This window comes from Microtus oregoni, unplaced genomic scaffold, assembly GCF_018167655.1.
Source record: "Microtus oregoni isolate MIOR12 unplaced genomic scaffold, Mior012 000025F_ref0000491, whole genome shotgun sequence".
In the NCBI taxonomy this organism is placed as follows: Eukaryota; Metazoa; Chordata; class Mammalia; order Rodentia; family Cricetidae; genus Microtus; species Microtus oregoni.
Window position 1 is genome coordinate 34,909,669 of NW_024543084.1, and position 522,832 is coordinate 35,432,500.

At 39.5% G+C, this 522,832-nt stretch overlaps 3 protein-coding genes and 1 pseudogene across 4 annotated transcripts in view; 2 read left to right on the plus strand and 2 right to left on the minus strand.

Moving 5' to 3' along the window:
- Positions 1-43,569: 43,569 nt before the first annotated feature.
- Positions 43,570-165,568, minus strand: LOC121462851 (probable ATP-dependent RNA helicase DDX60). The gene is made up of 38 exons (XM_041674814.1): positions 165,470-165,568; positions 147,862-147,967; positions 147,635-147,701; positions 147,130-147,319; positions 145,291-145,632; positions 142,989-143,105; positions 134,284-134,445; positions 132,790-132,948; positions 129,464-129,605; positions 128,296-128,451; positions 123,958-124,063; positions 123,296-123,411; positions 121,936-122,096; positions 120,671-120,923; positions 119,538-119,704; positions 118,904-119,062; positions 116,952-117,101; positions 114,622-114,741; positions 112,489-112,584; positions 109,909-110,024; positions 99,391-99,533; positions 99,162-99,271; positions 94,963-95,067; positions 94,303-94,431; positions 92,577-92,701; positions 89,709-89,867; positions 71,275-71,419; positions 69,985-70,137; positions 67,639-67,743; positions 65,869-66,069; positions 60,440-60,544; positions 59,732-59,873; positions 56,895-57,016; positions 55,310-55,457; positions 54,227-54,369; positions 48,235-48,386; positions 46,633-46,695; positions 43,570-43,672 (listed from the first exon to the last, which is right to left on the minus strand). The coding sequence occupies exons 2-38, from the start codon at positions 147,863-147,865 to the stop codon at positions 43,573-43,575; spliced, it is 5,133 nt and encodes a 1,710-aa protein (XP_041530748.1). The 5' UTR covers positions 147,866-147,967; positions 165,470-165,568; the 3' UTR covers positions 43,570-43,572.
- On the plus strand, positions 148,181-195,655 carry LOC121462567 (annotated as a pseudogene).
- A 5,159-nt stretch (positions 195,656-200,814) lies between these two features.
- LOC121462568 (probable ATP-dependent RNA helicase DDX60) lies at positions 200,815-330,342 on the minus strand. The gene is made up of 38 exons (XM_041674204.1): positions 330,248-330,342; positions 329,149-329,219; positions 289,423-289,489; positions 288,942-289,131; positions 287,108-287,449; positions 282,362-282,478; positions 272,828-272,989; positions 271,289-271,447; positions 267,375-267,516; positions 266,269-266,424; positions 262,232-262,337; positions 261,697-261,812; positions 260,364-260,521; positions 258,837-259,089; positions 257,589-257,755; positions 256,944-257,102; positions 255,126-255,275; positions 252,803-252,922; positions 250,751-250,846; positions 248,887-249,002; positions 247,190-247,332; positions 246,962-247,071; positions 240,552-240,656; positions 239,922-240,050; positions 238,492-238,616; positions 233,555-233,716; positions 230,064-230,211; positions 228,679-228,831; positions 226,260-226,364; positions 224,393-224,593; positions 221,209-221,313; positions 219,196-219,337; positions 214,434-214,555; positions 212,847-212,994; positions 211,498-211,640; positions 206,100-206,251; positions 204,449-204,511; positions 200,815-200,914 (listed from the first exon to the last, which is right to left on the minus strand). The coding sequence occupies exons 1-38, from the start codon at positions 330,340-330,342 to the stop codon at positions 200,815-200,817; spliced, it is 5,298 nt and encodes a 1,765-aa protein (XP_041530138.1).
- Positions 330,343-492,338: 161,996 nt separating this feature from the next.
- The window catches only part of Palld (palladin, cytoskeletal associated protein), a 230,164-nt gene continuing 199,670 nt past the window's right edge, over positions 492,339-522,832 (plus strand). For both annotated transcript variants that reach the window (XM_041674110.1, XM_041674111.1), the window contains exons 1-5: positions 492,339-492,392; positions 503,720-503,898; positions 516,068-516,134; positions 517,488-517,593; positions 519,873-519,947. In XM_041674110.1, the coding sequence (XP_041530044.1) occupies positions 516,127-516,134; positions 517,488-517,593; positions 519,873-519,947 (189 nt within the window). In that variant the 5' untranslated portion in view covers positions 492,339-492,392; positions 503,720-503,898; positions 516,068-516,126. The remainder of the gene's footprint in view (positions 492,393-503,719; positions 503,899-516,067; positions 516,135-517,487; positions 517,594-519,872; positions 519,948-522,832) is intronic.

The window sequence follows — 522,832 nt, forward strand, 5'->3', positions numbered from 1 at the left end:
TTGTCCTTGGCTTCTCAGCAGCCCTCATTGTCCGCCATATTCAGAGAGTCAGGTTTTATCCCATGCTTTTTCAGTCCCAGTCCAGCTAGACTTGGTGAGCTCCCAAAACGGGGTGAAAACTATTATGTCAGAAGGAGAAGGGGGAAATGTGGGTACAACAGACACTGGTCGTATGCATCATTTTCAGAAGGACCTAACTGTACAAAGCAGAATCTAGGAGGAGGATGAAGTAAAAATACAGTTATAATAGGATGTACACATTGCTTACACTTAGAAAACCCAACAGATAAAATGTATAGATAGAAATAGAGAAGAAATACACAAGAAATTTACAAATTTGATCTAAAACATACATGGAATAGTCCATCTTATACTGCCCCCCTTTCCTTCCCTGAGACAGGTCTGTGTAGCCCAGGCTAGCCTTGAACTTGAAGAAACTGCCTGCTTTTTAGTCTTCCTGGTGCTGTGATTACATTTGCCCCAAGTTCTAGATTTCTTTTGCTTTTTAGTAGAACACATACAAAAAATTAATCCAGTCTGTGTTTTCAAAGGACATTCTAGGACAATTTATAAAAGTGGAAATTTTCTAGGGCATATTTCCTGATCATAGCTTATGATAGAAGAAGGGGGATGGGAGAAACAAACAGTAAAAAGAGACTCCATTCAAAGCCATTTAATTACTTGGAAATTACAAGGAATGATACAAAGCAGTCTTTTACTAAAATGTAAATGAACCTAAAATTACCAACCTCACAGAAAGCAATAATGGAGGAAACTCCATACAAAACATACGCGATGCTTTATCCTTATTGGAAATTCATAGCCTTAAATTATCCCTATTGGGAACTCAGAGCCTTAAATGTTTTATTTTTTAAAAGAATATAGAGAAAAATAAAATTCAGTTTAAAGAGTTATAACACCACCAAAATTAAACAAGCAAAATATTGGAAGAGAAAATAAAGATCTAAATTAACAAATAGGAGGTGAGGAGGAAAGCAGGAAGGGCAGGTCGGCTGACATGTAAGAATGCCCGCACACAGATGAAGACCCAACAAGTTTCTGAAGGCTCAAAAACCGCACAAAGAACCAGAGTCTGATAATGTGATGGAGAAGGCGCAGGGCCACAGGGCAGGCAAGAGAAACAGAGAGTGGGCTGCTGTTGTCCCTTGACCATGCTTCCCTGTCCCAGACGAGGGCTCTCTCTTGTTGGCTTTGTTCAAAAATGCGGAAATAATAAATAATATTTTCAACACAGATTATACAAAATTACTTGGTCTAGACACTTTAAAAACAATCAAGAATGAGACTTAACTGCCCAGATGAAGGCATGTGACATCTACAGGCAATTCAGTGACTCCTCATGGACTGGGACTTTGCTCTGAAGTATATTGATGGGTGTTATGGAATATTAGGTGAAGATGTGTTACATTTGTTTGTGCTGTGGAGCATTTGTTTAATGATGCAAAGATATGTTGCATTCTCTTACACTGTGTTTGTTTTACTCTGTGAAGCTGTGTTACTGTGCCTGCCTGAAACACCTGATTGTCTAATAAAGAACTGAACGGGCCAATAGCAAGGAAAGAGAAAGGATACGTGGGGCTGGAAGGCAGAGAGAGAGTAAATAGGAAGAGAAATGGGAAGAGAAGATCAAGGAACAAGAGTAGGAGAGAAGACATTGGGGGCCAGTCACCTAGCTACACAGCAAGCCACAGAGTAAGAGGTAAAGAAAGGCATATAGAATAGAGAAAGATAAAAGTCCAGGAGCAAAAGGTAGATGGGATAATTCAAGTTAAGAAAAGTTGACTAGAAATAAGCTAAGCTAAGACCAGGCATGTGTAAGAAAGAATAAGCTTCTGAGCATTTATTTGGGGGCTGGGTCGTGGGCCCCCAAAGAACAAAGAGAAAAAAACAGCTACAGAGGGAAATTATTATTAGCAAAATCTACTTGTGTCAATAAGGGAATACTAATATTCCAAATTTTAAAAATTTACCTGAATGCTGGTGTGCCGGCATGAGTTTATCTGTTCCACTTGTGTGTAGGTGTTATTGGAGGTCAGAAGAGGGCATAGGGTCCCCCAGAACTGGAGTTACAAGCAGCTGAGAGTGACATGTGGGTGCTGGGAACCAAACCCAGGTCCTTCGTGGTAACAGTAAACTCACTTAACCACTGAGCCACCTGTCCATCCCTCATATCCCAATTTATGTTGTTTGGTTTCTCGAGACAGGGTTTCTCTGTGTAACAGCCCTGGCTGTCCTGGAACTAGCTCTGTAGACCAGGCTGGCCTCAAACTTACAGAGATCTGCCTGCTTCTCCCTCCCAAGTGCTGAGATTAGAGGTATGTGCCACCCCCTGCCCGGCCTTGAGCTTTTCTTTTCCCCTCATCTCCCAATTTTGATGGGAATTCTATGGCTATATAAATGAATGTGCATCAGTGACAGATCATGTTAGCAAATTACTTTCAATTAGTTTAGAAATATCAAAATTCTTCATATTGTAACTTCAACTTTTCTGTAAGTTTGACAGTTTCAATTCTTTTTAATTAAGAAATTACAGAGAAGTGAAAAGACTTCCTGCCAATTTACTTTAGCAATGCTAGTATCAGATAAATAGTTAATGTTTTAATGCATAGACTATTTTGTTACTAAGAATAAAAAGCTAACAAATTCAAACAAGGAACTGCAATGACAAATAGGCCAAAAAAGGTACTTTAGCAGTAGTCAAGATAATGCAATTTAATGCAACATTAAATTAAAATGTTAATCAAATATCATAAAGGACCTACCAGAATTATGAATTTTTCAAAGCCAGTATGGGTTATTTGGGGCATGTTGGCCGAGTGTTCTCGCACTTTGATGGAATATGGCTAAGCCCTCTGATTTTCTGGTGTGAACTTGGCAAATCCATAAAAAAATAACCATTCATCTTGACCCAGACATTCTACTCTGTAGGATCTATTTATTAAAGAAGGAAATAGAAACAAGAATATTTATTCCATCTTTGTTTTTAGTAGCATAAAACCAACATTTAGAATGACAGCTAACTATTACGATAATGAATGAACTCTAACTATGCCATAGATAAGAATGTAACTATTACTGGAAGGCTATACCAGCTGACTAACAAGAATTCCATATATTTGTATGTGGGTCTATATGTACAGGTTTGTGCATGTGTTCCCCTCCAAAGGGGAAGAAAAATATGCAGAGAAATAGATACAATAGAATCCTCTTGCTTAAAAATAGTATATATGTGTGTATATATATTTATATATGCTTACATAAATGCATAGAAAAATTTAAAAGGAATCCACATAGGCTGTTCCATCGATTAGGGTGAAAAGTTTATACAAAGACAGAAGAAGAGAAATCATTTGGATGGTATTGTACCATCTTGACTAATTTCTATCACTCTATGTGACAACTTGTACCTGGATCGCGGAAACTCTGCCCATTTGGTTAAACTAATTAAGGAAGAACACTACTGTGAAAACAGTGGGAAGTATCATCTGCAGATCAACTGCCAAGCTCCAACGTAGAAGATGAAATCTGAGAAAACCAGCAGTTGGAAGCAGGACAAGTAACTAACAAGCTCAGAGAAAAACATGTGAGGATGGAGATCAAATGCACGGGTGAAGACCAGTGTGCCAAAATCAAGAGAGATGGCTGTCTTAGCTAGGGTTTCTAGTATTGTGAAGAACACCATGGCCACATCTCTTACAGAGGAAAACATTTAATTGGGCAGCTTCCAGTTTTAGAGGTTCAGTCCATTATCATCATGGTGGGACAAGGGCATGCAGGCAGACATGGTGCTGGAGAAGGAAGTGCTGGAGAAGGAGCTGAGAGTTCATACATCTTGACAAGCAGGCAGAAGAAAATGGTCTGAGCGTCACACTGAGTGAAGCGTGAGCAAAGGAGACCTCAAAGCCCACTCCCACACTGACAGACTTCCTCTAACGAGGCCATGCCTACTCCAACAAAACCACATTTCCTAACAGTGCCACTCCCTTTGGAGGGACATTTTCTCTCAAACCATCACACTGGCTAAGAATGGATAAGGACTTAGAGCAGGGCTTGCTTGTTGTGTGCAAGTCCGGGTCCTGCTCCAGTAGTCCAGATTGTTCTAGAACTTACATATACTCTGGAGGAGCCTTGAAATTGTGATCTTCCTGCCTCAACTTCCTGACTGCTAGAATTAAAAAGTGTGTGTATGACTCAGGAGTTGATTGTTTTATTTACCTAGTTTTTCTAGCTTGTTTACACTGTATTGTTACTGGTTTATTACATTTACCATTGGGCAACCTCATGCATGTATATAAGGCATTCTGAGAATTTTCAATCTCTACCCTTTTTTTTCTCGTGCTAACCTTTGTCTATCCCCACCCTTCCTCCTTACAAATTGCTTTCCCCCATTCTTATTTGTTTTGTCTTTGTGACTTACTGATTTAACCAGGGTTATCTGTGTGATTGTGGTTTTGGAGCTATCCATTGGAGCCTGGTGGGCTCTGCAGTGGGTATAAAATGGAAAAATGATGACGTCTCCTCTCTCAGAACCCTTCATTACCCAGTAGTTCAGTAGGGAGGAGGTAGGGCTCCGAGAACTCTTTGATCCATGATTGACTCTTAAAAAGCCCAATTTTGTGTGGGCCCAGTGCAGACACCTGCAGCTCCAATGAGCTCAAGTTTGCAATGGCTGTATCATGTCCTGTGCCAGGGATCAGCTTTGACAAGGATACCAGTTACCAGAGTAGGGGCATGGGGATTAGAAACTTAAGTAAAGAGAACGAAGAGCACAAGTAAAAATAATAAAACAGAAGCACAGTATAGTATTGAGAGGGAGTTCCAGTGACTACTGAAATTGCCTGTGGTTGATTTTCCATACACTTTTATACCCCAATACAACAGAGGGGAGAAGGCAAAAGATGCTTTAACAAGATGCAAGGGACAACTCGAACAGTTATTTGCTTCAATACTTTGAGACATCAAGCCATTAATCAAGGCATCAAGAGGAAGTCATTCTGTTTAGGCAGTGAGCCCACCTCTAGACCAAGTATCCTGTAGGCAGCCACTCCATAGGTCAAACCTCCTAATTCAAAAGAAGGAGCAGAAGTATGCTTGAATTCTCTGACCTCCTGTCAGGGTGTAGACGATCTACCTGCAAGGCCCATCTTAATGTCCAAAACACCAAGTAACCACACCCTAGGTGAGGGTGGGTAGCTACACTTGGGGTCAACAACTTTGAGCAAGGTCAGTTCCCTGACCTTCAGACAAGGTGGAACAGACTCACATTTTTGGGGCAGACCTCCACAGCCCTGAAGATAACATTTTACAGCTCTTACATTCTTTTAGCTCCTTCTTCCACAATGTTCTTTGAGCTGTAGAGGGTTGATTAAGAACACTCATCCCTCACTTATTCTCAGTACCTTGTGTAGCTACTTAGTCTCTGAATTTACCACCATTGGTTGCTAAGATAAATTCCCTTGGTTAATGATGAAAAGTATTTTCCTATGTGTATAAACATAAATATTTGGAAAGCTGCTTGGTCTACGTCATCTAGCTAAAGCACAGTAGTACATTCTTTCCTAGGATCTATGGATGTTAAATCTAATCAGAGAGTAATTGGTGGCTATCATTACAGCTATACCACTATTGTACCAATGGGTTCATCTTTCCCGACAGGTCGGCATTGTAGTTCGTAGAGTTCATAGTGGCATAAGACTGTTGAGTTGTCCTCACCACCACTACCTCAGAAGCCTGCATATATCTCCTGGCACTATGAAAGCTAGCCAATGGCAGGGAGCTTCTAGCTCAGATATAGATATCTCAATATCTTGCATCTAAAGTGTATGATGTCTTCAGTAATAGGGTTTTTAAAAAAGATTATTTTATTTATTATATATACATTGTTCTGTCTGTATGTTTGCCTGCATGCCCAAAGGGGGTGTCAGATCTCATTATAGATGGTTGTGAGCCACCATGTGGTTGCTGGAACTCAGGACCTCTTGAAGAGCAGTCAATGTTCTTAATTTCTGAACCATCTCTCCTGCTCCAGTAATAGGGTATTATTACCTAGTTTTGATGGGAAACCAAGAGAATTGACAAGAGTCTATATTATTTTTGTGGGCTTCTGGTACCTCCCTGGCCAACAATTCATAAGGAGGTGTCTCATGACTGGCACTGGCTGGGATTTTTGTTTGATGGCTTCTAGGATCAGTGTTATTCAGCAACGCAGGCTATCTCTCCTCTAGATCTTCTTTTTAAAACATTATATTGATTTATTTTGTGTGCATGTGCTCACACATACAGGACAAGGAAACATTTTTGTGGGAGTCGGTTCTGTTTTCACCATGTGTATCCCAGAGATTTAACTCATGTTATCGGGATTGATGCAAGTGCCTTTACCCTTCAAGTCATCTCACCAGCCCCCTCCTTTCCCCTTTTAACATGCATGCACACAGCACACACACACACACACACACACACACACACACTTGGTTTTTCAAGACAGGGTACCCTGGCTGGCCTGGAACTCACTTTTATAGACCTCAAAATCTCTGAAATCTCCCTGCCTCTGCCTCCCAAGTGCTGGGACTAAAGGCATGCACCACCACTCTTAAAATACTTATATTTTTTTAATTGGCTTGCCAAAGTAGTGGGTTTTTTTTTTGTCTTTTTCAGGCACCTTTGTTTTGGTTAACCTTTATTCCTGCCTCCTGGTTTCTTGCATCCTCTCACCTTGTGCACTAGTTTATACACGTGGGAGACGGGTGTGCAGTGTTGGTCAATTATAGTGGAGAATATGGACAGTATGGCGTTGCTGAGAGGGACCCTGAGGGACTCCTCCTAGATAACGCTTGTAAATTCACTCTGTTAGAAGCTTCTGGTTCCTGCACAAATGGTACAAAAAGAAAAAGGAAAGAGAAAAAAAAAGATAGTAAGTACAAATATTTATAAACATAGAATTCTAGAGCTGGTGTGATGATGCATGCATTCAGTCCCAGGGTGTGGAGGCAGAGGCAGGCGGCTCTGTGTGAGGTCAGCTAGCTTAGTTTACGTAGAGAGCTTCAAGTCGCCAGAGCTCCATAGCGAGATCTTGACTCAAAAACAAACCAAACCAAAACAACAGACAAAGCAATAAAAATATGATATTAGTAAGAGATGTTCCCATGGAATAATAATCCTATCAGCACTAACACTAGGACTAATTAAGTTTTCCTGAGCTCTAACATGGCCGTGTTAAAATACACTAAGGATTTCAATGTATCATTTCCTTTAAGCTTCCCTGAAGCCTACGTGGTAGAAGACGTTATCCACACTTTCTATGCAATGGAACTGAAGTTTGCAGAGGTCACAGTAATAATCTCAAAGTTACAAATGTAAAACTTCCCACCCAAGACTTAAACCACCAGTCCATAGTTCCCTACTCCACTCCTGCCATGGCTGGTGTTTGTGATCATGGCCCAGAGGAAGCTGGAAACACTGTCGTTTTCAGTGTCTTCTGCTCCAGAGCCGAGGGACACGTGCTACCATTGGTTTGCTTTATCCAAAACAGAAGCCAGAGTGACCCACTATTTGGAGATTCTGGATAGATGAAGCTGTAACTGTGTTTTGTAAATCCTTATGAGATTTCAATAACTGAAGCTCTACAAAATTAGTTACATTGCAAGTAAAATTTTTATGAATTGTTATAAAATGTATCAGTTATACATTCTGAGTGCCACGTAGATTAAATTTATTGCACTTTTTTTAAAAAAAACCCTCAATTTAACAACAAAGCATGCATCTTTGGTGTTTCTAAGCAGAAATTTTTTTCAAAATAATATTTCACTGTGGACTTTTTCTTGGCAATTCATATGATTTCCTAGAGGCTCCTGCCGAGTATACATTTACTACATAAACATAAAACTTGACTCCCCTAGTCAGAGCAACAACTGCCTGTGAGTGTCGGTGGACTTTATGGATACGTGCGGTCTGAATAAGGCCTTCCCTGAGCCCTGCCCTACTTCCCTGGTATTTCATAGTTGGTCTCCAGAAGCTATTTGTCCCAGTGTTTTGACTAAACATTCCTTTATTTTCCTAGAGTCAAGAATATAATTTTAAAACTCTTCCCCGATCACATTTCTTCCAATATGTCTGTCAAGTCAGCCATAATTGCTTTGAACATCTAACCTTTCCCTAACCCTCCACCACATCCACACAACTACACATAACAATATGTGCAGCTCTTTTGCATTTTCCAAAAGAAAGGAATCCTTGGGGGGAAAAGATTTGACAGCCCCTGTTATAAGATAATTGTAATATTAAAAAAAAAACAGAGAAGAGGAAAGAGAAAGAGAAGCGAGACAGATGATGTATGCTGGAGACGTGTGAACGCTTACTTGAAAAAATAGCTTCAGAAATTCAATTGAGACTGAAAGGAAATTATGCAAATCATCATTTTTGCACAAAAGCATCATGGAAAAGAAGGAAACTGTCTTGGTCTTTAGTCTTCCACAGTCCTGTCAAAGAAAGATTGTCAACTGGACTGTTAACATCCTGAATTCTGATTAAAGGAAACAAAACAAAATTCTATCGCCGCTCATTTGAATCACAAGGAAAAGAGATTATTTTGAGTGAAATAACCAAATGTTATTTTCTATATTGCTCTGTTTAAGTTTCACTCAGTACCATAACCATTACTGAATTCTTTGATGAGGTCTTTGGTATTTCTATTACATATACTACACATAGGAAGTGCTTCATAATAAACGTATCGGCTAGCCTATTGGATTAGTTTATGTGCCATTAAATCATGATGAAAATTTTATTTTTTAAATTATGCTGATTGCTTTAAGAAATGATTTTCAAATTTCCCTCTTAAACTTTATCTGCTCACCTAATTCATATATTCCATGAAATTTCAAGAGATGTGTAAAGGAGTCATGTACATGTAGTTTTCAGTCTTCCTCACACTGTGGCCTTTGAATGTGGTTCCTCATGCTTTGGAGCCCCCCGACTATGAGATTATTTTCATTGCTACTTCATAACTGTGATTTTTGCAGCTGTGAAGATTCATCATGTAAATATGTGTGTTTTCTGATGGTCTTAACAACCTCTGTGAAAAGATCACCCGAACCACAGGGTCGCGACCCACAGGTTGAGAACCACTACCTTGTAAGACCTGAAATTCTGAGGAATAAGGTAAATGCTGGTGGTAAATTTTTTGTAATATTGTTTGAGGGGAACAAGGAACAGAAAAAGAATAAGAAAATTTATTTTAAGGGATGAAGAAAAATAATGACCTCAGGCTAGTTTTCAGGAAGATGTGGCTGAAGTGAAGTGTCATTAGTGGGCTAGCTCGTGTGGATAGTCATGTGCTTTATTTAGGATCAGGAAAAAGCTGAGGTGAAGAGTTAGTTATAACAAAGCAAAAGGTTCCGATGAGACCTTTTCTCCTGTGACAAGACAGAATATAGGTTTCTGCTTTATTTTACCCAAAACTTAGGGTGGGTAATCTGATCACGTCCACAACTTTCCCATAATATCTTTAAAAAGCAAGGAAAGGAGGAAGGATGGAAAGCAAAAAGAAGAGAGGGCCAGTGTGGTGGTCCACCTTTAATCTTAGTACCTGGAAGGCAGAGGCAGGGGCATTTCCAAGCAGTCCAGGCCAGCAGACCCTACACGTTGAGTTCAGGCCAGCCAGGACTACACAGTGAAATCTCTCTCTCTCTCTCTCTCTCTCTCTCTCTCTCTCTCTCTCTCTCTCATGGTTAAGAGTGTAGTGCTCCTGCTGGAGACTTGAGCTGTGTCTACCACCAATGTCATATTGTTTCTAGCTACCTGTAAGAGCAAATCCAGCTCCAGGGGATCTGGGACCACATCGGGCACCTGCCGGCACCTGCACACACCCTCCCCTGCCTAATTTAAACAAACAAAAAAGGTTCTAAACATCAAGAAGCCCTGGCTCCTAACTGTTTCCTCTCTAGTGCATTCCTGTATTTTCTCTATGTGTGCATTTTAAAGCGACCTACTCGCTGGCCTTAGGAAGGTCTACATTTATCTTTAAATTTTATCAGGAAGAAAGAAGGCTGATAAATAATTCTTAATATAAAAAGACAGTTTACCGGGGAAGATTATGAAATTTCATTTCCCAAAGATGATAAAGCGATGGATATTTATCGACTTTCTCCCTAACAGCTCGGATTAGGTGACATTTTCTTGGAAGCAAAAAGTCTCCTTCAAAGATTTAACTTTTCAAGTAATAATGGGATTTGACAAGATAAAGTATTTCTAATAGAAATGAAGAAATCCTATTATTTTTCTCTCACATAGGTTAACGTTATTTTCAAGTGAACTTGGAACTGAAAATATATTAGGGAAATGTTTTCCTTGTAATTTAATATTACTAAGCAAAATTATTTTCTGAGGCTTGCTGTATGTGGCTCCCACGCACTTTCAGAGCCCTGGCGGGAGCTTGTGTCCAGCAATGTGTTTCTGTCTGGGCAGGCCAGTATTCTAGCTTCCCCTGAAAAGATTCCTTCACAAGTGTGTTCAACGTTTACTAAGACAAGATAGCACCGGCTGAGATGCGCAGGGCGCAGATGCAGGCTGGAATCAAAGGAGGTAATAGCACTCAATTACTCTTATTTTTCTTGGCAAACCCCTCGTTCCAAGACACCAACGCCTTCTCAACAAAGCCCAAGTGCTGTATAGTCCTTTCTGGTCTAGCTCCGCTGCTCAACACTTGACTTACTTCTCCAGTGATGTTCCTGGGGGAACTCTGCGTTCGTGTTTCTCCACTTGACGTTCCCAGCATCACCTATGTTAAAAATCACCTGACTCTTGAAGCCAGGCTGGAGCTACTCCAGCAATGAAGCCTGGGCATCAGAACAAACGTTTAATGAGCCCCTCAAGTGATTCTGACTGAGCTCAACCCTAGGAACCCTCCCCGGAGGCTCGCTGGGTTAGACTTAGTCAGTTTCGAGAACTCCGACTCTCCCCAGGTACGCTGCTGTCAAACACAGCTCCCCAAATGTTCAAACCTGTTTCAGAAAGGCTGGCTGGCAGAAGAAGCAGTTCGGCTGCCTCCTACTCTCTCACTTGACTCTCTCCTAGCGCCCCCCCCCCAAACTTCCTTTCTGACTGAACTGAAATCCATGGGAAGAGGTGATTATAAAAACTCCATCTGCTCAGAGATTTCGCCAGACAGTGAAGTTGGCGCCATCTTCCCACCTCTGCAGACCAAAATAGCCTTCCTGGGCCTAACTCTTTTTTCGTTTTGTTTTGTTTTATTGAGAAAAAAACAATTTCCGCCTCCTCCCAGCCTCCCACTCCTCCCCCCCACTCCTCTCCCCCTCCCCCCACTCCTCTCCCCCTCCCCCCACTCCTCTCCCCCTCTCTCTCCAGTCTGAAGAGCAGTCAGGGTTCCCTGCCCTGTGGAAAGTCCAAAGTCTTCTCCCCCCATCCTGGTCTAGGAAGGTGAACATCCAAACTGGCTAGGCTCCCACACAGCCAGAACATGAAGTAGGATCAAAACCCAGTGCCATTGTCCTTGGCTTCTCAGCAGCCCTCATTGTCCGCCATATTCAGAGAGTCAGGTTTTATCCCCTGCTTTTTCAGTCACAGTCCAGCTGGCCTTGGTGAGCTCCCAATAGATCAGCCCCACTGTCTCCGTGGGTGGGTGTACCCCTCTTGGTCCTGACTTCCTTGCTCATCTTCTCCCTCCTTCTGTTCCTCATTGGGACTTTGGGAGCCCTGTTACCTAATAATTGCCGCACCTCATGGCCACGTGGGTTCTCACAAGAGGGACTGCTTTGCCCCTGATACAATTAATGTTGGAAATAAACTCTTAATGTTGGGCAGAATGTTTATATATCATCCAATAGATCATGAATTTACAGTAGGTAATATATCCATTGGTATAAATAAGGAAGTTTAAACTCAGAAAATCGATCTGTAGCCATTTAGTCAACAGAGATTAGACTTACGGCTTCAATAAAAATGGAAGCTATTTGGAGGTTTTTTTGTGGGCTCCTCTAATCCTAGCATTTGGGAGACAGAGGAACCAATCGAATTAGCCTTGAACGGCTAGCTACATAACAAGGTCTCTTTTCAAAAACACAAACAAAAAGGGGAAAATAATCCCGTAAACCTATTATTCATTGTCTTGGTCAGTCTGTTGCTGTGGAGAGACGCCATGACCATGGCAACTCTTATCAAAGAAAGCATTTCATTGGGGCTGCCTCACAGTTTCTGAGGTTTAGTCCATTGCTGTCTTGGTGGGAAGCATAGTAGCGGGCAGGCAGACATGGCGCTGGAGGAATAGCTGAGAATTCTATGTCTGGATCCACAGGCAGCAGGAAGAGAGAGAGACACTGAGTCTGGCTTGAGTGTTTGAAACCTCGAAGCCTACACCCAGTGACACAAAGTCTCACCTTCTAATACTCCCTCTCCCTGGTGACCAAGCCTTCAAATCTATGGGGGCATTCTTATTAAAACCACCACACTTATTAACACTTATGCTGGATGTAATTCTGAACCTTAAAAAAATTACATACAGTTGCCACAATCACTTGCCCTTTTTACAGAGGACATTTTGACACAGAAGACTTAGAAACTTTCCCAAGGTCACCTAGTTAGTGGGTGGTGCTAGATTTAATCTCTATGAAGCAGGTCTCTGGGAACTGGCTCGGCAGTTAAGAGCACTTGCTGCTCTCCCAGAAGACTTAGGTTTTCTTTCCCAGTACTCACATGGTCGATTAAAACAGCTCTAGTTCTGGGGAAATATGATGCCCTCTTCTGGTCGCTATGAGTACTACATACAACATGGTGTATATGCATATAAGCAGGCAAACAGTGTATACATGAAATGAAAATAAACAAATTTTCCTTTAAAGAATCTTTTAAAAGATCAAGCAACTTGAAGCAATGGGCCTGGGCAAGTTGTTACTATCTAAGCAGATCTACGAGCAGGGCAGGAATTAGGATTGGAAGGTTGGCGAAGTTAAGGAACCCTCCGTTCCCCCAGGGAAAACTGTTGCACAAATAATAAAAACCCAGAGACAGACATTGGGGTTCAACCTGAGGCTCAGAAAATAAAGCATCCAGCCACTAGAGATACCCTTTACCTCTAGCAAATCTTTAGACCGAGAGGGAAAGATCCTATTTCCATGATTCCTCAGACTCCACACTCCAGTGATTTCCTGTCTCTTTCCCTTCATATTCCTTTCTCTGCCCAGCCATAGAGCTCCTGTCTCCACCTCCCTCGTGCCAGGATTAAAGGTGTGAACCACCACCACCTGGATCTGTTTCTGGATCAATCTTGTGTAGCCCAAGGTAGCCTTGAACTCACAGAGATCTGTCTGACTCTGTCTCCTGAGTCCTGGGATTAAAGTTGTGTGCGCCACTACTCCCTGGCCTGTATGGCTGACTAGTGCAGCTGTTTTGCCCTCTGATCTTCAGGTAAGCTTTATTTATTAAAACACAAATAACATCTCACTATAGAAAGCTGGTAGACTAACCAACCCAGCTACCACGCAGGCCCAAAATCAGGACTGTGGGTTGACCCACCCTATCATCCACCTCATCTATGTACGGTTGGAGCAGGCAAAGGGACCAGGCCTGCAGACCCAAAACAGCAGGCTCTCCATGACACAGGACAACAACAGGAAACCTAAGAGGAGCCCCAGAGAGAGCCTTTATTGATGATGTAGTGGAGGCCAGAGGCCTGGAACGCTTTCGAGGGGAGATGAAAGGGCCAAAGGATGACCTGTGTAACCCCCTGGGCCACACTACAGCTTCCATGGTGACATTCTTCTCTCTCCTTTCTTTTTTCTTTTTTTCTTTTTGCTTTGTTTGTTTGGTTTTGTTTTTGGTTTTTCTATTAAGTTTTCTTTTGTTTTGGAGGGGAGGTTTTGGGGTGACAGGAAGATGGGTGGACAAGATGCACAATATGAAATCCACAAAGAATCAATGAAGATTTTTTAAGCATCCCAGATAAGCATCATCTCTCTGGATAAAAGGATGAAGAAGGGGGATCAGAGAAAGAAACATTGAGGTAACAGCACTCTCTTGCCTGTTTGAGGAACTAAGGTACTAAGATGAATACATTGCTAACTAAGGCCTCACATGAAGATAAACTGACATTAAATTTATAGTCTGTATTAAAGAGCTGGTATTCATTTAGCCGTTCCCTCAGTTTCACTATGAAATAGAAGAGGAAGTGTCATTTGTTTATTGATGGAAAGAGTATGATAAAGATGCTTAATGAAACTAGGGATATTGCCTGTCTGGTTTCCCATCTATAAGACAGTGAAAAACTACACATATATCCATCCATCCATATGTATTCACACATACATATGCATACATCGCCTCAGGATAGCTGTAAATAGAACCCTAGTGGATTGATTCCTCAGCTAAGAATTACTGATCGCCATTATGAGTTGGCTGTCAAAGGTCTAACGGTAACAGAGACAGCCCCAGCCTGTGCTCTGGGAAGCTTTCATATGTTCAGACAAAGGCAGGCAATAAACAGAGAAGAGGGGAATTAGTCAAGTGCCATGAAGAAGAGGAATGGAGCGCTGTGGTGGAATATGGTGGCATAAGGTCTGAGAGAAGGGAAGATGCTCACTTTTCACTCTATTTTGAAGGGAAGAAATAAATGAGTCTCAGCAAGGGAGTGACGTCCCGCTGTCCATCTTCTGTAGCCTGCTCTGAGATACCACTACAGTCAGGGCAAGCTAAGGCAGGGAAAATGGAAGGAGCGAGCTGGTTAGAAGGGCAGAGATAAAAGGTGACAGCGGCTTAAACGAAGGTGTGACGGAGTCCTAGTCTGTGTTCTGTTGCTCTAACAGAACAGTGGAGTCTGGGTGCTTTGCTTGGTTTTACTAGCATGTGCATGAGCTCACATGTGAGTGTGTGGGTACGTGTACACACGTTCTGTGTGTGGAGGCCAGAAAAAACCTCCAGGTCCCCTTCTTTTGGGATGGAGTTGCTCACTGGCCTTGAACTCACCAAGGAGGTCGGCTGACCACCGAACTCCAGGCGTCTACCTATCTCCTCCTCCCTGGTGCTGGGTTTAGTATCATGCACCATTACATATGGATTTTATTTATTTACTTATTTTTAAACATGGGTCCCGGGAGTTGAACCCAAGTCTTCACGCTTACAGTGAGCGATTTACCGACTGAACTCTCTCTAGCTCCGGTAGGACTTATAAAGGAGAGATTTATTTGGACACATGTTTCTGTATGATGGGAGGAGCAGAGACCCGCTATCTTCATGGATTCTGGTAAGGCGTGTGCTGCATCTGAGCACGGGATGCAAAGGGACAAGGCTGACTTATAGCATCCACTCTCATGGGGTAGCTAATCCTGCAGCATTATCTTGGTCCCCTTAGAGTGCCATTAATTCAGTCATGACTCAAAGGTCTGTTAAAGGTCCTTCAGGGCTGTTATATCAAAGACCAGACCTCGTGAGTTTTGGAGAGAACAAACCACATCCGAGCCATAGCAGATGGCACAGGGCAGTAGGTAGACTTGAAATGTGTTTGGGCAGGTGATAGTAGGCATTTTTAAGGAAAGAGGTACACAGAAAAAGGGGGGGATCAAGGGTGGCCTCTATATTTCTAGTTGGAACAACTGGATACACGCTGCAATCCTTTACCAGTATCATGACAACTGGAGGAAGAGCTAAATTTGAAGAAAAATGATTAGACACATGTATGTACATGTAAAAAGATATAAACACTACAGTAAGGTTTATCAGAGCACTTGAGACTGGGAATTTACAGGTCTGGTTTGAGTTAACACTAGAGGCAAAAGATTCTCTAGTCCTCCCCCTTCCCCGTTCCCATCTGAAACCCGGGGATAATTATATGTCTTACTGCTTTGGCGGGATGCTGAGAAGATAAATGAGATAATATACACGAGAAGACTTTGAAGTCTTTGGAGGATAAGAAGCTGTCATTATTATGTCACCAAGTGTGCTTATATTTTTCATGTATCTGCTCAAAGTCTCTCAGGACGCCAGCATAGCAGACATTCTTTCTCCATACTCCCTTCCCAGAAACAAGATGAGCATGCTTCTCTGGCCTCGCTGTCCCTTCCCCTCTCAATTCCCCCCACAGGACTTCCAGGCCATGACATTTTTAAATGTGGGAAGAGAGAGAGTCACGGGTATAGCTGCAACGTTAGATGTTAATGATAAAGATCCCTTCGTACGGATTACAATGAACCTGCAATCTTCTCACCAACATCAGATGTCATATCAGCCTAATACATTTTTTCCTATTTGACAGAAAATAGCTCAAGAAATTAAAGCCATGTGTCAAAGACGTCCTTTGACAGAGCAACACTAGCAGATGTCTGCTTCAGAAGCCATAGCTAGAATCTACCAGGGCGTTCAAGGAACACAGCTACATCTCAGGTAATATTCCTGGAAGGCATGTACTTCTTTCCTTGATCATGTCAGTTTTGGGAAACGTTGTCTTCACTTGGCCACACCTGGCCAACAGGTGAGTCTTCATGAATTCTAGGGTCTAGAAAAAAAATTCAACCTGAAAAGACTAACTACATTCAAGAAAATATAAGGAATAAATAATGTAAGATCAAAAGAAGGAGAAAAATAAAATGCCTAGTGGTGGTGGCACAAGCCTTCAATCCCAGCACTTAGGAGGCAGAGGAAGGTCAGGATCCAAAGCCACAGAGAAACCCTGTCTCGAAAAACCAAAACAAAAAAAAAAACGAACTAAGAAAGGAAAATTAAAATAAATTCCACACCACAACAACAAAGTAACTGGAATAAACAAACATAAATCACTGATCATTCGCAAAATCAGTGGTCTCAATTACTCAGAAAAAGACAGAAATTGGCATCAAAGTCAGGGCTGAAATCAAAGCAAAAAAAATATGTATCTTCAACAAATAATGCTGGTCAAGTTGTACGGCTGCATGATGAAGAATCCAAATAGTTCCATACATATTACCATGCACAAAACCCAGTTCAAATGGATCAAAGAGCTCAACATAAGGCCAGACAACCTGAATCTGATAGAGAGAACATAAGGAATAGCCTTAAAGTCATTGACACAGGAAGACAAATTGCTGATGACACAGAAATTAAGAACAACAATTAATGAATGGAACCTCATAAAACTAAAAGGTTTCTTTTGGGCAAAGTACACCACCATTAAAACAAAGAGGAGGCCTACAGAATGGAAAAATGTTTTTTACACCTTCACTAGAGAGCTAATATCCCATTTCATAAAGACACAAAACATACTGACCATTAAAAAAAAGAACAAAAATTAAATATGATGATAGATCTAAACAAACTTTACAAAAAGCAGTAACTCAAATGACTAAGAAGCATTTAAAGAGTGTAAGAGTCAGAGGGGACAGAGGACACCAAGGAGCCAAGGCCTTCTAGACACAACAGGACTCGTGCAAACATGAACTCAGAGACTGTGGCAGAGGGCAAAAGGGCCTGCATGAGTCAGCACCAGATGGGGTCATAGAGCTGAAAGAAGAGAACACAGGTCCCCATCCCTAACCTCAAAGCAACTCCTAATAGGTAGTCACTTGTGAATGAAATATTAATTTCCACAAAGCGAGTCAAAGGGGAGGCAATCCATTCTTAAGGCTAAGCCTCATATCCAGCAGTAGACAGCCAACAGAAACTCAAGGCATCTTTGGGGTTCTTTGTCTCATGGTGTTGAGTCAGAGCATTTTATATTATAGGTTTATATCATAGGATAAGTCCCTTTTTTTTCTTTTAAAGAATTATTTAATTAAGTATACACTGTTCTGTATACATACAGGTCAGAAGAGGGCACCAGATCTTATTACAGATGGTTGTGAACCACCATGAGGTTGCCTGGGAATGGAACTTAGGTACTCTGGAAGGACAGGCAGTGCTTTTAACCTCTAAGCCATCTCTCCAGCCCCAGGTTTGTCTTATTGACAAACATACTGTACTGCTTTAAGTTGCGCAATTTATTTACTTTCTCTATGTATCAATCTATAGAAATATATGAACAGGTAGCCAAGGAGCTGTTGTACTTGGATTTAAAACCCAGCACAAGGTAGGCAGAGGTAGGCAGATTTCTGCGAGTTTGAGGCCAGCCTGGTTTATAAGAGCTAGTTCTAGGAAGGCTCCAAAGCTACAGAGAAACTCCATCTTGAAAAAAAATGAGCATATATTTGTATAAAGAGGTATAAAAATATTTGTTTAAAGTGTGCCTGGTACACCACTTAAGAGAATAAAAGTAAGCAATGTTGGTGGATATTTTGATGAGAAAAAATACATTTTCTAATTTTTAAAGAAAATGTCATAAAGCCATAATTCTGTATCAAAGTTGCCTCTAAGCTCATTGAGAATGAGAAAAGATATAATTTGTCATTAAAAACTAAGACATAAGAATTTCAGCAACTTCATATCTTGAATTATAATTTTTAAAGGAAGTATGGAAATGGACAGGAGAATACTCAGAAAAAACCTTACAGGGTAAAAGATTCAGTGAAGCTATACATGTAGTTTAAATGCAGCGAGTCTATTTCCAGTGGTAGCCACAAAGATACAAACTCCAATTTCCAGTCAAACAAGAATGTTGCATCTATAATGAATAATATTTCCATAATTGGGCCAATAAAAATTGTATAGTGGGTGAAGGTGCATGCCTGAAACACAACCTGATGACCTGTGCTCAATCCTCGAAACCTGCAGGATACAGGAAGTGAACAAAGTCCTGCAAGCTGTCCCCTGATCTCCACAGGCACACTGTGCCTTTAAGAAATATGTACGTATGGGGCTAGAAAGAAGACAGATGACACGATAATCAAGACTGTGCACTGCTGTTGTAGAGGTCCCGAGTTTTGTTCCTCAGCACAGAGGCTGACAAGTGCCTGTACTCCAGCTCCAGAGGATCCAATGCCTCTGACATTTGCACTAACATGCACATTTCCATATACCACACACACACACACGCACACACATACACACACACATGCACATCACACACTCACACTATGCACACACACACACACACACACACCATGCACATAATTTAAAAAAAATCTAAAAACTATATACTGGTTTTTCAGTTATTACTCACTTTGGAATCAAAGCACAAGAATCCTCAAAAAATCCTGCAAAACATCCTAGATCTTGATTTACTGTAGAGAGAGCAACTAAATCGAGAGGATTGTTAAAGGATGCTAAAAGCAAAGGGAGGAAGGATGCTAAGTGCCTTCTCCTTCACAAAGTAGAGACAGTCTCTAAAGATAATGTATCAAAATCAATTTCTAAAACTAAGTTGTTCAGCTGTCGTCCTGAAAAGGATTATATCATCAAGTCACTAAGCACTCTAAGGGACACTTAATTAACTGGGGAGGGGGGGGGACCAGTAGTGTGCCTCCATTTTACAACTCCCAGGGCAGGAACAGATCCTGATAACAGTAGAACACATATAGAGGCCAATGTCTGCTCCCAGACGGATGTGAATAACTTATCCACCCTTTCTCCTTCAGAAAATCAGAATTTGATCAAAACTCTAGCCATAATGACTAATTTACAGGTCATGAAGAGAACAGAGACATATTAATGACACAAGAATTGGAGGTGTCTACAGGACACTACACATGTAACTCCGGTCCTATAAATTATAGTGGGAGAGAAGAAATTCAAAAGGCATACCATGTAAACTCAGTATTGTCACGATTATATTTGTATTATGCTTGGAGAAATCTTGAATAAAATAATAAGAGGAAGAAAATGGGGGAGAATGAGGAGAAGAGAGAAAGGGAGGAGAGGAAGAGATGTAGAAAAGTAAAGGAAATCATGAGTATTGGAACAGAATGTTGGAGCTCCTGGCAGAAGAGGTGTGGAGAGCCCGATGATGGTGGTACAGGCCTTTTAATCCCAGTCCTCAGCCTGGGGAGGCAGAAGCAAAAGAATCTCTGTGAGTTCAAGGCTCCCCTGGTCTACAGAACAAGTTCCAGGATAGTCATCAAAGTTACAAAAAGAAACCATGTCTCAAAACACCAAGAAAACAAAACAAAACAAAATAAAACAAACAACAACTTCCTAGTTATTGATTCCTCCTCAGGATCCCCATTACAACAAAGAGAGCTCAAGATCCTGTGCCCCATGCCTTCTTCCCTCCTGGCTCACCACTGGCTCTCCACTGTCTGCCCAGCTCTGGCTTCTCTGTAGGGGGGTCCTAGTTCTGTCCCCTTCAGCATCCAGCAGCCCCTCCTTCCAGACACAGCTAACCTTGGCAAGAGCTGCCAGCCCCTGGCCCTCCCAGAATCATATCCCCACCACACCCCAACACACCCTGACCGCCTAGAAACCCAGACCCACAGACCCACAGGACTGCTCTTCAGGAACCCAGAAATCACAATGGAGAGAGAGGATGGGCTCCAGGGAGACCTGGGCTCTGCTACCTCTTCAAAGAGGAAGCTTCCAAGCCACCCAGGCTGCCTTTTATGCCTGAAGAATAGTTTCAGTTTCCATTCTCCACCCAGAAGCCTAACGTTTCGATTTCCATCATCACCAATCCAATTAGAAAAGCCAACTTGGGAAATGTAGCTTTTAGCATCCTTTTTATAAAGTCAGGGCTGTCAGAGAGGGAAAACTGAGGCTTTGGGATTCTTGAGGTAAGTGTGGAGAGAACCCTGACAGAGAAATATGAGGATGTCTAGGCAAGGCAACAGTGGAGAGGCCACAGAACACCAGGTGTGGTGGGTGCCCTCTGCTCTCACAGGTAAGCAAAAGACATTAAAGTGGGGGAAGGAAGGAACTTGATAACACTTGAGTTTATTACTGAAGCCTGTGATTAATCTATGTGGGATCCTCTTTGACCAATAAACACAACTAAACAAAATGAAATTGGAATTACTTGTTTTTATTTCTACCTTGATTTTTTTCTTCCCTCCTTCTGTCCCTCAGTCCTTCTCTCCCTCCCTCCCTGTAAGCTAATGTAGTAGGAAAAACATAACTTATTTGCTAGTAACAAAACTAACACACTCTTACAACAAAGGAGGCTACTATGAGCTCAGCGATCTGAGGATATTCTTGTATTTATTATATTGTTACCACAACTTTACAGGATGGGGACTTCTGGGTTGCTTTATAGATGAGATAAATGAGAAATAAAGTGATATAGAGGCAATAATTGGTGCCAAGATCCAAACTTGACATAACTCAAAACTTTGTTTACAGGATTTGCCTAAACTGACAAATGCTTTTCATTCTAGAATTGAAATTTCTTCAAGCTAATAAAGCAATTATTTTATTTTTATTTATTTTTTGATTAAACTTGTATGCTATTGTTATCCTTTCAGGTTTTCTTCTTGGGCATTTGGGGTAAGCAAGTGCTGTTTATCCCATGGTTGTTTTGACTTTTAGTGACTTCAGATTTGTCAAGTGGGAACTTAATAAACTTTTATTCATCCCCTTCAGTTTTCTAGTCCTAGTGTGTTTTTTGTTACTTTAATAACATGTCATACCCTGGGAAATTTAAAATAAATTAACTGTATTAATAATAGTTTTGAAAACTTTGAAATCCAGTGTGTCGGCATCTAGCAAAAAATAATTCTGGCCAGTGGATCTCAACCCTCCTAAAGATGCAACCCTTTAATACAGTTTCTCATGGTGTGGTGATCCCCAATAATAAAATTATTTTCCTTTCTACTTTATAACTGCAGTTTTGCTACTGTTGTGAATCATAATTTAAACATTCGATATGCAAGATATCTGATAGGAGCCGTGGGAAAGTGTTGTTTAACCTAAAAGTTGAGAACTGCTGATGGTCAGGTGATTCACAATCCTTTAATTGCTACTAATCAATCTATGAAGGTGGCCCTTTATACTCAACAGGCAATCTCATTGAAAACCTGCACCCCAACTTTATTACATTGATGAATGTGTTTACAGCACATAATTCTGGGTGACAAATTAAAACCATAACATACCCCAAGTATATAAACACCCTGAAGCTGAGGACTCCATCTGGTGTTAGGGTTTCTGTTTCCTTTCTCCGCCTCCATTATCTGCTCCCAGCCACACCCTGAACTTTCTCCTGAGGTTTGAGAACCACACGTTGCATTTCCTCTTTACTTTCTGCCTGTACTTTAGCCTCTTTGAATTCTTTTTTTTTTAATTTTAAATTTATTTATTTATTAAAGATTTCTGTCTCTTCCCAGCCACCGCCTCCCATTTTCCTCCCCCTCCCCTAATTAAGTCCCCCCCGCCAGCCCGAAAAGCAATCAGGGTTCCCTGTCCTGTGGGAAGTCCAGGGAACCCCCCACCTCCATCCATGTCTAGTAAGTTGAGCATCCAAACTGCCTAGGCTCCCACAAAGCCAGTACATGCAGTAGGATCAAAACCCATTGCCATTGTTCTTGAGTTCTCAGTAGTCCTCATTGTCCGTTATGTTCAGAGAGTCCGGTTTTGTCCCAGGCTTTTCCAGACCCAGGCCAGCTGGTCTTGGTGAGTTCCCAGTAGAACATCCCCATTGTCTCAGTGTGTGGGTGCACCCCTCATGGTCCTGAGTTCCTTGCTTGTGCTCTCTCTCTCTTTCTGCTCCTGATTTGGACCTTGAGAATTCAGTCCTGTGCTCCAATGTGGGTCTCTGTCTCCTTTCATCGCTTGCTGAAGGTTAATATTCAGGAGGATGCCTATATGTTTTTCTTTGGGTTCTCCTTATTTAGCTTCTCTAGGATCACTAATTATAGGCTCAATGTCCTTGGTTTATGGCTAGAAACCAAATATGAGTGAGTACATCCCATGTTCCTCTTTTTGTGTCTGGCTTACCTCACTCAGGATAGTGTTTTCTATTTCCATCCATTTGTATGCAAAATTCAAGAAGTCCTTGTTTCTTACTGCTGAATAATACTCTAATATGTATATATTCCATACTTTCTTCATTCTTCCATTGAAGGGCATCTAGGTTGTTTCCAGGTTCTGGCTATGACAAACAATGCTGCTATGAACATAGTAGAGCATATACTTTTGTTGTATGATAAGGCCTCTCTTGGGTATATTCCCAAGAGTGGTATTGCGGGGTCCAGGGGTAAGTTGATCCCGAATTTCCTGAGAAACCGCCACACTGCTTTCCAAAGTGGTTGCACAAGTTTGCATTCCCACCAGCAATGGATGAGGGTACCCCTTTCTCCACAACCTCTCCAACAAAGGCTATCATTGGTGTTTTTGATTTTCGCCATTCTGACAGGTGTAAGATGGTATCTTAAAGTTGTCTTGATTTGCATTTCCCTGATCGCTAAGGAAGTTGAGCATGACCTTAAGTGTCTTTTGGCCATTTGAAGTTCTTCTGTTGAGAATTCTCTGTTCAGTTCAATGCCCCATTTTATAATTGGGTTGGTTAGCCTTTTACAGTCTAGTTTCTTGAGTTCTTTATATATTTTGGAGATCAGACCTTTGTCAGTTGCGGGGTTGGTGAAGAACTTATCCCAGTTAGTGGGTTGCCTTTGTGTCTTAGCGACAGTGTCCTTTGCTTTACAGAAGCTTCTCAGTCTCAGGAGGTCCCATTTATTCAATGAGGTCCTTAATGTCTGTGCTGCTGGGGTTGTATGTAAGAAGTGGTCTCCTGTGAACAGTCAACTACTGAACCACACCTGGGTTAAGGAAGAAATCAAGAAGGAAATTAAAGTCTTCCTGGAACTCAATGAAAATAGAGAAACAACATACTCAAACCTATGGGACACTATGAAAGCAGTGCTAAGAGGAAAGTTCATAGCACTAAGTGCCCACTTAAAGAAAACAGAGAAAGCATACATCGGAGACTTAACAGCACACCTGAAAGCTTTAGAAAAAAAAGAAGCAGACACGCCCAGGAGGAGCAGAAGACTGGAAATAATCAAACTGAGGGCGGAAATCAACAAAATAGAAACGCAGAAAACAGTCCAAAGAATCAATGAAACACAAAGTTGGTTCTTGGAGAAAATCAACAAGATCGACAAACCCCTATCCAAACTAATTAAACGACAGAGAGAGAACACGCAAATAAATAAGATCAGAAATGAAAAGGGGGACATAACCACAGACACAGAGGAAATTCAGAGACTCATTAGATCTTACTACAAAAGCCTGTATGCCGCAAAACTAGAAAATGGAGAAGAAATGGACATGTTTTTAGATAAGTGCCACATACCAAAGCTAAACCAAAACCAGGTGAATGATCTAAATAGACCTGTTAGTCGCGAAGAGCCTCTTTGAATTCTTGAGTGTTTGTCTAGTCAGGGTGAACTTCCTTAGCTAACATTTCAACCTTCCTCTACTTAACAGAGTCAACCATTTGTGCCATATGACTTCTCTCTATAATTACCTACGGTTTGATACTCTGAATAAGTCAATTTTCAATACCTGACCATTAAGAGAAATGACCGGATTTGTATGCCATCAAATTAATTATTCATAAATACCACAGGCAAGTGTCTAAAAAAAGTTCCATATATGTGATCTGTAAAATCTTTATCCAGGGTTATCTAGTCCATAAGCAATCAATGTCCCTCAGGAAGGTGTAGTACTTGGCTGACAAAGGTCCTATTTTGTATCAGAAATCCATGACCAAGTTCTGTTATATTTCAGTGAGTCCTCAGAGCATTTCCGTGACAGAGTCTCTGAAGGCACTAACTGCAGTGCTCACTGGTTCCAGTTTAGACATTTTTCATAACATTTGATTGGTCAGGGCGTCATGTAAGGTGGACTGATTTACAACTAGTGTCAGTAAAATATAATAAGATTTGCAAAGACAGAGCATAATTTCTCCAAGCTTAAAACAACTAGACAGTGCTTGACTTCTGTACTGTGGATGCCAAGACAGACAACAGGTAGATCTTGAGGACAGCGGAAATGAAACTGCCCTTCTTGTCAGCAAATGACTCTCAGGGATGTAGCTAGTGTGACAGGACCTTGCACCTATGTGTTGTGCTGGTTAGTTTTATATCAAGTTGACACAATCTGAGAGGAGGGAACTTCAACTGAGAAAATGCCCCCAGAAGAGCTGGCTCCAGGAAAACTTACAGTGAATGTTCTTAATCAGGGATGGATGGGGGAGGGCCCAGCCTACTGTGGGTAGTGCTGCCCCTGGGCTGGAATTCCTGAGTCTTATAAGAAAGCAGGCTGAGCAGGCCATGAGGAGCAGGCCAGTCAGTCAAACTCTTTCATCACCTCTGCATCAGTTCCTGCCTCCAGGTTCCTACTCTGACTGCCTTTGATAATAACTTGCTTTAAGACAAAGTGAAATAAACCCTTTTTCTCTCGAAGTTGTTTTGCTCAGACTGTTCCATCACAGCAGCTGAAACCCCAGCTAAGACATGTGTGAAACTACAGACCCTTTTAAGTGTGCTTGTGTCCTCTCAGGGTGTTTTCAACTAAGGCCGTTAAAGGAGGAAGTCATTGGGCGCAATATCGTTATGCGCACATACAGAGAAGGGTGGATACGATGATTTTGCCTGAGCTTCCGTGTACGATAACAGATTGCTGGGTATCTGCTAAAGGTGCTTTGTGTTCCTTCAGAGGTAGCAAACCCCATCCTGGTTGGTTCTGGAAGCCTGACTAGAGATGGCGAGTGAATGAAAGGACAGACACACAGAAACAGGTGCAGAATCCCGAACACAGAATGATTATTAGGTGTATTACAGGGTTATTCCTCTGTCTTAGTGGGTTGGTAGGAGGTCTCTGAAGGTGAGCAATCTCGGCTGTAAACCAGAAGGAGGAAACTGCAGTTGTGAATTTTGCACTCACTCGTCAATTGTTTGTCAACACCACTACTTGCACACACTCTCGACATTGACACTCAGACCAGAGGAAGATACTGTCATCCCTCTGAGCCTGAGCAAGTCAGTGCTTTCTCTTGGGTCTGAGACAGTGGTCTTTGATATGATTGTACCAATGTGAGCATAACACATTCACTCAAGACTTTGCTCTTTACACATTTAATCAAGGCTTCCTTAGCTCCCTGTACAGATAAGATAAACTGAAACAGAGATACACTTAATAATGCGTTAGTCAAATCTATAATAGCAAGTTTCTCATAGTTTTGAAGGTCTTGTAGTCCAGTTTCATGATGTCAGCATCTGGCAAGACATCTGATCATACAGAACAATATTTTAGAATATTGAATATTAGACATAAGGACTTGTGGTCCATGATCAGTTAAAGTGGTAACAATGCATTGTGAAGAACAATTGTTCTCTTCATATTTCAGAGCAAGGCAAATTAAACCATTGAATAAAGATACTGTGAGGCCAACCACCTCTGATCACTAGGTCTGTAATCCCCGAAGAGCCTAATAACATCCTACCATACTGTTTTGCATTTGCATGTTTTCTGATTCTGAACTTATTGCCATTTCAGGAGTTTATCTTGTATGTACCATTATTAAAATAAAAAGATTAATATTATTTAATCTACATCTGTAATAAATTTTGAGAAAACCAAGGTAGTCCTGTGAGTGGTTCACATGAAGATATTCCAACATCTTTTCTTTCATAGAGACCCCATGCTGTACAAAATTTGTATAGAATTTAATGGTGTAATCATAACTTCGATATTCAACTTAAAAATCAGAAACAAAATCCCAATGTACTCATATGTGTTCCTAAGGAGAGGTTGTTGTGTGGACACTTTATTTGCCTTCCTTTCTTCTTGCAGAAACAAATAAAATGCTTCCTTGTTTAAGAAGCAATGCATTTAAATTATGCCACCAAAGCGTGTGTAAACTTAGAACAGTGACAGTGGGTCTAGAATGTTTCTACCATAGGCCCTTCTGATACCTGTTAACCAGTCACTAGGTTAAACATTTGGGAGCTGAAGATGCTTAGGTTCTGTGGACATATCTTCCAAAAATAGCTTTCATTGAATCACTACGCCTAAAGGAGCAGCAGGGTGGGCAGACTCCCGACTAGAAGGCTCAGCCACTGTCTTCTAATGGATGGCATGGTCAGTGATTAAATCCTCTTTTGCACCAACAGCTAATTTTCTCCTTTGTTCTACTCTTCCTTTCTGCTTTCCTAGGGAATGGCAGTCCATACATCCCAGACCACTTCCTTGAAGTAGTTGCTTAAATGACCACGTAGTCGTCTGCAGTTGTCCTATAGTGACCACGATGTTCAAGAGTTTAGCATTCCCTCATCAAGTCCATCCATGAGGTGGGCGAAAAGCAAACTGAAAAAGAAAGAAAACTGTTAGTTTCGATTTAAGTCAAATAAATATCAAAGCATCTTCTACATATCCATTTGTCTTTGTAGATTTATTCTTCTCCTCTACTTAAAAAAATGAAGAAAATCAAAGTATCTCTTTCAATAATTCATTTCTTTTATAGTCACTCAATTTTAAATGTTAAAACTTTAGCTATGTAAATGATGCTGATGTTATTAAGTAATGTGTTTATTCTGTAAGTGAGGAACCTGCCTAACTTCATTTTGAAGGCAGGAGCCATTATGCTATTTTTTTTAAATGTGTTTCTATTTATTTTGAGAATTGAGTTATTTTCTGTTTTTTGTCACCTGACCTTCCCAAACCCATGACATCGATTGGTTTTTGAGAATACCTTTACCATCTCTGACCCTCCCTGGCCCTTCCTTAACCACCGATTGGGTGACCATATTTTTTTTTTAAGTTTTTTTTTTTTTAATTTTCTTATTGCCTCATGTTGTCTCCTTGTGCTAGACTTCTTGGGATTTTACTTCTTAAAGGGACAAGAGATGGATTCACAACTGGTCTCTTTAACCTGATTAGGAGACAGTAGCGGGATAGCACTGAGGTCACCCCCAAAAAATCAAACTTGCTGAAAATTCACTAAAATTGTACTAGCAGAATTGTTTTGATTAGCATTTCTCTGATGACTAAGGATATTGAACATTTCCTTAAGTGTCTTTCAGCCATTTTAGATTCTTCTGTTGAGAGTTCTCTTTATAGGTCTGTACTCCTTTTTTTATTGGATAGTTTGTTCTTTTGATGACCAATTTATTGCATTCTTTGTATATTTTGGAGATCAGACCTCTGTCTGATGTGAGATTAGTGAAGATCTTTTCCCATTCCGTAGGCTGTTGTTTTGTCTTGTTGACCGTGTCCTCTGCTTTACAGAATCTTTTGTTTCAGGAGGTTCCATTTATTAATTGTTTCTCTCAGTGTCTATGCTGCTGCGGTTATATTTAGGAAGTGGTCTACTATGCCAATGCGTTCAAGTGCACTTCTTCCCACTTTCACTTCCACAAAGTTCATAAAGGCTGGCTTTATTTTGAGGTCTTTGATTCGTTTGGACTTGAGTTTTGTGCATGGTGATAGATATGGGTCTATTTTCACCCTGCATTGCTGGTGAGAATGCCAGCTGCTACAGCCCTTTTGGATGTCAGTGTGGTAATTTCTCAGAAAATTAGGGAACAACCTTCCTCAAGACCCAGTAATACCACATTTGGGTATATATCCAAAGGATGCTCAATTGTGCCACAAGGGCATGTGTTCAATATGATCATGGCAGCATTGTTTGTCATAAATAGAATTCATAAAGCATTTTTCTCCATGAAATCATTTGAAAGTTCTATAAACTCCAGAAAAGTCCATGAGCTAGTGGTTTGATGCAATGAAATCGCAACCTGGAGATATTAATGAACTACCATCATTCCCTAAAATAGGCTCAACTTTCATATGACAGAGGAGAATCCTCAAATGCCTTGTCTTGTCACAGGTTTAAATCTATGATAGGATCATTGACATACACCCCATTGTCAGGAACAGATGAATCCTAACAGTGTGACGATGTTCTTGTTTCCAAGAAGAAAGGATATTTTCAAATTTTGCTTTTGATTATTTTTATTATTTTCCTGTCTTTATTAAATTTGCTTTTAAGAACAAATCATATTATCAAAAAACCCTAAATTGTGAATTAGCAGTGAGTTCCACAGGCCTGCCTCCTGAATGTTATCTAAAATGATATGCCCAGTATAGAAATGGCTATTGCTCTTATTCATAGAGATTATTCCAGTGTTCATGTTTTACCACGTAATCTGTGGCTTAGCCACCCACACTTGAGGAAATGTACATGAAGAGTCATTGTGAAATGCTCCATAAGAGGTTCAGAAGACAAACACTTCGATGTGTGCTGAATAAACAATTGTTGTGAGTGTTCCATTCCACGAAAGTCTTTTCACAGAGCTGAGAGGTCACAGCATTTTTATGAATTATCCGGTAAGCAAATATCCTATGAAAATGATTGGGTGGGTTTTAAGAAACCTCTAAAGATAAGTGATGGAGTTGGTTTTAGTATGAAAGCTTCTGAGAAAGAAACACATTTATATTCTGTCCAATTCCCAATAAATTTAATAGGCATTCAACATATGTCAGCTAATCATCAACAGAGTTAGAATAGATCTCAAATCATCAAATACTCAAAGTATTCAGACCCACCCAATCAGAGGGTCTGGGGAGAACAGAGAGAGTGGATGTTAGGAACACCAGGACAGACTTTATATCCTTCCATCAATTAATATTGAATGAGCGCCAACTGTGTCTCTAATTGGGAACTTGAGGTAGAATACAAAAGCAACAAAATAAAAATAACAACAAAAGTCCAAGCTCCCTGGAAATTGCCTTCTAGAAGCTACTCAAGTAAGATAAAGATGAAGATATGGTCTCATGATCAAAACAATTACTTAAAGAAAAGCTAATAAGATTTTATTTTGAAGAAACAATATACCTCCTCATTTGTTACTTATGTATGTAATGAATCTATGTACTTTTTCAAACATGACTATTTGATGGTCTACAGTTTTAACTGATATCCACAGAGACAACTGTTGGGAAGGCTCCAGGCTGTTTAAAGCTATGGCAAGCTTAGTCATATAATATCTAACACTGGAGAAGAACACTTTACATTTGTGACAGCTTCTCCTTAAAGGACCTCTAATCTGGTAACAAATCTATAAAAAATCTGATGCCACTCAAAGAGCTCCTGGTCTAGACTAGTTTTAAGGACTACATGAATAGGTGGCAATCAGGAACATAAATATATTGTATGTGTTACCTTTTTAATATTTAACACACACCGTTTTTTTGTGTATGTTTTTTCAAGACAAGGATTATCTCTACATTTGGAGCCTGTCCTGAAACTAACTCTTGTAGGCCAGGGGGCCTCAAACTCACAGAAATCTGCTGCATCTGCCTCCCAAGTGTTAGCATTAAAGGCATGTGTAACCCCCACATGGTTTAGCATTACATTTTTTAAAAAAGTTAGTAATAATTGTCATATGTTTAGTTAAGACCATTTGTCATTTTAAAATACAGAGTTGACAGTGCATTTTTTTTAGTAAAGTATGGCTCATGCTAACATTATTCTAAAATTTGAAATTGTAATGCAATGGGATGATTTTGACTGATTATAAAAGTGTTCTATTTGTTCTCTTTCTCAACTTCTGAAGAATTATATATTATTCAAATATCTTTCTAGCTCTCTACCTTTCTAGTTCGTTGTGACCAAAAGAAAGCAAGCTATTTTGCATATAGATTATAAGGGTAATTCATGTAAGTACAACACATGTTTTAAAAATCATCTAAAATTAATATATATTATATTTATTTTGAAGAAATTGTGTTCATTTAAAAAGAAGTGAGTTAAACACCAAAGCAAAATTTAGCAAATACAGATAAGTCACATAAGACATATGTGAGATGAGTCATACTGTATAAGCACATAAAACATAGGGACTTCAGGGTATATATCCTTCATGCAGTTTAGAGTCTGAACATTTAAATAAACTGATAACCCATATGCATTCGGACATATTCAAAGACCCTACATCATATATATGTAAGCACGGTATATATGGCAGAAAATGCCAAAATATTGTAAACTCTCAGCCAAAAAAGACAGGTTATAATTTTTTAAGTTTGGAAACAAAATATTGATACTTTTTAATGTACAATTACTATATGTCAAAAATACTATAAATATTATCAAACAACAATAAAGTCAAGAGCTATTTTTTATAAATAACTGATAGTGTTATCCATGTCTTGGTGTGATGTTCAATAGCACACACTGTAGTTCACACTCTGATGTGGGATTCAGTTGCACACCCTGCACCAGTCCAGTTTAAGGACACAAACAATTAAGCTCATCAGATAAGGGACCTGGTCTTCATCATGTTCTGACCTTGTCTTAAAGAAGAAAAAGGATGGACTAATGAGATGGTCCGTACCTCCATCTAAGATGGCTCTTGCCTCCAAGCCTGACAAAATAAGTTCAATCTCCACCACTCACATGGTTCAAGGAACAACTCCAACAAATTGACCTCTGACCTCCAAAGGTACATTGTGATATACTAATACACATGCACAAACCAACACATCTACACACAATACTCATAAAAACACATACACACACAAACGAACAGACATGCACATACATACACACATAGAAACCAAAACATTTACATATACATAAACACATATGCACACACATATACACAATATACATACATACATATATACACACATAAGATTCACACAAGCACACACATGCACACACATGTACACACATGTAAACATACGTGCACATACAAGCCAACATACCTACACACAGACACACATGAACACACAAATAATGTAATAAAAGTCTAAGTAAAATATCTTACATACATACATCATACCCTTGAAATAAAGAAACTTTCACTAAATGAGAGATTATAGTGATTTGAGCAAAATATACAATTTTAATGACCAGAATGTGTTATTCTTAAAGCAATTTATTTCTCATAGTACATATTATTTGCACAAAATAGCAGGTTCAGTATGACATTTTTATGCATGTAAGTAAAGTACTTCCAAAGACATTTTACAAGCCAACTTCTTGATATTTCCCAACATGTTGGGGAATTATGCTAATAGTTAAGAACTTTTTATTATGTGTCTTGGACATAGCAGTTAACTTATGCATAAAAATCTACATAGCTGAGCCGGGTGGTGGTGGCACACGCCTTTAATCCCAGCACTCGGGAGGCAGAGGCAGGAGTATCTCTCCTGTGAGTTCGAGGCCAGCCTGGTCTAGAAGAGCTAGTTCCAGGACAGGAACCAAAAGCTATAGAGAAACCCTGTCTTGAAAATCAAAAAAAAAAAAATCTACATAGCCTCAGAACTCAAGAGAAAGCCCATTGTTCATAGCTTCTTTGCTTTGTGCAAAAGCTGTAAGATAATTCAACAATTCTTCTCCAATGAGCTATGACAGCGATGCCAGACTAAAATTCCCTTGTGAATTACTCTGGGTAAATAATGAGTTATTCTGATTCTAGCTATGCCCTGATTAGGTGAAATTCATTCTAATTACTTATAAATTATATCATAAACCTAAATGTTCTAGGCAAAGAAAACATTCATATGCTGACAAATAGTTTGCAGTTAAAGTTGATTACATCTATGTAATCCGAAATTCTTATATGAGGAACTGAAATAGCAAACAATTGTCAGCATTCTGTTTTTATTCTCGCAAAACTTTGTTTGTCATAAAGAAACTTAAAATGACCTACATTTTAAAAATGATAACTTGCTCAGATAATTTGTTTTAATCACTTCAAATCATAAATTCTTTTTTGTTGTTATTTTTTCATAGACACTCAAAATATTCTGAAATAAAAGCTAGGTTATGCTGACTGACCACACAATATCTCCACTATTCCATTTAAAGGCATTCGAACCATCCCATCAGGCAGGCCTCAGACATTTCCCAATTGTGGTTTTCTTTTTTTTCTTTCCATTTTTTTTATTGAGAAAAGGAGAAAAAAAAACAAGTTTCCACCTCCTCCCAGCCTCCCATTTCCCTCCCCCTCCTCCCACCCTCTTCCCACCCCTCTCCCCCTCCTCCCACCTCTCTCCCTCCCCCCACTCCTCACCCCCTCCCTCTCCAGTCCAAAGAGCAGTCAGGGTTCCCTGCCCTGTGGTAAGTGCTAGGTCCACCCCTCTCCATCCATTCCTAGGAAGGTGAACATCCAAACTGGCTAGGCTCCCACAAAGCCAGCACATTATGTAGGTTCAAAACCCCGTGCCATTGTCCTTGGCTTCTCAGCAGCCCTCATTGTTCGCCATGCTCAAAGAGTCCTTTTTTATCCCATGCTTTTTCAGTCACAGTCCAGCTGGCCTTGGTGAGTTCCCAATAGATCAGCCCCACTAAATCAGTGGGTGGGTGCACCCCTCGTGGTCCCGACTTCTTTGCTCATGTTCTCCCTCCTTCTGCTCCTCATTGGGACCTTGGGAGCTCAGTCCAGTGCTCCTGTGTGGGTCTCTGTCTCTATCTCCATCCATCACCAGATGAAGGTTCTATGATGATATGCAAGATATTCGTCAGTATTGCTATAGGATAGGGTCATTTCAGGTTCCCTATCCTCATCTGCCCAAGGAACTAACTGGGGACCTCGGCTTGGGCATCTGGGAGCCACTCGAGGTTCAAGTCTCTTGCCAACTCTAAGGTGGCTCCCTTAACTAAGAATTGTGCTTCCGTGCTCCCCTATCTAACCTTCCTTTATCCCAATCCTCCTTTTTCCCCAAGTTCCCCCCATTTTCCCCTTCTCCCTTTTCTCTCCCCATCTCCCCTTACCCCCATCCCACCCAGCCCCCAAGATCTCAATTTTCCCCCCGGCAATTTTGTCTACTTCCCATAGCCAAGAGGACAACTATATGTTTTTCCTTTGGTTCACCTTCTTACTTAGCTTCTTTGGGATCACCAATTGTAGACTCCGTGACCCTTATTTATGGCTAGAAACCAATTATGAGTGAGTACATCCCATATTCATCTTTTTGGGTCTGGGTTACCTCACTCAGGATAGTGTTTTTTATTTCCATCCATTTGCATGCAAAATTTGACAAGTCATTGTTTTTTACCGCAGCATAGTACTCTAATGTGTAGATATTCCACACTTTCTTCATCCATTCTTCCATTGGGGGGCATCTAGGTTGTTTCCAGGTTCTGGCTATTACAAATAATACTGCTATGAACATAATTGAACAAATGCTCTTGTCATATGATAGGGCATCTCTTGGGTATATTCCCAGGAGTGGTATTGCTGGGTCCAGGGGTAGGTTGATCCCGAATTTCCTGAGAAAACGAAACACTGCTTTCCAAAGTGGTTGCACAAGATGGCATTCCCACCAGCAATGGATGAGGGTACCCCTTCCTCCACAGCCTCTCCAGAAAAGGCTATCATTGGAGTTTTTTATTTTAGCCATTCTGATAGGTGTAAGATGATATCTCAAAGTTGTTTTGATTTGCATTTCCCTGATTGCTAAGGAGGTTGAGCATGACCTTAAGTGTCTTTTGGCCATTCGAACTTCCTCTGCTGAGAATTCTCTGTTCAGTTCAGTGCCCCATTTTTTATTGGGTTAATTAGCATTTTAAAGTCTAGTTTCCTGAGTTCTCTATATATTTTGGAGATCAGACCTTTGCCTGTTGCAGGGTTGGTGAAGATCTTTTCCCAGTCAGTAGGTTGCCTTTTTGTCTTGGTAACAGTGTCCTTTGCTTTACAGAAGCTTCTCAGTTTTAGTATGTCCCATTTATTCAATGTTGCCCTTAATGTCTGTGCTGTTGGGGTTACACATAGGAAGCGATCTCCTGTGCCCATCTCCTGTAGGGTATTTCCCACTTTCTCTTCTATCAGGTTCTATCAAGGTTCTCTTCTATCAATGTGTTCTGACTGATAGTGAGGTCTTTAATCCATTTAGTAATGTGGCAGGATACAAGATCAACTCCAAAAAATCAGTCGCCCTCTTATACACAAAGGATATGGAAGCAGAGAGGGAAATCAGAGAAGCTTCATCTTTCACGGTAGCCACAAACAGCATAAAATATCTTGGGGTAACTCTGACCAAGGAAGTGAAAGATTTATTTGACAAGAACTTTAAGGCATTGAAGAAAGAAATTGAGGAGTATACCAGAAAATGGAAGGGCCTCCCTTGCTCTTGGATTGGGAGGATCAACATAGTAAAAATGGCAATTCTACCAAAGGCAATCTATAGATTCAATGCAATCCCCATCAAGGTCCCATCAAAATTCTTCACAGATCTTGAGAGGACAATAATCAACTTTATGTGGAAAAACAAAAAGCCCAGGATAGTCAAAACAATCTTATACAATAAAGGATTGTCTGGAGGCATTACCATCCCTGACTTCAAACTCTATTACAGAGCTACAGTGATGAAAACAGTGTGGTACTGGCATAAAAACAGAGAAGTCGACCAATGGAATCATATAGAAGACCCGAATTTTAACCCACAAACCTATGAACACCTCATTTTTGATAAAGGAGCCAAAAGTATACAATGGAAGAAAGAAAGCATCTTTAACAAATGTTGCTGACATAACTGGATGTCAATCTGTAGAAGAATGAAAATAGACCCATATCTATCACCATGCACCAACTGTGATTTCAGAGGCATGTAGACCTGCAAGCAAATTGCTACTAAAAAGAAATTCTTAGATGTTGGACAGACCTTTAAAGTGCTGGTTTCTCTCCCCACCTTTCTTCACCTGTTAGGACTTCAGCTTCCATAATAAAACTGTGATCTAGATTCTAATTGTCAGGATTAGAAAGTGTAATAGGTCTAATGGCCATACAGAAATATTACAAAGAGAGATTTAGGAAATCTCTGTTTCATGATATCAAAAAGCCTTTTCTTCACATTTGACTTAAATACATATTTTGTTCTTTCTGGACTATAAATAAAAGCTTTAATTTAAACATCGTGATGTTGGGATCTAGAAAACTACATATCTAAAAGAATGGTTGACTTTATTTACAGATTTTGAATTTATAGATATTGAATTTATAGATTTCCTTTGGTAGAATTGCCATTTTTACTATGTTGATCCTACCCATCCAAGAGCATGGGAGATCCTTCCATTTACTGGTGTCCTCTTCAATTTCTTTCTTCAAAACCTTAAAGTTCTTTTCAAATAGGTCTTTCACTTCCTTGGTTAGTGTTACCCCAAGATACGTTATGCTATTTGTGGCTATCATGAAAGGTGAAGTTTCTCTGATTTCCCTCTCTGCTTCTCTATTCTTTGTGTATTTTTAGTTGATCTTGTATCCTGCAACATCACTGAAGGTATTTATCAGCCATAGGAGTTCTTTGGTAGAGATTTTGGGGTCACTTATGTACACTATCATATCATCTGCAAATAACTAAAGGTTGACTTCTTCCTTTCCAATTCGAATCCCCCTGATCTACTAATCTTCTTATTGCTATTGCTAGAACTTCAAGCACTATGTTGAAGAGATATGGTGAGAGTAGACAGCCTTGTCTTGTTCCTGATTTTAGTGGAATGACTTTGCGTTTTTCTCCATTTGATTTGATATTAGCTGTTGGTTTTCTGTATATTGCTTTTATTATATTTAGGTATGATCCTTGTATCTCTAACCTCTCCAAGACCTTTATCATAAAGAGGTGTTGAATTTTGTCAAATGCTTTTTCAGCATCTAATGAAATGTTTATATGATGTTTTTCTTTCAGTTTATTTATATGACAGATTAAATTGATAGATTTTTTGTATGTTGAACCAGTCTTGCACCTCTGGGATGAAGCCTATGCAGTCCCCATCAAAATCCCAACAAAATTCTTCACAGACCTTGAGAGAACAATAATCAACTTTATATGGAAAAACAAAAGACCCAGGATAGCTCTAACAATCCTATACAATTAAGGAACTTCCGGAGGCATTACCATCCCTGACTTCAAACTATATTACACAGCTACAGTAATGAAAACAGCTTGGTATTGGCATAAAATAAAATACATCAACCAATGTAATCAAATTGAAGACCCAGATATTAAGCCACAAATTTTTAAACACCTGATGTTTGACAAAGGAGGTAAAAGTATACAATGGAAAAATGAATGCAGCTTCAACAAATGGTGCTGGCACAACTGGATGTCAACCTGTAAAAGAATGAAAATAGATCCATATCTATCACCATGCACAAAACTCAAGTCCAAATGAATTCAAGACCTCAAAATAAATCCGACCACGCTGAACCTGATAGAAGAGAAAGTGGGAAGTAGACTGCAACCCATGGGCACAGGAGACCAATTCCTAAGTATAACCCCAATAGCACAGACAATGAGAACAACAATGAATAAATGGGACCTCCTGAAACTGAGAAGCTTCTGTAAAGCAAAGGACACTGCATTAAGACAAAAAGGCATCCTACTGAATGACAGAAGATTTTCACCAACCCAACATCAGAGAAAGGTCTGATCTCCAAAATATATAAAGAACTCAAGAAACTAGACATTAAAATTCTAATTAACCCAATTAAAATATTGGGAACTGAACTGAACAGAGAATTCTCAACAGAAGAAGTTAAAATGGCCAAAAGACACTTAAGGTCATGTTCAACTTCCTTAACAAACAGGGAGATATAAATCAAAACAACTTTGAGATGCCATCTTATATCTATCAGAATGACTAAAAACAAAAACACCAATGATAGCCTATGCTGGAGAGGATGTGGAGTAAGGGGAACACTCATCCATTGCTGGTAGGAATGCAAACTTGTGCAACCACTTTGGAAAGCAGTGTGTCAGTTTCTCAAGAAATTGGGAATCAACATACCTCAAGATCCAGCAATACCACTCTTGGGAATATACCCAAGAGATGCACAATCATACTACAAAAGCATTTGTTCAACTGTGTTCATAGTTGCATTATTTGTAATAGCCAGAACCTGGAAACAACCTAGATGTCCTTCAATGGAAGAATAGATAAGAAAGTATGGAATATATATTTGAGTACTACTCAGTGGTAACAAAAAACAATGACATCTTCAATTTTGCATGCAAATGGATGGAAATAGAAAACACTATCCTGAGTGAGATACCCCAGACCCAAAAAGATGAATATGGTATGTCCACACTCATTAGTGGACTCTAGCCATAAACAAAGGACATTGAGCCTATAGTTCACAAGCCTAGGCAATCCAAACAACAAGGTGACCCCAAAGATAAATATATAGAGATCCTCCTGGAAATTGGAAGCAAACAAGATTGCTGGGGAAAAGTTGGGAGCATGGGGGTGGTAGTATGGGTGTTGGTGTGGATGGGGGAAGGGGAGAGGGAAAGAGAGAAGGGAGAAGGGAAAGACTGGTGAGAGCTTGGGGGATTGGAAGGGTGGAGAAAGAGGAAGGGTGGATATAGGAGCAGGGAAGAAGGTATCTACTTTAAGGGTGCCATTTTAGGGTTGGCAAGAGACTTGCCTCTAGAGGGGATTCCAGGTGTCCACAGGGATGTCCTGAGCTAGGTCTTGGGCAGCAGAGGAGAGGGTGTCTGAACTGGCCTTGCCCCACTATCATACTGATGATTATCTCGAATATCACCATAAAATCTTGGTCCAGCAATGGATGGAGATAGAGACAGAATCCCTCACCGGAGCATCGTACTGAACTCCGAAAGTCCAGTTGAAGAGTAGGAGTGAGAAGTTGAGCAACGAAGTCAGGGCCTCAAGGGGTAGGTCCACCCACTGAGAAAATGTGCTTGATCTTATGGGAGCTCACCAAATCCAGCTGGACCAGTATTGAACAAGTGTGTGATCAAATGAGACTCTCTAAATGCGGCTGCCAATGGGGGCGGGTCGGACTGAGAAGCCATGGATAATGGCACTGGGACTTGTTTCTACTGTATGAACTGGCTTTTTGGGTCCCTAGTCTATTTGGATGCACACCTTCCTAGGCCTGGATGGAAGGGGAAGGGTCTTGAATTTCCCACAGGGCAGGGTACCCTTCCCTCTCTAAAGGGGGAAGGGGGAGAGAGGAGGGTGAGTGGGGGAGCAGGAGAGGAATGGGAGAAGGGGGAGAAAGTGTAAATTTTTGCAGTTTTTTTTTTTTTTGGTTTTTCGAGACAGAGTTTCTCTGTGGTTTTGGGGCCTGTCCTGAAACTAGCTCTTGTAGACCAGGCTGATCTCGAACTCAGAGATCCGCCTGCCTCTGCCTCCCGAGTGCTGGGATTAAAGGCGTGCGCCACCACCGCCCGGCTAAGAAAGTGTAAATTTTTGAATGGAAAAATAAAAAGAGTTCAAACACAATGTTCAGTGCCTTCACAAATAAGTCTTAACCTGTGAAGTCATTACACCTTGAAAATAAAACCTTTCTTTCTTTGCTTTTAAAAGTCACTCCCTATGACTGTTCTTCAAGGGTTCATTTCTCACATGAAAAACACAGGACCACCGGGATGTGTCCCTTCCCCTGTATTTTTAGCTGCAACCTTCACGCTAGAACTACACTACTGAGGTTGAGACAAGAAGATCAAGACTTCAATGTCAACCCTCAGGTTAAAAACAAGTAGAGACTAGGATAGGTTCCTGAAAACTTGTCTCCAAACACAAGCAAGCAAACAAAAAAAAATTCGAGGATCAGAAAAACCATCCTTTGTCACAAGAATGCTATAACTCTTGGAAGGACTCCTAGCTCACTGCCAGGCTCCTCATAGAATCATGTAAGGACAGTCAGTAAATGCCATCAGCTGCTCTCCTGAAAAACATTACTAGTGGATGTGTTAAGCTCTACATGACCAACCCCTTCACCAAGCAGAGCGCAGAAAAATAATAGTTCAAAACTAAAAACATCAATGTCTTATTCTGATCTTTAAATCTTTTGTTAAATGTTTTGTAAAACTTGGCAAAAATAGAAATATATGGGTTATCTAGGTACTCAGTATGAGAAAAAAATGCTTAATTTCTCCTCAAAAAAAAAAAAAACAAAGTTTCTAGGAAGGAGAGAATGGAGCATCAGAATACACACAGTACCTGAGATTATGTCTTAATTTATACTTTGTACATTCACATTTATTTTTAATGTAATTTGAAAGTCACAAGAAAGAAGATTTTTAGCTTCTTGAATTATTCAAGATATGACTCAACATCTCAAATATTATAGCCATAAAAGCCAGAAGGTTTTCACTTTGTAGGAGCCCATGTGGTTCTAAGAAATTGAAAAATCAGTTAAAATAAATCTTATTCTTTTTTAATCTTTTATAAAATGACTCAGAGTCATGAGTGATGATGCACATGTACCATTGAGAAATAGTTAGAAGTCAGTTTCTAAGTGAATAACCGAATGCACATACATACTTGTCATTATTCCCAGCTGTCTCGATGTCAGGGTAGAATAATACAATGCTACTATGTACTTGTGAGTCTTAGTTACACAGAATATGTAAGATTGCACAGCATTGTGTAAAAGATCATTAATATCTTAAGTGATTTTTATAAAGCTGGATTCTATAATGACATTCATTCAACCTTCTGTACTAGAATATTTAGAAATGGATGAAGAACATAAAGAGAGAACAAAATTGCTCTACTCTAGGGTAGATACCCAGTAATAAAATTTTTTGTAGGTGCTGTAATAACTGGAAAGCATTTTCTTCCCAGATCCCTACATTGAAACCCTAATCATACAGAGACAGTGCTAGGAGCTTGGCCTTCAAGAGTTATATCATGAAGGTGGAACCCATGAGTAGTTATTTTTCTTACTGGAAAAAGAAAGATCCAGGATGTTACTTTATCCCTTTTGCCATGTCAGGCTGGAGTCTATGAAGAAGTATGCTATCAGTGACAAAAAAAAAATGTGTTGTCACCGAGATTTTCTATTTGACATAGATTTACAATATTTTAATCCAACTTCTTTTATGGAAGCACTGGGGGACTAATATAGCCACTGTTGATATTTCTCAAAAGTGCATAAAGTATAACATTTTGCTGTCAAACAAATGATTTTATTAAACCAGGATGTCCCCTTGTGTAAATCATACTATAAAGCAGAAAAAATATCTTACATAATCACCCATTGCTTTTCAAGTTCTCATTGATATGTGATATGTTTCATTGATATGTATAATGTTTCATTGATATGTAACATTGTACATATGTGTTTATGCATCTCTCTGCTCATCCATAATTGATATGAATTTTAAAATGCATTTCTTTATATAGGATTCCTGAATTAAAGAGTATATATTTTTATATCTTTTGAAACACATTGGCTGATGACTGAGTTTTCTCTCCTGCTTAGTTCCCACAGTAGTTAAGTTCCATAGAAATTACACAGAGATCTACATTAATTATAAACTGATTGGCCTAGTATCTCAGGTTTTTTATTAACTCTTATAACTTATATTTGTCCATAATTCCTGTTTGTGTTAGACATGTGGATTGGTACATTTTTCGTGAGTCAGTCACATCTTGTGTCCTCTGCAATTTTGTCACAACTGTAGACTGAAACTTCCCTCTTCCCAGAATTTTTGTTGCCCCACTTCTACTTCCTGCCTGGTAGTCCCACCTATACTTCTTGCCTGGCTACTGGCCAAAGAGAGTTTATTTAAAATACAAATGACAAAGTACAGATAACTTTCCACAGTTCTTCCCCCTTTAAAAAAAAGGAAATTTGAATTTAATATTTTTGTTGAGCTTTTTTTTGTGTGTGTGACCATCATTTATAACAACATGTAATCAACATTTTAAACAAAAGAAAATATCCATAGTCCATTTTTTGGAGAATGTGGGTGTAGGTTTTTAGGCTACTTTTTGCTGATTAGAGACACTGATAATCTTATGGGAATCTTAAGAAGATTTAGAATTATGATCAAATCCTGACTGGATTATCCTTTGGGGCTTGATCATCTTAGCCAGCAATCTTGATACTGTTTTGGATGTAGAACTCAGACACCTGGGTGATCTGCTCTTATCAGAGATTTTTTAGGGGGTCTTTCTTGATTGAATCTGATTTTTTTAAACCCAAAATGAATCTGTAGCCTCTCATTTCTTTATGAAAACAAAAGCAAAACCTTTTTTTTAAAGTAACATACATTTTGACTTCAATTTTGAAGTCAAGGTATTTTTAAAATATCTATCTTGGATTAATTTAGCAGTATTTATAAACAAATATCTTTTAGCAGCAGTAGCTCCTTCCTCAGTATTTAAACAATTTAAAGAGAACACAATAATATACAGTATTTAAACTCTGTGTATTTTTATCTTTACATGGCTCTATTTTAAACTCTATTTTTTATTATTATTTTTAATTTTTAGCTTTTTGAGACAGGGTTTCTTGTATATCCTTGCCCTGGAATTCATTCTGTAGACTAGGCTGTCCTTGAACTGACAGAGATCTGCCTGCCTCTGCCTCCCAGTTTTGGGATTAACAATGTCTGCCACCTCACTCAACTACTCTCTTTTATTTTAAGAATTTTTTGAAAGCTACATATATATTTAAATACATTGTAAATTGTTTAGAGGCTTTTTTTGTTTGAAACTATCTTTACTGTAGTTCTCTTTTTTTGACCACATAAGTCTTTAATTTGTTAAGGGATGTGGCTAGGATTAAAACCTTGGCTTTGACAGCTGGATCATTCCTTAGCTTTTTGAGGTTTTAGCTTCATTACAGAGGTACTGGCCAGAGCCAAGTTTATTGTCAAAACTCTATGGTGTTTTAAGGTCCCTTTCTTTCTTTCTTTCTTTCTTTCTTCCTTTCTTTCTTCCTTCCTTCCTTCCTTCTTTCTTTCTTTTTCAAGACAGGGTTTCTCTGTAGCCATGGAACTAGCTTTTGTAGACAAGGTTGGCCTCAAACTCACAGAGATCCACCTACCTCAGACTTCCGAGTGCTGAGATAAAAGGCAACTGCCGGCATTGCTCAGAAAAAAAAACAAAAAAACAAAAAAAAAACACTATACTTTCAGAAAAAGAAGTCACTGATATTTTGGGTGTATGCTTTATTTCTTTAATGAACACATAAAGATATACACTATAATATTTCACTGCAATGTATCATGATCAGATTGGGCAACTGTTACATCTAATATAAAATATTTATCATTTCTTTGCAGTAGGGAGATTTAACATTTTATTTGTTATTTTGAAATGTGTAATTAATTGGCATCCCTCAATCATCTCACTGTTTTATAGAGCATGAGAAGGTATTTCTCCAAACACCTGTTCCCTTCTACTTGTCCCATCTTTTTTCTACTCAAGACTCAAGACTCTTCTCAGCCTCTCATATGTACCATTTTACTGTTACTTTATTTCCATAACTCTTTCTACTTCTGTGTGCATTATCTTTCTGTGTGTGTCTTATTTATTTTAACACACTGTTCTCCAGTTTAGTCATATTTCTGCTGTTGACATAATTTCACATTTTAGTCAATAGATAGCACTTTATTAAACACACACACACACACACACACACACACACACACACACACACTTCTGTAACCACTCATTTACCCAACACTTAATTGTACTCTACATTTGGCTTATTTTTAGGAATAAAAATCTTCAAACATATATATGAAAATCCTGCATTTTCTCATTCAATCCTCAATAATTTGGAGACATAAGCATTTTTAGTCAATCATTTAACGAAACCAAGATGTAGGCATACCAAGTGATATGACCAAGGATGCTCAGAGCCAAGTAGAGCAAGTTGCTTGCTCATTCCATTTCATTGCATATGATTTTCTGATCAAGACATAAGAATAAAAAATATACAACTTCCAAAGCTTCTATGGTGATATTTTAGGTGATTTACATAGTTTTTCTTTTCACACTATTCTAAGCTTCTCAGAAAAAGACTTAGACAATTGTTCAAATGCTAAAACAACGTTGTCTTCTTCATTTTCACACAGTTCACGTAAGGAGACACTGCAAATAGAAGAATACATATATATATATATACCATTAGTCAACTAAGGGTCATAAGTATTATTTAAAAAGCTATTTTATAAAGTGATTAAATAGTATTAGCAAATTATTAGGAATACTGATAAGAAACAAATTCAATAACCAAATAATGTATGTACAAACAAAAAAAGAAAGAAAGAGGAAGATAGGACAAGGTGTTCTGTGAAGGGTCTTTATTGAAAAGGATAATTGAAAGGTTACCAAATTCTATATCCTTGGATCCTTGCTCCCTTAAATAGTACAACAAAATTTTTTTTCTTTTCAATCTATATCTTGTGGCCATACTTTTGGGGGAGTTTTTTGTTGTTGTTTTCTGGTGCTTTTTGTTTCTGGTACTCCAGAAAATATTGTAATCCACCATAGGGAAGAAAAGCTTCATTTCCTTTTCTACATAGGTGAGAAATAAATGAAAGCGGGATGCGGCCAGTAGAATAATGGTCCTCACCTAATTCAGTTGTCCTCACCTAAATCCGCAGAAACCTGTAACCATGTTAGGCTCCATGTCAATGCAGAATTACCAACACAGATGAAGCCACAGGTAATAGTTAATCTTGAATGCAGGGGATTATTATGGGTCCTCTAGGTGGAGCCAATGGACTTCTCCAGAGTGCTCATGGTGTGAGGAAAGTGAGAACTGATGTCAGAGGGGTGGAATGTGGACACTTCATACACAGTCTCAGCTCTCTCCACTGAACATTCCTGACCTCAACACCATAAGGAAATAGTGAGCAGGGAATGCCTAAAATGATGTAAACAAGCCTAAAGGTTGGGAAAGGGACAAGTATCCAGAAACCCAGTTTTACTCAAGGGAACACACTTTTGACTTTAGACCTCCAGAATGGTAAGATTTAAATAGGTTTATATCATTACATGATAACTTGTTACATCAGCATTAAGAAACTGGTACAAAGGTGTGAAGAAAGGAAGAAGAAACACCACACTGAACAGATCATAAAGAGTAGCCTTGGCTGAGATCAAGCACAATCTGACATCTTCCTTGCTTTTATTTTTTAGAATTTTGTCCCTACTAGAGATCTAGCTTTCCTGGGTCTGTACTCATCAACAAACTAAAATCTTTATCTGTGACATTAATTTACTTCTCATGAGTTACAGACTAATCACTGTGATGATGTCCTCTTATATCCACAGATATCAACATGGATGATATCCTCTGATATCCACAACATACATAAATTTAACTATTTTTTTTCTTAACCACAAATGTCACTTTCACAATGTAGTGTGTGTGTGTTTGTGTGTGTGTGTGTGTGTGTGTGTGTGTGTGTAAGAGGCACAGAAAGAGACAGATTCATTAACAACAATTTAATCCTTGGTCATCTTTAGACACTATATGAACTTCGGTATCAATGTTTCAATTACAAGTATTTGTAGAGTTAATATCCTGTATCATTACTCTGTTTCCTTAGTTCAGACCTTCATTCATTTCTGACCACCCTCACTGTTGCACACTCTGAGACAATCTGACACATCTCCACCACATAGAAAGACTGTAGATCTACGCCACACTCACATTCACTCTTCTGTGTCCATGATGGTCAAAATATGCAGACCTAATTCTAAAATGTGACACCGAATTATCTTCCTGAAACAGACTCAGATTTCTCAGGGACCATAAACTAAACTAGGTTTTTCTTCTGTAAGTCACCTTGTTCATGGTATCTTATCACAGCAACAGAAAAATAGCTAATGCAGGGATTGTACATGTGGAAATAGACTTAACAATCCTTGTACTTCAAATATTTAAAAATGTCTCAAAACAATAATGCAGACACTGGTTAGGTGGATGAACGAATTCATGTTCTTTTTTTCAGCCTGGCTTTGGACTCAGCACTAGTATCTCTGGAGGCTTCTGGGTTTCTTGCAAGATTATGCTTTGGATAACTATGTGCCACCTCACCTAGAGATGCTATAGATCAGTGATTCTCAACTGGTACATCATGACCCCTTCGGGGGTCACATATCAGATATCCTACATATCAGATATCTACATTATGATTCATAATAGGAGAAAACTTACAGTTATGAATTAGCAATGAAATAATTGTGTAGTTGGGGGTCACCACAACATGAGAAATTGCAATACAGGGTCACAGCATTAGGAAGGTTGAGAACCAATGCTATAGACAAACAAAGCTATTCCCTCAGGTCTTGTGAGCCTCAAATTCACACTGTGTATATAAAAAATACATACAAACATAATTCAGCTCATATCAAAGAAATAAAACAAATGATTGCTTATTAAGGATGCAATTATGATAAGCTTTATTGTCATTTGACAAAATAAAGAACCACTGATGAAGTGCTGAAATACATTTATATTTAAGGGGTTAGGATGATGGTCATTTAACTGGTTAACATTATATGGCCAATGATGGGATGCTCACACAAACGTTGATATTCCTTGTGATTAACTGGGCCTTGATGTAGATCAAAACAGGAAGTGAATATGCATTGACAGTCAGATAAACGCTGAATATAAATATAGGTCATAGCAAGTGACTCAAGAGCAAGCACATGATATAACTTGGATACCTAATGGCACCTCAAACACATTGCGTATTTGACATGATTTTGCAATTGTGATCATTGAGAATACTAGGATCTGATATCTGTAGTGCTCTGGAATAGTTTCCTGATGGTGTGTAGTGCCTGAGTTTGAGACTTTCTCTGGATTGATCTTAATCTCCAAAGTAACATGGAATTAATTATATTAGAGATCATGACCAACAGGTTGTAGGGTTGGGTGATTTTATAAATCCTTTAGGAAGTAGGAATTCATGGTACGAAACAAGATCTATGACACTTTTACATACCTGTATCATGAAACAAAACCTCAACATTTTCAAATTACTATTAAATTTCTGAAAAATAGGAAAGGAGTATTTCAACATGTAACATACCTGATAGATTTAATGGTAAGGGAAAAATCTTTCAACACCTGGTAAGCTGTCCCATAATGTATCCTAAATAACAGAAAAACTAAAATTAATGATTCAAAATTATTTACTATTATTGCTTAAACCCTTAAATGATCGTTGTATTAGCCATGATCACAGAAGCTGTTTTGTTTTGTCTTGTTGTTTTCTTTTGTTTTTAACAATGGCTGGCTCAAAATTGGTCAATGTGTTGAGGATAAATGACTGCTGAGCACTAATACCTATTTGGAACATCTGTGTCACCTCACCAAGGCAGGGGCATCACAGAAGAGGAGATAAAAAGAACAAGAGCTGGAAGTGAGGGGAGTGCTGTGAAATGCCAGCTTTAGAGCATGACATGACTCAAGACTCACAGCAGCTAAGGTCACCTGCACAGGGTCTGTGCAAGAGAGGGACCACTAACAATCAGGCATGGATGAGAGATGGGACTATTAACATCAGCGGTGGATGAGAAGTAGGCTCATAGGACAACCAGGGCCCTGTGAGCGGAAGAGGGGAGAATCATTTCTCTACAGGATCATAGTCACTGGTGGGCCCCTGTGCTCCAGACTCGCGCAGTCAGCCCTGGTAGAACTCAGTGGGTCCCAAAATGAAAGAAAACAAAATTCAAAGACTCAAAATGGGATGATGATTTGCTGGAGTGAAAGGGTACAACTGGGAAGAGATACAAGATATGGGAGGAAGTGTGATCATATTGTTTTATAGACAATTATAAGATTATCAATGAATAAGTTTAATCAAACAAAAATACTATTTGCTAATACAGCAACTACTTTATTGACAATAATAAATCAGGTTGAATAGACAACCAGGTTTCTGAGGACTATCAAAAACTTTTACACCACCTTAATTTAATAAAGATGGTTCAATTTTTATGTCAAATGTATATTTAATTTCTTAGTGTATTTGCCTCTAGATATATGTGTTTAGCACTTGGGCCAATATTTCCCTGATAATGGATATTTTCCTGACTATTTCCATGAACATGTATAGCTAATATACTTGTCATGACTTGAAGTTAACAAATGAGAAAATACCCATTGACCTGGTCAAACCTCACAAGAGATCCTTGCTTACAGCAGTAAAGTGCATATGTATTAAGTGGCATTTCTTAAGTTTTCTTCCATGACTTTACAACTCTTGTGGCCACAACACTGTGTCCACAGCAAATGTATAGAGAGTGACCTAAATAATACTTGGTTCTTCTTACACTTACAGAAATGCCTTTCCTGGAAGCTAAAATAACTGTCCCAGAACCAGATTTGAAAACTAGATAATTTATATTCTCTCAGGCCTTAAGCCATACCAGATTGTTACTTGTCATTAAAAAAACAAATTATGCCTAAGTAGAACTATAATATAAAGATATATTTTAATATTCACAAAAACACATTTAGAGTAAATATTTAGATCAAGTGAGTTGGCCCTAAATGACAAATTTTTGCTGACAAACTAGAAATAAAAATAATATAGAATATGTCAACATCTTTGCCATCAGTCTGAAAGCGAAAACTAATATGCTTGGCAATAGTAACCAATTCTTGAAATTGTCAGGAGAAAACATACCCATTGTCCTGTGTTAATGCCTTAAGTGATCCATGCTTATAGAAGTCAAGTGCATATGCATTAAGTGGCAATTTTCTTCCTGTTATATCGAATCTCTGTGGCCACAACACTGGAGCTTGGATATGACCAATGCCAATTGAGTGCAGAATAACCTTAAAAAATAGAATTTTTGAATGGTTATTCACAAGAAGAGAAGACCTTTAACTTGGAACTTGTAGTCATTTCATCTTCATCAGTGCTCTTCAAGAACACTCTGTTGGTAGAAGAGCAGGTGCCTTTTGCACACACTGAGGCATAGCATCCTAGAGCATGGCTTGGCTCCACCTGCAAAGAGGATTGCCCCACAGCATGTTGATGGCAAATCCACCAGTCTTTCTGGAATAGAGCAAGACTGACTAGGAAAAAAAAGATAAATGAAAAATTTTAATGTCTCCTTAACAATTCTGAGAATAACTTTGCAAATGGGGTTTCACAGAGCAGGAGGCCTGCATGTCACAAGAGAAAATTCAACTAAACATGTATAATGAGCTTCAGAATCAACACCCAGATTAAAAAGAGTAGAGGAAAGATAGAAAAAAAACAATAAAATAAGTGAAGTAATTAAATAAGTTGTTTTCTGTATCTGTTCATTTTGCAAAATCTCTGCCTCATGTGAAAAAAAACAGGAGTTCTGATATAGTGCTAATGACACTGTAAACTGGCCCAAGAACGTGTAAAAAACTCAAGAGTGTAGTTGTCTTCTTTGTTTACTCTTTACTCTTTGTATTTGGGGGGCCTGCAACCTAGATCCCAAATAAATCACAGAGACTATTCTTATTTATGAATGTCTGGCCTTAGCTTGACTTATTTCTAGCCAGCTCTTCTTAACCAAAATTATCCCACATAAAGCCTGAGATCTTTTGCTTCTGGACTTTTGACTTTCTCTTTTTCTGTATACCTTTCTTTACTTCTTACTCCATGACTTGCTGTTATTTGGATGACTACCCCCCACACACCAGGAGTCCTTCTGCTTATGCTACTTCTCAATCGTTCTTCCCAGATTTCCCCTCCTATTTATTCTCTATGCCTGGTAGCCCTGCCTATCCCTTTGCTGCACTATTGACTGTCCAGTTTTTTATTAATACAATCAGGCATTTTAGACAGGCAAAGTAACAGCTTCACAGAGTAAAACAAAAGCAACACAAAAGAATGCAACACATCTTTGAATCATTACACAAAAGTTCTACAGCATAAACAAATACAGTAAATCTTTAACTAATATTCTACAACATTATTATGGTTGGGAGTCTTGGGAAACAGATTCGAACATTTAAATATTTCTATTTTTTATGACCCAGAAAATTATACCTAAGAGAAAGAGCACACTTACACATAAGAGAAAGTCACACACAAATACCAAACATTAATACTACTCTTTGTATCAACAAAGAGTTAAAGACTGACCAAACATTAACAGAAAGCAGAGTAATGTATAGTTTTATATTATGAAGTATTGTGGTGTTTAGAAAATAAATTAGAGCTTCATGTCAAAACATGCTGTGGGATAATGCCTTTTTACACTATAAATTTGTCATTTGTTTTGGTTAACTAAAATTCTGATTGGCCTGTAGCCAGAGAGGAAGTATAGATGGGGCAACCAGACTAAGAGATGATGGAAGAAGGTCATTCGTTAAATAAAAAGAAACTGCTTGGCCCTCATTGGTTAGAAGATAGGTGGGAGGAGTAAACAGAACAGAATGCTGGGAGGAAGAGGAAGTGAGCTCAGACGCCACAGCTCTCCTCTCGAGAGCAGATGCCTCAAAGGGACGCCATGCTCCCAGCTCCCAGGCAGACGAATGCGATGAAGCTCTGACCCAGGATGGACACAGGCTAGAATCTTCCCGGTAAGCGCACCTAGGGGTGCTACACAGATGATTAGAAATGGGCTAAATTAATATGTGAGAATTAGCCTAGAAGAGGCTAGATAAAAATGGGCCAAGCAGTGATTAAATGAATACAGTTTGTGTGTTGTTATTTCCGGCATAAGCTAGCCAGGCAGCCGGGGTGCTGGGGACGCAGCCCCGCCACCCTTATTACTACAAAGACACTTCTGTGATGAGGAAAGGCAGAGATGGATTCATCATCTAGAAAATGGAAGCAAGATGAGAATGCCTTACTGAAAAAAAGGTATCAAGTAATATGACTAAACATAAATTTATGATATGGGTTAATTTAAGTTGTAAGAGCTAGTTAGTAATAAGCCTAGACAATAGGCCAAATAGTTCATAACTAATATAAGCCTATGTGTGTTTATTTGGGACTGAATTGCTATGAGATGGTGGGAAAATAACTTCTGTCTACAAATGGTACCCAAAGGTTTGGCAAGAATTTTTATGTAAATCTGGAGAAAACTTCAAAAAAGAAAGGATTCTAGACAGATAAGAACAAAGTCAAGCCCAGTTTTTCAATAACCATCTTTACTACAGTAGGCTCTGTTTTCTGGCTCTGTTCAGAGGAAGACTCTTTTTTTTAAAAAAGGCTTCCTGACTCAGAGTTAGTAGTGAAAAACTCCCAGCTCTTCTAAGAGGCCTGTCACCATACACTTAAATGTTGTTTATGAACAGTTAGTAGCATGCCTCTTGGTGGTGGCATGGACCCAGGAACTCCACAGAATTGTGGCAAAAAAAATGTAGCTCCTACCTAACATAGCTAGTACCTCCACCATGAAGCTAGACTCTCAGGAAGACAAGGAGTGCGGTGGATCCATCTGCCAATGCTGCTGTTTTAATCCTAGTCATGCCACTTAAATTAAACATTTATGTGGCCAAAAAAAAGATAGACATATACATGAAGACAGATTCAGACCAGGGGAAAAAACTCTTTAAATAATTTACAGTGTGTTTGAAACTATACATAAACTTGGGAGAGAAAAGAAAAAGGATAGAAAAAGTCCTTAAAAAAAAAAAGAAATAGATAGTTGGGAATGGCGGCACATGCCTTTAATCCCAGCCCTTGGGATGTAGAGGCAGGCATATCTCTCTGATTTTGGGAACAACCTGGTCTACAGTATGACTTCCAGTACAGTCAATGACACACAGAGAAACCTTGTCTTAAAAAACCAAAAGTTAGAAAATAAGAATAAGAGAAAAGAAATAGTGTAAAAAAAAGTGATGTGAAGATGGAAAATACACAGAAAATCTGGATATTGTATGTTTCTGAATTGTTTGATGGCTGTGGAAGGAGCAACAGCTCCTAAAAGACATAAATGCTGCTGGATTAACAGAACCTATATATTTTGAAAATGCCTTGACTTCAAAATTTAAGTCAAAAGATAAGTTACTTTGGGAAAGAGGTTTTGCTTTCATTTCCACAAGAAATGAGAGGTTGTGGCTTTATTCTTCATAAAGAAAAATAAGGTTTGATTGAGGAAGACCTCCTGAAAAATCTTTGATGAAACAGACCGATGATCCAACATTTCAGAAGATGCAGTTTCTTCAGAGATCTACATCCAGAGCAGTTTCAAGGTTGCTGGCTGAGATGATTCAGCCTCACAGAATACTCCATAATCCTAAAGACTTGATCATAATCCTAAATTTTCTTTTGGTCCATATAAGAATACCAGTGTTCCCAGTCATCAGGAAGTATCCTAGAAAACTATGCTCACATTCCCCAAAAATGGATTATGGATGTTTGTCTTTGTTTAGTGTGTTGGTTACAAGTTGTTATGGACAATGGTCAAAAAAAGCAGCTAAAAAAAGGAAATGAGATTCAGGGTCATGTTTTGAAAAGAAAAAGGGGGAAGTGCTATGGGATAATCCTCTTGTACACTGTAAAGATTTGTCACTAATACTGGTTTAATAAAACGCTAATTGGCTACTAACCAAGCAGCAAATATAGGCAGGACAATCAGACGAAGAGAATTCTGGGAAGAAGAAAGGCAGAAATGCAGTCATCATCCAGAAGCAGAAAAAGCAATATGAGAATGCTACACTGATATAAGGTACCAAGTCACATGACTAAACATAGATAAGAATTATGGGTTAAGTTATAAGAGCTAGTAAGTAATAACTACAAAATCATGGGTGAATCTTACAGACATAAAACAAAACACAAGAAAAGATATTTTCAAGAGAGTACAATTAACCATTCCTTTACTTTTGTAAAATTAAACACAAGCATAAAAAATAGTCACTTATAAAATGAACTATTTTCGGAAACTTAGGCAACTTTAGTGGATCACAAGGAAATAAAATACAGTAGAGGCATGAGTCCTCAGTTCATGTGTATTCCTCTCTTCATAAGCCACCCAGAGATACTAGAATATAGCATTAAACTAACAAGTAATACAAGTAAGTGAAATTTCTAGAGATTGCAACTTATTCACTTACTGTAGTAAAACAAATTTATATAACATGAATTAGGTCAAGCAAAAAACAGGCTATATTCAAGTAACATGAGTCTAAATACATATAACATATGCTTCAAAATGAAGTAAACAGAAGCAGAAGCTGCTTTCTAGAACTCTGTGGGCAACAAGGGTAAGTGGGAACCCTCATGGGAACTCTGGCATGCACCTAAGTCTCTTCTAATTGATGCTGATGAAGGTGAGAGGGAATGAGTTCATGCACACCCCTTCTAATAGATGCTGATATTGCAGCAACAAGACTCAGACTTTCTAGATAATTCTTATTGTATAAACATCCATCTGAATTTTCGTAGAAATCCTATATGGAAGAAAGGAAGAAAAGGTGGTTGCTACATTTCATAAATTAAGTTAATTGCATAATAAGCAGAGAGCAGAATTATTTTGCTATTGTCTTCTTCCTTCTCCTCTTCTTCCTCCATTCCCTTCTCATCTTGAAATAGGAAGGCACTATGGCCTTGATGTGGGATTCTCCTCTGTATTCTGTGAATATGATTAGTTAATAAAGAAAGCTGGTTTGAACCTATGGAAGAGTAGAGCAGAGGTAGGTGGGGAAGACAAAACCGAATGCTGGGCTCTCTCCCTGTTTCCTCTCCTGGTGTACACACGGGGCTTTGCCTCTCTCCTCCTCTCTCTCCCTCCTTCTCTCTCTCTCTCTCTCTCTCTCTCTCTCTCTCTCTCCCTCTCCCCCTTTTTTCTTTCTCTCCTTTTTAATAAATTCTTATATGGCTAAAAAAAAAAACCGAATGCTGTGAGAAAGAAGAGCAGAGTCAGAGAGAAGCCATGTAGCCCACAAGAGACACATGCTGGGCACTTTACCTGGTAAACCACAGCCATGTGGCAATACACAGATTAATGGAGATGAGTTAAATTAATATATAAGGGCTAGCAAATAAGAACCTAGGGCTAATGGGCCAAACAGTGATTTAATTAATGTAGTTTATGTGAGGTTATTTTGGTTCTGGGCATTGGGAACCAACAAGCAGCTCTCTCCTTCTACAAAGTCTTGCCTGAAACTCATTATGTAATAGTCAAATATGTAGCAGTCCTTCTGTCTCAGCATCCCCAGTTAAGCTGAGCATCCCTAGTTATGTGATGGGCATGAGCCATTACATCCATCTTGGGAAAGGAAATGATAATGCATAAAAATTATTATTGCTTTTTAACATACATAACTACTAATCTCTTACACATCCAACCAGTTTTCTTATAGTCATCCATACAAAATAAAGAAGTCACAACTCCTAAAAATTATTTTCCTTTAAATTTTTTTTCTCGATATGCTATGGCTGGCTGATATTTATGGGAGGCCCAGACTTTTCTGGAAAGAAAGGTGGGATGGCTGGCTGGCAGGTGAGAGGGAATGGTGGGAGAGGAACGAGCAGGAGAGGGGAGAAGGGAAGCAAAACTGTGATTTATCTTGGAAAACTAATTAATAAATGAAAACACTTTTCATACAATGGAAAGTGTAATGTTTTATCATCTGTATGCTTGCCTTCCACAGCCTCGACAGCAGTCTGTTACAGTATATGACTCAGACTGGAGCAAACGCCCAGAGAGACTGATTAATAAATATCCCAGTTTACTTACATTATCTGAAACTCCTGGACGAAGCAAATCCACATCAAAGTTTCCAGACAGACAAACAAATGGTGAAACTGCCGTCCTTCCTTCCCTGCAGCTCATCAGGTGAGACACAAGTGGCGAGTCTTCACGTTCCTTACCTGTGAATTCTGACCAGAACAGGCTGAGATAGATCCCTTTTGTTCTTCCTTTAGTTTTTGTTTTTAGACCATGATGGGGACACCCACAAAAACAGCAGAGTGGAGGAAGTGGGAGATCACTGACTCTGGACTGAGAGCAAAGAAACCTGAATAAGACCAAACTAGGCCCCCTGAAGTGGGTGCCAGTTGTGTGGGTTGGGCAGTATGTGGGGCCACTAGCAGTGGGACTTGAACTCTCAGGAACCTATTCCCTATCATGAAATGCCTTGCTCCACCTAGATCCTGGGGATGGGGTTGGGGCTTGGTCCTGCCTCCAGTCATGCAACACTTCTGTGAGGAGTGAATGGGGGAGGGGTGAGGAGAAGGTGGGAGGAGCAGGAGAATGGGGGGAGACTGGGATTGATATCTAAAATAAAATTGTTCTAATAATAATAATAATAATAATAATAATAATAATAATAATAAAGAATAACTCTTCTTTCTCTTGTCTCAGAGACATCCTTGCTTCATTTTCTAGAACTGAACTAAAGTTGGCCCTCAATGAAAACCATTTATAAGTGATTCAAATTGGATTTAGTCTCATTCTCCACTGTCCTTCTAACTGCCAATCACTAACCTCCTTTAGTTTTTCTAACTGCCAATCACTAACCTCCTTTAGTTTTTCTAACTGCCAATCACTAACCTCCTTTAGTTTTTCTAACTGCCAATCACTAACCTCCTTTAGTTTTTCTAACTGCCAATCACTAACCTCCTTTAGTTTTTTTTTTCTCCAGAAAGAACCCAATTATTCTAAGGCAAACTGACTTTTCTGAAGTGCCAGCTTTCTGGGATAAAAATGGTAGAATTAGAGACTTGGAGCACTGCCAATGACCTGCATCCCTAGCATCCATACATGTCCTTGGGCAGGATTATTACTAAATTGCTCCACAGGGAACTGAAACACACTTACCAATTTTTGACAAGGGGAGTTGATATTCCTGTTTCATATCAGCCAATCGGGACACAATTTGCAAAAAAGCAGAAAAGTCCTTTGTCACTTGTGTGTTGTACTCAAGCAGGGCCTCATTGAAGTCCTCAGGGAGGTCATCAAGGAACACCTAAATACCAAAGGTTTTTCAGAGAGCAGAGAACACCTTCCTTAAAAACTGAGAATTTGAAGCATTGAAAGTAAAAGACCACACAGTATAACTTTATTGTTTTCAATAAAACCACTTTTTCTTCTTTTCTTGATTGAACTGAGGTTAATTTTTTTTTGTTCTTACTTGCACTTGAAAGAGCAAATGCTCTACTCATAACACTTGCTCTGAAGCTCCCTAATGAAATCAGCTCTTGCAAGAGCAGAAGCACGTTCTCAACTGCTACGGGACTCAGGACTTCAAAGGATCTAGGATCAGGTATGTAGAGCAAAGAAGATAGAGCATATTTTCAGGTTCAGAATCAACTGCACCTGGTTGAGAGGTTTTGAAACTCTCACTGTCTTCATTGGGCTAACACAATTTATTTTTCAACCTGTAAACATAGAAGTGCTATAATCTCTAATTTTCTTTTTTTGTAGTTCTTTGACAGTAAACTACAAACTATAAAGCACGCCCCCACAAAATATCTTTATTTAAGACTTCTGGACCTGAAGAACTGTGCAGAAAAGACTTCTGCCTTTATCACCCATGGCATCATTGCTACATCAGGAAGTTACATGGACATTCCTTAGAGAGTCAACTCAAGGCAGCAAGAAAAGCAGAGAGGGTGCTATGAAAGATCTCATGGAAATAAATACAACTGTTTTAATTAAACAGACAAATGCACCTTTTCAAAAATGACCAAACAAGATGATAATATTAAATTGTAAATCTGTTCTACGATTTAGACTTTAGGAGTCAAAGGACAGTTTCCCAGAAAGCTTTGTAATGCCTTCTCAGAGATGACACTGTGACATACAGTCATATCTCAAGACACACGTTCAAACAATGTAGGCGGCTTTGGGGCTTAAATGTATAATTATCTGCATTTTTATATGTGTGTACATGAATATATGTTTGAGTGCTCTCCACCATATTTTTTTAAACAAGGTCTCTCACCATTCCTATAGCTCTCCAATTAGGCTAGCCTGCCCAAGCCAGCTCCGGGGATCCACATTTCTCTGCCTTATCAGTTCTAGGATAGCAAAGTGTGTCACCATGTACATATTTACATATGGGCACTAGGAATCCACACTCAGATCCTTATGAGTGCATGGCAAGAACTGTATCAAGTCATCTTCCCAGGCCTTTTACATCTGTTCACTAATGTCGTATATTGATGCAATCATTTAAAATCACGACTGTACTTTCATCCTGTTTATCTTCAAGGCACGTAACCTTTGCACGGATTCACAGAGGGAATTTTAAGTTACAGATAAATATCACATGATTTTCAAAAGAAGCAAATTAGTATATAAAGTGCATTAATTAACCCACATTCATAAAACCCTATTGCTACTGAATCATTTCTGGCAGGATCTGTGTATTATTGTTAATAATTTTAGCAGAAGATTTTACCTTTGATTGATCAAACTTAATGTTAGCATCTTGGAACTTGGCTGGAATATATCTTCTTCCAAAAATATTTGCCAATACTAAAACCAGCTTTTCCATTACATCTTCAGAAAAATGTTTTGAACCTGTAAAAAAAGAGGTTTTATGTTATGTATGTGAAAAATTATTACATCAGTTTTTTCACATTTAAAATAAGTGTTATGTTCATTTCATAGCAAATGTAGAATAACTTCAGCAGCAAATGCTTTTCATCTGTGCCTTTTTCAATTCCTGATTTTGCTTTTATTAGCATCCTTATCTTTCCTACTACAAATATTCTTATGTTTTGATCTAGACTTTGCTTATTTTGCCCTATCTCCCAGTGGCTGACCAAATTATGATGTCTTTGTCTTTGTCACTATTCTATGATTATATAGAAACACAACAACCATTGCAGTTCTTATAAAAAAAAGCATGTAATTGGGCCTTATCTACAGTTTCAGAGGTTTTGTTTATTCCCCCCCCCCCCCCCCCCGCAGGGAGCATGGCAACACACAGGCAGATATGGTGCTGGAAAAGCAGTTGAGAGTTCTACATCTGCATTGTCAGGCAGCAAGATGACAGTGAGAGCCACTGGGCCTGACTTGAGCTTTCAAAACTCTAAAGCCCACCCCCAGTAACCCACTGCCTCCAACAATGCCACGCCTTCTTCAACAAGGCCATATCTCCTAATCCTACCAAATAGTGCCGTTCCCAAATGAACCATGCACTCAAACATATGAGCCTGTGAAGATCATTCTTACTCAGTCCACCACAGAGATCCTGCTACTGCAACTGCCAGTTGCCAAGTTAATGAGGAGCTACACCAGATCCATCAGAGAGACAGAGAGAGAGAGAGAGAGAGAGAGAGAGAGAGAGAGAGAGAAACTTGATAAATTTTTGAAACCTCAAAACCCACCCCTGAGTGACACATTTCTTTTGTAAGATATTTGTACATTGTGTGAAAATGTATTTGATGTAATTGGTGTAACAAAAAGCTGAATAGTTAATAGCTAGGCAGGATGTATAGGTGAGATTTCTGGGGTCAGAGAGGAGTCTGGGAGGGGGAAAGGTAGAGTCACCAGTCACACACATTCACACACAGAGAAGAAACAAGAGGTGTAAGATGGAAGAGAAGTAACGCAACATGGAAGATGGTAGATTAGTACAAATGGATTAATTTAAGTTATAAGAGCTAATAGGACTAGTGTAAGTTGAGGTCATGATTTATAATTTCATGATTAATAATAAGTCTCCATGTCATTGTTTGGCACAGACAGTCACAAAGAAAGTCCATCTGCACATTTCCTCCAACAAAGCTACATCTTCTAATTCTTTCAAATAGTGCCATTTCCTGGTGAGCAAGTATTGAGCCCATAGGGACCATGCTTATGCAAACCATGATAGCCTCTCTCACCTAGTCAATAATGTCTTATAATTTCTTGATACTTACCAGCAAAATATCCAAAACTAAACCTGCAGATAACCTTCCTAAACTCAGATGGAGCCACAGTGACTCAAGGCACTGCATTTCAGCAGCCTGTAAATAGTAGGAATGCTTTACAAGTTGTGATAATCAACAACTTGGCACCTAGCATCAGGCTAGTTATGCTTGAGTATTGGCTCTGACTTCTTAAAAGGTGAGAAGCACATCCTCTTATTTATTTTCTGTATTCATTCTTTATAAAGTTATCAATTTTGGCTATATCTGCCAACAATAAACACAACAACACTTTCTCTCGCCTGAAATAATTTCATCTGTTACAAATTTGGAGGAAACAAAACATTCTGAGTAGCCACAAAATGATACATTTTCTAAAACATAAAGTCAACAGGTATTGTGCAAAGCAAAAATATTTCCAACAGCAAGGGACAGAAGACAAAGCAGGAGGCTTTGAGGTCACCATGCACCAGTAAATATCACAACATTAAGCACAAATATTAGGAGAGAGCAATATTTATTTCAGAGACATGGTGTAAAGAATTTATTTTTAAATGTATCAGAGACATGCTCTAAAATATTTATTTTGAAATGTAGAACCCAAATGTTTTCCCAGAAAAACTGTATGGGATTTGTTATAATGACTATGCCCAATGTGGGCAAAATTTGTTATGCATAATAGACCTAGTAAACATAATTAATGCAATATCAGATATTGATGTATACTGTACAATTATATTCAAAGAAAATAGTGCTGCAGACAATATTTACAGATATTAATAGTTATTATCTGACGGTAGAATTTTGGATTTCATATTTTAACAGTGTTTTCCTGTGCTGTTATTCAAAGTTGATCATATATTTAATTGCAAGGAAAGGGTTTATAAATATTATATATTATGCAATATGCTCAGAATCCTGGACGAAACAAACTTTTCAAGTTACAATTTGCTGTAGTGAATATTTTAAATCGATGTCACAAAATAAGACATCTTTAGTACTGACTTCCCTTTATTTGCAAACCTATGTTTTGTCTATCAAATTAGCATTTTTTAATTATACTTTCAGTTAAAATGAAAAATAATAATATTTTCATAATACATTATTTACCTAACTGATACTCGTTCAAGTGATTATTGAGTAAATGTATTCTTGAAGTTCTAGTTTTCTATAAATCTATCAGGGCTTTTTCCCACCATGGGAAGATTTTATACACACATACATATAATTTTACATATATAAACCATATACCGTATATTACTTGATAAATAATCATATACTAATAATGATACATTATTTATATACTTACTGTATGATTTGATAATATAATGTTGATGACAAACACACACACACAAACAGACAACATAACCCTCAAACTTACCTTTATGAGTTGGCTGACAGAGATTATGGAAAAGACCTCTTACAAGAAAACTGACAAAAACAAGATTAGACGGTTCATGGTAATGTAAATGTGATACAAGGCCAGCAAACCCCGTAGGGTTACCTTCTTGATCTATATGTCCCTAGAGAACAGAAATAATTTGTTAGTTTGACTCAACTTACAGAATTAGTAAAAAGTAGATTGTCCATTATCAGTTAAAATACTACATGCCAATAAGGCTGTAACCACCCACTAGCCCAACTTTAAAAATTACATAAATTACAAGTAGCAGTACCCATTGGGTATTGTCTTCTAAGGTTTACAATAATGAAATGTGGTTAAAAACAAAAATCTAGGGTCAGACAGATAGCTGGCTCAGCAGTCAGCAGCACTCACTGTTCTTCCAGACAACCTGAGCTCAGTTTTTTCAGAATCTACATTGAGACCCTCACAGTTAGCTACAACTCCAGTTTTAGGCCTTCTCATGTCTTCTTCTTCTCTCCACAAGCACTTATACACACATAACATCTGCTCACACATCACACATATGTAGATAAAAGGTTTTTTTAACTTAAAAAAATCAAGTCAGGTACTTTAAAAATATAGATAGTAGCATATCTATTATACACACATGTACATACCACACCACACACACACACACATACAGAGAGAGGCAGAAGAAGGGGGGGGGGAGAAGTTGGTTCCTACCTCTTTTACCAGGAACTGCAAAGAATATAAGAAGTAAAGCTTTAACATATCTGTGTTTCGGGGACGTTTGAAGGATAACAATGAGTGCCTCAGCACTGACAGTGCCTGCAAAGAAAAGCATTTAGTAACATTAAGTGAAATGTCTTTGCAAGAGAAAACGCAGGTTAAATTACATATAACACAAACATATATACACATATGTATCATATGTCTTATGCATATGTAATGTCATATCTCATGCATAGATAATTTCAATTACAAGATTTGTACCTCTAAAGTACAATGTGAGCTCCCCCTTTACTACTTTATTCTTTTCCAAAGGCTGTCTCCTCTGACTACAGCACACGAGGAAAAGGGGATGCGCTTAAAAGGTTCCTTTCAGTAGCAACAATATACAAAGTTCAATTAGATTTGATACAATACAATTGCCTTCATCACATAACACATCACCTAACATAGCATGTATGTCCTTTAGCACACTGAAGAGCACTGTGGAAGTTTGAATGACAATGGCCTCATAGGCTAATGTGTTTGGATGCTTGTTCTCTGGTTTACAAAACTGTTAGGGAAGGATTAAGTGTAGGTTTTAGGGCTTCAAAAACCCACATCATTCCCAGTTAGCTCTCTGTCCCTACATTGTGGTACTGTCTCAGGCTGGGAAGCCTCACCCACTACTCCAGTGTCTCCCTTCCTGCTGCCCCACTCCTGTCATGATGATCATGGACTCAAAGTCTCCAGCATACCATTTCTTCTATAAGTTCCCTTGGTCATGGTCTTATCACATTAGCAGAAAAGTGAATAAGATAAGCACAAAAAACAAAATCAAAAGAAACAAAATTGTCATCAAACAGATTGAGCAGAAAAGACATTATCAGTTTCAGAGCATGCAGAGCATAGTTTATTTTTGAGGAGGTCTAGATATACTATTTTATATCTATGATGCTACTGCAAAAATATTAGAAAAAAATTTGGCTGAGCCAAAGGAGTGAAAATGTTCCTTCATCTCTAATGTCAAACAACACTTTTGTATGTACAGTATTCAATTTCTCTCTAAAATATCTATAAACTCACAATAAAAGCAAACTTCCTTAGCACACCCAAATGTCAACCTTCCTGCTCTTAGGTTGGAGAGTTTATAGAATGCAGAAAAATATCTCCGCTGCCCTTAAAAAAAAAAGAAAAATTATTTCATTTTCCATTATGTGTATACATGGGGGGGTAGTACATGCAAGTACTCATGGTATTCAGAAAAGGACGTCAGACCTCTTGGAGTTGCAGGGTGGTTTGGTACACCGAGTATGAGAGCTGGGAACTCAACTCAGGTCCTCTGCAACAACGTTACCTACTCTTACCAACTAAGCCATATCTCCAGATACTACTGTATTTAAATCCAATATACTTAATGATGGACAGGAGGAGAAATAAAAGAGATGGACTCTCCATTTCCTTTGCAGTAGGTTACAAAGGGAACCAAAAGGTGAATTTACTACCACCCTCTTTTCCTTGTATGCTGGATTCAGAGGTGGCAGCTTTTGGAAAAGAGCAAAGTAGTAATGGGATGTGAAGGAGAGGAACTAGCAGTGGTCCACTGTGTCCTGGAGGTACAGACCTTATAACTAAAGGCATACTAGCAAGATTTGTTAGTATTTTCACTGCAATGACAAAATACCTGAGAAGAGCAACTTAAATGAGGTACAATTTATTTGGGACACATAATTTTAAAAGTAGCTTCAATCCATACCATGCCTGGCTCCATTGTACTCCATTGCTGCTCACCTCACAGCAAGTCTGCACCAAAGAACTCTCCTTCTATCAAGGTTTCCAGCATGCTGAACAAGACCACCTTAATTTGAGGACATTGCTGTCCTGCAGGCTAAGTTTCTTTAGAGAGGGCTCCACAGATGCACCCAGACGTAAAGTATAATTAAAATCTACCCTAATGTTACTGAAGAACAGAGTTGGCCCAGACACAGTGGCTCATGCTTGTGATCCCAGAACTCGGAGGTGAAGGAGTTGAAGGTCATCCTCAGCTCTTTAGTGAGTTCAAGACCAGTCTACACTATATGGGCACTCCAACAACAGCAAACATGATTGACAGTCTGAAGATCTGAAGCAGTAATGCACAGGAAAAATGGTATGCTTTTTCATAATCAAAAGAAGTAATTGACAAATGGGGAAATGAGACTTGCTATATTAAAAGTAATGACTATTATTTAAGAAGTAACAATAAAAAATAATCATTCATGAAAATTATAATTTAAGAGATTTAGTTCAAAAAATACTTGAATATAGAAAGGCAATGGTGAATGTGCTTAAAACCACAGAATTGAACATATAATGTGACTTATGTGGATAAAATATGTAACCTCCTCACCAGAAAAACAGCCTGTACAGCAGAATGAAACAATATCTTCAAATAGTAACTAAATAGTAACCTTTAAATTACTTTTCAATCTGGCAGTGGTGGCGCACACCGATAATCCCAAGGTAGAGGCAGGTGGATCTCTGAGAGTTTAAGGCTAGCCTGGTCTACAAAGTGATTTCCAGGACATCCAGGGCTATTATACAGAGAAACACTATCTTTAAAAAAAAAACAAAAACAATAAACAAATAAGCAAACACAAAAAAATACTTTTCAGAAAGTAGAGCATGGAGAAATGATAGAGGAGGGTCATCTGTCTATGTGTTACTTTCATTGGTTAATAAAGAGACTGCCTTGGCCTTTGATAAGGAAGAAAATTAGGTAGGCAGAGTAGACAGAACAGAATGCTGGAAAGAAGGCAATGGGGCAGATGCTATAGCTCTCCTCTCCAAGATGGACGCAGGATAAGATCCTTTCCGGTAAACCACCACCTCATGGTGCTACACAGATTAATAAATATGGGTTAAGACAAGATATGAGAATTAGCCAATAAGAGGCTGAAACTAATGGGCCAGACAGCGTTTAAAAGAATACAGTTTCCGTGTAATTATTTTGGGTAAAGCTAGCCTGTGGCCAGGAGCTGGGCGGTGGGAAGAGGCCCACAGCTCCTTACTACAGAGTAGTGCCCAACGTGGGGCTCGAACACACGACCCTGAGCTTAAGAGTCTTATGCTCTACTGACTGAGCTAGTTAGTAGAACATACAGTTTCCCTGTAATTATTTTGAAATAAACAAAAAGAGAAGACTCATATGACTATGTAGGCAGGAAAAAGTCAAATTAACTGTATGAGGAAAGAGAGTAGCTTGGCTGCCACAGCTAGGAGACAGAATAGAATAAGTATGCTCTATGAAATACCCAATACCAAAGGCTAAGAAACAGCCTGAGCACCGTATTGTGTGCCTTTTCTCACTAAATCTCTATATTTAAACATATTTATATGTGTGAAAGTAGAAGAGAGAGTGTTTGGATGAGAAAGAAGACAAGTGGTAGGAATGGATAAATACAACAGATACATGGAGGAAGGATGTAAGGCTTATGACATATAGCCTGGAAGTGTCATGATAAACCCATCATTTTGGATGAAGAGTACACAATTTATAAAGCACATTCTGAGGATTCTCTGCCCACACTTAAAAGGGAGCACAGTAAGCAAAGGCTTCATATCATTCTTCTCAAATATGCCAAAAAAAGGAAAATTAATCCCCCTAGTTAAGTCTTTGAAAAAAAAATAGTAACGGGTCAGAGAGACAGCTCCTCTGGTAAAGGTGCTTGCATAAAAGCCTGGAGACCAGAGTTCAATCCTTTGAACCCACGTAAAGGTAGAAGAAAAAAAAAAAACAGAATCCACAAAGTTGTCTTCTGAACTTCACATGTGCTCCCTGACATTTGCATGCGCGCGCGCGCGCACACACACACACACACACACGATATATACATATGCAATAATAAGCAATGTATTTAATAATATCAAATTATTAAAATAATAATAGTAAATCTTATTAGAAAATGCACGTATCTCTACAGAGAAGTAAAAATTAAAAACTGAAAATGGGGCCAACATATTGCCTCACTGCATAAAGGCACTTATCACCAATAAGTACAACCAGAGTCAGATACCCAGGACCCAGGACCCAGGACCCAGGACCCAGGACCCAAGACCCAGAGCAGGAAAAGTGGGAAATGGGCTCCTGCAAATTGTCCTGAATTTGTTCTGTGTCTGTCACATGTGTGCCATGGGACATGCACAGAGAGGAAGAATGGAAGTGGGGGAAAGAGAGAGGAAGAGAGAAGAAAGGGAGGGAAGGAAGGAGGGAGGGAAGAAACAAGAGAGGGAAGGAGGGATTGTGGGAGAGAAGACATTGTAAAAGAATTCAAAAATAAAGAAACTTTGATATAAAACCAGCAAACCCGTCATGAAAATCTTGGAATTCTTATATCAGTAAGCGGTATCTGATTTAACTGGTTATAATAATTAATACAGGGTTAAGAAAGACTAGGTTTCCTGGAGTCTGAATTTGGTCCCTAGACTATGCTGAAATCTAATCTCCCTTCTGGATACCTTATTGAGGGCTGGGATGTAGGAAAATGATTAGAAGCAGAGGAAGTCTTAAGACTAGAAGTTTCCCATATTGAAATCCTTATGGATTTTCAAGAAGATTGAATAGGAGAGGTCAGACAGGCTGGGACACTTCCTGTTCACCGAGTGACATACTGTGATTCAGATATGCCAAGAAAGTTTTTCACTAGCTGCCAATATGCAGCCCTGAACCTCCGGAATCATGAGCTAAAACAACCGTTTGTTCTTCATAGCTCACCCCACCTGTGGCATTCTGTAACAGCCAATAGAAAATGAACACAAGTCCTTCTAACAGTGTGTCCTCACAAAAAATGGAAATTAAATCATCTAATTGTATGTTTCAAATTCATGATCTCAGAATCACTTTTATCAGACCCTTAAACAGCAAGACAATGTTCTGATTTTGTTTTGATGTCCACTTACTTACACCCTTATAAAGTGTGCAATCATACCTTGAAAAAAATGTCTAAAAAACAAAATCCAAAATAATAATGTGATCGTTTTGGTAGAACTAGTCATGAGTCCTTTTCGTTTTGTCCTATTTTGTTTTGGGTTTGTTTCCCAACTATTTACATTTTTCTAAACATTTTTAATCAACATATATTTTGTCTTATGAAAAAATAAACTGTTACTTTAAAATTATAAAATAATCTTTTTGTTTCTGAATGGTAGAAACAGATGATAGCTGGCACCCTTTGGTACAACACACTGCTGTCTATGATACTAGAAAACAGTATCATGGGAACACCTTAGTGCCCACCCAGTCACAAATTCTGTCTGATAATGGAACGAACATAACTTATTCTTTGCCCCAGTGTCCTCCACCCCTCTCTAGAGAACATGGAGAAGCATGCTAAGCCTGATAACAGCACAGTAGAGCACAGGCCAGCCAGACCATTGGTAGAGGCCCAGGCTGGGAGACACAGCACCTTTGCCTTGCCGTCCTCTGGGTCATCTGCCTTGGAGGTCAGCAGCATGAGTCTCAGAATGAGTGAGATACTGAGAGGAAACTGACCTCTCAGTTCAGGCACTTTAGATTTTATGAGCTTTTGTATTTTAAATGGTGGAATATTAAAGAAGTAGACATCACCCAGAAGATCTTGCCCTCGTCTTCCAGCCCGACCAGACATCTGGAAACAGAGCAGAATCATGCTGTGAGAATCACCTGGGGGTTTTCCTAAGAGAATATAAAGAGCTAAGGATTTTGCATTGCTTTTGAGCAAGGATGCCGGGCCTGGAGATTAACTAAAATGAATAGCCTTCTATTTAAAATCTAAAAACTTTATCATATCTGAGGTAGAGCTATTTTAAATAACATATCTGTCATTCCCTTGTAAAATTAATTGTACTAAGTATTTGTATAATGCTGTACAGAACTATATATATCTAAAAATTCATACATCAAATACTATGAATATATTTTGTGTTGTATAACATATAATTGTCACTTTCTGGCAATTACTTACTTGATAAAATATTTTATCTATGATATATAATATTATATAATATATCATAAAACATATACTATGTTATTATATGCTAATGTATTGTTAACATTAATTATACACGTTATATGTCATTTGATTATTAGTGGATATAGCTACATTTGACTCTGCCAACAGAAATATTGACCTAACACTTCTGAGAAGATATACTCTATGAAGACAAATTTTGCTGTATGCAGAATAGAATAAAACAAGGAGAATCAAAAACAAAGAAAATGCTTTAACGTACAAGGCCAAGACTTTGTGATGAAATCTAAATGTGTGGGGAGATAAAGAAACCCCGGGTGAAAGGAATGAAGTCCTATAGGAATGTTTACCATTGGTGTGAGAACAGATATGTCAAGGACCCAATACCTCAACCCACAGGAACTGAATTATTCCCCCAATGGGATTAAAAATATTTTTTCTGGTCCATGTTTGGATTTAAATACTATGCAGAGACTGTTCATTGTAGCTTCTCCTCCCAGACATTTGGGCCTGAAAGCTTCTCCCCACAGACCTGCTCCTAAGATTAGCCATACTGCCTCCTTGTTCAGCTATATGCAATAAGTCCACTTTTGTGTTCAATTGTATATAACAAACACAATGAGCTTACAAATGATAAAAATTTCTCCACCAGAAATCCAACTCTACCTGATCCCAGCTTTTCTATATGTCTGTGTATCTGTCCTTTTCTCACTACCTTACAACCCCAGTTAAATCAGTCTCTGGAGCTGGGTAGAACATGGTAATTCTGCATGCACAGATTGTGGGAAAACAGCCAAACCATACCAGGACAGTATGGAAGTTGGTTTGGAAACTGACTGTGTATCAAGAGCCAAGAAGAGTATTAAAGATGGCTCCAGAAAACCCATGCTTAGTAAATAAGAAAGTAAATGTTTTCCAGAAACTTTGAAATAGACCCTTTTTGCAAAACACATTATTTCACTTGTGTGCATGTCATGGGACAATCATGGTCATGCAGATTCTACAGATAAAAGAGGAGATTGGATGTCCTATCCAAGATCATACACATGATTAGCAGTGGTCACATAATCTCATAGCCCTATGCTTACTTAACACCAGACAGGCACCAACAGTGATCTGCCATGTCCTGGAGCATATTACTAAACTAGCAGTTAAAGGAAGTCTTTAACTTTCACTATTTCACCACTATATAGTATTGATGCATTAAGTTAATGTGTATTTATTTACCTGTCTGAAATTTAAAGCATCCAGATAGACTGAGTTTTGAGCAAAAACCACAGATTTACAAGGCATGTTGACTCCTAAAGCGAGTGTTCCAGTAGCTGTTACCACCTAAAAGGAGAAAAATAGTGATTCCACACGCCGACACTTTGGTAGAATACAAGCATTTCCATTCAGTTGCTCAAAGTTGTATTGAAATCAGTCAGGGGTAGTGGGGCATGCCTTTAATCTCAGTACTCAAGAGGCAGAGGCAGGTGACTCTCTGTGAGTTTGAGGCCAGGATGGTCTACAGAAGCTAGTTCCAGGACAGACTCCAAAACTACAGAGAAACCCTGTCTCAAAAAAACAAAAACAAAAACAAACAAACAAACAAAAAAAAAAAAACCACTGTATTGAAATCCCGATTAAATTACAATGGGCAAACTGAGGGGATGATACATAATGCTTTTTTCTTATTTTGCAAACGCAGATGGCACATTCTCAAATAGAATCTGTTATGATACTGGTTGCTTTGCAAGGAATATACTTTAAACAGAATTGTGTGGTGAAAATGTCACAGAGGAATGTTGAGGCCATATCTAAAATAATTATCTCCTCTCATAACCATCTACCTCTCGGCTCTTTGCATTATTCCCTCAATATCCCTCAATATCACTGTGATTTCATTTACTCCTCAAAGACTAAAGTCCAAGTATCATTCACTGTTGTATCTCCAGAGCCAAGTAGCACATCTAGCATGGGGTAAGTGTTGCAGTAAGCATTGTTAGAAAAATATTAGGAGAGGAATTTCTCCATGAGGGCAATAAATCTTTTACAAGCCTACTTCCTGATAATTTTTGCATCTACTAAAGTTTATTGAGAAATGACTTAGGAACAAAATATATTTTCTTTTCTGTCATGAATTTGCATGATCACCAATCAGAAGCAGAAAAGAATGTAAAGTTTATTCATATAATGAACTTCTTGTTCATTTTTTTCCTGAAATAGCTAGTATTTGTTGACTTCTCCTGTCTTGTTGTGGAACTGCCTTTTTGTATACTGTAAAGATGTGTCTTTGCCAAGACATCTTCTGATAAGTTTAATAAAGAGCTGGATGGCCAATAATTAGATAGAAGGAGGTTAGGCAGGACTTCAAGGGACAGAGAGAACTCTGGGAAAAAGAAATGTGGAGTCACTAGCCAGACATGGAGAGGAATCAAGAGGTTCAAGATGGAAGCAAGATAACATTACATGGCAGAATGTAGATTAATAAAAGGCAGTTAATTTAGGTTATAAAAGATATTTAAAACAAACAACCTATAATTCAAGCTGTCATAACTAATAATTAGTTCCCTACGTCAGTTTTTGCTCTGGTTTGTGATGATGTTTAAAGATGTGAAGTAATTTTTTTCTAATTGTTTTGTAACTGACACGTATGTCTCTCTCATAATACTACTTATTAAATACTTTTTATTTCAATCTCTTTAACAAGCACAAACATTGAAGGAATAGGAGCTTTATATTTAGAAAATGGACAGAACAAATACCTTCTTAAAATGTATTCTGTGATAAAGATATTACTATTTCTTTAGTGTCTCTTCTGTATTAGTTGAGTTATTCATCACTTCATTAGCAACAAAGAAATTACTCTCAGATACTCTTTTCAGGCATGTCTCTTTCTATTTTTTCCTTCTTCATCCTATCATTTTTCTTTTAGATTATGCCATACAAAAATTAAGGTTGATGATTTTTAGTAGTTAGCATCAATTTTTACATATTACTCTAGATTCAGATTCGCTTAGTAATAATCTAAGGGCCCTCTGTATACTTGTCTAGTGTATTGCCATGAACCTTCCCAGGATGTACTAAAGAAAACATAATAAAAATGTGGCCTGAAGGCTATCTTCCTCTTGTTACCATCAATACAAAGAGAAATTATATTCAGTACTGACATATTTATAAGCTCTGTTGAGAAAAGCTGAAGCCCCGAGGAAGTGGATATCCATGCTTTCCTTTCAGCTAACATATTAGAGAAACAACTTTCTCAAACTAGAATATAAATATTTTCCAAATCTTGGAGAGAATAGTTGTGACAAAGCCACATGAACAAACACTACATATAATATCAAAAGTGTAAGATAGAGCACAGAGATCAACATAGAGATGCTGTGTGTGTTTGTGTGCATATGTAAAGATGTGGAGTGAGTGGCACCAGTCACATGGAGCATATGTAACGATTCCCCAGTCAGTAAACAAAGTCTACAGCCCAAGAGACATACCTTCATATGAAAAAAGGTAAAGGAGTGGCTAAACAATGAACACTCTGTTTTAACTACCCACATTTTTAAATTTTACAGTGAAAAATTGACCCACCTTAATGAAACCTTTCCTAAAGAGCATTTCCACTAATTGCTTTTCTTTGGCGCTCATGGAGCTGTGATGAAAGCCAATGCCCCTTCTTGCCAAAATCTTGAGTAGAGCACCGTATCTTTGGAAATTCACTCGTCTAAACACCATCTGCAATGACTAAAAGAAACAAGAGATTTAGAATATTAGATTATCTAATTGTCAATGAGTCAGATGTTTAATGAAAATAGTGCATATATTGCATAACAACTTGGCCAAGGTCACTGTTTGACCTTTACTCGACACATGATCATTATTATCATCAACAACAACAACAAAATGTTTTATGACAACGATAGCTACCACAGAAAACGTCTCCTCAGTTCTTGGCAGTCTCACCTCAATTCTAGGATAGAAAACTCTGTCAGCATGGTAGACAGCCCACTCTTACCAGAACAAGATCAAGCGACTATAAAGTATTTTCTAAAGTTCTCCCCAGAAAGTAAAGCAAAACCTTTATACTGTAAGGTCAAGAAATGTCAACATCCTACTGCAAATGACATACTAATGGCCTCAAGAATACTTATGTAATAAGGAGGAAATCCAGCTGTGTCCAGTGTTATAATATACAAAAAGATCAACACCTGGAGAGAAGAAATAAGTTTAAGTCTCCGAACATAAAAGACTAATATCTAGCTATTTTGATTTTATAGCTATCTATAAGACAGAATGTTGAGGTTCTGTTAAAACAATAATGTACATACTAGACAGGTTATGAAGCTGACAAAAGAAGATTTATGATACAATGAAACACTCAAATGTATATGTGAGTGAGTGTATGTACATGATGACATTGCTTTTATTGAAATTGGTTGTATTGTTAAGTATGTTATCTATAAATATTAATAGTTTAAAGGACAAAAAGTTTAAAGATGATGGGTTAAACAAATTTTAGATATCACAAAGACTCTTTGGTGAAAGTTTTAGCTGAAATATAGAAAGACTCTAATTTTAAGAAATGTTGTCAGTACCTAAATATATTAGTCTGCAGGGGTCCAAATTCTGACTATAATATACAGATTTTTATAGAAAACATAGTACAAAAACACTTGGGTGATTTGTCAGCAAGACAAAATTAGTCTATAAATTCTAAACCTATCCTAAGTGTGGATTGGAAGGTTCTTGAATGTCGTGTGCAGCAAAAGTTCCTGTCTGCTACATCTCTAGCTTCCAGAGACCTCCCTTATGGTAGCAATTCCTGCAGTATTTCCAACATTGACTGCATGGAAGAGGCTTTTCTCCCTTCTGGGTGCTGACCTCATCATCTATTGCTTTCTGATCAGCATACGTGCAATCCTGGGGAATCTCCCGATTCTTCTCCAGACTCTTCAGGAGTTGATTGTGTTCAGCTTCATACATGCTGATTTGATCCAATCTGGAGGCTTTCTGACTTTTTTCATCTCTTTAAAAGAATATAATTTCAAGAAATCAGTATTTATTTCCAATCACTACAAGAAGCCCAAAGTATCTTAAGTCATGCTTTCAACCAGAATAAATGCTTCTTGTCTTTACAATATCATGATTCAGTCCTCTGGCCCTAATGAATTTACTCATCAGCTCCTGGAGCCTATGATCCTGCTGTGTCATATTTTGCATGTTTGTGACAAATAAAGCTTGCCTGGAGATCAGAGGACATGCACCTTTAAATCCAGCACTTGGGAGGAGGAAGCAGAAAGATTAGAAGTTCAAGACCACCTTGGGCTACATGTTAAGAAGTCAGTCAAAAAGAGAAACAGAGCCAGGTAAGGTGTCTCACACCTTTAATAGCAGCACTAGGTGAAGGGCGTGGTCGATCAATAAGCTAGAATTAACCAGACCAGCACAATACACAAGATTTAGTTTAACAATTGGAAAAAAGGGAAACTCACATGACCAAGGGTCCAGCGAACACCATGAGCAAACACCAGGAGCGCAGAGAGAACAAAAAAAAAGGGGGGGCGAGTGCACCTAGATGTTTTTATCTTTTTTTCTTGGTCTCAGGGGGACACACCCCAAACAAAATCTGATTGGCTGAACTTCCCCATCAACTAGGGAAGTGAAGACACAAAGTGATAAGGCTGAGCTGAGAGAGGAATATAAGGCTGGAGGAGATAGGAGCTCAGAGATTTTGTGTGGGGAGACAGGATGGCCTTTTCAGTCTGAGGATTCACAGAGGTAAGAAGTCTTTCTAGTGACTGCTGCTTTGCTTCTCTGATCTTTCAGATTTCACCCTAATATTTGACTCTGGGTTTCTATTTAGTAGGACTAATTAGGGTTGCCCTACATGACCCCTCAAGATAAAGCCATTATGAATGTGTCTTTTTTTCTGTAGCATTCTCCTTCATTATTCCTTGTTGCCCACATGACCTTGCTTCATCTTGCTAATGTGATGATCATTTTCTCTCCTTCAAACTTTCCCACACTCAAGTTTGAGGTATATGCTCTCCTCTCTCGGCTTTACTATCTAAGGATATCCCCCTTCCTCCTTGATGTAGACTTTGCAAATAGGGACCAAGTCCAGGCTATATTCTAACAGAAGCCACATCTTCTTAATTTTGTTTTCCTCCTGTTATTCCTCTTGATTTCCCTATGTGTCCACCCCTTCACTAAGTAATATATACACAGACAGCCCTTTTCAGCGTGTACTACATAAACTTGGCTGAGACCCTTAGGTATTTCCTGTATTCTCCAGGACCTTTGAATGTACCAGGCTTTTACAATCACTTTTTTCAAATTTGTCTCTTAATTATGCAAATAAGACATTCCTGATGAGGCCACTTGCATTCTGCAATGTAGTGGTATATATCATACATTCAGAAATCATGACAGGCTGGCCCAATAAGAACAGTACTTCTGGGGCTGCATCTCCAAGTAGAATAAATCTTAATGAGGAAGTAAATGTCATTATGCCTAGCACTGTTTTCAAAACATGTGCTGATACACTTACAGAGGAAGACAGATTGTTGTGTAACTCAATTTTTAAACTATTAATAAAAAACTGTTAATAAATAAAAACTGGTAAAGAAAACAGAAAAAATGTCCTTCTAGCTCAACAGACATGACCCCATAGAGTGACCTTTTGATGTGCATGTTTCTTTAGGGGTTCTCACATTATGAAAATGGATGCAGAAAGAGAAGGGTCAGAGTTTGTCCTCCAGTGCATACTCATAAGCAGGGTCCCCATCCTCCTTATATTGAGAGTGCAGATACTACAACAATGATATTAAAAACCTTTCATTTTGACAGCTTGGGTTGCTGGCCACTAACCCACCTTCACCATGTGACTCATAAAACCCTGAAGTAGATATATCCTAAGAAGGATCATTTAACAAGTAATCTTATACTTCCTACCTGTGTTGCCTTTGGAGTTAACTGCCTCTATACAATATTCTGCTAAGGAAGCAGCAAAACATGCAGAGGCATTGTACATGAAAGGAGCCAGAGCAAACTCTAGTTTTCTCTAGAGTTTGAAATATTTGGATCAAAGATGCTTTAAAAGTTGTTTAAACTCCAAAGTGAGTCCTAGCTCTTCACTTAAAAATATCTCTAGACATCCCTAAGAACTATCATTTATAGCATATATAGAAGCTGCCAAGGGGACAATGAAAAGTCTTACCCAACTGTAAAGCCTACATACTGTAACAGTAACATGGCATTATATCTCCAATAGTACAATAGTGGCACTTACATCTCCATGGTCACTACCAACAACTAATTGGACTTACAGCCTCATTCAGGCGAAGGATATTCATGTCTGTTACTATAAATTTAACCAAATATATGCCACTAATGAAAGAATAGACCATAGAGGGGAACTTACTGGTACGACATCCCTAAACTGGTAAAACCAACAACACCATCCTAAATACTTATTCTTACATGCACAAATAAGTATAGCTCGCATATTCATCAAAGTACCATCTGTTTGCAGTATATAGAACCCATCAACTAGTGCGGGAGAATTGGCCTGACCCTCATGTTACAAAATGGCACCAATTAACAAAGCAAACTTCTACAATTACAAAAAATATTCATAACCTCCTGTGTCTTATCAGATCACCATGGATTAAAGTTAGAATTCAACAACAATGCTACCCCTAGAAAGCCTACAAACTCATGGAAACTGAACAGTCAACTACTTACTACACCTGGATCAAGGAAGAAATAAAGAAAGAAATCAAAGTCTTCCTTGAATTCAATGAAAATAAAGAAACAACCTGCTCAACTTATGGCATACTATGAAAGCAGTCCTGAGAGGAAAGTTCATAGCACTAAGTGCCCACTTAAAGAAAACAGAGAAAGCACACAATGGAGACTTAATAGCCCACCTGAAAGATCTAGAAAAAAAAGAAGCAGACTCACCTAGAAGGAGTAGAAGACTGGAAATAATCAAACTGAGGGCGGAAATCAACAAAATAGAAACACAGAAAACAATCCAAAGAATCAATGAAACAAAAAGCTGGTTCCTGGAGAAAATCAACAAGATTGATAAACCCCTATGCAAACTAATCAAACGGCAGAGAGAGAATATGCAAACTAATAAGATGAGAAATGAAAAGGGGGACATAACCACAGACATAGAGGAAATTCAAAGAATCATTAGATCTTACTACAAAAGCCTGTATGCCACAAAACTGGAAAATGTAAAAGAAATGGACACGTTTTTAGATAAATACCATATACCAAAGTTAAACCCAGACCAGGTGAACAATCTAAATAGACCTGTTAGTCGTGAAGAATCAGAAGCTGTTATCAAAAACCTCCCTACCAAAAAAAGCCCAGGACCAGATGGTTTCAATGCGGAATTCTACCAGAACTTCCAAGAAGACCTAATACCTATACTCCTTAATGTATTTCACAATATAGAAACAGAAGAGTCATTGCCAAATTCCTTTTATGAAGCTACAGTCACTCTGATACCAAAACCACACAGAGACTCAACCAAGAAAGAGAATTACAGGCCAATCTCACTCATGACCATCAACACAAAAATCCTCAACAAAATACTGGCAAACCGTATCCAAGAACACATTAGAAAAATTATCCATTATGATCAAGTAGGCTTCATCCCAGAGATGCAGGGCTGGTTCAACATACCAAAATCTATCAATGTAATCCATCATATAAATAGACTGAAAGAAAAAAAACAATATGATCATTTCATTAGATGCTGACAAAGCTTTTGACAAAATTCAACATCCATTTATGTTAAAAGTCTTGGAGAGATTAGGGATACAAGGCTCATACCTAAATATAATAAAAGCTATTTACAGCAAACCAACAGCTAACATCAAACTAAACGGAGAGAAACTCAAAGCCATCCCACTAAAATCAGGAACACAACAAGTCTGTCCACTCTCTCCATACCTCTTCAATATAGTGCTTGAAGTTTTAGGAATAGCAATAAGACAACATAAGGGGATCAAGGGGATTCGAATTGGAAAGGAAGAGGTTAAACTTTCATTATTTGCAGATGATATGATAGTGTACATAAGCGACCCCAAAAACTCCACCAAAGAACTCCTACAGCTGATAAACACCTTTAGTAATGTGACAGGATACAAGATCAACTCCAATAAAATCAGTTGCTCTCCTATAAACAAAGGATATGGAAGCAGAGGGGGAAATCAGAGAAGCTTCACCTTTCATGATAGCCACAAACAGCATAAAATATCTTGGGGTAACTCTGACCAAGGAAGTGAAAGATCTATTTGACAAGAACTTTAAGTCATTGAAGAAAGAAATTGAAGATGATACCAGAAAATGGAAGGATCTCCCTTGCTCTAGGATTGGGAGGATCAACATAGTAAAAATGGCAATTCAACCAAAGGCAATTTATAGATTCAATGCAATCCCCATCAAGGGCCCATCAAAATTCTTCACAGATCTTGAGAGGACAATAATCAACTTTATATGGAAAAACAAAAAAACCCAGGATAGCCAAAACAATCATATACAATAAAGGATTGTCTGGAGGCATTACTATCCCTGACTTCAAACTCTATTACAGAGCCACAGTAATGAAAACAGTGTGGTATTGGCATAAAAACAGAGAAGTCAACCAATGGAATCGTATAGAAGACCCAGATTTTAACCCAGAAACCTATGAACACCTCATTTTCAATAAAGGTGCTAAAAGTATACAATGGAAGAAAGAAAGCATCTTCAACAAATGGTGTGGGCACAATTGGATGTCAACCTGTAGAAGAATGAAAATAGACCCATATCTATCACCATGCACAAAACTTCAATCCAAATGGATCAAAGACCTCAATATTAATCTGAACACACTGAACCTGATAGAAGAGAGTGTGAGAACTACCCTACAACAAATGGGCAGTGACGATACCTTCCTAGGTATAACCTCAGCAGCACAGACATTAAGGGCAACATTGAATAAATGGAACCTACTGAAACAGAGAACCTTCTGTAAAGCAAAGGACACTGTCACTAAGACAAAAAGGCCACCCACTGACTGGAAGAAGATCTTCACCAACCAGGCAACAGACAAAGGTCTGATCTCCAAAATATTTAAAGATCTCAAGAAACTAGACTTTAAAATGCTAATTAACCCAATAAAAAATGGGGCACTGATCTGAACAGAGAATTCTCAACAGAAGAAGTTCAAATGGCCAAAAGACACTTAAGGTCATGCTCAACCTCCTTAACGATCAGGGAAATGCAAATCAAAACAACTTTGAGATATCATCTTACACCTGTCAGATTGGCTAAAATCAAAACACCAATGATAGCCTCTGCTGGAGAGGCTGTGGAGGAAGGGGTACCCTCATCCATTGCTGGTGGGAATGCAAACTTGTGCAACCACTTTGGAAAGCAGTGTGGTGGTTTCTCAGGAAATTCGGGATCAACCTACCCCTGGACCCAGCAATGCCACTCTTGGGAATATACCCAAGAGACGCCCGATCATATGACAAGGGCATTTGTTCAACTATGCTCATATCAGCATTATTTGTAATAGCCAGAACCTGGAAACAACCTAGATGTCCTTCAATGGAGGAATGAATGAAGAAAGTGTGGAATATATACACATTAGAGTACTACTCAGTGGTAAAAAACAATGACTTCTCGAATTTTGCATGCAAATGGATGGAAATAGAAAATACTATCCTGAGTGAGGTAACTCAGACCCAAAAGATGAACAGGGGTTGTACTCACTCATAATTGGTTTCTAGCCATAAATAAAGGTCAGTGAGCCTATAATTTGATATCCTACAGAAGCTAAATAAGAAGGTGAACCCAATTAAAACATATAGTTATCCTCCTGGTTATGGGAAGTAGACAAGATTGCCGGGCAAAAAATTCGGATTGTGGGCATGGGGTGGTAGTGGGGTAAGGGGAGATGGGGAGAGAAAAGCGAGAAGGGTAGGATGGTGGAAAATGGGAAAGCAGGATGATTGGGATAAAGGAATTTTGGATAGGGGAGCAGGGAAGCATATATCTTAATTAAGGGAGCCATCTTAGGGTTGGCAAGAGACTTAAACCTAGAGCGACTCCCAGGTGCCCAGGGCAATGTACCCAGTTAGCTCCTGGGGTATCTGAGGATATGGAACCTGAAATGATCCTATCCTATAGCCATACTAATGAATATCTTGCATATCACCGTAGAACCTTCATCTGGCGATGAATGGAGATAGAGACAGATACTCACACTGGAGCACCCGACTGAGCTTCCAATGTCCCAATGAGGAGCAGAAGGAGTGAGAACATGATCAAAGAAGACAGGACCACAAGGGGTGCACCCACCCACTGACACAGTGGGGCTGATCTATTGGGAGCTCACCAAGGCCAGCTGGACTGTGACTGAAAAAGCATGGGATAAAACCGGACTCTCTGAATATGGCGGACAATGAGGGCTACTGAGAAGCCAAGGACAATGGCACTGGGTTTTGATCCTACTTCATGTTCTGGCTTTGTGGGAGCCTAGCCAGTTTGGATGTTCACCTTCCTAGACCAGGATGTAGAGGGAGGACTTTGAACTTTCCACAGGGCAGGGAACCCTGATTGCTCTTCAGACTGGAGAGGGAGGGGGAGAGGAGTGGTGGTAGGGAGAGAGGAGTGGAAGTATGCGGAGGGAAATGAGAGGCTGGGAGGAGGCGAAATTTTTTTTCAATAAAAAAAATGCCACCAATGTGAATAACTGCATCCACAGAAAGTCTGAGAAAGCTTGGAAAAAACTAGAGTAAAGCATTTTTGTTTTCAGCCATAGCAGAAAAAAAAAATCTGGACTGTTTTTAAATACCAGCTCTCTGGGCCATCCTGCCAGGGAAAATTCATTCTTTCAAGCAGGCAGTCCTGACTATGGAGCTTTTGAGTGTTGTTTATGGACACACTGTTGCAGATTGCTTGCTGGCAGGGACCTTGAAATGACATAGAGTTGTGGGGGAAAAAAACATGGCTACAACCAGTACCTCCACCGTGAGGGTGGAATTTCATAAAGCTAAGGAATGGGCTGGATCTAGTAGTCAAAGCCACAGCTTTAATCTTCTCCATATTCCTTAGCAAATTAAATACCTAGGTGTTCAGAAAAAGAGAGTATACAGTAAAGAGAGATTCAAAGAGGAAAAAACCCTCTAAATGTGTTAAAATACATGCAGGCTTGAAAAAAAAAGAGGCTAAAGTCCTTAAAAATAAAAAAAAGAAAGATAGTCGTAGGGTGTGGTGATAATCCCAGCAATGGGGAGGTAGAGACAGACAGACAAATCTCTGTGAGTTCAAGGATAGCCTGGTCTACAGAGGGAGTTCCAGGACAAAGATACACAGAGAACCTGTCTCAAAAAGCCAAAAGTTAAAAGTAAAACAAAAAGAAAGAGAGGTTAAAATAAAGCCGCATAAAGATGGAAAATACACAGAGAATCTTGATACTGTATGCTATTATGCTCTCTTTAAATTGTTTGAATGCTGAGGAAGGAACAACAGCTGCTAAAAGATATTTGCTTATAAATGCTGCAGAATTAATCTAAGATAGGTATTTTGAAAATACCTTGAATTCAAAACTGAAGTCAAAAGGTATGTTACTCAGGACAAGAGATTTTGCTTTTGTTTCCACAGAAAGCCAGAGGCTCTGGATTTATTCAGAGTTAAGAAAAATCAGGGCTCTTCTGGTTACCGCCCCCCCCCCCCCCCCGCTCTGTTCATCCTTTTGTCCCTGGATCATTGGGCTACCAGGCAGCCCTGTTTAGGTGCTGAGGAATTCCATCTGGACGGGTGAGTGTGTGCTATCGAGGAGTGGATTGTCCCTGAAGAGAGCACAAACCTCCTTCCCCAGCTCCTTCTGCAGGGCTATCTTTCTTACGCACGACAATCCCCCCCCCACACACACACACACAATCTGCGTTTTCTGCAAGGTCCTTTGCTCAAGAACAGTTTTCTGCTCCTACAGTAAGGATATCCACCCAGAGTGGTGAGTTCTTGCCTACCTGGCAGGCATCAAGGTCCTGTAAGGGAGCCCGGGCACCTTCAGCTCCTGCACCAGGGTCTCCTGTGCTCTTCTGGATACCGCCTCCCCCAACCCTGCTCCTTTCATCCTTTTGTCCCCGAATCATTGGGCTACCAGGCAGCCCTGTTTAGGTGCTGAGGAATTCCATCTGGACGGGTGAGTGTGTGCTATCCAGGGGCAGATTGTCCCTGAAGAGAGAACAAACCCCCCTCCCCTAACTCCTTCTGCAGGGCTGTCTTTCATACGCACGACCACCCGCCCCCCTACGTCTGCGTTTTCTGCAAGGTCCTTTGCTCAAGAACAGTTTTCTGCTCCTACACTAAGACTACCCACCCAGAGTGGTGAGTGCCTACCTACGGGGCAGGCCTCAAGGACCCCTGGAAAGGGAGCACATGCACCTTCAGCTTGTGCGGCAGGGTGTCCTGTGTTTTACCCATCCCCACCCTGCCCCCCAAGTTCCCCCTTTTGTCCTCGCGTCATTGGACTACTAGGCATCCATGTTTTGGAGCTGAGGAGTTCCATCTGGACGGGAACAGTTCCTGCTTCTACACTGAAGAGATACACCCAGAGAGTCAATCACAGCAAAGACTGGACCAAGACACCAGGCCTCTCCTGGCTCCATTTAAAGGAAGAGATGGGAAGGCGGCAATGCAAGAATTCTTCCAACAACCTGAAATGCAACATGACATCACCAGAATTCAGGGATCCCGAAATAAGAAGAATTGTACACCCTACTCCAGAAGAATTAGAAGAAATCGACTCAAAATGAACTATATGGAAATAACAGAAGACCTTAAACAGGAGGTGAAAAACTGCCATAAACAATTAGAGATTACAAACAAAAAGGTAGAGGAAATGAATAAATCGCTCAAAGACACCCAAGAAAACCAAGAGAAACAAGAAAAAGCAATCAAACAGGTAAGGGAAGCAGTTCAAGACTTGAAGAATGAAATGGAAGTAATGAAGAAAACACAAACCGAGGGAAGGATGGAGATGGAAAATCTGGGTAAACGAACAGGAACTACTGAGACAAGTACTAACAACAGATTACAAGAGATACAAGAAAGAATGTCAGACACTGAAGATACCATAGAGAAAATAAACACACTGATCAAAGAAAACAGCAAAACCAACAAATTCTCATCACAAAACATTCAGGAAATCTGGGACACAATAAAAAGACCAAACCTAAGAATAATTGGGATAGAAGAAGGAGAAGAAGTACAGCTCAACGGTCCAGAAAATATATTTAATGAAATTATAGAAGAAAACTTTCCCAACCTAAAGAAAGATATTCCTTTGAAGGTTGAAGAAGCATACAGAACACCGAATAGACTGGACCAAAAAAAAAAAAACATCTCCTCGTCATTTAATAATCAAAACACTAAACATACAGAATAAAGAAAGAATATTAAGAGCTGCAAAGGAAAAAGGCCAAGTTACTTATAAAGGTAAACCTATCAGACTTACACCTGATTTCTCTATGGAAACAATGAAAGCCAGAAGGTCCTGGATAGATGTACTTCAGAAACTAAGAGACCATGGATGCAATCCCAGACTACTATACCCAGCCAAGCTTTCGTTCACTATAAATGGAGAAAACAAAATTTTCCAGGATAAAAACAAATTTAAACAATACGTAGCCACAAATCCAGCCTTACAGAAAATAATAGAAGGAAAATCACAAACCAAGGAGTCCAACAATGACCACAATAACTCAAACTTCTAGAGACCCTTCACCAGCACAACTCAAAGAAGGGAAACACACAAACCCTACTACTAAAAAAGTGACCGGAGTTAACAACCACTGGTCATTAATATCACTTAATGTCAATGGACTCAACTCACCTATAAAAAGGCACAGGCTAAAAGACTGGATACGAAAACAGAATCCAACTTTCTGCTGTTTACAAGAAACACACCTCAACCACAAAGACAGGCACCTACTCAGAGTAAAGGGCTGGGAAAAGACTTATCAAGCAAATGGACCCAAGAAACAAGCAGGTGTGCCATACTAATTTCTAACAAAGTTGACTTCAAACTTAAATCAATCAGAAGAGATAGAGAGGGACGTTTTATACTCATAACAGGAACAATTCATCAGGATGAAGTCTCAATCCTGAATATCTATGCCCCTAATATAAAAGCACCCATGTACGTAAAAGAAACATTACTAAAACACAAGGCTGCCATCAAACCGCACACACTAATAGTAGGAGACTTCAACACTCCTCTCTCACCAATAGACAGGTCAATCAGACAGAAACCTAACAGAGAAATAAGAGAATTAATGGAGGTAATGAATCAAATGGACTTAACAGACATCTATAGAACATTCCACAGAAATGGGAAGGAATATACCTTCTTCTCTGCAGATCATGGAACCTTCTCGAAAATTGACCACATACTTGGTAACAAAGCAAACTTACACAGCTACAAAAAAATATTCGTAACCTCCTGCATCTTATCAGAACACCATTAATTAAAGTTAGAATTCAACGACAATGCTACCCCCAGAAAGCCTACAAACTCATGGAAACCGAACAGTCAGCTTCTGAACCACACCTGGATCAAGGAAGAAATAAAGAAAGAAATCAAAGTCTTCCTTGAATTCAATGAAAATAAAGAAACAACCTCCTCAACCTTATGGGATACTATGAAAGCAGTCCTGAGAGGAAAGTTCACAGCACTAAGTGCCCACTTAAAGAAAACAGAGAAAGCACACATTGGAGACTTAATAGCCCACCTGAAAGCTCTAGAATAAAAAGAAGCAGACTCACCTAGGAGGAGTAGAAGACTGGAAATAATCAAACTGAGAGTGGAAATCAACAAAATGGAAACACAGAAAACAATCCAAAGAATCAATGAAACAAAAAGCTGGTTCCTGGAGAAAATCAACAAGATTGATCAACCCCTATGCAAACTAATCAAACGGCAGAGAGAGAATATGCAAACTAATAAGATGAGAAATGAAAAGGGGGACATAACCACAGACACAGAGGAAATTCAAAGAATCATTAGATCTTACTACAAAAGCCTGTATGCCACAAAACTGGAAAATGTAAAAGAAATGGACACGTTTTTAGATAAATACCATATACCAAAGTTAAACCCAGACCAGGTGAACAATCTAAATAGACCTGTTAGTCGTGAAGAATCAGAAGCTGTTATCAAAAACCTCCCTACCAAAAAAAGCCCAGGACCAGATGGTTTCAATGCGGAATTCTACCAGAACTTCCAAGAAGACCTAATACCTATACTCCTTAATGTATTTCACAATATAGACACAGAAGAGTCATTGCCAAATTCATTTTATGAAGCTATAGTCACTCTGATACCAAAACCACACAGAGACTCAACCAAGAAAGAGAATTACAGGCCAATCTTACTCATGAACATCGACACAAAAATCCTCAACAAAATACTGGCAAACCGTATCCAAGAACACATTAGAAAAATTATCCATTATGATCAAGTAGGCTTCATCCCAGAGATGCAGGGCTGGTTCAATATACAAAAATCTATCAATGTAATCAATCATATAAATAAACTGAAAGAAAAAAACCATATGATCATTTCATTAGATGCTGACAAAGCTTTTGACAAAATTCAACATCCCTTTATGATAAAAGTCTTGGAGAGATTAGGGATACAAGGCTCATACCTAAATATAATAAAGGCTAATCACAGCAAATCAACAGCTAATATCAAACTAAATGGAGAGAAACTCAAAGCCATCCCACTAAAATCAGGAACACGGCAAGGCTCTCCACTCTCTCCATACCTCTTCAATATAGTGCTTGAAGTTTTAGCAATAGCAATAAGACAACATAAGGGGATCAAGGGGATTCGAATTGGAAAGGAAGAGGTTAAACTTTCATTATTTGCAGATGATATTATAGTGTACATAAGCGACCCCAAAAACTCCACCAAAGAACTCCTACAGCTGATAAACACCTTTAGTAATGTGACAGGATACAAGATCAACTCCAAAAAAATCAGTTGCTCTCCTATACACAAAGGATATGGAAGCAGAGAGGGAAATCAGAGAAGCATCACCTTTCACGATAGCCACAAACAGCATAAAATATCTTGGGGTAACTCTGACCAAGGAAGTGAAAGATCTATTTGACAAGAACTTTAAGGCATTGAAGAAAGAAATTGAAGATGATACCAGAAAATGGAAGGATCTCCCTTGCTCTAGGATTGGGAGGATCAACATAGTAAAAATGGCAATTCAACCAAAGGCAATTTATAGATTCAATGCAATCCCCATCAAGGTCCCATCAAAATTCTTCACAGATCTTGAGAGGACAATAATCAACTTTATATGGAAAAACAAAAAACCCAGGTTAGCCAAAACAATCTTATACAATAAAGGATTGTCTGGAGGCGTTATCATCCCTGACTTCAAACTCTATTACAGAGCCACAGTAATGAAAACAGTGTGGTATTGGCATAAAAACAGAGAAGTCAACCAATGGAATCGTATAGAAGACCCAGATTTTAACCCAGAAACCTATGAACACCTCATTTTCAATAAAGGAGCTAAAAGTATACAATGGAAGAAAGAAAGCATCTTCAACAAATGGTGTGGGCACAATTGGATGTCAACCTGTAGAAGAATGAAAATAGACCCATATCTATCACCATGCACAAAACTCCAGTCCAAATGGATCAAAGATCTCAATATTAATCTGAACACACTGAACCTGATAGAAGAGAGTGTGAGAACTACCCTAAAACAGATGGGCACAGGAGATCGCTTCCTAGGTATAACCCCAGCAGCACAGACATTAAGGGCAACATTGAATAAATGGGACCTACTGAAACTGAGAACCTTCTGTAAAGCAAAGGACACTATCACTAAGACAAAAAGGCCACTCACTGATGGGGAGAAGATCATCACCAACCAGGCAACAGACAAAGGTCTGATCTCCAAAATATTTAAAGATCTCAAGAAACTAGACTTTAAAATGCTAATTAACCCAATTAAAAAATGGGGCACTGATCTGAACAGAGAATTCTCAACAGAAGAAGTTCAAATGGCCAAAAGACACTTAAGGTCATGCTCAACCTCCTTAACGATCAGGGAAATGCAAATCAAAACAACTTTGAGATATCATCTTACACCTGTCAGATTGGCTAAAATCAAAAACACCAATGATAGCCTCTGCTGGAGAGGCTGTGGAGGAAGGGGTACCCTCATCCATTGCTGGTGGGAATGCAAACTTGTGCAACCACTTTGGAAAGCAGTGTGGCGGTTTCTCAGGAAATTCGGGATCAACCTACCCCTGGACCCAGCAATGCCACTCTTGGGAATATACCCAAGAGATGCCCGATCATATGACAAGGGCATTTGTTCAACTATGTTCAGAGCAGCACTATTTGTAATAGCCAGAACCTGGAAACAACCTAGATGTCCTTCAATGGAAGAATGGATGAAGAAGGTGTGGAATATATACATATTAGAGTACAACTCAGTGGTAAAATCAATGACTTCTCAAATTTTGCATGCAAATGGATGGAAATAGAAAATACTATCCTGAGTGAGGTAACCCAGACCCAAAAAGATGAACACGGGATGTACTCACTCATAATTGGTTTCTAGCCATAAATAAAGGTCAGTGAGTCTATAATTTGTTATCTTAAAGAAGCTAGATAAGAAGGTGACCCCAATAAAACATATAGTTATACTCCTGGTTATGGGAAGTAGACAAGATTGCCGGGCAAAAAATTCGGATCTTGGGGGTGGGGTGGGAAGGGGGTAAGAGGAGAGGGGGAGAGAAAAGTGAGAAGGGTAGGATTGGGAGAACTTGGGAAAGCGGGATGATTGGGATAAAGGAAGGTTGGATAGGGGAACAGGGAAGCATATATCTTAATTAAGGGAGCCATCTTAGGGTTGGCAAGAGACTTGGACCTAGAGGGCCTCCCAGGTGCCCAGGGTGATGTACCCAGTTAGCTCCTGGGGTATCTGAGGATAGGGAACCTGAAATGACCCTATCCTATAGCCATACTGATGAATATCTTGCATATCACCATAGAACCTTCATCTGGCGATGGATGGAGATAGAGACAGAGACCCACTCTGGAGCACTGGACTGAGCTCCCAATGTCCCTATGAGGAGCAGAAGTAGGGAGAACATGAGCAAAGAAGTCAGGACCACAAGGGGTGTACCCACCCACAGAGACAGTGGGGCTGATCTATTGGGAGCTCACCAAGGCCAGGTGGACTGTGACTGAAAAAGCATGGGATAAAACCGGACTCTCTGAATATGGCGGACAATGAGGGCTACTGAGAAGCCAAGGACAATGGCACTGGGTTTTGATCCTACTTCATGTTTTGGCTTTGTGGGAGCCTAGCCAGTTTGGATGTTCACCTTCCTAGACCAGGATGGAGGGGGGAGGACTTTGGACTTTCTACAGGGCAGGGAACCCTGATTGCTCTTCAGACTGGAGAGGAGGGGGAGTGTAGTGGGGGGAGGGCGAGAGGAGTGGGGGGAGGGGGAGAAGAGTGGTGGGAGGGGGACAGGAGTGTGTGGAGGGGGAGAAGAGTGCGGGGAGGGGTGGGAGGCTGGGAGGAGGCGTTATTTTTTTTTTCAAAAAATAAAAAAATAAAAAAATTAAAAAAAAAGAACCAAAAAAAATCAGGTTAGGTCAAGGAAGACCACCTGAGAAATCTCCAGTAGAAACAGATGGCCCGGATGTCTGAGTTCTACATCCAGAGCAGATTCAAGGCTGCTGCCTGAGATGATCAAGACTCACAGGATACTCCAGTCAGAACTTGATTATAACTCTAAATTTTCTTTAGGTCCTTATAAGATTATCAGTGCCCCCAACCAGCAGGAAGTCGCCTGGAAAACTACACAGACATCCCCCCCCCACACAAAAATGGACTATGAATATTTCTCTTTGTAAAAAAAAAAAGTGGGGGAAGGGGAAGTGGTGAGGGAGAATTGTCTGTATTCTGTCAATTGTGTTTTAAAGAAACACTGATTGGCCAGGCAGGAAACATAGGAAGGCCAGCCAGACAGGAAATAGAGGAGGGGCGATGAGAACAGGAGAATGCTGGAAAGGAGGAAGCCCATTCTCCCCATTCCTGCCCAGACCACCAGGAAGCATGATGTAACCTGCTGGCTGAGAAAGGTGCTGAGCCATGTAGCTAACATAGTTAAGGATAATGGGGTAATATACAATATAAAAGCTAATACAAAGCCTGACCTAATGGGCATATCAGTTTTATAACTTATGGAGATCTCTGTGTGATTTTCTTTGGGGCTTGCCAGCTGTGGGAACCGGGCAGGACAGAAATCTCCAACAAGCAGGCCCTTCGTGTTACAATCAACTCACCAAAATGCAGAAAACAACTGACCATTGGATGGCTCTCCCCACTTGAAACATCTACAATACAACTCCTACACCTCAGTATTTGAGTAGAGCTCTACCTCAGGATCCTCCTCAATTCAAACCCTACCGAGTCTCAGAAAGCCCACAAAACAGCAGTTCCACTCCCAGAGATGCCTGGGACCATGCCTACAGTCTTTTTAAGATGATGCCCTCCAACCCCCAAGTGGTCCTCCCTTGTGGATTTCTCCCTCCCTGCGAGACCACCCTGGAGTGTTTTAGTTCAATAAACCTGGACTTTTAATTCTTAATTCAGCTCAATTAGATTGGCTGCATCTGCAGAGAAGTTTAACATTGGGGTCCAGAATTTTTTCATCTTCTTTATTATTCCAGAAAGAACTGAATTCTCCTCCACATGCCCCTGGCCACATGGATGAATTCCATATCAGTCCACTGTAGAGTGAGAAGCCACTTTCTCTTTATTCTTCCTGGACCAGTAAGGTGTCTTTCCCCAATCACTGCCTTAGAGGTTCAAGTCCTCTTCTGATTTGGGGGCATCTTGCCAAAGATGTGGCCACATCAGGGCCCTGACATGTTACTGGAACAGAGGCATCCTTTTTTCTGTAGGAATCCTTCCATAGAAGATGTCCTGCCAAGGGTGCATCCTGCATCCATTTTTGACCCAAAGCCTAGAGTTCTAGATGCAGTGCTTTAGACTTCGGGTCCCAGCAAAGGTTTGTGATTGGTTGCTTGCAGATTAAGTCTGATCCCCAATTGCTATGAAACCTATCCAAACTTGGGCTAGACAATTTGAGCACACTTATCCACATTTGCTGAACATTGTGCTCCCCCCTTCAGTGTTCTGTTTGTCTGTCTGCCCTCCTCTCTTCTTCCTGGTACATGTTCTGTTCTTGCTAGGATTCTCCCAGCAATGGATCCATTCAGCCTCCCTCCTACTCTAAGTGGCATAGATATTCTGTCCTTGTGTTTCTGTTCTCCCTTACACCTGTGTGTTTGTCTGGCTTCTGAAACATACTGCAGTCATGTGTACATTTCTCCTACTCACTCTCCTCTCCCAGAGCCTGAGAGATCCACAGTTTGGGCTCTTGCCTGCTGGATACATCTCTTATCTCCTGGTCCCTGCTTCTGTGTCTGCTGGCATCTCAATGGGACTCAAAATGTCACATTCTTCTGTGTGTTCTGTCTCTGTTTTTCCTTCCCTCTGCTACCACTGTGACTGCCACATGGCAGCCTAGGGCTTCTATCTTTCCTATCTACCACCCACCTCTATTCATGTTAAAATTCTGCCCAGCAGTTCTATCCTTAAAAAAAAATCTGTTAGCCTTTAATAAACTTTGCTATACCTTCCTCTCTCCTAAAAATCTCTTTCTACAAAATCCTCTACTTGCTATTACAGCTGAGCAACTACTCTGTTTCCTAGCCCTTTACAGTGCCTTTTTCTAGGTCCAGTGCATGAAGTTGTCACTTGCACCAGGACTGACAATGCCTGGCTGCTCCACGACAGGCTGGCCCAATAAGAACAGTACTTCTGGGGCTGCAACTCTATGCAATAAACTCTTATTACAGGATTTTAAGTTGATCATCTTAACTATATAGTCATCCAAACAAAACCTGAACAATGAACAAATTTGTTGATAACAAATACGGATGTGGGAAATCTCATGAGGACCCACCCTTAGATGAAAAGCTATAGACAATTAATTGATTATCAAAAGAGAAAGAATCAGTCTTCTCAAGTTACTAGCGTCTGGATTGCTTACCCGATCCAGAGTGATCAGTTCTAGACATGCATTCACATAAGTACAGTAAATGAAATTAATAAGAAACATGTGTGTGTGTGTGTGTACTAATTAAAAATGAGATTATGAATCTGAGAGGAAAGGAACAAAATTTTATCACAAAAAATTCTATAGACAGTGTTATTTGAGCATCCAGAGTCTCAGATTTTGAAGGATTTGGGATATTGTATTTTTTAATAAGAGATGGTCAGTTTATATATTTTAAAAACACAGAATAATTTATGTCCTAACTAAACAAAAAATAACAATCAAAAAATTATAAGTCTAAATATAAGATTCAGAGAACAGATGAAATTTTATGAGATAACAGATGATGGGAGCAATAAGGGTGAAGGTACTCAAGAGGCAGAGATTTAGGCCCATGGATAGAAAGAGATGGAAGGATAAATGAAGTGAATAGAACCACAAAGAGCAAAAAAAAGGCAGTGGCAAGAAATGCATGGAGAAAGGAAAAACAAAGTCAAAATTGTTAGATGATCAACAGTAGACATTAGACTCCATCAGCTGGGCAACAGGAAAAAGAATACCAAACAGGGGGTAATATAACCAATTTCAAAGTTTATAAGCTAAGGTTAGTTAGGTTGAAGAGGTGTGAACCTGGAGAACCTTAAGTCCATAAAGACCTCTGCATTCATAAGGGGGAAATATAGAGTTTATACCCCACACAGCCACTAAAGGGCCATAGGGAAGACACGTTTTAGCTACACACTGAGAACAATGATTTTCCAAGGGTAAAACTGGCATTGTAATCCAGTCCAAATCTCACTGTATGACTCACACTGTGACAAGGTGTCATGAGTCAAGACAGAGTCACATGAACAATGTGGGATGATCATGTCAAGTTCTACAATACACACAGACTGATATATTTGGACTTGCTTCAAATAACCATAAATTAAAATGATCAATGCAAATAAGCAATATGTTATATTGGTTACTTGTCTCCAACCAACTCTCTGAAATTTAAAAACAAAAACAATCCAAGCAGTTATTAGAACTTCAGTATAGAGTATTTTCAATGCATGCTTCCTACTAGGACATTTGCATTGTATAAACCCTTATGTGGCCAATTTTCTTAGTAAAATACTTACATTTTCTTTTGTTTCTTCAAAAATTTTTCAACTTTTTCAAGTTTGTTAATCATGATATCAGCTTCTTTATCAGCATTGGGAGGTCTTTTCTTTTCCTGCTTTTCCCTCAGGAAATTCCAAGTAGCCTTAGCACATTTTTCTACAGAGTATAAATTAAATCTGGAAGCAAATGAATGTGTGTTTAAAATAGCATAATGTCATAGAATTCAGCCTCTCCATCTTTTCTGGTTGTGATACATTTCTCATGGTTATGAGCAAATGGCTGACAAGATGTGTTTATAGAGGGGCTTAAACTGGTTTACAATTTGAAAGGACATAGCTACTTATACTAGGATACAGTTAAGCATGGCCACAAAAGTAAGAGTTAAGACACACTCACATTGTGTCCATAGTCAAGAAGCAGAGCACAAAGAGAAAGTAAGGTTGGCTCTAAGACTTCAAGGCTTGACCACAGTGGCCCTACATGGTTGTTTGATTGATAACGATCCTCCGAGGCTCATGTATTTGAATACAGAGTCTGTAGTTGGTGGAACTGCTTGGGAAAGATTAGGAGGAGTATCCTTTTTGGAAGAGGTATAGAACTGGGATTAGGTTTGAGGTATCAAAAGCCCATGACATTCCCAGTTAGCTGTCTTTATCTGAACCCTATCTTCTGATAATGATATACTCTCTCAGCTATTGCTCCAATACCATGCCACCTACCTTCTGTCATGTTCCCCTGACATAATGGTCATAGACTATAACTCTCTAGAACTGTGAGTCCTAGTAAATTCTTTCTTTTACAGAATGTCTTGGCCTTGGTGTCTCTTCCCAGAAATAGAAAAGTAATTAGGTACCCAAGAGGCTTACCAATGTCGATACATTTAATTTGAAGATTGTTGTTTAATTTGTAGCTCTGATCTGAGAAGTATAAATGGTGATAGCCAGACCATGTCCATTGGTTAGGTGGCATCTGGTAACTTTCCACAACCTTCCTAAACAGCACCACAATCTAGCAACAACCGTCCAAACGCAGACCGATGGAAAGCACTTCAAATGCAAACCATAAATGTGACATATATCGGCTAAGTTTTTAAAGCCTGCTTTTATAAATTTTACTCTGAATTCTGGGTGCTTTAGATCCACATACTCCTAGTTATCAACTGTGAAGTGAAAACTAAGTTTCCCCAATACTATATTCCTGTGACACTATAGAATGAGCTCACAGAAACTCTCCAAAGGATAGATGTGCCCTGGCATGAAGGAAGGAGTGATGTGGAAACAGAGAAAAGGAAAATCACTTCCACCTTCCACATATCCTCCTGAAAGATGAGAAATAATTTTAGTCAACCCAAGAATTGTCCTTTTGGCAAAGTGGAAAGAGACATAGTTTCTCACTGTCACATAATCATTACTTCTTTCTAGAAGGTAGGAAGGACTGGAGGACAAGGACATGGCTTTTCAATCCTATAGCTCCCCTAGACAAAGCCTTTATAATTCTGAAAATATAAATACCTAGGACTATAAAGGTGTAGACTTCTTGGCATGTTGAGGCATACCCTGTGGACCTAATCTAGATCTTAACCATTTAGAGTTCTCAGATCTGCTCAATAAGCATTGCTGCTCAGATTCTTGCTCGAGAAACAAAAGCAAACACACCTCATTTGCATCACATGAATTTCATAATGTCTGGAATGTAGAGATGTATGTGAAGAAAGAGATGTGATTGTATGGTGGAGAGCTGTGTTGTAGGAAATCCTACAGCCAGTAGCCTTTAGGTGATCTGTCCACTTGGGTGTGGCCTCTTGTACTATTCTTGCCTATGTAAAGCACGGGGCCACTCTCTTTTCCTGCTGCAGGATTCAGTGGTTGTTTTCCTTTAAAGAAGAGGATTCTGATTTGTGAGTCTACCCCTAAATAAATAACCATCTATTATTCTCAATTCTGAGCGAGTGTGGGATTTCTTTAAAGTGTTCTTCATCACTGTGTAGATGAGATATACAGCTATTTAGAAGAAGTACATGACTGTGTGAAGAATGTAACTGTGTGGAAAGATAAGTGACTGTGTAAAGAAGAAGGATGAAGGTTTGTAGCTGTGTGAAATATATATGGAGAGAGAAGGGAAAATGTAATTGTGTGAAAATAGATATGACTATATAAAGAGATGTAGGATTGTGCAGAAGAGAGATTGTGCATATGTAAAGAGATCCATAACTATATGTAGAGAGATGTAACTGTGTAGAGAGATTGTCAAGAAAGATTATTCAAGATGAAGTAAAGGAGAAGGTTACCACAGGAAAGATTGTACTTGTTCCTTTTATTCTTAAGTTGCCATCAGAAAGCATGTGTTTCCTCATTTACCCTCAGATAAAAAATTCTAGCTCAAAGATAGAGAAGACATTTTCTTAAGTCTCATTGCTTAGAAGGCATTCTTTTCTGCAACCCTGGGTGCGGTTTGGAAGCTGGACTCCCGGGCTGTGGTGCCATTGCAGATACCTTACGAATGCACAATTCATAACATTCTACCTTTAGCAGAATAGATATAAGAGAATGGCTTTCTTTTATTAAGGATGAGAAGTTGAGAACAAGATAACCATGTACAACCTTTTTCTTCTTGTGCATTTCTCCCCTCCATTACCTACCAATAGCACACGCCCATCCACTGTGTCACAGTTTTACATTTCTCCTTTGTTCACTCCAGGCTAAAATGTCTAATGTCGTTGGGTCATCAACTCCTTATGACTTTAAATAAGCCATATTATTTTGACAAATGTACAAACACCTCAAATAATAATAAATACTAGACCATACGGGTAATGTGTATATAATTTTCTGTATCTTACAGGAAGGAGCCTAACACAGATTATGTCACAATGCTAAATAACTTACAAAAAGAACAGTGCAGGCAACTTATCCATTTCCCTGAGCTTCTCAACAAGATGTGGAAAAAAGTTCAGCATCCATCCTGAGTAGTCATGGAAATCGGGACTCAGCTTCTGCAGCACCATTCTGGCCTGTGACAGTGAACAGAAAGTGTTTGTATTAAAATGTGCATAGCAGCTGGGCAGTGGTGGCGCACGCCTTTAATCCCAGCACTTGGGAGGCAGAGGCAGGTGGATCTCTGTGAGTTCGAGACCAGCCTGGTCTACAGAGCTAGTTCCAGGACAGGCTCCAAAGCCACAGAGAAACCCTGTCTCGAAAATCCAAAAAATAAATAAATAAATAAAATAAAATAAAATGTGCATAGCAAAGAGAGGAATGGCCACTCAGACTAAACTCTTTTCATTGTTGTTTAATCTTTGTTTTTGTTGTTCTTCAAACTAATCCTAGGACACTATACCACAAGACTGTGGCCAGCCACAGCAAGGATACACACAAACCACAGACTTAATAACAAACTTCTGATGCTCTGTACACCACACCTGCAATTGTTTGAGACAACACAAATCAGGCAGGAGGGGAAGAATTGCTCAGTTAGTGGTGCTGTTTCCACTGTAGCAGGAGAAAGGAGCCAACTCCATGCAGCAGAGGCAAGCACAGCCAACCTGACTAAGAGGTTCTGAATGACCAGATAAGCACAGGGAAATGTAACCTAACTATGGCATGTTTCCAAATGAAATAAAGAACAAATCAAGGTACAGAGGTGAGGAGAGGATCACATGAAAAAAAAATATCACGCATGCTATTCCTAAAAAACAAACAAAAAACTTTCTGAAGCCTCAAATTTTGATGATAAAATAAGATTATATGTATAAACAAAATAAATTTGCAAGCATATAGTTCTAGTGTAAGATTCCAGTTCTTAAAATTTAAAAGAATAATGGTAAAGAATAAGACACCAAGGAGAGCTGCAAACCAGTGTCTCTGGACATGACAGGGGCATGGAACACATAAGCTCACAGCAGTGTGGATGCCTGCAAAGGAGCTCACAAGAGAGTAACGAAGTAATTTCAGCATGAGTGAGGAGGAACACACAAAGTCTTACCCTTACTGAGGAGCTAGCACCAATGTTGCCTGCTGTGGGAGGAGGACAGCCAGCGTTCTTTGCATATGTTGATAGATGGCCCATGTTCCAGTGGATGACCCCACAGCCATGAACATACTGGCAGCACTGAGTGGACTCAGTGACTTTAAAAAGGACCATGTGAGGTTGGAAGAGGAAATGGTAAGAGGAGAGGATTGGGGAGTAGATTTGGAAGCACATAATGCACATGTACATGAAATTCTCAAACAAAGATTTTTAAAGAGAATAAAACTTCAAAACTAAGAAATGAAGAAAGGCAAAAATGTGTTTCAGCTTTTTGAGCCACATCTTTATGATGGCAAAACCATCAATAATCCCAAACATGAGTCCTATATTATCTCTTATCTGCCACCAAATCCATGAGGAACCCAAAGTCTCTTGTCAAGTTTTAGGGTACAATGAAAAAGAGATAAAAAAAAATCATTTTTCTTTCTCTTTTTGTTCTAGTTCAGAATCACTATACAGCAAGTCAATCTTAAAAATCTAAAATAAATATTGAAAACTACAAAAGAGAGAAATGATATTATTGGTTGAATGATACAACTCAGGGAAAACAAAATAGAGTATTTTGATCAAAATGTGTGAAATTACCTGCTCCTCGTTCCCATTTTTAACCCAGTTGGTGAATTCTTCCTTTAAGCTCTCCTCATATTTTCTTGCATCCATTTTTTTAATGACTACTTTGTTCTTAAAAAGAGGGAAGTTCTCTGGACACAGATTCTGGAAATGAAAGACCATAAAATTCCATAAAAATAATGTCAGAAAACCTAAAAATATTTCACAATTATATTCTTCCTTGACAGTTTTATGGTCTCTTAGGTTAGAGGCAGTTGGACTTCTCTTTCCTACATCCCCATACCTTTTAGGCTATAGACCTACGTATGAACTCTTCAATGGCAAGAAGACAGAGCACACAGGTCTGCAGGGAAAACACCAGCATTCAAGACATAGAGAACAATACAAGAAGAAAAGAATCTGAGGATTAGAAACCCAGAGTGGGAAAGGAAACCTCAATACCACAATTTCTAGAAAGGAGAAAGAAGTGACATTTTCAGGAACTGATACCTAACACTGTTTCTAACCCATCTAACTTAGAAGGTATAAATAAGGAGGCCATTTTCTATGGGAAATGGTCTGCTAATCGTTTCAAACCATCAAATCCAAGTGGTAAAAATGGTGACTGTGTGTTTCTGAATAGCAATAGTGAGTTCTATCATAACAGTATGGATTCCATAAAGATTTTTTTTTTACCTGGGCCTGGGGCCAACTTTTCCAGACCTGAAGCATAACGTCATATAGCTGGATGCTTTCTCGAGGTGAAAAGGCAAGGTCAGAAGGGAATCCATACTTTTCAATCTATGATGAAAATGAAATCAAACTTATTAATATTTTCTTTAACCTGCAGGGCGTGAACATTTATAAGAAATGCTTGCTTTGATCATTAAAAGCTGGGAAAATGGTGAAGATGGCATTGAGTCTATTTTCTTTTAAAAAAAGAAAATTTAAAAATCCTGTGTATATGGGGGAGGTACTGCCCCCCCCCCGGACAAAAGAGGGAAACATATCCCCAGAGCTGGAGTTATAGGCTGTTGTGAAACAACCCGTGTGGGTCCTGGGAAATGAACGTATGTCTTCAGCAAGGTCCCCTGAACAGCAGAGACTTCCATCCATTGCCAACCTGTGGAGGCCCCAGAATGCGAGCCTATTTCCACCTTGTCTGAAGGTCAAAAATTTCAGCTTGCTCAAAGTTGTTGCCATTCTACCCTGACCATAGGTCAGAGAGCTGGAAATTACTTCTGTTCCTTCAAGGTTATTGTCCATTTCTACCTCAATCAAAGATCCCACCTAGATTTAGACCAGAGAGTTCTGCTCTTCCAAGGTTTTGTCAAGAGGTGAGGCTAATATCCAGACCTTGTATTTCAGTAATAGAAAAGTAGATAAGTAAATCTATTTATACAAAAAATCTAAGGATCCAACAAAGTTCCTACTCCCTTAGGGATTCCACCCAGGGAGTAGTTTGCCTACAGAATATTTTAGTCTAGGATGTGAGCATTACTGTCTCATCCTAGCAACAGAAAATTTAACTGAGAATGTAGCCCACAATATTCATTTTCTTGTATCATGCTAATGCAGATTTTTTTTAAATCTTACTCCTATGTTTTTAATCTTACTCCTATGTTTTGGGATCAGGGGTATTATAAGCAAATAGAAATTAAATGTGGACAATTTTAGTCTTCACTAGAACTCCTTCCAGATACTATTCTATGCTTCTGGTTGATAATTTTCACTCTTGCCTTCATTTTTTTATTTTTCTAATCTCCATGCCCCTACCCTGGTTAGGTGGTATACTTGTCAAAGCTGGTCTCCAGCACCACCCCCAATGTTATCCTTATGTTCTCATTTTGTCACTTGGGAGTGCTTAGTTTTGCAGCCAAACTAAATGAAACAAAAATTAATCCAAGAATTCTTGTAAGTTTTAAAATACAAATCTTTTGGGTCACAGGCTTAGGGTTGCTGAAATTTCTTACCCGTTTACACAAGATTCAGTTTTTTTCATTTCTAAAATAAAACATTAGTTCTGTCTTTGTTACAAATTTGTTGTAGGGAATAAAGTAGGAAATATATATGAGTCTTAGCCATATGTCTGACATAAGATTAGTACATCATCCATTGATGTAGTTTATCAATTAATAAGTTCATACTTCATAAGTTTTAAGGAATTTAGCAATTTTATGGTCCAGGCTGGGACTCAATTCAGTATTTTTTTTTTTTTTACTACAAACTGGCAAATCGGCAAGAAGGCAAAACCTAAACAAATCTAGGCAGAAAAAAAAATAGAGAACTAACAGTAGAACATGATCCAACTGTTATTTTGTAAATACAAGTGTCTCTGTACCACAGGTGATCTTCACATTCAATCCGTACTGAGCAAGAGACAGTAGTTATTTCAAGGGTTTCCCAGGGCTGACAGCTCTCCAGACAGCAGCAGCTGTGCCTGGATGGGATGGTAACTGATGGCAAAGGTCAAACAAGGCTTCAGTTTGCCAGAAACAAGGCATACATGGCTGAGGGCAATCCCTCACTGGTGATCCCTTGCTTCTGTTGGGCTAAGGCTAAGTCATTTGTACTCTCCTATCTCTTGCTTTTGGAAATCACTTTTCTGATATAGCCATAAGATGATTCTTATGGAAAGTTAGATGATTCGTCTCTTTATGTTGCTACAATTTATCACATTTGGGGATATTTTTACGTCACTTAGCTCTTTCATTTAATCTAAGTTTAATAAAAAACGTTCAGAATTATCTACACATTTGGAATTTACACTCACTTCTATTTTCCTTCTATAAGAAATGACCTATATAAGTATATGCTATGCAAGTGGTTGTAAAATTCCTTTAATAATGCCCAAGTCTAGCATTTACTCTATATCCTTGCTACCAAATCTTAAGACTCATTCAACTGCATGACCTTTGCAGAAGTCACATAGGGTCAGACCACACTGTAACTACTCTATTGCTTTTCAGTTACTCCATTAATAGCTACCAAGAAGAGAGAGAAGGCACTTGGAGCAAACTCTGAACCAGTATACTTGAGGCTGTTTAAAGATAACATTTCTTAATCACTTTACACAAAACAAGTAATTTTTAAAGTACTGTGCTATATTTAAAGACACTGGATAATACTGAGAGTGTCAGACAATCTGTAGATATCAGAAAGGGGGTAAAGACACAAGGAAGAAAGAGGGAAAAGGAAGAAAAGAGAGAGACTACAACTGGATTTTTGTCTTACTGATGGCTGTATTAATATCTATATTCTGAGTATAAGTTAAGGCACAGGATTTTTCCATTTTTCAGTTAAATTTGCAGATTGAATTGGGCTATTATCACTAATAATAAAAGCTTCCTTCACAAGCATTTTACTAGAAAAATTCCATATCCAGATCCATTTCATTGCCTTTGGAAATCATTGCAATACACAGCCAAATACTATCATGTGGTGGTCATGTATATATGAGATATATACATATGAGTCTATGACATACATGATCATGTATACATGATATATACATGGTGCACCAGTATATATGGTAGACAAAACTTTTATATTAACACAGAATTAATCAATGAGTCTGACATTACGACTGATTTATACTATTTACTTAGTGCTATAGTAGTGACAGAGTTGTTCATGACTCACTTCTATTATTTGTAAAATGAAACTGTAGTGGGACCTCCATCATACAATTGAGGTAGTTAAAAGATGTGAAATATGTGAGTATTTTAAAAACATAATTCCAATCAGCTACTTTTTTTAAAAAACAGCCAGTATTCACACAACAATGTGTTAGTAACTAGAGGTACAGGAGATTATTCCCGCAGCTGTTATTTCAGAACACTAAAAGGCAAGTGCTGAAGGTTCAGTGGTAATCTGCTTTTGTTGACACACAAACACAAGTGCTGTGGAAAAGTTAACCTACCAGTTGAGGAAAACACAGCAAGATTCTAAAAAAGCTCCACATTATAAGAGTTTCAAAGAAAAAAGTCAAGATCTAGGCACTAACGTGTAGCATTTGGGATGAACAGCATATAGCAAAAGAACTTCCAAGCAAAACACATTCAGGATGCAATGTAGAAAAAGGCCCTGGAAGACCTTAGCTGTCAAGTTCTGTATCCTTAGCTGTTTTTAAAGAAGTTCAGTAAACTCTTTTAAGGAATAGAATTAAAATTAAGAGCCATAATATAGTATCAGAATATAGTATATACTTTATTTTTCAGGTCTGAGAAAGAAGAAAAACAAATGGCTATCATTTTCAGGACTAATGTGAGTTTAAATGAACCTTTCTAGGGAGTGCAATGAGAAAGGATGACAGGTACATATAGGAAATATTTAATGAATTATCCTCCTCTAACTATGCAATAGTTGGTTGACATTTTTTTAAGGTCTCTACATTGCTGAGTCATTACCAAAGAGTCATGACTTTATTGTCATGGCAATGAGAAACATGTATTCCTGGTTTCAGATCATACACATTAGTCATGTTTTCACATGTGAGACTTTTTCACACATGCATGTAGCTGCACCAAGCAAAGAGGTTAAGTGCTGTCCTCGGCACACCATTAGTGGTGCAGAAGTGACATAGTTAAGGGAGAGGCAGACATGGGTGCTTAATAAAGGGGAAAAAGGAAAGAAATAATGTCCCCAGACTAATAAGATCATCAAGTCAATGTGTTTAGTAGTATTAAAACCTTGAGGATCCTGATGACATCTTAATATTGAGAAACTACAGAAACTAGAACACTGCTGTTCATTTTTAAATCAACATTGTAGTGTTCCCTCTGCATTCCAGCATCAGGCTTCTCTTCGAATGCATTCTGCACAGCATTATAGTTTCAGCTGTTAGCCAGACAGTGCTGTTCTATGGAACAACTGTGGCAAAGGTTGCTACTTACATGATCTATGGTTAGTGCGGCACAAGGGTGAAAATGATCAATGCAAACTTCACCCTGTCTCACAGAACATACGTGCTTCTCTAGGTCATTGTATCTCTCTCCGTAGATCACTGAAAGGGGAAGAGTGAGATTTTCTAAATTATCAAAAATGTGGTGAGTGGAACAATTTTAAAGCAAATAGCTAAAGAAAACAAAAACAAGGCTGTACAACTACACAGAGCGTACATACCAAGTCGAACATTGTATGACTGTCTGGCTTGCGCTTGGTCTTCATGACGACTGCCACGGGCACCAGCATTTCTTTTGGAAAAAGTTATTTTTTCCACTGTACTGTCTACTTGTTCCCAGTACCTCTTTACTGACTGGAGCCACCTTTAAAAAATAAACATATTACTTATGATTGTAATCAGTAATGTGCCCAATGGTTCATGCTTCACTTGGCTACCAGTCCTTGATATTATTTTGAAAGCTGTGGAATCATTAGAAGTTTTGAGCTGCATAATAGAAGTCAGTCACTAGCAGAGGGACTTTGAAGAGTAATTGACCACCAACATTAGCTATCACAAAGGTAACTCATACATTATTTAAGCAGAAAACAGAAATAACTTATGTGAAAATAATTATATACAAAAGAAATCATATGTCTTAAAACTTTCACATAATGGAACTAGATCTATAGCCATATAACCTGAAATAAAATTCTAGCTTCTTTATTATTAACCCTGAATCCTGCAAGAATCACTTAATATTTTTGTGCCTGCCTTTCACGTTTAAAAAAATTAATAGACTTGTAAAAGTACTACTAAGAGTCTATGCGGCCCCACCCTGCCCGCCAGAATTGCTTGGATCTAGAAAGTGGTGCAAGTGCCTCTGTATTCACCCCCCCCCCCCCCAGCACCTAGCAGTAAACAGCGTGATCAGTACACAATGCCACTCCGCGCACATGACTGCTCTGCATCCCCCTCCCCACGGGTGTTTCCTGGCCCTCCCCCCCCCCTGCTGCTTACAGTTAACTTTCAGTTTTGGGTTTTGAGTAGACTTTTCAGACCAGCTCTGACTTCAGCCACTTGGACTCAGGTGCATTTCGCCACCACTGGCAGGAAACAGTCATTACAGGTAAAAATTTTCTTTTATAAATAAAAATAAATACTGATTTGATTGAAAATGTCTGAAAACGTTAAGACTTTAACAGCCTTTTTGATTGTACCATGTGGGAGATTTTACAAGAGGTGTCTGTCACCCCACATCTATGGATCTTTCTGGGATTTTTAGTTTTCCTTGGTACTATGTGGTTTGATAATAGAAATATGATAAATTCTTTACGAGACAAATCCAGGATTCTTAAGGCAGAGGTTGAAAACTTAAAAACAATTGAGAATGACAACAATCTTCTCAAGAATCAGTTTAATTTCTCCAGGAAGAAAACAGATTTTTGTTTAACATGACCTGATCAACCGAGCAAAATTTAGAAAAGGTACAGGCTGATGTTAAGGAGATATTCATTACTATGGAAGAGGGAATAGCTGATTTGGATCGCAAACTTCAGTCCCTTTTTGTAGGAACTGAAACGTTAACTGAGAGAATCAAAACTGCTGAATGTGACAATCAGATTTTGTCTAAAGCTTGTGACAGATTGGCAGAAAGATTGTCAATTCAAGAAGGCACAGTTTATGCCATAAAAATTCTGTCCAAAGATGAGATGTTATCTCTAATGGACAAACTTCATACTTTAGAATCCTCAATGAAAACTTTGAAACATAATTCTGGACAGGAGATTCAGACATTGCAGAAGGCAATGGTGAATAGTATTGAAAAGATTGAGGAATTTCCAAACTCTGATGAAGAGGAGCAAAGGGTAGAAAGGCAAATTTTAACTCCATCTGTGGGTAAATCTCTCCGAGATAATTCCCACAAAGCTCTACCTACAGCTCTACCTGCCTTTCCAGTAATAACAACAGAGAAAGTGATTGGTTCCAGGAACCCTAGTGTCATCAAGGAGGATACATGAGAGCCTGTCCGTATGAATGATCTCAAAGAAATTAAACAGGCTGTTATGACTTTTGGGATGCACGCCTCCTTTGTTAAAGAGATGCTAAAATCTTGGGCCACAACAAACAGGGCCACACCCTTCAACTGGCTTCAGTTAGCCTCTGCAGTACTTGAGAGTGGACCACAATTGAACTGGAAATGCTTATTCAGGCAAGAGGCTAGACTTTTAGAACAGCAGGAAAGAGTGAAGGGAATTGAGATTTCCCTAGATCAAATTCTAGGTGAAGGGCTCTTTTCCAACCCTCAGGAACATGCTAATTTGGATGAAAACACACTCTTCATATGTACTACAGCAGCCTTAAGGTCTTGGGAAAGGGTGCAGGACCCAGGACAGTGAATGGAATCATTTGTCAGAGTTAAAAAGGGTTAGAGAGAACCCTTTAGTGACTTTTTACAAAGACTAACAAAAGCTGTACAAATAGGGATATCGAACCCAGAAGCAAGACATATAATGATTGAGTCTTTGGCTTATGAAAATGCAAATGTGAAATGCAAAAAAATCTAGGGGCCTTTAAATTTCAGATTAGTGCCCTTGGAAGAATGGGTCTTGCATACACTGAATGTTGATACAGTTGACTATGGCACTGAAGCATGGGTAGGAGAAGCAATTTCCAATGGTAAAAGGAGACACCAGAATACCAAATGTTTTAATTGTGGCAAAATGGGTCATATGAAAAGGAATTGTAGACAACGGATTTTCAAAAATAACAAAAATGCATCTTCTAGAAATAACAGAAATAGAAGGACTCAGCCTTCAGGTTTATATAGAAGACATGGGAAAGGCAGTCACTGGATGAATGAATGCAGGTCTACAAGAGATAGATAAGGCAACCTGTTACAGATGGGAAACGTGAGAGGAGGGCCTCACAGGCCCCCATGGCAAACATGGTTCAGTCATTTCCAGTTACTGCAGAGAACATGCCTCATCTGGACAATTAGGAAGCCCATGCCTACTGTTACAAGCAGTAATGATCAGAAGGATGAGTTCTGTGTGTTTTGGCAAACTTCTATAAGTGATCAAAGACCTAAGCTGAGAGTGTGTGTAAATGGCATTTTTATTACTGGCCTGCTGGACACAGGTGCTGATGTAAGTATCATTACCCCAGAATCTTGGCATCCATATTGGCCTCTTCAGAATGTAAATGTTCAGCTCCTGGGAACTGGAACCCTATCTCGAATAAGGCAGAGCATGAGATGGGTTGAATACATAGGGCCAGAGGGACAAATAGGAAAATTAAGGCCATATGTAGCCAATATTGCAATGAATTTATGGGGTCATGACCTATTACAACAATGGAATACCCAAATTAACATTCCTGCTACTGCTAGAGCCTATATTTCTGAGAATAATATTAAAAGATATTACAAATGAAGAAAACCGGCCATTCGGGCTGTACAAGAACACAAAGCAATTGATATCCCTTCAGAGATGCCAACAGCCTTGCCTCTAAAATGGTTGACTGAGAAACCAATATGGACAAAGCAATGGCCTTTAGCTGAGAAAAAGTTACAGGCTTTAGAACAGCTGGTACAAGAGCAATTGGATGCTGGACATATAGAAGAATCTACCAGCCCTTGGAATTCTCCTGTATTTGTGGTTAAAAAAAAATCAGGTAAATGGAGAATGGTGACAGATCTCAGGGTTATCAACAAGGTTATTCAATCTATGGGCCCTCTGCAATCTGGAATTCCTTTGCCCTCTTTATTACCAAAAGGATGGCCTCTCATAGTTATTGATTTAAAGGATTGTTTTTTCGCTATACCTTTACAAAAAGAAGATAGAGAAAAATTTGCCTTCACAGTGCCTACTTATAACAATTCTCAACCTTCGAGGAGGTACCACTGGGCCGTCCTCCCCCAGGGCATGTTAAATAGCCCCTCTGTGTGCCAATATTTTGTGAATCAACCATTGCAAATAATATGCAAGAAATTTCCCAAATCTATAGTATATCATTACATGGACGACATTTTGTTATCCGATTCAAACATGGATACCTTGGAAAGACTGAAGAAATAAAGATACTTTTACCTAAATGGGGATTGCAGATTGCTCCTGAAAAGATTCAGAGGGGAGATTCTGTTAATTATTTAGGTCATAAAATAGTTTTGCAAAAAATTAAGAGACAAAAGGCACAAATTAGGAGAGATCGCCTACGGACTCTTAATGACTTTCAAAGACTGTTAGGAGACATTTCCAGTCTACGACCAGCTATTGGGATAACACCTGATCTAATAATTCATTTGAACAAAACCTTGGATGGTGATAAAGATTTGAACAGTCCCAGAGAATTAACAGCTGAAGCAGAAAAGGAACTGACAATGATTGAGGAAAAATTACAACAGGCACAAGTGGACAGGGTGAATCCAGAGCTCGATTTTATTCTCGTCATACTACTATCAAAAATTTCTCCTACAGGAATTTTAATGCAGAGAGATCTTGGAATGTATCTTTTTACCACATAAACCAAGTAAGAAACTGAAAACTTATGTGGAAAAAGGCTCTGAGTTAATTATAAGAGGCAAGTTGAGACTTCGTCAACTAGCAGGCATAGACCCAGCAGAAATTATAGTGCCTTTCACTGCTGATGAACTAAAGAAATTATGGGAAGATAATGAACCATGGCAAAGAGCTTGTGCTATTTTTTTGGGAGACATTAATAAAAATTATCCAAAAAGCAAGAGGCTTAACTTCATAAAGAGAACTTCTTGGATCCTTCCTCAAATCGTCTGTGATGCTCCAATAACTGGAGCCCGTACATATTATATTGATGCCAATAAATCAGGGAAGGCAGGTTACAAATCAGAAGACTTGGGTAAGGTGGAACAAAGTCCTTATGATTCTGTCCAGAAGGTAAAATTATATGCCATTCTTATGGTGCTAAGGGATTTTAAAGAACCTATTAATATAGTTACTGATTGACAATACGCAGAAAGAGTTATTTTACATACTGAAACTGCTGAATTTATACCTGATGATACAGAACTAACCTCATTGTTTATCCAGGTACAAGATATGATCAGGAACAGGCTTTGCCCTATGTATATAACACACATCCGATCCCATACGGGTCTGCCAGGTCCTCTAGCACAAGGTAATGCAGAAATTGAACAAATATTGATTGGCAGTGTGCTACAAGCCTCTGAATTTCATAAAAAACATCATGTTAATAGCAAAGGTTTGAAGAAAGGATTTTCTATTATATGGCAACAAGCTAAGGAGATTGTAAAGAAATGCCCTACTTGCTCTTTCTATAACCAACCACCACTGCCTGCAAGGGCTAATCCAAAGGGCACTCAAAGGAATGAAATGTGGCAGATGGATGTGTTCCACTTTGCAGAATTAGGCAAATTAAAATATGTTCATCACACCATTGACACTTATTCAGGCTTTCAATGGGCAACTGCTTTAAGTTCAGAAAAGGCTGATTCAGTAATTACTCATTTATTAGAAGTCATGGCTATCATGGGTATACCTACACAAATAAAGACAGATAATGGTCCTGCTTATGTCTCTAGGAAAATGAAACGGTTTTTTGATTATTACAGTATCAAGCATGTTGCAGGTATACCATACAATCCTACAGGTCAAGCAGTCATAGAAAGATCAAATCGAACTATAAAGGATATGTTGAACAAACAGAAAGGTGTGGGAAACACCCCCAGAAATAGGTTACATAATGCTTTGTTAACCTTGAATTTTCTCAACGCTAATGAGAAGGGAACAACGGCTGCTGAAAGACATTGGATAATGGAAAAGTCTACTGAACTAAATCAACCAGTTTATTTCAAGGATGTGCTGACCTCACAATGGAAGCCAGGAGATGTGCTGCATTGGGGAAGGGGTTTTGCTCTTGTCTCCACAGGTGAGGAAAAATTGTGTATACCGTCAAAATTAATAAAAGTTCGGTTTGAAGAAGAGAAGCCACTTGGAAAAGATAAATAACAATTCATTCACAAGGATGGCAAGCATACTGATGGTAAGAAATACAGATAGGTTGGGGGCAGGGTTCTTTTCTTATCTCCACAGGAAAATACCCATCTTCAAAGAATTTAAGGGACCCTGAATATTTAATTACTGATAGATGGAAACTAGTTACGACACATTAAGGATCTACAATAAAACTATACATGTTCTGTAAGTATTAATTTTTTATATGTCTTATTAAACATTTCTTTATAAATATGTAGAGCTGGTTTTGGAGTTGGACTATGGCTCAGTCCCTCTTCAATTTCAAGCCTGTTGATAAGAGATATCTCAGAGTTTCTGTCTCAGGTCAGGAGCCATGAAATGGGACAGAATAAGAATAATTATGTACTTAATAAACTTTCTTTGCCTTTCCTCATATCTGTGTCTTTCTTTATATGTCAGTATATGTCCTTTTTGTTAATGTTTAAATTTCCCATAAAAAGCAACAAATTTTCCTACAGTAATCTTTGAAGTTTCCAGGATGAAGATGGGGCCCCATGACATCAACTCAATCTGGTTATTATGACATCATGAATACTTTTTTTTTCTTTTTTTATTGAGAAAAGGAGAAGAAAAAAAACAAGTTTCCACCTCCTCCCAGCCTCCCATTTCCCTCCCCCTCCTCCCGCCCTATGCCCCCTCTTCCCACCCTTCTCCCCCTCCCCCCACTCCTTTCCCCCTCCCTCTCCAGTCCAAAGAGCAGTCAGGGTTTTCTGCCCTGTGGTAAGACCTAGGACCTCCCACCTCCGTCCATATCTAGGAAGGTGAACATCCAAACTGGCTGGGCTCCCACAAAGCCATCACATTACGTAGGATCAAACCCCCGTGCCATTGTCCTTTGCGCCTCATCAGCCCTCATTGTTCGCCATGTTCAGAGAGTCCAGTTTTATCCCATGCTTTTTCAGTCACAGTCCAGCTGGTCTTGGTGAGCTCTCAATAGCGCTAAAATTAGACCTGTTTTTTGGTACCAACTGCACAAGACAATTTAGAATGGTGCACATTTTGACAACACTCTGGCCGGACCTTCTCAAAATGCTCAGAGACTAGTTACAATTTTCTTAGGTCAAAGGTTAATTTGGGAATTTTACCATCATTTGCTTTCACAGGAGACCCTAAGAAGAACGTCGCCCCCATGTCAGCTAGAAGCAATCTTAGAGGACGAAGTCCCCTCTCCCAACTGAGTTTATCCTCAGGGTTAGGGACATCATTTAGTGGTTGGTTTAAAGTTGAGGGGATGGGGAGATATTTTATGGAATTAGGGGTATTTTCAAAAAAAGGGGGGATTAACTGGTTTGATGTGATGATTGGTATTTGTGAATTACTGTTTTTAGAAAATTGTATTGGTACTCTTTCTTGTATATTGATATATTGAATATTGAATGTGAATGTTTCTACCTCTATTTTTGTATAAGAGTATGCTTATAACTTTGTCTATATTGTATTAATACATTTACCATATTACAATGTACATTTCTACCTCTGATATTATTTATATAATATAATATAATTAAAAAAACATTGTTTACATTTGATGTGTAATGACATTGTTTACAGTTGAAAATCATTGTCTTCATATATTGCACAGTTGTTTATTCTCTTTGTCTTCAAGTTAGAAAGGTATTGAGAATTAATCAGGTCTTTTAGATACATAGAGGTTATATTTATTATAGATAGTAAAATCTTCAGTCTCTTCGAAGAGCTGTAGAAAATGGCCTTTAATCTAACCTAGAATTCTGTGCCAACGAGACACAATCAGTCCTGGCAATACCACTCTACTCCCTAGAGAACGTTGAGCACCAAAGACACTCCACTGGGAGCTTGTCTTCTTGGCAAAACTGGTCTTTGGGTTAAGAAAAGCACATACCTCAACTACTGACAAAGATACAGAATATCCATAAGTAGATGAAACAGAATTGTCTTATCTTGCCAAGACAGGGTAGGATAGTTCTAAAAAAGTTCCTTGCCTTTAATAATGGTATGTCAGTTATGTTAGGCCTTAGCCAAAGTTGGTTGACTCAACATTGCAAACAAGACTTTGGGTGATTGCCCAGGGAGTTAGTTGTCTCTGTCATTTGTTGCACATTTTGGATATCTCTCGTTTGTTAAGTAATATTAATTCCCTTCTCAGATCTTTGACGGGGCTGAAGATTATATAATTGTAGTTACTCTCTACATTATTTAGATTCCTTGAGATAGAATGTTTAGCAAAACTTTTGTTATATGTTTCTTGCTCAATATTGTTTGTTATATTTATTATTTGTTACTATTGTATATAGTTGTATTTGTTTTAGTTCTAGACAAAAGGGGGAGATTCAGGAATAGCCCAGCCCATTGGGGGGTATGTTCGCCTCAGGCTAATGTTTACATATAAATCTGGCAGGCGTGAGCATCGCCAGTCTCTTTTTTGTATCTCCTGCTCATCACTGGATCCCTGGTGTTGTAAGCTATCCCTTCATTAAAATTTGCTGTTTCATATTAAGCTAGCCTGGTTAATACGCCATTTACAAGAGAAAGTGGGAAGTAGACTGCAACACTTGAGCACAGGAGATCACCTCCTATGTATAACCCCAGTAGCACAGAAAACAAGAGCAACAGTGAATAAATTGAACCTCCTGAAACTGAGAAGCTTCGGTAAAGCAAAGGACACTGTCATTAAGACAAAAAGTCATCCTACTGAACAGGAGATCTTCACCAACCCCACATCAGACAAAGTCTGATCTCCAAAATATATAAAGAATTCAAGAAACTGGACATGAAAATTCTAATTAATCCAATTAAAAAATGGGCTACTGAACTGAACAGAGAATTCTCAGCAGACAAAGTTCAAATGGCCAAAAGACACTTATGGTCATGTTCAACCTCCTTAGCGATCAGGGAAATGCAAATCAAAACAACTTTTAGATACCATCTTACACCTGTCAATATGGCTAAAATCAAAAACACCAATGACAGCCTATGCTGGAGAGGATGTGGAGTAAGGGGAACACTCTTTCACTGCTGGTAGGAATGCAAACTTTGGAAATCAGTGTGGCGGTTTATCAGGAAATTGGCAATCAATTTACCTCAGGATCCAGCAACACCACTCTTGGGAATATATCCAAGAGAAGCCCAATCATACTAAAAAAGCATTTGTTCAACTATGTTCATAGCAGGATTATTTGTAATAGCCAGATCCTAGAAACACCTGGATGCCCCTCAATGGAAGAATGGATAAAGAAAGTGTGGAATATATACACATTAGAGTACTACTCAGCAGTAAAAAAATAATGACATTTTGAATTGTGCATGCAAATGGATGGAAATAGAAAACACTATCCTGCGTGAGATAATCCAGACCCAAAAAGATGAATATGGTATGTACTCACTCATTAGTGGACTCTAGCCATAAACAAATGACATTAATCCTAGAGAAGCCAAATAACAAGGTGAACCAAAAGAAAAACTATAGATCCTTTTGGAAATTGTAAGCAAACAAGATTGCTGGGCAAAAGTTGGGAGCATGGCGGTGGAAGTAGGGGTGGGGGTGGGCTTGGGGGAAGGGGAGAAGGGGAGAGAGAAGGGAGAAGGGAAAGACTAGAGAGAGCTTGGGGGAGTGGGAGGGTGGAGATGAGGAAAGGGCAGATATAGGAGAAGGGAAGAAGTTATCTACATTAAGGGAGTCATTTTAGCGTTGCCTAGAGACTTAGATTTAGAGGGGATCCCAGGTGTCCATGGGGATGTCCTGAGCTAGGTCCTTGAGCAGCAGAATAGAAGGTGCCTGAATTGGCCTTGCCCCACTAAGACACTGATGATTATCTCGAATATCACCATAGAATCTTCGTCCAGCGATGGATGGAGATAGAGACAAAGTCCCTCATCAGGGCCACAGACTGAGCTCCCAAAATCCAATTGAAGAGCAGGAGGGAGAAGATGAGCAAGGAAGTCTGGACCCTGAGAGGTTGGTCCACCCACTGAGACAGTGTACCTGTTCTAATGGAAGCTCACCAAATCCAGCTGGATCAGGACTGAATGAGCATGCGACCAAACCAGACTCTCTAAATGTGGCTGAAATGGGGGGCCGATTGAGAAGCCATTGATAAAGAACCTTCATCTGGCGATGTACGGAGATAGAGACAGAGACCCACATTGGAGCACTTGATTGAGCTCCCAAGGCCCAGATGAAGAGCAGAAGGAGGGAGAACATGAGCAAAGAAGTCAGGACTGCGTGGAGTGCGTCCACCCACGAAGATGGTGGGACTGATCTAATGGGAGCTCACTAAGGCCAGCTGGAATGGGACTGAACGAGCATGTGATCAAATCGGACTCTCTGAATGTGGCTGACAATGAGGGCTGACTGAGAAGCCAATGATAATGACACCAGAGTTGGATTCTACTACATGTACTAGCTTTTTTGGGAGCCTAATCTGTCAGGATGCACACCTTCCTAGACCTAGATGGAGGGTGGAGGGCCTTGGACTTTCCACGGGGCAGGGCACACTGACTTCTCTTAGGATTGGAGAGCGAGGGGGAGGGGGAGTGAGAGGAGTGGGAGGGAAATGGGAGGATTGGAGGAGGTGGAAATTTTTAATTAATAAATAAAAAAAGAAAGAACTAAACAGACAGTAGCTTGAATATTCAGGGAGTGCTATGAGTGAACCAGAAAATGAGAGAAGTCTAAGCCCCAAAACCGATTATGAAATCCAAACTTTCAAAATAATAAACATTCTGTCCAAAATTGAATCGAATCCATACTCAGTAAGATGCTGAGGGTTGCTTATGGTAGCTGAAAGGGCTAAAAACGGACATCGGATCGTGACAAGGAGATGCTCCCAGATTTCTGCTCCAATTTCTCCACCCAGACAATGTACCTATAAAAGAAAAGAATGCTTTCAATTCACAGGTTAGTTTTAAGAATGGCATATCAAAATAACACATAGAATCTTAATGGATCATAGGTATTTCCCATCGCCTTTAATGAACCACAGCTAGTTTAAAGAAGTACTAGAAAAATCCAGATTTAGAACACCTTGGCACTTGAATTTTTTAAATATTTTTTAACCAATACACCTGTCATTATTTTTATTTTGCTTTCAGAAGTTTCTTTCAGGCCTATGCATTTTTCCATGTCTATTGACAATCAAAACACCTTATCTCAGTCACAATACAGTACCTTTGTGACTATTGTCCTAACTGGATACTACATTCTTGACATCACATGCATATATGCTTCAAAGATAAATTATATCTAGTCATGTCACTAGTTAATGTTTTTCCCTTCCTTGTGGAACAAGGAATTTAATCACTTAATGGGATACATAATGATTGGCATAATGTGGTCCACTGCTGCTATTCCAGCATCACGTGAGCTCACTCATCCTCTCTTACTATCACCCATACACATCAGCCATTTCTTTGTCCCTCAGCACACACTTCCCACCCCAGAGATTTCACATTGTTCTCTCTCCTATATAAAATATTCTTAACAATAAAATAAAAGTCAACATATAACCACGGCCTCTTAATCAGTGAAGTTCATCTTGGTGTCACTAGTTTAAAAGGGTTTTGCTGACCATCCATCCATCCATTCCAGAGTGGTCCTTCAGCCTGCCTTCTGCCATTGTTGCAATTGTGACTGACATCTTGATATTCACAAAAAGCACTGCTGGCAGCTTATAAGCATTTGTGTTCCCTGATTTAACTTATCTCTCTCAATCTGTATCTTCAAATATGGATAACTCTTGCACTGACACAATGCCTGCCTCTAGGGAGACATTCCTCAAAAGAGGCTGATTAAATGAATACATGAACAAATTCGATTAGATGAACGAAGGATTCTTGAACATAGTCTTAAATAAAAGTGTTAAATACAACCCCCGGAAAAAATTTAAAAGACTTACTATCAGGTAAGCAGTTTTACATACATGTTTAAAAATGCATATATACATATTTTCTATTGCCCATTTGATATTTGTTTTGGTCAGATGACATACCATTCTACTAAATATTAACTTTAATTTTTGTAATATTTAGCAATTTTCCCTGATTCTGGAAGAATAGATACTAGCCTTCACAGCCTTTAGCAGTTGCCCTGATATAAATTTAGAAAAACTGAGGTGTCCAATGTTATAGCCTTTCAGAGTTTGGAATCCAAGCTACAACTCGGTGTTCTACATTGTCTTATACTTCTAATATTTTAAAATTTTATACATATGGGTGTTTCGTCTACATGCATGTATAGCCTAGTATTATTTAAATAACACTATCAAAAATTCCAAGGACACAAAATATATAGGTTAACTAAAAATAAGCATAACAACTCAGTATCCAAAAAATAAAAACACAACTTATTTGGTCATTTCAAGAGTTTATAACACAAAGACAAAACTGGGGATTTGGGACAATGGTGAACTGCTTCAAAGACCTGGATTTAACCCCTAGGACTAAAACTATTTATTCATTTTATTATTAATTATTATTATTACTGAAACAAAGTAAAGATTAGCTAAAATAGGTTTCTTTTTTCTTTTCAGTTTAAAATCCTGGAATAAAAGAGTGCACCTTTTTTACGGGGCTCTAAGTCTCTGAATAAGTATACTGAACGATGCTGCTACAGAACTCCACTAAGTGGCTTCCATCAGAACGTCTGCATTGGTTTTCACCCCACTCTAGTGCTCAGGGACACTGATCCACAGTTACTACTTCATGGGACTCCAGGTTCTCTGGATCTCTAGCTCTAATGATGGAGTAAGCTGAGATCAGTTTTCCATTGCTCTCTCCCAGGTCGCCTGAGCAAGCTGTGTACCTCAGCTAAGGTTCACTGCTTGAAATATAGCCCATTTGATCAGAACCTCCTTTGCAACCTAAAGCAAATGCTTCCTTACCTTGTCCCTTTAAGACTAACAATAAGTTCCTCTCTCTAGATTTCCTCACAAATGCCTTTAGAACAGTACTGTGAATGGCCATTTGTTTTTCCTTTAAGATCATGACAGACAGAATCATTTCTCATCACCTGCTGAATACAAACACCTTTGCTTTGGAGACCAGACTGGATTTTTAATTTCTGGCAAGGAAAACTTGTATCATGAGTTTAATTCTGTTCCCTCCACAACAGCATCACCATATAAGACTGGTTCCTCATGTATGCAGAGCTCTCACCATTACACAATATTTAGTCACAACAGAAGAAGTAAGCCAAGACGGTCATTCAGCTAGGGAAATGCTCAGGAGAAAATTGTCTCTAAATTACACAAGGGGCAGATGTCCCAAATCACTAAAGACATGCAATATTTATGAACACTAGAAAGTTATCCTGAGACGTGAATTCAAACCTACCTCATCAAATATGACGTATCTTATCCTCTTCACCCAGCTTTGGCGATGAGGAGCCAGTAGCAGAATTTCAAAGCAGGCAGGCACGGTAACAAGGACCTAAAAACAGCAGTAGGGTGTGAAGTAACACTTAGAATGTGTATAGGTATAAAACTACATGAAGCAAAGCTCTGAGTCCTGAGTGTATCTCGAATAATTAAGATCTGATAGTACATCTAAGAATTAGATTCATTACACGTGTGATAATAGTTTGAACGACATGAAGTTTCAATTTTCCTGGGACAAAATAATAAAATATCAAATTTGAAGTGCAGATTCTTGTTTATGAGCCTTCCAACTGTATCCAGCCCCGAATGGGACACATTTTGACCTCTTTCCAAACACAACAATCAGTAAAAAGAATTGAAAGAACAAGCGAGCCAGGGGAAGGCATCGTGTATTGTGAACTGCAGTCTTCTGAACCAACAGTAAAGGAAATGGAAAGAATAGAGAGCCAGGGGGAAGGCATCGTGTATTGTGAACTGCTGTCTTCTGAACCAACAGTAAAGGAAATGGAAAGAATAGAGAGCCAGGGGAAGGCATAGTGTATTGTGAACTGCTGTCTTCTGAACAAGGACTGGCAGGTCCACTCATGAACTCACAGTAACTGTGGTTATCTCTGTACAAAATCTGCTGATCAAACTAGTCAAAATTCCAGCATGAATGAGGAAGCACTCACAAGGCCACACCCTCGCAGAGGAGTTATTGGCAGGTGGTGGCTGCTGAGAAAGAGACTTGATACTGGGAGGCCTGTGAGTTGGAGTGAGGGAAGGGAAGGAAAAGGGAAAAAAAGGGTAGGTGCATATGATCTTAATATACCTCAAACACGTATGAAATTCTCAAGGAATAAATAAAAATGTTTTAACTAAATAAGCACTTTAGAAAGAAAAATATATGAAAGTCAAAGTCATTAATATTAACTTTTGTTTTTGTTTATGTTTTTCAAGAAAGGGTTTCTGTGTGTAATAGTCCTGACTGTTCTGGAACTCACTTTGGAAACCAGGCTGGCCTCAAACTCACTGAGATTTGCCTGCCTCTTCCTCCAAAGTGCTGGGATTCAAGGTATGCACCAGCATGGCCTGGCTCAATTTTACTTAATTCTTTCAAATGTAACACTAAAAGAGAATTTGTGTTAGAAGATGTTTCTTTGTTTTTTTACTTTTATTGATTTTTATTGAGCTCGACATTTTTATCTGCTTCCCTCCCTGCTTCTCCCCTCCCCTTCAACCCTCCTCCAAGGTTCCCATGCTCCAAATTATCTAGGATATCTTGTATTTTTCTACTTCCCATGTAGATTAGATCGATGTATGTCTCTCTTAGGGTCTTCATTGTTGTCCAGGTTCTCTGGGATTGTGATTTGTGGGCTGGCTTTCTTTGTTTTATGTTTAAAACCCACCTATGAGTGAGTACATGTGATAATTGTCTTTCTGTGTCTGGGTTACCTCACAAAATATTTTTTTCTAGCTCCATAATTTTTCTGCAAAATTGAAGATGTCATAAATTTTCTGCTGTGTAGTACTCCATTGTGTAAATGTGCCACATTTTCCTTATCCATTAGAAGATGTTTCTTTTAAAGGCAATCCAGGCAACACATTTTCAAGTCTACAATATTGTTCTACAAGCATGTCTTAGTTTTCATTTTATCCTAATTAATTATTTAACTCATAACTCAATAAGACAGAACACTATAACTTCACTAACACTACAGCGCACTCATTAACTACAACACAACAAAAACATTTTAACTGATATGAGTATCTAACAAGAGAAAGTAATTATGATAATATATGGCTGTTCACTAAATTTTGGTAGCTTGTAAGATCACTGTATCATTTTGAATTCCATTGTAAAGCAACATGATGAATGAGATATAAACTAAAAGTTTATATCAAAATGAATATATCTTTAGAGAAAATGAGTTCTATTTTTCATATTCTTTAGAATTTGACAAATTTGTATTTTCTCTGAAGCAGTTTTGTCCTTCACAAATTCAAGAAATTATTTTCACAAATCTTGAGAAGATGTTAGATTTCTAGTCAAAAAGACATATCACTGTTATATAATCTAATATTAAGTTTATTAAGTAGTATGGCAAACCTGGCAGTTCAGGGCATCTTGACGATAATCCCTAGTGAAAACGCCACACACAACTTGACCAGCTGGCAGAATTTTGGTGTAACGATTTTCAACAGTTGCTGCCACTTGATTAACAAGTGCCTGATTGACAGGAAAACAGATGTATTAGCTACATAATAAAGTGTAGGTCAGCAAAATTTAATGATGGAGATGTTCAAAACTATGTTATGCTATGAATGCAGAAAACTAAATAAACCCTTTTATCTACCCACTCACAGTAAAAAGCTCTCCCATTGAACTGTTAGACTAAAAATCTGAACTTCTTTGATTAACAACAACCTACAGTAAAACAGACATAGAAAACAATTATCTGAAAGTAAAATGATAAGCATATCCTATAAAGCAGAAAAACTAACATATACAGTGTAATTAAATGATCACCACTTATAATCCGAGGCTATCACAAAAAGAATCTCAAACAAATTTGTATCTCATATTTCAGAGCCTCCCTCAGGTGTCAGAAGCTTGACTATATAGTCTCACTAAGGGTCAAGCAGGTAGCATGGCCAGAGGAATCTATAAACCTTCAATCATCTATTACACACTTTTATTGAATTATTACACTTTTCCCCAAAGTACACACCATATAGATGAAACTGTAAAATTTATAATACATCTATAAATACATTTTAAAGTTACTTTCCAGTTATTTTAATGTATCTGAACACACAACCCCCTTGTGCTGGCTATTGTTATGTCAACTTGACTAAAACTTGAATCATCTGGAAGGAGGAAAGCTCTACTAAGAAAATGCTACCATCAGATGGGCCTGTGGCTAACTTTCTTGATGAATAATTGATGTGGGGGGACAGTTTACTGTGGAGAGTTACACCCCTGGGCTAGTCAACTTTGCTGCTATAAGGAAGCAGGATGAGCAAGCCATGACAAAAATAGCCAGTACTCAGCACCCCTCCATGGCCTCGGCATCAATTCCTGCATCTAGGTTCTGACCCAGTTTGGGCTCCTATCCTGATTCTCTCAGTCATTAACTGTGCTGTGCAAGTGTAAGCTGAAATAAACCTCTCCTTCCCAAAGTTTCTATCATGATATTTTATCACAGCAATAGGAATACCTAATGAAGACAGTCTCCAAACGAAAATGTGGATAGTTCCAATTACACAAAGATTTTAACATTACCATTGGAATGAATAACTGTAATAAGCTAAGGTAGAAGCCTCATTCATGAATGTATACTTCATTGTGGCTCAGAAAAATATGTATTATTCATTACACAAAATTTGAGGAATTAGTAAAAAAAATGAATAATGAAATACAACAGACCAAAATTCATAAATAATAATACCACCCAAATCACCAAAGAAATGCACATCTAAATATGCAAATATAAAAAAGCACCTCTCTAAATAAACAGAATTCTGCTACCTCTGATTGTAGCAGAAGATCACTAAATGACAAAGGGAATCTTGAGAAAGATTTGAGATTCCATCTCACTCCAATTAGAATGGTTAAATCAAGAAAACAAGTGTTAACAGTTGGGGGAAATAGGTGGAAAGGGGAACCCTTAATAATTACTGGTAAAAGTATAGTCTTGTATACCCATTATAGAAATCATCATTGAGGTTTCACAAAGCATGAAAAATGAAACTACCTCATGACCTAGCTATATCACTCCATCCTGGGTATATACCCAAAAGTCTTCCAGTCTTACTAAAGTGATATGTGTACAACTGAGTTCAAACTTCCACTGTTCCAATAGCTAGGAAACAGAAGCAAGCTTGATGTCCAGTAGCAAATTAATAGGAAAAAACTTTGTACAAATACAATATTCTATTCAAACAGAAACAAACATGAAACAATGTTCTTCGAAGAAAATGAATGGAACTGGGTATTATTATATTAAGCAAAATAATACAGACACTAAAAGACAAATACCACATGTTTTCTCTTACATTTGGATCATAAAATTTAGTTTTTATTATATGCATAATGTAAGAGAGATTGGGTAGGGGACATTAAACTAGAAAGGGAAGCATAAGAGGGGAAATAGTGCAGAAGAAAAGAAGGGAAATAAGATAATAGACTATATGTGACTTGAAAGTGGAATGGGGGCTACATAAGAATAAAGGGAAGTGGTGGAGGGGAATACATCATAGGGGAGGTAGTGGTGAAGGGGAGTCAAAAATTATATACAAAAATTCTATTATGAAGCCCATTACTAATTTTTAACTAGTGAAAATAAATTTAAAAACTAGATATACCACATATCAATGTCTAATATTTCTGAGTAAATTCAGGAATAAAGAAAAATATTCCATGCACTGGATCCCTACCTTTGTTGGTGAAACATACACAACCACGCCTTCGTCACTCTCCTTCAGCACCTTCTCCATGCAGTAGTAGGAAGCATAGGTTTTGCCAGAGGAGGTAGGGGCAACAATCACTGCAGATTCGTTGTTATCCACCACATCCAGGAGCTCTCGCTGCAGGGGTCAGACCATGATTTGTATCAATCAAACAAGTCATATGCTACCCAAAATATCATTCCTTTACCATTCTGATTTTTCTGAACCTCAATGATGGAGAGCTGCAGACACACAGAAAATCTAAAAGTAAACTCTGGTAGTCGGTTCATTCTCTCAAATGATGCAATTTGTTTGCTTTTCAGCAGCTGAGAAATGAGTCTTACATGTGAAAATGGAGTAGAAAAACTAAAAGAACTGGACAGGACATGGAGACTATTCAGGAGAAAGAAGGAGCCAATGAGGAAGGCAGTGAAGCAAGGTGTATTGACAGAAATGCAATCGAAGTACATAACACACATGGATGAAAAGACCATAATAGAACATGCTCTTTTGCACAATCAGTATATAAAAATCACTCAAAAACAGCATCAGAATAAGATCTTACTATTAGGAAGGCTGTTTTCAATAGTTAGGAGTACAGAGTATCTTTGAGGAATATAGTTGTTCGAACCAGCCAACCATAAAATTACTGCCACAATTTTATGGCAGTAAGCAAATGGTTAAAGCGCAGAAATAGCAAAGATTCTTTATTTTGCTTCTTACCCTCGGTGGGAGACTATTTGGAAGCATCATCTTTGCATTCTATTATTTCATTTATCAAGATGATGAGTAGTCAAAATAATGGAAAGGCTATGTAAATACAGAAGACAGAAAGTACTCTCAAATGACAACCTGTCATTCTGTGAATCTTGTCCTCCCCACATGCCACACATCAGAATGAAAAGGGCATGAAAAAATTAGAAGGTGTATGGAAGGAGCAAATTTTCCTGCCTTGTAGCCTACACTAAAATAAGAAATTGGTCTCCTGCTCATGGGAAATCAGAATTTTGTTATACAAGGTCTCAGCCCAACTAGGTTTCTCTGATTCTTGCCTTCAGTTTTACATTTCCTCAAACAACCTGATCCACCCCAATGTGATGTAATTCTATTCACAAGCTGGTACTGGAAGCTAGGCTCATGCAGCCATCTTGTCTCTGGTCTTAAAACTCCAGAAATGGTAGGTAATAAGCATCTTTATATTAAAGCCAGGCTCTCCCAGGTTTTCCATTTTATTAATGAATAGTGACTTAAAATTCTGAGCTGATTGAAACAACTAGTCAGATTGAACCTACAAAATTGTATTTGTATACATATATAATACTCACGTTATCATATATATGCATATATAGGTATATGCATATATATTTTGATGTGTACAAAAGTGGTTACTTCCAAATTTTGTAGCCATCAATATTTATCTTATATATGTTTGCAGAAACATTGCTAGAATGGTAGAAAATACATAAGCAATTTTCTCACTGTTTAAACTACCTGAACTTCTTCATGAATACTTATGTTGTTTACATATGAAATTCTATTGACAGAAACCCTGAAGGCTGGTACAGAATGATAATAGCTGCATATCACAGACATTGTTAAGTTTTGACTCTGTGCATGTGAATTCATCTACTACCTCACCAAGGAAGTGGTCTACCATAGTAAATGAAATTTTGATTTTATTAAATAGAAAATATTAGTCCAAATGAGACATTTTAAATAACAATGAACTTTAACTGACATGACTTTTAAATGAAATAACTCAATATTATGAAGTCAATAACAAATACAAAGACTAACAGAGAGAGAGAAAGACAGACAGTGAGAGAGAGAAAGAGGGAGGGAGGAAGAGGGAGGGGGAGGGAGGAGGACTGGAGCAATAAGAAACTAAATGATGCATACATGATTAAAAATATAAAAATTATTTTTATTCATATTTATACCTGCCATGTATCGGGAATAAAATCTTGGACCCTGGGATCTGGATCTTTTCTTTCTTCTCGTATCAGATGGTGACCCATATATTTTAGTTGGAACCGAGCCGGCCCAATTCCAACTGAATATTTATTCTTTTCTTTCATTTTTTTGTCATCTGTTTCATCCTGTATTATTTTAAAAGATTGTTTTGAAAGCAATTTTAACGTATACCATGATTTTAATGTTGAAATGTTTATAACTGAGTTTCTTCTATATGAAAACAATTTTAATCACCCTTTAAACATCTTGAGGACATTGCCACTTTTCTGAACCACAAGCAAATCAGTAGATGTCAACATTTTCAAATGTTTACTCTAATATTTGTAGCTACAGCCTGACATATATACATCATCACCATTATAGATATGAGCTGTTTTGTTAGAATTAAGTATTCAGTTAACTTTAAAAGTCTGCAGAAATCACCTGACATTTAGTGTGCTAGTCAATTAATATAAAAATTTCTACTTGACTCACTCAGATTTGGTAGTTGGATTAACAAAGATGATAAAAATGAACATAAAAAAGATCACTGTACTTGAAAGGGTGCTTTATGTATAGCCAATTACAGCTAAATAAAATGAAGTTATTACAATATGTTACCTGAGTTGGATACAAAGAACTTGCTAGTTCATCAAACCCTAAACATGTAAGACATCTGGCTATGAGTTTCCGATCTGCTTCTTGCAGAAGCTCAGAGTGTTTGTCCAGCAAGGAGTGAATTCTCTTCATCATATCAACAGCTATGCTAAAGTCTTTTGTGGTTTCACCTTGGTACAAAATACAAATAATAAAATTGTTATAAAAGTTATCAAAATAACAAATATTTATTAAGGAAGATCAATCATCTATTCTATCAATCCTCACAATGTCTAATAAAACTCAACTATCTTACTTGGCATGAATGGATGTTTGAGAACAAAAAGAACTAGACAAAAATCTTACAGTTCACAATTAAAATATTCAATTGAAATTTGTAGAATTTTGTGGTGAATTATAAAGCTTTGTTCTATCTCATATGCCTATGTCTCCTCTGTTAAAAGAAAATAATTGCATGATTTTAAATATAAGATTATATATAATCTTAGCAACATTCCTTTAGCCCTATTGTTCACAGAGAGCTACTGCATGTAAGCACCGAATCTGTTCAGTCAGTGCAACCCATCCCTTCCAGCGATCAGACCCAGACTCCGACAATCCCTCCATTCTCTAGCATCACACACACTGTTTCTCCCCTCTGCTCACATCTTCATTCTCGCTTCTCTTTTGGTTCTGCCTTTCTTTTAGTTGCTGCACACTCTCACCTATTAAACAAGTGCTACCAATCACCCTCTGCAGGAATTGTAGATTACATGAATGAGATACTGAGCTAAGTGTGCATTCATTCTTCCATCACTCTCTGCCTTCCTATTATGAATATGAGGCTCCTAGCTGCTTCAAACTCCTGCTGTTTTGATATGCCTTCCCCAACAATGAATTGTACCCTCGAACTATTAAACAGTATAAACCCTTTATCTATTAAGTTGCTTTTATCAAAGTGTTTTTATCACAACAACTAAGGATAAACTAAGTTAATAGGCATAAATAAACACCAACTTATCCAGAAAGAAAATGTTTATAATTCCAAACTCGAGTGAATGATGCGTTTTTTTCTGTCTCACTGTTATTGGTTCTTATAACAATGATCTCTGACTGGTCAGCAGTTAGTTTAAAGCTAACTCCAATTTTGCACACACCTTCAGCTTGGCAGTGATCCTTCCATGCTGTCAAGCAAGCCGTTAACCCAACTTTTTCAGCCTGTAGTTTTACTGAGTTACTTTTACATGATTTCAAAAACTCTTCCAGCTTCTTCATCCCAGAGCTAAAATTCCTTTTCATCTCCTTCTCAATAGAAGATGACAGGGTATTCCATTTTTGTACTTCTCTTTGTTCTTCCTTGGCCATCAACCTCTTCTTATTCTCTCTAGCAATTATGTCAGCCTTGCTCTCCTGCCCAAATGAAAAGAAACACAACTCATGACAAGATAGAATTATTCCACATTGACATTTCTTGATAAATATTTTAAGTATTCTCAGATGATTTTGACCATCACCCCATACTTAAGTAGTCGTAAAAATATGTCTTTTTAATTGAGACTTTCTTGATTGAAAACATAATAATTCAACTTAGTGAATGTAAAAGACTTGATATAGATAATTTTCTAAATTTCTATTTAGTGTTATATTTTAAAGGGTAAATGTAATAACATCAAAGAGACCTTGCAAAGATTCATTTATGTCTCCATGCAGTGATACCTGCTATTCTCTTCAGACTGCATTTCTGTTACCTTTCCTACCAAGTTACCTTTCTACTCCCTACGTGATCATGATGTCTCTATCATGTAGCTCTCTCTGAATATCATGTCTAAGGATAATGTCTCATTCTTCTGACAAGCAATTATCCAACTACTCATCAAGGGTTACTCTGTCTGTACTTATATGTGCACCATTCTTCCTCCCTAGATTGAGATCCTTGAGATAACTTTGCACCTTGCTTGGATTCCCTAAGTCAAAGACATTTAGTTCACAATATTTAATGAGTAAATCAGAAAAGGGGAATGAAAGCAAAGAGTGGATAGGGATCAATCAATAAACAAATGATTTGTCTTACCTGAAGACATGTTTTTAAATGTTTTAAATATATTATCGACCCACTTTTGCTGTGGTTTTATGAACCTGATTTATTTTATTTTACATGGTCAAATTACAGGGCCAATGACATGGTTCAGCAGGTAAAGGTGCTGGCCTTACAGGCCTAATGCCCAAGTTCAATCCCCAGAAGCCCTATAAAGATACAAGTAGAGGATTCCACAAAGCTTTCTTCTGACCTCAATATACATACATTGAAGTGGAGGGAAGAGGCAGGGAGGGGAGCAGAAAAAAATGTATAACTCAATAAAATCCATTAAAAAGAGAATACCAGCAAGAGCTTTTAATGATAATGGAATTTACAGAAACTTACATGTGTCTTTGTGCTCCTGGATTTATTGTAATCATTTTTAGGCTTAGCACCTTGAGTTGTGATGACCTTGGAAGAGACTGATTTTAATGAGTTCCCATAAAATCGTTGAAAAACATGATATTTTTGCACACTTTTAAGATAATTGGGGTCTCTTGTACGCTCTGAATAAGAAAAAAACTTAAAATGTAAAATGATTAGGCTTTCTCGGCAGCATCTCTAACTCTCCACACCACTGCATAAACAGGCAATATTCTTTCTAGTGTACAACAGCAATTTTACTTGAGCAGTTTTCCCAAAGAACGTATCTTAAATTGTCTTAAATTGGGCTATCTCATCTGTAGAATAACTTTCAGCATGTCTACAAAGATGTCAAATTTTCAAATATATACATGCCTATGAAATTGAACCTAGGATTTCATGCATACAAGTCAAGGATCCTGCCACTAGTCAACAACTCCCAGCAGCTTAAACACTTTCAAGACAATTTTTCAGAGTCTATTTCCAAAAGCAAATACTAAGAATGTTATGTAATTCTATTGATTAAATGTGTTCTTTGATAATGGATATAGTACACTCTAATTACTTACCCCCATTCTCTTTTATATCCAATTTAACCTGTCAGCTCCCCTTTCTACATACAAGTCTTTTTCCCAAACTCATGCATTTGTGTTTTGATTTCTGACCCATTAACTTTAATTAAGACTCTGGGTTTGTCCACTGTACAACTACCAATGGAGCCCTGGGAGCACACCACTGGGTACACAACGGAGGTAATGGTGACCCTCCTCCAGAATCCATCTGGATTAAGCAGTAAGGAGTAATGGTCCAAGAGTACCCTTCCTTGCAGGTGTAATGAGTTTTTTTTGGGGGGGGGGATCTTTTGTTTTGTTTTAGAGACAGACTCTATGTGTTACCTGTTTGTGCCCTGTGAATGAGCTGCAGTAGGGAAAATTAAGAAGAAAGCCAGCTGAGATATTCTGGTTCCTTGAATTAATGGATAGGGAAATATAAGGCCCACGTCCTGGGACACAGTCATAGAGCTGAGAGCTTCATCACTATATATTACACTCCAAAGGACATCCAGATTTCTTAAACTACAAGACTTCTTTCCTTAACACAGTGTCAAACTCAGGAGACAGAAATCATAAATGCACTCCTCTGCCAAAACCACCTCCACCCTCCATATGAATAACCACCGGGGAGAATTCTATACTAACATCCTTCCTGTTCTCTACCTGAATGCCCCGTGGAACGTTCTTCACCAAAACTGTTGATCTGAGTTCACAATGTGATTTATACTTTGAAATAAAGTCCAGAGTGATGTAGATTTCAATTAGTTTAGCAGAATCGGCAAGCTCACCATTGAAATTGGCCTTTGTCCTGTCATAGTCATCACTGAGAGGTCTGTGGGAATGCCAGTGCACAAGCTCATCGAATTCCTTATGCTTAACCAGTGAGGAAACAATGGGGTCATCACTGGGAGACAAAAAGAAATACAAGCACATATCAAATTCCAGGCCTCCAAATCCAACACATTTAATAACTTTGAAAACCATAGTTCCTTCTCCTGAGATACAACATATGTAGCAGAATGCAAAGAGCATTTTCTTAGAAGCTTCAGAAGCCAGGACCACTTCAGGTCTCTGACACTCTCAAACATTCCATGTTCCATTAATTTAAAAATAGGGGTAGAATGCTTTGATCTCAAATTAATCACACAGATGTCATAAAGATTGGCAATGGGCAATATGCTGCAAATACATATTACATGTAATTTACTATCTTAAATGTGTCATATTTCTGCAGTTTATTCAGAAAAGGCCTTCTCAAAGAATATTTCATAAATAACTATTGTCCATTCCAAACAAGTATTTATTTATTTATTTATTTATTTTGTGGTTTTTCGAGACAGGGTTTCTCTGTGGTTTTGGAGCCTGTCCTGGAACTAGTTCTTGTAGACCAGGCTGGTCTCGAACTCACAGAGATCAAACAAGTATTTATTAATACATATTGAGGCCTTACCTCTTTAGGAAAGGCAAGTCTTTCAAAATGTCTCCAGTAAATTCATCAACCAAAGCACATGACATTGGAATAAAACCCAAATTTGGCATCCTTTTTTGGGAACTTTCTGTAAACAAAAATAAATATGATAAAGTTAAATGTGAAATTTTCAGAAAAGATAGTGTGAACTCCATTCTAAGGTTCTCAGTTGTTCCCAAAGTGGAAACCTGCTCACAGACAGGCTCTTCATAGTGCTCTTCATTTCCTGCCCAAACCTAATTTGAACCACTCTCTGACTGCTACAGTAAACTCCTTGCTCCAGTGTTCTTTTGTCAGCTGAGATTCATTGTCATAGAACACAAGAATACACACACACACACACACACATACACACACACACACATACACACACACATACACACACAAATACACACACATACACACACACATACACACACATACACACACATACACACACACATACACACACACATACACACACACATACACACACATACACACACATATATATACACATACACACACATACACACACATACACACACACACATACACACACACACACATACACACACACAAACACACACACACACATTTATACATGTAGGTATCCACTCTCTGATTGGTACAGTAAACCCCTTGAACCAGTGTTCTTTTGTCATGTGGGATTCATTGTCATAGATGACAAGAATACACACGCACACATATGTAGATATGTAGGTACACTAAGTTCTCATACTTCCTCTAAAATCATTTTCCTGAAATTCATTACAATATTAAAGATGTTATTATGACTAAATCATTTTTTTGTTTTTCTTTGAATATGCATGCTATCCTCTACCCTTATATAATTTAATAATTAATATAATTCTACTACATTTTAAATTTCATCATTACTGAGAAATCTGTCACTTGACTAATTCTTTAGAGTTAATTGTGAATCCTATGATATGTTCTGTAGTTTTTACATGTTGCAGTTTCCCTTTGTGTGTCAAGGGAATGCATTCTTCTGGCTTAATATGTTTTTGCATTTAACTTACCTGATTTGACATCCTAAATGTATAAAATTTGTCTTGATTAATTCAGGCCAATGTTAGGTCATTACTTACTAAACATGATTCCACTCACATCAATTAATTCCTTCTTTCTTTCCAAGTTTCCAAATGAACCAAAGGTTGGCTTTTACTCTCCATGTCTTTTAATATCTTCTGTGCTGGATTTTAATTTTTATTTATTTAAGATATATACCATTCTTTAATATACTTATTTTGAAACATTTATACATGTATGTGTGTAGGTAGAATGATAGATAGATAGATAGATAGATAGATAGATAGAAATATAGACAGACAGACACACAGATAGATAGATAGATAGATAGATAGATAGATAGATAGATAGATATGCATATATGCATAGTGTTAGTTGGGGGGCCTGGGGGTGCATGCCTGTATTATTAGCACTTGGAAGGTAGAGGCAGAGGAACAGGAACTCAAAATCATCCCCAGCTATCTTGTGTGTTCAACACTATTCCAGACTACATAGCACCTTATCTGAAGAAACTCACATAATGAAACCAAAAGGATACACAGAGTAAGCTAGTAATACAATCAGGAAAATTAATATGCTCACTATATTAAATATTATATGTATTTCCTTGTAGGTTTCTGGGGGGGGGGTGGTTGAGTTTGCCTAAATTTTTTTCTTTTCCCAAATCACCAGTGTATATTATGTAATATATGATTAGTGTTAGCCCTCAGACTACAGTAGCCTCATCAAGTACATCAAATGCAAACCTATTATCTTTCATATATTTATCTTCCATGTGTATACCCTTTGATCTACATTTCCCCATCCCCACCACTGTTTCCTTAATAACTTCTTATTTACTTTGCTCTACTTCTATGTATTTTTTTAGACTGTGCATGTAATGGCATCACACAGTATTTTTCTTTCTGTGACTAGCTTTTGTCATTTCGCATAATGGTATATTTCACCTGTTCTGTTTTCTTGTGCAGGAAACTGAGTGCATAACTTCACACATACTAGGACACTCTACCTATGAAGGAGGGATTTCTCCAACCTTAAGTGTGACTCTTTTTCTATTTAATTATGGAACCCAAACTCCCCCATATTAATATGGAATCAGCCTTTAACCCCACCGAGTATCTTGATTTCTACAGTTTTTATTATTTTTCTCATCTATAATTTTACATTTAATCTCTCTCAAATGTTTTGAAATTATAGTCAGGGAGTACATAAAAATTGTGATGATTATAAAGACAGAATTTATCAGTTCTAAGTCCACAACTGATGTGAGATTCCCCTCTGTATGCTGTGAATACCATGGGCTAATAAAGACGCTATTTTGGCCAGTGATATGGTAGAATTGAACTAGGCAGGGAAAACTAAACTGAATGCTGAGAGAAAGAAGGCAGAGTCAGGCTACACCATGTAACTGCCAGAGGGGAAAGACATGAGCTATGAGTTCGAACCTTGTTCATAGGCCACAAACTTCATGGTAATATAACATAATAGAAATAGGATAATCAAAGATACGAGAGCTACCTAAGAATTACGCTTAAGTAATTGGCCAAGCAGTGATTTAAATAATATAGTTTCTGTGTGATTATGTTGGGAGTCTGGGCAGCTGGGAAATAAACAGTCAGCCTCTTACAACAGATTGACACCCAATATTATAGCCTTCTTCTGTCTTTGATGGAGTTGAAGAATAGATAGTTATAGTTATAATTTTCCTTAGTTATGATAAACGATAAAGTAGATATAAATATTGTAACTATAATTCTTGGTTAATACCTATCTTGTTATATGTAATTTTACTATGTTAAAATTAAAACCTTTCTATTTAAATAGAAAAATGGAACTGATATGAGAAGTCCTTCTATTCAGGAGCTGTTTTTGTTTGTTTTGGTTTTTGCTTTTTTAATATTTATTTATTTATTATGTAGACAATATTCAGCCTGTGTGTATGCCTGCAGGCCAGATGAGGGTACCAGACCACATTACAGATGGTTGTGAGCCACCATGTGGTTGCTGGGAATTGAACTCAGGACCTTTGGAAGAGCAGGTAGTGCTCTTAACCTCTGAGCCATCTCTGCAACTCATATGAGCTGTTTTTATTGGTTAATAAAGAAGTTGCTTTCAGCCAATGGCGTAAAGAACCTAACCAGGCTGGAAGAGATATATATAGAAAGAGAGAGTAGGCAGAGTCAGAGAGAAGCCATGGAGCCCCGTCAGAGACAGATGGTGGACTGAACTTTACCCTGTAAGTCACAGCGACAAGGAAATACAAAGATTAATGGAAATGGGTAGTTTAGGATATAAGAGTTAGCTAGAAATATGCTTAAGCTATTGACCAAACAGTATTGTAAATAATATGGTTTCTGTGTGATTATTTTGGGTCTAAGCAGCCGGAAACAAATGAACAGCTTCTGCCTACACACAGCTCATTGTGTTCTTAGTTATTCCTCAGCTCTTCTGTGAATTCTATCAGCATCCATCTTTGACACATAATCCTATAAAATTGTTTATGATTTCTTCCTTATAATAATTTGCCAGATCTTTCTGATCACTCTCATTTACTGGATTAGAGAGGCCTTGTGGCCTAACAATTTAAACTCCAAATTCTCAAGAGTGATTTATTATGCTGCAGAAACAGTGTGACTTCTTTGTTATTTCTGTTCACTGAAAGGCAGGTCTGGGAGGAGCTAACCTGTGAGGTTTGCTCCTATGGACCTTGGCTTTCTGAAGACTGTCAGTTCTACCACCTCCTGGCTCTGGCCTCTTCTCCCGTGTCTGTCACCAGAGACATTCTGTACATTTGCAGCACAGAGAAAGCAAATGAATTGATTTGGGCAAAGACTTTCTAAGGTGGATGCTGGCTCCTTTTTATTCTTTAGCATCGCTTACTCTTCCCAACACAAGTCTACTGTTTACTTTGTTTCTATACAACACAGATGCTGAATATGTTACCACACTAATCTCTATGCTGGTGTAGATGGGTCTCAGCCTCTCTAGTTATTTTATAGGATTCCCTCATTCTATTTTTTTGGAGAAGAGTCCTCATGATGTAATAGAATATTGAAAATTTTATTTGACAGAGGTCACATTGGTAGAAAGAGAATTCATTCGCATATGGTTTGACCTTTTAAAGTGGCAACATTAATTACAAACAACATATAAATTTTCAATATCAGTCAAAGCACACCACCACAAGGACATGACAACTATTCGAACACACAAATGCTAGAAAATGATTTCTACTTGGAGTTCCAAAGAAGTTTTTTTCTTCCTCAATTTAAGTTAGGAATCAGTTACCTTTGACTGGTGATGCTGTATTTTTAAGAAAATGGCATTCTGTTGTTCTCAAAGGAAATGCATTTCCCACTTCTAAGTTTTCCACCAACTTTGACACTGTGTCCCAGAGATGTACATATTCCTTTTGGATAGCATCTCCTATATTCAAATCCAGGCCTGGATCACAATTAAAATTACACTAAATTAAATTAAAATTAATTAAATTTAATTAAAATTTAGAAGCACTGACACATGCTTAAAAGCAGATAACATCATTAAGTCACTAGACTCTGAAATATGAGGCTAACAGTGGAATTTTCAGTGAGCTTCCCACTGAATCTAAATGAAAAGGAGCACAGCTGTAGACAACGTATGGCACATATTAAAACTGATCTTGTCTTTCTGCATGACAACTTAATATGTAAAAGTAATGTCTTAACTAATTATAACCAACAGCAGAGATTTAATTATTTTTAAGATGATAAAAATATTATACCATATATAGTTTTGTAACCAATAACACTGAATAAAACTAAAATAAAAAATTAGCAAAGAATGATTATTTTCAAAGTAGCTAATTTATTCCAATTCCTAATATATGACAGGACAAAATCTTGATGTCAAAGACATTTCTATACTACTCACTGAAGCACATTTCTCTATAAAAACACAAGGAAAATATTCTAACCAAAAACGAATTACATAAGAAAGTATAGAGATTATCTCTTAGAAAAACTTAAAATCTCTAAATATCTAATAAAGTGAAATGTTTTTTTTCATGAGTGATTTCATAAATAAGCATTACATGCCATGCATGAAAACAAACTGTCATAAACTGTCAAACACATGAACACACGCTTTTAACAAAATAATTATTGAGTAATAATAAACTGAAAATTATTTTTGAATTGTTATATTCATTTTTATTGCCACAAATAAAAATTATAAACAAAGACTGAGATATTGGAAAATAATTACTATTTATACAATAGACATTTAGGAAAGGTTTTAAAGCTTGAAATTCTTCAAGAGCTTTCTCTCTAAAGGAAGGTGATCTGTATTAGATAGAAATCTGATACCTTCTGCATTTTCTCGCTAAAGGAATGTGATGTGTATTATATAATAAGCTGATATTTGCTTCATTTTCTGTCTAAAGGAAAGTGATATGTATTATATAGTAAGCTGATACCTTCTGTGTTTTCATTTTCATAGTAAAAAGCAAGATTCTTCAACAAAGGCACATCACGTAAATCAGAAAGGTGAAGTAAATCCAAACTCCAAAATTCAAACATGTGCACATTACTTAAGATGAAATACTCGCACCACTGTTTCTGGAAATCAAAAAAGAAGTTGTTGGTAGCTTACATGTCCACAGTAATATGTAGAATGACTCCATATGCATCTCTAATGCAAATGAACGGCAAATGAGAAGACTGTCCAAATTCTCATTAGTACGTTAATACACTTAGGTTGAATAAGGATTATGTTATTCCTTAAAAATTGAAGCATTATATAAAACGAAAACTGACTCAAAAATGAATTTAAACTGCATGTAATCCAAGAACATGGGAGGCTAAGGCAGGAGGATGCCTGCAAGATTAAGGTCAGTCTATGTTACACAGTCTCTGACCAAGCTGGGTTACACAGTTATATCTTGTTTCAAAAACAAAAACAAAATCCATCAACTTAAGGCTGCACCATGATATTCCATCATAACACAGACAGAATGTCTGCACAAACATCACTTACATCTGGTCACAGTAGACACGAGTCTTCCTCAATGGTATGGTTACAGAGTTAAAGTGAGAGGCTACCAAGTAAGGTCCTTCATTCTCTCTGCCTTAGCATTAAAACTTAATGCTTCCCAACATAAAGAGGAGAATGAACCTACTGTTTCTGAACAGCTAAAATTATCAGGTACATCCTGCCAAGCCATTTTAGAACATTGCCAAATATTTCAAGATTTTTTTTATATGTCTTCTAACTGAAAGCTCTTCCTTGTGTATTAAAAAATGTGAAAAATTCTTCACTGCTAACAGTTGTGCAAGGAAGGCTTCCATTCAAGTCCGTATCACACCTGCTGCATTCACGCCAGCTCCCATTTATGGACCAGACTTAAGCTACATAAAGGTGACACAATAATTTGATATAACTGAGAAATAAATTAATAATAAAAGTCAAAGCACATTACTTGTGCCACAATGTTTATTTTAATTTCAGATACCAATAGATTTAATATATTACCCTTAAATGACCCATATTAAAGCATTTAAATAAAAATGGGATTGAGAATTGGAGTCTTTCTCTCTTTCACACAGAGCCTGCTCCCCTTAGGCTCTAACTAAACACCTAGAGGAATGTCCTCCTATGAGGTTTAGGATAAAGAATTTTCTCTCAAGAATCAATAGAACCTACATAGAACTGCCTTTACCACGTCTAGTATTTACCACACCACAGAACTCTTCAAAAATTCCATTACAGCAGCTATGAATGTTCACCAGTGCAGATATTCAATACATCCTGATGCTCCTTTGTATGGATATGGGCATGGTGTGGGTGTGTGCCGGTGTGCAGAGGCCACAGAATGACTTCAGGAGTCTTTCCCTGGTAAATCCCACTTTATAAATGTGACAGGGTTTCTCATGGCCTAGAACTTGACCAAGTAGGCTACATGATCAGCAAGTGATCTTTCCATTTAGCTATCTTATGAATTACAAGTGAGCATCACCACACTTGATTTGATTTCACACATGGTTCTACATTGGAGATCAAAGTTAGGTTCTCAGACTTCCAAGGCACGTGCTTTACCAACTGAATCATCACTCATGTGCCCTATTCCTAAACTACAGTTCCCAACCCCAGGTCACATTATGCCAATATAGTAAATGTAATGCAAGCATCATTGAGTAAAATTATTGTAACTTAATCACCACTTCAGTCACAGTCAAATCAATACACTCCATAAATTTCCTTTTCATCTCCCATGCTGGACTTTGAGACAGGGGCATTTATGCAAATGTTACTCCTCATTGAGTATGAAAGGTACACCCTCCATGCAGCTGTGCTGCCTCCAGGTAGACTTAAGTCACTCTTCAGAAGGCTACTGTAGAAGTATACTCAGAGTATAGTGTAGAGCGCTCAAAAGCTCTTCCTTAGTCTCTAACACCATCAACAAGAAGGTGGCTAAATAGTCCCCTAATCTCCCCAAATACAGTTTCGTATCTACACTGTGTGGTCTATTTTCAAGTCAAAAACAGGATTTTAAAAAAAAATAGAAGCAGAAGAAGAAGAAGAAGAAGAAGAAGAAGAAGAAGAAGAAGAAGAAGAGCCATTTGCTTACTTAAAACCATTTAGTAGGCACTCAGTGAACTTGTGATGAACTGATCTACCCTGACTTACCCTGATTTGTCTTTCATTAACTACATCAGCTTTGTCACTAACCCTATACTTTTTTGTCCTTGATATAATGAGTGGACCCTAGTCCCTTGGCCATGCTATCTTTTAGGACAATCACATACAATGCTTCTTCTCACTAAATCTGATTTCTATCCTGCTAACACCTACTTATCCTTCAGGTCTTGGGTCATACAACTTCTTAAGAGATCTTTTCACTATTGACTTCAAAAGTACCCTAGTTCTTCTTTCACGATAAATGTTAACATTCAGTCTGTGTCTTTTCTATAAGAAGTAACTGAAAGAGCTAGGGTGGAATGATGAAGGGTGTTCATCTCACTCCGTCTCTGTGCTGGAAGAGCACATTCCTAACTTCATTGAGCATAAGACACTTTTCTTGACTGTTTATCCCAGGATCCTAAAAGAAAGTATACATGGCTAACATATATATATAAACATATATATGCAAATATATAATATTTATTTATGGAAATATATACTGCATATATATGAAGATGCAGTTAGTAGTCATTAAAGATGATATCATCCAATATTGGAAAGAAAGTAGAAAAATGTGAAAAGAAAAAATTGTATATGGATACTTTCCATGTTATGAATACAGAAATATCTGTTCATTTAAAATGAAGAGAATAAACTGGATTGCTAACAGAGTCTAGCACTGATTTGCACAGAAGACTCAGGATACATTTTTGCTTTTTGTTTTCCTAAGGTCTCCAAAAACTCTGTATCCATAATCTATAATGAGAAAAAATAATAAAGCCTTGCATCCATTTCTTCAGCTCTTTCTCAACGCAGAAGGTGTTGGTCACCAAGAACATCCTCGTTAAAATGACACAAATCCTGACACTGATAAGAATTTTAAAAAAGAAAATTTCAAAAAGTTCCTTTTTGGCTTGGATGCAAGTTATGATGGTTGTTATTAATAACAATCATATTACTTAATATGATTGTTAAAACTAGTCAAGTGACTGATTTAAGCAAGCCGATCTTTGAAGACTCCAAAATTTAACACCACTCTTATAAACCTGTTTTAAAGGTTAACATGGTTTTTAATGTATCAAGTAGTTAAAACAAAAGTATAAGAAAGGTAAGTATATTTACCATTTTAAAGACAGTTTTGAGGTCCTTAATCCAAACAGAAGTGATGAATCTTGAGCAGGCTCTCTGGGAAAGAGGTAGGTGGAGTTGGAAAACCACACTGAGGCAATGGAGCTTACAGAAGTCTTCCACGTCCTTCAGGGTTAAACAACTACCTTGTTCCTGTAGAAAGTAAAGAAGGTGAGTAGAGAACAGCAGGCTGGGAGACTATACACTCAATCTGCAGAAGCCCGAACTTTGTAGCTAAGCTCTCTATGTGGGAATTCCACATTTAGACATTCTCCGTTTCTGAGACAGTACATAACCAGAAACTAGGCTGGTTTTAAACACGTTTAAGATGGGGGAAAAGAAGCTTCTAGCTTTGCAGAAGTGGTGTAAGGTATGGTTCAATATTTTCAGGGACTCCAGGTTTAAACTAATAAACCAGGTGGTGAACGGGAGGTTCCAGAGGACCTTGAGAACATGGAGCTACCTACATGCTATATTCTCTCTTCTGTCTTAACAACCTGCTCTGAAGGCATATTGTGAACGGCCTCCATCAGGAAAACAGAGATTCAAAGTAGCTCAAGGCTGTAACTGCACAATGAGAACAGAGGTAAATAAGTAGATATGCTTAGCATCATGGGGCAGGGACACCATTGCTGTTGGTAAACATTTTGTCTTGTTGGGGGAGCAAGGAGACTTCAATGGGACGCTCCTACGATGCCAGAGAGGGTCCAATGTTTAGAAGTTCCAAAGAGAAATTTTTGACTTACTATCATGATTCAGGGATGAATTAAATTTAGACATATAATCATGTAGAAAGGTTTCATTAAAAATTACATTAAGGAGATACTGCAAAGCAAAATATTAAAACTAGGTTGTTTACTTCTGAAATCTATAAAGTTGATAGGGTTCATCAGCTGAGACTCCATAGTATTAGACTACATACAAAATGGTATGTGCACATGTGTGTATCTTTGTGCCCATGAGAACATATATGCAGAGATGACTTTTTAGTCATAGCTAAATCTCAACTGGCCACCAGATTCTTGACCTTTTCTGCAATAAAGAAACTAAGAACAGTAGTCTCTCCCCAGGCAGTAGGGTACCACTGTGTGAGTCTATCTTTTAAAGTCACTGAGAAATTTGCACAAGACAAACCATAATCCAAACTACATGACTATTTAGCACCTTATTTTAAAGGACTGTTACTCTAACAATGCTTTCCTGAGCATTATGTGAACTGTGCACAGAAAAAGCCCAAAGCACAGTAGCATAGCAGGTTGTTTCTTCCTTTGCCTGTCTGTGGGTGATGAAGCCTACGTATGTCCTATGTGAAGCACCTGTAGGTAACACACTAAGTCATGGAACAGTGTATTCCTTTATGACATGAATTGCAGGGATTCTCCTATTTCTGCTGTTCATATAAACAAGAGAGAACCCAGTGCCACGTGGAGAAATGGTTGGTGAAAACAAAATAGGGAAGTACAATGCATCCCAGTGCAGCAACCACACCTGTCTGTCTTCACACGTCTGCTCGGAGGCTTTCTTCTCTCTCTTCTCTAAGAAGCAGTGGTACATTTCCAAGAAGAGGGAGCATGAAGTGACGCAAAGGGCTCGCCGGATGTCAGAGCCTTCTGGCCAGAGTTGCTTGAGCAGAGACATCTTTTCACAAGCCTGTCCCCGCAGAGAATAATAACACGTCATGACAATTAGAGAACGGTATTTTTTCATAAGCAATTATATAGTAAGAAATGGGTCAATATGAACAGATAGAAACTAGCTATTTCCACTAAAAACATTATGAACACAAATTTTGAGTGGTAAAATTATTTCAAAAAAAATGTGAGAAAACTGTTAACAAATACATGCTTAAAAAGCTGTAAATCAACAAGGAAATTCATTACTTTAAATGCTAATTCTCTAATGAAACTCAAATAATGAGAATATGGAAAAAATGTTTATATTCTTTAGTAATATGAAAATTGTGTTGTTTACTTTGATGATATCAAAGCGTTATTTTTTTCTAGTTTAATACCAGACAGCATCAGAAATCATAGTGTGTCAGTCCTTGGACTCTGCTAATGAAGTTATAAACAGGCAAGGCATATGACAATACATTTAATTGTTATTCAATATATTGATCTAGAGATATAACCTGGAGGAACCATCTAAAATCTGTCCAAAGACATGTGTACTACAGTTTTATCACAGAATTATTTGTAAAAACAAATCTTCAAACAATTTAAATGTTCATTATTCAACAAATACCATATGTCCATAAAATATTATTTGTGAGAATTTTAATGATATCAGAAATTATGAAACAATTTAGAAAAGTAACAGAAAGGGAACACATTTCAACATATTCTCAATACTGTAAAATACATGAATGATGTCACTTAAAGGATATATTCAAAATATGTGAGTCTTGCCTCTGAGTGCTGACATTATAAGTAAGCCAGACATAATAATAAGGAAATGTATTCATAATAATAAGACCATCACATTCTTGAATCTAAATATTATACTTCTATTGATGAAACTTAGAGATGCAGTATTCCCTTGTATTCCCATGTGAACCAAGTTACTGTATTACTCACAAGAAATTTTGTGATCCTAAGACTTTATTTTTTATTATTTGATGATTATGAATATTTGGCCGTATGTATGTATGCAAAGCGTAAAATCTCTTAGTCACTGCGCGAATTTTCCAGCCCCCATCACGTATTTTCTTATAATATATACACATACAATTTTGTGAGTAATTCACATGGTTAGAAGCAACAGATATCATAAAACCAACTTTCTGAAAGTATTGGTTGCTTTTATAGATACTTTGCCCCAAATCTCCTCTTTTGTATCACTTAGAAAAGAAAATAGTATCACTGATAAACAGCAATAGTGAAATGTGTAATGGAAAAATAACACACGCCATCTAGAGAATATATAAAGTTTCCTGTCATAATTGGTGACATCTCAAAACTTTGCAGGGAACAAAGAGAGATTCTACAACCTTATGAGAAATACAAAGGATTGATACTCTTAAAGAGTAAATTAGAACAATCACAAAAATGCTGAATCTGCCCTAAATATTCAAATGCCATTTTTCAAAGAAATCTTTTAATCTGAAATTTTTAATTTCCTTTAAATTTTTAGATTTAATAATTTTACTCTTTGATGTGAGTGAGTGTATTAGCTCCACATACTATTGTACCACATATGCTTGGTGCCCATTCATGTGAAAAAAGAAACACAAACTGAAATTATATTATTTATTTAAAATCATAGGGCAGCTGAGGAGAGGGAACCTGAAACGGCCCTATCCTATAGCCATGCTGATGAATATCTTGCATGTCACCATAGAACCTTCATCAGGCGATGGATGGAGATAGAGACAGAGACCCACAAAAAAAAATTAAAAAAATCGTAATAAAATCACTAAATATGATAATCTATGGAATAAATTGAAAACTGTTATCTCTATATCAAAATCTATGTCATGAAATGAAAGCGCTATTCAGAGAAAAACAAATGGCACTAAAAAAAGTTTAACATGAAAAGTGAGAAAATCATTAAATGTTCAGTTCAAAAAAAAGATAATAAGAAATAAGAAAATAAAAAGAAAGTAAAACATCAAACAATAGCCTAAAAGAATAAAATTCTGTATATCTTATTAATAATTCTAAACTCAAACTGAAAATAGACAAACATCATTAAACAAATAAAAAGACACTAAGAGACTACAGATGCAAGCCCAGACTACTATACCCAGCAAAACTTTCAATCACCATCGATGGAGAAAACAAAATTTAAACAATACTTATCCACAAATCCAGCTCTATAGAAAGTACTAGAAGGGAAAATATTACCCAAGGAAGCTAACTGAAACCACAAAAACACAGGCAACATATAACCTCACACCAGGAAAACCCAAAGAAAGGAAACACACAAACACTACCAATGGGGGAAAAACAGAAATTAACAATCACTTGTTAATAATATTGTTAATAATCAATATCTCTTAATATCGATGGACTCAGTTCACCTATAAAAAGACACAGACTAAGAGAATGGATATGAAAACTAGATCCATCCTTCTGATGTATGTAAGAAACACACCTCAACCTCAAAGACAGACATTACTTCAAAGTTAATAGTTGGGAAAAGATTTCCAATCAAATGGACATAAGAAATAAGCAGGTGTAGCTATCTGATATATATCAGATATGTTTGTACTATCTGACAAAATAGACTTCAAACTAAAATTAATCAAAAGTGTTCCCCTTCTCCACATCCTCTCAAGCATAAGCTGTCCTCAGTGATTTTGATCTTAGACATTCTGACAGGTATAAGATGGTATCTCAGAGTCATTTTTATTTACATTTCCCTTATAACTAAGGATACTGAACAATTCCTTAAATGTCTTTTGGACATTTGAGATTCTTTTGTTGAGAATTCTCTATTTATATCTGTACCTCATTTTTGAATGGATTATTTGGTATTTCTATGTCTACTGTCTTGAGTTCTTTATATATTTTGGAGATCAGCCCTCTGTCAGAGGAGGGATTGGTGAAAATGTGGGGAAAAACATGAAGACGTATGACCTGAATTTCTGAGAGCTTATTGACACTAGACTGACAGCTGAGGAGCCTTTATGTGACTAAACTAAGATTAGGGTGACTTTTTATAGCCTGGTCTTTTTGTGGAACCCCAGCATTGGGACCAGGATCTTTCCCTGGTGCATGAGATGGCTTTTTGAAGACAATTCCATTTGATGGGATGTTTTGCTTAGCCTTGAAGAAGGGAATTGGGTGGTCATGTTCCTGCCTTAACTGAATGTGCCAGGCCTTGTTGACTCCCCATAGGAGACCTTACCCTGTCTGAGGAGTGTATGGGGGATGTGGGGGAGTGGGATTAGGGGAGGGACAGGGAATGGTAGATGGTAGGTAAACAGAATAAAAATAAATTTAAAAAAATAAATTAATTAATGAGAAGATATGGAGAAGGATATTTAATATTCATCAGAGGAAAAATTCATCAGGATGGAAGTCTCAGTTCTGAATATCTATGTCCCAAATACAAAGGCACATATATTTATAAAAAAAACATTACTAAAGCTTAAAGTGCACATCAAATCCCACACACTAATAGTAGAAGAACTCAATACCCCACTCTCACCAATGGACATGTCTGCCAGACAGAGACTTAATAGAGAAATAAGTGAACTAAAAGATGTTACTCGTCAAATGGACTTAACCGACACTATAGCGTATTTCACACAAACATAGATGAATATATCTTCTTCTCAGTACCTCATGAAACCTTCTCTGAAACTAACCACATACTCAGTCTCAAAGCAAATCTCAACAGATGCAAAACAAAATGGAATAAACTCTGTATCTTATCAGATCACCATGTCACTGTGTCAAGTAAGAAATAAAAAAAGAAATTAAAGATTTTCTAAAACTCAATGAAAATGAAAGTACAACATACCCAAACTTATGGGACACAATGAAAGCAGTGCTAAGAGGAAAGATCACAGCACTAAATGACTACATAAAGAATTTGGAAAAATCTCACACTAGCAACTTAAAACCGCACAGCAGAAAGTTCTAGAGCAAAAAGAAGGAAATGATCCAGAAGGAGTAGATTACGGGAAATAAACAAACTAAAGACTGAAATCAATAAAACAGAAACAAAGAAAACGATACAAAGAATCAATGAAACAAAGTGTTGGTTCTTTGAGAAAATTAACAAGATAGACAAACCCTTATCCAAATTCCTCAAAAGGCAGAAAAAGAATATTCAAATTAAGAAAACCAGAAATGAAAAGAGAGACATAACAACAGATACTAAGGAAATGCAGAAACATATTAGGACATATTTCAAAAACCTATACTCCACAAAATTGAAAATCCTAGAAATGGACAAGTTTCTGGAAGGCACTACTTACGAAAATTAAATCATTACCAGATAAACAACTTAAATAGACCTATAACACCTAAACAAATATAAATAGTCATTAAAATCTCCCAATCAAAAAAATAAAGCTTAGAGTTAGATAGTTTCAGTGCAGAATTCTACCAGAATTTCAAAGAAGAGTTAATACCAATATCCCTCAAATTATTCCATACAAAGAAATAGAAGGAACATTGCCAAACTCCTTTTATGAGACTACAGTTACTCTGACACCCAAACTACACAAAGGCAAAACAAAGAATAGAATTATAGACCAATCTTCCTCATGAACATCATTGCAAAAATACTTAACAGAATACTGGCAAACAGAATCCAAGAAGACATTAAAAAATATCATCCTGGCCGGGCCGTGGTGGCGCACGCCTTTAATCCCAGCACTCGGGAGGTAGAGGCAGGCGGATCTCTGTGAGTTCGAGACCAGCCTGGTCTACAAGAGCTAGTTCCAGGACAGGCTCCAAAACCACAGAGAAACCCTGTCTCGAAAAACCAAAAAAAAAAAAAATATCATCCAACATAGTCTAGTAGGCGTCATCTCTAGATGCAGGGAGGGTTCAACATATGAAAATCTGTTAATGTAATCCCCCATATAAACAAACTGAAAGAAATAAACCTCATGATCATCTCATAAGATGCTGAAAAAGCCTTCAAAAACAACAAAAACCAACACTACTTCATGATAAAGGTCTTAGAGAGATCTAGGACACAATGAACATACCTCAACTTAATAAAGACAATCTACAGTAAACCGACAGGTAGCATCAAACTCAATGGAGAGAAACTCCCAGCGATTCCACTGAAATCAGGAAAAAAGACAAGGCTGTCCCCTCTCTCCATATCCACTCAACATAGTATTCAAAGATGTAGCTAGCATAATAAAACAACAAAAGGAGATCAAAGGGGACAGAAATTGGAAAGGAAGAAGTCAAAATCCCACTATTTGCAGATAATATGATAGTATACACATAGTATACCCCTAAATTTCTACCAGATAACTCCTACAACTGATAAACACCTTCAGCAATGTGAAGAGATACAAAATTAACTGAAAAAAATCAGTAGCCCTCCTATACATAAATAATAAAGGGCTGAAGGAGAAATCAGTGAAGCATCACCCTTTACCATAGCCTCAAATAACATAAAATAGGTTTTGATAACTCTAACCAAACAAGTGAAAGACCTGTATGACAAGACATTAAGTCTGTGAAGAAAGAAATTGAGGAAGATATCAGAAAATGGAAAAACAACCCATGCACTTGGATAGGTAGAATCAGCATAGTAAAAATGGCAGTCTTATCAAAAGCAATATACAGATTCGATGCAATTTTCATCAAAATCCCAACACAATTCTTCACAGACTTCGAAAGAATGATACTCAACTTCATATGGAAAAACAAAACACCCAGGATAGTATAATAAAAAAAAAATCCTCCAGAAGCATCACCATCCCTGAATTTGAAATATACTATAGAGCTGTTGTAACAAAACAGCTTACTATTGGCAAAGTGACTAAAAGAAAATAGTCACGTGGATCAATGGATTTGAATAGGAGACACTGAGATCAATCCATACACCTATGAACACGAGATTTTTGACAAAGAAGCCAAAATTGTAAATGGAAAAAGAAAGCATCTTCAACAAATGGTGCTGGAATGACTAGATGTTGACATGTAGAAGATTGCAAATGGATCCATATGCATTGCAATGCACAAAACTCATGTCCAAATGAATCAAGAACTTCAGCATAAATCCAGTTACATTGATCCTGATAGAAGAGAAAGTGGAAAGCAGCCTTGAAGACATTGACACAGGAGACCCACTTCCTTAATATAACTCCAGTAGCATAGACCGTGAGAGCATCAATCGACAGATGGGACCTCCCGAAACTGAAGATCTTCTGTAAATAACAGGACAAGTTTAGTAAGAACAAATGGTAGCCTACTGAATGGGAAAAGATCTTCACAAACCTCACATCTGACAGAGATCTCCAAAATATATAAAGAACTGAAGAAACTAGATATCAAGATACCAAATAATCCAATTTAAAAAATAGAGTACAGATCTAAACAGAGAATTCTCAACAGAAGAATCTCAAATGGCTGAATGACATTTAAGGTAAAGCTTAGCATCCTGAGTTATAAGGGAAATGAAAATAAAAATGACTCAGATTTCATTTTACACCTGTCAGAATGGCTAAGATCAAAAACATCAATGACAGCTTATGCTGGAGAGGATGTGGAGTAAGGGGAACACTCCTACATTGCTGGTGGGAGTGCAAACTTCTACAAACACGGTAGAAATCAGTATGACAGTTTCTCAGAAATTTGAGAATCAATCTACCTCATGTCCTAGCAATACCACTTTTAAGCATACACCACAAGGGCATTTGCTCAACTATGTTCATAGCAACATTATGCATAACAGACAGAACCTAGAAGCAACCTAGATGCCCCTCAACCAAAGAATGGAAAAAGAAAATGTGATACATTTACACAATGGACTACTACTTAGAGGTAAAAAAACAACGACATCTTTAAATTTGCAGGCAAATGGATGGAATTAGAAAAAAGAAAAAAAACATCCTGAGTGATGTAACCTGTAGGGCACATGGGCAGCTAAGATGGCACAGAAAGGAAGTCAGATGGGCAGACTCTAGGTTGTTTACATTGGACACCAGAATCAGGCAAGACGATGTCAGCACTTAGACAGTAGAGTAAATGCAGGGTGTCTGAGTGCATGATAGGGTGACCTTTAAAGTGATTGACTGGCTCCTTTTCCACAACTTCACCCCTCCACACACACCCCCAACACTTCCACACCTCACCTTTCCCCCAAACCCACCTCCAATGGTCCTTTGCTTTAAAAGATATTTACTGTGCAAAAATAAACAAGTTCCTGCTTGGAAGTCCAAGCTGCTTCTGACTGTCTCCTGGATCCAGGGAAGCTGGGGAATGGGTGAGTGGCACACTTACCTGTCCTCGGACCCAGCTCATCTTTAAAGGGTAGGCTAAGACCCTGCTGAGACCAAAACCCAGAAAGACAACTTTATGTATACTGACTTGTAAGTGGATACCAGATATAAAGCAAAAGATAACCAGCCTGCTACATTCCACAACCACAGGGAAGCTATAACCCTCTTCCCCAAACAGATGGAAACAGATGCAGAGATCCACAACTAACCACTGGGCTGAGCTCCCAGAGTACAAACAAAGTAAGGGAGGAGTTAAAATATGAAAAAAGGATCAAGATCATAATGGGGAAACCCACAGAATCCGCTGACTGTGCTAGTGGGAAATCACTGACTCCGGACTGACAAATGGGGAACCTGCATAGGACTGAACTAGGCTCCCTGAATACAAGTGACAATAGTGTGGCGTGGGCAGTGTATGGGGCTACTGACAGTGGAACGAGGACCTAACTCTAAAGCATGAACTGCCTTTGTGAAGCCCATTCTCTATGGAGAGATACCTTGCTCAGCTTAGGCATGGAGCAGGGTACTTGATCCTGTCTCAATGAGGTGATGGGACAGACTAATTGACTTTCAGGGGAGGCCTTACCCTTTTGATGGGGGTAGGATGGGGGAAGGAAGAAGGGGAAGGAGAGAAGGTAGAGGGAATTGGGATTGGTATGTAAAATAGAAAATAATTAATAAAAACTCACAAATAAATGTAAGACAAGACAAAAACTGAAAATTACATTAGGGTATCAGAGATGCCAACCAAGGCAAAATTCAACAGGAAAAAACAACAAAAGGAACCCAAGACCATATTATCAAAGCAATACACCATGATGGAGTATATGGAGACCAGGAAGGTAGTGTTAGAAAATGTGTCAATGCAATATGAACTAAGGGGAATATAATAGTATTGTGGTATATTTAACCACTGTGTCCATGGTATAAACAATAGAAGAAGCTCGAGGTTGTTTCTTTACATCAGAGCCCATACACATCTGTGTCTTAGTCCTACTTAACAGGGACAAATAGAGACATTTCTTCTCAGACCAGGAATAGGAGAAAGAGGTCTAGTAACTCTCCCACTCTCTGCTGCTACAAGAGGTCTGTTACTATATCCATTAGAACAATGAAATCCTAGAATCTTGCTGTCTCAAATAAGGTAAAATTCTAAGAGTGATACACATGGTTACTCTGACCTACACACACACACACACACACACACACACACACACACACTTTTAAAATGATAGTTCAACTAAAAGTGGTTTTTTTCAATTTCTATTACCTTTTCCACCATATTATTAAATTTTAAATCTCCAAACAGAGTTGTTAAATTCAGATCTCTATGTTTTTCTAGCCGTCGAATCAGGATTTTGTAAGCCATCATAATCTTCCTCATATTCTGAAAAACAAAATATAATAAATTATCACAAATAAAATTATTATTTCCCAACTGCAAAACTCAGAAATTTAAGAAGCAATCCTATTACAATGAGGCCCTGAGTTTAAATCTACACAGCAGTAATTGAGGATGGTCAGTAGTGTTTGGAAAGTCTTCCAAGGCAATACTTGGATAGCTCTTCTGGCAATATAGCAACCATATTTTAGCAGTTTCACAAAGTTATAAATGCTATTAATTCAGTGTGCTTCTTTATGTCACATTTCAACCAAGCTCCTAAAAGGACACTACAATCTCCTCCCCATAGGCATGTACGGTATTGGAAACAGTCATTGCCAACAGTTCAATGTCATTTCCACTAATCTACAAATGGAGTCATAAGATGGCATTTCATTCTATTTTAAATTCTAAGTAGTCCTCAAAACAGTTAATGCAAAAACACTTCTTTAAAGTAAATTTTATCTAGTAAATTATATTTTTAATTTTTTTTAAAAAGAAAGCAAACTATTTTTTTCATTATACATACCAATCCAAGTTCCCACTCCTTCCCCTCCTCCCATTCCCTTCACATACCCTCCTACTCCACCTCCATCCACTTCTCAGAGAGGGTAAGGCACATTGCTCTGGAGAAGGTCCAAGGCCCTCCCTATTATATCTAGGCTGATCCAAGTTGTCCATATAAAGATAAAAAGTTCCCAAAAAGCCAATACAAGCATTAGGGATAAATCCTGGTACTACTACCAGTGACCCATCAGTCTGCCCCAGCCACGTAACTGTCAAAATTTGCAAGATTTTTCAAAATTCAGATTCAAAAACTGCTATCAACATAATACTATAAACTTCGGCTAGGTATAGTGCCACATGCCTTTAATCCCAGCACCCAAGGGTGCCGAGGAAAGTGTAACTTTGTGAGTTCCAGGCCAGCCTGAGCCACACAGTGAGACCCAGTCTACGAAAAGAAAAAGAACCACAACATAAACTCAATATTTAGTATTTGTCCTGTATATAAAAATAAAGCCCAGGCCTGTTTCTGCTCACAGTTGGCAGTCAGAATTAGGAATAATTTAGTAGTAGGAATCCTAACAAAAGCAAAATAAGCTACCATGTCACGTCATGACAACTATTTTTACATATGCAAATGCGCAATGATGGACATGATGCAATTCTCAAAGAGGGACACACGTTCAAAACCTACTTTGATGAGCTCTGGAATAATATTCATATGCAGAATTCACCTTAACTAGTTAAAAAAATAATCAAACTATATTAATTTATAAAGTCAGTACCCATTCTTTACTCTGGAATTTCAACAAATTAGTTTCTCAAATATACCCATATAGGTAAAATAATACTATCATAAAATTTGAATACTGATTGTCCAAAAAGACTTTGAGTTATTTTCTGAAGTTACTTATGTAAACATAAATGCATCACTTCCTTTTCTTTAACCTGCTCTGGTGTGTTCTCCTTAAATGAAACCACATAATTTATCATTTTACTGGTAGATCTCAGCAAGAGAGACATACCTGTGCCTCTGTTTTCATGTCTTTCTGGCCTTCAATAACTTGATTTCACACACCACACAGTGTTTGAGGACGTAGGGTAGAGGATAACACAGCTTCTCATAAATTCTACATTCTCTTGTACTACTCATTTAGTAGTGTTTTGAAACAGGTTACATAGTCAAGAATCCATTACATATTTAAATATAGACAATTCTTCTGCTTGCCCCATGGGACTTTTGTGAATGATGAATATAAATAATCTATAAATATTAAGAGTTAGTCTATGATGCAAAGTACTTTGCAAATTACTATTTGCTATTGTTAGTTATCATTATTATTAACCTAAATATCATCTTATTAAATCTATAATGATTTATATGTTGAAGGTAGAGTCAAGACAGTTACCTTTTAAAGATTTGTTTCACTTTTAGTTTTGTGTGTATGTATATGTGTGTGTTTGTCTGTTTGTATATATGTAGATATTTAGGTAGGTATCTGCATATAAGGGTGGTATACACAGAGGCCAGAGGTGTCAAATCCCTTTGGAGATGGAGTTATAGGCAGTTATGAACTACTCGACAAGACAGGAATAGCAAGCATTCTTAACCACTGAGCCTTATTTTCTGAATTAATTTAGAAATGTTTATAAAGTTCTAGAACATTGTCCTTTAGATATACATTACCTTCTTGAAAAACAGCTGCTCTGAATATGAGCTTTGCATAAAATATGCATAAAGACGGAGAATGTCAGATTTTTGCCCTGAGAAGAGCACGATGTTGACGTTTGCTGCCCAAGACTGAATGGCTATAAAGTTGAAAAGGTGTGTCTGCTGGTTGTTCAGACCTTCATCAGCAAGAATCAAGAAATATGGGCATCTCTGACCCATGGAAATATGCCACTCTTTTGACAAGCATCCAGAAAATTCAGTCCAAACATCAATGTCAGTATTCTTCTGAAGGTGCATAATCAAAGCAGTTCTCAGTGTAAGAAGTTCAGGGACACTGAAGTATGCATATTCAGCATCCTATAGAGGAGGAGACAAAGCACATTATTTGGAAAGTATCATTTAGTATTTTACTAGTTCAGGCAGGTGACATATCATTAAGGTGACTGAAGGAATATGATGCAACAAGGTTTTTGTTTTGGGGTGCTTTTGTTGTTTGTTGTTTTTCTTTGTTTTGTTTTGTTTTGTTTTGTTTGTATTCTGTCCTCTGGTCAGTAAATTGACCCTGGAATTTTATTGTTACAGAAATGTATGCTGTAAATCACACAAGCCCATAGTACCCAGAGTTCATTACACTTTGCCTCCCTATTTCTAAGCATTCTCTTTCCAACCTCTCCTCAGAAAGACAAAGGACAAAAAAACCTATGACAATAATAAATTGTAACTATTAGTTTTCTGCAATAGCAGCTGAAGGAGAATACATTATTCTAGAGAATAATTCCACACTGCAGTGACATTTCTTCAACAGCAAGAGGTTTTTTTTTTTTCTGTAGACCAAAATCTGTGTAACTAATTGTAAACACAGGGTAGAAAGCTGGATCATTGTACAAAATTCTGCTAGACAGCAATGCTCAGAAACATACAGTAACATACGTTGCAAACTGATTGAAGAAATCCACTCTATATTTCCTAAATACAGCATTAACTGACCTGAATATAAGAATAGGAAGATATGGCAGCAGTAGATATACCTGTATTTCAAATTGTCAAACTTTTATTAATTATACAAAATATGATATTCTTTCCAAGATATTTATAACAGAACATACAATAGCAAAATTAAGTTAATGAGCTCATGTGTGTACTCAAATAATTTGCCTACTGATTTTGAACGCAAAAGTAGTTCTCAGAGTTGGATAAATAGAATTGAGGTCAATGGGGCCACTGTTGAGAATTTCATCAACTTTTGTGACTCTGTCTGTCCAATAAAGTTTTCCATCATTACACATTACAAAGTAATCTAATTGGGTTTATTCCAGAAGACTGCAATGCTAGGTAATTGCTTTTTTCTCCTCTTCCCTTTAAATTTTGTGACATTTAAATGGTTTGCGATTTTTGTTTTGTTTTATATGGTTCATTATTTGTCCTGGAGATTGAACCCACAGCCTTGCACACACTAGGCAAGTCTTCTAACACTAAGTTGCATTTCTAGATTTTTTTCTTTTAAGATCGTTCCAGGTTGGCTGAACTACTCATCAACTCACTGTGTGAGATGCGGATGAACTTCAAACTTTGAACCTCCTTGCCTTAGCCCCCATCTAATTTTCTAAACTTTTAAAAATATATTTTGCTCTGCAGTCACTGGTGAAAATGTTCATAAAATCTTATAAAAATAATTTTAGTTATAGCAAGGGGTGATAGTCCAAACCTGAAATTCTTTCACTTGAAAAGCAGAAGCAAGAGCATCATGAGTTCAAAGCCAGCTTCAGTGACATGATTCCTTGTCTCTAACTCATCATTTAAATGAATTCTTATTTCAGTCTTCAGAAGATACAAAGCTCATGTGGTCTGTGTTACCTTGAAGAAAACTATGGCAAAATGTCCTCCTTTGCTAATGACATCCAGCAGGTAGCGCTCAACCAGGTAGAAGAAGTGGAGACTCTGCCCCGGCTTAAGCGACTTCTCAAATACACACGTGATAAGCAAGGAGTCTCCATCAATCAGAAAAAACTCAGATTCAACAAAATCATTGAATAAACTGGAATAGCTAAAAAAGAAAAGTGTTGGAACAAAGCTCATATGGATGACATAATACCCCCAAACAGTACAGTTGTTATTATCTCTTTGGCATTAACAACTTATTGCATATAATTACATATACTTCTATCATGTATGTAATGTACATTCTCTCTCTCTCTCTCTCTCTCTCTCTCTCTCTCTCTCTCTCACACACACACACACACACACACACACACACACACAGATGCAGGTACACATCAACATTACAGGGTCAAATATCTCTACAGGAAAGGGGAATGTTACACAAGATTTCGAAACTCTTGATTACTGCAAAAATACTTACTTAGCCTTTGGCATATTTTCCAGAATTAATTGGGACATTTTCTCTAAAATCACTGTGTAATGTTCTTCTGATAAGGGAAAGAAGAGAGATTTTTTTAAAATTAGCCTTTTAAGGGGAGCTCACAGTTATTATTTGAGAAATAAGAAATAATAATGCAGTTATTTTAACTGTTTAATCTATAAGCATATATTTTATAATGCTATGAATATCTTTGAATTGAAATTTACCCATTCTTGCTGCTATCTGTGCCTTCAATTTGAATTGGGAAATATTAAAAATGCAATTATTCTTTATTGTGTCTTCTCTAAATGGTCATTATTTATAACAGCAAATCTGCAAAGAAAGAAAAAAACTGATTAACTTTCCTGTTAGCAGAAATGTGCTGAATATTGAGTAGCAGGGACACAAGAATGAGTACAATCAACATGTGGTCTGTTCTCAGGGAATAAAAGTCAAGAAGTCAACAATTAATCGTATCATTGCATATATAATAGAAAATCATTAATTCCAGCAAGTCAAAAAAAGGATACATTCCATAAAGAAGCAATGACCAAGGAAAGTTCTAAAGGATTAAACAAAAAGAGGGAAGGTGAGGGTCCAGACAGAGACGAGCAGCACATCATCTCACGTAACATGCAATGGCCTGTGTGGTATGAATGATGGAGGCAGAACCAGGTTCCTTCAGGAACCAGGAGGCTGGAGTGGAGAGTGGGAGAAAGTGTTTGATGCTGAGAGAGGGTGTGAGAAGCATGCGGGTCCCTCAAGCATGTGGCATATTTAGCCACTAAGGATATTTAGGAGATGTGACGGCTTTGCATCTTGGAAAGATTACTCCAGCACTGTATATCAGTGGGAGTCAAGTTCTTGACAGCAGAGAGAGAGAAAGCTGTGACTGAGCAAAGCAATGGTGGCAACTTGATAAAATTACAGTCTAATACAAGTTTGAGGTGCGAAGTCTGGAAAGGCGTGAGTTTATTTGATGGATGTTAAAGGTAAGTATGACATCATTTGACAATAAACACAATGTGGACAGAGAAGAGCAGAGGAGTGGGCTGTCAAGGGAGACTATTAGGATTCTAATTCAGAGATGACAGATGTTTGCACTGTAAAAGTGCTTGTTATGAAAACATGAAAAACAAATCTCCAGCACCCATGTAAAAACCCAGACCTGGCTTCATTATTTCTACAATTAGCATTAGGGAATGGAGACAGGCAGCCACCAGGAGCCCACTGACTAGTGAGTCTAGGCAAAATAGCAGACTCCTAGTTTAATGGTAGATCCTGTCTCAAGGAAATAAAAAAATAAAAAGAGTCCAACAGCAGCAAACACTCCATAGCTTCCTTGGTCCTCCAAATGAATGTACAATGGCACATAGATACACTCATGCAAAAGCATGCATTACACATGCAATCACTCACACACACACAATTTGCAATTCATGTCACACAGTAGATTATTAGGCCATTCTCTGATGTCAGAATCTTGGAATAAAACCACAAGTCAAGCAAAGGTCATGAACTCTTGTGTGGTTCACCTAAATTTGACTTGTTTTGCAACTTACCATAGGCCATGTAATGTAGATTCTTAAATATGGAAGGCTAGAAGTCAAATGCAAGGTCTCAACCATATCGGAATAGATATGTCATTTACTTATTAATTATAAAAAGTAGTCACTTGAACAAAAACTTTGCTTGGACATAAAGAGAAAGCAGCATCATGAATGTGATATGAATGTAACTAAATATTAATTTTGAGGATTACTAATAATAAATTGCAGGAAAGAGGAGACTGCAAAGATGACCTAGAAAGAAATATTTCAGAGTCATAGTCAAATGATCAGATATCTGTTGTAGAAAATATCTATTTCTGCTAATAAGTAGATTGTATGATGTAAATAGATAGACAGAGAGCTACATAAATACACAGATATATAGAAAGAGAGAGATAAGGACCATTAAGTCAGAAGACAGAGATTTCTAACCTATAATATCCAAACAGGAGCATATGGCAGTAAGCCAAACACTGGCACCAAATATTAAAATGCTGAGAACTTGTGTCTGGGAAAATGATTAAATCTGAAGAAAGAAGGGATGGCTGTGGCCCAGGATCCATAAGAATCACTTGGTCAGGAGTGCAAGCGTGGTCTCTTAACTCACTCAGTTATTTGAAGTTTGCAGAGCCTTGTGGAGCATCACTCATCACCACATGCCTTAGCTGCCCACAGTTGTACTCAAGTGTATCCAAAGCAGGTCCTCACTTCCTGGTAGGGATCCAGAGGAAACTAATTCAACCATGATGGCATGGCCTATTGAGTGTGTCAACAGTAGCAGAAAAACTTCCCTAATGGCTTTAAGTACTAGAAGCCAGGGGATAAAAGTTTGAAAGAAAGTGAAAAGTTTCTCTCTCTCTCTCTCTCTCTCTCTCTCTCTCTCTCTCTCTCTCTCTCCACGAGAAGAATATTATCTTGACTTGTGGCCATATGAAAAGAATTGATACTAATTCCTGTGAAAACTCGTTACTTTTCTCCTGCCAAGTCAAAGTGGTTAAAAATTTCTATTCTGACAGTCCCTGTACCCCTGTTCTCGTTTTGGACAATTTTCCCTTAAGACATTGCTGATTGACCATCTGATAGCTTCATTCCCATTATCCATGATACTGCGATGACATCAGTCCTGATTCGTTTGACTTAATACCACTTTGGCAGTAGGGGGAAGATTCTGACAAATGCTGAGAAGTCACTACCAACAAAATCCCTTTTCTGTTTTTCATTTTTTTGTTTATTTTTTTTTTAGTTGTTGAAAAAAATTCCGCCTCCTCCCCGTTTCCCATTTCCCTCCCCCTCCTCCCACACATCGCCCCCTCCCTCCACTCCCCTCCCCCTCTCCCCAGGCCTCTCCCCCTCCCCTCACTTCAATCCCTCTCCCTCTTGAGACTGAGAGCAGTCCAAATTCCCTGCCCTGAGGGAAGTCCAAGGTCTTACAACTTCTATCCAAGTCCAGGAAGGTGAGCATCCAAACAGGCTAGGCTCCCACAAAGCCAGTTCATGTATTAGGATCTAAACCTAGTGCCATTGTCCTTGGCTTCTCATCAGCCTTCATTGTCTGCCATGTTCAGAGAGTCGGTTTCATCCCATGTTTATTCAGTCCCAGTCCCGCTGGCCTTGGTGAGCTCCCAATAGATCAGTTCCACTGTCACAGTGGGTGGGTGCACCCCTTGTGGACCTGACTTCCTTGCTAATGTTCTCCCTCCTTCTGCTCCTCATTTAGACCTTGTTTTTCAAATTATAACAACTAAAAAGCGTGGATGGCTTTGGCTATCCACCAGGACTGAGATCCCAAGTTTAATTCTCTCTGTCCTAAGGTTCTTCACACAGGGGTGGATTTCTATGGAAAGTCAACAGACAGCTATTTCAAAGATTGAAAAGAAGAATACAAAATAAACCAATAAGGTGAAGCATTTTGTAAAAACTAATTTGGAAAAGAAATACATACTAGAATATACTTGCTTGTTTGTTGTTTGTTTATGTGCAGTCATTATTTATTTATTTATATGTGGTGATGATCAAAATTGTTTAATGACAAAAGACTTAGATCAGCCGTTAGAGTTGTGCAGGAAGCTTAGTAACTTAAAAAAACAATATAGAAGAATCAAACTAAAATCGTTGTCTATAAAGTTGCATTTAAAAGATATTCAGTTTTAGTTCTTTGTTTTGAGCATGTGCACATATGTCTACAGACAAATGTAGAGGTCAGAGGACAATGTCTGGAGTCAGCTATCACCTCCCACCAAGTGGATCCTGAGAGGGAGCTCAGATTCTCACACTTGGCAGCTAGTGCCCTTATCTGCTGAGTCACGTCATTGCCCCAATTAAAAGATTTTAAAAACAGATACTTAAATAAACTTGACTTCCTTAATGTCACTTTCCTAAAATGTCTGATAACAAAAATATGATCATCTCGATTAACCATAAAAATCTGATTTTTTATATATCTTCTTAGCACAGAAGATCAATAACTTAACCTAATTTTTAAAAGAGGACTGGTTTCAAGTTTTATAAAAACAAACCAAAATTTGACTTTAGGAAATCCATGCTCCACAAAGTCTTTACGACTTTGTTGGTTCTCCTGTGAAGTCAAGAGAACCTCCCGATATTGACCTCAGCTCTCCTCTTCCATCTTGGGATACTCTAGTCTTTACCCAACGGCAAAATGGTATTTTCCTCTGTGACAAAATCCCGATTGATTTTTTAAGAAATCCTCTTTTATTTTGACCAATCATTTTAGTGAAAAATGCACCCTCTTCACATTCTATCCTACTTACTGACTTTTCTTATTTTACGTGCTCATGAGAAAGAACATCATAACAATCAAATTTACCAAATGTTTTGAGAAAGAAGAGAATCCAAATCTCACTTAGAGCATAATGCAACAAATTAATAATAACCCACAGTCAGCAGCACGTCACAGCTGTTGTTGTCCCTATGAACAGCTTCTGGGTTTTAAAATTCTAACATCTTTTCTTCCCCTAGGTCTCACATGACTCTGAGAGCTGTAGAATGTTGCACTCCTGCAAGAGCAGGCCAAAATAGCAAAGATTCTGATGACCTTGTACAGGTGAGAAGGGAAAGAAATACCCAGAGAACCAAAAAAAATTTTTTTGTGTGTGTTAACCCTGTCGTTCCTCTGAAGAGCTGGAGGAAATAGCAAACTCTTTTCTGGACCAAAGAAAAGAAAGTAAAAGGGTATCCAGTACAAGTACAAGATGGGCAGGAAGCTCACTGCTGGGCCCTGACCTGTAGCATCAGGATACTGATGTTTTTTTTTTTTTTTAGAAAAAAAAATGTCCTCCTCTTCCCAGCCTCCCACTCCTCCCACCTCCCCCCACTCCTCTCCCCCTCCCTCTCAAGTCTGAAGAGCAGTCAGGGATCCCTGCCCTGTGGAAAGTCCAAAGTCTTCCCCCCTCCATTCTGGTCTAAGAAGTTGAACATCCAAACTGGCTAGGCTCCCACAAAGCCAGAACATGAAGTAGGATCAAAACCCAGTGCCATTGTCCTTGGCTTCTCAGCAGCCCTCATTGTCCGCCATATTCAGAGAGTCCGGTTTTATCCCCTGCTTTTTCAGTTACAGTCTAGCTGGCCTTGGTGAGCTCCCAATAGATCAGCTCCACTGTCTCCGTGGGTGGGTGCAACCCTCTTGGTCCTGACTTCCTTGCTCATCTTCTCCCTCCTTCTGTTCCTCATTGGGACTTTGGGAGTTCAGTCCAGTGCTCCAGTGTGGGTCTCTGTCTCTATCTCCATCCATCGCCAGATGAAGGTTCTATGGTGATATGCAAAATATTCATCAGTATGTCTATAGGATAGGATCATTTCAGGTTCCCTATCTTCAGCTGTCCCAGGAACTAACTGGGGACCTCGCCTTGGGCACCTGGAAGCCCCTCTAGGTCAAAGTCTCTTCCCAACCCTAAGATGGCTACCTTAATTAAGATATGTGCTTCCCTGCTCCGCTATCCAACCTTCCTTTATCCCAATCATCCCGTTTCCCCAAGTTCTCCCCATCCTACCCTTCTCACTTTTCTCTCCCAATCTCCCCTTACCCCCCTCCCACCCCACCCTTAAGATCCCGATTTTTTGCCTGGCAATCTTGTCTACTTCCCCTACCCAGGCGGATAGCAATATGTTTTTCTTTGGGTTCACCTTCATATTTAGCTTCTTTAGGATATCAAATAATAGACTCACTGACCTTTATTTATGCCTAGAAACCAATTATGTGTGAGTACATCCCATGTTCATCTTTTTGGGTCTGGGTTACCTCACTCAGGATAGTATTTCCTATTTCCATCCATTTGCATGCAAAATTTGAGAAGTCATTGTTTTTTTACCGCTGAGTAGTACTCTAATGTGTATATATTGCACACTTTCCCCATCCATTCTTCCATTGAAGGACATCTAGGTTGTTTCCAGGTTCTGGCTATTACAAATAATGCTGCTATGAAGATAGTTGAACAAATGCCCTTGTCATATGATTGGGCATTTCTTGGGTATATTCCCAAGAGTGGCATTGCTGGGTCCAGGGGTAGGTTGATCCCGAATTTCCTGAGAAACCGCCACACTGCTTTCCAAAGTGGTTGCACAAGTTTGCATTCCCACCAGCAATGGATGAGGGTACCCATTCCTCCACAGCCTCTCCAGCAGGGGCTATCATTGGTGTTTTTGATTTTAGCCAGTCTGACAGGTGTAAGATGATATCTCAAAGTTGTTTTGATTTGCATTTCCCTGATCGCTAAGGAGGTTGAGCATGACCTTAAGTGTTTTTTGGCCATTTGAACTTCATCTGTTGAGAATTCTCTGTTCAGATCAGTGCCCCATTTTTTAATTGGGTTAATTAGCATTTTAAAGTCTAGTTTCTTGAGTTCTTTATATATTATGGAGATCAGACCTTTGTCTGTTGCGAGGTTGGTGAAGATCTTCTCCCAGTCAGTGGGTTGCCTTTTTGTCTTAGTGACAGTGTCCTTTGGTTTACTGAAGCTTCTCAGTTTTAGTAGGTCCCATTTATTCAGTGTTGTCCTTAATGTCTGTGCTGCTGGGGTTATACCTAGGAAGCAATCCCCTGTGTCCATCTGTTGTAGGGTCCCTCCCAATTTCTCTTCTATCAGGTTCAGTGTGCTTGGACTGATATTGAGGTCTTTGATCCATTTGAACTTGAGTTTTGTGCATGGTGATAGATATGGGTCTATTTTCATTCTTCTACAGGTTGACATTTAGTTGTGCCAGCACCATTTGTTGAAGATGCTTTCTTTCTTCCATTGTATACTTTTACCTCCTTTATCGAAAATGAGGTGATCATAGGTTTGTGGGTTAAAGTCTGGGTCTTCTATACGATTCCATTGGTCGACTTCTCTGTTTTTATACCAATACCAAGATGTTTTCAATACTGTAGCTCTGTAGTAGATTTTGAAGTCAGGGATGGTAATGCCCCAGAAGTTCCTTTATTATTTAAGACTGTTTTGGCTATCCTGAGTTTTTTGTTTTTCCATATAAAGTTGATTATTGTCCTCTCAAGATCTGTGAAGAAATTTGATGAGAGTTTGATGGGGATTGCATTGAATCTATAAATTGCCTTTGGTAGAATTGCCGTTTTTACTATGTTGATCCTCCCAATCCAAGAGTAAGGGAGATCTTTCCACTTTCTGGTATCCTCTTCAATTTCTTTCTTCAATGCCTTAAAGTTCTTGTCAAATAGATCTTTCACTTCCTTGGTTAGAGTTACCCCAATATATTTTATGCTATTTGTGGCTATCGTGAAAGGTGATGCTTCTCTGATTTCCCTCTCTGCTTCTATATCCTTTGTGTACAGGAGAGCGACTGATTTTTTGGAGTTGATCTTGTATCCTGTCACATTACTAAAGGTGTTTATCAGCTGTAAAAGTTCTTTGGTGGAGTTTTGGGGGTCGCTTATGTACACTATCATATCATCTGCATATAACGAAAGTTTAACTTCTTCCTTTCCAATTCGAATCCCCTTGATCCCATTATGTTGTCTTATTGCTATTGCTAGAACTTCAAGCACTATATTGAAGAGGTATGGAGAGAGTGGAGAGCCTTGCCCTGTTCCTGATTTTAGTGGGATGGCTTTGAGTTTCTCTCCGTTTAGTTTGATGTTAGCTGTCGGTTTGCTGTAAATAGCTTTTATTATATTTAGGTATGACCCTTGTATCCCTAACCTCTACAAGACTTGTATCATAAAGGGATATTGAATTTTGTCAAAAGCTTTTTCAGCATCTAATGAAATGATCATATGATGTTTTTCTTTCAGTTTATTTATATGATGGATTACATTGATAGATTTTCATATGTTGAACCAGCCCTGCTTCTCTGGGATGAAGCCTACTTGATCATAATGGATAATTTTTCTAATGTGTTCTTGGATATGGTTTGCCAGTATTTTGTTGAGTATTTTTACGTCGATGTCCATGAGTGAGACTGGCCTGTAATTCTCTTTCTTGGTTGAGTCTTTGTGTGGTTTTGGTATCAGAGTGACTGTAGCTTCATATAAGGAATTTGGCAATGACTCTTCTGTTTCTATATTGTGAAATACATTAAGGAGTATAGGTATTAGGTCTTCTTGGAAGTTCTGGTAGAATTCCGCCTTGAAACCATCTGGTCCTGGGCTGTTTTTGGTAGGGAGGTTTGTGACAATGGCTTCTAATTCTTCGCGACTAACAGGTCTATTTAGATTGTTCACCTGGTCCTGGTTTAACTTTGGTATATGGTATTTATCTAAAAGAGTGTCCATTTCTTTTTATTTTCCAGTTTTGTGGCATATAGGCTTTCGTAGTAAGATCTAATTCTTCTTTGAATTTCCTCTGTGTCTGTGGTTATGTCCCCCTTTTCATTTCTGATCTTATTAATTTGCATATTCTCTCTCTGCCGTTTGATTAGTTTGGATAGGGGTTTATCAATTTTGTTGATTTTCTCTAGGAACCAGCTTTTTGTTTCATTGATTCTTTGGATTGTTTTCTGTGTTTCTATTTTTTTGATTTCCGCCCTTAGTTTGATTATTTCCAGTCTTCTACTCCACCTAGGTGAGTCTGCTTCTTTTTTTTCTAGAGCTTTCGGGTGGGCTGTTAAGTCTCCAATATGTGCTTTCTCTGTTTTCTTTAGGTGGGCACTTAGTGCTATGAACTTTCCTCCCAGGACTACTCTCATAGTGTCCCATAAGTTCGAGTATGTTGTTTCTTTATTTTCATTGAATTCAAGGAAGACTTTAATTTCTTTCTTTATTTCTTCCTTAATCCAGGTATGGCTCAGTAGTTGACTGTTCAGTTTCCATGAGTTTGTAGGCTTTCTGGGAGTAGCATTGTTGTTGAATTCTAACTTTAATCCATGGTGATCTGATAAGATGCAAGAGGTTACGAATATTTTTTTTTAACTGTGGAAGTTAGCTTTGTTACCGAGTATTTGGTCAATTTTTGAGAAGGTTCCATGAGCTGCAGAGAAGAAGGTATATTCTTTCCTATTTGGGTGGAATGTTCTATAGATGTCTGTTAAGTCCATTTGATTTATTACCTCCATTAATTCTCTTATTTCTCTGTTAGGTTTCTGCCTGATTGACCTGTCCATTGGTGAGAGAGGAGTGTTGAAGTCTCCTACTATTAGTGTGTGCCATTTGATGGCAGCCTTGAGTTTTAGTAATGTTTCTTTTACGTACATGGGTGCTATTATATTAGGGGCATAGATATTCAGGATTGAGACTTCATCCTGATGAATTGTTCCTGTTATGAGTATAAAATGTCCCTCTCTATCTTTTCTGATTGATTTAAGTTTGAAGTCAACTTTGTTAGAAATTAGTATGGCCACACCTGTTTGTTTCTTGGGTCCATTTGCTTGATAAGCCTTTTCCCAGCCCTTTAGTCTGAGTAGGTGCCTGTCTTTGTTGTTGAGGTGTGTTTCTTGTAGACAGCAGAATTTTTAATCCTGTTTTCGTATCCAATCTTTCTGCCTGTGCCTTTTTATAGGTGAGTGGAGTCCATTGACATTAAGTGATATTAATGACCAGTGGTTGTTAACTCCGGTCACTTTTTTAGTAGTAGAGTTTGTGTGTTTCCCTTCTTTGAGTTGTGCTGGTGAAGGGTCTCTAGATGTCTGAGTTATTGTGGTCATTGTTGGACTCCTTGGTTTGTGATTTTCCTTCTATTACTTTCTGTAAGGCTGGATTTGTGGCTACGTATTGTTTAAATTTGTTTTTATCTTGGAAGATTTTGTTTTCTCCATTTATAGTGAACGAAAGCTTGGCTGGGTATAGTAGTCTGGGCTTGCATCCATGGTCTCTTAGTTTCTGAAGTACATCTATCCAGGACCTTCTGGCTTTCATGGTTTCCATGGAGAAGTCAGGTGTAAGTCTGATAGTTTTACCTTTATAAGTAACTTGACCCTTTTCCTTTGCAGCTCTTAATATTCTTTCTTTATTCTGTGTTTTGTGTTTTGATTATTATATGGCGAGGAGATTTTTTTTTTTTGGTCCAGTCTATTCGGTGTTCTGTATGCTTCTTGAACCTTCAAAGTAATATCTTTCTTTAGGCTGGGAAAGTTTTCTTCTTTAATTTTATTAAATATATTTTCTGGACCGTCGAGCTGTACTTCTTCTCCTTCTTCTATCCCAATTATTCTTTGGTTTGGTCTTTTCATTGTGTCCTAGATTTCCTGAATGTTTTGTGATAAGAATTTGTTGGTTTTGCTGTTTTCTTTGATCAGTGTGTTTATTTTCTCTATGGTATCTTCAGTGTCTGACATTCTTTCTTCTATCTCTTGTAATCTGTTGTTAGTACTTGTTTCTGTAGTTCTTGTTTCTTTACCCAGATTTTCCATCTCCATGCTTCCCTCGGTTTGTGTTTTCCTCATTGCTCCCATTTCATTCTTCAAGTCTTGAACCGCTTCCCTAACCTGTTTGATTGCTTTTTCTTGTTTCTCTTGGTTTTCTTGCGTGTCTTTGAGCGATTTATTCATTTCCTCTACCTTTTTGTTTGTAATCTCTAATTGTTTATGGCAGTTTTTCACCTCCTGTTTAAGGTCCTCTGTTACTTTCATATAGTTCACTTTTGAGTCGATTTCTTCTAATTCTTCTGGAGTAGGGTGTACAGTTCTTCTTATTTCGGGATCCCTGGATTCTGGTGGTGTCATGTTGCCTTTCAGGTTGTTGGAGGAATTCTTGCATTGGCGCCTTCCCATCTCTTCCTTCAAATGGAGCCAGGAGAGGCTTGGTGTCTTGGTCCAGTCTTTGCTGTGATTGACTCTCTGGGTGTATCTCTTCAGTGTAGAAGCAGGAACCGTTCCCGTCCAGATGAACTCCTCAGCACCAATACATGGACGCCTGGTAGTCCAATGACCCGAGGACAAAAGGGGGAACTTGGGGGGCAGGGTGGGGACGAGTAGAACACAGGAAACCCTGCCGCACAGGCTGAAAGTGCATGTGCTCCCTTACCGGGGGTCCTTGAGGCCTGCCCCTTAGGTAGGCTCTCACCACTCTGGGTGGGTAGCCTTAGTGTAGGAGCAGAAAACTGTTCCTGAGCAAAGGACCTTGCAGAAAACGAAGACTTTGGGGGGGGGGGGGGCGTGTGTAAGAAAGACAGCCCTGCAGAAGGAGCTGGGGGAGGGGGGTTTGTGCTCTCTTCCGGGATAATCCGCCCCTGGGTAGCACACACTCACCCGTCCAGATGGAATTCCTCAGCAACTAAACAGGGCCGCCCGGTAGCCCAATGATCCAGGGACAAAAGCCAGGATACTGATTTTAAAAATACTATATACAGCTATGCTGGGCAGGGAAGCAGCTATGAGATCTTCAGATCTTCACTCTCACTCCTTTGCTCCAAATCCAATTCCCCAGTCTCAGCCCCAGCTCTGTAGCAGACTGCAGGATGCTGCCTGTCTCCTGCGCTGCCCTCATTCCCAGAGCACTGAGCAGATCTGCGTGGCATACCATCCTTTACTTCCTCCTGTGGACCCCATTGGCCCATTCCCCAACCCATTTTCATTCATAAGTGTCAGCTCAAAAAACCAAGAAACTCATTCTAGCTTGAACCTCCAGTGGCCAAACCAGGCAGGATCTCAGAAGAATTTCTTATTAGGCAACACACAGCCTCCACCTGGAGAGGGCGACAGGATGCAAGGAATGGAACAACCACCCAAAAAAGACATATCAGTAGCTAGAATTACAGTCACCCAAAACTGGCCTAGAAGCCAGTGTAAAGCACAATCAATAACAGCCAGGACAATATGTCCCTACTAGAGTCTGACAACCCTACTAGAGTAGGTCCTGAGAAATGCAATATATCAGAAGCACAAGTCAAGGACTTAAAAATAGGTCTAATGAATATGTTAGAGGTCTTTAAAGAGGAAATGAGTAGATTGATTAAAGAAATCTATGAAAACATAGACAGTAAAAGGAAATGGAGAAAACAGATCAAGACATGCAAGTGGAAATAGAATCAATAAGGAAACCCAAACTAAAGCAAAACTGGAATTAAGAGATTTAGGAACTCAAAGAGGAACCTCAGAGGCAAGCTCCACTGACAGAATGCAAGAGATGGAAAAGAATTTCTCTTTGAAGTCAAGACAGAAAAAATGGGTACTTGGTTGAAGAAACGCAAAATCTAGAAGAATCTAGGGATAAAACATTCAGAAATCTGGAACACTATAAAAACTCAAAATACATGAACTATAGGAACAGAGGAAGGAGCAGAAATCTAGGTCAGTGGTACAGACAATACTAACAACAAAATCATAGAAGAAAATTTCCCCAACCTAAAAATGGAAGTCCCTATTAAGGTACAAGAAGCTTACAGAACAGCAAATAGACTGAACCAAGAAAGAAATTTTCCATGTCACATAATCAAAACACTAAACATACAGAACTAAGAAAGAGATTTAAAAGTTGAAATGGTAAAAGATCAAATAATAGATAATGACAGACCTGTTAGAACAATGCCTAACTTCTCAATGAAGACTCTTCAAGGGAGAGCATCCTGGACATATGGTCTACAAACCCTAAGACACCACAGATGCCAACCCAGACTTCACTCAGCAAAACATTCAGTCAGAATGCATGAAGAAGGAACAACATTCCAGGAAAATAAAATTTAAGAATATCTATCTACAGAGTCAGACCTAAACAGGGTCTAGAAAAAAAATTCAACCTGAAAAGACTAACTACATTCAAGAAAATATAAGGAATAAATAATGAAAGTTCAAAAGAAGGAGAAAAATAAAATGCCTAGCGGTGGTGCCACAAGCCTTCAATCCCAGCACTTAGGAGGCAGAGGAAGGTCAGGATCCAAAGCCACAGAGAAACCCTGAACTAAGAAAGGAAAATTAAAATAAAACCCACACCACAACAAAAAAGTAACTGGAATAAACAAACATAAATCACTGATCATTCGCAAAATCAGTGGTCTCAATTACTCAGAAAAAGACAGAAATTGGCATCAAAGTCAGGGCTGAAATCAAAGCAAAAAAAATAAATAATCTTCAACAAATAATGCTGGTCAAGTTGTATGGCTGCATGATGAAGAATGCAAATAGTTCCATACATATTACCACGCACAAAACCCAGTTCAAATGGATCAAAGAGCTCAACATAAGGCCAGACAACCTGAATCTGATAGAGAGAACATAAGGAATAGCCTTAAACTCATTGACACAGGAAGACAAAACACTGATAACACAGGAATTAAGAACTAAAATTAATGAATGGAACCTCATAAAACTAAAAGGTTTCTTTTGGGCAAAGTACACCATTATTAAAACAAAGAGGAGGCCTACAGAATGGAAAAATGTTTTTTACACCTTCACTAGAGAGCTAATATCCAATTTCATAAAGACACAAAACATACTGACCATCAAAAAAACGAACAAAAATTAAATATGAGGATAGATCTAAACAAAATTTACAAAAAGCAGAAACTCAAATGACTAAGAAGCATTTAAAGAGTGTAAGAGTCAGAGGGGACAGAGGATACCAAGGAGCCAAGGCCTTCTAGACACAACAGGACTCGTGCAAACATGAACTCAGAGACTGTGGCAGAGTGCAAAAGAGCCTGCATGAGTCAGCACCAGATGGGATCCTAGAGCTGAAAGAAGAGAACACAGGTCCACATCCCTAACCTCAAAGCAACTCCTAATAGGTAGTCACTTACTAATGAAATATTAATTTCCACAAAGGGAGTCAAAGGGGAGACAATCCTTTCTCAAGGCTAAGCCTCATATCCAGCAGTAGACAGCCAACAGAAACTCAAGGCATCTTTGGGGCTCTTGGTCTCATGGTGTTGAGTCAGAGCATTTTATTTCCTATCGTACAGGTCCTTAACATATATATATATATATATATATATATATATATATATATAGTTTCTGGATTTGTGTTTTATGGGATTCCTGTGTACATAAACATGTGTATTTCTGCAGTTTGTTCTATGGGTGTTTCATCCTGAGCTGGTGATAGGAAAGGCAGCTGCTTATCACCCTAAGAGCAAACTGATTTATATGTCATCTCCAGCCATCAGGCCTCATAAATACAGACCTCAGTCCAAGGCAGAAAGTCATCTCAGAGCTCACTCCAGCCACACTACTACAGACCCTCTTGGAACACTCAATCTAGTTAGTGTCTACAAGTATCAACCCTGTATTCCTTCAGGAATTACCTGGGCTAGAGCATTCACTCACACCATTCAAGACTTTAACAGAAATTTGTACATGGCAAGCTGCCAGTAACATGCATGTGTATGTTCTCTTCGACAACATGGGATACAAAAGAACCTCCAATAAAAGAAACATGAAAGTGGCCATCCCCAGAGTTAATCATCTGGGGATTAAAATATGGAAAATTCTTAGATAGAAGGGAAAAACAGACATAAAAAAAGAGGAAAATCCTAAGAAAACATATGTCAGATTAGGAAATTAAAGTGGATGAAAATAAATTGATCAATTATGTAGTTTCAAAGAAATATTCATTGTTAGGACAGAGCTTTAAAACAATCAGTTGGAAAGCTTCTCCAAGTATTGAGGAAAAAAGACAAACAACCAACAAAACAACAAGAAAAATTAAAACAAAAAACAACAATAAAAATGAAGTGGACAGAGATAACTATATTGCTGATATATAGTGGGGAGACCATCCATTCTTAAGGCTAAGTTCATGTCCAGCAGTAGACAGCCAACAGAAACTCAAGGCATCTTTGGGGCTCTTTGTCTCATGGTGTTGAATCAGAGCATTTTATATTGTAGGTTTATATTATCGGTTTAAGTCCCTTTTTTTTCTTTTAAAGAATTATTTAATTAAGTATACACTGTTCTGTATACATACAGGTCAGAAGAGGGCACCAGATCTTATTACAGATGGTTGTGAACCACCATGTGGTTGCCTGGGAATTGAACTTAGGTACTCTGGAAGGACAGGCAGTGCTTTTAACCTCTAAGCCATCTCTCCAGCCCCAGGTTTGTCTTATTGACAAACATACTATACTGCTTTAAGTTGCGCAATTTATTTACATTCTCTATGTATCAACCGATAGAAATATATGAACAGGTAGCCAAGGAGCTGTTGTACTTGGCTTTAAAACCCAGCACAAGGTAGGCAGAGCTAGGCAGATCTCTGCGAGTTTGAGGCCAGCCTGGTTTATAAGAGCTAGTTCTAGGAAGGCTCCAAAGCTACAGAGAAACTTGATGGAGGAAGGTTATTGGCTAATAAAGGAACTGCCTTGGCCCATTTTATTGGTTAGAAGATAGGTGGCAGGAGAAAACAGAACAGAATGCTGGGAGGAAGAGGAAGTGAGGTCAGTCTCGACAGCTCTTCTCTCAGGAGCAGACGCCTGAGAGAGACGCCATGCCCCGCTCCCAGGATGAAGCTCCAACCCAGGATGGACATAGGGTAGAATCTTCCCGGTAAGCGCACCTTGGGGTGCTACACATAGATGATTAGAAATGGGCTAAATTAATATGTGAGAATTAGCCTAGAAGAGAATGGGCCAAGCAGTGTTTAAATGAATACAGTTTGTGTGTTGTTATTTCGGGGCATAAGCTAGCCAGGCTGCCGGGGTGCTGGGGATGCAGCCCCGCCGCCCCATATTACTACAGAAACTCTATCTTGAAAAAAAAATGAGCATATATTTGTATAAAGAGATATAAAAATATTTGTTTAAAGTGTGCCTAGTAGACCACTCAAGAGAATAAAAGTAAGCAATATTGGTGGATATTTTGATGAGAAAAAATACATTTTCTAATTTTTAAAGAAAATGTCATAAAGCCATAATTCTGTATCAAAGTTGCCTCTAAGCTCATTGAGAATGAGAAAAGATATAATTTGTCATTAAAAACTAAGACATATGAATTTCAGCAACTTCATATCTTGAATTATAATTTTTAAAGGAAGTATGGAAATGGACAGGAGAATACTAAGAAAAAACCTTACAGGGTAAAAGATTCAGTGAAGCTATACATGTAGTTTAAATGCAGCAAGTCTATTTCCAGTGGTAGCCACAAAGATACAAACTCCATTTTCCAGTCAAACAAGAAGATTGCATCTATAATGAATAATATTTCCATAATTGGGCCAATAAAAATTGTATAGTGGGTGAAGGTGCATGTCTGAAACACAACCTGATGACCTGTGCTCAATCCTCGAAACCTGCAGGATACAGGAAGAGAACAAAGTCCTGCAAGTTGTTCCCTGATCTCCACAGGCACACTGTGCATTTAAAAAAAAATATGTTCATAGGGGCTAGAAAGAAGACAGATGACACGGTAATCAAGACTGTGCACTGCTGTTGTAGAGGTCCCGAGTTTTGTTCCTCAGCACAGATGCTGACAAGTGCCTGTACTCCAGCTCCAGGGAATTCAAAGCCTCTGACCTTTGTACTAACATGCACATTTCCATATACAACACACACACACACGCACACACATACACATACATGCACATCACACACTCACACACCATGCACACACACACACACACACACACACACACACACCATGCACTTAATTTTTAAAAAAAAAATCTAAAAACTATGTACTGGCTTTTCAGTTATTACTCACTTTGGAATCAAAGCACAAGAATCCTCAAAAAATCCTGCAAAACATTCTAGATCTTGATTTACTGTAGAGAGAGCAACTAAATCGAGAGGATTGTTAAAGGATGCTAAAAGCAAAGGGAGGAAGGATGCTTTCTCCTCCACAAAGTAGAGACAGTCTCTAAAGATAATGTATCAAAATCAATTTCTAAAACTAAGTTGTTTAGCTGTCTTCCTAAAAAGGATTATATCATCAAGTCACTAAGCACTCTAAGGGACAGCTAATTAACGGGGGGGGGGGATCAGTAATGTGCCACCATTTTACAAAACCCAGGGCAGGATAGATCTTGTAAACAGTAGAACACATATAGAGGCCAATATCTGCTCCCAGACGGATGTGAATAACTTATCCACCCTTTCTCCCTCAGAAAATCAGAATTTGATCAGAACTCTAGCCATAATGACTAATTTACAGGTCATGAAGAGAACAGAGACATATTAATGACACAACAAGAATTGGAGGTGTCTACAGGACACTACACATGTAACTCCAGTCCTATAAATTATAGTGGGAGAGAAGAAATTCAAAAGGCATACCATCTAAACTCAGCATTGTCATGATTATATTTGTATTATGCTTGGAGAAATCTTGAATAAAATAATAAGAGGAAGAAAATTGGGGAGAATGAGGAGAAGAGAGAAAGGGAGGAGAGGAAGAGATGCAGAAAAGTAAAGGAAATCATGAGTATTGGAACAGAATGTTGGAGCTCCTGGCAGAAGAGGTGTGGAGAGCCCGATGATGGTGGTGCAGGCCTTTTAATCCCAGTCCTCAGCCTGGGGAGGCAGAGGCAAAAGAATCTCTGTGAGTTCAAGGCTCCCCTGGTCTACAGAACAAGTTCCAGGATAGTCATCAAAGTTACAAAAAGAAACCATGTCTCAAAACACCAAGAAAACAAAACAAAACAAAATAAAACAAACAACAACTTCCTAGTTACTGATTCCTCCTCAGGATCCCCATTACAACAAAGAGAGCTCAAGATCCTGTGCCCCATGTCTTCTTTCCTCCTGGCTCACCACTGGCTCTCCACTGTCTGCCCAGCTCTGGCTTCTGGGTAGGTGGGTCCTAGTTCTGTCCCCTTCAGCATCCAGCAGCCCCTCCTTCCAGACACAGCTAACCTTGGCAAGAGCTGCCAGCCCCTGGCCCTCCCAGAATCATATCCCCACCACACCCCAACACACCCTGACCGCCTAGAAACCCAGACCCACAGACCCAGTACCTGGACCAGCTGCTTGCTGAGAGCAGCAGGACTGCTCTGCAGGAACCCGGAAAGCACAATGGAGAGAGAGGATGGGCTCCAGGGAGACCTGGGCTCTGCTACCTCTTCAAAGAGGAAACTTCCAAGCCACCCAGGCTGCCTTTTATGCCTGAAGAATAGTTTCAGTTTCCATTCTCCAAACAGAAGCCTAACCTTTCGATTTCCATCATCACCAATTCAATTAGAAATGCCAACTTGGGAAATGTAGCTTTTAGCATCCTTTTTATAAAGTCAGGGCTGTCAGATAGGGAAAACTGAGGCTTTGGGATTCTTGAGGTAAGTGTGGAGAGAACCCTGACAGAGAAATATGAGGATGTCTTGGCAAGGCAACAGTGGAGAGGCCAAAGAAGCAGAAGACCAGGTGTGGTGGGTGCCCTCTGCCCCCACAGGTATGTTAAAGACATTAAAGTGGGGGCAGGAAGGAACTTGATAACACTTGAGTTTATTACTGAAGCCTGTGATTAATCTATGTGGGATCCTCTTTGACCAATAAACACAACTAAACAAAATGAAATTGGAATTACTTGTTTTTATTTCTACCTTGATTTTTTTCTTCCCTCCTTCTGTCCCTCAGTCCTTCTCTCCCTCCCTCCCTGTAAGCTAATGTAGTAGGAAAAACATAATTTATTTGCTAGTAACAAACTAACACACTCTTACAACAAAGGAGGCTACTATGAGCTCAGTGATCTGAGGATATTCTTGTATTTATTATATTGTTACCACAACTTTACAGGATGGGGACTTCTGGGTTGCTTTATAGATGAGATAAATGAGAAATAAAGTGATATAGAGGCAATAATTGGTGCCAAGATCCGAACTTGACATAACTCAAAACTTTGTTTACAGGATTTGCCTAAACTGACAAATGCATTTCATTCTAGAATTGAAATTTCTTCAAGCTAATAAAGCAATTATTTTATTTTTATTTATTTTTTGATTAAACTTGTATGCTATTGTTATCCTTTCAGGTTTTCTTCTTGGGCATTTGGGGTAAGCAAGTGCTGTTTATCCCATGGTTGTTTTGACTTTTAGTGACTTCAGATTTGTCAAGTGGGAACTTAATAAACTTTTATTCATCCCCTTCAGTTTTCTAGTCCTAGTGTGTTTTTTGTTACTTTAATAACATGTCATACCCTGGGAAATTTATAATAAATTAATTGTATTAATAATAGTTTTGAAAACTTTGAAATCCAGTGTGTCGGCATCTAGCAAAAAATAATTCTGGCCAGTGGATCTCAACCCTCCTAAAGATGCAACCCTTTAATACAGTTTCTCATGGTGTGGTGATCCCCAACAATAAAATTATTTTCCTTTCTACTTTATAACTGCAGTTTTGCTACTGTTGTGAATCATAATTTAAACATATGATATGCAAGATATCTGATAGGAGCCTTGGGAAAGAGTTGTTTATCGTAAAGTTGAGAACTGCTGACGGTCAGGTGATTCACAATCCTTTAATTGCTACTAATCAATCTACGAAGGTGGCCCTTTATACTCAACAGGCAATCTCATTGAAAACCTGCACCCCCACTTTATTACATTGATGAATGTGTTTACAGCACATAATTCTGGGTGACAAATTAAAACCATAACATACCCCAAGTATATAAACACCCCGAAGCTGAGGACTCCATCTGGTGTTAGGGTTTCTGTTTACTTTCTCTGCCTCCATTATCTGCTCCCAGCCACACCCTGTACTTTCTCCTGAGGTTTGAGAACCACACATTGCATTTCCTCTTTACTTTATGCCTGTACTTTAGCCTCTTTGAATTCTTGAGTGTTTGTCTAGTCAGGGTGAACTTCCTTAGCTAACATTTCAACCTTTCTCTACTTAACAGAGTCAACCATTTGTGCCTTATGTCTTCTCTCTATAATTACCTATAGTTTGATACTCCGAATAAGTCAATTTTCAATACCTGACCATTAAGAGAAATGACCAGATTTGTATGCCATCAAATTAATTATTCATAAATACCACAGGCAAGTGTCTAAGAAAAGTTCCATATATGTGATCTGTAAAATCTTTATCCAGGGTTATCTAGTCCATAAGAAATCAATGTCCCTCAAGAAGGTGTAGTACTTGGCTGACAAAGGTCCTATTTTGTATCCGATATCCATGACCAAGTTCTGTTATATTTCAGTGAGTCCTCAGAGTATTTCCATGACAGATTCTCTGAAGGCACTAACTGCAGTGCTCACTGGTTCCAGTTTAGACATTTTTCATAACATTTGATTGGTCAGGGCGTCATGTAAGGTGGACTGATTTACAACTAGTGTCAGTAAAATATAATAAGATTTGCAAAGACAGAGCATAATTTCTCCAAGCTTAAAACAACTAGACAGTGCTTGACTTCTGTACTGTGGATGCCAAGACAGACAACAGGTAGATCTTGAGGACTGTGGAAATGAAACTGCCCTTCTTGTCAGCAAATGACTCTCAGGGATGTAGCTAGTGTGACAGGACCTTGCACCTATGTGTTGTGCTGGTTAGTTTTATATCAAGTTGACACAATCTGAGAGGAGGGAACTTCAACTGAGAAAATGCCCCCAGAAGATCTGGCTCCAGGAAAACTTACAGTGAATGTTCTTAATCAGGGATGGATGGGGGAGGGCCCAGCCTACTGTGGGTAGTGCTGCCCCTGGGCTGGAATTCTTGAGTCTTATAAGAAAGCAGGATGAGCAGGCCAGTCAGTCAAACTCTTTCATCACCTCTGCATCAGTTCCTGCCTCCAGGTTCCTACTCTGGCTGCCTTTGATAATAACTTGCTTTAAGACAAAGTGAAATAAACCCTTTTTCTCTCGAAGTTGTTTTGCTCAGACTGTTCCATCACAGCAGCCGAAACCCCAGCTAAGACATGTGTGAAACTACAGACCCTTTTAGGTGTGTTTGTGTCCTCTCAGGGTGTTTTCAACTAAGGCTGTTAAAGGAGGAAGGCACTGGGCGCAATATCGTTATGCGCACATACAGAGAAGGGTGGATACGATGATTTTCCTGAGTTTCCATGTACGATAACAGACTGCTGGGTATCTGCTAAAGGTGCTTTGTGTTCCTTCAGTCCACCTTACATCAACATCCAGACCACACCCTGGATGGTTCCGAAAGCCCAACTAGAGATGGCGAGTGAATGAAAGGACAGACACACAGAAACAGGTGCAGAATCTGGAACACAGAATGTTTATTAGGTGTATTACAGGGTTATTCCTCTGTCTTAGTGGGTTGGTAGGAGATCTCTGAAGGTGAGCAATCTCGGCTATAAACCAGGAGGAAACTGCAGTTGTGAATTTTGCACTCACTCGTCAGTTGTTTGTCAACACCACTACTTGCACACACTGTCGACATTGACTTTCAGACCAGAGGAAGATACTGTCATCCCTCTGAGCCTGAACAAGTCAGTGCTTTCTCTTGGGTCTGAGACAGTGGTCTTTGATATGATTGTACCAATGTGAGCATAACACATTCACTCAAGACTTTGCTCTTTACACATTTAATCAAGGCTTCCTTAGCTCCCTATCCAGATAAGATAAACTGAAACAGAGATACACTTAATAATGTGTTAGTCAAATCTATAATAGCAAGTTTCTCATAGTTTTGAAGGCCTTGTAGTCCAGTTTCATGGTGTCAGCATCTGGCAAGACATCTGATCATACAGAACAATATTTTAGAATATTGAATATTAGAAATAAGGACTTGTGGTCCATGCTCAGTTAAAGTGGTAACAATGCATTGTGAAGTACAATTGTTCTCTTCACATTTCAGAGCAAGGCAAATTAAACCATTGATTAAAGATACTGTGAGGCCAACCACCTCTGATCACTAGGTCTGTAATCCCCGAAGAGCCTAATAACATCCTACCATACTGTTTTGCATTTGCATGTTTTCTGATTCTGAACTTATTGCCATTTCGGGAGTTTATCTTGTATGTACCATTATTAAAATAAAAAGATTAATATTATTTAATCTACATCTGTAATAAATTTTGAGAAAACCAAGGTAGTCCTGTGTGTGGTTCACATGAAGATATTCCAACATCTTTTCTTTCATAGAGACTCCATGCTGTACAAAATTTGTATAGAATTCAATGGTGTAGTCATAACTTCAATATTCAACTTAAAAATCAGAAACAAAAGCCCCAATATACTCATATGTGTTCCTAAGGAGAGGCTGTTGTGTGGACACTTTATTTGCCTTCCTTTCTACTTGCAGAAACAAATAAAATGCTTCCTTGTTTAAGAAGCAATGCATTTAAATTATGCCACCAAAGCATGTGTAAACTTAGAACAGTGACAGTGAGTTTGGAATGTTTCTGCCACAGGCTCTTCTGACACCTGTTGACCAGTTACCCAGAGGAAACTTGGGAGCAGAAGATGCTTATATTCTGTGGACATTCCTTCCCAAATAGTTTTTATCAAATCACTATTCCCAAAGAAGCAGCAGGATGGGCAGACTCCTGACTGGAAGGCTCAGCAACTGTCCCTAATGGATGGCATTGTCAGTGATTAAATCCTCTTTGGGTCCAACAGCTTATTTTCTCCTTTGTTCTACTCTTCCTTTCTGCTTTCCTAGGGGATGGCAGTCCATATCCCAGGCCACTTCCTTGAAGCAGTCACTGAAATGACCACACAGCTGTCTGCAGTTGTCCTATAGTGACCACGATATTCAAGAGTTTAGCATTCCCTCATCAAGTCCATCCATGAGGTGGGCGAAAAGCAAACTGAAAAAGAAGGAAAACTGTCAGATTTAAGTCAAATAAATATCAAAGCCTCTTCTAAATATCCATTTGTCTTTGTAGATTTATTCTTCTCCTCTACGTAAAAAAATGAACAAAATCAAAGTATTTCTTTCAATAATTCATTTCTTTTATATATTCACTCAATTTTAAATGTTAAAACCTCAGCTATATAAATAATGCTGATGTTATTAAGTAATGCATTCATTCATTCCCATTTGGAGGTGGGAGCCATTATGTTATTTAAAAAAAAAAATGGGTTTCTATTTACTGTGAGAATTGAGTTATTTTCTGGTTTTTTTTTTTTTTTTTTGTCACCTGACCTTCCCAAACCCATGACATCGATTTGTTTTTGAGAATACCTTTACCGCCTCTGACCCTCCCTGACTCTTCTCAAACCACCTGGTGGGTGACCAAATGATTTTTTTAAAGATAATTTTTAATTTCGTATTATCTCAGATTGTCTCCCTGTGTAAAACTACTTGGGATTTTACTTCTTAAAGAGGCGAGAGATGGATTCAGAACTGCTCTGTTTAACCTGATTAGGAGACAGTAGCTGGACAGCAATGGGGACACCCAAAAAAAATCAAACTTGTTGAAAATTCACTAAAATTGTACTAGTAGAATTGTTTTGATTAGCATTTCTCTGATGATTAAGGATGTTGAACATTTCCTTAAGTGTCTTTCAGCCATTTTAGATTCCTCTATTGAGAGTTTTCTGTTTAGGTCTGTACTCCATTTTTTATTGAATTGTTTGTTCTTTAGATGACCAGTTTATTGCGTTCTTTGTATATTTTGGAGATCAGACCTCTGTCTGATGCGAAGTTAGTGAAGATCTTTTCCCATTCTGTAGGCTGTTGTTTTGTCTTGTTGACCGTGTCCTCTGCTTTACAGAAGCTTTTGTTTCAGGAGGTTCCATTTATTAATTGTTTCTCTCAGTGTCTATGCTGCTGCGCTTATATTTAGGAAGTGGTCTACTATGCCAATGCGTTCAAGTGTACTTCCTTCCCACTTTCACTTCCACAAAGTTCATAAAGGCTGGCTTTATGTTGAGGTCTTTGATCCATTTGGACTTGAGTTTTCTGCATGGTGATAGATATGGGTCTATTTTCACCCTGCATTGCTGGTGAGAATGACAGCTGCTACAGTCCCTTTGGATGTCAATGTGGAAATTTCTCAGAAAATTAGGGAACAACCTTCCTCAAGACCCAGTAATACCACATTTGGGTATATATCCAAAGGATGCTCAATTGTGCCACAAGGACACATGTTCAATATGATCATGGTAGCATTGTTTGTCATAGTCAGAACCTGGAAAAAACCTAAATGCCTGTCGACCAAAGAATGGATAAGGAAAATGTGGTTCATTTACATAATAGAGTACTATACAACAGAAAAAACAACATCTTGAATTTTGCAGGAAAATGGATGGAGTTAGAAAACACCATTTTGAGTGAGGTAACCCAGACCCCGAAAGACAAATATTATCTGTACTTCATCATAAGTGAACATAAAGGAAACATAAAGCAAAGAAAACCATCCCACAAATCAAAATTTCAGAGAACATAGACAACCCTAAGAGAGACATACATAGATCTAATCTACATGGGAAGTAGGAAAAGACAAGATCTCCTGAGTAAACTGGGAACATGGGGACCTTGGTAGATAGTTGAAGAGGAGCGAAGAGGCAGAGAGGAAAGCAGAGAAAAAAGTAGGTCTCAACAAAAATTAATTTAAAAAAAAGTTTGCCATCCAAAAACATGCTTTCCCTTATCTATGAGGAGAGCCTTGCTACTTACAATTTAACAAATATGACTTCTGACAATTCGGAATCATCAGAAAGCAAAGAAGACAAAGCCTTTAGGTCTTTAAAATTCAGATCTATCCAAGCAAATTAAACTATTATATAATAACGAAGAAGACATTATAAAGAACTTTTGATAGCGATAATAAAGATATCCAATCAGGAAGTGGAAGACAGGAATTGTAGGAATGGACAGAGTGGGTATTTTGAGAGTTTGTATAGGTTTGCAGAGTAATTATTAATGAAGCCAAGGTAAAGAAACAAACTACATGAAGCCCAGTAATGAAAGCACTGAGAGAAAAAAGAATGAAATTACATCAAAGTCCGCAAAAGACAAATAAGATCAAAACTAATGGTAACTATGATAACCTTGTCAAATAAATAGTATATCTTCACAAAAGATATAATGCTTTAATTATTTTTTGACTTTTATGTAAATTAAAATTTTTAGAGAAAATTTGAAATGGAGCCCAAGGATATTGGTTGTAAATAATGAATTTCCATATGATAAACTAGATTCCAGAGCAAGCAAAGCCATTGATATCTAATGATTGTCTTTTTCTACCTCTCAGACCAGAGAAATTGATTTAATAATTAGAAGTCTATTTATTTTTGTCTCCAAAATAAGGAAGAAATGTAAGACCACGAGGGACCTTGCCCTGCCATACATTCATGACTTAAAGATAAAATGACACCCATAATCCCACTGGCTATTAAAATCACTTTCATTCTTTAGATGCTGTCTCCTGTTCCTAAATTTTCATGACTACAAATTTAGTCACTAAGAAACTGTGAGATTTATTTCTTTATGAATAATTAAGCTTTTTTAGATGTGTCTAGGTATGTGTTAGCAAAAAATAGAAAAAGGCTAAATTTTTTAATTTAATATGGTAAATTTAATCCATCCAATACTTTGAGCAGTCAAAATATATGGATACATTTTCAATCTCTTTGATAATTTTATTGAATTTATTACTTAACTCTCAAAGTTCTCCCTATCACTTCTTCTTTCCAAGAAGCTACTAGGTAGAAAAATGTGTATATGTGACTTATAAGATGTTTTCACAAAGGATGGTACCCTAAAATAGCAAAGATATTTTCTGGGTCCTTTATGATCTTGACTGTGAAATAATAGGTCTGGAAAACTCTGAATAGATAAGTAAGGTTTTACTGTCCATGATAATTGTGGAGGTTTCTCAGTACTAACTCTAAAAGTGTACAGCTAGTTAGTTAAGGATGCTTTTTCTGTTTTTTTGTTTGTTTGTTTGTTTGTTTTTTTTTTGGTAAAAGCTAATTTAGCATCACCTATACCTTCTTAGCATCTAGGGAATCTGCCCTAAGGTCTAGCCTTGTCTCCTATGCAGTTCTAATCAACGTCTCATTACAATCTTTGAAATACTGTCCTTGGATTGACCACAGCCAACACCATTATTCAGGCCTTGCAATCAGTTCCTCAGGCAAAGTGTAAGTTCCTCTGACAAGAAGCAGATAAGAAAATTGAGGTACTATTCATGATCTTTACAAGTTGAGACTAATTCAGAACTAATTCCAATATTCTCCACATCAGACACAGACACAGACACAGACACAGACACAGACACAGACTCAGACACACACACACACACACACACACACACACACACACGTTCCAATATCACCACTGACTTCACTGGCATAAGAGCTTACATGGAAGGGAAAGGCACTCTATCCTTTATTTCTCTCATAATTCGTAATGTCCCTCTCCATTCTTTATCTCAAAAAACAAAATGAACTCTGATCACAAACTTCTCTTGCTTGACCCTGGAGACGACTGGGTCTTACATTGTTTAGTCTTTTTTCCTTCTGTTTGGACGGTCAAAAGGACTCTAATGTTTATATAATAAAGAGTGGAATTTTTTACATAAAATTCTCATTTGCAAAGCCTAAACTTCATCACTATTAATTTGTTGCACAAATCCTGTTTTACAAGTCAGATACGACTATATCTGCACTATTGCATTAATAGTATTAAACTCCATCACTACCTCCTCTGACAAGGGATGGATGCTCATCATAATGGCGCAAAATAGAGATAGAAAAGGCAAAAATTATCTCAACATTTGTCACAAAGTTCCTTTGTTATAAAGAAAAGCTCAAAAAAATTCCTTACAAAACTACACATGTGTTGAAGTATCCAAATAAATAACAGAGATTGCAAAGGAGTCACATGGTTAGCAGGTTCTGTGATTTTTGCCCCAATTGTCCTATAGTGTTGTTTGACATTTTGATTGCATTCTGATGCTCAAAAGAATGACAATAAAGATTTTTTTTGAAACAGAGGGCAGAGCTGGCTGTCCAAAACTTGATTATAGAGATTTTAGAAGAGTGAGGACAGATAGAGAGACAGGAAGTAGTTGGGTGGGGCTTAGAGAGGTTCTTGGACCTTTTGGATTGAGTAGCTGAAGAGAAAGTAGATTCCTGGTGGTTTCTCTCTCACTTCTCTGATTATTCAGCTTCTTATCTGACTCCTGATTTTATTACTAATAAAGAATAATTAGATAAATGCTTCATTCTATGTTCTGTATATTGAGATCATCTTAAAGGAAACCCTTGCTTATTTCCCAGGGAAACAGAGAGGAAGGATATGCAGATCCTGCCATGGCTGCTCAGGATGCAATGGTAACTAAGTCTGACTGCCCCCCTAACTAATAGAGCTTTTGATAGAGCGAATGGAGCTGGTTCTGACTCCTTCCTAACTGTGTGATGTTGCAGGTCCTGTGGGAAGCTTGCCAGCAGAAGACTGGGGAGCATAAAACCATGATGCAGATGATCCTGTGCAACAAGAGCTACCCACAGCTCTGACTGGGTAACTAGAAACAGGCTATCTACAGCTCCTTGACCAACTGAGTGACATACAAGTAACTATGATAAAAGAGGGACTGTCACTCAGCAATAGAAAAAAGCCATGTCTATACAGTATGCCTCATTTAATGGCACTGCTAAAGAATCACACTCTTCCTGTGTGATTCTTTTCCCCATAGCTAAATCTCACAGCTTTCACAAACAGAGTCTTAAAAATTACCTATACCAGGTACTTTATATTGTGTCTTGAATAACCTCCAGTGAGCTTACTGTCCTTGGACCCTGATTGAAGGTCTTTGTTATAGATGTTGTGATTTATGAAATATCCATACTGCCTATTGGTCTTTGAAATGTGGTCACATTAACCTACACTTGACTTTCTCCAAGCCTTGAACTTTTCCTTTCCATTATTATAAAACAAATTTATGCTTTAAGTTTATGATATTTATGAAAATCTTATTTGAATTGCACAAATTTCTTGCATTTTTCCAGAAATTTCAAAATATTTCTAGCCAAAGCCTGATGGAAGCCATCAATGACTGTTACGATGGCTACTTCCAGGAGCTGCTGGTTGCAATTGGTAAGCTGTATTTTTTTTATGATGAACAACAGATCTTGCATTCCAATCAATACTGACGAGTTCTGACTGGATTAAATGTGCATGAGTAGGATTTATAAAGTATTTTTCTTCATGAAATTATTTGAAAGTTCTATAAACTCCAGAGAAGTCCACGAGCTAGCGGTTTGATGCAATGAAATGGCAACCTGGAGACATTAATGAACTACCATAATTCCTTAAAATAGGTTCAACTTTCATATGACAGGAGAGAATCCTCAAATGCCTTGTCTTGTCACAGGTTTAAATCTATGATAGGATTTATCATAGATCCCCCTTGACAGGATTCCCCCTTGTCAGGAACAGATGAATCCTAACAGTGTGACTATGTTCTTGTCTCCAAAAAGAATGGATATTTTCAAATTTTGTTTATGATTATTTTTATTATTTTAATGTCTTTAATAAATTTGCTTTCAGGAACAAATCATATTATCAAAAAACCCTAAATTGTGAATTAGTAGCGAGTTCCATAGGCCTGCCTCCTGAATGTTGTCTAAAATGATATGCCCAGTATAGAAATGGCCATTGCTATTATTCATAGAGACTATTCCCGTGTTTATATTTTACCATGTAGTCTGTGGCTTCACCGCCCACACTTCAGGAGAGGCACATGAAGAGTCATTGTGAAATGCTCCGTAATAGGTTCACAAGACAAACACTTCGATGGGTGCTGAATAAACCATCATTGTTAGTTTCCATTCCAAGAAAGTCTTGACACAGAGCAGAGAGGTCACAGCATTTTTATGAATTATCCAGTAAGCAAATATCCTATGAAAATGATTGGGTGTCATCTCTCGGCGCCAGGAGAGCCAGCGTTGGGGTGAGTTTCTGGCCCCGCCCGGCGCCAGCCTGGAACAGGGAGCTCAAAGGTTCCTTGGCCCCCTATCCTTCTTGGGCTCTCTGCAGGGCCTCTCCTCCCTGCATACCCCCTCTTTCTTCCTAGCCCACCCAGCTTCCATCCAGAACCCTCCCCACTTCGGCCCCACAGCCCTCTTTCGGCACATAACATCACCCAGCCCAGCCTGTCTGGGCACTGGGTCCGAATCATCGGGGCACCCAAGCGGGTGGGAGTTCCTTTGCTTCTATGGCCTGCCTGCACCAAGCAGGGTAGGCGCTTTGTTTGCAAGCTGCCCCATCAGCACGGAGGCCTGATCTCTCGGCACCAAGAGAGCCAGCGTTGGGGAGAGCCAGTATTGGGGCACCAGGAGAGCCAGCGTTGGGGAGAGTCAACATTGGGGAGAGCCAGCGTTGGGTAGGCAAGGAGACCTGATCCAGTAAAAGAAGATCTATAAGGGAGCATTTGGAAGAAGAGATGGGCAGACGCCAAGGCAAGAATTCGCCCAACAAGCTGAAAAGCAACATGAAGCCACCAGAAACCAGCGACCTCACAACGGGAGGACATGAACACCTTAATCAAGAAGAAGTAGAAAAGATTGACTTCATGAAAGTGATTGACGCCCTTAAACAGCATGTAAAAAATGCCCTTATACAAATGGATGAGATATATAACAGAAAGTTTGAAGAATTGAATAAATCAGTGAATGATACCCTAGAAAACCAAGAGAAAACAATCAAGCAGATAATGGAAACAGTTCATGACTTGAAAACTGAAATGGAGGCAAAGAAGAAAACACAAACAGAGGGCCGGCTGGACATGGAAAATTTAAGTAAACAAGCATAACCAACAGAATACAAGGGTTAGAAGAAAGAATCTCAGATTCTGAAGATACCATAGAGAAAATAAAAACACTGATCAAAGAAAACAGCAAGTCCAACAAACTCTCATCACAAAACATTCAGGAAATATCGGACACAATATAAAGACCAAACCTAAGAATAATAGGAGAAGAAGTGCAGCTCAATGGTCCAGAAAATATATTTAATAAAATTATAGAAGAAAACCTTCCCAACCTAAAGAAAGATATACCTATGAAGGTTCAAGAAGCATACAGAACACCGAATACACAGGATCAAAAAAAAAAAAAATCTCCTCACCATATAATAATCAAAACACAAAGCATACAGAATAAGGAAAGAATATTAAGAGCTGCAAAGGAAAAAGGCCAAATTACTTATAAAGGTAAACCTATCAGACTTACGCCTGACTTCTCCATGGAAACCATGAAAGCCAGAAGGTCCTGGATAGATGTACTGCAGAAACTGAGAGACCATGGATGCAAGCCCAGATTACTATATGCAGCCAAGCTTTCGTTAACTATAAATGGAGAAAATAAAATTTTCCAAGATAAAAACAAATTTAAACAATATGCAGCCACAAATCCAGCCTTACAGAAAGTAATAGAAGGAAAATCACAAACCAAGGAGTCCAACAATGACCACAATAACTCAGACATCTAGAGACCCTTCACAAACACAAATCAAAGAAAGGAAATACACAAACTCTACTACTAAAAAAATGACCGGCGTTAACAACCACTGGTCATTAATATCACTTAATGTCAATGGACTTAACTCACCTATTAAAAGGCACAGGCTAAGAGATTGGATACGAAAACAGGATCCAACATTCTGCTGTTTACAAGAAACACATCTCAACCACAAAGACAGGCACCTACTCAGAGTAAAGGGCTGGGAAAAGGCTTATCAAGCGAATGGACCTTAGAAACAAGCAGGTGTGGCCATACTAATCTCTAACAGAGTACAATTCAAACTTAAATCAATCAGAAGAGATGGAGAGGGGCATTTTATATTCATAACAGGAACAGTTCATCAGGATGAAGTCTCAATCCTGAACATCTATGCCCCTAATATAAAAGCACCCACGTACATAAAAGAAACATTGCTAAAACTCAAGGCAGCCATCAAACCGCACACACTAATAGTAGGAGACTTCAACACTCCTCTCTCACCAATGGACAGGTCAATCAGACAGCAACCTAACAGAGAAATAAGAGAATTAATGGAGGTAATGAATCAAATGGACTTAACAGACATCTATAGAACATTCCACCGAAATAGGAAAGAATATACCTTCTTCTCTGCAGCTCATGGAACTTTCTCAAAAATCGACCACACACATAGTCGGTAACAAAGCAAACATCCACAGTTACAAAAAAATATTAGTAACCACCTGTGTCTTATCAGATCACCATGGATTAAAGTTAGAATTCAACAACAATGCTACCCCCAGAAAGCCTACAAATTCATGGAAACTGAACAGTCAACTACTGAACCATACCTGGATTAAGGAAGAAATAAAGAAAGAAATTAAAGTCTTCCTGGAATTCAATGAAAATAAAGAAACAACATACTCAAACTTATGGGACACTATGAAAGCAGTCCTATGAGGAAAGTTCATAACACTAAGTGCCCACCTAAAGAAAACAGAGAAAGCACATATTGGAGACTTAACAGCCCACCTGAAAGCCCTAGAAAAAAAAGAAGCAAACTCACCTAGGAGGAGTAGAAGACTGAAAATAATCAAACTGAGGGCTGAAATCAACAAAATAGAAACACAGAAAACAATACAAAGGATCAACGAAACAAAAAGCTGGTTCCTGGAGAAAATCAACAAAATTGACAAACCCCTATCCAAACTAATCAAACTGCAGACAGCGAATTTGCAAATTAATAAGATCAGAAATGAAAAGGGGGACATAACCACAGACACAGAGGAAATTCAAAGAATCATTAGATCTTACTACAAAAGCCTATATGCCACAAAACTGGAAAATGTAAAGGAAATGGACACTTTTTTAGATAAATGCCATATACCAAAGTTACACCAGGACCAGGTGAACAATCTAAATAGACCTGTTAGTCGTGAAGAATTAGAAGCTGTTATCAAAAACCTCCCTACCAAAAGAAGCCCAGGACCAGATGGTTTCAATGCGGAATTCTACCAGAACATCCAAGAAGACCTAATACCTATACTCCTTAATGTATTTCACAATATAGAAACAGAAGAGTCATTGCCAAATTCCTTTTATGAAACTACAGTTACTCTGATACCAAAACCGCACAAAGACTCAACCAAGAAAGAGAATTATAGACCAATCTCACTCACGAACATCGATGCAAAAATACTCAACAAAATACTGGCAAACCAAATCCAAGAACACATCCGAAAAATTATCCATTATGATCAAGTAGGCTTCATTCCTGAGATGCAGGGCTGATTCAACATACGAAAATCTATCAATGTAATCCATCATATAAATAAACTGAAAGAAAAAAACCATGTGATCATTTCATTAGATGCTGAAAAAGCATTTGACAAAATTCAACATTCCTTTATGATAAAAGTCTTGGAGAGATTAGGGATACAAGGGTCATACCTAAATATAATAAAAGCTATAAACAGCAAGCCGACAGCTAACATAAAATTAAATGGAGAGAAACTCAAAGCCATCCCACTAAAATCAGGAACATGACAAGGCTGTCCACTCTCGCTATACCTCTTCAATATAGTGCTTGAAGTTCTAGCAATAGCAATAAGACAACATAAGGGGATCAAGGGGATTCGAATTGGAGAGGAAGAAGTGAAACTTTCGTTATTTGCAGATGATATGATAGTGTACATAAGCGACCCCCAAAACTCCACCAAAGAACTTTTACAGCTGATAAACACCTTTAGTATTGTGGCAGGATACAAGATCAACTCCAAAAAATCAGTCGCCCTCTTATACACAAAGGATATGGAAGCAGAGAGGGAAATCAGAGAAGCTTCACCTTTCACGTTAGCCACAAACAACATAAATATCTTGGGGTAACTCTAACCAAGGAAGTGAAAGATCTATTTGACAAGAACTTTAAGGCATTGAAGAAAGAAATTGAGGAGTATACCAGAAAATGGAAGGACCTCCCTTGCTCTTGGATTGGGAGGATCAACATAGTAAAAATGGTAATTCTACCAAAGGCAATTTATAGATTCAATGCAATCCCCATCAAGGTCCCATCAAAATTCTTCACTGATCTTGAGAGGACAATAATCAACTTTATATGGAAAAACAAAAAACTCAGGATAGCCAAAACAATCCTATACAATAAAGGAATGTCTGGAGGCATTACCATCCCTGACTTCAAACTCTATTACAGAGCTATAGTGATGAAAACAGTGTGGTACTGGCATAAAAACAGACAAGTCGACCAATGGAATCATATAGAAGACCCGAATTTTAACCCACAAACCTATGAACACCTCATTTTCGATAAAGGAGCTAAAAGTATACAATGGAAGAAAGAAAGCATCTTCAACAAATGGTGCTGGCATAACTGGATGTCAACCTGTAGAAGAATGAAAATAGACCCATATCTATCACCATGCACAAAACTCAAGTCCAAATGGATTAAAGACCTCACTATCAGTCAGAGCACATTGAACCTGATAGAAAAGAAAGTGGGAAGTACCCTACAACAGATGGGCACAGGAGATCGCTTCCTTGGTGTAACCCCAACAGCACAGACATTAAGGGCAACATTGAATAAATGGGACCTACTAAAACTGAGAAGCTTCTGTAAAGCAAAGGACACTGTCACCTGATGGAGGAAGGTCATTGGCTAATAAAGGCACTGCCCTGGCCCATTTTATTGGTTAGAGGATAGGTGGGAGGAGTAGGCAGAACAGGACGCTGGGAGGAACAGGAAGTGAGCTCTGTCTCGACAGCTTTCCTCTCAGGAGCAGAAGCCTGAGAGGCGCCATGCCCTGCTCCCGGCATGAAGCTCCGACCCAGGATGGACTAGGCTAGAATCTTCCCGGTAAGACCGGTTCTCACAGATTATTAGAGATGGGTTGATCAGGATGTGAGAATTAGCCAGTAAGGGCTAGGGCTAAAGGGCCAAGCAGTGATTAAATGAATACAGTTTGTGTGTTGTTATTTCGGGGCATAAGCTAGGCGAGCAGGCGGCCGGGGTGCTGGGAACGCAGCCCCGCCACTCTTATTACTTCATATGGCGCCCCACGTGATGGACTAAACCCACTTAAAAAACCTGAGAAGGCTTAAAAATAAGGGAGAGAGAGTTTAACACAGATTTTTGCTGTTTGTTGGTGGCGTGCTGTAGAGAGATTTCCTGATTCGGCAACAGTAGCAGAAAAAACGCTGTGTCATTTTAAAGCGCGACTTCCTGGGGCTGTGCTGCCTTTGCGATCTCTGTCTGGCTCCTGCGGGAGACAGAGCTTTTGAATAGAGCATTTGGAGTAAAGTGTTACGATTTGTTTGATGGCAACTAGACTCGCTGTGTTCTTGGGTCTACTCTGCTTGATAGAAGCAAGCAAGCGCCTCATCTAAGAGAGGCTTCCTGACTCAGCTTTAGCTGCAAAGCCTGCAGCTCATTAAGATGTCCTGCCACGAAACACTTAAATGGTGTTGACGAAAAGCTGAACGCATGCTTTTCGGTTTTCAGCCGTAGCAGGAAAAAAGCTGCGCGGTTTAAAAATGCCGGCTTTCTGGGCTGTCCTGCCAGGGCAAACTTTGACTCTTTTACGCAGGCGGTTCGTGCCGTTTGCAAGCAAAGGCTGCTGAAGCTCGCTTGCTGGCAGGAACCTTGAAATGCCATAGAGTTGTCGCAGTAAACGTGGCTACAGCCAGTACCTCAGCCATGAGGCTGGAAAGCTAAGGAATGGACTGGATCTAGCTGGCAAAGCCACGCCTTTAATCCTACCCATATTGCTCAGTAATTTTAAGGCTCGTGTGGTCAGAAAAAGAGAGATATACAGTAAAGAGAGATTCAAAGACAAAGAAAATTTTTAAATGGTTTACAGTGTGTTAAAAATATATGCAGACTAAAAGTTGAAGTTCTTAAAGTAAAAAAAAAAAAAGGAAGAGAGTTGTTGTGTGTGGTAGCACACGCCTTTAATCCCAGTGCCTAGAAGGCAGAGGCAAACAGATCTCTGTGAGTTCAAGGTGTAGTAGCATACACCTTTAATCCCGAATGCCTGGGAGGCAGAGACAGGCGGATCTCTGAGAGTTCAAAGACAGCCTGGTCTACAGAGTTACTTCAGGTCAAAGATACAGAGAACCTATCTCAAAAAGCAAAAAGTTAAAAGTAAAAATAAACTAAATAGAGGTTAAAACAAAGCTGCACAAAGATGGAAAATACACAGAGAATTTTGATACTGTATGCTATTATGCTCTCTTTGAATTGTTTGAATGCTGAGGAAAGAGCAAAAGCTACTAAAAGATATTTATTTATAAATGCTGCTGATCTAATCCAACATAGATATTTTGATGCCTTGAATTTGAAATTTGGACCTAAGGACATGATGCTTTGGAAAGGAGTTTCTTATTTTGTTTTCACAGAGGATGAGACGCTGTTCATTTCTTCTACTCCGATTTGGTATGATGGACCACGCCCTCCTGAAGGGTTGGTGTGAACACCTTCTGAAAATTGCTTCGCTCAACTGCCAACTGAGATGAAACTAGCACACAGGTTATACCATGAAAGACCTAATTAACGACGCCCCCATTCAGCAGGAAGCAGTTTGGAGAGAAAAAACTGCGCCCATGTTCCCAAATATGGTTTATAAACGTTCTTTTACATTTAAAGGGGGATATGATATAGATATGAATAATTTGCATTAGTATAGATTTTGCTTTATTGATAGAGATTTAAGGTCAATTTTGTTATATGTATAAGTGTTTCTGATTTTGATTAAGGTATTGTGATTGTGTAGTTCATTTAAATATGTACTGTATAATTAAGAAATATAGGTTGTTAATGGATAATCATCGATAATAGTAAAGCTTGTAGTCATGTTAGTTAGATTTTCTAGATATATAGAGATGTATTTCAGTTAGATAGACATTCTTCATGTCTTTCAAAGATTACAGAATAGGACATTTAATGTTTTAATAACTGAGGACTTTTCATGACAATGAGACACTCTGCTCCTGGCAGCACCAATCTACTTCAAGAGGAAGATGGGCATCGAAGAGGCTCGTTATGGAGTTTGATAGCCATTTGGGCAAGAAACTGCTCTTGCCTGGACTATTGCATAAACTGGACACAGAGAACCCGCAGAGAGAGGACTACTGAACTTGCCTAAGGTGAGATGATCTTTCGGGGTCCTGATTCATTTTGAAAGAGTCTGCGAGATATTCTGCAGGACACAACAGATAGTGACTGAACTGACTTTGAATTTTCCTGCTTTATGGAAATGTCTGCTGGATACCATGGGCCTGAAGGCTGAAGATGGATGCCCCAACGGTACAAAAGAACTTTGGGTGACTGTCCAGGCAGCGAGATGTCTTTGTCATTTCTAGAGTTTGAAGTTTCTTAGTTCTTGTTTACTTAGGTAATATTATATCTTTCTGGAGTCTTTGATGGAGTTAAGAATAGTTAGTTATAGTTATACTTTTCCTTAGTTATGATAAAGATTATTGTAACTTTTACTTGATAACTGTTTTGTTATATGTAATTTTGCTATGTTAAAGTTAAAGCCTTTTTTTTTTTTTGTTTAAACCGAAAAAGGGGAAATGATGGAGGAAGGTCATTGGCTAATAAAGGCACTGCCCTGGCCCATTTTATTGGTTAGAGGATAGGTGGGAGGAGTAGGCAGAACAGGACGCTGGGAGGAACAGGAAGTGAGCTCAGTCTCGACAGCTTTCCTCTCAGTAGCAGAAGCCTGAGAGGTGCCATGCCCCGCTCCCGGCATGAAGCTCCGACCCAGGATGGACTAGGCTAGAATCTTCCCGGTAAGACCGGTTCTCACAGATTATTAGAGATGGGTTGATCAGGATGTGAGAATTAGCCAGTAAGGGCTAGGGCTAAAGGGCCAAGCAGTGATTAAATGAATACAGTTTGTGTGTTGTTATTTCGGGGCATAAGCTAGGCGAGCAGGCGGCCGGGGTGCTGGGAACGCAGCCCCGCCACTCTTATTACTTCAGTCACCAAGACAAAAAGGCAACCTACTGACTGGGAGAAGATCTTCACCAACCCCGCAACAGACAAAGGTCTGATCTCCAAAATATATAGAGAACTCAGGAAACTAGATTTTAAAATGCTAATTAACCCAATTAAAAAATGGGGCACTGAACTGAACAGAGAATTCTCAGCAGAGGAAGTTCAAATGGCCAAAAGACACTTAAGGTCATGCTCAACCTCCTTAGCGATCAGGGAAATGCAAATCAAAACAACTTTGAGATATCATCTTACACCTGTCAGAATGGCTAAAATAAATAACTCCAATGATAGCCTTTGCTGGAGAGGCTGTCGAGGAAGGGGTACCCTCATCCATTGCTGGTGGGAATGCAATCTTGTGCAACCACTTTGGAAAGCAGTGTTTCGGTTTCTCAGGAAATTCGGGATCAACCTACCCCTGGACCCAGCAATACCACTCCTGGGAATATACCCAAGAGATGCCCTATCATATGACAAGAGCATTTGTTCAACCATGTTCATAGCAGTATTAATTGTAATAGCCAGAACCTGGAAACATCCTAGATGCCCCTCAATGGAAGAATGGATGAAAATGTATGGAATATCTACACATTAGAGTACTATGCTGTGGTAAAAAACAATGACTTCTCGAATTTTGCATGCAAATGGATGGAAATAGAAAACACTATTCTGAGTGAGGTAACCCAGACCCAAAAAGATGAATATGGGATGTACTCACTCATAATTGGTTTCTAGCCATAAATAAGGGTCACGGAGTCTACAATTGGTGATCCTAAAGAAGCTAAGTAAGAAGTTGAACCCAAGGAAAAATATATAGTTATCCTCTTGGCTATGGGGAGTAGACAAAATTGCCGGGGAGAAAATTGGGATCTTGGGGGTGGGGTGGGATGGGGGTAAGGGGAGATGGGGAGAGAAGGGGAGGATGGGGGGAACTTGGGGAAAACAGAAGATTGGGATAAAGGAAGGTAGGATAGGGGAGCATGGAAGCACAAGTCTTAGTTAAGGGAGCCACCTTAGGGTTGGGAAGAGACTTGAACCTAGAGTGGCTCCCAGGAGCCCAAGCCGAGGTCCCCAGTTAGTTCCTTGGGCAGCTGAGGATAGGGAACCTGAAATGACCCTAGCCTATAGCAATACTGACGAATATCCTGCATATCATCATAGAACCTTCATCTGGTGATGGATGGAGATAGAGACAGAGACCCACACTGGAGCACTGGACTGAGCTCCCAAGGTCCCAATGAGGAGCAGAAGGAGGGAGAACATGAGCAAAGAAGCCGGGACCACGAGGGGTGCACCCACCCATTGAGACAGTGGAGCTGATCTACTGGGAGCTCACCAAGGCCAGCTGGACTGTGACTGAAAAAGCATGGGTTAAAACTGGACTCTCTGAACATGGCGAACAATGAGGGCTGATGAGAAGCCAAGGACTATGGCACGGGGTTTTGATCCTACTTCATGTTTGGCTTTGTGGGAGCCTAGCCAGTTTGGATGTTCACCTTCCTAGATATGGACAGAAAGGGGAGGACCTAGGACTTACCACAGGGCAGGGAACCCTGACTGCTCTTTGGACTGGAGAGGGAGGGGGAGAGGAGTAGGGGGAGGGTGAGAAGGGTGGGAGGAGGGGGAGGGAAATGGGAGGCTGGGAGGAGGCGGAAACTTGTTTTCTTTTTTTCTTCCTTTTCTCAATAAAAAAAAATAAAAAAAAAGAAAATGATTGGGTGGGTTTTATGAAACCTCTAAAGATAAGTGATGGAGTTGATTTTTAGTATGAATGCTTCTGAGAAAGAAATACATTTATATTCTGTCAAATTCCCAATAAATTTAATAGACATTCATCATATTTCAACTAATCAGCAACAGAGTTAGAATAGAAATCAAATCATTGAATATTCAAAGTATTCAGACCCACCCAAACATTGGGTCTGGGGAGAACAGAGAGTCGACATTAGGAACACCAGGAAAGACTTAGCTGGTTCATTCCATCAATTAATATTGAATGAGAGCCAAATGTGTCTCTAATTGGGTACTTGAGGTAGAATATAAAAGCAACAAAATAAAAATAACAACAAAAGTCCAAGCACCCTGGGAACTTGCCTTCTAGAAGCAACTCAAGTAAGATAAAGATGAAGATATGGTCTCATGATCAAAACAATTACTTAAAGAAAAGCTAATAAAATTTTATTTTGAAGAAACAATATAGTTCCTCATTTGTTACTTATGTATGTAATGAATCTATGTACTTTTTCAAACATGACTATTTGATGGTCTACAGTTTTAACTGATATCCACAGAGACAACTGTTGGGAAGGCTCCAGTTTAAAGCCATGGCAGGCTTAGTCAAAAAATATCTAAAACTGGAGAAGAACACTTTACATTTGTGACAGCTTCTCCTTAAAGGACCTGTCATCTGGTTACAAATCTTTAAGGAATCTGATGCCACTCAAAGAGCTCCTGGTCTAGACCAGTTTTAAGGACTACATGAATAGGTACAATCGGGAACATAAATATATTTATGTGTTACCTTTTTAATATTTAACACACACCGTTTTTTTGTGTATGTTTTTTCAAGACAAGGTTTATCTCTACATTTGGAGCCTGTCATGAAACTAGCTCTTTTAGGCCAGGCTGGCCTCAAACTCAAAGAAATCTTCTGCATCTTCCTACCAAGTGTTGGCATTAAAGGCATGTGTAACCACCACCCGGTTTAGCATTACATTTTTTAAAAAGTTAGTAATAATGGTCATATGTTTAGTTAAGACCTTTTGTCATTTTAAAATACAGAGTTGACAGTTTTTATTTTTTAGTAAAGTATGGCTTATGCTAACATTCTAAAATTTGAAATTGTAACGCAATGGGATGATTTTGGCTGATTATAAAAGTGTTCTATTTGTTCTTTTTCTCAACTTCTGAAGAATTACATATTATTCAAATATCTGCCTAGCTCTCTACCTCTCTAGTTCACTGTGACCAAGAGAAAGCAAGTTATTTTGCATATAAATTATAAGGGCAATCCATGTAAGTATAGCACATGTTTTAAAAGTCATCTAAAATTAATATATATTATATTTATTTCAAAGAAATTGTGTTCATGTAGAAAGAAGTGAGTTAAATACCAAAGCAAAATTTAGCAAATACAGATGAGTCACATAAGACATATATGAGATGAATCATACAGCATAAGCACATAAAACATAGGGACTTCAAGGTATATTTCCTTCATGCAGTTTAGAGTCTGAACATTTATATAAACTGATAATCTATATACATTTGTACATATTCAAAGATCCTATATCACATATATGTAAACACAGAATATATGGCAGAAAATGCCAAAATATTGTAAACTCTCAGTCATAAAAGACCAGTTATAATTTTTGAAGTTTGGAAACAAAATATTGATACTTTTTTAGTGTACAAGTACTATATGTCAAAAATACTATAAAATATCATCAAACAACAATAAAGTCAAGAGCTATATTTTGTAAATAACTGATAGTGTTATCCATGTCTTGATGTGATGTTCAATAGCACACACTGGTTATTCATGCTCTGGTGTGGGATTCAGTTGCACACCCTGTACCAGTCCAATTTAAAGAGACAAACACTTAAGCTCATCAGATAAGGGACCCTTTCTCCATCATGTTCTCACCTTGTCTTAAAGAAGGAAAAGGATGGACTAGTGAGATAGGTCTGTACCTCCATCTGAGACGGCTCTTGCCTCCAAGCATGACAACCTGAGTTTAATCTTTGGCACCCACATGGTTTAAGGAACAACTCCAGCAACTTGACCTCTGACCTCCAAAGGTACATTGTGGTATATACATACACATGCACAAACACACAACATATACACACAAACATACACACGACAAACCAACACACCTACATACATACATACTCATAAAAACACATACACACACAAACCAACAGACATGCACATATATACACACATAGAAACCAAAATATTTACACATACATAAACACATACGTACACAAACATATACACAATATACATACACACATAAGATTCACACATACACGTGTACACACACATATAAACATACACACATGTACACACACATATAAACATACATGCATATACAAGCCAACATACCTACACACACAAACACATACAGACACACATAAAGAAACATGTACACATGCATACACACAGATTCATATGAACACACAAATAATGTAATAAAAGTCTAAAGAAAATATCTTACATACATATATTATACCCTTGAAATAAAGAAACTTTCACAATATGCAAGAGTATAGTGATTTGAGCAAAACATATAATTTTAATGATCAGAATGTGCTATTCTTAAAGCAATTTATTTCTCAGTAGTACATATTATTTGTACAAAATAGCAGGTTCAATGTGACTTTTTTTAAATTTATTTATTTATTATGTATACAATATTCTGTCTGCGTATATGCCTTCAGGCCAGAAGAGGGCACCAGACCCCATTACAGATGGTTGTAAGCCACCATGTGGTTGCTGGGAATTGAACTCAGGACCTTTGGAAGAGCAGGCAATGCTCTTAACCTCTGAGCCATCTCTCCAGTCCCAGTATGAAATTTTTATGCATGTAAGTAAAGTATTACCAAAGACATTTTACAGGCCAACTTCTTGATATTTCCCAGCATGTTGGGGAACTATGCTAATAGCTAAGAACATTTTTATTATGTGTCTTGTACATAGGAGTTAACTTATGCATAAGAATCTACATAGCCTCAGAACGGAAGAGAAAAATCATTGTTCATAGCTTCGTTGCTTTGTGCAAAATAGCATCTTGAGCGATGCTGTTAGATAATTCAACAGTTTCTCTCCAATGAGCCATGACTGCGACTCCAGACTAAAGCTTCCCCTGTGAATTACCCTGGGCAAATAATCAGTTATTCTGATTCCAGCTATGCCCTGATTAGATGAAATTCATTCTAATGACTTATAAATTAAATCATAAGCCTATATGTTCTAGGCAGAAAAAAAAAGTTCTTTTATTGACAAATAGTTTGTGGTTAAAGTTGATTACCTATATGTAATCCAAAATTCTTATATGAGGATCTGGAATAGCAAACAATTTTCAACAATCTGTTTATTCCCCTGAAACTTTGTTTGTCATAAAGAAACTTCAAATGACCTACATTTTAAAAATGAAAACTTGCTCAGATGATTTGTTTTAATCACTTCAAATCATAAATTCTTTTTTTGTTGTTATTTTTTTCACAGACACTCAAAACATTCTAAAATAAAATCTAGATTATGCTGGCTGACCACCAGATATGTCCACTATTCCATTTAAAGGCATTTGAACCATCCCTGCAGCTAGGCCTCAGACACCCCACGTGTGGTTTTAGAGGTATGTAAACCTGCAAGCAAACTGCTACTGAAAAGGAAGTCGGGCGATGTGGGACGAACCTTTAAAGTGCTGGTTTCTCTACCCACCTTTCTTCAACTTTTAGGACTTCGGCTTCCATCATAAAACTGTCATCTGGATTCTAATTGGCAGAAGTGAAATAGACCTGATGACCATACAAAAATGTTAAAAAGAGAAATTTGGGAAATCCCTGTTTCGTGATATCAAAGTAAGCCTTCTCTTCACGTGTGACAAACTTACATTTTGTTCTTTCTGAACCATGAATAAAAGCTTTAATTTAAGCAGCTTGATGATGGGATCTGGAAAGCTATGTATCTGACAAGAATGGTTGACTTTAAGAGAGCAGACACAACGTTCAGTGCTTTAACAAATAAATCTTAACCTGCGAAGTCATTACACCTTGAAAATAAAAACTTTCCTTCTTTGACTTTAATAGTCCCTCACTGTGATTGTTCTTCAAGGGTTCAGTTCTCACACAACAAACACAGAACCACCTGGATGTGGCTCTTCACCGGTATTTTTAGCTGCACCTTTCACACACGAACTCCTGAGTTTGAGGCAGGAAAATCAAGACTTCATGTCAACCCTCAGCGCAAGGCCAGCTGGACTGGGACTGAAAAAGCATGGGATAAAAACGGACTCTCTGAACATGGTGGACAATGATGGCTGCTGAGAAGCCCAAGACAGTGGCACTGGGTTTTGAGCCTACTGCATGAACTGGCTTTGTGGGAACCTAGCCTGTTTGGATGCTCATCTTCCTAGACCTGGATGGAGGCGGGAGGACCTTGGACTTCCCACAGGGCGGGGAACCTTGACTGTTCTTAGGACTGGAGAGGGAGGGGGAAAGGAGTGGGGGGGAGGCAGAGAGGAGTTGGGGGAGGGGAAGGAAAATGGGAGGTGGGGAGGAGGCAAAAATTTTTTAAATAAAAAAGAAAACAAGTAGAGACAAGGACAGGCTCCTTGAAACCTTGTCTCAAAACACAAACAAGCAAACAAACAAACAAAAAAAAAATTGGGAGTCAGGGAGACTATTCTTTGTCACAAGAATGCTTTAACTGTAGGAAGGATTCCTAGCTCACTGCCGTGCTCCTCATATCATCCTAGAAGGCCAGACAGTCAATACCATCAGCTGCTAATCTGAAGAACATTATTAGTGGATGTGTAAAGCCCTACGTGACCAACCACTTCAGCAAACAGAGGGCAGGAAAATAAGAGTTCAGAACTAGCAAATCAATGTCTTATTCTGATCTTTCAAAACTTTCATTAAATGTTTTATAAAACTTGGCAAAAGTAGAAAGATATGGGATATCTAAGTAATCTGAGAGCTCAGCCTGAAAATAAAAATGCTTAGTTTCTCCTAAAAAAAAATATCAGAAAGGTTTTCAGGGTGAAGAGAATGGAGCATCAGAATACACACAGTACCTGAGACTATGTCTTAATTCTTGCTTTGTACATTCACATTGTTTTCAAGTGTAATTTGAAAGTCACAAAAAACAATATTTTAGCTCCTTGAATTATTCAAGATATGACTCAAAATCTCAAATATTATAGCCACAAAATCCAGAAGGTTTTCTAGGACTTTGTAGGAGCCAGAGGTTCTAAGAAGTTGAAAAATCAATTAAAATCAATCTTATTCTTTTTTAATCTTTGATAAAATATTCCTTATGTCTACCTTGAAAATTCAGAGTCATGAGTGACGATGCATGTGTACAATTGAGAAATAGTTGGAAATCAGTTTCTAAGTGAATAAACTAACGCACATACACTCCTTGTCATTATTCTCAGCTGTCTCGAAGGTAGAATATTCAATGCTACTATGTACTTGTGAGTCTTAGTTACACAGTATTGTGTAAAATTGCACAGCACTGTGTAAAAGATCATTAATATGTGTTGAGGCCTGTGTGGGTCCAACACAGATTCCCTAACTGGACTGGAACAGTGTCGCGAGGAATAATCAGACGCAACTTACAAGGTCGTCATTGGAGGGCAAGATCTCTTGAAGAACTCCCTCGTTTATTATTCAAGCACTTTATATACCACCACATAAATTGAGCGGGAAAACACATTAGGCTCTCTCCTAGGCAACCAGGTGAATGGGCTTTAGTCATGTCCACATCTATCTGTTTGCCGAGTATGTTAACTGTCACATAGGCCATGAATTAGCATCTCTATAAGACATCCTCCAAATTACAAAAGGAAGGAAGCACCAAACCTCCTGACCCTTAAGTCTTCAGCTTCAGCCAACACCTCTCCTCAGGCGATCTACACTTATAACAATAGAGAAAGAGAAGCAGCATATCATGGCAATTGTTAATCAGAGACAGCTTGTCTGCAGAGCCTCGTGACCAGCTCATCCTGGGCCTATGGCTCTTGTACCATACAGAAATATGGGCCTACAAATATGTTAAGTGATTTTTATGAAGCTGGATTCTATAATGACATTCATTCAACCTTCTGTACTAGAATATTTAGAAATTGAAGAAGAACATAAAAAGAGAACAAAATTGCCCTACTCTAGGGTAGATACCCAGTAATAATTTTTTTTTTGCATGCCCTGTAATAACTGGAAAGCATGTGATTCCCAGATCCCTACATTGAAACCCTAATCATACAGAGATGGTGTTAGGAGCTTGGCCTTCAAGAGTTATATCATGAAGGTGGAACCCATGAGTAGTTATTTTTCTTACTGGAAAAAAAAAAGATCCAGGATGTTACTTTGTCCCTTTTGCTAAGCCAGGCTGGAGTCTATGAAGAAGTATGCTCTCCATAACAAAAAATGTGTTGTCGGGGCTGGAGAGATGGCTCAGTGGTTAAGAGCAATGCCTGCTCTTCCAAAGGTCCTGAGTTCAATTCCCGGCAACCACATGGTGGCTCACAACCATCTGTAATTAGGTCTGGTGCCCTCTTCTGGCCTGCAGACATACACACAGACAGAATATTGTATACATAATAAATAAATAAATAAATAAATAAATAAATAAATAAATGTTTAAAAAAATGTGTTGTCACCTAGATTTTCTATTTGACATAGATTTACAATATTTTAAACCACCCCATTTATGGAAGCCTTAAAAGACTAAGATACCCACTGTTGATCTTTCTCAAAAGTGCATAAATAATAACATTTTGCTGTCAAACAAATGATTTTATTAAATCAGGACATCCCCTTGTGTAAATCATACTATTAAGCAGAAAAACTATCTTACATGATCACCCATTGCTTTTCAAGTTCTCATTGATATGTATAATGTTTCATTGATATGTAACATTGTACATGTGTTTATACATCTCTCTGCTCATCCATAATTGACATGAAATTTAAAATGCATTTCTTTATATAGGATTCCTGAATTAAGAGTATAAATATTTTCATATTTTTTGGAACACATTGGCTGTTGACTGAGTTTTCTCTCCTGCCTAGTTCCCACAGTCGTTAAGTCCCATAGAAATTACACAGACGTCTATATTAATTATGGATTGGCCTAGTATCTCAGGCTATTTATTAACTCATAACTTATAATTGTTCATTATTATTGTTTATGTTAGACATGTGACTTGGTACCTTTTTTGTTGAGGCACTCACATCTTGTGTCCCTTCATTTGGGTCACAACTGTAGACTGAAATTTTCCTCTTCCCAGAATTTTTGTTGCTCCGCCTCTACTTCCTGCCTGGTAGTGCCACCTATACTTGACTGGCTACTGGCAAATCAGAGTTTATTTAAAATACAAGTGACAAAGTACAGACCACTTTCCACAGCACTTCCCCCTTTGAAAAAAAAAAAACGAACTTTGAATCTAATATTTTTGTTGAGTTTTTTTGTGTGTGTGACCATCATTTGTAACAACTTGTAACCAACATTTTAAACAAAGGAAAATATTCATAGTTCATTTTTGGGGAATGTGGGTGTAGGTTTTTAGGCTACTTTTTGATGATTAGAGGCACTGATAATCTTATGGGAATCTTAACAAGATTTAGAATTATGATCAAGTCCTGACTATAGTATCCTGTGAGGCTTGATCATCTTAGCCAGCAGTCTTGAAACTGTTTTGATGTAGAACTCATATACCTAGGCGATCTGCTCCTATCAGAGATTTTTAGGGGGTCTTTCTTGATTGAACCTGATTTTTTTTAACCCAAAATGAATCCATAGACTCTCATTTCTTTGTGGAAAAAAAAGCAAAACCTCTTTTTTTTTTTAAACTAACATATATTTTGACTTCAATTTTGAAGTCAAGGTATTTTTAAAATATCTATCTTGGATTAATTTAGCAGTATTTAGAAACAAATATCTTTTAGCAGCAGTAGCTCCTTCCTCAGTATTTAGGCAATTTAAAGACAACACAATAATATACAGTATTTAAACTCTCTGTATATTTTTTACATTTACATGGCTTTATTTTAAACTCTTTTTTATTTTTATTTTTAAATTTTAGGTTTTTGAGACAGGGTTTCTTGTGTGTCTTTTTCCTGGATCTCATTCTGTAGACCACGCTGTCCTTCATCTCACAGAGATCTGCCTGCCTCTGCCTCCCATGTTTTAAGATTAAAGGTGTATGCCACCACACTCAACTACCCTCTTTTTTTAATTTTAAGAACTTTAATGTTTTTGAAGCCTACATATATTTTAAAATACATTGTAAATTCTTTAGATACTTTTTTGTCTGAAATTATCTTTACTGTATTTCTCTTTTTTGACTACATAAGTCTTTAATTTGCTAAGCGATATGGCTAGGATTAAAGCCTTGGCTTTGACAGCTGGATCATTCCTTAGATTTTTGAGATTTTAGCCTTGTTGCAAAGTTATTGGCCAGAACCATGTTTATTGTCACAACTCTATAGAATTTTAAGGTCGCTGATACCACCAAAAGGCATAAGGTCAACATTTATCAACACCATTTAAGTGTTTTGTGCCTGGGCGTCTTAAAAGAGCTACAAGTTTTGCAGCTAAAGCTGAGTCAGGAAGCCACTCTTAAATGACAGCACTTGCCTCTAGCAATCAGGGCCCATCCAAAAAAGTGATGATATCAAGAAGCCATGTTTAATCTTTTTGTTGTTGTTGTTGTTGTTGTTATCTAGAATAACTTTCCAAACTCTTTCAGGCTTTTAAGTGGATTTGGTCAGCCCCACATTGGGTGCTACGCTGTTGATTTAGTTTTTCTGTCCTGTCAAATTCCCACAATCATTAAGTCCTAAAGAAATCACACAGAGGTCTACATTAATTATAAACTAATTGGCCTAGTATGTCAAGCTTTTTATTAACACTTATAACTTATATTTGTCCATAATTCTTGTTTGTGTTAGAGATGTGGCTTAGTACTTTTTTTGGCAAGGTAGTCATCTTGCATCCTCTGCATTTGGGTCTTGATTGTAGATTGAAACTTTCCTCCTTCTAGAATTGTTGTTGCCCTACCTCTACTTCCTACCTGTTAGTCCCACCTATACTTCCTGTCTGGCTACTGGCCAATCAGAGTTTATTTAAAATATAAGTGACAATGTATACAGCATTGTCCCACAGCAATTGGCAATGTCTAGGAATTAATATCTCAATATTAGGGTAACAATTCCTAAAGCAGAAGAGAAGATTCATTTTATCATGTTATTGTGCTCGCAAAAGAGCATTAAAGTTACACAAGTTTTACATAAAACATACTGTACTGACTATAACCACAACATTTTTTTTAATAAGTTTCACCTTGAGTAGGGCTCAGAAAATCTTTAGACAAAAACATAAATGGTTTTGGGAAAACTAACAGTCCACAAATCTTACATACCACAATTAGAAGAATTGCAGCTGATCTTTCTGAAACATGGAGAGATTTGGTTTCAAGTGCCTGTATTTTTTTCAGAATTTTGCTTCAGGGCACTATGAGAAAGCACTGCTTGTCATCTATGCTGGTGATGTGGAAGACTACTAAAATAAGTAAAGAAGGAGAGGGCTCACAGGTCTTGTAGCCCTCTTTATAGTCACCTCAGATACAGACTGTGGAACCTGCACTGTTATTGACAGGGAAACAAAACTCTAGAATCATATTTCTCTTCTATCTCTAAAATTATTCTGAGACAAAAAATGGGGTGGGAGGCTCTTCTGTCTGTATGTTTATTTTATTGGCTAATGAATAAAAAAACTTTCTTGGCTTATTGATAGGGCAGAACTTAGGTAGGCAGGAAAACTGAACTGAATACTAGGAGGAAGAAGGCAGAGTTGGGGAGCCACCATGAAGCCGCTACTGGAGATAGATGTGCTGAAATGTTGCTGGCACAACCTCACGGTGATTCAGTTTAATGGAGATGGGTTAAATTAAAATGTAAGAATTAGCCAAGAAGAAGCTAGAGCTAATGGGCCAAACAAACAGTGCTTAAAATAATATAGTTTCTGTGTAATTATTTTGGGTCTAAACTTGCTGGGGAACTGGGAAACAAACAAGTGGCTCCTTCCTCCAATTGAAAATATATAATCCTGTATTTGCACCCCTCCCTCAATTGATAATTAATTAAATTGTGTGGGGCCCAAGCACTTCATTGGAGTTGATTTTCTTTAGTCATGAACCAGTTCCTACCACAGGAAAGTCTGCTGATGACTGTCTTTAGGATCAGTCTGAAACCTATAAAACTGAAGTGTGTGACCACACTCAGCATGTGACCACCCTCAGCATGTGCTCACTCTAAGGATAATTTCCTGGACTCTTGAACAAACCCAGTAAAGCTGAGGTAATGCCCTAAAACAGCCTTTGAATGAAAATACCGAAAAGTTAAGTGTACCAAGAGGTATACTTACTGGATTAATTAGTTGTACAGAGATTTGGATGGGAATGTAAGGGTTCACGTGCATCTCTTTGTTTACCTTGATTGTGCTAAAGCCACTCCAGTAAGATAATTAAAATACTTCTAAAAATTTCTTTCTTTAATTTTTGGAGGAAGTGTAGATGGGCACATGTACAATGGCACATGTGCGCACCAGGCTGTCTCTCAACTCATGGCCTCTTTTCCTTTAATTGTTGTTGTTATTAGTGTGTGTGTGTGTGTGTGTGTGCGTGTGTGTGTGTGTGTGTGTGAGAGAGAGAGAGAGAGAGAGAGAGAGAGAGAGAGAGAGAGAGAAACATGAATACAACCTACTCAGTCTATACAATGTTACTTGCAGATGTATGAGATGAAGGATAATCACTTGGCATGGGATGGTCAGCTGGGAAGCTCTTCCCAGGAGAAGTTTATTTCTGCTGTTCTCAACATTAATTAGTTACCTACAGACTTTTTCTAGAGCTAAGGTCTCTTGAGATTTTTCCCTATTATGTTAACATGTCCACTAGTGTCCTTCCTATTCAGATCTTTTTAGGCAAGCATGCTGATGGAACTTCATGTATGCATCTTCTGACATTTCAAGGAGACACAGTCGCACAGCAAACTTCCGGATTGTCTGGATCTTACAATTTTTCTGTTCATCTTCTATAAGGATCTCAGAGTCTCAGAAACAGGAGATGGGTTGTAGATGTATCGGTTGGGGCTATGTACCAAATAATCATTAATTCCTGCATTTTGATATGTTGTGATTTTTTTATAAGAGTCTCTGTTGCAAAGATATTTCTTTGGAAAAGTTGAGGTCCACACTTGCATATGAAAATTTGAAGGTAGGAACAACAGAATCAAACCCAAACATGGCTACACATATGTATGCTATAATTATCTCATTCAGTCAAGCTGCCAATAACATACACTAAAGACAAGATAGCATCTTCAACAAACGGTGCTGGGAAACAGGATATCCACATAGAGATTTATTTCTTCCTTCATCAAATTTATCGCTCATTATTTTAGTTTTTGTGGATAACGTGAATAGAACTTTGTAGATTTTTTTAAAAGTGTCCTTAACTTGAAGAAATGCCATTGAATGGGGCTAGAGTCATGGCTCAGTGTTTAAAATTACTTGCTACCCTACCATACAAGCTGAATCTGGGTCCCAAAACCTTCATGGTGATTCAAAACTGTAACTCTAGTCACATGGGTTCACCCATTCCTAGCCTTTGCAGGCACAAGACATGCTTGTGACACACATATAAACTGTCTGGCAGATAATCATACACATAAAATAATATTTCTTTTTTTCTGTGACAGGGTTTTTCTGTAACTTTGGAACCTGTCCTGGAACTAGCTCTTGTAGACCAGGATAGCCTCAGACTCATAGAGATCTGCCTGCCTCTGCCTCCCAAGTGCTGGGATTAAAGGTGTGTGCCAACACCACTCATCAAAATAAATATACTTTCAGAAAAAGAAAAGATACTAATATTTTGAGTGTATTTTTTATTTCTTTAACGGACACATGAACATATACAAGGAATACACTGTGACATTTCACTGCAAATCAGATTGGGGCAACTGGTACATCCATCATTAAATATTTATCATTTCTTTGCAGTATATAGCATTAGATCCCACTTGTTATTTTGAAATATGAATTTATTGGCATCCCTCAATCATCTCACTATGTTATAGGGCATGAGAAGGTATTTCTCCAAACAACTATTCCCATCCTTTTTCTACTCAAGTCTCTAGACTCTTCCCAGCCTCTAATATCCACCACTTTCCTGTTACTTTATTTCCATAACTCTTCCTCCTTCTGTGTGCATTTTCTTTCTGTGTGTGTCTTGTTTCATTTTACGCACTGTCCTCCAGTTTAGCCATATTTTTACTGTTGCCATAATTTCACACTTTGGTCACTGGATAGCACTCTATTACACACACGCGTGGGAGCGCGTGCACATGCACACACACACACATACACACTTTTGTAACCACTCATATACCCAACACTTAATTGTACTCTACATTTGGCTTGTTGTTAGGAATGCTACAAGTAGCCTATAGGTTCAGATGTCTCTAACTATCCAGCAGTTGAATCTGGAAAAGTGTGTGTGTGTGTGTGTGTGTGTGTGTGTGTGTGTGTGTGTGTGTTTGTATTGAGAAACATCCATGTTGCTTTTCAAAGTAGCTGCATTAATTAACATTCCAACCAAAACTGTGCAAGTTCCTTTTTCTATGAGATGTCTATAGTATTTTATCTTGTTTCTGCAATTTTTGGCATAGCTAACTGGGATGGTATATTTCAATGTAATTCTAATTTTCATTCCCTAAGTTATTACTGCAGTCTAGTAATTTTTCTTGTATCTGTACACATTTGAAAAATGCCTATTGATGTCATTTGTTCATTTTCTGTGATCATTTGAGGTTTTTTTCTGTTTGAGGATTTTTTTAGTACCTTGTATATTTTTCATTTACCCCCTTTTCAAATAAATAGTTTACAGGTGTCCTCTTGCTTCTGATGGTTGTTTACTATGCAGAAATTTAAAGTTTGATGAAGCTTGATCTTGTCAACTTCATGTCTTGTTTCTTTTAGAGTCACACCCAAATTTCTTTGCCTAGAACAATGCAGACCCATGCTCTGCTTCTGTGGACAGTGGTAGGTTTGAACGCCATGAAAGAGACCCAGCAGACAGGGCAAAGCATGACTACCTTGAATTCATTTTCTCTAACATAGAGCTCATTTAAGTCTGGGACATTTTTCCATGTGTGAAACCTGCCAACTTTGAGGGATAAGTATCATTATCCATTGCTTTCATTGCCCGGTTTTTCTCTATTCTGGGGTCCAGGGAATCATCATTAGCTCTACCTTGTTCTAAAGGATTCTAGAAAAAATATCTTACCAGTGCATAGTTTTTGTAGGCCTTCTGAGCTCCACCTTTTTGTTGATGTGTTTCTCCTAAACTCAGCTTGAGAAATTGTTCCTGTTTACTCTTTAGATTTAGCTAAAGACTAAAGAAGCAGTCCACTCCCACTTCCAGGGGACAAACTTCAAAGATGTTACATATAACCGTGCACTTTTAAGAAGACCCCAGATGGCAAAAATGAGCTCACTCCTCTAAAACTCTAGAAGCCAGGTTAGATTTTGCATATAGGGGTGGGGGAATCTTCTTTTCCCATCTGGACTCCTAAGTACAAGCATTAAGTTAAAACTAACATGAAAATAAATTTCACATTGTGTAACGTTCCACTGGGTAGCAATTAGGAGGAGCTAGGCAGGATCCTAAATGTCTCAGTTTACAGCACTGCTGTAACATTTAAAGAATGAAAGGAGCTTAGATTGCATCCCATACCACCACCACCAAAGCAGAGATTCAAACATTGCTCATGAAATGCTACATCATTTTTAGTAATTAGAATTTTATTTTGCTTCAGGAATAAATGAACCATAACCATTTTTTTAATCTCTACAACCTACTTATGGTGACACCAAAAAGAGCATTGTTCAGTGAGATGCCCGAGTAACAGAAAAGACTCATCCTTTGTTTTGAGGATTCAGTGTTGTAAGTTGGATTTGAGGGTTTCAGATAAATTCTAGAGTTGAGAATTGAGGCCAAGGCCTCAATGAAGAATGATCCAATATAAATAATTCTACAGAATGAATGATACCATGCAAGCGAATTACTAGATGAATATATTTCACACAAATAAAACCAATGAGGTCATTATTTCAACACTCATGTATATACAATTAAAATGAAACAAAACATTAGCAATATGTTTCTTTTAAAGCTTCACAAAAATGAATAAAAACAATTTTTTTACAAGCAGCTTATTTAGTAAGATTTACTATTTCAATAGCTAACTCTCTAAGCAATATAATCTTTTTATGTTTATTAGAAAGAATGTATTACATTTTTAGAACACTGAAATAATTTCTTTTCTATTTTCATTAAACTTTTTACATCTATTAACAGTGAAAATATTTTAATACAATATTTGTTTGGGTCTCACAGAGTACAAAAAATCTTTATACATATATATGCAAAATCCTGCATTTTCTCATTCAATCCTTAATAATTTGGAGACATAAGCATTTTTAGTCAATCATTTAAAGAAACCAAGACTTAGGCACACCAAGTGTTACAACCAAGGATGCTCAGAGCCAAGCACAGCAAGTTTCTTGCTCATTCCATTTCATTGTGTATGATTTTTTGATCATCAATGAGAATAAAAAAATATATAACTTCCAAAGCTTATATGGTGATTTACATAGTTTTTCTATTCACACTTTTTTAAACTTCTCATGAAAGGACTCAGACAATTGTTCAAATGCTAAAACAACGTTGTCTTCTTCATTTTCACACAGTTCACGTAAGGAGACACTGCAAGTAGAATAATACATATATATACTATTAGTCAACTGAGGGTCATGAGTATTACAAAAAAGGCTGTACTGTAAAGTGATGCAATATTATTAGCAAATTACAAGGAATACTGATAAAAAACAAATTCATTAACCAATTAATGTATATAAAAACAAAAAAAGAAATAGGAAAATAAGAGACGGTATTCTGTACTGTTTTTATTACAAAGGATAATTGAGAGGCTACCACATTCTATGTCCTTGGATCCTTGTTCCCTTAAATAGTACAACAAAAATTTCTTTTCTTTTCACTGTATATCTTATGGACATACTGTGTGGAGTTTTTGTTTTTGTTTTTGTTCTTGTTGTTTTCTGGTAGGTTTTTATTTTTTTTTTTCTGTTCTGTGTCCATAAACTATTGTAATCCACAACAGAGAAGAAAAGCTTCATTTCTTTTTCTAGGTAGGTGAGAAAAAAAAAATTGGGACATGGCCAGTAGAATAATGGTCCTCATCTAATCCAGATGTCCTCACCTAAATCCCCAAAAACCTGTAACCATGTTAGGCTCCATGTCAATGCAGAATTACCATCACAGAAGAGGCCACTGGTGATAGTTAATCTTGAATGCAGGGGGTTATTCTGGGTTCTTTAGGTGGAGCCAATGGACTTCTCCAGAGTGCTCATGGTGTGAGGAAAGTGAGAACTAATGTCAGAGGGGTGGAATGTGGACACTTGATACACAGTCTCAACTCTCTCCACTGAACATCCCTGACCTCAAAGCCATAAGGAAATAGTGAGCAGGGAACCCCTAAAATGATGCCGACAAGCCCTAAAAATTGGGAAAGAGACAAGGTTTTCCACCAGAGTGTCCAAAAACCCAGTTTTATCCAATGGAACACACTTTGACTTTTGACCTCCAGAATGATAATATTTAAATAGATTTATATCATTAAGTGACAACTTGCTACATCAGCATTAATAAACTGGTACAAAGGTGTGAAGAAAGGAAGAAGAAACAGAGAACTGAACAGTTCATCGAGAGTAACCTTGGCTGAAATTAAGCCCATCTTATTTGCCTTTCATTGTTTAATATTTTGCCCCTACTAGAGATACATCTCCCTGGGTGTTGTAATGGGAGAGGTGGGCTACGTTCCTGGCACCCGGCCGCCTGCACGGTTAGCTTTACCCGAAATAATTACACGGAAACTGTATTCTTTTTTTTTTTTCTTTTTCGAGACAGGGTTTCTCTGTGGCTTTGGAGCCTACCCTGGAACTAGCTTTGTAGACCAGGCTGGTCTCGAACTCACAGAGATCCGCCTGCCTCTGCCTCCCGAGTGCTGGGATTAAAGGCGTGCGCCACCATCGCCCGGCCGGAAACTGTATTCTTTTAAACACTGCTTGGCCCATTAGTTTTAACCTCTTATTGGCTAGCTCTTACATATTGATCTAACCCATTTCTAATATTCTGTGTAGCACCACGAGCTGGCTTACCAGGAAAGATCTTAACCTGCGTCTGTCTGGAGTGGGAGAATCATGGCGGCTGCCTGACTCAGCTTCTTTCTCCCAGCATTCTGTTCTGTTTACTCCACCTACCTAATTTTCTGTCCTATCAGGGCCAAGCAGTTTTCTTTATTAATTAACCAATGAAAGCAACAGATAAATATAAGACCCACCTCCATCACTTGGGTCTTTATTCTTCAACAAATTGAAATCACTATCTGTGACATTAATTTACTTCTCCTCAGTTACTAACTAATCATTGTGATGATGTCTTCTGATATCCACATGAATGATGTTCTCTGATATCTAAAATATATAAATTCTATATTTTAACTTCCCCACAAATGTCACTTTCACAATGTAGTGTGTGTGTGTGTGTGTGTGTGTGTGTGTGTGTGTGTGTGTGTAAGACAGACAGATAGAAAGAAAATGAGAGATTCATTAACAACAATTTAAACCTTGGTCATCTTTACCAACTATATGAACTTCAGTATCAGTGTTTCAATTACAAGTATTTGTAGAGTTAATATCCTGTATCATTACTCTGTTTCCTTAGTTCAGACCTTCATTCATTTCTGACCACCCTCACTGTTGCACACTCTGAGACAATCTGACACATCTCCTCCACATAGAAAGACTGTAGATCTACGCCACCCTCACATTCACTGCTCTGTGTCCATGATGCTCAAAATATGCAGACCTAATTCTAAAATGTAACACCGAATTATCTTCCTGAATCAGACTCAGATTTCTCAGGAACCATAAACTAAACTAAGTCTGTCTTCTTTCTATAAGTTGCCATGTTCGCAGTGTCTTATCACAGCAATAGAAAAGTTGCTAATACAAGGATTATAAGAGCAAAAGTTAAAAATCCTTGTACCTCAAATGTTTAATAGTATCTCAGACCAATGATGCAGCCACGTTGGTTAGATGAATGAATCAATAATGTTCTTTTCTTTTTCAGCTGGCTTTGGACTCAACTCTAGTATCTCTAGAGGCTACTGAGTTGCTCTTAAGATTATACTTTGGATAACTACATGCCACCTCACCTAGAGATGCTATATGTTAGTGATCTCAACTTGTGGGACATATAACAGATATTCTACATATCAAATATTTACATTATGTCTCATAATAGTAGAAAAATTACATTTATGAAGTAACAATGACATAATTGTGTGGTTGAGTTCACCACAACATGAGAAATTGTGATAGAGGGCCACAGCATTAGGAAGTTTGAGAACCACTGCTATAGATGAACAAAGCTATTCCCTCTGCTCTTGTATGCCTCAATTTCACACTGTGTATGTGTGTGTGTGTGTGTGTGTGTGTGTGTGTGTATGTGTCCAGTTCAGCTCTGATTAAGGAAATAAAACAAATAACTGTTTATTAAGGATGTAATAATGATAATATTTATGATTACTTTGAATATACCCGTGACAAGATAAAGAACCCCTGTTAAAGTGTTGAAAAACACTTAGTCCTGAGGGACTGGGATGATGATCATCTAACTAGGTGACATTACATGGAGCCTAAGGATGGGGTGCTCATATAAAGTTTAATATTGCTTGTGATTAATTGGGCTTTGTGCATATCAAAACAGGAAGTGACTATACACTGACAGTCATACAAACCCCATAAAAAATATAGGTTGTAGCAAGATATTCAAGAGCAAGCACATGATATAACCTGGAGACCTGATGTTACATCAGAAACATTTTGTGTTTAACAAGATTTTGCAATTGAGACCACTGGGAATATCAGGATATGGTATCAACGATGCTCTGGACTAGTTTCCTGTTAGTGTTAGTGCCTGATCCTGAGACTCTCTCTGGATGGACCTTAATCTCCAAAGTACTATGTAGTTAATTATATTACAGAACATAACCAAGAGGTTGTACATATGGGGATTCATAAGCCCTCTAGGAAGTGGAAATTAATGGTAAGTAACAGGCTCCATGATACTTTTCCATACCTAGATCATGAAAAAAAAAAACCTCAACATTTTAAAATTACAATTAAATTTCTGAAAAATAGGAAACACGTAACATACCTGATAGATTTAATGGTAAGGTTAAAATCTTTCAACAAATGGTAAGCTTCCCCTTGATGTATCCTAAACAACAGAAAAACTGATGTTATTGACACAAAATTATTTACTATAATTGATTACACCTAAAAACTATAGCTGTCTTAGCCACAATAACACAAGCTGTTTCCTATGTTTGTTTGTTTACTTGTTTTGCTTGGGGTTTGGGGTTTTTTTTTTGTCTGTTTCTTGGTTTTTGTGTTTTTTAAATGGGTGGCTCACAATTGGTCAATGTGCTGCAGATAAATGACTGCTGAGCACTATACCAGTTTGGAACATCTGTGTCACTCACCAAGTCAGGATATCACAGAAGAGGAGACAAGAAGAACAAGAGCTGGAAGTGAAGGGAGTTCTGTGACATGCCAACTTCAGGGCATGGCGTAACTCATGACTCCCAGCAGCTGAGGTCACCTGCACAGGGTCTGTGCAAGAGACGGACCACTAACATCAGGCATGGATGAGAGAGGGACCATTAACATCAGGCGTGGATGAGAGGTAGGTAGGCTCATAGGGCATGTGAGGTAAAGAAGGGAGAATCGTTTTCTTCAGGATTGTAGTCACTGGTGGGCTCCTGTGCCCCAAACTAATGCAGGCAGCCCTTATATAACTCAATGGGTCACAAAATGAAAGAAAACAAAGTTCCAAGACTCAAAATGGGAGGATAATTTGCTGGGCTTAAGGGGTACAATTGGGAAGAGATAAAAGATGTGAATAAAGTATAGCTATATTGTTTTATATACAATTATGAGATTATCAATAAATACGTTTAAAAAATATTATGTGCTAATGCAACAAATGCTTTCTTGACAATAATAAATCAGGTTGAATAGGCAAGAGTATTCTAGGTTTCTGAGGACTATCAGAACTTTTTATATCTTATCTTAATAAGTATTGTTCAAATTTTTATGTCACACACATATATTTATATATATTTAATTTATATATTTAATTATTATATATTTCATATAATAATATATTTATAAATATTTAATTCCTTAGTGTATTTGCCTATAGATGTTTGTGTTTAGCACTTGGGACAATATTTTTCTGGACATAAATATCTAATATACTTAGCATAACTAATTATTTCTTGAAATTATCAAGACAGAAGATACCTATTTACCTGGTCAAACCTCACAAGGGATCCTTGCTTATAGCAGTCAAGTGCATATGTGTTACATAGCAGTTTTCTTTCTTGACTATCCACCTTTTGTGGCCACAACACAATAATTGTGTGTAGAGTGACCTAAATAATACTTGGTCTATACTTATAGAAATGGCTTCTCCGACAACAAACTAAAATAACTGTCTCAGAACCAGAAATGAAAATGAGATATATAATTCTCTCAGGCCTTAAGCAATACCAGATTGCTACTTGTCATTAAAATACCAAATTATGCTTACATAGAACTGTAATATAAAGATATATTATATTCAAATATATTTTAAGTATATATTTAGGTTAAGTCAGTTGGTATAAATGCCAAGGTTTTGCTGACAAACTAGAAATAAAAATAGTATAGTATTTCATCATCTTTGCCATCAACCTGGAAGTGAAAATCTAACATACTTGGCAGGGTTAACCATTCCTTGGAATTATCAGGAGAGAACATACCTATTGTCCTGTTCCAATCCCACAAGGGATCCATGCTGATAGAAGTCAAGTGCATATGCATTAAGTGGCAATTTTCTTCCTGTATTATCGAATCTGTGTGGCCACAGCACTGGGGCTTGGGTGTGATTGATACCAATTGTGTGCAGAATGACCTAGAAATAGAATTTTTGAATGGTTATTCACAAGGAGAGAAGACTTTTGACTTAGAACTTGCAGTCATTTTATCTTCATCAATGTTCTTCAAGAATGCTCTGTTGGTAGAAGAGCAGCTGCCTTCTGCACACACTGAGGCAGAGCATCCTAGGACATGGATTAACTCCACCTGTGAAGAGCACTGTCCCCAGAGCCTGTCAATGGCAAGTCCACCAGCCTTGCTGGAATAGAGCAACACTGACTAAAAAAGATAAGTGAAAATTTTCAGGTCTCCTTAGCAATTCAGAGAATAACTTTGCAACAGGGTTTCACAGAGCAGGAGGCCTGCAAGTCACAAAAGAATATTTAACTGAACAAGTATAATGATTTTCAGAATCAACATTCAGAATTAAAAAATGTAGAGAGTGGATAGAACAAAAACAATAAAAAAAGAAGAAAGCAAATACGTAGCTTTCTGCCTCTGTTTGTTTTGCAAAATCTCTGCCTCATGTGACCAACAGGAGTTCTGATATAGGGCCAGTGACACTGTAAACAGACCCAACTGCATTCTAGAGTATAATTGTTTGTTTTGTTTACTCTTAACTCTTTGTTCTTTGCGGGCCTGCAACCCAGCTCCCAAATAAATCACACCAAGACTTATTCTTACTTATAAATGTCTAGCCTTAGCTTCACTTATTTTTAGCAGCTTTTCTTAACTTATATTACCCCATCTATGTTTTGCCTCTGGATTTTTACCTTTCTCTATTTCTGTATACCTTTCTTTACTTCTTATTCCATGGCTTGGTGTGTATCTGGGTGGCTGGCCCCTGAAGTCCTGCTCCTTATCCTATTCCTTTCCCTGTTCCCTGATCTCTCTTCCCAGATTTCTCCCCCTATTTATTCTCTCTCTGCCTGGAAGCCCCACCTATCCATTTCCTGCATTATTTGCTGTTCAGCTCCTTATTAGTTCATTCCGTGTTTTAGACAGGCAAAGTAACAGCTTCACAGAGTTAAACAAATGCAACACAAAAGAATGCAACACATCTTTCCATTAGTAACCAAATGTCCTACAGCATAAAGAAATGCAACACATCTTTAACAAATATTATACAACACTAGAGAGGGTTTGGGAGTCATCGGTAGTAGACATGAACATTTTAATATTTCTATTTTCTTATGATCCAGAAAGTTATACCTAAGAAAAAGTGGCACACATTACCAGATATTAATACCTGTTTGTAGCAACAGAGAATTAAAAACAGACCAAATACAGACAGAAGGCAGAGAAATATATAGTTTTATATTATAAAGTATTATGGTATGTGGAAAACAAATTAGAGCTTGATGTCAAAACATGTTGCGGGATAATGCTTTTGTATACTGTAAAAATTTGTCTCCTCATAATGGTTTACTAAAATGCTGAATGGCCAGTAACCATGCAGGAAATATAGGTGGGGCAACCAGATTAAGAGAATTCTGGGTAAAGGAAAGTCAGAGACACAGTTGTTATCCAGAAGAAGAGGAGGCAAGATAAGAATGCTGTAAAAAAGATGTCAAACCATGTGACTAAACTAGATAAAAATTATGGGTTAATTTAACATGTAAGAGCTAGTTAATAGTAAACCTAGACAATTGGGTGAACAGTTTATAATTAATATATGCCTGAATGTGTTTATTTGGGATTGGATTACCGTAGAACCAGGCAGGGAAGAAACTTCTGTCTATAAATGGCACCCAAAAGTTTAATAAAAATGTCCAGGGGTTGGTTGATCCCGAATTTCCTGAGAAACTGCCACACTGATTTCCAAAGTAGTTGGACAAGTTTGCATTCTCACCAGCAATGGATGAGTGTACTCCTTCCTCCACAGCCTCTCCAGCAAAGGCTATCATTGGTGTTTTTCATTTTAGCCATTCTGACAGGTGTAAGATGATATCTCAAAGTTGTCTTGATTTACATTTCCCTGATCGCTAAGGATGTTGAGCATGATCTTAAATGTCTTTTGGCCATTTGAACTTCTTCTGTTGAGAATTCTCTGTTCAGTTCAGTGCCCCATTTTTTAATTGTGTTAATTAGAATTTTAAAGTCTAGTTTCTTGAGGACCCAGCAATACCACTCTTGGGAATATACCCAAGAGATGCCCTATAATATTACAAAAGCATTTGTTAAACTATGTTCATAGCAGCATTATTTGTAATAGCCAGAACCTGGAAACAACCTAGATGTCCTTCAATGGAAGAATGGATGTAGAAAGTGTGGAATATATACACATTAGAGTACTACTCAGCGGTAAAAAACAATGACATATTGAATTTTGCATGCAAATGGATGGAAATAGAAAACACTATCCTGAGTGAGGTGACCCAGACCCAAAAAGATAAACATGGGATGTACTCACTCATAATTGGTTTCTAGCCATAAATAAAGGACATTGAGTCTACAATTTGTGATCCTAAAGAAGCTAAATAAGAAGGTGAACCCAAAGAACAACATAAAGTTATCCTCCTGGATATGGAAAGTAGACAAGATTGCCAGGCAAAAAAGTGGAATCTTGGGAGTGGGGTGGGATGGGGGTAAGGGGAAATGGAGAGAGAAAAGTGAGAAGGGAAGGATGGGGGGAACTTGGGGAAATGGGATGATTGGGATAAAGGAAGGTTGGATAGGGGAGCACGGAAGCACAATTCTTAATGAAGGGAACCATCTTAGATTTGGCAAGAGACTTGAACCTAGAGGGGCTCCCAGGTGCCCAGAGCGATGTCCCCGGTTAGTTCCTTGGGCAGCTGAGGATAGGGAACCTGAAATGGCCCTATCCTATAGCCATACTGATGAATATCTTGCATATCATCATAGAACCTTCATCTGGCGATGGATGGAGACAGAGACAGAGACCCACATTGGAGCACCGGAATGAGCTCCCAAGGTCCCATTGAGGAGCAGAAGGAGGGAGAACATAAGCAAAGAAGTCAGGACCACAAGGGGCGCACCCACCCACGGAGACAGTGGGGCTGATCTATTGGGAGCTCACCAAGGCCAGCTGGACTGTGACTGAAAAAGCATGGGATAAAACCGGACTCTCTGAATACGGCGGACAATAAGCGCTGCTGAGAAGCCAAAGACAATGGCACTGGGTCTTGATCCTACTTCATGTTCTGGCTTTGTGGGAGCCTAGCCAGTTTGGATACTCACCTTCCTAGACCTAGATTGAGGGGGAAGGACCTTGAACTTTCCACAGGGCAGGGAACCCTGACTGCTGTTCGGACTGGAGAGGGAGGGGGAGAGAAGTAGGGAGAGGGGAGAAAAATGGGAGGAGGAAGAGGGAAATGGGAGGCTGGGAGGACGCGTAAATTTTTTTTCAATAAAAATAAATAAATAAATAAAATGTAAAATATCAAAAAAAAAAAGAATGTCCACATAAAGCCTGTGGTAATGGGCCAATCAGTTTTATAATTTATGGAGACCTCTGTGTGATTTTCTTTGGGACTTACTGGCTGTGGGGTACTGGGTGGAACAAAAGCTTCAACAAGCTGTCCCTCATATTACAATGAATGTTTGTCTTTATTTAGTGTGTTGGTTACAAGTTGCCATGGGCAAAGTTCAGGAAAAAAAACAAACAAACAAAAGAGATGAAATTCTGGGTCTTGTTTTGAAAAGAAAAAGGAAGGAATGCTGTACACTATAAAGATTTGTCACTAGTACTGGTTTAATAAAATGATGATTGGCCAATAGCCAGGCAGTATAGGTGGGACAGCTAGACTAAAAGAATTCTGGAAAGACAAATGGCAGAGGAGCAGTTGTTATCCGGAAGCAGGGGAAGCAAGATGAGAATGCTGCACTGAGAAAAATAACCAAACCACATGAATAAGATCTAAGAATTATGGATTAATTTAAGTTGTAAGAGTTAGTAATAAGTATAAAAACATAGATGAATCTTACAGATATTAAACTAAACACAGGAAAAGATACTTTTAGGAGAGCACAATTAACCATTCCTTCTCTTTTATTTGATAAAACACAAGCATAAAAGTAGTCATTTGGAAAATGAATTTTTTTCAGAAGAATTTGGAAATTTGGGTAACTTTAGTGGAGCACAAGGAAATGAAATAAAGGAGAGGCATGAGTCCTCAGTTCATGGGTTTCTACTATGTGTATTCCTCTCTTCCTAAGCCACCCAGAGACACTAGAATGTAGCACTAAACTAGCAAATACTACAAGTAAGTTAAATTTCTAAAGAAGGCAACTTATTCTAGTAAAACAATGTATATAATTGGATTGGGTCAAGAAAAAGGAAGGCTATGGTCAAGTAAAATAAGTATAAATCCCTATGCCAGATGTTTCAAAATGAAGGAAACTGAAGCAAAACTGCTTTCTACAACTCCATGGGCAGTGAAGATGAGTGAGAACGAGCTCAAACATGGACCGATGTCTCTTCTAATTGATGCTGATGAAGGTGTGTGGGAATGAGTTCATGCATGCACCTTCTAATAGATGCTGATATTGCAGCAACAAGACTCATATTTTTCTAGCTAATTCTTATTGTATAAACGCCCATCTGAATTTTCATGGAACTCTTATATGTAAAAAGAAAATAAAGGTGATTGTTATATTTCATAAATTGAGTTAATTGCATAATAAATGGAAAACAGAATTATTGTGCTATTGTCTTCTCCCTTCTTCTCTTCTTCCTCCATTCCCTTCTATAGCCTTGTCTGAAACTCATGTAATACTCCAAAATGTAGCAGTCCTCCTGTCTTGCTGAGCATCCCCAGTTATGTGATAGGCATGAGCCATCACATCCATCTTGGGAAAGGAAACTATAATACTTAAAAATAAAGTGTTTATTCAACATATGTAACTACCAATCTCTTACACATCCAACCAGTTTTTTTTGCAATTATCCAAGCAAAATAAAGAAATCAAAACTCCTAAAAATTATTTTTTGTAAAATTATTTTTTTCCTGATATGCCTGACTAACTGATATATATGGGAGGCCCACAATTTTCTGAAAAGAAGGAGTGTTGGGCTAGCAGGTTAAGAGGGACGGTTGGGGGAAAAACTAGAAGGAGAGGAGGGAGGGAGAGAAAACTGTTATCTGTGATCAGGCCCAGAAAATTAATAAATAAAAATATTTTTCTTACAATGGAAAGTACAATGTTTTATCATCTGTATGCTAGCATTCCACAGCCTCGACAGCAGTCTGATACAGTACACCACTCAGACTGGAGCAAACGCCCCGAGAGACTGATTAATGAACATCATTCTTTACTTACGTTATCTGAAACTCCTGGATGAAGCAAATCCACATCAAAGTTTCCAGACAGACAAACAAATGGTGAAACTGCCGTCCTTCCTTCCCTGCAGCTCATCAGGTGAGACACAAGTGGCGAGTCTTCACGTTCCTTACCTGTGAATTCTGACCAGAACAGGCCTGAGATAGATCCTTTATGTTCTTCTTCCTTTAGATTTTATTTTTAGACCATGTTGGGGATACCCACAGAAACAGCAGACCTGAGCAAGTGGGAGCTCACTGACTCTGGACTGACAGCTATGGAACCTGCACAAGACTGAACTAGACCCTCTGAAGCAGGTGGCAGCTGTGGTTTGGACAGTTTGTGTGGGACAGTGGGACCAGTGTTTATTTCCTACTGCATAAACTGGCTCTTTGAAGCCCATTCCCTATTGTGGGACACCTTGATCATCCTAGATACAGTGTGGAGGGTCTTGGTCTTGCCTCAAGTGATGTGACAGACTTTGTTGACTCCCCATGAGAGGCCTCACCCTCTCTGAGGAGTGGATGGGGGAGGGAGAAGGTAGGAGGAGCAGGAGAGGGAGAGGGAACTAGGATTAGATTGTAAAATAAGATTGTTTTAAAATAAAAATAATAAAAGAAAGAAGTCCTCTGGTTTCTCTTGTCTCAGAGACATCCTTGCTCCATTTTCTTTTTTTCCTTTTAAATTTATTTTATTTTTTTAACTGACAAGTTATTTTTTTTATTAAAAATTTCCACCTCCTCCCCCCTCCTCTTCCCCTCCCTCTCAAGACCAAAGAGCAGTCAGGGTTCCCTGCCCTGTGGGAAGTGCATGGTCCTCCCCCCTCCATCCAGGTCTAGGAAGGTGAGCATCCAAACAGTCTAGGCTCCCACAAAGCCATTACATGGAGTAGAATCAAAACCCAGTGCCATTGTCCTTGGCTTCTCAGCAGCCCTCATTGTCTGCCACATTTAGAGAGTCTGATTTTATCCCATGCTTTTTCCGTCCCAGTCCAGCTGGCCTTGGTGAGCTCCCAATAGATTTTTGCTCCATTTTCTAGGACTGACCCAAAGTCAGTTTAAAAATCAAAACTGTTTAAAAATGATTCAAATTGGTTTTAGTTTCATTTTCCACTACCCTTGTAACTGTCAGTCACAACCTCCACAAATTTCTTTTGTTTAGCAATTTTTTCTTAGCAGAAATAACCCAATTATTCTAAGGCACGCTGACTTTTCTGAAGTGCCAGCCTTCTGAGATAAAAATGGCAGAGTTGGAGCACTGCCAATGGCCTGTATCCCTAACATCCATATTGCATTTCCTTGGGCAAGATTATTACTAAATTGCTCCACAGGGAACTGAAACACACTTACCAATTTTTGACAAGGGGAGTTGATATTCCAGTTTCATATCAGCCAATCGGGACACAATTCGCAGAAAAGCAGCAAAGTCCTCTGTCACTTGTGTGTTGTACTCAAGCAGGGCCTCACTGAAGTCCTCAGGGAGGTCATCAAGGAACACCTAAATGCCAAAGGTTTTTCAGAGAGCAGAGAACACCTTCCTTAAAAACTAAAAACTTGAAGCATTGAAGGTAAAAGACCACACAGTATAACTTTACTGTTTTCAATAAACCCACTTTTTTTTTCTTGATTGAAATGAGGTTAAATTTTTTTGTTCTTATTTGCACTTGAAAGAGCAAATGCTCTACTCATAACACTTGCTCTGAAGCTCCCTAATCAAAACAGCTCTTGTAAGACCAGAAGCACGTCCTCCACTGCCACTGGACTCATGAGTAATTTCAAAGGATCTAGGGACATGTTTGTAGAACAAAGAAGATAGAGCATATTTTCAAGCTCAGAATCAACTGCACCTGGTTGAGAGGTTTTGAAACTCTCACTGTCTTCATTGGGCTTACACTGTTGATCAGTTTTTCAACCTGTACACATGAAAGCTCTGTATCTCTAATTTTTTTCTAGGTTTGTGTTTGTAAACTACAACATATAAAATATGCCCCCACAAATCATCTTCATTTAAGACTTCTAGAGTAGACCTGAAGAACTGTGAAGAAAAGAACTGCACGTTTATCATCCATGCCATCACTGCTGTATCAGGAAGTTACATGGATATTGCTAAGAAAAGCAATGCAAAGCACCAAGAAGAGCAGAAAGAGTGATATGAACGATCTCATGGAAATAAATGCAACTGTTTTAATTAAATAGACAAATGCACATTTTCAAAAATGACCAAGCAAGATGAAAATATTAAAATTGGAAAGCTGTTCTAAGATTTAGACTCCAGAAGTCAAGGGATAGTTTCCAAGACAACTTTGTAATGCTTTCTCAGAGATGACATTGTGACATATTGTCACATTACCAGACACAATTCAACAATGAGGGTGGCTTTGGGGCTTAAATGTATAATTATCTGTATTTCGTGTGCCTGTGAACATGAATATGTGTGGGGGTGCTCTCCACTTAATTTTTTGAAGCAAGGTCTCTCACCATACCTAGAGCTCCCTAATTAGGCTAGCCCACCCCGGGCAGCTCTAGGGATCCACATTTCTCTGACTTTGCAGTTTTGGGATTACAAGGATGTCACAATGTCCATCTCTTCACGTGGGTGCTGGGAATGCACACTCAGATCCTCATGAGTGCATGGCAAGCACTGTATCAAGTCATCTTCCCAGCCCCTGTACACCCTTTCATTAATACTGCGTTTGAATGGAATCGATTAAAATCATGAATGTACTTCCTTCCTATTTATCCACATGGTATGTAACTTTTGAACACATTCATAGAGGGACTTTTGAGTTATTGAAAAAATCACACTATTTACAAAAGGAACAAATTAGTATATAAAACACATTAACTACCCCATACTCATAAAAAACCTATTGCTGCTGAATCATTTATGGAAGAATTTATATAGTAATATTAATTAATTTTATCAGAAGATTTTACCTTTGATTGATAAAACTTGATATTAGCATCTTGGAACTTGGCTGGAATATATCTTCTTCCAAAAAGGTTTGCCAATACTAAGACCAGCTTTTCCATTATATCTTCAGAGAAACGTTTCGAGCCTGTGAAAAACAAAGAGTTCCATGTCATATATTTGAAAAAATGGTTACATCAAATTTTTCATTCTTAAAATAAATGCTATGTTTACTTCATAACAACTTTAGAATAACTTCAGCTGTGGATGCTTCTCACTTGAGCTTTTTTGTTTCTGTGTTTACCTTCATTATCATTTTTATCTTTTCTACTGCTGGACCTTGCTTACTTTGACCAAATTTATGATAATGTCTCTGTCTTTGTCAATGTTCTATGGCTGTAAGGAGACACAATGACCATTTCTTACAAAGAAAGCATGCAATTGGGGCTTGTTTACAATTTCAGGTGTTTTGTGCATTATCATCATGGCAGGCAGCTTGTTGGCACACAGGCAGACATGGTTCTAGAGAAGCAGCTGAGAGTTCTACATCTTCTTCAAGAGGCAGCAAGAAGAAAGTGAGAGCCACTGGGCTTGCTTGAGCTTTCAAAACCCCAAAGCCCACCCCCAATAAACCCCCAGTTCATCCAATTGGGCCACATCTACACCAAGAAAGCCATATCCCCCCTCAAGTAGTGTCATTTCCAAATGGCCATGCATTCAAACACATGAGCCTGTGGGGGAATATTCCTATTCAAACCACCACAGAGATTTTGCTACTGTAACTGCCAGCTGCCAAGTTAATGAGGAGCTGCAACAGATCCATCTGCACCATCACTACCTGCTCATCACTGGAATGTCTTTCCCCATACACTTATGATTACAGGTGAGTGAAATTCCAATAGTTCCGCAGTAATAATTTAAAATCCTTACCACTGTTATAGTAAAGAGAACTTCACATTGACTTCTAAATTTATTCAAAATCTAATCAAAATATGCAATGTTTCAAATAATTTTCAAAGTTCAGGAAGCTAAGTAAGAAGGTGAACCAAAGGAAAAGCATATAGTTGTCCTCTTGGCTATGGGAAGTAGACAAAATTGCCGGGGAGAAAATTGAGAGCTTGGAGGTGGGGTGAGATGGGGGTAAGGGGAGATGGGGAGAGAAAAGGGAGAAGGGGAGAATGGGGGAACTTGGGGAAAAAGGAGGATTGGGATAAAGGAAGGTTGGATAGGAGAGCATGGAAGCACAATTCTTAGTTAAGGGAGCCACCTTAGGGTTGGCAAGAGACTTGAACCTAGAGTGGCTCCCAGATGCCCAAGCCGAGGTCCCCAGTCAGGAAATGAATTTTAAATACATTCTCTGATAGGAATGTTTTTGAACCTTTCTTTTTTGATCGCTTTTTTTTCATTTATTTTACTGCATAAATATGCCTGATTTCCTACTGGATTTAAATCAAGCATTAAGCTAAAAAAAAAAAAAAGATGTAAAGATCAATAGATCAAAATGATAGTATCTCTATCATGTGCTCAACAATCTCTTGTCATTTAAAAGTCCTTCCTTGATAATCAGGAGAAGCTGAGTTGGTAATATGGAAATGGAAAAAGAAGAACCATAATTCCTCTCGCCCCCATTTGGAACATTCTCCTTTCTTTTTTCTTATTCCCTGTGCCAATATATTTCTTCTGGTTCAATTTATTAGTGATTTTCTGGACTTTGCACGAGCTTTTGAAACCTCAATGCCCACTCCATAGTAACTCACTTCCTGTAAATGACCACATTTCCTAATGCTTTCAGACAGTGCCACTTACGGCTGACCAAGTATGCAAACCTATGAGTCTATGCAGACTACATCCACTCAAACCACCACAGTCCACTCCCCCCCACCAGGTCTGTAGTCATATTATAATGCAAGATGCATTTTATCTAAGTTCAAAAGTCCCCATATGTGATCACAGTCTCAACACTATTTAAAATTCCAAAGTTCAATGTCCTTTATGAAACTCAAAGCAATCTCTTTACTGTAACTCACTATAAAATCAAACTATAAAAGCAGGTCACATGCTTCCAACGGCTTACTCCTTTTTTGTTACATGCTTTAAATTACAATACAAAAGCACAGGATAAACACTATCATTCCAGGAGGGAGGAATGTGAGCATATTGAGAGACTGCTGGATCAAAGCAAGACTGAAAACCAGTTGGGCAAACTCAACATTCTGCATCTCTATGTCAAGACACTCTTCAGATCTCCAACTCAGCTTTTGTCACTGTAACACACTTTTCTCTCTTGGTCTAGTTCCACACCTGGTCTGCAGCTCTCCTTGACAGGCATCCCACAGCTCTGGCATCCCCAATATATCGAAGTTTGTAACACAATCTGGGCCTCACTTTCACAGATCTGTGCAATGGTCTCTCTGAGTCTCCATGCAGGGATGCCAATAACAATACCTGGCCTCAGTAGCTTCCCTTAGTCACAGAGTGAGATTTCATAACCCTTTTCTTGTATTCTTGACTCTAAAGCCAGAACTATGTGGCTAAATTTGCCAAGTTCTACTGCTTGCTGGGGCTAGAACTTGGTCTCGTCTTTTAATTACATCTGCATCAGCTTTCTGCTGTTCATGATTTCTTTCACTGCTTAAGGGTTTCTATACTCCTTTGTGCAAGTTGGAAGCTTAGACAGGTGGAGTCGTGTTCTAAGGTCACCACTCCCTTTATCCCATTTAATGTCAGGATTTTACTTAAACTTTTAATCTCCTTGAGTGCAGGATTTAGCTCCATTAGTCTCCCTCGTGTTCCTTTTCTTCAGAAACTGTGTACATTTTGAACTTCTCTTTGTCCAGCTTACTCCTTTTTGTTACTGATCTGAGTAAGAATGATTACTAACAATCACAGGACACAGTCAATACTAGGCTGCCTAGAAATCTCTGCAAGGGTCATTAATCCAGAACTCTTCAATTTAGCATCTGGCATATTTTTGGATAAGAGCAGAAAATTCACAAAACATCACCCAAGTCTCTAGGCCACATACTAATATTTTTCTCCTCTGAAATCTCCATCACTCTCGGTGCTACTATCTTCTGTGTTCCTACTAGTATGACTCATCAAGCCTCAAGTAAAACCTTTAACTGCTTTCCTAATCCAAAGTCTATCTTCTGTCCACAAGCAGTTTGGCAGGCCTGGGATATGCATGTAAAATAAGAAAAGATTGGCTTAAAATAAATAAATAAAAGCTAAAAAATATTTATAGACAGTTGCATTAAGCAAAGAGAAAAAAATTAATAATGTCTCCATGTCATTGTTTGGCACTGGCAGCAGCAAAGAAAGTCCATTGACACATTTCCTTAAACAAAGAAAATCACGCTATTCCCTGGTGACCAAGTATTGAGCTTATGGGGGCCGTTCTCACGCTAACCATGATAGCCTCTCTCACCTACTCAATAATATCATATGATTTCTCAATGCTAAAGACAAAAATATCCGAAACTAAACCCACAGATAACCTTCCTCAACTCAGTTGCAGCCACAGTCCATTTGAGCCACTGCATTCCAAGAGCACGAAAATAGTAGGAATGCCCAAAATGTGATAGTCAATAACTTTGGATCTAGCTTCAGGCTAGTTACATTTGAGTATTGTCTCTGACTTCTTAGATGGTTAAAAACTTGTCCATTTATTTAACTTCTGGGTGCATCCTTTATAAAGTTATGAATTTTGGCTACCTCTATCAGCAACAATAAACAAAACTCTACTTTCCCTGAAATGATTTCATATTTTACAAAACTTTCAGAGGAGTCACAAAATGATATGTTTCTTAGAGGAGAAAACTACAGGGCTGCACAAAGCAAAATATTTCCATCAGCTAGTGACAGAAGAAAAATCAGGAGGCATTGAAGCCACCATGCATTGGGGAATATCACAACATTAATCACAAATATTATGAGAAGGCAATATTTACTTCAGATTTATTTTGGGAAGAATTTATTTTGAAACGCTGAACTCAAAGTTTTTCCATAAAAGCTGTATGGGACTTATTAATACAATTTTGCCCAATATCAGCAAATTTTATATGTATAATTGACCTCAGACACATCCATGAAACATCAGTTATTGATGTACACTGTACAATTATATTCAAAGAAAATAGTGTTGTATGTAATATTAATAGATAATATTAGTTATTATTTGAGGGTGGAATTTTGAGTTTCATATTTCAATAATGTTTTTCTATGCTGTTCTTTAAAATTGATCATATAATTTAATTACAAGAAAATGTTTGATAAATATTGTATATTACATAGTATGATCAGATTCCTTGTGGCAACACACTTTTCAAGTCAAAACTTGCAGTAGTGAATATTTTAAAAACATTGTCTCAAAATAGGACATCGATTAGTACTGATTTCAATTTATCTTATTTGCAAACCTATAATTTAACTATATAATTATCATTCTCCTTTTATTATTTAAAATAAAAAATAATAAGATTTTTATATATACATTGTTACACTTAACTGATACTTTCTCAAGTGATAATTGAATAAATATAGTTCTGAAGTTCTAGTTTTCTACAAATCTATCAGATTTTTTCCCACCATGGGAAGAATTTACACACACACACACACACACACACACACATATATATATAATTTTACATATATAACATATATCAAATATTATTTGATATATAACTATATACTAATAATGATATACTATTTGTATTGTGTATGATTTGATAATATCATTTTGATGTTCAACACACACATACACAGAGACAACATAACCCTCAAACTTACCTTCATGAGTTGGCTGACAGAGATTATGGAAAAGACCTCTTACAAGAAAACTGACAAAAACAAGATTAGACGGTTCATGGTAATGTAAATGTGATACAAGGCCAGCAAACCCCATAGGGTTACCTTCTTGATCTATATGTCCCTAGAGAACAGAAATAATTTGTTAGTTTGGCTCAACTCACGAAATTAGTAACAAGCAGGTTATTCATTATCAGTTTAAAATAGTACATGCCAATCAGACTGTAACTACTAAGAAACCCAACTTTAATAATTACATGAATTACAAGTAGCAGTACTCATTGGGTATTGTCTTCTAATGTTTACTATAATGCAGTCTATAAAAACAAAAATCTAGGGCTACAGAGATGGCTCAGCAGTCAGCAGCACTTGCTGCTCTTCCAGACAACCTGAGCTCAGTTTTCCTGAATCCACACTAAGTGCCTCAACTCAGAGTTATAGAGTGCTATAACTCTAATTTCAGGTACCCTCATGCCCTCTTCTTGTCTCTATGGGCACCTACACACATGTGACATCTACACATACATACACACAAAGGTAGATAAAATGTTTTGTAAAGTTGTACAACCATTCTGGAAATCAGTATGGAGGTTTCTTAGAAAACTGGGAATCAACCTACCACAGAACTCAGCAATAGCACTCTTGGGCACATGACCAAAGGATGCTCATACTACAAGGACGTTTGTTCAACTATGTTCATCACAGCATTATTTGTAATAGCCAGAACCTGGAAACAACCTAGATGCCCCTCAACTGACAAATGGATAAAGAAAATGTACATTTACATACACAATAAAGTACTACTCAACAATAAAAAAAAAAGTCGTCTTGAAATTTGCATGCAAATAGATGGAATAGAAAAAAAATCATCCTGAGTAAGGTAATCCAAGCCCAGAAAGATGAACATATTTACTCACTCGTAAGTGTATACTAGTTGTAAAGCAAAGCATAAAAAGCCTGTAGTCCATGACCATAGAGAAATTAACAAGGTGAACCCCAAGGAAAACATATATAAATTCACCTGGAAAGGAGAAATGGACAAGATTGCCTGACAAAATTGGGATCATGGTTCAGGGGAGAAGGGAGGGCAGAAGGGGAAGATAAGGGGAGGAAAACTTGAGGGAACATTATAGTAGAGATGGAGGAAGAACAGAGATGAGAGCAAAAAAGAAGAGATATTTTGATTGAGGGAGTTATTATGGGGCAAAGAAGACACCTGACACTAGAGAAATTCCCAGGAATATACAAGAATGACCCCAGCTAAGACCCTAAGAAATAGAGGAGAGGGTACCTGAACTGACCTTTCCTTGTAGTCAGATTGATGACTATCTTAAATGTCATCAGAAACTGATGGAAACAGAGGCAGAGACCTGCAGGGGAGCACTGGGCTGAGCTCCCAAAGTTCAGTTGAAGAGTGGGAGGAGGGAGAATGCAAAGAGTTCAAGACCATGATGGGTACCTCCACTGAAACAGTTTTCCTGAGCTAATAGGAGCTCATCAACTCCAGCTGGACAGGGAAGGAACCTGCATAGGACCAAACTAGTCCCTCTGAATATGGGTAACAGTTTTATGACTGGGGAAGACTGTGGGGTCACTAGCAGTGGCACCAGGATTTTATCTACTGCTTTTACTGGTTTTTTAGTAACCCATTCTCTTTGGATGGATACCTCACTCAGCAGACATATAGTAGGGAGTGCCTTGGACCTTTCCCAAGCAATGTGCCTTACACTCCCTGAGAAGTAGATGCGGGCTGAAGTGGGGTGGAGGGTGGAGGGACTGGGAGGAGGGGAAGGAGTGGGAACTGGGACTGGTATGTAAAATGGAAAAAGATAGTTTATTTTCTTTTTAAAAAAATAAAAATAAATATTTTTAAAAATTAAAAAATCAAATCTGCTACTTAAAAAATCTATCTATGTAGTAGGAAATATATTACAGGCAGAGGAGAGAGAGAGAGAAAGAGATGTGTGTGTGGGGGGGGGGGGGACTGGTTCCTACCTCTTTTACCAGGAACTGCAAAGAATATAAGAAGTAAAGCTTTAACATGTCTGTGACTCGGGGACGTTTGAAGGATAACAACGAGTGCCTCAGCACTGACAGTGCCTGCAAAGAAAAGCAATTTGATTTAGTAACATTAAATGAAATGTCTTTGCAAGAGATAACACAGACTAAATTACATGTAACAAACAGAAAGACACATACACGCATATCACATATCTTATACATATATAATGTGAATTAGAAGATCTACACTCCTAAATTAAAGTGAATCATTGTGGGTTCCCCCCTTTACTACTTTATTCTTTTCCAAAGACAATCTCCTCTGACTACAGCACACATGCAAAGGGGGTACCCTTAAAAGTGTTCCTTTTGGTGCTCTTGGTCACCCACTGTATAGGATACAAAAAGTACAACAAAAACAGCAATAATATACAAACTTCAATTAGATTTAATACAACACAATTTCCTTCATCATATAGCACATCACCTAACATAGCATGTATGTCCTTTAGCACACTAAAGAGCACTGTGGCAGATTTAATGACAATGGCCTCATAGGATCATGTGTTTGAATGCTTGTTCTCTGCTTTGCAGAACAGTTTAAGAAGGATTACCAAGTGTAGGCTTCGGGGCTTCAAAGGCTCATGCCATTCCCAATTAGCTCTCTGTCCCTGCATTGTGGTACTGTCTCAAGCTGGGAAGCCTCACCCACTACTCCAGTGCCCTGCCTCCCCTCCTGCTGCCCTGTTCCTGCCATGATGGTCATGGACTCAAAAGTCTCCTGCAGACCATTCCTTCTATAAGTTCCCTTGAGCATAGTCTTATCACATTAGCAGAAAAGTGAATAAGATAAGCACAGAAAACCAAACCAGAAAAAAAAATTGTCTCCAAACAGTCTGAGCAGAAAAGACATTATAAGCTTCAGAGCATGTAGCATATGAGTTATTTGATAAGGGGTTTAAATATACTATTCTGTATGTATGGCATCACTGCAAAATTATTAGAAGGAATTTGGTGGAAACCAAAGGAATGAAAATGTTTTTTCATCTCCAGTTTCAAACATTCTTGTATGTATACTCTTCAACTTTTGTCTAAAATATCTATGAACTCACAATAAAAGCAAGCTTTCTTAGCACCACTCAAATGTCAACCTGTCTACCCTTAGATTGGAGAATTTACAGAATGCAAGAAAAATCTCTGCTGTCCTTTAAAAATGACAACAAAGAACAAGAACGAATTATTTTGTTTTTCATTATGTGTATACATGGGGGGGCAGTATATGCAAGTACTCATGGAATTCAGAAGAGGCCATCAAACCTCTTGGAGTTATAGGGTGGTAAGAAACATCCAGTATGAGTGCTGGGAACTGAACTCGGGTCCTCTGCAACAACCTTATGTGTTCTTAACATCTGAGCCATATTTCTAACTACTACTGTATTTAAGTCCTATATGCTTAATGGTAGGACAGGAGGAAGAATAAAAGAGTTGAACTCCTCCTTTCCTTTACAGTGGGTTATGAAGGGAACCCCTTTTCCTTGTGTACAGGAATCAGAGGAGGCAGCATTTGGAAAACAGCAAAGTGGTGAGGGGATGTGGGGGGAAAGGAACTAATAGTGGTTTACTCTGTCTTGGAGGTACAGAGCTTATAACTAAAGGCATACTAGCATGATAGATTAGTATTGTCACTGCTATGAACTGAGAAGAGCAACTTAAAGGAGGAGCAATTTATTTTGGGCACATGATTTTAAAAGTAGCTTTGATCCATACTGTGCCTGGCTCCGATGTACTGAAGCTGCTCACTTCACAGCAAGTCTGCACAAACAGACTTCCACTCTCCTTCTATCAAGGACCTCAGCATGAACAAGGCCACATTCATTTGAGGACTTTGCTCTCCTGCATGCTAATTTTTCTCTAGGGAAGGCTCCACAGATCTTTCCAGAAATAAAGTATATATTAGTAGAATATTGTACCTAGTAGAATAGGTCCTGCTGTGGTCTGAATATGGTCCCTAGAACATGCTGAAATATAATCTCCATGCTGGCGATCTTATTGAGGGCTGGGACTTAGGGACATGATTAGAAGCAGTGGAAGTCTTAAGAGTAGAAGGTTCCCATGATGGAATCCTCTGTGATTGTACAAGAGGAAGGAACAGGAAAGGTCAGACAGGCCGGGAATTTCCTGATTACCAAACGATGTCCTGTCATTGGAACACTTCAAGAAAGACTTTCACTAAATGTCACCCTGCAGCATTGAACCTCTGTAATCATGAGCCAAAACAAACCTCTCTTCTTGATAGTTCACGCCACCTGTGTCATTCTGTAACGGCCAACAGAAAACGAACACCAGTCCTTCTAACAGTGTGTTGTCACAAAAATAGAAATTAAATAATCTAATTGTGAGTTTCAAATTCATGGTCTCATACTCCTTTTATCAGACCCTAAAACATCAAGACAATGTTCTGGTTATGTTTTGATGTCCACTTGCTTACACCCTTATAAAGTGTGCAATCATACCTTGAAAAAATGTCTGAAAAACAAAAACAAAAATAATAATGTGGCTGGGCAGTGGTGGCACACACCTCTAATCCCAGCACTCAGGAGGCAGAGGCAGGCGCATATCTGTAAGTACACCACCAGCATGGTCTACAAGAGCCAGTCACAGGGCAGGCACCAAAAACTACAGAGAAACCCTGTCTCAAAAATCCAAAATAATAATAATAATAAAAATAACAATGTGATCATTTTGGTAGAACTAAGCATGAGTACTATTTTTCTTTTGCTTTGGGTTTTTTTTCAACTTTCTACATTTTCTAAACATTTATAATTAACTTAACACTTTGTCTTATGAAAAGTAAACTGTTACATTACATTTATAAAAATAAATTCTTTCTATTTCTGAATGCTATAAACAGATGATAGCTGGCACTCTTGGTACAAGACAATACTGTCGTCTATTATGCTAGAAGACAGTGATCATGGGAACACCTTAGGGACCACCCAGTCACCAATTCTGTCTAATAATGAAAACTAACACAACTTATCATTGTTTTCCTTAGTGTTTTCCTCAGCATTCTCCACCACTCTCTAGAGAACATGGAGAAGCATCCTAAGCCTGATAACAGCACAGCAGAGCACAGGCCAGCCAGACCATTGGTAGAGGCCCAAGCTGGGAGACACAGCACCTTTGCCTTGCCGTCCTCTGGGTCATCTGCCTTGGAGGCCAGCAGCATGAGTCTCAGAATGAGTGAGATACTGAGAGGAAACTGGCCTCTCAGCTCAGGCACTTTGGATTTTATGAGTTTTTCTATTTTGGGCAGTGGAATATCAAAGAAGTAAACATCACCCAGCAGGTCTTGCCCTCGTCTTCCAGCCCGACCAGACATCTGGAAACAGAGCAGAATCATGCTGTGAGAACCATCTGAGTGTTTTTCCTAAAAGAATGTAAAGAACTAAGCCTTTTATATTGTTTTGGGGCACATATACTGTGCCTAGGGGTCAGCTAAAATAAATAGCCTTCTATTTGAAATCTAAAAAGTTCATCAAATCTGAATTAGAGCTATTTAAAATAATGTATCTGTCATTCCCATGTATCATTAGTTATACTAATTATTTGCATAATGTTGTATAGAACTAGATCTATTTATAAGATCATATATCTAATGCTATGAATATAGTATGAGTTGTACAATATATAATTGCCACTTTCTGACATGACTAATGAGATAAAATATTCTATGATTATATATATTATGGATATAACATTACATAGTATATGCTATAACTTATATTATGACACTATATGATAATGTATATGCTATAACTTATATTATGATGCTATATGATAATGTATTGTTAATATTAATTATACACGTTCACTATGATTTGAATTTTACTGGATATAGCTACATTTGATGCTGCCAGCAGAAATAGTGACCAAACATTTCTGAGAAGGTAACTCTATAAAGACAAACTCTGTTGTCTGCAGAACATAATAGAAAGAGAAGAATCAAAAGCAAGGAAAACGCTTTAATATCCAAGATCAAGACTTTGTGGTGAAAGGCAACTGTTTGGGGAACTGAGGAAACCCTGGGTGGAGTGAATGAAGTTCTATATGAATGTATATCACTGACAAATATCATTGACATAGGGATGGGTTTGTCAAGGACCCAGTGCCTCAGACCCATGGGAATGTCAAAATCTCCTTTCTTTCCCCACAAGGATTAAAAATCATTCTTCTGATCCACATTTGGATAGTAATATAGTGTATGCAAAAACTGTCCATTGCAGCTTTCCCCTCCCAGATATTTTTGCCTAAAGACTTCTCCCCTACAGAGACTGGCCCTAAGATTAGCCAACCTGGCTCCTTGTTCAACTGTATGCAATAACCCCACTTTTATGTTCAACTTTATATAAGAAACACATTGAGCTTCTGAGTGATATAGTTTCTCCATTGGGAGTCAAATCCACATGCTCCCAGCTTTTCTGTGTTTCTGTGCATCTGTGCATCTGTGCTTTTCTCACTAGCTTGTTAGGTCAGTTAGGTCAGTCTCTGGAGCTGGGCAGAGCATGGCAATACTGCATGCACAGATTGTGGGAAAACAACCAAATAACACCACAGGAGAGTACAGACATTGGTTTAGAAACAGACTGTGTATCTAGAGTCAAGAAAAGTATTAAAAATGGCTCCAGAATAGAAACCCATGCTCAGTTGCTCAGTACATTAGAAAGTAAATGTTTCCCAGGAATCTGTGATGTGGATCCCTTTTTTGAAAATTGCTTTATTTAGCCTGTGTGCATGACATGAAGTGATGATCACCCAGATTCTGCAGACAAAAGAGAAGTTTGAATGCCTTATCAAAGACCATACACATGATTAGCAGTGGTCAAATAATCTCATAGTCCTATGCTTACTCAATACCAGACAGACACCTACAGTGTTCTGCCATGAACTGGAGCATTTACTAAATTAGTAGTTAAAGTAATTTTTTTTACTATTTCATGGCTACATAGTATGAATACATTACATTAAGTTAATGTATATTTATTTACCTGTCTGAAATTTAAAGCATCCAGATAAACTGAGTTTTGAGCAAAAACCACAGATTTACAAGGCATGTTGATTCCTAAAGCGAGTGTTCCTGTAGCTGTCACCACCTACAATGGAATAAAACAGTGATTTCACACACTGACATTTTGGTTGAATACAAGTATTTCCATGAAATTTCTAAAAACTGTATTTAAATCCCAATAAAACTGCAGTGAGTAAACAAAGGGGACGAGACACAAAATGTTTCTTCTTACTTCGCAAACATAGACAACACATTCTCAAATGGAATCTGTTATACCTATTTCTTTACAAGGAATATATACTTTAGTCTTAATTGTGTAGTACAGATGTCACAGAGGAACATAGAGGTCATATCTAAAATAATTATATTCTCTCATCATCTATCTCTCTGCTCTTTATTCCCTCAATGTACCTCAATATCACTGTTTTTTTTATATACTCTTAAAATACAAAAGTCTAAGAATTATTCACTGTTGTATCTCAAGAGCCAAGTAACACATCTGGCATGGAATAAGTATTACGGTAGACATAATAAGTAAAACATTAGGACAGGAATTTCTCTGTGAGAGGGCAGTAAATTTTTTTACAAGCCTACTTTCTAGTTACTATTTGATTTACTAAAGTTCATTGAGAAATGACATAAGAACAAAGTACATTTTCTCTTCCTGTCATGAATTTGCATGATCACTAATCAGAAACAGAAAAGAATGTAAAGTTTATTTACATAATCTAACTTCTAGTTCATTTTTTTCTGATGTAGCTAGTATATATTGACTTCTCCTGTCGTGTTGTGGAATTGTCTTTCGTACACCGGGAAGATGTGTCCTTGCCAAAGGACCATCTTATTGGTTTAATAAAAAGCTGAATGGCCAATAACTATTTAGAAAGGAATTCTAGGGACAGAGAAGATACTGCGAAAAAGAAAGGAGAAGTTTCCAACCAGATAAGAGAAAACAGGAGGTGCAAGATAGAAGCAAGGTAACACCATGCGGCGGAATGTAGATTAATATAAATGGGTTAATTTAAGTTATAAGAGCTCATTGGGACAACCCTAGTCTGTAGCTGAGCTTTCATAATTACTAATATATATCTGTATCATTTTTTTTGTAAGCTGGCAGCCTGAAGAAAAGTCCCTCTTTACTGACTTTTTAGAACAATGCTGCTTGTACTTCTGATTTGTGATGATGTTTTAGGATGGGAAGTAATGTTTTCTAATTGTTTTGTAAATGAGGCTTATACCTCTGTCAAAATGAAAAATGCTACTTACTAAATTATATTAAATTATGTTTTATTCAAATCTTTTTAACAAGCACAAACATTGAGAATGTAGGAGCTTTACATTTAGAAAACGAAAAGAACAAATACCTTCCTAAAATGTCTTCTCTGATGAAGTCATTACTATAGCTATTCTATATCAGCTGAGTTATTCTCACTTTATTAGTGACTAAGACATTGCTGTTAGATACTATTTTAACCATATCTCTTTCCCTTTTTTCTTTCTCTTCATTCTATCTACTCTTTCCTTTTACCTATATCTTACAAAATGTAAGGTTGATAATTTTAGTAGTCAGAGTTAGATTTTAAATATTGCTCAAGATTCATATTTGTTTGGCAACAATCTAAGCATCCTCTGTATGCTTGCCTGGATTATTGCAATGAGCCCATCCAGGATGTACTAAAGAAAACACAGTAAGAATGTGCCATGAAAGTCATTTATGACAATCTTCTTCTTGGCCCCCATCAGTAATAGTAGAAATGACATTTAGTACAACATATTTACAAGCTTTGTTGAGATAAATTGAAGCAGATGTCTGTGCTACGATTTCAGCTGCCACATTAGAAAAAGATCTTCACCAAACTAAAATATAAATACTTTCTAAATTCTTGTAGAGAATGTTTGTAGCAAAGCCACATCAACAAACCCTACATATGAAAACATAAGAGGGCCGGGTGGTGGTGGCGCACGCCTTTAATCCCAATACTCGGGAGGCAGAGGCAGGCGGATCTCTGTGAGTTCGAGGCCAGCCTGGTCTAGAAGAGCTAGTTCCAGGACAGGAACCAAAAAGCTATGGACAAACCCTGTCTCGAAAATAAAAAAAATAAAAATAAAAAAAACTTAAGATAAACACATAAGAGTAAGCTATGCACCATGGTCAGCATAGAGATGCTTTGTTTTTGTGGGCAAATGTATGCAGTAAGTGGTCCAGTCAAACCTCCTTCCCCAGTTAAATGACATAGAGCATATACGAAGGTACCACAGCCATTAAACAAAGTCCACAGCCCAAATAACATAGGTATATGAGGGGGGAAACAGTAAGGGGTGGCTATGTTTCTTCATTTCATGAACATTCTGCTTCATCTATTTACATTTTCAAATTTTACAAAGAAAAATTGACTCACCCTAATGAATCCTTTCCTAAAAAGAATTTCCACTAACTGCTTTTCTTTGGCACTCATAGAGCTGTGATGAAAGCCAATGCCCCTTCTTGCCAATTGCTTCAGTGTGTCACCTTTCCTTTGGTTGTCCACCCGATGAAACACCATCTGCAATGACTGCAAAATGAGAGATTTAAAGTAGTATTTATCTAATGCTCATTCAAATATGTCCAATGAAAATGATAAACATATTACATAATACTTTGGCTAAATGATACCATCATTTGGCCTTTGCTCTACATCTATGCATCATCAATCATCATCATCAACAACAACAACCACAATAACAAAAGAATGATTTATGGCACCAAATAATCACTACAAGAAAAATTTTCACAGTTCTCCCCAGAAAATAAAGCAAAACCTTTATACTATAAGGTCAAGAAATGCCTTTATCCACATTGCATCCATTTTGATGTGTGATATATACCACTACATGTTAGAATGCAAGTGCCCTCGCCTTCCTATATTCAGAAATGCCTTATTTGTGTAGTTAAGATACAAATGTAAAGTTAGTATACATGATCTAGTGATTGCAAACGATGGGTGCATTCAAGGGTCCTAGAGAATACAGAGTGATTACCTAAGGGTCTCCAAGTAGGAAGGAGGAAATCCAGTTGTGCCCACTGTCATAATATATAAAAATATATAAACACTTGGAGAGAAGAGAAAAGTTTAAGTCTACAAACATAAAAGGATATTTCCTAGCTATTTTTATTGTACAGCTATCTATAAGATAGAATGTCAAGGACCAATTAAAATAATGATGTACATACTAGACAGATGAGGAAGCTGACAAAAGAAGATTCATGACACAATGAAAATACACAGATGTATATGTGAATGTGTGTGGGGTGTGTGATGATATTGCTTTTATTGAAACTTGTTGCATTGTTACATATGTTGACTATAAACAGTAATAGACGGAAGAACAAAAAGTTTAAAGATGATGGGCTGAACCAATTTTAGATATTCCAATGACTTTGGTGAATTCTTTTAGCTGTAATAAAGATCCTAATTTTAAGAATGCTGTCAAAATTTAAATATATTATTCTATATGGATCCAAATTCTAACTATAATATATACAGACTTCTATAGAAGACACCAGGCAAAAACAGATACTTGGGTAATTTGTCAACAAGAAAAAAAATCAGTCTACAAATTCTAATCCTATCCTAAGGGTAGATTGGAAGGCCCTAGAATGTTGTGTGCAGCAAAAGTTTCTGTCTGTTACATGTCTAGTTCCTAGAGACTTCAGTTATGGTAGCAATTGCCTGCAGTATGGCCAACACTGTCTACATAGAAGAAGCCTACACTCTGGGAGCACTGGTCCCTTCTGAGTGCTGACCTTATCATCTATTGCTTTCTGATCAGCATACGTGCAGTCCTGAGGAATCTCCAGATTCTTCTCCAGACGCTTCAGGAGATAATCGTGTTCAGCTTCATGCATGATGCTTTGATCCAATCTTCTCAAAGGCTTTTCATTATTTTTATCTCTTTACAAGAATAATATTACAAGAAATTAGTATTTGTATCCAATCTTTACAGGAATCCCAGAATCACTGCTTCATACATTTATATTATCATAAGTCAGTTCTCTCCCTCTAATGTGTCTGCTCATCAACCCCTGGGGTCTAGGATTCCTCAAGATAAAGCTATTATGAATGTGGCTTTTTTTCCGTATTGTTCTCCATTGTTTCCCATTCCACAGATGACCTTGCTTCATCTTGCTAATATAATGCTCATTTTCTCTCCTTCAAATGTTCTCATACTCGGGTTAGAGGTATGTGTTCTCCTCTTTCTGCTTTGCCAAATAAAGATATCCCCCCTTCCTCCTTTTGGTGGACACTGCAAGCAGGGACCATGTTCAAGCTGTATTCTAACAGAAGCTATGTCCTCTTAACTTTGCTTTCCTCCTGCTCTTTCTCATGAGTCCCTCATGTGTACACTCCCCTTCGCTAAGGCATGTACAAACTTGGGCAGTCCTTCTCAGCATGCGCTACATAAACCTGGCTGTGACCCGTAGGTAATCATTTTGTATTCTCCAGGACCCCTGAATGCACCAGGCTTTTACAATCACTAGGTTATGTATGCTTTCCTCACATTTGTATCTTAATTATGTAAATAAGATATTTCTGAACATAGGAAGATGAGTCCACTTGCATTCTACCATGTAGTATATATCACACTTCCAGAATACATCACCTCCAATTAGCTTGAACTTTAATGAGAAAGTAAATGTCATTATGTTTAGACCTGTGTTTTCAAAACATGTGCTAATACACTTACAGAGGAACACAGATTGTTGTGCAACTCAATTTTTTAAACTATTAAATAAGGCATTGTTAATAAATAAAAACTGTTAAAGAAAACAGAAAAAAGTGTTTTTCAAAGTCAATAAACATGACCCAAGTAAGCTCATGATGTGTGTGTTTCTTTAGGGTTCTCACATTATAGAAATGGATGTAAATAGAGAAGGTTTGGAGCTTGCCCTGTGATGCATAGGGCATAATGCAAGGTCCCCATCCTCCTTACAATAAAGTGCTGAAGATATTAAAACAACTTTCATTTGACAGTTTGAGTTGCTGGTCACTAACCCACCTTGACCACGTGACTCCTGAACTTTGAATCATATGTATCCTAAGGAGGATCATTTACCAAGAAATCTTAAACTTCCTCCCTACATCCTCCGTGGAGTTCACTACTGCCATACATACTTTCCAGAAAAAAGCAAACCATGCAGAGACATCATTGTACATGACAGGAGAAAACAATAGTTTCCTCTCGAATTTATAATGTTTGAATCAACAATGCTCTAAAAGCTTGTTTCAACTTCAAAGTGAGTCATAGATCTTCGCTTAAAAAAAGCTCTAGACCTCCCTAAGAACTAGCTTTCACAGTCTTTGAAGGGACCATGCAAGTTGCCAAGGGAACAAAACAATGGAAATTCTTTCCCAGCTGTAAGGCTGCAAACTACAACAGTAGCATTAATATATTCTCAGTGGTGCAACAGAGGTACTTGTATCTCCAGAGAAACTACTAATGACTAACTGGAGTTAAAGTGTCCCTCCATAGTGGGATATTCATGCCTGGTACAATAAACCAAAATAACTACATATTGCTGAAGAAATAATGGACCATGAAGGAAAACTTACTGCTACCACATCCATAAACCAGTATAACCATCAATAGCATTCTAAATACTTATTCTTATATACAGAGAAGCTGAGTCCACAAAATCTTATCCATGTGGTCACCCAAACAAGACATGAACAATGACAATACTACTTGATAGCAAACATGGATTTGGTAAATCTCACAAGGACCCAACTCTAGATGAAGAGCTATAGACAATTAAGTGCCTGGCCAAAGAGGAAGAATTAGTCTTTCTCGAGTTATTAGCCTCCTCATAGCTTCTTCAAGTGATCATCACTAAACATGTAATCATATAAGCACACTAAATGGAATCCACAGGATATATTTGGGTGTGTATATTATGTGTGTGTGAGCATACTTATTACAAAAGAAAAAATATGATTTTGAGAGACAAGGGATGAGAGAGAAGCTGGAGAGGGAAGAATATGGAGAGGAATGAGGTATATACAATACACATGTATAAAATTCTCAATAATAATAATATAAATGTTTTTTATAAATAGTTTTAAAGTAAAAATCTCTGGAACATTTTTCATCTGCCAGTTAAGGGAGATGCAAAGAAGAAAATGTATGCCTCCTGTTGTAAAGAAGCTTACGATTTAGGGAAACTAGTAAAGGTTTTTATCCCTTATACAAAGAGCTTGAGAACTGAATTTTAGTTTTTAGAACTTGACATGTTGGTCAATAAAGAGCAGCATAACTTGAAATGGTACCCAAGTCTAAACAAAAAAATTTATTTAGATTTTATCTATATTATCTCCTATATATAGCTTAAGGGCAATTTATAGATATTTTAAATAAATTTAAACATAAAACAAACTTTTATCATGTAACAATTTCCCCATACACTGTTTGGGATTTTATATTTTTCAGATAAGGAATGGTCATTGTATATGCTTTTAAAATACAGAATAATCTATCTTCTGTTAAACAAAATAGTACATAAAATAGTATAGATTCAAGTTCAAGAATGAGTACAAGATTCAAAGCACAGATAACAAATTTATGAGAACACGTGATGCAAACATTAACAGTAAATATACTGAAGAGACAGGTATTTGTGTCCATGGAAAGAAAGAGATATAAGAATAAATGAAGTGAACAAAACCATAATATCCTAAAAGGGAAGTGGCAGGAGACACATGTAAAATAGTAAAAACATAAGCAAAAATTGTTGAATATTCAACACAAAAGTTAGACTCCATCAGATAGACAACAGGGAAAAAAATACCAAGCATGGGGTAATTTAATCAATTTAAAGTTTATTAAGCACAAGTAATCATGTTGGAGAGTAGTGAATCTAGAGAATCTTAAGCCCATAAAGACCTCTGTGATCATAAGGGGAAATAAAACTCACTCTATAACACACATAGTGGTAATGTGCCATGAATCAAGACAGAGTTACATGGACAACGTGGGATGACCATATCAAGTTCTATAATACACACAGACTGGTAGAATCTAGACCCACTTTGAACAAACATAAACTGATCTATGCAAGTAAGGAACATGTGATGCAAGTCACCTATCTTCTTCAAACAATTATCCCTCTGAAATTTAAAAACAAAAACAATCCAAGCAGGAATTAGAACTTCATTATAGAACAGCTTCAATGTATATTCCTACTAGGACATTTGTGTTCAACAAACCCTAATGTGGCAATTTGCTCAGTGAAACACTTACCCTATCTTTTGTTTTTTCTCCAAAGATTTTTTAACTTTTCGAAGTCTGTTAGCCATGACATGAGCTTCCTTATCAGCTTTGGGAGGCCTTTTCTTTTCCTCTTTCACCTCTAGGAAACCACAAGCATTTTCAGCACATCTTTCTACAGAATTTAATTTAAATCTGGAAGCAAACAAATATGTATTTAAAGATATATTATTGTAAGAATCAGTTTCTCCATCTTTTCTGGTTGTGTGTTACATTTCTCATGGCTATGAACAGTGGCTGAGAAGAAGTAGTTATGGAAGGGTTTAAATGAGTTCACAACTTGAAAGGACACAGTTACTTATACTGGGATAAGAGTAAGCATGGCAAAAAAAGTAAGAGGTAGCTAGTCACATCGTATCTATAGGCAAGAAGCAGAACACAAACAGAAAGCAGGATTAGCTCCAAGACTTCAAGGCTTAACCCCAGTGACCCTGTTTGGTGGTTTGACTTGAGAATGGTCCCAATAGGCTCATGTATTGAATACAAAGTCTGTAGTTGGGAAGGATTAGAAGGTCTAGCCTTGTTGCAGGAGGTGTTCAACTGGGATCAGGCTTTGAAGTATCAAAAATCCATGCTATTCCCAATTAGCTATCTCTCTCTGAACCTGCCTTTTAATGATATAATCTCCAAAAATCATTTGAACCAACAATTATATCAAACATTATCTCAGCTCTGTCATTTCTGTACCACAGATGAGAAAATAGAAATACAGATTAAGGGGTCTACCCATGAGTATACACAGCATGTATGTAACAGAATGTGTCTTCTTATACATGTTTTTGATAGTGTGATTGTTGTATTATTTTTTTTTACTTGTCATATTTTGGTACCAGATTTTATCTGGGTACCTTTAGAACCTTGTTGTTTCCCAAAGTCCTTCCCTCCAAATGTTATTGAATGCCTTCCTGAAGTCAATGTAACCAACTTATAAGTCTTTTCCAAATTCTTCATGTTCCCATATTTCTCCGAAGAGTCTGAGAAGTGCCTCAGCCCGCAAGCCCATTGTAGCCACTGCCAACTCCTCTACCGTGATGTCATCCAGTCCATTCCTGGACCTTTCTGTATTTTGCTCTCTTAATAGTTTCTTCTACTTCACTTCTGTCAATATTAAATATTTCCTCATTGACTCTGGTATTCGAGTGGCTGTCAAAATTTTTCTCATTGTGATCTATTGACAGCTTTAGGGTCATTGTATAGGGTGTCAAAGTGTAGTCTCCATCTTTGTTTTATTTCCCCTGGTTCTGTTAAAGATGACCTTGTCCATCTTTAATCACTCGAATCTGAGGAGCATATCTGCAAGCTATCTGTCTGTCAAGATGTGTTTATTATGGAGTCTAGCCACTTCGACCTCTTTGCATATACCTTCTATATGTCTATATACATTTATATGTATGTATACAGCTCTCTATCCTTTTCGCTCTTCTTTTGACTTCCATGCACAGATCATCTCTCTCTGCAGTAAGTCATTCTACTGGTGTTGCCCTTTTTGCATGATCCATCATCTCCTTTGAAGCCTCCTGTATAGCTCTTTTGATGTTCTCCCATTTGCTTTCTACATTTCTAAAGGGTTGTTTAATGATTTTCTTCATCTTTTGTTGAGCAGTTCTCTTATACTCTTTCCATAGAGCTGGGTTCATCAGTTGTATACACTTAATCTTCCTGTTCGTCTTGCCGGGCAAGCCTCTCCTAAGTTTCACTTGAATGTTGACCATAACAAGTTGGTTATCTGACCCAAAGTCAGCACTAGGAAATGACCGGCTATTTTGGATGCTGGATAAAAGTTTCTTGCTGTCCAGAATGTAGTCAAATTAGCTGTGTGTGCATTTGTTAGGGGATTCCCACATTGGGCATCTTGATGGTTTGGACTGATTGAATTTTGTGTTGAATACATACAAATTATTTGCACAGCAGAGCTCAAGCAGTCATTCCCCTCTATCATTTCTATGTCCAATCCATATGTTCCCATGACACTATAGTTCATCCTTTCTCCAGATCCCACTTTTGCATTGAGGTCATCTATAACAATTAGTATGTCATTCTAATGTGCCCTGTTGACCTCATTCTGTAGATCTGTGTGGAAACTGTTGACTGGAAAATGACTATAAAGACACCTTTTCAACAGTTAAAGTCTATGGAGAACTAAGTGATCGGTTTAAGACAATCATAGGAGTGTTGCAGGCATGCGTATTCTCACCAGTACTCTTCAATACTTCAGTACTCTGGAATTACTAATAGCAAAAGCCCTGGAAGATGAAGAGATAAGTGTGCAGATAGGTGGTGTGCGAATCAATAACTTGCATTTAGCCAATAATACATCACTACTTGCTGAAAGTCCAAATGAGTTGCAGGCCATGCTAAGTAGAGTGTTAAAAGTAAGTGAAAACCTCACAATGAAAATAAACATTGAGAAGCCTGAGATACAGCACATGGAAAGGGAGCGCAAGAATTTCAGCATTGTAATAAAGAATCAGAACCTCAAGCAGTAAAATTTGTCTATCTGGGAGGAATCTCAGTTCAGAGAAAGGAACTATTTCAGATGTCATGAGGCAGATAGGGACAGCAAGGAATGAATTCCAGGTTCTAGGAAAGGTTTAGTCAGCAAGAGACATAACAACAAAACTAGAAGTATATGAGACACTTGTCTTGAGCTGCCTTGCTTAAAACCCCAAAATCTGGACAATAAAATACTCCTCAAAACAGCGACTGGATGTGTTTGTGTTGGCCTGTCTCAGGAAAATTCTAGGTGTAACACAAAGAGATAGCCTGTGAATGATGATATTAAGAAACATCTCCATCTACAAAAAGAAGTAAACTACAAGATGATGGCAACTGAGATACTTCGACCATGTTATGACAATGAATGATAGCAGATAACCAAAGATAGAACTGCTTTGAGGAGTGCAAGGGATAAGTCAAAGAAGACAGCTGCAAAAATGCTGGATAGACAACATAAAGGAAGACTGTGGAACCTTGGGTATGACAATAACACAAGCATCTAAGACTGCTCAGGATAGAAACAACTGGAAAACCACCATAAACACAGCGCCCGTGCATACTTAAGCATTGCTGGGATATAAATGATGATGATGATGATGATGATGATGATGATGATGATGATGATGATGATGATGATGATAAATGCACAGTTCAGAAGATGCCACCCTTATACCAAAAGGAGAATGGCCTTTTTTTGTTAAGGATAAGGAGTTGAGAACAAGAGAAATATGTACAACCCTTTTCTTCTTAGGCATTTTCCCCTCCATTACCTACAATGACACACGAACATTTACTGTGTCACAGTTTTACAACTTTGTGCATTGTTCAGTCCAGGGTGAAGTGTCCATTTATAATGTCATTGGGTCTTCATTTCCTTATGAAGCTCCCTTGCCATGTACTATTTATTCTAAATCACCATGTATGCTTTTCATCTATTGACCAATTTAATTCTTTCAATAAGATAGATGAAAAATTGTATATCCTCATATGCATGTGAATATATAAATGATAAAGTATTGTTTTCTGATTTCAAGACTGCAGTTAAGTCCTCAGACATATACATAGAGAATGGCTCTTGCTGTTAATATCCATGGCAGTACTTGGAAGTAAAACAAAAATGCTATATAAATTATTCAAGGCACAGAAAAGAGTATTCTCTTGTCCTACATACAAAGGCAAAAGGAACAATTTTACTGCAGTCTCCAAAAATAATCAAATAGGACCTTGCATTACAGGCTACCATTGTTTCTGAGTTTCTATCACTAACCAAGATTCATTATTATATGTTTCTGTACATGTTCATAAGTATTAAACTTTATAATACAATGGTTTTATTTATTTGATGATTCTGTAGCTTGAGAATAATTTGAAATTGTCTACTGTAAGTATTCTCTTATTGTTACATAACTGAATTATTATTGGTGACATTTTATTAGATTAGATCCATTAAACTAGCATGTTCAATTTCAAGTTATTACATTCTATAACATGAAATTTGACAAGATATCACTGGCTCTAGGTCATTTTTATCATTATAATTAGATTAAATTACCAAAATATTTTATCAATGTATATTGCAGCATATTATAATTATGGCTATGTTCAATGGGTTCTGTGAAGAACCAAGATCTAGACTGAAAATTATTAGTAAGACCTATAACAAACAAAAAACAATATTTTTTAGTAAAAACAAAAAATAAGGTATCACATTTAATGAAGAAAAATTAATAGGACTTGATGTGGGAGGTCCTTTTGTCTATGTGCTGCTTTCATTGGTTAATGAATAAAGAAACTGCCATGACATGCAGGGAAGAACTTAAGTAGCCAGGGAACAAGGAACTGAATTCTGGAAGAAAGAAAGCAGAGTCAGAGAGCCATCATGGATTCGCCAGACAGATGCTGGGAATTTTACCCATTAAGCCACTGCCACGTGGCAATACACAGCTTAATAGAAATGGGTTAAATTAAAATGTAAGAATTAACCAATAAGAAATGAGATCTAATGGGACAAGCAGTAATTTAATCAATATAGTTTCTGTGTGGTTATTTTGGGGCTAAACTAGCCAGGTGCCCGGGATGAACAAGCAGGCATTTCCCCCAACAAGAACACTAAAAATATTTTTAAGAACTTAGCTAAAACTGGGCATAATGGTAAATGAATGTCTACACTTCCAGCAGTGGGGAGGCTGAGGCAGGAAAGCAGGCCTTGACACATACCAAGATCCTGTTTCGAACAACCAAACAGAGCCAGAACAACAAAAAGCAGAAAAAGAAAATTTTATGATTTTAAATAAGTCATACGATTTTGACAAATAAATGAGCACCCCATGTAGTAATAAATACTAGACCAAAGCAGTGACATGTATATCATTTCCTCCACCTTAAAGGAAGGAGCCCAAGGTTAAATGACTTACAGAAAGAAGAGCGCAGGCAACTTCTCCATTTCCCTGAGCTTCTCAACAAGATGCGGAAACAAGTCCAGCATCCGTCCTGAGTAGTCATGGAAATCGGGACTCAGTTTCTTCAGCACCATTCTGGCCTGTGACAGTGAACAGAAAGTGTTTGTATTAAAATGTGCATAGCAAAGAGAGGAATGGCCACTCGGACTAAACTCTTTTCATTGTTGTTTAATCTTTGTTCTTGTTGTTCTTCAAACTAATCCTAGGACACTATACCACAAGACTGTGGCTAGGCACAGCAAGGACACACACAAACCACAGACTTAATAACAAACTTCTGATGTACTGTACACCACACCTGCAACTGTTTGCGACAACACAAATCTGGCAAGAGGAAAAGAATTGAATGACCAGATAAGCATAGGGAAATGTAACCTAACTATAGCATGTTTCCAACTGAAATAAAGAACAAATCAAACTATGGAGGTGGGGGGAGGATCACATGAAAAAAAATTATGTATGCTATTCTTATAAAAATTGGAAATCTCTATTTTTGGTGATAAAATAAAACTATAAGCTTATAAAATAAATGTGTAAGCATATAGTTACAGGGTAAGATTCTAGTACTTGAATAGTTCTTAAAATTTAAAATAAAAATCGTGAAGAATAAAATTCCAAGGAAGACTACAAACTAGTGTCTCTGGACATGACAGGGACATGGAAAACATGAGCTTACAACAGTATGGATATCTAGCAAAGAGCTCATAAGATCAGTCCAAAAGTAATTTCAGCATAACTGAGGAGTGGCTCAGTCTCGCTGTAGCTGAGGAGCTACTGCTAAAGATGGTTGCTGTGGGAGGGGACACTCAGTGTTCTTCACGCATGCTGATAGGCTGCCCACATTCCAGTGGACGAACCCCCACACACACTCACACACTGGAAGCATTGAGTTTAAGAAGGAACAAGCGAAGTTGAAAGGGAAATGATAGGAGGAATATGGGAGGACTTGGAGGGAGAGCTGGGGAGTGGATTTGAAAACATTATACACATGTACATGAAATTCTCAAACAATGATTTTTAGAGAGAATATAACTCCAAAACTAAAAATGGAAGAAAAGTAAAAATGTGTTTCAGCTACTTGAGTTCCATCTCTATGCTGCTAAAACCACCAATAATAATCCCAAACATGAGCCCTGTATTGTCTTGCGTCTGCCATCAAATTCATGAAGAACCCATAGTCTCTTGCCAAGTTTTAGGGTACTCTAGAGAAGAGAAAAAAAAAAATGTCCTATCTCTTTTTTTTTTCTCAGAACCACTACATATCAAGTCAAACTTAAATGTCTAAATAAGCATTGAAAACTACAAGGGAGAGATATGGTATTTTTGGGTGAATGACACAACTCAGGAAAACAAAACAGGGCTTTGCCCAAAATGCGTGAAATTACCTGCTCCTCATTTCCATTTTTAATCCAGTTTGTGAATTCTTCCTTTAAGCTCTTCTCATATTTCCTAGCATCCGACTTTTTAATGACTATTTTGTTCTTTAAATGAGTGAAGTTCTCTGGACACAGGTTCTGGAAAAGAAAGACCATGGAATTCTATAAAAATAATGCCAGAAAACTTAAAGGCATTTCTCAATTATATTTTTCATTGACAGTTTTATGATCTCTTAGGCTACAAGCAACTGGGATTCTCTTACCTACCCATTCCTTCTGGTATATAGAACTGTGTATGAACTCTTCAAAGGCAAAAAGACAAAGCAAAAAGGCTTCCAGGGAAAGCAACCAGCACTCAGAACACAGAGAACAATGTGAGAAGAAAAGGATCTGAGGACTAGAAACCCACAGTGGGAAAGGAGACCCAGATACCACACTGTCTGGGAAGGAGAAAGAAGGGACATTTTCAGGAATTGACATAAAACATCATTTCTAGCCCATTTAATTGAGAAGATATAAGGCAATCTGCTAATCTTTTGTTAAATCACCAAATGTAAGTGGTGGAAATGGTGACCCTGTGTTTCTGAACAGCAATGAGGGCTCTATCATAACAGCATGGATTGCATGAAGATTCTTTACCTGGGCCCGGGGCCAACTCTTCCAGACCTGAAGCATAGCGTCATATAGCTGGATGCTTTCCCGAGGTGAAAAGGCAAGGTCAGAAGGGAATCCATACTTTTCAATCTATGATTAAAATAAAATTAAACTTATTAATATTTTATTTTACCTACAGGGTGTGAATATTTATAGGGTATGCTTTGATCAATAAAATTGGGGAAAATTATAACGATTGCATTGATGATTGTCTTTTAAAAGTATTTTTTTAAAATTATGTGTATGTGGAGGAGGTTCTGTCCCCTCCCCCCAGGCCAAAAGCAGGTAGCAGATCCCCTGGAGCTAGAGTTATAGGCTGTTGTGAACCACCCAATGAATGTGCTGGGAGAAAAAATCTCAGGTCTTCTGCAAGGTCCTCTTAGCTGCGGAGACCCCCAACCCCAAAGCTAGCCTTGTGTTTTCTTTTTAATTATCACGTGAGAGTAATTACTTTTGCAGTGAAACTAAAATGAAACAAAAATTAATCCAAGAATTCTCATAAGTTTTCAAATACAAATCTTCTGTTGGGTCACAGGCTTAGGGATGCTTAAGTTTCTTGCCCTTTTACACAGGATTTAGTTTTCATTTCTAAAATAAAATATTAGTTTTGTCCTTGCCACTAATTGGTTGTGAGAAATAAACTAGGTAATAGATATGAATCTTAGCCATATATCTCACACAGATTGGTTTATCATCTATTGATATGGTGTATCAAATAGTTTCATGCTTCAAATGTATTAAGGAATTTAACAATTCTATGGTCCAAGCTGTGACTCAATCTAGTTGATTGATTCAAACTGGCAAACTGGCAAAAAGGAAAAAAAGCTAAACCAATCTAAGCAGAGAACAAAGAAGCAATAGTAAATCATGATATAGTGGTATTCTCTTTTTGTTTATTTGTAAATACAAAAGTTCCTATACTACCTGTCTTCTTCACGTTCAGTCTACACTGAGCAAGAGACAGCAGTTATTTCAAGTGTTTCCCAGGGCTCTCAGCTCTCCAGACAGCAGCAGCTGTGCCTGGATGGCATGGTAACTGATGACAAAGGTCAAACAAGACTTCAGTTTGTCAAAAACAAAACATACATGGCCGAGGGCAATCCATCACTTATGAGCTCTTGCTTCTGTGGGGTTAAGGACAGCTCATTTGTACTCTCTTATTCTTACTTTGGGAAATCATTTTACTGATATAGCCATCAAATAAACAGACAGGTAGATGATTCTTCTCTTTATGTTGCTATAATTTATTACATTTTGGGATATTCTAAGCCATTCATTCTTTCATTTAATCTAAGTATAATAGAAAATATCTATAACTATTTACACAGTTAGAATTTACACTCACTTCTATTTTTGTTCTGTAGGAAATGACCTATATAAGTACATGCTATGCAAGTGATTGTTAAAATTCATTTAACAATGCTAACCCTAGCATTTAATCTATATCTTCACTACCAAATATTAAGACTCATACAACAGCATAACCTTTGCAGAAGTCACATAGGATCAGACCACACTGTAACTACTCTATTGCTTTTCAATTACTCCATTAATAGCTACCAAGAAGAGAGGGAGGTACTTGGAGCAAACTCTGAACCAGTATACTTGAGGCTGTTTAAAGATCATGCCTTAATCACTATACACAAAATTCGTAAGTTTTAGCTATTTTTAAAGACACTGGATAATGTTGAGAATGTCTGACAATCTACAGTTTTCATCAAGGGTGTGAGGACACAAGGAAGGAAAGAAGGTAAAAGGAAGACAAGAAGACAGGGAGGCAACAAATGAATTTATTTGTTATTGATGACTGAATTAACATCTATATTCTTAGTATGAGTTAAGGCACAGGATTTCTTCCCTATTTCAGTTGAATTTGGAGCTTAAGTTAGGATATTAACACTTATAAGAGAATCTTTCTTCACAAATATTTTACTAGAAAAGCTCCATATTCAAATTGCATTTCACTGCAATACACAGCCAAATACTGTCATTTGGTGCTCATAAATATGTGAGCATATGACATACATGAGCATGTATACACGATATACATGGTGCATCAGTACGTATGAGAGAAAAAACTTTCATATCAACACAGAAATAATCAATCTGAGATTACAACTGATTTACACCACTTACTTAGTTCTATAGTAGTGTCATAGTTGTCTATGTCTCCCTTCCATTATTTGTAAAATGAAACTGTAGTGGAACCGCCATCATACAATTGTGGTGCTTAAAAGATGTAAAATGTATGAATATTTTAAAAACATAATTTTAACCAGCTGCCCTTTAAAACGGCTAGTATTCACACAATAATGTGTTAGTAACTGGAGAAACATGAGATTCATCCTGCAGTCATTATTTCAGAACACTAAAAGACAAGGATTCCATTGGTTCTCCTGTCTGTTTGTATGCCAATACTAGGCTATTTTTATTACAGCTCTGTAGTAAAGTTTGAAGTCAGGGACTGAGATGCCTCCAAAAGTTCTTTTATTATACAGGATTGTTTCGGCTACCCTGGGTGTGTTGCTTTTCCATACAAACTTAAGTACCATTCTTTTGAGGTCTGTGAAGAATTTTGCTGGGATTTTGATGGCCATTGCATTGAATCTGTAGATTGCTTTTGGTAAGATTGTCATTTTTACTCTGTTAATTCTACCTACCCAAGAGCATGGGAGATCTTTCTATTTCTGGTATCTAAGCCTTTTAATGAAAAGAATTAAAATTACGGAGCCACAATATAGTATCAGAATGTAGAATATGCTTCATTTTTTAGATCTTGGGAGGAAAGAGAAAGAAACATCTATCATTTTAAGCACCAATGCAAGTTTAAATAAACCTTTCAAGGGAGTAGAAGAAGAAAGGAATACAGGTATATGCAGGAAATGTTTAAGAAATTATTCCCCACATTCAATAGCCTTGTGGGCATTATTTCAAGGTGTCCTCATTGCTGAGTTATTACCAAAGAGCCATAACTTTATTGTCATGGCAATAGGAAGCATGTGTTCCTATTTAAGATCATACACATTAGTCATGTTTTCATGTATGAGGCTTTTCCACATAAGGCTGTAGCAGCACTGAGAGGAAAGGGTAAGCACTGGCCTCGACACTCCATTAGTGGTGCAGAAGTGACTTACTAAAGAGAGACAGGCAAACATGGGTGCTTAACAAAGGGAGATACAAGGGAAATGAGCAGAAATAATGTCCCCAGACTAACAAAATCATCAAGTAATGTGGGAATCCCTGTGTACTGTGATTACCATTAATGAATAAAGAACCTGCCTTGGCCTACTGACAAGGCAGAACTTAGGTCACCAGAGAAGATGGAACTGAATGCTGAGGGAAAAAGGCAGAGTCAAAGAGAAGCCACGGAGCTGCCTGAGTCAGACGCTGGTCGGAACTTTTGCTGATAAGCCACAGACATGTGGGGATACACAGATTAATTAAAATGGGTTAAGATGTAACAGTTAGTCAGTACGAAGCTAGAGCTAATGGGCCAAGCAGTGATTTAATTAATACAGCTTCTGTGTGATTATTTCAGTTCTGGACACCCAGAATGAACAAGCAGTCCCCTGCAACAAATTGGCACCAACGTGATGGAGTAAAACCACTTAAAAACCTGAGAGAGCTTAATTCTAGACACAAAACTACAGAGTTTAACATGGCTTCTTGGTGTTTGCTGGCAGTGTGCCACAGCTCCTTTAAGAGAGATTTTCTTGACTCAGCCATAGCAAAAGAAAAAAACAGCCGCACATTTTTAAAATGATGGCTTCCTGGGCCATGCCACTAGAGCAAACTCCAGCTATGGAGCATTTCAATGGCATTTGTGGGCCCAGGTGTTTGTGTGCCCACTGGGGACAGAGGGAAAGTGGCTGAGACCATGCCTGTGGCTCCATGTTCCCTGCCTGGGCAGGCGGCAGAATCAGGCCTACTAGGTTTGCACAGGTAGGAGAGCATGGCAGATTTCAGCCATACAGAGAGTTGTTTCCTGGTGTGCAGTGCTCTGCATGGCAGGTTTGGCTGTTACTCAGATAAAAAGGGTTTATGTGCTGCATGCTCATTGTCAGGGTTGGACTGCTGGGCACGGCTCCAACCTGGTAGCCCCAGAGCTAGCAGAAATAGTATGTCCACCATTTTAAAATTGGAGAAAGGTAGAACCAGCATCCAGAGCAGCTGCAACCAAGCTGCTTAGCATTTAAAAACTCTTCAAGGCAGTAGAGAATTACATATAATGCAATAAGGACAAATTCAGACATAAATGAACTCTAAATGGGTCACAGTGATGGATAAATGTATATAGGGCTGGAAGAGAGGAAAAAAAGAGTATAGAGAGTTGAAAAAGAAGTAAAAAAAAGTCTTTAAAGAGACAGAGTACAGATAGTCATAGATTAAAAGGAGTAAAGAAAAATAAGTCACATAAAAATGGACTATATACAGAGACTGGATTATGTATACTATTGCATTTTCTTTGAATTTTTAACAGTGAAAAAGCTAAGTATAGAGAAACATTTTATTGTATGTGCTGCTAAGCTAAACCAGCATGTATATTATAAAGGTATCTTGACTTTAAATTATGAATCTAAGGATAGTTACTTTGGAAAAAAAGTTCTTCTCTTATTTTCACAGATGAGAACCTTTAAATTGCTTCCAGACCTATATAATTTCATAGACCAAGAACTCCTGAAAGGTTGCCTTGAACACCCCTCAAAAAAGTATTTTGCCCAATAAACAACAGGAAGAAGTTTGGAGAGAAATTACTATGCCCATATTCCCAAATATTGTTTATAAATATTTACATTTAAAGGGGGATATGATATAGATATGAATAATTTCCATTGATATAGATCTTGGTTTATTAATACAAATTTAAGGTTGGTTTTGTGACACACACACACACACACACACACACACATATATATATATATATATCTGCTCTTGCTTAAGGTATTGTGATTGTGTTGTTCATTTAAAAATGTAATATATAATTAAGAAATATAGGTTAATAGATAGTCATCTATAGTAGTCAAGCTTGTAGTCACATTAGTTAGATTTTCTAGATGTATAGAGATATATTTCAGTTAGATATGTATTCTTCAAATCTTTCAGAGACCTTCAGAATATGGCATTTAAAATGTTTAAAAACTTAAGACTTTTCATGACAGTGATACACATCTGCTCCTGGCAGCATCAGTTACTTCATTCAGGAGGAAGATGGGCAATGAAAAGGCTTCTTATGGAGTTGGTTAGCCATTTGGACAAGAAACTACTCTTTCCTGGACTGATGAACTGGAAATGTAGGGCCCACAGAGAGATGACTGCTGAACTTGTCTAAAAATGAGATGATCCTTCGGGGTTGCTGCCTCATAAAAGACTCTACTAGACACTCTGCAAGATACAAAAGAAAATGACTGGCAAATTGCCAATATAGGCAGAACTGTCTTTGAAATTTACTGCTTCATGAAAAAGTCTGCTGGATACTACGGACCTGTAGGCTGTAGATGGATGCCCCAACAGTTCAGAAGAACTTTGGATAACTGTCCAGACAGCAAGATGTCTCTGTCATTTCTAGAGCTTTAGAAGTTACTTTCAATGGACTTCCTGTTTACTTAGGTAATAGTATATCCTTCTGGAGTCTTTGATGGAGTTGAAGAATAGATAGATAGTTATAGTTTTCCTTAGTTATAATAGAAGATAAAGTAAATAGAAATATTATAACTGTAATTCTTGCTTAATACCCATTTTGTTATATGTAATTTTACTATGTTAAAGTTGAAATCTTTTTTATTTAAACAGAAAAGGGGAGGTGATGTGGGTATCCCCTCTGTGTGCTGTGATTATCATTAATAAATAAAGAAACTACCTTGGCCTATTGATAGGGCAGAACTTAGGTAGGCAGGGAAGAGAGAACTGCATGCTGGGAGAAAGAAGGCAGAGTCAGAGAGCCCCTATGGAGTCACTGGAGACAGACTCTGGTTGGAACTTTAATTGGTAAGCTACAGACAGATGGTGATATACAGATTAATAGAAATGGATTAAATTAAAATGTATTAACCAATAAGAAGCTAGAGCTAATGGGCCAAGCAGTGATTTAATTAATACAGCTTTGGTGTGCTTATTTCAGGTCTGGGTGGCAGGGATGAACAAGTGGGCCCTCCTTGTATAATCAAGTAAAAGTATTTAATAATTTTTAAATACAGAGGATCCTGAGAGTATCATGACATTGAGAAACTACAGAAAAGAAAACACTGCTGTTGGTTTTTTAAACCAAAATTTTAGTGTTCCCTCTGCATTCAAGCATCAAGCTGCACTTTCACTTCATTATACACAGCATTATATTTTCAGCTGTTAGCCAGACAGTGCTGTTCCTTGGAACAACTGTGGCAAAGGTTGCTACTTACATGATCTATGGTTAGCGCGGCACATGGGTGAAAATGATCAAAGCAAACTTCACCCTGTCTCACAGAACATATGTGCTTCTCTAGGTCATTGTATCTCTCTTCGTGGGTCACTGAAAGGGGAAGAGTGAGGTTTCCAAATTATCAGAAATGTGGTGAGTGAAATAATTTTAACACAAATAGCCAAACCAAACAAAAACAAGGCTATACAACTACATGGAGCATACATACCAAGTTTAACTTTATATGACTGTTTGACTTGCACTTGGTCTTTGTAATGACTGCCACAGGCACCAGAATTTCTTTTGGAAAAACTTGTTTTCTCCATTGCACTGTCTACTTGTTTCCAGTACGTCTTTACTGACTGGAGCCACCTTTAAAAATAAATATATTTCTTATGATTTTAATCAGTACTGTGCCCAATGGTTCATGCTTTACTTGGCTACCAGTCCTTGATATTATTTTAAAAACTGTGGGGTCATTAGATTGTAGGAGCTGCATAATAGAAGTCAGTCACTAGCAGAGGGACTTTGAAGAGTAATTGACAACCAGCATCAGCTATCACAAAGTTTATACTAGCAACTGGTTCTCATCTAGCTCTCTCTGCTTCCTGTCTGCTGCCATGTAAACAAACTGCCACTTTAGGCTCCCACTTCCATGGTTGAAGCCTCACCTCCTTGCCTTTCCCACTGTGATGGGCTGAAATCTTTCTAAAACCCTGAGTCTAAATAAAGGCATAACTCCCTTAAGGTATTTTGTTTACATCAACCTAAAAGTAACTCATACATTATTTAATCAGAAAATAGAAATAACTTACATGAAATTTAATAATTAAATAGAGAAAAATTTGTGTGTCTTAAAATTTGCACAGAACAAAATTGGTTTTATAGTCGCATAACCTGAAATAGAATTCTAGCTTCCTTACTATTAACTCTGAATCCTGTATGAATCATTTAATATTTTTGTGCCTGTATTTCATGTTTAAAAATGAATAGACTTGTAAAACTACCATTATCTAATAATAACAATGGAAATACTACTAAATCTAATATTGATAAAATTTAAGATAGATATTTATGTATATGCAAAATACATAGGAGGGAATATGACACACGGGAGAAGCTAAAGGATATGTTGTTATTAATACTCAACATTCAAGTCCGAAGACAAGATGTGTGACTTCCCATTATTAAAGTTTTGCTCTTGTTCTAAATAAATAAATCTATAAAATGTGATAATCTTGAGATCTATGGATAAATGTATCATTCTATCACCTTTATTTAGAATAAATAAAAGAAATATGCAGCCATCATTTTATTTTTGAGCTATGATATAACACCTTCCTATTCAACTGCAGATCTGACCCAAGGGTCACTGGGTGTTGGTGGAGGCTGCACATTTGTTCCTGGCTGCTCAGACCCGAAATTATTATACAAAACTGTATTAACTAAAACACTGCTTGGCCAATCATTATGTATTGCTAGCTAGCTCTTATGTCTTAAATTATCCCATTTCTATTAATTTATATTTTACCATGAGGCTCGTGGTTTACCGGTAAAGTTCTGCAGCAAGTGTATCTCCTGCAGTGGCTTTATGGAATCTCACTTACTCATCTTCTTTCTTCCAGCATTCAATTTAGTTTCCCCATCTAGATCTATTCTGCCCTATCATAGGCTAAAGCAGTTTCTTTATTCATTAACAAATAAAAGTAACACATATTCAGAAGGACTTCCCACACCAGCTGGCTATTTTTTCGTAGAGAGTTGCCAAGACTTATCCGAAAGAACTAAAGAGATTTTAGCTTGAAGATTCGGAGAGTGCTATAAGTTAACCAGAAAATGAGGTAAATCTTAAGCCCATAAAAGATTATAGAATCTAAACTATCAAAATAGATAAACATTCTGTGCAAAATAGAACCTAATCCATACTCAGTAAGATGTTTAGGGTTGCTTATGGTAGCTGAAAGAGCCAAAAATGGACATCGGATCATGACAAGGAGATGCTCCCAGATTTCTGCTCCAATTTCTCCACCAAGACAATGTACCTATAAAAGAAAAAAATGTTTTCAATTGACAGGTCAGTTTTAAGAATGACAAGTTAAAATAGCATATGGAATCTTAAATTGGTCATAGGTATTTCCCATTACCTTTAATGAACCACACCAAATTTAAAGAAGTATGAGAGAAATCCAGATGGAGGACATATTTGTTGCTGTAGGAAGGCTTGCTTGTGGTTACTGGGGTGTGGCCTCTTATACTATATACGTGGATGCAGAGCCTGTGTCTGCCCCTTCTTTTTTGCCCTGGCTGCTCGTTCTGATATTGGATTGCTGGATTCGATTTCTGTCCACCGTTCAAGCAGAAAATTATGATTTGTGAGTTTACCCCTAAATAAAAAAAAAACATCTATTTCTCAATTCTGAGCTAGTGGGGGATTTCTTTTACACGTCCGTTCATCACTTGGTGCCCACAGGGATTTAAGCTCCACGCCTACCAAGTGGACGACCTGGCCATTACATGGCCCAGACAGGCTTGCTTTTGCCTAAGCAGTTTTGGTAGAATCCCCATCAAAGATCTGGACTTAATCTCCAGGACACAAACTATTTATTATCATTATTAATCGATATTATTACTGAAACAAAGTAAAGATTAGCTAAATATATTTTCATTTTATCTTTTCAGTTTAAAATCCAGGAATAAAAGAATGGAGGGCTGACTGAGAAGCCAAGGACAATGGCACTGGGTTTTGATCCTACTGCATGTAATGGCTTTGTGGGAGCCTAGTCTGTTTGGATGCTCACCTTCCTAGACCTTGATGGAGGAGGGAGGACCTTGGACTTCCCACAGAGCAGGAAACCCTGACTGCTCTTTGGACTGGAGAGGGAGGGGGAAGAGGAATAGGGGGAGAGGAAAGGGAAATTGGGAGGGAGGGATGAAGGGAAATGTTTAATAATAATAATAATAATAGTAATAATAATAAAATTTAAAAATTTGTCAGTTTGGAAAAAAAGAATGTACTTTTCTATGGGACTCTAAGTCTCTGAATAAGTATACTGAACGATGCTGCTACAGAACTCCACTAAGTGGCTTCCATCAGAACGTCTGCATTGGTTTTCACCCCACTCTAGTGCTCAGGGACACTGATCCACAGGTACTACTTCATGGGACTCCAGGTTCTCTGGATCTCTAGCTCTAATGATGGAGTAAGCTGAGATCATTTTTCCATTGCCCTCTCCCAGGTTGCCAGCTGTGTACCTCAGCTAAGGTTCACTGCTTGAAATATAGCCCATTCGATCAGAACCTCCTCTGCAACCAGAAGCAAATGCTTCCTTACCTTGTCAGCTTAAGATTAACAATAAATTCTCTCTGGATTTCCTCACAAATGCCTTTTTGAAAACATACTTTTAGAACCTTATTTTGAATAGGCCATTTGTTTTCCTTTAAGATCACAACAAACAGAATCATTTCCCATCACAAAGCAAAGCATAAAACACTTTGTTTGGAGGCTGGACTGGATTTTGATTTTTGTGTCATGAGTTTTAATTTGTTTCCTCTACAACAACATCCCCGATGAAGATCGTTCCTCATGCATGCAGAACTCTCACCAATACACCCTACTACTGATTAACAACAGAAGCAGTGAGCCAAGAGGGTGATTCAGCTGAGGAAATGCTCAGAAGAAAATTGCTTCCAAATCTGAACTCTGTCCAAGGGGCAGATGTCCCAAAGCAGCAAAGACATACAGAATATATGAATAATAGGAAGTTATCCTGAGACTTGAAATCAAGCCTACCTCATCAAATATGACGTATCTGATCCTCTTTACCCAGCTTTGGCGATGAGGAGCCAGTAGCAGAATTTCAAAGCAGGCAGGCACAGTAACAAGGACCTAAAAGCAGCAGTAGGGTGTGAAGTAACACTTAGAATGTGCATAGGTATAAAACTACATGAGGCAAAGCTTCATGAATGTATGTTCTAATAATGAAGATCTGATACTACATCTAAGGATTGGATTTATGACATTTGGGATATTAGTCTGAACAACAAGACTTCAATATTCCTTGGACAAAATGGTAAAATATCACATTTTAAAGTGCAGGTTTTGTTTGTGAGCCTTCCAACTGTGTCCAGCCCTGAATGGGACACATTTTGATCTCTTTCCAAACACAACAAACAGGAAAGGAAATGGAAAGAATAGAGAGCCAGGGGAAGGTATCATGTATTGTGAACTGCCGTCTTCTGAACCAACAGGAAAGGAAATGTAAAGAATAGAGAGCCAGGGGAAGGCATCGTGTATTGTGAACTGCCGTCTTCTGAACCAGGCCTGGGCAGTTCCACTCATGAACTCACAGTAACTCTGATTATCTCTGTACAAAACCTGCAGATCGAACCAGTCAACATTCAGCATGAATGAGGAAGCACTCACAAGGCCACACCCCCACAGAGGAGTTATTGGCAGGTGGTGGCTGCTGAGAAAGAGACTTGATACTGGGAGGCCTGTGAGTTGGAGGGAGGGAAGGGAGGTAGAAGGAGAAAACAGGGTAGGTGTATATGCTCTTAATACACGTCAAACACATATAAAATTCTCAAGGAATAAATAAAAATGTTTTAACTGAATATGCACATATATATATATATATATATATATATATATATATATATATATTAACTTTTGTTTTAGTTTGTTTTTCAAGACAGGGTTTCTCTGTCTAACAGTCCTGACTGTTCTGGAATTCACTTTGGAGACCAGGCTGGCTTCAAACTCACTGAGATTTGCCTGCCTCTTCCTCCAAAGTGCTGGGATTGAAGGTATGCACCACCACGGCCTGGCTCAATTTTACTTAATTCTTTCAAATGTAACACTAAAAGAGAATTTGTGTTAGAAGATGTTTCTTTGTTTTTTTACTTTTATTGATTTTTATTGAGCTCTACATTTTTATCTGCTTCCCTCCCTGCTTCTCCCCTCCCCTTCAACCCTCCTCCAAGGTTCCCATGCTCAAAATTATCTAGGATATCTTGTATTTTTCTATTTCCCATGTAGATTAGATCTATGTATGTCTCTCTTAGGGTCCTCATTGTTGTCTAGGTTCTCTGGGATTGTGATTTGTGGGCTGGCTTTCTTTGCTTTATGTTTAAAAACCACCTTTGAGTGAGTATATGTGATAATTGTCTTTTTTGTCTGGGTTAGCTCACAAAATAATTTTTTCTAGCTCCATAATTTTTCTGCAAAATTCAAGATGTCATAAATTTTCTGCTGTGTAGTACTCCAATATGTAAATGTACCACATTTTCCTTATCCATTAGAAAATGTTTCTTTTAAAGGCAATCAGGGCAACACATTGCGAAGTCTACAACATAATGGTCTACAAGCATGTCTTAGTTTTCATTTTATCCTAATTAATTATTTATCTCATAATTCAATAAGACAGAACACTATAACTTCACTAACACTACAGCGCACTCATTAACTACAACACAACACAAACGTTTTAACTGATATGAGTATCTAACAAAGGAAAGTAATTATAATAATATATGGCTGTTCACTAAATTTTGGTAGCTTGTAAGATCACTGTATCATTTTGAATTCCATTGTAAAGCAACATGATGAATGAGATATAAACTAAAAGTTTATATCAAAATGAATATATCTTTAGAGAAAATGAGTTCTATTTTTCACATTCTTTAAAATTTGACAACTTTGTATTTTTTCTGAAGCAGTTTTGTACTTCACAAATTCAAGAAATTATTTTCACAAATCTTGAGAAGATGTTAGATTTCTAGTCAAAAAGACATATCACTGTTATATAATCTAATATTAAGTTTATTAAGTAGTATGGCAAACCTGGCAGTTCAGGGCATCTTGACGATAATCCCTAGTGAAAACGCCACACAGAACTTGACCAGCTGGCAGAATTTTGGTGTAACGGTTTTGAACAGTTGCTACCACTTGATTAACAAGTGCCTGATTGACAGGAAAACAGATGTATTAGCTACATAATAAAGTGTAGGTGAGCAAAATTTAATGATGGAGATGTTCAAAACTATGTTCTGCTATGAACGCAGAAAACTAAATAAACCCTTTTATCTACCCACTCACAGTAAAAAGCTCTCCCATTGAACTGTTGGACTAAAAATCTGAACTTCTTTGATTAACAACAACCTACAGTAAAACAGACATAGAAAACAATTATCTGGAAGTAAAATGATAAGCATATCCTATAAAGCAGAAAAACTAACATATACAGTGCAGTTAAATGATCACCACTTATAATCCGAGGCTATCACAAAAAGAATCTCAAACAAATTTGTATCTCATATTTCAGAACCTCCCTCAGATGTCAGAAGCTTGACTATATACACAAATCTGTATAGTCTCACTAAGGGTCAAGTGGGTAGCATGGCCAGAGGAATCTATAAACCTTCAAACATCTGTTACACACTTTTATTGAATTATTACACTTTTCCCCAAAGTACACACCACATAGACGAAACTGTAAAATTTATAATTCATCTATAAATACGTTTTAAAGTTACTTTCCAGTTATTTTAATGTATCTGAACACACAACCCCCTTGTGCTGGCTATTGTTATGTCAACTTGACTCAAACTTGAATCATCTGGAAGGAGGAAAGCTCTACTAAGAAAATGCTACCATCAGATGGGCCTGTGGCTAACTTTCTTGATGAATAATTGATGTGTGGGCAGTTTACTGTGGAGAGTTTCACCCCTGGGCTAGTAATCTTTTCTGCTACAAAAAAGCGGGATGAGCAAGCCATGACAAAAATAGCCAGTACTCAGCACCCCTCCATGGCCTCGGCATCAATTCCTGCATCTAGGTTCTGACCCAGTTTGGGCTCCTATCCTGATTCTCTCAGTCATTAATTGTGTTATATAAGTGTAAGCTGAAATAAACCTTTCCTTCCCAAAGTTTCTTTTTATCATGATATTTTATCACAGCAATAGGAATACCTAATGAAGACAGTCTCCAAATGAAAATGTGGATAATTCCAATTACACAAAGATTTTAACATTACCATTGGAATGAATAACTGTAATAAGCTAAGGTACACTTCATTGTGGCTCAGAAAAAGATGTATTATTCATTACACAAAATTTGAGGAATTAGTAAAAAAATGAATAAAGAAATACAACAGACCAAAATTCATAAATAATAATACCACCCAAATCACCAAAGAAATGCATATCTAAATATGCAAATATAAAAAAGCACCTCTCTAAATAAACAGAATTCCACTACCTCTGATTGTAGCAGAAGCTCACTGAATGACAACAGGAATCTTGAGAAAGATTTGAGATTCCATCTCACTCCAATTAGAATGGTTAAATCAAGAAAACAAGTGTTAACAGCTGGGGAAAACATGTGGAAAGGGGAACCCTTAATCATTACTGGTAAAAGTATTGTCTGGAATACCCATTATAGAAATCATCACTGAGGTGTCACAAAGCATGAAAAATGAAACTACCTCATGACCTTGATATATAGCTCCATCCTGGGTATATACCCTAAAGTCTTCCAGTCTTACTAAAGTGATATGTGTATAACCTAGTTCAAACTTCCACTATTCCAATAGTTAGGAAACAGAAGTAAGCTTGATGTCCAGCAGCAAATTAATCGAAAAAACGTTGTACAAATACAATATTCCATTCAAACAGAAACAAACATGAAACAATGTTGTTCAAAGAAAATGAATGGAGCTGGGTATTATTATATTAAGCAAAATAATACAGACACTAAAAGACAAATACCACATGTTTTCTCTTACATTTAGATCATAAAATTTAGTTTTTATTATATGTATAATGTAAGAGAGATTGGGTAGGGGACATTAAACTAGAAAGGGAAGCATAAGAGGGGAAATAGTGCAGAAGGAAAGAAGGGAAATAAGATAATAGAATATATGTGACTTGAAAGTGGAATGGGGGCTACATAAGAATAAAGGGAAGCGGTGGAGGGGAATACATCATAGGGGAGGTAGTGGTGAAGGGGAGTCAAAAATTATATACAAAAATTCTATTATGAAGCCCATTACTAATTTTTAACTAGTGAAAATAAATTTAAAAACTAGATATACCACATATCTATGTCTAATATTTCTAAGTAAATTCAGGAATAAAGAAAAATATTCCATGCACTGGATCCCTACCTTTGTTGGTGAAACATACACAACGACGCCTTCGTCACTCTCCTTCAGCACCTTCTCCATGCAGTAGTAGGAAGCATAGGTTTTGCCAGAGGAGGTTGGGGCAACAATCACTGCAGATTCATTGTTATCCACCACATCCAGGAGCTCTCGCTGCAGGGGTCAGACCATGATTTGCATCAATCAAACAAGTCATATGCTACCCAAAATATCATTCCTTTACCATTCTGATTTTTCTGAACCTCAATGATGGAGAGCTGCAGACACACAGAAAATCTAAAAGAAAACTCTGATAGATGACATTCTCTCAAACGATGCAATTTATTTGCTTTTCAACAGCTGAGAGAGGAGTCTTACATGTGAAAATGGAGTAGAAAAACTAAAAGAACTATATAGGAAAGGAAGAATATTCAGGACCAAGAAGGAGTCAATGAGGAAGGCAATGAAGCAAGGTGTATTGACAGAAATGTGACCAAAGTATACAACATAGAGGGAGGAAAAGACCATAATAGAACATGCTCTTTTGTACAAAAAAAATGACTCAAAAATAGTGTCAGAATAAGATCTCACTATTAGGAAGTTTGTTTTTAATGGTTTAATAGAGAAATACACTTGTTGGAATCAGCCAACATATATTAGCATGGCAGTAAGCAAATGGTGGAAGCACAGAAATACCAAGGATTCTTTATTTTACTGCTTACCCTTGAAGGGTGAGTATTTGGGACCATCATCTTTCATCCTATTATTTTTTTCATCAAGATGTGAGTAGTCAAAAGAATGGAAAACCTATGTGAAGGACAGAAGACAGAAGGTACTCTCAAATCCCAACCTGTCATTCTGTGAATTTAGTCTTCCCCACATGCTACATCAGAATGAAAAGGGCATAAAAGAATTAGAAGGTGTACGGAAAACAGGAATAAATATTCCTGCCCTGTAGCCCACACTGAAATAGGACATTGGTTCCCCGCTTAAGGAAAAATAAGAATTTTGATATACAAGGTTTCAGCCCAACCAGCTTTCTCTGATTCTTGCCTTCAGTCTTACACTTCCTCACACAAGCTGATCCACTCCGATGTGATGTCATTCTGTTCACAAGCTGGTACTGGAAGCTAGGCTCATGGAGCCATCTAAGTATCTCTACATTAAAGCTAGGGTGTCTCATTATATTAATGAAAAGTGACTTACAAAATCTGAACTGACTGGAACAACTAGTCATATTGAACCTACAAAATTGCATTTCTATAAATAAATAATACTCAAGTTACAGTATATATATATATATATATATACAAGTAGTTACTTCTAAATTTTGTAGCCATCAATACTTATCTTATGTGTGTTTACAGACATATAGTTAGAATGGTAGTAAATATATAAGCAATTTGCCCACTCTTTAAACTACACAAACTTCTTCATGAGTATATTGTTTACAAATGAAATTTTATTGGCAGGAAACCTGGAACATGGTACAGAATGATAATAGCTGTATAGCACAGGCATCTTTAAGCTTTGACTCTATGTATGTGAATCCATCCAACACCTTACCAAGGAAATGAAAATTTTAACTTCTTTTAATGGAAAATTTTAGTCCAAATGAGACATTTTAAATAACACTGAGCTTTAACTGAAATAACTTTTAAATGTAATAATTCAATATTAAGAAGTCCATGACAAATACAAATACTACCACACATAGAGAGAAAGAGAGACAGAGGAGAGAGAGAGAGAAAGCTGGAGAAATAAGAAATTTCATGGTGCATAAAATTCTATGATGCATACATGATTAAAAAATATAATAATTAATTTTTATTGATATTTTACCTGCCATGAATCGGGAATAAAATCTTGGACTCTGGGGTCTGGATCTTTTCTTTCTTCTCTTATCAAATGGTGACCCATATATTGTAGTTGGAACCTAGATGGCCCAATTCCAACTGAATATTTATTCATTTTTTTCAGTTTTATGTCATCTGCTTTATCCTGTATTGTTTTAAAAGATTATTTTGAAAGCAATTAAGTTATACCATAATTTAAATGTTGAAATGTTTATAACTGACTTTCTTCAATATGGAAACAATTTTAATCACCCTTTAAACATCTTGAGGTCATTGCCACTTTTCTGAAACACAAGCAAATCAGTAGAAGTCAAGATTTTCAAATGCTTACTCTAATATTTGTAGCTACACCCTGACATATTTACATCATCACCATTATAGATACGAGCTGTTTTGCCAGAATTAAGTATTGGATTAGTTTTAAAAGTCTGCAGAAATTATTTGACATTTAGTGGGATAGTCAATTAGTATAAAAATTTCTAATTCTTAAGTAACTCAGATTTAGTAGTTGGATTAATCAAGATTGTATTTTCTATTGTAAATAAACATAAAAAGCATTACTGTATTTGAAGGATGTTTTATGTAGAGCAAATTACAGATGAGTAAAAATGAAGCTTTTGCAATAAGTTACCTGAGCTGAATACAAAGAATTTGCTAGTTCATCAAACCCTAAACATGTGAGACATCTGGCTATGAGTTTCTGATCTGCTTCCTGCAGAAGTTCCAAGTGTTTGTCCAACAAGGAGTGAATTCTCTTCATCATATCGACAGCTATGCTGAAGTCTTTTGTTGTTTCACCTTGGTACAAAATGCAAATAATAAAATTGTTATAAAAGTTATCAAAGTAACAAATGTTTATTAACGAAGAGCAATCATCTAGCTTATTCACGGCTATTTATGAAACTCACTTAGCATTAACAGATGCTTGAGAATAGAAAGGACAGGATAAAATTCTTACAATTCATAATTAAAACATTAAATTGAAGTTTATTGGATTTCATGGTGAATTATAAAGATTTATCTGTCTCATATTCCTATGTCCCCTTTGTTAAAAGAAAATAATTGCATGATTTTAAACATAAGATTATAATCTTAGCAACATTCATTTTAGCCCTATTGTTCACAGAGAACTATTGGATATAAATCTTGAATCTATTTGCTCAGTGCAATCCATCTCTTCCAGCGATCAGATCCAGACTCCGACAATCCCTCCACTTCTCTGGCATCACACACACTGTTTCTCCCCTCTACTCACATCTTCCTTCTCACTTCTCTTTTGGTTTCTTATGTTTCTTTTAGTTTGTGCACACTCTCACCTACTATGGAAGTGCTATCAAACCTATATTGAAAGCTATTATACAAGAGGATGCCAAGTAAATGAAATAGAGGTGCTTAAAGCATCTCCAACTTTGATATGTCCTCCACAACAATGAACTGTACCATTGAGCTATTAGATAGAATAAACCCTTTATTCATTAAGTTGCTTTAATGAAAGTATTTTTCATCACAACAAATAAGGGGAAACTAAGTTAATAGGCAAGCATAAACACCAACTTATCCAGAAAAAAAATGTTTATCATTGGAACTCAAAAATAAATTATGAGTTCTACTGTGTCTCACTGTTATTGGTTCTGCTAACAATGCTCTCTTCCTGGTCAGCAGTTAGTTTAAAGCTATCTATAATTGTGCTTGTGAATATGCTTTGTCTTTGCTGTTTGCCACCTCCCTGAGATGTCATTGCTCATTGATAAAAACAGAGGAAAGAACCCTTTATCAGTCTTACTATACAAATTCTAGTTAGCAGGTGACAAGGCACGTCTTTACATCTCTTTGAACTCTAGCTCATCAAGGTAAGCCACCCGAATTACACCCCACACACCTTCAGCTCGGCAGTGATCCTTCCATGCTGTCAAGCAAGCCGTTAACCCAGCTTTTTCAGCCTGAACTTTTACTGAGTTACTTTTACATGATTTCAAAAACTCTTCCAGCTTCTTCATCCCAGAGCTTAAATTATTTTTCATCTCCTTCTCAATAGAAGATGACAGGGTATTCCATTTTTGTTCTTCCCTTTGTTCTTCCTTGGCCATCAACCTCTTCTTATTCTCTCTAGCAATTATGTCAGCCTTGCTCTCCTGCCCAAATGGAAAGAAACACAATTTGTGACAAGAAAGAACTATCCCACATTGACATTTCTTGGTGAATTTTTTAAGTATGCTCAGATGATTTTGACCATCACCCCATACTTGAATAATCATAAAAAAAGTCTTTAATTAAGACTCTGTTGATTGAAAACATAAAAATTCAAGTTAGTGAATATAAAGACCTGACATAGGTAATTTCCTAAATTTTGATGTAGTGTTAAATATAAAAGGGTAAATATAATAAAACCAAAGAGACCTTGCAAAGATTCATTTAGGTCTCCATGCAGTGACACCTGCTATTCTTTCCTGGACTGCATTTCTGTTACCCTTCCTACCGAGTCATCTTCCTACTCCGTACATGATCATGATGTTTCTATCATGAAGGTTTAACTGTATACCTTAAAAAAGCAAAAACATTAATTATATAAATACTTTGAGGAAAGCATAGAAAATCTGTATAAGTCAGGCAAAGAAACCCATGTGTTGTATGCTTATTTTTGCTGGATTTGTGAAAAACATTCTGATTGTTACTAACTAATAAACTACATTTTAATATTATTGCAAAATTTTAAACCAAACCTTTATTGACTTAATGCTTTACTTGATTCTCTAAATAAGCATATGTTATTGCATAGAGGAGTATATGTAATAATTTATATGGAAGTTAGACTTTCTAGCAGGTATCATAGTAAATATGTTTGTTCTTTGTGTTACTTTTCTGTGCGCTAGTCAAATAATATGGCCAAGAAAATTTATAGAAGAAAAGTTATCTGAACTTGTGATTCCAGAGGGCTAAGAACCAGTGATGGCGGTACAGAGGCATGGCACCTGGAGCAAGAAGCTGAAAGTTTGTGTCTTAAACTGTAAATAGGAATGGCAAGGCTAATAAGCTCTCAAAACCGGCCTCCAGTGACACATTTCCTCCAAGAAGGCCAATCACTTGAGCCTCCCCAGACAATGCTGCCAAATGGAAGCCACACACTCAAATGCTGAGACTATGGGAGACATCTCATTCAAACCACTACACCCAAATAAGAAAAAAGATGGTATCTCATGGAAGGAAGCCATCAAAGTGATGAGAAAACACCAATTTAATAAAGAATAGGTCTCCTGAGTAAATTGGGAACATTGGGACCAAGAGAGAGGGTTGAAGGAAAGGAGAGAGGAAGGGAGGGGAACAGATAAAAAATGCATGACTCAATAAAATCAATAAAAAAGAACAATATCAAGAGCTTTTAATTATAATGGAATTTATGGAAACTTACACGTGTCTTTGTGCTCCTGGACTTACTGCAATCCTGAGGCTTAGCACCTTGAGTTATGATGAGCTTAGAAGAGACTGATTCTAATGAGTTCCCATAAAATCGTTGAAAAACATGATATTTCTGCACACTTCTAAGATAACGGGGGTTTCTTGTACGCTCTGAAGAAGAAAATAAAACTTAAAATGTAAATGATTATGCTTTCTCAGCAGCATCTCTAACTCTCCACACCACTCCATAAACAGGTGCTATTCTTTCTAGTGTACAACAGCAATTTTGTCTGAGCAGATTGCCCAAAGAGTGTATCTAAAATTGTCTTCAATTCGACTATCACATCTATAGAATAACTCTCAAAATTCTACAAAGGTGACAAAGGTGGCAACTTTTTATATAGTTGCCTAGGATTTCATGCATGCAGTTTAAGGGTTCTGCTACTGGTCAACAACTCCCAGCAGTTCAAACGCTTTCTGTTTCCAAAAGCAAATACTAAGAATGTTATTTAATTTTATTGATTAAATGTGTTCTTTGATAAAGGATGTAGTGCTCTCTAATTTCTTACCCCCATTCTCTTTTATATCCAATTTAACCTGTCAGCTCCCCCATCTCCATAAAAGTCTTTTTTCCATATTCAAGCATTTTTGGTTTGATTTCTGACGTATTAACTTTAATTAGGACTGTGGGTTTGTGTATTTGCCTCTACAATGGAGCCCTGGGAGCACACCACTGGGTACACAACTGAGGTAATGGTGACCCCCCTCCAGAATCCATCTGGATTAGCAGTAAGGAGTAGGAGGTCCATGAGTACCCTTCTTTCCAGGTTATTTGGGGTTTTATTAGGGGGGGTTCTTTGTTTTGTTTTAGAGACAGACTCTATGTGTTACCTGTTTGTGCCCTGTGAATGAGCTTCAGTAGGAAAAGTCAAGAAGAAAGCCATCTGAGGTATTCTGGTTCCTTGAATTAATGGATAGGGAAAAATAAGGCCCTCATCCTGGGACACAGTCATAGAGCTGAGAGCTTCATCACTATATATTAAACTTCAAACGACATCCAGATATCTTAAACTACAAGCCTTTTTTCCTTAACACAGTATCAAACTCGGGAGACAGAAATCACAAATGCACTCCTCTGCCTAGACCACCTACACCCTTTACATGAATAACCACCAGGAAACAAAGGGAGAATTCTCTGTTAACATCCTTCCTGTTGTCCATCTGAATGCCCTGTTGAATGTTCTTCCCAAAAACTGTTGATCTGAGTTCACAATGTGATTTATACTTTGAAATAAAGGCCAGAGTGATGTAGATTTCAATAAGTTTACCAGAATCGGCAAGGTCACCATTGAAATTGGCCTTTGTCCTGTCATAGTCATCACTGAGAGGTCTGTGGGAATGCCAGTGCACAAGCTCATCGAATTCCTTATGCTTAACCAGCGAGGAAACAATGGGGTCATCACTGGGAGACAAAAAGAAATACAAGCACATATCAAATTCCAGGCCTCCAAATCCAATACATTTTATAACTTTGAAAATCATAGTATCTTCTCCTCTTTCTGGGATACAACATGTGTAGTAGAAGGCAAAAAATCATTTTCTTATAAGTTTCAGAAGCCAGGACCACTTCAGGTCTCCAACACTCTCAAATATTCCTTGTATGTTAGGGGTAGAGTGCTTTATTCTCCAATTAAAATCACACAGATATAATAAACATGGGCAATGGGCAACATGCTCCAAATACATATTACATGTAATTTGCTATCTTAATGTGTCATATTTCTGTAGTTTATTCAGAAAAAGCCTTCTCAAAGACTTTTCTTAATAAATAGCTATTATTCATTCCAAACAAGTATTTATTAATACATATGGAGGCCTCACCTCTTTAGAAAAGGCAAGTCTTTCAAAATGTCACCAGTAAATTCATCAACCAAAGCACATGACATTGGAATAAAACCCAAATTTGGCATCTTTTTCTGGGAACTTTCTGTAAACAAAAGTAAATATGACCAAGTTAAATGTAAAATTTTCATATAGAAAGACAATACATTGTTTCCCAAAATTTCACATTTAAAAACATTTCATATTCACTTCATTTATATTTTAATTCCAAACCTGCTCATTAAGCTATTTCCTACTTTGAGACTATAGGAACATAATAGAAAATAAATTAATAATAACTAAGCAAATAGGTATATAGATGAAAAATAGGTGGCTCAATGGCTAGAGAGTCAATAGGTATATCTAGATAGATACATTGTGATAAAGATGGCAGATTATTGATAGTTGATAAAGAGTTAAATAATAGATGATAGATAATTTTCTGTGGTGCTTATGTTCAAATGTCTAATCCTTTTATTTTTGTCTAATAAGTGATAAAGATTCTAAAGATAACAATCTGAGAGATCACATACATAGTGTCAAATATAAATTAAAATAGGGAAAAACAAAAGTCATGATATTGAGTTTATTACAATATTCCCTTTGAGCTTCCTTTCGGTTTATATACATGCTTGTGCAAAAACAGGTAGATAGGTGACAAAATGCTAGATCAGGTAGACAGAAATATGACAGCTAGATGATAAGTAGGTAGATTATGAATAGATGACTGACAGACAGACATAGATAGAAACACAGATAGACAGATAATAAATAGATCAGCCGCATCTTATAGCTGTGATAATTGGCTAGTGAATAATTTTTATTTAACGTATTGTTCATAATTCTCCCGATGCTCTCTGTTCTTGTGTTTGCCCAGGATACCTTCTGTAACTGGTAGGTTAAGTACTTTTCTCCCTGTAACCACAGAGATCAAACCAGAAGCTCTGAGAATGGCCCTCAGTCAAAGTCATAACAGCAACTGGAGAATAAATACCCCAGCTCTCTTGTTATTTGCAAGAGATGTTTCCAAGATAGTATGAACTTCATTCAAAGTTCCCAGTTAACCTCATGTCTTCCAAAGTAAAAACCTGCTCATAGACAAACTCTGCAGAGTGCTCTTCATTTCCTGCCCTAACCTAATTTGAACCACTCTCTGACTGCTACAGTAAACTCCTTGCTCCAGTGTTCTTTTGTAAGGTGGGATTCATTGTCATAGGAGAATACACACAAACACACACACACACACACACACACACACACGTATGTATGTATCCTAAGTTCTCAGGAAACATTTCTTTTGCTACTTCCTCTAAAATCATTTTTCCTGAAATTCACTACAATATTAAAGATGTTATTATGTTATTATGACTAAGCCATTTTTTTTTGTTTTTTTGCAAATATGCATACTATCCTCTACCCTAATATAATTTAATAATCACATATAATTCTGAACATTCTGAATTTTATCATTACTGTGAAATCTGTCACTTGACTAATTCTTTAGAGTTAATTCTTCCTTTAGAATTAATTATGTATCCTATGAGATGCTCTGTAGTTTTTACATGTTGCAGTTTCCCTTTGTGTGTCAAGGGAGTGCATTCTTCTGGCTTAATATGTTTTTGCATTTAACTTACCTGATTTGACATCCTAAATGTATAAAATTTGTCTTGATTAATTCAGGGAAATGTTAGGTCATTACTTTCTAAACAAAATTTCACTCACATCAATTCATTCTTTCTTTCCAAGTTCCCAAATGAACCAAAGGTTGACTTTTAGTCTCCATGTCTTTTAATACCTTATGTGCTGAAATTTAATTTTATATTTATTTAAGGTATATACCATGATTTAATATACTTATTTTGAGACATATGTGTGTATGTGTGTACAGACAGACAGACAGATAGATAGATAAATAGATAGATACATACATACATAGATAGATACATAGATACATAGATAGATACATAGATAGATATATAGATAGATACATAGATAGATATGCATAGTATTAGTTGGGCCTGTGGGTGTATGCCTGTATTAGCACTTGACAGGTGGAGGCAGGAGGATCAGGAACTATGAAATATATCATTAGTGTTAGCCCTCATAGACTACAGTAGCCTTATCAAGTACATCAAATACAGACCTATTATCTGCCATATATTTATCTTCCATATTTGTACCCTTTGACCTACATTTCCCCATCCCCAACACTGCTTCCTCAATAATTACCTATTTACTTTGCTCTACTTCTATGTATTTTTTTAGACTGTGCATGTAATGGCATCATATGGTATCCTTCTTTCTGTGACTAGCTTTTATCATTTCTCTTAATGGTATATTTCACCTGTTCTATTTTCTTGTGCAGGAAGCTGAGCACATAATCTCAAACATGCTAGGACACACGACCCGTGAGGGATGTCTCCAACCTTAAGTATGGCTCTTTTTCTATTTATTTATAGAACCAAAACTCCTCCATTATTAATATCCAATCAATTTTAAACCTGTTCAGTATTTTGATTTCTACAAGTCTGGTTATAGACATAAATATTGTTTTAAAGTTTTAATTATTTTTCTCATTTCTAATTTTACATTTAATTTCTCTTAAATGTTTTCAAACTTTATTCAGAAAGTACATAATATTTGTGATGATTAAACAAATAGAACTTATCAGTTCCAAGTCCACAGCTGACATAAGATTACCCTCTGTATTATGTAAATAGCATTGGTTAACAAAGAAGTTGTTTTGGCCTGTGATAGGACAGAAAAGAGCTAGATGGGGAAAACTAAACTGAATGCTGTGAGAAAGAAGGCAGAGTCAAGAGACGCTGTGCAATCACCAGAAGGGAAAGTCAGCTGGAACTTGCCAGTAGGCCATGAACTTCATGATAAAATATTAAATAATAGAAATGGGTTAACCAAAGATATAAGAACTAGCTAACAATTACACTTAAGTGATTAGACAATCAGTGATTAAAATAATATGGTTTCTGTATGATTATTTTGGGTCTAAGTAGATGGGAACAAATGAGAAACTTTTGCCTACACACAGCTAATTGTGTTCTTAGTTATTCCTTGGCTCTTCTGTGAATTCTATTAACATCCTTTTTTGGCATATAATCCTATAAAAATGTTTATGATTTCTTCCTCATGATAATTTGCCAGATCTTTCCAATCACTTTTGTTTACTGGATTAGAGGGGCCTTGTGGCATAACAATTTAAATTCCAAATTCTCAAGAGTGATTTATTATGCTGTAGAAACAGTATGACGTCTTTGTTATTTCTGTTCACTGAAAGGCAGGTCTGGGAAGAGCTAACCTGTGAGGTTTGCTCCTATGGACCTTGGCTTTCTGAAGACTGTCAGTTCTGCCACCTCCTGGCTCTGGCCTCTTCTCCCGTGTCTGTCACCAAAGACACTCTGTATATCTGCGGCACAGAGAAGGCAAATGCACTGATTTGGGCAAAGTCTTTCTAAGGTGGATGCTGGCTCCTTTTATTCTTTAGCATCTCACACTCCTCCCAACACAAGTCTAGTGTTTACTTTGTTACTATACAACACAGATGCTGAATATGTTACCACACTAATCTCTATGCTGGTAGAGCATAGATGGATCTCAATTCCTCCAGTTATTTTGCAGGCTTCCCCCATTCTATTATTTGGAGAAGAGCCATCATGATGCATTAGAATATTGAAAATTTTTGTTGACAGAGGTTACATTGCTAGAAAGAGAATTCACTTACATATGGTTTGACTTTTTAAAATGGCAACATTAATTACAAACAACATTTAAATGTTCAATATTAGTTGAAGCACACCACCACATGGATATGACAACTATTCAAACACACAAATGCTAGAAAACAATTTCTACTTGGAGTTTCCAAGAGGTTTTTTTCTTCCTCAATTTATGGTAGGAATCAGTTATCTTTGTCTGGTGATGTGGTATTTTAAAGTAAACATTTAAGTTAGGAACAAGTTACCTTGGATTGGTGATAGGGTCATTTAAAGAAAATGACATTTGAATTAGGGATAAGTTACCTTTGATTGGTGATGGGGTCTCTTTAAGAAAATGACGTTCTGTTGTTCTTAAAGGAAATGGATTTCCCACTTCAAAATTTCCCACCAACTTTGACACTGTATCCCAGAGATGTACATACTCCTTCATGATGACATCTCCTACATTCAAATTCAGGCCTGGTTCACAAAATTAAAAACACATTGTTAAGAAGCACTGACACACGCATTAAAGCACATAACATCTTTAAGTCAGTAGGCTCTGAAATATGAGGCTAACAGTGAAATTTTCAATGAGCTTACCACTGAATCTAAATGAAAAGGATCACAGCTGTGGACAATGACAAGGTACATATCAAAACTGATCTTGTCTTTCTGCTTGAGAACTTGATATTAAAAATTAATGTCTTAACTAAGGATAACCAACAGCAGAGATTTAATTTTTTAAGATGATAAAAATATTATACTACATATAGCTTCTTAACCAATAACACTGAATAAAACTAAAATAAAAAATTAACAATGAACCATTATTTTCAAAGTAGGTAATTTATTCCAATTCCTAAAATATGACAGGACCAAATCTTGATGTTAAAGACATTTCTATACTACTCACTCAAGCACTAGGCTCTCAAAATGTGTTTTCTTTTCTTTGATTATAAAAACACAAGAAAAATAGTCTAACAAAACACAAATTATATAAGAATATATAGATAGTATCTCTTAGAAAAACCTAAAATCACAAAATATCTAATAAAGTGAAATGTTTCTATTCATGAGTGATTTCATAAATAAATATTACATGCCATGCATGAAAACAAACTGTTATGAACTGTCAAACACATGAACATACACGTTTAACAAACATAATTATGGAGTGCTAATAAACTGAAAATTATTTTTGAATTGTTATATTCATTCTGATTGCCACAAATGTAAATTATAAACAAAGACTGGGAAACTGAAACAATTACTGTTTATACAATAGGCATTTACAAAATGGTTTTGAAGCTTGAAACTCTTCATGAGCTTTCTCTCTAAAGGAAGATGATGTGTATTATATAGTAAGCTGATAGTTCTGCATTTTCTCTCTAAAGAAAGGGGAGGTGTATTATATAGTAAGCTGATACCTTCTGAGTTTTCATTTTCATAGTAAAAAGCAATATTCTTCAGCAAAGGCCCATCACTTAAATCAGAAAGGTGAAGTAAATCCAAACTCCAAAATTTAAACATGTACACATTACTTAGGATGAAATACTCGCACCACTGTTTCTGGAAATCAAAAAAGAAGTTGTTGACAGCTTACATGTCCACAGTAATATGTAGAATGACTCCATACACATCTCTAATCCAAATGAAAGGCAAATGAGAAAACTGTCCTAATACTTATTAGAATGTAAACCCACTTAGGCTGAATAACAATTATACTTTGTTCCTTAAAAATTGAAGCAATACATAAAATAAAAACTGACTCAAAAATGAATTTAAACTGCACGTAATCTCAGCATTTGGGAGGCTAAGGCAGGAGGATGCCTACAAGATTAAGGCCTGTCTATGTTACACAGACCAACCTGGGTTACACAGCAAGATCTTGTCTCAAAAAAACAAAACAAAACAAAAAAACCCAACCATTTATCATCAGTTAAAGAAATATCTATTTATTTACTATTGATTGTTTCCTCCCAATGTAATCTAAAATCTCAAAAACTGTATATTTCTTAAGCTTTTGAATGTGTTTCTATTATTTTCCTAGGTTTCTTTGTTTATTTTGGGTTGTAAATGTTGGGCTGCTAAGGGTTCTAGAAAGAAAAACATTTCCCACCCACCAATGCTGATAGGTCTCCACTAACTTAAGGCTGCATGGTGATGTTCCATTGTAACAAAGACAGAATGTCTGCACAAGCAGCACTTACACAGTAGACACAACTCTTCCTCAATGGTATGATTTACAGAATTAAAGTGAGAGGCTCCCAAGTGAGTTTTCATTATTCTCTATGCCTTGGTATTAAAACTTAATGCTTCCCAACATAAAAAGGAAAATAAAGCTACTATTTCTGATCAGCTAAAATTATCAGGTACATCCTGCCAGGCCATCTTAGAACACTGTTAAATATTTCAAGATTTTTTTATAATGTCTTTTAACTGAAAGCACTTCCTTGTATATTAAAAACTGTCAAAAATTCTTCACTGCTAACAGTTGTGCAAGGGAGGCTTCCGTTCAAGTCCGTATCACACCTGCTGCATTCACGCCAGCTCCCATTTATGGACCAGACTTAAGCTACATAAAGGTGACCCAATAATTTAATATAACTGAGAAATAAATCAGTAATAATAGTCAAAGCACATTACTGGTGCCACAATGTTTATTTTAATTGCAGATAACAATAGATTTAATATATTTAGTATATGACCCATACTAAAACATTTAAATGAAAATGGGATTGAGAAGTGGAGTCTTCCTATCTTTCATTAATAATAGAGTCATACAGAGCCTGCTACCCTTAGGCACTAACAAAACACCAAAATAATGTCCTCCTATGGGGTTTAGGATACAGAATTTTCCCTCAAGAATCAGTAGAACCTACATAGAACCACTTTCATCATGCTAGTATTTACTACACCACAGAACTCTTCAAAAATTTCATTACAGCAGCTATGAATGTTCACTAGTGCAGACATCCAATACGTCCTGATGCTCCTTTGTATGGATATGGGCATGGTGTTGGTGTGCAGGTGCACAGAGGCCACAGGGATTTACCTGGTAAATCCCACTTTATGTATATGACAGGGCCTCTCTCTGGTCCGGAGCTTGACCAAGTAGGATGGACGGTCAACAAGCGATCTTTCCATTTATCTATCTGGGGGATTACAAGTGAGCATCACCACGCCTGATTTGATTTCATACATGGATGTATGTTGTGGGAGCTTCGGGTTGCATTCCTGCTACCCAGCTCCCGGTCGCCTGGCTAGCTTATGCCCCGAAATAACAACACACAAACTGTATTCTTTTAAACACTGCCTGGCCCTTTTCTATTAATGTGTGTAGCACCCCAAGGTGCGCTTACCAGAAATATTCTAGCCTATGTCCATCCTGGGTCGGAGCTTCATCGCATCTGGCTCTAAGAGAAGCTGTATGAGCTCACTTCCTCTTCCTCCCAGCATTCTGTTCTGTTTACTCTGCCTATCTAAATTCTGCCCTATCACATGGGCCAAGGCTTTATTAGCCAATGACTTTCTCCATCAGTTGCACATTGGGGATCAAAGTTAGGTTCTCAGGCTTCCAAGGTACGTGCCTGGCCAACTGAACCATCACTCATGAGCCCTATTCCTAAACTACAGTTCCCAATCCTGGGTCACATTATGCTAATATAGTAAACATAATACAAGCATTATCAAGTAAAATTAATGTAACTTAATCACCACTTCAGTCACAGTCAAATCAATACACTCCATGAATTTCCTTTGCATCTCCCATGCTGGACTTGGATACAGGGTCATTTATGGAAATGCTATTCCTCATTGAGTAAGAAAGGCACACTCTCCATGCAGCTTTGCTGCCTCCAGGTAGACTTAAGTCACTCTTCAGAGTGCTACTGTACAAGTATACTCAGAGCATAATGTAGAGGGCTCAAAAGCTCTTCCTTAGCCTCTAACACCATCAACAAGAAGGTGGCTAAATAGTTCCTTAATCCCTCCAAATCCAGTTTTGTATCTACACTCTGATGGTCTATTTGCAAGTAAAACAGTTTGTGTGTGTGTGTGTGTGTGTGTGTGTGTGTGTGTGTGTGTATATAAAAAGAAGTGCCATTTGCCTACATAAACCATTTAGTTGGCACTCAGGGAACGTATGATGAACTTATCTGCCCTGACCTACAGGATGCTACCTGATTTGTCTCTCACCCACTACATCAGCTTCATCACTAACCCTATAGTTTTCTGTCCTTGATACAATGAGTGGACCCCAGTCCCTTGGCCATGCTATCTTTAGGACAGTCACACACAGTACTTCTTCTCCCACAATCTGGTTTCCTTTCTGTCCACCCTGCTAACACCTAGCCATCCTTCAGGACTTGGGTCATATAACTTCTTAAGAGATCTTTTCACTATTGATTTCAAAAGTACCCTAGATCTTCCTTCACAGTAAGTGTTAATATTCAGTCTGTGTCTTCTTTATAACATGTAATTGTCTGGAAGAACTAGGGTGGAATGATGAAGGGTGTTCATCTCACTCCATCTCCATGATGGAAGAGCACATTCCTAATTTCATTGGGCATAAGACACTTTTCTTGACTGTTTATCTCAGGATCCTAAAAGAAAGTATACATGACTAACACACACACACACACACACACACACACACACACACACACATATATATGATGTATACTTTCATATGTATATGATAATTATTTATGTAAATATACTGCATATATATGAAGATGCAATTAGTAGTCATTAAAGATGATATCATGCAATATAGAAAGAAAGGAGGATGTGAAAAGAAAAAAATGTGTATGGATATTTTCCATGCTATAAAAAACAGAAAAATCTGTTCGTTTAAAATGAAGAGAATAAACTGGAGTGTTAACAGAGTCTGGCACTGATTTGCAAAGAAAACTCTGGAGATATTTTTGCTTTCTGTTTTCCTAAGGTCTCCAAAATCTCTGTATCCATAATCTGGAATGGGAAAAAATAAGAAAGCCTTGCATCCATTCACTCAGTTTTTTCTCAGTGCAGAAGGTGGTGGTCACCAGGAACTTCCTCGTTAATGAAAAAACTCCTCACACTGACAAGAATTTTAAAAAGGAAAATTTCAAAAAGCTCCTCTTTGGGTTGGATACATGCCATGATGGTTGGTATTAATAACAATAATATTACTTAATATGATTGTTGAAACTAGTCAAGTGACTTATTTAAACAAGCCGATCTTTGAAGACTCCAAACTTTAACACTACCCTATATAAATCTATTTTGAAGGTTAACATGGCTTTTAATGTACCAAGTAGTTAAAACAAAAATACAAGTGAAAGGCAAGTATATTTACCATTTTAAAGACAGTTTTGAGGTCCTTAATCCAAGCAGAAGTGATAAATCTTGAGCAGGCTCTCTGGGAAAGAGGTAGGTGAAGTTGAAAAACCACACTGAGGCAATGGAGCTTACAAAAGTCTTCCACGTCCTTCAGGGATAAACAACTACCTTGTTTCTGTAGAAGGTAAAGAAGGTGAGTAGGGAACAGCAAGCTGGGAGACTACACACTCAATCTGCAGAAGCCTGAACTTTGTAGCTTAGCTCTCTATGTGGGAATTCCAAATTTACACATTCTCCATTTCTGAGACAGTACTTACCTAGATATTAGGCTATGTTTAAAAACATTTGAGGTAGAGGGAAAAGAAAGCTTCTAGCTTTGCAGAAGCTGGTGTAAGGCATAGCTCAGTATTTTCAGGGACTCCAGATTTAAACTAATAAACCAGGTGGTGAACGGGAAGTTCCAGGGGACCTTGAGAGGGGAAGCTACATGCTACATTCTCTCTTCCACTGAAGCAACCTACTCTGAAGACAATATTATGAACGACTTCCATGAGGACAACAGAATAACAATGTAGCTTAAGGCTGTAACTGCACAATGAGAACAGAGGTAAATAAGTAGATATGCTTAGCATCATGGGGCAGGGACATCATTGCTATTGGCAAATATTTTGTCTTGTTGGGGAAGCAAGGATACTTCAATGGGACACTCCTAAGATGCCAGAGAGGGTCTAATGTTTACAAGTTCCAGGGAGATAAGTTTGACTTACTATCATAATTTAGGGAAGAATTAAATTTGGACATATAATCATGTAGAAAAGTTTCATTTAATATACATTTAAGTAGATACTGCAAAGCAAAATATTAAAAACTGAACCTTGTGTATTTCTGAAATCTAGAAAGTTAATAGGATTCATTAGCTGAGACTCCATACTACTGAGATTACATATAAAATGGAATGTGCACATGAGTACACTTTAGTGCCCATGAGAACATATATGCAGATATGACTTTTAGTCATAGCTAAATCTCAACTGGCCACCAGATTCTTGACCTTTTCTGCAATAAAGAAAACTAAGAAGAGTAGTCTCTCCCTAGAAAGTTGGGAACCACTGTGTGAGCCTATCTTTTAAAGTCCCTGAGAAATTTGCACAAGATAAACCTTAATCCAAACTACATTACTATTTAGCACCTTGGGTTGGAGGACTGTTACTCTCAAAAACTGAAAGTCTGTGTTTTGATGGTGAAATAGGAATAACAATGCTTTCCTGAGCATTTCATGAACTGTTCACAGAAAAAGCCCAAAGCACATTAGCATAGCAGATTGTTTCTTCCTTTGCCTGTCTGCGGGTGATGAAGACCACATATGTCCTATGTGAAGCACCTGTAGGTAACACACTAAGTCATGGAACAGCATATTCCTTTGTGACATGAATTGCAGGGATTCTCTTATTTCTGCTGATCATATAAACGAGAGAGAACCCATTGCCACGTGGACAAATGGTTGGTGAAAACAAAATAGGGAAGCACAAATGCATCCCAGTGCAGCAAACCGCACCTGTTTGTCTTCACACGTCTGCTTGGAAGATTTCTTCTCTCGGTTCTCTAAGAAGCAGTGGTACATTTCCAAGAAGAGGGAGCATGAAGTGACGCAAAGGGCTTGCTGGATATCAGAGCCTTCTGGCCAGAGTTGCTTTAGCAGAGACATTGTCTCACAAGCCTGTCACAGCAGACAATTATAACATATCATGACAATTAGAGAACTGTATTTATTCATAAGCGATTATATAGTAAGAAATGGGTCGATGTGAACATATGGAAACTGTAGCTATTTCCACTAAAAGTATTATAAACACAAATTTTGAGTGGTAAAATTATTTCAAAAATTGTGAGAAACTGTTAACAAATATATGCACAAAATCTATAAATCAACAGGGAAATTCATTACTTTAAATGCTGGCTCCCTTTCCACCCTCACCACACCCCCAACATTTCCACACCCAACTTCTTCCACACCCCAACAGTTCTTTTCTTTAAAAGATGTTTACTGTGCAAAAATAATCGAGTTCCTGCTTGACTGGACTCCCAGTTTCTTCTGACTGTCTCCTGGATCAAGGGAGGCTGGGGAATGGGTGAGTGGCAACTTACCTTTCCTCGGACCCAGCTCATTCTTTTTTTTTTTTTTTTTTTTTGTTTTTCGAGACAGGGTTTCTCTGTGGCTTTGGAGCCTGTCCTGGAACTAGCTCTGTAGACCAGTCTGGTCTCGAACTCACAGAGATCCGCCTACCTCTGCCTCCCCAGCTCATTCTTAAAGGGCGGGCTAAGACCCTGCTGAAACCCAGACCCACAAAGACAAATTTATGTATACTGACTTGTAAGTGGATACCAGACATAAACAAAAGATTACCAGCCTGCTACATTCTACAACCACAGGGAAGCTCGAACCCTCTTCCCCAAACAGATGGAAGCAGATGCAGAGATCCACAACTAACCACTGGACTGAGCTCCCAGAGTACAAACAAAATAAGGGAAGAGTTAAAATATGAAAAAAGGGTCAAGATCATAATGGGGAAACCCACAGAATCCGCTGACTGAGCTAATGTGAAATCACTGGCTCTGGACTGACAAATGGGGAACCTGCATAGGACTGAACTAGGTTCCCTGAATACAGGGGACAATGGTGTGGCTTGGGCAGTATATGGGGCTACTGACAGTGGAACCAGGATCTAACTCTAAAGCATGAACTGCCTTTGTGAAGCCCATTCTCTATGGAGAGATACCTTGCTCAGCTTAGGCATGGGGCAGGGTACTTGATCCTGTCTCAAGGAGGTGATGGGACAGACTAGTTGACTTTCAGGGGAGGCCTTATTATTTTGAGGAGTGGATAGGTGTAGGAAGGGGGAAGAAGGGAAGGAGAGGAGAGGAGGGAGAAGGAACTGGGAATGGTATGTAAAATATAAAATAATTAATAAAAACTTACAAATAAATGTAAGACAAGACAAAAACTGAAAATTAAATTAGGGTATCACAGATGCCAACCAAGGCAAAATACAACAGGAAAAACAACAAAAAGAACCCAAGACCATATTATCAAAGCAATACACCATGATGGAGTATATGGAGACCAGGAATGCAGTGTTAGAAAATGTCTCAATGCAACATGATAACAGTGAACTAAGGGGAATACAATACTACTGAAGTATATTTAACCACTGTGTCCATGGTATAAACAATAGGAGAAGCTCGAGGTTGTATTCTTTACATCAGAGCACACACATATCTGTATCTTAGTCCTACTTGACAGGGACAAATAGAGACATCTCTTCTCAGACCAGGAATAGGGGAAAGATGTCTAGTATCTCTCCCACTCTCTTCCTCTACAAGATTCTGTTACTGCTGGTCTCAAATAAGGTAAAATTCTAGGAATGATACACTAGGTTACTCTGGCCTTCACACAGACACACACACACACACTTTTAAAATGATAGGTCAAGCTTTGTCCCCATAGCCTGCCTGCAGCAAGCAGGGTGGGCCCTTTGTTCTCGAGTTAACCAAGCAGCATGGAGTTTTGAACTGGGCACCGAGTGAAACATCATTGTGGTGAGTGAATGCTGCGGCAGCCGGGAACATACCTCATCCCGCCTACACTTCCTGGCCATCCTACAGGGGCTATACTGCCCGATACCTCCTCTCTCTTCCTATCCCATCCAGCTTACATCCAGATCCCCCCACCACCTGTCTCCCTTCCTCCCTCCTTTCTTTGGCGGCATAGCGCCTCCCTGCTCAGCCTGCTTGGGCGCTGGGACCAAACCCGAATTGGGAGGGCAAAGGGGAGGGTGGTAGCTCCTTTGTCCCCATAGCCTGCCTGCAGCAAGCAGGATGGGCCCTTTGTTCTCGAGCTAACCAAGCAGCACGGAGTTTCGATCTGGGCACCAAGTGAAACATCATTGTGGTGAGTGAGTGCTGTGGCAGCCAGGAACATGCCTCAGCCCGCCTACACTTCCTGGCCATCCTACAGGGGCTATACTGCCCGATACCTCCTCTCTCTTCCTATCCCATCCAGCTTACATCCAGATCCCCCCACCCCCTGTCTCCCAACATCCCTCCCTTCTTTGGTGGCATAGCACCTCCCTGCTCAGCCTGCTCGGGCGCTGGGACCGAACCCGAATCGGGAGGGCAAAGGGGAGGGCAGCAGCTCCTTTGTCCCCATAGCCTGCCTGCAGCAAGCAGGGTGGGCCCTTTGTTTGCGAGCTAACCAAGCAGCAAGGAGATCTGATCTGGACACCAGGAGAAACATCACTGGGGAGTGACATCACTGGGAAGGTACATCAGTGGGCAAGAAGACCTGATCCTGTAAAAGAAGATCCATAGGGGAGTATTGGGAGGAAGAGATGGGCAGACGCCAATGCAAGAATTCACCCAATAATCTGAAAAACAACATGAAACCACCAGAAGCCAGCGACCTCACAACAGGAGGACATGAACACCTCAATCAAGAAGAAGTAGAAAAAACTGACTTCATGAAAGTAATTGACACCCTTAAACAGCATATAAAAAACGCCATTATAGAAATGGATGAGAAGTATAACAGAAAGTTCGAGGAATTGAGTAAATCAGTGAATGATACCCTAGGAAACCAAGGGAAAACAATCAAGCAGATAATGCAAACAGTTCGTGACTTGAAAACTGAAATGGAGGCAAAGAAGAAAACACAAACAGAGGGCCGGCTGGACATGGAAAATCTAGGTAAATGAATAGAGACTACAGAAATAAGCATAACCAGCAGAATACAAGAGATAGAAGAAAGAATCTCAGATTCTGAGGATAACATAGAGAAAATAAACACTCTGATCAAAGAAAACAGCAAGTCCAACAAACTCTCAACACAAAACATTCAGGAAATATGGGACCTAATAAAAAGACCAAACCTAAGAATAATTGGAGTAGAAGAAGGAGAAGAAGTGCAGCTCAACGGTACAGAAAATATATTTAATAAAATTATAGAAGAAAACTTTCCCAACCTGAAGAAAGATGTACCTATGAAGGTTCAAGAAGCATACAGAACACCAAATAGGATGGATCAAAAAAAACATCCCCTCGCCATATAATAATCAAAACACAAAATATACAGAATAAAGAAAGAATATTAAGAGCTGCAAATGAAAAAGGCCAAGTTACGTATAAAGGTAAACCTATCAGACTTACACCTAACTTCTCTATGGAAACCATGAAAGCCAGAAGGTCCTGGATAGATGTACTGCAGAAACTGAGAGACCATGGATGCAAGCCCAGACTACTATATCCAGCCATGTTTTCATTCACTATAAATGGAGAAAACAAAATTTTCCAGGATAAAAACAAATTTAAACAATACGTAGCCACAAATCCAGCCTTACAGAAAATAATAGAAGGAAAATCACTAACCAAGGAGTCCAACAATGACCACAATCACTCAGACATCTAGAGACCCTTCACCAGCACAACTCAAAGAAGGGAAACACACAAACCCTACTACTAAAAAAGTGACCGGAGTTAACAACCACTGGTCATTAATATCACTTAATATCAATGGGCTCAACTCACCTATAAAAAGGCACAGGCTAAGAGATTGGATAGGAAAACAGGATCCAACATTCTGCTGTCTACCAGAAACACACCTCAACCACAAAGACAGGCACCTACTCAGAGTAAAGGGCTGGGAAAAGGCTTATCAAGCAAATGGACCTAAGAAACAAGCAGGTGTGGCCATACTAATCTCTAACAAAGTTGACTTCAAACTTAAATCAATCAGAAGAGATGGAGAGGGACATTTTATACTCAAAACAGGAACAATTCATCAGGAAGAAGTCTCAATCCTGAATATCTATGCCCCTAATATAAAAGCACCCACGTACGTAAAAGAAACATTACTAAAACTCAAGGCAGCCATCAAACCGCACACACTAATAGTAGGAGACTTCAACACTCCTCTCTCACCAATGGACAGGTCAATCAGACAGAAACCTAACGGAGAAATTAGAGAATTAATGGAGGTAATGAAGCAAATGGACTTAACAGACATCTATAGATTATTCCACCCAAAGAGGAAAGAATATACCTTCTTCTCTGCAGCTCATGGAACCTTCTCGAAAATTGACCATATACTCGGTAACAAAGCTAACTTACACAGTTACAAAAAAATATTAGTAACCACCTGTGTCTTATCAGATCACCATGGATTAAAGTTAGAATTCAACAACAATGCTACCCCCAGAAAGCCTACAAATTCATGGAAACTGAACAGTCAACTACTGAACCATACCTGGATTAAGGAAGAAATAAAGAAAGAAATTAAAGTCTTCCTTGAATTCAATGAAAATAAAGAAACAACATACTCAAACTTATGGGACACTATGAAAGCAGTCCTATGAGGAAAGTTCATAACACTAAGTGCCCACCTAAAGAAAACAGAGAAAGCACATATTGGAGACTTAACAGCCCACCCGAAAGCTCTAGAAAAAAAAGAAGCAGACTCACCTAGGAGGAGTAGAAGACTGGAAATAATCAAACTGAGGGCTGAAATCAACAAAATAGAAACACAGAAAACAATACAAAGAATCAATGAAACAAAAAGCTGGTTCCTGGAGAAAATCAACAAGATTGATAAACCCCTATCCAAATTAATCAAACGACAGAGAGAGAACACGCAAATTAATAAGATCAGAAATGAAAAGGGGGACATAACCACAGACACAGAGGAAATTCAGAGAGTCATTAGATCTTACTACAAAAGCCTGTTTGTCACAAAACTGGAAAATGTAAAAGAAATGGACACTTTTTTAGATAAATACCATTTACCAAAATTAAACCAGGACCAGGTGACCAATCTAAACAGACCTGTCAGTTGCGAAGAATGAGAAGCTGTTATCAAAAACCTCCCTACCAAAAAAAGCCCAGGACCAGATGGTTTCAATGCGGAATTCTACCAGAACTTCCAAGAAGACCTAATACCTATATTCCTTAATGTATTCCACAATATAGAATCAGAAAGGTCATTACCAAATTCCTTTTGTGAAGCTACAGTTACTCTGATACCAAAACGACAGAGACTCAACCAGGAAAGAGAATTACAGGCCAGTCTCACTCATGAATATCGACGCAAAAATCCTCAACAAAATACTGGCAAACCGAATCCAAGAACACATCCAAAAAATTATCCATTATGATCAAGTAGGCTTCATTCCTGAGATGCAGGGCTGGTTCAACATACGAAAATCTATCAATGTAATCCATCATATAAATAAACTGAAAGAAAAAGACCATATGATCATTTCATTAGATGCTGAAAAAGCATTTGACAAAATTCAACATCCATTTATGTTAAAAGTCTTGGAGAGATTAGGGATACAAGGGTCATACCTAAATATAATAAAAGCTATATAAACAGCAAGCTGACAGCTAACATCAAACTAAACGGAGAGAAACACAAAGCCATCCCTCTTAACTCAGGAACACGACAAGGCTGTCCACTCTCACCATACCTCTTCAATATAGTGCTTGAAGTTCTAGCAGTTGCAATAAGACAACATAATGGGATCAAGGGGATTCGAATTGGAAAGGAAGAAGTTAAACTTTCGTTATTTGCAGATGATATGATAGTGTACATAAGCGACCCCCAAAACTCCACCAAAGAACTTTTACAGCAGATAAACACCTTTAGTAATGTGGCAGGATACAAGATCAACTCCAAAAAATCAGTCGCCCTCTTATACACAAAGGATATGGAAGCAGAGAGGGAAATCAGAGAAGCATCACCATTCACGATAGCCACAAACAGCATAAAATATCTTGGGGTAAATCTAACCAAGGAAGTGAAAGATCTATTTGACAAGAACTTTAAGGCATTGAAGAAAGAAATTGAAGAGGATACCAAAAAATGGAAGGACCTCCCTTGTTCTTGGATTGGGAGGTTCAACATAGTAAAAATGGCAATTCTACCAAAGGCAATTTATAGATTCAATGCAATCCCCATCAAGGTCCCATCAAAATTCTTCACAGATCTTGAGAGGACAATAATCAACTTTATATGGAAAAACAAAAAACCCAGGATAGCCAAAACAATCCTATACAATAAAGGATCTTCTGGAGGCATTACCATTCCTGACTTCAAACTCTATTACAGAGCTACAGTAGTGAAAACAGTGTGGTACTGGCATAAAAACAGAGAAGTGGACCAATGGAATCGAATAGAAGACCCGGATTTTTTCCCACAAACCTATGAACACCTCATTTTCGATAAAGGAGCTAAAAGTATACAATGGAAGAAAGAAAGCATCTTCAACAAATGGTGCTGGCACAACTGGATGTCAACCTGTAGAAGAATGAAAATAGACCCATATCTATCACCGTGCACAAAACTCAAGTCCAAATGGATTAAAGACCTCAATATCAGCCCGAACACACTGAACCTGATAGAAGAGAAAGTGGGAAATACCCTACAACAGATGGGCACAGGAGATCGCTTCCTATATATAACCCCAGAAGCACAGACATTAAGGGCAACATTGAATAAATGGGACCTACTTAAACTGAGAAGCTTCTGTAAAGCAAAGGACATTGTCACTAAGACACAAAGGCTACCTACTGACTGGGAGAAGATCTTCACCAACCCCGCAACAGACAAAGGTCTGATCTCCAAAATATATAGAGAACTCAAGAAACTAGACTTTAAAATGCTAATTAACCCAATTAAAAAATGGGGCACTGAACTGAACAGTGAATTCTCAACAGAAGAAGTTCAAATGGCCAAAAGACACTTAAGGTCATGCTCAACTTCCATAGCAATCAGGGAAATGCAAATCAAAACAACTTTGAGATATCATCTTACACCTGTCAGAATGGCTAAAGTCAAAAACACCAAGGATAGCCTTTGCTGGAGAGGCTGTGGAGGAAGGGGTACCCTCATCCATTACTGGTGGGAATGCAATCTTGTGAAACGACTATGGAAGTCAGTGTTTCGGTTTCTCAGGAAATTCGGGATCAACCTACCCCTGGACCAAGCAATACCACTCCTGGGAATATATCCAAGAGATGCTCTATCATATGACAAAAGCATTTGTTCAACTATGTTCATAGCAGTATTATTTGTAATAGCCAGAACCTGGAAACAACCTAGATGCCCTTCAATGGAAAAATGGATGAAGAAAGTATGGAATATATACACACTAGAATACTACGCCTCGGTAAAAAACAATGACTTGTCAAATTTTGCATGCAAATGGATGGAAATAGAAAACACTATCCTGAGTGAGGTGTCCCAGACTCAAAAAGATGAACATGGGATGTACTCACTCATAATTGGTTTCTAGCCATAAATAAGGGTCACGGAGTCTACAATAGGTGAACCTAAAGAAGCTAAGTAAGAAGGTGAACCCAAGGAAAAACATATAGTTATTCTCTTGGCTAAGGGAAGTATACCAAATTACCAGGGAGAAAATTGGGATCTTGGGGGTGGGGTGGGATGGGGGTAAGGGGAGATGGGGAGAGAAAAGGTAGAAGGGAAGGAGGGGGGGACTTGGGGAAACAGGAGGATTGGGATAAAGGAAGGGTGGATAGGGGAACACGGAACCACAATTCTTAGTTAAGGGAGCCACTTTAGGGTGCGCAAGAGACTTGACCCTAGAGTGGCTCCCAAGTGCCCAAGATGAGGTTCCCAGTTAGTTCCTTGGGCAGCTGAGGATAGGGAATCTGAAATAACCCTATCCTAGAGCAATACTGACAAATATCTTGCATATCATCATAGAACCTTCATCTGGTAATGGATAGAGATAGAGACAGAGACCCACACTGGAGCATTGGACTGAGCTCCCAAGGTCCCAATGAGGAGCAGAAGGAGGGAGAACATGAGCAAAGAAGTCAGGACCACGAGGGGTGCACCCACCCACTGAGACAGTGGAGCTGATCTACTGGGAGCTCACCAAGGCCAGCTGGACTGTGACCGAAAAAGCATGGGATAAAACCGGACTCGCTGAACATGGCGAACAATGAGGGCTGATGAGACGCCAAGGACAATGGCACTGGGTTTTGATCCTACTTAATGTGCTGGCTTTGTGGGAGCCTAGCCAGTTTGGATGTTCACCTTCCTAGATATGGACGGAGGGGGGAGGACCTAGGACTTACCACAGGGCAGGGAACCCGGACTGCTCTTTGGACTGGAGAGGGAGGGGGAGAGGAGTGGGGAGAGGGGGAGAAGGGTGGGAGGAGGGGGAGAAGGGTGGGAGGAGGGGGAGAAGGGTGGGAGGAGGGGGAGGGACATGGGAGGCTGGGAGGAGGTGGAAACTTGTTTTTTTTTTCTCCTTTTCTCAATTAAAAAAATTAAATTAAAAAAAAAAGAAAGAGAGGTTCTTTTTTTTTTAATTTATTTATTTATTAAGGATTTCTGCCTCGTCCCCACAACTGCTTCCCATTTCCCTCCCCCTCCCCCAATCAAGTCCCCCCCCCTCATCTGCTCGAAGAGCAATCAGGGTTCCCTGACCTGTGGGAAGCCCAAGGACTGCCCACCTCTATCCAGGTCTCGTAAGGTGAGCATTCAAACTGCCTAGGCTCCCACAAAGCCAGTACGTGCAGTAGGATCAAAAACCCACTGCAATTGTTCTTGAATTCTCAGTATTCCTCATTGTCCGCTATGTTCAGCTAGTCCGGATTTATCCCCTGCTTTTTCAGACCTAGGCCAGCTGGCCTTGGTGAGATCCCAATAGAACATCCCCATTGTCTTAGTGTGTGGGTGCACCCCTCGTGGTCCTGAGTTCCTTGCTCGTGCTCCGGCTCCTTCTGCTCCTGATTTGGACCTTGAGATTTCTGTCCGGTGCTCCCGTGTGGGTCTCTGTCTCTGTCTCCTTTCATCGCGTTCTTACTAGACACAGAGTCTCCAATGTGGTGGCCTGGGAATGAGTTCCTGGAAAGAAGAGCTGAGTCAGCAGGCCAACACAAAGTTACACATCCTCATTTACATTTTAACTCATAATTGTTAAATAAAATTACATTGGGCAAGAAACAGGCTTGTAATAAAAAAAAATGATAGGTCAACTAAAATTGTTTTTTCAATTTCTATTACCTTTTCCACCATATTATTAAATTTTAAATCTCCAAACAGAGTTGTTAAATTCAGGTCTCTATATTTTTCTAGCCGTTGAATCAAGGTTTCATAAGCCATCATTATCTTCCTCCTATTCTGAAATTAAAATATGATAAGTTATAATAAATCAAATTATTATTTCCCAACTGCAAAACTCAGAAATTTAAGAAGCAGTCCTATTATAATGAGGCCCTGAGTTTAAATCTACATTACTGTAATTGAGGATAGTTAGTAGTGTTTGGAAAGTCTTCTAAGGCAATACTTGGATATCTCTTCTGGCAATATAGCAACCTTATTTTAGCAGTTTCACAAAGTTATAAATGCTATTAATTCAGTGTGCTTCTTTATGTCACATTTCAACCAAGCTCCTAAAAAGACACTACAATCTCCTCCCCATAGGCATCTACAGTATTGGAAACAGTCATTGCCAACAGTTTAATGTCATTTCCACTAATCTACAAATGGAGTCATAAGATGGCATTTCATTCTATTTTAAATTCTAAGTAGTCCTCAAGTCAGTTAATGCAAAAACACTCCTTTGAGGCAAATTTTTTCTAGTAAGTTTTATTTTTAATTTTTTTTAAAAAAAGGAAACAAACTATCTGTTTTTCATTATACATACCAATCCAAGTTCCCTCTCCTTCCTCTCCTCCCACTCCCTCCACATACCCTCCACCCCACTGCCATCCACTTCTCAGAGAGGGTAAGGCACATTGGTCTGGAGAAGGCCCAAGGCCCTCTTTACTATATCTAGGCTGATCCAAGTTATCCATATAAAGAGAAAAAGTTCCCAAAAAGCCAATATAAGCATTAGGGATAAATCCTGGTTCCACTGTCAGTGACCTATCAGTCTGCCCCGCCATGTAACTGTCAACATTTCAAGATTTTTCAGAACTCAGATTTAGAAATTGCTCTCAACATAATACTATAAACTTGGGCTTGGTATGGTGGCACATGCATTTAATCCCAGCACCCAGGGGTGATGGAGGAGGGTCATCTGTCTATGTGTTACTTTCATTGGTTAATAAAGAAACTGCATTGGCCCTTTGATAGGACAGAAAATTAAGTAGGTGGAATAAACAGAACAGGATGCTGGGTAGAATACAATGAGGCAGTCTCCATTATTCTCCGACCTGAGACAGAGGCAGGTTAGGATCTTTCCCAGTAAGCCACCATCCCGTGGTGCTACACAGATTACTAAATATGGGTTAAAGCAAGATGTGAGAACTAGATGATAATAGGCTAAAACTAATGGGCCAGGCAGTGTTTAAATGAATACAATCTGTGTGTTATTTTTTCGGGTATAAAGCTAGCCATGTGGGAGCCAGGAAAGATGAAAAGCAGGCCTGTCCATAGCTCATCACTACAGAATGGCACCCAGACGTCGATAACTGAATCCACAGAAAGCCTGAGAAAGCTTGGGAAAGAATAGAGTAAAGCATGTTTTCTTGGTGGCAGGAATTTCTCGGGTCTGTCCTGCTTGCTAGAGGCAAGCAAGCATTCTCATCTAAGATAGGCTTCCTGACTCAGCTTTAGCTGCAAAACCCTGCAGTTCTTTTAAGAGGTCCTGCCACAAAACAATTAAATGGTGTTGATGAAAAGATGAATGCATGCTTTTTGGTTTTCAGCCATAGCAGGAAAAAAGTTGCGCTGTTTTAAAATGCTTGAGTTCTGGTCCATACTGCCAGGGCAAACTCTGACTTTCAGACCAGCAGTCCAACTGAATGTGGTCTGTAAGCAGAATGCTGCAGCTTGATTGCTGGCATGGACCTTGAAATGCCATAGAGTTGTGGCAATAAACATGGCTATAGCCAGTAACACCACCATGAGGCTGGAAATCTAAGAAATTGGCTGGATCTAGCCATCAAAGCCATGGCTTTCATCCTCTCCTTAAAGATTCATGTGGTCACAAAAAAGAGATATACAGTAAAAGAAAGATTCAAAGTTGAAAGAAAAACTCTAAATGGTTTACAGTGTGTTAAAAATATATGTAGGCTAAAGGTTAAAGTTCTTGAAAGTAAAAAAGAAAGAGAGTAGTTGGGTGTGTTGGTACACACCTTTAATCCCAACACTTGGAGGCAGAGGTAGATTGACCTCTGAGACTTCAAAGGGCAGAGGTAGATTGACCTCTGTGACTTCAAGGTGTGGAAGGACACACCTTTAATCCCAATGCCTGGGAGGCAGAGACAGATGAACCTCTGTGAGTTCAAGAACAGCCTGGTCTACAGAGTTACTCCAGGACAAAGATATACAGACAACCTGTCTCAAAAAGTAAAAATAAAAATAAAAGAAATAGAGGTTAAAATAAGGCTGAACAAAGATGAAAAATACACAGAGAATCTTGATACTGCATGCTATTATGCTCTTTGAATTGTTTGAATGCTGAGGAAGGAACAACAGCTGCTAAAAGATTTTTGTTTATAAATGCTGCTGAACTAATCCAAGATAGATATTTTGAAAATATCTTGACTTCAGAATTTGAATCTAAGGATATCATGCTTTGGAAAAGAGTTTCTTCTTTTGTTTTCACAGAGGATGAGACCCTGTGAATTGCTTCTATCCCAATATGGTATGAAAGACCATGCCCTCCTGAAGGTTGCTGTGAACACCCTCAAAAAATTACTTTGCTCAACTGCTGACTGAGAGAAACCTAGCAGACAGGTTATACCATGAAAGACCTGAATAACAGTGCCCCCATTCAGTATGAAGTGGTTTGGAGAGAAAAAAAACTGTGCCCATATTCCCAAATATTGTTTATAAATGTTCTTTTATATTTAAAGGAGGATATGATATAGATATGAATAATTTACATTGGTATGGATTTTAAGGTCAATTTTGTTATATGTATATGTATTTCTTATATTGATTAAGGTATTGTGATTGTAAGTTCATTTAAAAATGTAATGTATAATTAGAAAATATTGGTTGTTAATGGATAATCATCAATAATAGTCAAGCTCGTAGTCATGTTAGATTTTCTGTTGGGTGCCATTCTGTAGTGATGAGGTGAGCAGGCCTGCTTTTTGTCCCACCCAACTCCAACACAGCTAGCTTTACACCCAAAATAACAACACACAGATTGTATTCATTTAAACACTGCCTGGCCCATTATATCTTGCCTCTTCTTGGCTAACTCTCATATTTTGCTTTAACCCATATTTAGTGATCTGTGTAGCACCACGAGATGGTGGCTTACCGAGAAAGATCCTAACCTGCCTCTGTCTCAGGTCAGAGAATCATAGCGATTACCTCACTGCCTTCTACCCAGCATCCTGTTCTGTTTACTCCACCTATCTAATTTTCTGTTCTATCAAAGGGCCAAGGCAGTTTCTCTATTAACCAACGAAAGTAACACATAGACAGATGACCCTCCGCCATTAGAGGGGTGCTGAGGAAAGTGTAACTTTGTGAGTTCCAGGCCAGCCTGAGCCACACAGTGAGACCAAGTCTACGAAAAGAAAAAGAACCACAAAATAAACTCAATATTTAGTATTTGTCCTGTATGTAAAAATAAAGCCCAGGCCTGTCTCTGCTCACATTTGTCAGTCAGAGTTAGGAATAATTTAGTGATAGGAATCCTAACAAAAGCAAAATAAACCATCATGTCACATCATGAAAACTTTTTGTACATATGCAAATGCGCAATGATGGGCATGATGCAATTCTCAAAGAGGGACACACGTTCAAAACCTACTTTGATGAGCTCTGGAATAATATTCATATGCAGAATTCACCTTAACTAGTTAAAAAATAATCAAACTATATTAATTTATAAAGTCAGTACACATTCTTTACTCTGGAATTTTCAACAAATTAGTTTCTCAAATATACCCATATAAGTAAAATAATACTATCATAAAATTTGAATTCTAATTGTTTGAAAAGTCTTTGAAATATTGGCTGAAATTATTTATGCAAACATAAATACATCACATTCTTTTCTTTAACCTGCTCTGGTGTGTTCTCCTTAAATGAAACCACATAATTTATCATTTTACTGGTAGATCTTAGCAACAGAGACATACCTTTGCCTCCAATTTCATGTCTTTCTGGCCTTCAAAAACTTGGATTTCACACACCACACAGTGTTTGAGGACATAGGGTAGAGGATAACACTGCTTCTCATAAATTCTACATTCTCTTGTACTACTCATTTAGTAGTGTTTTGAAACAGGTTCATAGTCAAGAATCCATTTCATATTGAAATATAGATAATTCTTAAGCTTGCCTCATGGGACTTTGTGAATGATGAATATAAATAATTTGTAAGTGTTAAGAGCTAGTCTATGATGCAAAGTACTTAGTAAATTACTATATGCTATTATTCATCAGCATTATTATTAACCTAAATATCATCTTATTAAATTTATAATGGTTTATATATTGAAGGTAATCAATATTGACCAAGATAGTTACCTTTAAAAAAATTGTTTCATTTTTAGCCTTGTGTGTATGTATGTGTGTGTGTGTGTGTGTGTGTGTGTGTGTGTGTGTGTGTGTTTGTTTGTACATATGTAGGTATGTAGGTAGGTAGGAATCTGCATACAAGGATGGTATGCACAGAGGCCAGAGGTGTCAAATCCCTTTGGACCTGGAGTTATAGGCAGTTATGAACTATCCAACATGACAGGAATACCATGCATTCTTAACCACAGAGCCTTGTTTTCTGAATTAATTTAGAAATGTTTTAAAGTTCTAGAACATTGTCCTGTAGATATACATTACCTCCTTGAAAAACTGCTGCTCTGAATATGAGCTTTGCATAAAATATGCATAAAGACGGAGGATGTCAGATGTTTGTCCTGAGAAGAGGACGATGTTGACCTTTGCTGCCCAAGACTGAATGGCTATAAAGTTGAAAAGGTGTGTCTGCTGGTCGTTCAGGCCTTCATCAGCAAGAATCAAGAAATATGGGCATCTCTGACCCAGGGAAATACACCACTCTTTTGACAAGCATCCAGAAAATTCAGTCCAAACATCAATATCAGTATTCTTCTGAAGGTGCATAATCAAAGCAGTTCTCAGTGTAAGAAGTTCAGGGACACTGAAGTATGCATATTCAGCATCCTATAGAGGAGGAGACAAAGGACATTATTTGGAAAGTATCATTTAGTATTTTACTAGTTCAGGCAGGTAACATATCATTAAGGCCAATGAAGGAATATGATGCAACAAGGTTTCTGTTTTGAGGTGCTTTTTTGTTATTGTTTTTTGGTTTTGTTTTGTTTTCAGTTCTATAGTCAGTAAATTGACACTGGAATTTTATTGTTACAGAAATGTATGCTGTAAATCACATTTTGACCTAAGAGTAAGCAAGCCCATAGTACCCAGAGTTCATTACACTTTGCCTCCCTGTTTCTAATCATTCTCTTTCCAACCTCTCCCAAAGAAGACAAAGGATAAAAAAAATTATGAAAATAAAAATTGTAACTATTAATTTTTGGAATTGGCAGCTGAAGGGGAATACATTATTATAGAGAATAATTCCACACTGCAGTGACATTTCTTACACAGCAAGAGCTTTTTTTTTCGAAGATCAAAATCTGCACAACTAATTGTAAACACAGGGTAGAAACCTAGATCCTTGTACAAAATTCTGCTAGCCAGCAATGGTCAGAAATATACAGCAACATAAGTTGCAAACTGATTGAATGAATCCACTCCATATTTCCTGAGTACAGCATTAGCTGCCCTGAATATAGGAATAGGAAGATATGGTAGCAGTAGATATACCTGTATTTCAAATTGTCAAACTTTTATTAATTACACACAATATGATATTCTTTCCTAGATATTTATAACAGAACATACAATAGCAAAATTGAGTTCAGTGAGTTCATGTGTGTACTCAAATAGGTTGCCTACTGAGTTTTGAAGGCAAAGTAGTTCTCGAAGATGGAGAAGTTGAATTGAAAACAGTGGGGCCACTGTTGAGAATTTCATCAACTCTTGTGACTCTGTCTATACAGTAAAATTCTCCATCATTATACATTACACAATAATCTAATTGTGTTTATTCCAGAACACTGCAATGCTAGGTTAATTGCTTTTTTCTCCTATTCCCTTTAAATTTTATGCCTTTTAAATGGTTTGTGATTTTTGTTTTGTTTTATTTTGTTCATTATTTGTCCTGGAGATTGAACCCACAGCCTTGCACACACTAGGCAAGTCTTCTAACACTAAGTTGCATTTCTAGATTTTTTTTTCTTTTAAGGTCTTTCCAGGTTGTCTAAACTACTCATCAACTCACTGTGTGAGATGCAGATGAACTTCAAACTTTGAACCTCCTTGCCTTAGCCCCCATCTAATTTTCTAAACTTTTAAAAATGTATTTTGCTCTGCAGTCACTGGTGCAGATGTTCATAAAATCTTATAAAAATAATTTTAGTTATAGCAAGGGGTGATAGTCCAAACCTGAAATTCTTTCACTTGAAAAGCAGAAGCAAGAGAATAATGAGTTCAAAGCCAGCTTCAGCGACAAGAGTCCTAGTCTCTAATCTTTTAAATGAATTCTGTTTTCAGTCTTCAGAGGATAAAAAGTTCAGATGGTCTGTGTTACCTTGAAGAAAACTATGGCAAAATGTCCTCCTTTGCTAACAACATCCAGCAGGTAGCGCTCAACCAGGTAGAAGAAGTGGAGACTCTGCCCCGGCTTAAGCGACTCCTCACATACACACGTGACAAGTAAGGAGTCTCCGTCAATCAGAAAAAACTCAGATTCAACAAAATCATTGAATAAACTGGAATAGCTAAAAAAATAATAATAAGTATTTAAACAAAACTCAGTTATATATGGATGACATAACATCCCCAAAACAGCTATTATTTCATTGTCATTAATATACTGAATTGTTGAACATATAGTTGCATGTAATTACATATACGTATATCTTGTGTGCATTTTGCATTCACATACACACAGAGACACTGAGACAGATGCAGGTACACATCAACATTACCATATAAGGTCAAATATCTCTACAGGAAAGAGGAATGTTACACATGATTTCAAAACTCTTGATCATCACAAGAATACTTACTCAGCCTCTGGCATATTTTTCAGAATTAATTGGGACATTTTCTCTAAAATCACTGTGTAATGTTCTTCTGATAAGGAAAAGAAGAGAGATTTTTTTAAATTTGTCTTTTAAGGGGCTCACAGTTATTATTTGAAAAATAAGAAATAGTAATGCAATTATTTTAACTGTTTAATCTGTAAAACATATTTTATAATGCTATAAATATTGTTTTGAATTGAAAAATTACCCATTCTTGCTGCTTTCTGTGCCTTCAATTTGAATTGGGAAATATTAAAAATGCAAATATTCTTTACTGTGTCTTTTCTAAATGGTCATTATTTATGAGACAGCAAATCTGCAAAGAAAGAGAAAAACTGATCAAATTTCCTATCAGCAGAAATGTCCTGAAAGACTGTCTTTGCAATTAAGCATTGAGTAGCAGGGGCACAAGAATGAGTACAATCAACATGTGGTCTGTTCTAGGGTAATAAAATTCAAGAAGTCAACCATTAATCGTATAATTGCATATACAGTAGAAAATCACTAATGTGACCAAGTCAAAGAAATGAAACATTTGCTAAAGAAGAAATGCCCAAGGAAAGTTCTAAAGGATTAAAGAAAATGGAGGAAGGTGAGCGTCCAGACAGAGACGAACAGCACATCATTTCATGTAAGATACAATGGCCTGTGTGGTATGAATGATGGAGGCAGAACCAGGTTCCTTCAGGAACCAGGAGGCTGGAGTGGAGAATGGGAGAAAGTGTTTGATGTTGAAAGAGGGAGAGATAAGCATGCAGGTCCCTCAAACTTAATTAGCCACTAGGATTTTAAGGAGATGTGACGGCCTTACATCTTGGAAAGATTACTCCAGCAATGTACATCAGTGGGAGTCAAGTTTTTGTCAGCAGAGAGAGAGAAAGCTGTGGTTGGGCAAAGCAATGATGGCAACTTGATAAAATTATAATCTAATGCGAGTTTGATGTCATAAGTCTGGACAGGTGTGAGTTTGTTTGATGGATGTTAAAGGGAAGTATGACATCATTTGACACCAAAGACAATATGGGTAGAGAGGAATAGAGGAGTGGGCTGTCAAGGGAGACTCTGAAGATTGCAATTCAGGGATGACAGATATTTACAAAGTAAAAGTGTTTGCTTTGAAAACACGACTAACTGAGTTCAAATCTCCAGCACCCGAGTGAAAGCCCAGACCTGGCTGCATATTTCTCCTAACTGTATTAGGGAATGGATACCAGGAGCCCATTGACTAGTGAGTCTAGGCAAAATAGCAGGCTCCGAGTTTAGTGGTAGATCCTGTCTCAAGAAAATAAAAAAGAGGACTAACAGTAGCAAACACTCCATAGCCTCCTTGGTCTTCCAAATGAATGTACAATGGCACATAGATGCACTCATGCAAAAGCATGCATCACACATGCAATCACTCACACACACACAAATTGCAATTCATGCCACATAGTAGATTATTAAGTCATTCTCTGCTGCCAGAATCTTGGAATAAGACCACAAGTCAAGCAAAGGTCATGAACTCTTGTGTAGTCCACCTAAATTTGACTGCTTTTGCAATTTACTGTAGGTCATGCAGTGTAGATTCTTAAATATGGAAGGCTAGGAGTCAAATGCAAGGTCTCAACCATATCGGAATAGATATGTCATTTTTTGTCTGTTACCATAAAAACTAATTAACATAAAAGTTGAATATTAAAGTTAGGCTATATTAAGAGAGTCAGTATCCTGAGTGAGGTAACCCAGACCCAAAAAGATGAATATGGCATGTACTCACTCCTAAGTGGATACTACCTATAAACAAAGAACAATGAGCCTATAGTTCATGATCCTAGAGAAGCTAAGTTATAAGGTGGATCCTAAGAAAAACATATCTAGATCCACCTGGAAAGTGGAAACAAACATGATCACCTGACAAAATTGGGAGCATGGGGGTGGGGGGAAGAAGGGAGGGTGGAAAGGAAAGAGGAGGGAAGAAGGAAAGGGTTGAGGAGAACTTGAGGGAATGGGATATTAGAGATGGAGGAAGGATGGAGATGAGAGCTAGGAAAGAGATATCTTGATTGAGGGAGCCATTATTAGGGTTAGCAGAAAACTGTCTCTAGAGAAATTTTCAGGAATCCACAAGGATGACCCCAGCTAAGACCCTAAGCAATAGAAGAGAGGGGGCCTGATCTTGACTTGTCCTGTAGTCAGACTGATGAATATCTTAAATATCACCTTAGAATCTTCATCCAGCAACTGATGGAAACAGAAGCAAAGACCTGCATCAAAGCACTGAACTGAGCTCCCAAAGTCCAGTTGAAGAGTGGGAGGAATGAGAATATGAGCAAAGAGGTCAAAACCATAATGGGTACACCCACTGAAACAGTCTTCCTGAGCTAATGGGAGCTCACCAACTCCAGCCAGACTGGGAAGGAACAAGCATAGGACCAAACTAGTCCCTCTGAATGTGGTTGACAGTTGCATGGCTGGGGCAGACGGAGGGGCCACTGGCAGTGGCACCAGGATTTGTCCCTACTGTGTGTACTGGCTTTTTAGGAACCTATTCTCTTTGGATAGATACCTTGCCTAGACTAGGTATAGTAGGGAGGGCCTTGAACCTTCCACAAAGCAATGTGCCTTACCCTTTCTGAGGATTGGATGGGGTGAGGTGGAAGAAATGGGAGGAGAGGAGGAAGTGGGAACTTGGATTGGTATGTATAATGAAAAAACATTGTTTGTTTTCATTTCTTAAAAAATAAATAAGTGAAAAGAGAGGCAGTGGTGTGAAGAGAGATCTGAGGAGATCATCCGAAGAGCAATCTGTTTTCCAACTCATCTCTAGTCAGCAGGCCTTATAGGAAGAGCAAACACAGGCAATCAACCCAGAGCTCAGGCCAGCACTCTGATTAGGAAGTCAACCACACTTCTGATTCTTGTGATGTGTGCCCCTCTCTGGTTAACACCAACTTGTCTGGCACTGTTTTCTCAATATCAAAGTTCAGTATCAACCCTGTACTCTTCCAAATACTGCCTGAACAGGGGAGTCCACTCAGAACAAGAAAGGCATGGCAGTGCACATGTTCTATGGTGTTAATAAGATGTAAATACAGATTGATTCCTGGGATATGGACTATAAAAGAGCTTCCAGGAAAAAGAAGAAAGTGTGGGTATCCATCCACACGTGCCCTTCATTATCCACTGTGAGCAATGACCCATGTACCCACCCATATGTTCCCTATGATCCTCCATTGTGAACAATGACACCTGCATCCATCCACACAGGCCCTTCATGCTCCACTGTGGGCAATGCCCCCTGCATCCAGTCATCCCCCCCCCAAAAAAAAACAGTGGGAAGGCTTCCCTGACAGCAGAAAAACTTCCATGATGGCATTAAGAACTAGAATAAATTGGAAAGTTTGAAAGAAATTGAAAAGACTCTCTCTCTTTTCTTTGTGCCAGAAAAAAATATTACAAACTATCTTGAATTGTGGCTATATGTAAAGAATTGTGAGCAATTCCTGTGAAAACTTGTTACTCTTCTCCTGCCAAGGTCAAAGTGGTTAAAATTTTTGATTCTGACAATCCCTGTACCCCTGTTCTTGACTTTGGACAATTTTCCCTGAAGACATTGCTGATTGAACATCTGAAAGTTTCATTCCCACTGTCCATGATACTGTGATGACATCAGTCCTGGTTTGTCTGACCTAATACCACTTTGGCGGTATGGGGAAGATTCTGACAAATGTTGAGAAGTCAGTACCAACAAAATCCCTTTTCTTTTTTCAAATTTTAACAACTAAAAAGCATAGATGGCTTTGGCTATCTACCGGGACTGAGATCCCAAGTTTAATTCTGTCTGTCCTAAGGTTCTTCGCACAGGGGCAGACTTCTATGGAAAGTCAACAGACAGCTATTTCAAAGATTGAAAAGAAGAATACAAAATAAACCAATAGGGTGAAGCATTTTGTAAAAACTAATTTGGAAAAGAAATACATACTAGAATATATTTGCCTGTTTGTTGTTTATGTGCAGTCATTATTTATTTATTTATTTATTTATTTATTTATTTATTTATATATGGTGATGATCAAAACTGTTTAATGACAAAAGACTTAGACCAGCTGTTAGGGTTGTGCAGGAAGCTTAGTAACTGAAAAAGCAATATAGTTGCCTCTCCTAGAATCAAATTAAGATAGTTATCTATAAAGTTGCATTTAAAAGATTTTCTAATTTTTATTGAGTTTTAGTTCTTTGTTTTGAACATGTGCACATATGTCTACAGACAAATGTAGAGGTCAGAGGACAATGTCTGGAATCAGCTATCACCTCCCATCAAGTGGATCCTGAGATGGAGCTCAGGTTCTCACACTTGGCAGCTAGTGCTCTTATCTGCTGAGCCATTTCATGGGCCCCATTTAAAAGATTTTAAAAACAGATACTTAAATAAACTTGACTTCTTTAATGTCTCTTTCCTAAAATATCTGACAACAAAGACATAATCATCTCAATTAACCATAAAATCTGATTTTTAAAATGTCTTCTTAGCAGAAAAGATCAATAACTTTACCTAATTTTTAAAAGAGGACTGTTTTCAAGTTTTATAAAAACAAACCAAAATTTGACTTTAGGAATTCCATGCTCCACAAAGTCTTTACAACTTTGTTGGTTCTCCTGTGAAGTCAAGAGAACCTCCCGATATTGACCTCAGCTCTCCTCTTCCATCTTGGGATACTCTAGTCTTTACCCAAGGACAAAATGGTATTTTCCCCTGTGACAAAATCCTTCTTTATTTTTAAAGAAATCCTCTTTTATTTTGAGCTATTTTGTTAGTGAAAAATGCACCCTCTTCACATTCCATGCTTCTCTCTCCTAGTTACTGATTCCTTTTTACTTTATGTTTTCATGAAAAAGAACAGCATAACAAGCAAATTTACAAAATATATTGAGGAAGAAGAGAATCCAAATCTCACTTAGAACATAATGCAAAAATTAAGAATAACCCACAGTCAGCAGCACGACAAGACTGTTGCTGTCCCTATGAAGAGCTTCTGGGTTTTAAGACTCTTACACATATTATGCCCCTGGGTCCCACATGACTCTGAGAGCTGTAGAATGTTGCACTCCTGCAAGAGCAGGCCAAGATAGCAAAGATTCTGATGACCTTGTACAGGTGAGAAGGGAAAGAAATACCCAGAGAACCAAAAAAATTTTGTGTTAACCCTGTAGGTCCTCTGAAGACCTGGAGGAAAGAGCAAACACTTTTCTGGACCAAAGAAAAGAAAGTAAAAGGGTATCCAGTACAAGTACAAGATGGATAGGAAGCTCACTGTTGGGCCATGACCTGTAGCATCAGGATACTGATTTTAAAAATACTATATACAGCTATGCTGGGTAGGGAAGCAGCTATGAGATCTTCAGATCTTCACTCTCACTACTTTGCTCCAAATCCAATTCCCCAGTCTCAGCCCCAGCTCTGTAGCAGACTGCAGGATGTTGCCTCTCTGCCCCCATTCCCAGAGCACTGAGCAGATCTGCATGGCATACCCTCCTTTACTTACTCCTATGGACCCCACTAGCCCATTCCCAAGTCCATTTTCATCCCTAAGTGTCAGCTCAAAAAACCAAGAAACTCATTCTAGCTTGAACCTCCAGTGGCCACACCAGGCAGGATCTCAGAAGAATTTCTTATCAGGCAACACACAGCCTCCACCTGGAGAGGGCGACAGGATGCAAGGAATGGAACAACCACCCAACAAAGACATATTAGTAGCTAGAATTACAGTCACCCAAAACTGGCCTAGAAGCCAGTGTAAAAGCACAATCAATAACAGCCAGGACAATATGTCTCTACTAGAGTCTGACAACCCTACTAGAGTAGGTCCTGAGAAATGCAATATAGCAGAAGCACAAGTCAAGCACTTAAAAATAGGTCTAATGAATATGTTAGAGGTCTTTAAAGAGGAAATGAGTAGATTGATTAAAGAAATCTATGAAAACATAGACAGTAAAAGGAAATGGAGAAAACAGATCAAGACATGCAAGTGGAAAGAGAATCAATAAGGAAACACAAACTAAGAAAACCTGGAACTAAGAGTTTTAAGAACTCAAATAAGAACCTCAGAGGAAAGCTTCACTGACAGAATGCAAGAGATGGAAAAGAATTTCTCTTTCAAATCAAGACAGAAAAAAATGGGTACTTGGTCAAAGAAAACGCTAAATTTATAAGACTCTAGGCATAGAACATCCAGAAATCTGGAACACTATAAAAACTCAAAATACATGAACTATAGGAACAGAGGAAGGAGCAGAAATCCAGGTCAGTGGTACAGACAATACTAACAACAAAATCATAGAAGAAAATCTTCTCAACCTAAAGAAGGAAGTCCCTATCAAGGTACAAGAAGCATACAGAACAACAAATAGACTGAACCAAGAAAGAAATTTTCCATGTCCCATAATCAAAACACTAAACATACAGAACTAAGAAAGAAAATTAAAAGTTGAAGGGTAAAAGACCAAATAATACATAACAACAGACCTATTAGAACAATGCCTGACTTCTCAATGAAGACTCTTCAAGGGAGAGCGGCCTGGACAGGTGGTCTACTAAGTCTACAAGACCAAAGATGCAAGCCCATACTTCACTTAGCAAAACATTCAGTCAGAATGCATGAAGAAAGAATGACATTCTAGGGGGAAAAAATAAATTTTAAGAATATCTGTCTACAGAGTCAGACCTAAAAACGGTCTAGAAGGAAAAATTCAACCTGAAAAGACTAATTACATTCAAGAAAATATAAAAAATAAATAATTTCAGATCAAAGAAGGAGAAAATTAAAATGCCTGGCAGTGGTTGCAAATGCCTTTAATCCCAGCACTTGGGAGACAGAGGAAGGCAGATCTATGTGAGTTCGAGGCCAGCCTGGTCTAAGAGAGCTAGTTCCAGGTCAGGCTCCAAAGCCACAGAGAAACCACAACAACAGAGTAACTGGAGTCAACAAACATAAATAACTGATTATTCTCAAAATCAGTGGTCTCAATTCCCTAAAAAAAGACAGAAACTGGCATCAAAGTCAGGGCTGAAATCAAAACAAAAAGAAATAATCATGAATCTTCAACAAATGATGCTGTTCAAATTGTATAGCTACATGTTGAAGAATCCAAATATCTCCATAGGTATTACTCCACAAAAAACTCAATCCTAATGGAACAAAGACTTCAACATAAGGCCAGACAACCTGAATCTGATAGAGAGAACATGGAGAATAGTCTTAAACTCATTGGCACAGGAAGACAAAATACTGATAACACAGAAATTAAGAATAACAATTAATAAATGGAACCTCATGAAAATGAAAGGTTTCTGTAGGGCAAAGTACACAAGCATTAAAACAAAGAGGAGGCCTACAGAATGGAAAAATGTTTTTTAAAACTTCACTAGAGAGCTAATGTCCAATTTCATAAAGACACAAAACATACTGACCATCAAGAAAACAAAGAACAAAAATTAAATATGAGCATAGATCTAAACAAACTTTACAAAAAGCAGAAACTCAAATGACTAAGAAGCATTTATAGAGTGTAAGAGTCAGAGGGGACAGAGGACACCAAGGAGCCAAGGCCTTCTAGACACAACAGGACTCCTGCAAACACGAACTCAGAGACTGTGGCAGAGTGCATAAGGCAGCACCAGATGGGGTCCTAGAGCTGAAATAAGAGAACACAGGTCCCCATCCCTAACCTCAAAGCAACTCCTAATAGGTAGTCACTTGTGAATGAAATATTAATTTCCACAAAGGCAGTTAACAGGGAGGCAATCCATTCTTAAGGCTAAGCCTCACGTCCAGCAGTAGACAGCCAACAGAAACTCAAGGCATCTTTGGAGCACTTTGTCTCATGGTGTTGAGTCAGAGCATTTTATTTCCTATCCTACAGGTCCTTAACATATGTAATATGGCTTCTGGTTTTGTATTTTATGGGATTCCTGTGTGCATAAACATGTGTATTTCTGCAGTTTGGTCTAGGGGTGTTTCATCCTGAGCTGGTGATAGGAAAGGCAGCTGCTTATCACCCTAAAAGCAAACTGATTTATTTCTCATCTCCAGCCAGCAGGCCTCATAGATACAGACCACAGTTCAAGGCAGAAAGTCATCCCAGAGCTCACTCCAGCCCCACCACTACAGACCCTCTTGGAACACTGAATCTAGTTAGTGTCTACAAGTATCAACCCTGTACTCCTTCAGGAATTACCTGGGCTAGAGCGTTCACTCACACCATGCAAGCCTTTAACAGTAATTTGTACATGGCAAGCTGCAGTAACATGCATGTGTATGTTCTCTTCGACAACATGGGATACAAAAGAACCTCCAATAAAAGAAACATGAAAGTGGCCATCCCCAGAGTTAATCACTTGGGGATTAAAATATGGAAAATTCTTACATGATAGAAGAGAAAATAAGGCAGATAAAAATAGAGAAAAATTCTAAGAAAACAAATGTCAGATTAAGAAACTAAAGTGGATGGAAATAAAATTGATCAATTATGTAGTTTCAAAGAAATATTCATTGTTAGAACAGATCTGCAAAACAATCAGTTGGAAAGCTTCTCCAAGTATTGAGGAAAAAAAGACAAGCAACAAAATAACAAGAAAAATTAAAACAAAAAGCAACAATAATGAAGTGGACAGAGATAATCATATTGCTGATAGAACACCTAGGTTTTAAGTCCCTTTTTTTCTTTTATAGAATTATTTAATTATGTATATAGTGTTCTGTATACATACAGGTCAGGAGAGGGCACCAGATCTTATTACAGATGGTTTTGAGCCACCATGTGGTGGCCTGGGAATTGAACTTAGGTCCTCTGGAAGAACAGGCAGTGCTTTTAACCTCTAAGCCATCTCTCCAGCCCCAGGTTTGTCTTATTGACAAACATACTATACTGCTTTAAGTTGCGCAGTTTATTTACTTTCTCTATGTATCAACCTATAGAGATATATGAACAGGTAGCCAGGCAGCAGCAGTACATGCCTTTAAAACCCAGAACAAGGTTGGCAGAGGTAGGCAGATCTCTGCAAGTTTGAGGTCAGCCTGGTTTATAGGAGCTAATTCTAAGAAGGCTCCAAAGCTACAGAGAAACTATCTTGAAAAAACAAATGTATACGTATTAGTATAAACAGGTATAAAAATAATTGTTTTAAGTGTGCCTGGTAGGCCACTTAAGAGAATAAAAGTAAGCAATATTGGTGGATATTTTGATGAGAAAAAATACATTTTCTAATTCCTAAAGATAATGTCATAAAGCCACAATTCTGCATCAAACATGCATTTAAGTTCAAAAAGATATAATTTGTCCTTAAAAACTGAGAAATTTCAGCAACTTCATATCTTAAATTATAATTTTTTTAAAGGAAGAATAGAAATGGACAAGATAATACTCAGAAAAAAACATACAAGATAAAAAGATTCAGTGGAGCTTTGCACGTAGTTTAAATGCAGCAAGTCTATTTCTGGTGGTAGCCACAAAGTTATAAACTCCATTTTCTAGTCAAACAAGAAGATTGCCTCTATAATGAATAATATTTCCATAATTGGGCTAATAAAAATTGCTTAGTGGGTGAAGGTGCATGCCTGAAACACAACCTGATGACCTGTGCTCAATCCTCGAAACCTGCAGGATACAGGAAGTGAACAAAGTCCTGCAAGCTGTCCCCTGATCTCCACAGGAACACTGTGCCTTTAAGAAATATGTACGTATGGGGCTAGAAAGAAGACAGATGACACGATAATCAAGACTGTGCACTGCTGGTGTAGAGGTCCCGAGTTTTGTTCCTCAGCACAGAGGCTGACAAGTGCCTGTACTCCAGCTCCAGAGGATCCAATGCCTCTGACATTTGTACTAACATGCACATTTCCATATACCACACACACACACACACACACACACACACACACACCATGCACAGATTTTAAAAAATTTGAACACTATATACTGGTTTTTCACTTTTAACTCACTCTGGAAACAAAGCACAAGAATTGTCACAAAATCCTGCAAAACATCCTAGACCTTGATTTACTGTAGAGAGAGCAACCAACTTGAGAGGATTGTTAAAGGATGCTAAAAGCAAAGGGAGGAAGGATGCTAAGTGCCTTCTCCTCCACAAAGTAGAGACAGTATCTAAAGATAATGTATCAAAATCAATTTCTAAAACTAAGTTGTTCAGCTATCTTCCTGGAAAGGATTATATCATCAAGTCACTAAGCACTCTAAGGGACAGTCTCTTTCCTAAAAGTGACCCAGCTAATTAACAGGGGGAGAGAGAGGGTAGATAAGTAGTGTGCCTCCATTTTACAACTCCCAGGGCAGGAACAGATCCTGATAACAGTAGAACACATATAGAGGCCAATGTCTGCTCCCAGACGGATGTGAATAACTTATCCACCCTTTCTCCCTCAGAAAATCAGAATTTGACCAAAACTCTAGCCATAATGACTAATTTACAGGTCATGAAGAGAACAGAGACATATTAATGACACAACAAGAATTGGAGGTGTCTACAGGACACTACACATGTAACTCCGGTCCTATAAATTATAGTGGGAGAGAAGAAATTCAAAAGGCATACCATCTAAACTCAGCATTGTCATGATTATATTTGTATTATGCTTGGAGAAATCTTGAATAAAATAATAAGAGGAAGAAAATGGGGGAGAATGAGGAGAAGAGAGAAAGGGAGGAGAGGAAGAGATGCAGAAAAGTAAAGGAAATCATGAGTATTGGAACAGAATGTTGGAGTTGCTGACAGAAGAGGCTTGGAGAGCCGGGTGATGGTGGTGCAGACCTTTTAATCCCAGTCCTCAAGAGGCAAAAGAATCTCTGTGAGTTCAAGGCTCTCCTGGTCTACAGAACAAGTTCCAGGATTGTTTTCAAAGCTGCAAAGAGAAACCATGTCTCAAAACAGCAAAAAGCAAAACAAAACAAACAAACAACAACAACAAAAAACTGCCTGGAGAAGAAGTGATTCACCCCCAGTGGGTCAGATTTTAAGATGTCACCAAGCCTCTGCCACTTTGCTACACTGCCTTGCAGAACTTCCTTCCTTCCCGTTGCCCACTCTTCTTCTTGTTGCTGTTTTTCTGTTTGTTTTTGTTTGTTTCTTTTTGTATTTCGAGAAATGTTTCTGTGTACCTGGAAGTAGCTCTTGTAGACCAGGCTAGCCTCAAACTCAGGGAGATCCTCCTGCCTCTGTGTCCTAATTGTGCGGATTAAAGGTGTGCACCACCACTGCCCAGCCCCCACCACCATTCTTAACAGGACAGTCTCTTTAGAGACTAGGCTACAGATAACAGCAAGTCCCCTATAGGCTTGTAAGGCACTGCCACTTGTGAGGAGCGATAATGTTGTTTTAGAAACTGAATCACCGACTGGCTTTCAACAACTTGCAAGAAAATGGGGAACTCCACTCCTCTTACTGACTAAGCAACCAGAATGAGCGCCCAGGGTCTGGCAGAATTGCCTAGCCCTGGCAGAGATCTTCAATTCAGGCTGAAGCAACACCAGGTTGTGCAAAAGCAGTTAGCTTGAGCCTGCCCAGGATCGGTAAAATAATACATTTGTTTTGTTTAAAGCCATCGAGAGTGTGCTAGTTAGTTATGTGGAAACAGAAAACTAATACCTGTTCCTTGCACACGAGCACGTTAAATCTTAGGTGAATAGAACAGGGAGACTGAGGCAGGAGGGCTGGACTCCTAAGTGCCAGGCTGCATGGGAAGATAGCCTTTAAAAAGGAAGCATGCTAGAGGATGGGAGATTATTGCAATAAAGCATAAATTGTTTTAGCCACTGGAATTTAACAGGGCCTAGAATTCATCTGGGTTCTTGTTCACATTCAGCTTCCAGCTCGGCAAGTCTGGAGTAGGGCTCCCTATTCTGCACCCAGGAGAAAGACAGCTGATGCCAATGCCCTACTTCTAATTACTGTGCGCCCATCAGATGTTCCTACTTATTCATTCCTCCCTGAGATCCCCATTATGACGAAGAGAGCTTAAGAGCCTGGGCCCCTTGTCTTCTTCCCTCCTAGCTCACCAGTGTCTGCCCAGCTCTGGCTTCTGGGTAGGCGGGTCCTGGTCCTGTCCCCTTCAGCCTTGCAGCAGCCCCTCCTTCCGGACACAGCTAACCTTGGCAAGAGCTGCCAGCCCCTGGCCCTCCCAGAATCATGTCTCCATCCCACCCCACAACACACCACACCACCCCGCCACCATGAAACCCAAACCCGCAGACCTGGAACCGGGACCTACTGTAAGCTGAGAGCAGCAGGACTGCTCTGCAGGAACCCGGAAATCACAATGGAGAGAGAGGATGGGCTCCAGGGAGACCTGGGCTCTGCTACCTCCTCAAAGAGGAAGCTTCCAAGCCACCCAGGCTGCCTTTTATGCCTGAAGAATAGTTTCAGTTTCCATTCTCCGCCCAGAAGCCTAAAGTTTTGATTAATACTGGTCACCAATCCAATTGGAGAAGCCAACTTAGGAAATGTAGCTTTTAGCATCCTTCTAGAAAGTCAGGACTGTCAGACAGGGAAAATTGAGGCTTTGGGATTCTTGAGGTAAGTGTGGAGGGAACCCTGACAGAGAAATATGAGGATGTCTAGGCAACAGTGGAGAGGCCAAAGAAGCAGAAGACCAGGTGTGGTGGGTGCCCTCTGCCCCCACAGGTATGCTAAAGACATTAAAGGGGGAGCAGGAAGGAACTTGATATCACTTGAGTTTATTACTGAAGCCTGTGATTAATCTATGTGGGATCTTCTTTGACCAATAAACACCACTAAACAAAATGAAATTGGAATCTAGTTATTTTTATTTCTGCCTTGATTTTTTTTTCTTCCCTCCTTCTGTCCCTCAGTTCTTCTCTCCCTCCCTCCCTGTAGGCTAATGTAGTAGGAAAAACATAACTTATTTGCTCGTAACAAAACTAACACACTCTTACAACAAAGGAGGCTACTATGAGCTCAGTGATATGAGGATATTCTTGTATTTAATATGTTGTTACCACAATTTTACAAGAAGGGTACTTCTGGGTTGCTTTATAGATGAGATAAATGAGAATTAAAGTGATATAGAGGCAATAAATGGTGCCAAGATCCAAACTTGACATAACTCAAAACTTTGTTTACAGGATTTGCAATTGCCTGAACTGACAAATGCTTTTCATTCTAGAACTGAAATTTCTTCAAGCTAATAAAGCAATTATTTTATTTTTATTTATTTTTTGATTAAACTTGTATGCTATTGTTATCCTTTCAGGTTTTCTTCTTGGGCATTTGGGGTAAGCAAGTGCTGTTTATCCCATGGTTGTTTTGACTTTTAGTGACTTCAGACTTGTCAGGTGGGAACTTAATAAACTTTTATTTATCACCTTCAGTTTTCTAGTCCTAGTCTTCTTTTTGTGACTTTAATAACATGTCATACCTGGGTAATTTATAAGAAATTAACTATATTTATAATAGCTTTCAAAACTTTAGCCTCTTTGAATTCTTGAGTGTTTGTCTAGTCAGGGTGAACTTCCTTAGCTAACATTTCAACCTTCCTCTACTTAACAGAGTCAACCATTTGTGCCTTATGTCTTCTTTCTATAATTACCTACAGTTTGATACTCCGAATAAGTCAATTTTCAATACCTGACCATTAAGGGAAATGACTGGATTTGTATGCCATCAAATTAATTATTCATAAATATCATAGGCAAGTGGCTAAGAAAGGTTCCATATATGTGATCTGTAAAACCTTTGTGCAGGGTTATCTAGTCCATAAGCAATCAATGTCCCTCAAGAAGGTGTAGCACTTGGCTGGCAAAGGTCCTATTTTGTATCAGAAATCCATGACCAAGTTCTGTTGTATTTCAGTGAGTCCTCAGAGCATTTCCGTGACAGATTCCCCAAAGGCACTAACTGCAGTGCTCACTGGTTCCAGTTTAGACATTTTTCATTACATATGATTGGAAAGGACCTCATTTAAGGTGAACTGATTTACAACTAGTGTCAGTAAAATATAATAAGATTTGCAAAGATGGAGCATAATTTCTCCAAGCCTCAAACAACTAGATAGTGCTTGACTTCTGTACTGTGGGTGCCAAGACAGACAACAGTTAGATCTTGAGGACAGCAGACGTGAAACTGCTCTTCTTGTCAGAAAATGACTCTCAGAGATTTAGCCAGTGTGACAGGACCTTGCACCTATGTGTTGTGCTGGCTAGTTTTATAACAACTTGACACAATCTGAGAGGAGGGAACTTCAACTGAGAAAATGCCTTCATAAGACCTGGCTACAGGGCATGTTCTTAATCAGGGATGGATGGGGGAGGCCCAGTTTATTGTGGATGGTGCTGCCCCTGGGCTGGTGATCCTGGGTCTTATAAGTAAGCAGGATGAGCAAGCCATGAGGAACAGGCCAGTAAGTCAAACTCTTTCATCACCTCTGCATCAGTTCCTGCCTCCAGGTTCCTACTCTGACTGCCTGTGATAATAACTTGCTTTAAGACAAGGTGAAATAAACCCTTTTTCTCTCGAAGTTGTTTTGCTCAGACTGTTCCATCACAGCAGCCGAAACCCCAGCTAAGACATGTGTGAAACTACAGATCCTTGTAAGTGCATGTGTAGATACACATGTGTCCTGTAAGGGTGTTTCCAACTAAGACTGTTAAACGAAGAAATCATTGAAGGCAATATCAATATGCACGCATACAGAGAAGGGATACAATAATTTTTTCTGAGCATCTGTGTATGATAACAGGTCTGGGTATCTGCTAAAGGTGCTTTGTGTTCCTTCAGAGGTAGCAAACCCCATCCTGGTTGGTTCCGGAAGCCCGACTAGAGATGGCAAGTGAATGAAAGGACAGACACACAGAAACAGGTGCAGAATCTGGAACACAGAATGTTTATTAGGTGTATTACAGGGTTATTCCTCTGTCTTAGTGGGTTGGTAGGAGGTCTCTGAAGGTGAGCAATCTCGGCTGTAAATCAGAAGGAGGAAACTGCAGTTGTGAATTTTGCACTCACTCGTCAATTGTTTGTCAACACCACTATTGCACACACTGTCGACATTGACTTTCAGACCAGAGGAAGATACTGTCATCCCTCTGAGCCTGAGCAAGTCAGTGCTTTGCCATTCTCTTGGGTCTGAGACAGTGGTCTTTGATATGGTTGTACCAATGTGAGCATAACACATTCACTCAAGACTTTGCTCTTTACACATTTAATCAAGGCTTCCTTAGCTCCCTGTACAGATAAGATAAAATGAAACAGAGATACACTTAATAATATGTTAGTCAAATCTATAATAGCAAGTTTCTCATAGTTTTTGAAGGCCTTCTAGTCCTGTTTCATGATGTCAGCATCTGGCAAGACATCTGGTCATACAGAAGAATATTCTTCATATAGAAGAATATTGAGGTATTAAACATAAGGACTTATGGTCCATGCTAAGTTAAAGTGGTAACAGTGCACTGTGAAGAACAATTGTTCTCTTCACATTTCAGAGCACGTCAAATAAAACCATTGAACAAAGATACTGTGAGGCCAACCACCTCTGATCACTAGGTCTGTAATCCCTGAAGAGCTTAATAACATCCTACCATATTGTTTTGCATTTGCATGTTTTCTGACTCTGAACTTATTGTCATTTCAGGAGCTTATCCTACATATGCTGTTATTAAAATAAAAAGTTTAATATTATTTAATTTGCCTCTGTAACAAGTTTGGAGAAAGTCAAGTAGTCCTGTGTGTGGTTCAAATGAAGATATTCCAACATCTTTTCTTCCACAGAGACCCCATGTTGTACAAAATTTGTGTAGATTTTAATGGTGTAGTCATAACTTCGATATTCAACTTAAATATCAGAAACAAAAGCCCCAATATACTCATATGTGTTCCTAAGGAGAGGCTGTTGTGTGGACACTTTATTTGCCTTCCTTTCTTCTTGCAGAAACAAATAAAATGCTTCCTTGTTTAAAGCTGGCCTAGGTCTGAAAAAGCATGGGATAAATCCGGACTAGCTGAACATAGTGGACAATGAGGAATACTGAGAACTCAAGAACAATCGCAGTTGGTTTTTGATCCTACTGCACGTACTGGCTTTGTGAGAGCCTAGGCAGTTTGGATGCTCACCTTACGAGACCTGGATAGAGGTGGGCAGTCCTTGGGCTTCCCACAGGTCAGGGGACCCTGATTGCTCTTCGAGCAGATGAGGGAGGGGGACTTGATCAGGGGAGGGGGAGGGAAATGGGAAGTGGTTGCGGGGAGGAGGCAGAAATCCTTAATAAATAAATAAATTAAAAAATAAAATAAAAAATAAATAAATAAATAAAATGTACTTGACACAGAAAAAAAAAAGAAAAGCAAAATGTGTGCAACTACATGCATGTCCCTAGACAGAGTCATATGTGTATAAGTGTGCAAATAAAGGCTAAAAGAATTAAAAAAAAAAGAAACAATGCATTTAAATTATGCCACCAAAGCGTGTGTAAAGTTAGAACAGTGACAGTGGGTCTGAAATGTTTCTGCCACAGGCTCTTCTGACACCTGTTGACCAGTTACTCAGAGGAAACTTGGGGGCAGAAGATGCTTATATTCTGTGGACATTCCTTCCCAAAATAGTTTTTATCAAATCACTATTCCCAAAGAAGCAGCAGGATGGGCGGACTCCCAAATGTAAGGCTCAGCAACTGTCCCTAATGGACGGCATGGTCAGTGATTAAATCCTCTTTGGGTCCAACAGCTGATTTTCTCCTTTGTTCTACTCTTCCTTTCTGCTTTCCTAGGGAATGGCAGTCCATATATCCCAGGCCACTTCCTTGAAGCAGTCACTGAAATGACCACACAGCTGTCTGCAGTTGTCCTATAGTGACCACGATGTTCAAGAGTTTAGCATTCCCTCATCGAGTCCATCCATGAGGTGGGAGAGAAGAAAACTGAAATAGAAAGAAAACCGTAAGATTTAAGTCAAATAAATATCAAAGCCTCTTCTAAATATCCATTTGTTTTTCTAGATTTATTCTTCTTCTCCTCTAATAAAGAAAGAAAAAGAAAATCAAAATATCTCATTCAATCATTCATTACTTTTATATCCACTCAATTTTAAATGTTAAAACTTCAGCCATATAAATGGTGCCAATGTTATAAAGTAATGCCTTCATTCTGTACGTGAGGAACCTGCCTGACTTCATTTTGAAAGCGGGAGCTATTATGTTTTACTTTTTTTAAAAAAAAAAAAAAGTTTCTATTTACTTTGAGAGTTAAATTGTTCTCTGTTTTTTGGAACCTGACCTTCCCAAACCCATACCATTGGTTTGCTTTTGAGAATACCCTTACCATCTCTGACCCTCCCTGACCTTTCCCTAATCACCTTGTAGGTGACCATATGATTTTTTAAAGATACGTTTTTATTTTCTTATTGCTTCATATTGTCTCCCTGTGTAAGACTACTCAGGATTTTACTTCTTATAATATAGGGGTCAGAGATGGATTCAGAACTGCTCTCTTTAACCTGATTAGGAGGCAGCAGGACAGCACTGGGGTACACCCTAATAAAAATCAAACTTGCTGAAAATTCACTAAAATTGTGCTAGTAGTCTTCTTCCCGCCATCAGGATTACTAAGCCTCTTTGTGTGCATCTTGGCCTGTGAGCTTCCAATAAATTATTCTCTCTCCACTTCCTATCTTGTTGTGGGGGTGCCGAAGAGTATGTCCCGTCTTGTCTGGCTTTTACATGGGTTCTGGAGACCTAAACTCTATGGAGGTCATGTTAATCCCACCGGGCAAAAATAAGACCACTACCACAATGTGAGCCAAATTTGAATCAAGTTTGACTTTCGATGGGGTGTACATGAGAGCTGCTTAGCCACTGCCTCCTAAGTTTGGTTAGAGAGAGAGCAGCCCTGGGTCTCATTCATGGGGACCTTTTAGGAAGTAAAATCATGAGTAGTTGTAAAGCAGGTTTATGGAAGACAATGGAACAGAAAGTAAAGAAAAACCTCAAAAAACAAAAAAACAAACAAGCACTCAAAAAAAAAAAAACTAAATAACACCCATCACCATATGGTCATATGTAATTAGGAAATTGGGAGATAGATGCTGGATTATTATTATATAGAAAATCACCCTCTTCATAGGTTTATCTGGTTATTGTCAGAACATGGTTCATGAATGAAACTGTGTGAAAATTTCTGAGAGATTATAAGAAAAGCCATCGTGTAAATGCACCACATTTTCTCTATTCATTCCTCAGCTGTTTCCATGTTCTTGTTATTATGAATAAGGCTGTTATGAACACAGCTGAACACAACTGGAAAGCCTACACGGGACCAATCTAGGCCCTCTGCATATGAGTGACAGTTGTATAGTCTGGTCTGTTTTTAGGGCCCCTGACAGGGTGACCAAGATCTATCTCTGGTGCATAAGCTGGCTTTTTAGAGCCCATTTCATATGCTTGAATGTCTTGCTCATCCTTGATGTGGGGAGAGAAGGGGGAGGGGTTCTTCCTCCCTTAATTGAATGTGCAAGTCTTTGCTGACTCCCCATGGAACACCTTACTCTTGGAAGGAGGGTATAGAAAGCAGGGAGATATGAGAGGAGATGGGGGAAATGGAAGAAGCAGGAGGGGAAATGGTGATTGCTATAAAAAAATGAATAAAAAATGTTTTAAAAGAAGTGTATACCACTTAAAAATAAATAAACAAAAAGAAAACTCCAAGTAAACAAGCAAGAGTCTTGTAATGTCTGTTCCATATAACTTGGGTTGTTTTTGGAAAGTGCTTCTGTGCTCCTTTCGGGTGTAAATAGGGTAGGGTTTGCTTTATAATACCCATCATCATACTGTCGTTGTTCAAAGATGTTTCCAAGCATGAGTTTTCCTCCCAAGTGTGTGCAGATTAAACTCCTGTGAACCAGCCCTTGTGACTGTATATAGCTCGAACTCAAGTGAACTTTGCTCATATGATTTAGCCTAACCCTCAGAATATTCTCAGAATGTAAATTGTCTGGTTCCCTGAATACAGATGGCTATTGCATGAGACTTTGGTCTAACTCATCTTTAGGCCCCATTGTCCCAGGTTCAGGATAACTTTATCAGTAACAGGGTAGAAAACAAAAGGAAATAAAATGATTCCTAATGATATTCTATTCTTCTCATAAATCAGTGCTTAGCCCAATCGTCATCAGAGAGGCTTCCCCCAGCAGCTGATGAGAACAGATGCAGAGACCCACAGACAAACACTAGGCAGAGAGAGGACCCAAGTTGGAGACCTCCCCCAGGTCCCTCCCCTTTGAGCTCAGGGAATCATACAAAAGGAAGGGAGGAAGAATTATAGGAGGGATCAAAGACACCAGAAGAACACAGCTCACAAAATCAACTAAACAGGGCTCAAGGGCATCACAGAGACTGAGGCTCCAGCCATGGAGCCTGCATGGGTTTGCATTGGGTTCTCTGCAAATATGTTGCAAATATGTTATGGTTGTTAGCTTGGTGTTTACATAGGGATGCTAACAGTGGGAATGAGGTTGTCTCTGACTCTTTTGCCTGCTCTTGGGACTTTTCCACCTACCATGTTACCTGGCCTAGTCCTGATATGAGGGTTGTACTTTGTCTTATTGTATCTTATTATGGTGTATTTGGTTGATATCTCCTGGAGGCCTGCTCTTTTCTAAAGGGAACCAGAGAAGGCATAGATCTGGGGGAGAGGGGGAGGAGTATATGTTTTGGGGTGGGGACTGGAAGGAGTAGAGGGAGGGGAACATATGGTAGAGATATATTGTATGAAAGAAGAATAAATAATGAATAAGAAAAAATAATTTTAAAAATCCCCAAAAGTTAAAGAATAAACTCTTTTGGTCAATTATCCACTGTTAAAATTATTGAAAAATCTTTCCAAACTATTTCAATTGTAAATGAAAAGGAAAAAATTATTCAGTCAATAAATGTTTGTTCACATTCCCTAGAAACAGGGATTTCTTACCTAACACCAAAACCAGCTCAAATTCAAATTTAGAAAATGAGAAATTAATAAATCCAACTTTATGTAGTAATCTTTCCAGTTCTCCAGTCATTTACTAGGTGTCTTCAAATAAATTATATGAAACAAAACAAAATACAACAACAAAAACCAATAGACCAGCAAGATGACTTGATAGGTAAAAATACTTGAGACCAAGTCTGACAACTGAACTCAATCTACAAGTTCCACCGGGTAGACGAAGAAAACTGACTCCTGCAAATTATGCTCTTACCTCCAGTGTGCAAGCACAAATGTTCATGCACATGCTAAATAGTTCAAAATGGAAATATAATAAATTTTGAAGCAATAAGGACTCACATTTTTGTCTGTGGATGTGACTCACATATAAAAGTGTTCCTAACACTACAAGGCCAAAGTTCAATACCAGCATCATCTTGATCAGACTTCAACTGCTCAAGTAAAGGAAGAATAGCAGGTGCAGGCCGCATAAGTCAGAAGCACCAAAGGCCAAACTAACCTCTAGAAGGCCACTCTCGATTAAACCAGGAGTTACACCAGGCCACAAAGACTAGAAAACCAAAGAGGAAACAGAAGTAAGCAACAAAACACCCATCCAACAAACACAAACTCAGAAATAGAGGACTAGAATTAATCATCCCAAACCTATATGTCTAAATGCCAGTGTAAAAATACAATTAGTATCAGCCATGGTGATATAGTATACCAGAGCCCAACTATACTTCGACAGTAAGGTATGAACACCCCAACACGTTGAAGCACAAGAAAATGGCCTTAAAAACAACTTTAGGAAGATTAGAGAGGTCCAAAAAGAGGAAATGAAAAACTTCCCTAAGGAAATTGAGAAGACAAAAAAATAAAGGAAATTAACAAAACCCTTAAAATTGCCAAGAAAGGCAAGAAAAAAATGAACAAACAAGTGAAGAAAACTGTTCATGACAAGAAACTCTAGAGACAAAAAGAAAACACCGCTGGGAGAATTCAGGAAATGTAAACTCTGGATAAGCTACAGGAACCACAGACACAAGCATCACCAACAGAATACAAGAGGTGGAAGAGAAAAATCTCAGGAGTTGAAGATACAATAAAAAATATTTTTTTTTTGGCCAAAGAAAATGTTAAATCTAAAAAACAAAAACAATCTTAACACAAAACATCCAGGAAATCTGGGACACCATGAGATTATCAAACCTAAGAATAATTGGAATAGAAGAAAAAGAATCTCAGTTAGAAAACCTTGAAAATATATTTAACAAAATCATAGAAGAAAATTTACCTAACTTAAAGGAGGACATGTTTATAAAGGTACAAGATGATTACAGAGCACCTAATAGTTTGGATCAGATAAAAATCAAAACACTAAGCATACAGAACAAAAAAATAATATTAGAAGTTGCAAGGGGAAAAGACAAATTAACATACAACAAGAGACCTCCAGCAACATGTCCTTAGACTCAAATTTTGAAATCAAGATACCTTTAAAGTCTATATGTTGGCTTGGCTTAGTAGTCCCCAAAATCTAGTGTCTCTCTGCAGTCAAAAAATTCAAAGAAAACATAATAATATACATAATTCAGACTCTCTGTGTATTTTTCATCCTTATGTGACTTATTTATCTTACTCCTTTTAATCTATGATTGTCTTACTCTGTCTCTTTAAGGACTCTTTTATTTTTCAAAACTCATTTACTTCTTTTTATAACTGTCTATACTTATTTCTTTTCTCTTTCAAGCCTCTGTACATTTATCTAACACTGTGACCCATTTAGAGGTATTTTCCATCTGAATTTGTCTTTAATGTGAATCTGTAATCCTTTTCTGACCAACAGCTCCTCTTCTTTTTCATTTTTTAATGTGGGCATGGCTAGGATTGACTCTGCGGTCCTGCCTGTTGGCTCTGCCCCATCTAACATGGCATGTTTGCTGCCTCTGAGAGCCATTCTCTCCACTCCAGATACAATGTCACAGCATGTCTGTGTCACCATTAAGCAATTTCTAGCACTCTGATCATTAACCCCATTTAAATTCTCCATAGCTAGACCTCCTGAAAAAGTCAGAGCCCAGTGTGCTGGCAAACCAAGCAGCCACCATTTTTAAAGAAGCTGCACAGTTTTTACTGCACCTCTCTTAAAGCAACTGTAACATCCTTCCTCACCACAAGCCCATCTAGAAAAAAAAAATTGTAGCTTCCAAAAAACTGTGCTAAACTCTGTTCTTTTGTGTCTGACTAGAATTCCTTGTTGAGCTCTCTTAGGTTTTAAGTGGCTTTAGTTGGCCACGTTGGTGCACCAATTTGTTGTAAGAGGTCTCTTGCTTGTTTTCCAGGTCCCAGTGGCTCAAACCTGAAATAATCACACAGAAACTATATTGCTTAATATAGTTTCACTGCTTTGCCCATTAGCTCTAGCTTCTTATTTGTTAACTCTTACATCTTAATTTAAAGATCTCCATTAATCTATGTATCACAAGGTTGTGGCCTACCAACAAAGTTTCAGCATGTGTGTCTTCAGTGGCAGCTCCATGGCTTCTCTCTGACTCCCAACATTCCTCTTTCTCCCAACATTCAGTCTAGCTTTCCCGGCTTAACTAAGTTCTACCTTGCTATAGGCCAAGTCAGTTTCTTTATTCATTGACCAATAAAAGCAACACATAGACAGAAGAACCTCCCTCACCGAAGTACTAACAAGAAAATTGACATTACTAAGTATTTGCAAAAAAAAAAAAAAAAATTAGAGATTCTCACGCTAAAGACCTTAAGAACCTTAAAAAAAAAAAAAGCAAACACACCCAAGAGTAGCTAGCAGGAAACAAATTGAGGGCTAAAATCAATAAAATAGAAACAAAGAGAGTGATACAAAGAAGCAATAAAACAACAAGTTGGTTCTTTGAGAAAATCGACAAGATAGACAAACACTTATCCAAACTAAAAGGCAGAGAGACACTATCCAAATTAACAAAATCAGAATCAAAAGGGGAGACATAAGAATAGAAACTGAGTAAATCCAAACAATAATTAGGTCATACTTTAGAAAAGTGTACTCCACAAAATTGATAAATCTAAAAGAACCGGACAATTTTCTCAATAGACACCACTTACCAAAATAAAATCATGATCAGATAAACAATTTAAATAGACTTATAATAACCCCCAAGGAAATAAAAACAGTCATTAACAGTCTCCCAATCAAAAAGGCTTAAGGGTCACTTGTTTTAGGGCAAAATTCTACCAGATCTTAAAAAGAAGAGCTAATACCAATATTCCTTGAGTTATTCCACAAAATAGAAACAGAAGGAATGTTGTCAAATTAATTTTATGAGTCCAGAGTCATCCTGGTACCTAAACTGCACAAAGACTCAACAAAAAAAAGAGATAATTACAGACCAATTTCCCTCATGAACATAAATGCAAAAATACTCAATAAAATATGGCAAACTGAATCCAAGAACACATCAAAAAGATCATTCACCATGATCAAATAGGCTTCCTCAAAGAGATGCAAGGATAGTTCAACATATCTGTAAATGTAATCCACCATATAAACAAATGGAAAGAAGAAAAAACACGCAATCATATCATTACTGCTAAAAAGCCTTTGACAAATTCTATCACCCCTTCAGTATAAAATTGTTGGAGATATCAGAAGTACAAGGCACATACTTAAATGTAATAAAGGCAATATATAGCAAGTAGATTGCCAACACCAAATTAAATGGAGAAAAATTTTTAAAAATTCCACTAAAACCAGGAACAAGAAAAGGTTGTCTACTCTCTCCCTGTCTATCCAACATAGTACTTGAAATTTTAGCTAGAGCAAGGAGACAACTTAAGAAGATTAAGAGGATACAAATTGGAAAGGAAGAAGTAAAAATATTGCAATTAGTAGATAATATGATAGCATACATAGCAACCCAAAAAATTCTACCAGGGATTTCTACAACTGACAAACACCTTCAGAGTAGTAGCTGAATACAAAGTTAATTTAAAAAAATCAGTAGCCCTCCTATATACAAATGATAATCAGATTGCAAAAAAAAATCGGGGAACCAACACCCTTCACAATAGCCTCAAATAATATAAAATACTCTGCTGTAACTCTAAACAATCAAGTAAAAGACCTATATGACAAGAACTTCAAGTCTTTGAAGAAAGAAACTGTAGTAGAAGATATTGTAGTAATAAGGGCCGGGCTGCGTCCCCAGCACCCTGGCTGCCTGTTTGGCTAGCTTATGCCCCGAAATAACAACACACAAACTGTATTCATTTAATCACTGCTTGGCCCATTTCTATCTAGCCTCTTCTAGGCTAATTCTCACATATTAATTTAGCCCATTTCTAATCATCTGTGTATCGCCCCTAGGTGCGCTTACCGGGAAGATTCTAGCCTATGTCCATCCTGGGTCGGAGCTTCATCGCGTGCGTCTGCCTGGGAGCTGGGAGCATGGCGTCTCTCTGAGGCGTCTGCTCCCGAGAGGAGAGCTGTGGAGTCTGAGCTCACTTCCTCTTCCTCCCAGCGTTCTGTTCTGTTTACTCCTCCCACCTATCTTCTAACCAATGAGGGCCAAGCAGTTTCTTTTTATTTAACCAATGACCTTCCTCCATCAAGATATCATTCTGAAAGATCTCACATGCTCATGGATCTGTAGGATTAGCATTGTAAAAATGCCCATCTTATCAAAAGTTATCTACAGAGTCAATGCAATCCCCAACAAAATTCCAAGATAATTCTTTACAGATCATGAAAGTACAATATTCAACTTCATATAGAAAAACATAAAAATCCAAGATAGCTAAAACAATCCTACACAATAAAAGAACTTCTGATAATATGACTATCCCTAATTTTAATATGTACTATAGATCTATAGTAATAAAAAACATGGTATTGGCATTTAAAAAGGAGAGGAGGAGCAATGGAATCAAATCAAAGACACAAGCATAAATTTTTCACACACCTATAGATACCTTATTTTTGACAAAGAAGCTAAAATTATACAATGGAAGTAAGAAAACATCTTCCACAAACAGTGCTGGTCTAAGCGGGTGTGGGCATGTAGGAGAATACAGATAGATCCGTATCTATCAACCTTCACAAAACTCAAGTCCAAGTGGATCAAAGACCTTAGCCTAAACTCAGATACAATGTACAAGATAAAAAAGAAAGTGGGGAATAGCCTTCAGCACATAGACACAGGAGACAGCTTCCTGAATAGAATACCAGTAGTGCAGACACTGACATTAAGAATTAACAAATGGGACTTCAAGAAACTTAAAAGTTTCTGCAAGGCAAAGAACATTGTCTAGGACAAAATGACTGCCCACAGAATGGGAAAATATCTTTATGAAACCCACATCAAAGGCTGATTTCTAGACTATATAAAAAAACTCAAGGAATTGGACATCAAAAAAATAAGTCAATTTAAAAATGGGATACAGATCTAAACAGAAAATTCTCAACAGAGTAACCTCAAATGGCTGCCAATCACTTAAAGAAGTGTTCAGCATCCTTATTCATCTTGGAAATGAAAATCAAAATGACACACACTGTCCATTTTACAACTGTCAGAATGGCTAAGATCAAAAATACAAGTGACAACTTATACTGAAGAGGATGTGCAGCAAGAGGAGTTCTTCTCCACTAGTGGTGGGAATGCCACTTGTAGGGCTTCTTTGGAAATCAATATGTCAGGTTGTAGAAAATTAGAAGTCACTATACCTCCAGACCAATCCATATGACTCCTGGGCCTGTACCTGTTATAATGAGAATGGCAGGTTGTGTCCCGCCACCAATGAAATAATTACACAGAAACTGTATTCACTTAAACACTGCCTGGCCCATTATATCTACCCTCTTATTGGCTAACTCTCAAATCTTGATTAACCCATTTCTATTAATTTGTATCATCACTTGACTGTGGCTTACCAGCATGAGTCTAACCAGCGTCTGTCTCAGGCAGGAGAATCATGACGTCTGCCACACTTCCCTTCTTCCCAGCATTCTGTTCTCTCCACTCTGCCCACCTAAGGCCTGCCCTATCAAAAGGCCAAGGTAGCTTCTTTATTCAACCAACCAGTGAAATCAACACAAATACAGAAGGACCTCCTACACCATGTACCTAAAAGATACTCAATCATACCCCAAGAACACTTGCACAACTATGTTCAGAACAACTTTATTTGTAATAGTCAGAATCTGGAAACAATCTTAATGTCCCTTAACAGAAGATTGGACAAAGAAAATGGGGTACATTTATACAATGGAGTATTACTCAGCTGTTAAATGGTATCAGAAAATTTGCTGGCAAATGCATAGAACTAGAAAAGATCATCCCAAGTGATGTAACCCAGACCCACAGAGACAAACATGGTGTGTACTCACTCATAAGTGAATATTAACCATAACGTAAAAGAGAACCAAGCTACAATATGCAGACCCAGAGAATCTAAGTAACAAGGAGGGCTCAAGGAAGTGATGTATGAATCTCACTGTGAAGGGGGAAAAGAAAGGACATTGCTAGTAGAAAGGGAAGGGGCTGGAAAGGGGAAATGGAAATGGGAACAGAAAGGACCAGGTTGGGGGAGGACATAGAGAAGGAGTACTATGAAAGATGACTGGAATCTGGGCAACTCTGGGATGAAATAGAAATGCAGAACAATGGAAACTCCCAGGAATCTATGAGGATCGTTCTAGCAAAGACTCCTAGCAATAGGAGATATGGAGCCTGAACCAGCCTTCTCCTGTAACCAGGCAAGACTTCCAGGGGAGGCACTAGGTCACCAATACTGTCACAAACATTTTGACTTCCTACAAAATGTTTTGAGGTAGAGATGGTGCAGAAATTGTGCCCTGTTGGAGACCCATACCCTGAGAGGCAGCTCAACACTGAGGGTCAGAATCCATAGAGGAGAGATAACCCATGGATCTAGGATAGAACCAAACACGAATGGCAAGAAAAAAAAAGTCAAAGATATGATTTCTAATGATATTCTACTATGCTCATATGCTCATAGATTGATTGATGCCTAGCCCAACTGTCATCAGAGAGGCTTCACCCAGCATCTAAAAGAAACAGATGCTGAGACCCACAGCAAAACATTAAGCGGATCTAGGGGGAGTCCTGCAGAAGAGGGGGAGGGAGGATTTTAGTATTCAGTGATGTCGAGGGTATGACAAAAAAATACCATAGAACAACCAACCTGGGCTCATAGAGACTCACACAGACTAACTGCCAATCACAGACCTTGCATGTGACTGACCCTCTGCATATACATTATAGTTGTATAACTTGGTTTTCTGGTGTGAGTCCTAACGGTGGGAGCAGGGACTGTCTCTGACTCTTTGCTTGTTTCTGAGACACATTCTTCCTACCGGATTGCTTCATCCAGCCTTAATAGGAAAGGAGATGCCTAGTCTCACTGCAACTTGATACACCATAGCTAGCTGATATCCATGGGAGGCCTGACTTTATCTGAAAAAGAAAGAAAGAAAGAAAGAAAGAAAGAAAGAAAGAAAGAAAGAAAGAAAGAAACAATCGAGGAGAAGTCAATAGAGGGAAGATAATGGGAAAAGGGGAAGGAGGGGAAACTTTGGGACTTTAAATCAATGAATGAATAAATTTTAATTTGACCTGAGTAAATTTCTACTAGAACAGGTTGAATTTGTTTCTTTGAGCAACACATGTGAAGATCAGTAAATGCATAACTCATAAATTTAGTTGTACAAACATTTTTTAAAAAATCTTTCCCTGGTGTTTAACTACAGGCACACAGGAGCAGAGATTTAACTAGGATCACAGCAACGTAGCTGTGGATGTCATTCCGGGTCAGGACACCCTGAGTGGCTTTGCTGCTTTCCAGTTTCTCCATTAATAGCTACTGGAAATAGACAAGGCACATGACCCAAAATGGTGATCTCATCAAGTACTCTGCGCTACTGTACTCACACTGCTTAAAGATACCTTGTCCACAGGCGCCCTAAGCAGAGCAAACCACTAAAGGAATCTACCATCTGACACAGTAGAACTCCCTGGACACGCTGAACTAAACATGTAAGAATATAATTGAAAGGCCTAAAACTACAGTCGTGTTTGTCCTATCAATATTTTAGGCATGTCATTGAGAGTGAACAGAGACTGGGGTAATATGTTTTATTTCATGTGGTATGTATCAGTTATTAAGAAGCAAAGAAAAGGCTACATAATAAAATAGTGTTTGAGGACTTCCGGAAGAATCACTTCTTTATGAGGTTTCTGTATCTTTAATCATCACAGGTCTGCAACTGCGATGCCATCACCATTCAGCCCATCACCCAGGCATTCAGTCCACAAACAATTCCGTATTAACACTGAGTTGAACAGCATCAGGATTCACTTCTAGAATGATTTTTCTCATGGAGAGAATCTAGATTTATGTGCATTTAAGACATGAAAGACGACTATGAGGTGAGATAAAGAACTCTAAATATAGGGGTGACAGTAGGTGACACCAGGAGAAAGAACGACAAATATTGATGGCAAGTTTTCTTTCATATGTAGACTGCTATTGAGAGAGTGAAGGAAACCATTAAGAGGGAGGGAGGAGGGACAAGGGGCATCAGGGGTGAACAAGAATAAGATAAAGTGATTTTTGAATTTGAGAATGTCACATTAAACCCATTATTTCCCACTATAATGATAAGAGCAAGAACAGCAAGAAAGAGCATTAGGTTCTGGTATCAGGCCATCTGAATTTGTATCTTAGCCTGAAAATGCCTAATGACTCCTTTGGGGGAACTAAGATAACTTTCTTATGCCTTTCCTCATCCATAGACTAGGAATGATCACAGTATATCTATTAGATAGTTGTTGTAATGACTAAACTAAAATATATACAAATAATTAATAATTGTCCGTGATGTAGATAGGCTTCACATGTTTTCATTTCACATATGCTTATGAAGCAGCATTTCGGTATGCAGCAATCCAGAACTCAAAAAAACCCCACAAAGCTATTTATGAATTTTTACAGGCAATGCAGAAGAAAACACGCAAACAAAACATTATGACAGGTAGATTGCCAGGGTGTCATAGAAACTGTAAGTGATAGGCAATGCATTATCAGACCAGAAGATGGGCTTCATGGGGAATTCACAGAGTGGTTTATGAACAAAGTTCTATGTCATCAGGCTCATGGAAGGTTAATGGAACTTGGGAATCTAGGGTTTGGCATCTAGAAGAAAGTATTCATGGGATGACATTCAGCACTTGGAAAGGAGAGTAAGCCTGGATTATGAGTGAGCCTGAATACCAAACTCAAAAGTCGAAATTTGCCTGTTTCCAATGAGGAGTCTTTGAAGCAGAAGCTACAGAGGGTGAATATATATGATATATAATTATATGTAAAATATACATTATATATTATATATAATCATAATCATATGATGATTAATGCATGAACAGAATTTTGAAGATAACACTCAAAGAAGACCAGCTCCTGGCTATGTGCCTTTGAGGAGTTTGGAGACCTGGTCATGAAGATAGGGTGGAAAGAGGAGAGATAAGCAAGAGAGCTCCATGCGTCATTCCACAGTCACTGCCCAGTTCCTACTTCAATCTTAATCTACTGGGTCAGCGGGGGGGGGGGGGGGGGGATCAGACTTTCCTGTTAGTTAAAAGATGCTTCTTCCTTAATCAGACCATTTTCTGGCAAGCAAATTCTGACAGGAGCAAAAGATGTCTATGTAGTGGTAGCTGCCTCATTAGTACCAGGGAAATGGAGCAGAGAAATGATGCTGAGAAGCATCTCTGTAGGGGAATAAAGGCTTTGAAAACAAAGGAAAAAGATAAACACACTAAAAAAATTCAAATGAGATTTCTCCATCAATTCTTCCCACGGGTTGTTATATGATAAGATAAATAATACGATTTTCACTTTTGATGTTTGAGACAGGGTCTCATTATGTAGTCCTAGCTGTCCTGGAATCTCTATGTAGACTAAACCCGCCTTTCGCCCAGAGATATACCTACCTCTGCCTCTAAGTCTATTTCTCTTCTTAGTGGTATTTGACACACCCTACTTGAAAACTCTTTCCATTATAGGGTTAACTCCTCCCTCTTCCAGTATCACCGATTCTTCTTCTTCCATCTTGACTCTAAGGGCTATTTTACTGAGGTGGCAAAAATGCATGGTGGAATATGAACCATGTGAAAAAATTAGGATGGTTTAGGGGGTGCTCAGAAGAGTATAGTGTCCTGGGGAAATAAACATAGTGAACAGGTGGCTTCTACCACCCCCTCCCCAAAGAAAAACCATTGTCTATGAGAAGCATGTCCAAAACAAAGACTTGAGTAGTTTGCTTTGAGGTCTTCCATGAGACTCTGACAAGCAGGCTGAAGAGAGGTTAGGAAAGGGAAAGAATAAATGGAAACATAAGTCAGCCAGTAAGTACAGCTGAATCAGGCCAGTACCCTCTAGAAACCAGTATGGTCCACGTACTTCATGATCCTTTTCCCTTGGAGAAGCACTGGGTTATTGACACATGCAAACCAACCAAGGTTTCTTAAGAGTGTGCAAATGTCAGTCATCCATTCCCCGGGTAACTCTGAGCAAGTGATGAAGGGAACTATACCCAGGGGCAAGGCTCCAGCAGCAACCTGAGCATCTGTTGGATTTGCAGGAGGAGTAGGAAAACGTGAAGATATTCACAGACAACTGAGCAGCAGTCCATAATGTGGCTGATTCTTCAGGGACCCGGAGAAAGAAACACTGAACAATTAGGTAGAGGAGAGAGAGAGAGAGAGAGAGAGAGAGAGAGAGAGAGAGAGAGAATAGATAGGCAGAGTATAGATAGATGATAGATAGATAGATAGATAGATAGATAGATAGATAGAAAGAATAAGGTTAGTTCTCAAAAATGATGCAAGATTGTTAAGTAAGAAAGGGAAGAAAGTAGACAATCAACAGCTATTGTGCATCTGCTGCCATGGTCAGAGGTTGTGCTTGGTGAAGGTATATCAAGAGGACAAGGATAGTCTGCTAATAATGGAAATACCAGGAAAAGAGAACCAAAACCAAGTTTTACAAGCTGTGCTTAGTGTTAAGAAAACAGAAGTGTTATAAAGGATCTTAACTAAAAAGAAGGTACCCCAAAAAGAGATCTTTCAGATTAAGCCCATGCAGTAAGAACAGAACAGCCTTGCAAAAACCTAAAATCTAAATATAAAAAGCACTGAAGCAGACAAAGACTTGGTGAGCTCTAGGCAAGGTGTGCTGGGGATTATGGACAGTGGTCAACAGTAGTCATTGTTTTGGTTTTGAATGAGCGAGCTTACTGAATATATAACAAACCAAAGTGCAAGTAGCAGATAGGTAGAAAGACGGAACATGTTATCAAAGTAAGAAGAGGAAACATCCAGCAAAAGTCAACTGGAGGAGTCTCCTATAAAGCAAACAGGTAGAGTTCCCAACAGAAGAAGTCCCCAGGCAGAGCAGAGGGGTGAGTTTTGAAATGAAACTAACAAATAGTCCTAAGTAGAGATCACATCATCTAATTGGGTGCTCATACATGACCGGAGTTCCCAGGTGAGCTTTGCCTCCATGACTGAGCCTCCCAAGGCAGAATTTCCTACAGCTGAACTTCCCACTCCTCTCACACAGTGCAATCACTTTGTAATTTTTTAATTCCTTATTGTGTGTGTGTGTGTATATGCGTGTGTGTATAGGTCTCTATGCTTGTGTGTTTATCATATGCATACAGTGCCTAATTAGGGAAGTCATAGAGGGCGCCCAATTTAGAACTGGAGTTAAAATTGTTTGTGGGAGTCCCGATGTTGGTGGTGAAAATCAAGCTGGGTCCTCTGCGAGAGCAGCAAGTGCTCTTACTGCTGAGCCATCTCTCTGGCCCCACGCAGGTGCTTCTATTGCATGCAATAAGCAATGGTCACACCCGCTATAAACAATCTACCTTCTAACTGTTCTAAAGGCATAGCATTTTCATTGTTAGGCTTTTTCCCCCTCCCTGTCACAGAGTTGGGGGAACCCGTTCAGCCTCAGACAGAGAGCCGTAGAGGACACCTTGGGATGAACATACTTGGGTTTGAAATGGGGACTGGCCACAGCTTTACTTGCAGGGTTAGCTTCTCAGCACATATCACGCATGGCAATTGGGCAACATATATTGATATACATTCCTGCGAATTGAGAATAGAAACAAAAATGTAAACGCTAGAGAGTTGACTTGAGAGTTAAGAGAACTCAATGCCCTTCCAGAGGACCTGGGTTCTGTTCACAGTACCAACACCAGGCATGTTGAAATAGGAGCGGTGGGGCTGCGTCCCCAGCACCTGGCCGCCCCCCATGGCTAGCTTTACCCGAAATAATTACATGGAAACTGTATTCTTTTAAACACCGCTTGGCCCATTTCTATCTAGCCTCTTCTAGGCTAGCTCTCGCACCTGGACTAGCCCATTTCTAATCATCTGCTGTAGCCCACGAGCTGGTTTACCAGGAATGATCTTAACCTGCATCTGCCTGGAGTGGGAGAATCATGGCGACTCACTGACTCAGCTTCTTTCTCCCAGCCTTCTGTTCTGTTTACGCCTCCCATCTATGTCTTAACCTATCAGGGCCAAAGCAGTTTCTTTATTGCTTAACCAATGAAATCAACAGACTGATATATGACACTCCCACATCACAGGCAGTTCCTGTAGCTCCATCTCCAGGAGGGTCCAATGCCTCTAGCCTCCACAAGTACCTACATTTAAACGCACAGACCCAATCCAATACAGATACACACACATACATACACTTTAAAATAATTTTACATTTTATTTTTAACACAATCTAAATCATTGCGAGTGAAACGTGTCATGAAGCATGGCACCAACTAGAACAGAGAAGGTCAGGTGTCAGTAATCTTTAAAGAAAAGTATTTCCAGATAAACCATAAGCTACCCTAAAAGGAATTGTGCCCACAAAATGAACCCATATTCTCTATCCTCAAAGGAACAGAAATGAGCCTGCAGCAGGAAGAAGGGTAGACTTTGATCTATCCTGACATGCACACTATAGTATAATTAGTAAAAATTACTGCACTGTTAAAATCCAGAAGGCCAACCTTGGGAAGAATTCTGTAAATGTGTAACCGGTATCAGAAGAGGAAATGCAGAGCTTTCAGAGCTAGAAGTCAACAACTTCTTCTAAAATAGTAAACCAATAAATAGGATTGTAAGTATATAATATATGAGCAATCAAGAAATAAAATTATCAGTATATATTTGTATGATGACCCTCAGAAAAACTTAAAGCTTACATGCTTTTTAAAGGGGAAGTAGAGAAGAGTGTTTATTTTGGCTTCCTGCCCTCTTTTCTGCTTGAAATAAAATAATTATTTATGATATCGTATACAAACAGATAACATCCAGTGACTGCTAAATGAGACTGCTGTGTACCAATGAATCAAGTGTGGAAAGCACATTGTACACCAGCACAAAATCCATATGTCTAAAAGGTATATAATTTACAGATGCACAGATGAGAGAAGATGGATAGATTGATGAACAGATACAGATAGGTAGACAAGGGACAAAATATGACAATTTTGGAGATATTTTAGATGATATAGATGTGTATAGATAGATGATAAACAATAAATATAAAGAGACAAACATGATAGATGATAGATAGGTAGGTAAGTAGATAGATAGATAGATAGATAGATAGATAGATAGATAAATAGATAGATAGATAGATGATAAAAGTTACAGAAAGAAATATTTTTAAGGTCTCCCTTTGCAGCCCAAGCTAGCTTAGAACTCTCAATTCTCCTCCCACAGCATTGCCAGTGCTCGCATTACAGACTTACTGCACCACACCCAGCTCTTTTTATGCTTTTTTCATAAAAAAAAAAATAAGGAAGGATGCACACCAGAGTACTCCCCATATAATTTTTTTTTTGAATTTTCTTTTGTTTTTTGAGACAGGGTTTCTCTGTGTAACAGCTCTGGCTTCCCAATATCTTTTGAATAGAAATGGTCAGACAGGAGCCTGCAAAAACTCATCTTCAATTATTTTTGCATGTGCAACAACTGTTGTTAACATGCCAACTTCTGATTCATTGGATGGCACACCACTGCTTGCAGGAAGTATATCTGAGTCTCCAAAGATCTGTGTTACATAGAAGTGATTCTCTGAATGGAGGGGGTAGAGGATTCCTTTTTCTAATTTCCTAGTCTGACCCATAAAGACAGACAGCTCCATTCTAGGCCTCTGCCTAAGGACACTCCTCATGTACACACCCTGAAAAGTGCCTTGTAATTACCAGTTCACAAATGCATCCCCCATCCTCACTTGGGAGCACCGATCCTGGACACAAACATGGGCATGGAGGGGAGAGAAGGGTACAGCACTCAAGTAGGAGCTTCCGGAAGACACTGGACCTTGGACTCCAGAGGTCTGGGCACTGTCAGCACCTCAGCTTCTACACATATAGGAAGAACTTTGGTTTCGTTTCTCCTCCCAGGAGCCATCCCGGTTTCGCTTTCCCCAGCAAGTAGGAGACAGAATATCGATTCAGAGCAATTGTGCCTGACAATTTTAATGAGGATTGGATGCACTGATGTGAATAGCAACAAGTGGAAGGGGGGAGTGTAGAACTCTAGAGAAGAGAAGAGCAGAAACTAATCCAGGATGCCACCTATTGGGAAATTCTAAGGTGAGATGAGTTTCCTTTTGTCTGAAAGGCATTGGGACACACAAAAACGGAGTAAAACAGGACACAGGCTTAAATTCATTTTTGTAAAAAACTTCCAACAGTAATTCCATGCAGTGTGATGATATGAAACACCGACCACCTGCCTCAAAGTGCTTCTGTTGAGAGGAAAACTGATCTTTGGTTTTATCACTGCTCCTGCTACTGTTTTCATTTAGACTTCAGTTGCATAATCACAGTGCAATATTCAACTTATAAGCAAAAATAATATACACTATTACCAAATACAAAACAGTAGTGGCCAGTAGAGCTTGAAAACATTAATTTAGCCCTTATTCTCCAGAACGGTTCCTTGATTAAGAAATGACCCACCGCAGTGACACTACAGTTACAGCCACAGATGTCAAACGAGCTCACTGGGTCTGCGATATTTCTGCCACAGCCTTTTTTGACACCTGTTGATCATTCAATCAGAGGAAACCTCAGAGCTGAAGATAAGCCAACTCTGTGGAAATTCCTTCCCAAAATAGCAAGAGCTGAGCAAATTGCTGGGCCTGCAAGTCGTGGTGGGTGGGGCTCAGGGCTGTTTGTGGCTCAGCAACTGTCTTTCATGGTTGGCATTTTTTCACTGTCTAAATCCTCCTTTGGTCCAACAGCTGATTTCCTCCTTTGTCCTCCTCTTCCTTTCTGATTTCCTAGGGAGTGACAGCCACATCCTTCAGCGGGGTACTTCTTTGGGAGCAGCTGCTGAAATGCCCACACAGCTGTTTGCAGTTGTCTGACAGTGACCTCCACACTCACAAGTTTGCTGTTCCCTTACCAAGTCCTTCCGTGAGTGGTGAAAAATGCAAACTTCAGAAGTAACAAAACACTGAGGTTCTGCCTTTAAGTCAAATGACTTGCTAAAGCCATTTCTAAGCATCTAGCTAGGCTTGCCTTTCTCCTCCAATGAATAAAACTGGAGAGAGGGGGCAGGAACTCATACAACTTAGGGAAGTCCTATTTTGCATTTAAACTTTAATCATGTAAAGACTCTTTAGGTTTAGGCTTCATACTCAAACCACAAATTCTTTTTTTGTCTTACTTTTTCTTTGTAATATAAATAGCTCCATAAAAAATTACATTTTATGGTTACTTAAAAATTCAGTGTGTTTACTAAGTCATTCCATAAATTACATGTGCATTGGGGGTGCTCTTATAAATAATGTAGAACTGCATATTTTTATATGGCATGCATCTTTTAATTAGGGCTATATCCTCAGTAGATCTAGGATAGAGTAGGTCAAAGGATATGCCATTTCAAAGGAAGCCAGATGAAGATGGATGTTCATATTGCAGACTGTAGTCCAGTGGTAATTTGCAAACAGGCAGTCAGGGGCCAACTAGCAAGAGAGGGAACCTCATTTAAGCTATTTGAAATCAACAAAGTTTGTTTTTAATCCCCAAACCAAAACTCGCAAAAGCCATAGTTTCTTTAAATGACTACTCTCTACTTTACGGCCAAAGAACTTGAAGAATTATGATTCATTAATAAGTTAACCCATGACAAACGATGGTTTGATGTGATGTATACTTATTGAGTAGATGGAATCTTTTTTTGTCATGCTTTCTTTAGTTAGCAATCGGATATGGATTTCAAAGGAAAAAATATAGGTGGGGGGATAAATAGATTCCTCAAATTTTACTTTCCAGCAATAACAACTGGCAAAAGAAGTTTTCTTATTAGATGGTAAATTAAAGCTATCTTTTATGTATTACTTTTCTATTTTCAAATGCACTTTAAAAATATTTCATATTAATAAAGATATCACACAGAGGAAGACACAGCAACACTCAAGATAATTTATGATGTTATATTAAGAAGTAATTGCATGGTATTCACACTGCAGTGAAGTTTTCTATCCACCCTGACCCAGTTAATGCATTTTTTTCCTCAAACATGAACCACTATGTAGACTGAGTGTACTGTATACCAGGAGAGGAATAGGAACTGTAATTATAGACACGTATACTTATTTTTGCAAACCACTCCATTTCCCCATAGAGCATTTGCTGAATAAGGTGAAATATAAATACAGTTCGTTTTCAGATTGTATTTACTTACTTTATTTATTTGTGTATGTGTCTTTGTGTGTGTGTGTATGTGTGAGAGAGAGAGAGAGAGAGACAGAGACAGAGAGAGACAGAGAGACAAAGAGAGAGTGTGTGTGCATGCGTGCATTCATGTATGCCTGTGCATACCTACGGAGGCCAAAAGAGGGCATTGGAGTCCCTAGAGACAGAGTCACACATAGCTGTGAGCCACTCCACCTACGTGCTAAGAACTGAACTCTGGGCCTCTCCTAGTGTTAACGTGTGAACCAACTTTTCAGACCTCATGCCCAGTTCTTTAATCGATAACAAAAGAGAGATCAATGGAATTGCACAAAACAGAAAAAAAAAAAAAAACAACCCTGCCTTTCAAGGGACTGTTCACACATCTGCATCCAAAAGCATCTGTTGCTCCAGCCTACTTCAGGTGTCCCTTTTACACAGTCTTCTTGTATATTTGGCTTTGGACATTCATCTGGGGGAAACTTTGTATTGCTTTTTGTATTGCTTTTCTAACTCCACAGGACCAAGTTCCTTTGGGATTGAGTCCATGATGGTTGCAGAATATTTTTTTTCTTACGAAACCAACTTGTCCCAAAAATCAATTCTTTCTGTGATAGGAATGGGATAGACCGTTCCATTTCTTCTAGTCCTGCATCCTCATCTTATCTTCCACATTTGTTGAGACTTGCTTGGAGGACCTGGAGACATGCCTCAATGACTAAAAGTACTTACTGCTCCATAGAGGACCTGTGCTCAGTTCTCAGCCCTTATATCAGAGGTTCACAACCACCTATAACTCTAACTTCTAGGCTCTGTGGGTTCATGAACACATGTGTATATACACCCACACACAGATACACATACAGACACATAAATAAAAGAAAATATTTTTTTTAAAAAGACTTACATAGGGACTAGAGAGATGGCTAAAGATGGCTCACTGCCTGCTCTTCCAAAAGACCCATGATTAACTCTTAGCACTCATATGTCAGCTCACAACTGTCTATAACTCCAATTGCAGGGGATCTGACACGCTCATACAGACATGCATGTAAGCAAAACCCCAATGTATATTAAATAAACTAATCTTAGAAAAAGACTTGTATATTCATTGGTACTATTTGTTGTTGTTTTATGTCTAGGTACTATAGAACATGACATACATACATGATTAAATGTGTACATATGTACCATGTACAATCATACATACACATGCACATATATACTTTAAAAATGTAATAAGTTAGAACCACTTCCTTGCCCTCCAAAATTATATTTCAAATGAAAATGGATGATGAATTTTGTTCAAAAACTTGTTAAAAATCTATAGAATTAGCCATAGGACTTTCCCCTTTCAACTTATTAATGTATGAATTAAAACCTTTATCTTTGCATGGTAAGGCAACTTTTAAATTGGATAAATTTAAGTTGTAGCATATTTTAGTTTAATATAGAACTTCTTTCTTTGGTTAATAATCCATCAAATATTACATATTACTCTTCAAGACACTGTTGTGTGCCTTTACTATTTGATATTACTTAGCAAATAATGATGTGATTATAATAGAATACATCATTTTATTTTGGCTTTGTTAAGACATGTGTTTATTTTTCTTAAATTAAGTAAATTAATAGAGATTATTTTGACTCTGTATAGAATTTTTCTCTACACTTACCCTATTTATACAGATTTGAAATGAGATTTCTGGTGCTAGAAATATATCTTTGTGTTAGAGTGCTAGGTTCAATTCCCAGCTCTGAGGGAGGAAGCATATAATACCCAACAGTGACCAATACTAACATATGAATATAAAATATGGAATCTGTTCTCACTTTTCACATACAATTTTCGTTCTTTGTTTGTGTGTTTGTTTTTGTTTTGTTTTATTTTTTCAAGACAAGGTTTCTCTGTAGCTTTGGAGCCTGTCCTGGAACTTGCTCTTGTAGACCAGGCTAGTCATGAACTCACAGAGATCCGCTTGCCTCTGCCTCCCAAATGCTGGGATTAAAAGCATGCCGTTCCACTGCCTGGCTCAATGCTGTTTTATTACTTTGGTGTTTGGTCCTTTTGCTTTAATCATTTTGTGCACATACACAAACTTTCAAGTGTCCTGTACCCAGAAGACTGCCCACACAATCAGGCTGCGTATGTGTGGTAGATTAACCAAGCCCTCAGGAAACTGAATTTATGGGCGACAACTCTGAAGTTCACTAACAAGCAGATGATGATAATCTCAATTGGTGCCACACTTGATTCTGGGAAGTGCATCTAAGACAGATACAATGTCAGAGGAAGATGTCACAAGACTGGCCATGCTTGAAGGATTCATTTCTAGGCCAGTTAATAGATCACTGACTAGATCAGTTCTGCAAGAACCTCGTGTCTCTATTTTTACTGTTTTTTTGATAAGATTTATCCAATCATCTATTTCTGTTGCTGTCGTACCATGCTTGTTTACTGATGCAGGTTTCCTAGAATGAAGTGAGAAAAAAAAATGTGTTCAATAAAGGGCATAAACTGACCAACTCCTAGAGATGAGAGGAGACAAAAGGAGAGTAAGTGAGAAAATAGTACATTTCTCCCATGGTCTCTTTATTGATATCTTCTATGCTTTGCATCTCTGTACCAGAATCTTCTGTAAAGTCCCGAGGAGCAGCCTCCGGCTTTCCCCAGGCATGAGAAGGAGCCTACTAGCTGTCTAAAGCAGGAATGGAAAATGGGCATCTAATGCAGATTCTCACAGACAATCCAGATCCTAGGTCCTGCGCCAATACCATTAACAATAATGGAGTTCTTGACTAATGTTATGTACAAGGGAAGGTCTAAAGCCTCCCACTGTTGGATTCCTCTGGGATCCCAGAGCGAACCACTCCTTTTCCATCACCACTTAGTTCCTTCTGTAAGCGCTAAAGATTTGTAATTTGAACCGGTCCTCATACTTACCACTTTCCACCACTTTTAGGTTTCTTCTATCTCCTCCCTCTCCATTTCTGCCCTCTCCAGTTTTGTCTTTCCTTAGAGGATAAAAAGCATATTAAACAAGTGTTTACCTGTTTAATCAATGCTAAGATTTGAACGTTTTGTTCTTTCCAAAATTCGTGTTGAGGCGGGCACCTCAGGCTGAGGGACTCTCCCTTCTATGATCCGTAAAAGCAATTATTCCTTTGTATGTTCATCTGGCAGGCATGCTGACTGGTGTACACCTTCTATTGTCTTGATCTCTAATTTAAAATTAAATTTCTTAGTTCTGGGGTAAAAAACAAAAGTGTTAAAATGTATTCCTGATGCAACAATATTGGCACTGTGACCTTTAGAAGCGAAATTTAGGGTTCTGACATTTTGGATAGGATTAGATGCCCTTATATAAACACCCTTATCTTCCACTTTGTACTGCGTAATGAAGTGTCTCTGCCAGAGGACACAGGAATCAAGCGACAGCTTAGGAACAGTAAAAGGACCTTCACTGTCAATGAGCCTGCTGGCACCTCCGCCTTCCCAGCCTTGAGAAGCAAAGTCAACTTCTGTTCTATGTAGATTATCCCATCTGTACTGCTCTCTGGCACCAGCAAAGGTAAGCTGAGACAGCTGGACTTTAGAAAGGGTTACCACTCTTGTGCTATGAAGAGTAAGCTGTAAAATTACTAACTGATGAATGGAAGGGGACATGGGCTATGGAAGCAATGGTGTCAAGGATCAGAGCAGAACAAAAGCCCAACTCCGCTATCAGGATTGGCCTTCAGAAATGAAACTAGACCAAAAGTTATGGCAGCCAAATAAAGACTCCAGTACTTTATGAATTTCCCGGGACCTTTCATATGCCTCAACCCACATGCTAGTTGGCAATCTTGGTTAGATCTTGCTCTAGAAGATGATCTTGGGTAAGAGAAGCTGTTGACTCTCCCTGACTCGCTTTGTTATTAATGACCGAACAATATAGCTTAAGTCCTAGAGAGCTGCTGCACAATAGGGAACAAAGGGATTTGTGACGTATTTTTCACAGTTATGAAAGCTTCATGCTTGCTTTAGACAAATGTTCACTCACCATTTGCTTGATTTTTCCAGGGAACTATTTGCTAGACGATCTTGATGTGTCAGCTCAGCGTCTATTGCTATACATTTGTTATATTTAGTCTCCATTTCATTACGCCTTGGACTTTATCTTTAATACACACCATAGGCACATGGCAATTTTTAATTATGGAGTAAGAAAGCAGTTCTGATCTCCACTCAATTTGGCAGAAGTTTTAATTTTTAGATAGTTAATGGATTTACTATTTCAGGAGAACCCACTACATGACAAAGTTAAACACACAAGGAGATTATCCTTGGCGTCTTCCTTCCACGTTCCACTTCTTTTATTGGGAATCATAAAATATACCAGCAAACAATTAAGAGCTTGTGAAAAGGCCAGGTGGTGACTTCTGGCTACAAAGTCAGAGTGGAATATGTTGAAATGCCAGGCTTATTGAATTCATAACTACGGTTTCTTCTACACTAAGTGGTGTTAATTTCTAAGAACCCAGCCTCAGATCTGGGGCTGCCTCCCAAGCTACTCCTGGGATTCCCGATTGTGGCATTCAGCTGAAACATGAGTTCAGTTACCAAATATAGCCGAGTAGAGTAAGAGAAAGGACGAGTGTCCCAGGCCACAGTTGTCTCAGTACCACAGAGCAGGCAGTCCTTAATGGAAGGCAAGACCAACCTCCTCTCACCAGGGGAAGGAAGAAAAGCTCCTGTGAAATCCATCGCCTTGGGGAGGCTTCACACTGACCAAGCACTGGAAAGGTCTGTACGGTACCCTTAACGCACTTACTAGTAGGACAACATTTTTGGAACTTTTAAAGTTGGAAATATTTCAGTAGCTTTGCCTGGCACCGTGTTACCATTTGGAAAATGCTTGGTTTTTCTTTTACAAGGATAAGAAACGTAACGTTAAATTTGTATTTTATTTCCCAAAGCAGGTAACACATAAACTTGGCTGTATTTCTCTCTGCCCATACTGTCACAATCTACCTTTGTGTTATAATGTTAGGTGTGTTAAATCATGGTGATAAATTCCATAAGGGTTACATATGTTTCTGAATGGAGTCAATTTTGTCAAGAGTGTGCATGTGTTATATTTAATAGTCAACGAAACTGTAGCTATCTTGACCCTCACCCATAGTTGAGCCAAAATCTGATGGATTAAAATAATAGACTTTAGGTTTAAATAACATTCTGAATTATTAGTCATCTTTTGAGAGATTTTTTTGAATAACTCACAGGACATAATCAAGTTAGTTGGCATAATAACACCAGGTAATACAAAATAATTTTAATATACATATTAATAAAATACTTCTGACTGTGGTCATCCACGGAGCATTCTGTCAGGTATAAAGATCGGAACACAGTCCTGTATCATGCTGCTGTTAAGCTACAGAGAAAACTGTCTTGAATCCAAAATATGACGCCGGTGCAGAATTATTTCAGGCTCATATTACTTTTTAGCTTTTTCTAAAAATACTGGCTACCTTCTAGCGTAAATACTATGGTCAAATGCAAAGTTTATTACGTAGCAATAGAAAACTATTCAAAATCTGTTCAATTGATGTGTATACCAAAATCAAGTCCTTTTTACATGATAAGGATACTGTTCAACTATTTCTCAAAGGAACTGAATAGTCTTCTCAAATGTTCAGAACTTTGAAGTCACTAACTGGAGAGGAGGTCTGGGGGTCCTATCCAGCCACGACAGCTTTATAACATGTGGTTACACATCCTTAGTCCTGTTGTTCTGGCATCCAGTGTAGGTTGGGTCCCTTTATCTCTCTGTCTAGGCTTCTTTGTTCTGCAGCTAAAAGTAGATATTTAAATCACCACAGATCACACTTGACAAGATAGTGAGGCTCCTGATCACCCTGGGGCCATTGTGACTTTTTGTTTTGTTTTATTTCATTTTGCTTTTCTTCTTCCTAAAATGGTCTGAAGAGGAAATATTTCTTTCACAAAATAGTGGGACATAATTCTTTAAGATCTACCAACTGGTACACCTGCAAGGCCAGGATAAGGGTCCCCAAGTGCTTCAACAGGGTGGTCAGGAGCCTTTGAAGGACACTGCGATTCTGGACTCCATCTAGGGATCAAAGTCACGGAGAGTGAATTCCCGGGCCCTGGTGAAATTCAAGCAAAGAAAACAAACACTAAACAAAGAATTCTGACTATCATTTACAGTTGGCAAATCATCATAGTGGAGAACGTAGGAACATAGTTAGTAAATTCATCTCGAATTTAAATGAGAAATGGATGGATAAGAAATAAAATATATAGTTCTCAATAGGTTCAATATAAAGAAGATAAAATAAAGAGTATAAGGGGGAACCCAAATCCTCCTATTAACATGTTATTTGTGTTGGAAATAATAGAACTGTCAGATTTTATCCCTGGAGTTAAAATAATGTCTTACTTTGGGAGGGAGATTGTATTTAAAACCATGAGGCAAATTTGAGATATCTTCCTATGACGACAGCGTATCCAGTAATCAAGAAAATGAGCTTGTGTGTTTATTAAATGATGATACAGTTACGGTCATTTTGCATCAAACAAGATCTTATGACTATTTTCCCATTTGGCTTTTTCCCTGCAGGGTTCTTTGCAACAAAAATATTACAGAAAGGAGGAGAGAAAAAAGAGAGACAAAAAAAATAGGAAGAAGGAAATAAACAAGAAATTAGTCTAAGGATTCGCCACGGTTCTAACATAACAAAAATATACCAGAGCTTTTGTTCTTAAGTGACCTTCAGAGATAGGGTTTATTAATAATGCCAGCAACATTGAATTGTCTAATTAAAAATTACCATTTCTTTTTGGTGCTTACAAACAAATGAATGAGGATGCTTACTTTAAATGTCAAAATCATTTACAATAGAATTTATTCCCTACGATTAAGACTTGAATTTTCCATCTCCGTCCAAATGCCATCATAGAGCTAAGAAGAATTTATTGATTAGTTTTCATTCTCCCAACCCCCGGCTATTTATTCTTATGCTTATGCACATCTTATGTGATTATTGAAACTTCTCTGTCCCTCTCTGAAGGCTCCAAAGCACCTAGTGACAGTAGACAAGACGAAATTATCTAGGAGTCAGCCAGTCTCTTTTCTAACCGCGGCTTTTCTTTCCGGATTCGAGCAACTCTCTGGCATCTCTTGGATAACAGTCATTCTCCTCCTTAACTAAATTCCTGAGATAATTAGACAAGCTGTCTCCAACGGGCAGAGGGGACTGTGCCATTACATGCAACTTTCAGTGCTAAGTCTGCCGTTTCCTAGAGCTACCTACATCGTGGGTCAAATATTCGGACTTTTTAAAGTAGAACGATGATGCGTATTCCACCAGTTGTCTACAGGGTTAGATTGTTTACTGGGAAAATGTCTAACTCAGAAGCAGTCATGGGAAGCCCTGTTTCCATTGTTTGTTAAGGAAATCCTATTTGTTCTCCTCTACACTGGCTGTGTGTGTCTAACTTGTCTTTCCGGCATTCTTTTAAATGTGAGATATGATTCTTAAATCAACAGTCATTACTGCCTGTGTCAACGTAATTATTCCAGAAAGTTTTCTGCAAATACACACACATATAACAATACAGAGAATTCTACCAAGTGTCGTGAATACAATTTTTAAAAAAACTTGCATCAAAGTCAGCAACTCTAACATCCAGGGTTATTAAAAACTTATAGATGTTTCTATCTTTTCTGTCATTTGCATATTCATATATATATATATGTGCCATCGATGCATATGTACAAATATACTGCACATTCCAGATCTCAGAAATAAATGTTTTCCCAATACTAGAACTGTAACACTAAGATTTCATATGTTAGGATGTATGATTCATGTGCCAAATACAAAATCTTAAATATAAACACCATATGTTCTATATTTTGTAGTATAGTATAGTATATATACATAATTCCACAAACTTCCAATGATAATAAAATTCAAAGAAAAATTGTGAGCCATAGAATTACCTATATAAATAATCTTCAAATTAAGTGCTATAAAATTCACAAAATGAGTGGAAGATGCACAGGAAGTTAATACAGTATGTGATCCTAGGAGTTTACATTTGGAAGCAATATCTGTTAAGAACATGCAAGAAATCTGAGAACTTGTCTACTCATAATCAGAGGTAGAGGAGTGTCTTCAATACCTTGTGGTACTGGCTAGTCCTCCCAAAGCTTTGCAGCACCAAATGCTTGCTAAGAGCAGAAAATTGACACCATGAATACACATCAAAATTTACCTGCAAGTGCTTTGCCTGCGAAGCACTGTGAGGTGACAGCAGTAGCTGTTGCGTCTGTGGTACAGTCTGAGGGAGACTAAGCCTGAGCCCCAACTTTGCGATGGCAGTCCCCACCCTTTTCTCCAACGGTGGTGTTTCCTATCCGTCATGGTCTACAGCCACTGCTGCTGAAATGGAAAAGTGCATTTTATCTTATCGCATTTCATGTTATTTGCAGCTGTCTGCCATCAACACAGAGCATATTTGTCCAAAGTCAATCCAGAAAAACATAAAAGGATATTTAAGTATAAGAAATTCAGAGCCTGGCATTTTTTTTCCTAATTCACTTCTCTTGTGTCTTCTATTACAATGTTAGATCATGGTCATGTAGCTCAGTGGTGGGAGACTCAGCATGCCTGAATCCCTGCGCCCCAATTCCCAGGATCCAGCAGTGGGGAAACATATAAAGGGATGTTAGGATGTTACTCCTTCAGAAGACCATTTCCTTAGCCTAGAAAGAGAGATGTCACTCATGGTAGGCACTTTATTAACTAGATACTGAAGTATTAAACTCAAGATTTAATTCTAACTTTGCTAGCGTCCATGTCACATATATCACAAAGAGTTACCATTTTTACACAATTCTCACTGTCTCATACGCGTTGAATATCCTTAATGTGAAATGTTTAGAAACAGAAATAGCTCAGCTGTTACATTTTTTTTTTCAATTTTTGAAATAGTTGTATATGCATAATGAGGCACTTGGGCGATGGACCACAAATCTAAATGCAAAATCATCTATGGGTTATATACACTTTGCATATGTAGTCTAAAGGTATGTTCCTATCATTTTAAACAAATTTATGCATACAACAGAATTCCACAGTGGAGAATTTTCTACTTGTGATGTCAGGTCAGCACTTAAAAGATTCTAGACTTTTCTATTATTTGGGGTTTCAGATTTATGGGTGGAACTGCTCAGCACACGCTGATTGCTGGAAAACAGAATGAGTCATTTTCTGCTTCAGAGGCTTCCTTGGATGTTGATAAGAACCATAAAAGTCAGTCATTAGAAATAAATGTTTAGTGTGCTATCTTATACATTTCTGAGTGAGCGAGTGGTGTACATCTTACATGCAAATGCCTGCAGTTCTGCCATAATCACGTTCTGCCAGTGACATTTTTGTCTTTTCAAAATGTTGGACTTTAATAAATAACAATCAATTTACAAGTCAAACCAACTTCTTTGACTTTAACTGAGGAAGTATTTTTGTTTTGCATTGATGGTCATTATCAAACACAGGTACCCCAATCTTTTTTCCCTTAATCTTTGTTTCTCTGTTTACTTTTTGGGAGGGAGGTCTTGTGTGTACCGTAGCATACATGTGAAAGACAAAGCATAGCTTTCAAAAGTTGCGTCTCGTCTTCCACCTTGCTAAGGCCTCCCTCGTTTTTTCTGCTACACTATGCATTCTAGGCTAGCTGAGCTGCAAGCTTTCTGATGATTCTCCAGGCTCTGTCTTCCATCTAGCCATAGGAGTGTGGGTATTGTAATGTGCACCACTGCAGCCAGCTCTTTGTGTGATTTCCAGGGATCAAAGTCATCTGACTCACACCGCTACCCTCTGCATCCCTCCACCAAACCCCTCTGCTCCCTGGTGTTAATTACTACAATAACTGTTAGATCACGAGTTATACTACATCTATGTTTATCTTTACGAGGTGCCCTGCAAAGTGTATATGATGAAATGACTCTTATAAGAGGCTGAAGAGGCTCAGTGCTCAATGGAACAACACTGAAAGTCAAGGCAGAGAGCTGATTGAGATGTGGTGAGAATTCTCTGTTGTGGACTAGATATGAACCATAGGCACAGAGATTTTAGAGAGTGCAGTGTTGTCAGTGCAGGTCTAAGTGACAGGCGACTTGAGTGTCAGCTTCAAGTGTTCCATGTGTGTCAGAGGCAAGAGAAACTATTTGAACTGGAGCCTGGAAAGGAGTAAAGGTCTATTTTGGTGCTAATTTTCCTGGGTGAGGCAGCTCATTATGAGTGACCAGGACATGGGTTCACCTGCCATATCTCAGTCTTGCATATACCACATCTTTTACAGTCCCTGGATCTGTGGGAAGAGGGGCTTCTGTACGTATTGCTAGAGGAAGAAATACCATGCCAGTCTTCTGGGCTTCTCTTCCAATGAACATCTCCTGTGACTGGTTACAACAATCTTGGGTCATGAGCTGACCTCAACAACAGTCATCCCATGGCACTGTGGGACTTGGTCCCACCAGAGTGCTGTACTGCTTGCTATTGGAAAACTGCTTCTTCAGGGATGGACACAGTTGAGTGGTTTTGATGGTAATGTATATGACACAGGAACTTGGACGTGGTCCATGTACAGGGAGACTATCCAAAGCTGAACAGAATCTTATAATGTCTGACCTCACAGGTATAACTGTGAATACATCTATATTTACCTTGTGATGAGGTGGAAAGGGGAAGCTCTTGAAGTACCAGTTACTCTATCTGGGTACTCCCCTGTTTCTTACTGAACCGTATTTCAGCAATGTGTTAGGAACCCTTTTGTTCTGAAACTGTGACAACACACTACAACACACCCCTGGAAATTCTGGAGCTCAGTGCCATCCAGTGGTGAAACACAGAAGTAATTACAGAAGCATGGAAAATAAGCAGTTGACTTGGAATTTTTGGACAGACAAATGGCAGGTTAGGAAGACAGAAGTAAAGACAGAGCATTCAGACAAAATTACATGACAACGTGCATCTTGAGGTTTTTGAAAGAAAACCTTTCTCTCATTCAATAATCAAAATAAAGCCAGAAAACACATAAAATGAGATACCAGTCAGTAACCAGTATGGGAGACATCTCAACTAGTTAAAAGCAGCATCTATGGAGCTCAGGGAGCTTGAGAAAAATAGAGAAATGTTTAATACTCTAAAAGAAACGTAAAGGACAGAAGAATATTTTAAAACTCAAGGAGTAATTTTCTAGTTTTAAAATACACTCAGTAAAATTTGAAGGGCAAAGTGGCTTCCATAGGAGGGAGCTCAAACAGAAGGAAAATAAACGGTATGAGGCAGGCTACCAAAACATGATTAGAAAAAAAATGTAGGGGGAAGGTGGGCAATGAGGACCTGCATGGCTTCAGGGACAATGTGAAGACAGCGATGATCAGTTCTGCGGGTTTAAAGAGGACTTGAGAACACCAAAGAGAGGAAATAGAAATAATAAAAGAACACTTCCCAAATGATACAAATACACACATATACACATACACACATACACTCACACACATACACACATACATACAGACATCCACACACACACACACATACACACACACACACACACACACACACACACACACATACACAAAAGCCAGGGGTCACAGGTCAAATGTAACTCAATGATTTCTACCCCCAGACATCTTAACATGAAGGTCTCAAGGGTGAAAAGGACTGAAAAAAAGAACCAAGGCTATGAGAGAAGAGAAGCAGATTAATCATGTAAGTGTGTCTCAGTTTACCTGCCAGCTGATTTCCGAACAGAAACCTAATAGTCTAGAACAAAGCAGCGTGAGATTCTTCACAGTGCCAAAGAAAAAGCTATCAACGAAGAATTCACTACTCAGCAAAACTACTATTTAGGGGGTGCTAGAGAGATGGCTCAGAGGTTAAGAGCACTGTCAGCTCTTCCAGAAGAACAGGGTTCAATTCCCAGCAACAACATGGTGCCTTACAAGCATTTGTAATGAGGTCTAGTGCCCTCATCTAGCCTACAGGCATACATGCAGGCAGAACACTGTATAGATGATAAATAATTTAAAAAAAAACTATCCTTTAGGAATGAAAAAGACATTTCCTGATAAACAAAAGCTGAGAATATATGTGTGTGTACAGATGTATATACACATATGTATTCATATACATATATATGGACACACACATACATATTCAAAACATGTATCTACAAGGCATACTAAAGAACTTTAAATGGGAAGAAGAATGTGATAATGACTAACAAGAAAGCATATGAAATTCACTGATAGAGTAATTTTTTTCTTTCTTTTTCTTCTTTTTGGTTTTTCAAGACAGGGTTTCTCTATAGCTTTGGAACCTGTCCTGGAACTAGTTCTTATAGACTAGGCTGGCCTCAAACTCACGGAGATCTGCCTGCCTCTGCCTTCTGAGTGCAGGGATTAAAGATGTGCACCACCACAGCCCAGCTGTAACAGAGTAATTTTAAAAATTTGGAATATGCTAATGTTGAAATGAGATACATAAGCCATCCCTAATATGGAGGCTAAAATACAATTAAAACAATAAGTATGCTAATACATGACAGGCAGCATAGAAATGTAAGATGGGAACCAGAGGGATACATCAATCACAAAGTGCTTGCCTCAAAAGCTTGAGGACGTGCGCTCAGATCCTCAGAACCCATGTAAAACAGTAGGCCCAAGGCCTAGAATCTCTATAGGCGGAGTTTTCCTGTCCTGACTACCCTCTCCCAAATACTTTTGGAGTCTTAATATTATTGTGAATGTTTGGCCCATAGCTCAGCCTTGTTACTAGATAACTCTTACATTTTAAATTGAACTGTATTTCTTATCTTTGCTTTGCCATGTGGTTTGATACCTTTCCTAAGTTCAGCATGTCCATCTTGTTTCTCTCTGCATTTCTGATGACTTTCCTGCCTCCGCCCTTCCTCCTCCCAACATTCTCTCGGTGCCAGGCTGCCTCTCCCAATCTCTTCCTGCCCAGCTATGGGAAAATCTGGTTTTTATTAACAGTGAGAGCAACACATTTTCACAGTGTACAAAATTGTTCCACAGCAAATCTCAGTGGCGGATAGTTAGGAGGGAGAGACAGATAGACCACTGGAAACTTTGGGGGCCAGCTTGCCTGGCCTATGTGGTTCAATTCCAAGCCAGTGAAAGACCTGTCTCAAAGGGAAAGAAGTACATAATTTACACCACACGTGCTCATGCACACGCACACACATGCACACACACACACACACACACACACTGCTTAGCTTGCCAACAACCACAACACACATGGAGAAAAATGCAAAACGGGACACTAAAATTCAAAATGTAGCAGAAATGAATAAGGTCAGGTAATCATTTTCTATTACATGAATAAGGTCATGTAATCATTTATTGCCTTTTGTTTTTTGTTTCTGTCTGAATCTCAATAAGCATCTTTAGGCTACTATTATTTAAAAAGAGGTTTCTATGAGCAAAATATTTTATGTGTATTTGGAGTAGTATGTTCACTTGTATGTGGGAGCACAGTGAATCCTGGTGTGTCCTCATGTTCATAGCATTGTGTGTGTGTGTGAATGTGGTGTGTGGTATATGTGTGTATGTGTAAATATGTGTGCATATATGTATGTGTGTGTGTGGTGTATGTGTATATATGTGTGTATGTGTGCATGTGTGTATAGTGTGTGTATGTGTGTGATAAATGAGTGTATGTGTGTGTACGTGTGTATGTATGTATGTGTGTATTGTATATGTGTGTATGTGTGTATTTGTACATATGTGTGTGCATGTTTATGTCTATGTGCACAGTGTGTGTATGTCTGTGTGTGTGTGTGTGTTTCCCTGTGTGTGTCTGTGAGGGGAAGTGTCTGAAGCTGATGTGGATTGTCTTCCTCCATCTATATCTGCTTTTATTGATTGAGACTGGGGTATCTTAACTGAACCCAGAACTCATTGATCAGCTAGTTTAACAAACCAATTGCTTCAGGAACTCCCCTATCTCTGGCTCTTGAGTGCTGGCTTGTAGGTGACAGTCACCAGTCCTTCCCCAGGCACTTGTGACCTGGGTCCTAGGAGCCCAAACTCCTGTCCTCACGGCAACTGCTCTATTCACTGAGCCGGCTCCTCAGTCCTAGAATGGCATATTTGGTAAGTGTTGGGTGATGACAAAATTGAAGTTTATATTAGACAAAGTCCAAGAATCAAAGCACACTACCACAGTAACTACCATGAGTACCGAGGAAGAACATGGAGGAGGGAGAAAGAAACTACGACAATATTAGTCAAGTAAAACCTTAATCAATGTATGAATATATCAAATATTACTTGTATCCTTTAAATGGACATTTTTTGTTTTGTTTTGGCTTGGTTTTGGTTTTCAAGATAAAATTTCTCTGAGTAGCCCTGGCTGTTGCAGAGAACTCACTCTGTAGACCAGGTTGACCTTGAACTCAGAGATCCACTTGCCTCTGCCTCCCAAGTGCTGGGATTAAAGACATGGGTGCCACCATCGCCAGGCTACATGGACATTTTAATGTCTATATGTGACACTTGAAATGAGTTTTTTGGGTCAGGGAATGGCTCAGGGTTCCAAGCCTGCCGACCTCAGTTTGATCTCCAGGAGCCATGTGGGGAAAGGAAGAACTGTCTCTCCGTAGCTGTCCTCTGCCCTCCACACATGCATACTATCACACAAAGAAGTAAATGGAGATAACATATTAGCAAAGTTTTAAAATTCAGGAACAACAGTAGAAGACCACTTAATGAAGAAGATAGATTTGAAATGCTACAGTGGAGCTCTGGTCATGAGAGCAGAGGAGACAACAACAGATCTCTGGTCCCCTGCCTTTGTGTCTCCCTCTTTCTCCCCACAATCCCCAAACAAAGCTCAAAACGTGTTTGCAATACTAGAGATTCCTGAGGTTTTCCTCATTGCAGGCTATGATCCAGTGTGGTAGGCATTAGCCGTGGGAAGGCTCCAGTCCCTTCCCTGCCTTCATGATGCTCATCCCTCAGGGAGGAAAGGGTCTCCAACATCTCTATGCATTTATTTGGGACTAGAGGTGTAACTCAGTGATAGAATGCTTGTCTAGCACACTCAAGCCCTAGGTTCAATGCCTGGGACTGAAAGGAAAAAAAAGAAAGAAATATATACTCATAATAAGACAAATGCAATGCTAAAATATGCTTCAATGTACCCAGAATCAAACCGTACTAACCAAAGAATTCTCGAAACTCTTCAAAGGAAACAGAATTTAAGCAAATCCTTTGAACCGGTGTACTGGGTCGAAAAGCAGAAGAGAGAGATACAAGAGAGGGCATTTTAAGCAAAATGGATAGTGTATAAAAGTTCCTGAAAATGTGAAAGTGTGTGGATTTTCAGGGTCCAGTCTTGATAGGTTTGTATGTTCCAGGGTAGAGATGTGTGGATTAGATAGAGAAATGAAAGAAACACAAAAACATAGAATAGTACTGGAAGGACAACTCAGTGAATACTGAATCCACAGTATCTTAATGAGACAAGTAACATGGACAGGGCCATTGAGCACTCATTTCCCTTGTGGGGAAAACCTAGAACTGCACATATTACAAGAGATGAGAGAAGAATTGTGGCTTGGGGGAGTTTTAGAAGAGATGACAGTTAAGCTAAAGAGAACTGAGAGTGGATGGAGAGAGGAAGGCATTCCAGGCAACTCAAACTCCCAAAAAGGAAGCAGCTGGAGGAAGAAAAGGTCACGAGCTACAGGGGATCCCTCTGTTCCGCAAGACTCTGTGCTGCTCACTGAAGGAGAAATGCTTGACTGTTTCTTTTTGCTGTTTCTCTCCTTCTCTCTTTACTGAGCAAAAGTAACAGAGGTGGATCTTCTCAGTCTGCCTCCTAGCCTGCCTCTCTCATCACAGCCCTGGATTGAAAAGAACATGTCTCAGCATCCAACAGAGTCCTGAGGGAATGAGGGAGACGTTTGCAGCCGTATATTTCTCCTTTTGAAGATGCCTTTCTTATTCTGGGGTGTTGACTGACACAAAAAGTCCCTGAAGCACAATTTTCCAGGGAACTCGAGCCATCTGGAAATCTCTCCTGCTCCTCCATGTTGAGCGAGCATTTTCCTAGACCGTGTACATGCTCCAGCAGCAACAACAGTGCTGGAAATGAAATATGGAGCCGGTATGCAATCATGCTATTATTTCACTTTTCACTGTGTAAGCAGTTTTTAAATGGCAACTAATCCTGACAACTGCGGCCCATCAGGTGATGCCTCTATAAAACCAAAACACAAGTCAGTAAGCAGGTGAGATCATGTGTGCCTGCAGCAAACACTCCCCATTTGACAATGAGAATCTGCTACTTCTCATCATTCAGTTGGCTTTAAGCTTCCTTATATAATATTTCCCTGAAGCTTTAAAACACATTACAATATGCTCCTCTTATACTAAATTGTAAGGGGGTTAGTGATGGATGGAACTTGTTGTATTAATATGATACGTGTTTTATCTTGCCTGCAAAACTATAACGTAATCTTGCTAAAGTACATGGTGAACACTGAGCTCTGGACTCTTGGTTCTCTTTTGAGGAGAAGGATGTTGAGACAGAGAATCTCAGTGTGGATCCCTGGATAGCCAGGAACTTTTTCTGTCGTGCAGGCTGGGCTTACACTTGCTGTGTTCCTCCTGCCACTGCCTCCCACCTCTTGGGTGCTGGATTACAGGCATGCACAACCATGCAGGACTGAGTATTGGCTCTCTTATGCAGATCTGCCTGTCTTCTTCTTTCAAGCCTGGTGCTTGTTGTGAGAATCATAAGCAAAATAGTCAACACACTGATTCTTGGTGCAATGCCTGTTTCCAGGTGAGTGGTCCACCATTAATCATGACTATTAGTAAGGTCGCCACTGACTGTTATTAGTTTTTATGTATGAATTCATTATGTAGCTAATGTTCTTAGTGGTGGACAATTTTTAAAAACAAAAATCTAGATAAACTTCTACCTTTATGGAATATGCATGTGTGTGTGTGTGTGTGTATACACATGTATATGCTACTGTTTCAACTACTCAACACTGACACTATTCCAAAAAAAGGCTGTATGTAACATAGTCCTAGGCTATCTTCAGCAAAGTGGGTAAATTTTAGTGTTCTCAGCAAGAAGGAAAGAAAATAGAACTTCACGAGATGATAATCTATTGTAATGATTGGTCATTATAGGCATTCCACCATATAAATTCCTTTCACATCTCCAATCCCACACTTTAAACACAGGCTACTGTAACTGTCACACCATACACCTTATTTTATTAACTTAAAAGAAATAGCACTATTATTTTAAAAATTGAAACCAAGATTCAGTTTGAAAAGCTCTCTCTCTAAGATATAGTATGGGGGGAGCGAGTCGCATCCCACCGCCTGGCTAGCTTAGCCTCTGAAATAACAACACAGAAACTGTATTAATTTAAACACTGCCTTGGCTAACTCTCACATCTTGATTCAACGCACTTCTAATAATCGGGTCGTGGCTTACCAGGAAAGATTCGGCATGTCTGACATGGCAGCTTCATGGTGGGTGGCTCTCTGACTCTGCTCTTCTTCCCAGCATCCAGTTCTGTCTTCCCCACCTATCTAAGTTTCTGTCCTATCAAAAGGCTAAGACAGTTTTTTTTTATTCAACCAATAAAAGCAACATAAATATAGAAGAACCTTCTACACCATTTCCCCTTTTTCTGTTTAAGCAAAAAAAAAAAGGCTTTCACTTTAACATAGTAAAATTACATATAACAAAACAGTTATCAAGTAAGAATTACAATTACAATATTTATATCTATTTTATCTTTTATCATAACAAAGGAAAACTATAATTATAACTAACCTATCTTCAACTCTATCAAAGACTCCAGAAGGACATAATATTACCTAAGTAAACAAGAAGTAAGCAACTTCCAAAACTCTAGAAATGACAGAGACATCTCACTGCCTGGAGAGTCACTCAAAGTTTTTTTGTACTGTTGGGGCATCCATCTTCAGCCTACAGGCCCATAGTGTCCAGCAGATAGACAGTTCAGTCACTTTCTTCTGTATCCTGCAGAATGTCTCGCAGATTCTTTCATGAAACAGGAACCCTGAAGGATCATCTCACTTATAGGCAAGTTCAGCACTCCCCTCTCTCTCTGTGGGTTCTTCCTGTCTAGTTTATGCAACAGTCCAGGCAAAAGCATTTTCTTGCCCAAATGGCTAGCAAACTCTATAAGGAGACTCTTCGATGCCCATCTTCCTCAGGAAGTAGATTGATGCTGCCAGGAACAGAAATGTCTCATTGTCATGAAAAACCCTAAGTTATTAAAACATTAAATGTCATATTCTGTAGTCTATGAAAGATATGAAGAATGCCTATCTAACTGAAATATATCTCTATATATCTAGAAAATCTAACTAATATGACTACAAGCATGATTATTATTGATGATTATCCATTAACAACCTATATTTCCTAATTATACTTTACATTTTTAAATGAACTACACAATCACAAAACCTTAATCAAGATCAGAAATACATATACATATAACAAAATTGGTCTTAAATTTATATCAACAAAGCAAAATTTATACCAGTGTAAATTATTCATATCTATATTATATTCCCCCCTTTAAATGTAAAAGAACATTTATAAAAAATATTTGGGAATATGGGTACAGTTATTTCTCTCCAAACTGCTTTGTGCTGAATGGGGGCGCTGTTAATCAGGTCTTTCTTGGTGTAGCCTATATGCTAGTTTCATCTCAGTCACCAGTTGGGTGAAGTAAGTTTCTGAGGGTGTTTATGGCAAGCTTTCAGGAGGATGTGGTCTATCATACCATATTGGCCTAGAATCAATCCACACGGTCTCATCTTCTGTGAAAACAAAAGAACCTCTTTTCCAAAGTATCATATCCTTAGACCCGAATTCTGAAGTTATGATACCGTTAGAACATATATGCTGGTTTAGCTTGGCAGACCACACAATGAAATGTCTCTCTGTATTTATCTCCTTCACAGTCAAAAAATTGAAAGAAAATACAATAATACACATAATCCAGAATCTCTGTGAATTATCCATTTTTACGTGGCTCAATTTTTTTACTCTATTACTTTACTCTGTCTCTTTAAAGACTTTACCCATTTTTTTAAACCACTAACTTTATTCTATGACTTTCTATACTTCTTTTATTTTCTTTCAAGCCTACATACGTTTATTTAACACCGTGACCCATTTAGAGGTCTTTTATGTCTGAATCTGTCCTATTGTGAATCTGTAATTCTTTACTATCCAGGAGCACTCCTTAAAATATTAAACGCTTCTTAAAAACTTATGTTGTACCATGTAGGGGCAATATGGTACCACCTGTTTCCTGCCCAATCTAAACCTTAACTGTACTGTTATTATGATAATTACTATAGTCCTGCCTGAGTTCAGTACAGTTCAGCATGGCAGAGCAGAGCCAGAGCTGCTCTTGCCTCAGAGCCATTTGGTGCCCCTGAGCCACACACAGTTCCAAGCACACAGCAGTCCACATTGCCATCAAGCAAGCTGTAGCATTTCACTCACAAAACCCCATTCAAATTCTCTGTCTCCCGCAAGAGACAGACGTCGCACTAGGAACATAGCTTGGAAAGCCAGCGTTTCAAAACTGTGAGGCTTTTTTTTTTTCACCTCCAGGTAGGAGCCACAGTCAGCACTTTAACTCTGAGAATGAGCTTTTTATCTGAGTTACAGCCAAATCCACCAGGCAGAGCACTGTGCAGCCTGGAAACATTTCTCTGTATGGTGGCAGAAATCCACCATGCTCTCCTGCTCATGCATGGGGGCTAGTAGACCTGATCCTGCTGCCTGCCCAGGCAGGGAGCGGTGAGTCACAGGCATGGTCTCAGCCACTTTCCTCCCAACAGCGAGTGGGCACACAAACACCCAGGCCCACAAATGCTCCATAGCCGGAGTTTACACTGGCTGCAGGGCCCAGGAAGCCATGTTTTAAAATGATGCAGCTTTTTTTCCTGCTGCTATTACTGAGTCAGGAAATCTCTCTGTTGCATGCCCCAGCAAACAGCAAAAAGCTGTGTTAAACTCAGTTTTTTCTGTGTGTCTAAAATTCCTTTTCAAGCCCTCTCAGGTTTTTTTTTTTTAAGAGAATTTATTTTACATTTTATTTATTTATTTATTAAAGATTTCTGTCTCTTCCCCGCCACTGCCTCCCATTTCCCTCCCCCTCCCCCAATCAAGACCCCCCCCTCGTCTGCCCAAAGAGCAATCAGGGTTCCCTGCCCTGTGGGAAGTCAAAGGACCACCCACCTCCATCCAGGTCTAGTAAGGTGAGCATCCAAACTGCCTAGGTTCCCACAAAGCCAGTACGTGTTGTAGGATCAAAAACCCATTGCCATTGTTCTTGAGGTCTCAGTAGTCCTCATTGTCTGCTATGTTCAGCGAGTCTGGTTTTATCCCAGGCTTTTTTCAGACCCAGGCCAGCAGCATTGTTTGTAATAGCCAGAACCTGGAAACAACCTAGATGTCCTTCAATGGAAGAATGGATGAAGATAGTATGGAATATATACATATTAGAGCCCTCTCAGGTTTTACATAAAGTTAGTCGACCACGTTGGAGCGCCACATTGTAGTATGGAGGGGGAGCAGGTCACATCTCACCACCTGGCTAGCTTAGCCCCTGAAATAACAACACAGAAACTGTATTAATTTAAATACTGCCTGGCCCATTATATCTAGCCTCTTCTTTGCTAACTCTCACACCAGTTCTGTCTTCCCCACCTACCTAAGTTTCTGCCCTATCAAAAGGCCAAGGCAGTTTTCTTTATTCAACCAATGAAAGTAACACAAATATAGAAGGACCTCCTACATCACTAAGATAAGGAACAGCACCACCCTGCCCCATACCTCATCCTGAGCTCCTCTCTTCATTATTCTCACTGCACACTTACTTTATCCCACTGGATCTTTAGACCCTTAATCTTAAAATCAAACTTCCGCCCAGGAATCCCAATGCAATACCGATTTCTCAGTGGCTGTGCCCACTCTCCTTCCATGTCACCTGAATGTTAAAACCTGGGTCTTATGTCCCTCAACCTGTCCCTGGACTGCTGAGCTCTGTTAGAGAGAATATCCTGGTCACTCCAATTAATGACACCATAGATACATCACATCCAAATTCAGTTAAGACCCCACCCCTGCCAGTAAATCATCCTTCCAGGACCTCCTTCCTTTCCTGACCAATATTTCAAGAATCTCCTGTCCATGTAAATTCTCAACTGCATAGCAATTTCAAGCTAAGGGCCATTTTTTTAAAGTTAGAGATTTATACAGATATTCATTCTCTAGTTCGCTCTCTCTAGTTCTCTCTCTCTCTCTTCTCTCCTCTCCTCTCCTCTCCTCTCCTCTCCTCTCCTCTCCTCTCTAGTCTTCTCCTTTGAAGCTGAATATCCCCTTTGTATTATAATCTTCTCAAATCTTTAAACACAATGGCATCTTCACTTCTTAACACACATGTTTCATGTCCCCCTGTGAGCTCAATAATTCCATTAACATTTAAACACATTTAATGCTATATGCTAAAAACAAAAAAAAAAGAGATACAAACACTTCTTCCTCCTCACTGGAGTCTACCTTTAGGTTCTGGGACTACCCTCTTGATGCCTTTTCTCTTCTCTATGAATATCCAAGCCACTGAAGGCAAGTACAATCTGTACTTTCTATATTTTTCTAGGAGTCTTGGCTTCAGTCACTGTTGCAGACACCCAAACTGTTTCTAGCATTACTAGTGTTCCCAGTTGCTATAGCCAAAAGGTCACTGTCTCTTCCAAGAGATACCTTCTTTTCCAGTTTCCAGGGTTCCCGGTTCTTCTGTTTTCTACAAGAGCTCTGGGGAATTCTTTTTCTTTCCTCCTTTTTGTCTTGACAGCATTTTTCATCCTATGACTGAAGGATTCCCAGTCCAGCTCTGCTCCTTCCCTGAGCTCTAGACCAGTATCTGATATTGCCTTTAAGGAAGACCAGAGACTCCTCAAGTACAAAAGGCTCAAATCAAAACAGAACTTGTTTCTTAAAAGATATTTCTCTGCACACATCATCAAATAATGTAATGAGTTGACCCATGCTATTGTAAAAGCCTGCAATCCTATGTGTATCATCTCTGTGCTCAGTAACCATGTGTCATTCTTGCCGCTTCATTTCTCCCATGAAACATTCCTTTCCTTCTAGAAGGTATTATAATAGTTTATTTTTCTTTTATCATGTACTTGGTACATTAAATATATGTTTTTATTACTGAATCATATCTGCTGAATTTATGAAAGCAAAAGCTTGTCCTTTGCAAAGATACATATGTGCATGTGTGTGTTCCTTGGCAGGTGTTGATGATCACTAAACACATTTTAAATTAAACACAGATAGTCATATCTATGAAAACACCCAGTTCAAATCTCAAGTGTGTCACTTCAAGAATCAAAATTTTATTTTTACTGATCTACATGGATTTTTATCTTACCTTGTTCTAGATGTGGCAGACAATCTCTTCTAGTCCTGAGCTCAATAACTTAAATAAAACCTTATTTTTTTTACAGACCATAACCATATTGGCTTCTCTTTCAAGGAAAAATAAAATTTCAAACAAGTGAAAATACAATCAGTTTGGACATTGTACACGTCTTAGATCCTGTTCTATGGCTATGATGAAACATCATGCCCAAGTGCAACTTGGGAAGGAAAGCATTTATTCCTCTTACATTTTCAGGTGATAGTCCATCACTGTGGAAAATCAGTACAGGAGCTGATGCAGAGGCTAAAGAGGGTATTGCTTACTGGCTTGCCCCTCATGGCGTGCTCAGCCTGCTTTCTTATAGAACCCACAGCTACCAATAGGCTCAACCCTCCCACATCAATTACTAATCTAGAAAATGCTCTACAGGCTTGCCTACAGCTAGATCCTAGGGAGGCATTTTCTCAAATGAGGCTCTCTCTTCGCCCATAATTCTAATTACATGTATTGAAGATGAAATAAACCTAAACAACACAGTCCCCAAGCATATATTTAGCACAATATTCCTCTCCCTTCCAATCTTCTTGAATTTTCTAAGTTCACACTGCTTTTGATATTGCTCCTCCTCACATTAAGAGCTGAGTGTGCTCAAATGTTATCAATAATACTCAATGATCGTATTTAGGAGCTTTGGGCTGAGCAAACCAACCTGCTTTCTCAGGACAAATGATAACTGGTTCTTAAATAGGTATTTAATAAATACTTTCAATAAAATACTGGGTGGGTTCTGCTGCTAGATATTTGACTCTACTGGGATATTTATGCCTTGCATATCTATGCTTTGTATTATCTTTAGGCAATCTTATAAATCTTCACATTGTAGAAATCTGTTGGCAATGAAGATTACACTTGTTCACAGATATACATTTTTTATGGTGAAAATAGTACTGAACTGCTTTCTGTATGACTCCAAACATTGTATTTTATTGATCTGTAGACATTATCCAGTTGGAAGTCCACCAACAAATCTAAATATTCATAATCACTTGCATATATCTAGCCTTCAGCACCTTCTTTGAAATGGTGGTAAACTCTTCATGGTCTCATCATTAATTGGCTAAACAAAATCTTACATGTATATTTGTTCTATATTTGATTATTTTGCCTGGATGTTAGTGAGCATCTGTTAGAATAGTGTTGAATGAACAAATATGAATGAAGATGACAGCACACAAAGAAAGGATGAGACAACTTATTAAGACATAAATAAATACATTATAAATATAAAACCATTTGGTATTTCTATTTATAGTTATTAAATGGATAAAAATTGAAATTACTCAATTGTCTTTTGTGGATGGAGCCATATGAGTAAAGTCAGTGTGCTGATTAACTTTGTCATCTTGACATAATCAGAGCAACCTCAATTGAGGAAATAACTCCATCAGGTTGGCCTATGGTCGTTTTCTTGTTTTATGATTAATGTGAAAAGCTTAGCCCACTGTGGGTGGAGCTATTACTGGCAGGTGGTCCTGCACCATGTAAGAAAGTGAGCAGAGCAAGCCATGGAAAACAAGTCAGCCTTCATGGTCTCTGCTTCAGTTCCTGTCTCCAGGTTCCTGCTTAAGGCTCTGCCCTGGTTTCCCACCATGATGGTTTTGACCAATTAGCCAAATAAACCTTTTCCTCCCCACATTGCTTCTGCTCATAGGGCTTATTAAGCAACAGAAATCAAATTAGGACAGTCAGAGTTACTAATACTATCAAGTACTTATCTGAAAGCATTGTTGAAATGAGAGCCCTCAGGAGGTGTGTGATGAGGGAGGGGCCCCAAAAACAGCCCCCTACATGTGTACAAGTGTAAGCTGTGTGCCTGTTGAAGACCTCATCTTCCTGGAATCATTAGCTAGTAGTTACTGTGATGCTTTGTGCTCCTTACAGGGTGTATGTTAACCTGTAATTACAAACCATGCCAGGCATTGTAACCCTCGCCTGTAGACCTCAGACCTGGCAGCCTAGACAAGTTTACACGTTCAAGGCCAAGCTAGCTGCATAGCAAGATACTATCTTAAAAACCTAAAATAAATACTGGGGGGTGGTGGCACGTGCCTTTAATCCCAGCACTGGGGAGGCAGAGGCAGGTGGATCTCTGTGAGTTTGAGGCCAACCTGGTCAACAAGGCTCCAAAGCTACAGAGAAATCCTGTCTCGGGGGGGAAAAAAACTAAAATAAATAATTAATTAGTCTTAAATTGTGAACACATGAATATTTGAGCTTTCTTTCCCTTTACAGAATAAAGAAGATTGTTTGATTGGTTCACCCTCATGTTTCTTTTGATAGAGTGTTACTAGGGATATAAAACAAATCAGGATTATTAGCACTGATGAAGATTCTATGTTGTTTTTCAGAAAACAAGAACGCAGGTTTCCTGTGCCTCCCTCCAGCTCTCCTTCTTCAAGCTACGTGTGTGTGAAGGCTGCTCAAAAATGTCAGAGACTTCCTCCCACGACTCCTTCTATGATTCCTTATCAGACATGCAGGAAGAGGGCAAAAGTGCTGACTTCTTCCCGGGGCTCTCTGCGTTTCTCAGCCAGGAAGAAATAAACAAAAGTCTCGACCTGGCCCGCAGAGCTATAGACAGCTCTGAAACTGAAGACTTTGACTCCGAAAAGGAGATCTCGCAGATTTTCAGCAAATCTCCTAAAAGCCTCTGCAAAACTCCTTCCCACGAGGAGACCAAATCCAGCGAGCAGGCTCCCTCAGCACCTGTCCAGCCTCTGGCAGGGGAGCATGCTGAAAAGATCACTTCCCCAGCTTCACGGAGAAAACCTGGGGTATCACCACTGCTGGCCAGCCCCAGCTACATCCGGAGCCTCCGCAAGGCTGAAAAACGAGGTGCAAAAATTCCCAATCCAGGTGCAAAGCCCAAAGCTGCCCCACAAAGCAAAGACGGCTCCCAGAACCAACTTTGCGACAAGGCGGCGAGTTTCATTGAGGAGCTGACTTCCATATTTAGAGAGGCAGCCAAGCCAAGAAACAGAAGCCCAAACGGTGAGTCCTCATCACCAGACAGTGGGTATCTGTCTCCTAAAAATCAGCCTTCAACTCTGACGAGTCCCTCGGCCAGTCAGAGCCCCACTGGAGACCAGCTAGACCAACAGGAGATGGAAGCAGAGGTCAAGCTAGCCCAGGGCTGCCTTTGCTACCAGGCCCAACAGGCCCCAGAAGAGGCCTTGGCACACACCCACATCCCTCATCCACAGCCCCAGAAAGCCCGTCACTTGCCTTCTGCACCTCGCTTCATCCAAAAGCTGAGGAGCCAAGAAGTCGCTGAAGGAAGCAGAGTTTATTTGGAGTGTAGGGTCACGGGAAACCCAACGCCCCGAGTCAGGTAAGAACTCTTTTATTATGAAGGTCTAGTGATTTTTGTTGACTTCTGGTGCTACTTCAGGGAGAAGAAGAGCGGGTTCTTAGATGGCTAGCCTTCTGGTTTCTGTAGTAGAATTTCCCAAAAACCTGCCAGACCAAAAAACAAAAAAAAAAAAAAAAAAAAAAACAAAACAAAAAACAAAAAACCTTGCCAAGCAACCAGCACTACCAGGTACCAGGTGTCCCAAGCAGGACGCGTTGACGAGGCAATAAGAAGTACTAACACTCTGTTATAGAGGAGTCCAGATTTTACAGAACCTAGAGGGTGTAAAATTTGAAAATGATTTATCAAAAGTTTGAATAAAAGTGGTTTTGGTCATGAGTCACTGAAGAAGATAAAAATTATTCCAAAGTTATAAGTTCCTCAGAGGTGCAGAGTTGAAAGTTTATGGACATCAAGCAGAGATGAACCCCAAGTAGACATCAGTCCAAGGCATTGACCAAATTGCCGTATTAACTAAGAACAAACACAACACCCCCATCTCCAAAGCGATGCAACCAGAGTAGGGAGAATTTCTGTAAGGAAGAACAATAAACCAAGTCCAGAACACAGCTGAGCTTAGCCCTGGACACCAGAGCAGGGCCCAGTCAAAGATGGCAGTGCAGACCTAGGGTCAACAAAGCCTCAAACCATGACTGTTATGATTTCTATAAACTCTTCCTTCTAAATTATAGGATGTATACCTTCTCCTGTGCACGGAAAGTTTAGGAGAGGGACCTTCGACAATATTGCAGGGCTTGCAATCAGAAGTCTTCCTTGGACTTATTCCGTCCTTTAAATGAGGACATTTGGTACTTAGTGTCTTCATCCTTGAGATAGAAAGTGTAATAAGGAATCTCATTCTATTTTATGATGATTGAATTAAACCATATGTAAAACAATAATGAATTACCATGGCCTTCCACCTCGTGTTATTAGGTCTCTTTATTATATCTCATTTCCTAATTGCAACTCAGGATTGGACTATAAAATTAAGTATTCATTGATTTATTTGAATGTTTTTTTATAATTTGTTTAATTTTATTTTATGTGCATTGGTTTGAAGGTATCAGATCCCCTGGAACTGGAGTTACAGACAGTTGTGAGCTGCCATGTGGGCACTGGGATTTGAACCTGTGTCTTCTGGAAGAACAGCCAGTGCTCAAACCCTGTGAATGTGTAAAAGCAAATTCAAATAATTTAATTTAGAAAATAATGAGGTAGACAAGCGTGTCGGCAAGTCAAGACAGACTTCATCCTTTGGGTCTTCTTGTGTGTGCTCATGCACAGATCGCCAGCTGTGGTCCTTCCCTCACCACCATTGCTCAGAACTCAACATGAGTGCTATTTCCCAGCTCCTTAGTGTCAATTTTTACTGGAATTTTTGATGTATTTAAGAAGCTGACAGCAGGGGGCAGTAGAAACCTTCTTAATGCATTTACTGGGCTGTTCTGTAATCTGCATTTATGTATTTTCCAAAGCAATTTGTTTCTTTCAGATTCTAGTCGAGCTTTTTTTTTTTTAAAAAAAAAAAAAAACCAACTCGATTTTAGGAACAAATAATCGGTGAGAAATATATTCATATGCAATTCAAAACAGTGCTACTGGTTTCGAAACTATGTGGTCCAATTTACTTCCAACAGCATTATAGAGCAAATACATCGCTTTTCAAAACTGACCAAAGCACTCCACTTAGCACCAAAGAACTCAATCAAATAAGAAGGCCGTGATTTTGTGTTAAAGTTCACTTGATCGTTTGGTGACTCTAACAGTACAACAAAATCACGCCTGAGATTCTTGGGATGGGGGGTGGGACTTTCTGGGTTTAGACATTAATTTAGTTAGTAGTAGGACAGTATTATTAATGATTGTCTCATGTCATCCCCAGTGTACCAAAACCAACGACCAATGCTCATTAGACATAGCGAATTGTCTCCTGCAGTCATTAAATCTTGGGTAAAATGCTTCATGGTCCATTGTTTAGTTAACTGAACATTTTGTATCTTTGAGGGTTCATTTTTGTTTTATTTATGAGGTAGGGTGTTTTGTTTTAATTCCTGTTCTATGGACCTTGGTCATCTTGATTGTGCATTTGGAAGTACACCAAACTCCAAGATCATTAAACTTTATTGACCACAAAAGACATGCGATGGTCTTGGTGGAAAATCTTCCGTGAAGGCCATTATGTGTAATGAAGAAAACCTTTAGTAAAAAGTGGTCGCACGGGGGCACTGGAGCTCGCCTCAGCCTGCATCAGTCTGGGGACACTGACCTACATATTAATGAGACCTAATGGGTTGACAGAGCATCTTCTCCAGGATCCAGAAGTAGCTGATTGTCTTGGGAAATGGAAGGGAGTGTCAAGCAGTCTGAAGCAATCAATGGGCAAAAGTCCAAAAGAGACTGATTGATGAATGCGCGGGCCCATTGTATTGAGAAGTTGGCAGCTATCCTGGGAAGGGACAGGGTGTGGCTGGGTGGCAGACCAGAGGAAAGTATGCACCGTTGGCAGGTATGGCAGCAGGTGCCAGAATGCAAAGGTTGGGGCTAGAGCTCAGTAAGAAACAGGACTTTTCAATCGTATAAGCAAATGAACAGCAAGACCACAGCTTCAGAAGGACATAGGAGTACAAGGAATATCTATTCAGTTCTGAAGAAATGAGGCAGAAATTTGGTGCTGTATTTTACTGTAGTCAAGATAAGGAAACAGTTTGATCCAATGACATAGCTAGCCTATAGACCTGCTAGAGAGCCTCATTAAAGACCCTGAAATAGGGCCTGAATAGAGACTGCTTCAAAACCCTGAGCTCGATGTGGCAGCAATGCCTGTAATTTCAGCACTGGGAAGCAGAGAACTCTTTTGAGTTCAAAGCCAGACTGACGTAAATAGTGAATTTCAGGCCAGTCAGAACTATATGGTGAAACTCTGTATTAGAATACAAAACAGAAGGAAAACCATGAGAATTGTCATCCTAATAAATTAGGCAAAGGAGCCCCAGCTAAGAGGGGTTAGGGGAACAACAGTGAGAAGCCAGGCTACTCGTTCCTACTTTAAACACTAACACCCTCCACCACCGCGCATGTCACAGATAAGACATGAAAGTGGTGCCCTTTCTCTCCTTTATTCTTCCACAGCCAGAAAAATCTCCACAAGTAAAGGAAAGAGAAAATATGTCTAAATGGTATTCAAATGCTATGTAAGTCATGTGTTAGCAATTTTAATTTAAAATTTTTAAAGATTTCATTTGTTTATGTGTAGGTGATTATGGCTCAGTGTATTGGTCTGTGTACGTGTATGTGCACACGTGGTGTGTGTGTGTCTGTGTGAGTATGTGTGTGTGTGTGTGTGTGTGTTGCCCATAGAGGTCAAAAGAGGGCATTGAAGACTTCTGTGAGCATCTGGTAGGTTCTGAATTCTGGTTCTCCTTATTGAGCAGCAAGCACTCTTAACCTCTGAGCTGTTTCTCTGGTCTCATACATGCTGAACTGTTACATCATCAGTTTCTCCATTTACATCCTGTCCTAATGTTCCTCCTTTTTCAGCCTTCAGAGGAACATAGGGACAGGGTATCCAACACCAACCACATTCCATGGTTCTCTGCTCTCAGCTTTTGAGTGGATAAGTAATTCATGGAAGGCTGTGGTCTGTGCTTATTATATAAACACTGGGAAGACAGAGACAGAGCTCTCTGGAGTCTTAGGTCAGCCTGAGCTACACAGCAAAATGTGGTCTCAAAACAAACAAGATGACTTTTAGTATTCTAAAAGAGCATCCTCCTCTTTCTCTTCATCCTCTTTCTTCTTCTTCTGAGACAGGGTCACACTATGTAGCCTTGGTTGGCATGAAACTCACTATGTAGGACTACATAGGACAAGACTGGCCTCAAACTCACAGAGATCCTTCTCCTTCTGCTTCTGTAGTGCTGGGATTAAAGGCATGTGCCACCGTGCCTGACCCACTTTCTGCTTTTAAAAATATGTTAAAGAACAATGTATTTTTTAGACTGCTTAAATTTAAGAGGCCTAAGAAGCAAAACTATACAATAATACATCAAGTAATAAAAAATGGTTAATTAATCTCAGAGTCTGGAATGCAAGCCAGGTGCTCTTATTCCCTATCCTGTGGTCTGGGTCCACAGGAAGGCCTCACCACTGAATGGCTGTTTCTGGCTCACAGACAGCCTCAGAGGCAGAAGTGAGGGAAACTACCATGCTTAAAAATCAAAGCATGGAGGAAATAATATTCCAAATACTTTCAAAGAAATCGAAGTGTGATATTTCTAGATTATTTTCTACATAAAGAAAAGCCCCAGTTCTTCATGATTGAGCCTCCTTTTGTTCAGTACATTAACAATTAGTCAGCATAAACTTGAAAGAGTGTACATATTCTTGACTTAATAGCTATAAAGAAAACTATGCCTTCTACTCATGAACAGTGGTCTATACACTTTCGTCTTCAGATAATTGTAAGGTAAACTTATATGAAAGGAAAAACTACTTTCACATGCTGTCTTTTAGGGTTCCTATTGCTGTGAAGAGACACCATCCACAACTCTTACAAAGGAAAACATTTAATTGGGGTAGCTTACAGTTTCAGAGGTCCAGTCCATTATCATCATGGTGGGACACGGCGACATGCAGGCAGACACGGTGCTGGAGAAGGAGCTGAGAGTTCTACATCTTGATCTGTAGTCAGCAGAAGGAATCTGTGTGCACACTGGGTGCACTTTAAACATAGGAGACCTCAGAGCCCACCCCACAGTAACAGACTTGCTCCAGCAAGGCCACAACTACTCAAACAAGGCCACACCTCCTAATAGTGGCAATCCTTATAACTTTGTGTGTGTGTGGGGGGGGTTAATTACATTCAAACTACCACAAAAACACTTATCTATTACAGGAAAAAGAGATCTGGTGTGTGCTTTAATATTCCAGATGCAGTTCCTCATAATTGATGCCTATTAGGTCATCCCTATTAGCCTTGTAAAGTTGTATTTAATATATGTAATTATGATTAATTAAATTCTTTCTTTTTATAATTAAAACTCAGCACCTCCGGTGCCTCCAAGTAATTAACATGAACAAGACCTTGATCCTTATCAAAAGCCAAAGCAACAAGGTTACTCGTATGAAATCCACACAGCAATGTCTGTGGCTATTTCCATTCCCTCGAGGACAATCACAATAAAACATAGCATGGATCTTCATCTTAGGAAGGGTATCTGGATGGGGTACAAGCCCATCTGTGGACTGTGATGGTTTGGGAAAATATGACAATAACACCATTAGCCAGCAGGTTGTAAATGTGAAGTTACAGATTGAGATAGCACTATATCATCAGATTAATAAAATAAAAATAATTGACAATTATATTTGCTGTTACTACAACATGAAACATAGTTACAAAAAATTTGGAGCACAGTTTTAAAATAACCAGTGAGTTTAGGATGTATATATATAAAACCTCTATATGACATCTCTGTGGATGTTTAATTATATCAACTATAAAATATCAAAACTTCCTTTCTAGAAGTCAAGGGAAATTATTGCAGTCACCCTTGACCCCTCCTGTTCTCACACTCCAGCTCTGGTCCATCCAGCAACCCAGTTCTTTCTCCCCTTGCAATCACCAAAGTCTGATTCTTCTCTCCATTGCTTCCAGTTCTCTAGCCCAAGCCGCCATCTTTCCTGGGATACTTGTATGGCCCTGTAATGGACTTACTTGGGTCTACATTTGTTCATCGCCGTCACATGATAACCACCACAGTTCTTTTTAGTGGAGTTGTCATCACAGCATTGCCTACAGTGACTTCATATCTCACAGGGATTGAATACACTGCCCCGGCAGGTACAATAGAGCATTTCCTCTCTGATTTATCCCCTTCTTCGGCCACCATGGGCTCTTACCTGCCTCATCGCGGGTCTTTGTGCCTTCTGCTCCTGCTGCTAGGAATGCTCTTTCTTCATATTTTTCTTGACGTTGTCTTTAGGGTATGACCTGTATCTATCCTATGTTAAAAGGGGAAGTGTCCTGCCCACACCACAAAAGTCCACTCTTTGGCATTTTCCTCCATAAACTCTTATGTGTAGGGATAAGATTAAACTAGTTAAAAAGAAGTTGTCTTAGATAGGGTTTTATTGCTGTGAAGAGACTTCATGACCACAGCAGCTTTTATAAACATTTAATTGGGACTGGCTTACAGTTCGGGGGTTCAGTCCATTATCGCATGGTAGGAAGCATGGCGGCCTGCAGGCAGATGTGATGCTAGACAGGTAGCTGGGAGTTCTACCTCTGAATCTGCAGGCATAGAGCTTCTGAAACCTCAAGACTCACCCCCTAGGGACACACATACTCCAGCAGGCCTGATAATACACTACCTCCTGAGTACCACTCCTTATGTGACTGTGGGAGCCATTTGTATTCAAACCATGACGAAGTACATAGTGGCTCAGTTAGCCGAGTACTTCATTAACAGTCACAAAACCCAGGGTTGCTCCTCAGAAGTGGAAGAAAAACCACAACAACAAGAACAACAACAAAAAATAACAACTATAATCCAGACACTCGGGCAGTGGAAGCAGGAAGGAGGCTTATAAATTCAAAGTCATCTTGGCTACAAAAGGAGACTGAGGCCAGCCTGGGCTACATCAGTATATAAAACTAGCATTAATAGTGTTAATATTATTAACATTATTAATTAATAATAATGAATAAATGTTTTCTTAAAGTTACTGCTTAAGACATCTTAGGCCTACTGAAGTAATAAGAACACAGAATAGCACACAAGAATGTCAAATGCTACATTAAAGATGACAGTAACAACAGAGACTAAAGAAAGAGGCTTCGCTTGTGTCTGCAATATTTTGTATCTAAGTGTGTGAGCCAATATTTTTATGCATAAAGTTGAAAACCCCTGACTTTTATTTTCCTTTACTATCTATACTATGTATACACTGATATGCGCATGATTTAGTCCAGAAAAAAACACCCAAAAGAGCCAGGTACATATAGTTCAGTGATAAAGCATCTCTCTACCCTACATATTCAAGGTCCTGGGTTCAATCTCAGAACCAGAAGAAAATCATCATGAAAATGTTTTGGTGTCTTGCAAAATGAATTGGAAAGATTGGATCATAGTCATTTTCTACTATAAATTATTTATTAACCAATTTTCTTGGCTGCATTAGTCATATTTTGGGTCTTTTAAAACTATATTTTGTTTTGATTTTGTCATGTTCCAATACAATATTATGTATTCAGTCTCATGCCAAAGACATTTGCATTTATGTATGTGTATGTGCATGTACACACACACACACACACACACACACACACACACACATAACTTTTCACAACCAGCCAAATTAAACCTAAAGTCTGATAAGACTTCCCCATCACCATCCCCACAGTTCAAATGCCTCCCATTCATCCTGTCATTTGGATGAGAGCAGGCATAAAGCAGGGCAGAATCCACAAGAAAACAAAAGCCAGTGTTGTGCCTCTTCTACCCAGTTAAACCTAAGTTTCTTACTCCTTTGTCATTCTTTTAAATCTTATCTTCCTTCTCCATATATTTTCATCGATTGAAAATAATGAGGTTTTTCTGTTTTGCAGAAGTCAATAAATGTTCCACAGAGCATCAAATTACTGTTGAACTAGAAATCAAAAGATGTAAGCAACAGAATAGTATCTTTCAGATGCAGAAATTGAGGCTTCTCTCTGCTTTCTTCATATACTGTTTCATTGCCCAAAAGGTGCATGGTCTGCTTGCTGCTTTGTCCTCTCTCCTATCCCTCTGTTCTCTCCCAACCCACTTCTGTCTAAATACCTGCCCACCTGGAATTGTCCCTTTATAATGCTGGCTAATTTCTCTATAAACAGAAGTCTCTCATTGATGAAATGGTTGAATCTTTCGCTTTAGACCTTAAGAAAATGGAATAACTTGGTACCACTGACCCTGGCCCCACCTCCACTGCTTGCCAGAACTGTTGTTGCTGCCTCACCTCATTTTCTAAGTCTCACTTCCTCTTCTTGGGCAGCACTAGAATGTGTGACAAGCACATTCATGGAGTCCATGATAAGGCTGCTCGGGCTGCTATTTCAGTAAATCAAGAAGCAAGCTTCAGGGCCTGCAAGATGGCTCAGCAGTCATGGACATTTGATGTCAGGATTGATGAGATCTAAAGTAGTTCTGAGAACCCAGATGGTAAAGGGGAGAACCAATGATTACAGTTTGTGAACTGGCCATCATATGTACACTGTAGAAGATGCACAGGCATGCATTCCCAAATACACATACAACACTAGATGGATGATGATGGTGGATGGATAGACAGACAGACAGACAGACAGACAGATGAGAATATATGATAGATAATTCCAAAAAAAATTAAATAAACTAAAGAGCAAGCTCTATGTCCCAGAAAAATAAGTATTATTGTAGTTGTGGTGGTTTGAAAGAAAATGGTCCCAAAGGGAGCGACACTATTAGGAGGTGTGGCCTCGTTGGGGGAGTTTGTCACTGTGGGGGTGGGATCTGAGGTCATTTCTCAAGCTTCACTCAGTGTGACAGCTGAATTCCTGTTGTCCCTGAGTCAAGATGTAGCACTCTGAGCACCAGCACCGTGTCTGCCTGCTTGCTGCCATGCTCCCCATCATGATGATAATGAACTGAACCTCTGAAACTGTAAGCGAGCCACCCCAATTGAGTGTTTTTTTTTTTTATAAGAGTTGTCATGGTCATGGTGCCTCTTCACAGCAATAGAAACCCGAACTAATTTGTAGTCAAGAATTTGTTGGTGAGAACTGTCAGTGGTGTCGGTCATAAATAGTAGGAGCCAAATCGGGCATAGTCATCAATTTATCTCTCAGTGCTGAAACTTCCCCATTAAACAAGAAAGCTAATAAGTGAACATTTTAATAAAATTACTTAAAAATAAGGCATCCATAGATAATCCCTTTAGAATTAGAAGTTGACTTCCAAAAAAATTTAAAAATTCATCAGCTGTAGATTCTAAAGCAAGAGAGAAATGTGGCTGTACAAAGTATCAGATAGATCACTCAGTAAGTTTAAGGTTTTATTCCTCAATGGCCTTCCCAGTAATAGAAATAATGAATTGCATTGGGCATGTAGAATTATATTAGCACATATTAGCGTCTCACTTATAAAGTTATTTTTTATGGTTTCTTTTGGAACTGGAAAAACGACTCAGTGGTTGACAGTGCTTGCTGTATAATCATGAGGGCTAGAGTTTGGTTTCCAGCATCCTTATAACAAGTCAGAGTCCTACCAACATCTGTAAGTCCCATTCTGATCGATTCAACACAGTCTTCTGGCCTCTGTGTATGTGCGCAGTGCATGCTCACACATGTACACCCCACCACACACACACACACACACACACACACACAATTAATTTATTAATTGCATCTTTTTAAAGTGCTTGCTTTTACTACTGTTGATTTGGTATAAACTCCCCGATATTCTGTCTGCTCAAAAATCACGGAGCTTCTTTCCTTTGTTTCAAATCTCTGCACTGCGGTTCTCTTTTTACTGCCATTCGATGCCGGAAAGAGGATGCTTCAACATCACAAGACAAACACATAGCTGGGAAGAAAGGCAAATGCGTGCTGAAAGGCATTTCTGTGCCGACTTTCACAGAGTCCTAGATTGGAGTGTCAGGGTCAGAATCCAGTCCTTTCATGGGGTCATGTCTCCTGCTCCCCGTACACTGCTACTTTCTAGCAACTTCTGCTCTTTTGACCTGTCTCTTAATGGCTGTGGGGGATGGGAATAAAGCGAAGGAAAAGTGATTTCTTCCACTCACCCACCCCATGCTCCAAATGGCTCCCCACCCTCTCCCTAACCTCAGTGCTGTGAAGGTCAGTCATGGATTGTCACTTCCTGTCAACTTGGAAAGCTTTCCAGACCCAGGCCTCTTGACTATTGTGTTCTGGAGGCTCGTTAAATTGTTTCCCCAGCTTGTTTCATAGTACCTGTTAAATATTTGCTAACTGTCAATTGAAGGTAGTTTCCCAACACTTTAGCCACTCCTTGTTTTTGTATTCCAATAATTTTAGCAGGAAGAAAACTCTAAAAAGAATGTGAGTAGCAAATGCAGGCTTCCCCCCAGCTAGAGAGATTGGCTTTGGTTTTGTACTACCTCGCTAAGTATTATACCATGCTGCAAAGCGCTCGGAAGGAAGAGAAGGAGCCTTTGGATACTTACCGGCTTGACATTGCTGTTTAACAAGAAGCTGACTGTCAAGTTTCAGATGCCTTCACAGCCAGAGCTGCTCAAGCTTTCCAATCTTTCTGATTTAATTTCTTCGTGACCTTCTTCTTCATTTGCTTGGGGGGATACTTCAGAGCAGAGTAGGACACAGGTATAATTACAGCAATTACAAGCTCTCCGTAAACACCGCATTCTTTTGTCTGTTAGGAATTACATTATAAATGTGACTGTGGCAAATATGATGTCTAAAATCCGATGTAGCTTACTACATAAAGCAAGATGCAAAACTCTTCTCCTTGGCGTGTTCCAGTGACGTGTAGCTATGGGAATACTTCTTTTCCTCTTGTTTTTAGGTCTTTGTGCCACAAAACAGTAGTCACTGTGATGAGAGTGAATGACTAGTCACACAGTAGCTCACTGCTAGAGAAACATAATTGCTAGCCTTCCCTAAGCTTCTGAACACAGGTGGGAACTCACTTCCTTCTTTAGTTTATGAGTTCCAACAGTGAAGGCTGGCTGCACGTGGTCTCTGCAACCTGCTTCCATTGATGCTGCAACCTTCAGCCACAAAGCATGCATAAGGATACACTAGTAAATGGGGTGTTTTCTCCTAAGGGGATAGAGAGCATTTAACCTTGGCTGCTAGAGTTGGAGAACTGTTTCTAGTGAGAGGGATAGAAGTTTGGGGAAAGATTCTCCCAGTAAAAGAGGAGAATCTTCCGAAAGGAAGATGGATGGAATGACGGAGAGAAAAGAAAAAAAATAATAAAAAAAAACTCATGTTGGAAGAAAATGGAATCTTTCTTTAATAGGAAGATCTCCCAAATCATTTTTACCAGAAAAGAAGTTGTCCCAGTTCACGAATATCCACAGAGACGGTTCCAACTGTTCTTCCGTAGAGAAGGCAATAGATGTGTAGTTAAGGAAGTCTACGGAGATGAAACGGGAAGCACTTTTATCCAATCTGATTTCTAAACAAACACAGATAAAGATGAAACGTTCTCCACATCATTTCATTAATTTGATTTTGGTAGAGGAACCAGTAAAAGCCGCTCAACTTTCTAAATAGATAATCATGTGATAGTATTAGTCAAAAATGAGAAGATCTGTTCAGGTAAGGTTTTAGTTAGATAAAATTACTCCCATCTTGGGGCTTTTTCATTTCCTAGGGAACACGCCAGGACTGTCCCATCACTATTGGACATCACAGTGATGTCAGATGGAGACTAACATGTACCATAAACTGATAGAAAGTCCTTCTTAGACCTTTGACCTTCATCCTAATGCCATATCTTAAAATGACTCCTTTTATATTTCTTATGAACCTACTGTAGTTAAAACTCTATGAGAATGGTGATCCTTTTCCCAGCAATCTAAATGGATACAATAATATTAATAGGCAGCTTTGCGTGAGTACTTACATATGTCAGACTATCATTTAAGTCTTCATATGCACCAGTTCACTAGTTTCTATAAAGTAGATACCACAAAGTTATGGACTCTGAGATGTGTATTTTGCTAAAGCTAGCCTGTAGATAATCAAAGTGCATATTAAAGAAGATTTTTTTATAAACACTGTCAAATAACAATCAGGATGTGGCTTCAATGGCTTAGGCACAGACAAGCTTGCTCAGAACTGCCTTTGATCATTTTAGTTACTAGCCTGCTTGATGCTTATGTGGTTTGGAGCTGATATACTGATGGAGGCTCACTAGACAAAGGCTTGTTTGTCAGTCTGTGGTGTTATTGTTGATGCCGTGGAACCTTTAGGAGGCGGATGGCAGTGGGAAGAAATTAGATCATTGGATGTGCTCTTGAAAAGTCTCTCTCTGGTTCCCACTCACCATGAACAGTTTGCTGTATTTATCGCCTCTATAATTTTTGGGAGACTCACTGCAGATCCAAAGTAACTATGGATCGAAATCTCTGAAACTCTGATCCCAAATATTTGTTCCCTCCTTTAAAATTTATTGATCTCCGGAAATTCGTCACCATGAAATACAACTGACTAACACAGCACCGTATGTTGCTTTTGTATTTCTTTCTCGATGGCATCCTACAGTGGTTGGAGCATGTTAGATTCGACCTTTATCTATGTTAAAGATAAATAGGACAGGAATAGTTTAAGGAAATTACCCAATTACCCAGTATTAATAGAACCCATCCAGATTTCTTGCTTTGGATAGCTACGTGATACTGCCAAATAAAGCAGAGTGGTGTATACAGTGTTCTCAGAGGTTGGTACCCTGACAGAGTTTGGGTTAGCCCCCATTCACATCAGAAACATCTCATTGAGCTGTCAATTATTTCTCTAAAACCAATGCCTATGCATGGCTTCCTTCCATTACCCCAGACAACATCAAGAAAACCCAGAAAAGAAAAGGCAGTGTGATCTGTGAAAACGAGAAAACGTTACACTGTGTACATTCCCAGCACACCTAGTAGTGTTGACATGGGGGGACGGTCAGCATCTTTATGGTAGAATAAGCACTGTGGATACACCCTGAGAAAGCAGAGCAACAGAGCTGTGTGTCAGATCTCTTTCTCTCATAAACAGAGCAGTAATGCCAAGAACAGAATAAATAAGATTTGTAAGCCAGCATGGTACTATTTGACTCTTATGTTTCATTGCCAGCATTTTAATTAGGAATGTATTGGCATATGTTGGCCACAATCCTGCTACATGGAATTATTCTGTGTGCCAAGGATAAGGGCAAATCATGGCTGCCTGGAATAGAACAGGGAAGGATCACAGCAAAAAGAACAGCATTTCATTCAATGGTTGTTGATAGACTTTTGTTACAAAAGACCATTGAAAAATCCAACACAAGATGGCAATTTTTATGGGACAAATAATTTTAACCTTAAAGAGGTAGCTGTTGGAAGGAAGCATCAAGATAAAAGAAAGCATTGGTTTCTCTACTATGCAGGAGCTACCACATGAGAAGTCACTGAGCGTAACAAGTTAGCAGAACGATCGTCAGGGGTCATGTGGTAGTGGTCAGGTAAGCAAGGAGACTCTCTACAAATGCTGTCATGTCCCTCTTGAATAAGTTTCACGTGCTAGAAGTCGGCACTAATCCTTTGTACACACTCTGTTTTGTAATACCCCAACCAAATCACTTCTACCCTAGATTTTAGCATTTGGGTAAAATTTTAATATAAGTGGATTGAGCCTATGTTGTAAGGGACTCATTTGTTTTGCTATTTCTTAATGGAACATGCTGATGCACTATGTTCAAATTAGGAAGCCATCGTTCGATTAATTATAGGAAAATAATAGTTTAAATGCAGGTATTCCACAGAAGAACAACTAGTAGCATTGCTCTGTGTGAGAGCTGTTGTGTTTGGATTGAGCTTTTTTCCAAACCCTAACAGGCCTTTGCAAGACAAATAATGAATCCACTAACAAGGTGTGTCTATCTCCCTCCAAATCAAAACGACTTTATAACCACTATATCATCTATAATATATACCTGCAAGACTTATGCTGCCAATTAAGAAAAACTTAATACACCCCTAGTCCCTTTCATCTGAGAGTCTTAAACAATAGCTTCGGCTCTTTGGGATTTGAAGGTGTGTTCCTAACAAGGCCGAAGAACAGCTCTCTGCCTTCCAGCTGCTTCTTCCCACACACACCTCAGGTGTCCAGAGCACAAGGCTAGCCCTTAGCTGCTGGCAATCCAGAGTATTCCCTGTGCCCAGCTTCTGGCCTCTGTGTGGGGTCTTCCTTAAATTCTCATCTGTCACACATGCCGTTCCTCTCTTTCTTTTGATAGGTCTGGTTTTAGATTCTAACAAATCAGGAAAAGATTAAGCCCAACTAAAACCTGTAGTTCATTACAGTTGGCTCTGGTTGAATGTTCAATTATCTCACTCACGCCCTTGGAATTAGAATAACCTATGAGCCAATCTGAAAGAGGTGTTGGTTTTATCTTTCCTGTCCCTCATATTAGCATTGCAAACAAGTCCTGTTTCTCTTATTTTTTTTTTCTTTTGTCTTCTTGCCTTGTTTTCCTTGTGCCAGGCCTGCTCACCCTCCAGGTAGGTTTATAGAAAGAGAACTTGGATTTCTTCTCATTATTCCAACATAACATATACCTGAACTGATTGCCTGTGCTTCGCACTCATGGGATTGTGAAAAGCAAGGGTTAGGATTCTGGCACCTCAGTGTTTTCTCAGGGTCTCCCCTACATGGATATACTTTATCAGCCAGATGGAGCAAGTGGATCTCAGATGGTCAGAGTGGTAAGGGGGGTGCAAGTCACAAGTTATACATCTATGGGCGACCAATGAAGGTTCCAAGGAGGGACTCAGAAAGACTCAAAGTGGAGGATTTAGAAGTCGATAGCATGACAAACCATTCCAAGAAGAAATGAAAAAGTCAGAGTTGGAGAAGTTGAGTGCTAGAGACCACGATGACATCTATATCCCAAGTGTTTCCAGACCAAACATGTAAGGAAAAGAAATTAACAAGCGAGAGCTTCCCCTTTTGCCAGCCAGTCCTGGCATTAGTCTGAGCTATTCCAGAACATGCGGTTATGTGGTCATGATAACAAACATTTAACACTGATGTGACAGCAATTATTCTGAAGGGCCATGAGTCATTCTTGAAAAGATGCTAATAGGATTAGGGTAATGAATTTGGGATTGCTTCCTTATGACTCTGAAGATGGGTAGAGGAGGGGATGCAGACACTGTGGTGTGAAGATGTGAAGCCTTGTCATGTCTCTCTCCATATGATGTCATAACGCCTTTCATAATGGATCAGAAATGAAATTAAAAAAAACATCCCTTTGGATCAAGCTGATACAACGTTGTGTTAAGATTATTAAATCCAAATTCAGCCACGTATTATTTAATAATGGGGACGTAGTCTAAGAGACATATCTTTTTTGTCATTATGTAAATATCTCAGTGTGTGTTCGCGAACCTCAGAAGACATAGGTCAGCGACTTGATATGGACCTGTTCTGCAAGGTCCAGAGAATGGCCTACAAAAGTTCTCAAATATTTATCGAGCTAAAGTGAAAGAATTTTATGCCCGTCTTTCCTTCTCTGCTGGGACTCTGTGTCTACTGTTCTGCTTCTGTACAGCAATGAGTGGACTGAGATACAGAAAATCAGCATCTCCTTGACTTCTGTGTTTAAATCCCTTAATTCACATTTATGGGCCGAATAAACTTCACAAAAGAATAGAAGAGACAGATGAGAAGTTTCCCATCACAAAAATCCCTGGGGTGTAAGTGTGCTTGAAGGCTAGGGAATCATAGGGTTTGCATGACACTTTCAGACATTAATGTCACATAAAACAGTAAGTGGCCACCATGCCAGGTGGGATTTCACCAGATTTTTCTGCTCCTAACTTCAACCAGGTTCTGTTCATCCCTCTCTCTCCAAATCCTCTGCTTCTCAACTTTGACCTTCCTCCTAATTTTCAGTAGAAATTTCAAATTGTTTGACCACTGATAGTCAAGGTGATGTTCCCCGTTCTAGAATCTTGGCATCAATTGACCCTAGATGTTTCCAGAAGAAAACTCTTCTGGAAGAAATTCTTGTGCAAACTACCATCATATCTTTTAAACATTCTTCTAACTTGAGTCATGAATTAAAAGTACTGGCAAGTAACAATGTTGTAATTTTATTAGCAATTGCTTATACAGAAAGAGGATACATGTGTAGATACATGTAATTGCAGAGCTCTATGATGACTTGTCTTTCCTTTTTCTCATATTTGTTAGGTCTTTGAAACAAGAGCACCTTAAAGTAATTTTAAAAACCCTAAAGTGACTAGATGTAATTTTTAAACTAATGATGAATTCAGAATAGATAACCAAGCCAAGAACTTTGTGATTATTTTGCTCAGATGAATCATGGGACTTCAAGATTTTGGAGAGAATGCACTGGAATTTATCCTACGGCAGAGGAGTGTTACAGAACCAAAGTTCTGAGCTGGAGCAAAGCTTAAAAGTTAGAATGTAGGTAACTGTCAGGGAGGGACCATGGTAATGCCACCTACCTTTCTTCTGTCCGAAGAGTGAACTGAATGTATATTGGCCTATGTATGTTAACTCAAACTTAAGCTCACAGATGAAGCAAAAAGATTGGGGATACACTTCAGAAATACTCATTTAAACATTGATACAGCTGATGGAAATTGGTCCCTAACGTCAATGGTCACACAAATCATTTACTGCTCATACAAACATTCATGAGATGTTAGACCTGAGGCCGACAAGATTATCCACATTGTTGAGAATGTGTCCAACACTTCATGATTCCTGGAGGATTGCTTTTCCTTCCTTGGCAATTTTGGTTTGGGTCTCACAAGTAAATCTTTCACCCGTATGCCCTACTCTCATAACAAGACAACCAGAGGGAAATGTGACAGGCTTTATTATGGGGCCACCAACCAGCTCCCAAATCATGATATGGAGACTGTTTATTAGTTATGAATGTTGACCTTAGCTTAGCTCTTATTTAATCTGTTTCTCTTGATCTATGTTTAATCTCGGAGCTTTTTACCTTCCTTCCTTCCTTCCTTCCTTTCTTTCTTTCTTTCTTCCTTTCTTTCTGTCTGTTTGTCCTATTTGAACTGCTTCTCATGTCTAACTGGCTGGTGACTACCTGGCCAGGGCCTGTCCCTTTCTTTCTCCCTCAATCTCTTCTCCCTTTCTTGTTCTTCTCCTTTACCTAGATTTCTCCTCCTACCTATTATCCCTGCCCACCAGCACCCACTATCCCTCTCCTGCCATTGAACTTTTTTATTAGACCAATCAGGTGCCTTAGGCAAGGTGAAACCAATGAAACACATATTTACCTAATTAAACAAATGCAGCACAAACAAATGTGACCCATCTTTACATTATTAACAAAGGCAAAAACAAACTTAACATGCCTTCACAGAGTTAAAGTAGCATCCCACAACATAAACAAATGTAACACGTATTTAAATAGATAAATAATAGTCTACATCAGAAAAATATGCTGTTTACTGCCACCAAGCATGCAGAATGCGTTATTATACGAGCCATGCTAGGTCATCATGTATAAATGTGATGCAGACACCAAGGATCTTGAAGACTTAAAGGAAAGTAAGCAACTTAAAGGAAATAGAAGAACTCTGCTTCTCCATATGTATCAAGATAAACAGGACAAATCTCAAGAGAAAAGGAAGAGAGTTCAAGAAAAAAAAAGTTAAAAGTCACCTATTAAAATCCCATTTAAAAACAAGTAAAACCAGTGCTGATAAAAATAAGAATATGTAATTTAGTGGGGGTAACAGGTCATAAAGAAATTTAAGGCAGAACTACAAAAAAAAATAATTCCAAGTTCGGGAAATGGTTCAGCTGTAAAAGCACTTGCTGCTGCAGATAACAGGACTTGGCTTTTTCCCCCAGCATCCACAGAGAAAGCTGTCAGGAGTGCAGGCCTGTAACCCAGTGCAGGGGCAAGGGATGGAGACAGAGGATCATTGGGGCTGCTGACAATCAGTCTAGGGAAAAAATGACAAGGTTCAGCTTCAGTGAGAGACCCTGTCTCAAAGGAATAAGGCAGAATTTTAACAAAGCAGGATATGTGACATTCTTTGGCCTCTGTACACTGTACAAATACATGAATGCACGCACAAACACACAATAAAAAAATTTTAAAATTTAGAGGAGAGTCTGGAAAAAAACAAAGAATATATTTAATTATTTCATATGGGGCACCATGTTCAACTGAGCCAGTGGATCACATACACACTTGACGATGCTAATGTGGGGAAAACAGAGACTGGAAGGAAGTTTGTGAGGTCACAGTCCAAAAGCAGAAAACAGAGCTATCGAGGAGGGATGCTCTTACAGAGAAATATTTGACCACTATTAGCCTTTGCCAGAGAACGACCTGGAGTCCTCAAGAAGAAAATCACATTGATCAAACACTGCACATAGTGAGTGTACAAAGGCAGACAGAGTTCTTGATTCCTTCTCCAGATGAATCAGTAGCTGCCAAACTTCTAAAGAATCAATGCCTTTGTGTGGAGATAGCCAAGGAGGGACGAGAGATTTGGAGAGTTCTGTGGTGTTGCTGGTAGCTCTGGGTGTTGGTGGGATTTTATGGGGTAGAATGCTGAGGACTTCGTAGAACTGGGAACAACAAGGTGAGAATTGTTCCATCAGAACCAGTGTGCTCATTGCTCCTATTGAAAAACCTCAGCAAGTTTACGCAAACAAAGGAAATTATGTCACCTCTTCAAGTATCCCTCACCTAATCTTTCCATGTGATATCTATATTAAAACATCTATGAAATGAAAGTTCCAACTTTTCACCCACTAATTCTTAATGAGAAAGAAGATGGACATATGAATGGCAAGGCTCTAAATATTCTCAGAGCAAAAGCAGGGATTTAGGACCCCAATCCAGGTTCGTGTTCTCTTATAAAAATGCAACTATTATAACTCCAAGAGAAGAGCTCACATAAGCAAGATGGTGTGTAATTTCCACCATCATGTGAGGCACCTCAGTGTCAGAGGGTTCATCTGGGTTTTAACTTTCACTAGCTTGTCTTACAGAACAGGAGAGGTCAATAAAGCTGCTCTGAATCTTGTCTTAAGGTTTAAACCTTCTGTTACACCTTCTTCAACCATTCTTTTTAAATAATATAAGACTTTAGACCATGACCCTTTCCTGCTACTCGGGGCTCTCCCCAAAGACCCTATTGTACATTTCTCTCATTGATTCATTTTGCCCTAAGAGCACAACAAAATAAAAGCAAGTTCCATGCTCTAAAAGTCTGTTTCCCTCTGTCTGTAATAAACACTGTGAGGGGTCTGCTTTCGCCTTAGCTATACTCCTGCTCTCTGGAGACCGGAGGCCTTCTGTCACTCTCGATCTCTCACCGCTGCCATCATTATCCTCCTGGATTACTTTTTACAATATTTTAGAATTGGCATTTTTCTTCCACTCGCCTATCGACTTTCCTACACACTTTTATCTAGAAGACACTGCCCTTGGAATTTTATGATGTTTAGGTGGAGAATGTGCAGCTGACTGAAGGGATATTTCAGACATTAGAAACCAAAGTCTTTGTCCCTTGCCTTTTAAAGTGCTAAACCAGACACATATGCTTTACTCCACCCCTAAACAGCCACATCTTCCTGATGGTGGAAGCTACAGCAATTATTCTACATAATTGTCACTTAGCAGGTCTAAGGCGGCTTAATTTGTTCTCTTCTCATCTGCTACGGAGCAAATTGTTTAGCTGTGATGTTTTATGTCTCAAATTAACTTCCAATTAAAAGGACTTATAATTATCTTATATCAACCAGCCAAGAACAGAAATCCCCCATATTGAATCATCCTTACACTAATAATGACCCTCAAGGTTTGGCATTAACATTTATCTCAGATAGGCTTCCAAATCCATGATGATGATCCTGACTCTCCAAACATCTTGAGTCTGCAAATGTTGGCTGGAAATTTGTGAGAACAAGATTTTTTTTTTCAAGAGCTACAGTGTCTGCCTCCAGACCTGGCTCACAGTCAGACTACAAAGGCAGATGAAATGAGTGGAGAATTTTTACCTAAATATTTCAAAGCATCAAAATTGGGTGAAGGTTTATAGGAAGGAAGAGTTTATTTTCTTTCAAACCAGTGTATACCTATCCACATTATATGTTTAGCCTGTTATTACAGTAATAAATTGGACTCTTCATCCCTTATTGTGAGAATAACCATTCAAGGAACCTTCTGTGAGACAGTTTCTATTCTTGGCTGCTTTCCCTGTTTTAACACACCAGAGTGGCAATACCAAAACAAGCTGTATTCTTATTTAAAGTGTTTTAATATTTAGGCACCATAACTAAATACTAACTGGTGGTTAAGTAGGGTATCATAGCTGAAGGGGAAAAGCAAAACAAAACAACAGCAACAAAAAGAAGCCAAGGAAAATGGACGTAATTCTGGATAATGTATATGATTGCTCACAGTTCTCAAGATTAGAGATGCAGATTTAGTCAGTTATGCTAAGCATGTTAGCCATCACTTCTTATTTATCTGCAGCATAGTGGGATGTTTCTAATCCCTTACCTTAAAAAAGGAAGAAAGAAAGATAAAAAGAAAGGAGGAAGGGTGAGAGGGAGGGGGGAATGAAAAGAAAGAAAGAAAGAAAGAAAGGAAGAAAGAAAGAAAGGGAAAAGGAAGGAGGGAGGGAAGGAAAAGAAGGAAGGAAAAAAGGAAACAGTGAAGGTTGGTGAGATGACTCAGCAGGAGAGGGGCCTGCCACCAGGCCTGATGACCTGAGTTCAGTTCGCCAGCCCCACTGGTAAAAGGAGAAATTTGGCTCCTGAAATTTGGCTTCTGACTTTTCATGCACCATGGTGTCTTCATACAGATATATAAATATATAAATAAACATAATAACTTTGAATTAAAAAATAAAACAGTGAGCATACCTAAAGAATTCAAAGACTTAACAGAATAAGGCATTTCTGAATGTAAATGGGAAGGCCTGACAATGCAGGTTCAGACTCAGTTTGCTTTAAAGTTAGACAAACTTACGGAATTTATTTTAAACCTGACATTTTTCTTTTAAGAATGCCCTGCACCCATTTCATGTATCTCTCACCCCCACTCCCCAGAATGCAAGCAGCACGCAAAGTTGAACACATAATAAATCTTAGGGGTTTTTAATTGAATTTCAAATTACACTGGGAATACTTTGGGAATACATCCAGGTCTTTGGGGAAAACTGTCTCCACACTGAACTTCCTTTCTGTCTTGGAAGTCATCATCCAAGCCTTGGATACTATGACCTCATGGTCACATTAGCCTGAATTTAAGTCTTTCCCCCACCCCTCCCTAGAAAGAAAATGGATCTTATGACCCGTGGAAAACAGCCTTTCGTAGATTTGGATAAATATATAACATATAATAAAGTTTGCTCATAGATTCATAATTTGACATTTGAAAAACCCACCGAGTACCTGCTGCACAAGGAACTGATTTTATCACCATGCTCCACTTCCTATAATCCTCAGAGCAATGGAGGAAAGTGGACAGAGAAAACTCAAATAACATTTCCAGTGTGCTAGGTGGGAAATGGGGCGGTCTGAGTCCCCAACAAGTCAGGTTCCCCTAAAAGCCTAAAGATTATATGGAAACCTCACACTTCTTCCCTTCCCTTTCTTTCTTCTTTGGAGAGGCAGTGTGCAGGGCACAGCCAGGTTGGCACACACACTAAATACCCAACCTGTCACACAGCTGCCTCTCCAGCAGCCTCGCAGTTTCACCTAACCAATTTCCCTGAAACACAGCAACCACCCTCATAATCAGATGGCTCTAAATGACCTCTGTCATTTCTACTGATTTTTCCCACTGGAGACACAGCTGCCAATGGACAGAGACAGTCAAGTTTACCATGAGTCAGGGGTAAAGAGCACACTTTGCTCTGGAGAGGAATAGAGTTCACTTCCCAGGAGCTATGTAGGCATCTCAGGCATCTATAACTTCAGCTCTAGAGTAGCTAACACCCTCTGTCTGACATCCTCATGCACACATTCTCTCTCTCTCTCTCTCTCTCTCTCTCTCTTTCTCTCTCTCTCTCTCTCTCTCTCTATATATATATATATCCTACATACACATATGTATATATACACACATATATGTACACATGTGTATATATACATATATACATATGTATATATATTAAAATTAAATTTAAAAAGTAAAAACTTAAAATCACGAACTGTGTCCTGTTGTACTAGCAGGTCATTGTCAGTACGTGGCTGGGGACAGGACCCGTCTCCATTTTGCTTTAGTCTGTTTCCATGGAGGCTTTGCAGAGTTCCTGACCACAGAGTTCCTGCAGCGATCAGATTCCTTCTCAGCTTTTCACATTCCCAGGCAGAGGCTCCAGAGATAACTGCAAGCAAGCTTAAAAGATCAGGAAGGCTTTTCCTTGGTGTGAGGGGCGATTATGTTTGATCTGTGTCTGCTGCAGTCATTTTCTTTTTCCAGGCTTCCTTCTCTGCTTCTGAAACCTAAAACTGCAGGAAGCCTCTCATACTCCTCGGGGCCCTAGGGACTGCCCTAATTATGTTTTCGTCCTGACACAGGCTTGCGTAGTGAAGGGTGTGCCAGTGGTGACAATTCTCCTTCAGTTAGATAGCCTTAGTTCTGCATGTTAAGAGGAGAACTATTTGAAATTAGTTTCAATTCCTTCATCTATTTTCTTTATAAAAAAAAAAGCAGAAGATATGTTTGAGTATGTATGTGTATGATTTTCATTCTTGTTTCTCTTTCTGGCTCTTTATTTTACTCATTAAGGAGTTAACTGGGCAATGGGAAGTGATTTTCTCTGCGTGAGAAAGCCTGCAGGTACTACAAAACCTCTCACACTGAACCAGAGCCCAAGGCGCCCTCTCTGAACCGGAAGAGCTTTCGATAGAGAAAGACACAAGCCCACCTGCCTTTTGCTTGTGTTTTCATCCCTGTGACAAACACCCCAGAGACACAGTTTCTAAAAGGAGCTCTGGCTGACATTTTCAGTGTTTTTAGCTCAGGCTCCATTAGCTCCCTAGTTTTAAGACCTGAGGTGAGGCCAAGTTCAAGGCAGAGAAGACTGGTGACAAACAGAGATGCTCACTGCATGGTAGACAGAGAACAGAGCCAGGCAGGAAGCTGTGTGGCAGGAAGCATGATAAACCCCTCTGAAACATTCTCCAACTCAACTCTACCTCATAGTGACACTATCAGATATGAAATCCATCAGTGGGGTTAATTCCCTCATTAGATCCAGTCACCCCTCAGTGATGGGTTTACCCGCTGGGAGCCAAGCCTTCAGCAAAGGTTTGAGAGTTTCATAATCACGCCGTAGCACTGCTGGGATGAGAAAGGTTTTGCTTCACAGTGCTATCAAATTAGCAGCCACGCGATGAAGCTTTTATCAGGTGTGACTTCTCATCCCTCCCCTCCCTCCTCCTTCCTTCCCGCCCTCTCTCTCATACAAGAGCAGAATTATTCCAAGCTGCTGACTGCTTGTGCAGGGAATAGCTGCTCTCAGAATTCCTCCTGTCAAAGATGAGTGCACTGTCTCCCTGGCTAATGAGGACAGTTCCTTCCAGTGAAATTTATTTTGGAAAGGATCAGTGGGAAATGTGACACAGTCGCTCTTCGGGGCCTGTGCAACTATGTGGCCTCCTTGTTACTTAGCATCCAATGGGCTGGGGAGGGTGTTCCCTGTTTCTACTCAGCTCAAACTGAGAAGATATTCAGGGAGGTTACTGCCCTCCCCCATCCATTTCTGTTGTTTAGGGTTTATTTTTTATTTGCTTTTTTCTCTCTCCTGTGAACTGTTCAGATGATGGCATTTCTAACAACAAAATACAGACTCCTGACTAATAAAAATAATCCCTCTGATCTGACATAATCATATTAATCAAATTAAGCTAACTCAGAAAGATAAATATCATATGCTATTCTCTCATTTGTGGTTCCTAGATTTTGTACAGTCAAATAAAAGCCTGCATTTGTTATGTGATGGAACAGTAGAAGTGAACAGTTGAGAAGAAAAAGGGGAATAGGTAGGAGAAAAAGGGAAGAGTAGAGTGGTATGAAATATAACTTGCATAATATATGTTGTGAACTTATAGAAAAATGCCCTACAGAACATGGTGTTGTCATTTTATAAATATATGGTGGTGGGGGACTGATCCCATGAGGGGAAAGAGTCCCACGAGGAGCAGGTCACCCCAGACTTTGGCGGGTCCCCTTGGCAGGTGAGAGACAGACAGATACACCATTCAGAGAGAGTTTGGGTATAGAGTTTATTTAGTGGGTTATAGAGAGGGAAGGGAAGGGGAGAAAAGGGGGAGAAGGGAGAGAAGCAGAAGCTGGATCTCCAGAAGAAAGGTGGTAGAAGGGGAGTCTGCTCAATCCCCTCAGCAGTAGTTGGAAGTGAGAAGAGTTTGTCTCTTAAAGGGACGGGGTACCCAGGTGACAGACCAGGCCAGCAGATTATAACACATGGTACCATGAATGTATTCTGTTTTAGTCAATATTCGATTGTTGTAGCTGTGACAATTCTTATAAAAGAAAGCATTTTATTGGGTCTAGCTTACATTCAGAGGTTTAATCCACTAACATCATGTGAGAACATATGGCAACATGCAGGCAGATGTGATGCTGGAGAAGTATTGAGGGTTCTACATCTTGGCAGGCAAGCAAAGAAAAAGAGAGAGACACTGGGCCTGGCTTTAGTATTTGAAATCCCAAAGACCTCCTCCAGTCACATACCTCTTCCAACAAGGCCCCAAGAAGGTCACACTTCCCAATAGTGCCACTATGAATGAGTCTACGGGGTACATTTTCATTCAAACCACCACATTCACAAAGAAAAATGTCTTCAAAATCTTTTCTATGTTGTCTTCATGAAACCTATTTTATTGCAAAATAAATGTGAGCAAGAACTGGATTCTCTCTCTCTCATACACACACACACACACATACACACACACACACACCTTAATACAGATACATTCTTTTTTATATATTTACAGATATATATGTGTGTGTGTGTGTGTGTGTGTGTGTGTGTCTAAGTCATATACTACCCAACCTAATTGTTGTCCACCACAATAAACTGACAATTATTGAATACCTAATAAATGCTAGATCTGATCAGGAATGCAGAAGGGACAAAACAGAAGAACATTCTGCCCTCTGGAGATGACATTTTAATAGTAGGGGTGAGAGAAAAGAAGTGATGGATGTCTTGCATAACATTTCTCTCCCATGGATGTATTCAAACTCTTAGGTTTATATATGAACATCTCTCTCCCATGGATGTGTTCAAACTCTTAGGTTTATATATTAACATCTCTCTCCCATGGATGTGTTCAAAATCTTAGGTTTACATCTTAACATCTCCCTACCATGGATGTGTTCTAACTCTTAGGTTTGCATCTTGAATTTGTCTAATAATCTCTCCCAGATTATACTGTTTCTACACAACATAAACACATAGGGAAACTGAGGCACAGGGTATACACTGTGCCCAGAATCCCCAATGGAGTGACTCCCATGTCTGGAATACTGGTTTTGCATTTGACCCTGGAATCTGTGTTTTCTTATTTAAAAGTATTGCCCCCTGTTACCTGGCAAGTTTTTATAAAATATCTAAGAAAATCATGAAATAAAAAAGAATAATTTAGTTTATATTTGTTTATAGCATTTATATTTTTCTTGATAACTATTTTCCACAATATATTCCGAGAATTCCAAGGGTGGTCACTGAAATATCTTACTGACTTTACAGGTGATCTCATGAGTCCGTTCAAGCTAATTATCTAAGGGGTTTTCATTGTTAGACTAGGGTCATGTTTCTATGACTAACCCTTTTGCTGAAGGTTGTCTGTGATAACTCCATGAAGTAGACAGCAAGCACCATGCATGTACCTCTAGTGAGCAGCAGGCAGTGGAGAAGTCAGCCTCGTCCAGATGAAGGCAAGGCTGACTGCAGATCCGGCTACTTCAGTCTCTAGATAATCAGCTTTGCAGCATCGATCCTGGTTTGGAGTGGAACTGTTTCCCCGGGAGCTTTTCTGTTTTCATCTCCTCTTGTTTCCAAAACTCAGATTTCATACACCTACTCTCTCTAAAGTCCGAGGCCCAGCCTTAAACAAACACTTCCTTGCTTTCTTTGATGGAAAGCAGAGGCCTTCTCTTGCACTTCCTCCGGCTAAGGCTGAGTTTAGGAAGCGAGATCTTTATCTTAATTTAAGCTTTTATTTATCATCCATTTACAATGTCTGATCTACATCCAGCCCACATGATACCATCCCATCAGTCTCTCCCTGGTTCAGAGATGACGTTGTTGTGACTACGGGTGTTTGTTAGTTTATCTGAGACAGCAGCTGAGGTTATCCAATGGGAACTTCCCACAGCCGAGAAGAGTTTCCATTCATGTCTGTTTATGATGGAGATGAGATGGTAGAATGATGGCTTGTGCAACCATTTGGAGTAACTTAACAAGCGCTGAGGAGCTGCCATTGCCAACCCTGCTTTTCCCAGTTTAACGCCAGATAAAAATGCCACTCAGCTGCACAAATCCATCCTAAGAAGAACAGATCCTGTGAGGGAAGAAATCGTAGGGTGGCCCTCTCTCTAAACCCAGCATCTTAGTGGCTTTTCTAGGAGTATGGCTGACTCAAAACTGACTTTGGGCAAATGCTACACATTGTAATCTGAGAAATGTGGAATTCCTGCAGGATACCTGAGAGGAAGTAAATGAGGAGGGAAAATAAGAGGGAGGGGAAACTGCCAGCAAGATCAGAGCACTAAAAACCTATCAGAAGTTGTTTAAAAATCCCCAGAAGCAAGAATGGCTAAAAATCAAAACAAAATCTTTTAGAGAGGCGGATGTCTGCTTTTCAAGTTAAGATTTCTACTGTCCCTGCTCCGTAAACCTTCCTTGTCTCCCTGTATGCATAGCAAAATTCCTTAGCACATGGAAAACACATTCTCTGCAAATTAGAGAAGGAAGCTGAAGTAGCCGTGTACACAGAATATACAAAAGGCACCGTTAATGTAAGGTACTCTCTGGTACCCCACTTGTCCACAGAGAATACATCCCAAGATTTCCCATTGGATCCCTGAAGTGACAGGCAGTACCAATCCTATATACATTATTTTTCCACATATATAATTTGCCAATTATAAATTAAATTTATACATTAAATGCAAAAGGCAATTAATAACCACGACAGTCTCCAGTAATTCAAAAAATATTTCCTAGTCCAAATCTTTCCCTGAATCTGTGTGGCTACCCCCTTGCAGTAAATGGCTCGGTGTCACTTACTTTTAGGGGACCCTTGCTCAACACGGTCTCGATGCTCCCTGGTACTAATTATGAGTTAGAGCAGGTCTTGTGTCTTCCACCCACAGATGTGATGCCTTTGCCATCCTGTGCCCTATCACATGCTGTAGCTGTAACTTTTTATGTCTCTCTATCATTGTGTGTGCGCTGAAGCCCTTCTGATCTTGTACCTCGAGGCTGTTCGTAATGAGTAAGGGTTACTTGAACACAAGCGCTGCTGTGGTGCATCTAGCTGACTCCATCACTGAGACTAATGGGGGTGACATAGACAGCTTTAATTCTTTGGATAAATGATGATTTCTCTCACAGGTAGGATAGAATAAGAAAAGGATTTCATCACACTATGCAGACTAGTGTGTGATTTAAAACTTACGTGATTTTTTTAATTTCTGGAATTTTTTTTAATATCTTCAGAATCCTGAAGACCACAGCTAATCGAAATCACAGAAAGCAAAACCAACTGAAGCTAAGAGGCCCTGTATGTACTGCTGGCCTTTGTGTTCAAATAGCATAGCATAGGCCATGTTGTGTTTGATATAAATAGAGCACAGCACATATAAAGGATGCCAAGTAGGCATTTCCAGGTCCACACGTGTGAAACTTCAGACAAGAAAACCTTGGATGAGGAGGAACTACTGTCATTTTCATTAAATGAGCAGGATCTTAGAGCCGGAAGTTGTCATGAGAATTTAAGCCTCTGGAGATTCACTGAAGTATCTCACAGGCATTGCAGCTTCCACAGGTCTGGGAATTATCAGGTCTAGGATGATGGACAGCCCAGCTGACAGATGGGGAATAGTAGTGAGCTTTGTAAAATTAAAGTTTAAGCCTGTTGTTGTTCCATTTAACATATGAGGATTGCAGGACAGAACTGCTAATGGTTTGCTTCCAGCACAGAGAGGAACATGTGGTCCCTCTCATCTCCTGAGATGCATTATTCTTCCTGCAGCCCTGTGAAAGTCACTTCAATTTGCATTTTGTAACTGCATCCTTCAGTGCTGACTATCATCACAGACTATGCTCTTCCCATGAATAAACAATGCCCACTTCCCTGTCCACTCCCAATCTTTACTTTGAGATTTTAAAAATCTAATCTAAATCTAACACTTTAATTATTTTTTCATATTAAATGTTATCTTTGGGCTTTCTTGGCCAGTTTTCCAACTTGTTAAAGTATTTTTGAGTTCTGATTCTCTCATCCTCGGGTCAGCTATAGATGTGAGCCATGTGCCTATACCCTACCCGGGGTTTATAAGGTGTGGAAAAAGAACACCTGGTATATCTGGAGATGACTGCCAATCCACAGTTAGGCAGGAGCTTGCATCTCTGGCACTGCAGTACTGAACTTTTCAGTATCTCTATTTCTCTAAAACAAACCTCTGCAGAACTCGCCTCAGATTATTATGGGAATTGAATGACATAAAAGAGTGCATTGGCAGCGTGCTTAGCTACCCTGTGTTCTCACAGGACAATGATGTGACAAGTTCTGTTGACTGTGAACCCCTACAGACTTGTCTGAAAAAAAATTTCCTTTTTTTTTAGGCTCCTGGTACAATTGTCAAACATTTACTTCTTTTTTAAAAAAAAATTACTTTTGTTTATGTGTATGTGTGCATACATGTGTGCAGATACCAACAGAGACAAGAAGAGAGTGTTAGACCCCCTAGAACAGGTGGCTATGATGTGCCCAACGTGGGTGCTGAGGACCAAACTCAGGTCCTCTACAAGGTCAGCATGTGCTCTTAATCCCTAAGCCATCTTTCCAGCCACTAAGAACACTACTGTACATCAGATTCAACCACCCCAAGTGTTCAGCAGAGAAAAGGGAGTGGGAATATAGAGTCTCATCTAAAACCATTGGTTTTTGTCTGTCAGTTTGTTTTGTGAAGGATGAGAGTGGGGGAAGACTTCAGCCAGCAAAGGGCAGTATTTACTCTCATGACTCCATCTTAAAATGGAGAAGATTGTGTCTCTGCTCTCTCAGATGATAAAGTAGAGAAAAGATTATTTCCATCCAACTCAAGCAGGGGTTGAGGGACCAGGAGAAATCTCTAATACCTTAAGCAGATGATGTTGCTTCTAAGGGTGTATACAGAGAAAGAAGTGCTTGTGTGATGGTCTTTAGCACTTTGCTCTTCCCAGTAACTAGATTGGGCTAGAGTCTCAGAAGAGCAGGGTGGAAGGGTGCTTTTGTAGGATTCTTACCTCCAGAGTTTCAGGCTTCTCAGGTTATGGGCATCATCTGCAAAACTTAATGTATAGGACAAGGTGGATACTCTGATGTTTATGGTCAAACCTGTAAAAGTTTTATGGTGACAATCCAATGATACAAGACAGTAGAGGTGCAACAAAATTTACAGAAAAACCTATATTGCGTGTTGGTTTCTTTCTGAAATGTCTTGAAATTTTTCTTAAGTACTTTTATTTATTTATTTTTGGTGTTTTGAGACAGGGTTTCTCTGTATAGCTTTGGAGTCTATCCTAGAACTCTCTCTGTAGACCATGCTGGCCCCAAACTCACAGAGAGCCACCTGCCTCTGCCTCCTGAGTGCTGGGATTAAAGGCGTGCACCACCACCACCCTGCAGTACTTTTATTCTTAAAGTGAACTATCTACATGTAACCTAGGAACAGTGATCAGTAATGGGAAAATTGCAATTAACAGCATGGGGAGAGTGCAATTGAGAGCAAACAGAAGCCAGCGAGTTAAACAATGAGACTGTCATTTATAGTCTGTGCAATTAAACCCATGCAGCATGGGTTTTGAATGATGAAATTAATCCTACAAGGATATTACTCTAATAATTAGAATTATCAGTTGACCACAGTGTCACACCTCTCAAAAAAAGATTCAGTGTTACAGAAATCAAGTCATTAAGTGTAAAGGTTTGGATGGGAAACAGATGTCCTGACTAGTGAATATTTAAAACAATTTTTTGAAGGCAAATGTCTCCATAGAGGTACTTGCACCGTCTCAATCCACATACTGGAAATATCAATTTGCATATTTAAATTTCACTTTTGCTGTATCAATTAAATAATTATACGTTGTTAAAATGAACTAATTAATTTCTCACTATTTCTTTGAATTTTTCAAACATCTAATAACAGATATCTTGAAATTTTAACCCTTATTCAATTTTTCCCTTAAGACTTCACACAATGACTCTCTTAAAAAGAAATATCTTAATTTAAGAGAAATGGTACCCTACAAGCCCGCAATTTATTTCAATATCATGCTGACAGATGAAAAGCTAAAGATACCCATCAAATACTCATTTAGTGGTTGTTCAGTTTCAGAAAAAGGTAACCTCACTGGGTGTGGTATACCACACACACGTAAGTCCATTACTTGGCAGCCTGAGGCAGGAGGATGCAGAGTTCCAGGCCACAATGAACTTCATAGTAAGGCTGAGGCCAGCCAGAGCCACCTAGAAAGTTGTTTCAAACTATCAAAATAGATACATAACCATTACATTGTGGACATGAGAGAAGAGAGAGAAAGGAAGGGGGGAGGAAGAAAGAGACTATTTTACAAACAAATCTTGAACCACAGAAAGCCAAGTATATGTGAATATTTGATAGTAACTTTTGATAAAGTCAATGAAATTCTACCCAAAATGAAAGCATTGATGATGGTACTGATAATTAATATGGAGTTAAGTATTTTCAAATGTTTTCTTACGTGATCTTTTATTTTCCCTCAACTCCTTCGAAAATCATAACTAAAAAGAATGAGTCTGGGTTCATAAATATTATATTTGCTGGGTCACAGCAAATATAAACAACAAAAGCTAGAAATCCAGGTTCATTTATTCCCAGGTGTATTTCTGAATACCAGCAAATATTTTTGATATACATAGTGCTGAAATTAGAATTTGGTGGAAAATGGGATATAATCAAAGACAAGAAAAGAGGTATTCAGGGGTTATTGTCATTTAAAAGAGAGAGTTTGACTTTGTCTGAGCCAATATGCAATCACAGATTGTTCATCAATAAAACAAAGAAAACATACTAAGTGTGTCAAACACACCATCCAATGCAAAACCAATGATGATACCCAAGCTCCCCCAATCTACTAATATTTAATTAATAGTTCTGTGTTCCTGTAAGATTTGAAGGACTTGCAGAGAACCAGGTGGAACTGAGGAAACTAGTAGATTTGGAAAAATTACAAAATACAGCAAATTTCTAAAACTCATCAGAATTTAAGGTAGAGATGTTTCTGAGACTCTAAAGGGCTCTGGAAGGGTCCGCCCACACCTCGTATCTACCTGCTCTACGTTGTTTGCCTTTCTTCCTCACTATCGGAATACATGCTTACATAACTTCACTAATCAGTCTGAACAGCCAAAATTAAAACTTTTACTATAGTGGAGAATTGTTTTTACTTATAAAAGTGGTCAGTTTTTAGTTTTGTCTCCTCTCACTCACTATGAATTATTTAATTCTTAATTTTGTTTTATTGCTGTTTGTTATTCTATTCCAAATCCACATTCTTTTACTAAACTATAATGCTTTGCCTTTGCCACAGTTAGGTTGTGGGCAATAGTTTCTAGTAATCTATCTTGTTACTACTAATAATTTTGCGCATTTTGAATTGGTGGATACATTTTTAACATCACTATTTCTCTTTTATAAATGTCTCAATATCTTCATGAATTTTGACATTTTGTAAATTCATTGACAAAGTTATATAATTTGTGTGCTTTTTGCTTATGTTTGTCCCTTTGAGACAGGTCTTTATGTGTAGCCTACCCTCATCTGAAACTCACAATCCCCCTGTCTCAGCCTCCCATGTTCTGTGATTGCAGGCCTACAACTATCATGCCTGGCGCTTTTGTTTTGTTTCCACCATTGAATATTGAAGAATATTAATCTCAAATTAAGGCATTCTTGTTAGAATCGGATGCTTTGCGTTTTAAACTCTGATGATTTAATAATAAATTGAGTTTATTTGTCTTTTGAAATACTACATGTATTTTAAAATATTTTTTGCTTTCTCATTTTTAAATTATTGACCGAGGTATTTTGCCCATCCTTTGAGTAATTTAAGACAGTCCAAGAGTACTGTGAGGGAGCAGTTGGCCACATTTGTGGTTAACTTCAAACTGTTAGAAATGGGCAGCCACTAAGGGAGTCTTAAGCTTTGGGTGTGAAAGTGGTAGAATTCTTGAATGCTTTACATATTTATTGTTAGAGAATTTAATTAAAAATAATAATGATGACAAACTAATTTATTCTCTACTCTTTATGGAGGATGAAAACAAACCCAGAGAAGCATTTATGAAGACATTCAATAGCCTCAGACAGTAATTCAAAATAATTTCATTTTGTTTTAATTAGGTTAGGAAGTGATTAGCCACATTTCATAACTTCTTGAAAGAACAGCAACAGCAACAATAACCACAAAAGGCAGAGAATCGTGGATTTAGAGCCGCCTAGCAGGGGATGGGACCCCAAGATCAAATTCATACTTAATAAAGTAGAATTAACGGTGGTGTCCTTGGGACTAGTGGAAACATCTGACTGTAATATTGTGGTGTGATTGTGAAAAGGAAATAGGGAGTGACAGGACAATTCACAGATCACTCCAACTTTTTTGAAGTCATGAAAAACAAAATCAAATTGGGGGAGAAAAGACAGAGGAAACCCCAAGAGTTTTCTTTTAGACAGGGGAAGAAGTGGATGAATACAATCTAAGTATGAGGTAATATGTTTAAACAAGTCTGGCAATCTAGGATGATGAAGCCCTGGACCCTGCGAGCTTCATATACCACCCATTGGGTCTCTGGGCTCTGAATTCTAATTGGCCAAAAGAAATCAATCATGGCCTTGGAAGCAGAACAGCAAGCACTATCCTACTTGGTACAAACTCACAATGCACCTATAGTAAAAAGGATGTGGAGATCTTGAAAGATACATTAAATGGAAACATTCATTGTGTACTAGGCAGACAGCACCCTTATAGAGCGAGTTTCTGGTACAATTGGTTTGTCTTAAAGATGTGAAAACCAGCCTCAGAGATGTTCAGAAACTCATCTAAGCTTATCCAGCAGGTAAAGAATTATCTACCTGACAGCCTGTGCCTTTCTGCCCATGTGAGGAAAGAAGGAACCACGTCTGAGCAAAACTCTCAGAGTCTGTGAGAAGATGATCCAGTCTGGAAAGAGACAGCCTGATGATGCTGCAAAGGAAGTCTACAGAAGACAGCGATGGACAAGGAGACCCGATGTGCTGCGGGGGGAGGAAACTCACTTGTGAGCATCGTTAATGCATGTGATGGAACAACTGGAAATGTTGAAAATGCAACCAACAGGGGACGTGTGTGAAAGAGCAGACAGGAAAAAGCAGGCTCCTTGAGAGAATGCCAGCCTTGACACCAACGAAAAATGGCATCAGCCCATGCAAGAACTTTTGATGTTGCCATATGAAGAAGACTCTATGTTTCTGCATAGCCGTTCCTAATGTGCACTAAAGTATGCTATCCCAGTGTGTTGCTGTTGCTTGTTTGGTTTTGCTTTAAGAGTTGGCCTGCTTCGTTTAGGGAGATTGTTCTTATTTTCCCGAATCCAATGTGGGCTTTCTCACACACCAAACTGCTTCCCTGCTTGGGTATCTTGACTTGCCAAGTCAGAAGCCTAATATTTTGAGAATTCCCCGTTGAAGGAACTGCTATTATTTATGAAAGCGGTAACTGGAACTACTGTTTATTTCCTTTATATCCATTCCCCTCACTCCCAGCACAGTGTCTGGCACGTGGTCTACCATCACTAGGTCTTTGGCCAATGCAGAAAACGGCCCAAGCCGCAGAGGAAGCCAACTGGCTCCTTTTTATGGGCATAGGAAACATCTGGCCATTGATCTTTGTGAAGCATTGGATGTGTGCGAGACTGTTGTTATTAGACCGTGTCTTCCACCTTGTGTTTGGTTTGTGTGTTCTTCTTTCTGTTAAGAACATAATGCTAGTACTTTTTTTAATTATTAAAAACACAGGCTCACTTTTCACACTCTCTTTTCCCTATTCTGCTTCTTAGTCTTCAGGTCACCACTATAGGGGTGGCAGTAGTACCCATCATGGTGACGATATTTTACATCTATTTTAATATGGAGATACCTGTAGAATCATAAAGCCACAGCAAGAGACTCTGTCACTACGCATGGTCAGGTCTCATAGGAATGACAGTTATTTTTAAAAAATATCTTTAATTTTTTAAAATAAAAGTAACAAAATTATGAAGTAGGCCATAATGCTGACCTAGTAACTACATTAAATTGCAAAAGGTTAGTAAATTTTTATTTAAAAATTGATTAATTTTATTTTATATGCATTGCTGTTTCTGCAAATATGTCTATATATTACATGTTTGCCTGGTGTTCGTGAAGACCAAGAGATGGTGTCTGATTCCCTGGAACCAGAGTTATACATGGTTTTATACTAGAACTCTCATGTGGTACTGGGGACCAACCCCAGGTCTTCTGGAAGTGCAATCAGTACTAATTACCACTGAGCCATCTCTCCAGTCCATTTTGTTAAATTGTAAAGGAATTTTAACTGAGAAGCAAGCAATTTAAACATCCTCAAAATCCCATATGTAAAGAAACCTTTCTCCCCTCTTGCCTTCCTCTCTCTCAAGTAGAAAATTTGGCTTGAGAAAAACACTGGAATTTAATCTTTGAGCTCCCTCAACATTAGCTACCAGGTTTTGGTTTATGTGAAGAGCTTTGGAGGTCTTTAAAGGATAAACATATCAAATTGTTATATTATTGATCAGTATGATTTCGGTGGAGTAAAATACACTTTATACAACGTGGAAGAAAATGCACCAAAATGAAACAGACTTTACCTTTAAACAGCAGAGTTTTGAGAAACTCTCCTCCATGTCTGTATTTTAATTATTTAATAAGAAGTAAAACATTTATTATTTTAATTTGTTTTACTGAGACAGAGTCTGTTAATGAAGTTTTAAATAAAAACATGGAATATAAATCTACCTTTCCTTAGGACATTCTCTACTTTTTTTTAGAAAAAAAAATGTGTTTGTTTATGAGTTTCAAATACTATCAATATAAACTAAAAGGGCTTATGTTGACGGTAGTTGGGAACACAATGTAGAATAAAGAACTATAGAAACTAACGCCATCTGAAATAATTAGGGAGCACCGAAGACTGAAAAAATCCACACCCATTTCCAGCTTTTCCTTATGTAGAGAGGGGAAGGATGCCTGGATTTGCCTACAGGGAGGGGCATGGGTGACTGGTGAGGGACCATTGTATGTAGCCCTAAGGGCTACTGGGGAAATGTGTTATTCTCTTGGTTTCTTCAAAAGCAGCTTTGAAGCTATTTCTTTGAGAAATCTGACTCTGGGTGATTATTAGAAGAATCTGAAATTAGCAGATCAATCATCCATGTCTCTGCTTTGTCATACAATTAAACCAGAGGGAGAGGGGGTGGCCATAGTGACCAGCTGTTCCATTTCTGGATGGACTTGCTTTGCCCAGTGTACCAGACTCAGACGGGAGAAGCAGCTCCTTCCAAGCCAATTGTTTTAATTGTTCATTATCCAACTGTGTCTTGCAGCATCGTGGCCTAGCTGGACACTTCATTCATTGTTTATCCAAAAGTTTACATTTAGGTGGTGTAGTTGTTATAAGATATGGATCTTGTTTGGTCAATACTCAGATGCAAGTGTGTGTCCCCTAAGGTGTATTTTTCAGTCATGTTAAAAATCTATTTCATGATTATAAAATGTGTTTAGGACAATCTTAAAAGATAACACTATGGATCAGGAAAATGCTGAACCTCTCAGTATATTTTTTATATTTTATACATATATATTTAATTTTCAGCTATATTTACGTGTGTGTGTGTGTGTGTGTATGTGTGTGTGTGTAGAGGTATGTGTGACATTGCGTACATATGACAGTCAGGGGACAACTTGAGAGTCAGTTCTCTCCTTCTTCCATGTGGGTCCCAGGAGTCAGACTCAGGCCATCAGGTTTGGTGGGCAGTAAGTGCTTTTGAGTGAACCTTCCTGGCAGCCCCTCAGCACAGTTCCTAACACACGCTGTGCACTTATAAACAGTAGTTCGTGACATGAGTTCCTTTCCAAATGGGAAACAGAATCGAGGAATAAAAACTGACTTTCCTCCTTAGAGTCACAGTTTTATTGTTTAATTTTTCAAAAATGGGACTTTGGAAGTAAAATTCCAGATAATGAAACAGAATACAGCAAGATATTTTCAAGTATGTGAATTAATACCTGAATTAAAAATAAATTAATACCTGAATATTTTTTTAAAAAATAAAAAAAGCCAGAGGTATGTCGCACTAAACCCAGCAACCTGAGTGCAGTGTCTGGTACCCATGTGATGGAAGGAGAAAACTGACTCCTACAAATTGTCCTCTGACCTCCACACCCAGGCCGCATTTTAGGAAAGTTTATTTATTTTTTATAGCTAAAATACTCATTCACTATGCCAGGCTTACGATCTTTATCTAATCCTGTTCTTTAAGCCATTCAGTCCTATTTCTGAGAAACATCAGTTAATATCTGTGTTAGTATTCTACTTTAAACTAGCTTAGCAACAATAAAATAAAGAGAAAGTACGAAAGTTTATGCTGAGAGAAACACAAGGAGTGGAATCAGATCTTCAGGGCACCAGCCAGATTCCTTCATGCTGAGGATTCCCTTGTGTCTGAGGCATGAAGCCTGAAGGAAGTGAGACTGTCCCCGCTAAAGCTTGTGGCTGTTTATTCTCTGCATGCCTACCATGTGCAGATTAGTCAACAGCAGAGCCCTGGGCCTGCAGCCACTCCCTCCCCAGGAGCATCAAAGCCCATTTGACTTGCCAGGTCCAGCACCTGGGAGGCAGAAGCAGGCGGATCTCTGTGACTTGGAAGCTCATAGCGAGTTCCAGGACAGCCATGGCTGCAGAAGAACTCTGTCTTGAAAAAACAATAAACAAACAGACCACCGCCCATCCACTCATGTTCCCATACAGTCTGTGCTGGTCCTGTAGACTCGCACGTATCCGAAGGCGTTCCAGTGGGTGTGAATCTATTCCAGGGCAAAAGTCCCCGGTAATCCTCAGGCGCCAGCATCTCTCTGTATGAATGCGTATTAGAACTATTGTCATAACCTTTAACTCACTCTAGGCATAAAGAAATAGGACAACTCAAGGAGGAAACCAATCCCGGCCTATTGTCCTCCTCTGCTGTCCCCTTCAGGTCGCTGGAATACATTGACGTTTTCTTTCCTCTTTGCATGGTGTTGCTATAAGGTTAGCGGTTTTGTAGGGAAGCTGTGTTCTCTTTGGGGAACTTCTGGGAGTTACAGTCTTACAGCATTGGCAGACATAGGGGACCCTTGAAGGAGAAATGGAGAGTCAGATACAGAGGAGTTTCTGTCTTATCTTTGGGGTGCAGGGACAGTTCACATCCCAAGGCTGGAAGGCACTGTATAAGAGTTAAGCTATAATTCAGGCTTAATTGGGGACCTGGGCATCAGTGGGGTTGAGCTAGTAGCTGCAAATGGAGAAAGAACAGAGGCCACACCACATTTTGCTGGCAACTTTATGGAGAGAGAGTCCAAGGGTATGTGGTCTGATTTCTGGGAGAGGGAAGAACCCAGGGTCTGTGATCTAACAAGCAAAATCACCATACACACAAGAGCCTCTTGAGTAAGATGCCCGTGTTCACTGAATCTCAGTGGCAACCTTCTTTAATAATGAGGAGTTCTGGTTTAGTGTAATTTTAGAAATCTATCATTTTGAGATTGGTGGCCCTGCCTCCCTTCCCCCGGTGAGAACGTGGTGGAGGCTGTGAGCCAGCACAGGGCAAGGAGACCCATTCTTTTAGCCTCTTCCCTTCTGTCCACACATTTCCTGCTCGCAAGGAAGTGCGTTAGGGAAGAAAGGTGAGGGGACAGAATAGTGTTTGAGTGGGTGGCTTTGCTTTCTCTGAGCTCCCGATGGCTCACGCTAGCTCGGTTTCTTATTGAGTGCTTTTGGAAGCTCCTTGGCGTCTCAATCCTCAAGTGCCCCTTAGTCTGGCAGAAGCACTCTGAGTAGCCATTTGAGAGTCCTTTACCATTGGCAAGTCAGTTATTCCTTGCCAGCCTTTCCTTTCTAACTCACTCTCTTCTTACCCCCTCCAGGGTGTCCTGTCACGTCTACCCTAACATTCTACATAATCCTGCACTTACATGTCATCTTCCCTGGCCTTATATGTTTTTTCTTGGATATTCATACTCAGGCTTTCATATGGAATTTTCTAAAATAGAATTTAGTCATAATTATTCTTCAGCTTTCTCAGGCACAGATCAGTCACCCACCGTCTGTGTATGCCAAATGCAAGGTCAAGTACAGATCTCTATGCTTGGTCCTTCCCCCATCCTAGGCTTGTAGCTGGGAGGCAGCACCCATTCCTCATTGCTTGCAACAGAAGATCTTACCAGAGATGGGATGATGGCAATCAATTCTTTTCACCAGTTTTTCTTCACCGTTTTGTTTACTACCTCTGTTTCCATCCTGATTTCTCTAAAGGTCTTGCAAGTCTCGAAACCGATTTTCATGACTTTTTAAATGCTCTCATCTGCGGCTCTATTTCCAACCTTCATGGTTGCCTGGTCCCGACCATATTTGTGCTTCAGTTGACACAGAGGCCAGAGGAGCCCCCACTCTAGCATCCTGTTACATAAGTGAAAAAGGAATTCCTCTGGCATGGTATTTATTGTCACGATGCCAGGACCTCATCATAATCAACACTGCAAAGGAAATACCAAAGGAAGCAATAATGATGCGCCATTTGCTGGAAAGCCCTAGCTAAGGTGTGTCTTTGTTCTATGTTTACATAATGGCAAGGCTCACTTTATAATGTAACTTTCCACATGGCAATTGAAATAGCAGACTCGGAGGTTATTACAGGACTAGGTCAGAACATATGAACTACCCATATGGTTTTATGTGCTCTAAAATACCTTCTTAGAGATCTGATGTGGTGCTAGAAATTTCCCCTTTGACTCACAGGGAACTGCAAAGTCTTTATCAGAAATACTTTCCTGGGAAGAAAATAGCAATGTGCAGAAAGAACCCTGGGACTTTTGGGCATACCAAGCCTTTCACGCTACATTGGCTTTGATTCTGTCTGCTAGGGCTCTTAGCTTATGCAGTCTCTAAAGAGGAAAGCATGTGTAATAACTGGGCAGTGCCAATAGCAAGAGTGCGGAGGGTAAATTTCAGTGCAGTTTTGCTGACGGGGAAGCAAGCTGTCATTGAAAGTTTAGAGCATGTGGTATTGACCCCACCTTTCTGATACATAAGGCGGAATTATTTGTTCTTGAACTGGACACATGACAGCTGCACCTTGACACCGGATTTCGCCACCCGAAGACAGACTAAAATCAAAATTCAAACACTGCTAAACTATTTCAAGATAACGAGTTCAAATATTCGTATTTGAAATGGAAGAACATTATTGCGGTGCTGATATAGGAACAACTTATGAGAAATATGGAGCCTCAGGGGGAAGGTAAAGTGTCTCACTCAACTGTCACTGAAATGTGTTTGTGTCTGTATAATAGCTAAACGGTACCACTTATTCATCTCACCATTGATTTCATAGGATTGCTTAAAGGAACCCTGTTTAGTGAACTGAAGGGGTGTGATAACACAGGGGTAATTTCACAGCAAATGTGGACTGCAGCAGGTAATGAGGTCTGAGTGATCAAACTTCTAGCTTGTGAAACAAAATAGTCAGATCTACAGAATCGAGCTCATGACCTCTAAGAGAAACGGTGCACATTCGTTGAGGGCACGAGCTCTCCACACCGACAGCCATCACCTTACTCAATCCTTTAAGAATGGAGTGGCTCATCCAGGAACACCGCCAGCTAGGAAGGAAGCAGACGTTAGAAAGTGCTAGAAGGGAGCACCGTGTTGACATTGCAATCTGAAACCACCCCTCAGCCGCTGGTATCAGGTTCGCACATAATCTGAACCAGACAGGTTTCTTTTGAAACTTTGCTTAAAAGTAGCTTCAGTTGGAGCACGAACACTGCAAATAGCAGGAAAGCGATCATTCTCAGCAGTCCAAAGGAATTTAGATATTTATTAAAATGAAGTGATTCCACTAGCCAACCACCTTCACAAATACTGTCTGCTCCGTGGAGCCTATTTCTGGGATCATATTATTGGGGAACAAGATAAAAAACTCATTGATTCATTCAGATGTATGTTTAACTACCTGTTCTTGTAAGCACTGGGTACTGTAGTAAGAATATGAGTTTATGGAAGATAAACCCAACTACATTGCCCTGAAGATTTAACCTGTAAATATTTTTTTTTACAAAAACTGAGTTTGTATTTTCATTTGTTTTCATATTTGCCACTTGGATAACCTTCACAGAAACAAGTGTAGGTTTATTTAGTTTAAAAATACAAATGCACGCACACAGATATGCCTGTATAACTAAGTTGTTTTTCTATTAGTCATTGGCTCTGCAAAGCAGAATGACCTTTAATAACAGAGGATGCACTTTCAATGGAAACAGATAAAGCACATCTATCTTGAAGAGAAAACTGTCTTGAAGCTAAGAAAATGACAGACATAAACAGCCCCATCCAAAGGCGAGATCTCACGCAGTCATTTGCACTCAAGACCTCTCTGGGTGGCTTGATGACCAACAGAGGCCCGTGGAGACCCAACCACAGCTTCATTAGAACATCTCTAAAATTAAAGGCAAAGTGCACCTGAGAACCCCAGAAAACCGCACCTAAAACTGCTTGCCAATTTCCTTCCTTGTCTTTTCCTTCTGTTAACTATTTTAACATGTCTATTAAACTAATGTTCAAGGGTACAGTCATCTCAAGGACCAAGGACAAACTGCATTTGTCAGCAGGAGAAGACACTTGCTCAGGAATTGCGTGGAGGAAAGAAAGAGTGGATTCTTGCAAGTTGTCCTCTCCGCACTACCTGCAGGCTAGCGCATGCTCATACACACGTCAGTACCCCATCATAAGTAAGCAAATAATACTCTAAAATATTCGTTGTCTGAGGCAATGTAAGATCTAATACTTTCTTGTGTCCTTCTTTGTCACCAGACACACTCATAGTGCACAGACAGACATACAGGCAAAACACCAAAATACATTTCAATAGATAGATTAATTTAAAATTTCTTGACTGGGACTAGTGACAAAAATCCATCAAAGAATTAGCAGTTTGGGGAATGAGCCTTAGAATGCAAATAAATATAAACAACATCAGACTAGATAGAAATATGTAATACATGTAGACGACTTAAGTTCTCCAGGATCTAAGGACATGTATGTACTTATCAATCTTTAGTTCATATCTTCGTGGTTTGAGAAAAACTTCATTTCAGCTTGAGTTCTAGATATTCAGTTTGATCATGAGTTGATGCATTCTCACCATTTTGTTCCCTTTAAAAGCCCGTCTGTTTTCCTGAACTCATTACTCCTTTGCCCTTGAGGACACCAGTTCTTTACATTTTGGATTTTGGTTTTTGGTTTTTTGTTTTCTGATGAGTACCACAATCATCAGCAACTATTCCTACCTATGGTCTTTCCACAAATATTCCCCAAGTGTTTACTGTGAGTCAACCAGATATGTTGAACACCCAGAGACTATTCCTGCCCTGCCTGCATAAATGATTCCACTCAGGTGGTGGGGGGGTGGGGACTGGCAATATGAACCGTCCTTGACTGAGACCTGGAAGAGGCCGACAGATGGGACAGGAGACAGGAGCAGGAAAGCACACTAGTGGGAGGACATGGACCGTTCCTTCAGGAAAAGTTGTCCAGAGCCTGGCGGTGGTGGCGCACACCTTTAATCCCAGCGCTCAGGAGGCAGAGGCAGGTGGATCTCTGTGGGTCTGAGGCCAGCCTGGTCTACAGAGTGATTTCTCGGAAAGCCAGGGCTGTGACCCAGAGAAAGCCTGTCTCAAAAAAAAAAAACTAAAAAGAAAACAGAAAGAAAGAAGGAAGGAAGGAAGGAAGGAAGGAAGGAAGGAAGGAAGGAAGGAACTTGTCTAGAGTGGCTGAAGCATGAGAAAGTTTAGGATAAGAACACACACCATGGTCACAGGACCAGGACAAGCACCCTGGGGCTTCAATCAGGACAGTTCATCTTCACTTCATCACAGCTTACTATTTCTTTTCAATCTGTTAAACACAGTGTCTCATGTACTCTAGGCTGACCTCACAGATGCACTGCAGGAAGGTGATACTGACTGAATGCTCTTCATCTCCACTCCCCAAGTGTTATAATCACAGCAGAGCATGGCCAAAGCGGGTCTGGAGATTCTGGAGGGGAACCCTGATTTGTGCGTGCTAGACGAGCCCTCTACCAGCTGAGCTCCACTCCCTACACACACTCGGGAAAGACACGTCCTAGAAGCCAGATTCTGACGTTCCCAACATTTCTGCTTTGTGAGTGAGCAATGGATTTTAGCTGGTCTCTTCCCTAAAATATCCAAAAATAAAAAGGAAGGTTCGCAGAAGAATGTCTGGTTTTAATCAAAAGGAAAAACTATCATAATCAAAAAGCTTTCTTTTCTGTATTTTTAAAAATGCACCATGAAATTTTATAGCCTTGAGAAAACCTTGTCCTCTGAATCTAGCCAACTAATACCCCTGTCTTTTGTAGGATGAAAGTGTTTCGTGCCACATAAATGTTTTATTTCCCTTCCTCAAAACTCCCATAGAACTTTCAACCTGAGACCAAACTCAGGACAGAAAGTGGGTGTCCGAACTGCTAGAGTGTGAACTGGGTCAGAAAGTGCAGGAGGAAGACAAGAGTCTCATACCATTCAGCTAATCGTGTTGGCCATCGTCCAACAAAAATTTTTTTCTGGGATGGCTCCAGTCTAGTCTCGAAAAGGGAACACATTTTTAAAGGTATCAAATTCAGCTTATTCTCTTCTAGATTTGAACATTGTTATAAAGAATAAAAACTCTTCCTCTTTTCCATAGACATTTATCTACAAATCTCAATCTTAAGTATTTAGGCCCAGGAAACAGAGTCCATGAAGATAGAAGCAATATTCTATTTAACAAGCCTATTAGTCATTGGTGTATTTCTTCACAGAGTGATATGGAAATTATCAGTCCCATTCTTTTCTTGTAGAGCTAAGAAAAAAAAAACTGAGTATAGCTGTTAAACCTTAGTTCCATGCCTGGCTATATTTTGTCACATTTCATGTGTGAGGAGGGATCTTCAGATAGAAACTGTCTCTATCAGATTGGCCAGTGGCATTTTGATTGCTATTTGGTGTGAGAATGCCCAACCCACTGTGAGCAGTGTCACCCATGGTCTGGGGGTTCTGGATTGTAGAAGAAAATTTAGTGAGTATACGCCAGAGAACACACCAGTAAGCTTTGTTCCCCTGTGGTTTCTGTTTCTGTTTCCACCTGAGCTCCTACCCTAATTTCCCTCAATGGATTGTGACCTGGATAAATACAAGCTAAATAAATCTTCCTTTTCTTTAGTTTCTTCTGTTCATGATATTTGTTACAACAACAGAGAGGAAACTAGAATAATTTATGTTTCTGTGGACACACGATGTGGGGTATAGGTAACATAGGTTATCCACACTCAACAGAGATTAATAAATACAGTGTGGCTAAGGATATGCACATAGCTGAGCCTTCAAGACTTATAAAAACATCCTTTTCTTTATTGAGGAAGCAGCATAGAAAAAGTGTGGTCTCGTTCTGCAGCACTCTCTGTAGTGGTGAGTGTAGAGTCCCTATCTTGGCCAGTGAGTGATCGCTGGCTCTGTATTAGAAAGAGCCAAGTCTCATGACTAAGTTGAAGAAATGGAGTGATGTTCAGTCAGCAGAAACTTAACCTGTTGAGTCATTCATTCAGATTCGCTTCAATTCTCTAAGACCATTTAAAAGGGAAGTGGGGGATACTCAAACAAAAGCCACTGGTTGCATGAGTTCTATGACTCTATTGTTGTGAATGTGTTGTTTCGTTTGTTTTGATTTCTAGTATTATCCAATAACCAAACATAGACCAGAACATTAACTACCTAGTGACAAAGAGAAAATTTGGGGTACAGAGAAAGTTTGAGTCATAGTTAATCATCTTAAAATGCAATGAATGACCACTAAAAACATTCTACTTGTTAAGTAGTTCCTGACATTTTTTGTACCAGTAGACACAGTTTATTATGGAGAATGAATTATTTCTTTTAATTTTTAAAATATATTTTATTTATTTATCATGGATATGGTTGCATGCATGTCATGGCACCCATGTGAAAGTCAAAGATATTCTTCCAGGAGTCAGTTCTCTCCTTCCATCATGTGGACCCCAAGGACCAAAGTCGGATGGCCAAGACTTGTCAGGAAGCATTTTACCCACTGAACCATCGTGCAGCCCCTAAAATGCAACTAAAGATGCATTGGATGTGCTTCTTTTCATGTCCAGCGCGTCAGATCAAGCTCAGAATCCAAACTACACTCCATTCACACAATCCGGAAAAACACATCCACGTAAAGTACACATTGGAAAAATGCGAGGGTTTCTCTAAATACAAAAGGGAAAACATCTGCCTTTGAATTTTTTATAAAACACTGCCTAAATTGGCATACGCTTTACATTATTCCTGTAGCGTTCTAGCTTGCCTACACATGTGAACGTTATGTGGGTTCACACAGAGCTTAGCGGTGGCCTGTGTGTATGTCTACCTGTCGGACCCAAGCTACTCCCTTTCAAATCTGCATGAGCTGTTTTAAAGCAAACTTCCATTTATTTGGCTATTTGGAGTATTTCAATTGAATCACAGAATGGGATTTAGAATCACAGTCTATATAAAGAAAACATTTAAATATGACCTCTATAGACTTACATTCTTGAAGAGGAGAGTCTAGGTAAAATAATGATATAGTAGAAATCATGCCCCATTTTTCCTTTTGCAACCATGATTTAAATTCAGGGGGCAGTAGGGAAATATCGGCAGCCATTCCGCAGCTGTCATAAAGATCTCTTGGGTACCTGCTCTGGCAATTGCCTTATCAGCCAGCACAGCAACACAAACAATAGTGGGTCCTTATCTCCAAACGCCAGGTTCAGGCTTATTAGTGGAGGGATTTGGCAGCCACCTCTGTCCGCATAGCAACTGGGCAAATATTGTTCCAGTGCCCCGAGTGACCAATGAGAATCAAGACAATGCTTTTGAATCTTCTCAATACAAGTAGTGTTAGTGTGAACAGCCTCTCTGTCACTCTCGTTCCTTTCTCATTTAATCTTTCCGCGGTCAAGAATGTGAGCTCATCTACAGATTGTAAATACTTGAGGACTTTTATGAAGGGAAAATATTACAAAGTTTGCTTCAAGAACAACTTAGGTAGGCATTTCTGTTTAATTACTAGCTACTTGATCATGTTGTGGGGCTTGAAGAGTGTTGTTGTGCTCGTATTATGTCTGTCATGGGTATCTCTGAATACCAGTGTGTCAATCAACAATCATGAAGTTTTTTATTATTCTATAGAGACCTAGAATAACTAAAATTAAGCAGGAAGTAGATTCCTAATCACTTAATGAATGACCCAGGATCCTTGTTCCGAAATACTGGCAGAAAATGCTCTGGAATGGGTTACTGTGATGTATAGTAAATCAGAATCAGACTTGACCCCACTCGTTTGTTATTGAAACTCCGGTGTGTCGACCTCAGCCTCCGTTAACTCCTCAGCTACCTTGATGCTCTAATGTGGAAGGGACAGGGCTAAGAACTGTGACATGAGGGTGGTGGCAGAGGACGCTAGAAAAAACTCTGAGATCAAGTAGCAGGGACCACGTTCTCTTGCAGCTGCAAAGGAAGGGATGTGGATTTAAATCCAAAGACTGTGGCCTTCACTGTATTTCCTGTCTTCCCTTCTACTTGAGCTTTCCCCCTTGTTTATGACAGTGGCTAGTGTGTAAGCCATGATGTTCTAGAGGGCCGGATATTGTTGTTATTCAACAGGAACTTAGGTTTCAAATTACCTCTGCAGATGCAATAACCTTGGTTATTAACTAATTGCAAAACAACTCGCTTTAGATTAACAAGTGCCATGCACTGCAGGCTTTACTAATGAGAGAGAAACAGAGAGAGAGAGAGAGAAAGAGAGAGAGACAGAGAGACAGAGAGAAACAGAGAGAGAGACAAAGAGACAGAGAGAGACAAAGAGACAGAGAGAGACAAAGAGAAAGACAGAGACAGAGAGAGACAAAGAGAGAGAGACAGAGACAGAGAGAAAGACACACACACACACACACACACACACACACACACACACGGGGGGGGGGTGTGAGAAAGAAATGTTAGAAACTGTCTGTTAGTGGGTATGTTTCCTTTTAAACCAAATTGATACTGTTTCTGTAGATGCCTAATTGTGTTTTTAGCTCAAATGGAAACTCCCATAATGCAGACTCACAGTTGGCCACCTAAGAATTCTGTCATAGAAGGAACATGCTTTCCCTCCCTTGTGGGTTTTCAAACTTGGCCACATGGTATTTTCAAATTGGCAGAATAATACCTTCTAGACAGGGCTTTAAGGCACTGCTTAATTGAGTACAGCAGGTTAATAAAAGTGCCAGTGTTCCTCAAAAATAAAACCCCAAGTGCTCCGTGGACCTAAAGCAAATGCTAAATATCAGATTAAGCTGCCAGTTGCAGTTTTTCATGTTTATCTTCTGAGATAGGAATAAAATTAAAGTGTGTTACCATAGCAGCATCTGTAACATTTTATGAGACAAAGGATCCTTTTTTTCCACATGAAGATCCAAGCCAGAAGCATTATCCATTAAAGAAAGCAAATAAGGCTAGAGGGACATAATTTTTTTTACAGTCGTATTATGGAAATCCGAAAGTTCCAGTGTCCTGAGGTCAGATTGCGAAACGCAGATGTTCACATTCGCTTTTGGCCTGGATTGACACCCGTGGGTCGTTCCTGAATATTGATCAGCCCTCAGTCTCCAACACCCTAAGAGTGGGAACACTGTCTCCCCTCTCCTTGCTGTTTTTCTCAAAGCACATTTCAGGAATAGTGGCTATAACCCTAGGCTTTGTGAGGCTTTCGTTTGAGCTGCCTGCCCAGCTCCATGTTGTGATCTTGATTTGATTCTCAGGAGCTTATTTCTCTGGCTTCCCTACTTTGAAACTAATGGCAGGGTTCTTGCCATCTGAAGAAAGAGGCGCTGGGACGCTTCGAGGCCGCAAGTATCTCCCATTATGCTCCATTAAATCCCTCCTCCCTCATCTCCTCATCTCTCCTCCCTGCTCAGAGTAGTTGCTACCCCCTTCCTTCTCCTCAGCCTCTTGCTCAGAGCATGCGCCAGTCTCTTTGCGTCTTTAGTCTACAGGGAACTGTGAACACTTGGTAAAAGACTCTTATGTGGATTTACTTATCATTTAAAAAAAAAAAAACTTTCTCCCTAAATTTAATAGCACTCTGCATGTTGTCAATCAAATCTACCCATCTCCGTTGCTGTCTGGCTACCATTAACCTTGGACTTTCCTTGTCATAACTTTTCAATCTATTAGCAGTTGATCAAAGAAGATTTTGGTGTCAGTCCTTGAACTTATTTAAACATCAGTCAAGTCCCCAAGTGTAAATTACTTTGCTAAGGTTTGACTTTTGAAAACTGCTCAGACCATGCCATTGAGTTCTCTTTATGTGTTTTAACTATCAAAAGAAAGATTTTAGCATTCCTTCTCAAAGTATTATCTTATTGGCTTTTATTAATTATTTTTATCAGTTGGGGGAGGGTTGGTGTATGGGTGTGCAAACCACAGTGCATGCAAAATTCTCTGTGAAGCTGCTACTCTCCTTTTCCCCTCTGTGGAGCTCCAGGTATATCATCAGGCTGCGGTGGCAACCACCTCTACCCAATGGGCCATCTTCTTGATGCAAGATTTTCCTATGTTTTGTAACACTGATTTTCCTGAGTGGAACACGAGATTAGTGCACAAATTTCATGCTGTGTGCACAGCAGTCTTCCTGCGTTGCTTGCTGGCTGGATCACTAGACTATAAGGTCCTAAAATTTCCCCTTCAGATTTCCTACCTGCAGGTAAATTAATGTTCTGGATAATTGAACTGCCTGTCAGCCGCTGAGTTCCAGTTCTTTTCCTTATTCCTTAGCTATATGCCCTTCAGTGTGAGCCTAAGTAAGTGTTCGGGATATACTGCCAAGGGAGAAAATGAGTGGATGGAATAACGAGTCAGCAAATAGTTATTATACGCATACAGAAAACCTCCATATAAGGCACCCATGTGCAGGAGCTTTATTCTCAATAACCAAAATGTGGATTAAACCCTGGTATCTATTGGTGGGTTAATGGGTAAACAAAAACAAAATATTGTATGTTCATATCATGGAATAACATTCAGTCTTGCACAGGAAGGATATTCTGACATGACTCAGGCTGCAATGGTAAGTGAAATAAGCCAGCTACCGAAAGTAAAACTCATGTAAGTGTCCTCCTCTAGGAAGTACTTGGAGTGGCCAGTTTCAAGGAAGAGCAATGATTGTGGGGTCGAGTTTGAGAATTGGTGGTGGTTACAGCAGTGCAGTCGTATAAACATGCAGAGTACTGCACATCTGAACACGGATAAAGTGGAAACTTTGCGTTACGCACATTTACCACCATGGACCAAATGTATCAAAAGAGATAATTCATTTTTTTAATGGGTCTATAGGTCAACTTGGGAATTTGGGCCTTTCTACTACATGTAAATAAGCTAAAAGCATGAGAAGAAAGGGTATGCTCACTCCTGTGTGTGTGTGTTTGCTGCACATGTGAACACTTGTGTGAAAGAGAGCATTTTCTACCTGTATAGACCAGAGGAGGATGTTGGCTAACCTGCTTGACCATTCTTATTACCTATTTTTTTCTGAACCTGGAGCTCACCATTTCTGTTCAGCTGTCTAGCCCGGCAGCTCCTGTCTCAGCCACAAGTGCTAGGGCACACAAGCCACGTCTGACTTTTACATAGGTGCTGAAGACAGAATTTCAAATCTTTGTTCTCATACAAACATTGTTCTTATCCACTGAGCCAACCAACCAGTCCCTCTATGTCCTTCACAGTGGACATCCTGGCTTTGCTTGCCAAAGAAGTCTCTGATACTCCTTGACCCAGCTTGGCAGTGTCACCATTGTAACTATCAACTTAGGCTGTCATTGTTCAACATGAGGCCCAACCCAGGCATTAGATGTCATGGCAATCACATGTGGCATTTGGGGTTAGAAAATACGGGAACTAAGATGTAGAGAAGATAGAACTCTAATGACATGCTGCCTTAGGTCAGAAAATGAGGGTATAAACTGGGCGGTGATGGTGCACGCCTTTAATCCCAGCACTCAGGAGGCAGAGGCATGTGGATCTCTGTGAGTTCGAAGCCAGCCTGGTCTACAAAGCTAGTTCCAGGATAGGCTCCAAAGCTACAAAAAAACCTTGTCTCAAAAAACTTAAAATAAATAAATTAATAAAAAGAAAATGAGGGCATAGACACAAATCTTCCTCCATCCGAAGACTGAGAATTCATCTTCTTTTCTGCAGTAGCAAAAAAGAAAAAAAAACTACTAAGGAGACCCTCCATCACTTGATTTACTACAGGCTAATAAACCTGTCCAGGAGTTGATGTTTCCCAGGCCTCTCACAGTTAGTATATTCAAAATCGAACACTGACTATGTCATCCCCTGCCCAGCATGTTCCTTATATGCTTTGTCTCTGTTTATGGTACCAGCAGCATCCTCCCCACTGACCTGTGGTCAGAGCCTAGAGGCCATACGTCCAGAGCCTGATATCCCCACTGCCCAACATTGATTCCTATCATCTTTACTCACACGTCAGCCACCGCCTCCTCCTTGTGTTCTCTACATAATAAAATAAATCCATGGAGCAAACTTTCCCCCATACTGTCTATGAGGCAAAGCCTCATCCTTTCCCGCAAGGCCTCCTCTCCAACCTTGTCTTGCCCCTCTCTCCTCATCTGACTCTCCTAGCTGGCTTCCCATTTTTTCAGATTTCACAATAATAGTCACTTCCAAACCCCTTTTCTTTCCACCTCATTGCCTTCTTTTCCAGAATGTCTAGCCCTGGCCACGATGTGCAATCATTTCTTCACCTGCAGCTGTGCTGAACAAGCCACTTCCTTCATTTCTTTAATTCCTTAACAACAGGGAGTTTAGTTGCTTTCCCAACTCAGACCCTTTAATGCCTAAAATTAGTACCCAACAGACTGAACAAACAGCTAAGGGGATGGACAGCCATATGGTATTCAAACACCCTTCTGGCTTTTATTGGTAGAGCAAAGGGTCATATGGGCATAACTAGAATTCTGGGGGAGGGGGGATGAGTGCCATGATTAAAGGATGCAAAGAATTTGAAAGGCCTACAGGAAGTGGGAAAGAAGCTAACTAAGGCTTGGAAGGTCAGAGAGAGGTTCTTGGGGAGAATCATTCCCATAGGGGGTTCAGTTTCCTAAGGATTGCTCATTTGAAGGGGAAAGGCCTACAGGCACCCTTGCTCAGCAGTAGGAAGCCATGCAGTGCCGGGGTGAGGTGACTGCCCCAGTGTTGGGGTTGGAAATGCTGGAGACCGCTAGCATTCAGGATCACCCCCTTTCGTCTAACTTTGGAAAATAGCCTCTTAGGTTTGCGTCTTGAGGGTGAAAGGGGAAAAAAAGTGTCTGGGAAGTTTCTCTCTCTTCTGAAAGGTTTATCCGTAGCTTGCCAGGATAGCTGCATTTTTTGGACAATATGGGCCACATCTGGCTTTCAGACTCTCATTGAGATTGCCATGGTTCTTAATTAAGCATAATACTGGCATAAACAATATAGTCACGGAATGCTGGCGATAATAGGAAGGGCATGCTGGGAAGCATCAGGCATGGACTGTATAGCTTTAAAGGATGATTTTTATCAAAATGCGGAGCTGGAGGTTCTTTCCGTTATTTGTTTCTTTAGTTATTCTGAATCACTGGTGTCATTGCCGGAGCAGACGACAGGGCTGCGGTCTGTTAGAAACCGCTGTTTCAGACGTGCCTCTTCTGCATCTCGGCCCTGTCCAGCCTCATGCTTACATTAACGGTAACTACTCACCGGCTTTTTACATTTCTTTTCTGTTCCTTGAATCCATCTTTCAACTGTGTTAGCCAGTGTTTCTAACAAATGACTATAGCATGCCTGCAGCATGGGAGATACAGATCTACTTACTGTGTTATCTCACCAAGACGCTCCTGGGGAGAGGGGAAGAGAATCACCTTTTCACCTCTAGATTATTTGTATCCAGTAACATCTGCTTCTCTTGTAAATGCTCAACAACCAGTAGAATGAATGAACGCAGGAGAGACAAACAATTCTCACCCTTTTACCCTGGATGTGAGATGGAGGGTGTTGGTTTCAGAAACTCGTTAGGCAACACACGGAACTAACTAATGGAATAATGGATTTGTTGCAGATGCTCTGAAAAATCGGGGCGGGGAGCGTTAGAGTAAGAGATTAAAGGTAGAGACATTCCTCAGGCTTAGATTGTACCACTCTTTGCCTCCTTCAAAACTGAGGAATTATCATTAGCCAGCGTTTTGTTACCTGTTTCCTTAATTGTTACAGCTGTTATTATTTCAAATCTGGGATTAAAAGCTTATTAGCCCTTAAGACACTAGTTAAGGCTCGTTAGTCATCGTGACGGCAAGCAGGTACCTGCCTGTGTTCCGGCTCTTTGCATTGCCGTATATGGTCCATGCTCGTCATCAGACATGACAAAGGAAAGAGTAGGCCGCGAAGGTGGCTTTCTCACCACTGCGGTGTAAGAGTCACCGGAGACCTTGTCAAAACCCAGAGAAGCTGGGTTCCACCCTGCTGTCCGCCATGGTTCTGACTGACTATCTCTGGGTTGAGCCTTCAGAATTTGTAAATTCAGAATTTTTAACGAGTTGCTACAGAGCCCTGCTGCCCAGTGAGCTGGTCCAAACTGCCTCGCTAATTTAAAAGTGCCGGAGAATTGCCTTGGCATCTTAAAATGCACATTCTGCTTCAGTGGGCCTGGGCTAGGCATGTAGGTACTCATTTCTTTCTTCTTTTTTTTTTTTTGTTTCTTTTTAAGTACCTGTGCATGAGTGTGCACGGATCTATGTGCACATATGTGGGCATGCATGGAGGCTTTGAGGTACTGCATTCGTGTCTCCTTTTTTGTTTCTGTGTATACTTGTGTGGGGTGTGCGTGGATATCTGTGTACATGCGTGTATATGCACGGATATACATATGTGTGCATATGAGCATGACTGTTTATGGATACATGTGTGTACGTTCATATATGTGCACATGTGTGTTGGTGTGGATATGTGTATTGCGCTGTGTGGGTGTGTGTGCATACATGTTCACATGACTGTGGATGCTGGACGCTGATGTCAGATGACATCTTCCACAGCCCTCCACATCATTTGCTCAAGCACGGTCTCTCACTAAACCCGTAGCTTACTAATTTGATTATGTAGCAAACCTAAATTGCTGTAGAAATCTTTTGGATCCACCTTGCACACCCACCCTGCTTCTATATGTGGATGCTGGGCACCTCAACTCTGGTCCTCTTCCTCAAGCTGCAAATGCTTGAGGAAGCATCTCCCCAGCCCTGACATTCTGCACTGCTAAAAAGTTCCTAAGCAACGGTCTGATGGTCACCGTTGAGAAGTTCACCTCTCTGGCCAAATCTGAAATCACGGTAAATGCTTAAAACTATTGCTACCCTAAGGTCAGGCCTCAAGCTTCTGCTTCAGTCAACTGTGAGGAGAGGTTAGAAATGTATTTTTTTTATGAGTTGTCCCATAAGCAATTAGTGCTACAACCACGTTACATGCTTAGAAAGAAACTGAAGTTGAGAGAACTAATTTGTAGGCTCTTCATGTGGATACTGATAAGAGATAGAACTGATAAAAACACAAGACAATATCGTTCTCTTTTCTGTTCCAATTTCACTGTTTGAAAGATGAAATATATATATGTGTGTGTATACATACATATGCATATATATACATATATATGAAACCTTTCAGTGATTTGTGGGGTTTATATTTATATTGTCTGTGGCACATGACGTGGCAGACAGAGCAGGGTGGTTCTTGTATTCTGCAAGATGTATTACATTAACTAATAAAAAACATAGAGAAACACAATGAGGCCCTATTTATGATTCAGAAATAATTTTTAATTGTTCAGTGTGTGTGTGTGTGTCTGTCTGTCTGTCTTCATGGAAGGTTGCACAAGTGTGTTCATGTACTTCCATGCACTGTCCAGAACGTAAGCTCAGGTGTGATTTTCTGCAATACAGGAATCATGAACTTTATTTCTGAGATGCAATCTCTCGATAGCACTTGGAGCTGACATATTAAAAGAGAGCAGCAAGCCCCAGGGCCAGCCTCCTTTCTCCCCCAGTGCTGGAGTCACAAGCATGGAGCACCCCTTTAAATGAGTCCTGGGGATCAAACTCTCACCCTCATGCTTGCGCACAGGCGCTGTGTTCGCTGGACTATCCATCTCCACGGCCCATGCCAAGTTTAGGCTTTTTAAAAAGTAGACTGGAAAGATATAAAATGCATAAAAATTATGTATGATTTTCTTCTTTTTCTGAGGAAGATGCCTGTTTCGTTAGGAGTCAAGAGGGAATTTGGTATGTGGTGGGGGAGTGACGGATTTCATCCTGAAGAGAAAAAGAACATGGGGGGAGCTCTTAATGAAGCCTAGGCGCAGAGGGAGGGGGAAAATAAAGGCGGAGACTGCATGGGGAGTAGATGGGGAGCAAGAGAGGACAACTGATCACCCCACTTAAGGAAGAGAGAGAGAAAAGAAAGGATGTTTGGGAAGGATGTTTCTTAATGTAGAAAAACACATACACGTGCACGCGCACATACACATACACACACGCACACATAAACACACATACACACGCACACATGCACACACATACACACACATGCACACATACTCACACACACACACACACCATACTCTGATCATTTCCAAGAACTCACAGAGACCCAGGCTACTTTCCAGTGTTCTCTGAACTTAACACGTGCTTAGTCTGGAGGCAGCGCATACTAACTCAAGATAACCTGGAATCCAGTGACAACCCGTTAGCTTGACATTTATTTCCCCTCTATTATCTTCTGACGTCAGTGGTTCCCTTGAGCATATATCTTCTGTCCATTTCGGCCTTTGAAATAAATATCCAACTGGGAATCAAATGCCCTTCACAAAGCATTCCCAAAACGGGTGCTCTGAACTGCGGGAGAAGGGAGGCTGTGGAAGTGGTAGGTTAAGTGTGCGCATAGAGATTCTTACTGCTAACATACAAAAAAAAGGTGTGTGTGGGAGGGTTGACTCTTTTACATCAAGGATCTCCAGCCTCATTCAGTCAGGAAACAGGGAAGCCAACTAGTAACTGCCACTGAGTGGAGGTATCGGTGAATGCCAGTAACCTAGCACTGCAGAGTCTGCGGCAGGAGGCTCAAGACAAGCCTCAACTACATTGTGAGACTCTGTCTCCAAAACCCCAAATTTAGCCTTAGAACAGTATTGTAGACAGTTTCAGATGCTGCCTTGTGTAGTAGTTCAATGTCAAGTTTTTCTCATCTCTAGTCATTTTCTACTACAACATGGAAAGAGGGTTTTCATAGCAAAAGAAAAAAAGCATGTGGGGACCAGAAGAGGGGATCAAGGAAAAAAATCTAAAATTAAACCCCAGCTGTGTACTGTAGCCTGAGGCAGACCTTGCTTTCAATCCATAGGAAGTCCCATTAAGTCTCCAGCAGAGTGGGTCACCATAATGGGTAATAGCTCAGGGCTTCCTTCTACCCTGTAAAGTCCAGCATTTGGGGAAGGTACACAGTCTTCCCAAACCTAGGCTGCACCTTCATCTGGTGCAATAAGAAAGCTCTCCCTTACAGGGCATGGTGAACAGTAAGGGGACAAGGAAAACCAAAGGCAGCTGCCATCATTAAAGCATCCGCTGGCCAAGTTTCAGAGTATGAATGTTTGAGAAAGTTTACTTGGAAAGCATGGGAATTCCGAGATATTGCAATAACGCCACTGACATTTTGCAGTATATGTGCACACGTGTAGACACAACTCAGAACTCGATGTTGGCAAATATTCATATTTTACTGAGCAGTGAAAGACGGGAAAGGGCTTGGCGAGGGATGTGTCTACTGCACAAGGGTGAGAACCTCTGTGGAGGTGCTGAATGCTCACATCGCGAGAACCCGAGGTCATGAGCCAGATGTTCACCGCTCACGTAAAAAGCTGGGTGGGGCAGCATGCACCTGTCACTCCAGCAGAGAAAGGCTGGTGTTGGTGCTCCCTAGCCAGCCCATTTAGCCTTAATAAGAAATTCCAGGTTCAGTGACAGACTCTGCCTCACAGAATAAAGTAGAAGGCTGGCGAGATGGCTCAGTGAGTAAAGGTACTTCTGCCCAAGTCTGGTGATCCCAAGTTTGGTTTATGGAACCTATTGTGAGAGGAGAGTAAAGACTCTTGATAGCTGACCTCTGACCTTCACATAAAAAGCATGGCACAGACGTGCCCACACTCAGATACACGGCTCTTACACACTCTCACGTGCATACACATATACTCACAATAATATTAATAGTAGTAAAATAATAGAATAGTAATAGAAAAGGAAGAAGAGAGAGGGTGAGGGGGGATGGGAATGGAGAAGGAAGTTGTTTAAAAGAAAGCAGCGTGTGGTTATAAAGAGAGCTGAATGTTGCGCTGCATGCAGACTTTTAATCCCAGCACTTTGGAGGCAGAGGCAGGATGCTCTTTGAGAGTGCAAGACCAGCCTGATCTACATGGAGAGTTACGGGTAAACCAAGGTTACAGTGATACCCTATCTCAAAAACAATATTTTAAAAGAAAAAGGGATCATTTGACCATCTAGGGTAAATTGCCCTTATATATGGATAATAGCATCTTTCCTTTTCTATGGAGAGTGCCATGGGTATTTTGAATGGGATTGTACTGACTGACAATTAATTGCTTTAGGTAGGATGGTCACTTTCACATTAGCCCTACCAATCTTTGGGCAAAGGAGGTCTTTTCATCCAGTATCTCGCTCAATTGATTTCTCTAGAGATTTAATTTTTCCTTGGAGAAACCTTTAATTCTCTCAGTTGTTTAGGCCTAGGCTCTTTTTTTCCCCATGATCTCATTTACAGCATGTTTGTTGTTGGTATATACAAATGCTATGGGTTTTGTAAGTTGATTTTGTACCCTGCCACTTTGTTTAAAGTTTCAGTCATTTAGAGTAGTTTTCTGGTGGAATTTTTGAATCCTCACATATAACGATTGTATAATCTGCAAAGAAGGGTAACTTGACTTCTTTTGGTTGTGTATTCTTATGATTTTTCTCCTCTTGTCTTATGGCTCGAGCTACTGCTTCAAGCACTATATTGAAAAGGAGTGGGATTATGAGCCATCCTTTCCTGTTTCTTATTTTAAACTTTAAATTTGAATTTAAGCTTAAAAATTAAATTTTAAGGAGTTTGCTTTGATTATTTTCTACATTTAGGGTGATGTTGACCATAGATTTGTCAAGTAAACCCTTCAGGGCAAGGAGGTGATTTTCCTTCTGTATTCTCTCTAGAACTTCCATCACAAAGACTTATTAGCTTTTGTGGAAAACCTTTATAGCATCTATTGAGGTGATAAAGTGATTTTTGCTTCTAAATCTGTTTATATGATCCATAACATTTATTAATTTACATCTATTTAACCATTATTACATGTCTGAGACAAAACCAACCTGATACTGGTGGATGATCATTTTGATGCAGGCCTATGCTATCTTTGTAAGTATTTTATTGATAACTTTTCTCATCTGTGTTTATCAGGGATATTGACTTGTAGTTTTCTTGTTTGTTGTTGTATCTTTACCTGACTTTTGTATCAGAGTTACACTGGCTTCATAAAGGGAATTGGGAAGCACACTTTTGGTTTTTTTTTTCCTTAACAAAATATAATATGACAAGTATTGGGTGTAGACCTTTAAAAGTCAAGAATAACTCTTCTGTGAATCTATCTGAACCTGGAATATTTTTAGTTGTAAATCTTTTATGTTTTACTGCACGTCAATATTTGTTTTCTACATGTGCATGCACAGTGCACCTACACACATCTACTCCCCCTCTACACACACACACACACACACACATACACACACACATACACACACACACATACACACACACACACATACACACACACACACATACACACACACACATACACACACATACACACACATACACACACACATACACACACACATACACACACACATACACACACACACATACACACATATACACACACACACACATACACATACACACACACATGATAGGAAAGAGCTAGACTAATATTTCTAAAATAAATATTTAGAGAAAAATAATTACAACAATAGATTTTGTTTATAACCTTATAGAAAAAATAATCTTTGTTGCCTTAGTGGCAACAAGCATTGTTCAAAATGTCTTCCTAGCTAATATTAAGAATAATGCTAAGAATATGTTCAGAATTCTATTTTGACAGTTGTATATGTTTAAAACACACAATGTGGTTTTTCTGATATATATGTTAAATCTGACATGATTGCCATGGTCAAGTTATTAACATAAGCATTACATACCACAACTATGACTTTCATTGTGTGGTAAGAACACGTAAGAGTTATTCTCTTTGCAGGTTCCAAGTGCACAGCCCAGTGCTACTTACCACGGCCACCATTCCTTGTCTGAGACCTCTGGAAATTTTTCTTCCTGCTTATTTGAAATGTTGTCCTTTTTGTCCAACATTTCCTCATCATCCTTATCTCCCTAACCACCATTCTCCTCTCTGCTTTTATCAGTTTGACATTTTCAAATTGAATGCATTAGTCAGATAGCACAGTACTTGTCCTTGATTATTTCCCTAGGCATACTGACCAATCTAGGAGGCTGCACATGGCCATCTTCCCTCTTTTTACACAGTGTGTGTAATAAACTGCTTCTCAGTTTAACATGAGATTGCATCCCAATAAACCCTTCATAAATTGAAAGTATGCTAAGTCAAACATTCAGCTAATATACCTGGACCACAGAAGGCTACAGCTCAGCAATGAAAAGACCTATGGTATATGGGCTGTTTATTCATGTGCTTGAGAGACTGCCCGAGAGCTGCAGCTGGTTGCTGCTGCCAGACACCAAGGGAGAGTGCTGTCATATGTCACGATGCTAGGGAAAGATCAAAATTCAAGCTTCAAAGAATGATTAATACCGAGTGCATGTTGTTTATGCAAATTCATAAGGTCAAAAAGGGATAAGTGAAACCACTGTAATTCAGGAACATATGTATTCTCTTGTGTGTATAAAAGCATACCTCCCATAATGATAGGGTGCATGTTCTGAGACCTGTGCCATTCAGTGATTTCATCATCTTCTGAAATTCAACGGTTGTGTGTGCACAAAATAAGACTGTGATAAAGTCACTGGGAAATATAATCTTAAAGGACCACCGCTGGAGCTCAACATACACACTTCTGTAAATATAGCTCATTTTCTTTATATATCCATCCACAGGCACTTTGTAAATTTCCAGATCATTGCTACTGTGAATGCTTCTGCATGAGCATGTGATCTTGGCTAGTCCTTCAGAATACTCCTTTCATTTCCTTCTGGATCCTGAGTCTTTATATACCCAGAAGGAGAACTATGAGATTATGTGGTAATCCTGTTCTGAATATTTAAAGACCTTCCACACTGTTATCCCTAATCTGCTTACATTGCTGTCAACACTGGACAGGGTTCCTTTTTGCCCATGCAGTCACCAACACATGCCTTGCTTCTCTGGTCATCCTAGAGGTGGTAGGAAGGGTGATGTGTTCTTGTCACATTTATCTACATTTTTCTGATTATATGTAAAGTCAGGCACTTATACATAATTTGGGCATTTGTTTGCCTTTTTGGAAAAATGACTACTTCAATTCTTTGCTTATATTTTAGATTTAGAGTTGTTTTTGTCTTATATTTTATTTTGTTTTCATTGATCTTAGCTTTCTTGCTATTGAGTTGTTTAGAAGTTTTCATATGTTACAAATATTAATTTATTAACAAATATATGGTTTACAAATATTGTCTTCTCACCGTTTAGACTGTCTCTTGTTGTTGAAGGCTGCTTGTTTGTTCCTAGGTGCCCAGACCATAAAATAATCATACAGAAACTATATTATTTAAATTGCTGCTTGACCAATCACTTAAGCATATTTCTGGTTAACTCAAATCTTAAATTAACCCATTTCTATTAATCTGTGTATCTCCATGTGTCTGTGGCTTACAGGCAAGGTTTCAGCAAATCTGTCTCCAGAGGTGGCTACATGGCTTCTCCCTGACTTCACCTAATTTCTCTATATGTGTATCTTTTCCAGCTTGTCTATGTTCCGTTAAATCATTGGCCAAAAGCAGCTTCTTTATTAATTAACCAACAAAAGCAACATATAGACAAAAAGACTTCCCACACCAGTCTCTCACTCTTATAGACTCTTTTCCTTCTTTTCCAGAAGCTTTTAATTCATTGCAATCACTTTTTTTTTCTACTTGCAATGTTGTTGTCTATGTTTCTAACTCATATAAGAAAATCATTACCCAGGTGGCAGAGGGAAATCCTCAAAAGGATATATGGGGGTGCAAAGATGAGCAAAGTACAATGATCATTAGTGCAAACACTAAATCAATTGGTAAAGTAATCATTGTCTAGACATCCATCAGCTGTCTGGTTTTAACCCATAGTTTCCTTTTAATGGTGTTGCTCTTCTGCATCTCACATCGTGCCAGTAATCCATTTGACTTGGCATTTAGTATTTTGTTCAAGGCAAGAGTCTTTTATTCTTTTGAATGTGGGTGGATATCCAGTTTTCCAAGCACCATTTGTTGAAACAGTGTCCTTTCCGTGTGTTCAGTCTTCACCCTTTGGCAGCATGGAGGCTGTCACTCTCCACTGCTCTGCACCTCTATCTCCATGCCTGCACCATGTTCTTTGATTTATTGCAGATTTTTAATACATTGTAAGTTAAGTAGTTTCAGTACATCTACCTTTATTCTTCTTGATCAAACCTGTTTGTACTGGACCTTTATGGCTTTAAGGAAATTTAATTTGGTCATATTGGACCTGTAGAAATGTATTAAGTAGTTTGAACATTTTAATAATCTTGTGTTTTCAAATCCACTTATTTGTGTCTTCTTCAATTTCTTTTAATTATTGTTTTATATTTTTCTACTTTTCTTGTTTTTGTTCTTTTTTGTTGTTGTTTTTCAAGATAGGGTTTCTCTTTGTAGCTTTGGCTATCCTGGAACTCACTATTTTGACTCTGTAGACCAGGCTGGCCTTGAACTCAGAGATCACCTGCCTCTGCCTCCTGAGTTCTGAGACTAAAGGTGTGCTCCACCATCACCCAGCTCATATTATATTTTTCAATGTATAGGTCTTTGACCATTGTTAAATTTATTTGTAAGTATTTTATTCATTTGAATGTTATTGTGAATGATTATTTTATTAATCTTTTAGACAACTCATTGCTAACATAAAGAAGAAAAACTGTTTTTATGTGTTAATTTTATTTACTAAAACTTTTCTATATGTATTGGTTCTGTCTGTGTGAGTCTGTGTGTGCTCATGTGTGCATGCTTATATTGTTTGTAATTGTGTGCACATATATGTATGTGTGAATATGTGTGTTCATTGTGTGGGCATGTATGATCGTGTGATCATGTATGTAGATGTATTCATATGTTTATCTATATACAGTCTTTAGAGTTGTAATCTTCCAGATTGAATAATATGTTAGATCACATCACCTGAAAATAGATGACTTTCTGAGTTGAGATGCTTATATTAATTTTTCTTGTCTGATTTCTGTAGCTAAGACTTCCAACACTGTGTTTGACAAAAGTGGCCATAGTGGTCAAAATTACTTTTTTGCCCCAGTCTTGGATGAAATACTTTCAGCTTATTACTAAATGTTAGTTGTGACCTTGGCTTGCATTCCCTTCATGGTGTTAAAGTGTAGTCCTCTTATACCTGATGTGAATATCATTATCACAAAATGTTAAATTTTGTCAAGTGTTTTTTTCTACATTCTGTGAGAAGATTATATGGTTTTTGGTCTTCATTCTACCACTGTAGTATGTGACATGAATTGATTTTTAAGTTGAGTAGCTCTTAACTAATAAACAAATACTATTTAATTGGGTGCTGTTGAATTTGGCTTGATCATATTTTATGAAAATTTGTCATATTCATTGTTGCCATAAACCTAAGCTAGTTCCTGGTACCTGAAAGACTCCCCCATTTCACTTGGACAAAATCATACTTCTTGATTGAAGTACTTTAACTTTCAGTAATGCTGTAAGGAACTGGGGCCACAAATGATAGTAATAACTCTATATCGCAAACATTAGTATACATTTCTATGTTAATAAGACTATAACTCTCTTCTTTGTATTTTGACCCTATGGTATGCTGTCCTAACTGGACAAGCAGGACACTAAAGAGAGTGACTATCAAATCTTATCAAGGCAAGGCAGGACAGTCTTTTAGAAATCCTGCTTCATAGAAAAGTCTGTAGAATATTCTAGGCCTTGAGGCTGAAGATAGATGCCCCAATGTTGTAGAAGAACCTTGGGTTGTTGTCCAGGCAGCCAGCTGTTTTGGTCATTTCTCACATTTTCAATGGTATTTTCAGGCAAGCTTTATTTATTAAAATACAAATAAATATCACTATACTTTCTATTTTGGTCTAAAATAAAAAAGAAGACTATAACTAATTTAAGAACAATGATATACAATAAGTACAATAACTATACAATACATACAGGCCATAAGCACATCAATAATGTCTAATCTATTTGCATTTGACAAATTCAGAGAAAATACTCCTTTTATCTATCCTACCTTGTGAGTCCAAAGTCTTGTACCTACCTAATTTACTTTCTGTCATAACTTGCATTACCATCCAAAACTATCTTTTGATATCTTTCAATCATACACACTTTACACTTCTTTAGTGAATTTCTATTCTAAGTATCACAAACAAGGAAAACTGTAACTATAACTATCTAGTCTTCAACTTTCTTAGAAACCTGAAAAGGAAATAGTATTAATGGAGTAAGCAGGAAGTGCAAGCAAGTGACTTCCAACAAATGTGAGAAATGGCAGAAACAGCTGGCTGCCTGGAGTGTTTTGATCAGGATATGCTGTGGATGAATAAAACAAGATTTCCTTTAAAGTTATTTTAAGAGGGGACAGAGGTGAGCAGAAGATGCTGCAACTGCAGAGTTGTCTCCCAGATCAGTTCTCAGACTGACTGGGTGCCCAGATCTCCTGAAGCTCTTGTTAGAAGCAGACTCAGAGGAGGTGCAGACTGGGGATCAATTCATATTCCTCAGGCTCGCAGTGATGGATGCTGCTCTCCACAGTGGCAGATGCCGCTGCTGCTCTTCTGCACACCTTGAGTTGTGTGATCATAGATTACACAAGCTGCCACATTTTGTCCACCAAGCTAATTTCCTTCTCTGATTTCACCCCAAAATATCTACAATCCTCCTATCCATATAAATGAGTTGAGTAAACAGAACCATGACAGAATTCACTTGAAATATTTTCCTAAATAAGACTACGTAGTCTTATTATGCCTAAATAAGATGCCATTATTGAGACATCTGTGTGATCTGTTCATCTTTTGCCACAAATGTGTTTTGTTACATTTCTACTTTGATCCAGGGGTCCCAGAGACCTCATTAATTTACCAAACCTATTCTTTATGTCTATGGTCTTCAACTTCTCTTTGCCTCAAGCTTTCGCAGTCAAAGGCAGTGTGGTTCCTACAGCTGAAAAGAACCATAATTTCCATCTTTACTCCACCAGCCCCAGTAAGTACACAATTTTTAGAGCCTCAGGATTTTCATCGCTGAAATAAGAAGTGTGAAATGCTGTGTGTGGCAGTCTAGGAAGTAACGAGCAGACATGTAGCATGGCTAACAATGTGTCTGGCACAAAGTTAGTGCCAATAAATATCAGATTCCATGCTCATCTCGCTGATCTTCTTCCAGTCCTGTGTGGTTTTCCGGAATCCAAGGCCATCGCATGCCAAATTGACATAGCATCGTGCTGTAGCCTGCACAGGGCCCAAGACCCTCAACTTTTTCCCTCCTTGATCAAGTTTAATTTAAAGCAATTAAAATCAATAAATTCTGGTTGTTTCAAAGCATCAACCTCCTCCTGATGAGCAGAACTAATGTGTAATGTGAGAGTGGCCACTTTATTGTATCGGTCATTAAACATAAAAAATTTTAAGGAAATATTTTTTCATGAATCATTTTATTGAACTCCAACCAAAAACAATTATTTTTTAATTTGGATTTTTTGCTTAATCCTTCATTATGATGTGTGTTAACACTCTTAATTTGTGTGATTTGCATAATGAGAAACGGTGTCCATAAAGTACGTGTTGCCTTTAAAACATCTAAAGAATTGTTTGCTGTCTTAATCACCAAGCATGTCAGACACATTGTTTCAGTGTCCTCTATTGCAATCTGTGGTTTGTGTCTGCCATCCAAAACTGAGGGGACTTCAGTTTCAGCCAGCTGTGTTTCTGAATCTGAGCATTCAAATGTCAACCATGTGTGACAGGAGAGCCTCTGGTGGCTGAGAACATGGATAGACTTGAAGAGGATCGTTTGATAGGAAGTTCTTATATAACGTGTCTTCATTTTTCCTTAACAAACCCATATTCTAGGCCAGGCTCTAAGAGTACAGTGTTGAGGAAAACACTCCTGAAGCAAAACACCCATGTAAATGTGCAAAGGAAATGCAGGTTGATCTGTGTGAGTGCTGGAACACCCTTCCATCATTAGCTATGCTATACTAGTTGCAGTAAGACCATAAACAGATTTCTATGATAAATATTCAACTCAGCTAATGTGAACATAAGAAGATATGTGCTTTTTTTTAAAAAAATACATTTCTATTGGTGTCAACAAAACTTAAACAGAACAGAAGAGAAATGGGTGGGGGCAGAGGGAGGCAGGGAGAGGAAACAGGAGGATAGGGGAAACTGAGGTAGAGATGTAAAATAAATGAAAATATTAAGTTAATAAAAAGAAAAAGTACACTCCTGTTTATCAGTACATTACAAATTTATTCAGAGGCCTCTTATTAAATGTGTAGGAAACACAGAACCTGCTGTCTATGATGCATAATTAAACTTATAATTTTGAGTCCATAACATGTGGCCATTTTCCAAGTAATCCATGGCCACCATCTTGCTTGGTTATCACAGTATCCTGTTACTGACGTAGATGGGCATATGTTTGCATATGCGTGTCGGTACAGGAGGAGAAAGGGACCTGAGACATTATTGATGCAGTTAGCAGATGAGGACATCAGTGATGTGACATCAAGTCTTGTCTTCAGCTATATTGTGGTTGACTTCTGCTCTCCACAAGAGACTTGATTTCTGCTGTCCCAACAAAGAGATTTGAAATTGCTTCGCCCTCTCCGTTAACCCAACATCACAAAGATTCCTTGTGAACAACCAGTAAAGACCCTTCCATAGCTTACCTGAGATGTAATAGTTACGCACAACAGAACTCTTCCATGAAAGTGGAAAGAGTGCAAGCCTGGGAACCGTGTTCCTAGTTCAGCACGTGTGTGCATCTATCATGACATGTGACACTAGGCACACAGAGCCATAGGGACCAAGCTGTGCTTTTCTGAGACACCAGCTGAGGGAGCTTGTAAACACAGGCCTACTGAACCTCTCCTCAGCCTGGGGCTGAACCAGTGGCCTATGAACTCTAGTAATCCAAGTTTTCAGAGCGATGCTGAAGGGCATGTAAGGAGGTCCCCTCTCGGTTCCTGAGAGAGCAGATTTGCCATTTTCTCATGGCAGCATATCATTTGAAAGCGCTGGCTGTAGCGACTTTCTGCTGAAAGTCAGGCAGATATCCTTGACTAGATAAATCCCTTTCCCTGGAGCTCAGTGCTGTTATGCCCATGTAGATCGCTCTATATAAAAACTATCATGTAAGTACTGGTTTGTTGACTTCTATTCTATCATTTTCTCTGAGACTGACAGAAATAGTCTTTAAAAATGAGTTAGAGTTTTAAGCAGTTGAACTAAGCTACAATGTAGCCCGTCATTTCTCCTGCTCCTCAAGAGACTGTGGTTATGGGGAACAGGGTGGTGGTGGGGGAGGCTTTCAACCCAAATAGGGCCCATCACGGTATTATTTTCAACCCTGGAAGAAAAGAAAGCTGAGATCCTTCTCTACCCACTGATTTTAATATTCTCCAAAGTCATGGTAAACCATTAGGGGCTGGAAATGGCCCAGACTTACACAAATCTTGCCTTAAGAGCACAGAGAATATGTATATGAGCTTCACAGTTGAGGCCCAGCTTGAGATTTCTTTCTGTAGTAGAGTCCAGAGTTGACCATTGCCTGCTACTGTTGACCTCCTAAGAATTTAGGAAAGAGAATAGAGGCTCAAATCTCTACATTTACTTAAGATCTAGTAAAATTGATATAGCCAGAGATTTATGGATTTGCCAAGCTAAAAATGTAACCTGAATCAATTTCAAGATATGGATTAAAATACAATCCCAACCAAACACCCCAATGATCCTAACAGTCGTTTATTGATTCCTGGGGGTTTTGCTTCCTGGGATCAAGGAACAGGCCTAATTTAAACACCAGGGCTGTTAAAAATCCTTCCTGTTACTATAAGCTATTCAGTTGCCACTAATTCTTTTGTGGCATTTTAAAATGTTTTTTCTTAGATTTCCTTAAGAAAAATCAAACGTTGCCTCAAGGCAAAGACCAGGAGCAACTTGTGCCATGAGGCGATTGCTTAGCAAATCTGTAACAACACAGCCATGGAGTGACTGGTTATCAACATTCATGACAGAGAGTCTCATCGCCATACCCCAAGGCATTTGTCAATGTCTAGGAACATTCTGGTTGTCAATATCCAGAGAAACTACTGGTATGTAGCAGGTGGACAATAGCAAGGCGGCTAAAGATACCACACCAGATTGGAAACTCCGCCATCACTCAGTCCCAACCACAGACAGAGACTGTTCACCTCAGATGTCAGGGGTGCTGCAGTTAGAAGACACTGGTATGTCCTTATCATCTCCAATACATTAAGTTCACAGATACCAGCAGGTATCAAGAGTCTAGGGATCTGGGGGTTATGAGTAAAATTTATATGATAGAATGTGTACCTAACATGTTCAAAGCCCTAGATTTGGTTCTTTCCTGAACCAGGTATTCTTTGGTTGGAATCCTTGCCTGAGGCGGGGGCAAGAACAACAGAGTTGCAAGATTATCTTAAACTTCATAATGTGCCTGAACTACGTGAGCACCGTCTGAAAGGGATGGTGGTACACAAGCAACTGCCATGCTCTCTCTCCTCCTTTGACTTGGTTTGCTAGGATACATCAAGTTGCTTTTGCTCTTGAAGGAAAGCAACTGCTTACATCATTCAGTAGCAGCCCTGCTTGGCTACAACAGCAGACGGCTCACCAGATTTCTCTAGAAAGACTGTCCAGCATAGGCTTTGCCAGGAACTCAAAAGCTTCGAAAGACTCCAGAGCCCAGGAGTTAGATGTCACAGCGGTTATGAAGGAAAGCGATGCCAACATCTCCCTGCTTTGCCATCTTTTTCCAACCATACTCCCCCAGGAATGGTTAAGGTTATCCCCAGGCAGCAGCTTTTTTTCTGTACTCCACATTCTTCGTGTGTGCCAATTCTCTTTAGCCAGCTCTTCTGAGGAGTAGAAATTTCCCTGTCTCCCCCGTCCCAAACAAGAGCTTACAACACTGGCTGGTAAAGTTCTCAAGAGTGAAGGCACATCCTCCAGTTGACCTAGCGATGCTCCTGTGACTCATTAAGTAGAGAAACAGAAAGGGCACATAGGCTGGGGTCAAGTGGTCAGTTTGGATTGCAAGGGGGAAAGAATTGTAGGTGGGAGATAAGACACCCAGGACTGTCCTGGGAGGCTCATTTCCTGATGCCTCTTCCAGGACCAGTCATTTAGACAGAAATAGCATTGAGTCATCCCTAAGGTGAATCTGATGCTGACAGATTTGGGTCGGTCTCCATGTGGTCTGGGAATGCCTGCGGAGTGTCCGTTCCTATCAACAGTGATCTCAGACACTTGCGCAATTCTGAGTCATCGATTTGCTTTTCTTCCCCACTGAGTCCGTGCCCAGATTCCTCCCAGGACATTGGTATCCCTGGGAGTTTAGATTTGCAGAAAAATCCCCGTGGGGCTGAACTCCTGGAGCTACAAACAGATTCATGATGCTGAGAGTTCACAGAAAGCCAGAGCATCCTAAAGCCAGCTACCCAGGCAACCCCAGGTGGGATATCTGCCGATGTTAAGGAAAGAAAGAAAGAACTTTAGAAACATTTGGGGCAGGCTCTAGTTACAATATAAAGAAATAACTTGAGAAACTTTTGGGGCAGCCATACAATACTTCTCAGGTTACTTCACAAAACTGTTTTTTGAGCGTAAAAACTGGAAGCCATGTTTTGAGAATAGCATGCTATAATTCTACCAGAAATTTCTTCAAGTAAAATGATTTTCCTTCAGCCAATTTCTTCCTTCAGGCATTCCCTTCCACAAAACACAAATTCGGCAACCTAAAGCAAGGTGACTATTGTAATTTTCTGCCACTACATCTGCTACTTAACAATGAGATTTTGCATTTGAGCCAAAAATCAAACTTAAAGCAGAGGTTTCTTGAAACAACAGTAGGCAACGGGATGTTTCTAGTGGAACAGGCTACCCTGAAGCAGAAGAGTCCTGTTCCATAAAAGCTCACCTCAACTGGCAAAGTCTGTATTCCTTTTACAGGGCTTAACTGTGCCAGGATTTGTTATTCCTGATTGAAAGTGTGATAAAGGAGTTATCGGGCTGATCCCCTGTCTGATCTGAGGGGAACAGCTGCGCTCCACTGCAGGTAGAGTTCTCACTCCTCAGCTTATCCCCTCTGGGCCAGACAGGTGTGCCCTAAACTCAGGCTAGATAGGAGAACTCCAAGGAAAGCCCAGGTGCTGTCCCACTCCAGGATGAGATCAGAAATTGGCCCAAATCCCTCTGAGTCAGAATTCTGAGTCACCAGTTTTTTTTTTTAAAGCTATTCCGTATCCATTTCCTCCTGTGACTATTGATGCATCTGCTCTTCAAAAAGGATCTTGCAGCCTTGAGACCTTTCCTAAGAACATCTCTGTCCTCTGGACCCAGTGCCACCTCCCACCAGTGCGGGAGGGGAGGTTGGCTTTAAAGCCCATACCTTTGTTTTCAAAAGCTGGAGAGAAGGAGAACCAAGTTGTAACATCTACTGCAGAGATGAGACCCTGCTATGCTGACAACAGGAAAGGCTGGGGGTTCTGAAGGACCAGAGGTCTGCAGCTAAATTCTCCTGAGATCCAGACACCATCCGAGACACTTGAAACCATGATAATAAAGCCTGCTAGGCCCGCTGTCCAGCGTCAAGTATTAAAAAGGCTAAAGTTCTTGAAGGAGTCTGAGAATCCCAGCCAGCACTTTTTCTCTGGCGATCCATTTTCCTTCTTTTAAGCATCTATGATCTGCTTTGTGCCATGTCAACCTGAATCTAAAACCAGCCCTTCATTGGGTTTTACAAGGAAGACTATTTAAGGTCTGGAAGAATTTGCCAGATCCTCCAAAACTGGCACACTTAACTCTGAATTCTTTCCCCAAGTTGACCAGCAGTCTTAACTGCTCCATAAAAGTCCTAATGTCAGCTGGTCTCCAATGAATAGCTAAATGCTTTTCCTTGGGAAAAAAAAATTCCAAGACCAGTTAATACCATGCCATTAGAATAACATGAGAAATCCATTAGGATAGAACTTTCTTTGTGTATAATAATAAAACAATAACATGCTTTTATTTATATCATTTATCAAATGTTTGGTGTATTTTAAGTAGCAGGCCATATGGCTTTGGATTTTGTTATTCTAGTAAAAATAGAGTCTTTGTGATAACACTGCAGTGCTATGGCCTGTGTGTATAGACCAGCTGAACTTCTAAGACTTGTCTGTGCTGTGCATTAGAGTCTTGGTAACAGCTAACCTGATGTACACTAAGCAAGTCTAGGCTTTGCGTCAAATGGACAGAACATTATGGAGGAAAGAATGAATTGGAATAGGTGGGGAAGAGCACGTGTGCTTACACAGAAGGAGACTCTATGAAGTGTGTGCTGTCTATCCATCTACTGTCTTTACCTGTCCATCTTCTTGCCAGGAGAGATACTGCAACAGTCCCCTTCCACACACGGGCATCAGAAATATTTCAGTAACACATCAAGTGAGTAATAAGGTGGACATAAAGCAAGGGTAGGTCCCCATCCCGGTGACCCAGATAAAAAGGAGATCATAACACCTCCAGAAACCTTTGGTGTAGGAATAAGAGGAATGGAAATATAATCAAGCTGGCATATAGGAGATATTAAAAAAAAACAGTCACCAACTTTATCACTATACCGTCTCCCTAAATACCACAGCAAACTGAGCTTCAAGGACACTTCATCTACATCCCCGGGAATAAGCTTGGAAATTTACTGAACTTAGTTTTAATGTATTATTAATTCTATTTATATCTAATATTATTATATTCTTTAAACTGTGCTTGACAAGTTCAACTTAGGCAGGATTCTTGCTGAAAATTCCTTACTTGAAATCTTTCATTTCATTTCCTAAAAGAAGGTCTTCATGAGACTTCCTTTTTTTGTTGATGATTGAATACACTATTGATAATTAGCTTCTGATACTAAAAGTTTTCCTTGGAGAAAGGGGAACAAGCCTTTAAAGTAATTAAAGTCACTTGTTTGAAAAGGGATTTCCAACATATGGTTGCAACCTAAGAAATGAGAAGGTTGTTCTTGTGATATTAAGAATTTTGTATGGACTCAAAAAGTTCATGAGGGGAGTTCCTATTAACAAACACATATAAAACAACTGAGTTTTCAGGGGAGACTATTATCAAATCAGAAGAAATTCTACCTAGAACCTTAAATAAGTAGAAGTGTTTTCGTTTTCAGTCTCAAAAAAAAAAACCTACTGGTTAATTTGTATTAAAGTGTGTCTTAAAAAGCAATTGTTAAGAACTAATATAAAAATTAACAATGAATCTGCTTCTAACGTTCAAGAATTCTCAGACCTGCAGATCAAATTTGAGAAAGTAAAGCAAGATAAAGTGTCATACTTGATTTTTTTTATTTGATACTAACTCTTCTTTATTATGATTTATTGCTTAGATTCCATATCGCTCTTTCAAAGGTAGCAACTTGAAGTATTAAATTAAGAAAAAAAAAAAAACCCTCTTAGCCTGATCTGTCTAAAAGCCAAGATAAAAAAATTAGTGTTATTATACTTCATGAGACAACATGTCCTGTAGGACCAAACTTGAAGAGGAACCTAGGTTATTGTCCTGACAGATATGTGCTATAAAATTTTGAAGAGGCCAACATGTCTAGGACCATGATAATTGCCTGAATCAGGCTTTGCTTCTGAGATTTACATGAGAACAAAATGCAGTTGGCCCCCTTCCTTTGAAAAAAATATCAACTCTACAAAAAAAATGTTAGGATAAACCAAATGAATTACCACCAGGATTGAAATGACTATCTCACCGTCTCCCTTATAATTTTCTTTTATTGGTCACTATTGGGTTTTTTGTTGTTGTTGTTGTTTGTTTTTTGTTTTTTTTGTTTTTTTTTTTTTGGTTTTTTCGAGACAGGGTTTCTCTGTGGTTTTGGAGCCTGTTTTGGCACTATTGGGTTTTTAAAAATCACTACAGGATATTTTAAAGTGTTTGAGATTAATCTTAGCTCTTATTTTCATGTGGATCCCCTGTCCATTCTTCTAAGTTTTCACCTCTCCTTCTAAGCTTTAACACACACACATACATGCACACACACACACACAGAGAGAGAGAGAGAGAGAGAGAGAGAGAGAGAGAGAGAGAGAGAGTTAAAGGATACTCTTTGTAGCCTCTCTCTAATTAAAGAGAGTAAAAGAAATCCTCTGTGTTCTGGCTCTTTTCTTTCTTTTCAACATGTCTGCTAAACTCAAAATAGACGTTTATTTAATGAAGAGATTACCAGTTACCAGGATGAAAGGGAAGACATGGTGCTAATGAAACCATGGCCAGTCAATAACTTGACTTTGAAATCTAGATCAATCAAGCTTTCCCACTCTTAAGATTGTAACCATTAAATTTTAAGGTATCAACAGACATCATTCTTTCTTACTTTTAGATAGTATACTATATGATTGAGAAAACATTTTATAAACAAGCTTACTGGAGGTTGATAAGGGAAAAATATTCTGAGAATTTCAGAGCTTTGCACATTAATCTCATCAAAGACCTCACAGTTAACATCACAGTTGTCAATCATGACAAGGAAAACTCTTGACACAAATTAAAAGAAGCAGAAGTTAAAAGGGGAAAAAAAATCAGTTCTTTGCTTTCTTTTGAAATTTGACTTTTATCTGAAAATTTTATACATGTATATAATATAGCTTGATCTTATCCATCCCCCACATTCTCCCTCCACCCTTTCTTGTTCCCCCCAACATATCTCCCATCTTGCTCCCAACTTCATATGTTTAATTAACTTATGTTCATAAGTTCAGTTCAGTCTTTTGATATGTATGCATATGTTGTCTGTCATACACTGTGGCACAGGTAGCCTATCTATGGCTGCCTCTTCCCCCCCGAAATTGACTCGGTTATTCATTTGTTTTTTTTTTTAAAGAACAGGGCAGCATTTGACAAAGGAAAGAGAAGGTAAAGAAATAACCATGCAAATAGAAATAAAGAAAGCTTGTGGAATTTACCTATGAGTTACTAGTGAGGGCCTGAGTGAAGGAACAGAGATGGATAATGGCACAGCATGTGAAAGCTTAGAAAAAGTATGGAGACAATTTGAACCCTAGTTTCCAGATGCATTAGTTATTTTTTCTCATACATGTGAGAATCACTCTCAAAAGGAACCAATGGAGGAATGATCCACGTTGCATCACATGTAGAGGGTACAGTCCTATGATGGGCAGTGGAGACTGTCCTGATGGTGACAGGGAGAGCATGAGAAGACTGTCCACATTGCCATCACAGACAGGAAGCAGAGAGCTCATACTGAAAGTATAGCCTGACTAGAACTCTCCAATGCCAGCCCCCAGTGTCTCCCTTCCACTGGCTATTGTTCTATGGCATCACTTCTACAACCTCTGAAAACAGTACTATCAAGCTAGAGCCAAATGTTCAAATACATGATCCTGGGATTGAAAAATTATGTTCAAACCATGGCGGTAGCTGGTGCTGCCATTCCTAACTAGATAGAGGAAGTAGAGATGGTGTTTGCAAAGTTCCCTCAAAATAACAAGAATAACAAAATATCTGAAGAAAAGCAAAGTCTTATAAAATATTCATAAGTGTAATGTTAGCAACATAAGAATCAGAGAGAAAGAGAGAGAGAGAGAGAGAGAGAGAGAGAGAGAGAAACCTTGTGCAGAGTTAAATTAAGGCATTAGTAATACTAGAAAGGCTATACATTTATAGTCAGACTACTTTGAACTTGAACTCTAGCTATGGTAAATGATCTTGTAGAAGAAGAAGGAGGAAGAGGAAGAAGAAGAAGAAGAAGAAGAAGAAGAAGAAGAAGAGGAAGAAGAAAAAGAAGAAGAGGAGGAGGAGGAGGAAGAGGAGGAAGAAAGGAAGAAGAAAGAAAGAAAGAAAGAAAGAAAGAAAGAAAAAAAAGAAAGAAAGAAAGAAAGAAAGAAAGAAAGAAAGGGAGAAAGAGAAAAAGGAGAAAGACTGGCCTCTAGTTCTCAATTGAAATATTTTAAGTGAACATACAGTAGAATGTTGCAAAAAATTTGTCCACAACCAGTACCAATACATTTAATAACTGACCTTTTTTTTTGAAGTTTTTGAAATCCACTAGCCAGGCCTTACAGCTGTTGTCCACAGTAATAACCCTATGGTGTGTGAACCTGAACCACATTTAACATTAACCTATAGTGTGTTCAGGAAATATATGTAACTCCATATAGAAGTATCAGAACTGCAAAACATGAATCCCAAGAAAGAAGAATCTTCACAGTGAGGCTTCCATTCCAAGTGAATAAGTTGTCTATTTTACAACTTGGGTTCAAACACATTTAAGCAAGTTATGATGGGTTTTTTTTCCCAAGGCAATAATAAATGAACAAAAGACTATGGAATGGGAGCACTGACTAGATCATTCAAGACCCAAGATGAGTGTCTACCTGTTACTGACCTCCATCAATGGGCAAGGCCTCAAGTTGTTTGCCTTCCCTATTGAACCAAAAGCTTGGTCTCTGTCACAAGGCCAAATATTATGTTAACAATGCAGCATTAGTGTGCATGTCTAAAACTCAAGAGCCAGACGGTTTTAGCTTCCTCTCCATTGCTGTGTTGTGGAATGTATAAATGAGACACCATTGCATAGCATAATGATTTATGGAGAAGACCTGGGCTACATAATGAGCAGATGGGAGGACGCCAGAAGCACATGGGATACTGGTCCCTCCGGGATCTGCTTTCCTCCAGCAGATCGCATCATTCGCTATAAATGCCTAAGCTGCTTTGAAGCCTTTGTCCAAAATGCTTATTATGTATAATTATGTGAGCGAGTGTTTATTAAAGTACGCACACTGTCATTTTAGAGCCCAACTCCTGCCTCTCTATAAATGTTAGCAGTTTTCACTTTGTAAAGTGTGTTTATACAGAGTAAATGTGTGAACTCTCAGCAAGGCAAGGCGGTGTCTTTCCAGCATGCAGTAACAGCACTCCCAGATCTTGAAAGGAAATGTGGCCATGGACTCAGCTGTGAAGGTGCCAAATCCAAGGAACCCGAGGATAAGACTGGATCCCGCTCTGAATTATTTGTGCCTACCCAATGGAATACACTACTTTCAGTAACCATCAAAGCCATTCATGCTGCCCTCCTGATATCGTAGGTCTACCTCTAATAGGTGTTTTTAGTAGTTTCGAAACACGCTATTTTTTTCTTCGTTTCAATCATGATGGGCTCTGTGCATACTCCCAAACAACTGGTTACATACCTACCATGGGACAAACTCTATGTGAGCTCTGTGTATTTCAAGATGAAGAAAGCAAGTTACTACCTGCAAAAAGTCCATGGTTTAAATGGAAAAGAAGTAAGCCCAGAAAACTGTATACTTGAGTACTGTGGACATGCTAAAAAGTGCCCCGAAAACACTGAGGAGGTGTCCTTGAGGCTCCAAACAGGCTTTGTTGGGGAAACATTTGTAGTGGGTCTTAAAGGTGAGGAGCAGCTGCAAGGAAAGTGAGTGCCTAAAGCGGGGAGTGAAGCAAATGTTTTCCCACATGTGTCGTCTTCAGTGGATGGCTTGAGTCATTCATCGCGATGCACCCAGCACTACGTGCCTGGGACAACACTAAGCACGGGGCAAGTCCTCCCAGGACATAGCATGGCTAGTTTATCTTTCCTTCCCAAGACTCTTCTGGCATTAAAAATGCCAGTCTTGTCGATTGACCTTATTCTTTTACTCGTTCCAAATACAGAATAACTTGATTCTGTAATAAAAAGAGAAAATGGCGAAAATAATAATTTGAAAAGGTATTTCACTATTTCTCTGACTTTGAGATGGTGAGCCAGAGGGTTCAAAATTTTGATGCTTCTAAAACTATGTTTATCTTATTTAAGTTAGGTAATGGAATCAACTCTCGTGCAGCATCAATCTATTTTACATAAACCTTTTATTTTTTTTTCAAAAATCCTGCCATGACCAGGTATGATGACAGGTGCCTATAACCCCATCCGTCAGGAAGTCAAGGCGGGAGTGCTCCAAAAGTACTCTGAGCACCACAGCTAGAATCTGACTCATAAATCAAACAAATAAACAAAAACCTGTCTGTGAATTTGTAAATTTAATAAAAGTTATGGTTTCAAAATAGAGAGAAATATATTTCATAATCAAAATGAACTGAATAACTAATGACTGGGGACAGTATTTCAAAGACAATTCACAGGCAGAAGGGTAAGTGCTATTAACTAGAATTGTCACAGATAAATTGTATATGTGTGACTGAGCATGCATATGTGTATGCATGCGTGTGCATGTGTGAAAGTGTGCATGCGTGTGTGTGTGTGTGTATGTGTGTGTATGCTTAAGGTAACTGATAGGCAAACATAATGAGAGAAAGAGCTACAGAAAATAATCACATGAAAAATATTCAGCTTGGTTCCCAATTAAGGAAATATAACTAAAACAGCTAAGATATGCCATGCATTATCAGATTGGCAAGTACAGAAAATATTTTACTACTACTCAGTGTTGGCAAGAATGTGTGCAAAGAGACACCCTCATAAACTCGCTCGGGCCTGGACCTGACTTCTGTGCCTGAAACTCATGCAATTTTACAGACTTATTTTTTGAGAGGTTGCAAGATTAAGTTTTATCATTCTATTATGAATCTTTATTTAGATTGGGAATAAGTATATTTAATATAAGTATATTTAGTTATAAATTTTTAACGATGACAAATATCCCAAACACTTTGCAAAAATTCAGAAATATATCATAATTTGTAATAGCATACCATGATACATGAATATAATCTCTACTGTCTTTTCTCTATGACTTTTGTAGCATGCCTCCTGATTATCACCAGCTTCTATGACATTTTTACATAGAGAGAGCAGAAACCAAAGTCATTTTTCTCTAGCTTACTTCATGATTTTGCTTCTCTTAATTTAGAAAACTTTTCTTTCGCAAGTCCTTGATGTGCCATCTAATTTTCTAGAACAGCTGATAAATTCATAGAAACCTCTGGTGGGCTCTTTTCCCACATGATGTCACAGTTCACAAGTTTGCCGACCTTGTACAGAAGGGACACCCCAATGTCAAAGACTGTGGATTGATAGCCCTATTGTGCCTTTGTCACTGACATCCTGTTTCATGAGCTTTGTGTTGTTGTTGCCGCAATGGTATTTTCTGACAAATAACAAGAAATTCAATAATGATTTGTTCTTTTTTTTATTTTCTTTTTTTTAATTTATTTATTTATTAAAGATTTCTGTCTCTTCCCTGCCACCGCCTCCCATTTCCCTCCCCCTCCCTAAATTAAGTCCCCCCCACCTCCTCAGCCCGAAAATCAATCAGGGTTCCCTGTCCTGTGGGAAGTCCAAGGAACCCCCACCTCCATCCAGGTCTAGTAAGGTGAGCATCCAAACTGCCGAGGCTCCCACAAAGCCAGTACGTGCAGTAGGATCAGAAACCCATTGCCATTGTTCTTGAGTTCTCAGTAGTCCTCATTGTCCGCTATGTTCAGAGAGTCCGGTTTTATCCCAGGCTTTTCCAGACCCAGGCCAGCTGGCCTTGGTGAGTTCCCAGTAGAACATCCCCATTGTCTCAGTGTGTGGGTGCACCCCTCGTGGTCCTGAGTTCCTTGCTCGTGCTCTCTCTCCTTCTGCTCCTGATTTGGACCTTGAGGTTTATGTCCGGTGCTCCAATGTGGGTCTCTGTCTCTCTCTCCTTTCATCGCCTGCTGAAGGTTAATATTCAGGAGGATGCCTATATGATTTTCTTTGGGTTCTCCTCATGGGCTGGAGAGATGGCTCAGCCGTTAAAGGCTAGGCTCACAACCAAAAATAATGATTTGTTCTTAAGAAATGTTATTATTCAATAATCCGGAACGCTGTTCAGTACTTTTTATCTAAAATATATTATGTCTTTGATTTACTACTTTTAGAATGAGTTGAATTTGTTTGTTGGTTTGTTTTGTAATTCATTTTTTTATCAAAGTAACTTCTATGGATTTTATTGGCCATCCTTATTGCTTTTTATACTCTACCAACTTTTTGTTTTAATTTTGCTTTGATCAGTTTTTTTGAGGGTGAATTCCTATGTCTCTTTCAGGAGTTAGCCATTTCTCACTTATTATATCAAATCCTCCTGGAAGGTTTTTATGTAATTCTCATTTTAGATTCCCTAACCCTGATTCCCAGCATACTCAAGAGCTGCTCCAACCTCACTTGACATATGACATGTAATACCCTGTAGATGAACAAAGACTTAGCCATTGCTGCTGATAATAGTTACAAATATTTTTTAATCAATTTTATAAAAATATTAGAAATGTTTATATATTCAAGCTATTCTGCAAGGTCTTAAAAACCATGAAAGGGAAAAGATTAAACTCATATTTAATTAGCTCACTGGAAATTATCTCAACACATCTGTATGATGATAATTGAAAGTTTAAGGATACATGATTCTAAGTTCTGCTAGATACAGAATTTAGAATCAAGGGTCCTCTAATCCAACCCTTGGCCTCTTATTACCCACTGTACAAGCAGACTCTCATGAATGAGCAAAGCTTTATGCACAAGAATATCCCATGAAGTATTACTTTTAATAAAGCAAACACACAGAGAATTAACAGAGAATCAACACAATTAGTTATGGAGATTTACACTAGAATATACTGAATAGTTATTTAAAAGAGTAAATTGCATTTATTTCACTATGAAAGATACCTAATTTATATTTTAAAGGGAAAAGAGTACATTGTAAAATAGTATGCATAATTCAACCATTGTTGAAATCATATAGAAAATTTTTAGAGTTATGTACCATACCATATAAATTTTAGGTTACATAGAGAATGTTTTGAGCAAAATGAATTCGCTCAAATGGTATAACGTGCAGAGTATGCAATGTCTTCCAATGGCTACTTTTAGAGATTGAACAGAAATAAAAGGAGGTTTCTACTTACAAAACTGTTTGGTGTTTATGCTGCCCCTCTCTTTGTGGATAAAAATACCTTTAAAATTATAGAAATATAACTTCTGTCCAAAAGTAATTTCGACGACTTCCTGTATATAATTTTTTTTCTCCTATCTTTTTTAAAACAGAAAGAGGGACCCTTGTAGAGAATCTCAGCTTGCAAGTCTCCTGCGTTACCTTCAGTTTGTTTTTGTTTTTGTTTTTTTTCTGGCATCAGTGTCAAACCTGTGCCTGTAACTTTATAGCTCAAGTCAAGTCAGAGCCAACTGGGCTTCCTTGGACGGCACCTGCCAGTGATAACTGGATGACCAGGATGGTCTCATAGTGCTTTGCTTAGACACAGACTTGCTGTCACAAGGACAGGTGTTGCAACTAAATGGCGAATACAGGAAAGGTCTGGCCTGCAAGTTATTCTAGAACGATCAGAGGCTTCTAGCTGCCCTGGAAGAGGGATAGGTGTGGCCTTGAGTATTTGAAGGAACGTTCCCCTTCAAAAGAGAAAAGTAATCCTATAGAAGGACCAGATCTCTGTGATGCAATGACAGCCTTGCCTGGGGAGAAGGGGATGTGTAGGCTTGCCTGTGAGCCGTCTTTAGCATAATTTTCTTAATGATGCAAGGAGGTTAAGAAATCAATGATTTATCACTATTTCCTTGTTTCTCAATAATTTCTCTTCTGCAAGTCTGGATTTGCCTTGCGATTTTTGTTTTGTTTTAATAATCTTGGTTACAGCATGGGTCTAAAATTCCTAGTATTTTGACAAACTAATTCTTTTGAAAGAGCCTGTGAATACTCTTCCTGTAGGCACAGTACATGACATGTGACATTACATACAGAGTGAAAAAGTCACCTCTCCCATCCCAGGAGAGAGAGAGAGAGAGAGAGAGAGAGAGAGAGAGAGAGAGAGAGAGGAGAGACACATATAGAAATACAGAAAGATATAGCTTGTACTACAAGGACCTCTGAGTCTAGTGACAAACAGGTAAATTAGTAAATAGCACCCAAAGTGGCAGCTATTGCAATGAACCAGTATTCTGGTCTTCAGGAACAAAGATAAATGGGGACACCAAAAACTTTCTGTAAGCTGTGAAGCTTGTACTATGTTCCTTTGACTAGGTGAAGTCAAACAGAAAGGGAACCCATATAGAAGTATGTATGCTGGGCAGGAAATGCATTTGCTTCTCTTCAGTGTGCAGAGTCCTGGCTATGTAACTCAGCTATCTTCAACCTGACTTTCCTGTGCTCCTTGTCCAAATTGTTTGTTAAGCATTTGAAACCCAGTATGGAAAATACAAGCTATTAACCTCGACAAAGAGGGGAGTATAAGCATCTAGGAACTTCAAAAAGATATGACTCTCGGAAGGCGACTTTGGAGCAAAGCATACCCCACCAATGCATTAAAATTATATAGCCATACCCCAGACATAGATTAGCCACCCTAAAGAGGAATCTGTTGCTATCAAGTGTGTGTTTATCTTCAATTTATGGACTGACTGTGAAGGCCCTTGAAAGATCCTGAGCAAGCCATGCCATCTGGAAACTCACAGTGTTTATCAACATTTTAATAGACCAGTTAAACATTCTTGACCCACTAGTTAGAATTCAAAGTGTCCCAGGATTTATTTTCCCAAGAAAAAATTTTAAAAAGTTTCCTTGTTACTTATTTACCCCTCTAGAGACTTTTATATTGTAAGCTTGTGTTCTAAAGTCTTGTTTAAGCTGCTGTTTTGCTCCTAAATGACTTTCAGAATAACCCAATGTCCTGAATGTGAAAATGAAGGCAGTTAATTATGAACACACAACATGATATTCTAATGAATCTCATCCAAATTCAAGGGAACGACTGTTTTTCACAAAGGCCAAACCAAACCAAAGAAACAACAAAAGAACCCCTGTCTTTTCCATATATTGGGCTCAAGATAATGAGGCCTTTTCATGTCTTACAAGACGTATAATCTTTTCTGTAACTTGGGTACAATGGTTTCAGTTTGTTTCGTATGTTTTGCTTGGGTTGTTTCTTATGGTTTTTATGTAACCCTCAGGTTATAGTTGGTTTTTAGGAGGTGGTAGGGACAAGCGTAATTCCTCCTTTACAAATGAGACCATTTAAAAACATAAGTGATTTGACTGAGCTTGCTAGTGCATGTCTAAAATCCTAGGTCTTGTGGGATTTGAGGCCAATCTGGGTATCATAGTGAGTTCTAAGCCAGCTTGGGTTACAACATGAGACCATATTGCAATCAATCCATCGCTAAATTAAGTGTCTCTACCCAGGGGAAAAAAGTTAAACTAGGCCATGCTTTCCACATTACTCCAAATGTCCACGGGGCAGAAAAGAGTTCTGTGGTCAAAGCAGATAAGGAGGGCCGGTTTTCAAGAAGAAGAACAACAAAATCGCAAAACTAAAAAGTTATTATTTTCATTGCAGACATCCCATAGTCTAGACATGTGCTTTGCATGTCTCCGCTAGTCTACAGCAGTCCTCAAACACGCATATAAAACCTTCGCGTATCCAGAAATATCTCATGGCCTGAGTTCATAGGATAGGCTCCTTATCATATCATAATTCAAAAGAATGACTCCAAAAATGATCTCTTAAAAACCTAGTTTATGAGAGCTGTCATGAAATCCAACAGAGCGAAGAAAGCAGCATTCCTGGCGCATTCTAGCAGAACTGAAGGGTCAGACAGGCGCGTCAGGGGTGTGCATCAGCCGACGACACTGATCTAATTGCCCACTTCATCAAGCCCCGCCATCAGATACAGAACACACCATGCTTCCTTCCCCTACATTTTCCTTCACTTTTGCTTCAAATGAGGAAGGAGGCTCAACACACGAACATTCTCAGTTTACTTTAGCAGACACCCAACACCCGGAGATGTCTAAAAACGTCTCATAGGCTAAAAATTTAACTCAACTGTGTTGGTTTGAATAAGAATGACTGCCATAGATCCTTGTGTTTGGATGCTTGGCCCTTAGGGAGTGGCAATATTGGGAGGTGTGGCCTTGTTGGAGTGGGAAGTGTGTCACTGTGGGGACAGGTTTTGAAATCTCATATGTATGTTCAAGCTATACCCAGTACCTAGTCTCCCCTTCTGTTTCCTGTGGATCAAGATGTAGAACTCTCAGCTCTTTCTCCAGCACCATATTTGCCTGCACGCCACCATGTTCTGCCATGATGATAATGAACTAAACCTCCAAAACTGTAAGCCAGCCCATTTAAATGTTTTCCTTTAGAAGAGTTGATGTGATCACAGTGTCTCTTCACAGCCATAGAAACCCTAACCAAGACACCAACCAATGCATCAGCCCACCAGTCTGGAAAAGTGATGTCATATGGCCCTATTCTGATCTCTAGACATAATGCATAAAACATAGTTGTTTAAGCTACTGGAGAAAATAGCATATTTTTATACAGTTTAAGATTATTATGTTGCAGTATCATTATTAATATTCATATTTGTGAATATCAATTTACCATGAATAGTAATAACCATGTGATTTAAGAGCAAAGGAGAAAAACCCATGGTCTGAGCATTCCTACTGTTAGTGATTAGAAGGGAGTTTACTAAGGACACGCCTCCATCTGACAATGCTATTGGTGCTAACAAATCTGAAGTTCTGGTTCAGTGCTGAAACTCTGAGAGAATGCCTGAAATACTCAGTCCTATTTAATGTGGTGAATAAATGGGGGGGGGGGATTCCAACATTCTCTATTGACAGAATTTTCTGTTGTTTCTCCATGTCAAACTTTAGTATAGCATCACTCACAGGCTAGCTAATATACATCTACTAACTAGGTCAAAGGAAGAAAGAAACCACCACAATGTGAGTTAGCTTTTATTCTTAGTCAAAACCCGGGTACTCTGAAGACTTCTTTGAAAAAAAAAAGTGTCTGTTGTTAATATACCTCCTGTTTAGAACAGGTGCAGATCTTTAAATGAGCTATTTCTATGTGAACTTGGTGGCACATAGTTAAATCCCAACACTTTAGAAAGAAGGCAAGAAGATTACTACAAGTTCAAGGCCATCTTGGGCTTCACATTGAGACTCTTTCTCAAAAAAAAAAGAATAAGAAAAAATTCATGTGGTAGTTTTAATGAGAATTACCTCCCCCATAGGTTTTTATTTTTGAATATTTTTTCCCAAGTTGGTGAAACTATTTGGGAAGGTTTAGGATGTGTAGTCTTGTTAGAGGAGATGTGTCACAGGGGAGATTCTGAGGCTTCAAGAGTCTCCTGCCATCCACAGTACCCTCTCTGTCTCCTGTTGGCAGTTCAAGATGTGAGCTTTCAGCACCTGCAGGGATTCCCCAACCTGGATTCCTGAGAAATACAGTTAGTGAATTTTTTTTTAATTGAAGATGCCTAGAACTAAGAATATGGCTTATTTGATAAAGTGCTTGCCCCACACTCAAGCATGGCGAACTGTATATTTCACTAACACCAATGCTTAAAAAGAAAAATAAACTAAACATGGCAGCCCCTACCTGTCATCCCAGTACTGGGAAAGCAGAGATAAGAGGATCCCTGAGGTGTGCTGGTCAATCAGCCTAGCCTACTAGTTGTTCAGTGAGAGACTCTGCCTCAAAAAATAAGATGGAGAATGAAAGAAAAAGATGTAAGACCTCAACCTCTGACCTACACATGCACGCACGCACGCACACACACACATACACACACACACACATATATACACAGACACACAGACATACACACACACACACGCACGCACATGCACACGCACACACATACATACCTGTACCCCATACTTGACCTAATAAATGGATTTCTTGGGATGTAATATGTATATGTGTTCAAAATTTTCTACATGGCTCTAAATAAATGCCAAAGCTATTGTTACATCCATAGCTAGTTGAGTAACTAGTCTCTGATGAATGAGCGGGAGGGGAAATCATGAAGAAAATACCTCCCTCCCCAGTGACCACCATGGAGTCAGTTGCACAAGATGATTTCAGAGGCCAAGAGAAGGCAGGTCAATGTGGAGACAGGGAACATGAAGCCATGATCTGTGTCAGTCAGTAGCATTCAGGGAAAAGACTCGTAGTCTAGGCAAAGGAGTCTGGACCAAGGATAAGCTTGGCCCAGCTGTCTAGAGATTGAACTGCAAACATGGGGGTCCTCAGAGGAGCTGCTTTGACCTCTGGTCTCACTACAGTCCCTTACTGTGTCACCACCACCACTGCCCAATAGATAATAAAATTGTTTTTTCTCATAAAATTTGTACACAGTATAATAAATAGTTTTATAAAAAAGACTGCCTATCACCAGAAGAATTCACTGTTCATATTTTAGCAATCTGACTTTGTGCTAGGCGCACGCAAACATCCATTTAGATGTTTTGTGGAGTTTGTCTAATTTTAGTAGGAAAAAAGTTCTATTTTTTTTAACTTAAAGAGTCAAGTACATGTTAATTTCTATAACCACTGCTCAAGTGTCTTCCATAACGATGTATTAACTTATTACTCTTACAACTGGATAATCCTTCTCCATGAGTTTGGTTATAAAATAAAATATAAGTGATTCTCATCTTTGCCATTGTGAGATGTATAGAAATACATAGAAATACATCGTTTTAACGCATAGTATTGTTTCGCTTGGGGTAGGTTTTTTGCTTTGTTTTGTTTATTTGTTTGCTTTGTTTGGCTCTGTTTGGGCAGTGCTGTGTACTGAACCCGGGGCCAAAAGCATGCTGGGCAAGCATTCTACCACTGAGACATGCTCTCGGCTCTATATCCCTTTCATTAGCAGGAGATAGGAAAATGCTTTGAGTAGGTCTTTCCTTTTAAAGTGATTAATTCTTATAGCAACTTTATGGGAATTAACTCACTCAGCTGGGGGAAGGAAATGATTGAACTCTGGGCCTCAAGAACTAATTTTTAAACAGTCCAGTGTTTTACATATATTTAGTTCATATTTCCATTGAGAAAGATTGACCCTATGGTCAATCTTTTTTAATTTTAATTACGTTTAGAATGATACTACTCTAAGATAACATTTGAGGGTATGTGGGAAATTAATGCATGAAAAGAAGATTTTGCTCATTCATTAAAATTATAAACGCAAGACCCTGTATTATCTAAAGACATTTTTCTGATTTTATCTTATATCTGCTCTGAGGGATTACTCATAGATTCTGCCTTACTGCTTGCATTCCTAAAGATTTAAGAAATAAAAAGACCAGAGGTGCCAACCAATTGAATGAAAGTTAAGGAGAAACATAGGAATCATAGCTGAACGGATTAAACTAACCTGTGATCAGGGCCTAATATTCAACAAAAGGCACAGGAGCTGGGAGGCGGGGAGTTAAAATGGAAGCGGCTGACAGATGTTTGCCGAGATCCGTCTGAGAAAAGACACAGCCTAATAACACGAGAGAGTAAACGGAAGGACAGAGAGTGCAGGGAGTAAGTCATGTCCCTGGGAGGGTGAAAGATAGTTGTCTCCTCCGTATCCTTTGGGGAGTCAGCCTGTCTCCCCTTTTATTTCCACCATATTTAATGTGGTTTATTTTAAAATAAACAGCAGCAGAGGGACGTGGAAAGCACAAGACACATAGTGGCTGGAACCGCAGTTGGCTGATGGCTGTTCTGACTCAGCATTCGCTGGACCTGGCACTCGGCGAGCCAAGTTCTGTAAGAACTGACTAATCGGCCGCAGCAGGCCCTTGGCCGGCCAAAGCCAAAGAGCAGCATCGCTGGTTCTGATCTAATAATGGACCATATTTCCTAAGGGCTAGACACTGCTCTGAGCGCATTGTCTGTATGTTTGGCTCATTTGATGAAGATAAATCTGCAAAGCTGGCAAAAATTAGTATTGCCACTTAACGATCGAGAAAACAAAATGTGAAAAATGGAGCTTCCCTCAGACACCAGAGCTCTGGTAATTCAGAACCAAATGATACAGAGGTTGAATCATGTGATTGTTTATTTCTCGATAATGCCAATTATCTGTGACTACTTGTTTTCGGTGCTTAAATTTGGCCCCAAGAAATAGAAAATCAACCGGACTCTGACCTTTGGGGAACAGTCTAGACAATTCAGAGCCTATAATATGTGGTCTGGATGGAGATTCTCGGAAAGACAAGGACAGGCCATGAGTGTGGCTAGCTCTGGGGACTAGGTCCCAGGAAATCCTACAGATTCAAAATCTACATATACTCAGTTCTCAAATGGAAAACATAGACTTTGCATAGAGCCTACACAGATACCCTGGATACTGCAGGACTGTGTGAGCTTTGGGCACCTGTATTTGTGTTGTGGCACATCCTCAGCATCCTTGAAAATGTAAAGCCCGTCATAGGACTATACAGCTGCGTAATGACCCTAGAGATTACTTACAGACCCTAAAACCATATGACTGCTATGCGAATTGTTGGATTACCACAGTGGTTAGGGAGCAACGACAAGAAAATGGGTCTATCATATGATTAGTACAGATACAATGTGTTTTGAGGGTGTTTGTTTGTTTGTTTGTTTTTTTTGGGCCATGTAGGACTGAAGGATACAGAGAGCTGACAGCATCCTTTATAACTAACGGGGTTGCCAGTCTTGGAGAGGCACACACTTAAAGCCTGCCCACAGTGCCCACTACGTATTTATGGGCACGTCGCCTGCGTCTCAAGATGGCTTTTAGTCTCTTCAGGATTACTGCAACTGTCATGAAATACTATAGAGTCAGCCTGGGTAAGGCTGAAAGGGCATAAGCAAGGTCAGAAGGATGCGGACCCACAGTCCTGAAATATTAAATGTAAGCACCGGTTTCTTGTCCTAACATCTAAGAATGACCTCTCGTAAGAGACATCAGATGTTCTTTCTATTTAGAAATTCTTATTATAGACATTTCTCTCCTCCCTTCCTCCAACCCCCAATTGTCTTCATGCTTCCCTCATATCTAGAGCTATTTGCTGTTGTTGCTTTGGTTTTCTCCTTTATTTGTTTGTTTGGTCAGTACCCCCAACTTATATTAAGTCCCCTGGCATGATTGGTGTCTTTCATTTGTGTTATCCACAGTTATCCTGGCTATCTGAACATCTGAAGGATATTAGAAGACTAAGGAGGATAAAAGATGGAACTAGCTTTGCCTGGCCAAGTTTTGTCTTACTGAAGTCATTACAGTTTTCACACAAAAAGAGGGACATCCCCTTGGAGCACCTGAGGTTTGGTCAAGGCTGTGCCAGCGCTGCCCCCTCCCCACTTCCTTCCTGTCTCCTACTGAGTAGAGGTCCCTCCAAGGAGCTCAGAGTATTTTTCTCCATTGAACTGGGGACTCTAGAATTATGGTGAAGTTAAAAAACATTCGGCAGCGAGAGTCAGACTGCCTCCAACCAGGCTCTGCAGCTCAGACCAAACTGTATCCGAGCCAAAACTATGTCCATGTGTGAATAACAGGCAGGGTGATTTAATGTGACTTGAGTCGGCAGGGGTTTGTGTTTTCCTGTAATACGAAGCCTGGCCTTAGGGAGATGATGCTGGTGTTAGCTCTTCAGCTGATCTTTCGGAGCAGTGGTCCAGGGATCCATGTACAATGGGGTTTAGGAGTGGGAGCCAATTATGTCAACCTCTTGGTCTCTGCAGACGTGATCACGTGTTAATGTCATCCTTTTAATTAGGGGGCACGGAATGATCTTCTTTACCACAACATATGTGACTCTGCTTTTCAATCTTGCTCATTTCAGGTTTATTGTCAAATCTGCGTCCTACAGACTTATATCTAGAGTTTGATCCCTGGGTAGAACAACTGACTAGTGTAAAGAATCCTGGGGCCTAATCTTACTTGCCAGCAACTCTAGCTAGACTGTTGGTCCTCAGTGACCAGGCCCTTGCTGAACTGGTCTGACCATCAGCAAACTGAGTAAATTGTTTTCTCTCTGAAGTCTATGTTAAAATCCTTTTTTAGACTCTGGTACTTGCTTCTGTGTCTGAGAGTTGATGCTGTTGACGTTTTCCCTTCCTTCCCATAACTTCCACCAACAATGAAAATCAAGGCCGTTCCACCACTTTGCTGGGACATGTAAGCTTCCTAAGAATTTCTGTTATAAATCACTCCATCACCATCTTGAATTGGTTCCCTGAGATCTTCTGAGCTGGATTCTGTCCTACCTTGCCAGGTGGACAGATGCCAGAGTTCCTACAGCCTCAATACAGCAGCTAACTGCCTCCTTGTTAGCTCATGGTGAAATAAACAGCAAAACTCATAACAAAGCCCATCAACGGAAGATCCTATCAATCTTTCCATTTGACAGATGCATGTTTTACAAGACCGTCAGTTTTTGTATCACCAAACTGAGGTCTTTGAAGTCTTATTCCATGACCAAATTCTAATAGCAAATTCTGTGCGTTGAATATAATTTCTCATGTCTTCTGTTTTGAGGTTCTGCATGTTCAGCACCATTTTAATGCATGATTCACCAGATAGACTTTTCTGGTTTGGAGTAGTTTATGTAGACTTCTTCAGCTATTTTGAAGGCTGCTTGCTGGCTTTTCTCTCATCATAAGCCCTCACTGGCTGCATTCTCCATAAATGCAGTTAGTTCTACAAGTTTGAGTATATTGAACACATTCCACTTTCCATCTTTCCCCAAAGAGATGCAGTTATAAGACCTAAGGTGCTCTTGAAATCTGAGTTTGCGCATCCTTTCACATCCACAAATCATCCCTCCAGCTCCCTCTATAGAAGTGACTTGCCATCTTCTCCCTGTGATGGTTTTCATGATCCATCTGTCCCCAACACATGGATTCTCCCACAGCAGTAATCCTGGTTTCAGAGAACTCTCCACATGTTCTCCTGCTTCGAGCTTGATCCTCCAATAGCCATGAAAAGCCTGTGTCAAATGGTCCCCAACTCCATATGTCACACAGATGAACGCTAATCAAAGTATTTCTTGGTGACATTATAGCCCAGTGATTTTCTCCAAACTGTGAATGTGCATTGCTCTTTGGGTACAAAATCTAACCTCAATATAAGGTAAATCAAACAAGACAATTCATACCTGCTTCCCAGTATCTCAATATGACAGACCAGCCAAGAGAAACAGAGATGTGTCTCCAAAAATAGCTCTTAATATCTCTCTGATTTATTATAGAATGGTCCATATTGTGCTGAGTAGAAGGGTCTTCCTGCCCATATTCCAACACTCTCAAACAAGTAGCAACCCAGAACCTTCCCTGGGTGAGAGTGAGGAAGGGAACCCAATCCTCCTGGAGCATGGGTTCTCTCAAACCATAAAGTTCGAAAGCTCTCTAGAGTGTCCCCTCGCTGTGTTCAGAACTGTCTCCATTACAAGAAACCTAGTGTTTCTTATAACACTAGAAAGCTAGGGTGGCGCTGCCAAGTCCATTTTCTGGATGTCTTTTCCTTGTTGCCTTTCTTCTGTAGAGAGTAGAGGAAGTGAAAATACTCCTGGAGGTGGCATGAGAGGAAAACTGAGCTTTGGATGGCGCTCTTCTAGATGCCCTCCTTCATTTCTGTATCTCAGAAGCAGATGTCACAGATGGTAGGCCACCACACAGCCTGGGCATGAGGACACATAGACAATGAATGGTCAGTACCACAGTTAGGAACACTTTAGACAAACTCAAATGAAGTGGCCATGTGAGTTCTGTGTTCCTAATGAACGGTGACAGGGAAATGTTGCTGAAGTGTCTGGCCTGCCTTAGCCCCCATACTTTTCATAGCTATGTCTCATCAACAGACATAGACCAGAGTCTTTTTCAGACCTGTCTCATCTCTGCATGCTGCCCCCAACCCTCAGCATTCCCTGCTGGCACCACCCTTTCCTCATCTTCTGGATGCGTGTCGACACTCACTAATGGTGCTGCATCCCGTATTCCAGATAACAGCGCCAGAAACAGACTCGGGTCTTAGGCACTGGCTGAAAGGGCGAGGTTGGGAAATACACAGATTTACAGTTGAGAGGAAAGTCATGGAGAGATGAGTGCTGCCTCCTTTGGCTGCTGTGCAGGGTGAGCTCAGCACTATACTTTCAGATATGGGGTAATTAGCAATAATGAGTCGCTGGGATCACCCCCAAGTTCTCTGAAGACCTGGAGTGTGCCCCAATCATTCTGGCTTTGAAGACTAGTGTTCATTATGGATAAAAGTGAGAGAATTATATTATACTAATTCAGGGGTACATATCCAAAGATAATCTAAAAAGATGGTAGTGATACCACATAAGTAATATGTGCATAATAAAAAATAATGATGGGTCGTAAATAATAATGGGTACCAGGGAGTCATGCCAACAACTGTGTAAAAAACCTGAACTGTATAACTCTACATGTGTGCAATGGCCTTAACATAGCACTGCTATCCTTCTGGTTAGTGCTGAGGATTCATTAAAATGTTGAGAAATTTGGTGTCAGCTGATCTCTCTCTCTCTCTCTCTCTCTCTCTCTCTCTCTCTCTCTCTCTGTCTGTCTGTCTCTGTCTCAGTGTCATAAGCAATGACCATCATATGTAACTCTGTCTGTTTAGATGGCACCTTAACTCTGGCAAAGAATCTACATTCCCTTGCTTTACTTCCGGCCTCCTACCTTGGTTTTGATCACATCAGTACATATTGGTCTTCTTTGGTATGCCTTAAACGTTAAGAAATGTGTTGTAATTTTTTAAAAGATGCTGAGAACTCTATGGCTCATGTTTTAAAAGCAGTAATAATATTGTATTAATGAGAGATCTCGTGGCCTAACTGTTACGCTCTGGGAAAGCTCCCCAAAGTCTTAAATTGCTGCCCCCAAACAAAAAGAGGGGGAAAAACAGCTACCCTGACTGAGTGTGTTCTGCCAAAGATTCCCTTTTATCTGAAATGTGCTCATGTGTGTGTCATCCATGTTTGAAATAACTCTCTCCGGTTGGGAAAATCATAAAGCAGCCATAAACAAATGGGACTCTAGGGACAAGCCCGTGAAAGCATCATGTGCACTTCCACAAGTGTTTGTGAAATGGTCTCATTTTGACTTTGCTTTTGGGCGAGAAGCTCCTGCTGCTGGTCCACAGGTCCAGGCGCAGTTTCAGCCGTGTTCTGTGTATCTTTTACCACTAATGTTTTAAGAATCCATAAGAATGGATCTTAGAGCCAGAAAGAAAAAAGCAGCAGCAGCCAGAGCACAATGACATGAGAGCTATTACAGTAACAAAGGCTTGTCTTGTTTCCAAAAATGCATGTTCCTCCATCACCGTCCAGAGAAAACCCCATTTGTCCCGTGCCGGAAAACGGCATGTCAATGAGCCATATGAATTGCCCAAAACCAAATACAGAAAGAAAGGGCAAGAGCAGCCATGTTGGCAAGAGGCTGCAGGTATTTAAAACAATGGGTTTGGGATTCTCATATTGCGGGGAGCAGAGCCAATAAGCAGTAGTGCGTGGATGTGGTGGGCTGATTGATTAGGAGCCCATGATTAAAGTGAGAGAGGAAGACCAGGAACTGCTATCTGCCGGCCTTGGCTTGGAGCCCTTGCAATGCAGCTTTTGGATACTTCTGCCCGTATCTCCTGGGAAAGATACTTAGTGTGTTGGGGTAGGTGGAGGACTTTTCCAAAGCTTACTTTAGAATGTTCCTATAAAGAAAAGCACAGAGGATAGAAGTTATATCCCTACTTCAGCTTCTAGCCGTCTTTGTCACAAACACGAAATCAATAAATACGCACTGGCTTTCTCTTCCCCCAAGGCTACATGTGGCATTTACCACAAAGGGCTTGAGTATCAGGGAAGGGAAAATGATTTATCTTCATTATCGTCTCTCCACACATGCGTTTTGTAATCACGAAGACATGTCTCCTCACAGCTTCCCAAGGAGAATAGGCAGAGCTTGGGGCTCAGTGTCGGAATCTGGCCCGGGTCCATTTGGTGGCAAAAGGAATTCTTAAGTACTGACATTACATTTCAACAGGGCATGAAGAAGAGATTTACATTCCTTCTTGGATTAAGTTTTGCTCTTTATATTCAATCTCTTTCCATAATCAAAAGCACATGTCCCACACCTTGCCAGCTCTGCCAATGGAACACTGCCTGAGAGAAAGCATGGGAATAGCCCTCGGGGCAGATCTCTGAGAGGTCTTGGGTCTAAAAGACCAATTTCTGCAATGCCAGCCTGAGGAGGACTTGGGATTCTTTCGGTACTATGGCTGAGGTATCATTCTAGAAAGCAACAGATGTCAACTTTCCTGAGTCCCATCAGTGGCTCTCTTAGAAAAACAGACCTGCCAAAACCTGCAGCTTTTAATAACCATTGCCTTGTGGTCAGGGCGAAGAATCTACAGTCAATTTATGGGGTCTTTGACATCATCTTATGGATGAAGAAGTTTGTTGCTACCTGGAGAAAGTAATTTATTCTCTCTCTCTCTCTCTCTCTCTCTCTCTCTTTCTCTCTCTCTCTCTATCTCTATCTCTCTCTCTCTCTTTCTCTCTCCTTCCTCCCTCCCTCCCTCTCTTCTCCTTCCCAACCTCGTCCTCCCTCTTTCCTCCACCACGTAGATCTCTGTTCTTGACTTTCATTTTCAAGACTGCTATAGTATTTTTTTTATACCTAATTCATACATATTTCTTGCGGCTTTGAGTTTAAACTGGGTTGTATTTCAAGAAGTCAACTTTAATTTTATGACAAAAAAAGCCATACTCAGCCTGGGAAGGTAGCTCAGTTTCTCCAATGCTTGCTAGCATACAAAAAGCCTTAGACTTGTTCTTCACCACTGCATAATCCAGGAGTAATAGTGTGTGCCTATGGTCTCAGCAGCTGGAAAGAGAAGGACCGGAAGTCTAAAGTCGTCCACAGCTACATAGCAAGTTTGAGGCCGAATTAGACTACACATGATGCTGTCTTATAAATGAGAAAAGAATCAGTCCTCAGAGATCCCCTCTTCAGTATATACCCCCTCCCCTATCTTTTTCTCACTCTTGACTGGCTACGCATATGTTTGAGATAGCAAAGCCCTTCTCTCATTTCAGGTCTTAAGGCCTTAGAAAAACATCTATACTGGGAAATTTTGAAGAATAAACTCTAAATTCTAAAACTGTAAGAAAATTCATGCAGAAGAGGGCAATTAGTTCACTGAAATAAATGACTATTCTGTGACATTCAACCCTTAATTGCATGGGAGAAGTAACCTACGTCTTTTTCAGTCAAGGGACTCCACTGTGAATCCTGGGAAAGGACTCTTTTCAGGTAATTCTTAAAACCCTAAGTCTGGGATAAGAAGTTCAATGGAATGGTCAACATATTGCTCAAGTACTTCAAAACTCAGGGCCCTGCAGTATAAAATGGGGACACTACAGAACCCTCTTATAAGGTCATTATTATTATTATTATTATTATTATTATTATTATTATACCACATACACACACACTACATACTATATACTACACACACACATACACATGCTTATACATGGTAGTTTGAATGTAATTGGCCCCCATAATCTCATAGGGAGGTAGCACCATTAAGAGATGTGGAGTAGGCACGGTGTTGGTGGAGGAAGTGAGTCACTGTGGAGGGGGGCTTTGAGGTCTCATGTATGCTCAAGATACCGCCCAGTGTCTCAGACAACCACTTCCTTTTGCCTGCAAGATGTAGGACTCTCAGGTACTTCTACTTCTCCAGCACCATGTATACCTGCATGCCACCATGTCCCACCATGATGGTGATGAACTAAACCTCTGAACTGTGAGAAGACACCTCAATGAAATGTTTTTCTTTTAAGAGTTGCTGTGGTCATGGTGTCTCTTCACAGCAATATAAACCCTAAGACATCACGTGTGTGTGTGTGTGTGTGTGTGTGTGTGTGCGCGCTCTTATTATATATTGCGGCTTATTAGTAATAATTTCTCTTGATAAGTGATAACTGCTGCGATTTTACTTCTGGAAATAATAAGCATCAGGTAGCATGGTCACATGGCTTACTCTATCTTCTCCATTATTGCCTGACTTCTGATAATAAGGGGAGGGACAGGGAGGCTTAAATAGGATTTTTAAATCCCTGTTATTGCTTTGCAAAGAAATCAGCATCGAAGTTCTATATTTTTCTTAATGAAGAAGAAAACATAGTGCTGATGAGATCATAGAAGAGAAAGGATGAAAGGTGTGTGGCAGGGTGGATCATTCCAGTCCAAGAAACTGTGGTTGATCTCAATCAAGTCTCTTTCATTCCATGTCACAGTTTCCCTTTCTGTAAGATGAAGGTCACAACAACTGCCCAGATGGGACAAGTAGGTGAAATACCATGCCAATGGGCTTTGGAAACAGTGAAGAACAGTGTGGGCCTAGTGCATATGGAGACACCATGTGCATACTGGAAGCCAGTAGGAGATTCTCAGGAACTTCTGCTCTTTACTAGTTAATTCCTACTTTGGGAGGCACTAGGGACAGAAACTTTGGACACCGTCACTACCAGCTGCTGACTTTCCTCCCAAGGACATAAGGTGTATTCTTTTATAGACAACATACCACAAAAATACATCAAAGTGTCTTAATTATCCTTCCCTTTCAGATTGAGTCTCTATTTAACCCTTTCAGTGTACAAAAAGAGTGTGGAAAAGTCAGTCACATTCAGATATTAGGAATAAATGCAAAATCTCTTCTATGTGGCTATGCATGGCATGGGGGTTAGCCTCATTCCATTCCTGTTGAAGCTCTTGAATGACATCAGAGGTCAAAAATGCCACCTGTCACCTCTGCAAAACCATAAGAATGAATCTTGTCTTCCAAAGAAAATACTAGCCACAGTAAAAAAAATATGTACTTATTTATTTATTCACGAGCTTCCTTCTGGCTTAAGACATCACTTGCATCATCTGATAGGTTGTTCTAAATCCTCCTGAGCGTTTGATTTTTCACATAGATGTTTTCTTACATTTATGGATGGGTTTCCAGAAGGCAATAACAATCACCTTTTTATTCAATACCCAACATTTCTGATTGGTCCGAATGCTATGTGTAACTTTTAGGGATATGGATGTCTACCCAAGAGTATCCTGAGCCTTTGTTTTTGAGCATCTATTATATGCCAGGTGTATACAAGGCACTGGACTATGGGTACGGATGCAATCAGAGCTTTTTAAGTACCCTGCAGCAAAGGGAGCACATTACAGAAAGACATGAATGTATTCGATAAATGATGAAGAATGACAACCTAAAGGTGGAAGAAAACTATCCAAGGACACAGACAAGGAACAAAGATTTCAAGGATGAGTCTAAAGAGTTCCAAAGGGCCTGGTTAGTAAAGGGGCTGATACGAATGAGGAGCTGAAAGAAACCCTGCAGGCTGACGGGAAGGGAGTTGGCGGAGTAAGCAGAGGACAAATCATACATGTCTTGTTTGACATTTCAATGACTCTAACTCTTAATCTAATTGCAGCAGGCAGCCACTTAGTCGTTTTCGGATGGGACATGACCTAATCCAGTCTGCACATGAACATGCTGCTGCGGAGAAGATCAGTCAGGAGGCTTTTCCGTTGTCTGGGTTGGAAAGTCTGGTGGCTTAGGGTGGGCTGCTATCAGCAGAGATGGGATGAACTGTTCTTCACACTGTGTGGAGAGTCTTTCATCAGAACCCCTGGAGAAAGCTGGCTTCTTACAACAAGGAGATCAGGCTGGAGGAGGAGCAGCTAAGAACAACTTCCAAGAACCTGGGTCCACTTGGGCTCTTGCCTTTCGCAAACCTTCTAAACCACCAGACTTAACTGTCACCAAACTTAATCTTAAACAGAAACACGATTCCCCATAATGAGAAACATGGTTCTCCTAACGAAAGGAGGTAGAGTATGTTCCTTAAGACCTTTCCAGTAGGCGTGATGAAACTATGCAAATCCATCCACTCATTTTCTCAACCCGGAGCACAAATGCTTAAGATCAGTGCACAGCGTGCTGACATGGAACAGAACAAATGAACCAAACGCAAGCCACAAACCACGCTGGCTCCATGCTAGCGATGCAGTCAACAGACTTGATTAATGATATTTATTTCATTTTTACTTTAATGATATGTTATGGTTTGACTCTGGAATGTTCCCCTCAGGCGCATGCCTTGAAAATTTGATCCCCAACTGATGGCACTGTTTTGCAAGGCTGTGGAATTTTTGAAAACAAAAGGCCCTACTCCTTTGTCATCCTCTCTCCATCCAGTTGCCCCCATCACCATGAAGGCGAAGCTGAGCATTTGCAGCAGGTCCAAGATCTACACTAGCCACCTGAGGCACTACACTAGGACCCATGGGAAGGTTTTCCAGGTTCTTAATGCAAAATGCAAGTACACTTTCCTTGCCAAGAGAGATCCTCAGCAGACAAACTGGACTGTTCTCTACCGATGAAAGCACACAGAAAGGGCAGTCACAGAAATTTCAAAAGAAAATAACCCAGCATGCATTCAGTTCCAACAGGCATCACAGGTACATCCTTTCCTGAAATTATGGCCAAGAGGAATCAGAAACCAGACATTAGAAAAGCTGTCACACTTTCGGGTTGTCAGGGTTGTCCAGGAAGCAGAAAGGGCTAATCAGGACTTTAAGAAGACAGCTATGGCTGCTGCTGAGTCTCCCACAGAGGCAGCACTAAACAAAGCCTGTGAAGCCTGTGAAGGTCTCTGCTCCCCAAGTTGGTAGGAAACACTAAGTTGGTAGATCAGATTTAAAACAAAAATTCAACTGAATTCAAAAATTCAGAAGAGGCAGAAGCAGAAGGGGAAGGGAAAGGAAGGGAGAGAAAAGAATGAAGAAAGAAATAAAAAAGAAAAATAGGGCAGTAGGGGCAGACCTTTGAAGGTGATAGCCTAGCCTTGCCTGGTCTACTCTGAGCTTCCTAATCAGCCAGCATATGAGCAAGCCATACTAGAAACCCGACCACCACACTGTCCCCACTATGACGGGCCAGACCTTCTGAAACTATAACGTAACATAATCCTTTCTTTTTGTAGGTTGTTTCTGTCAGATGTTTTATCAAAACAATGAGAAAATAACTAGTACATGACGTGTTAAAAAAAAAAAAACATTGTCCTTGGGGTGGGAGTATGGCTGTCTGGGCAAACTTGTCACACAAGCGAGAGGACCAGATCCCATCTAAAAAGCTGAGGACGTGGATCAAGCATCTGCAGTCCTGGGGCCCCTATAAAGAGAGGGGAGCTATAGCTAGAAAAATGCCCCAGAAGCTTATGGACCGGTTAGCCTGGTGTGGACAGCGGAAAGGAAGTAGAGACCCTGTATCAAAACAAGATAAAGGTGAGTATGGGCACCCTCGGCTGTCCTCTGATCTCTGCTTGTGTGTTAGAGCCACCGCACACCTGCGGTCACACACACAAATGTGCAAGCAAGCCCACACGCACACATGCACACGCACAGTCTTATAGTGGAAAGAAAAAAAAGCAAAACCCCAACATAAAGATGTTCAAATTAGACGACTCAATTAAAAACTAAATCAGAAGAAAAGAATATAATAATGCTTTGCTATGCTGAGATCTGGGTCCCATGTGGACGCTGACTCAAGCAAGACTTCCTGGAGAACAGTCTGTTTTACATCTAGTCTGCGACACATCCTTGCACACCCTGTCACTCACCCACTTGTCCAGAGAAGATCCTAGGCTTGAGATTAAGACGTCATTGAATTTCTGGATAACTTGTGGCACAGTCTATGGAAAATCTATGGGTGATTGTAACTCAACATGTGTGATTTCCCTTTCAACTCTTTTTAGACGGGGTAATAGAAATCCTGTAGGTTAGCAAGTCTCAAAGTGGGCTCTTAAGTTCATGAATTAATTACTTTTCTTATTGCTGTGATAAAATTCCTGTCAAAATAAGCTCCTAGTTCAAGGCTAGCATCTGACATGGTGATGCAGGCATGGTGGCAGGAGAGTGAGTCAGGTGGTCCCAACACACAGGCAGACCAAGAGTAGAAAGAGAGGAGGACGCGCGTGTGCCACCTGACTCCCTCAGCTTCGTTTGTTCTAGAATCCTGGCCTATTGGAAGTTGCTTCCCACATCCTAGAGGATCTTCTCTCCTCAGTTAAACCTTTTTGGAAACATTCTCATAGACACACCCTATATATATGTCTCCACGCTGAGTCTAAATCTCAACAAGATGGCAGTGAAGGTTGAGTTGATCCCAGTCCATTTCCATCAAACGACTTAGAATATTTGACCGAAGTACAGATGCCTTGGTCCAACCCAGGTCCTCTGAATCTGTGCTGGGCCACCAGGGAATCAGCATTTTGTCTAGACCCATTTAATTCTGATGCATACAACCACATTTCCAGACCAGCCGATGCACATCTGATTATTCCACTGCCTCAAGCATATGGTTTGCTTCAGTCTTTCTTGCTCACAGCTATTGAATACCCTTTGAAAAGGAAGTCTAAATTTCTCCCACAGAACCCCTGAGGGGCAGGCTCAGTAAACAGAGAGAAGTGGCCAACATGAAGCAACACCTTTCAGGGCATACAGTATTCCCTATTGCCATTGCCTTATAGATCTTTGTCTGAAGTTTGCCTCTAGGGAGAGGGTGAATGATGCCAGTCTCTAGGTGTGGCTCTCTATCTGAGAGCAACTGCATCACCCAAAGAGCTCCTTCCTCCTTCCACCCCAACCCCAGCCTGGCCTTCAGAGTTGGTACTAAAAAGTTTTGTCTTGTTTACTTACTTTTTTGCTATTCTGTTTATGGAAACTTATGGCTTTCTATCTGGAATTCGGGTCCAATTTCAGCAATTATGCAAAGACCATATTTCCATATTTCCTTGTTTTGATGTGTAAATCCCTCTCCCAAATGCTTAAGAATCCCATGACAAGTGGTGAAAGGAATTTTTACTACATGGCTCAATTGCTGGTTACCGACCTCTCTCCTGGCAAGTGTGACCCCCAGGGTTCCATCACTCCATTAGGTGGCAGATGAACTGCTCAGGCTGTGGAGTCCAGCGACCTGTGACCCACCTTTGCTTCCCAGAAGCTTCCTCCTAGATTTATTGAGGATGAGATGCTATGTAAATCCATCACAAATGTCCTGGGCCTCCAGGAAAGGGTGATGCTTCAGGTCTGGGAACACATGCTTCATCTGTTTGACTTATATGGGCACCCTAGGGTTTTTATTTGTGCCAAAAAGTGGAAGCCAAGCTTTCATTGTAAACAGATGGAGCTGCAAGCAAGGGAAGCAGAAAATTCTTGCAGCTACTCTCCGGCACTAGAGACCCAAAGGAGAGTCTGCTTCAAAAGCAAATGAACGAAACAAATGGGAATGAAGATGATGATAGTAAACACTCTCCCTCTCCCTCAACCCCATAGTGCCTAGGTATATACACACACACACACACACACACACACACACACACACACACGTCTGCTCTCTATTCTTTCCTTCCTTCCCCATGTTCTTCTCAATGCCAAATTCTACATTCCTTCAGTGATGAAACTATAAATATAAAACGAACAAACTCAGTCCCAAATCACAAGGGGGGGCTTCTCTTTCCATGACTACAACATAGGCATTTGTCCATCAGTTGGGGGATTTTTTATGAAGCCTTGAAGAATGTTGAGAATTCCAGTCTTGCTCAGACCCACTAACTGGCACGATTCAGATGTTGAGTTTCAGGACAACCTGAGAATTTCACTGTAGAAGAAAATGTGGTCCTAAAGCATATCCACGTGAAATTTTTCCATGTATTTTTCCTGGTTTTTTTCCCCACTTCTTTCAGTAGAAAAGACATGTGGGCACTCACTCCTCTTATGTTTCCTTTAACTGGAAGCAACAGGAAGTTGATTATGATCTTCTAGTCTCTAGACCACAAAGAGAGTCAGCGCTATTAGCTGTAATTTGGTCCATGCTTAAGTTTCTTCATCAAGTAGCATCCTGTTACATAACCACTTTATGCTTCTGAACCTCAATGCCATCGATACCAATCTCTTGGCTGATCATACTCTGGGGCCTATGTTTGAAAATGAGTCACTCTGACGCCCTGGCATGCTCTTTTTGCATAGTTGGAGGAAGGGGGCCCCAGAGGTGGGGCAGTCACCCCTGCCTTGGGGCAGGACCACACTCAAACTGTCCGAAGAGATCTCTTTATTTCTGAAGCTTCTACAAAAAGGGGATTCTGTGACCTCCAGAAGTCAAGCATCCAGTGTTTCAGTGATGTTAGTGTTTCCTGAGGAAAGCTAACCTCATTAATTGCTCACTTCTTTGGTACACTGTCCTCTCTGAGCCTTAGAAAACACGTCTCTTTGCATCAAGGCTTCTTTGTGATAGAATGGAAAGCTAGGTTGCATGTCTCCTCATGTAAAGATAATGAGCAAACAGCTGTTTTCAAAAGTTTCTCTCCGTCTGCCCCAGCGGTACAATGGGAACAACTCTCTCTCTCGGGCTTACAGTAATGCTACAAGGAACAGAAAAGCTCAAATCAAATGTATCCTCACCGAAATAACCATTCCATGCTGTTGTTGTGGGGTGTGTGTGTGTGTGTGTGTGTGTGTGTGTGTGTGTGTTGTGCGTGCTTCTGGTATCCATCTGTATGGTATGTGGGCACATGTGCACACACAGGTGCAGGTGCCCACGACTGTGCGTGTGGAAGCCAGGGGTTGACAGTGAGCATCTTTCTCATTGGTTCTCCAGTCAAGGTTCCCTAATTTTACCCAGATCACACAAACTAGATTAACTTGCCAGCTTGCTGTGGGGATTATAAGTAGGCCTCCCGCTGGGGATCTAAAATCTTGCTCTCAGCATGGGTATGGCAAGCTCTTTGTCACCTGTCCCTGGAAGTCGCTTAAAAGCGTCATTATGGAACTAATTGGAGCTCCTGGAAAAAAAATACCATAAATACATAAACTTTTGTTCATGAGATGATAGTTTAGTATTCATGCAAACAGATTGAATGTTAGGAGCTCAGACTGTACTGGTAAACATTCCTCTTCATACAACTGGGGCTCTTTCTCTGAAGATCCATGGCAGAAGGCTGGAAATACAGCACAGTGCAGGGGACCAGAACGGTAGCTACAGACCCTAAGTTCAAAAACCAAGGGGGAAGGGAGAGGAGAAGGAGGGAAAGGACGGGAGGGAGAAAGGGCTAGAGCAGAGCAGTGCAGAGCCCATTGGTGTGAAGAAATGAGGAAGACGCAGTGGGCAAAGACACCATAATATAATCAAGTTAGGACGTCAGAGGAGGTTGACGGAGGCCAGCAGAGAAACAGGATGAGAAGAGGTGCTAGGTGGTGCTGCATGGGAAGAGTGGTTAAAACACTTGCATTAAATAACACAGCAGCCACCCTGTAAAATAAAAATTACAAAGATTATGAGAGAAAGCTGTCAGTCGATGGTATATCTGTGAACTTCCAAAATATATATAACTAGAACATAATAAACTATAAGACACTGGTTATCCAATTTATCCTACACATAATTAGTTTTTAACTGACCAAAGAAACATACACAGAATTGAGCATACTTTACTCCACAAAGAAGAAACCTTACTCTCTCTCTCTCTCTCTCTCTCTCTCTCTCTCTCTCTCTTTCTCTCTCCCCCCCTTCTTATTTTACTTTATTTTATTTTACTTTATTTTATTTTATTTTATGGCACTGGAATGTAGACCCAGGTCGCCTCCCATGGTAGGATGTACATTCTCTCCCATGCTAAGCAAACATTCCACTACTGAGCCGAAGTCCCAGCAAAACTTCATTCTTTGATCACAAGGCAGAAATAAAAATGATTGAAGTTCCAGTTGTGAGCTGTGCGGCAGTTAAAAAACACTTGTGCCACCAGGCCTGATGACTCAAGTTCAATACCCAGAGCCCACATGGTGCAAAGGATTCTTTGATCTCTATGTGTGCACCACGGCACACAATGACATTCGCATACGACAAATAGATAAGTAACTCTCTGAATTAAAGAAAAATTTTAATTGACAAAACAAGTGTAAAAACCCCAAATAAATTGCTAGCAAACAGCACCTGTCAGCACATTAAATATTAAATCTCCATAGTCGTGTAGCTTTAAGACAAGAACAGTTCACTATTAGGAAATCTGTTACTACTCTCTAGCATATTTAAATGGAAATGTTTTGCGATAACTTCTAACGATGCCCCCCCCCCGCCAAAGCATTTGGACAAAAAATAATGACCATTTGACTACCAAAACAATACTTCTTTAGTAAAATAAGATCAAATTAATATTTCTCTCCTTAATACAATAGTTTATCATTCTATGTCCATCATGAATGGGGAAAATAATCTCTGTAATATATAAGCTCACATTCAAGAGGCCCTGAGTTATATCCAGAGCTCTGCATAAACCAGTTCTGATGGCACATGTCTATAATCCCAACACTTAGGAGGGTAAAAAGTTTCAGGTTATCTTTGGCTATATAGCGAGTTCAAGAAGAACCTTGTATCCACAATGTACTGTCTCAAAAAAAAAAAAAGGAATGCCACACACAAACAGATATTAAAACAAACAGCCTCGATACTTTAAAACAGTGTTGCTATGACAACTAAGAAAGAGAATGGGAGTCCAGTGACTGCCCCCCTCAGGGTAAACACAGCATCTCATGAAGGAGGATGAAGGAGTTGTTAAGGCAAAGCCCGGGCATCAAAGCATCCATTTAGACTTGGCTGTGTGACCAATGCACAGAGCAAGAAGTGCACCAGTAGAATCTGAGGAAGGTATTTCCAAATCGTGGATCTAATAAGCACTTAGTATCTAGAATATATAAAGACCATCTGCAGTTCAATAACAAAAAGACAATCCACTTGAAAGACAGACTTAAGTATAGAGCTTTCCATAGATAGGACTCAAGTAAGACACAAATGAAAAGTTGTCCGATATCAAAATTAAATAAATGAAACTCCAAACCACAATGTTTGAGTTCTGAGCTCTGGGTTCCACTGAGAGACTTAGCCTCAATATTTAAGGTAGAGAGCAATTGGGAAAGTCTCCAGATATCAACTTCTGGTGTCCACACATTCATGGACACAAGTAAACGCATATGTATACGCAATCATATCACACACAAAAAATAAATAAAAGAATAAGAGTCAAAAATTCTTACACTGCTTCCAGTTCCTATATAGTCTGGATTGCCCAGTGCCTCAGTATCTCATACCCAGTGGCACAGTCAACACCAAAAGCATAGAGAGCAAGTGCCGATGAGGATCTGGAGAATCAGAACCCACATCTACTGTTGGTGGGAATGGAAGATAGTACAACTATGAAAAATCCTTAAAAGATTAAAAAATAAAATGAAAATGCCACATCCCACTCACAGGAACCAAAAGCAGGATCTTGAAGAATCATTTGCTTGTCCATGTTCACAGCAGGATTATTAACAATAGCCAAGAGCAGTTGATCCAAATGTGTACCAACAGATGCATAAATAAAGACTGTGTATGCTTATGTGGAATGTTATTTAACCATGATGAAGGAGCAGTCAGTCATGTGCTATAGGTCCAGTACATAGGAACTTTGAGGGCATTGCATTATGACAAAACCTGTCGCAGGATGAAAAATGCTGTGTGATTCACCTCTATGTAGTCTGTAAAGCAGTTAAATTTGCTAAATCAGAGGCAAAAAAATGTGACTGAAGGCTGGAAGGGGGTGGATTATAAGTTGTTCAATTGAAATGAAGATTCAGTTTGAAAGGCAGAATAGTTCAGGAAAAATATTGGTCAATATTATAGACATAGTATAAAGTTTGATGCTGAAAAATGATCGAGGTGACAAAATGTCTTTGTGTGGGTTTTTAAATGTAATTGAAATATTTTTTCATTGTTTCTGTGAAAAGTGGTAGGTAGTAGGATATGGTCATTATTTGAAATAAAATAAAGCAGAATCCCTTCTTAATACCTTATAAACTAAGCAGGGATAAAGTACATACTGCTTAGTGTTCCATGATTGTGAAGAGAGGCCATGACCACAGCAACTATTTAGTTGGAAAACATTTAGTTGGGGTGGCTTATAGTTCAGAAGTTTAGTCCGTTGTGAGCATGGAGCGTGGAAGAATGTAGGCAGACATGGTGCTGGAGGAGCTGAGAGTTCCACATCCACATTGGCAAGTAGCTAAAAAAGAGGGTCATATTGGGCATGGCTTTAGCATCTGAACCCCTCAAAGCCCATCCCCAGTGACAGTCCTCATCCAACAAGGCCATGCCTACTACAACAAGGCCACGCCTACTACAACAAGGCCACACCTACTACAACAAAGCCACACCTCCTAGAAAGGCCACTCTCTGTGGAACTATGGGGGTCATTTTCATTCAAACCATCACACATACTAAAATATTTCAATGTTAAAAATTAAACATGCAGACTGGAGAGATGGCTTGGCATAGAAGTGTGTTATCCTCCAGTCTGATGGCCTGAAGACCTGAATTTTATCCCAAACCCATATAGTAGAAGTTATCCTTTGACCTGCATACTAGACCTTCGAAACCATGCACCCACATCCCCCCACATGTAAGAAATTAATTTATTAGTTAATTAATCAATGAACAAGAATATAGATAGGAAGGACCTTTCTAACTGTGTATGTTTTTAAATGGGTAAATAATACAAAAACTGTAGAATAATTCAAACTTAGAACTATCAAGGACACTATCAGCCAAGTCTATAGACAGGAGGTAAAACAGCCCTCATAAATCAGAGTGATATCTCCTTAATGACATTTGGTTGTAAGAAACTGTAGAGAAATAGTCAGAGACTCCAGAAGAAAATGGGAAGGGCACATTAGTAGGCCACTACAGAAAAAAAAAAAAAAAAAAACGATATGGTACAAAGAAAGCTGTATGGGTGCCAAGTGTATGAAAAGTTGCTCAGACTCACTCAAAATCAAAAATGCAAATCAGAATTCTCCTGAGACATCACTTTTCACCTATCAGATTGGCCAGAGTCCAGAAGTTTAATTGCATACTCTGTTGGGAAGGCTACAGTGCTCTTGAAGATGGCTAGAATATTACTAGTGGGAGTGTAAATTGGTTCCGCCCTCTGAAGGGCAGTTTGGCTCCATCTATCAAAATCTGAAATGGAAAATGTAGTAATCCCACTTGTGGGAATCAGTACCACAGATCTACTTGCACAAGTGTAAAATATCATCCATGGGTGTCTACAACATTGTCTAATGTTTGGAAACAACTCAGATGTCTATCATTGGGATCCTTACTAAATACATCATACTGCATTTATAAAAGGAAATATGCAACCTTAAACATGAATATGTTCTCTATGCAGTGTGTGTGTGTCGTGCTGAAGACTCTCCAATGTCTCCCTAGTGCTCTAAGAATAAATCAAGGGGCTACGGAACTAGCTTGCTGGGTAAAGAGCTTGCAACTCAACCACAAGTTCGAGAATTCAGATCTCCAGGATCCATGAGTAGATGGCAGGTGGAAATGGAAGTCAGCTTGTAATCAAAGTGCCCTAGAGTTAGGCAAGACAACCCCAGAGCAAACAGGCCAGCTAGACCACTGATCACAGAGTTATGGGTTCTGGGACAGAGACTCAATACAGAAGGGAGAGAACAGTCAGGGAAGACTCCAGACACCAACCTGTCCTCCACACATACAGCCTCACATACTATACTTATATACATATATATGTATATATATATATGTATGTATACATATATATATTATACTATATATATGTATGCTTATATATATGGCACATACACATGCAAAAAGTTAAAAGAATAAAAGTCAAAGTTTTCTTTTTTATTGATTTTTATTGAGCTCTACATTTTTCTCTGATCTCCTCTCTGCCTCTCCCCTCCCCTTCAATCCTCTCCCAAGGTCCCCGTGCTCCAGATTTGCTCAGGAGATCTTGTCTTTTTCTACTTCTTATGTAGACTAGGTTTATGTATGTCTCCCTTGGGATCCTTACTGTTGTCTAGGTTCTCTGGGATTGTGATTTGTGGGCTGGTTTTCTTTGCTTTATGTTTAAAAACCACTTATGAGTGAGAACATTGATAATTGTCTTTCTGTGTCTGGATTACCCCACTGAAAATGATGTTTTCTAGCTCCATCCATTTGCCTGCAAAATTCAAGATGTCATTATTTTGTTCTGCTGTGTAGTACTCCATTGTGTAAATGGACCACATTTTCCTTACCTATTCTTCAGTTGAGGGGCATTTAGGTTGTTTTCAGGTTCTGACTATGACAAACAATGCTGCTATGAACATAGTTGAGCACGTGTCCTTGTAGCATGATTGAGCATCCTTTGAATATATACCCAAAAGTGGTATTACTGGGTCTTGAGGAAGGTTGTTTCCTAATTTTCTGAGAAATCACCACACTGACATCCAAAGGGGCTGTACCAGCTTGCATTCACACTAGCAATGCAGAAGTGTTCCCTTTACCCCACAACCTCTCCACCATAAGTTGTCATCAGTCAAAACTTTCTTGCGCTAGCTTTCACAACCCTCTGGATTGCCCACTGTCTGTCTGACTTACGGTGGCATTCTGCTTCAACTTTCCTGCTCCACCACACTGGCCTCTCAGCTATCCTCCACCTGTAGTCTACATACCACCCCTCAGACCTGCGCACTACCAAACAATCCTGAAGCTCACCTATTCACCGCCATCATGTCTTTGCTCAAAGGTCACTCTCTCGGTTAAGCGACACTCACCATGCCATCCCAAATCATAATCTCCTACATTCTACTCCTCCTTGTAGTCTTGCTATACTTTTCTCAGATGCTCCTATTATGCTTTAATATATTATATTATTTCCTTGCAGATGTTTGTGCTGGCTAGTTTAATGTCAGCTTGACACAGACCCGAGTCATTGGAGAGATGGGAACCTCAGTTGAAAAAATGCCTCCGTAAGATCAGGCTGTAGGCAAGCCTATGGTTCTCAACCTTTGTAATGTTGCATCACTTTTAATACAGTTCCTCATGTTGTGATGACCCCCTACTATAAAGTTATTTTGCTACTACCTCATAAATATATTTTTTTCTGTTGTTATGAGTCAGAATGCAAACATCTGATATGCAGGATAGCTTATGGTTTGAGAACCACTGCCGGAGGGCACTTTCTTTTTTCTCTTTATTTATTCTTATGTCATATAATAGATCCTGAGCAAAGCCTCCTCTCCCTCCACTCCTCCCAGTTTCCACACACACCTCCCCTCACCCCCAGATCCACCACTCCTCTGTTTCCCTTCAAAGAAGAGCAGACCTCCCAGGGATATCAACAGAACACAGTATAATAAAATGCAGTAAGAGCCTGGCAATGGTGGTGCACACCTTTAATCCCAGCACTCGGAAGGCAGAGGCAGGCAGATCTCTGTGAGTTCAAAGACAGCCTGGTCGACAAGAGTCAGTTACAGGACAGGCTCTAAAACTACAGAGAAACCTTGTCTCAAAAACAAAGAAACAAACAAACAAACAAAAAAGATACACTCCTACTATCGGGAGTCCCATAAACACCCCAAGCTAGACAATGTCAACCTCTATCCAGAGGACCCAGTACAGACCCATGCAGGCTCCATTCTTGCTGCTTCAGTCTCTAAGTCTCCATGAGCCCTGCTTACTTGATGCTGTGGACTGGGTTCTCCTGGTGTCCTGGAGCCCTCTGGCTCCTACAATTCTTCCTCTCCCTCTTCTTTGTTGCTCCCCAGCTCCAAGAGGGAGGAACCCAATGGAGATCTCCAATTTATACTCTTTCGGCCTAGCCTTTGTCTGTGGGTCTCTGCATCTGCTCCCATTAGCTGCTGGAGGAAGCCTCTCCGATGGTGATTAGGCTAGGTGCCAATCTATGAGTAGAGTAGATGTCCTTAGAAATCATTTCATTGCTTTGTTGTTGTTTTTGTTTTAGATTAGTCATGTCTAATTCTATACTAGGTCTCTGGGCCAACCAGTTTCTGGTTTCTGGCCATCCAGGCAGTGTGGAGCTTGGGTTCCCTCTCTTCATGTGGACCTCCAGTTAGACCACTCATTGATTGGCCACTCCCACAAGCTCTGAGCCACAATGGTGAGCTACCATGGCCCCAGCACTTCTTGTAGGCAGGGCAGCTTGTAGGTTGAAGGTTTTGTGGATGGATTGGTGTTCAAGTCCCACTTCTTAAAGCCTTACCTGGTTACAGAAGATGGCTGATTCAGGCTCTGTATTCCTCATCACAGAAGATGGCTGGTTCAGGTTCCGTATTCTCCATTACTAGAAGTCCTCACTTGTGTCTCCCTCACAGGGTCCAGGGAATTTCCACATCATCCCCCAATGCTCCCCAATTCCAGTAGTCTCTCCTTCCACCCCTCCTTCCCCCAGTCCACATAGATTGCCTCTATTTGCATCCCTCCTACCCCCAGTCCACATGCAAATCTATCATATTTCCCTTCCCAGAGAGATCCCCCAGAGCCCTCCTTGTTACCAGCCTCTCTGAATCTGTGGATTATAGATAGCATGGTTATATGTTACTTAACAGCTAATATCCACTTACACATGAGTACATACCATGTTTATCTTTCTGGATCTGAGTTGCCTCACTCAGGATGATTTTTTTTTCTAGTGTTATCCATCTGGTAGAGCATTTTCTTAATTAGTGACTGGTGAGGAAGGAATCAGATCGTTGTGGATAAGGCCATCCCTGGGCTAGCGGTCCTAGAAAGCAGGCTGAGCCAGTAAGCAGGATTCCTCCACAGTCTCTGCCTCAGTTCCTGCCTCCGGGTCCCTGCCCTGTTTGAGTTCCTGTACTGAGTTCCTTAATTGATGAACAGCGATATGGAAGTGTAAGCCGAATAAACGCTTTCCTCCCCAAATAGTGATGTTTCATCACAACAACAGTGACCCTGACAATGTTTATAATCTGCTTAATGCCCCTCCCCCAGATACAGATGCCATAGAGGGACAAAAGCCAATTTCTCCAACTCCATGTCACTAACATATATAGAAGTGAGTGGGTACTAGATGCTGAACAGGGCTTATTTTGAACTGAATGGTGGTGGGGGGACAGAGAAGCATATAATAGAAAAGAATCTAAAGTAAAAACGTGGGATAAAGTCCAGTAATAGTTCTGAATATTTTATTTTCCAAAGAAAAAGGAAAGTGTTTTCTGTATCCATATACTTAAAGAAATCGGGAGGCCTACAGGGAAAACGAATATCACCATGAACCCATGGAAGGGTGTAGGCAAGAGTGTAGTGCATTTGTTTTTGCTTAAATTATATGAATTGTTGCTTATTCAAAAAACATTTTTTTCGGTCTTTGGAGACTGGGTCTCTATGTAGTCCTGGATGCCCTAGAACTTGCTATGTGATTAGGCTAGCCTTGAACGCACAGAGATCCATCTGCCTCTGCCTCCTGAGTGCTGGACTAACCGTGTGCTCTCCCTGCTGGTTATTTATTTCCTTTTGTAAGAAGAAGCCATTGTCTTAGCAGTAGCTGTGAGGAGAGCTCAGGAGTTTGTGGTTTGAGCAAGCTCCCCGCCCCTCCTTGAACCACACAGGAAGACATTTGTCACCCTCTCTCTCCTGGTCTGGGAAACCCTGAAGAATGTTTAGCAGTGACAACACTTCCAATTGAAGCTTAAACAATTGGCTGATTGTGGAGATCAGGGGTAGGCCTTCCATGAACATTGGGCACCTGATAGCTGCGCCCAAAGGTAGCTCCTTAGGTCCCGAAAATGGGGAACAGATTCCATCCAACTTTTGTTCTCATCCACACTCACACAAGGGAGCCCAGAAAGGCCCCCATCTTTGAGTCTGCATTTCAGAAGCCTAAAATGTTTACCTTTTCAGCAAGTGTGGACTCAGGGGCTACTCAAGTTTCTCTGCTTAGGAGAACCACGTGCCAAGATCCCTTTGTTTTAGCCTGTGCCTTCAATCAGCAGAATGCCTTCAGACTCACAAAAGAAAGGCTCCTCTCCCGACTCCTCCCAGAGATGAGAGAGGAACAAGTGCAACTCAAAACTCCTCTGTTCCCTCTGCTGCCCTTCAGAGGAACAACATTTGACTCTGTAACCCCAGGAAAACTGATGCGCAGAGACAAAAAGTAAAAAGATGTGCTAGAAGAGACTGGACTTGCCAAACCCGGAGTATCTTCCCATTGGAAGCAACCTCAACCAATCTTATTAGCTCATCAAGATTCCCAAAGGAAGGGGAAAATTTAATAAGGAAGGGGAAAATATCCAATATTTCATGAGCCATCCCTTCCTCAGGATAATTAATGTGAGCTAGAGATGGACCAGCGCTCTTTCGATTTGTTTACTTCCAATCTCTGCTTGGACCTCTCGGGATGACTCTATTTTTGGAGCCCATACTCTGATAAGGCTCCTAATTGACTTCAAGAATCTGTCATGCCTTTGACATTTTATGGACTCTATTTAAATTAATAACTTCATTGGTCCCTTATGGGTTTCTTCTCCAAATTGCCAAATCCAATCCTGGGTTTCTGTGTCTCGGGCAGGCTAATTCTGGAATGCGAAAATGGGGAATACAGCCCGTGGTGAGGTCAGCGCTCCCAGTGTCTTAAGGCGAGTCTGCCAGGGGGTGAGAGCTGGCAGGTAGGAAGGCTTTAAGAGGTCCGTCGAGTTTTCCTATTGCTTCTCGGCCATGGCCATCTAGACAGTGACTGAGTCACTGTGACACGATGTAATGGGGCAGGACTGCAGGAGAACTGCACATGTCCACTTAGTGAATCGCGACTTGGATGCTCAGAGTTGATTAATGGCCGGCTTGTTCGACATCAAAAAAGAACAAAGACCAGATTTATTCTCCGCATTCCCTTTCATAAGGGCTTCCTGTGTGACATGGTGATTAATTTATAGACTGGCAGGAGAGATTTAACTTAGGAGGAGGGACATACACGTGATCGTCATGGATGGGGATATAAAGGAGGTGAAGGTGAGAACTGGTGTCGCCTAATTGCTCCCCCAAGTGTGTAAAGACTTGCCATCCTTGTGAAATGAGCTGAGGTGTCTAGGAAGGGCTTCAAGCTGAGGCTGACCTGGCTGGTGGCTTCGGAACTTTTCTGGGACTGGGACTAACTTGTCACTTCAGTGTTGGGTGATTGTGATCCTCCCACCCCCAGCTAAACAAAAGCCTTGTAAGCAGGGCAGGAGAGAGGGGCGTTATTTCTGGACATTAACAACATTCCTGCCCAGGACACACCCTCGCCCTCTCCCCCTCCCCAGCAGCGGCTGGATCCTTTTCTACCTCTCTCTTCCTCTCGCTCACTCGCTCACACCCGGCGCACACGCGCCCCTCTGCAGACGCGGTGCACTCGCGCGGCTGCAGTCCAGCTGCCTGGCTCGGACGGCGGGACTGGGGAGACCACGTCCTCACTGCGTCTCCACCACAGGCTGCTGGGAGCCCAGCGCTAGGCGACCCCGCTGCCTGTGTGTTCCCCTGCTCCTATATCTCAAGCCCTCAAATTGCACGAGGAGAGCGGGCGGGATCCCAAGGAGCCCAGAGGAGCTGCTTCGGCGGGTGTGCAGAGAGTGTTCGGTGCCCAGCTGGTAAGTGGCAGCATTTGATCCGTGCAAAGCCGCGAAGTTGCACAAGGTCTCCCGATCCTTTAAAACCCTTACAGAGAGCAGTCAGAGGGTCCTACTCCACCAGACTTCTCTGTTATTAGAGTTGGGTGGGGGAGGGGAGAAGGGCGTGAGGTTACATCTCTGCCCTCTTTGTCCATCCCCACCCCGGTCTTAACGTGCTACTTTCTTACACTGCACGCCCCTGAAGCAAAACTTTGGGATGGGTTTTCATCTAATTTCTCATCTGCGGCACCCCTGGCTGCACCAGAAGGAAACTTTGACAAGGCGAGCCGCTTCTGACAGCCTGAACCACTCCCGGGCGGCTAAATGAGTTCTAGCTAGAAATGCTTTATCTCAGGGAAAGTTTGAGGTTGATCTTTTTGTTTGGAGAGTTTTTATTGTCTCTTTTCCGGTTCTTTTTTTTTTTTTCTCCTCTTAGAAAACTCGGGCGGTTTTCACCTCTGCTGCCCTTCAGTGTCCCTATAAGTTGTTTGTTTTCTTGGTTCTCGCTCGATTGCAGTCCTTTGTCTAACAAAATCTACAGCTACTTTCCCAGCTCCCCTTTTCTCTTGGAAGCCCTTTGGACTGCGTCCCTCTCTCTCATTAGTTAGCATGCAGTTGGCTGTGGTTCTAGGAACAAGTGGCAGGCAGAATACAATAGCGAGGAGGGCATTCCTGCCGACTTCTCTACCGTGCAAAGACTGGGAGCAGAAGACTGAACTCCCCCATGTCCCGCCCCCCCCCCCCCCCCCCCCCCGCGCCCGGCGCCCCCATCTGATGCATTACTTGACAAGGATTCCATTTGGGGAGGGGGAGTTCTGGAAATGACCGATTCTAGAAGCAACCAGTATTTCTTTGGGGGAGATGTCCCACAGTCTGCCTACACCAAAAGCCTGTATTCAGATTCTGGTGCTTGATGAGCCAAATTTAGAAGTCACCTCACCGTTCCCTGACTGGTGGTAGGTTTCCGATGAAGAGGAAGGGTAGTAGTGTCTTGTGCAGAGGGCAGCAGGAGGGAGGGCCATATGATAAAGGGGCTGTTCTCCAAGGATAGATGGTGTTTACTCCCCCCTTCTATGATTGACAGAATCATCAGGATACTGGAATGTAGCTTAACATCCTAGCAAGTTCACGTGGAATTCCTAACCACAAGATGAAAACATACTTTGAATAGCCCTTCCTAACACTTCCAAGTAGAGCTCAGCTAAATGCATGTTTATTTCTGCTGCTGATAAATCCATGGGAAATCTCTGCTGAACCCAGCAATTAGAAAGAGAGAGGGGGGGAGTCCTAGGCTTATAACAGTACAAGTAATAGCAAACAGGTTATTTTCAGTAGCCTGGGAGTCTTGCATTTTCTCTCCACCATTGTTTTAGAGCTTACAGAAAGATATGACCAGCATGCATTTGGGCTGTTCCCACCCCCAGTTGAAATGAACAGTTATCCCCAGTGTATCTGATGAAAAAGACGGTTGCTACACACACATTACCGGGATGTAAAATAACATGTCTCAGAAAAGATTATAGCTAGCAGACATAGATGTCTATAGTTTCTGTACAGTTTTTTTTCTTTGTCGCCTAAGGTATGAGACCTACTTTGAACATTACATTGTTTACGTTTTCAGCTTGATATTTTTGTTTTATGATTTTGCTGGGTCCCCTGCTCCTTTCACCACAAATCTCCTTTTACTAGAATCAGCAGTGGCGATTCTAGAGGGTGAAAACTGAAAAGTTTGGGAGCCATTTAGACATACCCTTCTTGTCTCCTAGCTCTTCAGGGCCTCCTTTCAAATGCTCGCTCTAGCAATTGCTGTAAGATGATAGCTGGGTACTCTAAAATAGCGCTTTTATTTGGAACATGTTTTCCCCGCAAGCCTTCATCATGCTGTGCCAATGAGTGTTGGACTTCGTTTCCCAGAGGTGCCTACAGGCACACCCAATGCATTCACCATCCCTTCAAAGACTGTATACTTAACTCTTTGGAGAGTTCCTTTAAAAAATAAAAATAAACAAACAAAAGATCCAGTTGCACTTGCAAAACAAAAGGCTGGATCCTCAGATGTGACAGCAGATGGCAGTCGCAAGAGTTTTGTTTGTGCCTGGGACAGCTTAGCTAGGTGTCTCGTCAATTAGTCATGAATTGAATAATTGATTTCTAGCACCTTGGGCCTCTCTTAACTCCGCAGCTACACACACAAAGACAGATACTGCAGAAGGTCGAGCTCTCTTGGAAATTCAGTCAAGATTTATCAGCCGATTTCACAGTTTCACATGCTCTATGATACCTGGACGTAACTTCAGGCTCTCCTGGCTGTCCCATCTCCAGGACAGCCTCAGTGGGTGACCTTCCCACTCACTGGTCAGCTCTGAAATTGGTGGGGCTGATGGATACAATGGGTTTCTGTAAATGTAATTAAATGTGCCTCTGCTTGCCTGCCTGTGGTATTTGTGAGTGTTTTCTTAAGGAAAGCGGTTCTTGGGCTCTATTTGTCCATGGTGGTTTGTGTCATGTTGCGCTGCCTGCCGTTCTGCAGCCCTTGCAGTTTTTTTTTTTTTGTGTGTGTGTGTGTGTGTGTGTGTGGTGTTTCCTAGAATGATTGAGCCATGATGTCATGTGCTATCTCAGTGCAGAACTTTCAAGGCTCTTGCTGGGGTCTGTGCGCCTGGGGGGCAGGGGTGGGGTGGAAGCTCCCTCTGAGCGCACTTGGTAGCGACTCCCAGTCTGCTCCAGCACATTCCATTGCCTGGAGACCAAAGCCACCAAATGATTTGCGGTCAGAGTGATTTGGGACTGGTTAGAGATGATTTAAAAGGAAGGTTATGGGCACATGAAGTGTAGGGTAAGAAAATATATTTTACTACTTTATTGAGACCACATGGCTCCAACTTCAACTTCTTTTTAACATGGAAACTGTTGAGTGAACTGGCTCGCAGTGGTCCCTCCCCCATTTCATTTTTCTTTTCGTTTTTATGGCTTATGGCAAAATGCAGTCCTCCCTATTTATCGTAAGCTTGACCCTCCTCTTTCTGGAAATTGGAAAAACTTTTCATGCTCAAGAAAATGGTGGGAAATGGATCAAATGGTGACACTCTTGGGATCACTGGTGAAGAAGAGGCCCCGCTCTTCTCAATCAGTTGAAGAAGGACGTCCAACACTGAGCTGAGAAGAGCGTCAGTGACACAAGAAGCCAGTGCCAGGTTGAACAAAGGGTCACAAAATGTCAGTTCGGGAGGTACATAATACTTGATAAGTGGAAGAAATGATTTGGGGTAACCTCCTGCGGATTCAGTATATCCTGTGATTGATAATTGAGTGAAACAAAATGTACAATCTTTCCTAATGCACAGATAATGGTGACTGAGCTCAGAGACCAGTGTGCTCTTCTCATTAGTGGTCTTTGGAAACACACAACCCTTGGACTCATGCTTCACTTGTGAGATCAATCCACCACCACCTCCTACCTAAGCAGATCACTGTAGGTTGGCACCGTCAACCAAACAAGTCAACAAATCTGTTTCCCACATGATCTTAAAATGTCTGTTATTGCTTCATTCTGTGGCTTACACCCATCCGATCACACCTAAAGTATGTGTGTGCCGCAACCTGGGAGTCCAAAGGCTACTCAAAAGCCATCTCTCAAGTTCCGGTCTGATGTTACAGATCTGCTTAGAGAAGCTATGCCGCTTGGGAAGTTGGCTCCAGAACATGACCCGACTGCTAGCCGCTGTCAGCTTGGCATCTGAGAGCCATCACTATGATATTATGGAAGGGTGCTTGCATGTCGCTAACAAGACATCATAGTTGCAGCTCTGCAGTCCATCAAAGTCAATCTGAATTCCCACGACTGGAGCCTGTGTGCATCCAAGAGGCTCAAAGGAAGCATGCAGAGGTCAGACTAGTGTGGTGGCTTATGAGAAAACCTAACCACAGAAGAGGGTGGGTGAGGAGACAGTACCGGATGATGGAAATCAAATGGCCCTGGAATTGAAGATGCTGGTTTTGTTTGTAACCTTGGAGAAATCAAATAGAAATACAACACACAGGCCAGGCTCAGACTGTGTTTTGTCATTTTATTGTGTTCTTCAGATGGTGTATCCTCAGGCTGACATTATACAGTAAACAAAATAGGTAACTGTAGTTATGGGGGTTACTGATGTTTTGAAGGTCACACAGCAAGTCTGTGTTGGAATTTGATGCCAAATTCATAACTTTAAAACTTCAAATCCCATCTTTTTTTTTTCCACTGTAGCAGGCAGCCCCCACAACTCTTAACCTCTATGGACCTTACTCTCCTCATTTGCAAAAATGAGACATTTGGCTCAGAATAGGGTAGACCATTCCAAGTTCAAATTCTGTGTCTGATGAATCACTGGCTGGAAAGGACTTTAAGAAATCACTTAGTCATATTCCTTACTTTCCAGAAGAACTCTATCTATTTTGAAAGGAAAATACAGATTCATTTTTTTACATCCCAATGCAGAGAGGGGGCTGGCCAGGGAAGAGCGTCTGAGCACAAACTGCGGTGAGAATGGGAGAGAGAAATGAGAAATTTCAGGCTCAGTGGGATCTCTGGGCTTGCATGCTTTGAAGTTTGGGTCTTGCCTTAATAGAAATGGATGTTGAGGGACTAAGGAGTTGCTCAACTGGAGTGCTTAACCTAACATGCCCGAAGCCCTGGGCTCCATAAACCGGGTGTGGTGTATGCACCCATAATCTTAGCATTTAGGGGGTAGAAGAAGGTCAGAAATCCAAGGTCATCCTCAGCTATATGGAGAATTCAAGACCAGTCTGGGATGCACACTTTACTGTCTTAAAATAATAATAATTAGCACTGTGTCAAGATTTACAGTCAAAGTGTCACTAGCCCACTTTGCTGGGTAGGAAGGAATTGTCTTAAGAGATAAGAAAAAGTGTTAGGAGCCTTACTATTGCTCAGGGCTCCTGGAGGAGGTGATGAAACAGCAGTGGGAACATTGCTATTTAAAGAAGCAAGCCTAACCCTCTTTATCTGGAGGGAGTGGCGAGCAGATGACCTTGCTCCCCTGGCTTTTGGTTGGTTTGTGGATGGTACAGGCACAGTGAGAATGAGAAGGGGCTCCAGTCTAGGCTGCAGCCTATGAGCAGAGGAGTTGGAACCTTAAATTCTCTTCCTTGTCTCCCAGCACTGTTTTGGTGGCAAAACTGCCCACTAGATTCCACCAACCGCTTTGGAAAATGGCCAGCAATCAGACTTAGCCTCACCTTGCTCAGCTACCTTGGCTATAATTTTTAAAACATTAATCACTTGTCCATGTTTCATTTCCAGGAAGTTGATGTTGTAACCAAGACAGTGACTTTGGAGAGAGTTGTGAGCAACTGTTACAACTCTTCAGCTTACTTAGGTCAGGCTCAACTGCTTGCCTGAGAAATGGACAAACTGTGCCCATGGAAATGTGTGATACTCCTTAGAAATTAACCCTGGAACACAGGTCAGTGGGCTATGTAAAAATTAGTTTGCATCATTAGGAATAGTCCAGATTCAGGCCCTTCCTTTAAAGTGTGAAATCACTGCTAATCTCCTCTTACTTTGTCTCAATCACATTTGCCGCCAGAGCTCAGTTTTCTTCATGTTTGCTATGAGTCAGGCACATAAGCTGCCTTAATCTTCAAAAAATTGTTACACGGTAGTAGGAGTAGATGTCTCCATTTTAATATCCTGAGTGAGAACCTGTGTTCCCGCTCATTGGGTGCTGTTTCTCGTTGTGTTACACACAGAGGAAAGATTAACAAGGTCCCCTGAACTTCTGTCAGAAGCTCCTCCATCCTAATGACATCATCTCGAAGGTGAAAGACTTCAACATATGAGCTCAGCAGCCACACCAACACTCACACCAATCGGTGTGTTCAGGAATGAGCCCACAGTCTCTCCTATCCCTGTCCTCATTCCTAGCTGGCTTCCTGGTGCCCCTCCCGCTCCACTCAGGCTCCCACATCCCTGTCTCTGGAATAGCCTGCAATCTCTCAAAGACAGATACTTCTTCATGAGACCTTGTAGCTCTCCACGATTTACCCATCTCATGACATCAACCCATCAAACGGGTGTCATATTATTTATGGCACACTGGAATCAGTGCCAAGTCCCCCAGCACATTTATTATTTTCTTTGCTGTGGTCAGACAACTTTGGCATGTTAAGTACAGCTGCCATGCTGCTCTCACTTGGTACAGAGCATGAATATGCAGAATTGTGAAAGACCGAGGAATTCACCTGGCCAGTTATATTTATTTCACACCTGAGGAAACTGACTAACAAGATAGCTGATTCCTAGCCCCAAACCACAGCTCTGTCTCAGACTAGGGGTAGGTTCCAAATCCAGTTGCTATTGCTTCTCAAATAATTCTAATCTATCATTTTTTTTCTTGATCTCCATATTCTGCTCTAATAAGCCCCTGCTAGGGTTTGAATCTAGAATATTCACTACTGGCTTGACTTTTCAGGACTTGGTCCCGAACATGTGGTACTGTTTTAAAGACACCAAGAGCCCTTAGGATATGCAGGGTACCTGGTAGAAGTGGGTCCATGAAAGGTTCTGCTTACTCCTGGTCACAGCCCCACCCCTTTATATCCTGGCCCACAGTCATGTGAGCAGCAACTTGATTCCTCCTGCCTCAGCAGGATCTCTTCTGCACCGCCTCCCACTACAACGGACAGAAACCACAAGTCAAAATCAATCTTTGCTCTCATTTGTTGTTTCCAATACATATTTTGGTTACAACAATGCAAACGCTGAATGCATATTATCTGACAAGCGTTTGGAAAGGTGTCTTTCTCTCTTTGTATGATCAAAATCAGAGGACAGATTTGAGGAGAAAGATTTTTGTTTTGCTACACATGTAACCTTTCTGCTAGACGTAAGCATGGTTCTTCCTCAAGAACATCTGGCGATTGTCAAATTTAACTCCTGGAACAGAAGAGTTCGGTCGCCGTAGCTTTCTTCTCTTTAGATTAAATAACCCTGGCTCCTTTTGCTTTCCAGTCAGTGGTGTTTCTTCTCCAGAATGTTCATCATCTTTATTTCTATCTGTTGAACTAAGTCCAAGGAGTTCTCAAACTGGGAAGTCTAGCACTGGACAAAGAAGGCCCATAAAGGTATTACAAAGTGACAATGACCTCACGCTTTCTTCACACTGTGCTTCGGTCAGGGCAGCCAATGCTCACATTCGTGTCTGGTTCTGGCCGGACTTCGTGGGCTCGTTTTCAGCTTCTTATCCTCGTTTGGCGAGACACTGCTTATGTGTTCGTGATAATGCTCATTTCCTCCGGGATCATCGAGAACTGTTCCTCCTGAGCTGTTTTTTCCTTTGTCTCCCACCGTTTCTGTAATTCATCAACTCAGTGGGGATTCGAATATGACTCGATTTGCCCTTCCATGTCTTAATTGTTAACAACAGCTACTGTCCTACACAGTGTATTCATTTACTCCTAATGAAAGCAGACCCTGGAGACTTGCAGCCCATGATGGTTCTTCCCCTTATGGATCCAGAATGTGAAAAACAAGTTGGCCCATCTCCCATTACCAGGCCATCCAACTGACTATCAAACGAGGTTAGAGACTCTTAGCAGAGAAATAGACCACCAAAGAGCCACGCAGGAAAGGCATAATTAGAAGCCATAACATAGGCAAGTTTAAAATCATATTCTTATCAGATCTGTCTTGGGTAGACAGCAGAAGTTTGCAAGATTTCACAGTGGCCCAGAAACATAATAATTGCAAGCATTTGCACTTACAAATGGCATCTACCTTCCTTCTTTTCCATAATCCATGCACAGAAATTTACTGTCCCCAGGTTTGAGGTGAAGAATTCAAGGTCATGAAGTAAAGTGACTCGAAAGACTACACAGAGACAGAATTCAAGCGCGCTGTCATTACATTCCTAATACGTTCCTGGATTCCCATTTTCTAAAATTTTAGAAACTCAAAATACAAACAACCCCCCCAAAAAAATCCACCCAAAACTCAACAAGTGGGGTACTTATCAATAATACAGATTCTAGGGCCAATTCTTCAAGACACGCTGATCTATTAGCCTGAGTGGAACTCTGAAATATATGGTTCATTTTATTTTATGTCTTTTTGCAAAGTAATGGGTGCAGCTACTTTAACCAGTATTTGAAAAGGTCTCTCTCTCCCTATACCTCTCCTTCTCCTTCTCCCTCCCCCCCCTCTCTCTTTCTACATGAGCCCAGGCCTGTCTCAAGATTGCTACATAGCTAAGAGTGACCTTGAACTTCTAATCCTTCTACCTTCCAGAATGGTGGGTACATTATAGGAATGTACTGCCATGATGGTATTATGAAATATTGTGGATCAAACCCAACGTTTCCTACATCCTAGGCAAAGCACTCTACCAAGCAAGCTCATTTAGCCTGGAGAAGCATCTCAACTTGGATCTGCATTTTGTCAAGCTCTTTAGAAGGTCTAGAAGAGCCAGTCCACATAATTGAGAATCCCTTTTCCAGACTATACCCATTAAATACAACAGATGTGCCTTTGTACATGACAATCAGCAGAGGAAAAAAATTTATAATCCAGACAGGAAGGTTCCCTGGCTCCTCTGCATCCATGGCTATGACTCACAGAGCCAGCCACCTGCTTTTGGTCCCTTTTGCTTTTTCTCTTTATGTGTGTGTATGTGAGCATGTGTGTGTGTTGCATGTGTTTCTGTGTACATGTTCTCAGGCACACGTGTACATGTGTGTGAACATGGATATGGGAACCACAAGTGGATGGTAGAATCATTTTCAATTGTTCTTTTCCTTATTTATTGAGGTAGGGTCTCTCAGTCAAACCTGGAGCTCATCTATATGGCTAGTCTCGCTAACCATCTTGCTCTAGGGATCCCATCTCCACCTTCCCATGTTGAAATTACAGATGATGTGCCACACTTATGTAGATTCTGGTCAATATGCTTGCATGGCAAGTGTTTAAACTGCTGACAGCCCTAGCCCTGTTAGTTTTAACAACATGTCTTACATCTCGCTCTTGAGTCCTCGGCCTTGGCTTCCCATTTGGGTTGTAGATAAATAATAGTACCTGATTCTGTCCACTGTAGGTCCGGATCAGAAGACATTTCCAACCATGCCTTAGAGTAGACCCTAATTCTGAATGATGAGCAGTCTGGTGGCTTTCGTGAAGTCTTTCATTGGTATCCTTTGAAGTGTACACACACACCCTGTCCTAGTCGGGCTTCCATTACTGTGATTAAACCCTGCCCTACTCAGAGCTGCTATTGCTGTGATGAAACACCACGACCAAAGCAAGATGGGGAGGAAAGGGTTTATTTGCTTACACTTCCACAGCACTGTTGACCACTGAAGGGAGTCAGGCAGGACAGGAACGCAAACAGGGCAGAAACCTGGAGACAAGAGCTGATACGGAGGCCATCGAGGGGTTTGATCTTCCTGACTTACTCAGCCTGCTTTCTTATAGAACCCAGGAACGCTCAGCCAGGGATGGCACCACCCACAATGGGCTTGGCTCTCCTCATCAATCACTTAGAAAATGCCCTACAAGCTTGCGTACAGCCTGATCTTATGGAGACATTTCCTCGGTTGAGATTCCCTTCTTTCAGATGTTCCTAGCCTGTGTCAAGTTGACATAAAACTAGCCAGCACGCCAACGTTAGCATCCCTTACAAAGTATGAAGAAAGCTGCATAGCCAGTTCCCTCAAAGCGGAAGTCTTACCCCTCACCTAAGCTCAGAATCCATTATTGTTTACAATCCAGGTGCTTTCATAGACTAATGGAAGACTAAGGTCTAGGCAGTGTCGTGAGCATCACCTGGGTACCAACCGCACACCAAGCACTGTACACTCCTCTCATGAACTCTGTCTATTTACCTCCTTGCTGATAAGGTACACATTTAATGTGGTTTTCTGTGATGCTCTCAAGGCACCTAGAAACCTAGTGTCTGGTGAAATGTGAAAGATGACAGAGACCCACTATTGATCAGAGAAACTTGGGTCTTCCCGGCACAAAAGCAAGAAGTGTCAGGCCACCGTCATTTATCGGTGTTTCTTAGGAAAAGAGAAGCCAGGTTGTGGTGGTGCACGCCTTTAATCCCAGGCAGAGACAGGTTTATCTCTGTGAGTTCAAGGCCAGCCTGGTCTGCAAAGTGAGTTTCAGGGCTGTCAGGGCTACACACACACACACACACACACACACACACACACACATACACACGGGTGGGGGGGATAATTATCTGAGCTCAAAGTAAACAAACAGTGTTTGAAAATTTATATGGAAACACATTTGAACAGAAACACCGTTTCTGTTGTCAGGCCCCATGGGTGCCATTTTTGCATTCCTTTTCTCAAGTGTGGGTGTCTGTTTACAGCACACTTGACACTTCCTGTTCTTCATCAGAAATATCCAGATTGTGACAGTTGGACAGGAGACAAAATTACCCTTTGACAGCAATAACACTGCCAAGTGTCACCCTCTCTCCTTGTCTCTATTATCTTGTGGCATCCCAAAGAGAAATTTCCTAGAATAAGTGTCCCGAGAGGTTATCAGATGTGTGCCTTGACTTGAGAGCTTTGCGGGAAAACAGAAAAGTGCTTGGGACTAAAGAGAACGGTGTGTTTTGAGCTTTGTGAGGATTAGCCTCAGAGTCTCAGAATACTGTTAATGTACAAAATTTTAAGAGTGCTTGTTTGGTTAGTATGTGTGTGTGTGTGTGTTTGTCTTATTAGTCTTTTTATTGATGATATTTTTTGTTTTGATTTGATTTTTTTGTTTGTTTTGTTTTGTTTTTTTAAGACAGGGTTTCTCTGTGTAGCTTTGGAGCCTGTCCTGGAACTTGCTCCTTATAGACCAGGCTGGACTCAAACTCACAGAGATCCTCCTACCTCTGCCTCCCAAGTGTTGGGATTAAAGGCTTGCCCCACCATCACCTGGCCTATGGTTGTTTTTAAAGACCTGTTGAATTGTAACTTGAAAGGCTATGAAACAATACTAATGCTAAATGGCTTATTAAAGAATCTCAGGGAATTAGGGAAATTCTACACCCTACCTGTGTGTAGAATTTCCCTAATGCCCTGAGATTCAACTAAAAAAAGAAAGAAAGGAAGGAAGGAAGGAAGGAAGGAAGGGGAAAGGAAAGAAAGGAAAGGAAAAGAAAAGAAAAGAAAAGAAAAGAAGAAGCTGGTTTACTAACCACAATGGAAAAAATTTCATTTGGGTGGAATTCTTTTTTTTTTTTTTTTTTTTTTTTTAAGTTCTTAAATTTTATTTATTTTTTTTTTTAATAATTTTTTTATTAAGAAAAGAAGAAAAAAAAACATAAACAAAAAACAAGTTTCCACCTCCTCCCAGCCTCCCATCTCCCTCCCCCTCCTCCCACCCTTCTCCCCCTCCTCCCACCCTTCTACCCCTCCCCCCACTCCTCTCCCCCTCCCTCTCCAGTCCACAGAGCAGTCCAGGTTCCCTGCCCTGTGGCAAGTCCTAGGTCCTCCCCCCTCCGTCCATATCTAGGAAGGTGAACATCCAAACTGGCTAGGCTTCCACAAAGCCAGCACATTAAGTAGGATCAAAACCCCGTGCCATTGTCCTTGGCGTCTCATCAGCCCTCATTGTTCGCCATGTTCAGAGAGTCTGGCTTTATCCCATGCTTTTTCAGTCACAGTCCAGCTGGCCTTGGTGAGCTCCCAGTAGATCAGCTCCACTGTCTCAGTGGGTGGGTGCACGCCTCGTGGTCCCGACTTCTTTGCTCATGTTCTCCCTCCTTCTGCTCCTCATTGGGACCTTGGGAGCTCAGTCCAGTGCTCCAGTGTGGGTCTCTGTCTCTGTCTCCATCCATCACCAGATGAAGGTTCTATGATGATATGCAAGATATTCGTCAGTATTGCTCTCGGATAGGGTCATTTCAGGTTCCCAATCCTCAGCTACCCAAGGAACTAACTGGGAACCTCATGTTGGGCACTTGGGAGCCCCTCTAGGGTCAAATCTCTTGCTCACCCTAAAGTGGTTCCCTTAACTAAGAATTGTGGTTCCGTGCTCCCCTATCCACCTTTCCTTTATCCCAATTCTCCTGATTCCCCAAGTCCCCCCTCCTTCCCTTCTACCTTTTCTCTCCCCATCTCCCCTTACCCCCATCCCACCCCACACCCAAAATCCTAATTTTCTCCCCGGCAATTGGGTCTACTTCCCTTAGCCAAGAGGATAACTATATGTTTTTCCTTGGGTTCACCTTCTTACTTAGCTTCTTTAGGTTCACCTATTGTAGACTCCGTGGCCCTAATTTAGGGCTAGAAACCAATTATGAGCGAGTACATCCCATGTTCATCTTTTTGGGTCTGGGACACCTCACTCAGGATAGTGTTTTCTATTTCCATCCATTTGCCTGCAAAATTCGAGAAGTCATTGTTTTTTACCGCAGCGTAGTACTCTAGCGTGTATATATTCCATACTTTCTTCATCCATTCTTCCATTGAAGGGCATCTAGGTTGTTTCCAGGTTCTGGCTATTACAAATAATACTGCTATGAACATAGTTGAACAAATGCTTTTGTCATATGATAGAGCATCTCTTGGGTATATTCCCAGGAGTGGTATTGCTGGGTCCAGGGGTAAGTTGATCCCGAATTTCCTGAGAAACCGAAACACTGACTTCCACAGTGGTTGCACAAGATGGCATTCCCACCAGCAATGGATGAGGGTACCCGTTCCTCCACAGCCTCTCCAGCAAAGGTTATCCTTGGTGTTTTTGACTTTAGCCATTCTGACAGGTGTAAGATGATATCTCAAAGTTGTTTTGATTTGCATTTCCCTGATTGCTAAGGAAGTTGAGCACGACTTTAAGTGTCTTTTGGCCATTTGAACTTCCTCTGCTGAGAATTCTCTGTTCAGTTCAGTGCCCCATTTTTTAATTGGGTTAATTAGCATTTTAAAGTCTAGTTTCTTGAGTTCTCTATATATTTTGGAGATCAGACCTTTGTCTGTTGTGGGGTTGGTGAAGATCTTCTCCCAATCAGTAGGTTGCCTTTGTGTCTTATTGACTATGTCCTTTGCTTTACAGAAGCTTCTCAGTTTAAGTAGGTCCCATTTATTCAATGTTGCCCTTAATGTCTGTGCTTCTGGGGTTATACATAGGAAGCGATCTCCTGTGCCCAGCTCCTGTAGGGTACTTCCCACTTTCTCTTCTATCAGGTTCAGTGTGTTCGGGCTGATATTGAGGTCTTTAATCCATTTGGACTTGAGTTTTGTGCACGGTGATAGATAAGGGTCTATTTTCATTCTTCTACAAGATGACATCCAGTTGTGCCAGCACCATTTGTTGAAGATGCTTTCTTTCTTCCATTTTATACTTTTAGCTCCTTTATCGAAAATCAGGTGTTCATAGGTTTGTGGGATAAAATTCGGGTCTTCTATACGATTCCATTGGTCGACTTCTCTGTTTTTATGCCAGTACCACACTGTTTTCATTACTGTAGCTCTGTAATAGAGTTTGAAGTCAGGGATGGTAATGCCTCCAGAAGATCCTTTATTGTATAGGATTGTTTTGGCTATCCTGGGTTTTTTGTTTTTCCATATAAAGTTGATTATTGTCCTCTCCAGATCTGTGAAGAATTTTGATGGGATCTTGATGGGGATTGCATTGAATCTATAAATAGCCTTTGGTAGAATTGCCATTTTTACTATGTTGATCCTCCCAATCCAAGAGCAAGGGAGGTCCATCCATTTTTTGGTATCCTCTTCAATTTCTTTCTTCAATGCCTTAAAGTTCTTGTCAAATAGATCTTTCACTTCCTTGGTTAGATGTACCCCAAGATATTTTATGCTGTTTTTGGCTATTGTGAATGGTGAAGCTTCTCTGATTTCCCTCTCTGCTTCCATATCCTTTGTGTATAAGAGGGCGACTGATTTTTTGGAGTTGATCTTGTATCCTGCCACATTACTAAAGCTGTTTATCAGCTGTAGGAGTTCTTTGGTGGAGTTTTTGGGGTCGCTTATGTACACTATCATATCATCTGCAAACAACGAAAGTTTAACTTCTTCCTTTCCAATTCGAATCCCCTTGATTCCATTATGTTGTCTTATTGCTATTGCTAGAACTTCAAGCACTATATTGAAGAGGTATGGGGAGAGTGGACAGCCTTGTCGTGTTCCTGAGTTAAGTGGGATGGCTTTGAGTTTCTCTCCGTTTAATTTGATGTTAGCTGTCGGCTTGCTGTATATAGCTTTTATTATATTTAGGTATGACCCTTGTATCCCTAATCTCTCCAAGACTTTTAACATAAATGGATGTTGAATTTTGTCAAATGCTTTTTCAGCATCTAATGAAATGATCATATGGTTTTTTTCTTTCAGTTTATTTATATGCTGGATTACATTGATAGATTTTCGTATGTTGAACCAGCCCTGCATCTCAGGAATGAAGCCTACTTGATCATAATGGATAATTTTTCGGATGTGTTCTTGGATTCGATTTGCCAGTATTTTGTTGAGGATTTTTGCGTCGATATTCATGAGTGAGATTGGCCTGTAGTTCTCTTTCCTGGTTGAGTCTTTGAGTGGTTTTGGTATCAGAGTAATTGTGGCTTCATAAAAGGAGTTTGGTAATGACCCTTCTGTTTCTATCTTGTGGAATACATTAAGGAGTATAGGTATTAGATCTTCTTGGAAGATCTGGTAGAATTCCGCATTGAAACCATCTGGTCCTGGGCTTTTTTTGGTAGGGAGGTTTTTGATAACCTCTTCTAATTCTTCGCGACTAACAGGTCTATTTAGATTGTTCACCAGGTCCTGATTTAACTTTGGTATATGATATTTATCTAAAAAAGTATCCATTTCCTTTACATTTTCCAATTTTGTGGCATATAGGCTTTTGTAGTAAGATCTAATGATTCTCTGAATTTCCTCTGTGTCTGTGGTTATGTCCCCCTTTTCATTTCTGATCTTATTAATTTGCAAATTCTCTCTCTGCCGTTTGATTAGCTTGGATAGTGGTTTGTCAATCTTGTTGATTTTCTCCAGGAACCAGCTTTTTGTTTCATTGATTTTTTGTATTGTTTTCTGTGTTTCTATTTTGTTGATTTCAGCCCTCATTTTGATTATTTCCAGTCTTCTACTCCTCCTAGGTGAGTCTGCTTCTTTTTTTTCTAGAGCTTTCAGGTGGGCTGTTAAGTCTCCAATGTGAGCTTTCTCTGTTTTCTTTAAGTGGGCACTTAGTGCTATGAACTTTCCTCTTAGGACTGCTTTCATAGTGTCCCATAAGTTTGAGTATGTTGTTTCTTTATTTTCATTGAATTCCAGGAAGACTTTAATTTCTTTCTTTATTTCTTCCTTAATCCAGCTATGGTTCAATAGTTGACTGTTCAGTTTCCATGACTTTGTATGCTTTCTGGGGGTAGCATTATTGTTGAATTCTAACTTTAATCCATGGTGATCTGATAAGACACAGGTGGTTACTAATATTTTTTTGTAACTGTGGATGTTTGCTTTGTTACCGACTATGTGGTCGATTTTCGAGAAGGTTCCATGAGCTGCAGAGAAGAAGGTATATTCTTTCCTATTTGGATGGAATGTTCTATAGATGTCTGTTAAGTCCATTTGATTCATTACCTCCACTAATTCTCTTATTTCTCTGTTAGGTTCCTGTCTGATTGACCTGTCCATTGGTGAGAGAGGAGTGTTGAAGTCTCCTACTATTAGTGTGTGCGGTTTGATGGCTGCCTTGAATTTTAGCAATGTTTCTTTTATGTACGTGGGTGCTTTTATATTAGGGGCATAGATGTTCAGGATTGAGACTTCATCCTGATGAACTGTTCCTGTTATGAGTATAAAATGCCCCTCTCCATCTCTTCTGATTGATTTAAGTTTAAAGTCAACTTTGTTAGAGATTAGTATGGCCACACCTGCCTGTTTCTTAGGACCATTTGCTTGATAGGCCTTTTCCCAGCCCTTTACTCTGAGTAGGTGCCTGTCTTTGTGGTTGAGGTGTGTTTCTTGTAAACAGCAGAATGTTGGATCCTGTTTTCTTATCCAATCTCTTAGCCTGTGCCTTTTTATAGGTGAGTTGAGTCCATTGACATTAAGTGATATTAATGACCAGTGGTTGTTAACTCCGGTCATTTTTTTTTTTAGTCGTAGAGTTTGTGAGTTTCCCTTCTTTGTTTTGTGTTGGTGAAGGGTCTCTAGATGTCTGAGGTATTGTGGTCATTGTTGGACTCCTTGGTTAGTGATTTTCCTTCAATTACTTTCTGTAAGGCTGGATTTGTGGCTGCGTATTGTTTAAATTTGTTTTTATCCTGGAAAATTTTATTTTCTCCATTTATAGTGAATGAAAGCTTGGCTGGGTATAGTAATCTGGGCTTGCACCCATGGTCTCTCAGTTTCTGCAGTACATCTAACCAGGACCTTCTGGCTTTCATGGTTTCCATGGAGAAGTCAGGTGTAAGTCTGATAGGTTTACCTTTATAAGTAATTTGGCCTTTTTCCTTTGCAGCTCTTAATATTCTTTCCTTATTTTGTATGCTTTGTGTTTTGATAATTATATGGCGAGGGGATGTTTTTTTTTGATCCAGCCTATTCGGTGTTCTGTATGCTTCTTGCACCTTCATAGGAAAATCTTTCCTTAGGTTGGGAAAGTTTTCTTCTATAATTTTATTAAATAGATTTTCTGGACCATTGAGCTGCCCTTCTTCTCCTTCTTCTACTCCTATTATTCTTAGGTTTGGTCTTTTTATTGTGTCCCATATTTCCTGAATGTTTTGTGATGAGAGTTTGTTGGACTTGCTGTTTTCTTTGATCAGTGTGTTTATTTTCTCTATGGTATCTTCAGAATCCGAGAGTCTTTCTTCTATCTCTTGTATTCTGCTGGTTATGCTTGTTTCTGTAGTCTCTATTCGTTTACCTAGATTTTCCATGTCCAGACGGCCCTCTGTTTGTGTTTTCTTCTTTGCCTCCATTTCAGTTTTCAGGTCTTGAACTGTTTCCATTATCTGTTTGATTGTTTTTCCTTGGTTTTCTAGGGTATCATTCACTGATTTATTCAATTCTTCAAACTTTCTGTTATATTTCTCATCCATTTCTATAAGGGCGTTTTTTACATGCTGTTTAAGGGTGTCAATCACTTTCATGAAGTCAATCTTTTCTCCTTCCTCTTGATTAAGGGGTTCTTGTCCTCCCGTTGTGAGGTCGCTTGTTTCTGGTAGCTTCATGTTGCTTTTCAGCTTGTTGGGCGAATTCTTGCCTTGACGTCGGCCCATCTCTTCTTCCAAATGCTCCCTATGGATCTTCTTTTACCGGATTAGGTCTCCTTGCCTACCAAACGCTGTCTCTCCCCAATGTTGGCTCTCCCAATGCTGGGACTCCCCAATGCTGGGTCTCCTGGCGCCGAAAGATCAGGCCTCCGTGCTGGTTGGGCAGCTCGCAGACAAAGCGCCTACCCCGCTTGGTGCAGGCAGGCCACAGAAACAAAGGAACTGCTGCCCCCCGGGAGCCCCGGCTACTCGGACTCAGCGCCCAGATAGGCTGGGCTGGGCGATGCCACGCGCCAAAAGAGGGCAGTGGGGGCGAAGTGGGGAGGGGTCTGGACGGAAGCTGGGTGGGCCAGGAAGAAAGAGGCAGCACCCGGGGAGTAGAGGCCCTGCAGAGAGCCCAAGCAGGACAGGGGGCCAAGAAACCCCCGAGCTCCCCGTCCCAGGCTGGCGCCGTGGGCCAGAAACTCACCCCAATGCTGGGTCTCCTGGTGCCGAAAGATCAGGCCTCCGTGCTGGTTGGGCAGCTCGCAGACAAAGCGCCTACCCCGCTTGGTGCAGGCAGGCCACAGAAACAAAGGAACTGCTGCCCGCCCGGGAGCCCCGGGTACTCGGACCCAGCGCCCAGATAGGCTGCGCTGGGCGATGCTACGCGCCAAAAGAGGGCAGTGGGGGCGAAGTGGGGAGGGGTCTGGACGGAAGCTGGGTGGGCCAGGAAGAAAGAGGCAGCAGAGAGCCCAAGCAGGATAGGGGGCCAAGAAACCCCCGAGCTCCCCGTCCCAGGCTGGCGCCGTGGGCCAGAAACTCACCCCAATGCTGGGTCTCCTGGCGCCGCAAGATCAGGCCTCCGTGCTGGTTGGGCAGCCGGCAGACAAAGCGCCTACCCCGCTTGGTGCAGGCAGGCCACAGAAACAAAGGAACTGCTGCCCCCCGGGAGCCCCGGCTACTCGGACTCAGCGCCCAGATAGGCTGGGCTGGGCGATGCCACGCGCCAAAAGAGGGCAGTGGGGGCGAAGTGGGGAGGGGTCTGGACGGAAGCTGGGTGGGCCAGGAAGAAAGAGGCAGCACCCGGGGAGTAGAGGCCCTGCAGAGAGCCCAAGCAGGACAGGGGGCCAAGAAACCCCCGAGCTCCCCGTCCCAGGCTGGCGCCGTGGGCCAGAAACTCACCCCAATGCTGGGTCTCCTGGTGCCGAAAGATCAGGCCTCCGTGCTGGTTGGGCAGCTCGCAGACAAAGCGCCTACCCCGCTTGGTGCAGGCAGGCCACAGAAACAAAGGAACTGCTGCCCGCCCGGGAGCCCCGGGTACTCGGACCCAGCGCCCAGATAGGCTGCGCTGGGCGATGCTACGCGCCAAAAGAGGGCAGTGGGGGCGAAGTGGGGAGGGGTCTGGACGGAAGCTGGGTGGGCCAGGAAGAAAGAGGCAGCAGAGAGCCCAAGCAGGATAGGGGGCCAAGAAACCCCCGAGCTCCCCGTCCCAGGCTGGCGCCGTGGGCCAGAAACTCACCCCAATGCTGGGTCTCCTGGCGCCGCAAGATCAGGCCTCCGTGCTGGTTGGGCAGCCCGCAGACAAAGCGCCTACCCCGCTTGGTGCAGGCAGGCCACAGAAACAAAGGAACTGCTGCCCGCCCGGGAGCCCCGGGTACTCGGACCCAGCGCCCAGATAGGCTGCGCTGGGCGATGCTACGCGCCAAAAGAGGGCAGTGGGGGCGAAGTGGGGAGGGGTCTGGACGGAAGCTGGGTGGGCCAGGAAGAAAGAGGCAGCGGAGAGCCCAAGCAGGACAGGGGGCCAAGAAACCCCCGAGCTCCCGGTCCCAGGCTGGCGCCGTGGGCCAGAAACTCACCCCAATGCTGGGTCTCCTGGCGCCGAAAGATCAGGCCTCCGTGCTGGTTGGGCAGCCAGCAGACAAAGCGCCTACCCCGCTTGGTGCAGGCAGGCCACAGAAACAAAGGAACTGCTGCCCGCCCGGGAGCCCCGAGTACTCGGACCCAGCGCCCAGATAGGCTGCGCTGGGCCTTGGGTGGAATTCTTATCTGGATTGCATTGTTTGACTTGAGGATAGTATAAAGGAAATGATGGTTTTCTTTCTTTCTTTCTTTCTTTCTTTCTTTCTTTCTTTCTTTTGGTTTTTCTATTAAGCTACAGGGAACTTGCCATCCCAGAACTGGCCTTGTAGTGTTAACAGTTATTGTAGCCAGCTGGCCATGGTGGCCTGCTGTAAGGTCTTGCTGCTGCTACTACTACTGCTAAGGATATTGTGAGGAACGCAGTATGCCCTGCGTGACTTCTTTATGTCACCAGCATGCATGCGCACCAGGCTACACATTGAGGCACCCACTATGTCCTGGCAGTGTACTCTGAAGTGTTGTCTACTGAAAAAGACAAAAGTCTTCTGTGTCAACAAGCCCGGCTAGGAGATCAGGCGTGGTAAAACTATCCGGAGCATTGGACTGAAACCACCGTTGGGTTCCAGTGGAGCAGTTCCCAGGGGTCCAGCAACACCTTGGAAGTAGAAGCACAGATTGCCAGTCCAGTTTTGCATTTTCCCTTCACGGAAGTTGGTTAGCCTGTACTGTGCTCTGATGGGGAGTGTCTTCACTCTTAATTCCTTCTTTGTTCTACTAATCCGAGGACAGAAGCACTTGGTATCCCCATTTCCTTATTAAGAAACTGAAGCGAAGGGAGGCTTGAGCGACTGACTCTCCCAAGCTTCCAGAGGAGGAAATGACAGAGCTAGGGTCTCAGCCTAGGTGTGCCTGAGGCCAAAGCCTGTGCTTCCTGGATGTCATTCTTCTTTCCAAACCGTCTGGTGTCTACAGAGAGTGTAGTAGTTGCTCTATAGTGCCATTGGCTTCAAATGTCAGACAGGTGCTCTTTAAGTATCTTTTCAAGGGTTTGCGATGCACTGACTTCGTCCTAAAGGGTTGGATGGGTTGTAAGCTTGAATCCCGCAGTAAACAAATAAGGTAGAATCCAGCATCCTGCTTTACGGGTATCCTAGTGTTCTCACCAATATTCATCCCTGTGGACCAAAGACCTGACCTGGTTTCTGTTTAACTGTGGTGAGTGAACAGAGTCAAAAATTCATGCGGCCATTGTAAGAAAAAGGATTCAGTGATGGAAGCCCAGGAGTGTGGGTCTAGACCTGCACCCCATCCTTCTTGGTAACTCAACTTGTGGCCTCTGTACTTGTTTCTCTTTTGTATCTCCATTGTTCCTCTCAGTAAAGTGGGGTGTCATCTGATTTGCATGTACGTAGGAAGTATTTGCCTGAACTGTTAGCTTCACCCTTTAAAAACTGATTGTGTTTCTCTCAACTCTCAGTTCATCTCAGACATTTGTGCTTAATGCACAGATATGATTCTGGATCTGTGAATCAAGTCACTGCATCCTAAGTGTCCCCTGTAGGGGGGCCCCACTGAGTAATGGACAAGACAAGACTTCAGTCTCTTTAAGTAGACTGTTTGATAGAGTGGATGGCTCTGTTTCACCACTCCTGATGGGACTTTGAGTTGTTACTGAATTTCTTTGGGTCTCTTCTTTAAAATGGGTGTGAATAATCCATCTTTCTTAGAGTCTAGGTTGAGTTGACTTCACTCATAGCCGACTAGTGCTTAGGAAACATGTGGCACACAGAGCCAGCACTCGATAAACAGTAGATGCTGTTGTTCCACAGTCCATCGTGGTTGTCAGATTGTCTGTGATCGCAGTGGCTTCTTCCAAGCTCTCTAAAATAATGGGATACGGTTAGCTTGCGGACGGGGGCCTTGTGGGAGGCTGAGTGCCGACCCCATCTGCACCATTCTTTAACCAGCCCGGGCAAGGGGCTGTAATGAGAATTATTGAAGTAACATATGGAAAACTCTTTTAGTTAGCTCCTGGGAGAGAGTAACGGCACTAAGTAAATACAAGGAATTATTAAAAACTAGGAGACGACCTCACAGGGATGCTGAGCCTTGTGTGTTATTTGCTGTTTTAAGAAGGAACGGGCAAAAAGCCAACTTTATCACCAGGTGACAAAGTGGCCTGCTGGCTGCTGTTCAAGGGACGGCAATGTGTTCCCTCACCTCGCCAGATGTAGGCCCGCTGGTCTCCAGTTGTGTTCAGGGCAGCTCCCTGCCCACAAAGAAGGGTCCAGATCTCCCATTAGCTGCTCTGTCTGCCCCCTGCTTTCAACTCACCCCCAGACTCTCCTTTGAGTAGCACTGTCTGAGGCAGTGCTAAGCATTTTGGGACAGAAACTACCAAGTAGAACTCCCGTAAGTGCCAGTGCATATGACTTAGAGGCCACCAGCAATCACAGGAGGATTCCTGTGTTAGACTGGAACAAGCCCCAGGCCTCACTGCCAAGCCTTGACAAATACGTGGAGTGACTGAGTTCTGTAATTTTGGAGCTAGCAGCCCCTATTTACAGCTTTACCACCCACCCCTGAAGCACTCCGTTCTCCAGAACCAGTCCACACACTGCAGTGAAATACACTAAAGTAGTCTCCAGCCATCACTTGTGAAGTGGCGGGCAGGACGCATCCAAGAATGGATCAAGATGGGGCACAGTGCCAGCACATGCGAGTGGCCTCTGCCTTCCCCTGCGATATCAGGGGCATCAAATTTCATTGCACGGCTCTAAGCAACAAGGATAGAAACAGCCTTTTTCTCGTTGCCTTGAAAGAAATAACATCTTAACCAAGAAATCCGGTGTTATGAGGTGCTAGGAGCTAAGTGTAATTGCTATTTAAGTCTTATCAGTCAAGAATTAGCACTTCGTGATACAGAAACTTTCTGCTTCTCTGGTAAGAATGCATTTTTAAATTACTGATGGCTTCTCCAAATCCTGATGTAACTAGATTCCAAAACTTGGATGCAAGTATTTTAATAGTATATATTAATAGTATATAAAACCGGTATTTGTGTGCAAGCATCATGAAACTATAAGCTGATTTTTGTTTCTTTGTTTTGTTTCCCAACAAATTTAGCCATAACAGTTTAGGAAAGAAAAAATAAAATTGAAAAGTCCACCAATCCAAAGATAGTAATTATATCTCTTCCTTTTTCTAACAGTTTCAAAGACTCTGCATTACTCATTAAAGATGTATAAATGTTAGAATTCAATTAATTAAATAATAGTTTCTCTTAAAATTTTATAAGGACCAGGCTAGATGATTCATTAGAATCATCCGTCTGATTGCATTTAATCACAATACAAAAGGCATGAGAAACACTAATTCATTTATTATAGTCTAATGTATTTTTCTTGCTCATTTGGCTTCTGTAGAAGAGATCAGGATTAATGCTTATTATTTTTAAGAAAATGGCTTTCCTAAGGCTGCTGGAAACATAACATAAACCATAACAGTACAACCAGGAAATAAATCTACAAGCAACATAACCCAGTAGACAACAGGCACTATACATTCAAAAGTACAACTGTCCCGGGCAGGCTTTTGTTTAAGCCCCTCCTTATAATCATTTGATTGCAGTGTAGACCGCAGGTGAGAGAACTCCTGGACAGAGGCTGTAACTCACTTGACAGAGTGCTGGCCTGGCACGCACAAGGCACAGCCTCCAACCTGGAAACGGTGGTGCACACCTGAATCTCAGCACTTGGGAAGTGAGAAGGATGAGATGGTCTTTAACTATATAGTATATTTGAGGCTAGCCTGGGCTAGATGAGACCCTGGAAGAGAAGAAGGAGGAGGAGGAGGAGGAGGAGGAGGAGGAGGAGGAGGAGGAGGAGGAGGAGGAGGAAAAAAGAAAGCAGGAACTTGCATGCATTTGCCTTTAAAAACATTCTTAGCCTTTCCCTGCTTATTGACTTTAATCTATACTGTACACTGGAACAAGACCATGTCATTGTGCACCTTCTCCCGTCAACCCTCTGAAGGCCACTGGAGCAATCTCATAAGCTCTTTTCATCCTCCTTCCTGCTCACTAGAGCTCCCTGATTGTTCATACAGAGGAGGAGGCCGAGCTGTCCCCAGTAGCTGATAGAGACTTGTTCATCAAGACATAGCAAGTTCAGCATGTAAATTTCCCAGTATTCATTAGAAACATCTGGCTTACCACTTAGAGTGAAAAAATTAGAAACCCGTGTTATAAAGAAGAAAATGAACATTCTTACTGTGGAGAAACACTTGAGTACAATATTGTCACAAGTAAACGTGGTTTTGGTCTTTGCAAGTACATAAAGGTGAGGGAATGCCCCCAGGAAAGGAAACATAGATACCATCCTCCAAAAGGGAAGAGATTGGCCAGTTATTAATCAGTCTGAGGAGGGACTGGGCAAATCTTTATACAGGTAGGTAATGCTGTTGCTTATTGCCGGCCGGTCTTTTGGTATACACCTAGAGCCCTGAGCATCTGCATTCAGAATGTTCTCGTGCATATTCATGAGAATTATGTCATATGCTGATGCCATGATTTTTTAATAGTGAAACAAATCAGTATTGCAGTGTTCAAATGAGCTCACTATATTCCACAACTCCCTAACCCTGACACCTGTCAGCTCTGGATGGCACCTTGTTCTCTTCAAGGCTGTGGGAGGGAAGAACTAGAAAGTTGGGGTTGCTTGTGTGTCTTTCCTCATGCAGTGACCCCGCTGGAGGAGACGCTGCAGTGAGCACACCCCTTGTGCTCTCTGCACCTTCAAGGTTTCCTTTCCTCTCGTAACTAGCTTCTCTTTGTCAAGCAGAATGTTAAGGTCCATTTCCAGGCTGCTCGGGGGATGGGAGTGAGATTCCTCTGTCCTCTGTGAGATTCATTTTCGGGAGAAAAGCCTGGGACGGTGTTCCTGGGACACTGACTCCTCACAGAGCCAACCACTTTTTCCGAAGTCGTTGCTTAGTTGTGGAGGAAACAAGAGAATTCTGCTCTAAAGTGCCACATTCTGCATGGCCTCATTTACGACCTAGTGTGGCATTTTGCACATTCTCTGCAGCAGGATATGCTTTCTTTTTTTTTTGAAAATCCCTTTGAGGGGCTGGAGAGATGGCTCAGCAGTTAAAAAGCACACTCGCATGGCAGCTCATAACTGTCTGTAACTCCAGTTCCAGGGAATCTACTCACACCAATGTAAATTAAATAAATTTTAAAAAGTCTCTTTGAATCTGTAGATGAGACTCTTGGGTTGTGTATGTAAGTGTGTGGAATGTTAACATATGCCACCATGCTGTCTTCAGTCAGGTCCTGTGTGATTCTTACAGTGACTATGTGCAATGACTTCCATGGCAAGGGAAAGCTTCATGGGAAGAATACAATTTTATGCATACATTAATATACCATGTCATCAGGGTAGTAGTGGGAATAACGCAGAAAACTAATATTTTCATACCTACAAAGTCAGGGACATACCTTCTTAACATGCTTTCTGTGTTTCTTCTGTTAGCCAAGATAAACATAGCCACAGCTAGATCACGTGACTCTGTAAACTGGACCAAGCTCACACCAAACATTAAGTACACACGGTCCTCTTTAATTCTCTTTACCATAGGATGGATCTGCAGATAAAACAACGTGGCTTTGGGAGAACACAGCAGGAATGGAGGGGGCTCAGTTGGTCAAATACCTGCTGTGCAAGCCTGGGGATCTGAGTTTGAATCCCAGGACTCCCCCAAAGCTGGGTGCGGCAGTGCACACCTGCAGTCCTAGAACTCGGGCATCACGACAGAAGCAAGCACACCCACACTCACGGGAATGCACATACAAAAGGTGCAAAACTTTTAAAGAAGAGATCGCAAGAACATAAAAGGTCAAAAAAGTATGTTTCTTGGGCAGTGAGAAGGTTCAGCCCATTAAGGCACTTGCCAACAACCTGACGACCGAAGCTCATTCCCTGAAACCCATGTGATAAGAACAGCCTCGCTAGCTGCTCTCTGACTGTAGCACGCACGTGTGTGAGTAGTGTTGAGATTATTATTTGTCTTTCTTTTTGTGTCGTTGTGTCCTGGGAGTATATCAAAACCTTACTTCCTGGAAATGAAACAAATGACATATGTTCTGAAGAGCTTACAGGGACCCCAAATCCAGGTAAGCCAGCAGCGATTCTCAACATGTTTTAAATATGTTTATTTCCCTCGTGTAGGGCCACACAGCTCCCAAGTAGAAACCTATGTCCACCCCCTGCCACCACCTATATGAGGAGCACAGGCTGAGTTTGTGTTACCATATTACAAAGTCCAGTAATATATATCTTTATTGCCTTCTTTATGGAAAGGAGCCCTGAATATTCTATCTTCCTTTGTGCTTTGCTTTTTAAAAGTCAGTACATTTATTCATTTGTTGGGAGTGAGTGTGCATCCATCCCACAAAGCAGGTGTGAATTCAGGGTCCAGATTGCAGAGGGCAGGTCTCTCCCTTTGCCGTATAAGTCCTAGGGATCCAACTCGGGTCCTCAGACTTGGCAGTAAGCACCTTCACCTACTGAGCCATCTCAGTGCCTTCCCCCTTTTCCATGGCCTTTTTACACATGGCCTGTGTGTTCTGATGGTTCCAATGCGCTTACGAATGCCTTTCTAATCATTAGATATATGGGCCAAAGTTCGGAAAATCAGACACTATGCACAAGGGTGGGAAGGCCTTTGGAGGGTCGTGTTTGAGCTTCGCTAATTGTGATCGGAAGACTGCTGCAAACGGCAAAGAATGAAGTCCATATTTGCTGATTTAGGAATGAAGCCGTAACTGTTGGTTATATGATCGCTGAAAAGTTATTGTGCAGGGATCAATAAACCCCTTTCAAGGGCGGCGTTAGGAGGCCGTTCCTTCATCTCCTCCACACACCAGCTACAATTACATTATTAGGCCCCAGCAAGCTGGGCCGACTCATTTCTGCAGCTCTTCACGTTGCAGTAAATGACCTGGCAACAGATTTAACGTTTTCTCTGTAATGTTCAATGCTAACTCTTTAGTCACTGGCCAGAACAATGTCTAATCCCACCAGAATTTTAGAGGTATTAAGGGCTTTGGCTCCAATTCACTCAGAAAACATAATGATGTTTCCCAGGGAAAAGATGAGGGGGAGGGAGAGGCATTGCCACTCTCCTTGGTGACGGGTATCTCTGAGTTAGAGCCCAGGAGGTCAACCTGGGTGTGATGGCTCCCCCTGCATCTCACACTAGAAAGGTGTGAGCCGAGTGAGCGAGCATTTGAAGGCAGTTGGTCTCCACAGCACTTCCCAGGCCAAACTGGACTACAAAAATACCAACCTTGCCTCTTAGAGCTCAGAAGAGTTTGCACAGATCCCAACAAGTGGACTTTTGACCTCCACACACACTCAAACACACACAAAATGAAGAAATAAACTGAGGCTGGAGAGATGGCTCAACAGTTAAGAGCACGGGCCGCACTGCTCTTCTGGAGGTCCTGAGTTCAACTCCTAGCAACCATACGGTGGCTCACAGCCATCTCTACTGAGACCTAATGCCCTCTTCTGGCGTGCGGGTGTACATGCCGACAAAGTACTCCTGCATCAAACATAAGTAGGTACGTGTAAAGTAACAAAGCAAACTGCAGTAAGAAAGAAAACCAAAGTTATCTGGTGACACAGACTGTAATCACAGCCCTTAGGAAGTGGAGATGGGCACATCACTGGGCCCTCTCACCAAGCAGTCAGCCTAGCCCGTTGGTGAGTTCTAGGCCAAGGAGAGATATTGTCTCAAAAAAAAAAAAAAAAAAAAAAAAAAAACAAGGTAAAGGAACCATTCCCAGGGCTATCTTATGGCTTCTACACACTTGCACAAATGGGCACACACACTTGAGCACACACACATCAACACACATAAGCTTACACCACCCACAGTCATAAATTAGCTAGAAGCACTTTCCCAATGGTGTACCATTAATGTTCTTGACTTCTCAGCGCTGAGAATAGATGGTGCCCAGGACTGGGTGGCGGTAGATACGATACACCTGCTGTTTCTAGAAGTAAGGGTCTGGGATGACAAAGTTGAGAGGCAGCTTTCCACACACACACTGGAACCACAGTAGCAAGTTCCTCCTGTAGAGAAAAAGCACACTTGTGTCTCATAGACACACTTACAAGTGACGGCTCCACTGTCTTTGGTTGATGTATATGAGAAGAATATTTAGGGAAAATCTAAAACAAATATCGGCAAATGGGTGAAGTGCAGGGTAGAAAGCTATCAAAACACATGGGCAAAATACGTTTCTCTGAATTATTCTCTGGTCTAACAGCGGCGCTTTGCACATTTCTTTAATGCTCTCAGGTGTGCTGTTGAAAAATTAAATTATACCTCACTGGATCTGTACGTAGCATGTGATTTCCCAACAGAAGGATTTGTAAATGCTAGGGGCTCTGTGTTCATGAGTTGAAGCTAAATATGGGCCCCAGAAACAAAAATGGAAACACACATACAGACAGTGTTCTTATTGAAAATGATTAAATACAGAAGTCTTTTTTTTTTTTGGAAGACAGTCTGGGTGTCGCGTGTTAATTTATGTGTTAGATTGTTTTTTCCAAACTATGAAATCACTTTTAAGGACATATTTTCACAACATAATCTGTTTATTAAAAGGAAAAAATGAAAAATGAAGTGTATGTGTGTGTTGAATTGTGTGTGGTGAATGTGTGTGTATGTATGCATGTGTGTGTATGTGCGGGTTGAATGTAAGTTCCATTCAACAACTAACACATTTCCAATAAACAACCTTATTAATGGGTTCCTGGAAATCTGCTTCACTATCTTGATTAAATGAGGACAATCTATGAATGGGGTACATTATAATTTAGAGAGCTCTGGTATTTCTGAGTATCCAGCATGCCAGACATTTGGTGCGTCATAAAATTTCATGCATCAGTCATCAACCATCTACTACAAGAAAGGGAACAGCATAGTATCTGAATCAACTCTCCACCTAACTCTTAAATTCTCTCTCTACTGCATCCCTGCCAATTATCTCCCACTTTCAGCTCTGGAGTAACTCACTAACTTATTCCACATAATTCCAATCCGTTCCGTCTTTGGCCATATAGAATAATTTGAGCCATTACAAATCTGAGGGATTTTCTAAATCTTTCAAAATCTAATAGTTTTTAAAATTAATTTATCTATGTATTTTATATGTGTGTGATGTAAGCACTCAAGTGCCATAGGTTGTACATAGAAGTCAAGAGGACGGTTTGCGAGAAGCAGTCATCTCCCTTCACCTTGTTTTTGAGGCAGGATCCCTCTTCTTTCTGCCACTGCTCCAAGCGAGCACAGCTCTGACCACTTCTCCTAACCTCACATCCCACTGCGCCTTGGGGATGCTGGGGTTCCAGGCTCAGCCACACATCCAGGTTTTGTGTGGGTTCCAGGGCTCAAACTCAAGTTGTCAAGCTTTTACGTGCTAAGCCACCTCTCTGCATGACCCGAGAAGCAATTTTAAGATCAAGTCCCAATAATCCACCGACAGTGGGACAATGGAACCCTAGAGTGTTGGGGAGTCTAGGGTCAGGCTTGGGCGAAGAAATTAAGCAAGGACACATGTGTGTGTAACATGCATGTGCAGCAGCAGACACTCACAGCATGCTGCCTTCCACTTTTATCTAGTACCAAGTGAGATGCTTTGAAATTTTCCCTGAAGTGTAACTCATCAAAATGCTAAGATCATAAGAAAATGCTTTCTCCTCATAGACTCAAACTCGAAACTCCAGGAGAGTCGTGGCGGGTGCAGAGAACAGAGATGTTCAGCTTTGCATTTAACTTAGCGTCCTCCTTCCCAGGACCAACTCTAGGAACTTACATTGTCCTTTGCTGCAAAACAAACAGGCACAGATACTATCATCAGTCACATTTTAAAATACCCGAATACACCTGTGTTATTTGCTATCCAAGTGTAGGAATATCATAATTTCTTTCAGTAAATGGACACCATATGTCAAGGCCGTTCCCCCCACACCCAACACGCTGTCAGTATCACACAGTACTCAAAGATGCTTTAATCTATGGTAAGAGTCACTTGTGTATTTTCTTAAGTGAGTGACTTTATTTATTTATTCCTTTATTTTTGTTCTTTGCCAAGTCAATATATGCTTCTAAAGCCAACTTTTACAGTTCGTATATTGTAACATCCCTGTACCTCTGGGACACTCAGCATGGAAGCACTCTGTGGTGGTGAACTGCCAGGTAAAGGCGGACCTCCTCATGGAATCACAAAGGAGAATACTTTCATCATGACATATTTTTTTAAAAAAACACATGTTTTTTTTCCCCCAAAGAAAAAATATTAAGTCTGCTTTTGATCGTAATCCAAAGTGTCACATTTAAAATGTCTGACTAATTAGAATGAAATGTCAGCCTGAGGTGGTTTGCCCGGAGCAAGCAACTGAAAGTGAAAATGCCATTGTATTCGTTATTCAAATGGCCAGCTACACCAAGGTATAATTAATTCCAACTTCCTGTTCTACCTCACACACCCGAGGCTCCTCCCTGCTCCGGCAGTAGCTACACCCAGGAGATCTGAAAAAGGCAGCCTTCTTGGAAAACGCCTCACCTGTCTACAAATTTGAAAGTATGTACTTAATCCAAATGGCGGGTAAGGAGACAGATGTGGTGTGGAGAATGACCTGAATGACCGGCGTGGCTAGTACCACAGGGACAGCTTTTGCAAGGTGTCTGAGAATCTATTAGGGACTTGCTTCAAGGACTGTGTTAGATGTTTAATCGAGATAGTTGGGTACATAGGTATGTGGTGCTGTGGGGTGTGTGTGTGTGTGTGTGTGGTGTTGCTGCGTGCGTTTTATGAAGCCATTTGCTATCCCAGGCAGAAGAGATGCTGCAGAGCCCCTGAGTGCTGCCCTTTAGCACTTCCTTCTACCCCTTATTTTCCCTCTTGAGTTGAAAGCATGCTCTCCTTGGCAGTCACCTCATTTATTATGGCTCTCCTTGGAAAGCGAGCTTCTCTACATATGGACTTGTAGAAGGAGCACAAAATAAGAACACAGGGAAAAAGACAGGAGAGAAGGAGGCTCTGAAAAAAGTTAGCTGGGGAAAAAAAAAGCCTTCTCTTGGAAGGAAAACATTCTGGACATAGAGTTTCTGACTGCAGAGCTGGTTTAATCGTGCACACTCCGCTTGCCTTAGGTGCTTGTTTCTGTGGTTCCTGAGGCATCTGACTGACCACACTGGACATTAGACTGTGTAGACCCAGTGTGCTGTGAGAGGAGGCCATGGCCTCTTGCCAGTCTCTGACAGGACAGCCACCAATCTAAGCAGGGGAAGAAGCCACTGTCCTTGCTCCTTCGCTCAGCTGGTTGAAGCCTCCACCAACTGAAGCTCACTTAGAGACACAAAAGGTAGGAAGAAAGGCCCCTTGAGAGGCGAAAGGACTGCTTTTGGAAAGCAGTGTCAACGGTCCTTGCTTCTTGGCCCCTAATGCTTATTCTGCGTCTTCTTCCCTTTTCCCTGGTCGTGAACACCTAGCAGTGGCACCATTCATGCAAGAAAGAAAGCTATAGGAATTTGAGACAGAAACACCCTTAGCTTTGATTGTGGAGAAAGATGTTCTCTCACAGAGGAAGGAAGTTGGGCTCACTGCTGTTGCTTATCGTTAGACATAGACTACACTTGGGCTTTCTGAGGGTTCAGAAGTGAACTGCACTTTGGTTTCTGCAATTCCAAAACTAAAGACATCAAGTAGAACCTCTGTCCCTCTCGCAGTTTTGGCTTTGGGCTCTTAAGCTTTCGTAATTCTGAGGTAATCGCTGTATTTCAATGGACAAGTTCCAAGAGCACAGATGATTGACAGCAGCGTCTAATAAAACATCTCCCATTTTATCCCCTGCGGAATGTCGTCCAAATTACAACAATAGCTAATAAGTACCTGCCATAGCTACAGCAAGAGAATAGCTGACACTGCACCTCGCGCAGTGTTTATGCGTGCGATGTCTCATTCCCAGGCTCTGTAATCCATTCCTTCCCCGCTTTGAAGGCTTGGAAGCACAGCCTGTTGGGTCATGCCGACTTATTTGTGTGCTCGCGTAGAGAAGCGGTGGGAATGAGCCGATTTTTAAGATAACAGGTGTAACTCGGAAAGTCTGTGATGGAATGACATGGGGGTTGAGAGCCTTACCCATCCTCTGCCGCACACCCTTATATTTCAAACTTATGCCAGTATATTTAAAATACTAAATACCATTATCACAGTGTAAAAGGGGATCGTAGCGATTGCTCAGTTTTTTTGCCAAAATGTGTCTCACACTGCCCTGGTCCTTCAACGTAATTCTCAAAACACATGTTCCTCAGTCAAAGACGATTGAGAATGACACCTGCATCTTTCCCTCCTAGAGAGATTGCACACGGCACCGTTCCAGCTCTGGAAAGTCCCCGAGTGGAAATAGATGTGTAGTTTTTGTTGAATCCAGTGTTTTGTAAATCTCACTGGCCAGAGGACTGCATCGTCTGTTAACCTGTAGCAACACCAGTTTCTTGGGGCCCAGTGGAGGACACACTAGTCAAATTCATTGCTCAGGATTCACAAGGCGTTAAAGTCAACCCCCAAACTGGAGACCTGCAGGATCACAGTAGCCTGAGTGGCTCCACAGGACAGACACTGCAAGAGAACTGAGGCGCAAACACCCACACCAGGGCCTATCTACCGCGCCACTGGTGTGGAAAATATTAAGAGCAATCTAAGATTTTTAACAGCTTCTGGCAGCATAAATATTTGGTGTAGATTTAACCTGAGTATTTTTATAGTTGTTTTGTAAGGACAGCAATGAAATAACTCTGTGTTCATAATCTGCAGCCACAAAACCATCATTCATGGGCAAAACAAAATAAAATCCTTCCCCAAGTTTCATCTTATCTCAGTTGCTCCAATCCTATTGTCCTCTTTTTGTTGTTGTTTGTTTGTTTTGTTTTGTTTTCATTTTTTTCTTTTTTCCCCTAAGGAGATAAAGTGAATATTGAGGAAAAGAATTGCCAGTCATGACTTTTGAGGTTCATAATCTATCTTATCTGATTTTCCTGGGCCTTGAATTTCAAAAAGCCAGTTTGTTTATTGGTCCCTTTTGGACAGTCAGGTTAAAGTACATCTGTTGACCACATAGATTTAGCTATTGGCCTTCAAGCTAAGCAATCGTGAAATTATAGCCACAGTAAATTTAAACAAGAACTCATTTCAGTCCGGTCAGCCCATAAATCCACATAGCAGAATAAACAGGGTACATCTTGTGGTTAATATGAGCACATGTGAAAAATTAAGAAATCTTTGGTGACAAGACAAAAATTACTCTATAAAAATTAATTGGTGTTTAACTGAGGTTGTACAAAACGCAGAGCTTACATGTGGCAATGACCTAACAGCGAGTTCAGGCATAAACAAAGCCTGTGCGGGGCCTAACTTGACTTTTGGTTTTATGGGTCTCCAGTTCATGACAGAGCCCTACCATTCCCGAAGGTGAAAGGGCCACCTGGGAATTATAAGCTGAGCTGGTTATGATTTCCTGCATCTTTCTCAGGTTTCCCATCCCCTTATTTCGTTTTCATTATAATGATGTTGGAGAAGTGGTTGCTTTAGCTTTCTACAGACGTGGGCTTCAAAAAATCAGGTGGAGCTAAGGAGAGCGCAGTGCTTCCTGAGGTTAGCATCGACACGCCTTGGAAGAGAAATTATTTCAGGAACCAATGAAGTCACAAAGAAAGAGAATTTTTAAAAAATTATTCAGAGAGACATCTTTTCCAAATAACTTTCCTTTCCCACAAACCCAAAGAAAGTGGCCTAGATGAAAACATACACTCCCAACTGTTTTCAGAAGGTTTTATTCGGTACGCAACTTCTTGTTTCCATTGACTGGTTTCTTTGATTCTTACCACTTTGTTTAGCAGCATTGGAGAGTCTTAGTTAAGATTCGCTAGTGAAGCTTTTTGCCTTTTATGAATCAAATTTGTTTCATCTTAAAAGCCACGTGTTTAAACTGTGGCACACAAAATATTTCTGAGATGTGTAGTTGTGGTTCCATAAAATAAAAATGGTCAGAAGAAACGGCCGCTCATAAAATCGATATTTCTTGCTAAATGGTATAGGATTAGAATGGGATTGCCCATCAACTCATAGCCAAGTGATGCGGTATGCGAGTTTAAAGTGGAAACCATTGGAGGTTACAACCGGGAAGTGTCTATTTCGCTTCGTTGGTGTGTTTGCTGGTTCCTCTCGTTTTATCAGTTGGTTTATCCACATGAAAGTCAATCTTCCAAGCTCTGTTTAGGAGCATCTGAATGTTCTGAGCATTTGCTCCAACCATGACACTCTGAGCCCCAGTGCCAGTTGCCCAGAGCAAAAGGAAGACTATTTAGGGAGGTAAATGTTTAAATTGTCTTCTCCACCCAAGAATGGAGAAGACGAGTGGTTTTCAGGGACAGCCACTTGCTCAGAAGCATCTGCAGCCCCCAGACATTATTCTGCCTCTCACCCTCTCTGACCTCTACCTGAGCACAAGCCCAGAGCTGCAGAAAGATAGTCTTGAGTTCACAGAAAACCAGTGGTCCCCTAACCCTCACTTTGCAATGCAGAAAGTAAATAATGAAATAGGGAACTGTTCTATGTAAAACATCTTCTTAGATTTCAGTCCAACCATTTCTTGTTGCTGTCATCATATGAACCTTAGATGTTTGGCATAATCGCATTTATAGGTTAGAATGTGTGGAGGATCCTAGGTACCAAGGGATATTGTGTAGCAAAAAGGAAACATATACATAAAAACTTCACTCAGAACCCAACACAGAATAGAATAAATATTGAGTACACTTCCTATAAACCTTTAATGCTCCAGTTCTTCTTCCTCCAACGTTCCCTTGTGACTAAAAGAGAGCATTGTCAATTGTGTCCCCATTATCCCCTCTTCAGAAAGTTGGTCTTAACCAAAGCCCTCTCTCCAAAGCAGGTTTTTTCATCTGTAAGCATGAATCCATAACCATTTTTTTGGAAAGAATTTTGAAGGTGTCTGTATGTCCTTACAACCCAAACTTCTTAGATGCTGCGTTTTGTTTGTTTGTTTGTTTGTTTTACACCTTTAGCTGTCATTCCCCCTCCGTTGGCCTTTAGGCAGGTTAGTAGACACCAGCAGTTCCTGGGCATTTCTAAATGGCAGGTAAATAAGCACCTTGGTGAACAAATAAAGAGCTGGAGGGCAAACTACTGAATAAATGAATGACCATAACTATAGAACCTAACCGTAAACAATTTATTTCCAATAATGAAAAGTTATTCTCACATCCTGTGCAGGGCCTTGGAGTCCGACAACCCCTCACCAGGTTAGCTCCTGCATTCACACCCCTTCATTCTTTTGCAGGGGGATTTAGCACACGTACTAATTTTTCAAGGTTGGCTTCTCCAGTTCCCTTGGGCTCCCTATTGTGCAGCAGCTGGGCCAGAGCTTAGAAATCAGGAAACTTTGTTAAAATACATTTATATTCAGAGTTGAAAACTTGATGAAAGGTGGGGATAAGAGCATTAAGGGAAATGGAGTTTATGTATATTTAATTGTCCATGATCCTCTTTCTCATTACTGTAGATAAATGAGAGTCACTTGTATCTAAAAATAAAACCACAATGACTTCACAAGGTTGTTGTGAGACTAGCGTAAGTTCGTATATGCAATGAGTTCCTACCTGCAGTGAGGTCTTACATGCACAACACACAATGTGTAATAGTCATTTGACATATATTAACTTTCCCCATAATTTGACTATATTACTTTCAAATATTCTCATTTAAAAACAACTATATCACCACCTTTCTACAACTACAAGATTTTACTTGTATATTTTAATGATTTTTCTTTATTTAAAGAAAATATTCAGTGTGGCCAGGCATGTTGGAGACATCTGTAACCTCAGAAACAAGGAGCCAGAGATCAGCCTGGGCTAGCAACAAAACTGTGTCTCAAAAGCAGAGTAGGTGGTTCAGTGGGTAAACGTGCCTGGTGCACAACCATGAGGACCTGAGTTTGAATCTGTGCACTTGTGTGAAAAGATGGCTTAGCAGAATGCAGCTGTGACACCCATGCTATAGCCATGGAGACAGAAAGATCCACAAAGCTCATTGGCCAACCAGTGTAGCCAATCAGTATGCTACAGATTCAGTGAGAGACCCTGCCTCGAAAACTAGAGAGCTGTAGGGAAGAGGCCCAATGTTAACCTCTAGTCTATATGAGCACGCATTTGCACAAGGACATATATGAACACATGTACCACATACACAAGAAAAGGATTTGTGGGCTGAAGAGAACTTCTGAGTGTGGTTGAAGCTGGCAATGCCAAGACTCTAGTTTTCCAATGTGCCATCTAGTATGTTACTCACTAGATAAATGAACTCGTAGAATGCAAGTTTGGAAGAAGAAAAAAGAAGCATTTTAACCCAGTTAACTCTCGGGTAGCTGCATGTTTCCATCCAGCTCCCCCTCACCCAGTCCCCCATGTTGGCCTTACCTCATCACAAACAGAGTGGGCTTTGAAGATCCAGAGGAATGGGAGGCCATGCTCTCTAGAATGAGACCACGCTTAGGATGGCAGGCATGTGTCACTCTAAGCTTTGACTTCATATGCTTTGTTGTCTGCCCAAACAGCTTTGCTGAGGCTTCTGATCCCTTACATCATACTGATTGATTAGTGATGCCTGCCAAAGAACGGGCGGAGGAGGGGTGGCAATGTCACTGCAGCAGCTTTCAAGGTAGTTTACTACGCCAGCATTGGTTTTCTTAAACTCCTCTAGCAAGGAAAGTTTAATGTGGGAGAAAACTTAGGAGGTCAGCATTTGGTCAACAGACCCGGCTTTCACCTCCTCTCTACATACTCAATATGCTGAGTCCTTGCCAGGAAGCTGTTAGAATTATGACTTTGTGCAAACTTAACTAAACAAACATGGCTATAGCACACATCCCATCTAATGTGGGTTGTCAGGACTTCAAAAATCAAAGGTTCTTTTAGCTTAGCAAAGAAGGTCATTTACGTCTGCTACAAGCTACATGAAGCCTGGACAAGGCTGGTCTCCTTTCCCGATGCACGCACGCATGCACTAACTACACTGTTTTAAGTTTATGCTTGTAAAGTACACTTCAGCTTGACTTGGTCAGAGTGCATGAACTTCTCGACATAAACATTCTAAAGCAAAATCTAGGACACTGGTATGATTTAAACTATCCATTCAGGCCTTTCATCTTTTACACACTTGTTGCTTTATTAATGCACCAGCAATGGCCTAAGTTTTGAAATGTCAGCTATTGTGAGGTCAACCACCCAGGAACTTATAGCGGTTAGAAGGCAGTTTATTACTAAGGAGGCTGAAGTAGGAGATTTCTTAGTTAAAGGCCAGCCAGGGCAGTATAGTGAGGCCCTATAAGAAAGAAGTGAGAAGGGAGAGGGGAAGATCATTTATACTTATAGTTCACAAAAGGAGGACACAACACCATGCCACAGGAAGATGAACCAAGTCAACTCCAAGGCCAAAAGAGGACAGAGAATATGTGGGTAGAAGCCACTGTGACAGTTTCTATAGAAAGACTGGAAATCAGTGGCAGGATGAGTTAGTGGGTTCCTAGGAACAGACTCCTTCCCTACTTTTCAGTGTAAGCCCCATGGAAAGGTAACTGGAACAGGTGCTCTTGGTTGGCTCATTTGCATATTAAAGGCAAGCTAGCAGGCCTTTAGGTACTCTAGGTACTGGCTGACCCTAGGAAGGACAGTCTCTCCAGACTCCAGATGCCATAGCAACAGAAGCACAGAAAATAGAAGATGTGTATAATACACTCCGCACACCAAACATTCTGCTGTTGAAGCCCAGTGAATATGCTTAAAAGACCAAGTCATAAACCCAGAAGAAACTTGCATTTAATATGATAAAAACAACACAGGAATAACTGATTTTAAAATGAGTGTAAGGGAGGGCACATGCCTGTGGCATCAGCACTTGGGAAGCAGAAAGGGGAAGATCAGGAGTTCAGGGCCAGCCTTGGAAGGGACTGAATTGAGAGAGTAAGTTGAGGCCAGCCTGAACTACAAAAGAGCCTGTCTCAAAGATCTCACCTCCTAAATAATAGTGTGTGTGTGTGTGTGTGTGTGTGTGTGTGTGTGTGTGTGCATGCACATGTCTGTGTTTGTGTGTATATCACATGCCTTTAATATTAAATACTAAGTACAATAGTCTTGATGAACACAAGGGATTAAGTTCATTCTGTGGCAAAGACACACCTATCTGGCTTTGACATCTTTGACATATGAACAATATTCTTTTTAAGGTATATTTCAGGTATTGTGTATTGTGCTTGGCAGACTTTTTCTTTTAGTCTTACACTTATCATTATTACCTTATTATTAGTCTTTTAAAAATACAAGCTCTGTGGAACTTAATATTCTAGAAAACTACCCTATAGTACGTGCATGGGATTTTAGTAGGTATTGATGAGAATCCCATGGTTTGTTAAATTTAGGAAATGCTAGATCAGACAACATTATAGAGGATTTTTCTGCAGGCCTTCTCAGAGCATTTGACAAGAAACGTGGATAGCAAACAAATCTCGAAGGCTGAGTGAGTATAGAGTAATGTGTGACCCATGACTGTGCTGAACACTGTGGATCAAAAAGAAAATGTTCTGATTTCATTTAATTTTGCAGTCAAGATGGAGTTATGTAAGAAAGGTGGATAAGAATTAGGAGGAAAAAGAAATTAATCCTGGCATAGTAACTTAGTCCTGTTATCCTGGCACACTCAGGAGGCTGAAGCAGGAGGATCACTCTAAGTTCCAGGCCAGCCTGAGCTATTAATTAATTAATTCATTCATTCATTTATTTGAGACTTTATCTAAAAAAGAATAATCATTAGAGAAAGGGAGCAAAGAAGGCATATGGTCAAAAATATTGTAATATATTCTGAAAATATACATTATACATATTATGAAATTACAATGTAGTATGAAATTATCCAATAAAACCCATTATTTCATATTAATAAAAAAGTATTCCATTTTCTAGGTAGAAAAATGAGATATAATGCATTAAACTTTGGATATTGATAGAAGAAAATAATACAGAAGATATAAAAACATAGGAGTAAGTGCGGCTGCAGAGATGTCTCTGTGGTTTGAAGCATATGTTGCTCTTCCAGAGGACATTTCTCCATTGTGCATGGTGCCTTACAACCATTCATGACTCCAGTTCCAGGGGATCTGACACCCTCTGCTGGCCACCATATGCACCAAGCATGCATGTGGTACACATACATACATACATGCAGGCTAAACACTCATATGTATAAAATAAAAGAATCTTTTCAAAAGTCGTAGTGATCAGTTGTCAAATAAGTGAATAATATTCAAAGGTTTGAAGGACCGATGGGAAGAGCAGAACTGTGAATGCGCCTACTTGACAGAGACCTGAGACATGAAGTACAATGGCTTTAGGATGGAGAATCAGGACAAGTTAGCACAACTAGGGCATCTTAGATCCAGACTTAAAGGTACATTCACATGGAAACACTCAGGGACCCCCAATGATAGAGTAGACTTAGGAAGAGGGTCATGATTCTGTGTGTCTAACAAACTCCCAGGTAGCGCTGCAGCAAATGTCCCCAGGTCTACAATATGAGAAACTATAATTAGGCACCAATGGACATTTCCTAGAAAGTAAAGAATGTGAGTTTCAGCACTGGATAGTCAAGTGCAACTCCTTCCTGACTCCACTGACATATAACAAACGCAGCCACAAGGAAATGTGTGATTGGATGGAAAATTAAAAGAAAAAATATCTTGACTACAAAGTTTTAGGTTATTGTCATTTTCAGTATCCTCTGATTTTCCCTCTCAGCCAGCCCTAAAGTGTGAAAGGTAAGATTTGCTGGCAGACATGCTGAAACAGGCTTACAGGCCCTCCATGTGCAGAGTTAGAGGGTGAGATTCTGCACGCACACACGTGTAGCTGTCAAAGGCCTCTTATCGAAGTACATCCATCCCATGGACATCATCATTGTCTTCTTAAAGCTCCCCTACCTTCCTATTTTTGCTTTTCCCTTAATGCTGGGTTTATTTCTTTTTCCTGGAAGCCTAAACCAATTAATGCCAGAACAGATAAACTCCACAATTAGTTTCAGAGTTTATCAAACATGATTCCGTGCTTTTCTCATAAACAACCCTCAATAGTTGTATGTTCGGTGGAGGCTTTGTATGTTGAGCAAGCCTTTGAGGTTGTTTGTCACAAGGATTAATGCAGAAGACCAGAAAAGAATTCCAAAGAAAGGAAGGTGTGGGTTAAAATGGTCAGAGAGTAACCCTTGAGGGCTATGCAGCAGTGAGCCCCTGGAATATTGGACAGAAACAGAACTTTATCATAGAACAAAACAATAGAAAATAAAACTAAAGGGAAAGTCACTACGAAGCCATCAATAACAGATCAAAAATATGTAGATCCATATTTAATTTGAAAACCAAGTTAGTGAAGCAGATCAAAAGTTTTGAACAGATCAAAAGTTCAAGGAGTGGCCAGTGGAAGAAATTCAGGAGAATTATTAGTCTGATGACAGACACGTTTACCATTGATCAGAAATAGAACTAGCGTGATCAATGAGAGTCAACACCACACTTAGTGCTTGTAGGTAGCTTGTAGGTGGACTACGGCTGTAAAAAAGAGAGAATGAAGGGGGAGTGACATGGCTTTAATCTGGATGAATCTCTAAGACTTCATTCAAACAGGAACAATCACACAAAGCCCCAGAATTAAGAAAGACTGACCCCAAATGATATGAGCCTCACTACATAAAACGGTGCATGGTGTCGGCTCATTCCGTTCTATTTTTTAATTCCCACAGCCATGACTGTTCTGTAAGTATCAGTGTGTGGCTTTGAGTATGGCCTCTGCGTTGGTGCTCTGAGTGTTCACAAGACCTTTGCTTCACTAACTTGGTTTTCAAATTAAATATGGACCTACATCCCATAACTCCAGATTTAAAAAAAAAAATTAGTGTTGTCATATTTTCACAATTTTATAGACAATCAGACTCAGAACAGATTTCTTAGTGTTATGAAGAGCTGAACTGAAAACATACTTCCAGAATCTCCGGGCGTCCTAGTTTAAACAAGCATGTTTCCGTGGTTCTTTAAAAATGCGTCACACTAGCAGGTTTGAGGGAAAGGTGTTTGTTGTTTTGTCTGTTTTGTTTTATGTAAAAGCAGCCAGTTGCTACTGAGTTTGAGGAGGTAGAGAAATAGAAGAAAGACCACAGGAAGGAGCCTACGCAATCAGCCACAGCCTCCTGCCACACCATCTTGGCCTAGAACAGAAGTGCCGACTGGCAAGAATGAATTACAGCTCACTTCTCTTTCTCTCTCCATTGTGGACAGCAAAAATGCCAGCTTGAAACTGCTGTGAAAATCAGGAATGTGAAGGCATTCGATCCTGGGCTGCTCAGTGCTCAGAGTCTTGCTGATCAATTCACATTGCTTTAATGACAGTATTTCCTGAGCACTGCAGATGGTTTGGACATAAAGTTTATATTCCTTTTATGTTCTTCCTTAGATAAGAGTAATAGGTAAGATTGTAATGATCATGGAAGTCCTATATTATAAAACATGCTATAAGACACTTCGGGTTTTAGTTCTTAAGATTATAATCAAAGCAGTCTTTACAAGTTCAATAAGGTCACTTATTTTAAGGCTACTATACTGTGCAAGATGCTTGAAAAAGAACATCTTCGTGGGGCAGGTATGTCTAGTCATTAATTTCATGGTCTATGTTTACCGAGCAAACATCTTCCGGCATAGCATGAGAGCCTTGCTTCGTTAACAGGCAGCCTCTGCCTTATTCTGTGCCTCACCCCCCCCCCCATCCTGCTGTCTTCTGTTTGCCCTGCAGATGGTTCTGTGAAGGGAAGGAGCTGTTCAACAGTCCTGACATTCAGATCCAGGGCGACAGTGCGGAGCTACACACCTTGGTCATTGCTGAGGCCTTTGAGGACGACACAGGTCGCTACTCGTGTCTGGCTACAAACCCCAGCGGCTCAGACACCACATCCGCCGAGGTGTTCATTGAAGGCAAGTAGGGTGTGGCGGGGTGAAGTGGGAGTGGTCCCTCTGGCTGTCTTCCAGACATCCCTGCAGTCCCGTGGGTGTAATTTCCCAGGGCAAACAGTGCTGTGGTGGTGTGGGTCAAACCCAACCTCGTTTCCCCTGAACAACTCTTGAATTACGTTTCATTCTCACTTGACTGGTTCTGACACCTAGGCAGGCATCAGGTGGTTCCTTTTCATCTCTGACACATTCACCGTGAATTTATTTACGATATAAAGCCCCCAATTTAGTTCTTCTCTCCTCAAGTGAATGAAGTATGAAAATGTAATTGAAACACTGTATAGTTTAGGGAGTTATTTACTCATGGGAATTACAAGTGTTGAGTTTTTTGAAATGTTTTCATTTTTACTAAATTTGAGCACTGTGCTTTTTTTTTTGTTGTTGTTAAGACTCCCTTATTTCCACTATTTAAGTAAGAACATGAATGAGTTGGTACGGATGATTTCAAAAACTGATGCTGTAAGAGCAGTTTGAGAGAATGGAATAATTTTATTGTCCAGTCATTAATCATTTTTTAAAATAAAACCAAGCCTTGTGAAATTGGAAAACTTGATTACCAAAATATCATAGTTTAAATAATATTTTTGGATCAGTACCAATAGTTCTAAATAATTGGAAGTGCTTTAAGCACCACCCTTCTCGGATTGCCTTTAAATCCACAATTTCATGGCCATCCCATAAATCAGTTGCTTCTTAAAATAATAGCTACAGTTTCAAACAAGCATGGAAATACTTGAGGCCTCTCCTGTGTTGATCTTCAGTTTTCAGCTATTTTGTCTAATTACATTATCCGTCTTCATTGCTAAAGCTAAAGGAAACAAGGTCTGAACTCTTGTCTAGAGCTCCTTCAAGAACCAGCAAAAGCTTTAAAAGCAACAGTAAGGCTGACTACAAACTGGTGCCTTTGCTTTTGAAAGGACTTTCCACTTTGCATGAGTGTTTGCAGGGACCTCTGGCAACCTTGTCCTCTTAAGGAAAGCAAACAGTGTGTGGCTGATGCCTATGACCTGTCTTGTAAAGCGCACATGTGTGCACACACACGTACACACACACGCACACACACACACGCACACACACGCGCACACACGCACACACAGGCATGCAGATAAATTTCGTTAAGCTTCACTTTCAGTCCTTGGAGGCATTTCTTCGATTTTCCATTTTACAAATGAGAAACAGACCCAGAAAAGTTGAGAGGGTTTCTCCAATTTAAAGTGCCCCCTCTTAGCCACACCACCGTAATGGTAAATATTTAAAAGTGCTTCATCGGTGAAAAATTGATGACAAAGAGAATTCTTCTTTCATAATGAGTTATTAGCAAGTGTCACTAACGAGCGGGCGCTATAGTGAACTTCTCGTGGCATTTTAGAGCACAACAAGGGAACTGAAAGAAATCTGCTTGCAGGTTCTGGTCTCTGTTCGTTCCAAACTCTTTAAAATGCAGTGTCTCATTTGCTTGGAGGCTTGCTAGAAATAAATTGAATTTTTTTTCCTATGTGCAATTTTCCCAGGATACTCACTATACTCTCTGGTCACCAATTTTTATGTGTTTAGATAGTGTGTGACCTTAGGCAGATTGAAGGTGGATAAAGGAGCTGGGTAAAACAAGGAAAACAGCCAGTAAGATTCATCTTCCTAATAGCATAAACTACTACAGAAACTGGCTTAACATTGACTTGTTAAATGAGGATAAATATTAAAGTTTCGAGTGAAGTTTTCAGTATATATTTATTCCTGAGAACAATGACATGAAATCGGAGCCACGCGCAGACATGTTCTTCATCTCACTGAGAATTCCGGGAAGAAATATTTGCCTTCACTAATTCCAGCACTGATTAGATGTGGGCCTTGCTAGCTCCACACGAATAAGGAGCTGCTAGAGGGCTACCAGAAGGAGAGAAGTTGTGGCGTTTTTAATATCAGCAAAATCTTTCTATGAATATTCCAAAACCTATTAGCTGGAAATTGTCTATATTCTACTGATTGGGCCCACAGAACAGCAGAGTAGGTAGGTAGGTCCACTTGCTGCCAAGCCTGACAATATGATTTTGGAACCCATATAGCAGAAGAGAAGGGAAATCCAAGAGTTTTCCCCCAACCTCCACACACGTGCTACGGCATGTGTGCTGTCAAGGGTGTGCACGAGCACATGAATAGTGATAGCAACATTAACAACAGAATAGTAAAATTATGGGTGGATAGTTGAGGAAACAAATTTAAGAGATTAAATAATAATAATTGTGTGTGTGTGTGTGTGTGTGTGTGCGCGTGTGTGCGCATGTGTGCTTCCGTGCTCACCTGTGAGTCAAAGATTCAAACACAAGCAATCTGCCTCTTCTTCCCTGGGGCTGCTATGATTCCTGCCTAGCTCTACTTTCACAGATTTTCAGGACAAAGTACTTTTGTTGGCCGTCCTCACTTGTATGTTTAATAACTGCTATGAAACAGGTACTGGTCCCAACCTGAAGCTCACATTAATGAATACATAGCTATTCTGAAGCTCACACTCAAGAAGGGGGAGGAGAAGAAAGGGAGAGAGGGAAGGAGGGAGGGAGGGAGGGAGGGAGGGAGGGAGGGGGAGGGAAGGAGGGAGGGAGGGAGGGAAGGAGGGAGAGAGGGAGGGAGAGGATGGAAGGAAAGAAAAAAGAAGAAAGGAAGAAGGAAGAACAAGAACAAAAAGAATGAGGAGAGAAGGAGAATAAGGAGAAGGAGAATAAGAAGGACCCAAGAAAGTCCTCAGAACTCCAAGCCTTAGCAAGACTATGAAGGAAATAAGAATAACTGATAGGATGGCTGGGTGAAAACCCACTCTGGAGAGGTGACATTTGACCTAAAGCCAGAAGAGAAGAGCAGAAAAAAACTGGCTAAAGATCCAGGGAGAAGGGACAAAGATCCTGGGTGGGGAAGACCCAAAGGACAGAGGAACCAAGGGAAATGCAAGACCACTGGACATCATCAGCCAGGTGACGGGGACAAATGTGACTTAGAGGGGAAAGAGTTTGCTTTAGCTCAAAATTCCAGGTTTCATCCCATTATTCCAGAAAGTCAAGGTAGCCAGAACTTGAAGCAGCTAGGCACATGATATCATAGTCAAAAGCAGAGAGAAATGAATATTTGCAAGCTTTTTATTGTTTAATTTGCTCTTTACACTTAGGCAGTCTAAGAGCCCCTGCCTAGGAAATAGTGCCATCCACAGTGGGCTAGGTCTTGCCACATCTATTAGGATAATCAAGACAATACCCCCACAGACCTGTCTTCCCACCCACTGTCTGCTGGACAATATATTGCATCAATTTGACAGTTCAAACTAGCCATCACCTGAGGAGAAGGGAGTCACATCGGGAAGGAGAGACTTGTCAGCAGTATCTACTCTGCTGAGAAGTCAGATGAGGTCCAGGAGCAAGCCACTGCCTTTAGCAATGGTTGGTGATTGTAACAAGAGACACCTGGAGGCAGGGTGTCAAGAGTTGAAATGAATTGGAGAAGTTTGCCACCTATGGAATCTGTAGCAAATATTAGGTGGTGGTTCGGGAAGTTTTGCCAAGTTACCAGCAGGAACATTGTCAGTATCTATCTGGAAAGGGATAAGATGTCGCAAAGGACAGTTTGTTGGAAGTCTGCTTACAGGCAGAAGTTACTGGAATATGTTCATATGTCGAAGAAAAGACACAGGAGGGGGAGAATTAAATTATGCAGAAGAGAGGGCGAGTAAGAAATAAAGTCTTTAAGTGGGAGGAGAATGTGGCTCCCCTGTGTGCAGGATGGGGAAGAGATGTCCTCCTGGGCTAGAAAGGAAAGGAATAACTCAAGAATATGTAAATAGGAAAAATAAACAGCATGTGAAATAAATTCATCCCAACTTTGCGCCACTCCCTCCTCTTGCCATTGTAAAATGAATTGCTATAGCTTTAAGAACTCCGAAGAAGGCAGGGTGGTGGCTCCTAACAGGAGGATGAAGGAAACTGGATTGAACTAGACCTTGTGGCATGATGAATGTGGATCTGGAGGAGAGGAGAGGACAGGAAGTCAGTGCTGAAGACAGGGAGGTTGGACAGGGATGCAGAAGACAGATGCGAGGAAGCAGGTGCTGCCTGACATTAGTCTCTGCTCGCTCAGTGCTAAATAACCAGGTTGCTGAGATTTGGAAGTAAGCCAGGATGTTGCATGGGCAAGTGTTCCTTCTGCTCCTCCAAGGTCAAGCCCAAATGCCAGACCACTGTGGTGCACCCATGTCTGACATCAAATGGATTTCCAGCCATACATTCCTTCTGCTGGATTTGAAAATTTATGAAGAGAACATGAAAAAGCCTAAGAATACATTAGGCTGTTCTTCATATTATATATATATTATTTTTATTAATTTTTTCATTTACGTTACATACCAACCACAGTTCCCCCTCCTTCCTCTCTTCCAGTTCCCTTTGCCACCCCTTGTCTTCCCCCATCCACTCCTCCTTCATTCAGAAAGGGACAGGACTCCCATGGGAGTCAACAAAACATAGCATATCAAGTTGAGTCAGGAACAAGCTCTCCCCACCTGCCTCAAGGCTGGGTGGACTTGTCCCAGCATGGGGAATAGGTTCCAAAAATACCAGCTCATGTGTCAGGGAAAGGTCCTGATCCCACTGCTAGGGGACTCCACAAACAGACCAAGCTACACAACTGTCACCCACATGTAGTGGGCTAGTCAGCCCCAGAGTCCACGAGTCCATGTGGTCCAGAGTCTGTGAGCTCCCACTAGCTTAGGCCACCTAGTTTTTGTGGGTTTTCCCATCATGATCTTGATCCACTCCTACAATTCCTGTTTCCTCTCTTCGACTGGGCTCCTCATGCTCAGCCCAGTGCTTGGCTATGGATCTCTGCATCTGCATGTTTTCATCACTGGATGAAGGCTCTCTGATGACAATTAAGGTAGTCACCACTCTGATTATAAGAGACAGCTAGTTCACATACATTCTCCACTATTGCTAGGAGTCTTATCTGGGGTCATCCTTGTGGATTCCTGGGAGGTTTCCCTGGCACCAGGTTTCTCCCTAACCCCATAATGGCTCCCTATATCAAGATATCTCTTCCATTGCTGCTGCTCTCCGTGCTTCCCCCCAAATCAACCAACCAAATCCCTCATGTTTCCATTCCCCCAACCCCTCACATACCTCTCCCATTACCCCCACCTACAGTTTATCCAAGAGATCTCATTTATTTCCCCTTCCCAGGAAAGTCCATGCATCCTTCTTCAGGTCTTCCCAGTTCCCTAGCTTCTCTGGGGCTGTGGATTGTAGCCTGGTTCTCCTTTGCTTTACATCTAGAATCCACTTATGAGTGAGTACATACCATGTTTGTACATCCAAGTACATACTCACTTGGGATGATGTTTTTTTCTAGTTCCATCCATTTGCCTGCAGATTTCATGATGTCATCGTTTTCTTTTTTAACAGCTGAGTAATACTCCTTTGCATAAATATACCACATTTTCTTTATCCATTCCTCAGTTTAGAGGCATTTAGGTTGTTTCCAGGTTCTCACTATTACAAATAACACTGCTATGAACATAGCTTGATATTGCTAAGTCTTGAGGTAGATTGATTCCCAATTTTCTGAGAAATTGGTATACTGACTTCCAAAGTGGCTATACAAGTATACATCCCACTAGCAAGGAAGAATGTTCCCCGAAATTCACATCCTCTCCAACATATGCTGTTAGTATTTTTTATTTTAACCATTCTTACAGGTGTAAGATGGTATCCAAGAGTTGTTTTGATTTACATTTCCCTGATAGCTAAGGATATTGAGCAATTCTTTAAGTAAGTATATCTCAATCATTTGAGGTTCTTCTGTTGAGATCTCTGTTTAGATTTGTACCTCATTTTTAATTGGATTATTTAGTATTTTGATATCTAGTTTCTTGACTTCTTTTTATATTTTGGAGATCAGCCCTCTGTCATGTGTGGGGTTGGTGAAGATCTTTTCCCATTCTGTAATGTGCCCTTTTGTCTTATTGAGGATCCTTTGCCTTACAGAAGCTTTTCAGTTTCAGAGGTCCCATTGATTAATTGTGGATCTCAGTGTCTGTGGTGCTTGTGTTATATTCAGGAAGTTGTGTCCTGTGTTCATACATGTAGATGGAAACCGCTCGTTTATTTCCCAGCTGTCCAGGCCTGAATAATCACACAGAAACTATTGCAACACTGCTTGGCCTGTTAGCTCAGGCTTCTTGTTACCTAACTTTCACTTCTTTAATTAACCCATTTCTGTTAATCTGTGTATTGCCACAAGGTTGTGGCTTTCTGAGTAAGGTTCTGTTTTGTTGTCTTTCTCCTTCGGCATTTACATGGCATCTCTTTAACTTTGCCTGCTTTCTCTCTGTTCTGATTTCCTGCCTGACTATATTCTATCCTCATAGGCCCAAACCAGCTACTTTTTTAACCAATAATAATAAAACATATTCGCAACATACAGAGGGGAATCCCACATCACATGCGGTCAGGGTTACCTCCCTCTTTCTCCTCTATTAGGTTCAGCTTATCTGTATTCATGTTGAGGTCTTTGATCCAATTGCACTTGAATTTTGTGCAGGACGATATATATGAATCTATTTTCATTCTTCTACTCATGAACATCCAGTCAAGCCAGCACCATTTGTTGAAGATGCTTTATTTTTTTCCGTTGTGTAATTTTGGCTTCCTTGTCAAAAATCAGGTGTTCATAGATGTGTGGATTTACATCAGGGTCTTCAATTCAATTCCATTGACTTACCTGTCTATTTTTATGCCAGTACCATGCTGTTTTTATTACTATACCTCTATAGTAGAGCATGAAGTCAGGGATGGTGATGCCTCCAGAAGTTCCTTTTTTGTATAGGATTTTTTTTTTTTTTAAGAAAAGGAGAAAAAAAAAAAAACAAGTTTCCACCTCCTCCCAGCCTCCCATTTCCCTCCCCCTCCTCCCACCCTATGCCCCCTCCTCCCACCCTCCTCCCCCTCCCCCCACTCCTTTCCCCCTCCCTCTCCAGTCCAAAGAGCAGTCAGGGTTTTCTGCCCTGTGGTAAGACCTAGGACCTCCCCCCTCCGTCCATATCTAGGAAGGTGAGCATCCAAACTGGCGAGGCTCCCACAAAGCCATCACATTACGTAGGATCAAAACCCCGTGCCATTGTCCTTTGCGTCTCATCAGCCCTCCTTGTTCGCCATGTTCAGAGAGTCCAGTTTTATCCCATGCTTTTTCCGTCATAGTCCAGCTGGCCTTGGTGAGCTCCCAGTAGATCAGCTCCACTGTCTCAGTGGGTGGGTGCACCCCTCGTGGTCCCGACTTCTTTGCTCATGTTCTCCCTCCTTCTGCTCCTCATTGGGACCTTGGGAGCTCAGTCCAGTGCTCCAGTGTGGGTCTCTGTCTCTATCTCCATCCGTCACCAGATGAAGGTTCTATGATGATATGCAAGATATTCGTCAGTATTGCTCTAGGATAGGGTCATTTCAGGTTCCCTATCCTCAACTGCCCAAGGAACTAACTGGGGACCTCGGCTTGGGCACCTGGGAGCCCCTCTAGGGTCAGGTCTCTTGCCAACCCTAAGGTGGATCTCTTAACTAAGAATTGTGCTTCCGTGCTCCCCTGTCCAACCTTCCTTTATCCCAATCCTCCTGTTTCCCCAAGGCCCCCCCTCCTTCCCTTCTAACTTTTCTCTCCCCATCTCCCCTTACCCCCATCCCACCCCACCCCCAAGATCCCAGTTTTCTCCCCGGCAATTTTGTCTACTTCCCTAAGCCAAGAGGATAACTATATGTTTTTCCTTGGGTTCCTGTACAGGATTGTTATAGCTGTCCTGTTTTTGTTTTTTGGTTTTTTTTTTCTTTATACATGAAGTTGAGTATTGTTTTTTCAAGGGCTAGAAAGGTGGCTCCCCGATTAAAGGCCAGGCTTACAACCAAAAATATATTGTACAATTTAAAATAATTTTTCCTAACATTTTATGAAAAGCAAGTAGTTTGCCCTACCTTTAACAGTGGCTGTGTGCTTTGAAATTAGATCATTATCAGGATCTAAGCGGTTGAACCTGGAGTGGTGCCTGGCACGTGATGCTGGCTGCATTGAAGATCACAAAAATAGTATTTGCCTTAAAAATAAATCTAAAGCATGCATGTGTGCACACACACACATACACACACACATAAAAATATAAAATTATGCATAGCCTAACTAAAATAGCCCTGTGATTTTTCTCTCTGTGTGTGTTTGTGTTGCTGGGAACTGAAGCAAGGGCTTCCCACAGGTTAAGCATACACTGTACCACCAACTCAGTAGTCACTTCTGGTATGTCGCCTTTTTTTAAACAGCCTTCACACCTGGTCTGTTTGTATTTAATTTAAATTATTGTCTCCCAAGCATTTACTCACATCGTAAACATCCCTTTTTCTAAGCAGCAGGTAGCACACAGAGACCCTACTTGAGGGGGAGTGGGGGTGGGGAGAGAGGAATTGCCCTGAGGAGAGGGAAGGGAAGTGACTGACACCTTGAGGATTTGGTCTGTTCCAGCCTGCAGCAGCTGTGTTGACACCTGAGACAGAAGGTGACATTGGCATTCCACAGTGGCTGGGCAGGTACACAAAGCCCTTCAGAACACTATTATTTTCAGCCTTTAACTGTCTTTCTCAGAATATCAAACCCAGGGTCTTCCGTGTGCTAGTCAGGTGCATGTGTGCTATAACACAGTCCAAGAAAATCTGTCTGTCTGTCTGTCTCTGTGTGTGTGTGTCTGTCTGTCTGTCTGTTTTTTATTTAAGACAAGATTTTTTTTAGTAGTCCCTGCTGGCCTTGAACTCACTAGGATCCTTCTGTGCTGGGATTCAAGTCCAGTCCTAGATCCCAGTGCCTGGTTCCTAGAATAAATCTTTTGTTGTTGTTCCTGAAGTAAGGTTGTTGTCGTTGTTGCTGTTATTGTTATTGTTCTAGAGACAAGGTCAGACTAGATGAAGCTAGACTAGGCCTCAACTCCTTAAGTAGTCCAGATTAACCTTAAATTTAAGGTTATCCTCCAGCCTCAGTCTCCCAAGTGCTGGAAATAGAGGTGTAAGCTTCCACACCCAGGAAGAATGACTTATTATTAGGGCCAGCAAGATGGCTCAACAGGTAAAGGTATTTGCCTCAAAAGGCTGCCAATATGAGTTCGATCCCCAGAACCTACACAAAAGAGCAAATGTGGAGAGCTGACCCTATAGGATTGTCCTCTGATCGGCATGTGTGTACTGACATTTGTGCTACACACACACACACACACACACACAATTTTTTTTAAAACAAGAATGACTTTTAAAATACAAATCATCAGAGGAGAATTACCATATTTTTTACATGCTAGGAATGTTTGGAGTCAGGTGAGAATAGCTGCTTGTCTCCCGTATTTCTGACCACTCTGCGTCTATAGACTCAGGACTTTGCTCCCCTCACAGCCAATTTTATGATTCCAATTAAGCTGATATCTCAGAATAACCCAGCCCATGATGATAACCGCCTTTCTTGCTACTTCCTGGAGACTCCCCTGTTTAGCCCCTCCCACCTCCACGTGGTAGTGAAAGTTTCCTCCTCTTCCAAAGCCTGCTTCTTCTGCTCCTGCGTGCTTTGTCTACTTTTTCTATGTAAACCCCAGCCCCAATCCCCCTATTCCAGCTAATCCTGCAATTTGGTCCCCATCGCCACCCTCAGTGTCCTGCCAAGGAACTATAGGCCCTTCAGCTCTAGCCTCAAAACCTGCCCTACGTATCTAACTGGGCTCAACTGCTACTTCTCCCGCATGCAGCCACAGGCTCCACTCCCTGTCCCCAAACACATCCTGCAATTCCCTAACTTCTTGTACTCCTTCCAGCAGAGGCTAAAGGCCAGCTCTGGGCAAGCATGGAAATACCGCTCTGGGGAATTCAGACGTGCACAGCCTAAAGGTCATGGTCGTGAGTGGGAGGCAATTCAGAATAAGAGTGTTGGCCATCACCACCTCAGGGAACTTACCTACCAACTTGATTCTTCCATTTTCCTGCCTATAAGTTGGATACAGCTTACTTTTGGGGGAAGTTCTAATGGGGTCTAATAGTCCAATAATGCTATGGCAGAGTCGATATTAAATATTCACATTTGGTACTTCCTTTCTTAGCCTCAGTTCTCAAAGGACCGGTAATTTGCTTGCAGAAAGGACAGAACAGGTGCTATGCAGGGTGTAAACAAGAGTCCTGAGAATCCCCAGAAGATGATGACCTTAAGAGACAGAATAGCATGTGCATGTCAGAGGAAAGTGAGTTGCCAAAGTGCAGACACAAACAAGGAAACTGAAACCTGGCAAGGCAGACCTCCCTCCCCTTCATCCTTTGGAGCCTTCCTTGCTCCCTGCTTGGGCCCACAAGCCCACTCCATTCCTCTCACTGCCCACACCCCTCTCCTGCTTTGTCTTTTCCCGATTTTGCCATATAAGGCATTTAGTTCTCACTCCACTCTCTGCTCACAAGAACAAGACTCTCCAAGGGTTTGTGTACATGTTGAATTTCTTTGAGACCACAGCCTAGCTCCCTAAGCAGTGTTCCCCCAAAGCATACATTTAATTATGGGGATCAGAATCTGGTGACTTGCAAATGATGAAACTTCCAGCAAAGAAATCGGGAAATCAGTTGCATGTCAGATATGAGGACTTCTCATGTAGACTGGGGCATCTTCTTGTGCCTTAACAGGGAAGGTGTATGCTAGAAAAAATTAATTTCACCTAAGAGAGGAATGGATTAGGGAGGGAAAGAAACGGAAAGACATGAGCCTTCGTGGCAGTCCAGGAGGCAGGTGAGCAACACCCACACGAAGAAGTAGGAAGGGACAGAACAAACATTCCAACAGAGTTACCTCAGCACGACTCTTTTCAAGGTCAACAAAAGACCTGAGAGACTTACACAGAGGCAGGGGAGGGAATTCAATGGCTGTCCAGGAGAACTGAGAGTCCATAGATATCCTATATGCACTGATGAGCAAAAGTACTGTGTGCAAAGTTTATTGACTCTGAACCATTTGTCTGCCTGTGTACACAAATGTATGTGTGTCAATATGTCGATATATTAAACTGAAAGACATATGCCAAGTATATATCAAATTGTGTTGAGGAGGTCACGAACTAATCTTACCTAATTTACATAATTCTGTGCTTCGTGATCATTTTTTAAATATATTTTACAGGACCCGAGTCTGTGTCTACTACCCATGTAAAACACCATAAATGGCTGCAAGGATCAGCAACCCTAGCATTGAGGGGTGGAGACAAGCGACCTGACTTGTTGAGCAGCCTGCTTATCTGAAACAGTGAGCATCTAGGCCAGGAAGAAACCCTGTCTCGAGGCACTAAGGCAGACAGCAGCCAAAGGGGAGTCACAATATCCATCTCTGGTCTCCACACTCCACACTCACTCATGGACATAAATGCACACAGCATTCGTCTCTGGTCTCCACACTCACTCATGGACATGAATGCACACACACACACACACACACATACACACACTCACACTCATGTGCATGGACCACAACACTCACACTCACACAAAACAAATTTTTAAAAGTCAAGTACAGTTTACCAATACCTGAAAATAAAACAAGTTGACCCTTAATTCAGGAACGAGATGAGTTTGGGAGGATGTGTTCCAAAATCAGAGAGTAGTGAAGCCATTATCGCACACAGACAAAGAGTCAGGAGGCTACGTCTGATTAATGGGTGGTGAAGACATCAGCAGCCTCCACCATGTGATCTCCCAGAGTTAAAGGTTAAAACCAAGGGCATTTTTCCACAAAGACACTCGCATTTGTCTCATAGCTTTCTAGCCACGTGAAAGGATGGCCAAGATGGCCAAAGTGATAAAAACAGAGCTAATAATAAACCCGGCATGGCAAGCACAGTGGTCGCAAGCAAGCTATTAATAGCACTTTTAAAAGATTATTTTCTGAAGAAACAATAAAAAGTGATTCGACACCTTATCGGCCTCGATTTCCATGGGTATCTGTAGCACAAATGAGACTTGGCATGTTACTATTTCCAGACGAAGACCATTACTATTCGGAATTCTTCCAGATGCTGGTACCGCCCGTGTCCTAACTGTGTTGTGATTTTTTAATGTCTTCCTAGGAGCCAGTTCAACGGATTCTGACAGTGAGAGCTTACCTTTCCTATCAAAAGCTGGAGCTATGCCACAGTGAGTGTCTTTGAGTCCCCTGCTAGTCCCTGTGACAAGAAAGGGTGGCAGCTGCTGGGGTTTGAAGCCAGGTGTGCTGGGCTGGGAGAGGTCAAGCCATGTCCGTCCGAGATCAAGTGCTTGCTATTGGGACACTATTTTTGACGTCGCATGAGCTGAAATGGTGGGAGTCTGTATTTTATCATGAGTATGCCAAAATCGAGCCAGCTGCTGTGTTAGCTTTGGAGGCAGCCAGTGGACCGACAAGACCGGTCACACTGAAGGTAAAACCAGTTAGGCTACTGCGAAGGTGTGAATGAGGATCAGCAATTTCTTATTTAGGCCAGAAAGTGGTTTTCTTTCATGTAAAAATCTTCTGCTAGTTAGATGTTATATCTGAAAAGGCCAGAATTTGCTTATCCCTGCAGAGACATGGGTTACTAATGAAATATCACTGTCCCCTTCATTTTGCCAAAGCATATTCAAGTCTACCTGAGTTTGGGAGAGAGCTCCATTAATGCTGAGATGTGCTAACAAGTGTTTCAATTTCCTAGTAAATACATAACAATTCTATGCAATAAAAACCAATCCCCCCGATTAGATCCTTACACATTAATGCATTACTTTACTGTATTGTAAGACTATTGCAATAATAAAATAGTTGTATATAGTTTGGCTCTATATAGTCAGGTCCATTCAGCCCCAGAGAGTCACAGATCTCAAACGAGCTTCTGCTGTGTCCACTTTGCCTGTCCTGATTTAACTTAGAATTCAAATCAAGACCTACACCCTCTAGGCCAACATGAGCCTGGAATTTGACTCCTCTAAATCCTTCCCTTCCACCGCACTAAAACCCTGAGCACGAAGACAAAAATTCCAAGCTCCTCTCAACCAAATTAGAAACCAGCACAAAGGACAGCTGCTAGCCCTAAAATAAACACTAAAACAGAGTCAACTATAGGACCCTAACCATAAAGATGTCAAATATTTGCCTACTGATAAAGACTGGAGAGCTTTCCCTGTTTTTATTTTCTCTTGAGATTTTTTAAAGATAATACCTTAAAACTTTTTATAAGTGTAAGATGCCTCTGGCTACTTTTCTTTCATCTGTGTGTTTATTACAATCTATTCTGTCTATGCACTGACCCTGACCATGTAACTCTTTTAGCTATCTGTTTTAACAAATTCCGACTTCTGAAACAAATTTTAATAGATACAGACTGAGTCTACAAAAAAGGGAAAATAAGAGAGAGAGAGAGAGAGAGAGAGAGAGAGAGAGAGAGAGAGAAGAAACCTGGGCTTTTTGTAAGATTATTTTAAAGAAAAATTGCTGATTAAAAAAAACTAATTAACACGTGATTCTTCATTTTTCAGAGCTCAAAAGAAAACAACTTCCGTTTCCTTGACAATAGGATCCTCATCCCCCAAGACAGGAGTGACCACAGCTGTGATTCAGCCCTTATCTGTGCCTGTGCAACAGGTAATTGTGCCTCCAGCCTGTGAGGAGCTGAGTTCGGGAGCAGGCTGCATTGTTTTAGGAGTAGTTTTCAGTTCTACCTGACACACTCCCTTGAAGTATTTTCTGAGGAAAAACAGTGGTCGAAGGGAGGAAACCCCATGGCTAATGGTCTCATTTTACTTCATGAAGAAGAGTCTGTAATCAAAAGTACACAGTACGTCAACACCTACATTCGTTTGGCCCTGAGAGGATAATGGTGTCTGCCTTAGCTCTGTGTGGACTCCAGTGTGCGTCCTCTCTGCCCGTTCATCCAGTTAGCCTGTTTCATTAGCTTATCTAGAGAGACCAGGAAAGTTCACACACCAACAGGAACTCTTTCAGCCTCTGAAGGCCAAACAGTATGGCTTAGAAAGAGACAATTCCAATTCTTTGACTTCACTATGCTGTTTTAAAATACTGGTTTAAAGTCAGCGCAAGACAGCTGGAAAGTAACTGTAGTGAGCTGAATTTGCAAACACCATCAGCATGATTATTTAAAAAAGAAAATAAAATGTATCTAAATAATTGATGTGACATAAATCTTGTGCAACACTTGTAGAAGGCTTTTCTGATGCTCTTGGTAGGTACATCCATCCCTAGTGAAGAGAATTGTCTCATGTGAATCCCCAGGTTTCCCATCGGCTTTTATTACCCATAATATTACCCATAATCATTACAGTAACTACTGCATGCCGTTCATACTTTGTAACATGTAGAAGATGAAATCAATAGAGGAAAGGCATTTGTGTTCATAAACTTAAGAAGAATCAACAAGGATAAATAACCCAGAAATGGCAGATACAGTAAAGAGTTCCTCCAAACCACTGAACCAGGGTCACGTTTGGAAAACTATCTCTGATCAAATCCACGGGTAGTTTTTGTTCAAGAGGTTGACTTCTAAATTTTGACATGAAATTGTCTGATGCTAAGCACTGTGCTAGACACTTCACAGTAGAGAGAAGTCATCAGCCCCATTCCTTCCCAGTTTATAGACTAGTCCTGGGGGAGAACCTAAAATACTTCTTAACACAGCTGAATGTACTCTGAAATGCAGAAGAAAAAGATGTACATTGACATATAGACGCAAGCACTAACTCGTATGTGCACAGTGTGTTTCACATGTTTTTATTTCTACAGGAACACTGAGTTCTATGTCCTAGTTTGCTGATGTGAAATGAAGGTGTCCATCATTTCTTCCTGGCAGGCAATGAGACAGAAAGTTTAACACTTGGGAGTCAGAGAGCCTGGGTTCAAATCCCAGCTCTTACTAAAAAGACTTTTGAGCAAACAGCATAACATCTCTGGGCCTAATTCCTTCGTCTGCAGAATAGAGACTGTAGTGCCAGCGGTCTCTCATTGGTGGTATGAAGTCTATGAGCTGGTCTTCATATGACATTAAAACGATATCTGTCATAGATATAGAATGTCTATATAGTCTTTGGATGTCAAAGACTGTGAAGAGTGAAACACAGACCTCCCAAATGACAAGCCAATAAAAATTCTTTCAGTGAATAAGGTCTGTCACAGCTGTAGTATCTTCACGGCACTGTAGTGTCCGGGGAGTATTAAGACACATAGTATCAGATCACTATCGATTTACAAGTGAATAAATTCAGTTTACTTGCAAGTAAGCAATTTAACGCACACAAAAATTGTCATTCACTACTTTTTATTTTCCATTCACAATTCTGGAGCCTTTTCCTTCCCCTGAGATGAACGCTATTCAGTAATCTTTTCAGGGCCTCTAGCTTCTGATACAACAGTCAGTGAGTTTCACTTCTTTCCCCCATATTTTCCATTCTCCTTTATTGAAAGTGTTCATGTGAAAAATAAGATCGGCAGATGTTTTCTTAATTTACTATTCCCTTCATTGCCAATCACTTATCCTTTTGATTCAATGAATCCAGACTGTATTTTAAAATAAAATATAGCATCTGTGAGAACTTCTAAACAGACCCCTGTGGAAGTCCCACACACAGAAATCCATTTGGTAATAGCATTTAAAAGCTCTCAGATTCCCCCAGGACCCGGGGAACTCTTACCTCCAATATCCTTTTGAACAGAGAAGAGTAACAGATGTGGAGTGAGGGAGCAGAACAATGTCTGTGCTGTAAGAGTAGACTCGCGGGTGATGTATGGTGCTACCTTCATACACTCGGTTCATTCAAGTGGAGCAATCCCCATAATGAAAGGTTTCTTTAGCCCATCTTTTCAGAGATTTATACATGGAGAATCCGATCCATGTGTCTCTCCTCTTTCAGGTTCACAGTCCGACTTCGTATCTCTGCCGACCTGATGGAGCCACCATGGGCTGTCTTCTTCCTGTTTTCACTAAGGTCTGACATCTGGAAGTCTCATTCTCCATGTTTGCTTTAGTCCTTAAATTTCGTTCACATGTGACTTTATGTAGCAGCCTTTAAGGTTTGAAATGAAGATATTAATAGGCAGGTCATCGTGGTTACCTTAGGGGATAGGTAGGTATTCATTGAATAATGGCCGTGTGGCTGTTTTCTTATGCAAGGTTTGAGAAAGATGACTGTGAGCAGGTAAAGCCAGATGTCTGATCTAACGGGGAAGCCAGGAGAGGTATAAATAACAAGATAGAATTCGGTATTTAAATCTTTTCTTTCTTTATAGCTGGGCTTGGTAGCATATGACTGTAGTCCCAAAACTTGGAGGCAGAGGTGGGAGGATATTTAGGAATTTGAGGCCAGGGTTGGTCTGTACAATGAATCCCAAGAATTAATCCATCTTCTTCTTTTACTCCCAATGAAATCTCTTGAAATATCTAGGAAGCTTTATAGAAAAAAAAATACAAGCAAGCAAACAAACAAATAAACAAAAAAACCTAATTTTCCATTTGGCTTAAGTTGGTAATTTGCATTGCCAAATTGAGTTAGCCTCGTGTCGTTGGGTGGCTGCAGGAGTCAGAAACCAGTCCCCACAGATTCTCTTTCTTTCTTTTTGTTTTTAGAGAAAAGTCTAAAGCTTAATTGAAAGACATTTTAAAAGGTCAAATAAGAGGAAAGATAGGCCGTTTTCATGTCAAGAGACTAATGAAGTCATTAGTTCTCAGATATATGTAATGCAAATTTAGCTGAATTCCCAATAAGTTTCTTGTTTCTATCCATTTGTTTGATATAGAATATAGCAACCTGGTTCTAAGAGTTACATTATAAAAATAAAAATATATGTATATATATATATATATGGCTACAAATAGGGTCCAACTGAGTAAATAAAAAGGGCAGTGTTAGGGAAGAAGCAAATTTATCTTATAAGATGTCAAGGCTTCCTAAATGTATGATAGTTATAATAAAAGTTGAGCACTCCTAATCTGAAATGTTTTAAAAACTAAAACTTAGAACATTGACTGCAGTCTTTAGTGGAAAACCCTACAGGTGACAAGACTCAGTCAATACATAGGTGTACTAAAACCACTGTCTAAATTTTTCTTGGAACATGCATGTGTGGTATTTAGAAAACATTAATGAATTTCATGTTTTCTTGTGTCCAGTTTTAGTGTGCTTTCTGTTGTTGCGATAAACAACATGATCAAAAACAACTTGGGGAGGAAAAGAAGGTTTATTTGGGCTTCACGTCCAGGTCTTGATTGTGGGAAGTGAGGGCAAAGACTCAAAGCAGAAATCAAGGGATTATTTCTGCTTACTGACTAGCTCCCTAGCCTCTGCTCAGACAGTTTTCTTATACAGTCCAAGACCCCTTGCAGGGAGGATGGTATCACCCACCGTGGCCTGTACCCCATCCTGCGTCAATTAGTAATCAAGAATGCCACACTAGCCTGCCCACAGGACCATCTGAAGGAGGCAATCCCTCAACCAAAATTCAACTCAGGTAATTCTAGACCACGCCAAGTTGATAGCAGATGCTGACTGGGAAAGGTCCTATGCCCAAGATAACCCCATGCATTGCAAACATCCCAATAAAAAAAAAAATCCAAAACACGTTCAGACGAAGGCACAAATTTCATCAAGCTGCCCAGGAGACAGAACAGCAGCCACAGAGATATTCCAGTAACTGCAGGCGCAGAGAGATCACTTAGGGACACAATGAATCCTCCAGTGGGGTTCAAAGGAATTTTCTTTCTAAATTGGACTCCACACTTATCACAAGAATAAATCCCAAGTAAGCTGAAGATAAATGAGTAAAGAAATCTATAAAACTTCTGGAAGGAAGCCTGAGTGGCCCATGCCTGTTATCCCTGCCCTCAGGAGGCTGCAAAGGGTTGCTGTGAGCTCAAAGCCAGCAAGGGTTATGCTTTGAGTTTCAGGTGAAGCTGGACTGTGGAGTGTGAACCTTCATCAAGAGAGAAAGAGAGACAGGAAGAAGGAATGTCTGTCAGGGGACGGCAAAGGCAGCTTTATTATCTTTGTGTAGGGAATGCTTTTATTTTGACTTCTAAGCCTGACTTTGTGAATTCCAAGCTTAATAAAAACTTCCAGCACTCTCCCCCTGTCTCCAGTAAGCACAGAGAACACATTCGAATGGTTAGGAGCCCCTCCAGAAACAGCTAGCAACAATAAAAGCAAAGGAAGTCTTTTCAGTCCCTAATAACCCTAAGTTTGTAACGTTGGTGACATTTTCCTCAGATGCTCCGAGCATGGACCACTTAGACATGAGGCCGTTCACAGCCAATACGAAGTGTCAGAGTTTTCACAGCCAACATCTCAAGGGCATCTCTAGAAGGCTGTGTTTCATCAGGTTTGAGTTGGGGGCAACCGAGGCCAAACATGCCTCTTTTCTGCCCTTATCTTTGTTTTGTTTTTTTTATTTTGTTTTCTTGGAAACATCACTACATAGCCCAGGCTAGCCTCCTACTCACACTCTTCCTGCCTCAATTTTCTCTGTGCTGGGGCTCCAAATATGCAACTCTGTGCCCAGCCTTCACATGACTCCTATGCCCATGCTGGGGGCACAGGAGAAGGAAACATGGATGTGTCTTTTGTTGTCCCTCACCACAAGGTCAAAGGGTCCTGCCATCTGTAATGTGACCCATTTCTCCTGGACACCAAGAGGGTCTTCAAAATCTAGAACTGAAACCTCAATTCCTCCATTGTTGTACAACTGCTAGGGCACAGAATAGACACTGTCAATGGTCATTCTTTTACCACCGCCGCCACCACCACGAACACAGCCACCTCCACCACCTCCACCACCTCCACTACCTCCACCATCACCACCACCTCCACCTCCACCACCT

Coding starts and splice junctions, on each gene's coding strand:
- LOC121462568 (XM_041674204.1), bottom strand. CDS start 330,342: ATGGAGACTAAATATAACAAATGTATAGCAATAGACGCTGAGCTGACA. Junction 267,517..271,288: donor TCAAAACTGTCTTTAAAATG/GTAAATATACTT, acceptor TTTGATTTCCAG/AAACAGTGGTGCGAGTATTT. Junction 249,003..250,750: donor GATACGTCATATTTGATGAG/GTAGGCTTGATT, acceptor TTTCTTTTATAG/GTACATTGTCTTGGTGGAGA.
- LOC121462851 (XM_041674814.1), bottom strand. Junction 128,452..129,463: donor TGAAAATGAAAACACAGAAG/GTATCAGCTTAC, acceptor ATTGTGATCCAG/GCCTGGATTTGAATATAGGA. Junction 110,025..112,488: donor GATACGTCATATTTGATGAG/GTAGGTTTGAAT, acceptor TTTCTTTTATAG/GTACATTGTCTGGGTGGAGA.